The following is a 529,405-nucleotide window of genomic DNA, read 5'->3' on the forward strand; positions in this document are numbered from 1 at the left end:
AAAATGGTATTATAATGTTTCATCGCGAACAACACGTAGCACACGTATGAAATACGCCACACATTAGTTATTATTATATCTGGAGCTTCTATATTTCTCAAAATTCCAAAATCAATAATGCTTAATACGAAAAAAATACTATATACTTGTTAAGTAATTATACATTTTAGATTTTGATTGATTTTTTTATGATGGGTATGTGTGTGTGTTTTCGTTTTTTTGTATATTTGTATCCTTATTATAATATAAGTATAATATGCTTAATAATAATAATATGCTTCGATTTTCAACTTCAGTATGTTTTCTGAGAAGTAATCTAGCTAGTTGATATGTTCAGAAGGTTAAAATTATAAGTATTATTCCTGCTTACATAGATACTTGAAACTTTTAAAATATGTAATTATATTATATGACATTTTCGGCAATAATATATTTAACCTACAGTAGTATCAATGCCTAATAGTTAAATAAATTACTTAAATCACAATGCAATATGAACTTAGTATATAATATATTATTATAGCCTGTAAGACCATATTCTTTCAGAATCATTTTTCGTATGCAATGAGATTAGATCATTGAATTTAAATTCAAAACATCTATTACAATGATTTCTTTAGACACCTAATGTACAGCAGAGCGTTACACACTTGCCCACTTTGATTTGTGTTTAAACTTATAAAAACGTATTTTAAGTATATTTTAAATAATTATATAGATTTAATGTAGGTATAATAGATGATATTAAAAAAAAGCACAACTATACAATAAGTTTAGACACTGAATTCTTTGGAGATTTGTGTATTATAACTTAGTCTTCACTTAACTTAAAAGTTATTTAATCGTCAAAAATGTCTATAAGTACCTAAAAACTAACCGCTATAATCATATAAGTTTACTATAGACAAGTAAGTATTTAATATATTAAATTCTCCAATATTTCAATAAGTACACATCTAAAATATTGTTAACAACATTATAGAAACTACTGACGTATAATAAAATTAAAAATTATATTATTTATCCATGAATCTATTGTCATTAAAATATTTTTTTTATAAAAATAATAGATACTTTAAATTGGAAATTGTCATGAATAATAAATCACAATCCACAGTGTATTTAAATATGTTATACAATATTACTTATATATTATAATGTGTTTAACTACATAAGCTTTATTGTAGTTAAAGATTTTACTAAATTAATTATAACAAAATCATAATTATAATAACATTTATTCTACTCGTAGATATATAATATACTAGCTGCTGCGTTTAACCGAAAGAAAACAAAATGCGAATTATTATTATAATATTTGATAATATAGTATAGAGGACGGGCGAGGGCAAATATGGGGCTGCTATATACATTATATTATGTTATTATAATGCTTTATTCCGGGCTCTTTCTCGGCGGATGAGCGCCGATAAATACATAAACAATATATATACACATATATAGATCGTGATAGTACTGTAGCCTAAAATAACATAATATATATATAAGGCGAAAAAACATACGTCATGGCGACGTACATGGGTTTTGGTGGACCGGGGGTTGTTGGTGTATATCTAATACGTATTTTAATACAACTATATGTATATACCTATAAATGGGGCGCGTTTAGAGGAATTTCTTTCGCAAACGACTACACACATACACATATTATGTATACACAAGGAGATCCAAAACAAACAAAAACATTCTTGTGGACATACCCAGGAGAGCATCGTTTTATATTTTACATATATATATATATATATATATATATATATATACACGTAGTACTCGTCGGCTGTAGTCGCAAGAGCGTTGCATATATATATATATATTATACTAGGTATACGGAGTTCAGAGGGTCGCTAGTTCGCTACCACATTAGGAGGAAGCGGCGGAGGGCGCTCCAATTTCACCGCGACCGCCTCGTAATGTTTGATAAACACGATCCTTATACGGCCGACGGGAAACGGTTTATTATAAAAGCACACACTGCTTATACGACGGCGTCACCGTCGCCTTACGATGTATTATTATCGTATAAAATATAATACATAGAAAGAGGACCGGAAAGTTTCAAGACGTGTACATATCTGCATATATATTCTATAGGTAATATATTATTATGTAATACAATAATATATGCCTAGGTATGTGTGCGTATCCAGAGCATGTACATATATCTTATTATATATAGTATTATTATATTATATATATGTGCGTATTGGTATGTATTGTGAAAATATATTATTCGATTCCAGGAAATAAATCATTATAATATAATATACCTACGTATTATACGTCATATACCTTCTGTAGCAGTGAGCTGAGTAAAACCGATTCCCATCATCGTCATATATATATATATATATATACATATATAATCATGTAATATTAAATATATATATAATGACGTATTGTAATCCTGCACAAGTCACATGGTACCTATTTTGGGTTTCATTTCGTTTTTAATTCTAAATCCTATACTAAGGATTTGTATACCATTATATTATGTACAGCTAATCAATTTTATACTTAACGAGATTCAATCTTTGTCGCGGTATATGTTATTTTATCAATATTATGATATGTATACATTAAAGTCATTTACATATTATAATGATGTTCAAATTTATTTTTTATTTTTTTTTTAAAACACAAACGCGCAATATAATATATGGACACAGCTAGTGCGTACCTATATTATGCTTAAGTAACAAATAATATTATCTGTTTGATATCGATATATATATATATACATATATATTTTTATTATTTTTATTATTTATATTTATATTCAATCGTATCTGAGTGTTACTATTGTGAAACTCCTCTTTATATAATATATTACACACATTATTGTAAAAACTATTATAGGTTGTATATATTTCATAAATGTTTAAAAAAAAATTATTATATTTCTAAATATGATAAACAATGGATTTCATTTATAAATAAGTAAATATTATAAATTTTTAACGGTTATTATATATATTCTTTTTTTTGGCACTTATTAAGGTTCTAATACCACTGTGCGTCTCTGTTATACCTACATAATACAATTACAAAGAATGCATCTAAGTAGGTAAGTCATTTAATTGCATGTAAGGTATAGGTAATAATTAACAGGAATTAACCAAAACCGTGAAGAATGTTATTGTTACAGTATTCTTTTCAAAACGGAGAACAGCTGTGGTACGTGTATATAGTTACTTTAAAATTAATATTTTTAAACAATGATAACAATGGTACAAATAAATAAAAAATAATTTTAAGAATTTATTAATAAAAATATTTGATATGATTTAAAAAATGTCAATAAAGGAGCAATAATATAAAACTGTTTGACGAAGAAAAAACCCTGCAAAATGAAATTATCTCTAAGTTATGTATATATTATACTAAGAATGCAGAATAAAAAACGGCTTAAAAGATCATAGTTTTTTTATTATTTATCCATGTTTATCATTTTACATTTTTAGCAGTTGTTCTCAGAGTGTTTACATTATAGGTACGAATACTTATTTCACCAAGAATGTACTAAATGAAAATATCTGCATTTAACAAAACAGAACCAAAACCAAACAATATTTTAGTGATGTGTATCTATTTACGAGATTTACGAAATAATCAAATCGTACGAGTACATAAATTGTATTTATTAAATGAAATGTTGTATATATTTTAGTTTGACATTTAGTGATGCGTGAATGTATGTTATAAACTCTCTGATTTAGTTTCACAATTATCACTATCGATTCATATCTGTTTATACAATATTCACATCAAAATAGATCATAATTAATAATAATAATATATTTTATTTAGATCTTATAAATATTGTAATAAGCATATATATTTAGAATAGTAGATGACACTATAGCAGTAGTAAATAATGTATTTTATATTATATACGTGCGGATATTTAGTACTTAATACAATGGAGTAAAATATAGGAAAGTATAGAGGTTATTAGGTACATAGAAAAATATATATTCAAATAAATTCGTACCTATTCACATTAATAAGTAGATATAATTATTAATTGAAAATTATATCAAATATATGCACGTATATTAAAACCATTTAAAAAAAAAAATAGCCAACTAAATTGGAAATGATGATAAAATGTATTGCTTAATTATTTCGTATAATGCAAGCACTGAATCGTATATACAGTAGAAAAACATATTTAATTCATTCGACCAAAGAAGCATTAAGTGCACTTTGTTCATGCAGCAGTATCCATAGTGTGCGCGTCTATTCAATAATATTGAGCATGTAATTTTTCCGCTTGGCAGCGGCGGTGGTAGTATTCTGCAGGTACATATAGCTCTAAAGAGAAAATTGAAAAATATATTCTTTTTTCTTCTTGTATATTTTTTCTTTCGGTTTTTTTTTTTCTGTTAAAGAAGATTTTTCTATACGTTTTTCCGCCAGACTACCTATCTTTAACCGTATAATCCGGCCCAGAGAAAATGAAACTCGGGACCGAAATGTATAAAACTCGACTGCGGATGCGGCGCGGTGGATGCAACGAGCAGACGGGTGAGTGGGGGCTTGTCCGACGTGGATAATAAGAAAAAAAGGCACGAGCAGAGGGGGAAAAGCTCAAAGGCTGCTGCCGCTACGACGACGTCGACGTCGACAACGACGGCGGCGGAGGGGAGCGCGTGTGCATGTGGACATCCAATTTAGTTCGGATCAAAAAGTCGAGAGAAACGGCGGCGTGGGTCTCTCTCCCTCACCACACCCACCTCTCACCACGGTAGACGTCGGTCCGGGGCTTTTGACTGGTCGAAAATAAAGTCTCCCGGCGCATTGCGGAGGAAATATATGGGGCTATTTCCAGACCCGCGTGACATTCAACCATCCGTATAAATACGTTCTTTCGTCCCTCCACGCCGCCAACGTCTCCGCCGTCGTCCACGTTTCTTTTTGCATTATACGTGTATACTTATATATAAATATATATGTATGCGTGGTATATAATGTAATGTATATATGTATTATAAGTATATATGTATAATATTTGCAGCCACCTCACCTCGTGCAGTGTGCGCAACCGTTTTTCTTCTCTCCGCTCCCGCAAGTCGCGTCGGCTTACGCGATACTTTCGCTCGAATACCGCTGAAAATATGGAAATCGTTTAGTTGACCAGAAAATTCGTTTTCGTGATATACGCGGTGGTGGGTAGGTAAAAACATTATACGAAATTATTTTTATGCGGTAAAAGCTCAACGGTGGGGCGACGGCGGGGACGGTAATACGGTATAGTATCATACCTATAAGTCAAAACGTATTACTATTCCTTTCGGCGTGTGTCATTATTATTACATAATAATATATATATTATGGTTGTATATAGTCTAAATATAGTCTTTATATATTGCAACTTTCCCGATATATCAGGCATTTCACGTACTTGTTACTGCTAATGACTCGTATATAGGTTCAACTAAGTGAGAGTTTGGGGAGGAGTGTTGTCCTATGGTGATATCAACTTTTGTATAGTTTATAACTTAAAATATTATAAGCTTATTTCGTATATATTAGTCTAAATACTTGAAAATGTTGTCCATAAGTAGAAGGTTATAGGGAAAATGTCCACACAGATTACTAAGGATAATCCCCTCTCCCCTACAAAAAAAAATTTGGTCCTAGTCGCGTCTATAGGCTGCAGCGTAGTATATATTATAGATACTTATATATATATATATATATATATATTATCTGTGTATATAGTTGAATATACAAGAAACCACCACGTTCAATCGCTGCATGGTCGCCGGCGATTATTCATCCGCCCACCCGGACTAAACTTACTTGGTATTGTATGATGTATATAGGTAGGTATACTTACCAACCAACATTTTGTAGGTATATATAGTTACCTACTTATGTATATGTATATATGTATATACGCGTGGGTCCAGCCGATGTGCCGAGATTTGTGCGAGCCAACATAGGGACCGGGAAACGCCTGCTGCAGCAGCAGCGATATATATATATAATACCTACTTACGTGTACATAAAGGCAACAAACTTCGCACGGGGATATGAAGTGGTAATCGTTTAGGAGGGTCATCCATCATATAGCCGGGTCCGCCACGGTCGGTTCGTATACACACACACAGATTTGCAGACATACCTACACACACACACACAAACGCATATACCTATATATATATATATATATATATATATATATATAGTATGGTTATTATTAATGGACGCGGGCGATAGGTTGCAGGTGAATGAAGAGAGGTGGTGTGGTCTGTATAGTGTGACGGGTCGGTGCGGAGCGCATGTTGTCCGTTTAGTTAAAAGCCACCCCGCGGTTCCTGCGTGCGACTCGGCCAACTTTGCACACAGCCCGGTCCGCTGCACGACGCGCACCGAGCAGGGTTTCTTCACTTTTCGACATGGCGATTTCGAAAGCTGCACCGGCCGGGGTAGTGCGGCTTCGCCACCGCGTTTGAATTTATAATGCGCAAACACACACACACACACACACACCACCGCGGCCAAAAGTAGACCGTCAGAAACCCTTAACTTAGATAAACCTTCCGCCGCCGCCTAACTATTCGTATATTATTATAAACCTATATTATATACGTAGACCAGCGTTGTGCGCGGCTGCTCTGCCGGTCCATTTTCTCTCGCGGGAATATAATACGTTAAATTTTGACAAAACGTTTCGCTCCGATCTGCAGCATCACCGGCGTGCACGACGCGTATACTGTATATTATTATAATATAACGATAATATATTATATTAAGTGTACACATTAATAGGCGCACCATGATAATAATATTATGCTCGTGATCGTCATGAATCGTGATATATAACTGCACTGGACTACTGGAGAATATTTTCCACACCAATACGAGTCGAAATCTACCCACGTGAAGATAGCATTACAATGTTAGTGGAACTTTTCAAAAACCTTCCAACAGTGTTCAAATGGACTTGTTGGACATTGTTGGACACTTGTTGGAATTTGTTGGAATTCCACTTTTTAACTATCCCACCATTAACTTTGCACTGTCAACTTCACAACTAGCATACAATGTTAGCTGCAGAACTTTTAAACTGCAACCCTATATCTCCTCCCTCCCCCCTTTAGGATTGATTACGGTTTAAAGTCTGATTAAAGTCTATAATATGTTGTATCACATTATAAATATACCTATTACTTATGTCGAAACCTTTCGGATGACGGACGTCAAATTCTAATTATAACGAAATGTAATTACCGCCCTCCACTCGTAATACATAACTTTATAAGTTTATAGACGCTCGGCTTTGTGTATATCTTTATTTGACCGAAATTCATGTTTTGTATACCTTGAGTAATAATTTTAGATTCTTAACAATGCTACGAATGGCAAATTTTACAATGATACCCTAGTTTTTTTTTATGTATGTGTGTCTATCACATATTTTAAGTAGTAAAAATGCTTTTAAATTCAATTCTTATGGGTAATTTGTAGTATAAAAATGGATCTAGTCAGTACGTTAGAGGTAAGGGAGAATAAAAACTTAAAAATAAATTCCTATATACTTTACTTACCAAATAGTTCAAAAAAGTAAAAAAAAAAAACTGGAGGAAACTGGCATTTTACAAAACCAATTTTCAACAATATCGATTATTTTTATTGTAGTTAAAAAACCAATAACTTGAAATTTCATCAATTATTAATTTATTAACGTACTCGAGGTATGAAAACATTTTATCTCTTTGTGTGCTATTTTTATAATTATTTGAAATGATTAGTTTAAACTATAGTTATATTTTGGTTTATGAATGACAACGTTTCCATTAAACAATATTTTGACGGTTTTTATATTGTGCTAGGTACAAATGATATTTTTCGTTTATTATACTTAAACTTTTGGTTGCTATACCAATAAAAGTTTATATACACATACAAAACATGTACATTATTGTTTGAACTTATGAATGCAATAGTAATAAACTAATACGCATTGCTATGTATTAAATTTTGAAACATATTTGTGTGCCTTTTTAATTTAATATGAGAGTTTCTGAAAGCACGTAAATGGAAAGTTGACAGTTGTAAATAGTGAATCACGTGGAAATTGATCAATAACTTCCATGTTTTTTATGTAGGTAGCGAACAAAAATTATATTTCAAATGTGATTGGATCTAAAAAACTTAATTTAAACTTTTAAAAATATTATACACCAAAGTGCAGTTATAATTTTCGGAGTCACCGATAATCGTACAAAAATTGTGTACATAATAGTTTATGATGTTTATGACGTTCAAAGTCTATTTAGTTTGAAACTTATAATTCCTTTATAATATTATATGAAACATCTTAATCCTTGGTTATTTAATTATATGAATGATTAAGATTATAAAACGTTTATTATGTACATTGTACTTATTAATTATAGTAATTTAATCTATATGAATCTATATCTATGATGCACGTGAAAATGTTGTAGAATAATATGTGCTCTCGAAGGAATTTCATCTAAGTAACACAGCAATAGTATGCAAAATATTGTAAACAACCACTGGGCGTTTTTGATAGGTATACAATCATTATTATATAATATTCTGTAATGAACTCTCAACAATCTGACGATAGAAAATCTTTATACTCGAGTAGGAAAAAATGTTTACATACTAAAGTATATGTAGTCGCAAGTAATCGATATAAATTATAATATTTTCGCTCATATATAGTATTATGTATATTATATCGGTGACACCGACTCCTGTAAGAGTTGCGACATATTGAATACATTTGTATGCGCTTAAAAAACAAAACCACTGCGCCCATAACTCATGTACCCGAACGTGGAATATAATAATATACATTGTCATACGAATACCACACTCTATAATATATATGTATGTATATAATATATATAGATAGGCACTCTTGCAGTATTGATGGTTATTATTTCTCTATTTTGTGTTGTTGTAGTTTTTGTTTTTTAATAGTCATATCAGCTCGTATACAATTCTCGTTTTCGTATTGTATTATATATTATGTAGGTACCTACACATGAAATACGTAAAATATGTATAAAGGCTCTTTATAGAGATTACGCACAGATGTCACGGACCGTAAAAACAATATTATAATAATATTATTTGCTAATATATTTTATATGCCCTCAGTCAGTATATACGCCGAATCACTTAAAAAGAACCCTCTATGATGTATAATATTGCTCGTTTAATGTGAGTATAGATAGCACTAGAGCCGTACGATTATTTAGCTTGTAGTTTTGCACTACTTTTATATGTATATTTTCGATTTTTGTTTAACTAGGAATTATACATATCATTTATAATACAATATTATAATATGATATTTTGTATACGCGCTGTCTTTATATTGTCGATAACACGTGTTTTAATATCATTATGTATTAGTATAATAATATAGTGTGGCTTGGTGAGGCGCGGTCGTACCCTCAATCTGCGGTAACACATTGAGCGTACGTACCGGCCGCAGTTGCTAGCTCCCGGATGGGTGACCACCTGGGATTTTTAGCAACATATCTTTGCCACACATACACAAACACGTGCTATAACCCTACCCACTTAAAAACCTACAAACAAATATACAAAAATAACCCCTACCGTCCCACCCCACACCCAATGTTGACGCGGGTTTCCCTTACAAAAAAAAAATAATAATAATATAGTAAACACTCATAATATTATCGGAAATTATTAAAAAAGCTTTTTTTTTAATTTTTATTGTTATTATTTTTTATTATTTTACTCGTTTGATGACAAATTTAATAATTAATAAAAATAATAATTTTTTTGGTAAAACACCCTCGAGTTTGTGATAAATCTTAAGGAAGAATCTTAAACACATCCTGCGCACGCTTCGTCGCTACTGTTTACCGTTTACGAATAAGTCTTTAATAAGTAGGTAGGTAATTTTAAATGAAAACACGTTTTTAGTGACTTATTTCACAACAAAATGTCATGCAGTTTATCCTAGATAGGTCAATGTTAAAGAGACGGCCGAATAAAATATCGGGCATCGTGTCATTGTTAACGAGAATATAGGTACTCGGTCAAGGCCACGCCGTCCAATGGGGTTGTATGACTCGTGCCCTTTGCTTTTTAGACTTACTGCACGAACACTCAATTATTTATATCTCTTAACTCCGTTTAACTATTTACATTTTTGGAAATATTTCCAAAATAAAAAGTCACGCTCATCGTCGCAACGTAAACGCATCATAAGAACAACACATTCTATAAAATATATTTATATATTACTATAAAACACGCATAATAAGTACAATGTGTAAAGTTGGAATATACAACAACTACTTCTAGGAACTACTACCACTGCTACAACGACTGCGACGACGACGATGTACCTACAGCCTTAGACGTTGTCGATTTTCAGCTCATTGATATGTACCCCGAAACAATATATTATTATGTTAAACCATTAAACGCGCGCGCCGTATACAGCAATATTATATATTATAATGTGCTAGCGCAGAAGTACGCGTATCTCTCCATAGTATGATACAGGTATATGCGGTCTATTATAAACGAGTAGCTATGTGTGTATACGCGTATATAATAGTTCTGATAGCGATCGTTTAGAAGTGTGTGTGTGTTTGTGTGTGTGCATGTGTGCATATGGTACCTACCTATACTATAATATAATACTCGTGACCGCGTGAAGTCAAAAACGCGTGTGCGGTTTATTGTGTTCGCTACAATAAGAACAATGCGACCTTTTTCGAGTGGGTATATAAGCACTAGAAACTAGCCACGGCAAAACGGCGTAGACTCGTTGGCGTCTCTCCTCCACGCGTACATGACACAACAACTATACCTATTATAATTATGTACGGCCCGCTAAATCGCAAACAAAATATTACAATATAATAGCTGGTTTATATACCTGTACGTATATAGAAGCGTTTTCTCATATACTTATATAATATATACGCGCTCTCTATCACCGAGGATTTCGTATAATATTATGATATATCTGATCGAACGACACGCTTATTAGGGTTAAAGTACTATTATCGAACTGATCGTGTTTTTTTCTCGGTATTTCGTATACGATTTATCCCCACCCCCCAAAACGATTTTCTAGTCATCCATTAGCCACGGAGGGACTACGTTATTATATATATTATAAGTACGATGGTGTATAATATGTGATTTAAAGTACGTATAACAATGGTACCTAAATACGTGTATATACGCGCCCACGACGAGGGGATGACGCGCAACACGATACTGCTGCAGTGCGATTTTATTATCATTATTATTATTTTTTTGTCGCGCGAATGTCACAGTAGTTTGAGTGTTTTTATTTATTTACACCCCGAAACGGTTACGTAGTTTACCCCAAAAATTCACCAGGAATTTGTATAGTGTATTACACACACACACATACATTTGCGTTTAGTCGTACAGTGTAACCACACTTGATTTCTCTCCTTTTCAATTTTTTTTTCCACAAAACTGGAATCCCTCGTGTATTTTGCGGAAGGGTTGATGAGAACCTGTCACGCGAGAACGTAATTTTTTTTTACTCACGTATGGGAAACCGATATCCGGGGGAATTTTTGAAGGCTGTATATTTATACAACAATGATTTTTTTTTACCATCTCTTCACCCAAACACCACCACCGCTAACAAGTCACAGTGGATATAAAATATTAACGAAAACAGCTAGCGATATATAATGACAGTAAAATACTATATTGAAAAAAAACTACTTCACCCACGATATACATTATGTTCATAATATATACGCAAGTCTAATGTTACATAATGTATTTATAAACAGGGTGATTCATCAAGTATGATCAACCCCGTTTTTCTTTTATTAATTAATTAATTCAAATTTTGATTTTTGGATAATTTCTAAATATATAATATTCACTGACTTTTTCCAAATTATGAAATCTTTATATATTACTTAAGGAGTGTACTGAGATGATATAAACTTCTCCTTTTCAAGTGTAGTAGCATAAGCCTATAACCTTTAATATAGAAACAAAAAAAATGAATTTGAATTTTTTTTTTAAGTACATATTTAAAATATCAAAAAATCAGTTTTTTAATAACTAGGTATACGTTTTTAAAGAAAAAATGGGTTCAGCATGCGTTTGGTAAATTATCTAATTGATAAATATATTATCTATATTTATACACACTTCGAACAAACAGTCGCTGTAGACGTCGGGATTCGGTTTTTGGAACGATATCGTTAATTTGTCATCCGAAGTTGAAAATCCATCGGCCCAAAAACAGGAACTGATTAGCATATAATTTAAATTGTCAGCCTGTGTTTGTGTTTCCTTACTGCCGACGATGCACCCTCCCCGTCCCGCGTGTGGCACTGTCCCGTCGATATATATATATATATAAATGTGGGTGTACGTTTATATATATATACGTATATGTATGTATGTATATGGTGTATATATACACCCTCACAACCCTCTCGTGTTCCTAGCGACTTCCAATCTCTATATCTCGCTCTAAAATGACATTCAAGACGCGTGTACAAGGGTCTCTTGGGGAGTTAGGGATATCTTCTGATCGTGGACTTTTGCTGTGAGCAAATTCAATTTCCGGTCCGAATCAGATACCATGTGCAGCTTTTACCTATCGGTCGCAAAACCCGCAGTCCTTACATACATCCTTTCCCGTAGTCCCAACCAATATATAATATATATTATATGTATATATAATACGTACTCCACATTCTAAATCGGACATTTTGCTCACAGAACCGTGATCACACGATACCCTTCTCTGATATGTCATGTCGTGTAAATACGTATTCTTGCAGCAGTCCTTGTCCTATTTGCGAACGAGTTTCCAAAGTGTTAGTAATAATAACATCTCCTTGCATATATATAATATATATATATATATATATATATATGTGTGTGTGTGTGTATAATATACACACGTCGCAACACCCACCGATTGGTATAATATACACTATACAATATATAGTATATTAGTGTATTAAATTATATAATAATGGAATAGAGATACATAATATAATATAATAATATGTGCTATGTATTTTAGATTCCAAGCGGAGCGATGAATGTATTGATTTTACAATGATGTGTGTGTGTTTTTTTTTTTAATTTTATAAAAAGCATTAAAATGCTTTGATTTTATTCGACAACTTCTTTTCTAGTAGGGAATAAATCTAGTTTTCACTTGAGGGAGAGGGGTGGTTAATTTCAATAATTTTCAAGAGTGGCAGGAAAAAAAATAAAGGAAAACTAAGGTTTTTACACAAAACTTGTTTTTGAAAAAATCAATTTTAGTGTGACTACAAAAATACCTGTGTAAATATAGATGACATTTTCACTAAATTTATATCTATAGTGAATTGCTATGTACTTACTTTAACACTTTGAAGTATTGTGACTTTTTGAGCTATTTATAATATTTTGAATATTTACAAATTATTACGAGTTAGATATTCATGAACATGTTTCTATTTCTATTTATGCTTTTCAAATTTAACATAAAATTCCTTTTAAATTATCTTATGCATTTAAGTATAAAGTAGGTACCATAAATGTTATAATAAATGTTAATTAATTGTAGTTAAGTGAATTTTTGAACAAGAAAGTTAAGTTAATTATTTAAATATGTAGATTATATAATATTATATATTATTATTAGTAATATATGATTGTAATCAATAAAGTTGAATAAAAATTAGACCTGAATAATATTATTATACCTACACTATTGTGTTTAAAATGTTTGGTCGTTTGAATAATAATTGTTTAACTATTTGAACTAATAATGATAAATGTATTTCCAATTTTCTTTATTCTCTTGGGAAAGTTAAAACCAAAGAGTACCATCATGAACATCTTTAAACAATTCCTTTTAAGTAACAATATACTTAGGTACTTCGTATATGCAACAGTTTCTATAATAATAATAACATAGCTCATAGTATAAAACCATAGCAATATGAGCATAAATGTCAGCCGTATAATATTACACCAATTTCATAAGTTACGGTTACGGTAAGCAATACCGCTTTTTATTTTCACTATTTTGAAATTAATATCTTCATTGATAATCGAAATTTCATAAATAATAATTAATAGAAGGTAATTACGATGATAAATTGATAACATTATGTTTTCAATTTCACACGTAAAAATATATACGTGTACGTAGAATATGATGTGTAGTGTGTATAACATAATAATATATACGAAATTAATCAATAAAAAAAAATAATCGAAATTAAAATTTGGGAAACTGACCACTACCACGTGATAATTCGATGAAGTATCATCCGTTCAACGCTCGGTAATATTTGAAGTATGTTCACCAATGTAAAACGTTATACAAAAATGAAACTAAATTCAATGAAGCAGAAAACCAATACAGATTTTTATAAAAAACAATTATCTTTTCCTTCAATTTATAGCCTTCAAATGCAATTTAATTTGTTTGAGTCATTTACCTTATGAACCATTATTACATTATTTTGATATTGGTATAGTTTATCCAAACGAAGAAAAATATATGACATGACATTTTTATTTATGCTCGTCAATGGTTACATCAATTGCCCTGAGATTTTAGGTTTTCTCAATTTTTATGTCCCTCAGTGTACCTAGAACCAGATCAACCACTATATTTTATGTTTTTACACATACAACAAATTATGCTTCGATTTCTCCTGTTAATAAAAAATAATGTCAATTTTTAATTATTTAAAAATTGATTTATTTAATTTTAATTCCATTGAATCTTTCAATAATTATGTAAACAACATTTTTTGTATTTAAATATGTTGTATTGTTTTATTGTTTTATTGTTTTATTATTATTATATTATTACGGTGTTATTATTACGATGCGTCTTGGCCACCACTGTGCGCTGATAGAAACGTCTTGTTAAATAATATTGGCGTTTTTGACGAGTGCCCGTTGCATAAAAATAATAATAATAATAAACACGGAGAAAATATAATAATATGTGGGAAAAAGAAGGAAAATAGGACTGATAATAATACAATATACGTACAGACTGCAAACGTTATTCTGTCGTGCTATCCTCATGTTATACAGGTCGTGGTTGCAGAGGTGATAAACTATAGCCGACGATGTCAATTGTAATATGCACTTAAGCATATAGCTATGGTCGATATTCTTGTGTTTTTGTGCCCTTGTTTGAGTTTGTGCTGGTACCATTTATGTAAGATACCTATTATAAATAATGTGTGATTGAGTGATACATATTATTGTGATTATATTAAGTAATCATAAAATGATTTTAATTCTTCAGTTACATAGGTACTGCAGTTATTATTCATAAGTATAGATTAACTCTATATCAATATTTTTTCCAGTGTTTAAGACAAAAAATTATAAATTAACATTGTATCCGTATTTAATTATATTATCCGTTATTCTCTTGCACTTTTCATATTTTATCAGTGTGATATGTGTGGACATTTCGAAGTTATACTAACCTTTAAATTATATTTAGTCCAATTTGAACGCGACTAAAAATATTTTAGTATTCAATATAATCGATTATGTTTCACCACTTATATCATAATATATCTACGAAAAATCGATAAGTCTGCAATTATGTTTGTAATATAATTTTTAATATACATTTTGAAACATATGATTATAACTAGTATAAATTAAAAGCTTGCAAGCAAAATATACGGGAACCTCTAGCCCCCCTCTCTATCTAGTAGTATATAGCTAAGTTGTATCAGGGTCGTGTTAATGTATACAATATAAAATATATGGGCAAGTCGCCTGCGGAAGGTAGCGTGGTGAAAAGGACGCAAAAGTAATACCGAGAAAATACCATGATCTTCATATGAATATATGATATATATATATATATAAATAGATAGATATGTAAGGATACGCGCATGATAATAACAATAATAAGGAGTAAGGACATACGTATACGTATATATACATGTGTGTGTGTGGGTGTGTGGGTGTACCGTGCAACTGTGGCCGGCCGCGATACGCGTATAATATTAAAGTTTACGCGGGAGAGTATTTTTTCCCCTATCTTCGTGCGACGAAGGGTCGTTTGAACACTAACATATACGCGCCAAGGTCTTATGTCGGCAGTGGTGACCGGATATAGGTGGAGACGAGCACGTTATTATATGGGATAGCGCGCACACATATACACGCACTGAGGACGTATATATATATATTACACGACCGTGTGGGTGTGTGTGGGTGAAGTAGGACGTGTGTGTGTGTGTGTGTGTGTGTGTGTGTGTGTGTGTGTGTGTGTGTGTAATGTCCTCGGCGTATATACGCATAATATTATTATATAGATACATGCGCGTTATAGTCCACGTCATTATATGGGACTCTGGGGGATTGTCAACGCGCCGAGACGGTCGCCTTTCGCTGCTGCACGGCCATCGCCTTCGCCGCCGCCACCATCACCGCGCGAAAGGTCTTGAGCGTATATTGTAATAATAATTTCGCGAGTGTGCGCGAGAATAAATACGACATGTACATAATATATAACATTTATATGCTATATGCAACATGTATAATATATATTATATACGTAGGTATACGTATATATTTATATTATCATCATGACGGCGCGAGTGTCGCCGACCTGGCAAATAGAAAATTATGACATCGCTCCTTAAAACGTCGTCCCCGTGGACCATCGTGTGATATAATATATAGTATAATAGGTACGCTACAGCCGATATAAAGATATTATATGTATAAACTATGCCAGGGGTTAACATTAGAAGCGGAAGTAAAAAATAAGTAGGTCAGCATTTCGGTGACGGATGTTTGTCCATCGCCCCTCGGTTCTCGGACAGGTTAGTGTAATTTTACTGAATTCGTTTTGAATTTTGAAATTGCATTCGATAAAAAAAACGATTCTGAGTGGACGAGGGAATCTTTTTTATTTAATTGTATTCGTTTCTATGGTGATAAACGAAGCGTTATAAGAACAACTTAAGAACGATTTATATAAATAGGTAATTTATACAATTATAATTATAATTTATAATTAGGAAATATCATAAAAATGAAAAAAAAAATAGAAAAGAAAAGAAAAAGCTCAAAAGTCGCTCAAATATTTTGAAAATTTTACCATGTCTAGGTGTAAGGCTAATATAAGTAAACAACTTAAATTTCAATTTTTTTCAAATATTTTTAACCGAATTACAACAAAAAAAACTTCCAAAATTAAAATGTCTATAAATAGCTAAAAAAAAATGACTAGAATTTTTTCAAACTTTACCAAACGTAACCTAATCGAGAGGAAGAATATCGAAAATACAACAAAAAAGATCTCTTGTAATTTTTCATTTAAAGTAATATTTCTGATAGAAAACGCCGTCCATAACTATTTAATATTATAAAACCGTGAAATCGTGAAATCGTACGTTTTTCTCATTTAACCGCTTTTATTTCGAGTACTGTTTCGAAAATCGAAAAATGACTTGTTTAAAGTACCAGTTCAAGAACATTACCTACCTTTCAGAAAAGATACTACACTTGATACTTTTGAGCAAATTTAGAGGGAGAAAAAGTATTTACAGAATAAAAAAGAAAAAGAAATAAATATCATTGTAAAACATCTAAAATCTGAAATGAGGGGAGTACATTTTTTTTTAGAAAACATGCAATTTTAATTTTAGTACATACATGGAAAAAGATAAAATTTCAAATAAATAAATTTTTTATACCCAAAAAGATTTAAATTATTCTAAAATAAAAATAAATTCAGATTCAATTGACTAATTATGTATAACTCATGGCTAAATAACTAGTTAGGTATGATCAGATAATTACCAAATTTGGATCAATGAGCGCATTTAAGGAAAAAACAACTAATTTATCTTTTCTGCCATTGAAATATAACGTCAACCGGCAGTACATTTTTAGGTATCCTGCCAGATGAACTGTGATTTTATATAATTGATAATAATTCCTTCCAGCGACGTCGTCGACATGCGTATCACGGGATTAAGATTATACCTAGTTATTTAGCCATGGTATAACTGCTTAAAAATCACGAGTCTATTAATTTTTATTTAAAATAAATTATCATTAAAGTATTAAACAACGAATACATATTTTGATAACTAGATTACTTAGCTATAATACTAAGTGCATATAGATACCTTCATGTTTTTAAAATAACTAATTTTTAATTAGAAATTAGAAATAAAACATTTCGCATAATATATTAGGTAAATAACCTTTTTAAATTATTTTGCTTGTTCTTAATATCTTTAATCGCAAATTCCATCCCCACACGTCAATAAAATATCATGTTTGGGTTATGAAGTGTAATATTAACTATTGGTAAATTCATTCAGATAGTTCTTGATAAACATAGAGTATTTGTATTTGGTGTAAGTACGACACTAATACATTATATTATATTTATATTATATTATTTATACTTAAATTTTCAGTTTTTCATAGGTGAATTTCAAAATGTTTTCTTAAAATGTATAGCACTGACGTTTTTTGCAAATTTCAAAAACTAAATTGTTGAGTTTAGTTAAGATTAATTTGATGATATGCTTTTAGGTACCTAACTTTACTAAATTTATACCTACATATATTTACAAATCAGGCTGTTAGAGAAAGTATTTGCAATTTGAATTTAATGTCACCTAATTATTTATTTTTTCCATTCTTCGTTGTTCATTGCGTTCAGCTCGTGCCTCTTGTGATAAAGATTCGCACAATTGCGCCATAATCACACAAAAATTAGTATTATCGGATTAGATTTGTTCGTCTGTTCTTTGCTCTCTTGTTTATAGCTGCATTTGTTCTACGAAAAAAATTGGCACTCTGGCGTCTTTCTGGCATTTTAAATGACACAAAAAAATTGAGTATACATATTCAAATTAAAAATTAAATAAATATTATCATCAAATTTTATAAACCATAGTCACCATTAATAAACAAAAATGTCTATCGTAAGTCTAGCTGACCCCGTGCACTTTTCCCTTAAAATATGACAACCCTTTATAAAATTGTGTTCAAATCCTTTTGGATGTAAGATGTAATTTGCAGCTTTAAGTGCAATTCAGCCACTCTGGTGGGAAATCCGTATATTAGCAGCTATTAGTACAACTCAGCCTACTTTAAAATACTAATTTGTAATAATTATTTCTCTCCTATAATCAATCTAATCGACGGAACCTTTAATTATTATTATAATAACTCTAAAACGCATGACAACCATTTAACGAAAAAAATGTCTATAATAGTTAATCTCAAAATTCCTGTTTGAGCAACTCCCGGGGTGATCAATTACATTTTTAAATTAGCCTTTTTTTTTTATATATGTATATGTTTTATAATTCTCAGACCCGCTAATTATCCACAGAACATTTAAATTTTAATAAAAATCAGCCAAGCCATTTCGGATGATTTCAATAACTAACACTGTGACACGACATTTTTATACATAAGTATTACAATAAATTTTTAATAATAATTAATAAACATATTTTATACCAGGATCTTTAACCTTTTTAAGAGACAGGCTTTCTATTATTTTTTCAATGTCTCGCTAGCCGCATTGGCAATAAAAGCACGTAATATAAAATATTAAATGATAAAAAATGTATTAAAAAATACGTGATATGCTTGGAAGATAATATGATGACTGCAAATCGCGAGTCACGGGTGAGAAACCGATGGTATACATACACCAAAACTATACGGTCCACGTGCTCGATTTCTCGATTAAACAATAAGATACGTGCGCGTGTAGCACCTATAGGTATATAGGTATACGGAAACGGATTTCGGCCGCGGTAAATTTGTTTAACTTGGTCCGCGGGAATGGTTTTGAAGTCAAACGATCCCTCGCCCGCGGTTCAATTAATTCGACAGTTGTTTGTGTTTGGAATCCGCTGCCATCAAACTTTGTTGTTGTTCGAATCCCGGCGTAGGTATAAGTATATATACATATAACGGTAATACATAAAATATATATAGACACGTGACGGGGTCCGAAAGTGAAAACGGCTGGACTGTAGCGGTGGTTTTGTATGGTTTTGGGTAAGCGTCAGGGGTTGAAGAAAGACGTGCGTATTTATAGCCGCCATAAATATACCTTCGGTGTAATCCATTTAACGTAAGACAATATTATTTTTTTAGAAACACTAACGTTTTTGAAAAAGCATTATTTAGGTAGGTACATAGTTTTAGAAGAACATTTTTGGAAAAAATTTTATTTTTACTATTATTTATTGTCATTTTTTTTTATGCTTTTTAGTTTTTACTATTTTGGATGATAAAAGTTTAAAATTCTTACTTTAAAGCACAATATTATTATCATGATTCAATAAAAATCGGAATTTTTTAGTTAGTTTATATTAGTTATAACTTTATAAGTGTTTAAAGTTTATGTAAGTGGAATATTGAAGTGGATCAAAATGTTGTGGGGTAGGTACCCATGTAAAGTACCACTATACTACGTTCATCCAAAATTCGATTTTTATTCAGTATTGAAACACTCCAAAAAATACTCTGCTTTAGAGCAAAAAAATTAAAATGCATCTTGTCATTAAACAATTTAAAAATCAAAAATTTTGTTTTTAATGATTTAAAATAGTATGTAAAACAAATTACTGGAAAAATTATTATCTTACATAAACTTACTGCAGTGTTACTTGTATTAATTATTCAATAATATATTGTATTATGTTTTAAAATTTAAACTGCTGTGGGTATAGCAGGGCTCAGCCCGTTAATATATAATAAATAATAATAAATATCGGTTTTTTAAATAATGAGTGTCTCATTCAATATATGTAGTTACCTAGTATATACACCATATGTATGTATCTACGCATATATATATAAATATTCCCCGTTGCAACGTCGGTACACATATATATTATATTCGCGCGTGATGGCTAGCTCATTTCGGATTCCGGCGGGCGCTCCGTCCAAAACATGCAATTTGGAAGCCCTGTGCGCATTTTTATGGGTTATCAGGGATCTCCGACGAGGAATGCGTGTACAATAAAAACGGGATTTCGAATATAATATATGTATATATACTTATATATTATAGGGTAAGGAGAAACGGGGGAAAAAAGAACGACACGAACAACAGTTTCGTCCGATCGGACCGGCGTATTTCGCGTGTTCAGTCGATTGACGCCGATTAACCTCGTGGGGATTTACTATACATAAATATGTACACGAAAATAGTAAACGTCGTACAACGGCAAACGGTAATTCCGAAGGCTCATCTCATTGGAGAAGAAAAAAAATTTCTCCACGAATTTTCCTCGAATAATACGTCATTTGCACCCGCGTGCATGGCGCGAAAACAGACACGGCGTGCGATACGTCTCTCCTCCTCTTCGGCGAATAACTATCACCAACTGCATAAGTTCGGCAAAGGCCAATGAATATATATATATATATATATATACGAATAAGTATATAATATATAATAACGGCAAAACTACCCCAAACCAAATATATAATATATATATATATATATATATATATATAAATATATAGTAATCCTATGTATAGCAACAGACGAGGAACCTTTTTTGGACCAAATCACTTTGAACGATGCGCTTGAATTATTACAATCCGCAACAAAGAAGACGTCCAGCAGAGTCGGGCAACGCCCCATGCGGCCCACGTGTTAAATAAAATAATAATAATTATTTCTTTCTAGTTTTTAATATCGGTCTGGGTACGACACGGACTGGGATTTATATATTATATTATTATAATGTGCGCATACGCGCGGTTTTTTTTTTTTTTTTTGCTGCTTTTTGTGCGTGCTTGTATGTATACGTATTGCTGCCGCGGACCCACCCCTCGGCCACGGTTTTTTTGTGTAGTTCTTTAAAAAGCGTATTTTTTTAACCCTTCCTTTCATTCGCACACTGTTGCAGAGGATGCAAAACATCTGATCATAAACCTTTCTCTCGTTCCTTTTATTTATTTATTTTTTCGTCACCCTTAATTACCCCCCGTACAGATCCTCAATCTGCACCCCAACGATTTTTTCTGCCGGGTTTCGCACGAAAACAAGAAAGGAAGAAAATAAATAAATACAAACATTTGGTTTGCGTCCTGTTGTGTACAAGCAATTAATATATTTACGGGATTATTTTGTAAAGGTTTTTTTTTTCAACTTTGTAAATAAACATTATTCTTAAATCGTTTACCATCACAACTGTAAAATATACCTATGTCTATGTTTATTTACAAACGATCATATGATACTATTAACTTTTTAGTGGTTTTAATATTTCAATACTTTTCCTCTTATTTTCCTACACAGATAGCTAATTATATAATATGTGCTTAAACTTTAGATATCATTATTGTTTAATTTTGTAAAAATTCTTCATAATAATAATAGTCTGTGATAATTAAAAAAAATGTCAAAAATGAACTGAAAAATAATCAAATGTAATAGTCAAAATTTTTACTTTTTGCATTTATATAATATTTATTTATTTATATACATTTTTCCTTTTTTAAAATATATAATTGTTTTTATAACCATTTATTAATTATACTAATATATATCATAGAAATTTATTACGGAATTTTAAACCAAGTATAACCTTCATGTAAAAGTTAATATTGTACTTTTTACTAAGTTAAGTTTTATTCTAATATTTTAATCAATGCGTATCAAAAGTACATTTTTTATAATCGTTTTAACTCTTTTAAATTTAAAATAGTACGACTGCTGTGCATAAAAATGATTTACAACATTTCTATAAGTCATTGTGGCATAATCATTAGATTTGATTTAAATGATTTGATGTATGAATACAATGATTGTTATATGTACAAGATGGTAATCTATTCAGATGTTAACTAGTTTGTTTTTTTTAATTTTCACTTGACAATATTTAGCAGAATATTTTTTGGAGTATTTAGGTTTTACTGGTTTTAGAGTAAATGTTGAATCTTGAATTACATATAAGTAACAAATATTTAACCTAAACCTCATTTAAAATTGTTTTCAAATTAGATTTTTGTGTGCCGAAATAATATAAAAATGATTATGTTTTAAAATATGAAATTTTAACTTAGCATATTGTTATCTAAACTGCAGTAAAACGTTAAAGTCAAAATAATGGTAAAAAATATTTTTTTCCAAAATACTATTTTTCATTGAAATCTAGTTATATTTAAAAGTATTATTAAAAATAGATTTAATATTTCAAAATAATGAGCGTATATAAACACTTAATGATTGGGTGATTTTAGTGTTGATGTACACCGCCATTATTCGTCATTCGTTATTAGTCGATGGTAAGTTAGCCATACCAAATACAGCTAAATTCACTATTATCCTTAACATACAATTTTAATTTTGCATATTTTAATATAACAAATATAACATTGTATACATAATTTAATATAAACATAATTTTATTTTTAATGAACAACTTTATTCAATATTTTTACTTGCACTTTGCAAGTTCGTTGTTGTTTTAGTGCAAAAATCACACTAAGCAAGATTGCCATAATGACACCACAAATATACCCACTATTTTATATTATATATAAAATACCTATAACCTATTTATATGTATTTACGCAATATGTAATAACTAATAATATACATCATTACCTATAATAGTGGCTGATAATTATATTGTACTACGTTTCATATTGTGCTTCAAAAAATAAAAGTAACGAAGTATACCATTTTATAAATAATAATATATAGGTATTATTAATGATATTAGGTAATTTATATAGTAGTATAACATATTGTTGTCCATGGTATCATGACATAGTCTATGGAATAATATACATTACATGTAATTATTATATCGAGCCATTGATATATACTTCATAGTGCATAATATATATATATAACGATTACGGTTCGTTTCGACCAATACCTCCACATGGGAATACGTGCAACAATAATAATATATAATATATGATATCGACGCGTCACCGTATAAATTTCCACCTATATATATATTATATACATGAACCCGCGGTAGATACACATTTATATACATATGTATACGGGACGTTCTTGTGACAACTGAAGCATCTGTTTCCGATATTATTACGTGTATAATAAAACCTATACCTAACTTATATATATATCGAGATCACGCGCGGGACATCTGCGAGGCGAAATTTCGGACGGAAAAAAGGGATGGCAGATGATGATTAATTTGGTATACCTAACCCTTTTCTTTTTTATATTTTTTATATTCGGTTCTGATGATACGCGCGCGACGTGGTGTATCGACGAACGGGTTCATGCAGATGTCGCTCACGGGTCCTCATATATATACAGAAATATTATAATATATGTATATTGTATATATATATATATATATATATATATTGCTGGTGCAGCACAAGGTGTTCGGTGGCCAGGTAGTATAAACTATGGTATATAATATCAATATGTATATATATATATATATAATATTATTATATAATATGTAGGTATGTATGTAGATTTTACTTCCGCATTCACGATATATATACAGGGTGATTCACTGAGCTCATTCTATTTTTCCCCATTTTATAAGTTGGTACTTATTCAAAAACTAATTTTCAATAATTTTTAATACCTAGGCTTAAAGGCCAAATTTTAGACATTTTTAATGTTTTTGGTATAATACGTACTACTGTCCTGTAGAAATATATATTCTTCTGTTATTATCAAATAAAAAAATGTTGACTTATCAGATTAAAATTTGAACCAGTAGTTTATGAGTAATTTATAATTTAAAATTTTGATTAACATACTAATCATTCGCATAATTAATAATTTAAAAAATCTCCAATTATAATAAATATTAAATACTTGTTTTAATGTAACGTATATTTTAGATTTTTGTAAAATGATTTTTGAGGTTTATTATTCTTATATAAGCATTTTAATAACTGGGAAACTACACGTCCATATTTTAAGTTAGTTACATGATGTAACTTACACCAACATTGTCAAAAAAAAAAAAAAAAAAAAAAGATTATCCGTTAAATAATTTACAGTAAAAGTCGGGCTACGGTTTTAAAAAAGGAAAACTTTTATTGCCACCATATTTATCAGAACTTGCAAAATAGTAGGTACAAATAAATTCAAGAATCTTAAAATAATAAATAGTCTTTGGTTATAGCTATATAGGTACCTAGTATATATTATATTATTTAAGATTTTCAAACATCAAAATTTGAATAAATTCGTCAATAAAGGAAAATATGGAAATTAGCATCTTGCTTGGTGACTCGCCCTGTATATATTTATGTACATAATACGTACATATATGTATTTACGGATATTGTGTTACCTATATATGTACACATATACATACCCGTTGTTCAGGAACGTGCCATGCCTGTTTTGCATTGTGTCTGAATAATAATGTCGTATTATTGTAATAGTATTACCAATATAATACATACATATATATATATATGTATATGCAAGCGGTGTGTATACTGTATAGGTAGTCCGGGTCGTCGTCGCGGTATATTATATTATTATATATTATAATCTGCGTATAGAGAGAACTATGCACGCGAGACGATGACGGGCGCGCAGCACCCCGCCGACGGGATAATATAACCCTCACGGTACATTTTTTTTCATTATTATTATTTAATATAATATATATATATATATATATTTTTTTTTTTAATTCATTCGATAACCTTTGAAGGATGAACAAAAAAAAAAAAAAGCGCGACGATCCGCGGGGAAGGGTCGCGTCATCCTATTCAAATATGCATGTACGTATATTACGCGGTGTGTGTGTGTGTGTGTGCGTATATAATATATTATAATATTTAATATGTGTAGGTACCTATTTAACATTTTATATGAAAGCGCGCATAACGAAAAATATTGTTGGATACCGCAACGGTTTGAGTTCTAGTCGTACTGCAAGCTGTATCAACATCGGCAAAGTTAAACCTGAAAAAATAATAAACCGTAATGATATAGGTACCTATATGAACCGTGACATAAATAATGTATTAATATTACATATAGGAACCATTTTCATACGCCACTATAATGTACACTCAGTAATGGCTTGCGATATAAGGAGGGCTACTTAATTGTATATTTTCAGTTTTATGATACATTATATTGTTCTATACAGATCAGTGGACCGAATTATTTATAACAGATAAAATGGATAGAGGTCGTATTACTACGTTATAGTATTGTCCAATTTTAGACTTATTTTGCAAAAAATATTAATTAAAATAGTTAAAAATCTACATTCGAAAATTCGAAAACCAATGCATTTTGTTAATTAATAGAATGTAGTTTATAAATTCATGTCGAAATCAGAAACAACATAAAATCAATGGAAATAATTGTTCATAAAATATTACTATTTTTTTAAGTTTTATTTTTAGTTATTGTAAATAGGAATTTAAAAAAATACACCTCAAATATTTGTCTACAAATGTCTTGCGAATAGATACTGCAGGGATCAACCAAAACCGAAAATAATTAGAATTATTTGAAAAACTTAAAATTTAAATCTCACCACAAGATATTATTAAAATGATATGTAACTATGTAAGTATTGCTAAAAAAAATTATTCCTCTAAAAATCTTGCAATTTTAAAACTTAAATCTTGTACATTTAAATATTTTGGTTACTTCATTATTGCACTATTCAAAATTTATATTGACTATTGTAGGTCAGTATGATTTTCAACCTTTATTTAAACACGGTGCACTACATACAATTTTCACGACACATGTCTCAGCCATGATCAAAACGCTTATAGCCATTAATATATTATAGTTGTAGATGCTTGAATTCAATAAAAAATAAAAAAAATAATTATAATTATAAAAAAAACTTGTGGCACTTCAGTTGAAAACCACTGCATGTTGTAGATGAATCGTTATAATATATTATGGTATTACTGTGCATAGTACAAGTGCGCTTCACTCACAGACTTGTCTAAACTTTAGAGACTATTATATACTGTCCGTATAACGTAATTGTGCCGTCAATATTTAATTACTATACGTTATTATATTATAGTACAGTACCTACCTACCACGTAGAAAATTAATGCGAACGATGAAATTTAATTGAAAATGTAGATAAAATATTATGTTGACGTTTAAAAACTAGAGTTATATCGAAAATTATTTGAGAATAAGAGTAAGGATAGTGTAGTATAATTTAAATCATAATATATAGGTACCAACAAATGTAAGAACGCAATAAAAGTACAATAAATTGTATAAACGCTAGAACAAATGGGAATACAAAATATAAAAATATACAATAATTTTTTATTAGAGCATATTTAATATGCCTAGTCTTTAATATTAAATTATTACCTTTTACGTCATCTATTTCCTAAAAATGCTCATGATGTACCTATGAACGTATAATAATATTATATTATAAATAGATAGTTCTAGTACAATTAAGTCATCCGTCTGTTGTAGTGTAAACCTATATTATTATATTATATTCATATGAATAATCCATAAGTTATATATACACAAGACTATAAGTATATAAATTACTAACGGACGTAAATTACTAATATTATATTACAATATTAGTAGTTGAGCATATCCAGTGGCGCTGAAGTCAGTTTTTAGAGGTAGGTATTGCAAAGCATACCTGCAAAGCAAGACCCACCCACCTACATTAGATTGAGCGACTGCCCCTCAATTTTTTTCCACTCATCTATCTATAATTTTAACAACTAAGAGTTATAAGTACATTTAAAGATTGCCAGTAGGGCCGTGTTAAGGGAGATAGTAGAGTATATAAACCGGTAGCATAATAGTTGGCCGAAGCCCCCCCCCCCCCCCGGAAATTATCAATTGTTAGCGTTTAGGTTTATGGTTCATCCTAATTCGTAATTTTAGCTATGATGATAAATAAAATAATTTATAACTTTCATAAATTAAAATAATTTTAGCCATTGTGTTTCGTAGGCTTATTACACCCACCCATCATTAATAGGTATTGCACCTGCAATACCTGCAGGACATATAAGGATCGGCGCCACTGAGCATATCTTTAAAGTTTAAACTTGTCGACTATATCGAATAAAGTGATTTCAATGATATTTTAACGCTGCAGTGATGAGTAACTTACTTTTAAAACGTTACTATATTAGGGTATTTACTATAGTTACGTATAAATATAAGTAATGAAATGACAGTACATGTTAGATACTTATAATATTATATACTCAAATAAAATTGGTCTTTGACATAATATATATAAATTATTTTCCAATAAAAAATAACTACGCAGTTCACGAGAATTTCTTTAATTTAATATCAATCTTCAATAAATTACTATTAACTTAAGTTTAAGAATAGTATTGGCATAATTTCAGCAATGAATAAAAAAAAAATGATAGTATTTTAATAAGAGTAGGTACGTCACAATGTACCTATACTTTAATTAAACATAAATTATTAATAGAAGAAAAAATATAGAAATAAATATTTTATGGAATATCCGAACTAAAGTTTTTATATTATTAATTCAACATTATATTCAAATTCTTAAAAAAAATATTGACTTAAAATTTAATTGACTGCCACCTTATAATTTGTTATCCATTGCCGCTATCGCCAATGGATAACCCTTTATTTTGTTTCCCATCTCAGTATCTCACAAAATTATATTTTATCACTACAACATTATAATAAATTATAATATAATAGTAACAAGTAAATTAAAATTCCGAACACACAAGACTAAACGATATAACAGACATACCTATATCTAGGTAACTTATCAGCCATAACCACACACATATAGCTTCCTTATATCGATAAAAATTAACTTAAAATATGCCTCTCAAGTGAATTTCACCTAACAGTAAACATATTATAGAAGTACATAAATGAATGTCACATTTATGAAAACATTAAAATAAAATATAGTCATCCTGATCAAATAGATTTTCTTCAGCTCTCACCCAAATTCAATCAAAACACTAATTAACTTCAATATCATCAGTTAACCACCTTACAACTCTTTGAACATCAATACAAGAGATAGAAGGTGCGAATAAAAGTAGGTTTTTCAACAGTGCTCACTGTTGTAACTGTAGTAAAAAACAGTTGTAAAGTGATATAGTTTAATTGTGTTTTTTGATTAGTGTACGTTGGAAATAATTGAAGCGATCGGGATGTACGATATGACGAACACTGAAATTAATAATATTATTAATATGCTTGTTACCGGTTGGCTTTGAAAATAATTTCGATTAACAAGTAGTTTTTTTGTGTATAACTTTTAATATCACATCATCAAGTCAATTTTTTAACTACCCTTAAAAACTGAGAAGTGAAATAGGAGAATACATCCGTAGCGCCATCTGTTCGGCTAGCAATGACATTTATAAAATTACTAATTCACCACTCGGAGGAGTCGGATAATAATATACCTACAAATAGTATAACTATTATAGGTATATTATAATGTATTGTTTTCATTGTTTTGAACTAAATGATTGTATATAAATTACAAATTTATAATATGGTGAAATATTATGTATTTATATGTATAATAAATTCCAATCTAGGGAGTTCCATTGAGTATAGAAATAGTACAAAATATCAAACATATTTATATATTATACAATTATACTCAATGGTACTTATACGACATCATTTAAGTCTTACAGTATTTGTGTTAATGATCGAATAGTTTTATACATTTTTATACCAGTTATGCATAAAATGCCATCCCCCGTCTGCTATAGCTGTACCTACATTGTATATTATAATATATAAATATTTTTATCATATATATATACAGATAATACTATATGTTATGTAATATTAGTATAAATTATTATAGTAAACTATGTACTTGCTATTTACATTACATAAATACATAATGCATACTACTTCACATTGGAATATTTTGTTATATTTTAAATGGTGGTATTTTCAGTCCAGTGCCAAAACGTCACATATTATTTATATATGTATTATAATAAAGAAATGATTCATTTCGAATCATTCATGCGCAGCTTATTAAAAGGAAATCTATGTAATATCTACTCAATGCGAAAAAATAGGTACATATCTATTTTGTTAGAGAGAAAAAAGGCAGAGTGTGTATATAATAATATAATAATATATATATATATATATATATATATATATATATATATATATATAGAGAGAGAGAGAGAGAGCTTCAGGGATATATATTTTTTCTTAACGTCCCTTTTTTTGTTTTCGTGGCCATCGCATTTTTTCACGTGGTAGATAAACGAAAGATCAGTAGGTAAAACCTCCAGGGACTCGTACGAAGAAAATTACATTCTAGACCCTCCCTTTAGTCCTAGTTGCATTTCGCATCACGTGACTGGTTTTTGTAAATCGACACAACTCCGAGCATTGGACCGAGCAAGAAACTTCCCATCTCGACCCTTTTGTTATGTCGATACTATACATTATAGCGTGTGGGTTGGAGGTGAATTATATAAATGTATATATATATATATATCGTATATATATATGGTATATGCTTAACAGTAAAATACGACTATCCCAAAAGCCAAAATGAATACGAACAAATTTATATTTATAAAAAACATGCACAGGAAGCATCAATGCGATAACTATTATGCACAATAGTATTATCACACATTCATGAATCATGACTTTATATTATAAATGGAATAATTTGATAAAATATGAAACCGAGGAAGTCATCGCTCCGCTGTATAGTAGACGGTAGACGTCTAGTGGAGTGTTATTAGTAGTACTCTGTAAATAATAGATGTGATAAATAATAGCGTTCATTGATAAATCATTGCATATACGGAAAACGAGTTAGAATGTATATATAGTAATGTATTCTCCTATTATAGTGTTAATACACTTGGTTGAAGTTGAACTAAGTTTTGCCAAAAACAAATCGCCTATACTATAAAATATGCATTATAATTAATACGTATTTTTATATAATAACAATGTTGATATTAATATTATTTATTTTTGTTTATATATTATAGTGGATAACTTATTACTGAATATTAAAACGATTGTTAGAGAAGACTATATTATACATCAGCCTTATTTATATCTAAGTATATTTTATCACACATTTATATTACTATTCGTAATTTTTTGTTTACCTACTAACAACGGCTAATTTTGTTTTTTTAAATCAATATCGAATAAAATATTTAAAAAAAAAATGTGTATTGTAATCAATATTTCTTATTTTGGACAATAATTTAATTTATAAGTCATTATTGACGTACCATGGAACAGTGAGAATATTTTCGTGGTATAAACAGGTTAGAATTCACATAAATATTTATTTACATTTAATTTTGTATAGTAAATGATACTATTGTACATAATGGAAAAAAGTTTCAAGTCCTAAATTTACATATTGTATTCAAAACTTGGACTATTCATGCAATCAAAGTCAAACACACACTGGAATTCTGTAGGTCTTTCGAAAAGAGTTCTTCAAGACCTTATGATAGAAATGTTGCAGCTACGGGTCAGGCCAAGAGAGACGATCGAAAATTTGTCCAGACCCCATGGACCCCCCCCCCCCCCGTAAATACGCCACTGAATATTATGTTAGTTTGTTCCAAAACACTGTATTCAATAACGTCATATTGCAAATAGGTTGTGTATATTTGGTTGCCTATTCAATTTTAAACGAGGGGTATTATTCAGTAAACCAAATAATTTATTTTAGGATAAATAATTTCTCTAACAGATAGAATATAAATCTGATATTTTACACTTTAAAAGTTATCATAAAACTATTTATTGAGGACGGGGATAATATTAAGATAAATATGAGATGAAGATAAACGACGGAGAATATAAAATTAAAAATGATTTTGCATTCACATGATTTTTAATTATTCATAAGTAATATCATATTTTTAAATTGTTAATAATCATATTAATATTTTCATTCATGTATTTTTGATAATCATAACTATGGATAATATGAATATTGATTATACATCAACATATATATTTGGTATTTTGATACACACATAACTACATAAGAATAATGTATACATGTTTGCATAATAATCTGTATTGGAATCTGTATGCCATGACGTATTGATTGATTAATAAATAATAACTGACTAACGGCTGATTAATCATAGCCTAGACGTAACCACCGAAGTTATGAGTATAGAATTTAGTCAGTAGGTTTGTTTTATGATATATAGATATAATATATGTATATAATATATATATAATATATACATTATACAATACTCGAACGTCTCGAACCGAGATACACTTATCTAACGTTGTATTTTATAATTGTTTATTTTTTCGCTGGTAAAGCCGACTTTTTCATTTATATAACATCAAAAGTCTAAAATTGATAAACCTTTTTTGACCTATTTTAATAAATTAATGTTCATCAATAGATTCAAATAGATTCACACTATCGAAATCTGGTTATTTAGCAAGTATGTTAAAAACAACAACAACAGTTGTTACTACTGTAAGCATACTAAATGCCAAGCCAAGTGTGCTTATTCTTAAGTAATAGTAAATAAAACTATTTAAACAACAAGTGAAACTACACTCATCGAAATTATTATAACCACATACAGGTACAACATCGAGGATTTGTTCTCATGTTAGTTCGCACTAGCTTGCTTAATACGTTTTAACAAAAATCTAATTTTTTATTCTTTTAGTTATTTTTTTTATTTTATTATTGGTCACATGGATAGTAATAATAAACATATAATTATATTTTATTACTTATTACAATAATTTTATTAATTTAATATTAGGTATCGTAGATAATTTATTCTCTAACAAATAAAGATAAAATAAATGCTGTTAAAATAAAAGTGCTGCAAAATAATTGTGTTATACCTATTGGTAAGTATATAAGTGTACTTGTGATTTTTCCATAAAAAATTGTATAAACGATAAGTTTCATGATATGACACTCAATTTGTATCTAATGAATTAAATAAAAATATGTTTTAAAAGTTCTTCCAGAACTTTTGTATAATTTACTAATTTGAATAATATAATCTCGTTAAATTTTATATTACCATAGCCGTGGTTTCAAATTTACATCTCTACATAATTTAATTCTAAATTTATATTATTGACCCATAAAATATAAATGTACAATTATTCAGTATTATACTTATTTGCTAACACAATGAAAAATGAGAATATTGTTAAGTTGTTTTCATAATACATGTTGCATCTTGCATATTGTAACACTTTATTATGTTCACAAATTACAATAATGACACACATTTGATTTTTTTACGATCTTAAACGATTTATATCATAAGGTGTTTTAGTTTTTATCATTGTAACTAAATTAACTAATTCTTGTTGAGTCAGAAATTTGCAAGATATGTGCCTACTATAATATATTTACGTATAATATTATAAATAATGATTATATATGTACGAAAAAGATGATTTGACAATCTATAATATTATCACACGGACACGGTGGCAATGTGGCTGCACGCACACATATAATTTTTTCTTTGTAGGTAGGAGTATCTAACCATTGGCTAAAATATATATAGTTTCTTTTTTTTTTATTGAACATATTTGACATCAGCAGCAAAGGTCATTAGTCACACTTAGTATGCACAATTTATTTTTAGATTTTATTATAAAAATTTAGTTTTTTTTAAGAATTTGAGAACCCGTGCGATGGTGGTAGCGTCCGTCCGGTCCGAGAGATGCGTCCAACGTGATGGGTTACCTACCACTTACGTTTGAATTTCTTCGTCCATCCGTAAATTGGCGGCATTCCGTGATTATGTCGTAGACCAGTTCAGTTCCACAAGAATTATTGTTTCTTTTGTGCCTGTAGCATATTGTACGACTGATTATTTGTATAATGTTTATTTAAACAGATGGAATTCGGAAAAACACTAACTTTTTACAATTGATTAATTTTTAAAGAAAAATGTAAAATATAATACCTATGTGGTATGTGGCTATGTTATGGATAAATAGAAAAACTAAATACAAGAATATTTAATTTAATTTAATTCAATATTAATAGGTATTTAACTACTAACTAGGTACCCTTACTCATTAAAAAGTTATAACATTAATATTTTATATCTTTACATATAACATATATCCTATTACCTATATATTATGAACTTAATAGAACCTGTATTATATTATGTATGTATATATTAAGTAGACGCTTGGCAGCCAGTCACCTATTTCAAATATTCTTAGTTGGTATAATATGTACGGATGAATATAAATAATTAAGTATATAATTACTTATTACTTTACATGGATGTTCATTTAAACAGTAGAAAAATGTTTTGTGTAACTGTGCAAGTTCATACATAAAATATTAGATATATATATAATAATTTAAACCTTTTTCCTAAGCAGGTAATTTCGGCGGAATCAATAAATCCCCTAAATTTTCACCTACTTTCATACATGGCCGCAATTATCATTTATTAAGTAGGTAGGTAGGTACCTCCTAGGCTACCTATTTGATATTGAAACATTTATTGACAATTTTAAAATGTCATCTTTGAATAATATGATCGTCGATGAAAATTCGACTTGATTGCAATATCTTTTGTGAGCCATAAACGTTTTGAATTATTTTATTCATCAATAAGATATCAATTATCAATATTTTATTCATTTGCGATTTGTTTAAAGGACGTCGCACCCGCATGTGTTGTCTCCGTCTTACACACGTACGACATAGGAAATAATGTTCGTTCGCTAGTTTCATAGGGTATTGCCAGTTTTGATATTAGAGTGAATCACGGACTAAGATAGAATGGTCTGGTAACGGTAGGGACGGCGAGGTGGTGGGGTCTGATCCCCAAATGTTTCTGCCCCGCTACACTGCGCATCTATCACAAGTACACTATGTTCAACGCTATCTAGTGATAATAATATACGATAGAAAAATGTTCAAAACTAGTAAACACTTAATAATGTATAGTTGTAATTGTAAGATGCCAATTTGTGGTTTGTAATATTTTTATATTAGATTTTTAGAGAATTTTCAGTTTTAAGTTTTAACTTACTAGTTGTTAAGTTGTTTTAATAAAATGATTAAGTTCATAGAAATAAAATTGTTACGATTATTTCTCCATAGATGGCGCTGAATGTAGTGTACTCTGGTACCTTGTCTAGAGAAACATTTGTGTCACACTGATAAGACATTCGATATCAGTCCATTCTATATTTCTATCTTAGTCCGTGGAGTGAATCCACTGAATCCACCTATTATCAAACTTTTAGGTAGCCACATTATCTGTGTTCTCTAGTTGGTTTTTTACGATATTTCAATTTTTAACTGAGTTATGGGTATGTAAATTATGAATATTTTAAAATGTTCATAACTTACTTAAAATTAAAATATCGTAAAAAACCAACGAGAGAACACAGATAATGTTGCTACCTAAAAGTTTGATAATAGGTGGATTCACACTAATATCAAAACTGACAATAGGTACCATAGGCGTGCACAGAACTTTAATACAGGTATGGCACAATTTGTTCTTAATAGGTGCTCAGTAGTTAGTTTAGGTAGTGGTTATTTTGTAGCAATACTGAGTTAAAATAAACAATTTAAAAAAAAAATTATTTTCAAATAAAAAAATCTGTCACTCAAAAACACATTATAGTTATAACTTTATAAGGTTAATCGGCGATTCCCTGGAACTAATACTTTGATTTCTTCAATTATTTCTCCATAATCCTGTTTCGTACAATACTCATAAGCTGTCAAGACGCTCTTGGTTCATATACTTACCCGAAGTTTAGACTTAACCTAACAAAACTCTCTCACAGGAACAACTTTTGACAGGTATTATACTAAATAATTCAATTGTTTTATAGAAATTATTAAAAATATTTCCTCTATCAGATTGACCTAGCCATCGATGCCACTGAGTAATAGTCACCGTTTATGAACCTTTGGCATTTCTTTATTTGGAATATTTTTTAATAGTCTGATTACTCTGATTTCACATTTTAATTCATCAATACTAATATTAAATGTTTTAAACAAATAAGTATAATCATTATTCATTTTCAATGCTAAAGTTTCTTAATTAAAACGTAAATTTAATTGATAATAATTCAAAATCCAAATCTTATCTATTGCGTTACATTTTGGCGTGAATCACCTTATCAGAAATGTGTTACCAACATAGATAATAAATAAAAAGATAGAACCGTGATTTTACAGAATATTTTGTAGAACATGTTTTCTAACATTCTCAATTCTCAGATATAGGTAATACAAAAAATTTTATAAAAAAAAAATAAAAAAATAAAACATAATTTTTTAGAGAAAGTTAAGAAATCACCCTCAGGTACGGCTCAGGCCGTATAGGCCGCACGCCTATGATAGGTACCCTATTGAAACTAGTGAACTAACATTTCCTAGGTCGTACGTGTGTAAGACGGAGACAACACATGCGGGTTAGACGTCCTCTTAAGCAGTAGTTGTCAGTGAACGTTTTATGAAAGTAGACATACATTGATGAGCGAATATTTCAAATGTTCCTAATACCTACTCTGTTGTAATAAACAATAAAATGTATACAATTTAAATACTCCGTAAATATTTCATGAATTACTTTACAATATTTCAAATTTCAACATTACAATATTTAAAATGCATTTGCGCCATAGACAAGACAATATATTCTTATGTGTATGATTTGCGAGATGACCATCACACTCATCACAGTAAAGTTATTTACGATTTACCTCGGGTAGGTTAGTGGTCACGGTGGTCGTAACCTCTCGAAAAGCATGCTGATAACAACCACGGCTAGCGGTGTGCCGGTGTATGCTATTGAATCTCTTTGGAACTACGGTAGTGGTAATATTATTTTATCGTGAAAGCGAAGGAGCATTGCCGGTCTGCGCCGCCGCAGCACCGCGACATATCCGTTTGTGTGTATCCGTTGCTAACTTCATTCGCGTGTGCACCAACAACATAACAAAAAAGTCTTTCCCTGGAGCCTTAAACGAACAAATTTCAACAGCTCAACCTTCTTAATCTAGAAATACTTACTGGAGTGTTATACTTTCGTAAGCTGTCATTTGCTTGATGTTTCACTACGTCGTTTTGATCCTTAGTCAACGATCTCAGTTCACCTGATCTCCGATGTCGTCTGCCTGAGAGTCCAACGTCATCACCTGATGATCCACTCACTGTTGTATTGATGTATCGTTGGAAATCGTAGTCGTAGTAATGGTAAGTGTTGCTGAAGAATTTCGTCCACTGACAGTGACCCATGTTCATGCTATGCATCGATTTTATTACAGGCTTCGCCGAGTTCCGGACCATCGTTGAATACCCGTATAGCCCCTCCGATGATACCGCCACCAGCGTTCCCCCCATCGACTCAGATGGGTTTCACGCCGGGTGCCATACCACCCGGCTTCATGGCTGCGGCACCAATGGGCATTGGACCACCGGGCATGCCACCTCCGTTCATGCCTCCATTCAACATGAACTTGCCAGGTTAATATGGTTTAAATTTACTTATTTTGTTTATGAGAACATTACTATTTTCAGAAATTTCTAAATAATAATTATAATAATAAAATTGTACCTAAGTAGTTGTAACCCAATACATTTTCAGTAGATAATGTTATATCCTTTTGATTTTTGTATTATGTGTTCTCATACTTAGGACATCAAATTGTATTCATAGATAAGCTAACATTATTCATAACTCATAAATTATGTATCATATTTATATATTTATGCACTATTCTTAGTTTTTTGTTGTAGTATTGTGTATTAAGCTTAGAAAGTCTTCTTGTGTTACATATCTACATAGAATCTAGATTTATTCTTTATTTGACTGATATTTTGAATGTTATTCAATTTCTGATTGTGTATAGAATGTAATAAATAGGTATATGTTAACATGTTAATATTTATATAGATGTATACAGGGTGTCCCTCAGATAACTGACAAATGAAATGAATTTTGTTCTAATCAATATTTTTTACAACTTTTAGTTATTTACTTTATAGTTTAGTTTTTTACAATATTTTCGTTAAGTAAATTACGATCTAGCTTATGTTAGAAACATTTTAATTTCAAAAAATATTTTATCTGAACATTTTCAGATCTCCATGGGACACCCTGTATATATATATATATATATATATATATATATTATACTAAACCGCAACTAACAAATACATTTAGTAACAGTTAAAACTATGTAATAACTAAGTATTATATAGTTTATGGTTAATATCAAGGTTAACATAGAGAACTAAAGTTAAAAGTAACATAAAACTTGGCTAATAATTAGGCAAGGCACAAATTGATATTGCAAAGTGTTCTATGCTATGTATAGAAATTTATATATTTTATATATTTACATATTTTCACTATAATTTTGCAAATCCTATTTAGTGATTCCATTAGAAAATATTTAATTCATTAATTTTAAAAATACTCGCTAATTTAAAATAAAACTATATTTTTAAAAACTAAATTTTTGAATTAAATGTTATTACTTTGTATGGCTAAGAATTTAAAAAAAATTATACCTAAAAAATGCTTGTATAATAAGCAATTTGTATGATGTGTAAATTAAAAAAAAAAAGAAAAAGGTATTAGGTTTTTATGTTTCTAAGTTACATTAAGAACTGAGTTTTTAAAGTGAAACTATTAATAATCTTTTTTTTTGTTTACAGGGGAAATTGTTGGAGCTCCAGTATCTTTTAACAAATCCATTTCACTACCATCAAAGTGAGTAAAATTTTCCCCTAATGTGTTAGTTTATTATCTTATCTAGTGACCATATTTTATTATAATTAACATAACACACTACATATTTATATTTTTTAAGTATTTGTATATGAATTAAACAGTTGCAACATTTAGTAAGCTTAAAAAAATGGTTGAATTGTACACCTTTTATAATAGAAATAAAATTCAGATTAAAATTGTGAAAACATTTTTTTTACCTTTTACCATTAATTTTCTTGCATACCAATTTATAGTCATTATTTTCATTGCTCTTCCCTCAACCATTTTTTTATGGATGGCTGCTTTCTTGTTCAAGCTTTGTATTGTAAAAAGTTAAAAAAATTCAAGATAACAATGTAATATATGTTTATGGAAAAGTGATTATTATTGGTGTAAATTGCTATATAAATAATAAACTTATTAATTCAAATTTAAAGTTGTGTATTATCATTTCTACTTTTAGCTTATAATATCTTTATTATGAATTTAATTAAACACTTTATTTAATTCAAATAATGTTTAAAAGTATATAATAATATATATTTATAATTTATAATTTAAATTTATCTTACTTATTAAATTAAATTAAATATTAATATTTAAAATGTATTCATTTAAATTCATATTCACTATTATCATAATAAGAAAAACACTAAAAAATCTAGGTAATAGTTAAAATACAGTTATTTTTCTTTGTTATGTTTATGATTTTTGTTGAAGGCATAATAATATTTTCTATTTACCAAAATTAAAACATTTTTATTAGACATTGAATTCTGTTAATTTTCGTTTTATGTATGCATGTATATTGATAACTGGCCCTTAACATTCTACACTTTAAATATGATAAACTTTGATATTAGGCCACACACGATTCCTATTGATTTTGCTGAATGTCAGTACTACAGTATCTAAGATTGGTGGTGACACCCGAGTGAATAGGACTACAATTGGTAAGAGTTATCATAATTGAACAATAAATCATTATTAATATTAAACAATTTGAGTTAATAACATTATTTTAATTAATAAATAGAAATAGAATATTTTAAATAAATTAAATTAACTGTTTGGGTGAATGATATTAAATGAGTTCTGGGTAAGTAAGTGGTATTACTTGGTTTTATTGAAACCTAAACATATCTTAGAAGCATGGTGTACAAAACAATTTATTTTATTTTACAATATATTTAATTTATTTAAGTTAATTCATTATTTTATTGCAAATTATTATATATATTATTAATACATTATGTGTCATATATTATTCGTTCTATTCATAATTAGCTTAGATGTACATTTTTGTGATATTATTAATAATTTCTCAAATGAAATCTTGCAGGATAATATTATATATTTTTTTCCTATGTATATTAATGTGTGCAAATTTGTATAGTGATGAAACTAAACCTACAAGTGAATGGACGGAACATAAGGCTCCAGATGACAGATTATATTATTATAACTCAAAAACCAAACAAAGTTCTTGGGAAAAACCAGATGAGTTAAAAACAAAAACAGAGGTTAGTAAACCATTGCTTATACTTTAAATTATCAACATAATTTATTTTTATTTCATTATTTCAGCTACTATTAGATCAATGTCCATGGAAAGAATACAAATCAGAAACTGGTGCTACATACTATCATAACATTAATACAAAAGAAGCAAGTTGGACCGTACCACCTGAATTAGAAGAATTAAAAATGAAAATTGCCTCTGAACAGGGAATAATGTATAAATAATTATTTTTTCTATAACTGACACATATTATGTGATGTATACGTATTTAATACTTTAATGGTTTTAGTCAAGCTCCTCTAATACAGCAGTCCTTGGAAATTCCTATTGATCGAGGAATGGATTCTATAGGTAATGAATAATACGAATTATTAATTAATATATTTTGAATACATTTTATATTCTTTTTTTTTAGTTCTTAAGTTTCACTAGAAGATGCCACTCTAAGATTTGTTTCTTTATTTCTTACATATTGTAAGAAAAACAAGTTCATGCAGATCAATCATTAATGCCTGAAAAGTAATTTTAATGCTAAATTAATAATCTTTATTTAAATTTGATAAAAAATTTAAAAGAAATTTCATGATCACTTTTTTATATCATTCCTTACATTTTAAGCTTAAAACATCATTTAATATTGATGATATTTTTTATTAAAATATTAACTGTTTTTTATCTTCAAAAACTTTTATTGAGAAACAAAAATTAAAAGGTTTTTTCAGCACATATCAGATATTTATGAATTGGTCTACATGAAAGTTTTATTTTGTATTATCTTTTAAAACAATTTTAAAATTGTATTTTGATAATAAATGCCACTCTTGGGTTGGCATTATACAGTTACGGTTCAACCTTGATTATACAAATTCTCTGTTATCCGAAAAAATATCAAATGTAATTTATATAAACTAATGTCAATAAACGCTATCGCGTTTGTATACATAATCATGAATTTATTTCTCATGTATATAAAAATTTAATAGCAATAATAATAATTATTACACTTAAAATTATAAATATTAATTTTTCGTTCAATATCATATTTATGAAATTAGTAAAGATATATATTAATATATATAAACTGACTACATTTTTTATAATATTAAAAACATTCCTAGCTTCTAAACTTTCAGATCTCCAAATTTGGTCCAGTCCCAATTTGTTTGGATAATTAAGGTTCTACTGTACTATATGTTAATAGCTATTGGTCTATGCATAATAGTAATTGGATACTATTAATTATTATTCTAAAATTTGAAATATTTCCTAATTTATTACAATTAATAATGAATAGTTAACTCTTAATATTATTTTAGTACTTAGTTTAAAGATGTAGTAGTAGATAGTATTTACTATCTTAGTATATTTTGTATGATATGAAAAATGAAATTGGTTTCCATCATTTCTCAAATTCTTTATTAAACGCCAGATTAGAATAGTTGAAACTTGTGTTTTTTCATATGAAAGCATACTAACAAACATTCCATGATTATCATTTATTAAGTTTTTAAAAACAAACTATGTTCTGAGGAAAAATTTTAATGATAAAGAAATCTTTATAAGCTCAATTATAAATTTTAATTAATAACCCTATCTTAAGTATAGGTTTAACAGAGGGAATATTGAAATTAATTTTTAATCATTCGATTATAATTAATGACTGCTATTGAAAATAAATGGATATTTAAATCTTAATGTTCTCTATATTTTGCGATTTGTTTATAAACTTTAATATCATTTGGTATTTACATTGTTTTACTTGATAAATTGTGTATAATAATAAGCTTAAAATAAAAAAAAAAATTGTATAAATGAGAGTTTGAAATTATAAACAATCGTTCAATTAAAAAAATTAGTTTGATAAGAGATTATTGATTTGTCTATTTTAAAGATGCTGGATCAGCCATGGATCAAGCAATGGCAGCTACATTAGCTTCTATAGCTGTTCCTGATGAAAATAGACCTGCCAATAATGTATCTGGCAAAGGATCCAAATCCAAATTCCAAGCACAAGAAGTACCAATTTTGAAAAATAAACAAGAATTAATTGATGCATTTAAAGAACTTCTTAAAAAAAAGGTACTGATCAAAAGATTTATACTTAACATTTTTTAAAATATTTTTATACTAAATTTTAGAATATTCCAAGTAATGCGTCATGGGATCAAACTGTAAAAATTATCAGTCGTGATCCACTTTATCCACAAGTAAAGAAATTAAATGAAAAGAGGCAGCTTTTTAATGCGTATAAAACACAAAAACAAAAAGACGAAAAAGATGAACATCGATTAAAAGCTAAAAAGGCTAAAGAGGATCTAGAAAAGTTTCTTATGAAAAATGAAGATGTCACATCTAAGACTAAGTACTATAGACTAGAAGAGAAATTTGAGCATTTAGATGTAAGTAAATAATGTTAAAGAATGATCTACAATGCGATATAAAGAATCAATGCCATGTACCAGACTTCTCCAACGATTTTGATATTTATATTAGATATCATTATCGCTAAGTTTTTTTTCTTGTAAATTTGGGTATTTGGTTAAAAATAACATAGGGAAATAGAAAAATAATTAATTTGCTAAGTGACATGTCTTGTACCTCACTGGTCATTAGCTAGTGTTTATTGCTTGGTAGTTATTAGTTTGTTAAGTCAATACTATTAGTTCTGCTCTTGATTTTTGATAATAGTCTTAAGTTAAGATTAAAATATGTTAGTAAATGCATTAAAAATCAATGCGTTTTTAGTATCCGAATTTAACAAGTATTAACAATTAGAATTGGAGAAATCGTCTCTAATGCAGTTAAATGAAAGCACGACTTTTTGAACTTTAAAATTTAGCATACTAAATACAGATTTAACCGCAAGCTAAATTAAAGGAATGTTAAAATCTTTTACTTTAGTTTGTTTATTTCACAGGTTATACCTACTATCATAGTAGGTTTCACAGCATATCAGATTTTATACTGAAATTCTAACATAAACAATCAATTTTAGGTTCTATAAAAATCGTTGTCTAGTCATTACCTACATATTATTTATTTATTTTCCATTTTATCTAAAAAAATTTAATCATTCATTTTTTTATGAAGGTGTTATTACCCGTTACCCCCTAACCCTCCCCTGGATATGCCACTGGCTTGTGATTCTATTACCAATTTGTTGATGAACATTTTTTGATATAATTCTTTTACAAAATATAATGTACTGTCATTATTTTATTTTATATTAATATGATATTTTTGTGTCTATTTAAGATATGGAGGAATGTGTCAGATATTGATCGCCGTGATGTATATGATGATGTCATGTTTAATTTAGCTAAAAAAGAAAAAGAAGAATCTAAATTACAAAAAAAACGTAACATGAAACAATTGGCAGCAGTATTGGATTCTATGACAGTAGTTGATCATACTACCACTTGGCATCAAGTTCAAGAAATGCTTCTTAATAATCAAAATTTTGTTAATGATCCAAAACTATTAGGTAATTTTTAACTAAATTAATTAAGAGGATATGATACCCGTATGTGTTGTCTCCATCTTACAAGTGTGTAACATTGCATAAACTGGTTAGTGCAGAATAGAAACCACTCAGTCTGTATTCTTAGTAGAAACATAAAAAATTAACACAATATAGAAGATAATATTTTCTGTGTTGTAGGGTATTTATTTGTTTGATATATTTAATGAGAAACTTATAATACTTTAAAAAATTTGATATTTTTAAGCTTTTCAAACTTAAATGACTTTTTATATTGGTCTTATCAAAAAAATAAAAACGCTGTAGCACAGTTAAAGTTCTCCTTTTTTCATTCTGAAAATTTGGTTTTTTAGTTATAACTGTAAACTTCTCGGTTCTTTCCCACACTAAATAGTTTTTGCTGTTTTACGCACTTGAAAGATGAAGGCAACACATGTGGGTATCACATCCTGGATAATGTCAATACTAATTAGATTTAGTGTCTAATAAATGATGTACAAATACTACTATGATCTACAACCATCTATTACTAGCATGGTATGTAAACTCTATCAGGATGGTATTGAATTTGATTGTATTGAATTTTAAGAGCTGCACCCACATGTGTTTTCTCTGTCTTACAAGTGTATAACTTGGCAAATTGTACGTTTAGCTCTGTTAGTTTAAAATTTTTGAGTGAATTGACCTCTTATAAAAATTTAAGGTAACATTATCTAGGGTTTTTATTATATTTTAATTTTAAAGAGAGTATTTTAGGATATATTAACAATTTACAATTTTAGATACTCATAATTTGCTTTAAAATTAAAATATAATAAAAAGACTATGAGAAACCCTAGATAATAATGTTACCTTTAATTTTTATGAGAGGTTATTTCACTCTAAAATTTAAGCTATTCGAACTAAACGTGATCTGTGAAGTGTAAAATTTGTGATGTTATGCACTTGTAAAACTGAGACAACACATGCGAGTGTAGGATCCTCTTAACCATTATCATCTTGAACTTTATAGTGACTTTATTATTATTATTAATTAGTAAATTAGTAAATGCAGAAATCTTTTAAGTTTAAAAAAAGATTTATAAAATAAAATAAAAGTTTTAATGAATAGCTTCTACAAAAAATGTTAAAATGTTATTCAAAACATTCAGATCTATAGCTTTTTATGATAGATTTCATACGTTATACACAATGTTAAACCACTTAATAATAGATAAGTTAACCTAACATGATCAAACATTAAAAAAATGTTATTATCATTAAATATACAATGAATTTTGAATTATAGGCATGGAGAAAGAAGATGCTCTAACAGTATTCCAAGAACACATCAGAGAATTGGAAAAAGAAGAGGAACATGATAAAGAAAGAGAAAGACGAAGAAGAAAACAGCAAGAGCGTAAAAATCGTGATAACTTCGGTGTATGTATTTTAATTGAATTAGTGTTTTATTGAATTTATTTATTGTATAATTATTGTAAATTAGATGTTTTTGGAAGAACTCCATCAACAAGGAAAATTAACATCAATGTCATTGTGGAAAGAGTTATATCCTATTATAAGTACAGATGTTAGATTTTCAGCTCTTCTTGGCCAACCTGGTAATATTTAGTTTTGTTGACTATTCATTAATATATCATTGTTTAATGTGAATTCTAATTTAAATTGTAAATGTATAGGTTCTACAGCTTTAGATCTTTTTAAATTCTATGTGGAAGATTTGAAATCCAGATTTCATGAAGAAAAAAAAATTATTAAAGAAATACTCAAGGAAAATTCATTTATAATTGATGTAAGTTAGCTTAAACTGTTGTTTAGTGTTTTTATTTACAGTTATCAATCTAACTTGTTTTAGGTGAATACTACATTTGAAGAGTTTGCTCGAATAGTTTGCTTAGATAAACAATCAGAAACATTGGATGCTGGTAATGTGAAATTGGCTTATCATGGTTTTATTGAAAAAGTAATTCAAAAGTTATTAATTTTAATATTATTTGTTCACTATTTATTAATGTTGAATTTTTAATAGGCTGAAGCAAGAGAAAGAGAAAGATTACGAGAAGAAAATAGGAGACAGCGGAAATTAGAAACAGCCTTCCGTTCTTTGCTTAAAGAAATGGATGTGGACTATAAATCTAATTGGGATGATGTACGTGGACAAATTGAGAACCATCAAGCTTTCCAAGCCATAACTTTAGAATCTGAAAGACTTCGTATTTTTAAGGTAATGTCCACATTGTAATATACATTTTTAATTTTGATAAATTTAAGCTGTTATATTGGTAAAGTAAATGTGTTTAAAAGCAATTTTATATAATATGTAATAATAATAAAACAATTTAAAATTTAAGATTGAAATATTTTATTAACATCTAGTAATGTTAATTGTTATGTATATAGACCAGATATTAATTCAATTTTTATTTTTATACTTTTTAAAAATATTTCTTTTTCTTATTTTGAAAATGGAAAGTTAATGGGTACCTATAATCTACTAAGTAGTTAAACTTAAAGTAATAAATACTGAAAAATATTATTTTTAAAATCTTCCTAACTTCTAGATTTGTTTTAAGAATGTACAAAGAAAGTTAAACGAAATATTTAAGGTAATAATGTTTTAATTAAAATTAAATGAAACTTGTATGTATATATATTTATATGAGCATATATCCTATGGTGTTTTGTACTTTTTTGAATAGTGAAGAAATGTTTTTATAATAGTCTACACTAATTGAAATCTTATATAACACTGTAACAGTCTCTATATATATATGCATATTTATAATCACATTTAATCATCAAAGTATAATATGATATAATTGTTTGATAAACATTTTTTTTTATTCTATAATTTTTTAGAGAAATTTAATTAAAAAATATACATGTTTAGATGTGTATAGTACTGATTATTTAAATAAACACGAATTTGATCATGTAAGTGAATTTCTTGATAAATGTATGTTGTGTATGTTTTAACTTTCATATATTATTCAGGAATTCATACTTGATACAGAAGAAGTATGTAATCATCATCATTCTAAAATGAAAAAATCAAAGAAAAATAAAAAACATAAAAAGAAATCTCGATCAAAATCATTGGTAGGTTAAAAATAAAATGCATTTTTGACAAATAATTTTATTGTGTGTGTATGAGAGTAATTATATGATGTATGCATTATTTAATAATAATTTTGGTAAATGACAATATCTAGGAATCCACTGATTCTGAATACAAGTATAAAAAAAAGACCAAAGATGATTCGCCTGACGTCATAAGTGATGGTGAGAACCGAAGGCGAAAAAATAAGAAATCGAAAAAAAAGAAACATTCTGAAAGTCCTGTAACTCGATCTCGTTCTAGGGTAGATATTCAATTTATATTAAACTGAATAGTGCATGCTTATTATATAATAATTATATGTAAAAACTCAAATCCTGTTCATTTATGATCCTTTTGGTTTGTTTTTATTTCCATTTTGCAGTCGTCGAGTCTGAGGAGATCCGATTTAGAAGATGTGAAAAATAAGAAAAATTCCAAATCCACCGAATTGAGTGATGATGATTTAGAAGCAAAGCGGAAAGCATTACTTGCTCAGTTGCATGATGAAATGAACTGAATCAATTTATTTTGTATATAGTGACATTTTACGTTTTGATATTATAATTTATTTCCTAAATAAATTGTTATGATGGGAAACATTTCTTTGTATAATCGATTGCAAGTTTTTAAATTTGCCATGACCATTTTAATGTATATTTATGATATAGAAATGGTTGTTGTATGGAAATGATGAAATAAAATAAATCATAATATAAAAATGTGTTAATGAAATTGAATGGTAAATATTTTTATTTTGTTTTTTTTTATTGATCTTTATATATAACTGGGTAGCAAGGACCATTAGTTAATCTCTTATACTAATTTCAATTTTTTGAGTTTTACATTATGTTACATTATCTTAGCAATTACAATTACAATTATATTTCATTTATAAGGTTGGCTAGTTTTAAGAAGGTTATAATTATCGTGTTTTGATCGGGGTTTGGTCTGAGGATTTATTCTAGTGTTTCCGCCAACTGTCAAGTTGAGTTTTGTATGTTCCTGTTGGTATATATGACATCCTATGATGATGTGTTTGGCTGTAATCTGTGTATTGTAGGTTTCACAGATGGGGGATTCATTGTTTGGTATAAGGAATCCGTGAGTTATCCTGGTGTGTTTGATTCTTAGGCGATTTATTGTTGTTTCGTCTTTTTGATTTAGGTTAGGATTTTCCCATCTGAATATTGTGCTCTTGATCTGGTTTAATTTAGTGGTTTGGCTTTTCCATCGGATTTGTCTTTTTTTTTAATGTTGGTTTTTGTGGAGCTTTTGAAGTTATCGTATGGAAGGAGGTCTAGTGCATTTGTGTCTTTGTCTGAGGCAGCAATTTTGGCGTATTTATCCACGGTTTCATTGCCTATAATGCCGGTGTGCCCTAGGGGTAATATTATACCTATAACTAGGGGAAAGACGGGAATTGATCCCAGGGCTTAAAATTTTAGTGGGTGTAATTTGTTAACACGCTTATGTTCAGTGTTTTTTATTGAAACTATTTTTATTTCATATGATTTATTTTTAATGTGGTGATGACCACATGAAGGAAATAATCAAAATAATTCAGACATTTGGTCATTCTGTAGACATCAGTTTAAGTTTCAAACACTTTTGAAAGATTTTTTTTTTTATTAAAGCCACAACAACTAAGGTTATTGGCATATTGTACAATGTAAACATTAAATTAGGTGCTAGATAACATTATGAATATTAAGTACAATGTAGATTATTTATAAAGGTATGATGTTAAAATATAGAAGTACAGCATTGGAAGTGAGAAAAAGATGAAAAGATAAAAAATACAAGTACAAAATAGATACAAATACAAATTTCAGATAAGATTATACAATTTGGTTATTTTAAGAAACTTTATGATTTTGATAGTGTTTTCATGATCGGGTCCAAGTGCTTCATATAGATGCTCAGGTATACTTAAGGCTGTTCTGGTGTCTGTGTAGTTTTGATTTTGAAAGATTATGCATAGATTTATTTATAGAATACTCTATAATTTTTAAAATTCTAAACGAGACCAGGCATGTATTGATGCTATATTTTTGTTAAAATGTCTAATTTAAAAAAAAGTATGTTAGGCATTAAAGTTGATAATAATTTTTTCCCCTAATTGTAGAAACCAATGGTTTTTGCCAATTCTACTGAAATAAAAAGGGTAGATAATAGAGTAATTAATGTTCTAGTACCTGCAATACGGTATAGTTGTCCAGTTGATATAGTGGAGATAAGTGTTAAATTAGCAAATTTATTTTGATGAATTTTGTTAAATGGTTATTAACAAAAAGTGTGTGTGTATATCTTCAATTTTTTTCAAGTGTATTTATAACAACTTATGAAGAAACTTGTTATAGGTACTTTCAAGCTTTTTAATGAAATGAAAAAATAAAAAAAAATTGAAATGTCAATAAATATCTCAAATTTTGAAAATTTTATCTTGTATAGAAAATGATAAAATAAACATTTGGTAATAATTTTAAGTTTCTACTGTTCGTTTTAAATTATATATGGTTGCTTTTGTTTTAGAGTTAAGTGGTTATATTAGAACAAACAAGAATATATTATATAGATTCAATATGTAACAAAAATGTATTCAATTGGTTACGGAAGGAGAAGAGGTTACAAGTAATACAATACAGGACTGGACAAAATGATAGAAGAGGGTGTCCAATGAGTAATGACCCTACTTCATAAGTCTAGACTGCAGTTTTATTTATTATTTTTACATTTATGTTTATGTTGTTGATGTTTGTTTTTTTTTAAGTTGAGGTCATTGGGCCAACAAATTTTAAGACTGCATAGTGGGTTATCAAGAAGTATAAGAAAAGAAAGGTTTAAAATTAGAGAATTTATAATAATATGGTTGAATGTGAGAGGCTAGTAAATGAATGGTTGGGATTTTGAGGTCAAAGCGAGAGAGATATTGCTGACGTACCAGAGGAGCAGTAGAATTAAAGCGAAGGCAATTTGACTGGAATGATTGGAATATTTTAATATTTGATGTTTTGGCAGTACCTACCACATAGCTGAATTCCGTAGGTCATCGATGGGCGGATGATTTGTAGATTAAAAGTTTGATATTGAGTGGAAGATCTCTAGTAAGTATCTATAAGTTTGTGAAATTCAATGTTGAAAGATTTTCTTAGTTTTTAGGCACGATTAAGTTTATTGACAACTAGGTAGACACAGAGATATCGAGTGACTTTTTTGAGAGAATCATATCATTAAGAGTCATTAGGGGCGCATATTAAAATTTACATTTCTCCCTATTTTTTTTCTTCATTTTTTCTGACGCTTTTAAAAACTATTTGGAATTTTTTACTTTTGACAGCCCCAAAGTAGGTACCAACTATATTCCTTTCTCTACCAGAAAAAATTTCCGAGTAGAAAATAGAATCATTTTTATTGCAGCCCCTAAAGGTTATTAATAAATTCTATACATTCATCGCTCCGCTTAGAATCTGAAGTCAAAAATAAATAATTATTGCAACATTTAAATAGTTGTTGATTTTTTTTGAAAGTGTGGAGCTCATTAAAAAGTACTGTGTCATAATCGACACTGTTGAATGTCTTTTAACATAAAATATACCCATAATAATATTTTCATTTTAAGTAATTAAAAATACACTTATTTAAAAAAAATCACATTTTACTATATATTATGCTAATGCTATTTTAAGGTAAATTTTATATTATGTATTTACTATATACAATATTATAAATTAAATTTATTAGTTGTAAAATATTTCTGGGGTGGGGGGGTTTGAACCCCTACCCACCATATATATGGCCTTGTATATACCTATATAGGTATAGCTGGTACACTGAGTCACTGAGTTGAATATTATCGCAAGAACCTACTTTTGATTATTACACTATACGACTGTAATTTTTAAATTAAATTATTATTTTATATAGATGTTGGATATAATATCTACCCAGGCCAATGTAAATGTGTATGGTTTAAGTGTTTAACATAATATAATATTATGCCTATAAACTATACAACACAAATTACATAGATATTATCAAAGGTGGGCTAGTTCATGAAAATTATTAAGTTAAGTTAAGTTGATAGGAAACATGATCATAGTTAAGTTAACAGTTAAAAAAATTTTGAATTTGACTCGATAAGTTAACTTAATTGAGTTAAAAAAAGTTAATATCTCATAAAGAGTGACTGTGTCTATTTAATCTAATGAAATGAATTAATATACAAAATTATTTTATCAAGAAAATTAACAGAATTTATTGTGTTATTAATTACAATGATATTGAATTAGGTATTTATATTTTGTATTAATATTTACATATATAAATGAAAAATGTTTTTAACTTGATGGATTATTTTTCAACTGTCAATACTAAACTAATTAAGTTCATAGGTTGATTAGAAAATAAACTAACTAGTTAATGTCCACCTTTGGCTATTATCAATAAATTGCGCTTGCGTATTTCTCAGAGAATGTACTACCTATAGGTGGCCACATTTAAAACATTAAAATTGACCTTAATGTAGATGTAATATTTTTATGAGGGTGCGGATTATGCACTGTAATTTTCGTAGGGCGCACCGCAATGCATCTGCCTAGTTGCCCGGTGGGCCAATTTATATGGGCCTGTATACCACGTGCGCGCGTTGGTACGATGTTATTATCATAATAATAAATAACAACAATAAATGTCTCGGCGATTACGGCGGGTTGGTTGGCTCATATGTTTTATAATTAAGTTTTGGAGAGATGTATAGCAATAGAATATTCTAATATTATAGTTATTATGGAATTTGAAATTTCGTCGGAGCGTCAGAATATGATGGAGGGAGAGAGTCCACGGATTATGACGTGTTGTGAGTTTGTGACATGCTATACGCACGTGATATACCCCTCCTCTGCACCTGTATTTAAGGGTGTGTATTGTAAATTATACGCAGAAGTACACACAACTACAACATACACACATGCGCATATATTATGCTATATATTTGTTTAATATACCAACGTACAACGTGCTACGATAGGAGAGGTAATACATCACACGAAGCCAACGTGATATACCTATTAATTGCCGCAATATAATATGACGTGTATCAGCCGCGGAGAGGGTTCGACCCTGCGGCAAAATTCTATTTTAAAACGCAGTGTGTCTGCTCGTTGAAACTATCGCATAATATATTATTCATATTAGGCATATTATGTGGCTGGAAAATAAGAATGTTTCGTATTCGAACAATAATACACAGAATTTCTTCGGAACGTAATTAAGGGTGGACTATTGCTAAAATAATATGTATTATAGGGATTTACCTATGAGTTAAGATCTTTAAATTGTCCGAGAAATAAATCCTAAATATGGCCTCCAAGTTGTTCATAAATTGACAAAGTGTCTGCTATAGTTTAGAAAAACAAATAAGCTGCAGCAGAAAAAAAAATAATTAATCATTTGTTGTTATACATTTTGTATCTTACAATACATACCTAGGTAGAAATGATAAAAGTGAAAAGTAAATAGTATTTTTGTATTAAAATATTAGCTTTATAACCCCGTAATGTTAGTATATATTACCCTAAACAAGAATAAACTATAAATAACAACTATATGTATTAGGTAAGTATAAATAAATATTAAAAAAATTTAAAAATAATATTTCAACAAAATTACCTAATTTAAATAAATTTAAATATCATATAAATGTAAAATGTAAAATGCAAAATGCAAATATTCAAACATACAAACTTTAGAAATTGAAATTAAATTTAACATTTGAAGGGTTGACACAGGACATGACTATATAAAATACTATATTAACTTTTCAGTAATATTATTAAAACTAGATTAAAACATTTTTGTAACATTATATTATGTTGCTTTTTAAATTTTATTAAAGTATTTCATTAACTTAATGACTTAATTCTACTGTCGGAAAATAACCATTTAAGTATCAACTAGGCATCCCAAAAAAACTTATTTGACATGAATTTTAAATTCCAAAAACTTGTACAAATCCATAAAATAAAATAATAAACCATGACTAATAATATCAATTATCATCTAAGTCTAATCTATATTCATGTTTAATTATTGTTAGCATGGAGAATTTTTACTCTAATTGTTTTATTGGTTTAATATTTTTAACTAGGTAAGTATATTATATGTTCAAAAACATTTATGATTTCTTATGCAGTTATATTAGATATATTTATGATTTTTTTGTATAATTGGAAACATCCGCTTAACTGCGTTCAAGTCTTAAAGTGTATGTGAAAAATATGGTAGTAGGAATAGTATGTGATAATATGTTGGCAAAGGTGGGTAAGTTAATGAAAATAATTAACCCAAGTGAAATTAAGTTAAAAAAATATATGATCATATAAGGTAAGTTAAAAGTTAACAGTTCACAAATTACAAATTTAACTTGATAAGTTAAAAGTTCATACATACAGAAAAATATCAATTTAAATCAGTTTAAAAAAGATATTCTATTCTTTTTATTTAGTTTAATATGTAAATCACATACAGGATGACTGCGTCTATCTAATCTAATAAATTCCTTATATATAAAAAATTATTTTATCAAGAAAAATAACCGAAATGTTTGTGTTATTACAGTACCTATTGGATTATTTTTATTTTATGTTAATATTTACGTAAAACAAGGCATTAATGCATTATGCCTTTTATTTCTAGCTGTATGGATGGAGCATCAGAATGCTGTATGCATATGATTTCTATACCTCCGTGTATTAATAAATATTAGGTAGGCACCTACATATGATAGAATGTTTAGATAAAAAACCAATTACCAAAAAAGACTTTTGTCTTACATAAAATATATAGTTTGTTATATAAACTACAACCTAAAAAAACTCACATCATGACGCTTAGATAATGAGTATATTGTATTAAAAAAATAAATAAATAAATTAGTGGATTCTGCAGAGCCAATCAGTGCCTTAAATACCTATCCATTTCAGTGTTCTATATTCATTTTTTTTTAAATTTCATATGGTTATTCTTATAATTTATAATATATAGCCATATAATATACCAATAGATACATTTTTTCCATACTAATACCTTCTTAGTATTGGATTTTTCAATATCTTCCAAATACCTATACGCATTTATATTTTATTTAAATAACTTTTAGCACAATTGCGCAATTGCCCCATAAAATAGAGCATGCTTATAAGATTAAACGTCTTAAAGCGCTTGCTTATTGTATATTATTTAAATAAATAGATTTACCATTTATTATTGGGAATAATATAACTTCTAAACGTAGTTAGTATGGTTGCTGGAGTTTAGCCAATAGGTGAGGCCACCAACAATTGATTTCTTCTTTTTTTTTATCAAGAATAACGCCTAAATATTTTACCGACAATTTCCATTATGTTATTGACGTATTATCAAATTTAACTGGTTATTGAAATGTCTGCGATCTACTTTGGGGAAAAAGTACTGGCTGTTGGTTGGATACCTACCTATAACAATATTTACAATATACTCCCAGTGGAGTTCTGCACAAACGTTTGTAATATTCATAAATCACAACCACTGCTAACGTTGGACAAACACGCATTCTGCAGCTAGGGGAGGTAATAATATTATATCATCACACTAATTGTTTTGTTTACCTCCATGTAGTAGGAATATAATATAAAAGTCAACATCCAATGTTCGCGCGTATAATACTGTATGCACATATTATTTAAATTAATTATCTGTAAATCTGTAACACATACCGACATAATATAATATTTATCTGCTATATATATATACACGTTGTGTACGCAATACGAGAGGATTGGGGCTTAGCAACTATTTATCTAATTTACATATTTATCGTATAGATAACAATAATGTAAGACTAATAATATAAGTATACCATATATAATAATATTGTTATTACATATTGTATACCTGTAATAATATTAATATTGTTTCATTGTGTAAAAATCAATTAATATTTTAATAATAGGTACTCATAATATTATTACTTATCTAATAATGATATTATTTTGGTAGGTATTATTTTAAACGAGTTATTCCGTCTGCCTCATCATCATATATTATTATTATTATATTATTACTATCATTTGCAGTAGTCCGAAGTTAGTGGCGCTTTGGGACATAGTGATTGAAACTGATTTTGATACAGTTCCGTAAATGCATATTATAATATAATTTAATGCCTAATATATTAAATAGGTACGATGATTGAAATCCCGTCTGATGTTTGTCTGCTCGAGTTAGATATTGTTTGTCGAAAGTTAGGTTATGCTAAAGCTGGCTGTGCATCCGTATATTGTACCTACTTCAAACTTGATCGCGAACTTATAAACTTCACTCGACGTAGATCTTAAGGAATTGTCGTAAACTGAAGAAACTATAATATAATATAATAATATACGAGTTATCTTGACTGGTTTATATTAAATACGAGTATAGGTATTTGGTTTAATGTTCAGCCTAAAAAATCATGTGAGCACAAAAATTCATCTTTTACATAATGTACTTATGATATAATAATAATATGATCCTATACGTCACACCGTGACGGAACTATATGTTTATTGAGGCCCATGATGGATATAATTTTCTTGAGGCGTTATTAAAATACCTATAAACTAATTTACTAAATATTGGACTGTCAATATATATGCATAGTAAGTCAATAATTTATTGAATTAAAATAACAATAAATATATAATCTGTAACTCATAAAAATTAACTTAGTTTGTTCATCCTTTATATTTTTATAGTTTCAAAAACGATTGGACCGTTTTCAATAAAAGTTACATAAATGAGACTAGAATAAGGGTTTAATTTCGTTTTTATTTTACTCATATTGTTATATTATTATAGGTCATGTATAGTGGCCATAGGCGAATCTAGGAATTCACTGCAGGGTGTGCCTTTACCTCAAAAAAGCCCTCTGTAGTTCAAAATACCTCTCAGTTATCATATGTTTAAAATATGTTTACCATTTGAAATAACATTAATAATATTATTAAGATTAATTTTTATTGCCTAGTTTAGATGCTATTTTTCATGCTGTAGAATACACATGTAATGTTTCAAAATTATTCAATTTAATAAACTGCAACTATTGCAAAGTTGCAAAGTTCAATATATGTTACTCAATTTTTTTTTTGTACATATTTACAACCATTAATTAAATTGGTAATCAATTATGTTTAAAATTCTTGGAAGTTTAATATAACATCTTATTTATATTATTATTAATAACAAAGAATTGTATGAAATATATAATATAGGTGACTGATATATAGTAATAGGTGATATGATATTATACTTAATACTTCTGTGTTAAATGTTAATACTTAAGAGGACGCCAAACCCGTATGTGTTGTCTCCGTCGTACAAGTACGTAGCATAACAAATTTTACGCTCAGCAAATCACGTTTATCTCCGTTATTTTAAAATTTAGAGTGAATTGATCTATTATAAAAATTAAAGGCAAGATTATTACCGAGTGCATCTCATAAGTTTTTTATTATATTTTAATTTTAAAGCGAGTAATGAGTATTTTAAAATTGTAAATAATTTTTATATCTAAAAATACTCATAACTCGGCTTAAAATTAAAATATAATAAAAAGCCTATGAGATGCACTCGGTATTAATCTTGCCTTTAATTTTTTTAATAGGTCAATTCACTCTAAATTTTAAAATAACGGAGATAAACGTGATCTGCTGAGCGTAAAATTTGCTATGCTACGTACTTGTACGACGAAGACAACACAGCGGGTGTGGCGTCCTCTTAATACGAAATAAAGTATTTTTCATTTTGTCAATAACCATAAAAATGATAATTACTGATAAAATTAAATTACATAAAATAACTATGATTATGGCTACAAATTACGACTATAGTCGTGCTATAAATAAACAGGCATGTTTTCTCTATTCTTGAAAATATTGCTAATCTTTTATTAACTATGCTTATCATTATAATATTTATTGACAATATTTTTACCCATAATAATGTATTAAAATTAAAATAGAAATTATTTAATGTTTAGACTCAATATCATTGTAACTGAAGTCTGAAATGAGTATTATGGGCCCTACACAGGTTTATACGAGTCGCAGGGTGTGCCCTGGCACACCAGGCACACCCTGTAGATTCGCCTATGATAGTGGCGCACATATATTTTATTTCAGCTTACAAAATTCAAATATTTTTTTATTTGTATATAGAGTTGCCAATTATTGCCCATAGGCCATAGCCCATAAGTTACAGATAATAAAATAGTTATTATTTATGATAGAATATAATTACTGTCTTGTACTATTGTATGGTATTTAGTCATCAAAGCTATTCTATAAACATGTAAAATTGAGTAACAGCTATCACACCTGTTTTAAAAGCAATAATAAAATACGTCATCGTTAAGATTATACCAACTATAAAAATAACCACTCTACTGATTTTGAAAAAAAAAAAATTATAATATTTCAACTGTAGCAAATTGGAAACGATAGATAGATTGGATATAAAATATAGTCGGGTGATACTGATAGGTATTAGTCGAGTAGTCGCGTAGGTACCTATCTTAATGACGTGTATATTCAAGCCCACAGTTTGACCTATTGGAACCAAATTTTGCATACATAATATTACTATATGGATTCCGGACGGGGCTTGTTAAGGAAGGCATTCAGTTAAAAATATAATGAGATCACACACAATGAATTAAAATGTAAACAATTAATTAAACAATAGAGCAAGTTGTCCCGCAATAATAATAATCATTGATACAAATAAATGAATATAACAATATATAGTCTATTCAAAGAGTTAGGCTTCACCTGTCATACAATAAATAAATAATTTGTGGCAATTTTATTGCTTGAAATTAATAAATGTAATAAATGCAACATTGTAAACATTAAAAAGTATCTAATAATAGGACCCATCTTATACTTTTTTAGACTTTAAAATAATAATAAAACTATTTTCCATATGAGTGGTAATGAATGGCGTTTCGATGGTGTAAATGAAGTAAAAGCATAGTAAAAAGTATACAATCAAATTTCTCACAATGTATTACTTATAGGCATATAAAAAATGTATCAAAATAAATTAAAGTTATTACTTAAATATTAAAATAGTTTTGAAAGCAAAATGTTATTACTCTATTAAATTCAATATTAATTCACATTCAGCAAAACTTTTTACACTATTTAAAGATAATAATATCAAATGTTCAAACGTTCCAGATTTGAAAAGCCGTTATTATGTAGGATTGTGTTAGTATTTTTTTAAATGTACCGACATAAGCATTTATTATTAAGCAGAAATAATTTTAAGTACAAACATAATGCTTATTTAATTTCTTTTCTTTATTGATAGTCCCTAACTGAAGTAAATAATTCTGTATCTTTAGTAATTTTATTTAAGTTGCTTTACAATATAGTCGAAGCGTCTTAAGTATTTCATATTATATTATGTAATATATATTATTATATTATATTGTGTATATTTCTTGGTATTAAGTTTTAAAATGATAATTATAATAAAATATTAAATAACTAATAAGTGTATAAGACTATACCTATATAAAAATAGCAATAAGACATAAAACCTTCATAACAAACGTTTGGAGCACAGTCTGGCTCTCTGGCTGATGCGATAAATTCAGACTTTATATTTTTAAAAAGGTATTTTATGTTTAGCATAGAATGGTAAAAAAAGTATTGGTGAATATTTAATAATAATAAAATATATGATATATAACAACAGCAGAACTGCAGTGAATACAAATTTGAATTGACAAGTTTTCATACTTACGGATAGCTATTATAGATATTAAAAAAGAAAAATGAAAAATGAAGAGTAAAATATTATATTTAAAATAATTTGACCACAAATAAAAATGAATTAAAAATAAAATTACTGTAATTTTGTGATTTTAGCGAAGGCCGATCTAGTTAATTTGATTTTTAGATTACCGTGTATAGAAAAAATAACAATGGATGTTATTGTACATCAAAAAAAAAAAAAAATTAAATAATTTTTAACTAACGGCCATGTTTACATAAAATATTAGTCATTACATTAAAAAATGAAACTAAAATAATAAATATGTGATGTAATAATATAATATAACGCTTGTAGTTTATATGATAAATATCGTTTAAGTTTAATTTTATAAATAATATGTATAATACGCCGTGGCGTATTTACGATTAATTTTTTTTTTTTTTTTGGAAGGCGGTTTAATTGTAATAGAATAGTTTTACAAACTAAGGGTTGCCAAAATAAACCGCTTATAAATTATCTTTTTTTTACTTTTGGATTCGGAATATTCTCTATCTCCCTCTCATTTTATAAATACCTCATTGAGTACATACATATATATACACTTTTATTAATTTGTTAAATTATGAACAATTTAAGTTACTTAGAACTTAGGAATAGTTATAATTAAGTTGTATAAATATTAAGTATATACGATTGAAAATGGTGTAAATAGTGATATAAATGTGATATAATTTTTAGGTAATTATATATATTTATCTATTAATTATACGATGTCAGCACTTCCTTTCTCGAAAACATCAAGTCTTATACTAAAATACTAACTATTATATAGCTGGTATCCTTCCGTTCAGCCGCACTATCCCAGGTTTAAACATTTTCCGCTAAAATGATACCTTTCTGGCGGAAAGGGATCTCACCTCACATATCCTATTTATATAAGTTTTGGTGAATTTAAATCAGTTTTGTCTCTCACAGCATTACAATAATATAATAAATTACGTAAAACAAAACAGGACACCACAACGTGAAATTTTTATACAGAAACATTATGGTATATACGTATCTCGTTACTTTTGTTTTTAATGGTTACAATTTATATTATGTAACTAACTATAATTTGTAATATTTCTAAATTCGTTTATGTAATTATGTATATTAATTGATTACTAGATTATTATTAGTAACAACTTATTTTGAAACTTATATTATTATTCAATATGAATTAATCAAAAAATGACAGATATATTGACTAAAACTACCTTCTACAACAACATCAGAAATGTACGATTAGACATAACAAAATTTAAATATGTTCTTGGCATAAAAAAAATAAAAAATAGGTAGTAATCATTATCATTCGATCAAGAATAGACCATCCCATTTTACCCACTCCTACCCTCATCAGCAAAATAACTAGCAGTATCAGTATGTGTGAAATACAATTACAAACAATATAACTTATTAATTTCAGTAATCGAATCCCCAAATATGCCAAAGTCCATAAAACAATATACAATCCTTCTTTACTGCATTAAGCCCTCCACGAAGAGAACAGTGGAGTTATTCTAAAAATGTTTTATGTTACTACTATACTCGTATGTATTATGTATATCGTATAAGTACATAATTGCAGATATTACTTTTTTTAAATTTATTTATTTACTGTAGGCTAAAACCTATTATTGCAGTTGAAGTAAGAATCAGTTATTATCATTTCTGTTTTAAAAATATTATCATGAATACATTTTATACATAATAATGTACCGTGATTGTTAATCATTCGATTTGGATATTTTTGATTTATGTTTATCATATTTTTAAATTGTAAAAAAATACTAAAACAGTTTAATAAAAATCAGTGTACAAATCAACGCGGAATACAAAAAGCAGGCCAATTGTATATATCGTTTAACAAAGAAACATCAGCGCGATTTCGATGTATGTAGGTAAATAGAAGGTAACTATGTAAGTTTAGATGTTAACGTAAAGATTCTCGAAAACCTGCTGTAGTATTATAGCTGATAAAAGTCCGTTACGTGATGGAAGTTTCACTTGTAATTTACATAATAATTATTATCGTGAACCAAATGTCAATACTGCCGCGAAAACTTATAAGTAGGTAAGTAGAAATATTCGGCAGTAAGCACGGGATCCTTCGTCCAAATAATATTATTATAACATTTCATCATTATTTCAGTTCTCAAATATCGTTTTGTAGAATTATCGAGAAGTATATTTATTTTGAGAACAAAATGACTACATACGATATCGTCGTATAGAGGTACGGATATATTTACATTCAGTGAATGCGATATTCAAACAATATATATATATAATATAAACCTAACGAAGACTGGCTGTGACTATGATATTTATTATTTCCATCATTTACGTTTTCAGCAAATCACGGTTTACAAACGTGAGATATTGTTTGATCATGACATATTATTATTATTATGCACTTTGCCAACGAGCTATAGGCGACTAAGAAGTTTGAATCAGGAAAACTCGATTTTATTTGAAAGCTTTGAGGGGAAAAAATGCGTTGTATTATTTCTGAAAACTTAATTTGCAACGTAAGATTCCTATCACATACGCAAATCGTAAATTATCAATATTTCTCATCATTTTTATAGGGCGTATTTAAAAAAAATATATAAATAAATAAGAAAATAAATGTATAAAACAAAATGGAATAAATAATATCAATGAAATATGATAGAATAAAATATATCATTATTATTTATCACATAGCTTGAAACAAAAACCACAATTTTTAACCACACCTGCATAATACGTAGACAGTCTTAATAAAACGATCTGTATAAAATGGAAAAAAAAAATTGAAAATGTTTTCAAAACAATTTAAAACAATTGGAGAACCAATATCCAAGTATACTCATCGTAGGGGAATCAAGTCGGATGTTTTGAAATGAATTCGGATACACCATATAAATCATATTGTATTTTTTATAAGGAGCTATTCTGTTTTATGTAATTAAAATGTTTGTTTGTTATTTAGAGATTTTCAATGGGTTGTATGTTATGCTTCATTCAATGGTATACAGTGGGAAATGATTACATGATCATTATTTTTGATATTATTATTATATTTTCGAAAGAATTTTGCAATGGAGGATTTTGAATTTATATTAATTTGCATTTTAACACTCGCGTCATCAATTGTATCTCTGCATGGTAGTGTTTATTGTTTTCAATGTAATTTTTTAAAACTGTTTTTGTAATACATTGAATTCTCTCTCTCTCTCTATTTATCTGCTTATCTTTTTCTTTGTCTCTACTCTATGATGTACTTATATAAACATGGCCAGAATAAGGCTTGCAATCGCAAAACTGACTTCACATAGATACACCTATTATATTAAGGATGATGTAAACGTTGTGGTTCTATATACTGACACAGACGAAAACTCATGAAAATCAACTAGTTCTCATAGGTAATTTAAGAAACATATTAAATTGTTATTTGTGAATCTCAAACAATACCAGCTACGTGTTCTAGGTTCCGTGTTCACCTTCACGGTACATACGCAATTAAAATAATTACATTGTGTTCAGTTATTATTTCCACCAATGATCGTCACGTGAACAGAAAGCACAGATTACAATAATATTATTACACGTAGGTAAAACATTTTACTTTTAGGTCGGAACTCCGCCTGAACAGACATTCACCAACTTAAAATGTAGTCGTAAGAACAATACAAATAATTTAATGACAGTTTGTGATTGTTAATAGTTGCAGATACAGCGTTTTATAGCGACATATTCTAAAACAGCCAGACATTAAAATCGCATAAAATATATTATCACTACTTTATAAGATTTAAGTAACTCTAAAAGATAGTTTGTTGAGTTCAAAATAATTTTAATTGAAAATCTATAAAAGTATAAAATAATATATCATGAGATATTCATACATTTTAAGTTGATTAACTAGGTATCGACAAAAAAATAACAACAAACGCGTAGGTATACCAACTTAATCGATATGACACTAAATCGTAAATACCTAATATTATTGTGATATTAAATAATAATTTCGGATATGAGTTGCAATATACTTAATATAACTTTGATAATTACCGCAAAATATTATCAATATTCAACACAACTATATGAACAATATTTAGAACATATATATTACAGAATAGCTTCAGTGGCGCCGAACACGTATTTTTATGAGACGGTTCACCTCAGCATTTAATTAGGGTGACTATATGTGATAGTCGAATTTACAATGTAATTATGCGGCTGGTGGGTAGTAACTAATTTTTATATTTCAGCCACCAAATAAAATACTGGTCGATGCCACTGCATAGTTTAACATAATATTCACTATTACCTAAATTATGTTTAATCTCGGAAAAATAGTTATATAATATTCAAAACCAAGGTTTTTAATCAAAAGTGAAAATATTTTATTTTGGTAATCTTGTCAGTGGGATTATAAGATAAAAAACTCCTATTTTGTTCAGCTAATAAAAATATGTACGAAAAGAAGGGAATACATTAAAATATCACCAAATTAAAATATCAACGTATTATATTTGTTAGGCTTAATTTTGTTTTAAAAGAGATTATCAACATTGACACGCTAGTAAAGTGTAGTAAATGAATAGTAGTAGTAAGAGAATGAATTAGTAAATGAATTCTGTGTCGAAAATGTTAGTGCTTTTTTCCTACAGTTATAAATATATAAATTTATCCTTTTGTTGAGGGTCTTGGTGGATTAGGTGTATTTAGTTTGTAGGATAAGAGCATACAACTTACCCAAAAGTACTGATTCTTATCATATAAACAAAAATTAAAAACCAAAAACATTAATATTATATTGTTAATATCTGAGATTGTATTTATTGAAGTTGATATATTATTATTTATATAATAATTCTATATATACATAATTTTTTCTTATAATATTATTTTACTTATTATAGTTCTAATAAGTATAGACAATAATATGGATCACTGAATTTTTTAATTTTTTTAAATATGTTTTTAATTTATATCCATATTTTAATTTTACATCTTGAAACAGAATATTTGTCTGGTTAAATATATATTTGTATGTATTGTCTACGGCATAGATACCTGTCGAATATCAAACTTAACGCTTTTTTATTTATAACTTTAAATTCATATATAATTTATATGAATGGAGTAGCGCATCAACAATTTGTAAAGTAACCCATGTTATTTCATTCCTCAAATCAATAAACTTTAAATATTTATATATAACTGAGTTAGTAGTTTGTAGTTAGGTGTTCGATGTATTTATTTTTATTAAAGTATATTATTTGAGTAGTTAGCATTTTAAAAAAGTGAATAAATTACGATGCTTTACAATAGTCTAAAATCTAAATGTATAGTTTTACATATTTTAGTATGATAAGTAGTACTCCCCAACTTCAAATTGTAATATCTTCCATTATAATAAATAATGTATTGGTACATTTTGTATAATGCCACAATTAATATGTCAATAATTAAATATTCTATATTTATCATGAATATATATTCTGAAAAACTTTTTTCTTATGAAGATTTTAAATAAAAAAAAAGTTTTATAAACTCAACGATACACCGAGCTCCATTTAGATTTATTTTTCTAAAACAATAAATACGCGTATAATTAAATGAAAAACATAACTTTTTATGTTAATTAAATCGACTACCACAGCATTTTTGTTGACAGGCTCTAAATGCTGGAGAGCTGATTTATCGGAATTTTAAACTTTTTGAATAAATATAATTGAAAAAAGTTTAATATATGAAAAACAATTATTGCAGAAAATGATAATTACTCCAATTTTCATTTCCTAATATTTTTATTTTCTGTGGAATAAATGATTTTATTCTAATTGCAATTATATGTGATTATATTTTGAACAAATGTTTTTCCTTTTAATCATTTCGGAAGTTTAGCTTTCAAGGGAATTAGTTTCATGCATAATTTATGGGAATGCCATATTTTGAAGTCCGATACTTTGTGGTATCTTATTCATCGGTCTTTGTTATTATCTATATTTTTGTATATTTAGAAAAAAAAAAATTAGTTATTATTAAAGTAGCCGTATATCATAAACCGAATTGTGGCTTGGTGAAGCGCGGTCGTACGCTCAATCCGCGGAAACGCACTGAGCGTACGTACCGGCCGCAGTTGCTAACTCCCGGATGGGTGACCACCCGGGAATTTTAGCAACATATCCTTGCCACACATACACAAACACATGTTACAACCCTACCAACTCAAAAACCTACAAGCAAATATCCAAAAATAACTCCTACCGTAATATAATAAAATGACCGATGTTGCCGCGGGTTCCCCTCAAAAAAAAAAAAATAAATAAACCGAATTATCCATTATACGTAATAGACGGTCATTATTTAAAAATCTATTAACATCGTTGAAATTCGTTAACAATGAACAATATTTTTCTTAGTGATCATATTTTTATTATTTTCCATTGTTGCAGTAATTTCAAAATTTTAATAACGTGTTTTTAATTCGTTATTTCAAAGTAAAGTATTATTAGAAGTATTTCTATAGCTAAAAACAAATTTAGGACGAATAGTCGATTAGCATATGAGTTATATGTATTTAAAGTTTTGATGTGTGGATTCACAAGCTAGTAATGTGGTATTCCTGTAGGTACCCCATAACATGCATTGATTCACAACTCCGCTCATTTAAACTTTGAATAGGTATTTATATAGTTGTAAGTTATAAATACTAAATTACTAAATCGAAAATTTATATTTTAAGATTTAAATATTCCAAGTAATAGATTGTTTCGAAAAAAATATGAAACTAAAAATATATGTAGTCATTCAAAAGTGTTAAAAACTTAAAAAAAAATGTTGTTGATGAAAATAGTGAAACATATAATTGTTCTTTCATAACGATTTAATGAAATTATATAAAAGGAATGCTTTCAAAAACTTTGACATGTTTTTTTCTGAAAGAATGATAGAGTCGTAGCTGCAACTCTAGGAGAAGTCACAGTACCTCGATAGACCGTGAATACTTACACTAATTTTCGCGCGACAAGAGAACTCATAAATAATAATTCGAGTCGAAGGCATTGATATCGTCGTTTTTTTTTTAATCATATATTGGTGAAAATGCAGCATCACGCGTAGGTCCAAAAAGTCGCAACGCGACGTTTTGAACTTTTGAACGATCGCGGGGGTCACGATTCATTTCCTCCTATATGGCATGCACACGCGACACGATTATAAGGCGTATTTCACGTCAATACGTTTGATGATTTTCGATCGCACACGTACCATTATATTATATATTTATATGTACATTATTATCATGTACACGGCGCGCGGGTGGTGCAGGTTATCGATTCGAATACACACGTGCTTTTGCGTTGACGACGACTGTACATGGCGATATATTTGGGTTTAATTTCGCGGCCGTCACGTATACATGGTAGCATGGGGTGAGGGTCCGTCAGTGCACCGTCACCCCGGCACTTATTCTGCGTCGTATAATATATTATTAAACAAATTGATGTGTAAGTCGTGTAACGTAATTTGTAGAGCGATTTGCGACGACCGTCCAAAAAACCGTCTCGAACGAGAAGCCAATCCGTTTCGTGCAAGTCGATCGGGGCCCACACTCGTGGATTTTTGAAATAGCACTACCTGTCGGCAGTCACCCTCTCAATGATTAACATATTTCACCGTAACTTTCGATACAATTATTATATGACGTATATGCGTGCCCAGGCCATTTTTGGCGGGGGATGCCGGTATTTTTTAAATGCATTGCTAAATACAAAAAAAAAAAAATCATCTCATATTGCAAGAGTTATCAATCATAATATAAATACGAATCTACAAAGTATATAAAACTACATAGATTATAGATATAATAAATGTCAACATAGTAATAATAATATGTAATATGTATATATGTATATACGTAACAAATAAAATACGTTGTTTTAACTTTTAAAGTTGTAACCGTAGATATTAAATAATAATATTATTAATAATGTTTAATAATACTTAAAAATTAAAATGTTTTTAACAATATATGTGTCGAGATTGAAATTCCCAAAAATTATTCGGTAAAAAGAATGTAGATTCTTAAAATCATCAATTAAATACCTGCTTGGAATTATCCCGGCAGTTAATTCTTGTTCAATAAAACCCATTGTTGTTTTATTCGGCTACTTAAATATATTGGTTTCATCAAACTGATTTTAGATAAATTTCTTTCACACGAACAGCTTTTAAATGAAATTGTCACAAAAAGTTTCAATGCCTTATTTTATTTTATGAATATAAAACAAATTTCGACTTGTTGGTAATTTTTCAAACATTAATTGATTAGTTTATTTAATGTACTGGGTATATAATAATCTGGCATAGAACGTGAAAGTATTTAGTATTTACTTGCTTTCTAATTTGTCACCATTAAGTAAAAACTTTTTAGGTAACAAATCAATAATGGATTGTTCAGCTTTTAGTTGTATTAAACGAACTATTTCACTAATAGTTTCCTGGTTAAAGCTATTTTCTAGATTATTTCTTCTGCTATTGTCACGAGTTAGTAATCTATTTTATTATTTGAATCCGTGGTGATGATATTGAAACATTATCCAGCGATAATTATACTTGAGAAATCTAATTAATATACAATTGTCCTAACCCTCAACATTTTTATAAGAAAAAAAAAATTAAAAAATGTTGTCAATATATCTGAATTCTTATCAAAAAATTTACAATAATTTCTATTAAATTTTATTTTAATCATATATAATCTGATAAAACGTTTATACATCATTAAATTCCGTGTTTGAAAGAGCGAGCATATCATACGAATTTCGGTTTATTTTGAATTTTATTTCGGCATTACTGTTCTGAACAATACGGGTAATGCACAGCTATAATGTTACTACCTATCGCGTATTATCGTCTACATTATAAAAGCGGTGATAAACACAAAAAAAGGTACTTGGCGCGCGCAAATAGCACTTAGCATGTTTTAGATTTAAATTATTTGGAAGCGACTGTCATCCGCCGAAAACAATTCGGAGCCAAACAGTTTTTTTCGTTTTCAATTTTACGGCCTTCCGAAAAATTTCGGAAAATTAAACGAAAATTGCAGCAGTAATCTATGACGTGCCGTACGGCGTACGCACACATTTTCCATCTTCATCGTCATCATATTATTATTATTTTAAATTCTTTTTATACAATATTATATCGCACAAGTGATACGTCTGAGAAAACAATTTTTTAGAAAAGATTACAATTTAAAGAAAAAAAAACGATCTCTATAATTAGTGGATCCTAGACTCATCGCATCGTCGCACGTGTTCGTGTGTATAAATAAAACCATCTTTTTAAACACAATATGTACACCCTCTCCCCCTCCCCACACACACACTTGGAATAACTCACATGTATACAAGAAGTGCATAAATCATCGCGTTTTAAATACGATCATGTAAGCGGCACGTTTTCCGATGAATAAATCAAATTTCGTATTATAAACTTTATAAGCTAATATCGGGGGGAGGGAATAGAAAAATAAAAAATGATTTACGATTTTTTCAGATATTTTGTTAACAGTTAGGACACGAATTGAATAAACTTCGTGGAGAAAAAGCGTTAAGTCTGGTAGTTTGAAAAGTGTCCCGCCTGCATGGTGTGTGTATAATAATAATAATAATAATAATAATAATAATAATAATTCGCGTATAATCACATGGCGCGAGAAAAATTACTTTGCATGTATGGCACGAAAATTAATTATAAACTTTATAAAAATACACTAATATATCTTTCTTCCGGGATTACAGAGGTCTGTGTTCACCCGCGGCCATTAACCTTATTTTTTCACAACCCCCCCTCCCCACCACTACCAAACCGTCAACCGATGCTACAGCGAGGACGGCAAAAAACTCGGCACGGCAAACAATGCGTTCGCGTCATGGTTTAAAGCCGGCCCCGCGCGTTCTTCCGCCTAGGGCACATATAATAGGAATTGTTCGCACTCCCGACGAATACAAAAACACCCCTAAGGTCTTGGTCCGATTTCCGATCGATTAAACGCATTGCGGTTTGCACGCAAAGTGTTAAAGTCTTCGTTCGACGACGGTGTTTTATAATGACGCTGTAGTGTATATACGATATAAGCTTTATAATATGCGTGGGGCGTGCGCGTAATACGACAATATGACACGATTGGCCTCCCCTCCCCCCAAAAGAAAATTTCACAAACAAACTATGCAGATATTTAACATATAATTCACACGACTTTCCTTCCCTTCAAAAAAAAAAAAAAAAGAATAATATACATTGATCAGAAAATTATTTTGAATAAAAAAATCTGACTTGATGTAGAAAATATAAATTAAATCTCTGAATATAAAAATAAATTCCTATTTCCCTTAGTCAAAGCATCAAGCGTGCAAGGCTTGACCGATTTCGCTAATTTTTTTTTTTGTTGTGTTCGTAATTTTCAGGAGAAGGTTCTTATGAAAGAAAAAATTTAAAAAGTTACCGGATTAGAGAAATATGAGGGGGTGATGAAATTACAGTGGCGCCATCTGCTTAGTAAAAAATAAGCTAAGCCAGGAGCGTATACAAGGGGGGATCGCGGATCGCCCCCCGTGGACATTGTTGAATGTGTTTCATCCTATAGTGATGCTTCGAGTTTTCTCTATAGCTACTTGAAGGAAAACTTATGGAAAACTTAGTGCTGTATTTTTAATCCTTGTTATAAACACAAACAATTTTATGATTTTTCAACTTCAAAATTACTTGCAAATTTTCGCGTTTTCGATAGATTTCGTAAAATTTGAACTATAAACGCTTATAAAATAAAATTGTGATTAACGGTTCTTAATTTTAACGGAAACCACCGCCAAAGTTTGAAATTGAAGCATTATTTCGAGTTTCGACTAGTTATACTGTACACAGACACACACAAAAAAAAACATACATCACAGTAAAATCAATATATTCATCACTTCGTTCAGAATCAATCTAAAACTACCTATATTTAATGAAATCAATTTTATTATTATTTATTATTTTATAAATTATAATATGTGCTTTCATTGATAGTGTTTAATATATTTTATTACTAAGGTTTTTCAAAAAGTGGTATCTTATTATTTTATCAAAAAATAGGAACTAATGATTACCTTAGAGTAATAATAGTATAAAACAAAGTCCTAACTCCTAGCCAAAATTATATCAAAATAATGAAAATAATAATTTCGAATGACAGGGGGCTGAATTATATCATATTCTCGAATTTTTTGATTTTGCCATGTTGTGACGGCTGATTCCCAATTTAAATGTTTATTGCATTTAAATTGGGAAATGAAAGAAAATAAATGGTTTTAAGTGCTGCTACCACTTTGCTCCTCAGTCCTCACCTATTATATATGTTCAATGCTCTTCACCTATCCGTAAGCAGTATAGCAGTGTATATTAACACTAGCACTATTATAACATAATGTATATAGCTAAAAACAACAAGTAATATGTATTTAATGACCTATTGGTAGATCTCATCTAGGGTTAAACTGGGCTATACAGCACACCTAACAAAACTATTAATTTGAAATAACTTATAAGTGGCTTATATCTAAATAAGGAATATTTTTTGAAAGGGTCTGAATCGTATTCGCGGGAGCTTTGCCCCCACCTTCACCATCCCACATTGTTGTGCCACTGTATATTTGGTCGCACACCCACCAATATATACCAAGTTGCGGCACTGGTTTCATGTATAGGTGTTTCCTTAATTTATTATGATTAATAATTATATCTTAATCAATGAACCAAAAATTAAAAATACAGTGCATATTTTTGCTTGGGAGGAAAATGGAAATTGATAATGGTTGTCAAAAACTTGTTATCAATTAATAATTTTGAACATTGAACTGTCAATTTATTTATAATCTGTACATTGTCATTTATAGACATATACTTTAAAAGTATCTATGATTTGAGTTCAAATTTAGCTCCCCTCTAGGAAGAAGAGCTGAATACACCATTGAGTTAAACAATAATAATAATACATTTTAGAAACAGATTTATTTATTTTTAATTTTTAAATCAATCTAAGGTTAATCTAAGGTCATCACATATTATAAATCGTATTATAAATTATTTATTATAATTTTTTAAATTAATCTAATGCGACGAGTTTTTTTTTGCATATAAATCAATTACTTCTTCAATGAACTACTGAGGTGGGGCTTCTTCGTCTTCAATACTTATTTTCATTCTTTTGGACATTTTTGTTATGGAACAACATACAGGTACAAGCAACTAGGCAGTACTGATTAAACTTATTATTTGAGTTTCCACGGACAATAGTGGGTAGGTCTAAATACGTACCATACGTAGTTTTAGATTATATCATAATCGAGCCGTCGCGGTCGTCATAAATTGTAATTCGTGATTATCATTGATCTAAATAAATTATATTTTATTGAACGCCATTAGGTGCGGTAATCGTAACGAGTATTGTGCACTTAATAAATAGGTACATTTTGCTGAAAGTTGTATTTGTCAGGGGGGGGCGAAAGAAATTTCAAAGAGGGCAATGGGGGCATAGCCCTTAATTATACCTGGATTCAACATTGTAACTAAGTTGGGTATAAAATTGATGTGTATAGTAAATACTTTTCTGTTTCACTTTTTACGATTGTGTTTATTGAAAATTACTAAATTATATATCAAATAGAGCTTAAGAGAATAATCCGAAACTAAAAAAAATGATCAATCATGCACATTCATCTTTACAAGTCCACTGCCGTTGAATATTATCGTCTTCCATTTTTTTTTTCAATAATAAAATACTAAAATGGTTTATAATTTATTATGAAAGAGATTGTATTTCTCTAGAAAATAGTTGTGTGTCGATGAAGTGCATAGAACAACTGTGGCAATAATTTCGAATAAATATTTACCCCACTGTTGGTGAATATACCTTATCGTTGCACGTCACAAAAATCTCTATAAGAACTAAATGCAATTAAAACCCTTAAAAGTAGCTTGTACTCAATGCAAACACCAACATATAGTCTGGAATCAATTCAATGCCATTCAAAATTATATAGACGAGTGCAGTGAGTGACCTGAAGAACAAATACCACCAAAGCCGCCGTTCTGTTTTCAATTTACAGGCTCAAGTCACTAAATCAACAAGTTTTCTACTGTTAGGGGTTGTTCATTCATTTTTAAGAGCACTTACACACCATAAGCTTATAATGCTTATAATATACGTATAATAACATGTATCTACCTTCTTACGTATATAGATATTCCGTCGTGTTCGTCTGTGTACGATACATATCGCGCGTGTGGTGACGAAGTAATTCCAATTATTTTTTATCTCGAACATTCGAAGGTTGATTTGAAGATTGAAAGACGTCGTAGGTGGGTGGTAGTGGGTGGGTACTTAGGAGATTTACAACGACCGCTGAGTGCTTAAGAGAACAGTTGCAATTTCTGCGCACTTAGAAACACTGCAGTGACTACAACTATATGTAAGTAGGTACGCGTTGTATATAGGTATATATATACACTTAGGCAGATATAAAATATATATTACATAAAGGAGAAATTACTTTTCGGAAGAAAGAGTAAAATTGCAAACACAAACACACCTCGAAATAATAATAAAATATTTATGTGTACTGCCGTTTATAATATGTATAGTATATTGGTGTCTAGGTATACTTAAGTGTTTATGCTTTGCAGAAAAAATAACGTGGTGATAATATTACACTCGTTGGGCCATTATATAACCGATATTGTTGTTTAAGTTTTTCATGTGCAATAAATATAATATCATAAAGCGCATTATATTATTATAATATGAATTGTAAAATAATAGAATGTTCACACAAGGTAATACTACGTATAATATATATAGTATAATGCATATTGAGAGGTAGATAATAATACAGTTTACCATAATAATTTTTGCAAAAAAAAAACCGATATTATTGTATATTCTTCAAAACTCGCGTTGTTTTGTGACTTAACACATGACTGCTGTCCATTCGAAATGTCTAATGCATATATCACTCACGTTGGCTATATTGTACATAATATCACATATATATATATATATTTAACATAGTGTGTATACATCTATCGCCAAATATACCAACAAATAATATACGCTCAAACAACGCATAAACATACAATAAAAAATACATCGTTTGCATTATTCTCTGGAAACAAAACGGTAATAACCTGCCGACCGATTATATATTATTCAAAGGTTACCGTAGTAACCACGGTGAACGGATAGACACCGTGCCTTATGCGTGGTCTAATTTTATTCGCTGACGCTTTTGGTCCAGAATTCCAAGCGGTTTTCACTGTTTCGGTGTCTCCGAAGACATCTTCAAAGGATTTCATTTTCGTCCGTTTAATAATAATAATGCAAATGTTCGTCGACCGTTCGTCGTCTTTGTCTGGGTTTTGTTTTAATTAACGTTTTTGCCGTCTTATCGCTAGGACGAAACGCAGGACTGAAGTATATAGGTACACATAAAATAAGACGAAAATGAGTTGTTTTGCACGTCACAGCTACAGCCGAACTGATAGGGTTGTGATTGACGACGATACGTCTTTTGTAAATTTAGCTGGTAGGTACATACCATAATGGTCGAAAGGACCATCGTAATGGCGCTGTGTAGGAGCGTTTTTCGTCCGATCTTAAATAGTCACGACGCAGCTGACTTTACATTATTATAATACACGCCAACACGGACCTCATTAAAATTAAGAGCGTCTTGTAATCTGTGTTTTAATATCACTCGCAAACAATGAGGTGACCTACATAATAAATACAACATAGTTATAATATATACAATATACATTATACCTACCGATCGTCCGTCGCAGACGACTATAATATATTGTTAATGGCGCATGGATTAGCGCACTTGGCATCGTTTCCCAGAAAAGCACAATGTTCGTTTTATGACAAATACATTTTAGAATTAGAATAAGAAGTTTTTATTTTTGCAATAATTTTCATTTTTCATTTTTATGGTATATTTTTTAGAGTTTTTATTAAGGACGTTTAAAAAAAAAACTCAAAAATTAACCTTGTTTATTAATATTTAATATCAAATAGTATTACTTTTGAATTGTTATTTCAAACAAAACATGTTTTAACTATTTTTTCAGATTAAATGTCTACGTAGAAGACTTGAAATTGTGCAGGCTTGTAAAACTTTTTAAAAATAAATTTTAGTATAGTGTTTTTTCGGGTTCAAACTTATTTTAAATAATACAGTTTTTGAGTATTTCATTTTAAATGCATTATTTACATTTGTTATTACATTTCCAGTACTAATAATTATTATTATTCATAATACAATGCGCAATTCATTATGTATATTGACCTTTGCAAAGTTAGTGTAATAATTTCTGGCACACAATATACCGAGCACGCGACAACGTGACGCAAAGGACATGTATATTGGTACCTAAACATACATATAATAATATTGTTGCGGTAAACGAAAATTATGGCAGTCCAACACAAGCATTTATCATATTATTTTACTAAAATATCGTATTATTATTATTTATTACACAGTGTTCTACCGGTTGTGTCCGTGTAGTCTGTTGGTAGAAACCCTCTAAAATGCATTGTTTCGAGGGATTTTTTTTATGTAAAATGTTACTCATCAAAATAATTAACGATACGTTTAAAATTTTTAAACATAGCAGTATGAATATAAATCACCTTGTATTCGTTTAAATGTCAATTGTAAATACCATAGCTTTGCGAAAATAAATCAAAAGAAATTCAAATAAATAGCACATTGCCTTACAATAATAATAATTAATAATAAAAAAAAAATGCTCCGTTATCTGAGCTTAAAAAAATAATGGTTGACAAATGAATTTTGAAGATTAAAATTGTTTTAAGTTAGAACCTACGGCTACAATTTTCAGTACATAACTATCATAAATTTTACTAATTTCTGATACCTAGGAAGTTTTTAAGTTCTATATTTTAATAATATCGCTATACTCTTGTAATTTAGAATTAAAATATTATACAAAGTAAATGGATAGTTTTTCTAAAAATAAAAGATATTTTAAATTGCGTATTTAATCACCAAAAACTTTTTAATGTAGATACATTCTATGTTTGAAATTTTTTTCACGTTTTATGATTTAATGAACACAGCACCACCGCCAACAGTGCATAATCCACGGCATCATTTTACGCTAAAATTTAACGATAGAAAGCGCGTACTGGCAATGCGTTGTGGAGGGTAGTCGACTAACTAATTCATTGCCATAAATTAATATGCGTTAACTGACCAAAACTATGAATAAAAGGTACTAGACTATATATTATCCATTTTAAAGTCGCTTTCCGTCCGGATAGAAATATAATATCGGTAAAAAAAACAAGAGAAACTAAGTAGTGCGCCCTTATATATCTACTGCGGACACATTCAATCGAACATCAGTAAAAGGCCCACAATATCGGCTCAGGAACCACCTTCCCGACACGCTTTGACCGTGTTAGTACCTGACTACTGTAGAGCACTATAGAAGCAGGTATGTGCATCCGCCATTTTGTGTGCAAAAGATTGTAAGATATCCTATTATCATATTATCTTGATATTATGCATAAATGCATAATAGTTTAATTGTATTCATTATTCGAGTAATTTTAGCTTATTAGTTATTACTTGACCAATTAAAAAAATAAATATTTTTCTATAACTTGAATTATATCTCCAAACAGAACATTTGTGGGGTGGTTGCTTTCTACATAACGCTGTTCACTTAATACCATTAATTATAAATACTAGTATTTATAATAATTAACTAAAGAACATAAAAGTTAAAAGTACCTAATTCAATTATACAACAACCTGCATTGTATATACCGGTTTGTGTACATCTGATGATCCAATGCAGATTACAGAAAAATATAAAACAGTTGCTGCTAATGAAAATATATCATCCATGCAAATAATGAGTAATGATCAAAAAAAAGATAGGTATTACGTACTGCACATATCTAAATTTGAGCTTATATATTTACTATCAATTTGTCCAAGATATGGTTGCAGAATGCAAGGCCTAAAATACATATAATTTCAGGGGACACACTTATTAGGTTTGTTCGTTTCGACAAAAAATGTACACTTTTTCATAATGGTGTACACCTGAAGCGTTTGTTTTAGAAAAGTGTTAGCGTACACACTGTTTGTTTTGAAATAGTGTGGGTTTGGTGTGTACACTATCCACACCAACTAAAGTGCAGGTGTCGAACTTGATTTTTGGTGTGGAGCCAGTTATTATCATAAATATTTCCTTATCACTCACTACATGCTGACTGCCGAGCCAACCACACCTGAAATGTTTGTTTTAAATTGGCACACCACACACCAAACCCAACACTTCTACACTATAGTGTTAACACTTAGTTTTTAAAACGAACAAAGCTATTAATTTAAGGAATTTAACTGTTACATTTGGGCTTTGATAGATTTTTATACCTAAAGAAAACCTGTGGAGGTTGTAACTTGGGACAGAGTATTTTTAATTTTATGTATTTTACCGTCAGTATTTTAGGCACTGACCAGAATGTTATATAGTACTATAAAGGTGATACACAATTTTATTTTTCGTAGTGAACAAAGTATGTTGTAGTACACACAAAAATAGCCACTGTTAATAACAATACATAATTTGTAAAATTTATTTTATACAAGGATTTTCTTGAGGTCATTAATGGTTTTGGTGGATTAGGAACATCAAAAATAGTTGGAATTGCATTGCATTTCAATTTTTTTAATCCATCTATTCGATTTTGTTCAAACTGATTATCCTCAAAATTAATCTATTCAGTTAACAATTTAGTATAGATGATGAATAAAAAATAAATGAAACAAATAATGTGTGTTAGATTACACGGAAAAGTCGTGCTAAATCAGATGGAATCCATTTATCTCGCCTACAATTATTAATCCAAATTTGTCTTCGTTTTGGGTCTCTCGGAAACCTACATAATCGATAGCCCTGACTAATTCGATTAATACAATTTATTGCAGAACATGACATATCTAATAGAATATTTAAGTAACTGAATAGCTAAGAATTAAGTACCTAGTTGTAGAAATAAGAAATTAATTTCAAAATTTGAAATTCAAATATGTTATAATTTTTCCATTATTCAGTAATCAGTATAGCTATCACAGACAATCATTATCATTTATCAGTTCTGTTGCACACAAAATGGCGGATGCACATACTCATACTTATAGTGCCTTAATTAACTACTGCAGCTTTATGTTTCCAATTGGCTTCCATACGGCGGCTATTTGACGGCTAGATGTAGTCGGTCGATTAGACGCGTGTCGAAGTGCGTTTTTCCGCCACACTACAGATTTCAGCCGTAATTATTCTCGTATCCCGTAAATACTCGCGCCGCTTATAAACGTCATCTTGATAAAACTATATCTATGTATTTCGTTGTCGTAGTCACCGCCATCACACGATGTATATATGTTTTTATTACCTTTGTCAGGTTAGGTTACAACACCGTTTAACCTCACCAGCGTATATCATTATTATAAAATCATAAACCTACTTAACTGTGAGTAATTAATATATATGTTTGTGAGAATACTTTGTGTCAAACATTAATTGCAATTTTATATTATCTAAATCCGCAAAGTAATTTAAAGAAATTATTTTATGTAATCATATCTTTCTTATTATATTCTTATATATTATGATAAACATAATATATAAATAGGTTATAAACAGTTTATGTATGTAAGTGTATTTATTTAAATTATATTATGAACATTAATGTGAATAAATAAAAAAAAATTGTTAATGAAGAAAACTGAATTCTTAGCCTTAAAAATTCATTACATTGACTTATAGATAGCTGCAACACTCAAAACAATTTTTATTATAAAGTAATAAAAATAATCCTGATTTTAGATACTATTTGTATACACTATGTTATTAGTAAATTTATTTATGATTCAAAGTAAATATAAATAATAGAAAAATACATAAATCGTAATTTGTTTGATGTTTTAAATACATGCCTTTATTTTATGAAATTCATCGTTAAAAAAGTCAAGTTGGTACCTACCTACCTATTTACTAGTATCATCATAATGATATTATTCATTTCTTCTAACTTTTTAGTAAAATTCCATATTTTATATAATCTACTGCGTTATAAATGTAAAATGTAATAATATATTACATAAAACGTAAACCTACGTTCAAAATCGCACCTTTATTATTATTATTGTTATATGATATTGTATATTACTATTATATTGCTATTTAATTTTCATTTAAACGGATTGAAAAACATTTTCCTCGCCGCAGTAGTATTTTTTGATTTACTAAGTCGTTTGATGGTGTTCCTCCATCTAGTGATAATCGGGTAAGAAATCTTTGAGTTAGTCATCGTGGCGTAAGACTAAGTTTAAACCAAGATTTATATTTCAAATTGAATGAAATGCTGTTATTTTTAATGCTTAATTTTTTTACTATTCTTTGCTCATGGTTGTTGTGTATGCATTTATATAGCACCCAAGTAAGTGATTTAGTTTAATTTTTTTATCATTTATATTGGATTGATTAGAAAAAAAAAAACAAAACTTTGGATGAGTGGTTTATTAGTTATAACTGCTTAATATTTAGATGAGTAGAGTAGTGGATCAACATTTTTTTCTATACTTTGTATCGCTCTGATCTATCACAAAATCACTCCACTTAAATAAACTTTAAATATTTATAAATCATTATAATTTTTAATCGTCTAAAATTCAATTTTTATACGTAGAAGTACTCCAAAAACTATTCTAGTTTGGAATGTGGAATTAAAAATGCAAGTAGTCATAAAACAAAAACGATAACAATAAAAAAGCAAAAAAATCAGTTTATTTTGAAAATTTCGTTTTTCAACGACTTCTTAAAATTATGCATAACAAATATTTTCAGATACCTTCAAGAATTGTAATATTTTTTTGAAATAATAAAGATATGTACGCAGAGATATGGGATAACTCGTTCAATTTTGTATTATCACAGATATAAAATAATAGATTAAATCAAAATAATATACATATATAGATGATAAAGTTATTAGTCAGTGTTACTGTCATTGTTAATTCACTGCTGGTAATAATGTATCTACTGATATTTGAAAAATTGACTGCTTATATATGTACTGGTAAGGTAAGATTCAAGGAGTTTCTTCTGTGTTATTCATCGTCCCGTTTCTAATTGGATCCGAAGAGTGTACTCTTCAGTTTTCAAGACCATGAAATTCGAGTATTTCGTAGCGAAGGTATTAGGCACCTACTCAAATTTCAAACATCATAGTTGTATATATATACATATATATATATATATATATATATATATTATTAAGTAGTCTTTGGCGTGGATATTATTTAACGTCGTAATTTTGAAGAGCTAACTCTTAACAACCTAATTTTCATTCGCTATACATTATTTATTTTTGTCCATTTCATATTACTACCAGGACAATCTGTGTCATAATGAAATCCCTCAGAAATTTATCAATAAATTTCTTATACAATAAGTTATTTTGAGTCACTCTCTCTATGAATACACATTTATGTAAACATAAAATGTAGTATCATAATGGAAAAATGAATGTTTTAATTAGGTAATTAATAACTATCATTTGATTTTGTTTTAGACTTTCTGGTATGATATACATATATAAAATATTGAAGCATTATTTGACTAGTTAATCTAAATTGTACAGTTTAAAAATAGATTTAACTAGGTAGCAGTTATTCGGTTATTTTTTTCCTTGTGCCACGAAGTTTAATAAGTCATTGCACAGTAATAAATTTCTCATAACACTCGAATCACATAAACAGGACAATAAATTGATAAATGATTCGAAAACGCATGGTATTAAATCGAAATCGATAACAAGACGAGATAAAAGAATTCGCTGTTGTAGATAGATAGGATGGTGTATTTAATGTACAAGGTGGCATATAGACAATAGATTATAATGCTATTATTATTATTATAACAAATTTATGATATGAGGTGTTTCAACTAGCCATATTTTCTTAGGTATTTGTTTCACACAGGTAGTTCTGGGGATGAGTGAAAATGTTCAATTGGGTCATCGTCTCTGATTTTCGAAACATTGGACCTTTCTCTACTTAAACAAAGAATCCGTGAAATACAGTGTATGATCATCGATGGGATTGACTATACGAATATTGATGTAGGAAAATTGAAATCAGCAATTTTGCCTTGGGGTATTATTTAGATATATACCAGGCGTTTGACCGCGTTTGACATTACGGGCTCTATTTAAACTAAAACACTTTCTCTCTTCAGCATATTATTTAATAATTAAATCATATCTAGAGAATTGGTCATTTTCAGTCCGTCTAAAAATTAACTTTTCAACTGTACAGAATATTAAAGCTGGAGTTCTTCAGGTTAGTAATCTTTTTCATACAGTTTTTAATATATACACTGCCGATATATCTATAACAAACCAAACCCTTCTCGTTTTATTTACTGACGATACAGTAATACTTACGTAGAAAATAAATTCTGATATCGTGTCTCAAAATCTACAGTTGCATTTAAATAAAATACAATTTTAGGCCAAAAACTGGAAAATCAAAATCAACTACAAAAAATATATAAAATATTGGCAAATACTTTTGTCAAAAAGCTATGTATAGCGTTATATGAGTTGATACTTTAAAGTTCAAACTTTAAGAAAAAAAATCATATTATTTTCTTGTTATTTATTTTAATAACAAAAATGTTGTCTAAAAGAATTTAAAAAACAATATAACAATGTGAATGGATCATATTTTCGTATGGTATTTTTATTATTGAAACGATACAACGTGACATCGATGGAGAATTAATACATTGGATACTTAATTTTGCTTTGGGAGACAGTCGTGAATCCTCCGCATATATTATTATGATTATTTTATTTTAAAAATTAACGTCAAATGGATTTTAATACAGGCTTCGACAATTTAAATAACAATATGAACATAAGTAGTTATAACTGAACTGAAAAAATGACAAGATTAGAATTAAAGTAATAAAATAGAAAAAAAAATTGAATCAAGGCCAAAGATCAACATTATTGTTAGGTATTAAAGAACGCATTGCTTCGATTAAGGCATCGTTCATTAAAAATGTACACCTCCAATACTTGAAACACGTAAAATTGTGCACTCAAGAAGTCGGGATGCGTCAATCTTACCATGAAGTTAAAACGGGTCGAACAAAAATAATTGATCTGCTCTTCATCGCCTTATTATTCGTACTTACTGTTATATATTACACTGTTTATTTTATCCGATTTCTACCTAAATAATGACGACAGCAGAGGATGTAAGGCATTTCAATGCACACGTCTTGTCAAAAAAAAATTTTCACGATAATATTGCATATATATGTATAATATACCTAATATTATAATATATTTACTAACAGAGACACACAGAGACACAAACACGCGCACGCATGTTAAATTATATAATTGTTATTAAAATATACAGGGTGCTTCTGAAGTGTGTGAGGTAATTAGTATACGCATATTTACTGTGATGCCATAATGAAGATTTTTTTTCTAACTTCAAAATCTGGGTTTTTTAATGTTATTTTTAGAATTTTATCTTGAATGTAAAAATGAACACTCTAGTCGTATTTTTTGCAAAATTCTCATACGAATCGAGATATCGCATTATTTTTGCGCTTGTCGCGCATTTTTCGCGCTCGAATCGATAACTAAAAAAAAAAGTCGTGCGACACATGGATTTGTATGAGAATACTGCAAGATAACCAGCGGTGATAATTATTTGTTGTCATTGATAGTACACAATTAATTAACACATTGTTTTACATTGTCGACTAATAAAAAATATGAAATAATAACAAAATTAGGGTTAATAGAGTTTTAAACGATTTTACGTATTTCATGTCGCTTACCACAACTTAGTAACGACAAGTAAAATACCTAGAGTTTTTAATAAAATAAATCACCAATGGGTGATATTAGTTAAATACTTAAACTAATTAATTAAATGAATTAGTACTTACCCACCATAAAAACCATGTGCCATTGCGCAAAAATCAAAATTTAAATTAAAAACTTTAAATCTTAAAAATAAATATTAATATTTTAAATGTCGTTCAATGACAAGTATTGGACTGAGCCTTAATCAGACCAACTAATGTTCATCATGTACTCTGTAAGGAGTACGGTCAGTTCAATATTAACGATAAAAGTATAATATTAGGTTCACTAATAAATAATAATAATAGTATAAAATAAAATGTTTATCTTATCGAGTCAAAATAATTATATTAAGTACTGTGATATCCAAAAACTGGAATTTCAGTATAAACACACAAATAGGTAGTTTCTTTTATCTCTAACTATTATAACTTTATAAAGTTAAAAGTTATTTAATAAAGGTATTACATAAATGTATGATGGTAAATTTGATCGTTTAAAACTCTGTTAACCCTAATTTTGTTATTATTTCATATTTTTTATTAGTCGACAATGTAAAACAATGTGTTCATTAATTGTGTATTATCAATGACAACAAATAATTATCACCACTGGTTATCTTGCAGTATTCTCTTACAAATCGATGTGTCGCACGACTTTTTTTTAGTTAGCGATTCGAGCGCGAAAAACGCGTGACAAGCACAAAAATGATGCGATATCTCGATTCGTATGAGAATTTTGCAAAAAATACGACTAGAGTGTTCATTTTTACATTCAAGATAAAATTCTAAAAATAACATAAAAAAACCCAGATTTTGGAGTTAGAAAAAAATTCCAAAAAAATCTTCATTGTGGCATCACAGAGAGTATGTGTATACTAATTACCTCACACACTTCAGAAACACCCTTATGTATCACATATGTAAGCTGTGCATTTGTTTATTGCTCATATGGTATTTTTGTAAAAATAAAAATGAAATATGATATTGAAGTAGGCTCACGTACATACACTTACACCTACGCGATTCAAGGACGTATATGGCATAAAATATACATATTATACTGTAATATAGGATGATTTATTAAAAATTAACTCGTCTGGAACTCGAGCAGTAATCGTATTTTTTATTTGTTTGAAACTTTTAACGAAATAAGTTTATATTTTTCATTTTTCATTTTTACACAAATCTATCCACTAGTTTTTATTATTTAAGACATTTTTTCATTTTTCTATTCAAAATACGGTAATTTACAGGACTTTGCATATAATATTTCCCGAATACATTGATACATTTAATATATCATTGGACCAACTTTTGGTTTATTAATTATAGTAATTTAAAGTTTCAACCTTAGAAATGGGAAAGGGTACGGTAAACATTTCTTATCTATATTTTGTATAATTAACCTTCTCGCTACCTTCTCTTCCAATCATAACTTTAAAATAATTATAATTCATAAGCCGTTTTAAATAGGTGGTCGGTATGAAATTACAAAACTCAAAATTAACATTAGTATGCATCGTATGACGATTTCAAAGTTTAAGCTGGATTAATTTTTTTTTTAAATTACGTACCTATATTTTCCGTTACACGTCATTCATTTTCACTAACTAGACAATATATCATCATCCATAAATTATATAATGTTTTACAAAAAAGATTTAATTGTATAATGTATATATGAAAATTACGTTATATTTATTACCTGCCTATTAAATATTTTTTCGGAAACTACAAATTATCGGAGCTTATTATTTAGTACAACGTCAATTCCTTTACAAAATAGGAAATTTTATTATTTCAATTTCCATAATAGTATAAGTACCTACCTATACTTATTTAAAATTTTAATCCAAACTCAGCAAACTCCGTGTTTTCAAAAAAAATTTCTAAGTAGGTATATTTTTAGTTGGTTACAAAATATGATTGTCTTAGACATAAATATATTATTATAGCCTAGACTTATGCCATTGTAAGAAAATTTTGCTGTGTGTAAAGTACTTGAATCGTTGAATCAGCAAAAACAAAACGTTAAAATTTAGAAAGAAGTAGCAAGCTGTAACTATATTACAAAGTGTGTACAAAGTGATCAACATATCTCCATAAAATAAGTGCTACACCAATGTACCCGTATAGTAGACACTGCTGGAGAAATATGTGATTCTAAATGCCATGGAAGTTTTTGTTTTGTAAATATAAATAATTATCTAGTTTATGTAATCATAATTTTAATTTTAATTATAAAAATAATATATTGAGGAGAAATAATTAATTTAACATAAATAAATTTATTATCACCTTGTTTAATTATAAAAATGTTGAATTTATGTCTAGTAATGTTTTGAATTGACGCACCCTGTGAATAATGCTGTACTATAATATTATACTTCTAACAGATTATTAGTTTCTAAAGTATTAACGTTAACATTAGTTTAACGTCTTTTACTGTGATATACAAAATGTACTTTACTACTTAGGGGGATAATATTAGATACTTATAATATTGTGATAGTTCGTGTAACCTTCTGCATCTATATGTAATTTAAGTCACGTCCACATCAACAACAAATAGGAAATACATCGTTTTTTTGGTTAAGTAAGATAACGCTTTTTGTAAAAATGTTTTTAACGTAACAACTTTATTATGTTGTATAGTAACGTGACAACTCAATAACCTACATGAAACAATATTATTAAACGTGACTGTGGGTTATAGACGTCATAAGCACAATTTAAGCAGAATATGTAAACCTATCTTACATACGTGGTATCTATTCTTCTTCTTGTTATGATATAATCTAATATGATTGATAATAATATTATCTTATGTAACATAATGATGATTCCATGCATTGAGACTTGAGAGGCTTAGAATCATTGGACTAGAACATTTTTTATGAATTTCTAGCTTAAAATAATTTGCGAATTTGCGTGATTTTTACGTATTTTGTCAAAATGAACACGCTGAATGCTTATAAAAAAAATCGTGACTATGAATTTCTTTTATTTTTCAACTGCTATTGTAACAATATGTTAAGAGCTTTGTATCAAAGTTTCAAGCTTTTCTACCCAATAAATAAAATTTTATCGATATTAGTTTAAAAAAAAAACTTATAATGATCGAAAATTGCAAATACCTATGAATAGTTCAACTTAAGTTAAAAATTGTATGGTGGATAGAATATACTTATATAAACATTCAGTCAAAATTTCATGTATTGTCATTTGTTTTAAAGTTACATCAAAAATAAAAATCGATTTTGTCGAAAACTGATTGTGCTTAAAATTTCCCGTTTTTCCCTTTCGAAAATCGAAGCACTTTTACTGTCCCATAACATGATGACAGACACAAAAAAAAAAAAAACACACACACACACACATCATGGTAAAATCAATAAAAATTAAAAAATATATATTAAGTATAAAACATAAATTGTTCTTATATTAAGTTTACAAAATTAATTATTAATTTATACAAATTACACAAACAACTTTTTTTGCCCGACGTTTGAATATAAAATAAGGCACAATTAAGGCCTTGTAGGATTGTTTGAATAAAAACAAAAATATTGAATGCCTGAAAAAATAATAATAAAAAAAGATATAAATTTATCCTGATGGAACTGCCTCTCTTAAGAAGCCACTGCGATAAGTATTTTATATATTATTCTTTATTATACTAAGTGTAAACAAATAATCGTCATACTACGTTGAATGACCGAGTCGATTTCTGGCAACGTTTTTTATAATGTTATTATTGCTAGTGTTTATGAAATGCACTTTTCGCACGCGAAAGTCGTGGAGAATAAGGTGAAAAAGTGAAAAAATATCTGTCTGGCCAACTAATTTAATGCAATGAAGATTTTCCATTCTTTAACTTATATATAATTATATAATATTTAACGGCGAAGAGCTGTAACGTGAAATTGTAATGGTCAACGTACATCAAAGACGCGCAGTTATGATAATATTATAATAGAAAACATTATATTATGTTGTAGGAAGTACAATGCGTGAGCAACGTGATCCAGTGATATTCACAGCTTGCGAAATTTTCAAACCATATAAGTCATTTTCTAATATTTTAGGGCCACTCAATAGAAATATGGTATTATCGATACTTAATAATAGTGGCAATTATATGTCGTGTAAAAGCAATATTATGTAATCGAATGGAATACATTAGATTAGAATTATAGTCATAAGCGTGCGCACGGGGGAGGCAGGGGAGGCGGTTGTCTCCCCTGCGAGATTTTCCTCTACACCAAAATATTATATTATATCTACCAATTGGTGAAAATCGGGTGGGGGGATTGGAGTCTGGACCTCCTTAGCTAAAGTATTGCCTCCGCTGCCAAGAATACCTACGCACGCTTATGATTATAGTCCCATTAAATAATATTATTTTAAGACTTAGAAAACTAAAAATGCAGACTTTTAACTCCTAAAACTTTGTTCAGGATCTAAGACTTCTAGCAAAAATTGTTTTATCTTAAAAATTGTTATCTTAGTTATTTTTCCTCTCAAGCCAATCAATTCATCTTTTTATTACTATCATTATCCAATTGACTTATCGTGCTTTATGTATAGATTCTAAATATAGCTTTTTAAAAATAAAAAAATAAAGTTATTCCTCATTCAAATATTCACAAAAGTTTTCATTTCATAGCTAAAATTGGAAATTTGTATTGATGATTCTCAATTTTTTTTTCTCCTTGTATCAAAACAAAAAAAAGTTTAGCGAAAAGTTATGCTATGTAGGTATAACCATGAGATATTTTAAATTTTTACAAATTTTTTCAAATGGTACCTACTCGTTCACCTTTTTCAGTTTTCATTTTTAAAAATTTCAAAAGAAAAATTGTATGTGGGGTCAAAATCATGTTATATTCGATTCGAGATTCTTAGTTTGTTCGTTTACCAATTAAAAAATATCGGAAACAGCTCAAATAGGTACATAGACGTAATTTTTGTTTATAAGCGTCTACAGCTTAATGATTATGAAATTGGGTATTCGCGTGTAAGTTAACGATTAGTTAGGTCGGACGGGTACAACTATATTATTGTTATCATAAACTTGTTGTTTATACAGTTATAATCTATATTCTATAATATATACATTCCATAATAGCGCAGTATATATTTTGATCGGAAGACAGATAAGCGCAGCTAAATATTATATTCACCTCGTCAGAAAAGAAGAAACATCAGAATAAGAAGCCCTTTGTCTCTAAACTCGTTAAAGGTTGATATTATATATTATTATTATTTACTCGCGCGGACAATGATGTGCGCAAATATTGAAGTACCTTGGGGTTTGTGGCCTCTCACCGGTATATTATAATAATACAGTGTTAGAAGATAATATAAAATTATATTATGTTACATAATATAATCATATTGATAGCAACATTTATACGTCTTGTAAATGCAACATCGCAAATTTGGAGAATCGAATACGTTTAGGTAAGCATAAAATGTGCGTGTAAACAACAATCCGGAAACTTAGTGCGCGGATAAACCGAACGTCGTAGTGTACATCATCATCATGATAACAACACGTCATCTAAGTCTGCATGTTTGTATATGTATAGGTTAGTTGTGCGCAAATATGTATTAGATATAATATTATAATACTTAAACGACTATATTATTCTCCAGCATTATAAAACGTATGGCATGAAATAGCAATGCGTATTATATAGACGTCCACATAATATATTATGAAATAATATAAGCGTACGGTGAGCAAGGTTTAAGATATTATTATTATTTATATTATAATTTTTTTTATAAGCATTTACAGTTCAAATTTTGACTAAATACATAAAAATTACGGCTATGTTCAAATAATTATCTAATATCTTAGATAGAAATTCATAAAAGTTTTTCTTTTTAATTCTAAGATTTGAGAATTTAATACGAGGCTCATAATATATTTTTACAATAGCAGTTGAAAAATAAAATAAATATAAAGTCACAATTTTTTTTTAAAAGCATTTAAATTTAAATTTTGACAACATACGTAAAAATTACGAAAATTCGCAAATTATTTTAAGCTAGAAATTCATAAAAATGTTCTTTTTAAATCTAAGATTTGAAAATTTTTAATAATCTATAATATATCCTAGACAGATAAACCGTCTCCGTTCAGAATCGTTTTTCGCATACAATGATACCTATCATTGCATTCAAATTTAACCTACCCTAGTCAGAGGTCCACCCCACCCCCAATGTACAGCAGAGCGATATCCACTTACCCGCTTTTTTGTTTCGATTTGGTCGTTTCCAGCTCGTGATAAATAATACACCAGCATTTGAAAGTCGCCTTTTTAATAAAACTCCCTCAGATGACAGAAAAATTATAAGGTATATAAGACCTTTTGAATATAATTCTTGACTGTATCAATTCCAAGATTTTCAAACAGTTTGAAATACCATTGGACAAACACACACACTAAGTGACCACTCTTCCATTACCTACGAGTTATTTTGCGAAAGTTTATATATTATGCTATATAATATTACACTTATGGAAGGCGTACTTATTATAATACTTCCGGACTTGTTCCGGACGTTTTCTGATCGGGTTATTGCGGCGGCCGCTGAAGAGCTCGCATATTATATTCTCACGATTTATCCACGGACTTACGTGCGCATGTATTATATTATTATTATTTTTTCTCTTATTTATACTATCGTTGTGGTGTATAACATTTATATATATTGTGCATACCGGTCGACCCTTCAAGTGGTAAAATAACATCAACTGTGGTAAATCTAGTCGTGAGGCGAGGAAGCGATATACCATGTATACATATGGGATTATATATTATATTATATACAGGGCGTTTCGCCAAGTTTGTTCACTACCATTTTATCTCTTGGTTATATAATATCTACGTTAGAATTATGATTTTTGGAAAATCGAATTATACTAATTAGATCTGGATTTTCATATGCTCGGATTTTTCATACCATTTAACTGGTGTCCCATGATGATATACACGACTTCTTTTTTTTAACGACAATTCTCAGTAATTTACTGTTGAAGGGATTGCACACTAGCGTTTTTTGGAACAAAATTGACCTATACGTTTTTCAATGTACTGATTCAATTCTTACTTCTTCAATAATTTTGAAAACATATTTAATTTTCTTGTTCAGTCAACTTTGGATCCTTAAATTCACGTTTTTTTAAATTTATTAATCTTAAAAAAATAAGTTTCTTTTGAAATTCATAAATGCCTAGTTCATGATATACAGTTTTAAAATTTGTTTTATAACGCAGACTTTGTGATAAAATGAAACGGATTATTGAAATTATTATCCGAGAAAAAATCAAGTCAGTTTTTCGGAACGCCGTGTATAAGTCTATCGTTTTCCGAAAAATAACGGTTGTGCGAAATCCTCCCAGGGATAAAACCTCCTGGAGGACCATGCTCGGCGAATCGGTCTGTATACCTACATTTTATGTACGTCGAATTTATAACGTATTAGAAACCAGCGGAGAAACCGTAGTAAGTTGTATACAACACACACACACACACATATCATTGTATAAATGAGCGTACGGAGTTCGACAAATTTATCGTCAGACCTTATAACCGTTACACAGACGGCATACCTCGATAAATCTGTATACATACATAATATATTTAGGATTCCACGGGGTTGTTTGCGGTGGTAGAACGTCAGAGTTCCCGTGGCGTATAACTTATGAGCAATTATTACTTCGGCCGCAGCGGCTGCAACGGGTCCGATTCGGAGAAAAGCCATGCAATAGACGAAGGCGACGAGGATCTTTATACTGTACCTACCAAATATTATATCATAACTATTATTGTTAGCGTTAAATAATAATAATAACATTTGACTTTGGAGATTTCTCGAAAAGTTTTTCCATCGTCTTTAGATTTTGTGCAGACATCTTGGAAACGGCACCCCGATTGAACATAATAATAAATTATACATAATCGCTATGCACGAACTGCCCACCCGTACGTAAGTCTGCAAAGAATTTCTCAAGTTCGGTGGACCGTCATCTCTGACGATGGCGATCTATTTACTATTGCATTAGTTTCAGGATTTTTGGGAACGTTGTAGTGTTCAGCAGCGCAGAAAACATCGCAGTGTTATAATACCAGTTACAAATTACTTTTATATTTACGAAATATAGACGAGTAAGTTATAATCGTTTCGGAGTATTATTTTCATCGTTGTGCGCTCACGATAATAATGTTTGTACCACAGTTCAAAAATGTTTTTTTTCGCAATCTGTCTTAAAATCAAAGGGGTGAAATGCTCCTTAAAGAAAATTCCAAAACATCATACAGTATCCGAAGGTGTGAATTTACGAGCTTTAATAATATTTCAGTCTTTAAAATTAGTAAGGAAAAAAAAGAGAAAAATATCAAATAAAATTAAATTCTGATTACGTCTTAAACTCATTAATATTTACGATTGTAGAGAATCAATAATTATTATTGATATTAAACTCTTATAGACGATATGTTAGAAAATTTTTTTTACTGAAATTACATGACATATGCTATAATAAACGTTATAATATTATGTTTTGTATACCTAAAATTTATTTTTAATTTGCTATAATAAACGTTATAATATTATGTTTTGTATACCTAAAATTTATTTTTAATTTGCTTTTTAACGAAGACATTTATTTTTTAGCCATAGCAAGTTGTAAACAAAATTTAATAGCTTCGAGTTTTTAAAAGCTTTATGAATTCATTATGACTATTTACTATTTTGTAGGATTAAACGCTGACAGCATTATTCCATTATTCCAATATGGCCTCGTCTGAAAAGAATCCAAATTCAATCTTAAACAAGATTTGTTCAAATGTATTTATAAAACTTTCAAGAATTTATTTACTACAATGTAGTTTTTTTTATTTAATAATATAATTCACAAAGAATAATAAAGTATTAATTGAGATTTTAAGATACAACGAGAAAAACTTCAGAAAATAAAATATTACAACATATTTTATGTTTACAACTACTAATCTTTAATTACGTTTATAAATAAATGATTAAAAACGGTTAATTATTCTTTTCATAATATCCTTAATATAAATTGTTATTTTCTTTGAAGAATTTAAATTATGTACCCATAGTGTTTTGGAGCTTCAAAGATGAACAATATTGTCGGTCGTTGGAATTTAATTTTTATTTAAAAAAAAAAAAAAAAAAAAAAAAAAAACAAAGAATCAAATAAACGTATTATTACTGTTTGAAAATCATTAAAAAAATTTTTAAAAAATATTAATAATATTTTGATGATAAAAATGTCTTAACAATTTTAATATTAATATTCGTGAAAAGTTCTAGATTTAAAATCTACTCACTTAGTAAACATTTAAATCGGATATCTAAAAATATAATGTAATATTTATTCTATAAGGAGAAATACATTTTGAGTTTTGATTTTGTTAAAAGTAGCAGCGAATTACACGACATGCATTGGGTTCTGGAAAAACGTAAAAACGTTCATTTTTTATTCGGTCTTTCATGAAAACCAATTTTTCGTTTATTTCCTCGTAGTATTTGTTTGCTTGTATTTTTTTTTTTATGTTGTCGGACGCAAAATGCAATTCTTAGTTTCTGAATACAAACAAAGGAAGTCCAAGATAGTTTTTGAGTTTAAAATATATAGGATGTCGTATTTCGTCTTGTAGCTGCGCTACACTACACTATACAGTAAAGAATATTCTCTATATCTACTACATAGAGGGTGTTATTTTTGTAAGTTATAAGAAATGAGCATCTCCATATTTTATAGGTAATAATTTTCTGATAATGCAATTTAAGCCAACCCGTGATGGTTTCATTGCTGGAATTATTATCACAGTACACAATATTATAAAGGGTAGATGATTATAAATTATAATATTACCCTATCAGACTCACTGGCATTGCAGTTCTCAACAACGTCTTGATCATGTACAGTGGAAACCGTTCATTATCGCCACAACTCATTTGACGTGTGTGTATTTCTCCGAACACGACTGCCCACGGAAAATGTCTCTGCCTGTTCGTAACTGCTTTGACTCGAAGAATATGCACATACAACGAAGATAAAAATATTATACAATGTGACACACAACACGGTTGGTAGGTTAATTGAATTATAATTTAGTTAAAATTTACCCTGGATTTCGTCCCCCCTCCTCTGATACCAGCTAATGTGCTAGGAACATGTTTGTCAATCACAATTCGCAGTCATGTGTTGATCGCCACATCTTATAGATTAGACAGTACCATTGATTAGAATATCAACATTTAAAAATTTAATTAATGTTAGTATTTAGTCTAATTTTTAGTTAATTATAATGAGTAAAATCCATAAATCTCTGGATAGCTATAATAACGGTTTGATAATTTTATTATATTATCTGTATCCAATGAAATTCACCCATCTTTGTTTCTATTTTGTCCTGAGAAGCTTTCACTGCATACACAGTTGATATTAATCGTAATATTTATAATAATTATTTAGACAATCAAAAATAATAGTATGTATATTAGTTATACTATCATATCATAAACAATATATATACAACCATATTATATCAATGGTCATTATATTGGCTAATGACTGGTGTTGCAAATGATTATTAAATTACCTACTGTATATTGTATTTTAGAAATTTAGTTATGATATGGTATAATATTGGTACTTATCACAGCTCTTAAGTTAATAACTTAATATTTTTATAATTATTAAATTATATCTAAAAAAAAACTTGACAGATTCTTTATAAATTAATTCCAAAATAACTGTAATAATAAATTTTGTATAAGTAACAATCAAACAATTTTACATTTTTTTTTTTTTGATTAATTTCACAATTTATATTACTAAAATATATTTTTACCTTAGTTGTTATTTTTTCATTAGTTTTCAATAGATCGGATTCTTTATTTGTATTTTTTCAAGACTGGTTCTTTAGATAATATGATTTTTGTGGCGTAATAATATGTATTTTTTCTTACTCATTTGTTATGGTTATTATATTATTTATTATTATAATACAAATATAATTTCAATTAAAACTGCTATTATACCTGTGATTTTGGTATAACGACGTGACTTTTATATTCATATTTAATATATTCAAACAATTTTTAATCATTAAGTGATCATTAATTTTTATACTAAAAATATTTTCAAATGTAAAAATAAATCTATATACAAGTATTGAAATATATTTACTCACTTTTTTTTTTTAAATTTTATATGATATTTATTAGTATATCATAATTTATGATATATTAATATCAGAGCTTATGTATACTATATTATAATTATGAGTTTATTTCATTAATTATTTTAGACAAACTTCAGTTTGAAAAAAATGTTGATTATTTAATAATTGTAACTAGTATTCGTCTATGGGTACCATAAATAATTATATTTATCTATAGTATTATACAATCTTTGTTTAGTGTAAATTTGCTCATATTCATATTATTATTATAATTACATATCTAGAGACTCATTCACTTTAAAGTATATAAACTTTTCGATGTTTCTAAAACGTACTTAATTTCAAATAAACACTTTTACTTTCTCTAACCCCAGTGGTCTTGAATTTAGATAAATAGATACCTATCAGCTTGGTTTAAGTATTAAATAGACTTTTTGAATAAATACTTTGATCTTCCAAAGTTGTATTATACGCACCTTATCGCTTTACATCTGGATGATTGCAATAAGAACAAAAATACTTGCGTCAGCGATTCTATAAACGTTAGAAACAACCGTTGCGTGCTTTACAGATTTTGCGGTTCCATCATGTATTTACCACGAGAACGCGTTTATACAGAGTGTTTAAAGTGATTCGACAGAACGGTAGAAAAACTATTCAAATGAAGTTAATCCTACCGGTGCGTATCGAATGATGTGTAGTTCAGACGAAAGACTCGAGCCGAAATTTGATGATGATAATAATACTATAATATAATATGATATAAGTAATAAGGTTAGAGAAATGTTAATACCGTCTACATAATATATGTATGCGTGCATGATGAATATGACCAATCTTCATAGCCTTAAGTCTCTCAGTAACAGTTTATGATATCTCGTATCTCGTACCTGTCAAGGCGACTATTACACGAAATTGCTGTTTAGGGTTATCACTTTGCATTATTTAGAGCAGTTATAGAGATAACATACTCGACCGAGATGTGCTCTCTTCAGACCTGTTTCTTGAATAAGAATCATTGTTGACTTTTTTTAGTACATTGTATAAATTATAGGGCGCACACTAGTTGCCTCCCGAAGTCAAAAAGGCCCATAATTTTTATACGAATTGCCTCCCGACTATATACAAGTTGCCTCCCAACGTACCCTAAATGTTATCATAAACGAAAAGGGTCTAGTACTAGTTGCCTCCCATTAGTCAAGTGATAAATATATGAGTGGTTCCAAACATCATGTAGCAGTAGCAAAATAACTTTGTAATTTCAAAGTCGTAATTTATGACTTTTGTTATACAATATTACTTTTGTATTTGATATTTGATACAATTATATTAAAATAATTTTCATTGATACCCAAATAAAAAAGCTGAGTGAAAAAAAATATCAAATTTTGAGTACCTACAAATATTGGCTAAAAAATACAAGCCTAAGCAATGTTATAAATAATTTACCATTATATACAATATACATATTATATTAAATTATTATTACCATACATTTATGTTATTGACTAATAATAGGTACTACTTCCTATTTTGTTTGACTTATTGATTTATTATTTTTATAGTTGTGTAATTTTTTTATATATGTATAATGAGTAATAAATAATTTTTTTTAAATGTCGTATCCCAGACAACAAATGTTTGTCTAAAATTACTATTATAACATTATTCTATATATTATACCTAAGACTGATGTTTTTTAACTGCACTATATATTTTTAATTAGTAGTAAAATATGTTTTATTTGTATTGATTATTTATATATTATTATTGTTTTTACCAGGTCTGATATTTTTAATAATGAATAAACATTACCTATTTATGTGGAACTGTTTAGTGAAGTTTATGAACCACTACTTAATTATATATGGGAGGCAACTAGTGTGAACATTTTTGGGAGGCAATTCGTATATAATTATGAACTACCTGGTCATTGGAGGCAACTAGTGTAAATTAACGTTTTTATTTATGATAAGTATGGGAGGCAATTCGCATATTTTGGGAGAGGCAATTAGTATGCGTCGAAATTATACCTATTTACAAACATGGTGTGTATTTTTTTGATTAACAAATCAAAATGGTCAAAGAGTAAAAAGAATAATATGATGTCTGGAAAATCTTTTATAAGTATAAAAGAAAACATTTTTTGGTTAAATAACATATATTTAATAGATATATCGATTTTAATGATAATTTTATGTCCCGATACATAAACACTTCAAATATTATTTGCACTTGATATTATACCCGTTGTTGTATTTTATCAATTTATACCACATATTTTATTGGCTTTAAAATTAAATTATTATAATATAGTAATTTTTAACTGTAATGGTATTTAATACTAGTTGGTGACAAGTTAATGTTGCTGACATCATTCAAACACTCAGTATATGGAGAAAGTTATAGCTCTAAATATTTTAAATTAAAGCAATTTATATTTCAATATAATCAAACTAGGCAAATGTGATAAATCTCACACGAGACACAGCAGTTAAAAATTAACCATAAGTACGTTACTGAAAGAGAAAACTACACCCATATTCAACATTTATTTAAGTTCATACACAACAAAATATATTCATCTGTGTAAAACTGTAAACATATTCATAAATAATAAATAATTTAAAATATGAAAGTTTGTAAATGATCCAAAATTATACTCATACAGTCCTCCTAAAAAAATGCCTATATTACGATACAAATTTTATATTGTTTTATTTTAGGATTGACAAGTGCAAACTAATAATAATATATTTTTGGCGCTGTTAAACTATTTTGTTGTTACCTAAAAAAAAAATCTTCAATCTAATTTTTAATCAAACCCTGTAGTAGAGCGATATTACAGGTCAAAGTTGTTTATACGATTCGCTATTATTAGAAAAAACATAGCGACAGCATAATAAATTATTATAAATATATAATAATAATAATAATATTCAAAAACTATTTTTGTTTAGCCTACTGCAAAAGTTTAATAACTTCAAGTATGCTTTTATGCATAGACACTTGTATTGTATATTATATTTATACATAATAGGTGTATTTTTATTGTATGGGAACGTCATGATGCCGTTAACCAACTATGCTGCAAGAAATTTTTTAGTCAAGATTAAAATAAAGTCTTTTTTACAGCGGACATTGCTGCATGTATGAATTAATCTATCATTTTATAGAGTTTGAAGTTATGAAATGGAAGTAAAAAAGTAACAAACAAAAAAATCATGTGTATATGGCACATTAATATTGAGTATGGCGATACTCTTAAAATGTATTTCTATACAGTGATGTAACATGTAACTATATTATCTATATATTGCGCCGTGTTACAAGTGTATGAGTATATTTAAATAAAACTAAAAGGATACAGTGACTGAACATTTCAAAATAACAAATATAATTTTTTATTTTTTATAATATTCATCAATATTAATATTTATTATTATAAATACTTTAATGTTATGTTATTGTATATTATTTTACGTTCAGGCATTCGTTATTGAATAAAATTCATACACATACAATTTTTAAACAAAAATAATTTCATTAATGGATTAACATTTTCTTACTATGAAAATACACATATTTTTAGTATTTCACGTAAACAATTTAAAAATAATTCTATCAATTTTATACTCCCTCGGGCAAATATTATAAATACATGACGTAGGGCCTGTGTTGAGCAGTATTTAGATAAAACTACAGCATCTTTATCTCATCTAGATAAATATAATATCAGGTATCTGATTGTCATCTAAGATAAACTGCAGTATACCTATCAGATAAATAAATAATTTTTAGTTTTGATTGATTTGTTGGTAGTTTGGTACTTTTAATTTTTAATTTTATCTAATTATTGATCAAACAAAATATTATTACACTATTCCTGAAAATAAACGTGGATATACATATTTATTTTTATCATTGCAGTAATTGTATTGATATAGCCATATATGTATAGTATGTCGGCACATTATCGCTGACAGGGATGTGTCTATTCTTTGTTATTTATTATTACGTTTCTCGTGTAATGTTGTTTACCTACTAGAAAAGGTATCAATGAATAATATAATTTTGTCTATTTATATAAATCTAAGTTATGCTATTTATTACGTAAAAGTGTAAAACCCTCGTCCAGCTACCCACATTATTTCGTGAACTTGTATTTAGAGAAATATTTTATGATGAGGCGTAACTTCAAATCTATAGGCTTATTTATATTATATGGTATAATTATTAAAAATGTATTATAGTATAGACAGTATTAGATCGTATAGTATTCGGAACTCGGCAGTCGCCACTGTCCCGCAAGACATTCACAACTCCACGTTATAATAATCATAATAATATTATTATCTTGATTTTTGGATGGTGAAGCGGTGTCCGGAGGGTAAATCGAACACAAAAAGCTCAGAACATAATACTATTTGGTATACCTTGTAAAGTTGTAAGCAATAATTGTTATTTTTATTCAATTGCTAACGAACACTCGCAGTCGTCGCTCAACGTTGAACCTTGAACGTATTTACGTACCTAACAAAAAAGAAAATATGAATATCTATCGTAATATCTAGATAAAAAAATATGTGCCTTTATCTTTATCTAGGTAAAAGTAAAAATAATCATCTGAATCTGAATCTAGATAATCGTTTACAAAATCATCTTTATCTTATCTAGATATTATTTTTGTTATCTGGGTTCAACACTGCGTAGGTCAACCTAATAATAATAATAATAATAATATGATATAATTTATTATAATTTTAAGTTTCAAATTTAGGTATAATGTTATTTGATAATAAATCAAAAATCTACTATTGAATATTTATCCTCCTTTTCATATTAGTTGTTCATGTTAAAAACAACTATATTATATTTGATAATATGCGAGCCTAGGACAATTTTTGAGTGAATTAAAAATATAGAGTTTTTACTAACGTACACACGAAGACAGATACTTGGAAATAGTTTAACTCTATATTTGGACACTAAAAAGTTAAAATTAAGTGGATAACATTTTCTAGACGTGAGACTCGAGCAAATAGATTTTTTTTAACCTAGGTATTGTAGTTTTCAATAAAAACAAAGCTTCCCTGTTTTTTACTGTATATTATATATATAGACATGTATAATATACGTTTTTTAGAATTTAGTATTTTTTTTTTCGAATTCTTTAACAGCATCAACGAAAAATGTCTTTTAATACGTTATAGTACTTCACTATAAAATTTTATTTTATGGTTACATTCCTTATCATATGTCTACTTTGTTATAATAATACAATGGTAGAATATATTTTGTTCTTGATCTATACTCAATAGGTTTATAACTAATTGAAAAATAACAAATACAATAAAACAAAATAACTCCTTTCCGTGCTGCAAATATATCTTAATATATTTATGATTGAGATTATTAATAATTTAAAATATGCTTTCAATTACCACGGAATGTTATTCATTTAATTCAATTTCAATAAAAAACTTTTTATTTTTTAATTACAGCATATTTTATAATATGTTCATAATTTTAAATTGAATAAAAAATCACTATGAATATTATCCAGAAAAATTATTACGGAACATACAATAGTATTTTGTACATAATATCAACATAATTATATCCGTTATTTTTAATCATGTATTTATATTATATCAACACATTTTTTAAATTATAAATTAAGTTTCATTAAATCTTTTATCATTTGTGTAAGGAATATATTTGTTTAAACCTTTAAAATGTCTGTATTTGATTTTTATTTTTTATGAAATTATTTATTTTAATAATTAGTTTCTATATAAGTAATTTTGCTAACATTTTTCTATACTTATATTTTTTATGAACACAAAATAAATAAACAAACACAATAAATTATATATATAATATATATATAGTATATTTTGTAAAATACCTGCAAATTTCAATAATATAATGTATCTGAGCATTATATATGAGTTCATCTTTTTACCTGTATACTTGCATCTGTGTATATTTATTATTTATATGCATTTCAGAACATTTGTTTGTATTAATTATGAGTACGTGATACATTAAGTATAAAACATTTTAAATTATAAACATAGTACTGAATGCAAATTATGAAATGTACACTCTATTATTATGAATAAATAACAATATAACTTACAAAAGGTCGATAAAAGTCAAGTGTACAAATACTTTACGTATATAATAATAATATATATACATGTAATAAAGTTACAAGAGTTATAATAGTACAGTTATAACTTAATGTTTTACAGCAAAAACGACAAAAATAACAAAACAAAGTGAGTTCCAGAAGATAGGTGGGCCATCGTGAGATGGGCGTAAATTCTTAAGCAAAGATAAATCGTTGCAAGTTGAAAATCGATTTTGAGCGTGGAGCTCAGATTAGCCTTAAACGGAGTAAATATTTTTCAACAGTTTCCGTAAGCTAATATAATATAATATGAAATATAACTTTATATTATTATGGTAATATTTGTTGTTGGGTTTTTTTTTAATTTTAAATTAAGGTGGTAATTTATTTAGTATGGTTTGAAATTTTTTTTAGGAACTCTAACTACAGTTTTTTATTTAAACACTACCGATTTGTCATTGTTTACTATTTTGTTTGTAATTTTCAAACTGCGTAAAACATAAAAATAATTGCAATAAATAAAAATAATGTAAAGCATTTATGAATCATCTTATTATCATGAGTGTATATAACAATTATTTAACAATATAAAAAAATTCATAACGTTGAAAAATAAATTGAAGGTCTATTATAGTCCCATAACAATTAATAATCATTTAATGTTTTATATACTTTGTAAAATTGTCTTCTTCTCAGCATTTAGTTGAATCATTTTATTTATGATAGAAATCTTAATAGTTATCTTAAAAGTATTGTAATACATTTACTACAACGACTAAAATCATCTTCAATCATCATTTGAAACTTTGAAACAATAAAATAATACAATTATTAATCGCTCAGTATTATATTGTGAATTTTATTTAAGTAAACATTGCAATACCTTATATAAATAATATAACTATATAGTCTGTTGTCTGTTTAATATTATATCTTCAATATTAATGTTATATTTATTGGATTATAAGATTGATTAATAACAATTGTTTTGTGAGGAATACCGAGAAAATATAGTAATTACTATTACAAAAAGCCTCGACTATGATGTACAATATCATATAAAACTTCTAAATGTATTTGACATAATTTATAGATGTTAACGGTTATCTCAGTCAAATATACTAAATAGGCGAGTCCGGGATTTCTTCTTACGATAATATTGTACATCGTTTTCCGTGGGTATATTTTATACTGGACTGATTAAAAATAAATATTTTTTACTGGATTTTCAATGAATTAAAAGACAAAATTATATTATAACAGGAACGATAAAAACATTGAGTAATTGAAAAATGCAAAATAACCAGTCAACGTTGAAATTAATAATTTTTTAAAGTTATTTTGTTTGTTTTTTTAAATGTACGCTCGTTAACATTATAATTTCAATCAGTTTGGTAAAGAACATAAGTACTCATTATTCATTAATAATTATTAAAATTAATTGAGAATTTATTAGGCCAATAATTATTATAAAAGTATATAAATTTTAAATTGTGATACAAGTACAACACTGAAAAAAATGAATATACATATAATATATTATACATGTTGAATTTGTTCAAAACGAGCTAATTTTTATTCTGAATCCAAGAGTTAAAGTTTTAGTTGTTTTACGTTTTTGAAGTTACATTTGTTATCTTAGTAACCACACCATAAACTCGATGTTTCGTTTTGAAAGTTGTAAATATTATCATAATAATATAGTGTATTAAGTCTTTCAAATTTCATTTTCCATTAGTATGTGTTTCCTGTCTTAAATTATAATATTATTAAGTTTTGTTTTCATGATATTATAATGCAAACTTGTCAAAATATCATAATAAAAAAATCAAAATTTGTTCTAATCTTATACACTTTTTACAATAGCGGACATTGGTTTTTTGTTTCTAATAATAATATCAATGCTCGAACATTTGTTTAAATTGTTATAATATTTTAAAAAGCATATTAAATATTATGAAAGTTATTTTAATCACTGTAATGGTTTTAAAATTCAATAAAATAAATCGCGTTGTTCGAATAAAACTTATTATTCTTAATTATAGTCATATAATAACAACGACTACACAAATTGAAACCCACTGGCTAACGCTATCAAACACTCATATAAATAATATATGCATGGATTAACAATCAAAAATATTGGAATGTTTAATATTACATTTATATTTAATTTATGAATGGAAATATCGTTTTAAAATGTAAAACTCGCTTGAAGTGAATATTTTATTGTTAGTATTGTAATCGGTGGCTTGGATTATGATAATATGAAATATTATATTAAATATTGACGCGTTTATAAAATGTATAGGTATAAATTATTGGGTTTACGTTATTTAATTGAAATAAGAATTTGCATTTTACAACGTAGGTAGATAGTTGTAATTTATTATAATTGTAGAATGATTTTCGGTTATTAATGCTAAGATTATATTATTTTGTCGAAAAAAAAAAGTCGAGTCTGTTAAGTAAATGAGAATAATATCACAAGTGATGTCCTCCTATGTTATTCTATTTATAGTGATATGTTGTAGCAGCTTATTTGCTTGATGATATCATTTTATTTCTGACATATTATTTTTAATATTTGAGTGACGCAAACACGTCGGACGAGGAGGCTTATTATTAAAGATTATTCTTTTATCGTGCTGCTTTAGTGTGTTTTATATATATATATATATTATATAACTGAAACTGCGTGCGCAATAATAGTGTCCGTGGAATTTGCTGCAAATCGACCGAGATCGGACACTATTCTTGAACGCATTAGTACCGTATCATTATGTGAATGTGACTATATGTGTGTGGCGTCCGTTTGCTAATACCTATACGACTGTACGTGTGCTATCGTGAACAGTAGTGCACCTGGAACAAAATAAGCATTACCATTTCCGTCGTCGGATCAAATATACTTATACAATCCATTAAATTCCTATAGCGGTATCCTACAGCTCGTGCTATTAGACGTAACGTAATGAAGCGGTGCTCGTTTAATAATAAATCGGTTTTGGTAAAACAAATACAATGACGGCAAATGTTTAGGTGCCTAAGTTTTTCGGGTTTAAAAGTAGATAACGACACGATACTATTTACTTAGATACTCATTTTTACCATCTAAATATAATGAGTATATTACGAATTACGATCACCCTCGACAGGTATACTCATTATTATTGGTGTGTGTTTCACGCATTCGTCTATGTATATAGCATTAAAATACTCAATATTCGATGACATATAGTAACATGTAGTTGTAGTACTTACAATATTATGAAAATTGTTCACTTCCAAAAACTCAATATTAGGGCTGCTGGATATTAATAACCGAGAGGGTTCCAAGGCGACAATAATATTTACTGCTGATTGGAGTTTGTGGGCTTAAATTGTGTATAGAAAACGTTCGTTACTTTAAAAGTTTAAACTGAATAAATATTCTGTTTCACCCCCAAATAAATTTAAATGGAAATCGTAATTAAAAAGATTTGTGAATGTTTTATTGAAATTTAACGTAAATCCGATGGAACGCACGTACGGAGGTGCAGGTATACATGGAACATAGCGTATAAGATATTATGGTACATAATATTACGAACGCTTATACGGATCGTATAATGTATTAAGTATCTGGTTTAAAGCTATTTATAGTATATCTTAGGAAATTAATCTCTATGAATATTCTAACGTTATTTCAAAATAACAGAAAGCATTAGCAGCGTTATGTTAATATATCCACAGCTCGAAAAGTGAACATTTAATCTCAACCGCTCTAAACGGTATACCCGTGGAGTAAAAATAAATAACAATAAACTTCTTATGTAAAACGTAAATTCTGTAATTAATTCGACCTGGAAAACAATTTATTAGAAACAACGCGATTGGAGTGGAAAGAAAGATAAAACGAAATTGCATGCGGTATCTGGCGACGGCAACACGTGTACAAAAATAATAAAATAAACATAGATTGCCCATCACTTCATATATTATATTTTACAGTATATGAGCTTTTCTCTACAGTGGGTTCCATGGAGATTAATAAAATATTATGTTAATTTATTTATTAGACATTAAAATATATTATATTTGTTTTTAAAGTCTAAATTGAATATCTTTTATGCCTTCAAACAAATTTATTTTAAATTATTTCTCTTGAAAAAAAAAAACAAAATTTAACATAGTTTCAAATATTATCATGGAAAGAAAATTAGATTATGTGAATTTATTGAAGTTAATACGCAATTTAAAACAAACAATAGACGAATTGGTCTGTAAAAATCACAATGAAATAGGTAAAACTACACAATTTTTAATATTGTCACAAATACATTTAAATATTTTTTAAATGTATTTACTATGTAATGTGATTGCTAGATGTTCTAGACATAGAACGTATGTGGAAATTGATCGAAAACATACTTAAAAAATTTTCAATGGATACCAAATGCAACAACGATCAGCAAATGATATCAAACTGTGATAACGTTAGTGAAATAAAGCACAAAATCCAAAGTAAAGTACGACACAAATTTAATAGATTATAGTTTAGTATTATTTCGTAGAATTTTTGGGCTTTCGTACAACATTCATAAAAATTATTAGAATAAACAAAAATATAATAAAGTATAACATCATAACATAGTACAAATATAGATAAAAGATTATGCAGGCTGATTTACTAAGCTGATCGTTCATTTCATTCTTCAATAATACTGTTATTTAAAATCTGGTATCGACATTTTTAATTTTGAGTTTACTTAATGATCATGTTTTCATATTAAATGGTGTGGATGATTGTAATTTTTATTTATAATAATAACTGTGTTATTATACAGGATTATGAACTAAGCATGTTCATATACATTTTCCTTTGATAATGAATTTATTTAAAATTTTAGTTTTGGAATTTTTAAATAATATAGGTTAAGATTATAATAATGTATGACTAGTATTATAATAGGAAATTTTATTTATATCTACATGTTATTATTAAATATTATCGTGAATAACTGGGCAAAATTAAATAGATGAAAGAAATTATCGATGTCTCTTCGAGTTTTTGCGCTGAAACGCATACAATGAAATGTAATGCAAAGAAAAAAATGAAAGATAATGAAGAGTGTCAAAATATAACAAATGAAGAGAGCGCAAAGTAAATATATTTTTTGCCGACTGATCGTTCATTTTAAGATAACATAATAGTTTTAAATTTAAAACGGTTCTTATTTTTGAAAAAAAAAAAAATAAAAACGAAACATAAAAATAACAATGATTATACATTATTATATTTTATAGTAAACGACAAAACGATTTACATGAAAAATGTGAATCACAATTGAAATTTTATGAAGAATATGTCAAGGAATTAGAGTGCCGTTTAAAGGGATTTATCGAGTATATGATAGAAGGACAGCGATCGGATCAGAAACACATAACGGTACGTTAGAAGATTTTTGGAACTCATAATAAAATATATGATTTTACTTATTATTTTTCGCATGTAAAACGTTAAAGTAGCTAATATCTCGTTTTCTACTTGGCTTGTGATAATGCGTGTGCGTGTGTAGAGGGAAATTTACCTCAAATCGACGATAGAAAAAATAGAAAGGAACGAGTGCTATTATAAGGCCATAGTACAAATGCTGTCGGAAAAATTGGATTATGCGAGGAAAAAATCGGAAACTCGTCAAAAGTGGATCGATGGAGTAGTATCTAAAGCCGAGTTAGTAGTTTTCTCGTATTATGATACATATACTTAAAAGTAAATGGGAATTTTTTTTTTTTTGATTAAAAACATTACATTGAAGATCTTATTATAAATGCGTTTACGATATACAGATGACTAGTGAATTACAATGAAAAGTGATTTGTTACGACCAAGTGAATATTACTATTTGACATTTATTTTACAATTCTATAAATGCTAATGAGAACAAATTACTTTATGAAATGTTTTTTCTCTTATATTAAAAAGTAAATCAATTTTAATTAAACCATGAATTATAAAATATATCAAACTAAAAAAGTAAAATTAATTTTAAAACGAAAGATAGCAAATAATAAATACAATGAATTTATGCATATAAACAAAGTATATATTTGTTTTTCGCTCAGAATGTAATATGTTATATGTATAATTAGCAAGTACATTTTATAAAATAAGATTAAAAACTGTAGTGACATTAATGTTTAAATAATTTCTTACGCAAAATAAAACTGAATGTACTAATTATTACTTTATAAATCCGCAACAAACGTCATTACAGCTCATTAGAATCATTATAAATGAATAAGTAATTTTGCTCTACTCTTTCTTATCTATTTATTTAATGTATAGTAGAATATACGAGTGATTCGTTTAAGATATTTACTATTTCAAAAATATATTTTGTAGATAATTTTAATTCAATAAAAAACGAACTTTTTCTAAAGAATGTATTACCTATGATTTTTTTACTTTTTTACGAAAACATGATATTTATTTGTTATTCTAAGGCAGGATATTTTTTTTGATGTAATTTGATTCACCAAAAATTTTGGACGTATATTTATGAGCTAAAAATATTCGATGTTTAGATGAGCGGAGTAGAGTGGTACTAGGGTATACCTAACTTACTAAATGTTAGTTCTCTACAACTCAGTTCATCGATAAATTAAAATTTAAATATTCATTAGGACATAGGTAACTCATATTCAATAAACTACTCATCTAAATTTTGAAATTTTCTAGATCAAAACACTATGAATTATATTTTGTCTAACTAACTCAAAAATGGTAAAAATATGATAACTTTCTAAAAAATATTATTTCATAAAAACTCGAAATACTTATATTAAATCAATATTTTTGTACACATAAAATATGTTATTTGAAATAATAATTAGGGCCTTGCGTTAAATGGATCACGCACAGTATACTGTAATGTATAATAATAATGTTATTTCTCTATTTTTAATTTAAAAACATTTTTTTTACATTTTATTACACTTTTTCGTTGTAAAGACAACTTAGGTATACTGTCAAAAAAAACGCGACGAATTTGGCGGAACTGGCAGAAATTTTATCGTCGTTCGCGGTCGATTTGTCGGTGTCCGACCGGCTGCAGCATCCGGAAGTGGCAGCGGCATGCGACGACCGAAACAGGGTGGCAAATCTTTCCGGATCTTCTGAGATTGTAGACAATGGCGCTTCCGGATGCAGTCAGCCTATGAGGGTTGCGGTGACCTCGGCGGCAGTCGTCGACGAAACTTTTCTACGCCCGATATCGCACAGCACACCGATTCGGAACCTATCGTGCCGCCATAACTGCCGTCTTAGTTTTTCGACGGGTGACGAATCTGACGATAGAATTGACGGCGATGACGACGAGGAGGACGACCAGATGGTGAACGATTTTTTTAATTGTATTGTTTATAATATTTTACTCCCCCTCTCTATTTACTCCCCCGTCATTCCCTGTTGCTGTATATTATTATAGTTTAAAAGTTGTTTTTTTCGATGAGACACAATAGGTATTTGCAGCGTGGAAGATGAAAAAATAAAATAAACGCCAATTATAAACATAATAATAATCAAAATAACTTTTCAAGTAGGTTTGTCTCAAAACGGCCGCCGCCGCCGTCGAATGCGGACGACCTGAAAACGATGAACCACGTCGCCGATGTTCGAAACTTTTCCGGAGGTCGCGGAAGAGCATCGACGTGAACAACAGCGGGACGGAAACAATGCGCTGTGTTGGTGGATCGAAGCTCACTAGTGAGTGTAATAAATATTATCATGTTATACTATCACATTGATCGATCGCATGCTATATATTATATGCGTATACCTACTCGGAATTAATAATTCACAACGATTTCGTGAATGTCGTCTTGAACAAAAATCTTTCAAACAGCAAACCGTCGCAAATAAACGATTTTAACGTGTTTAACTAAATATTTTTTCACATGTTGGTCAAATGATAAAATCATCTACCTAGTTATAGATGAGTGATTATTATTATGATAGATCATTTAAAATAAAATAATTTTTTAAAATCTAACATGTATTCTTAATTTTGTATTATATTATTATATTTAAACATTATTTTTTACAATGTAACCGTAGACACTTGATTATTAATATTCAGAATGTTGAGATGCCTTTGATTAAATATAGCAAAAATTAATAGGTATTTTGATAGTTTATAGGTAGGTTTTGAATATGAAAAATACAGACTTGAGAAAAATACTTTTAAAAAACATTTAAAATAAATATTTTAGTATTTCATTTAAATAGAATTCGGAATAAAGTACTAAAAATACTTTTTAGTTTTTGTTTTAAATATTGAATGAATGACCCTTTATAATATTTGAAATTAGTACCAACTACCAACATATTATAGTTTAATAATGCTTTATATAATATAATTTAAGTAGTTGATACATTTTTAAAATATGTTTAATATCGTTAAAATTTCCTGAAAAACAAGAAAAACAACTAATTATTGTAGATAAAAATTATTTCAAATAGTTAATCTGCAGAATCCTTTATTCAGATTACTATCGAAGAATGGAAAATAGTATAGAAAGTTCAAAAATGTAAAAGGTAATATTAAGAATATTATGAAGAGAATTGCCAAATCCACAAATATTATTGAAAATCAAATATTTCAATCCAAATTACATAACCAAATAATCAAGCCCATAATACTTTTCCAATGATACTCTCCATAAAGATATATCTATATAGCAACAAAAACTTCTTTAACATTTTCTACTAACACATGAATTCTAATCTTCTCAATCACCTCAACCCCTTTTTTTTAAACTATCATCTGTTACCATTATTCCTGATTATCTTAAAAGACACCTTAAACAAATGTGGTGCCGACTAACCCCTTCCACGTTTGCATGGGAGACTCATCTGGTCTGAAATGTTATTTAATTAATGTACCTAATTCTTTTCTTTATAATATTTATTGTAAATCCTCAACATCACTTGTGCTTATTGTAAACAATTCTTTATAGATTAAACAATTACTAGATTAAAAAAAATAATGAAATAATACTGAAATGACAATTTATTAATTAATACCTAATTGGTGAATTTTAATTCAATTTAGAATATTATGGGCTATAACTATGTACACTCTTAGATTTCAAATAATAGATGACTAATGAACTTAGTTCGTTCAAAATTTAAGTAGCGATATTTTTTTATTGATGTTTTTTAGTACAAATTCGGATTTTACACGTATGATGACGTACCTATTTATTATATAAACATAATAATATGTTAAAATAGCGAAATATATCAAAATATGTTTTTAGTACTACATAATAATAAATTATGTATTCAGGATATTTAAAATTGTGCTAAATATAATATAAGCTGATTGAATAATAAATGATTTGCTATTAGTCTTTATGATATGATAATATTTAAGATTATGATGGGATACATATTGTATAGAAAGAACGCTGGGAACTGCAGAAATGTGTCCGGTAAACCGCGTTTGCTGCTGCAACCAACTAAATTCCTCGAAGAATCAATTGTAAGTGCCTGCAAATTTCAAATAAAATCAAGCGGATGGAGAAAAATATATCCTTAAAAAGGAGAATATTTTTATATAGCACGCGTCATTTTACTATAAAACTGCTGCAGCTGTAAAATACAGATTTTCGCATATATATTATACATCGGCATGTATGTCATAATATTATTATTGTTATTTATTGGAACACTCAGGAAAAAATACAAATATTATTATATAAGATACACATGTAACATAATTTATTGTATATTTTTTATTTATTTATACGTATACACGCATGCCTTGGCAACGTACTGCCGTTAAAGGCGTCGCGTCGGTCTGATACTTATATCTGTGCACAATGCACATCGATGAGTTGAGAGTCGAATATAATATTTACACTCTTGGCATTCATGTGGTTCTATAATCTGGCTTTTGATACTAGTTTTCTTCTCTGTTTCCGTTTATTGCGTCTTTTTCACGTAATTTAGTCCCCTTCCAACACCCTTACCACGATTAGTCTGCAAAACGCGCATGCCACCGATGCACATCGTATAATATAATAATTCCATTTACGTGACTAAAATATGCCAAGAGAAAACATATTAAAATTATAGTAACATTTTACCAGATTTAATATTATTATTATTTTTATTATTGTGTTCATAAATAATTTTAAAATGTGTTTCATTTAATATCATATTAGTATGAGCAGATATAAAGTATAAGTATTCCACTAAATGCAATAAAAAATACCAATAGTCCAATAATACCTTATTCACATCTAGTTGAGTTACACGAAAACTCAAATAAATACTACACTAATTTATGGAACTTATATTGTGAATTGCCATTGGCAACATATCGAAAACTATATAAAATAAATAAAATTATTGTGTGGTGTGTGATTAAATACGAGTTTAATGTGGAAAAAAATTAGACGTATTTAATATACTCAGAATTGGTCACACGAACGGAAATATCTGATGAGGATATTTAATAAACATCTATTATGTCTTACAAGCATCTCAAATATCATAGAAAAGGATATAGATACTATTGTTAACTGTCTATAATTTCACTGAGGCTAGTGATAAAGAGATTCAACTTATTGAAGAAATATTGAACTAGTATACGAACAGTAAAAGCTTGGATATCTTACAGTCATACACTGAAAATAATATTTCATATTTATAAAAAAATGTATTAATATTTTGGTGCTATATGGTATTTATAATAACACCACAATTAGTATTATAGTTATTGAAATGTTAACAAAAAAAATACTTAGATATTTCCTAACACCCCCTCTCCAAATTTTGGATTCAAACCAAGGGCTTTCGATCGTACTAGTTTGTGCATGAGTTTCATCGTTTGTACTGAAACCCTAAATAAATTAACTTATCTTTTTTGGGGAAGGGGTTGCCAGAAAAACAACTTTGAAACTTGTATCAAGTATTTGTAATGAGCATCAAGTACTTTGAAAGAGCACCAAATATTTGTAACGGGCACTAAGTACTTGTAACTAGTATCAAGTATTTACAAATTACAACCAGCAAGCATATCTATCATATCTTAAAAAATAAAAATTATAATAAAAAAAAGCTCATAGTTTGAATCCAAAGTTCAGATGCGTAGATGTTAGAAAAAATATGTTTATCGAAAAAAAAATATTATTGACATTAATTTAATTCAGATTTATTGAATGCAACATTTTGCAGGAAACGGATCAATAATTTTTTTTTTTTTTCATGATAAACCGTTCCCATAATCTTATATAACTAAATAATGTTAACTAGTAGAAGACTCTTTGATCAAAGTATACCAAGATGCATACGAGGTACCTAAAGAGATGTCCTATACATATAATACATGCATGTATTATATTCTTATATTAGAAATTAATGTTCGTGGTTAATTGTTTGAAACCTATTAATTAAACGAGTTTTTTCTGTTTAAAATAATGTTAACGCCATTCAAGTAAACATTTTTCGATAATTTTTACTGTTTAAATTTGTTTATATAATTGCGTTATTATAAGGTCTAACTTACTGTTGTCGTCAAAATTTTAGCATTTGGAGAGTGATTTACGAAATGCTATGTTTGAAATAAAAATACTTCAAAAAGTGTAACCAAGAAAATACTTTGAAAAATTATCACTCATGAAGTTTAATTAAATAAAATTATTGTTATGAAAACTACAGAATAATAGTTATCAACTCTGAAAGTGGATGTCAAATCCATCAAAAACAGGAACTGACAACGTACTTATTATCTTCTATATACAATTAATTCACAATCACAACAAGAGTTCATATTTTATATCAAATGGTGCGTTATACGTAAAAACTGTCAGCTGGTGCAATATATTATGAGCAATTATTGTAATATACAAAATCAACATTTAAAATTATTATAATATATTTTTTTTTTGAGAATGTTCTATACATATTATTATGGCGAAATGATACTGAATTGATTATATTTTTAACTATGAGTTTTAATAAGGTGCTGAATATTGTCTTGATTTTATCACCCGGATAATTTATTTTATGTAGCCTTGCTCGAAACCAATAATTCAATAAATTACATTTATTAATTATAAGATCAAAATTTAAAAAATATAACACATCAATTTAATATACAACATTTTTTATAAAATAGTTGTATTTATTTTAGTATAATATTATGGAAAAAAAAATAAAAACTAAAAACTAATTTATAGCTAAGGTAAAATATATACGTTTGGCACGATCACCATAAATAATACAAAAATGTCAGCAATAATTTTGGTAAGAATTAATAAATATTATTTTTATATTCTTGTGAAACTGCATACAATTATTTGAAATGTAAGACAATTTTTTGTTAGTATAAAATATGTCTTATGCAATTTTATAAAATGTAATCAAATTTCCAAATAACGTATCGAACTTTTCACGAGAAGTTTTCTACAGTTATGACTTTTATGGATTAGCCTTTAAGATAGGTGTGTTGTTAGATTTTAACTAAAAAGTAACAGTATATCTAAATGTTACATATATTTATTGTATCATAATATCATATTATTATAAAGGTCAGTAGTTAACAAAAAGTAATTTACCATAATGCAGTTTGCAAATGAGTGATGAGTAATGGCATGTCGAATTTTCCATTAATATTGTTTAAAAACAAGAATACATGAAAAAGTTTTGTTTCTCAATATAGTATTTACAATTATTTTGTCAGAACCTATGTTTTGTTACAATGCGCATATATATGATTGAATATTTGTATTTCAACATGAATGATAATTACAATTTATCTATTTAATTTATCATTTTATATATTTATTATTTGTTTAAATTTTAAAAAAGTAGGTACAGTTTATTTAAATTTAGATGAAATATTACGATTGCAGAAGTTATATATTATACCCTTAGTATATTTCTAAAATAAAAATATATTTATTAGTCAAAACGTATGATAATAATATGTTATTTTGGATTTTATATTATAAAATATGATTTGAATATATAAATAATAAAACATTTATAACTTTTAAGAAAAGTCATTGTTAGAAATTAAAACGATTAAAGATTTTGTTATATAATACAGGAATATTGTTAAAATCATATGGATATTTCAATTAAATTAACATTACAATGAATCGTTAAAAAGATATTTTAGTTGAAAATCGAATAAACTAGATGTATCATTGTATGCAATATCATCCCACAGAAAATTGTTTCATGCAATATTTTGTTTAAGGTTCAAAACATAATAATAATATTTAGCCATGTAGGTAGGTATGTCATCAAAATAACTGTTGTGTTGTAATCTAGCATTAAATTATCTAGTATCTACCTACCTCTACTTAATCGCAGAGCCACCGCGACCGCCTCATTGATTTTTAAATAACCTGAAATGCGCAGCAGAGCGTATAGTTACCGCGATGGTAACATAAAGTATAAGATTTAAAAAATCTCCTGTATAGCCAGTACACGTAAACTGGAAACGTTTAAGTGCACAATTCGTGTAATGCTGTTTTGACATTTAGTCGAATATTATTATGTACGTGCGTGAGTAAAACATACATATACCTATCTCATATAACTATATACTGTACCTATATTGTATACGGGTATACAGGTATGATATCATATAGGTACATAATACATAATACATTATGCTATTACAATAAAAATAAGTCGATATCTTTATTATTCTCGAGAAATGAAAAATTCTCTTCGTATACCTAAATATATTATAGGTAGGCAGGTAGGTATATGAATTGTGCATAGTACAACGAGTATAGAACGCGTGTGTATTAAATATTTGATGAGTCGACTTCAATTCCCCCTACGCTCTCGATTGCTGAAATCAGTTTCTTCAGCAGTGGATTTCTGCGATATTCGACGTATTATTGTTATATTACCTATATCAACATAATATGTGATATGATTTCAAAACAACACGTATTTTTAAAACGATAGTCACTATTCGTTTGTATTAAAATACATGTTACGTTTAACCTAACCGATGTTTATTATTATTAATATTATATGGGAGTGCGACAATTGCGCATGTGTGAATATTGCTTCACGAGTTAGATTAAAATACCTGTACAAAAAATTATTAATTCATAGTTAGGTACATTATAATGCATATGTCTAAAAATATAACACACTTTTATATCCTCTATAGTCTATGATGACGTAATCATCCCGTAAAATACAAAAATCTCATTTAGTAAATGTTGTTATATTATTATGACATAATATTATGTTCGAAACATACTGTATCTAAAACTAATAGGTAACCGAGACATTGCACCGTCTGCAGTACACGTCTTTATACATTTAAAGACCAATATCATTCGAGGCATGAGATTTACCTCAGAATTTCCAATAAAAAGTTATCCGCAACAGATGTCCACAACGATTTTTCAATTGTCAATATTTTTATTTTACAGTATTATTCGTTTGTTTATAGTAATTGTACAGTTTAAATATTTACACCACAATCGTAACTTTAAAAGCTAACTCCACATGTTATAATAATAATAATAATAATAATAATAATATAATATATAAATAAATATACATTTATGTAATTTATATTTTGTAAATTATGTTATACATAGACTAGATTGGAAATTAAAATTAATAATTAATATGTATGATTTTGATATATTATAATTTTTAACAATAATAAAAAAAAATAATAATAACAACAAATTATTATAATATAATAATATAGCTTAAAAACTCATATAATTAAAAACGAAACATTAATAATAATAATAATAAATAGGTGTATTGCGTATTATAAAAATTCTTATTATTTTAACGTTAGGTATACATACAATATTCTGTGCGCGATTTAATTAATCGACCAGAAAGTAGATAAAGTATCTCCATATGATAAAAAAAAGATAGTTTTTTAAACGTTTTAACATAATACATAATACATATTTATAGGTAATAATATATACAAGATTCAATAAATCAATGAAGTTAATAGACATAATAAATTACAATAACAACAGAGTTTTCAAAATATTCATTGATGAATTTTCATTGTACAAACTTATTGACAAAAATTAAAATCTTAATTAATGAATATTATTTCTAATTACTTAATGAACATTCACATAATTTATTCCGTCGAAGTTTTAATGAAATACATTTTTTTTCTTTTGCTCTAACTTTTTTTTTAGTCAATAATAATTAAAATATACGATATAGCAGCCAAACCAAATGATTAAATTAAACGGACTTTTGTTTTTTAAATATATTTTCATCTGTTAATCAATAAATATTGAACTGTTTAATGTTTATGATTGTAGTTGATGAGTATTAAAAAATTAATGGGGTTATAATATAAGGAATTATCGTTTTATTCATAAGCATAAAAAAAAATTATGATTTTAAAGAAAATGATATTTTATATGTATGGAGTTTCACTTGAGGTATATAGTATACATACCCTAGTTATAATAAATAATAAATATATAAAGATATCATATTTGATTATACTTTTAGAAATATATGGTATTACGTGAATGCATTGTAAATGGTTTGAGTTACAATGTGTAATTATAATATCCTGTTAAAATTAAAATTAAACACTTAGGAATAACAACCAACCTTAAACAAAACAAATTTAAGATATAGCAATAATTCCTATATTAATAATAGGTGTATTATAATAGTTATAACAATATTACAATTATTATTGTTATGGAATACTTATAAGTAACAACATGTATTCGTAATTTAAAATAAAAATAAATAAAAGATGTTGTGAATGATTAATACTTCTACTTATTTATTTATTTATTTTTTAACAACATAAATAAAAAGTATCAAGTCAGAATATCTCTATATATATTTTTGGTTTATGTTTTAGTTAATTCTTACAAAATACATTATTAGTAATAATTTAGGATTTGGTGATTTAAATTATGAAAATTATGGTCAATAATAGTATTATAATATATTTATACTATTATAACATTAAATTATATCCTGGTGTTATCATTTCTCTAAAACCTGCAATATTTTGCTTCTACAAAATATATAGTAATAATCAAAGACAAACTTTGCTATCTATTTTTTGAGCAAAAATAATCAGTAGTCTAAAATTATATTTCATTATTCTATTAAAATATTAATTGGATAATCTAAACACGTATACAAAATAAACACACGCACACATAATTATATATCATAATATTTATGTTATAAAATTAATAATGTTTGGTTATTTGGATACAAGTTGTATTCACCCAGATATTATGTCATTAAAATAAAAAAATAAAAACGAAGAAAATGAGAATAAAATAAAAGGAGATGGTCAATATAAACACGTATTTCTTGAACAATTTTTAGGAACTAAGTATTATGATTAATAGTTGATTTGAGAATATAAGAACTACATTCATGATTTTTAGTAATTGCATATTATATTAAACCTATATTTATTGATAAAACGGTCAGAGTTCACAATAATCAGAAGTAATTAAAACTGAAAAAATAATAATTAATGCATTCAAATTTACATATTGCAACCTACGACTTAGAACTTATCAGTGGGGCTAACATTTTAATGCATTTGTATCTTTTTTACGGAGAATGCCTTACATATATGTCACTATTTAATAGTGATATCAAAACTAGGTATAAATATTTATTTTTTTAATTGCAGTTTCAAGTTATTTGTGACTTTTTGAACAAATTTGTAAGAGTTGTGTGATTCATTTCAATTTGAGCCCTACTTATGAGACAAATAATATTGCATGTTGAATGCATATTAAATTAATATTGTTTTGGATCATAGTTCTTATTTTTAAATCATATCTCATTATCTAATTTTTAATTACTGAAATTATTGAAAACAATAATTTTAATAAAATATTTTTAATTTTTTGACAAAATTGGGCACTTATAGTTTATAATTGGTAATTTTTTGATGAGAATTATTAATAGAATTGTAGCTGAACGTGAACAATTTGAGTAAAAATCTTTAATTTGATTCTATAGGAGTCAACCTTAAGCGTATTTTAAAATGTCTTCTCATTTGTAGTTATTGTTATTATAACGTTGTAATTTAGTATAAGCATACAAACAATTCTCGTTTTTCTAGCTTTATGCAATTTAAAAATAATTTTGTTTTCAGGTAAGTTTACGTGTTTATTATTTTCTCGGAATACTCTAGCAGGTAGAATAATAAATTGTTATTTTAATTAAACTTTTATAATATGTTTAGACTATAAAATATTGTTTCGACATTATGAAATAAAAATAATTGAAAAAATTAAACGGCTTTCAGATTTGTTTTGTATTTTACTCTCGTAGTTTATAAGTAGATAATTTAATATACTAATTTAAAAGTGATATAATATAATATAATGGTTTTCTAAAAAAATAAAATATTAACCATACTCTTTTTTGTAATTGAAATATTATGAATTGTGTTTTCGTGTACAATGCATTCACCCCATAACAACTAAAGATCGTATATAATATATAAAACTACACGAAAAAAATACAATAATTACTTGTACCTTCATAATATGAATCTACAGAAAAAAAAATTAATTAGAGATTATAATTCATTGTATTTTTAATGATAGTAAAAATTGATAACTTATTGCATAATGATAACATTTATATTATTAAAGGGTCTAAGAGCGTTTAAACCAACCTAAGAATCAATTTTTGGCGTTAGTCATTTGATTTATCTCACTACCTATGAAAAATATAATTTTAATATAAATTCTTTATTTATTCATCAATTTATTCGATAATAGGTAAACGAGTTTTTAATTATTGGTGAAAACCCTATATTTTTGTTTGTCAATTATTGTAAAGATAGTTTTAAGTCGAAATAAAACGCCATAATATTTGAAACTCAACAAAGTGGTTATTATCTACTTTATAATTAGATATGTTACGAACCATAATATTTAAGGTCGAACCTAACCGAACCGAACTTTTTTTAAATTAACGAACTCGAACAGATCCGAACCTACACACTTTTAATAGAACCCGAACCGAACCGCACTCTTCAAATATTTTATCGAACTCGAATCGAACATTAAAAGTTAAATTGGATATTATTTTATTTAATATTTAATATTTATTTATTTATTTATTTATCGTTTAGCCACAATACCTCAGAATTATTGAATAAAGATTTTACTACTATTTACTTAAATACTTTAAATACTTTAATAGTTAATGATTATTATGCATGAGATTTTTAATTTTTAATTATTAACATGATGATAACTGATAAGAAAAAGCGATAAACATCAATATTTAAAACAAGCAAACATTAAACAACTGATATTAACCTATAAATTATTAATTATTTAATAACAATTCCATCGACTTTTATTTTTATTTCTCTGGTTCGATTATCGAACGGAACTATTAGATATTTGGTTCGGTTCGATTATTTGGAATTTCCAGTTTGGTTCGAAAATCGAACAGTTCGTAAAATCTCTATTTATAATGATAATATTATGATAATATTGTTGGAATATGTATTGTGGTAGTCTTCATATTTGTCGGCTTAAATAAATCGAGAAATATTTGGTTCGTTCAAAGTTTGTTGTACACGTATTTTATAATATTATATAATATTGAGATGACTGAAATAACAATATGAACAATATGTTGGTTTTTTAAAATGCAAGAGCGTGTGATGAATAACGACGATTTTGTTCTACGGTTATATTGGATTAGGGATAAGAAGTTTAGTAGGTAGTTAATATTTTGGAGTTGTCTTAAAATTCGTATATTATTATTATCATGCGAGTTGACCTATACAAATCTGTTTTAAATTTCAAACTTATATTAAAAATACATGTATTTAACGAATTAAAACACTGACTGTAGCAGATGTAGGTAGTGTATATTCAGTTGTGTGTGTCAGTTTCTCAAAAGTGTCCGTAGCTTCAAAAATAGAATGCAATTATTAATATCTGTTATTAAAAATATTTTATTCAAATTTTTAATATTTTCTATGCAGATAGATATCTCTTTTTTTACTTATAACTGTTAGTATTTAATCCTCATAAACTCCTCATCCTTATTATTATTACTAGGATCCGGGTTTTAATGAAAAATTCGTTATTTTTAGTCTAGGACAATTCATTACAAGCACATACTTTGTTTCATGCATTAGGTACTTCAAAGAAAATCTTTTTATTGAATTTTATAGCATTTCTGATCATAATATTAATTTTTAGTCCATAATATATTAATATGCTCTACAACCTTTTGTAAAAGCTGTATAAATTAAGAATTCCAAAATATTACACTAAGAAATATTGTTTTCGTAAAATTTGCTTTAATAGCTTTTAAATATTTTTTACTTCGTGCCTGATTTTGGCATTTTGTTTTTGTACTTTATTATTGTTAGTTTAGTTAAGACAAAGAAGAAATAAAAATTCTGAATGTTGTCGTTTAGCCTGTTCGCATAGTTTACTGCCTAAAAAAAGAATGTCGGTAATTTTTCAAAGGCATTATTGCGTTGAAAAGAAATTTCGTTTATTTTTGATAACATGTAGGTATTCGTAGTTTTTATAGCATTCAAATCCGGGAGCTAGTCATAAAAAGATAGCTTTAGTTATAATAATAATAATAATATGATAATTATTTAACAATAATTAATGATACGATACAATAATAGTATATTACAGGAAGTAACTGCTAGTGCATACGACTGCACATGCAATTATTAATAATATACGAGTGATGCACACACACACCCACACACACACACACACACACACACACACACATGTGAACAAACGGCAGCAGCGTCACTTGCCACAGACGTTCGTTGCAAAGCTCTTGCCGGTGCCGTCGGCCACGGGTCAAGTGCCTATCCGCATGAGTTTTTTGAACGCTTTCCGGAATTCCGGGTTAAATATCGTATATATCACTGGATTGACGAAGCTGTTCATGTAGCCTAGCCACGTAGTCAGTATGAACATCCGGACGCCGGGTGAACACTCCTTGTCCAGTTTGTGGCAAATCGCGTCCAGTATGTTGCACGTGAAGAACGGCACCCAACAGAATAGGAACACACCTGAAACACGAAATGGTATTTTTATGAAACTGTTTTTATAACAATCATGTTTTCAAGGGTTGTGGCGAAGGAGAGTACATCTCGAGCTGAACAAAATTGTTGTTTTTTCGGGCGCCACTAATAAAAGTATCCGGTGATATATAATATATATATATATATAAGTTTTAAATAAAACCAGTGACATGGTATGATGAAAAATTAAAGAAGGTTAGATATCTAAAAATACAAATAAATATGATAAAGGTCGTCGCATTCTCTTTCTTACAATGAATTATTCGGTGGTCCCTCGGTTTCCGGTCCCTAGTATAATAATTTCGATCCCTAGGACAGGGTCAAGTCAACAATGTTATAGCATATTATACTTTTTGTATATACAATAATTGAATAAACAATTTATAGTATTTGAATAATTTTTGCGACCAATTTGTCGGTTCAACCCATTTGTTTTTGTGACGACAAAAATATTACTCGAACGGGCATCCAAGCGAATCCATTAAGTTTTTATATACTTTGATCTTACGTTAGGTGGAGCTGAGATCAGTAACACAAATAGCGATACGCTTATATATTAAATAAAAATTATTATGCACTTATACATCTATCCTTTATCTAAACTTCACTAATTCACTATACGTAATATTGTTGAAAGCTATTCCAAATTACAATTAACTTGTGGTTCTGTAATTCAGTTTATCATAACAATAATTATTTATCATTAATACTTTTAAAATATGCTCATTAAATATTGACTTTGCTACAAATAAAAATATCCCATTACTTTGCTATAACAATTATTTATGATTAACTGCAAAACTAATAAATTATTATGTATAAATTAATAATTATTATTTATAATTTAATTAATTATTAAAATACTTATTTTTTTTACTGATATTAAATTTAAGTCATCTCTAATTTATTAAAAATAAAATATACTTAATATTCTATACAATTGAGAATATTAAAAGTGCCTTCAGATTTGTGATTATATATAGATTCAATAGTTGACGTTTACAGCGAAGATGGTCTACGGTAACAACATTTTTACAACTATTTAAGACATCGATTAAAATTATACGTTCACTGGTTTGTCTAATGGGTTTTTGGTTTTTGTATGATTCTTTATTTAGAATCTCCTTGTAGGAGCTTAGTTTTTGGCGTTTTCTGTGGCTTAAATAAAGTAAATAAGTCTTCAAATAATTATTAGACTATAATAAAACTGCAAAATAATTTAGATTTCGTCCTTTTTTTTATTTAATAGTTAATCCTTAATTTTTAGATATAAGATTCAAAAGTGATTTTAAAGGTTTAAATGTATTTTTGTTCTAATTTAATTTGTATGGGAGTGTTGTTGTGTATGAATGTTACACAAAAAAGCATTTTAGCAATAAACAGTGAAATTAATAAATAATAATACTACCTACTAAACAAAATGTCTGTAATTAACTAATTTCTGTAACTAATGGCCATAGATGCCGGGTTGTAAATATATTTTTGGATCAATAAAAAAAAAAATAAAAAAATATATTGTTATTCAAACGAAATGAAAATCGAAAGAAAATGAAAATAAAGTGTGATTACCCAGAGTACTTACGCAAAAAGTAAATTATTCATATTTATATTGTTAGGTATATCACGAAACATGTTCATATCTCTGTATGGTTTAAGTTTAAGAGGATTTCACACCTACATGACGTGTTGTCTCCATCTTACGGACGTAAAACATAGATAATTTAATGTACAAAATAATTATCTATTTATTAATTTTATTTTGTTTATCTAATAAATTTGAGTGAATTACAAGGTATTATCTTCTTGGATGTCTTTGGACCTTTCATTGATATTTTAATAACAAATAAATGGAATTATAAAAAATAAATAACATTTATGGAATATATTGAAGTAAAGAAATTAATAAGTTAAATAAAATAAAAATAAAAAAGAATATATTTAATAGTCTAAATGTAAATGTTAAAATCATATTTACTTTATATTACGTCAAGAAAACTTTTGTAATTGTATTTTATTCAGACGCCAATTGTTTGAATTTCAATTCATATATGTATTAGGTATGACGATTGCATAAATAAAACTATTCATGAATAATCTTTATATTAAAAATAGAAAATAAAATATGTTGACACATACCACTTCTTTAAATTGCATAAAAATGTATGTAATATATATATATTAAGGTACCTAATGTAAAAATTCCTAAAATAGATTTTTTTTATAGAAATCGTTGTTAATGGAGAAAATGGAGATGCACTTATTTGACAAATCACCGTATTATAATTATATAGATTACAAATTCTTGATGCATCCTGTAATGATTCAACTATTGAAAATCATATGCATACATTTTCGCAAGCATAACAATCGTAATAATTGTTATTAAAATTTCTTCGCTATAATAAAAATAATAATATAAATATAAAAGTACATATTCGAATCATCACTTCATTTGTTTAAATATAATATTGCTGTGTGATTAAAAGTAATGTTTTTAAATAACTATCCATGTTAATTCTATGTATACAATACTGTGGAATGTAGGTAGGTATTCATTATGTTGTCATTTTTGCATTTTTTGAAAGTTTTCCTACATTACTCGCAGATTTCGTTTTATGGGTTTTGTTTAATTTTTTTTTTTTTTTATTATTTAATTAGAAGAATATATTTACAATCTATTTTTACAATTATCAGTAAGTATGATGACAAAATTTTATTCATATGACATTAAGGAGATTAGAAAAGGAAGGCCCTCAGTAGTGCCACCTGACAAGAAACATATTAAGTTAATTATTTGGTATAATTTTAATTTTTTGTGTTTTTTGTGTTTATGCTTTGAGCACGTCTCGGGGCCACAGCCTTTTTAGTCTTTTGTATTTAATTTACAGAATTTTATAGGTTAAACTGTCTGTACCGAATCGACCTTTTTATTTCCTATACGGTTTATGTACATAGTTTAAAAAACATTCTTTATTACATAACTTGATCATACCAACTGTGGCAGTGTGGCGTAATAATTATTGAATGTATTCAATGATTTTATTAGTTTTCGTATAAGTTTTGTAATGTATCGGTACTTATACATCACTTTACCGTAATTTTTAACTAAAATATTATAAACTATTGCAACCGCTTATCGTCGTACATCGGCACGAGCGAGATCAGATGTTTTAGTTGTTCGCCACTTGTGTTTTGTGTCGGTAGTTAATATTGTATATTATATTATGTGAACAGAATTGATTTCTTCTGTTTATATTCAATTATTTAAGTATATAGGTTTATCGCACATTAATTCCCAACGTTTACTAAACTCTTACGAAATAATTTCAAACCAAAATGCAAATTATTGAAAAGAAAAAAATATCGTACTTGTCCTTTATATACAGGCACATAAATTATAGCAATATTTAATATTTGTTAAGACTTGAGAACCGGTTTGTCACAACTCGGTGGCTTACGAGTTTCAGAAATTTTTATAAAAGACGACAAAAGTTCAATTGACAGGTGCGGATTACAGAGAGTACGTTTGGGATTACGTTGCCGTGGAAAATATGCAAAAGAATTAGACTCATCATGCACGATTATACTGCATCGTAAAAACGTATGCATACGACGTCCCGTTCCGGTGACGATGACAGCTCTGTGTAATGAACAGTATACTATAGTAATATTGTGGTGAAATAATATAAATAATATAATATTTTATGCAAACCACTGATAACGCAATATAACGGCTATAATAATAATAATAATAATTATGATGATGACAATAGTTAAATCGTTGTGGTTTTCATTACAGAGGCTGCTAATGACGCATTAGTGAAAGTATATATATATATTATACACGACGATCACCACAACCATGTTTAACCCCGATATTTTTCTTTCAAAATTTAATTTATTCAAATACTGATTTAAACAATATTAAAGACTATAATATACTCTCAAATACTAAGATTTTATACCATTTAAGCAGTGTATACTCAGTACTACTGACATCGGTGACAGTCAATTCATTTTTTAAAATGAGGAACACCATTTTTTCCTATAAATTGTAAATTAGACGAATTTTTAACACCTATATTAATGTACTTATTTAAATAGAATTTTTAGTGGGGTTTTTTTAAAATATTGTGTGTATTAAGAATAGAATCTATTAATGATTGGTCAATTATGAAATTGGCTCGGAAGATTTGGATAATTTTGAAATTATAATATAATAGTAATTAATACTTAAGTGACAACTTATAATTTGTGAATATTTTTTTCGTTTAATTTGATCAAATTTTACTTATAAATATATTTTATATTTATCCATATTACATTATATAGATTTTAATTTCTCAAAAACTATTCCTTAAAATTAGATTGTTTGTATGTTAACAAAATGTTCAAAAAATAATCTGCTTGACAATTTACTGAAGATAAGTAGGTGCTAATTTGAAAAAAAATAAATTGGTAAATAATATTCAATATTTGGAAATACTTGCCTTGTGTATGATTACAAATTCAAAAAGTCAGAATTTAAATAAATACATTTGTGAAGAAAAAATTATGGTGAGCATGGTTGTATTGGGTGGATCAAACGTTTAATGCTTAAATTTGGAGGGGGGACCAAAGTACAAAATAATTTACAACATCAATACTATGGACATACACTACTGCCTTAAAGTGGAAAACTAAGGCTAAAACTAAGGCTAAAACAAAGGGTAATTAAAGTACTTGAGGGAGGGAATTCTCTACTTTGCTCACCAATGAATCCACCACTACATAGTTGAAGGTGTATTACTATGTATGTAGGTAGTGGTCAAACGATCGGTACCTAGCTCGTGAAAGTTTCAGTTACCAGCCACCCGAATACAACAACTTTATCGTGTGACTTAATATAATATATAATATAATATTTTATCAGACTTATTATTCTGTATAGTGCCCATCTAAAAAAATAACTCATTCGAAACGCAATCACTTCAGATTATACTGAGTATCCATACGTACAATTGAGTCTTCTAATACATAACACCGCGTGGGATATAAAATAGTAAGCAAAGTATGCGCAACACAATAGTTTTCTTTAAAATTTAATTTTAATTTTAAAATGTAACGAGATTTCTTTAAACGTTTAAATTTCCACGATAAAAAAAACGAATACAAGAAGTCAAGCTTTAGCTCACTATTTTCCGAAAAACATCTAAGAAACAATTGGGTACAATATCGTCTATTAAAAACACAATTTTTCTGTTAAGAGAGAAACAGACTATTTATAAAATATTGTACAGCTATAATTCCACACACAAATTGTTTTGTAGTTGAAATTCTATATTTAAATGCCTGAGTTAAAAAAAAATAATCTATTCTTGAAATTATTGAAGACTTTAATTAAATTAATTTAATGAATTCTAGTCAAGGAATATAAGTTTCTTGAGGTATTCAGTGAATATTCTAAACTAGCTTGACATTTTTCGGAGGAAAAGTTCCAAACAAAAAAAATATTGTGGCTTGGAGTGGCGCGTTGGCTGCTACCAATCTCGAAATGCGACTGGGAGTAAGTAACGGCCACAGCTACCAGCCCCCGGATGGGTGACCAACCGGGTTAATAGTAGTTAAAAACCTTGTCACATGTACACGTGTTTGTTACCTATCGTAACATTCGTAACAACGGTAACAACCGTAAAAATTACCTACCGTACCAAAACCTTACCCCTACCACAGCTAATGGCCTTAGTCGCCGGGATTAAGATCAATAAAAAAAAGAAAATATTTTTTGAAAAATTGAGTATTCACTGATAAATACCTCAACGATTATATACTGCGTGTCAATTTTTCTTATAATCATCCACAAATGTATTATGTAAACAAGAAATCAATTGGAAATGTAATACAAAAAGTTATCACTATCTTTCAGTTTTTAAATTATGTTTTTAATTAAAAATGTATTATTTCGAATGAAATGTTCCTTATGTATGAATATATAATAATTATATTCTTAAACCCTCTAGAAAGTGTATATCACTAAGCGCTATACTCATAACGTGAAAAAAAACACATAATTGGAAAACCATTTAAACTCACATACCATATATCTGTTGGTAAATATAAAAGTAATTGAATAATAACAAAAATATACGAACCGAGAATGATTTAAAATAAACATCGATGTACACAAGCCTCACTTTCAACATACCATAATTTAGTGGTACCTATATATTGTTATTAAAATATTAAACTTTGTTGACTTTTCGACAGGTTAACCGTATTTTTTATTTTGTTTATTCGTGTGGTGTGAATATTAGATATACGTATTATAGCTTACCTTCCTAATATATTAATTCTTATGATGATTACACACACCCACCCACACACACACACACACATATATATATTATACTACGTTATTTTCTTGAAACAATTTTAATGATAATACGAACGTTGTATAGGTATTACTACGCATAAAATTAAATAATACCGCATATTCGTTTGTAAACAATGAGTAGGGGGAAAAACGGTTCTCGACAAAAGCAGTAGGTATATACCATTATAATATTATATTCGTAGGGACAACTCCTGAGTGCGTCCCAAAATGTCCCTTATTTAATGTTCCGAATGCGTCCGGAATAAGGTCTGAACCGAGTGCGTCCCAAGAGAAAAAGGTCACTACTTCGACGAAGCCCAAGTGCGTCCCAGTTCGTTTAGAGTTACCCAGAGTGCACCACGAGGAGGTGAACTGGCTTACACCCCAAAAATATTTGGTTATTTAATTATACTTATAATTAAAGTTTTTGTTACTCTCATTCACTAGAAGAAATGTTTCATTATCAATTTTTTTAATTTATAATGAATTTAATGAACTGTGTTCGTCTTGAATATTAGTTGGTTTTTTGGGTAGTTATAATTATGAATATTAGATTTATACGTATGGACTACATTGTAAACGCAATCTAACACAGTGTAATGTTACAAGATATCAATGCATTTTTAAATTAATATTGCTGGCAATAATATCGCGGAAGCACATGGGATATACCAAAATTATTTGCAATATTATTGCGGACACAATCGGGCTATAAAAAAGGTACGATATGATTAACGGGACGCACTCGGGCGACGCCCATTCGTAGGTACCCGGGATTCCGCAACAGCGTGTATAATAATATGTTCACCAATAAATTAAAAGTGTTCATATTAAACAACGCACATAGGTGTATTATGTGCCAGCCGGAAACCGAAGTTTTGGTTAGTTTTATAATTAAAACCCTGCGTCCAACAATAGATATTATTATACAATAATAATATAGTGTCTGCAACCGGTCGTCACATGATATTGTGTTATATTTTCAGAATAGGTAATTTTTTTTATTTTTTTTTATTACACTTTGTTATTGCAAACATTTTATTATTCATTTCGAAAGTCCTATTTCCTACCATCAGGAAAAATACGTTTTCCCCAAATGCAACACTTTAGGATGTCTTTAGAATATTAATTATGGAAATCTATATAAATTTTGTGCCTAAATACATTTTTCTGCATATAAAACATTTGGGCACATATAATTTTGAGCTTATTAACGTCACCAACAATTTACCATGCGCTTAGTTTAATAAGTAGTGTTCTAAAAAATAGATTTGTTTTATTATTTACTTATTGCTTTTATCATTAATATTATTAATATTGGATTTGTGAATTGAGGTTAATAGGTTATACACATAATTTGTGATAATTTATTTTTTATCATTAGTGAAAATCACATTTTTTTTAAACCCAAAATGTTGTCCAAACTTTTTGATATAATGTATTTTATTCAATTTGATCACTATTCCAACATTGTCGTACTAACTTGATTTTATTAATTCAAAATCTGTTTTAAATTAATTAGTTATTTTTCTTACAATGCTGTTCATTTCTAAATTGTAATAATCCCTTATATGTTTTTATAAATTTATAATTATAAAATATATGATTACAATGTACAGGTAGCATCGTGCCCCAACGTGTTACATTTATATCTGTCACGTATACGGTCATAAATCATTATCGTAATAATATACAATATATATTATGCTATACTACACGACGTCGTGACTGGTCGTGTGCCTTATAATTGAATAATGTACCACTCAAAAAGGTCGATTTAATTGTCGTGTCATCATCGCGGAAATCTTAAGTTCGTTATCCCAATCTCGTCAGTAACCATTAGTGCCTGTTGTCACACATGTCTATTTCGAACACTCCCGTGTACATTGCATGCATTTTCGAAGGGAAGGGCTCCTTCCACTACATTGTAGTATTATTACTATTATAGAACGTCATATATAGTGGTATTCTGATGTTGTAGGTGAATAATACACTTTTAGTGTGGAGGGGAGGAGGGCGAAAGAAAATTATTTTTCCACTCAATATATAATGTATAGTGTAATGATATTATCTAACTGAGCAAAAGTGAACTTATCAGGTTAATTGCATGGTGATACATGAATGCAACTATACGTCTTATATAAATTGACTGATTTGATCGAGGAAAATAAAAATAATATTTTTCAAACCAGGAAAATTCATATTACTTACTTACATAATCTAATATAACGTCCCCACTTAATGGATAAAAATCATTACACTGATAAACTAATTTTGTTAAATTATAAATAATATTATATAGTAAAAACATGCGTATCTATCAAAACATTTATGAAAATAAATCAAATCCACCAGAGATCTACGTGTGTTTATTTTTACAACCACGTGTTGTTATTCGGTTATATTACCATCTATCACCTCCTTAACGGTGGTACATGACAATTTTATAGGGCATTATTTTTTTTAGCTTTTGGTGTAATACATTTTTTTTAACGTTATTCATTTAAGTACCAGTAACCGAATTTCTTTTTTTTTTAAGCGATTATCACTTTACCACTTTAATCGGTTAGGTTAGGACAAGTTTACAACTGGTAATTGCTATAAAATTGTTTTTTTTTTTTTGGTTACCACTATGCCGCACTAAGTGATTACCAACAATTTTGATAGCAGTTAGGTTATCGTCAAATATATAATTGTATCTTACATCTTGAATCGTGATACACAAATTTAATTATTTTAAAGTATCATGTATCTTATTTTTTTTCAAAAGATACAAGATATTAATCATTTAAACATTTTAAGCATTTGTACTGGCTATTACCAAGACATTTTATTTTTATTTACTGGACTTTTAAACCTTAAAATAAATATAGCAATGTTATAACTTATTAGATAATTTAAAAAACATAAATTTCAGTTAAAGTGACCGTATGATATACCTATCTACTCCCACAGTCATAAAAACTGGAATTTTTGTTCTCATAAAATTTGAACCTGGAACTTATACGAGTATAAGTTTTTTCACATATAATAGAAAACAAATCAAAATTGGAGTCATAACTCACGAAGAGTTATGAGTTTATGATTTGAATTACGTAATTTATAAATACGAATGGTGATGTATTTAGTTATACATTTATAATGTTGTGTTTTAATTTATTGTAACATTATTTAAGACTTTCCGCAAAGAAATTAAAGTTGATAGTTAATAAAATCCAATAAATTTAATACATAAAATATAAAATACGTTGAATCAATGATGCACGTATCTACTATATCGTGTATCTCGTATCTCTTCTATACATTCACAATGTATATTACTATATTATATTTAGATACGCTAAAATGTATGTATCATGATAATTTTTTTTGTGTATCGTGCCCAACTCTGGCAATAAAAAAACATATATATATGATGGCAATCAATAACAATTAAATCAATATATTAAAAAACAATTTTTATGCGATGGCTACAAATTGAACACAGGCTTGATTTTTTGATTTTCTTTTAAATATACCTCAAATACAATGTTTTTATTTCTGGAATGAGATGGCAAAGGTTGAATCAAAATAAATACTGTTGAACCCAAAAACATACTGACCCAAGATTAAGTGTACGAAAATGATTAAAAAATAATAACGAGTAATAAAATTCCAATATTACACGGTACAATATAATAATAATACTATACACGTCAAGCGTGGAGTTTTATCAGGTTGCTTGGGAATTGTTTGAACCGGCTAAGCCCCCTTTACAGTCTTTGTGTAATAATATGGTCTACGACTGTGGCACTACGACTAAAATACACAAGAAAAAACATAAAACACAGTATGTAATCATAATATTGTATATAATATATGTTGGACGATTCGGTAGAAAATGTTTGACAATCCGCGCACGTCGTCACCCTCTCACGCACACACAATAATAGCCACGCGCAATGAACAGAGCGTAAAAAAAGACACGTCGCACCGTATAATATAACACAATAATCGTAACGTATCATTTTATTATTATTATTATTATTAAACACTGCGTTTTTAACGTTGATTATTCATCACACGTCGTAATTGCAGCGGGCTTCGGTCACGCTCTCGGTTGCGGCGAAAACACCCGATCGCGCACGATGTAGGCTGCGATAGGGGTGGTTTTAGTAGAGGTTTCTACGAAATATTTTTATGCGTTTGTTTTTTATATTATACATAAAAAATACGCCGAGCGGGCGAAGCCATGTATATTTATTATAATATACGAACATAATATTCTAATTGTATTATATGCGGCGTGAATATATATAATATAATATAACGTAATGCTATCCCGTTTAGAGCAGGTGCCGCGGGCTTCCGAAAACGTGTTTGAATTAATTACAGGAAAATGTACACAATATTTCAAGTATGAAACAGTTGTTGTCGCGATGCCGACGTCCCCGGCCACCACCACACGTAGTCGTCGTTTAAATCCAACCAGTTGGAGATCAAAGTTTTCTTTTGATTGTTAGTTTACAATGTTCATTATAAACACGATGTGATACGTATGCGATTCGAACCTATATGCAGTCGAACTTTGATAACTAAAACTTTTTTAATTCGATATTTCGATACTTCGAACTTTTTTCGGGTTCCAAGAATATCATATTATTTTATTATCCTAGGATAACTTAAACTTCTTGCCAGCCCATTCAACGTTGAATTACCCAAGTCCGAATGTATTAATATTTGAGACGTGTTGAACTTGAAAACATCATGGTCTCGATAACTCAAACTCGAACCGAACTATCGTAGTCATATACATCGATCGAACGATTCAGAGTGATTTCGAACTCAAACCGCACATTTCGTTCAATATACAACCAGACCAGTATACCAAACATTTCATTTTACACCAAACTGTACTCAATACAAACTTTTGATGAATTAAATGTGGAAAATTTTCAGATTTTTTCCAACTGAAATATACCAATTTAATACTATTCTAAAATTATTAAGTTATTTTAAGACGTATCGGTTCTCCTTTAAACCTGATATTTTTAATACTAACCAGTTTATTCAAAAAACATTAAACAGTAATTAACAAGTATAAAACAGTGGTGTATTTCTCATCGATAATAATTAAAAATATATTTTATGAAAACTTTCAAAAATTTTGTTTTAATTTAATTCGGTTTGAATTATTTAAAGCCCGTTTCGGTATCTGAACCCAAACCAATATTTGTATTGCTATTTGTTATTATTTCTTCATAATAATATAATGTAGGTACGCGCGGTCACTATGCAATATGCATATAACAATAATTATCAATTATAATTATAATTTTTATAAATTTAAAGACATTGTAAAAATATAGGTGTATTTACACAGTTAAATAAATAAATAGTAAAAAAAAAAACAATAATCATGTTATCAATAAATTCGAATGCAAAATATTTCAATTTGTATACAACTATAATACTATAATATGTGCACTCATTACTCATATTGTTATCTGTCCCTGCCGGCGCGCGTCTGTGCGATTACTGTCCAATGTCTATATAGTATATATTTATTAGCTAAATAAAGTGTGTGTTTATGATGAGCTGCAGCCTCTATAGTACATACCCAGTGTGTGGTTTTGTTTAAATACCCAACAGGTAAAATGGAAATGAACATAATTTTAATCGTAGAATTAGTATTTTAATGACTTACCTATATAAATATTATAATATTGTGTGGGAAAAATGATATCTATTTATATAGCACGTATTGTTTACGATAAAAAATAGCCATGTGTTAAGCATATTTATTTGTAGGTAGGTGCCTGATTATATAAATATGCTTATATATTTTAATATTGTACAGCATTATAATAATATTTAAGCATATCAATTAATTTAGTTTTTAAGAATTAATTATTGCCATGGTTATTAGGTTACACAACAATTTAAATCTACTTATGGTTTTTATTAACTGACTGTTATTGAAAAAAAAAAAAAATAATAATATCGCATGAAGTTCAATCATCGAACAATCAACTATGTACGATGCTCGCTGTCTAGTAGAGCGCCTATAATTTATTTCAATCAATATTATTGGTAGGTAACTAAATATTTTAGATAATATTTTTTGTATACGTCAATGCTACAAAGACCGAACAGAAATATTTTTACAACATTCCATAATTGACAAGAAGGACCTGAACTATAATTTAAATATTGATTAAACTTGCAAGGCAGTTATTCATTATGACTAATTAAATATATGTGTGAAGAAAAAAATTATATATAATGTTGTACTTGAGTTATTACGGAATCAAGGTAAGGTCGGAGCATAGCATTTTTGAATCCGTAAATATTGCCGTGCTTTGACCGTGACGTCATAATCCAGGATATTTCGCGCGGGAAATGGTCTCATCAAACGTGAAACGGGTTTATATCGTTCTATGCATATATGGTTTACGGAGTAATATTATTCTAGGGTAATCTGGGTAATATTTAAACGCATTTATAAAATACGAGTTATTTTATAAGTATGATTATTCATATGATTGCATTTATTGTTTCCAATTAAAAATACACCTTAAAATACTTGCATAAATAAATAATATTGAAATGAAAAATAAAAATAAAAAAACTAATATTTTTGTTATGACTTGATGTTATCAGTGTACAGAAAATGTTATTATTTATATTTATTATCATTATTATTTATTATTATTTATTTACTATTGGTTTTATTTCAAACTGTCGGTTGTCGTCTGTCATCTGTAGATTTACTACAGCCTGTGGTAGTGTGGTTTCTATTATTCTACGTTATACTTTTGAACTTCTTATATATTATATAATATTAGAATACACTATGTCCGAGAAAAAAAGTACATATAAACATTGTTATGTACCAAAATGTGAAAGTACATCTACTAAAACACCAGACAAATTATTTCTATTAGTGCCTAAAGAGAAAAAAAAAGAATATTATGGTGTAAAGTTGCTTGAAGAGCTGATATTGGAAGACCTAATAATCATTATTACTGTTGTGAAGATCACTTTAATGTAAGTATATACCTTATTCTTAATGAGCTTATTATATATTTTTTTCATGAACAATTTTGTAAGTACCTATTACTTATTTACCTAGTAAATAATTTTCTTAATCTCAATGGACAAAATACAATTTACATAATACAAATACAACTTATTTAAAACAATATTTCTATAAAGGTTACTAATATTATTAGTTACTTTATTTTCTTTATTATAGCTAGAAGATGATTTAGTCAACTATATTCGACTTAAAATCATGGGACCATCTAATGTGAAACACCTTAAACTAAAGCCAAATGTTATTCCCTATAAGTTTGACTGCCAGACTGACCGTAAACAAATTACCAACACACTACCAACTAGAGTTGTCTATAAAACAAGAGCAAGGCGTGATTTGCTTGAAGCAGCACTAAATAATACACCCAAATATAATATTAGTAAATCTTATAATCATAAAGTAATAATATAGTTGTACTTGATATGTATATTGTATATAAAATGAGATACATGATTATTTTTTTTCACTGTGAACTATCTAATAGTTTCTAGTTTTCTAATATCAATTTTAATATAAAGCAACCTAAATTTGTCTAACTATTTTAAAGCACATTCTGCCTACTTTAAAAAAAAGTATTAAGTAAGGATAACTGGTGCATGATAAACATTACTCTATATTTAACTTATTTCTTAACATTGTGTGTATACATTATAAACTATACAAGAATACAAGATTATGTACAATAATTCTATATATTTATATTTTATGCTTACTTGAAGTTACATATAAAATTTATTTTATTTGTATCAGATAACTCAAATGAAGTAAATGATTTCATTAATGATTTGGCTCCACCAGAACCACTATCAAAAGAAGTTGGAGTCCAAGTCAATATAATTAAAAATGTATGTAAAAAAAATAAACCAAAACCTTCCACCCGGTCAAAATCTTCCCAATGTGATTTATGATTAGCATTGACTAAAACTATTTCTTCTGCTAAGTTTGGCTCAGTTAAAAATAAAGTGTTTGATGAAAATAGTGAGTTAGAATCAACTTAAAATTCTTCTCATTCAAATTGTGACAGTCTACCAAATGTATCTTGTTCAAGTTTTTAAAGTTATATTGAAGAATTTTTTATTAAAAATGAGTTAAATAAATATAAAAAAACTTAGTTATGAAGTAATGTGTTACCATATTCAAAATAACCCTAAACATTATATAGGTATAACCCATGGATGGTTTAAACATGGTTTTATTACTTTACTAAGTTCAAATTTTAAAATTTCTGAAAGAGATATACTTTTAACTTTAACTAAAATTCGATTGAATGACTCTTTAGTAGATTAGGTGATATATTTAGTGTTTCAGAAAGTTATAGTTGTTGTATTTTTAGTAAAACTATTAATCTAATTGTTGGTTATTTTGAAGAATTTATTTACTGACAAAACAAAGACGCAATCATTAAATTACTTCCTATCCCATTTCGCTATAGATATTCAAACGTTCAAGCCATTATTGATTGTCTTGAAATTGAAATTCCAAAACCCTCTGACGGCTCTGACCCGGTTCAACAGTCATTAACTTGGTCAGATTATAAAAAATGTAATACTCTTAAATGCCTTATATCTTGTACGCCTGATGGATTTATAAACTTTATATCAGAAGGGTGTGGAGGTAGATGTAGTGATGTACTATTAGTAGAGAAATGTGGACTCTTAGACTTGGTTCCAGAAAATTCTGATGTTATGGCTGATAGAAGATTCAAAAATATTGATCATATGTTATCATTAGGAAAACGTAAACTAGTAAGACCACCAAGTGTATCTCAAAGCTCAATTTCTACCAAGTAAGAAGTTCTTGAAACCAAAAGAATAGCTAAGCTAAGGATTCACATTGAAAGAGTTATAGGTAGACTAAGAGAATTTTCAACATTGAAACCTCATGCGTTAATGCTTATTAACCTTGTATCTAATATTGATGAAATTATAATTATTGCTTGTGCTCTGATAAATTTGCAAAAACCTATTATAAGACAGTAATATTTTTTTATATGTTCTGTTTATACTAAAAAAAAGTTTACATATAGGTACATTTTTATTCAAGATTTCTGTATATAAAATAAAAATATATTTGTTTAAGATAATGTGTTGTTTTTATTATTATTAAATTATCCAAAGAAATGTAATTTAAATAATTTAAAACTATTCCTAAAATTGTATTTACAATAATTTTAGAAATATACTTTTTTTCCAGAATAAGGAACTGTTTTTTATAAGTTTTTCATAGTAAATATAGTCATATTCAACCCATTTCAGTTGAAGCTGCTTGTTAATATCAAAATCTGGATTGGCAATAGCAAGTAATCCCTTAATTTTTTTTATAAACATGCATTTTGATTTGGATTTGAGAGAGAACTTTGGGTTGAATAATACCATTCTTAATGTAATCAGTCACTGTTTAATAGGACATTTTATTTCCACGACAAAATCTGCAGCTATTCCATCCGCTGAAGCGCCAATAATAGGGAAATCTTGAAGGATAGCTAAACCTGTTGTTTCAATGTCATCATACGTTTTTTTAACTTCACTAAAAACCTAAATGATAGACATTATTAGTTATTGTGAATACAATATAAGCATCTGTAAATGCAGTGCACAATATGCATGGTTTATTTACAAGTTCTTCTAAATGTGTCCCACGTTCCATTGCTTTTGTTAATTTTACTTTAGCACATCCTAAAATTTGTTTAACTAGTGACCCATCATCTGTTTTGCACTTGGATACTTCATATATTTTTGAAGCTGTTATCCGACCATATCTTAATTCAAACCATAGTGCATTTTTAGATTGATCTTTTGTTTGAGTTATTATTTCTTGATAAAGTGAATTTGATCCTTCGTTCTTCAGAAAATCAAAAAAAAATTTACATGCACCAGCTACAAATAAAATAGGTTTAAGTAAATTTAAACATGATTTTATTATTATTTATAAATATAACTCACTACACACTAGGGTATTGTGTGTTGAACTCTATAGTAGCTCTATGTATAGACATGACTTTAAGTGGGCTTTCTATTTCTCCATATTTATGTGCTCCTATTTGATATTCAATTTTATTTTCAGCACCCAATGTCATTATGCTGTTTAAAAAATTTATAGAATTTTCTGGTGGAATTCTAGTTTCTACCTTTTTTTTGTTAGTGATTTAGCAGTTATACACCGTAATGAAGTACCAACTCCTGACAGTCTTGGTTTTTTCCAATAACACTATACTTCTGTTGATGACTGCTGTTTACTCTTTCGGTGTATAAACATTAAAAATGCCAAACCATGTTTACAACCACCTATAAAATGTTAATTTACAAAATGTGTATTGGAGAGATATTTAATATAATGTCACCTAAGGAAGCTGCACAATCTTGGCAGTGCATATCCACAACTTCCCCTTTAGATTCATTCACTGTAACTGACACATGACAGTTCTTGTTACGAACTCTATGCTCTGGACACATTTGTCCCTTCACTAGACATAAATCCCCAATACGTTCTAACTCAATGTATCCTACAGCATTATCTCCATAACTTTCTCTTGCAGACCTGTATAATAGACCATATAGTAATACATAATATTTTACTTAAGAGTTAAGAGGACGCTACAGTGCTACACCCGTATGTGTCTGTCTAAAATAGTTAGTACCTATGTAACATAAAAATTAAAACTTACTTACCTTTGTGCTTAACAAACGTTCACTTCAGGATCATAAAAAAATCATTTGTTCTAATATAGTCATTAATAGCAAACATATTATCTACTTTAGGCAAATTTTCAGATGTTGCTTTAACGAAGTTGTTAGTCATTTTTAATTTTTGAACAGTAATATAATGTAACAAATAAAACCAAGTATAATAAAATGGTAACTGGAAAGTGAATGATTTCTTTAACAGTAATAATGCTGAATAACAGATAATAATAAATTATAACCAAAAAACATCTAAATAGTAAATATAAAATGTTCCTGAAATCTATTTCTAGAATTTCGCAAGTTATGTAAACACCAAACAAAAGTGAAAACACTGTGCTTATTTAATGAATCAATTGATAAGTATTGGATAAGCCATAAGCCTAATCATAAATTTGTAGGTATATTATTTTAAACTATAATATTATATTTATTATTTAATATACCTAACCACAATAGTTATAAATTTTCTCGAATAACTATATCTATGTAAATTCCTTGGCTTGTGCTTTGCATAATAATATATATCAAAACTTAAAATAAAAATTATATTTATAATCTATAATATATAGGTATATATATATATAAATATATATAATAATTATATAATTATTTAATATACAAAATAACAATTAAAATCTTTAAATAAAGAAATTAAACGCCAAGGCGCGACGACCAACAAGATTCTCATAAGTGCGACCACTAAGAGGCAAAACTTTACTGGATATTGACGTCACGCGTACGCCACGCCCACTATAAACGCACGCGTAACACTTTAAGTCTCGGTTAATTTTAATTTTTAATGAAAATTAAAAAATACGGGTCTTTTTATTTACTGTCAGTAAGAGATTTAACTAATAATCAAAAATATGTTCAGGTCATTTATTTATAAATTTATTATTATTATTATTAATTATTTATCATTTATTTTTAAAATACGAGTGACGTCGTCAGTAGGTAACTTTATATTGCTGTTGGAAAATAATTTTTTGATATATTTTCAATACTAACATTTTTTTTCCACATTCTCAGCTTTGCAAGTTCTTAAAATAAACATTGAACATTATAAACGTACGACGTAATCGTTTCGATTTATATTGTAATATTAATTGTTAAATGCCTTTAAATCATTTAACAATATGTTATATTGTAATTGTAAGTACAAACAATTCGATTTTTTCAGAACAATTTTTAATGATAGTAATTTTTTTTCAATAATTACCATTCCTTTATAAATTTTCATTGGCTCTTACGTTTTATCGTGATAATAAATGTTTTTAATCGCCTCAACTGTGAAAGCTTGTGTGATTGGACTTTTTTAAGCTATTATAATTTTTTCAAAGTTTCTGTAAGTTATTGTTTTAATTTTATTTACTTTTCTTTACTTATACTTTTGATATGCATGTTTATGTGGGACAGCTACATAAATTATTATATACTATACTACTAGTATATCAACGTTAATTTTTATCTGTTAGTTAAATAAAAATATTAATACAATTTATGTTTATAACAGTTATTACTTTAATATGAAATAAAGTTATATATTATTGCGTGTACATTATAATTTTAATAAACTTGTCAAACTAATATGAGTAGATAATTAACAGTATTATTATTTATGATTATTATACAAATAGTAAATTATATAATAAATAAATTATTTTTAATATCGTAAGATTATAATAGAAGATTTAAAAGTGTTATTTAGTTCTAAGTATAATATATTTTTATTGTGGCTTGGTGAAGCGTGATAGCTGGTACTAACAAACTGAGCCGTACACCAGCCGCAGTTGCTAGCTCTCGGATGGATGACCACCCGGGATTTTTAGAAACATACTCGTATTTTTGCCATACATACACAAACACGTGCTACAAGCACACCAACTCAAAAACCTACCAACAATAATAATATACAAAAATAGCCCCACCGTACCACCCCCTCATGGCCTATGCTGACGCGGGTTTGCCCATAAATAAAAACAAATATACATATATATATATATATATATATATATATATTTTATTAAAATAACAGCCAAACTTCTTGCCCCTCCTGCAAAAAAAGTTAGAGTAATTATGTAAAATACTATAATTGTTATTATCATAATTCATCTTAATTCTTAATATAATTAATTATGTTAATGGTACCTTTTTTTTTTTCCAGTTTTGAACCGACGACGCCGCGGGAACTGCTTTCGCATTGCTTCCGCGGCGCCGCCATCATTTATTTGACATTATACAAATACAAATACACATACATGATGGGTGGTAGACGGGACAATGCCCCCGACTCAACCCCGATCATAAATTACATTCAGACATTTGCCGTGATCGTCGTCCCTCCGTTTTGTTGATTGGACATCTGTTAGCGTCCAGCAGCCTGCATGGCTCTCTCGTCCTCCTCTTTCTGCCAGAGGATACCTTCTGTCATGTTGATGAATGCGGTTCTCACACGAATGAAGGATTCATTCATTCGTGTGCTCTGGTCTTCTATGCCTACCATTCCACAGAGAAAATTGGCTACGTCTTCCGGTATGGGTAATCTACCATCTAGGAATGAACACCTTCCCGCTCGGCGTCCCATCTTTGACACTCGAAGGTGGTGTGTTCGACTTTGTCATCAGGGTGTTGACAGTACACGCATGAAGCGTCATCCGCACAGTTCATCTTCCGGAGGTACGCCTTATAGCATCCGTGCCCCGAAAGCACTTGCGTCAGTCGGAATGTTAGGGTTAGCGGTGGCTTTGTTAACCAGCGCCCAACGTCAGGGATAAGCCGGTGCGTCCATCTGCCTATATCAGACCGGTCCCACCGAGCTTGCCAAGCTGCGATACTGATTACTCTATCCTGTTTTTTTTACGATGCTCGGGGCGACGTCAGTCTGGTCGTCCAGACGAACGCGATCATCCAAGCCGATACCTTTGGTAGTACAGGATTAAGCAGAGTGGCAGCTGCTTCCCCTGTACGGGCGATACCTATGATGCACACATCATCGGTAAATACCACGAGTTGGACGCCCGACGGGGTTCTGTGTCCAGTAAATCATCGTAAAAGAGATTCCAAAAGGCCGGTCTGAGGACCGAGCCCTGGGGAACGCCACACGTCGTACTTCGACGGTGTAGTGATTCGCCGACCAATATGGATCGTTCCTGTAGATAGGATCTTATCATTTTTATGAGGTACATTCTTGAACCGGAGAGCATTATCCACCTTCTTCCAGTGCGCTGTGTTAAAAGCATTCTTCTCGTCAAGTGACACAGACAAGCATATGTTCCGGTGCTGTGGCGCGCCTAAAGCTGCGCCGTGTGCGGCGTTCAGCAGTCGGTCAATAGCGTCCGAAGTCGAACTGCCTTGGTGAAACCCGTATTGGTTAGGTGATCTATGACCGGTACTATTAAGGTGCGCGTCGAGTCTAGCCAGAATTAGCCGCTCCAAGAGTTTCCCCGAGGAATCAAGCATATACAGTGGCCTGTAGCTGGACGGTTCGGTTGTCGGCTTACCCGGGCCTTTGTGCAGTAGCACCAGTCTAGATTCCTTCCATCGGGTAGAAAAGGTGATATTGGCTAAGCAGTTGTTATAGACACTGAGTAGGGTGTTGGGCTTCCGAAGGAATACCTGCGCTAAGAGCTCGTTGGGGATGCCATCGAGGCCCGTTGCCTTACCGGGGGGAAGTCTTTTGCAGGCTTGTGCCAGTTCGGCCAGGGTGAAGTCTTCAACGGTTTCATCTTCTGCGGTTACTGATGGGTGAGGTTCGAGTGCTCAATCTGTCGCTGTCAGCCGAGCGAACAGACTGCTCGATGTCTCCCAGGAATTCGTTGAAGTAAGCGTCCGTGTCATTCCGGGAGACGCAGCAGCTGAATATCCTAATGCCTCGTGACTGCATCGAGGCAAAGCCGCGGCCCGTTCCGATTGAGTCAGGTGCAAATTCAGCGGTTGCCGTGAGAGCTACTGCACAGGTTCCGTCAGTGCTGGCTACCCATAGGTCGTCATGAGTCAGGCTCCAGTTCTGTTCAGGAACTAGGAGAATTTGTGCGCCGATAGCAGCAGAAGTCTGTTGGAGTAATCTTTGTGCTGTGGAACTCCGTTGAAGGTTGATCTACAGCCAGCGAATCATTGTAGCGTACTTGCTCCATCTCCGCTGCCTTCCTGACGAGATTTCGTTTGTATATTGAGTCCGGTTGCTTCTTGAGTGCCTCCTTCCTGGCTCTGCACATACCTGAGCCTGGTTTATGCTTGTAACGCACAATGCCAGCCCTCTCACAAGCTACACATAGATCTTTGTTTGCCAAACATTGTTTAAGCGTTTGCAGTTCGACGAAAGGTCGGACTCGGAGCAATTACCACTCCGGTGTCCAAATCCGTGGCACCGGAATTACTTTTCAGGTTCGGGCCTCCTAGGGCGAACACGGCACATTGTCCAACCAATCGGTACGCGGGTTACTACAGAAGCAGCGGCTCTTGTCATTCTAGCTGTAGCAATTTGCTGGCCAGACCTTGTGGGCCAGAGACCAGTGATCTGCCTCTCGTAAATTGCAGCTTGGCCGTCTTTATCCCCAGGTATTGCCGCCTGTAATGCCGAGAGGACCTCGGCCTCTGTTGCCGCTGCGTCGAGGTCAACAATCTCAACAGCAGCATACTGGCTAAGCTACGACACTACTCCAACTTTGTCGCCCAGACTGGCAGCAATGGCCGATGACAACTTCTGTGCTGCTAGTACAGATCCAGGTCCTTTGGCCAGCTCGACCAGCAAATGACCATCCCTGGTTTGGTTACCTGGGCTCCTAGCTCTTCTGGGTTTAGCTCACTGTTCTGCCTGACTGCACGTACGGTGTCCGCGTATGACGAACCGGTAGCCACTTTGACTAAAACGCAGCGGGCTTAACCCTGTGTTTAACCCCTGTCCTCGGTGGATAGGCTGGCGCACCACTGCTCTACTGATAGGTGCTGCAGCTGCTTTCCTACCAACAACTTCCCTCCACCCTTTGCCGTCGGTTTCCATCGCTGAATCATCCGCACCAGTGTCAGTGTGAGTTGCCAATGCTGATGGCCCGCGCGCACCTGCCTTTGCCGAGCGACGTCTTGACGACTCCCTTTTCCGGCGCTCCTGCTCACTCTCCCACCAATTCGGAGTCAGTATGGTGTCGGTTCCAACGTTCACCATCTCTGGCTTGTCAATGCTCCTACCTAAAAGGCCAGTTGCCATGACATCTTTCATTTTCTTAGCCGGGGGATAAAGTGGTGATCTCAATGTTCCCTTCTTTGTTAGCATCGGGGCCACGTAAATATATTCCAACAACTTAATGAGACATTTAGACACCGACTTCTCACCCCCTAATCTCGCTTCATTCATTGCTGATACCAGCGAGGATTTAATGTATGCCAGACCCGCCTCGATCTGAATCTCACTTCCTTCCACCGTGTGACGTGAGTGAGGAGAGCGTGCCCTTTCGTTTAACACCCATAACTGGTGTGGTGTCGCCGTCGGTACACGGTCTGTCACCCTCCCACCCGAGGTTGGGAGACCCAACTGTCACTACATCCGAGGCAACAGAATCAGTTTCCATAGAGACATGCTTGACGTTATGGTTGCCGTAATTCATTTTGCCGCAGAACTAACTTCACTAGCTACGCGACACCCTGTATATCGTACAGTGTGCATGTATATCGTGTATTACCTTGTGATATTCGTTAATTGCCTAATCCGGCCGCTCGGCGGTACCGTTAATGACCGTCCGCCGGATGACCTTTGGTCGACCGCGTACCGATTAGACGTAATAATAGCTGGTAAAGTGTTAGTAGTAAACTGTTACTCTTACCTTCATCCACAGCCATACAGTACTAACTTAAACTGCCCTATCCGGAAAGGTGTTAGCGGTACCGACTCAAAATCGACACCGATCCCTGCGCGCACTTTAATGTACCTCTCGGTACAAAAATCACAAAAAACTGATAGTAATTGCCAGTGGAAAGCACGGTGGTTACAGTACGACAATAATGCGCATGCGACTGCAACGACAGCCACCGCTGAACTGATGTTAATGGTACCTATATAGCCGTACTATAACGCAAAATATTGTCTAATTCATAGTATCAAATATTTGTGGCTAAATTATTGAATAGGTGAACAGAATTATTTTACTCATCCATGCATTTTATTATTGATTTATTATCGTCGACCATAGCTATAGTATTTATATCGTGTTTAATGTTATTGTTATTACCTATATGAAGTCTTCAACATTCACCGAGTAATATATAGTTTATTGCATTATTTGAAATTAAAAACCCAAACTAATATTTTCAAAACAAAAAGCTTATTTAGTTAGAAAAATATATTTAATGGTATTTACCTATAATACGTTTACAATCTCTGGAATGTTAACAATTTAATAAAGAAGATATTATTTGAAATACATTAAATACCAAGGATCGCATTATATACATATTATACTTCAAAATATTGTGTGAGTCGTGACGAAATTATATTATCCTACATAATAAATAGTAAGACATTTTTTTTGGAGTATAAGATTTTTTCATTTAATTGTTTTTTGTTGATAATAAAAATCTATTGTTAAAGTTATATGATTTTTGTTTTTAGTATTGCCCTTAACTATAAATAAATGTAAAATCATATAAATCATTAATTTATTTGTATTTATAAAAGATGAAAAAGTGCTGCAATAGATTTATACGCTGGCTTATGCGAAATAGAATTTTTTTTGTTGTAGAAGATTAAGCTATAAAATTTGAAAATCTCGAAAATAATCAAAACGTACTCTTCTCGTTTGAATTTTGAACTAAGTTCATATACCATTCTTTGATTTGTAAATTTACCACAAATGGGAAACTTAATAATAGAATATGTAAGTTGGAGTAAAATCTGTCTACTATAATATTGGCAATACTATATTTTATGCTGGGACTTCGCCACAACTATAAATTCACTTTTCAAACAATATCTGTTTCTCCCGTAAAACTTGTAATCGTGGAACACCTTGAATAAAACAAGTATATATGCACACGCCATCCCTTGATGATTTCGAAACAAAACTATGTCAGGTATATAGCAACGCTTTGAATTCTCAACTCATTAATAAACTTGATTTTTGTTTGATATTAATGGAAGCAATTATACCAATTTCTGTTATAATATATGTCTGTGCTGTCAAGCATAAGCTTATCAGCAAATAATACAATCGTATGGAATAACTAAATACTGTTAATGTATAAAACTTTTTTAATGTCAATTATAATCACGTTTTAAGTAGATTATTTTGAAGTTGAGAGAAACAAATCCAAGCGTCAACATAAAATCATTGCTATTGTAGTATTGTATTCATATTATAGTTTGTGGTTTAAAATAGTATGAAATAATATATCTTATTTGATTTGACATTATGTAATTTAAGAATTAAAAATTAATCTAAATCCATTATACAAAAATGTTAAGTAATACTATATCTTAAATGTTTGCAGAAAAATTATTGGAAAAAAATGAAATAAGTAGGTAATAATAATAAACGTCAGTATATAAATTATATTGTTATCATGCATAGTATTTTTACACAGTAAATAAGACTGTTAGTTGATATTGTTGTAAACAATGGCAAAAGTGTAAGTAAAATGAGAGTAATTTTGTAGTGAAGTTTAAAAGTTTTAATCGTAAAACTAAAATATTTTGGAACCATTTGTTAAATATATCCTCTTCTACAAAGGAGTTTAGGTACATATTATTATATGAGAGTTTTGTTGCAATATACATAGTTATTAAGTTGTAAATTCGAAATGAATTTGCATAAAAACTCGGTGTATACCTTATAATATAATATTATGATGAATTAGATAAAAGTAAAATAATTATTGTTGAACAACAGTCACAAGAAATTAAGAAATAAATAATATAGATAATTCTTGTAATTTCATGTCTTTTTTTACTGTATTTCAATATAAAAATATGATCATATCATATATGGTTATAAATATTACATCTTTTGAGGTATTTTAACAAATAAAAAGGGAGATTGGTATTTTTTCGAAATCCAACTGCTGTATTTGAAAAACAATAAATTACAGGAATTTTCAGACATTAATTTATGAAGCAAACAAATGATCAATATCAAAAATACATAATTCTATTTAAAATGAATCGTACTAAATGTTTACACGAAGTGCAATGAGATGGGATCGATAATAAATTATGTAACATTGCAATTTTAATTTCAATTAAAGCGTTAAAACGTTACTGACACTCAAGCGTAATCGTTAATCATGTTTTGAATAATTGTATTATATTATATTCATATACCTAGAAACAAACGTTTTTGGTTCACTATTAAAGTGTATAGACAATGTGCCAATTAAAAACTATTCAATGTGCGGTATTTGCACGATGTAGTGATATACTTGTGGTATTGTTGTAAAATATAACTTGAATGTTTTATTTATTTATTTTTTTTTGTTGGTGAAAATCACACTCACGTTGGTGAATATAATTGCTTACGATTTATACGAATGTGGTATGACGATGAAGATGATAATATAGCGAAATAGTAATCAGCCGATTGTAAAGAGTTTCGTTCGGGAAAACTATGATTTCAAAAGAAATCGGTGACAGGTTTCTTGCTTTCATCTATTCTACGTGAAAATGATTTAATCGAAATTAATAAGACAACAAATAGACCAAAGCAGGATAGAGAGATAGAGAGAGAGTAATGATCTGATCAAAGACTTCGGACTGGGCCGAAGAATTACTACTAGATATTTTAAAATAAGTAAAATAAAAACCACCTAAAACTGTTTAACTATACCTCTCATTGCAATGATATCGTCGTGCTCAACGTGCAATATTCGCAATAAAGAATGAGCAGCTTGATGACAGAAAAAAAAATACCTCGCACGTTTCAGTGGAGTATAGTCGTTGGGGTCGTTGTCGTTGTCGTTGTCATTTTGGTAAAGTATTCGAGAGTACCAGAGATTGATTGAATAGAACCGTGGTGAAAACAACGACGACTGTACGGGGATAGGTGCTTTTGAGACTGTGTCGAAAAAAGTTTCCAGGCTAAAGCGCGTTTTATCAATGGGCCCTGTGGGGACACCGATGAGCAGAGAAGTAAATAATAATATTATATAGTATTAGTACTATAGTCTATAATATATATAAAGTGAAAAAGATGCCAGTGGTGGTCGGTCATGGCAATAGTGTAAGTTTTGTAGGTGGTGGTGTAAAGGGGTTCGGCTGTTCGTTCACTCGCCGCCGGCAGCCAATGGTTTTATATAATATAAATGTACCTAAACGTTTATTTTTTGTTTTCGTCGAGAATTCAAAGTCTTACACCTATATATATATATTATATATAGATCTAGATCTAGATATATTATATATGTGTAGATCTGATTGCCTCGAAAACACATTTTGTTTCATAATTTGTATAAATTTATACCTTATGATAGCCGGTACCCTTTACGTTAGTCTTACGTATAATGTTCAATAATTATCATACTTATATAAAATTAACAACACTAATAACATTGAATATGCAAATGAAAGTATATTATTTAGGTAGATAATGCAACAATAATTATCGTGCGTACATATTGACATTATTCGTATAGTAATTTTCGCATTAAATAGGTCACAGAAATTCACTTTATACACATTACTATCTATGTATTTTGCGAAGGTTGTATGAAATCTGCGATTACGACGACGATAATAATATTATAATATACCATTATTGGCGAACTACTCTTCTCTGCCATCTCTCACAGTCGGTCAGTCTGCTTGTGATTCTTTCCATCTTTCCATTTTTCCCTCTCTTTCACATCTGTCTCTCTATTTCCTTATCTGTCATCCATACAAACACCTTCTGATGGGCAGTACACGTTTCACGCTTATAAATCACTTTTGTGTAAAAGAGAAACACCTTGTCCCGTCATCTCTCTTCGACCGCTATGCCACTAGCACGTGTTTCCGCTTGGATGTTTGCGTAATAACACAATAATACTTGACCGAGGATTCTCAGACAGTATTTTAATTTGTAGTATTATAATATATTAAAACGTTCTGTTTGACACATTCTTAACGTTCTGATTACTTGCTACAATTTAAGGAAAACAGTGTATTACTGTAGGTGCACTATGGTATAATATACCAATGGAAACATGTTAATTAAGCCGTTAAAATTGTGAAACTAACAACATTAATTTATTTCCATATATTGATATATTTATGGTTTTTCTATTATTTCAACAAATTTTTCTTATTAATCTGTTTACGCTTAATTTTTTCGACATTGAGTTGGTAGTTGTTTTTATAAAAATAATGTTACATTCATCAAAGTCTAGACTAGCAATATTTATATAAATATTGTAATCTTGCTGTTATTACTAAAATGCGTTGGACATACTGTATGGTTTTACTGCTTGATAGTTTTGCAGAGACTTAAAGTTGTAAACCGTTGTACCAAATGTGACTTTAAAAAGCAATTTATATTTTATAATCTATGTTTTATGTTTAAAGCTAGAATGGAACGGGTAGTATAGGCCTAACCACACGAGCTTAAATTGAATTCAGAACAGCTATGTATACTATAATTTTCAAGAATAGGTATACAATTTATAAATTTGATATAAAATATTTGACCATAGTAAAAATCTATAATTGTATTTAAATAATTCCAACTTATTCAAAAATTATTAATTTTGATTAAACCTCTATTAATATATGAAACAATTTTTTTTTATCTTATACAATATTAATAATTATTGATTCTGATTTTGATCATTGCTTTGCCAATTTACGAGTCATGAATTAGGGTGATTTTTTTATGCGGTTATCTTCCTTATAGACTAATCATATTATCAGAAAAACAGAAATGGGTGACATTAAAAATATTACAAATTGAACTGTTCAATATAAAATTTGAATGAAGTTACAATTATGATATTTTATTTTGTCCTAGATACCTTATCAAATAGACAACTGATTATGAAAAATATCCAAAAAAAATGTATATTAACACATTTAAATAATAATTTTATGATTTAACTTCGTTTAATTTTTGGGAGGAAATTTCTCATGCAAAAACGTTACCAAAAAATATTTTTTTCAAATTTAAAATAACGATTTTGTTGATTAATCATTATTAATTTCAAACTACGTAATACTCAACGTCAAAAGAAAATTGACACAAATTTAACATAAATATGTTTTTGAGCTGGATGCAATTTTTTTTCGATTAATTACGTTTTGTATATTGTCATAGAAACGCAATTCAACTATAAAAACGTATTTCTTTTTTCCAATTAATTTTTAGCAAAAACATTAGATACTTTTCCACTTTCCTAAATTCAAAAACTTGTTATCATCTACGATTCTTAATACTCGAATATCACGAGAGTATATGCATATATTTTTATTTTATATGTATATTTTAAAAATTTTATTTAATGTAACACATACCTTTCTTGATCATTATTAAATAATTAGATGCTACATTCGATTTTTTACTTGTAAATAACGTATAATAATACTAACAATATTACAAACCACATGACAGTATAAGATAAGGGTATGACTACTAATGACTAATTATTATTAATGGACATTATCATTTCATAGAAACTATTATGCATTAAATTAAGATTTGCTAATCAGTTTAGTTATAATATAATATTGATCATTATGTAGAACTGACATTCAGTAGAGTATTATGGTAAGTTGTATTTTGTGTTTATACATTAATTTATTTTCGAGAAATGTGATATAGGAAATCATTAAATGAAGACAACCAACCATTAGAAAATTAGAAGTGAGTCAATTTTTTCTTTAATAATAAATTTTGTACTATTCGGTAAGTTAACAGTAGAATTCAGTATCGAGTGACAATCAAGTAAAATACAGGTACATACATTAAAGGCATACTAATAATTAAAATTGCTTTATTGTGTTAAACTTAAAAAAAAAAAGCGGGTAAGTCGTGAATGTCGCTCTGCTGTACAGTAGGTTACAACCTAAACCCCCAAAGTATACTAGATTGAATAACAAACGGGACACGAAGTACTTTATATGCATTCCATCATAATATTTTATCTTATAAAGTCCACGCTGTTTTATGTTAGTATAAGCAATCTTCGGAGTATTTATGCGGTTTAAATGTTTTGTACAACTTATAATATAAAATTTAGGATTTTTTTAAATATTAGATTTTAGTTTCATTGAAATTTAATTTAAAAAAATAAAAAAAAATATATATAATTATGTTGTGCACAAAACAATACGTAATTCATTTTATCTTTAGTTTAAAATAGATTTTATTCATCAATATTAGGTAAATATGCTATAGTTTGAAAACAATATTTATTTATTTTATATTATTGTTTTAAGTATCTTAACATAACACTGATAGTTTGATAATTTTATATAATATTATAATTTTCTTTGGATCTAATATAGTGATAAAATGTTGTGATTAAGTATTATAGACTTTACTAGAATATAATATTATTGTTTATGATATTCTGAATTTTAAATTTGTAATAAATGGTTTGAGTTTTGAAGTTAAATTATTGTATTATCTTATATAGTGTTAATTTAGTCTCAATCATATTTATGAACAATTTACTAAAATCTTAATCCACTTTTATTGAACAACATATAGTTACTAATATAGCATAATAACCATAAAATAAGTTCCCAGCGTAGAGTATTCGTAATGGGTGACGAGTATAGGATTATGAAAATCAGTAAAATGTATTCGAATAATATAACTGAATTGGTATCTGTAAGAGTGCCATAAAACAATTAATAATTTGACATGTCGTATTTCATACGTTATTAATTAAACAACAAAAGTGATGAAATTGTGTGCATGGATATATAATATAATATTGTATACAGTGGCTTGGTGAGGCGTGGTCATACGCTCAATCTGGGGAAACGCATTTAGCGTATGTACCGACTGCAGTTGCTAGCTCTCGGAAGGATGACCGCCCGGGATTTTTAGAATTATCCTGCAGGCCACACATACACACATACACAAATACGTGTTAAAACCCTACCAAATCAAAAACCTACAAACAAAAATATATACAAAAATTACCCCCATCGAACTATCCCTACAACTAATGGCCTATGTTGCCGCAGAGTCTCCCCTAAAAAAAAAAAATATTGTATATATACTTATACAATGGAAAACTGAATTACATGAGTCTAATAAGGTACACATAATACTATATTATATAAATTGTAATAATATATTTATATTTAATTAATAATCATACGAAAATTAATTGTTAATAAATAAATTGATAAATGTATGCTTTTATAAAACAGATGTGCAGTGAAAAAATAATAAAAGACTCAGGTGAACGCGTCGGTAGTCAGAAAAAAAGCCACGGGAAAAATAATCCACACAAAAAAAGCCATGGGAAAAATAAGCCACGGAAAAAAAGTCAAATTACAATAATTAAATATATAGCAATTAAAATTAAAGCATTAAATTAGGTATTATTTAAATATTGTTTACACATTATTGGCCAAATATATAAAAAATAATTATAATTAAATATATAAAAAAATAAAATTTAAAGTATTATTCAAAATGTTTAAACATTGGTAATATTGCATACATATTATATATATATATATATATATATATATATATATATATATATATATATATAAATAAAACTATTAATACACAGGTTATATGTTAATGAATTTTAAATTTTTAACACAGTCGGTCATACTGTATTGTCCGTATTCATATATAAAAATAAAATTGTTAATGTTATAATCATGAACATTAGAGTTAATATAATGTTCATGATTATAATATTAATAAATTATAAGATTTGGACGGTTAGGTCATTATTTATTATACAAGTAATACAACATCACGTTAAAATACAAATTCAAAACATTTTTCACTAATATTATAATATTGTAATGTCAATTTTCGAGTAGGTAATAAAAGTGTATAAGTATAAAAGTATAATATATAGGTCAATAAAAACGTATTGTGTGTGCTATTTCAGTTTAAAATTCTGGTAAGCTAAACCAAAATTCTCATCAATGTACCAACTTGAACTATTCGATAGATGTTGAAGACCTTCATCTGAAGCAAAGATTAACGTATGATTTTCTACATTCACACAGTCGTCAAACAATAAAAATCTTTTATTATAGAGCTCACCCATTGTACACCATTCATCTAAAAAATTGTATTTTTTTTTAATTTACATTTTTTATTTAAAAAAAAATAATACTGGATATCAATAATGTGCTAAGTCTTCAATTGAATATTAAATATATTTATATAACTATTTATTATAATATATATATATATATATATTTAATAATATATTTACATAAGTATATATTATATTATATTTATACTTACCCACGATTTAATCAAAGTCTAAGGGATTATTTTTTGTTTGTTCTTTATTGGTTTCGTAGTGTGCGCTTGACTATGTTTTCAGGTGGAATCTGATATTTGTCATCTAATTTTGCAACACGTTCTCCAAAAATATGTGTTGGGTTATTTTTGATAGTCTTAGCTTAAATTTTCATTTCATCATAACACTTACTGACCTTAACCTCTTTCTTATTTGGTCTGTGTGTTTTAATATGAGTTTCTCCGCTTTTGACAATTTTTGATACTTCAAGATCTGTATAAATGGTCCCATGACATTTGAGCATGGTTACTTTACTTCAATACCATGTAATATTACTTTTCCCGGTAAGTTTGAGAATGTACTTGTAGCCCTTAAAACATAATTTGGGCTTATTTTTATTAGAGTTAATGATTTCCATCGTATGTTAAAAATGTAAAATCAAATGTAGAGAAACTAGCGAAAAAAAACTAATATTATAGACGGGTGAGACTGAGAGAATAGATGAGTGAGACTGAAAGTATTGTTTATAAAACAGTCGTATCTTAAAAAAAGAAAGGGAATTTCCTTCAGAATAAGATGAAAAAAAATACTACACATTGAATAAAAATAACATGATATTTGGTGGATATCATCTTGAAATAAATTAATTTATGTATATTTTTAATTTAAATTTATTGTTTAATAAAATCATTACATTCATTGCTGATTACAATTTAAAATATATTTATTACTACGGAATGATAAATAATAACATATAACCCGTGTATTAATAATTATATATACATATATGTACTCGTATAAAATATGACCAATAATGTGTAAACAATTTTTAAATAATACCTTATTTAATACTTTAATTTTAATTTTTATATATTTAATTATTGTAATTTGACTTTTTTTCCATGGTTTTTTTCTGTGGATTATTTTTCCCGTGGCCTTTTTTTCCTACATTCGAACACGTCATCACATATTCGAATGATATTAAGGTAATAACAATGCAATAATTTATAGCTTTTATTGTATTTAATACAATCAATAAGCCGTGTGAACAATCTATATGGAATAAGATATAATAGGTATATACATTGTTCATATTAATAAATAATGATGCTTTATTCCCTATTCCACTGTCTTAAGAGGACGTGGTATCTGCATGTATTATCTCCGTCTTAAAAGTGCGTAACATTGAATAACTGTTTAGCACGGAATAAAACCATTCAGTCTGTACTCTTAGTAGAAACACCAAAAATCAACACAGTATAGAAGATAATATTTTCTGTGTCGTAGTTTTTTTATTTGTTCGATATTTTTAATAAGGGAAAAGTTATAATACGTTTAAAAATCTGATATTTTTAAGTTTTTCAAACTTCAATAACTTTTGATGTATTGGTTTTATAGAAAAAATAAAAATGCTATGACACAACTAAAATTCTCCCTTTTTCATTGTGAAAATTTGGTTTTTGTTATAACTGTAGACTTCTCGGTTCAATCCCGCACGAAACAGTTTTTGCTATGATACGCACTGGTAAGACGGAGACAAAGAGACAACATGCGTGGATATCACGTTCTCTTAATCAAATATTTAACATATGTGTACGCGCTAAGATACAAAAAAACATTTTACATTACTATTATAGTGTTTATTGTTATAGCTACGACGCAATTTAACAATCCAATATCATAAAATGCGCCTGAATTATAAACCGAAAACTATTATGTAACATCGATAAAAAAACACAGCTTTTATTATATGCCTTCCTGCAAGTACCTAACATTTTATTGCTAGGTCAGATATAAAATGAAATCTCATAGAAAAAAACTGTTATCAGATTGACAAAGTAATTAAACCTCTAAATACCAGAAACTCTCGGTAATTGTAATTTTGTCTGCTATTTAGAGTTTGGAGGAAAATAGTAGTATGTTTTTTATTCGGAAGTCTCCATTATTTAAGGAGATTTAAGTATATTTCAAAATATATAACATAATTATTAATTTAATAATTAAAAATCGTATAATATTTTAGTCGGTAATTAATTAATGCTGTATTAAAATTAACCATCAAATAAAATGTAAAAATAACTTTCATAATTAAAATAATTGAAAAGTTAATAATTTATCTGTCTCTACGCGTTTCACGGTCATTATACCTAATATTATATTATTATAACAGAACTGAGGAGAATTATGACGGTGTCATCGCATTTGCAGCGCGCGAAATCATCATCATTAGCAACAACGGGCAACACATAATATTTCCGTGTAATACAAATAATTAATATTACATGGCATAAACGATGTTATTTCGCCGACCACCATCACTACCACCACCACCACCACCACCACCATCCTTTTAGGCACACAAAACATTCAAACAGGATATTTCACCACTTAAAGCCATTGTACATGTTCACCGGGCTACTTCAGCGCATAGAACAGAAACATCTGGCTCGGGAGATAAAAGAACAACACAAACTCTCCTTAAAATAATCGCTATGGGCAGTTTTCGAATTAAACACTTGCACCGGATAAAGTTGTGCAGGTACCTAGGTAAAGGTATACAATTAATTATTGTTTCACCAACAAAAATAAATATTAAACAACAAACAAACAACTATCTATACAACGACGTTACGTATATATACATACATAATATATATTATATAATATGTATATAAAATTATTTATGTATATATATTATACATTATACACTCAATATGTCCTATATTATACATATGCTACATATATAATATATATATTATATACATGAATATATCCGTGAATATAAAATGATATTATTTTCTCATACCCATTAATACGAAACAAATAGTTTGTTTTTAAACAACGACGGGATGGTGCAGCTGCAGTGATTACTAATCATAATGTTTTTTTTGTAAAGTGAAAATATTGAAATTAAAATAATTTAAATTCGACACTTTTGAAAAATACAAAAAAAAATTAAAACGTAGTTTGAATATTATTTTTACAATCGTATTTGTAATCGAGACGAACAAAACAATATATTTTGCAATTTTTTACGATGGTACACATACTAATTATTATGATAACAATGTGTATACAATATTTAAATTTTATTATAAAAGATTTTCGACGATCAAAATAGTATGATTATGAAATAGGGGAGATCACAATAAATTAAAAACCGCAGGCAATGACCTAGCTGTTGAAGCCTTATTCTCAATAAATAAAAATAAATAAATAATAGATAAATAAATAAAAACTTGTATATAATATTCTGTCATTATTATTATCAAATATTTTCATATGAATAATTAGTTGGCTAAACGAGAAAATGGAAAAAAGTGACAGACAATTACTTTATTATTATTTTAAATATTATAAAATTATATAATTAATAAATATAAAATATATCAAAGAATTTATCACGTTTAAATGACATAATAATGTATTTTATGTCATCGATCAGTAATTTTTAAAATATATTATGCATAGTCATATTATAGTCTTTTTTACTATTATTATTTACCATGCTATTAATTAAATACTTATACCGACATGAAGTTAACTAATACCTATACGTTTTTTGAACCATTAAACACCTTAAAAATTACTTATGTCTAATACGAAATGACGACATAATGGCCGGCGTATCTGCAAACGGTTTTTAAAATGAGCTTACGTGACTATATATAATAAATTTATTTGGTAATTACTTAGTCGAACAACTTAATATTATTATAATCTTTATATAACGATTCGGGTAAATAATTTAGAGATTTGCATTAATTAAAATATATTAATTATTTCAAATACCTTGAATTTTTAACACGCGATCATCCCCATTTATAAATAGTTAATAAATAATTAAACTTAAAACTTTTTTATTCACCACAATGTTCTTTATAATACATTAAATAATAATTAATTTTATCTTTCACTAGTATACAGCAGTATAAATATTTTTTATTTACTGAATTACTTTAGAAATAATTTTTAAAGCCGAAAGCAATCTCTTAATTTTTACAAAATAGCTTATATTAGTCAATAATGCAATTATTACTTATTAGTAATTAATATTAATATTAATAAGTTATTACATTATTGTATAAACAATTACAATTATTACATGAACAATTAAAATAATAAATTGTTCGGGTATAGTTTGAATACATAAACTAAATTCAATATAATGTGCGTAGGTATTCAGATTATATTACGTGTATTACGTGATTGTATTTCATATTTTTTATTTTTTTTTATTCATTGTACATCATCGATAAAACAACTATATTATGTTTATGTTCAAAATACTGATGATATAAATGATTGCATGCATTAAGTATTAGTAATATATTAGTAATTTTACTGTAGTCACATTATAAGTAAGAATTAAAATTTAGAGACACTAAATATTATGTTGTATTTTCTTTATTGGAAATAAATTATTAAAGTTATTCATAATTTAAAGTTTGTTTATTTTTTTTATAAGAATAAAAAAATGCATAGGTATTTTACGTTCAAAATTTTACATAGATTGGATTGGATAAAAAAGATTGACGTATTTCAGGTTATATAAAAATCATTGGAAACTTTTTAACTATAAAATATATAATTATTTTGTGTTGTTGCTATATTTTTCACTGAAAGAAAAAATAACTTTTTAAGAAGACAAAATTAAACTGTTTGATACAGCTAAATTTTGAACGACAATATTATTAGATAACTTTAAACCGAAACTCAATAATAGAATATCTGTACATTATGTACGTCATATATATGACTTATCTGTTCAATTTCCGATCTCAAGATTATTTAGTTTTATGATTTTATTATTACAACATTTTAATAGAGTTTGAGTTTATGTGATGAATATGTATTTGATGTTTCTTAGAGTTCTTTTGACTTAATATGTCGATCATCACCGAACTCTGTCATGGTAATAATATAATATGTTGTATATTTTATTTTTAGAAAAAAACAGTATAATACTTCTATTTCTACTACCTATTTTATCTTAGGTCAGATAATATCCGTTTGTTACCTTATCGTTGGTCGGACGACCGGTAGAATTACTTACACATTGTTATACAGTGAGATAGCAGTATAGCACAGCAAAATTGTATTAGTACGTCGTGTGTTGCGTAAATGTGCGAACGTTTATACTTAATAATTTGAATGGTTTTAATAACAGTGTCCAGTATGCCGAAATTTCAAAGTGAAAGTGCCAAGTTACCTCTAATTAACTAATATTTAATGTAATAATATAAGCTAATAATAAGTAATAACAATAAATTATGAATTATAATAAATAATAATAAACATTTGTTTTTGCATATTTTGGTAAATAAAATGTATATTTTACAATTTTTTATTGCATATAAATCCTAGCCCTAATTATAGCTATATGAATTATATAAATACAGTATGTAAGTATTGTGTTTGTTTCTAGAACAATAATGAGTAAAGACTTGTGATGACTCTGAAGCTATATAATAAGAGATTGGGATATACAATTTCTTTGGGGAATGGTGAACTCGTAAAAGATTAAAAAAAAAAAAAAAAAAAACATAGCAAGGATTAAAAGAAAGAAAATTTTACAATAATGTAGTTTTAAGATCAATAACAATATTATCTAATTATTTTTATAATAGTATTGTAATAATTTTATAGGCATATTTGTTATATATTTATTTGGTTTTTATTCTTGTTATTTACTAGACTTGCTACCTAATTATCTTTGCTGATTCTTTGAAAGTTAATTTTAATTACGAACAATTTAAACTTTGTTACTTATATACATTATACATGCAATTAAGTTACAATAACTAGAAGCTAGAGGGGAATAAAAAAAGTTTTATCGAGAGAATGTGCTTGTGCACAATCCAAAACGCGTTGTTCCCCGCCACAACCACTCAATGATTTCCACTCCTTGACTCCAGTCGTTCGCACGAAATAATCACATTTTCTCGGAAAATGGGGTAAAATTATGTGATTTTGAAAATGACTAACTAAATAATATAGCAAAGTAATAACTTCCAGATAAATAATGGAATAAAAATATCCTACGATTCAATTTTGATAAACATATATTTAAGTTAGTATAAAAATGTAAAAATTATTAAAAACAAAAATAAAAATTACTATTCAAAAAAATATTCAATTAATGCCTTTAATCAAAACAATTTAATAAACTGATGCAATCACGTATGTATGCAATATAACAATACACGAGCTGCATTTTCTGTGACGTGTTTTCATAAATTTGTAAATATTTAATAGTACTTGAAACCGATAATATCCCAATTTTCCCATTTAATCCCATTTTTTGTATTCCAGTTATCGGTTACTAGTTACAGTGACGATTTTTCAGTTAACATAAAACGTTATAATAACATAATATAATATCATCTAAGAACCAATTACTGATGTTAGATTATGTTATTATAACGTTTTATGTTAACTGAAAAATCGTTACCTATAAACTATAATATGTTTAATTAATTTTTGCAACACAAATAACCGATCATAGCTACTAATAATAGTTAAACAATTAAAATTATTTTAAAATTATTTACATAACTAGGTGTAGACTCGTGTAGTACGATTTTTTTCTGAAAATCTATATTCAATTGGATACCGGTAACCAAAATTATTTTGAAGTAGTTTTGCTAAATAGGTAATCTGTAATCTTAAATTTATTACTGATGAATGATGATAGGCAGTGCTCTACTTGGGTGGACGGATGACGGAGTACCTCAACTAATTTTTCAGAAATTTTAGCGTACGCTTCCTTTTGTTTTTAAGGAGAACGCATGGGACGATGGATCATCCTGAATTTTTATCAAATACATGACGTGATAACATAATAATTTTTTTTACCATGAATTTAATAACAATAATATTAATTATTTAATGAATTATCTTTAATTATGTTTCATAACTAATATAATATTCTATCAGTTCACTGTTATCATTATTCTTACTACTAGAAGGTATAAGTACCTTAAGTATCTAAACTTAATTGATAAAATTGTTATTTTAAATTTTATATTAAATATACAATATTATACTCTTTTACAGTATTATTTTCGTTAATTTGATTATTTATAAATAGTTCTTATATGATCTATGAAGGGTTATTAGGGGGTGTGGGGGAATTAGTAACGTTTAACAAGTGATGAGGAACCTCTTTTTTAAAAAGTTAACAAATTCCCTTTACTTTAATTTTGCCAAATTGAGCACTGGTAATAGATTAGGAACCTTTAGTGAAAGGGCTGGTCAGGTTAATGATGAAAATTTCAAGCCCTGGATTTTAACATTACTAATTCATCGATAAAATGTTTCTAATTATTCGTACACCATCACTATAATAGTACATATACATCATTTGTTTTTAGTTTATAACGTTTAAATAAATAAATATTATTTAATTAAATATTTTAATAACATTAGATTTTTTTTTCTATTTACATTAATATAACGATTATAGTTCTAAAATAGTTCCTTACAATTTAAACTTGTGACTTATATAGTTGATTAACATCATTTTTGAAGAATAGGTACTGTTAGTGTTTATACAAGTTTATTATGAAAAACTTGAACATTAAATTTGATCACAGAAATTCTATCAAACTCATCAAATTATTAGACATAGATCGCATTTGACTCAAAAACTGCTATTGAAATCAGCAAATTTATGAATTAAAAATGTTTCCTATTTAGATTTAGATTTAGGTATTCGCACAACGCATGTGGTTTATTATACTATACTGATGTTTGGCAATTTACATATATTATGCACACAAATCAAGATATTAATCGCCTGTATGTACTAACAACAATATAACAATATAATAATTTTATTTAAAATTCAGTTAATTAGAATATAAAATAGAAGTGAATTTTTTTGTCATCTAAAATCATCAAATTTATATAGTAAGTACTTTCAAAAGGAATAAGTTATTTCAATTTCCATTTCATTGAGAGCGAAGTAGTTGTAGAATCTCTTTATTTTACCCTTTTTAAGTTTATTGCCTCAGAACTCCTTTAACGCAGTACTTCATAAAGTTCCATTTAATATGAAAGAAATTACCAAGTATTTGATTTCAACTCGATTTTGCAGCAACGCATTAATGCACCGAAATCGCGTATTTGGAACCCCGTACTACACAATTATTAATATTATAAAACAATAATAATATTAAATCGTTAATTCAGGGCTTTTTGCCTCCTTAAAAATGGCAGATATTTTTTATTTATTTATTATAAATCGAGCAATCGCTATTAGCGAGCAAAAGAATATTTCAAGTTGGTTTTATGTCTGATTTTATTAAGCAAATTTAATTTCAACACCAGCGAAGTGTCGATTGTGTTGGTTCACTGGGATATATTAAAAAGTATATTATACATATATTCATATACATCGCATAATATATGTGTTGGTGCTCTATATAGAAGTTAGCGTGTACATATACACAATATAGAGCTTTAGTGAAAGTACAATACTTTACGTCATATATTGCTATAGAACAAACAGTTCATATTGGCTTTTCATGTTCCTTGGAGTATACGCGACGCTAGGGTTTAAACACGCAGTGTGTTAAAATACAATACATATATTGTTCCTGCCATAATATTGTTTCCAATTTTTCTCTCACATCAAGTAATTTACTAAACACCCAACGAAAGTTCCTACTTGAAAATTTCACGTACAAAAACTAATAGTACTAAACTGCACAATTCCGAAGGCCGTTTAAAATTACAACATACGGTATGGTATGGTATTACGAACGGGATCCTGCGTAATTTAAACACGTGATCTGAGCACGTCTGCAACGGAAATCGTGCTATCTGATATAAAATCCTTCTGGCCTTTTTACCACTAACCCGATTCGATGACAAAAAAAGTTTTATCTAAAAATACAATAAGGTGTATGTGATTCGAAATATAAATTTCAGTGACTTTGTATTATTTTACTTTTGTATATAGTCTTAGCGAGACTTTTAAGATTAAAAATTAATAAAACCGTTTTGCACATAGTGCAATAATAATTATTGTATAAGAACATAACAAGTGATGATATTATAACTAATTTTCTTTTTTAATCAGCACTCACAATACAGATATTAATCATCGTATGAAAAAAAAAAAAATTGTACATTGAAAGTGTATTTATTATGAATATATTTGTATCTGAAATTGTCTTCTTTGAAATTATTTTCATATCAAAATGTACTCATATTTAATTGACAATACAATATTATTATACTCCTGACTCCACTCTTAGAGTCGAGTATTTTAGATCTAATAATAAATAGAGTACTGAGATTAAATATTGTCTAATTAAATTAAATAAAAATAAAAATATGTCATATTATATTGTTTATTGAGCTGATTTTTGTCATTAATATAATATTTTTCTATAAATTACATTAGCTGTAATTCCTGTTGGTGTCAAAATAACTAAACTCGTGTGCGTATTGACTTTGGAACATGCCACATAAAATTGGTTATGAAAAAACAATCTTCTCTTATATCAATCCCTGCAAACTTCAGGGTTTGCCTTTGTGATTTGTTTATTATCATGGCGAAACATACTTTTACAGGAAACTGCATTCTCTTGAATTGGAAAGGATAATCTGATGGTATCATTGGTATGCGAGGAACAAGTACTGATTCACCTTTTGCAGATCCATTCAAAATAATAGCTTCAATCGAATTCTTTTGTAGACGTGTCCCATTGCAAAATTTTGGTGAACTAAGATTTCTGAGAAGCAATATAGGACAACCAATGTATTATATTAATAAATGTAGTGGAAATCCAGTTAGGTTGAGTGAGTTGAGAAATTCAACTGGATAATTAACTGCATCATCTACTTCCAGTACTGAATTCACTGATCTGTATTCCATATTTTTTGCTTTGAAAGAGTCCAATAATATTTTGTTTATATCTCCTGATGTATCATTTTTTGATGTTAATATAGTCCTCTCACATAACCAGTCCGTTGATTTATCTTTGATGTTTTCGATGCCTGGATATATTTTGTCTGTGAGTTCCTTTATAGTACTCGTATTTACAACAGTAACTAATTCCGGTCGCCAAAGTAATTTTTTCTTTGTATTCTGGATATTTTCGATCTCCAATTTTTATGAGTAACTCTGAAAACTGAGTAGTCCTGTCTCCTTTTAAATTTACTCGCATATATTTTATGGTCAAAGAAACTTTTTTTATTCGAGACCACAAATATGAAAACTTGATGCAGACTGCAATTTCATAAGCTCGAGTTCGTCTTGATACGACTGGCAGAGTTTGTCGAAAATCTCCGTGACTCATTCCATCAATAAGTTAGAACTTTTCAGATCCTTCAGACAGTTGGTTAATGCTATAAAATCTTTTTTATGAGACATTGGACTTTCGTCCAACGTCCAACGAGCTTGTATTTTTACAGAACTTTTACCAAATTTGATTGTTTGCATGTTAGGGTCGAAATTATGTTCAAATTGAGTGTCAACTTGAAAGCAGAATGAGCAGTTTTTCCTCTATGTAAAAGCGTAGCAGCAATTACTGATGAGGCAGCTGCAATTATTGTAATCTCATATGAGCTTCTTACTTTAGTCAAAAGTAGATTGATTGAGTGGGTTTTACCGGTTCCACTAGGAGTATCTAAAAATATATATTTTCCTAAATTTAATTTGATGATATTAAATATTTGGTAGTAAACAAACCACTGCTCCTCAGTCAATGATTGTTTATTTTGCTTAACAATCTCATGTAAAGCAATTAAATCATAGCTTGTTTCTTTTAAATATTCTCTATTTTCTAACAGTCCACAAGATCTTGTAGGAATTGGCAAACCATATTCTTTTAAGCTCATTCCGCCTAGATTCAAAACAAAGTCTTCAATCAATACCAATTTATACCAAACATTTATTGTAAACTGATGTCTGTTAATTTTCCATGTGATGTCTCTGGTATTGTCACCGGATATCGTACGAAAAATCGTCCATATACTTATTTCAAAGTCTTGAAGCATCCGATGGATTGCTAAATATTAATATACACCGAATAATTCTCTCATTTTATTAGGTGGAAGACATACCGCTACTTCAACATTCTATTCTCAGCAATTTCTTCAATATAATATGACATTTTTTATAAATGAAAGTGAAAATAATAACTGAATAATAAATAATATCTTATGCTCATATTATATTTCCAATGAAAACCTCTAATCAATAATAATAATATAAATAAATAAATAAATATAATATTAATAATATTAGATATTCCTTGATAGTGCGCCATTGTTGTATCACAACCACTTAATTTTACCTTTAGGGATTGAATTTCCAAAAATCCTTTTTTAAAGCGCGGTGAAATTATAATATTAATCCATCCTGAAATTTTCAAGCAGATCTGCCCTGTGGTTTGGGTTCTACAGTGATCTTTCCGGAGAACAAATTCCTTTATATATATATACGAGAACAATGTATAAAGGCGCATAAAAGGAATTCATGGCGTTTCAAGAAATCGACATTTTCTTTGCATAGAAAAGTTAAAATTAATGTAATTGAATATTTTGTTTAGTTAGGACGAATTATATGATTATTTAACCTGCGTTATAGCTACGTATTGAGTCGATAATAATACCAATGAAAAAAACAAAATAGAAATAGCATAAAAATTCTAAATAATTACTAGTTGTATACCTATCGTATATCTATTTTGATTCCTGAATTCATTATATTTACAAATATGTTAATTATATATTTTAATTTATGATAATATATCCTAATCGGATCCAATATGTTCGAACTAAAATGGTTTAATCGCATACAATAAATTATAAATTAACATATTATTATGATAGATGTTTTATAAAAAGTAGAATAAATAATTAATTGAATGCAATTCTATAATAAAGCAAAACTGTATTTTTAGTGCACCTCACCATTGAGTAGTAGTTATTTTTAGTGCATGGTAAAAATGATATTTCGTCAGCCTTTATAACTTATACGTAATACAGTCCAGATGAATTTATATTTTCCAAAACATCATATGTTATATATAATAAAAAGTATAATACACATAATTATATTTTATTATTAATATTTGATTATAAGTTATAAAAGTCAATACTAACGTAAATATGATCTTGGTATAAATAGTTCGAAATTAGTAAAAATGTTTAGTAAATAATTGCGTTGTTTAAATAATATAATGGTACAAGAGTCAAAGTAGATTTTTCAAATTACATTGATAAATACATTTTAAATAATGAACAAAATATCAAAATATTCAATTGTTATATAGTTCATTGAATATCCAATTTTGTTACTTATAGACGGTTTTGTCTAGACTTAATCGTCTTTTTCTAAATTCCAGAACTTGAAGAAGTTTATATCATTGTATTTTTTAACTTTTTAACTTACAAACATACATATTATTACAAATATATATATTTATATAGGTACATATATATATATTCATCATCCCACTTAGGATATATATATTTAATTTATATCATATATCAATCTTAGGTACATTATCTAGAAGATATTTTTGGAAACAGTAAACATTTTTAATGTTTTAAAAACAAAAAACATAATACGTATTTAATGGCTATGTAAAAGTGTCCAATATTAAAAAATTTAATAATTATCGAATGATTATTTAGATTTAAAAATTGTATGTGAAGCAATATTTTATTTTAAATCAATGTGTTTTAAATTCAATATTTTTAACTTGAACACATTGTGCACGTCAGTTGTAAAATTAATGTTTCTTGAGTTTAAAATTTACTTTTCATTTGTTTATTGTTTTTCTCTTATATAGAAACAACACCAAAATAAGGAAGAATACGATTTGTAACTTTGTGAACTATCTTTGTATATATAAGGCTGTGAGACTTTTGAAACCATGACATATCTATGTATATTATATGCATATTATAATTCACTGTCAAAACAAATACCTTTTGTTCCTAACCAAAAACTTTAAATTCGAGAATTGTTCAGAATTCAAATAATTGATGGCATTAATCTATTATAATATCCTGTTTAAGTATTATTACAATATGAGAATTAGATACAAAAATAATTTAATCATTCGTTAATAAAAATTGTGAAAAAACTTTAGTTCGGCTTTATTTCAAATGTTTACATTTGGGTTATTGATGAAAAAAAAATTGAAATGTAGTTTAATTAAATTTAATAAGTACTGATAAAACTGTGCATATATTAGGATTTGAATGTAACACGCCATTGATTAGGTCGTTTTTGTGATTAATGTGTTAAACTTTAATAAAACGATAAATCATTGAGTACAAATAATGATTTTAAGATATTCATCTTTTCGTTGTGTTAGTCTTAACTAACAAGTAATATATTAGTAATTGTATATTAGCAATTCATTTTTCTATTCATACAAATCAGTTCAACTATTTTTTTTTTTTTTTTAACATTTCTATCATTATATTATAATATAATATTATTAGTTATTACACAATATGATATCACACATATATATATTGATATTAACTTATAGTTGACATTTTTTTCTAATAGATAAATTTTAAAAAAAAATTGTAAAACAAAGATTATGTTCAAACAATTAAAACATGAAAAAAAGATATTTTATGGTACCTTAACACCAAGGTGTACTAAAAAAGGATATGTAAAAATTAAAGAGATATTCACATAGCCACACAAGGGTTTTGAGATTTACTATGGAAATCAGTGGCGTGCAGATCCCTTTTTCCATGTGGGGCAGTTAATTATTTTACACCCACCGTCCACCCAAAACTAAAAGTTATAAATAATATATGTTTTATTAAGGGCCTTTATACAGTTATATGAAAACACAATATTTATTAAATAAAAAAAAACCCCACATCCACCCCATTTTCAAGTTGTGCCTAGGCCCCATTTGTGTTTTATCTGCACGCCACTGATGGAAATCGATATTTTTTTTTTAATAGTTATGTCTGGTTACATATAATTTTAGCTTGTATTCGATATTTGGCAGCAATATCTTTTACTTGCTTAGATTAAATTATTAATCACCGCATATTTGTTTTATTATGTTACCACTTGGTTACGAGTAGGAAAAAAATTCTTACTCCATCCAATGATTTAATATTAAAAATTGTCTTTTAATTCTGAACAACATTACACCGAATATTAAATAACGAATTGAACATAGTTTGAATCATATAAAAGATGTCATATTTTATGAAAGACAAATTTTAACACAGATGTAGGTATACGACTTAAAATTATGTGTATTGGTGAAATTTCCTTACAGTTAATATGTATTGAATAACTCCATAATTATTAAAATATCCAGTTTAATTTATAAAACTCAATTCGTCCTTATTCAAGACATATACATCATTTCAATTTGGGATTTAAACTGAAGCGGCAATCTTTAAATTTAAACCTATATATTTATATAGGTAATATTGGATTTTTACTTTGCTTTTATCGATTTTAATTTTTTTATTGTACAAGCCCTTGAAAACTTTGAAAATTGTTACTCTGAAGAGTTTTAACTAACTATTTAACTTTTAAGGTTTATAATAGTGACATTATACTGTGTAGTGTTGACATAGTATTTTGTTTGCACGGCGACGACGTGCGTCAATGGCTTAAACAGTCAAAATTTAATCGAAACATATAGATTATTAGTATAAGTGCGAGTATTGGTAACGTATTATGTATAAACTATTCAAACATGGTCGCCTTTGAATGCGAATAACAAAAAACGAATACACATAGATATAATAATATTAACGGTGTCACACAACCTTCTGATACGATTTGCAAGCAAACACAATATTATAGCTGCGGAAATCTTCAAATCCGAACCTTTATGTTATACAGTCGAACTTAGTTAACTCGAAGTTTAAAATACCGTCCAAGAAGTTCAAGTTATCCATGAATTCGAGCTATTCAAGGATAATATAATAATAGGAAATACTAAAGACCGGGAAAAAGTTTGAGGTATCGAAGATTTCAAGTTAACCAAGTTAGACTGTATTACACTATCGCATTTGTGGTGAATTTATTTTTATTTCACAAGCATTCATATCGATGTGTAATACAAACATTCAGTGGAAACTTCAACGAGTTGTTAGGATAAAATAGTGATATTATAATATTATAACGGCGCAGAGCTGACATAATAATATTTCGTTCGCATGACGACGACGTGCGTTAACTGTTGTTAGTGCTTAAACAGTCGTAAATCTTAACGCTTATTATTAGTACGTGCGAATATAATGCGTTACATTTCAAAAGTATACGCACATAACGTAGTATAGATAGGTAAGCAAAAATCGGTTGGAGAAACTAAATATATAATATATATAAATGATCCGGACACAGTTGCCACTTTATGCAAACAATAAAAAAACGAAGAAGTAGCTATAACACGTAATATTATTACGATAGGAGAAAAATTTCTTGTTACAACGACCGCACACGGATTCGTTATATATTATTAACAGATGGTTGTACATATATATATATATATATAACGACTTGTTACTATACATTATATTACTATTATATATATATATATATATATTATATATACACGGGATGGTGAGCCATGCTTCGAAGATAAATACGATATTTTACTATCGTTATTACCGTTATTATTATTATTTTTCCTCACGCCAACCGAAGAGAGAAACATCCGTTTGGTGTGAGATGACGACGGGCAAAATATTATGTACAACATTAAGATAAAGCTGACGGGCAGAAGACATCATTTTCGGCTATGTATATTGTATATAATATATTTTGTTTCTGGTATATACCTATAGTAATAATAATAACAACAACAATAACACGAGACTTTATAATATTATATTATGTATAGTGCCGTGATATTGTACCGAAAACACAAAAAAAAACATTCTGTCACTTTCCTTTAATAATCAATGATGGAGAAAAATCTATTCACAGCAAACTTGATTAAACATTGTTTATAAATATTTGTGATATTTTAAATTACAGTAAAACCTCACTAGGATGGAATCACTTAATATCGTCCAATTTTTCCGTCTTAATGGAGTTTCTGACTTGACGAGAGGCTCATATTCATTATGTATTTTAATTGGCACCAAAAAAATTGTTCGTATTATCGGGGTTTCTATTTTACAGAATTTCTGTCTTACTGAAGTTTTACTGTCTTTAAAATCTTTTTTAGAACCACTAGAACCCCAAATATATCTTGTTTAATTATTTAATCTTATCTGTATGTCACATTTATAGTTATAAATGATTCACTAGTGTTTCGAAGCTCTACCAGGGATATACATTACATCGATAATATAAAATAAATAGCTTAGAATTTGAATTTATGAAAAATTATCATCGTTAATTGAATCGGGTTTTCAGCGAGATTTTCTCGGATACGTGGGAAATTTTAAAAAGCAAATATTTACCTACCTATTAAAAAATACGATAGATTTTTCTATAAAAAAAAACAGGATTTAAGTCGTATGATAAGGTTGTTAATGTAGGATTACACTCCTTCAACCACCGAAAAATCAAAACATTCCACTTCAATTTAACGTTATAATAATAACGACGATAATACATTAATCTTAATAAAACTATTGTGCAACTTACCCAAGACAATCGCCAAGGTTTTCGTGGCTTTTCTCTCTTTCCTCGCCGAAGACTTTTCCCGTTTTTTCCGGCTTGCCTTGTTCACTTTGTATATGGTGAAGCGGCTGCTTCCTTCTGTTGTGGTCTTGTACTCTTTTTTTGAACACCTCGAACCGTCCTCCTCGGATCCGTTTCGAAGCATTGACGACAGCGAACGTTTCACCAGTGACTGTGTCGTTCTAGTAGAACGGTCTATCGGCTGCGGCACGGCCATTGGGGTGACTGCGGTGGCCGCGGCCGTGACCGTGGTGGTCAATGTCGCTGACGCCGTGGTCATTGTGATTGGTGACAACGCTGCCGAGGAATCTCTGCGCTTTCCTGGTACCTAAATCAGGGTAAACCCACTCGTACATTATTTATATAGCAAAACCTTGTGGCGGTGGTCCATAACTTGTTTTTGTGGGTCTGAACGATGAAAAAAGTATGAATTATATTTAAACATTATAGGACTTTCTAAATTGAACAAAGTTTTGTAATCCTAGGTTCGGTGAGTTTTTGGTTCCGAAATAAAGCCGAAGTGTCATCGTTACTAGTTTTACACAAACTTCGTTAAAACAGTTGCATAGCCGTGATGGTGATTCGTTAAAGATTATGCATAGAAGGTTAGGGAACGGATTTATACTTGTAATATTATGTAAATTTTAAAACCATAATTTTATCAGATCCAGATGTTTTAAATCTGATAAGAAATATGCACGGTAAAATGGCACGCACTTGACTCAGGGGCGTATTTAGATTTTTTTGGGGAGGGGGCTGTGGTATTTTCTCCAATTGAAATTCCCAATTTATTCCGCTTATATGAGTTAGAAAATTTACATTTGATAGGACATAATAAGCAGGCTACATAAACAATTCCTGGATTTCGGGGGGGAGGGGGGCTGAAGCCCCTTCAGCCACCCCCATAAATACGCCCCTGACTTGACTTAATATTTTGCATGTTTAGTGTTATAATATTGTCAAGCTGTACCTATAGCAATTAAGTGTGTAATTTGAGACGATATAATAAAATACATATTTTAAATGAACACGGTGATAATCCATGTCAAACGATTGAAAGAAATAATTATTTTGAATACATGTCGATTGATTTTTTTAAATGAGATTATGATAATTTTTTAATTGAAGAATGAAAAATTCACATTTTCTATGTACATGCTAGAATACTAGAATATTTATATATCACTGAACTCATTATGAAAACAAATTATATTTTTTTTTTTCAGACATTAGGTATTGAATCATGTAGCGATATTATGATTGTTTGTGATTTATTTTTTAACTTAGCCAGATCTTAGATCTCCTCTTTGTTTAAATTATTTTAATAGAATTAATAAAAATGAAAAAAAAAATATCAGGAAACCACTACAATACTACATATAAATAATGCACAGTGATTCATCCAAAAAATTCCACCAACATTTTTGAATTATTTTGTTATTTAAATTTTCTTTAATAAACCACACTTTGATGTTCTTACATTAGATTTGTGTGTGATTTTTAGGAGTGTTCTTTGGAAATACAAACTATTTTTTGTTAGATGATAACCACTCCTTTTTTTATAAATTACGTAAATTAAGATTAATATTCTATTGAAAACTATTGCGATATATTTTATTATATTATTGTATTTGGACAAGTAGTTTACTAGTGATTTTAATTATAATATGGACCATTAAACATAATAATATGTACAGAGATATGGGGATATTATAATGATAATATGAGGAACGGGACTTTGCCAATTCGAAAAACAAAGAAATCAATTATTAAAATTTAATAATTTATAAAAATTGTCCAATTATAAATGTAAGTACTTTAGTACATAAACTTTAATAACTCAGAAACTCATTCAAAATTTGATTAATATGGTGCACTAACGTTATAAAAAGAATCATCTAAATAACAATTTTCATTAAAAATGGAGGGAGGGCTTCACATGAAAATAAAAAATCGTTAGCGCTCTTATCGTCGCTGGATACTACCTATCATTATACTACACAAATGGTAATATGGAATTATAATAAAATTCTATAAACCAGAATTCGAATACAAACATAAATATATTATTAAAGCAAAATCATAAATGCGCATGCTTGACTATTCACCAAATATATTATTTCTTACCAAATACCTTTCTGTTAAAATCCTGCATGTATATCAAGCGTACTTTGTAATATGATAGTTTAAAATAATTTTTTTTTTTAAATGTGATTTTACCTTATCACCGATTTTGTCGCTAATGGAGCTGACTGTTTGGTTAGGGTTCAAGACCCTTGTTACAAGATCGATATCCTGTGGTCTGGAACCCAAGTTTCCGTTTGGGTCGGCAGTTAGGTTGGATGGCGTGGCTAACGTCGCCACCATCCTGCAACACAAATATTTAGCTCAATATAGGTACTTTGTAGCAGGTTATAGTATAATAGTAGACTCGTTATCTCGGGAGGCATATTATATATTATTATTGTGTCGAGAAAACAATGCAATGGATGAAGCAGTGATGTAACGTATAATACAATATATATATATATATATATATATATAGTAATGCAAAGTGCGAATAAGGACAGTTCATAAATCTAATTTATACCGTCCAGCTTAAGTGTTACATTATTTATCAGGGATTTATTCTTTAGGTATTATATGCTTCTAAAATGTACTGTAAGGTGCAAAATAATGTAGACTTATATCTCGACGGTTTTTATTTCTACTACCGAGTTGTTGTAGATGAAGTGCAAAATGAATGCTCAACGTTATTCATAAAAATAATTTTTCACTTAACGCCAAACAATCTGATGCTGCATCTACCAGTGAAGTAACTTGAGTTGGCACAGAGAGAATGTACCACTCCTCAAATTATTTTTTAAGAACAACAGCGTCATTATCTTTATAACGACAGGTGATAAGTATTCTACGAGTATTTTCACAAAAACTAGAGAAAAATGAAGTTCTCCTCCTCCTCCTCCTCCTCCTCAAAAAAATTCTAGCTTCGGCACTGACACTGTCTATCTATAATTGATCTACAGAAAAACAGGCTGATATATCTCCTACTAATACTGCTACTTCAGAGAAAATGGGCTCGTGAAAAATTAATATTATCAGCGTACTTATACTCGGAGACGTAATAAAGTTTAGTATGCCATCGCGTGGAAAACTTTTTCAATTTTCTCACGGCAGCGATCGGTGCTCGATTCAATTAAAATAACAATTATCGTTCGATAAAACATCTAAAGCGATTGTTGAATTGAAACGTCTCAAGTTGGACGCTACAGCACAATCACATCGATCGCGCAGAGATGGACGACGGCGACGACGACGACTACGATAATTATTATTGCAATTATTATTATTATTGTAATAACGATCGTCCGCGTTCCGTCGAATCGTCTTCGCACTGTAAACTCGGAAGGGGTCTAAACACACCGCGTACATCCGGCCGGTCCGACACGACTACCCGGTGATGAGCGATTATTATTTGCAGTCATTATATTGAAAATGATAGCTAGTTTTGATCGTTTGCGCGAGGGCAATAAGCCAACCGCGGTGGCGGGTGTGTACGTCCGACCGCGATTAAACGGGACGAAAAGTCTCATCAAAGCACCGAGTCGTTCCCACGCTGACTTTCCATTATTTCATGCCTCGTACGCTTACAGTTCGGCGGTTATCGTTGTCATCGTCTCCACTTCTGGGAAGTTTTAGTTTTAGTGTCGACCCATTTGAACGGTTCTCCGCGCACCACTCTAACGGTCCGTTAGTAACGGACGACCGAGGATCGACGCTAAGTTATAACTTTTAGTTTATTCACGCCGCGTCAGGAAATATGAATTATTATTATTATTATTCCTTTAGGAATCGACACGTTATATTCATACAAAAATATCGTATTATGGCTACATGGAAAATTGTTTTTTACATCAATGCGATGATCCGAGTAACAGTCTTCGGTCTTAATCTCCCGAGAGATTCGTGAACGGTCACAATATTCCTCTCAAGTCAAGTTTGTACTATATTATAAATACATTGAATTCATTTCCACTTTTTTAACATTACAAACCTTAAAATCGAAATGAAAATGTACGGTTTTAATTTCAATTTTATAATTTTGTACAATTACATTTGAATTCTTAGATGGTTTTTAACGATACGATATTTCAAATTATTAATTTATATTTTCAGATTAAGGTTTATTATTTTTAATATTTCACATTACTACTTAACCAATGTATACAAATAGACAGATTAAAATAATTAAACTCCGTTGGAAAGTTTGAGTTGGGGACAAGATTTCTAATCTAATAATGTTTATGTACAAATAAAATCAACAAAATGTGATGCACAATAAAAAATATATGGTAATTAATAAGTATATAAATATTATAAGCCCTGTGGCCGGATTTGAAATATTAAATATTATGTTTGTTTGATAACGTAGACAATAAAAAAAAGACAATAATATAAGCATTCAAAAACACACCCACATGTGCACAAATAAATACCTATTGTTAGTTGAAGATAATGGGTAAAGGATTTTGGTAGTATATTAAAGACAGGCTCAAAATACAAACAGAATATAAAACACAAAATTATCTATACGATCGACATAAATATAGTTAGGAAATGTATAAGTCATGTGCGTTTGTTACTCATCAATATAATATATACATATACTATATAAAGTATACAATTATCCATGCATATTTGAATATTTCATTTTATTTTTAAAAGCTTATTTTAACATAAACGTTTTGTTTATCATTCCAAGTGCCCACAATTTAATTGTAAAAGAAGAAATTATTATTATTTTTTTAAATTAGTTTCTAAAAATGCTTTTTTATACTCTGGAATTGCAAACTCGGGCAAAAAAAACATTATTATTATTATTTCTAAATTATATAGCTTGAATTGTTGTGTTAACTTTGATGGTTCATGATAAAAAATATATGTTTAAGTGAAATACCGACAGAGACATTTTGTTGTTAGTTCACGAAAATCCATAAAAAGTTATATTTATTATTCAACATGAATGTTCATTTTCATATTGAATAATATAATTTCAATAATTATTTTACATACATAAATGTCAAATGGGTTGTTCAATATTTTCAGAAAGCTGTACAAACCATAAATAAGATTGTTGTTTTTAATTTAATAAAATAGCTTATCTAGACACATAACTTTTGTTTATGCGAATTTCCTATTTCAGGGTTTAATTTTTTTAATTAATTATAGTGGAATTCAACTTAATTATAAAACAATTTTAAGGTTTGTTCAAACAAAATATTAAATATACTGTATCTACTGAAACTAAAATGTATTTAGTATATTTTATAAACTATAATTTTAAATTCTATGACTTTTTCAGTGTTAGTTATCAAGTCGCTGGATAATTTGTAAAAACCTCTCAATTACTGCGACACAACTTATTATATAAATTATTTAACTTATTGTCAATAATTAATATAATATTATAATTACAATTTAATTAATCAAAATCTTATAACAATTTAACAATTTAAAAATGATTTAATATTTTATTTTGTCTAAATGAAAGAAAGTTCAATGATATTTTAATAATTGGAAAGGGTATTTGAGAACATAATAGACATTGTATAATATAAAAACTATAATTTACTATTTTATTTATTTGAAAAACGATCTAATACAAATTTTTTCTAATTTTTTTATGTAAACTATTAAACACTTCTATAACTATAGAATTAAGATTTAAAAACTGATCTAGATTTCAATATTGATATAAATTTTTTTTGTGAATTAAAGGTAGTGTCCGAGTTGCGGTCGCAATAGATGAATTTCGGTCGTAATAATATTGAAGTTAAAATCACCGTCTTAATTGCGGTCCGTATTCGGTTATCGATTATCGATTATCCGATAAGCTCTTATCCAAAATCCAAATTGTAGTCGGACTTTATTTCGTTTAGTTCACTGCAAGACGTTGTCATATTGGCAAATTTTAATAAAATTGGGTTTATTTTAAAAATGTCACAAATTACGAAAATTTATAGTGAAAAGGGAAAACTTTTACTTGTATTAAATAATTTTAAATTTAGACAGTACCGTTCTTTAAAAACGGGAGAAATGTCCTGGAGTTGCACGCATAAAAACTGTAATGCAAAACTATATATTATCGGCGAAGAACACGTGTTTTCTAGAACGATAAATGATCATTCAAATCACGAAACAGATCCTATTCAAATATTAAATAGACAAAAAATAAATAACTCTGTGAAAAGGAAGGCTGATGAATTATCATTTTCGGAAAATCCAAGGACAATAATTCATCTAGAGGTGGAGAAAGATGTTAATATTTTGAATGCAAACAGAAAGAGACATGATTCGCATAGGTAAATAAATAAATCAAATTATATTTTAAAACAAAAACGCTAATCACTGTAAATACTTGAAATTTTCACCAAATTTTTATATTACTGTTATCTATACACAGTTAAATTAAATTAAAAATATTATGACTTTTTTGAACTAATTTTATTCGATAGATAAATGTGTATTTTAAATGTAATTATATTATAACTGAATGTGTAAGTGTAACTATAAATTTGTATTTTGAATCTATTGACTAGCTGGCATTTGTTAAACACGTATTTTGAATCTAACCGTAGCACAATAACATTTAACTATATCAATATTTAAAATATAATAATTAAATAATAATTAATATTAATCATGTTTCCCAACCGAAACTAGATTTTATTTGTGTTTTACCTGTTTAGATTCCGACCGTAACTCGGATTTTTTTTCCTATTTTAATCCCGACCGCAACTCGGTATCAACCGAATTAAAGCTATCTTAAATGATTTTGAATTAAATAATAATATTATCTGTAACTTTTGGCTGACCAAAACGTATAATATTTAGAAATCATAATCCATCTATTGCTATATTATTTCATTAGTCATTTTCAACATTAATTTATTATGAACGTGAACCATTAATGGTATTTATATATTATGTTTTTCTCAGGTTTTACATCACATCATGTATCAACATAGTTTAGTAACGTTGTTCGTTGATTAAAATAATATGAAATTTAAATGTTCTATGAAAATAAAACTCAAGAAATAAAACGATTAATACTTTAACTATATGTTATTTATTATATTTAAAATAATTTTCTAACAGGGAACGACATTTTCAACTGATAAAATGTGTGTAGTTCCGAATCACCAACAATGTAAATTCACTCATCCATATACTAGGAAATCTATAATCTACGATTTGGTGTTTCAAATAACTGTATCTCTGAATTTTCAAAATTAAATAATAATTTAATTGAAATCGGATCTACAGTTTAATAGAAGAGTTTCAAATATTCAATCAATTATGATATTAGCGCGTAGAAGAACCTTAACTGAGAGGCCTCTAAGATCAGTCTAATCTGTAATTTTGTTTTTATTTTTATTAACTATTCCATCAGCCATCAATTGTTCTTATCATTCTAATTTGTAACAGATTGAATAAAAACTCTTATGAAACAAAACAAAAATAAAAAATATTAGCCACAAGTACCACAACATTACGTAAGATTTACACTTACGCGGTTTCTTCCATGACCGTGGACAGGATAAAATCTGTAGATTTGTCGTTATGTATGATGTGACAGTCATCCGAGCCGGGTGATCCGCCCTCTTCTTCGTCGTCCTGTTAACACAAAAAATCCATTAAAACACTCCGAAAACATACGCGTTATTATGTGTGTTATAATGATAAAAGAGGGCATTGAGTGACCCGCTCAGTCAAGTTTGTTGTATACGTATACTGATATACAACAAGGATTTTTTTTTATACACATAATATCGTTCAAATTAAATGAGATCTAAAAGTATTTTTTTTTTTTTTTTTTTTTTTTAATCAGCTCAAAAGTTTATGCGTATATTTATAATATCTAGGTAGCTTATATATAATAGAACTAATTGTGCAATATAAACCCGACGAAACATTGTTCACATTAGACATTATAATATAATAATTAATAGGTATATTATAATTACCCAACATAGGTATAAACAAATTTATTTTTGTTAATTTCCAGGTACAAAATAACTCAAAATTTTTGCCAGAAGAATAACGAACATTTATAAGGTTAATATGATATTGATGTCGTTTGATATATCGATAAAACTAAGACACTTTCTATATTCTGCTTGTATATGGCAATTTATTTAAGTTTAATCTTCGCAGGCAAATTCAGGAGATGTCACAAGAAATAAATTATTGTAAGTATGACCCGAATATATGTGGTGTATTCAGTATTTTGTCAAAAAACTTACCTAATTTGTATTTTATTTATTTTCTCTTTCATAGGTACTATGTATTTTCCATTTTTTCATAATATGTATTATTTACTAGTGAACAAGTCTGAGTAACTAAAAAATATAGTATTCTGTTTGATGTATTTTAAAAACTTTTAATCCAACCAATATTAAAGACTAAAGATCTTAATTCAACAAAATAATTATATTCTCGGGAATAATAGTATACTATAATAGTCGTTCAGAAACTTTACTGCACCTACTAAAATATTATTATAATGCAATATTTAATAAACGAAATCAATAATTCTATGTATTGACTAACCTAAAACAATTCAAGTTCAACTGATTCTATAAAAATCGGACTAATTATATTTTAATAATACAATAAGCCTTCTTCGGCAACCAGAGCGAACACTCGTTTATTTCTATAAAAATATAATAGGAGTTAAATGACATTGTGTTTACAGGTTTGGTATAAAATTGCTTCTAATTTTATTTTATATTTGAATTATTTATTTACTAAGATTTGAAAAAATAACCATATAAAGATTATAATTAATGTGTATCATGAATTATGAAGCATTGAATATTTAGAAAATATTTGTGAATTAATAGTGTTAAGCGTGATTTACTGTGTATTTTTACTAAAATAATATAATCAAATTGATGTATGATGGAAACTTTTCCAAGTAATACATTAGAAACCTACGGTTCCCTTGTATATTTTTGCTTCAACAATAACAATAAGAATAAGACCAAGACGAATAAGTAGAATACGTAATAATATATTATATTACTAATGAAGAACATAATATTCTTCTCACATTCACATTCCCCGAGGAATTTTAAAAGTATTTCTTAACATTATAATTTTTAAAACTCAAATTATGTGAAGCACATTGTATGAGATATGTTTTTCTATATAAATATCTATTATATACATATTTCTGTAGTAGTATTTTAGAACATAGGTGTTTTATTGTTAATTGAATTGCGTTGCGTTTAAATCATGATGGATAAATAATGATACATTTTAAGCAGTTTGACAATGAACTTTTTTTCTTTAAATAATTTAGTTTAATTTTTGGATGTGTGATATGTTTGAATAACTATTTACATTTACATGTGCGTACATTATTTATAATTAACTATAATAGAATTTAAATTATTGATATTAAATTATTCATTTAAACTACAGTTATTATAGCTAGACACATTTAGTAATGTAGTATTTTGTAATACAGTATTATTTACTTCACAGTATATTGTATGTTTTTACAGGTATGAAAGTTACAATAATCTATATTTTCATTAAATTAAAAATAAATAAATATAATTTTTCAAATAACTTTATTCTATATTTTTATTTTTAGATTGAAAAAATTACAATCCTTCAAAATCAGCCAACTATATTTACAGCTACATATTAATTTTTTTCGGATATTCAATAAACTTTTTTATGCATATTTTGTTATTTTATTGTGTATATTTTGGCATTTTTAGCTCCTATAACTTCCGAGCCATGCATTATATGTCATAATGTACATAATACATTTTAAAAATAAATTTAATTTTTTTTCCAAATTTTCATATCAAACATATTTAAATTGAGTTTATGTTTTAAATTAAACTTTTAAATAACTTTTAGATTTTAATATTATTAAAATTATTATTTATATTATTATGTACATGTTTTAAATTTTAAATGCAACTTGTTTAGAAACCTAAAATAGTTATTTATTTTTTGTTTCAAAGGCCAGAAATAATCAAAAATTCAATGAATTTAAAATATATCTATACAACCTAAATATAATATGTAAAGTAGCCTATAAAATATTAATTATTACCTACATTTTTTCAGACCATACGAATATACAATCATAATAGGCGTTGTTATTCTACATTTATATTTGTGCTTGATCAGTGCACATACTTTATCACTAAATATTCAAAACATGTACTTATTATATCGGCCAGTAGTTTCCAAACTTTTTATTTTTACCAATAATATAAAAAAATCCACTTACTTAATATACAGGTATAAAATATAAACACATATAAATAAGACAATGCAAGAAGTATAAAATGTGTATAAAATCATCTCAATGTTAATTCCAATTAAAATTTTCTGACCCTTTGCATAGACTTTAGACCACCATCGGATTTCCGGTATCACGTTTCTCGTAGCACAAAAGTAGACTTCATGAGTTGGGAATTGCTGACATAGGCTTTTATTTAAAACATTTAAAATGCCAACTAATATTTATAAGAGTGAACAAATATTTAATTTTTTTTTATAAAATTAATAAACATGGTGCAGTTTTTTTTAACCCCCCCCCCCCTCCCCCCATATACAGAGCAAAAAAAAATATAAGGATTTTAACAGGATATTATATTCTGGGGGATGTTTTTCATTATTTTTACTCCATTTAATGTATAAACATCATAGTCTAATGTAGTTTATCGCAACATGTACACAACAAATAACAATTCAGACAAATATAAAGTTTCTGTTTGAGTGTTGTTTTTCATAAACTACAAGCATAAAATCCGATCCATTATTATTTTAAATATCAGTGTCCGTATTAATAAAATATGTTTATACGACATCCATCATTTAATTCAACTATAAATTCACCAATGACAAGTACCAAAACATTGTAATCATAAAAAAAATACATTGTAACTAACAAACTTTGTCACCAACCCGTTCCCAGGATAAGTATTATAACCATTACCTGTTGAAATTGATAAGTATACATATGTGATGTATATTATACATAATGTATTACTACTGTTATTAATTTTGGTCTCAATTATAATTATAATATGTTTAATACCTAAACACGCATGTATTACAATAGGATCAACATTGTTATAAATCGAAACATGTAAGTTTACTATTTTGATGCGCATATTTTAATACCTGACTTCCGCTTCCGGTGTTGGTTGGCCCTTCATCAATTATGGATGAACTTCCGGGCGCTAATGAGGCTGTAGCAAGCAACGTGGTCTCGGCCAGTCGTCTCCTGGTCTGTGCAACGTTTTCAATGATGATACCCGGTTTCATATCTCTGCTTAGCTGCGGTCTTCTTGCCGCCTTTGCTTTTCTCGCTCTGAGATTTAATGCCTGAAACAAACATAAAACATTAGATAGTATTTATATCATTTTAACTGAAAGCTACTTATATTATAATGGTACATTAAACATTGACTTAGTATTAGTGAAATAACGTTATATTTCCGTACCAAAATGACATATTATATAACATACATTAGATCTTTTGAGAACATAAGTAAAATTATTTTGTTCGTTTATATATTGTATTATATCCTATTTTGTGTACAATGTGTATTAAAAATTAAAATGAATAGTTAACTTCTTGATATCCAATTTTATTTTAACAATAACGTCTTTATTGTTTATTACTTATCATTCAAATAATCGAAAAATATGATATATAAAAGGATATTTTAGGTAATTGTTAAGTATATTACTTGTATACGACGACGTGAGTGTAGCCGAATGAACGGAAAATAACTATAATTAATAGCATTAATAATATTGGGTCTATTATTAATAACGAAGATCCTTATAAATATTTATAAGGGATATATAAAGAATTTAAGAAAGCAGAGGTAAACATAATAACAATAGTCAGTAAAAAATGATCAGTATTCATCGAATCGACGAATGGTAAGTGTTCCAGAGTTAGGTATATTTTATTCAGTTTTCTTGACTGTATAGTATATAATATACTAAAAATAAAATATATACTTTACAGATGATATTCGGTCGCAGATATTCGGCTAATCATAAAAAATAAAACTGAATTATAAGATTTAATACCATAAATGTTTGGAAATAAATTAAATTTGATGTCTTAAAAAAATCTAAAATATACATAACGATAAAAACTTCATTTCATTATATTAATTTCATAACTGTAAAATGTAAAGTATTATGTTTACATTTAAACTTTTTTCTGAAATTGATAATATTAATAGTATTGGTGTATGATTGTTGATGAATATCATATGTACTGTAAATACATTTAATACATTTCCAATTAAAATTAGATACCAATACTTATATCATATATTATAAAACATGTGTAAATGTGTTAAAGTGAAGTCATTGTAAAATATTCAAATATATTATAAAGGTTCAATGTCTGATTGTATGATATAGGCAAACCCTCCTAGTTAGTAAGCATTAAAAAGCTAAATGTGCGTTTCGATACAACAAATTATATCACATAAATTAAACAAAATCAATGGCTATCTTTGAAAATTACACGCAATCATGAAAATGTTAAATATACAACATAAATTATGGGTATCTCACTAAAATTACATACCTAAATAATGTATAATAAAACACATTTAATTTAATTTAATTCATTATTATTAGATGTTATTATTTTTATTGAACCAAAACGTATCACCCATCTGTGATACAATATAATTCATCTTTATTTGATTGAAACATTGTATTTTACATTTAATGAGTGGTGTCTTTTTTAAACATATATGAAACATTTGATTGAAAGTTTTAAAAAATTATCATAGTGGCATACATCAATTTGAATTTTTACTCAGAAGCTACCTTAGGCAGGTTATTACTTATTGTTTATGGAAATTAGCAGTATTTTCTTTCAGGAAATAATGAAAAGGTACAATATACGACATAACCGCTTTACAGCAGATCTAAGTTATAGCATTGTAATATATTTGAAAGTAATTCTGAGTAAATACCTTATAAAATAATTATTTAGGCACTTCAATCCCGTATTAATTTCACCATCAGGATTAAGAAATCTTAAGAAGTTTTTTCAACTTTCTTTAAAGTGAATTTCTTCAAAAATGTTTCAATTTTTTATATACAAACATGGTTGTTTTACTACGCGATCCTAGAATTTGCTTAAGAAATTAAAATAAGTCAATTGAAGACAGTTCTTCCTTCTCTAAATATATACATAATATACTGTAGTCACGTATTAAACTTATATAGCTGTTACAAATTCCTGGAACGAAGAAATTCAAAAATATAATAATATACAAGTGTTTTATTTCATAGTATATAATATGTATATGTTCATATAATATATAAATTTCCCTCCAAAATAGCAACAGCTTAGTTATTATTGTAAAATATTTTATTTTTGAATGCAAATAAATTCCATCGCATATTTAACCACATTTCGATCGGATATACGAACGGTATCTACCTAATCATATGAGACGGTTGGCATAGTGCACTCCGGGGAACAGTAGAGCTGACATTTGTGTAAATGCGTACACAGAACTGTTGAAAAAACACTCGCGGGACGCTAAATTTATAGAGGGGTAGACATGTGAGTATGGTGTAAATTAAATTATATACTGAATTAAGTATACAAAAATATGCACCTATACACACTAGTATAAAAATGGAGTTGGGGTTATGTAGTTACCTAACCTTGTGCGATGCAGATAATGCAAGAGTGAATAAGTAAAAGTGGTAATAACATGTATTTTGAGAAGCCTGGGACTGCGAACGCAAAGCGGTCAAGAGAATTCGAGAAATGCACGCATAGGTTTCAAAAATAGGAAACGGCTAGAAGTAATTTAAAATGGCATGGGAATGTGCGTGAGAGGTGAGTATGATCGCGAAATGTGAAGGATAGTATTCAGGGGTTGTCAAGGTAGGGTTTACGAAGGGGGATCGTATCAAGTAAGGTGATTGAGGACTGCTAGCTGGTCGACAGTTCTTCTGATGCCTTTGCATTGAAATACTACGACAAGGAAGGATGTGATATACGTAAGGGGGATAGAGGATATGGTTTCGTTAAATTTTTTTCTTAAATGATATTTTATTCATAAATACCTATTTCCAGAAATCGTTAGAATGTATTATTATTATAATGTGCTTTATCATGTGGAAATTCATAAGACCACAAACTGAAATAACATTTAACAGATCACATTATCAATGGAAACATTTTTTTTTTTTCATACAAAAGACAATAATATATTAAGTACGATAAAGCTGCTGCACAATGCAAAATATAATAATTTTTTTTTCACATGTTAAACGATGTTTTATTAATTTTATTAAGAATAAACGAGCTACATATTTTTTTAAACTATGTTAATTTTATATTATTTATAATGAGTTTACTTTGAATACGCTTTGGCTTTTGAAATCTGAACTAGTTTAAATGGGTGTTCTTAGATAAACTGATAAACTTACAATAGAAAGTAAAATAATTATCTAGGATTAAGAAATGCAGTTAATGAATTTTAAAAATTAACATTAATATTTTTCAATAAGAATCATTATACAAAATAATGCTCATGATCACGTATAACTATTTATTTGTACTACAAAAATATAATTATCGTAAATAAATTAAAATTACCATTAGTTTAAAAACGATATATTTTATTATATTTTATTGTAATATATTATGATGATAAGTGTAGTGTGTTATAAAAATAAATATTTTTTCTGTATATCTATTAAAGTCATGAAAAAGCACAAATTTAATAATTATGGATTTTTTTTTTTGTTAATTGAGCATTTAATAAGAAAGTTCTAAGTCCATAATATTGACAACGTCCTATAAAAAATTATGAACTGAAGTAGTAACTAGTAAGTTTGTAAGGACATCCATATAAAATTATTTAAAATTTTAATCTTTATCGAATGTGAAATAAATACGATTGCACATAATCTAATTACGGTGTGATAAATAATTTATTAATAAAAATTATATTATAATAATAATGTTTTTCGGATTTTTAATTATGTGGTCGTACACAGTTTCTGTGATAATATTAATTAGCTATCAAAAGCTCTAATATTTAACAAATAAATGCAATATTTTATTATATAATTTATGAATAGTTTTTTCGTAACCAAATCATATAAATGCAATACAAGTTTAATATTTAAAAACAATTCAAATAATGAAATATTAAATTTTTGCATTCAAATTGATATTTTAAGTTTAAAAATAATGTACAACTTGATTATACGTTTATGGAGAAGTAAACAACTATATGTGAAATTCAAAACAAAATGTTTTTGAGATAAACCAATATAAGCTAAAACAATTATCGTTGTAGCTCAATGGCCACGATGTCAAAAGGTATGCTAATACAAAAAAATGTATATACATATTGTTGTATACCTATTATGTTATACTATAATGTGTAAAGCATCATATTTTTTTCATACTAGAAGTAGGTGTGACGATTTAAATTATTTCATAAATATTTTGAATTGTATACATTAAAATAATCAACAATTTTATAACATATAATATATCATCTATTATTCTGAATAACGAATATCAAAATTCAATTACTTATGTCAGAACTCTTCAAGAATATGTATTTGTTACAAATCATTGATTATTATAATTTTTAATATTGTATTCATTCATTTCAAATACAAATAAAAAAAAAGTGCGATACAACCTCCATCATAATTACATGTACACTATGCATAATATATTTCAAAATTCTTCTCGTGATTATTGGGATTTTTAATTTTAACAAAGTTACTCTCAAATCTCAGAGATAATATTGACAAAAAAGTAAAAGCAGAATTTATAGTTAATTGCATCCAAATTCACTTAAGTTGTAAATTTTATTTATTTTGTAAATCATTCTTTTAATGTTCTATTATATCTATCTTCTTTCACATGCTGCAGGAGTCCCACAGGATAGTGATTTATCCCCTGATCTATATAATGTATTCACAACAGATATTTCTCAATCTAGAAACACCCTTCTTGCAACATACGCTGATGATACAGCTGTTCTTTACTCCATTTCAAATTCAATCCTATATCTTCAGCTGCACTTCAGGATCATACTAATAAAATCGACGAATGTGCCAAAAAATGGAAAATTAAAATAAATACAGATAAATCTGTGCAAGTTACTTTCACGTTAAGACATCTCCCCGTGAGTGCCCTCAATTAATCATGAAAAACATCCCCATCACTGGTCGAACCGAAATAAAGTACTCAGACATAAAATTTAATAAAATACTAACCTGGGGCCACCAATTAAAAGAAAAAAGAAAATCAGCGAACAATAGAATTCATCTTCTTCAATCACTCATCAATTCCAAAACAAACTTATTATATATAAGTAAATTATAAGGCCAGTCTTGCCAGTGCCGTACCCAGGATTTGTTTTCGGGGGGGGGGGGGGGGGGAGGGCTTAAACATACTTAACTTTATAGGAAAATAGGAAATAATTTAAAACATATAATATATACACATAGTTTTTAATGTATTATGCATTCATTATTAAATACTATTCATATAAAAACTACTGCGTCACCACAACCTTAATATACTAAAAGGTCGTCAACATTATTACTATGACATGAACCATAATATGATATTGTTCTGTGATATGAACCCATTACGCATAACGCATTACTAAAAAAATATTTTTTCCTGAGATTTCGGGGGGGGGGGGCTTAAGCCCAAAAGCCCACCCCCTGGATACGGCACTGAGTCTTGCCAACCCCTAGAACATCAGGCCAATTCAGGCTTTTTAATTAATCGCGCTAAGGTTAGTAACCAAAGCCGCCATGGTATGTTTCAAACTTTACCTCACACAATGACTTAGAAATAACGACCACTACTGAACTAGACAAAATAATGTACAACGTTTCCATCAAAATTTAAGCACGCATAGCAATATTTTAATATCACACATGTCCACCTTCATCTTCCCAAAAAACCCATCACGCAGACTAAAGCGTAAATGGTGACCTATTAAATTAGTAAATGAGGTGTTACTATTGGGTTTCTCCCTCATCACGATATTCATGTTACTTTATTATTTATTTTTTTAAAATCTAATTTGCTTATTGTTATTATTGTAAACAGATCGTATATTGTCTTTCTTAATAAAAAAAATCTTCTTTCACGGCTCCAAGCTGCGTACATATTATACGAATCTTATTAATATTATTTATTTTTTGTTAATATCATTCTAATATCTACCTGGCATATTTTTTCACAGAAATTGATATAAAGATAATTTGTATAGCAAAAGATCATACCAAGCAAGTATATTTTTTCAATAATTTATGTGTTATTTCGAAATGACAACAATTGTAAAAATTTCTACAAGTAACTGAATACCTAGTAATATTGTTTGGTCAGATAAAAACGATATCACACATCTCACAATATGTATTACATCAGAACTCAATGTGCTCACTCGCAGTTTATTGTATGAATACATTTTTTTTCACAATTATTTACAGTACCAAATATGCTGTTGAATATAAAAATTCTAGACAACCTTGAAGATAATATCATGTTAATAAAAAAATAAAAAAGAAGAAATCTTTAAAAAAAAAGTACATTTTGTTAACTAAACTATTACGCAGCATGTACACATTATTGTAATGTATCATAATACAATATTATAATATATAAACTCGTAAATACAAAATAGTGAGAATTTTTACGAAAAATTTATACTCTTGTGAATGTGTATGTGTGTGTATGTTCCAATTACTGAATTTAAAACTAAAAATCCGACGTTTTAAGGATAGTCGTAATAATCATTATTTTCGTTTTGATTTAGCATGGGTGTAGGATCACATGGATAATTCTGCAAACGATGTTCATCAATAGTAAATTTACCGGAAATAACAATAACGAAATTAAAATGATCACTTATTGACGCAACAGTACATCATGATGCTATATTGTTTGAAACTAGGGAATAACAGTACATTTATAATAAAATATGTATTATTATGTAGAAGTCGTATAGTCAATAAACGAAGTACGGTTATTTATCACTAAATATTATATAATTTGAAATAATATTAAAAGCACAATAAATTATATAACAGCTTCAAAATGCATAAAATAATATTGGTGTACACATTCACCGCACTACCATAGCCCTGCAATACCCTATTATAATGACGACAAACGTCAGTCCGACTACGACCACGACGACTGACACTATTGCGTGCCACATATTTTCAAAGAAACTTATCTTTTCCTCGTTATTTAATGAGCTTATGTGCGCAGACAACCGTAGTAATGAACCGACTGGAGTAATTTTTTCTAAACTTTTTTTTATATTCTCGTTCACCCTCGTGATTTATCAACCGCTATAAAAGATAAAAAATAAATATATATATATATATATACATTAAATAAAAAAGAATACGGAAGCATACGCGTTATAATATTATATTGTATTATGTATAGGTGTATAAAAAAAAAAACTTGAGTCAGTGGTGTAAAAAATGCCATAACGGCCGCTGTCGGGCTGGCGAGAGGGAAATCAGAACGCGCGAGAGTGCTTGTGCAATAACACACATGACAAGAGAGAGGTGGTGGGCTCTACGCGTATTATACAGGGTTACCGTGAGGATTCACTCATTTCGATATATCCCGAAATAATGGGGATATCGAAATTCTAGTTTTGTAATAACCAATAAGAATCACATGGATAAGAACTACAATTATTTCATATTATAATGTTTTTGTAAAAAAGTTAATAAATATAATTCTTTATTTAATAATTTCCAAAAAAAAATTTACTATAGCCATTTTGTAGAATTTATATTTTTGAAAATATTGACGTTTGAATGTTTTATTTTCATTGATTTCCTGATTTAAATTTTTTTTTTTTAGTTTCTAGAAAAATTGTGAATTATTTAACACCGTTATGTTATCAAACATTTAACCCACCGCACTCTCGTATGGCCGGCCGAATACTTTCAATGTGCCTATAGTTATAAATACTTATAATCATATTTTATTTCTTCAGAACTAGCAAAAATATACAAAATCAGGAAATTAATGAAAATAAAATTTTGAAATGTCAATATTTTCAGAAAAATAAACTCTACAAAATGATCATCTTTAATTTTTTTGGAAATCATTAAATAAAAAATACTATTTTAATTTTTTTGATCGAAACATTAAAATCAATTAAAAATGAAATATCTATAATTCTATACCTACAAGTCTTATTATAAAATCAGAATTTCGAAATTTCCATTATTTTGTGAAATATCGCAATGGGTAAATCCTAGCTGGACACCCTGTATATTATATAATATTATGTGTGTATATTATAGCGATCGGTCGAGACACGTATAATGGCTGCGGTCGTCCGGAATGCACGCGGGATAGAGATAAATCAGTTGACACGATATATAAAATGCGGTTTTAATCCTCGCGTGTACCGTTAATACGGTGTGTGTATATACATATTATTATATATAATATTATATACATGCGTTTGGTCCGCCCGTCTAATATAATATATGTTTATATACTTATAGTATACCTATATTATACGTATTTATATACCTATGTGTGTTACGATCATATGTACAAACTTATAAAATATAACCGTTAATAGAGAGATAACGGCTTTTCGGTGGTGCGCGAAGCCGAAGGTGCGCGACGGAGATGACGGCGACGTGCGCGTAAGGTCGCGGCGAAAGGACTCTGTGGAGGACGCTCGTGCCGGCCGTTGCCGTGTCAAAGTTGTGCCTTAATAAATTCCGTTCGGCCTTCTTCACCGCCTCCACTGCCACCGCGTACCTACACCCCTTCGCTTTTCCGCCCTTACATCACGTCCGTAACAACCTCCACCACCTCCACCACCACCACCCAAGTAGCATACCATGTTTGTGTATATATATATTTATATACACGATATAAAGCTGTCCTCGGAAAGTCATTAACGGGCGCGTTCACATTTATTATGTATTATTTATATTATTACTGCCGTGATCATATTGAAAGTTTATTATACAACTTTTGGCAAGCCGAAAACGATTTATAATCTCGGCGCTGCACGTAAGTGAATGTAATGTAGGTAATTTTTTTCCTTGCTCGCAAAAGCTACTGTTTCTCCGCGTATCCATCCATCGTTTATTATTATTACTACCATGATTATTATTATTATTATTTACGCTTAATATACATAATTCTCGCAGACTTTTCTAATTTAAGACTCTGTACAAAGTGAGAAATGTATTGATTTTACAATGATGTGTTTTTTTTTTTTCATTTTTATGTTTGTCATCACGTATTGGAATAGAAATAATGCTTCGATTTTTGACTTCAGCCCTTCTTTGAAAAGGTAAATTCAATGTTCAATAGTTTTAAAAAGAATCAGGAAAAACCATAACAAGTAACGAAAAAAACGGGAATTTTTATGCATAATCAGTTTTTGACGAAATTGATCTTTTATTTTGCTGTAACTCAAAAAATAATCATTAAATACATCACATTTTTATCAAATTTTTATACTAGCGTTATCTATTTACCATTAAATTTTCTAAATATTTTGACTTTTTCTAAACTATTCACAGACAATTGAAATTTAAAATTTTTCTAATTTTAGATTCTGAACGGAGTGATGAATGTGTTGATTCTACAATGATGTGTGTGTGTTTTTTGTCTGTGTACAGCATAACTAGTCGAAACAATGCTTCAATTTCAAACTTTTGGGGTGGTTTCTGATGTAAAATTGAATATCTTTGGTTGTTATCTATCTACAGTTTAATTTTCAAAATATTTTGAATTTTTTCGAGATATTTATAGACAACTGAAATATTCAATTTTTCTGAAAATTTTTTTTTGAAGTGTCGGTAAAAAAATGTTAGATGACCCAAAAAACTTGAACATTTATCACAAGGTTCCTTATGAGTTGTTCTTATTGTAGCTAAAAAAAAATTAAAAATCCTTAGTCACATTTTTTTTTTATAAGCGTAGGTATATATTTCAAATTTTTACGAAATTTGTTTAAAACGCGAAAATTTGCAAGTAATTTTGAAGTTGAAAAATCATAAAAAATTTTGTGTTTATAACTAAGAATTAAAAATACAACACTAAGTGTTTCGTAAGTTTTCCTTCAAATATCTATAAAGGAAATTTGAAACGTCATTATAGGAATAATGTTTTGAGCGTTTGAGTTTTAAATTTTTATGAAATCGCGTAACGATAACGATTTATCCTCAAAACAGGTATATGTATATCTATGATAATATAAGGTATTATGAATTATGATAACTACATGTAATGTTTTTGGAAAAATAGATTAACCATGCCTTATGAAAAATCCGTCCTTATTGAAAAATAAAATATTTGTTTCAAAATAGAATATATGACAATATTTAAATATAATATATCCTAGACTGACAAAAATTTTCTTTTTAAATCTAAGATTTGAAAATTTTTAATAATCTATAATATACCCTAGACAGATAAACCATCTCCGTTCAGAATCGTTTTTCGTATACAATGATACTTATCATTTCATTCAAATTTAACCTACCCTAATCTGAGGTCTACCCCACCCCCTAATGTACAGCAGAGCGACATCCACTTACATGCTTTTTTTTATTGAAATTCCTATAAAAAATTCGGCGGTCCAAAAAAATCTTTAAAATGTAGTCAAAGGTTTAGTATAAGTTGTAATTATCGTTGTGAAAGAAGATCAAAAATCGTAAGGTTACAATTTTTGTTTATAAGTATTTAAAGTTCAAATGTTTACGAAATATGTCAACATCGCGAAAATTTGCATGGAATTATAAAGTTGAAAATTCATAAAATTTTTGTGATTTATACCTAAGGATAAAAAACCCAACACAGGGTTCTTTATAATTTTTTTTTAAATAAATGTAAAAAAAAAACTCCAGAGTCAATATAGAAAACACTTTGTGAGCGTATAAAAATATATTATAATTTTTATGTAGGTAATATTATAATGTTATATTCTATAGACTGATAAATCATCTTTGTTCAGAACCGTTATATTATACAATGATACCTGTCATTACATTCAAATTTAATATATGCATCATAGTGACATACATAATATATTTTCCATATCTACTATAGGTACAGCAGAGAGATACCCACTAGTCCACTTTTTTCTATTTTTTCTTCTTTTTTGCTGACTCCCAGTGATGTATTTGGTTTTTAATACATGTATATGCCAAAGAATATAATAGTAAGTAATGTTAATAAATAAAAATTAGATAAAAAAAATGATTGAAGATAACAAGTAGAAAACAAAATCAAAAACTATAAATATATGAAATTACGTTAAGACAACAATTATAAAATAAAATAACAATTAAGTATAATCATAACACAATGTGATTAGTTTAAAACAAATACTGATATTTTTCAATAACGATTCGATCGTAAAATTAATATATAATAAATATGTGAAGACAGAAAAGAATTCAGAGTGTGGTGACCGTGAGACTGAATTGCCACTAGACGTCTGTGGGTAATAATAAGTGTTTATTACATTATTGGATCAATTTTTTGTGTAGGTTCGTTGAAATTAATCTACATATACGACACGAGTAATACGGCCGGTTGGTATTTAAGCGTACCATAACAGTATTTCACCATATTATGTAGTAATATATTTAATTTTTGTAAAAATTTTAATATTAATCCTATGCACACACGTCATTGTGATAATGTATATTATTGTATTATACCATCATTGCAAACGACGACCAAAACTCACCACTGACATTAATCGTTTTAGTAATAAATATTTAAATGATTCAGTAGCGCGCACCTACAATTGCAATAATGTTAGTACTTACTAGGATAATCGCGTAGAAAGAATGATATATGTCTGTATAATATGGAGTACATTTAATACTAGTGTACAATATATTAATGTAATCCTTGAGTTAGTGGCACTACTGGTAGAATATTTTATGTAAAAGTGACATAGTTATTTCCAATATTTACTATACTACCAAACAAATATTATAGTACATATGAAATTAAGTTAATAATTATCCAAGATTATGAACAAAATAATAAACTTAAATTTTTCATTATAATTAGGTAAAACCAATACGATAGGAATTGGATATTAATCTTCATAGAAAATAATTTATTTTTAGTATCGTTATCATTCATTTTGCGTCAAAATAACGTTTTCTGTCATATTATAAATTTATAACACTATACCTAAAAGTAGAAAATGGATTCATTTCAATACTTAATTACTATACGAAGTAACAAAAACATTTGATCCGTTGTCACTTAATATTTGAAAACAATTAATTTTTCAAATTGAGGTGGTTAAGATAAAATTAAAAGAATGTTATATTGTGAGTAATAATTTACAATAATAATATACACGTCATGTAATTGAAATGAAAATAATATTATAGCCGTCAACAAAGTGTAGATTATTAACACTCGAATGCCACCTACACGGCGATGTACCGAAATTGCCTACACAACGCGCCCGCTATTAGGAGTTACTAAAATATTATTGTAAATAATACAATAGTAATATTGTAATTATTGATTGTGTTATTCAAACGCTTCAACATTAGATGATCATGTCTATGCAGAATTACTTGTATACTGTATGATAGGTACATTATAGCATTACATATAATGGGTTCGTTGGCTGTAGATCTTCCTATACCCTTAAAATTAATTTATTATTATCTTAATGTTTTTAAAATTTTAATACAATTACACACAATGTTTTTTTTATTTAATATTGTTAATACATTTGGATTTTTGACGAGCAATAGTGATAAATTATTGATCAACAATTATATGATGAGTATAATATTATGCACATTCTACACTTACTCAGTGATATTGATTGTGATAACGTTGGCGAGAGTATATAATGTTATATAAAAAGCCACAGATCGCGAAACCGTGACTAAAGATCATTTCTCACCAAACTTGTACACAACAGTACATTATATTGTATAGTGAACTCACGTTTTCACGTTTTCTGGCTACTGTTTTTTTTCACCTTAGACCATTGGCCACCATGAGCCCTTTGTTACCAGGTAAGAGTTACGGTTTCTATCAATTTTTCAGCTAGTGGATAAATTGAATTACTACAGACCAGCCACCCTAGTTCGCGTCTGACACCTGAAGAATTACTCGAAATGAACACGGAAACGGTGGCTGAAGAGGCGATGTTTTTCGAAAACAATTTCTACGAAAAGTTTTATACTATAATCAAACCTTAAACTCGTCTACTATGTAAGTTTATATATATATATATTATAATGTATACGTATAATGTACATGTATAAAGGTGATAAGGAGGTCATATGTAGGTGTGGCAGTGATGGACTGGGTAGCTACCAAAACAAGGCGAGTTCTTTCTCTATGACCAGTAAAGTTTTTTTTTCCACTACCATACCAAAAGTTATAGAACATATTTATTCTTGGTGAATCATTTTATTTCGTTTTTTTTTCTGGCTAGAAGAAGAAAAAACAGAAATTAAATATACAATTTTTTAGTTGCTGTTTTTTTGGTTTGAAAATAGTATGAATTTCCAGGTAGAATCACATTCTATATTATTAAAAAGTGTTGAACCAATTACGAAAATTATTCGAGTACAATTAACTATAGAAAGTGTTATATTATTATACAATAATATAATATACAGCAAAATGTAATACTTGAAAAAAACGTTCAAATTTAAAAATATATTTATCTATATTTTTTTTTTATTAGTTAAGCATCGATTACATAGGTCATTAGATTTAACAAAATTATTACATTTTTACATTATTATAAATTATGTTATTGTACAATTCAATTTTTTTTAGATTCAAAATGATGTTTTGATAATTATAAAATGAACCAATTACTTCATACAGGTGATCAGAGAAGTTGAAGTCTTTTCTAGCTTCATATAAGTTTAGGCATTAGACGATGATGTGTTTGATGTAGTAGTTTTCATTATATATTGGACATAAAGGAAGGATCTGTTTTTGCCATAAGGTGTTCATGTGTGAATTTTGTGTTGTCTATTCTAAACGATTAAGAATTACCTATTTTTTTTTTTTTTTTTTTAGGTATTTCTGCCAGAGTTCAACAGAGTGCTTAATTTCACTTAAATTATTTTCCGTAATAGTGTGCCGTTTGGTGCTCCACTATTCAATGCAATATTTCATTTTATGTCAACAAGTGATGAAAAAGTAATTATTTTACTGGTGGGATTATTTAATGCATTTCTTTCTGTTTTATCTTTCTTTTCATTTCCTTTTATGTTGCAATTACCCGGGATCCAAATAAATCGAATGTCATTGTTTGAAGATGCAAGAAGGTTATTAATTTTTAGAACCAATGGCTCAGTTAGTATTTTGGATTGCAGATTAGTCAAGGCACTGAGTGAGTTGAAACATATATCTATTTTTGTATGATTGATTTCTAGAGCTAATTGGTTTCCTTTATATAGTACAGGTATTCGGCTGAGTAAATACTGCTTAAATGATGAAGTTTGAACTTTTTAATTACATTGAGGTGGATTACTGAAAGTCCTATACCCGTTTCACTTTTTAAATATATCAGTGTAGATATGACTACTGTTATTCGAATTGTTTATAAGTTTATTAAATCAATTGTTATAAATAGTATTTAGTGTTTATTTTTTCAAGTGTTTTATTAAGTTTGTATTAGCCATGTAATAAAACGATTGGCTATGAAACAACCAGTTTCTAAGTAGGTATCAGGCTGTTTTCCTGTTGAAATTTTTTATTAAATGCAATATTGATATCCATCATCTTTTTCTATAGTTTTAGACCTAATGGTTTTCTTAGCTTAGAACCTTGAGGAATACAGTTTTCTAATATAAATGTATTTAATATTTGATCTCTAATTTTTACTTGAGAGGATCGTTGGTCAAAGAAGTTGGTTAGAAAGATTAAAATAATTCCATTTATGTTCCAATTTTTAAGTAAAATAATTACTCTGTATCACCAAACGGTGTCATTTGCCTTTTGTAAATCGAGGCTTACGAGGATCATTGATTGTTAGTTTTAAAGAGTTTCTATGACTTCGGTTACAATTTTTACATGACAATCAGTGATTGAGTGGTGTTTTTTGAAACCATATTTACATGGTGAAAAAAATTTGTATTAAGTAGCATACCATTTTAGTCGACTGTAGATAATTTTTTCTAATAACTAACTCATACTGTAGAGTATTGAAATTGACTGATATCCTAAAGATTCAAAACTATTTTGATTTTTTTTTTGTAATGAGAGTGATGATTGCATTTATTCATTTTATTGGGATTGCGTCTGTAGCCCAAATTTGGTTGTACAGATTTCATAATAGCAACTTGCCTTTAAATGGTAGATTTTCTAAAAATATAAAGGGCATTTTATTGGATCCACAACTTTTGCTTTTATTACCACGAAAACGTAATTCCATTTCAGGTAAGAAAATCGGTTTATTTAAATGTTTCCTTGGCCATGGCTTGGTAGTAGGTTTGTTTTGGTATCTATTTATATTTCATGATCTTGTTTATATTTTAGGAAATCATGAGTTAATGAGGAGTCGCTACTGTTGGAATGAAAATATTGACAAATTGATTAGGCTATTTTACGTGTGGTTCTGTAAGTATGGAATTTTCCGATAAGATGGTTTTTATTTGGGCCATGGAATTATCGATAACATTAATTTGATCAGGAATATTTTTACATTGGCTAGAAAAGTGACCAATTTGGTGACATTGGAAACAAGTTAAGGTATCATAAGTAATGAATATTCTGAACGTAGTTTTCTCTACAGTCACAGTTATTGAACTAGGCAGTTTAGACACGCTATCATGATTAATGTAACTTGTTTTCTGAAACTTAATACATATACGTGAAAACTGTTGTGTTGAGAATTCTACTTTCATGTGGGAAATTTTAGAAGTAGTTTTGATTCCTAGTTCATGGAAAGCGTGAGTTGATTAGAAATTGTAGGATAGACATTTGATAAAATGATGTTTTTAGAAGCGTTTATAATTCTACGAATAGGAATTTCGATACCATCGATATGAATTGATGACTGAATTTTAAGTAAATTTTCCATAGCAACTTGGCTATTGAAAAATACGCAAAATCTGTAGTTTGAAATACGTGATACAAATTGAATATTCTCAGCGTGTATAATTTTACTGATTGCGTTAACATACTCGATTTGTTTAATGTTATTAATAGAACCAAAAAAAATTGCTTGGTTCATTTTCGGTAAAGTAATATTTGAAGCTATTTCTGCAAATGTTTTATTATTACGTGTATTTTGGGAAGGACTATTTATATTGTCCATATCTTTAATTGAAATAAGCTTATCGCCCATCGTTTGAGATATTATTTAATTGGTGTAATTAATGCAATAATTATAGTCATATTACCTGTACACTGAATTAAATAGTGTGTTACTGCTATTGATAGCTATGCGATATAAATGCGATAATATGCGACACAGACGAGTTAAGGCCCCCACATACTACAGCAGTAGCGGTAAAATTCTTCTGTCTTGGCGGTGCCACCGCGGTGGCGGTAAATTGTGACCGGCTTAATTTTGCCGTTACCGCGTCCAGCGGTAATCTCCACTGCTGCAGTGTGTAGACACATTAAACGGTTGGATGGTGAACACGAATTGATTTATCTATAATATATTGGTTGTAATGCAGTTTAATAGTAATAATTTGGAACAAAAATAAATTATCAATCAATATTATAAAATAAATAAAATAATTATATTATATATGATTATATTAAAATGAATGTAAAATAATTTGTATTAATTAAAATATTGTGCAAAATGTTTTGCTATTTTGTGTATAATTATGTACCCTGCTATTTAAAATTGTATTTCTATTTGATTACGATAAACTTAAGTTATGTATAGTTAAATTTAAAAAAAAATAATAATTAATCATTTAAAATATTTATGGCAACTTTTGAAAAAAAAAAAGTTCATTCATAGTACATTATTTATGTTCTCAAAAGCATTATTATATTATATAAGAGGTTGTAAAATAATTAAAATAACCAACACCATAACTTTTTAGATGAAATGTATATTTTTTATCCCGACAGAACCTCTAATGAAATTTTAATCAAACCTTGAAAAATTAAGCACGAAATCAAATAGTTTTTCATGTTATTAGGAATACGCTAATTATTTTTAAATATTTTTATATCCAACATTATTTTTTATTGGTTAAGTTTATAAGTGAACAAATTAATGAAGCACAATTTAATCATTACTTTATGCAAAATAATATTCATTATTATAATGGCATAGATTAGTATACATTTCAACACTGGTTTTGGCAAGATCACGACGATGGGGGTATCATTAGAAAAATATGCTTGGTTTAAAATAATTTAAACGTTTTGTTGCAGAACTAATGGTTTTTGGATACGATCCAAGTGGGGTGAAGATAGTGAGAACTGGTGATCTGGAAGAGGGTTGTTTATCTATTCAAATAAATACCTTCGTACTGATGATTGTTAAATAATATTTATATATTATTATTTATATTATCATTTATACGGATAAAGACATAACTATATAGATATAGGTAAGCTAACTATAACGGTCCACTCAACTACGTAAATATACATATTACCTACCTATATACCTACCATAAATATTAAATAGGAACTTACGTACCGTCACTACTAATTTGATGGATTTATATATTTTTGTTATATTAATTATATTTGAATTCCGATATTAAAAGAAAATATAGAAAACCTTGAAAATATATTTAAACATCTATTTAAAATATATTTCGAAACTATTTATGATAAAAATGATGACTATTACCTAGCACATTGAAGCAAGATTGGACGAGGAAAACTCCATAAAGTAACCATTGAAAAAATAAATGATACAAATATAGCTTTGGTCAACCACTATAATTCATAGACCCAAAGCTAAAGTTAATTTTATACTCTGTACGTGAATACGTGATACTCTTGTTGTTATTATCGCAACAGTTATAGTTTTTCCCGAACACCATAATAAAATCCAAAATGTAATGTTCCGTTCATATAATATAATTTCATATTGTTGTAGTTTGCATTATATTTGTGATATAAACAAATAGGGTCTGTCTAATATAATATGTTGTGAATATGAGTGTGTGTATATAAACAATTGTTTAACTTAAAACACATTGAGATAAAATACACACAAAAACGTTCAACCAACCTAAATAAAAAATAATAATAATAATAAATAAGCTGGAATACCTACAATGAAACACGCATATTCCCTCTATACGTGTACCTATACAAAATAAAATATTGTATAATCAAAAGTAAATAATATCACAACACAAATAAGCATGCATGAAAAACAAAAGGCATTATTGTCCGTTATCCGTCTGAATTTAAGTTTCAATGAAAATTAAATGTGCTTATTTTCCGAGGTATTTGTTAAAACCACAGATTCCTACGTCATAATAACTCTGCGTGGACATATTACATAGGTCAGTATAACATTATATGAAATTTAATTTTTGAATTATTCTTTGAAAATAGTAGTTAAATATAAAACATAATACTACACAAAAATGATCAATCGTATCAAGATAGTTCAACAGATTTCAACTTTCAAAAATATTTTAAATAGTTATTTAATAACTAAAATTCTAAATGGAAATAAAAAAAACAAATCAACAGTAAAAATTGTTTTGCAATTAGTAATAATCCCTCATAGTATTCTACCGAAAAAAATTTTCAGCGATAAATCTTCTCTAAATGAGTTATTTTATAATATTATTTTAATTAAAAAGCAATAGTTACTTTTGTTGAAAACTTTTTCAAAATTGAATAAATTTCATTAATTTGAAAATCGTTTGTATTTACTTTAAATTATTTATTATTTCGTTATTATTATTTTAATAGAAGAAAAGAACTTCAAAGAACTACAAAATAAGTATTCAATATAACACATATTAAAGATGTATTCATTTTTGATTATATATAGTATAACAACTAACTTAAAATACATATTGAAATACATAACACTCATTTTGTTTTTTAAAAACTAAAAGAAATATTGTTTAATCATCAAAATTAAAATTTTTTTGAAATTGCAACAATTTTCGTGGCTTCTAATCTAGATACTACGAAATAGTACCTATCTATATTTCTAAGACTTACTGAACATTTAGCGACGAGTGTTTTATATAATTCATAAAATAATTTTCATAAATTAATAAAACAATAAACATGTGCAGTTTTATTTTCAAAAAATTAAATTGTATTGCTTATTGAATTAATTTAGAATGATAATTGCAAAATCTTAAAATTAATTATTGTAACCTAATGAATGAAACAAACGTAAATATCTATCAAATACAATAATAAAGTTAAGGAATTTTTCAAACTTTTATTTTTGCTGTTTTAACATCACCCCGCAATGACAAACAACTAAAAGTTTATTTTTGTTAGGAAATTCTTAATTTGTCTTTAGTCTGCGAATTCAAATACCAGCTCAGAAATGGATTTTTTTTTTATATTTTAAAGACAATTAGTCATTTAAGACATTATTAAAGTTGAAAGTTTCAAAGTTCGATCATTTACCGTTGAAAGTTTTGCAGTCAAAATGACAAGTAATTTTTCTCAAATTCCGTTCACCTGTGTGTGCCTAAAATGTTTACTTATTTTCGGCACGTCATATTAAATAATAGTGTTGAAAGAGCAAAAAATAAAACAATTACACAAATTACACAAAAATTCTTCTACGCGCATGGAACTTAGATGGTTCACAATATATATGTATTTGCATAGACTTGTCCGAAAAGCCCAATGTACACGCAAGTAGCCCACAATAATAATACTAATATCAAAATGTATTCCGTGACCGCACGCCTAATATCATTTACAATGTTCATTATACCTATATAATATATTCTACCTTCTATATACATGGACATTAGTCGTTCACGGTCACCGATCCTTTTGGATGTAGGTACCTCTCATATTATACCTTGTACGAGATAATAGGCGGTAACACTATACAACGGTATATCGCTGCCTGCATAACGCCGTCATTTGGTACACGGAATATTGCGTATAATATATACACACAATCAGCATAATAATGTTATCCATATATACATATACACGGAGAATTCCTAATTAGGTCACATAGGCGTCTGCGCAGTAACCTCTTATTATTATATTAAATCAAAATATGCTCGAAGGAGAATCTCGCGTGTATTTTCTGTCATCGTATATAATACGTTTAACATGATGATGTCGCGGCTCGAGAAAGCACGATTCAATTAAGAGCATAACACACGTCCGGTGGCCGTAGCAATGACGTCATTTGAACCGAAAGAAATAAAACACTGATATACATATTTTATATATTAATATGTGCACTCCATACCTACAATTTGTATGCCTTACAAATAGTAATATAATAACACGGAAGCGGAAAAATCATAAATGTGTCATTAGAACAACGTGGAATGTAGTCATGTATCCCGAGGGCACGTGAAGGTTCTGCGAATAAATTCTGAATTTATTAAGCTCATAAAATATAAGTATTATAATAATATAACACGCAGTCGTCAACCATAACACGAGGATTATGAATTCTAGGCTGAATAAAATATCAGACCATATTATATGAAATTACGTCGCGACCTGTCTTTCCCTCTCACTGTTTTTCTTTGCACTTTAATTATACACCGCACTGTGAACACATACCTACGCTATAAACGTGTATATTATGTATACGACCTTTTTGGTCACTTTTATATATATCTTCTTTTCAAAGTTCGACCCGTTGGTACCGGAATCAAATAAACTCTTCTTCGTTTTATCTAACCCTCCACGCGTACCTTATATGGGTACCTTCTATTTTATATAATATACATATAGGAAGGTTCACTAAACATGCACTCATCCCATGTTTTTTTTTTCACTTTAATAACGAATTTATTCAAATTCAGATTTTTGAAATATTTAAATAATATATGATTTGTAGGTACCTATTTGAAGGCCATGCTTTCAAATTCTTGGGTTGATGTATCCTGCTTAAACACGAGCGTCCCGTAGTGATAAAAATGTCTGTTATTCAAACAACAGTCCCCTAGATGTTTTACTGTTTAAGTACGAATTCGCTTATTAAAAGGATATTCTTTTGAAAATGTTGATGTACTCAATTAAAAAAAAAATTCAATCGAGTGGTTCCTCCGTTATTAAAATTGTTGTTTTAAGGATCATAATATAGGCCTTAAAAGTTATTTTATAAAAATATAAAAATAAAGATATAATTTTTAACCTAAGATTTATTATTCTATTTTTATAAATTATAAAATATGTTGAGAAATATATATTAATTATGAAAACTTTTAGAATCACCATAACTCACGCATCTTAAAGATCCATTGTAATCATCGAATCTATTATCCTTATAGTACATACAGTTAATGAATTCGAAAGCTATTAAATAAACATATTGTATGCTACATATGTCATTATTTTCAGAAAAATCAGTCACTAAACAATTTACAATAAAAAAGTAGAGAGAGGATTCTGATTTAAAAAAATATAAGTTTTTATTTCCACAAGAAACTTCATAAGTAGTATATGAAAAATCTTTAGAATTTGAAAATATAACGATATGGTCTTTAACTATAATATTTGAAAATTCTAAACATCTGATTTTGAATAAATGCATAATTGCTGAGGAATAAAAAATGGGTTAACGTGTTAGGTGAATCAATCTGCAGCAGTAGATACATACATTTAAATATATTCTAACATATGAAATGACTAGTAGCATGTCTGCCTATGATTCAACTCAGGTGTAGGATTTCAGTATAAATTGCTATTTATATCGGTTCACATAATAATATTATATAATAACAATATTTGCACTGCGCAAAATCATACTCCCTTCAACCAACCACCGCCACAGATGGTTCACCTTCACACAATAATAACAATATTGAACTCGTCGAATATACGGCCGTTATCATAGAATAACATAGAATAATATTATAGATGGTCGGTGGTGTGGCACGATGAACATCTTTAAGTCTTGATCAGCGCATGCAAATTAGAAGGGGTAGTTATGCAAAACTGTAGATTGAAACCTGTTCGTCATGAACGCACCTTTATCGATGATATTAATAATATTATACGATATAATAATATATATTAATCAATTTAAGCCTATTATGACATGCGACGATGTTCTATTTGACTGGGTTTCTGACACATTCCATCTGATGGAATTTCGTCACGTATTTGGGTGCATATTTAATAATATATACAAATAGTGATTGCAGCATTATTATACTTACGATAATGTTATTAGTACCGTTGTCAACTGGAATATTACAGGCCACAGCTGTGATATTGTATTAAATTAATTTATAATGTTCATACTAGTATACTACAGTGGCTGCAGTATCATACTATTATTATTAACGTTTAAACATTGTATAATATTATATTATACTCTAAAATACCAGTTCAATGTATTGTATATTTATATATTATTTTTTATTAGTAATAAACAATCAGTACAATATTAGCAAAATAAGATTATTTGATAAGAGAAAAAGAATAAGATGTAAGGTGTGATTAAGCAGCAACCCATTATGACTCTTGACTATTGATTAATTAGTGTTTTTTTTATATAATATTATATATTATGATGGTGCAAAGTAGGAAGTCGGGCATTGTGCTTAATGACCAGGCACTGTGCAAAGTGTCCGATTTTCAAGAACGAAGTTGGAATAAGTTAATATTACCTTGATATTTTATACAGAGCCGAATTAGATTTGGGAATTGTAGATTAAATATATTAAAAATTAAATGAACCATCTTATACATAGAGTACTTAAAAAAAATTGTTTTTCACAGAATTTATCACTTAAATCACTTATTTCTTTTTTGTCGTTTATGTTTGCGATGACATATCCACAGCATAGAACTGTTTCTAAGTCTTCCCCTGATTTTAAATTTTAAGACACAGATAATAACTTTAAATTTTATGAGAGATCAAATTCACTTTAATTTTTAAACTAACGGAGCTATAATCGTGATCTGATAAGCGTAAATTTGGTATGTTGCGCACTTGTAAGACAAAGACAACACATGTGGATATGATTATGTATTTGCGTCCTCTTAACTTATAACAGACAACGCGGTGTCACCGTCGTGAGAATAATCATTAAAAAAATATTAAATATTAATTTTTCGATTCAATTTTGAAATATTATCTAGATAGCCATAATTGCCGTGTAGTATAATACTATGTGATCAATTTATCGTTAAGATTACGGATCGGTTAGTTTTATAGGCAGCTATCATATTAACTCGTTCGAATAACATACCCAAGTACAGTTATGAAGTGATATTGTTACGTATAAATGCAATTTATATACATTTATGCTGCTCGCTGTGTTTAATTTACTTTGCCCACTTGAATCTGGGCAGGGTAATATAAAACAATATCCGATCAATTTACGAACAATTTTAGTACTAAAATGATGATTCTTACCTGGTACCTGTTATACAATGCCTAAAATATTTAGGCATTGTATAACAACGTCCGGATTTCCTACTTTGCTCGTAATATATACAAATAATAAAAGTATTAAATGTATAGTACTAATGAAATCAGTTTAAACAGTTAAGTATGATAAACATATTTGTTAATAATAATCGATGAAGTTTGTTTTAAAGTGTAGTACAAAAAAATAATAAATGCAATAATTTTATTTTATTGGAGTAATTTATTTTTAAAAAATAAACAAAATGTGCTATTATATTATATTCCATTATTTACTCGCAAACTAATCCAATAATCGTAACCATAAATATATATTTTCGTTTCCCTGAAGAAAAACTATAATGTTGATTTATACGAAATAAGTCTATGATTTATTTTTTTCCTTTAAAGAATAAAATAAATGTTCATTATATTTCTAAGCTTTTAAGTTATTCCTGCATACAACACAACAATGGTTATACAATTTTCTGTACTATATTTTTACTTAGAATAAAAATAAATTGCACGCTCATTTCAATTTCTAACGAGATAACTATATAAATAACAAAAGTATTTTAAATAATCATGAATTTAAACAGATCGAAAACTAGATCTTTTGAATAATTTAATTATATTATTTTAGGTCATCTAAACCATTGTTATTTTTTTAAATTATAACAATTTAAATTTAAATTATCTTTAAATTTAAAAAATGTATTATCAATGAAATGTATTTAATCAGCTTTTATTTTTAAATGTTTTATTTAAATATTTCACTTCATTTGTTGCTGGTAAAAAGAGACCCCAAAATAATATTCACAAAATATAAAGTTCTATTGGGTAATAAAATATTTGATCCTTATTGGTAAATCCATAATACTATTATGGTCGTATTATAGATGCATTATACGCGTAGTATATTTCATTAAATACCTTTAAAATACTTTCATATAGTTACAAAATTATTTAAACTCAGAGGGTCTCTTAGCATTTTGAAAGTTTGTGGTAACATTATGTAATGTGGAGTCACCTTTCATCTTTTATCATCTGCCTTCTAGCTTAAACACATAATAATATATAAAAACTATGTAAAATTTGATCGAACATATTCGAAATAATTATGAAATACACGCACACAATTATCAACCCGTTAAATTTGCATTGAGTAAAATTATTAAATCATAAAAATCAATATTAATTATACAATTGCATGTTATAGTTTATAATTAGGAAATTAATTTATTATTAAATAGTTTGATATCACAGCTGGGTTGATAGAGTCATATTTAACTAAGTGAAAAGTATTATACATAATACTAACTTAATTAATAAATATTACTTAAGCGATGCAGCAACTAAGTGCTCACGTATCATTATACCTACGACTGAAATGAATAACATATATATATTTATCCCGTTAACTATATAGTGTTATCGAAATAATATGAACCGAAGACGTGGAGAAAATATAACTACAAACGAAAAACAAATCGCAACATTTTCTTATATATAATATTTATATAATATTATTATATATTATAATAGCAGAGTGAATAATGTAATTACTTTTGTTAATTTGGATTGCGAGCTTCCGAGGTTTATCAGCAAACAATCTTTGGACTTACGGAAGAGGGTGTTTGAATAATACCGTATCATTTTTTTTCGCATTTTTTCTTCTACCGAGTCTCCGCGATACAAAAAAAAAACGTGTATGCGAACAATATAATGAACGGAAACTTCGGCCGGGAAAGCAGGAGCCCCCGATATCCGAGGGTTGAAATTGCATTACGTTATCACGCTGCGGTGTTTTTTCTTTACTCATGGCAGTGGTGGCGGCGGCGGCGAAGAAGAATTCTTAATAATGCATCATTATAAATCGGTGTACGTAACATTTGTCGACGTACGAATATATATAAACGAGCGTAAACGCAAGCGGTGTGTCGATAAGAAACAGCGTGGACGACGAGATTGGGTTACAAAAGCTCATGAATGCATAATGTAAAGTGGGACGGTGGCATAAATACAAAAATAAATAAAAAAGAAAAAAGAAAGAAAACTTTTTCCGATTTGCCAGCCGTTATTATTTGATGGTAAAAAAAAAAAAAACAAATAAAAATAAACGAAATTCTCGTAAATTTCACGAAACTTCTCATAGTCATCGCTTTGTCACATGTTGAGTATAATTAAAACTATTCATTGTTCGAATTTAGTTTTCCACGTGACTGTCATATGAAGATTTGGAAATTAATTATTATAATTTTTATCGTGTTTTAATGAATAAATTATTATAGTGTCAAGTGTATGATATTAATATGTATAAATATTGTACCAATATAAATAATTACATCATTTTTATATTTTAATTTTAATTTCTCCGTCATATCCAGTGTCACCTCCGCCTGCAGCCCACGGCCCGTTACGCAACACGACAAGACATCGTTTCTGCAACAACAATCGGGCCTTTGACAGTGCTGCAGTTTTCCGCGAGACAATTTACAAAATAGCAATTTATCTAATGAACAGTCCACGAGACATATATTATGTATATATATATGTGTGTGTGCATTCGTCACGCCATCCACGAAATCTTCACAGTCGACAATGCGTGATTTCATTTAGCTAATACGAATACTCGAGGCAGCCGTGCGTGTCCTCCAGATCCGCCAAGGTCGCGCGTATACAATATAATATTATTATTATTATAAGACTTCGAGTACTTACGTAAGTGAAATACGACAAACAATACCGAATTATACTACTACAATTTATAGTGATAGTACCCTAACGCCGCCACCGACGACGCCGTGTCGTCTGCGGCATTAATGGTTGACGTTGTTCGCACGGGTGCGATGACGACGACATGTGTGAGCGGCAATAACTTTTAATCAGACCTCTCGTTATTGTGATGATACAAAACTCGCTGAAAGTGAACAAAATCTGATAAATTCCACACTGTGTGTAAAAAAAAAAAATTTTAAAACTGTGCACCGTCATCGCTATTTCTGAACTCGTTTCGTTAAACTGAATCAGACGATTTTTATTTTTTTTTATTATTATTATTATTATTATCAGAAAAAAGAAAACCTCTGTTGGCGTAGCTGCTAAAGCCAAGTTTTGGAATGGTTTTCTAAAACATGTACCTATTTATTGTTTAAGTGAAAGTCTTATAAATCCATGATATCTCATAATCGAATATTGTTAAATGTATTGAGTAAATCAATATCATTTATTTTATAGCATTTTCTCATCTTTAAAGTATAAATAAACAACTCAAATGCGTAGTTACTTGGATTATATTATCAAGAAAGTAAATTCCACTAAGCAACCCTTCACCCGCGATAGAATAGTAATGGCTTTTTTTATTATGTTGCCCTTATTAAAAAAATAATCTCACTTCCGTTCGCCACAACAGTATACCACGGCGATTTGTTGTGTGAATATGTTTCGTAGCCGATAAAATTGTAATAATAAACAATGCTTTCATCCACGTGCGCTTCATACTTCAATGACGGCTTTCATATAACATAATGAAATCTTGTGATTTTGTTATCAACGCATATGCCATAATAATGGAAATAATAATATCGTTTTACCGTCACGTGAGCTTAATTAATGCGTACGATTATTATCATTGTTTTATATCGTATTCGATACAACATGATTGTTCTAGGACATCCCAATATGCGCACCATTCTAAAATCATATCTTCGTGAGACTGAAACGGAAATCTTTTTGTTACCTATTATAATTATAAATAAAAAATCTTCATCGGGGTAGCTGCTGAAAACTGGTTTTTCCATCGTTATCTTTGACGATAGTGTATAACTATTAGCGAAATTTTAAAAATGCAATATTTTAATTTATGCTAGAAATCTAGAATACTGTTAAATTTATTACGTGAAAAATGTATTAGAATATAATCATTTACGTTTTCTCATATTTCGATTAGGTGCATATCTGTTCAAAATATATATATATATATATATTATAATTTATATATATATATTCCTTTTATCAGGGTTGCAGAATTTAGCTCCTTATTAAAATAGTCTCTTCCGTTTCCATGATTTATACTGTAACCGGTAAAATTTGCACTAACAAACGATGTTTTATCCGCGAGCACTCCACACACCGGTGACGGCTTTAATAGAATAATAAAATAGAGTGGTAGCAGGTACTGTATTAAACTTATTCGATAATAATGAAAAACAATAATAACGTTTCAAAATCGCACGAACAGTTTGCCTTAATTAATTCCGATGATTATTAATGTCATTAGATCGCGGCTGATTCAACGCGATTGTTTCTGGTCGTGTCAACACGCGTCCTTTTGTACGACGAGTGATCCGCGATGCAGAGAGGTCCGTGGTGCACATTATACATAATTCATTCGGCAATCAACTTAATTAAATTACTATTGTTTGTTCGTACGTTGTCCTAAATGGATCGGGGCGGGCACGTCCACGAAAAACGTCCAGTGAGTTCTCTAACTTTAAGGAGCAACAACACTATAACAACACTAGAAAACAACATTTCATCCATTATTCTGGTCGGTGGCCAGTGGACCTTCGTCGTCGCTGTAGATTCTGTAGACTACTAACTGTAGTTAACGGTGATTACTCTGCTAGATAAGGTTATTATGGTCAAGAAGAACTGCTGTAGAGTTCAAAATAGAATAATGAGAGTATGAAAATAAATGTGATATAATATTAAAATGATCGATATGTGTGTCGAATATGTTAATATGTGTAACACCAAACAATTTAATACTATGTAATGTTTTAGAGATATTTTTCTTATTCCTCGTACTACTGAAACTATATACTATAATATTTTCAACGAGACAACTAACTATTGTTCTTTAATTTTTATAGACAATGTTCATATAATTTATTTATTTATTTATATTAATAATTGTAAAGCGGTATTTGAGCTGATCAAATTACATAATATTATATACACGATTCGGCAAGGATTAACAATCATTTAATAAATAAAATAGAAAATCAAAAATCAGTTTGGCGTCTAAGTGTACCTATTATTTTTGTTCAGTGTTTTTACAATCAATAATAAAATGAAACAAGAGGTGAGTTGTTAAATTTTCGTATGGAAGTTTATTATAATTAAAATATCGAGGTTTATTACATATTACGTTGTATATTTTAGCCTAAAATTACATTTTCATATTTTATAATATCATACTTTATACGTTCTCATAAATTTCAATTGTGTCTAGAGTAGTCGACTAAGAATATATTATTATAAACATATATATATATATATATACTACCGTATGCACAACGCAAGTATGAAAATATTTGAAACTGACGTGTCGTCTCGTATACGTAAACCACTTCTGAAACCTGGCACTCGTTGCGTTAATTACGGGACAATTATTTTTAAATTAAATCACGTACACCGTACTTTCGTCGTCGGTGGCAATGAAACACGGTAGCGTGTTCAATTTGCTAAAAGCTTAAGTACAGTTTGGACAGAATATAAAATTTTTTAACTACCTACTTACCGTGTGACCTTTGCTGTCGCTTCCAAAAAAATTCATAACGCGATGAAATATTGAATTAAAATGTTTGTACCTAGATACGTTTTATGCATAGTATAATAAACATAGGTAAACGATATAAAATAACTTGAGGATAAATAAAGTATAAACCTCACCCTATTCGTTCATATTATGTGTGAAAGGTTAATAATATTATTATAAACACTCATATTATAAGTTATACCCTACATTCTTGTAAAATACAATCATGTTCGATGTTTTATTTACAGTGATAATAATTGAAATGGTGACCTATTCACCCGTCACCAACTATTTGCATGTCAAATTATTAGTAATTTTTTTAAACACAATAATTTTAATGTGAATTATTTTTTGGTTATATAATATGAATTTAACAAAATTAGGATTTCATTGACAATTACGTTTCAATGTCAATAACTTGAAAAATAATATGTCAACATAACAAAGTAGAACTTGATAATAATTATCGAATTCAATTAAATGCATATTATAATATTGTACAGCTTACCTGCATATTGTGTGCTAACAAATTAATATTTAGAAATATCAGTCCAATCGCGCTTAAAGTTATTAAAAATAAACAACATAATATAATATTGTATTAGTTTTAATATTAACATATAATTTCTATTCATTAATAATTAACAAGTAGGTATGTATATCAATACAATACCGTCAGAAGCATATATGTTTCGCGGCTAGATCAGATTAAAATAATATAGGTACACTAAGGTCATTTTAGGTTTTAGAATAAATGTATGTTACTTAAATTAATATAATAAAACACAACATTTTCTATAATTCAAATATTGAGCAGTCTTGGATAAGAAACTATTTAGTTATTCCAAAATAAAATACACTGTTTATCTAAATGAGCTAGGTACATATATAATATTTATGTATGTTATCTTTGAACATATTTAACTTTTTAAGAGGTTTAAACTTCAGATACATGGTTTAGAAGTTCCAAAATAGCCATAAATATTTAATTTAGGTGATACTGTTTACAGGCGAACAGATAGGGTAAGACCGATAATTTAATTGAGTATAATTAAGTATTTACCAAAACTCTGTTTACCCTAATGTTTTAACCTTTTTCTACTCCTTGGAAAACATATTAACTTTAAAAATGGTATATATATAAATAATATATAACGTCTTCAGTGTTGTAGTACTTTTATGATATTCAGTCAAATCAAATTGAATTAAAAAGGCAAAGGAAAGGTCCACATTCGCATTGGACATTAAGCGCCTTATAGGTTAGGTTAGTCATATAATAGTTTGTTGTTGATAGTGAAACGGTATAAAGGGGACAACATGTCGAACAGAAGAACCACAATAATATTATGTCTGTAATTCAAAACGTACTGAAAACATATTAATAAGATTGTACGCAACTTTAGTTGAAAATTCTTTTTTTTTTACGGTTGCAATGAAATAAACTTAGTTATATGATCTTTCATGGCGAACCAAGATCACTTTAAAATTACTGTCTTTATTACTATGCATTTTCGTCATAGTTACTTGTGTATATGTTATGCCCAATACCTATAGTCATCACTCCGTCTAATTAATTTAAGAGGTTGAATTGACATCGATTCTTCAGCTCGTCGTTTGCAATTTTCTCGTAATACTTGCCTTTGAATTTTATTTAATGAATTTCCATCATGATGATGTTGTCCATTTGATTGCAGTACAATATTTTTCTCTTGGCTAGAATAGATTGTTGCGGTACAATAATTTTTTGTACATCACCATTTCAACAATTCACCATTTTTCCTGGACCCAATAAACCTGTACTTGAAAGCTCCAACATTTGCCAACTCTTTACCTCTCTCTTTCATTATTTTCCATCGTAAAATGTGCACACTACCACACTACGAGCACGAGACAACAGAACAAACTGACTGTGACCAAGTCTTATTTATTTATTTACATACAATAACAGGTAATCACAATTTAGTACAATCGTTGTAGATAAAATTCTGGTTTCCTATCTATCCCAGTTATTTTTAACTTCCGTGGGTATATACCTAGTACCTACCCCTCGATCGATAACAAAAACGTTTTCTACTAATATGTTAGTAATTACCTGTTGACAATATCTACCAACATACGTAATAGTACTAGTGAAAATCTGACAACGTTGTACACAATATTTATTTTTTTATCGTGCTCAATCGGGTAATCTAAAAGGTCGACCGATAACGACCGTGCTCAATCGGGTATTACCGCTTGCACCGATATGTTTATTTTAATAATACCACTACACTTAGGTACATAGATTATTCACACTTATTGTTATGTTATTATGTATAAAAAAAAAACTTTAAAAATAATGAATTGTATCATATATTTTAGATGACATTAGTCAGAAAAATTTTTATATAAATAATATTTATGGATTTTGCAAAATAACTGTATGGTATCTATAAAGCCGATAGTTTTCTCTTATATAATATATATAATAAAAACTTATTTTTCATTAGTTTAATGTGTTATTTCATGTTTTTTTTCAACTGTATAATAAGTAAGGCACGGATTTGAATGCTTTTAAAACCATACAAATATGCTCTAAAAAAATAGCTAAAAATGTTCTTAAAAAATGCATTTTACATAAAAAATAACCTTAAAAAGGCGGGGATGTCGTGGATGTCGCTCTGCTGTACAGTAGGTTACAAGTGGGTTACTGTAATGGATGGAATTAAATTTGAATCCAATGATATTATATCATTGTATACGAAAAACGATTCTGAGCGAAGACGGTTTATCTGTCTAGAATATATTATAGATTATTAAAAATTTTCAAATCTTAGATTTAAAAAGGAAAATTTATATGAATTTCTAGTTTAAAATAATTTGCGAATTTACACATGTTGTCAAAATTCAAACTTTGAATGCTTGTAAAAAAAATTGTGCTAATATATTTCTTTTATTTTTCACCTGCTATTGTAAAAATATGTTAGGAGCCTTGTATTAAATTTTCAAGCTTTTCTACCGAACAAATAAATTTTTATCAATATTTATAGAAAAAAAAACTAAAAAAGTTGAAAAATAAAATGTCAGTAAACAGCTCAAAACAAATCTAAATATTTTGAAAATTTTATCAAATATAGAAAATGCCTATATAAACATTCAGTAAAAATTTAAAGTATCTGCGGTCATTTGTTTTAGACTTTTAGAGTTTCACCAAAATAAGAAAATCACTAAATGTGAAATCCAGTGAAAATCCAATGTTGTAAAAATTTAAATTTCAAATGCTCATAAAAATTTAATTTGAATTTCCGGTGGACTTTTTATTTATGATAAAAACTGACAAACTTGTAAGGAACCTTGTATTAAATTTTCAAATCTTAGATTTAAAAAGAAAATTTTTATGAATTTCTAGCTTAAAATAATTTGTGAATTTTCGTGATTTTTACATAATATGTTGTCAAAATTCAAACTTTGAATGCTTATAAAAAAAAATTGTGACTATGTATTCCTTTTATTTTGAAACTGCTATTGTAAAAATATGTTAGGACCTTGTATTAAATTTTCAAATCTTAGAATTAAAAAGAAACACTTTTATGAATTTTTATCTAAGATAATTTGAACGTTGCCGTAATTTTTAAGTATTAAGTCAAAATTTGTACTTTAAATGCTTATAAAAAAAAATTGTGACTAAATATTTCTTTTATTTTTCAATTTCTATTGTAAAAATATATTATGAGCCTTGTATTAAATTTTCAAATCTTAGATATAAAAGGAACATTTTTATGAATTTCTAGCATAAAATAATTTACGAATTTTCGTGATTTTTACATAATATGTTGTCAAAATTCAAACTTTGAATGCTTGTAAAAAAAATTGTGACAATGTATTTCTTTTATTTTTCAACTGCTATTGTAAAAATATGTTAGGAGCCTTGTATTAAATTTTCAAATCTTAGAATTAAAAAGAAAAACTTTCAAATATTTCTATCTAAGATAATTTATACGTAATTTTTACGTATTTAGTCAAAATTTGAACTTTCAATGCTTATAATCGTGCCTACGTATTTTTAATATTTTTTAACTGCTATTGTTACAATGTGTTAGAAGCCTTGTATTAAATTTTCAAGCTTTTCTACCGAACAAATAAATTTTTATCGATATTTATAAAAAAAAAAAACTAAAAAAGTTGAAAAATTAAAATGTCAGTAAACAGCTCAAAACAAATCTAAATATTTTGAAAATTTTATCAAATATATAAAATACCTATATAAACATTCAGTAAAAATTTCAAGTATCTGCGGTCATTTGTTTTAGAGTTACACCAAAATAAGGAAATCGCTAACAGTGAAAATCCAATGTTGTAAAAATTTAAATTTCAAATACTCATAAAAATTTAATTTGAATTTCCGGTGGAATTTTTATTTGTGATAAAGATTGAAATTCTTGTAAGGAATCTTGTATTAAATTTTTAAATCTTAGATTTAAAAAGAAAATTTCTTATGAATTTCTAGCTTAAAATAATTTGTGAATTTTCGTGATTTTTACGTATTTTGTCAAAATTCAAACTTTGAATGCTTATAAAAAAGAATTGTGGCTATGAACTTCTTTTATTTTTCAACTGCTACTATAACAATATGTTAAGAGCCTTGTATTAAATTTTTAAGTTTTTCTGTTTGACAAATACATTTTTATCAATATTAATTTTAAAATAAACTTATAATGATAAAAAATTTCAAAAGCCTATGAATAGTTCAACTTAAGTCGAAAATTTTTGAAAATTGCATGGTGGATAGTTTTTCTCGATTATTTAGAAAAGTATTAAGAATTTTTCACTTTTGACCCCCCAAAGTACCAACTAGATTCACTTTCTGATCGAACGAGGTACTGAAGTCAAAAATCGAAGCATTTTTACTGCCCCATAACGTGATGAACTGATGACAGACACAAAATAAATAAATAAATAAATAAATAAAAACACACATCATGGTAAAATCAATACATTGATCGCTCCGTTCAGAATCTAAAATGCTATTTCTATTTTTTTAAATAATTAAATATAATATATAATATAATATTTTAATTAAATATATTTTATAATTTTATTGAAAAAAAAAAAAATGTAAAAATTGACTTGATGCTGCTAAAATGTTGACACCCATATGTTTTGGGGCAATATTATCTATTCTAAACAAAGATACTAAAATATATAGTAATAAATACGCCAAATTATAATAAGCTATTGAACAAATATACATTAAAAACTATAAAAATTATCTAATAATGTTAAAAATGCTCTTAATATAAAAAAAATGATAAAAATATATGCAAGAAATGCAAAATAAAATTTTTAGTTTTGAAATACTCGTTAGATGAAACGTATCTCTTATTTACTTGGAAAGCATTGTCTATGGTTAACCAAAAATAGTTGCACTTTGCATTGAAATCCAGGCCCTAATAATAAACGATCATCCTGTCTTATAATCATCAGTGATATGAAGATAAAAATCATGATTAAGTAATAGTAATTATAAGAATAAACAAACGACATTTTGTTGCAGTCTCATATTTGTAAGCCCTCTATTAATTTTTTAAGTATTTATAAAATATTTATTAAGTATAAATATTCATGTTTTATACATTGAGCACCTCTATAGAATCGATAAAAGGAACAATGTCCATTCTTTTGGTATCTGTTTATATTACATACTTTATGATTACGTGGTTAGTGTTTGTGTAGGTACCTACATTGTAGCTATATTACAATTATTCGAAAATCTTTCTAAGGGATTTTTATTGATTACTATCGAGTTTCATAATGCCCTCACGAAAATCTCACGCATTTTGAAAATCGTAAGCTTGAAGAAAACAATATCATTTTAGTTATTACCTGTATTCAATTCGATATAAAAATTTCAGTGATTCGTATATCCCATGTTTTATGATAGAAAACAAAATCTTATTCTATTTCGGACTCATTGTTTATACTAGTGATAGAACACACGGTGTTTTTTTTATCCATTTAACCAACGTGAAGTGAACCTATGGCTGTCATAAGCCTATAATATCATAATAAATAGAAACATATAATAATATGTCGTATTAATTAAGTATAGTAGATGGTTGGAGCTTTTGAAATTTCCTGGCTGCCTATATGAAACAGAGGCGCGTACGTCTCTTCACTCATTCGAGAAACTGAAAGGGACGTAGGTAAACCATTAATAATATTACTAATTTCCGTAGGACAATTAGCGAAGTAGATCTTACTCCTGCAGTTGAGAATTAAGTTTTTAATTCAATATTTCATTTATACGTATTTTTTTTTTTCTGTAGATAATTAACAGATTCACTTTAAGTTTAGAAACATTCCTGCGCAACTGTGGAGTAATATAATTAAGTACAATAGCATAGTAAAACCCGGGAGAACAAGAACCCACCAAAGCTACTATTTAAATTTTCAACGTGATGTGGCAAAATAAAAACCACTCTCATATAAACCGTATGATAAATTGAACTATCCATAAAGCCGGTCACATTCCTCGAAAATATTAATTTATTCATTCACAACATAAACTCACCGTTATTTTTTCTTTTGATAGTAATGTATTTATTCAAATTCTATTGTTCAAATCAGATTTTCATCTTTCAAACTCTTGAGACTTTTTTTCTATACTTGTCTATTTAAAAATTTTTCCTGAAGTGATAAAAATGTCTGTTTATCAAATAAGTTTCACCCCTTTTTTACTGTAAATAATTTAATGGATAGTTTTTTTTAAGACATTTTCGTTTCCTAGTTTAAAATTCGAAAGACTGTTTTGTCAATTATTAAAATGTTTATATTAAGGTTATACATAAGGATTAAAATAGATTTATAAAAACTGTAGGTGGCTTGGTGAGGCGTGGTCGTACGCTCAATCTGCGGAAACGCACTGAGCGTACGTACCGGCTGCAGTTGCTAGCTCCCGGATGGGTGACTACCCGGGATTTTTAGCAACATATCCTTGCCACACATACACAAACACGTGTTACAACCCTACCCACTTAAAAACCTACAAACAAACATACAAAAATAACCCCTACCGCACCACCCCACACCCAATGGCCTATGTTGCCGCGGGTTCTCCTTACAAAAAAAAAAAAAAAAAATTGTAGATATAATATTGGATCTAGAATTTATTATATTTAAATCGATATTTTAAAGTATCAATGTAGATAGATTAATATGTATTACTGAAATATTCAATTCACCGTATAATCCCCACATTTGTCAAACCCATTATTGTGAACCTTTTATCTTTAGAACACGTAGTTAAATTATTCTAAAACCGCTTGTTCGGATTGATTCTGTTACTTAAAATTTTTTAGAAAAATCATCCACTAAATAATTTACTGTAGAGAAAAACTTTCTTGGATGAAAAATAGAATTTTAAATCTCCAAAAGACACTTCTCAAGTAGTACTAACATGGTATACTTAAAAATTCTAAAATCGTATTTCGAATAACTTTTGAAGAAAAAAGGAGCTGAATGATAACAGATAGTAGTCACTGACTGCACTACATTAATTGCCACTACCCTTTTTCGTTTTGGGATCCGTGATCAGTGTAATACTCCCCTGGGGGTGGCAAACACGATTTCAGACTCAGCATGATGTTCTTTGAAGGAGGACTAATACCCGGTTAGATGACCAATGACCATCACATTTCACAAGTTTTATAGCTTAAATCGTGTGTATCAAACAATTTATGCTATGGACAACACTCTGTATTCTCAGTATCATCGATAGCTATAGTAATTCATACGGAATATTATAATATCATATTATTACAGTAATTATCGTTAAAATAGTGCACAAGTACCTATTATCGTTTTTTCCTCTTCGATTCGGAGTGCTGTTCTATAATCTATTGTAATCTCGGAAACCGTTCAAAATATCACTTTATTTCACGTGACCGTATGGCATTTCTTAACTAAGCCACCATAATATATGTGCCTATTGTAACTTATTGTTGACAAAAACGACGGGTTAGGTTAGGTTAAGTTAAAACTCATGTAACATACATTTTATTCCAAGAAAAGGTAAAAAGGTACCGTAATATTATACTTTAATTACAATACAATTTTAAAAATAAATTTATATTATTAATAGATTCAGATACGGAAAATTTTTTATTTTTATTGATTTTTTGATTTTTTTTAACAGAATAAACACGATGACTATATCAAAAATTTATCGAACTCACCGGACTCGCTGGCTTGTCAATATAGAACATCATTGTTAGTTGATGTCAGAGCATATTTTATTGTCACATTTCAGGGATCAATGCCACGATATCGTATATGAAACATCGACCAAAGTATCGGGAGTTCACATTAATCAGAAAAAACGATGTTCATTTGATTTACAAAAACGTCATTATGGAGCATGTAATATCATATTGCAGTTTATGTCTAAAATGATGAACACTTTACCAAATAATTTATCATTAAAAATAATATTTTGGTTCTATACCTAATGACATAATTCTGAAATTAAGACTAATTAATTATTTAAAGTGATTTATTTTTATTTTATAAGATTAATTTGTAATAACTATTAATAAGAAAAGAGCCAATGACTATTTCCTATAGTTAAAATAATTTACGACAACTATAATGTTAATAATATATTTAGTACAGGCATAGGGTATATTATTTGGCAATGTCAATAATTACGAATTAATTGTACACATTTATATTTCATAATATTATTAATTAGAAATATTACACATTAATCGCTATAAACGAAATTATTAATCATGCTTATTATTGATAACAAATGATGTTATGATGTGGTAAGTTTAATTGATTTGGCTTTTTGAATCATAGAAATACAATTAATTTATTTTTATTTTTATTTATTTATGGTATTCATAAGAATTTTCACTTGGACATCTTATTCTCTAGAACTTGATCCTATATGGTTGTTGATTGGATATATTTTTCAATGGAAGTACGAGCCTGTAGTATAACAAACAATAGTATAATATAACACAATAGTATGCTATTTGTATCATACAAATACAAAGAAAAAAAATCTGATTACTGATTATTAATCATTTTCATTAAAAATCGTGGGAGATAAATCTTACAGCAGCTGGGTATATACTATAGGTTATGGTAAGATGTTATTTGCAACTTTTTATTCCCTTTACAAAATTAACAAGTTAATTTGATACAGAGTAAAAATTGTCTTATTATATTTTACTTTGTGCCAGTTTGGTACATTATTCGCATGGTCGGTTATACCAGAAACCAAAAACTCAAGTTTAGATGAGGTCCAATGGAAAATAGCCCCGAGAGATGCGTTCCATGTTTGATACGCACCTAGGTTTATTTCCTAATTGCTTATAAAACTTCTCAGAAGTTATAAAACTTTGTCTAATACAAAAACGGTGAACTTTATTATATATTTTGCGCATTATTGTTGGTATCCAGAATGTAAGAAAATAATAAATTTACATTTATTGTTTATGCATTTTGCATGTTATGGCGATCATCGTATTCATTTCGAATACAAAGTAATTGTTTTATATTTTACAAATTGGTTTTGCAAAATAAAAATAAATTTTTAAACGAATTTTTAGATAAAGTCCATTAAATAAGAAAACCCGACAAACTAACCGTGGTTGACACCTTGCAACTGTCACTTGGCTAACACCGCTAAGTGACAACATAGTCCTATACGGTGTCTATTAGGTAAAAAAAAAAAAACATGACACGATCGCGCGTAATAAAACGCACTTACACCAACATGCGATAGTAGTAATGGGTAGGTCAGGCTAGCATTGGCCTGGCAAAACTGTAATACCTATTATTTAATAAATTGTGTGTTGTTGTAATATGAAAATAATACAATGCGTATGTTTAATAGCAATTTGAATTATGTTTTATAATTATAATTATTATTATTGTTATCGTATGGTAATGCTTTACAATATAACAAGCTAACCCGAAGTGACGGCTTCACACGCGCATAGATATTGTGTTACTGATTCAATTTAATGTTGACGTATTTTAAATATTTTTAAGGTGATATCGACGAAAATAAAACTTGTACTTCGTCGTATTACAAGCAGCATAAGTACTTTTTTATTACTCCTGCGTAGTTATGCCTAGAGATCAAAGCGTAATAATGCTAATATATATTATATTATTATTTCGAACAATATTACATGTTTGCTTGCAAAATAAATATATTTTAGTTTTTATTGACGAGAAAATATCAATTTTCTAACTTAGTTGAAACCAAGTTTCGTTTTATTAACAAGGTATTCATATTTAATGATTAGTAATTTATAGTTTATATTAAATGTAATCAGAAAGAATATAAAAAATAATGTTTGTTTTACGTTACGTAACAAACGTTATTCAGACATCACATAAAACTTTTATGATACTTTTCTGGGACTTTTGTCAAAATGTATCTAATAATTTAGAGTCAATAAATTACAAACATAAATATTATATTGACTAAACGTAACCTAACGTAACTAAATATGTATAATATGCACATATTTGTATTTAATTTATTTTTGTAAATCCTTCAAAAAGTATTAGTATTTAAAAATAATCAATTAAGTGATTCAAGAACAATTTATAATGTGGTAATCAAGTAATGATAAACAACAACCATAGGTAATAATAATATGTAGATTGAAAATTAGTAGTACCTATAATATATTACTATAATTTTGTAAGAATGGTCTGAGTACGTTTTCGATAAAATTAAGTTTTATTTGAGTTATTGACTTGAAAATAATTACTCGTTCAAATTTGGATTTGTATAACAATGAATCAGAATTTCAATAAGCGCATAACGCATACGTTTTAGACCAATTTAAACAATAAGCATGCTTGGCAAACTCGCACTGTATATCCGAATCGCCTGCAGCTTTCTCCCGGCACGATCTCCCCTCGTACCTATTATTATCATTGCAAATTACAATAACACTGCAAGTATCTATACGTATATACATTATATTATATACACGTATCCAAAATATATACCTATATAATATTAGATGACGATCGAGTAACGTTATTAATTCACCGGGTGCCGCCGAAATGCGTAACAGTTTCTGGGTCTGTATCATATTGCATATTGTACTCAATAGTCAGTATTATATACCTGTGTGTATATATACTATATATTATGATATTAAACGTGTATAATATATTAATATGTACAATGTACCTGAGTATTATTATATATATACAGGGTGATACACCAAGCTTACTCACCCCCATTTTTCCTTTAATAATGAATTTATTCAAATTAGAATTTTTAGAATTTCCAAATACACTCAAAGACGATATTTTCAATTTCTTGAGATTTTTTTTGTAATGCTTAAGGAGTGTCCTGTGGTGGTAAAAAATTCTGTTTTTTAAATGAGAACCTCTCTTTTTTACTGTAAATTATTTAGAAGATATTTTTATTTTAAATTTTGATGTACTTGATTAAAAATTCGAATGAGTAGTTCCTTTGTTTTTAAATTGTTTGTACTAACAATGACAGTCCTTAAAAATTGTTTTACAAAAGTATAAAGTACACATTATATTGTATAACTAGTATTTATGTTGATAGATTAATATTAATGGCTAATATTTTCAAATTCACTATAGACTACGTCATATTATCTTACAAACCTAAATTATGGACCTTTTAGAACACAAAGTTGAATAACTCAAAAACTACAATTACGTATTAAAATTTTGATTTTAACACATCAAAATTCTCAAAAAAGTTATTCGCTAAATAATTTACAGTAAAAAAGTGATTCTCATTTTAAAAACAAAAGTTTGTATCGCCATAGGACACTCTTTAGGTGGTACAAAAATTTCAAGAATTTGAAAATATGATATTCCGATACCTATATTTAAAGATTCAAAAACTCATATTTTGAATTACTGCATTATAAAAGGAAAAAAGAGTGAACATGATTGTTGAATTGCTCTGTATATACAAATATATCAAGATAAATAGGTACGAAATATTGAACATTAAAACGTTTGTGTGTGTGTGTGTGTGTGTGTGTGTGTGTGTGTGTGTGTGTGTGTGTGTGTGTGTGTGTGTGTGTGTGTGTGTGTGTGTGTATTATAATATAATTGGAGCTTACCTTGAATATGTTCCAATAGAGGAATACCATTATGATGCACGGTATGTAGAACGAGGAGAGGGACGAGTAAATGACGAAATTCGAGTTGTAAAAAACACAGAGGTCCGGCTCCCGGTCCGGCGTGTTGTTCAGCCCCAGCACAATGGGGCTGCCAATTGCCGCGCTGATGGCCCACACCAGCACGATTGTCAGCCACACTCGCCGGTTGTTTTTGTGCTTTGCGTATTTTATTGGCTGCGTGACCGCAATGTACCTGCGAACACACGCACGCGTTAAACGATAAATTATAATATTATTGTTATTATTATTATTGCTATTATCGCCATCGGTCCTTCCACCACCACAGCTCTCACAACACATCGCGCAGTTTTATAATAATAATATTATTATTATTGTTATTATATTTTAAAACACCGCGGCTGTGTGCGTGGTGCACATCCGGTCCGAATAGCATTTTGTTCCGGTGTGCGGGCAGCGGCGGCGGTGGTATTAACACAAAACTGTACCTCAATGATATGACAGCAAATTACACACGCTGATAATTATTATAATTATTATCGAAGTTTGTGGGTGTCATGATCATGATGATGTGATTATTGTTATCATATCATAGCTGCAGCCAGCCACAGTGTCAATAAATCGAATGACAAGTAGCAATTATTTTGAGGGTGCGTGATCCGCATTAATCAGGGTTTTTTTTTTTTTTTTTAATTCATGCCGGTGACGTGATGCTGTTACCACGGCTGTTTTGCCGACGATGGAAAAATGAGGTCGATTCCTACTGTTGTATCGAAAAACATTTATAATAGTAGGTCGTGTTGGGTTTGAGTATGAAGTATTTTTAATTTTAGATTTAAATTGGTGTTATAGACACGTGGCCGTAGTTGCCATAATACTATATAAAAATAACATATTTTATTATATTTTTGACATTAAATTATTATAAGAGTTTTCTAACTGTCTATGTAAGCAAACATAAACTTCATCAATTCTTTTTTCAAATCAATATAACCTTTAAATTTTCTAAGTCCATATCCACGAGGGCCTATAATTATTATTATTCTTAAATTTAATAGATACACAAAGTTCAATAACTCAAAAACTACTCGATTAATTTTTGATTCTGATACGTAAATATTTTTATCGTTTGAAAAATGAAGTTTGCATTTCCACAATGTTTTCTTTAAGTAAATAGTGCGAAAATCTTAATAATTTGAAAATTGGTCATTAAGTATGTTAACCAAATTCCTGATTTTAAAAAGCTGTATTATTGAAAAAAAACGTAGATATCAATGCTTTTTGAATCATCCTGTACATTATACAGACCTTAAAAATACAATTTTTCTCCTAATCAACTTGCCTTAGTGATTAAATTTAATGTTATACTAATGATATACGTGATTACATAGGCGCAATAGGGGGGTGTTTGGGGGTGCTGAAGCACCCCCAGATCAAAAACGGAAAAATTATATGAAAAAGTTTTTTTTTTTTGTTTTACGTATAAGGTTGTTTAAATATTGAAAGAGATGTTGTTAATAAAAATACTTCTTCAGAAATATTGGAAATATATTCCGATTCCACTAATAAAAGAAAAATAGTATTAGTGTAAAATAGTATATTATATTATATTATGTAAACATAGTATTATCACCTAACCTTTGAGATGATTGTGCCTCATGTAAGTGACTGATAAAACTGTAAATTGTATAATTATTTTGACATCAGTTATTAAAAAAAAAAAATATTCATTATTTGTTTATACCAGGTCATTATTTGAATCACCTAAATAATGATATAGGTAATATACCTAATGTATTTATGAGGTAAATATTAGTGTGCTTATGTTTTTATAATGCATTTAAGATTGGTTATAGTAATTATAAAATTGAAGTAGATACTTGAGGTGTGGGGGCGTAGCCCCTACGGGTCTGTTTTATCTGCATAATTTTAGCACCCCCAGAGTTTGGCCTCTAGTTGCGGCGCCTATGCGTGATTAGGTACCTAATATTTTTTTTTATTCACAATAATATGTATTCATATCTTATATGCCACGTATTGTGCATATTATAATAGGCAAATATGAGGTAGACTTGTGGTATGCGGAAGCGTTAGAAAGAGGCTCACTCTTTTATATGTGATACTACTTTTAAGTTTCACACTTTATGCACTAAAATATATATATATTTTTTTAAATAGACACTTATACAATAATTAATAAATAAATATTTAGTGTTCAAATATAATGTAATTTAATTATTATAATTTGCAGTATAAAATAATGAATTTGAATTTCTTATTTTTTTTTTTTTTTTGACCCATTGAAGCCTACATAATGAATGTGTCAAAAAATATTATTATTTTTATAATAAATTACATTATAAATATTTCAAAATATATTATTGGTCATTGTATAGTAACTTTAATTTCACCAGAAATTATTTAAACCTTACTCTCAAAATAATATCAACATACAATTGCAAGAAATAAACTTTATTTGTTTATAATAAAACCAAAATCGTTATTTTTTTTAAGAGTAAAAAAAACCATAAGAAAATCAAATAATTGATGTTCTACAGTCATTTGTTTTATCCTTTTTCATGTTGAAGTCTACTTATATTATGAATTTTTAATGGATTTCAACACAAAGTATTGAAGTTGTTCAAATGAATATGACTCAAAATAAGTTAATTCTAAAGCAATACCAACTTCCTTGTTTCTCAAAATTTAAAAACGTTAATATTATCGCACCCAAAATTGATATATTCTATATTTTAGTACAAGCAATAAGATACAAACAATAACAAATTATTATTACCTGTTACAGCTGTTCAAGTTTTTGTTTTAAACACAAATACAACAAATTATAACACAAAATATACAAAGATATAAAGAATGAAAAGATAACATATTTTCGAAAATTGTATTATATATCAAATTATATTATGTTTGTCATCAGAAAATAGGGGAAATATTGGAGTTGAGTACCTTACATGTTTGGGGCAAAATACATGTTCACTCATCGCACTCAAATTAATCTGGGTCTGGTGCGGTGTTATTGTTCGGTTAAAATTGAATACTACAATCTGTTTGTTCAGACCAAATTGCATCGCATTTCGTGGATCGTTTCGTTTCGCGTTATCACGTAAAATTAAAGATAAAAATATTGCATGCGGAGAAAAACTTTGAAATCTATACAACATTGTATAAGTCGTATACGTTCTGCCGTGATTAATTGTACCAACAGAATGACATAAACTATTTGAAAATGTACAGTACCTATAGTGACTGTTGTGAAATGATGACATCAACAGCGCAACACCAGTCATAAGCAGATTTGTCACCGTTCAGGGTCTTATACTCAGGGGTCAGAACCTATACGCTCATTTCTCGACCAGCAAAATATAATATTATATTTTACACTCTAGACTTTTCAAAATAATCATAAATATCTTAAGTTAGGACTGTTAAGATTTATGTTTAAAAGACACAAATAATTGTTCCTTGAGAAAACCAATGTTTTTTTTACACAAAAATACCGTTCTTTAGCTGGCTTTACATATAGAATTTTATTTGTAGATTCAGTAATATTATTGAAATTTGTTGTTTTAGTAAAATTGTATCTGATTTCCCACACTTCACTCAAAAATAATGTCATTATAAATGATTCTAGGTAGGTATATCATTAGTTTTTCATGCATGTACAATTTGATTGATAAATAAGGTCCTGTTGAAAATGTATGAATGTAGACAACGTAAAAAGTAAACAAAGTTTCCTCTTACTTTAACTCTGTATATTCTGTAATATTATTTACATATTTTACGCATGCATAAAATATTATATATAATATTAGGTGAGAAACAAGCACCTATGGATTTTCCTATTGGGATTATGCTTACGTATTTTATTTGAAATCCTTCAGTATTTAATACCTTTCGACAATGAATTAAATAATATTTTAATCGACATTATACAAATATTTCACTTTGTCGTTGTTCGTACTAACGTATACAATTATTATTTATTAACTTAAGTTATTCGTTTCGGTTGGTATATTTTTAACATCGCTCGGATCAACTCATGTTTTCTTATAATTTTTATATTTTTTTTATATTTTATAACTGAAAGACTTTTATACGTTTTGAGAAATGTTGATTTTATATAACGAGTTTTGCTAAAAAAAAAATAAGTTTCTTTGTATAAAATAATACACGAAATAGGTATACATAATATGATATTGTAGAATTTTAAAAAGTACACATTTTTAAATATTTATCTATAGCTTAATTTTATGAGTATACACAGCAATAAAGTATAAATAATTTATATTTAACTGAACGTTAGAGAAAAAAAAAACATATACTTTTGTTTCAGTTATGAAATATTTTTTGTATAGAAATATTACCAAAATAATACGTATATACACAAATGTCCCTGACTTATATATTTATATTTGTTCTGTAAAAATTATATTTGTAATTAGCATACGATGTAAGGTGTACACTGTACAGTAAGTAAATTGAATAATGTATAAAAAATGATGATAAAAAAAAAAAACAATAATAATAAAGCAAATGATTTAACACAAAAACATAAAAAAACAACAAAATTTATGATATAATGTATATGTTTTTAATAAGAATATTAATATGTTATGTACATTTACTATACTCAACTATTATAATATTAATTTAATAGTAGGTATTACTGCAATTTCAATTTTTTATTTTAATAATATTTTTTTTACATTAATTTATAGTTAAGTTGCATAATATTATATTCTGTATAATATATTATAAAAAAATATATCATGTATTATTATTATTATTTGAACTATAATTTATAACTTATTGTTTAGAGTTTTGACAATTTTCAGTCAATCATTGTTCTGTCACGTAATACAATTATAAAACTTTTACCAAACATCAATGATATATTAATAAGTAATCAGTAATAACTTTTATAATATTTTTTAGAATACGATACTATATAATATAAGTAATAAACTAATAAGTATTGTATTAAATAAAATAACTTTCTAAGAATTTGCATTTAAATTTTCTAATTTTAAATTATCAACTCAGATTTTTGTGTTTTATACCTACTATATAAAATTATATATATCTTGATATTTATGTATACTTTTTGTATTGACAATGTTTATGTAAATTTTATCAATATCTGAAACCATCACTCTCGGTTTATATTGTTATTGAAATAATTGAATATGCGTATAAATTTAATTTATAATTGTGATAGGAACTTGTAAAATATGAACAAATTATCTAATGTTTTAAAGTAGGAACAACAAGTTTTAAACGCTCAGATATTGCATGCTTCTCTTAATCCCTTGTCTAGTAATACTGTTTAAAAAAGCGCTTAAAAATTAAATTTTTTTCAATTCAAAGTCTTAAGGTTCAATTGAAATTCACTATGGATTATACGAGAGCATGAAATAAAAACCCTTTTAACTAGGACGTAAATATTCCAACATCAATGGTTTCATTCAACACAAGCAAAATCTTTCTACAATCGTGTCTTTTTAATTCAAATCGAACATAGTTCTTTCAAATAAAAATAAATACCAATTATTTATGACTTAAACGTGGAAACGTTGAAACCACCTCTACCAAAATATAAACTAAAGCTAAAAATAGTTCTCAAGGTTATTTTACACATCTCATCACTTTAGTATTGTGCGTTCTCGAATGAAGAACGTTAAATTGAACCTATATTTTACATAATATACCTATTATATCGTGATTTTTAACACACCAAAAAAAAAAAAAACGCTTTAAATATTATATTATATTTATAATTCTAAGATTTTAAGAAGCATTGTCAGTAAAATTTGATTAGAATGATAATCAAAACAAACAATAAAAAAAAAAAAACAGAGAAGGTAGATAATATAAAAACGAAACGAATCCAACAACGCTATATAATGTAGTTAGGTACTAACATAACTACAAACATACACGTCTACATGCACGGCGTGTACACGCTTAAGGAAAATTAATTTTCGTCAACTGTCAGAAAATTAAATAAGGTTTAAGAATTTAATACTTTAAATGGGTAATGATTATATTGTATTGTCTCAAACGATCAACAGGACCGTAAAAATAAAAATAAAATAGTAATTTAGAAAATACTCGCTCGGACAGATAAAGTAAACCTAAAGAACGGAATCGATTAAACAAGCACGGAATTAATTTATGGTACACGACTACGGTATATCACGATGTGAACGGATGATACGATTGAATGAGAAAAAAATTACCAACGTTTTGGTGTATATAGTATTTTTCTTTTTTCTTTTTTTCCGTTCTTTATCGTCTTCACTCCCCTCACTTCCCGTCAATCGCTTCTGGAAACCAATTACCTCCACTGCAGTTGGATATTGACGTGGTAAACACGTCGGCTTATATAATTTAAAAGGTGTGAACCGGCGTGAATTCCTTTTTTCGGATATCGCATCGGCCGCCACTACTCGCTGCTCACGCTGCCGATGCAGCCTTAGACTCAAACGCCTTCACCCACGACAGTCACCGCACCGTAGTCCTCGCAAATCAGAAATGACACTTTGGGGACACACTCGTGTTTACAACGGAGGTGAATTAATCATTTCAAAGTGACATTTTTAATATTTAATAATGCACGAATAATATAATACGGCACCGCCGCCCGCCACGACCAAATGAATGAATGATGTGCCACGCGCGGTGTCAAGATATGAGGAGAAAAGCTCATCTCGTGCCATTAACATTCGCGCGCACACAAACTCGCGGAGGAGGCCGTGTGGGTGGTGGCGAGATAAGTCGTCAACGTCACACACTGTAAGTTGGTGGGTTTTTTTACCCCCCCCCCCCCCATCCCGGAAATTATCCGCGAACAACGTGAACCACCGAACGAGAATGTCGCAGAAATAATTTAAACGTAATAAAACACAACCACCTTGCGTCATACTATTATAATATAATAATATATGATATATTATTATGATATCTTTATATTTTATTTTTTACGCATATCACATTTAACAGTATTTGAACAATAAAAAATGAATTCAAAAATTTTAGTTTGAAAATATTGGCACACATTGTCCTTCATCAATATAGTCTTCTTAACGGTTCATTTTCTAAATAATTAGTGGTGTCGTCCGGAACGTAAAAAATAACAGTAGATTAGTCTTATATAAACGCTTAAGGTACCTAACAACCTAACCTACTTAATAGTTAATAGCGGATTCGTGAGACGAATTGAGAAGGTTCATTTTTACCATTCAACAGTTCTACAATGGACCTAAATACCTAATACGTACTGTGCGTCTTCGTTCAGCCAAGGAAGACAGGCCTGCGAGTTTAATTTGCTTCCAGAGCGTAATCATATGTAGTCGGACAATGAATTTTCTATAAATTTAGTAACTAAATATAACAAGAAGAGAGATAAGGGATTTGGGAATGTTACGCATTATTATAATACTTCTCAAAACTCATTTTAAATATAAAAATACAATTGTTAATATTGTTATCAACTTATTACATCTATGGTTAGTGTAGCTTATAATACTATTATAATATTAAGTATAGGTGAGTAAGTTCTTATTACAATTTTAATGGTAACTGTGTCTGAAAAAAGTATTTCTCATTCTCCCTCCATTTCAGATGAACAGATCCACGCCCGTGTCACATATTTTTTCTGTCAGTTTTTTTCTTTTTATTAAATTCGTACTATAATATACGATGATGATAATTTTATTAATTTTTATATAATATGCGCTCAGATAAAATATTTATTCGCTCGGTAGCGGTGTTTGCGCGGGGTAAACACGATTAGAATATATTAACAATAATATTGTAGAGGATTTATGTCTCGAATTCGTCCGACAAAACGGTTAGTGTTGTAATGACATGTTGTGTATGATTATGTGCGGTGCTCGCCTATGTCCAAACTGCAAATAAAATATAAAAACTACTTGACGGACTTCCGTGATGTACGACCCGGCTACATGGATCGGACACATTCGAAAACATATATGCTCCCGTGCACCTCCTTTGTGACTGTTGTACGAGGTATGATGTCTGAGGGGGTGATTTCCCCGCGGGAAATAATCTATAAAACGAACCTTACGCGACAATCAACACGAATTGAGTTAGCGTAGTCTCAATATAAAAATAATTATTATTACTCCAGAAAATTATCGAAATTAAAGAAATGTTACGTCCTAAATAACGGTAATATTTAATATTACAAAATTATTTGCGATTTTTTATTTTTATTATTATTCTAATAAAGTCGGATTCGACAACATTAAACTGCATGATCCTGCAAGTCGATTAATTTCAATGATTTATAATAGTACCTATATGTAATATATCTGTGGCCTGAAGTTTGGTCGTTTAATTGTAGTTGTTAATTATATTTATATGTATAGTTTTGAATTTAAGCATAATTATTATAAATATATATTTATATATATAATGTATATGAAAATATAAAAACCCTAATAGTTAATAGCGTTTGGACTGATAAAACTTTGTAATAAATGACTGTACCAATGGACTTTTTTTAATTGTTATACATTCACGTATATTAATTAACTCAGAAGTGGTAGAAGAATAAAATATGTACGTGTAGCATACTAGCACATAAAAAAAAATTAACTGACAAATATAAGGTTAATAGTTATCAGAAACACGAGTCGTCTTTCAATAATTTAAAAATCGAGCAACATAATATTTTGTTTTTTTTTTGTTTTGTCAAACCAAATATTTTATGTTTTATGCAAATAGTGTTTTCTGGACACATAATATAATGCACCATTTATTTTAATATCGTTATCCGAAATAAATAACGAGTAATAGTTGCACTTTAGGTGTTAATTTTTATCATACACAAATATAAAATCTATAATCTGCAGTTATCATACTTATAATTTTTGAACATATTGAAATAAGCAAAATAAAATTATTATTATAATCTAAAAATATGAAAATCGAATAACCAACACATATTATATTTAGATATTTTTATTTACAAAATATAAATTATAAACTGATTGTTTTTACATAACACAAATGTATTTTAAATCATGTTCATTCATTTATCTCTGAATTGTCAATAATCTATTAGTACATATGCCAAATGGAATGATTTCTGATTATCTGTATAAATTATACAGTATTTGCAAACCCGTGCTCTTTAGTCACTTATTTTTATACTTTAATATTTCATATGTTTAAATTCAAATTTTTCTAAAACTTTCAATGCAGTTAGATATTTTTAAGTACCTAAGACTCTAATTCATATTTTCAAATAATTAATTTTTATACTATTTAAGGTATGGTCTGTAGTGGTCAAAACTGTTTTTTTTAAAGTGAGAATTATCTTTTTACATTTTAAATTGTAAGATATATGATTTTTTTTTTTTTGGTGGATGCATTAAAATATAAGTTTGTTGGAATGATTTTTGGATTATTGAAAGATAAATTGATTAATGATTTAATATTAATTGTACTAAAAAACAGTACATGTATAGTAGATTTTAACATTTAATATTAATTTTATTAATTTATTTAATTTATTTTATTTTATTTATTTATTTTATTTTATTTTATTTTATTTTATTTATTTTATTTTTTTGCCTTGTTGTTCCATAGTTGCAAGGTTAATGGCAGTTCTAATATGCATTGGTTTTTATGTAATTATATATCGTTAAATATATAGATTTTAATAATAATATAATTATTGTATTGAACCAATCAATACATTTTTAACCACCTACTTTTGTCACACGTTTTTAAGTTAAAAATATATATAATTAAATAAATATTATAAATCGAGACTGATAAAACATTTCCAAGCTGAACCATTTGAATTTTTCATACGCAATTTATTTTTTTAATATTGAATACCAATTTAACTACCTAATCCATCACAATACCCCAATCAATTACAAGGCTTACCTGCAATTTACCACATAGAAATGTAAATTTCTTTTAATCTGACTATTTTATGTAATTCTAATACAATTATATATTCAAACTTTCAATACTTTTAAATAAAGATATACATTATTAATATAATTATATTGTACCTTGTAGAATTTCAGTACTTAATTTGAATATTTACAAATATTATTCACATAACTAATAATAATCACAGTTCTGAGAAGTACTCAAATATTATCATTAAATTAACTCCATGTATAGTGTATACTATACACTATACATACACTGTATATAGTGTATGGGATACTATATCAAAAATCATTGTTTATAAATTATAAACCCCCGGTAGAGTATAAAAACGACCACTTGAAGTAAAATTTATTTACAAACTTATGGTTTATCATAATTGATCGGAGTCTGTTTACAGCAGCAACCTTTGAACGGTTTTTTGGTAATAAATACATTAATTTACACAATTGCAGTATCTTTAAGTATGATCATAAAATAAAAATATAATATCAAACACATTTTGATAAGCATCGGCTTAATTGTAATTAATTATTATATGAAAATTAAAAAACCATTTAATTATTTTTGTTAAATGATAATATTTAAAGATATAACTTAAGACGTTTAAAGTTAAATAATTTAAGTAAGTAAGTTTTAGTTGAATAAATGGTGGAACAATATTTTTGTTTTGTTTTCATGAACTTTAAACTTTCACTTTATAAGACCAATAATAAATTACACTATTACCTCTTTATAAGAATGTTGATTTTATTCTGTATAAATTTAGTAATAACATTAATTATTATTATTTGAAATGTATCCTACAAAAAATAACCAGAAAATGATTTTAAAATGAATTTCAAAGCTTAAGATACATTTTTAACTGAAAATATATTTTACACAAATAAGATATATTCGTATAACTCAAACACGAAATTGATATCTTAAAAATTGTGCAAATATTTTGAAGTTTGATACGGAGCGTTGAATTCCAACGTTCCGCGTCGTGAAATAAATAACAAATTGCGAGTATTGGTAATCACATTAATCTATTGCTTTGCTATATCGAATAATAATTTATACAATGTTGGGGCAAGTAAAGCGTCGATCTGCACCACCCAGACTTGATAAGTGAGGTGGCACAGTCGGTGGTGCTTGTGGCTAGTCGGACACAGGCCGGTCTCTATTTACAATGTCGGGTATGTTAAGTTTTGACAAGACGGTGGGGAACCGCCGTCACTGTTACAAGCTTATAAAAGCGGTACTCCGGTGGCGAAGCGAGTTCGGAAAAGATCAACTTAATTAAGTGTCTGATAAGGTGGTGGTGGCTCTGAAAAGAGCCGTTTTATGTGTTGCTCGACTGAGTCGGTCGCGACAATGGTTGCCACGCGGAATCTATCTGATGGGTTCGGGGCTTCGGACTGTTGTCCTGGTCGATCGTCGTTCCCACCTGGTTGATGGTGTCCGCGTTGTCCTCCGGGATAGTTCGGCTCGTGTCGTGTGTTCCGACGTATTCGACAACCGATTACCCACTGAGCGGTGAGAGAATAAGCGTAACGCCGGCTGCTCGGCCGGCAGGCAATCCGTACGCTCACTGTTGATGCTCGGCGATAGTATTGTTGACAGGGCCGGTCGTTCGGTGGTTCTCCGCGTTCTCCGGTGAACAACAATAGTGTTTCGTCCGTGCGGCGTGAGTCGCTGAGTGGGTCGTAGTATTGGTGTCCGGTAACGGGCTCACTGGGTGATCGGCAGTCTACGGATAATGTTAACTTGAGTTTCCAAATGAATCCATTTCTTCGTAATTGATTGTTCAGTTGTTGAATAGTTGAAGTTTCATTGGAATGAATGTCCTCGGTTGTTGTACCGGTACACGTTAATCAGATTTCCGTAGCTTTTATTAAATTCAGGTTATATGGAATGACGAGTTGACATAACCTCATTGTTAAGGTCACCTGAGCTCAACGGTGCTGTTTTCACTCAGCGAACTTGTTCGTCTGTTCGAGTATAAACGTCGTTGTGTGTATAACGGTGTTATTATAGCGGTTACTTAAATGGTAGTCTGTGGTTGGTTGGTGGTCCTGAAAAGGACCATTTCTGTCGTTTGATAATGTTCCGTAAAAAGTTACCTATTGTACGAATTCTACAACTCCACTACAATATAGTGACCAAAATTAGTGAATAGCGTATATAATATACTACTATCACTATACAAACGACAGTATTTTTTGTTGTAATAGTTAAATTGGTCATCGATACAATACGAAATCGTTCCTATAACATGGAGACAGATGAAAGTCTGAAATACCTATGCATAATATTATATTGCTATTTAATAATATAATTTTTTCGGATCGGACTAAATTATAATAATTTCCTCAGTATTTCATTAATAAAAATCGAAATAATTGTTTACGAAAATGCCATCCGATCGTAGGTATCATCCCGTAGAGAGTCTCTGAGACAGGCACACTTGCGGGGATTAGGTAGATTGGTTGCCCTTAAAAGGCAATTTTATGATTTCTCTGCTGTGAGCCACTGGTTCGAATTAACCACCGGCAGGGATGTTTCCGTCAATTGATATTTAATGGGTTTGTGGCCGAGGAATTTTAAGAGTAAGAGTTTTTTTTAAACATCACAAATTATTTACCTGATCATTTTAAAACCTGCGGACTCCGTAAGATATCATTCCTAACAAACGTGTGATTACCCGTAAAGGTGTTTATTGGACTGCACAATTTTTTTCTATCGAGTCTTGGATACATAGAAAACTGCTCATTTTTAATATAGGTATGACATACATTTTAAGAATCAGGATATTTGTTATAAGTGGGATCGGGATCGGGATTAGGTATGTGTGTATTATTTCATATTTTGTTGTAACACCAATAACTCTTTATTGTGTTGTTAATAGGTATGTCATCTTCTCAGATATCTTGTCCCGTGTTTGGTTTAAAGAATTTTCTTGATTTTTCCGTTATTAGCTCAGCTTTGAAAATTAGGCGATTTGGATCTTTGAGTAGATGATTTGTTGGTTTACTATTAAGTAAGAAATCGTTGATTTTATTTAGTAATTCGTCTTTAGTGTCGTTGGAAGTAATGAACCGGTCCCACTAATTTCGTTTATGAATTTTATTTTAAGCCTGGATTTAGTTACAAGATTTTGGCTTTGTTTCCATTCCCGGTGTAACCTGTTTCGTAATTTATTTATTTATGTGTGTCATCTGGTATAGTGTTTCTTTTGTTTTTCGTGATAGGTTGATATAAACTTGTTTCAAATTTCGACTTTATCTTTGCAGTTAATGATGGTATTGATTGATCTATGTCCTAGATATTGGTAGTGCGTGGCTGGGTGTTTTAGTGTCATTTGCGAGTAAAGTTGAGGATTTTTTCCAATTTTCAACAAATAATAAAGAAATATAACCTATGCGATGCCTGTGACAAATCGTTCAATCAAAGTTGCCATTTGACGATACATCGACAAACACACACAGGCAAAAAACCGCACGGATGCGATATGTGTGACAAGTTATTCAATAGAAGTAGCGATTTAACGAGACATTGAATAACACACAATGGTGAAAACCCGTACGGGTATGATGTGTGTGACAAGTAGTTCTCTTCAACCTTCAATTTGACGAGACATGAGCGTACGCACATGGCACTCTGATAAGCTTGATCAAAGACCTAAGATCCAAGAATCATATTGAAATGGGATAAATCATGTTACCTAACATATAAGTTTCGCACTAATAATGTGTTGTATGTAATTAGGTGTAAACAGATTTCATCTAAATCAGTTATTTTATTTAGTCAGTTTGTACATGTTTTAGTGTTTTTATGAAATAAACTAATTACAGAAAATAATAATACATTTTTGATTGATAAAAGAAAATGTTTAATCTCTAGAAAAATATTAATTTAAGTACCTAGTTTACAAATTTACAAATCTAAATCTAACTATTTAACAACAAATAATAATAACTAGAAAATTAAAACAATAATATATTCCTAATTACACGTACAGGTTAAACTTAAATCAGTGCTATTACAACATTTCACATTTATACAAATAAAACTAGATGGCCGGTAGATGTTTTAATTATATAATTATACGACATTAATTTATTGATAAGCTATACCTTAATTTTGAACTAACATTTTTTTTTTTTTAATACCATGTTATAAGTTGATAAATTATCTATTATATACTAGCTATTGAGGCCCAAACACAATATAGTATAACGATCAACATAGGTACGCACATACGTACACACAGAACACATTAAGTTATTTTCATTATTTTTGTATTGTCTTATTTTCGTTACAATGATTTTGTATGTTTCTTGTGAGTTTTACGGCTGCACATATATTATTTAGCACGGCTGCCAAAGTTGCGCCAGTTCACTACAAATAGCAAAGGTGAGAGTAAATTATAATCACATACGCAATTCGCTTCTCTTATAAAATAATATTGTTGTGATCGCAAAACGCTACCCTTTTTTTTTATAAATATTGTGTATAGGCGTAAATCGCCATTAATTATTATAACATACAGGTGCAATTGTATTTATTTTATTTTATCACTTATTCCATTATTTACACGATGCTATATGTTGTTAAAAATGTATAACCATTCCTAAGAGTTTAGTCTCTACAGAATTAAACACGGTACCTATACTTAAACCATAATACTGTACGATCCTTGGACAAATAACATGTTTTGTTAAGCCCATTGGTTAAATACAACTACCTATACAAGGTGCTCCCAACGAGGATTGACTAATTTAACGTGGTAGGGTAGGGTACGGTTCATTAATTTATATTAATTTACATCGAAATGTATATTATATTGTTCAGTTTTATAATATGTGGAAGAATACAAACATAAGCTAAATATATATATATTTTTTAAACTAAACAATTATTTCATACCTCGACAACAGTTAAATATTATTACTGAATAATATTTATAGTAATATATTCGTGATTATTAAATAAATAATTTTATTGATACTATAGTAAAAAAAAAAACATCAATTTAGTTACAATTTAAGTACGACTATTGAATTTTCGACATCACATTAATGTTATAGGGTCCGGTACTTTTTGCATTTGCATGAGTTTTTAAGTGATCATTGATTATTCTAAATATCTAAGATATAAAATTTATTTTATGAAAATTTAAATTAAATATAAAGTATACTTAAGAAATTTTTTTGATTTTAGGAGCAATGTATATTTAATAACCTTATGTGAGTATTTTTTTACATTTTATAATTTTTATGAATTATATCTTTTTGATCTATATCGTGTTTACATACAATTTTAGTAACTATTTTCCAAAAAGTATTTTTATCAATAATAGACATTGTTATCGACAACACGACAATAGGCATAATTTTTTTTATAACATGGTTGTTTTATTTTGTTTAGGTAAAAATATAATTATCATAATACAATATATATATATATATATTATCCCAGTTAGTTAACTTTCAATGATAATCATATCCAAAATTACCTATCAATATTTATAGAATTTAAACTATTTTCGACTTTTAACATTTTAATATGTACCTAACCACTAAAATGGGTTTCATTAAAATAAAATAATATGTATATTTTAACTCAGCATCTTCAAGCATAGGTATGTAGACAACTTTAATTGCATTACATTTACATCAATATTTTAAGAATTATTTGTCCAAGATATCTCAAGTCATTTTATAAATAATTATCGATAATTTTGCAAAAGAAAATAGGTACACACATACTCTTTCATCGTATGCAGTCATGTAGAACGCAGATATGAACTAATCATATCAATACAACAATACAATTTACTCCGTCGTAGTTAATTTGCTTAAAAACATTAGAATGTAAATTCATTAGGTAATTATAAAACATTTTTATTAGTACCGGTGTAATAAGTTATGATAAAATATATTAGTAATACCATTGATTTTATAATCAATATAATCAATATATAAACAATATAATCAATTATAATATATTAATGATTTAATGATGATAATTAGAGTTGAATTAAGTATAATATTAACATGAAACAATTATTTTTAATTTATCTTTATTGTAATGTACTAAATACTAATGTCCCATAAGCACATAAATATTCTTTTCTATCATTTAAAAAACATCAAAATTATAATAAAAAAAAAAAACAAAAAAAAACGGGATAATGGATATCACTCTGCTGTACAGTAGGTTACAAGTGGGTTACATGTAATGGATGGAATTAAGTTTGAATCCAATGATATTAAATCATTGTATACGAAAAACGATTCTTAGCGAAGATGGTTTATCTATCTAGGATATATTATAGACTATTAAAAATTTTCAAATCTTAGATTTAAAAAAAAATTTTTTTTGAATTTCTAGCTTAAAATAATTTGCGAAATTTCAAGATTTTCTACCCAACATATAAATTTTTATCGATATTAATTTAAAAAAAAAAAACCAATAATGATCGAAAATCGCATATGGCTATAAATAGTTAAACTAAAGTCGAAATTTTTTAAAAATTTGTATGGTGGATAGAATATACTTATATAAACATTCGGTGAAAATTGCATGTATATCTATGGTCATTTGTTTTAAAGTTATATCAAAAACCAAAATCAATTTTGTCAAAAACTGATTGTGCGTAAATTTTCTCGTTTTTCCCTTAATTTTTAGTTTGTATATCCCGATTATTAGAAAATATTGTGAATTTTTATTTTTGACCCTTCCAATGTACCAACTAGATTCACTTTCTGATCCAACAAGGTACTGAAGTCGGAAATTGAAGCATTTTTACTACCCCAAAACGTGATGACAGGCACAAAAAAAAACACATCATAGTAAAATCAATATATTCTTCGCTCCGCTCAGAATCTAAGATAATAATTATTATGTGATATATTATAGGAGTATTAATTTTTAAAATTCCTTGACTGTTCTAATTGCGTTCTGAACTTAATGTCCTTCAGAAAGAATATACGATTTATTTTACAAGATACGATGTAATTGTACAGTATAATTACAATCTTGATTCAATTTTCAAATTGTAATAGAATAAAAAAAAAGTAGGCACGTGCGTTTAATTGAGTTTTGTGAAATAGGTAGCTAGCTTTTTTTCTTTGTTATTTTTTTCTCTATCTTTATACGATGGTCGAGATTTTAATTGAAGCGTGTCAAGGATGACGGAGATATTTTTATTATATATATATACACTATTTTTTTTCTTTCTTGTTTTAAGTTGGCCACGTACACTTTTATATCGGACACTCAAGGGGATGTCTGCATTTTCCAGCCGTGTAAATTGATCGCAATAAGATTGTAGCCAGCCAGTACGCTACACATACACACCGCGTGCCCACGTCCCACCCGACGAAAACCCGACATATGAAGTTATATATTATTATTGTGAAAAATTTGATACATGGCCTAGTGCTTAAAACCTCTGAGACACTGTGTCAACCATACACCGGAATGTACGGCGGCGGTTCAGGGTGCAGGCGAGGAGCTGGAGAGATTCAGAGGTGGTGGCTCGGGGTTGGGGTGAGAGAAGACTGTCGGGAAAAGTTATTTATTATAGTCTGGGTTGGCCATATAAAAAATGACTCCGTGACATCCATTGCTACTGAGTTTTCTCGATTAGCGAAAGAAACGCAAGTGAAAAATGTTTTCAATCTTTCCCTGTGCGACGACGACAACGACGACGGTGTATAATGATCATTATGCAAAATAAGAAGGAGCATTTATGGTGGTATGCATAAATAACACCTCTTCTTTGGTCACCCACTGTGAATGTGCAAACTACCTAACCTTCTCTGCGTATTCTTGATGCAGCAGATCGCTACATCCCACACTGCGATCACCTGCGGAAATCTGGTCAGTCGGTCAATCGGTCAGTCGATTAGTCAGTAATAGACACGTCATTTGAATAATAATTTAATATCACTAGCGATACATCTGACATGGAGGCGGCCCTTGAAAATGTTCAATTATATAAAGTTATAGAACAAGGGTTGTGAACCTTTTTTGTGTCTAGGGCCAAATTTTTTAAATCAAGGGCTTGACAATTTTTCATGTACTCAATGTTTGAAGGAATACATTAAATATAACATAATAAATATTGTATTATAATCAATTTTAAGTAGGAAAATAATTTTTTTTAAATTTACCTATATAGTTTGTTTCTTTGTATTTTTTACAACCAATATTAAATATAAGAATATCATAATTTTTCATAATTTTGATTTTACGTGTGCCATTAAAATTTGTCTAACTTACCAACTTACTACTTTTGGCACGCGTGCCGTAGGTTCACCATCCCTCTGTTATAGGATAACGATACGATATACTTACTATTATAATAATAGATAACACTGCTGCAGCTGACAAACGAAATACTGCTGTGGACATGCCACGTAAAAGAGGCGTAATATAGTATATATATTATATACATATATAAAGTGTAATATCCCTAATAAAAATAATAAAAAATGCTGTCCGATGTCACAGGGCGTGGCCAGAACCAAACCTAATGTCTACGCGCGATGTGATTAAATAAATTGAATTACACGTATTTATATCAAATCGAATGTTATTGTTGCTGTTGTAATAGTTCAGGTGTGCGACGGGGTAAAGGCGTGTGAACCAGCAGAGGTGGAGGTACGTCGTTTATTTCGGACCTTAATTTAAATATTTAAATCGTTTTTTTTTTTTTTTTTACAATATATCCTTTGCTACTTACAGGAGACCGTACATAAACGCAACCGCTGCTGTGCGAGATGGTGGTCACGAGTAAAAGCGATTTTCGTGAAATAAATCTCATCCGGATTTCCCTTGAACCACCGTCTTCTCGTCACTGTTATGTGCATAAACAATATAAATGTGTTAACCTCAAAATCCCTTGGCCTTAGTTCAATTTGTTACCACCGACGTATGCATGTCTACGCGTGTATAATGATACACATATTATTACATATACACGTATAAACGCTAAAACTTTTTTTTCATCCGCTGGTTAAATGAGTACGATTATTTTTTTAATAGCTGCAAGGCCTGGGGTAGGAGTAAAAAGTGTCTAAACCGACAGGTCGTTAAAATAAGATCAATTAGACCGAAAAACCAGACAACCTCATTTTCCATCTCCAGCTTGAATTATTTACTTATATTAAATCAACTTATTTGTGCATTAAAAACGTTAATGATTACCGAAATTAGTCGGATTATTTGAATTCATTTTTATTTTTATACTTTCAATCTCCGACTAAGTTAAAATAGTTCACAATTACTTATTTATAAAAGTGTATTTCAGTTCGTTTACTCTTTAGCATCTAATTAAATATAATATTTGTTATTTAATTAAATGTGTTTTTTTATTTCGATCATTTTTACTGCTAGCTTAACGTTTTTTTTTTGTAATTGTAATTTTTTTAAATTTAAAGAACAAGAAGATGTCTTATTCTATTGAACTGTAAATTAGCACATTTTACAACAACAATACAGCTGTTTTGTGTATATTTTTGAATGTTTAATTGAAAATTATGATAAGTCGAAAATCAGTTTTGATTTGCATATTATACTTGTAAAAAACTTAAAATAGTATCATAGATTATATTATGATCCGTCAATTTAAATACATGTTATGAAATATTTACTATGAACATTGGTATGTTGGTATTTATGGTGTAACATGGTGGTTTTGGATCACAAATGGCCATTTCCCCCTCCCAAGACGTTTTTATTATTTTGTTTAATGCGCATTTATTTTGATTATATTAATATTATGTTTTTAATAAATATTTAATTATTTGGATTATCAACATGATTTAAGATATAACATATCAATTTATGAACTTATAGAAGCGTTATTTAGATATTATCAATAACTATTCTATAAAGTATTTAATATTTTAACTCCCTCCCAACCACCACCAAAAAAAAAAAAAAACAAAATGGTTCACTGTAGCTAAGAATTGATGAAAAATATATTACTATTAAATCAAACATATTATTACTTAAAAAATTGAATATGTTTGTGAAAATCAATGTATGCACTTATTGAAACGCTTTGCATTAATAATTAATCATATACATAATTAGGTATAGTTTTAATATGACATGCAATTACAGTTTCTAAATAAGCATCTATTGAAAAATGTTATCCTACAAACATTTTAGTTAAATTAAGCTATTATGATTTTCAAACATATTATAATATTGTATGGTATCCAGTATTTCATTTACTAACCATGAAATCTTGAAGATTATAGGAGAGGAAGGTGAAAATTATACTATATAAAATAATGTTGATAGCTTCATATGTATAAGCATTTTTATCACGTCAACCCACAAAAGCAAATAATGTTAACATCAAATATATTGTGATCAACCGAAAAAAATACTTTTATTATAACAGGAGGTAAATTTACATTATTTTTTTAAATGAATTGGATTTTAGTAATTTAATTTTTAAAATGTGAACTGTGAATGGATTGATCAAATTTAATATGATAATTTAAAATATCTTTGTCTGCAGAGTAATGTATTTGTTTGTACATCATTAGCTGGTTTAGTTTTGTTGAATAATTAATGTATCGGTATATTATCAGCTATTTATCCATTTCCATCAATTTTTTAAAGGAAATACTTTTATATTATTGTCGTTTTTGAATGATCGTATCGTGTTTTGTAAAGTGTGAAATAATAATATTCAAACGGAATTATGCATATTATAGTGTCTGACATTTAGTATCACTTAAAGTGTATATATATATTTAATAAAATGATTATCTGCAATATTATTTTATCATTTTTATGATTATTTAATGGAACGAAAATGATGGAATGACGTACGTGATAAAAAATCATATTTATCACTCTAAACTTTCCCTCAAGACACGTATTAAACTTAACGTCCCTTAACATTAAAAATGCGTAGACATATTTCTTTCTTGATACGGTTATTAAAATGTCAATACATACCTAACCTATACAACAAACGATATATTTTCCTACTAATAAGCTCTTAACGAGCAACATATTACATGGTTTAAATATTATAATAAAACTAGAATTGTTATGAATACGATAATATAAGTACTATAACTAATAGTATATTGTTTTTCGATGTTATACCTACGTAGACAGTAGTAATCGTTGTTATAATTGTAAAAACATTTAGTAGTGCTGTAGATTTTCAACTATAAATATTAAGTATTTATTGAATAAACTAAAATACATTTTAAAATGCAAATATTGTTTAAAAATATGTTAATAATGTCCGAACAAATTATTCAAAAAAGCGAGAAAGTGGTTATCGCTCTGCTGTAGGTACTATAGGTTACTGTAGGATATTAAATCATTGTAGGTATACGAAAAACGATTCTGAGCGGAGACGGTTTATCTGTCAAGGGTATATTATAGATTATTAAAATGTCTAGCTTAAAATAATTTGAATATTTTCGTGATTTGTCCGTATGTTGTCAAAATTAAAACTTTGAATGCTTATAAAAAAAAAAAAATTGTGACTATATACTTCTTTTATTTTTTAGCTGCTATTATAAAAATATGTTAGGAGCCTTGTATTAAATTTTCAAATCTTAGAATTAAAAAGAAAAACTTTCAAGAATTTGTATCTAAGATAATTTGAACATTGCCGTAATTTTTACTCATTTAGTCAAAATTTGAACTTTAAATGCTTATAAAAAAAAATCGTGCTTATGTATTTTTAAGATTTTTTAACTGCCACTGTTACAATGTGTTAGAAGACTTGTATTAAATTTTCTTAAATAAATTTAAGCTTTTCTACCCAACAAATACATTTTTATTGATATTTATAGAAGAAAAAACCAATAATGATCGAAAATCGCCTTTGCCTATAAATAGTTTAACTTAAGTCGAAATTTTTGAAATTTGCATGGTAGATAGAATGTACTTACATTAACATACTGTGAAAATAGCATGTATCTATGGTTATTTATTTTAAAGTTACACCAAAAACCAAAATCGATTTTGTCAAAAACTGATTGTGCGTAAAATTTCTCGTTTTTCCCTTAATTTTTAGTTTGTTTATCCCGATTATTTAGAAAAATATTAAGACATTTTTTACTTTTGACCCTCCAAAGTACCAACTAGATTCACTTTTTGATCTAACATTATGGTACTGAAGTCGAAAATCGAAGCATTCTTATTACCCCAAAACGTGATGACAGGCACAAAAAAATACACATCATAGTAAAATCAATACATTCTTTGCTCCACTCAGAATCTAAAATATAATTGATTTTAATCACATTTGTTCTTACACTTAATCACAGAACATTATAAGTATTAAGATGTATTGCATTTCGAATGATTAATTTATATTTGTTATGTTGAATGATAATCAAAAGACAAATGGTTCCGACAAAAGATGCTTAAGGAATGATAGTTAAAAACAGTAAATAGTATCTTCCTGATTGCGGGAGTGTCTAAATGATTGACGATGTTCAGACTTAAATGTTTTGTAAACATTCATTTACAGCCGACAATCGACATATTAATATATAGTAGTCTAGGAAAGACACGTTAAATTCATAACAAATAAACCATAAGCACTAAAAGGTTTTAAATATAATGTTTTAATTTTTATTACAATTTTATACTGTTTTTCTATTATTAAATATAAATATTTAATTTTCTATATTTTTTAAAAACCATTTTTTAAAAACCATTTTTATTAATATATTTTATCATACATCAGATGACATTTACTCACAATAAATATATTTTTCTAGATTTTGTATTTATTTATTTATTTTGTTTTTATTATTAATAAAGTTTTCCTGACAAAATCATCTAAACTTAATTATAATGTGCACGTTTTTTAGCTATTTATAAAAACGATTTTTATTCATATATCTTATTGTATATTAAAATAGTTCTTATCTATTTTTTTTTTTTTTGCTTTCCTTAGTGATATATTTTTTCATTTCGAAAATCATACTAAACAATTTATACGCACTATTGGACAAGTATTGTGGGTGCTTATTGTCACTGAAAGATTTTCATATATTTTAAAAACTTTTTTTTGATTTATTAACTATAATCTTTAGTAATTATTAAGTTTGTATATTGAATATTTTGTGTATATTTAATTTAATTTCAATAAAAAATAAGTAAGTCTAATAATTTTGTTTGGAATTGGATATCATATTATTTTTTTTTTTTTGCTACAAGATCAAATAAAGTTAAAATAATTAGAATAATGTCATTGTCTAAGAAGCTATACTATATAGTACCTTCTTTACTAGAACGAAATCCATATTTCCTACATTTTTCGTTTTATTTTCTGTAGCAAATATTAATATCTAGAAAATGTTCTTTTCTTGTCGTTCTGCATTACAAACAAATATACATATAATATTTCATTTATACGATGTATAGTACTTATATCATATCACCATTGTTGGAAATAAAATTGTGATTAAAATATAATTATGGAAATATCTTATTGAAATATTCAAATCAAAATATCATGTAAGTACATTTTTTTTTTTTATCACACAAAGGATTGTTATACTTTTTTTCATATGAAATTTACAATCTGAACTGTATAAATAGCACAGTAAATAAATATGAGACAAGAATAGATATATATTATATTACAAATATATGGATTATTAACATATAAATACTAAATAAAAAAATTTAGGAAAGCAGCCACTCATTAGTGACACTTTTGTTAAGTAGTATATATATATACATATACAATATGCATATATATATATATATATATATATTATAACTTGTTTCGTATTTAGTTTCCAAGAAGATCACGGCTCCATTTACTTTTTAACCTTCTTGGAGAGTTACCGAGAATTTTTGGAGTAGAGAGATTTCTAGCAAGCGGAATGGTGTAGATAGTAAGCAAAGGTGAAAACGTTAGTAATATGTTTTTACTTCATCGTACACTTCATTGAATTGTTAAACTAAATAAAATAAATAAATAATTCGATTTTAAAGATTGTAGGTACACCTATAATATATATTTTAAGTTTTTAATAATATTAGGTACAATAATTATATCAGTAATTATTTAATGGCACTATCACTTCTAATTTTTCGGAAGTATAAATAAAATTAAAATTTATAATTGATCTTTGTGACTTACTGCCACTATAGAGTGTTACCACTGTGTATCCTTCCTAATCATTCGATTCATGTTATTAACATTTTTTTCTGTCTCTTATCAAACCTACTCATTATACAAAAAATATGTATAGATTTTAGATTTCGTCAATAAAAAAAAAAAAATAATATATACATATATAAATAGCGTCTCCCGATCTCTGTATTTTCCATAAATGTGATTTTTTTTGATTTATTAATAATACAAATTTTCTAGAATAAAGCTATATTTTGCTCCCGTTTAAAACATAATTAAATCCCTGTTTAAAACAATTAAAACGCTAGACGCATATATACTATGTATGGCGTATTGTACCTACGTCATAATAATAATATTGTTAACAGTTTTCTCACTCGAACAAACGAAGTGTGTGTACTTACTTATACTATAATATAATTTAATGAAAATTATACAGAAGCCAAATTACATGAACGAACGACAGTAGATGTAGAAAGAACTACTGTTTTTCGTTTTCAAAAGGTCTGCTACTACAGTGTTCTAAGAAACAGTTTTCTAACGATATGTTTGCTGATGAGTTTTATGTAAAGTTTACTCGAGGAATCGACAACGGGTGACGTTCACGTTTACTTCATATTATGACAAAAAGTTTCACACCAAAACCAGTTGTACTAAAAAATATGTTTTTCTGTCGTTGGAAGTCAATGTACATAATATAGAACTTACGTAATATATAGAGACGACTGAAGCAGTCGGAACAATGACGCGTGTTATGAACAGATGTGACGTGGATGAAAATATACACATTTTGGTCCATAATAGAAGGTTATCACGACAAAATATGAGAAATCAAATGCACAGTATATATAGTTGTAGTTGCAGAAGAAGAAATGATTGTGTCGTCGTTATTGCAGGTATCGGAAACAGAGTATATAATATATTAGTAACATGTTATAGGAAAACCGGAGAAATCGAGTCGTCAATATTATAATGTATAGTCAAGTTTGGTCTTCGGATTTATTCCAAAAGATTTTGAAAGTTACGTTCACAATTAACAAGAACTTTTGATAGGCTATTTTAGAATTTTTTAAATTCAAATTATAACAAGTTTTTATTTAAGGTTTTGTTACAGCATGACCAATTTTACGCAGCCCTTCAATAATATTTCAGCCTCGAAAGTTTAAACCTGATTTTTGCTGTTAGCTCAAGTATTATTTTCATGTCCATTCTCACTAAATTAAGTTGAAAGACCAGCTTCGGACAAGGATACGTGAGTTAAGACAGCCAACACATATTATTGTCATTATATCACACTAACTGATGTTAAAAAAATGCATATATATATATATATATATTATTTAGATGTAAGATGTCGTGAAAATTTGCTACTGTTGAGGTTGTAATCATGCAATTAAATCTGCAGAACCTCGCGTGATGTCTCACAACACTTTGGGTGCAACTCAACTGGAAGACGGCAACTACAAATTACAATAAGACGTCAGCTGTCTGCTACAGCGTTAAAAATTTTGGCTCGCAATGTAAAAAAAAATTCACAATAATAATAAAAAAAAAATGTCAGTAAAACGAATCACCATCGTTGACGATCGATGGTTTCGGTGGAAGGGTAGAAAGAGATCATCAAACGGACATTGCTAATGACGCGACGTGTTTGAATTACTAATTCGCTCCCATTTACACACACACACACACATGCATACGTTTATATATAAATGTAAAATACACATACATTATGCATTATACATTACACGTCGTACTTGTGATCACTGCAATATTGTTATTTGTAGTAGTCTGAATTTGTATTGCAATATTTACCCTCGACGACCGCGAAAAAAAAATTAAATCCATGATGAATGATTAAAATAATAATAAATAAGCCGTTTTTAGAATCGATAAAAACAAATTATTATACTGTATTTGTGTTGACCATCGATTGTCAGACGGTTGATTTCGACTTTTCAAGTGCGTCTGCAGTATTATCGTGTCAATCGGTTTAAAATATATAATACATGATTCGCCTATTTTCAGGCTAGATGTTTGCTGATATCATTAGTTCAAAATAAAATAATTGATGGCCGTTTTTATTTTTTTTAACCATTCTACGATATTCGTAAATTCATTACACGTTCATATAATAATTAGTATAAACATAAGTGATTGAACATTCGAGGAACACTGTACAATAATATACAAATGATTTATTTATATCGAGTAACTTTTAAATGCACAATATTGTGATTTTTTTTCTATTTTGAGAGTTCGTCGGCGAAGAAGCAATAGCATGTAGGTAACAGCTTTAAAAAAAACAAACATTTTATTATAATATATAATACACATCAACTTTTTCAGAAAAAAATCGGGAATTTTTATAATATCACGTAAACCCATTATTTCCTAAGAAAATTTAAATTTAAAAATAATTCCATGTAAATCGATTTACAAACGTTTTGACGCGAATATTGCTTTGATAATATCACCGCACAATATCAAATTTTGCGTAAATCAGTTAACAATGTCTTGACAGAAATATCACGTGTGATTTTTCCACGCATTACTATATATATTTTTATTTATATTTTTAAAATTATATTTTACTTATTATTACCCTATTTACTTGTATGAATTACCTAAAAAATTTAATTTTTCAGATTATGATGCATTTTCATATTCAACGAAGATTTATTTTTACCTTAAACATTTTAATAATTTTATTCTAAAATCAAATAAATTTTAAATTATATGAAACATTAAAATTATTTTTTACTCTAAAGATAGATAGGTAGTTATACCTTAGATTGTTTTTTAATTATTTATAATTTTAAATTAATATCATGGGTATACGCGTCTGTTGTTATTTATCAAATTATTTCACGTTTTCATTCTACATTTAAAATATTATTGAATATGAAAATTTGATCGAAAAAAAAATCTTTTCTACGAATTAATAACTTTAACTATCAACTGGTTGTTAAAGTTTATTGTCTTGTTAACAATGTTAACATGCATAGTCTTAAGCAATATCAATAAAGTCACTTCAGGATAATAAGCCAAAGTCGCTTCGGGATAATAAGCCTAAATCCACGGGTGTCCGCAAATCCCCTAACATAGTGTGATCTTTATTTGAAACAATATAAGTCCAATAAAACTAAATTTGTTATTGTCAAGTGACTTTTTCTATCCGTTTTGAGCTTGAAAAAGGGGAAAAACTATTGATTTTCCACAATAATAAATACGAGAAAGTTATTTATAGATAACGTAAACTGACTACATATTATATATTATGTATGTGTGCATAATATTTATGTTTTATAAAATATACAATTTTTTTTTATTATTGTACAATTTTATTATATTTCTGTAACAGATTGGATAACTCTCTCATTGAATATATTATTATTCCCAATGATTCTCGATTTAAGTTATGTTATATATTTTATTTTACAGTTGAAATGCTGTCTCAAAAACATTTCTAATAATATTATCATATCATATGGGTAACTGCATGATAATCATTAATGATTAACTTTAAAAATTACATTTTTAAGAAATCAATTTCAGTTTTAACGGATTACATCATTTTATAATCACGTCTGGTTATTATGATAAAAATCTCTTTCCAAAAGATCTAGTATCATTATATTATTGTAAAATAATAATATGAACTTATAATTTCCAAACTCGATACCCTTAAACTGTCAAAACTAAAAAAATTTTATACTATTAACAAGTACATTTATAAATACCTATAGATTAAAACCTAAAAATAAAATTCTGTTTTTAATGTTGTTTAATATTTGATAAAAAAAAACCAATAGAACATATGAATAATCTATAAATAAGCGTTCAATTAATTTTTGATCCATAGATGTAGGTAGCCTATGGCTAGGAACGTTTTATTATTAATTAAAAAAAATTAATTAATTTTTAAATTCGTAAAAAATGGAAATATGTTTCAGTTATCTCAACTTGCAGTAGTTAAATTTGTTCATGCTATTGTATACCTTTATTATATGAAACATTTAATACGCTTTTTGACTTGAAATGTTTGACATAATATTGAATAATAATATCATATAGGTAGAATCATTATCAGAGTTATATTTTGTTTTATTCGTACAACGTTAATCCTATTTTTCGCCCTTAACCGTTTTGATTATAATATTATAATATCGTATGACGTATTTTTTTATTTTTTATTTAAATAAATGTTGTGGCTTAATTAATTATTTTTTAAGTGTCTTTTGAATTTACGTAACTATATATATATATTTATATGGGAAAGGGTATCGTGGCATCAAAAAACTGTGAACCTTTGGAATAAACGCGTACAAGTAATAGGGTTTGGTGTCTTTTGTCCGACCATAGTCTGTCTTTGACATGTGGGTGTGCGTGTGCACGAGTATTTATCGCAAAATGCTCGGTGGAAAAAAGTGAGCTTTTGCGCGTAAAAGTTTATTAAGCAATGGTGAACCGAGCATCATGTCTAAAAGTGTAAATGATGACCGGTGAACTGGCAGTATAACACGTGTAACCGACAATAACACATAATGCTTTATTGCTGCTCTCAGCTGCATGCGTACATCAGCTAGGTATTGGTTATTTTGAAATAACGTATTTGTTTTTTATTTCCACAGTATTCTCTCCATTCGCGATGATGTTAATGTCTTAATGTTTAATACCGTAGAAAGTAACTACTGATTTAAAAATAATGTTACAGGTTTAAAAAAAAAAAAAAAAAACATTGTATGCGTATGTACAACGTCAAAATATTCCTGTTTAAAACTGTCAACGTTTTTTGACCAATGTGCAAAAAATATTACTAAATTCGAACCTCAAAAGCTGTCTACAGTTTTAAAAACCGATTGACAAAATCATAAAATATAATATACTTAATGTATAATGCTATAAAACTGTTCGTTTTCGAATCGAAACCCAAGAGTCACCAAGAGAGAATTCGTATAATATACTTGCATTTATTATTGACCTACGTTTCCGCTATCTATTAAATTAAAAAATAGTATGAATAGGTAGGTATGTGACTTAAATAAATAAAGTTATTGCTCATAGTTTTGTGTATAATTGCCCTATATTGTTATCAAACAAAATAAAATGGCAGCGTTAGGGTGCAGTCCATGGCTTAAGTATAGGTCCATCTAAAACTGATGCAGCCGATTTAATTCCTTTAGTTGATAGAACTATACAGAGCAGGTTACCACCATTGTACAAACCTAGTGTATTTAAACCATATAAAATAGCCATAAATAAAGTATATTATTATCTTATTTATAAGACGACAATTATTACTGAATACTCAAAAACTGTGAGTTTTTTTCCGCCACAACCGCAATATTTTTTACTCAATTTAGATATATTACACAACCGTTTAAAGGACATTACCGAATACCGTACAAAAATAAAAAAAACATATTAGTGTCATAAAAATGCAGATTTGTTTTCCGAAAGAAGTCGTTACAACCCCTCTGAATAGTATATTAAATATTAATGTGCCGAGGTCGGTATGACGTTAAAGTTTATTTCATTCAAGTCAATGTTATAATAATGTATCTAATATACCTATATCATTTATTGTTATACAAGCAAAACGATTTAAATTTAAATACAGTACTGCATACACTCGTACGCTAATAATTTTACAATCTGTATTAGGGATGGATCATATCAACAGTTGTTCAGTGTACGCTCACAAATATTATAGAATATAATTATAGTGTTAATACTAATACAACACAGTGTTTGAAGACAAAAAATTTAAAAACAAATTTTTTAATACACTTCCTAATATTTCGTGACATAATTTTTTACAATAATAATAATAATTAGGTATATGATATAGGAGCAAATTAAATTACTGAATCATTCTGATTCGTGACGAAAGAATCGTTAAAATTAAATATGATAGAATGTTTGATAGAAATCTATATAATACTCACATTGTACTATTAAGTCTATAATTTGATATTGCAACAATTTGCATAATAATATAGATTGTATATTTTTAACATAACTTTTTACACTCGTATAATATCACAATGTATATCAATTAGGCACATATTTTAATTTTTAAATATTATGTATTTTTATGTAAAAACAAAAATTGTAGGACATTAATAAATTAACGCTTGGCGAGAAATACGCAAAAACAAATTAATTATTATTTATAACAATATGATATTGTAGTATTATAGTAGTTATAAATGATTTTAATTGTGTTTGTTTATAATCTCAACCATACTTTGAAAATATTCACACTTAAACGCCATCATCGTCGTCACAGTTAGTAATTTAAATATTTAACGATGTGACTGGCAGTTCTATATAGCTCCCCACCCCCCGCGTGTGATTTCACCTTTATTTTCCATTATTATAATGAAAAATAAATAATTAAAATGTAATTTCGAGAATAATAGAAACGTTTTGTGGGCCATTAGAGTGGTACGTGTCGCGTCAGATCTCTACTCTCAACCGGCACAATATTGGTGAAGTGTGCTGGTACCATATTACACTATAGCTATAATATTATTACTTACATTCAATGTGGACGACAATGACACGGATATGGCATTGAATAACAGACAATGAAATGAACATTCGTCCGAGATGAACGAATCAGACTTCAAACATTTACACAGTTAAGTGCATGTAATAATATTTATTCATATGAGAATGTATATATGAAATTGTCATTGGGTACACAAAATATGTTGCTAAAAAAAAAAATTCAGAATATCGAAAGGTCTAGACTTTCGACGTCAATAATTCTCCAAAAGCTGAATTATAAATATATGGTAGGTAGGTAAACTAATCTGTACAATTGATTGGAGATAATAATAATCATCGAATTATAATAGAGATTGCAGAACAGAACTATAATATACTGATAACAGGAAAAATATTATGGAAGTTAAAAAACTACTGTTTTATCATTGTATCGAGTATATTGTATGTTGTTTAATTATTAATAAATTAGGTAATCTAAATATGTCACACATTTAGTTTGTCATTTTTGCTGCAATCTATTAAACTACAGCTAGTGTATATCTTAGTCTAAAAAACCAAGAAATTTGGTGCAAAGAAACCCTCAATTACGGTATCATAAACAATACATTTTAATTATTCCTATAGGTGCGTAGAACAAAAAATTTAAGGAGACTTTATCTTATATTTATAGACAGTTTTGGACGGACTGGATTACGAGCTAGGAAAACCGTCAACTAATATAAAACGAATTATACTTATTGCATATGTCATGTCGTTGAATTTCAGAAGTATGTGTAATCCAATCATTAAATGTTAAGAGTACCTACTGTCAATTGTCATTTGTTAAATTGAGCCGAATTACGACAGAACTCGTCAGGAACAATTATTAAAAATTATATGATCTTGTGCTCTTAAACTTACAGCTGCCGTTTATTTATCAAATCTCACATCCTTGACCATTTTATTCGATGAGATATTTACCGTTGCGTATATAAAAACAAAATTAAATTTTAACGAATAAAAAATATTAAAAATTACACGTTTTATTAATATTTGATATATTGTTTTTAGTTCCTCTTTTATCAAATTCTTTAAACGAATATTATATACTACCTATGACTCTATGAGTATAATAATTATAGCCTCGGTGACTAACTCAAAATAACGAAATAGTTATTTGTTGAGACACCAAATATTTACATGAAATATGAGATTTTATTCGGGTAATTTCAGAGCCATTTTTTAATATATTTAATATAATTTTATACAATTTATAGTACTTGTGTTATTTTATATTTAAACAGTATGATGACGAAATGTTACGGTTTTTTATGTTGGTAAAAAAAAATTCTGCTATTTACATATTGAGTTGTTATTTAACTGGTTTGCAAATTTGGCGTACTAAGAAATCTACAGTTTTTGGGGAATTCTTCACCACGTGATACATTTTATAATATCTAAAATAAAAATAGATTGTATTAATCTTCAATATCCATCAAAATTAACACGTGAAAAATATCCCCACAAAAGGTCGTAAAAACATTGCACTAAAATATAAAACTGCATCCCTAACAATAATATATAGGTTCTTTAAATAACTTACACTATATTACAGTTAAACTTGGTTAATTCGAACTTTTTTAAATCAATTCGTCAATACCTTCAACTTTTTCCCGGTCCTTGGTATTTACATTATTGTATTATTATTTTACCTAAAAATCAATCTTTTTAGCTTTTACGATTCCAACTTCGATTAACCAAAATCCGACTATAATTGTATCCATAACATAAAAACAATAATATAATATATTTATATCGCGTGCAGTATAGCGAAATTTCGATGTACTAGATTTTAATGTTTTTTTAGGTACCTACGTTATACAAATATTTCATCACACCGTTATGGCGATCGGATACGCGTATTATATTTTATAATATTAATATTATGATAATGAAACAGTGGTGCTATGACGCTAACCGGCCCCGAGAGACTTAGACGGGGCCGCGTACGCGTGACTCGGGAAATTGACTACGAACCGTCCGGAAACGCTTTGCAGAGAAACCAGGGGTGAGTCGCGCTGAACGTGCTCACTGGAAACTCGCCGAGAACGCTCCTTATTTTCAACCTTCTCCGACGACGACGACCGCCGTCACTACGACCACCACTACCACTACCACCGTCACATATAATTTGGCCTACTTAATAGTTAGCATACAATGGTAACCTTCACTGACACCACAACTGTATCTGACCGTTGGATTATACAGGAATGAAAAAAAAAATGCAAAGAGTTATCGTGGAAAAGGTAAAAAAACAAAGTCCATTTGTTATCCGACAGCGTGACAAAAAAACAAAAAGTAAGAAAGAAAAAAATGACGGCAAGATAACCACTGCCACAACCACCAACACCACTTCCACCTACCACCAGCACCATAATAAGTTACAACTGCAATATATAATAAACTGAATTTTTTTTATTTTCTCTATTTGTAGGCACGTGTGGTTTTATTGTTCGTTATTTTTATTGATAATAAGACGTTATTACAAAAATGCATACAGTAAAACACTAAAAACTTGTAAAAGTAATGTGTCACACGACAAAATGAGAAATCAGAACATTTTTGTCTTATTCCATGACATATAATAATAATAATAATAATAATAAAATAAAAATATATATTTATAACGCAAATTTTCTAAAAATTATTGCATATTATTGTAATACCTATTAACCGAGTCAAAGGCACCATTATTTATTTTTAATAAAAAGAAAGTTTAAAAATCAGTGTTGGCATAATCTAATATTATTTACAACACACAAAAACCAATAAAGTAGGTGGATACTGGGCAGCTCATATAAGTGCATAGGTAGGTAGTTGTAATCGTGTCAGTGTAATAGCTAGGTAGTTTGTTTTAGTACCTCCACGAGAGGATTCATTGAAGACGTGACATGTTTCCATTATAATGAAATAAAATATGTCATTCGATGGAATTTTAATAGGAAAATATAATTTTACAAGATAGTAAACAAATTATAACACATTCCATTTAATACAACATTTTTAATAAGGTGTTTATACTCTGGAAGTTTTAACAGGACAGAAAAAATTTGGTTTTATGCATATTTTAGGACTCAAGAGTCTCTTCTAATGAAACTGTATTGTCATACTATTCAATAGTGTTATTTTATCAATTTACGGTGGACGAAAAAAAGTCAGTGACATCAAACATAATTGTCATAACAATAATAATATTAATACTAACTTTTAATCTCTTAATGTTAACTATGGATTGTTGTTTGCATGTTATAAATAATTAATATACGTCGATATTATATTTTAATAACCTTGTAAGGTGATGAGACTTTTTTCTACCAAGTTACGTGATATATTTTTTGGAATTCGATTTTGTGATAGTTATCAGTCTTATCACCTATCTTGCAGTCTTCGGTTATATATTTTGTTTTAATATTTTCAGATTTACCTATCTGAACTTGAAATACTAAAATAAAAACAAAATACCTGTTAAATATTTATCGCCTTTTTCATGATAATTAAATGTGGTCAATTTATACTTTATTTAATTAAATATATAAAAGTTAAATGACTAGTTTGAAATATTCAAATATAGTCATATTTTGAATGTTTAAGTTTAGACTGGCGACGGGTATAATTCAGATATGTAGATAAACGGGTGAATACTTGCGCGAATTTAGTGAAACATCCTGAATACAATAATGACACTTAAATAATAACATATTGAGGGAACGAATGTTTCAGTAAGTCCACTCAGTAACGGATGTTTATATAATAATAATATTTTTTTTTGGTTTATAAATACAAGTACGAGTTTAATATGTTGTCCACACATATAGACGATTAACATTATTTTATATTTTTTCAGGTTTAAAAGATAATATTATCGGTCAAATAAATGTTTTTTTTTTTTTGTATTTTCATACCATTTTAATAATTCAATTACTCAGATGCTGATGTTTGTATTAATACGAAATTTAACATAATAATATCTTGTCATAAATATTTAAATTACATATAATTATTATTATATGTATGCAGTACACACGATAATATGATAATATAACAAATAAAGACTATCTTGGTGGGATTAAAGCAGATAGCATTCATATTTTATTGTGATTGATAATTATAAATCAACTATAATTGATTTTTACTTGTTTCAAAAAGACTACACAGTTAATAAATTAATATTAATTACTAAAATGTTCAAATTACCATATCTCCCATATATTTTAAACCCATTATCATTGACATATTAATGTCCTTAGTACATTCAATTAAATAATTCATAAACTATTCTTTTGAATTTTGATTTTAATGTGTCAAAATGTTGAAAAATAATATTCTCTAATTAATAGTATACTATGCACAGTTAAAAAGTGGTGTTAAAATGTTAATTACAGAAGTTTGTATCATACAAATTGTATGTATACACAAGGCACATCTTAAGTAAGTAGTGCAAGAAATGATTTAAAATTAGATTGTACACATTATAAAATTACTGGAAATATAGATTTATGATATTATTTATAACTTTAAGAAAAAATTATAAGAAATTCTATATTAAATTTGAATGATTTTTAATTTGCAATGAAAAATATAACAAAGTAAATCAAAAATTAACTAAAAAGCGCTGTTAAAAATTTACGTTTGACTCCCAAAATACAAACTAGATTTTCTATCAGAAACTACTTTCGATATTGAAAATTGAAGTTTTTATGCTGATACACTGCTACACACACACACTAGGTACCTATTGCAAAACCAATACATTTATCATTTGTGCTCAGCATACAATATTATTAAATTGAAAAATTCTGTATACTTATAGTTTTACAATTAACAAAAATATCATCGTGGCTAAGTGAGACGGGAAAATCTTTATCTGATGAAATGTACTGAGCGTACGTACAGGCCGTAGTTGCTATCTCTCGGATGGGTGACCACTCGGGATTTATAGCAACATATCCTAGCCACACATACATAAATCCGTGTTACTAACTTGAAAATCTAAATAAACCAAATATACAAAAATAACCCCTACTAAACCACCCCACACCTAAAAGTCTATGTTACCGTGGGTTACCCCTAATAAAAAAAAATCCACATAGTTCATAGGCGCATATAAGACTTAATGACATAATTTAAATTTCCACACTATGGAACGAATGTCTTATAAAAAATATATAAAACGGTGGGACTTTCATAGTTGTTGACAGACTGACAGTCAATGCAATTAAGTTACCACAGCGATTTTGTATTATTTATTTATATTATTTAAAACCAATTGATACGAATTCACTATCACATGATTATATAAAGTCTTATTTCAACTACACCAAATAATATGAAATAAACCATAGATTTTTTTAAAGATTAAAAAAACTATGATTTATAATATACTTATCAATTACTACCAGGTACTTCACAATTGTAGGTTGTAATCTAAAAATTATTAACTACATTTAATTTTGGGCATGTATTACAGTAAATAAATAAATATAAACATTAGATATTATCAAAATAAAATAAAATACATTATATTAATTTATTCCATTTTGTCACATATTATTCTTATGATAATATGTTATGTTTTCATAATATTGTAACTTCGCTGGTCATTTGGTTAATGCTCAAAATATAAATTGTAAATCCTAATTTAAAATATATACTCGTTTCGTATTATTTAATGTCATGTACCGTGTTTATTTATAATTATATATTGTCATATAGCAGTATGTAATATTATAATAGCAGTTCTAGTTTTAAGCCATTTGTATTTATATGAAACTGTTCTGCTAAATCTTTATAATTGGATTTACCTATATACGTAGTTTGTCCGTGATATTAATAATAATACATAAATAATATCAGTTTCACGCACGGGTTCTATTAATTCGAATCTAATAAATTTCTAATCATATAAATAATTGTTGAACAATATGTCATACAACGTGATTCGTTTGATTGTCATATAGGTTACGTATGAATACAAACTGCAGTTGAAATGTATAACGCCGTAGATTCTTTGCATTGTTAAAATAAAAGGTTCCGTATAATATAACGTTGTACTTATATGAGTGGGTAATACCTAGCTGAGTTCCGTAGACTTTAATCGTAATAATATAGTATAATTTTTTTAAGCCAATTAAATCTCGTTTAAGTTGTTCACTGGAAATAATGTGGTTTTTCAAATTCTACAAATCACCTAATATAGTCATAACTGCAAACTGTTTGACTATGACTTCATATTATTATAAAATTGAAATATCAATATATTATTAATATAATATAATGGATTGGGTTATTTAGATACTTTCAAATTTACAATTTATTACAAATATATTTTATAAACAAATACCTGAACATGAGGTGTTAACTATGATTATTATTCTACTTGAACAGTGGTTTTCAAGTTTTTTTTTTGGTTCGTGTTACATTATTATACATCACACATTTTCACGCACACTCGACACAAATGAAATGAAATAAAGTACTGTTTTAAATATTTTTAACCAGCATAATCACAAATACCAGAAAGCTGTACACCTAGTCAATCTAACGGCACAGTGCCGTGACACACCGGTTAAGAACCACTGTATTTGTACATATTATCAATAATTTATAATTTAATAAGCTACGGAAACTCAATAATTGTGAACATACATAATAAATCATAGTATAATGTAGATAGTAATATACCTACATTATAACCAGGGCTGGGATTTGTATGCAATAAAAATTGTAAAATATGCATTTCAATTCTTTAAATAGACAGTAACACACAAAAATATAGTTACAAAAAATTATATTTATTTATTGAAGTACATCCGTGATTAGTTGATTGTCATAATAGGTACGTATAATTGAGATTAAAAATTAAATTATTTATTTATTTTTCGCATTCATTAATTATTATTTTAGTAATAAAATTTATAATAATCATTCAATATTAGAAATATTTTTATCATAATATGCTAGGGCCACATATTTTTTTATTTTTTGAATAGATCATTTAGATTGGGGGAACTTACTTTGTACTTAGATTGTACCATAGGATTTATATTTATAAAAATAAAACTTCTGTTTGACCAAAAAACCAAGTTATATACTTTGATCAATTTAATATTATTATCGGATTAAATACAACAAATGCGATCATAATAAATATGCATTAAGCTCAATAAATACAAAAACACACAAAATAAAAATAGTACCATTTTCATCACAATAATATAAATCGCGGATATTACTCACTTAAATTCCATTTGGACGTAGCAAAATATAAACATGCTGTTGCATACAAATCCTAGGAATGATTATAATTTATAACATTATGAACTACGGAGCAATGATTTTAACATTATTATTTACTTATATGATACTTCGGTAAGTATTCTGAAAAAAACTTTTAATAATTTCAAACCAAAACCCGTATTTCATTGAACTGGAATACATAATATGCGAATACCTATAAATCTGCACCGGAGACGAATATTACTATTAAATCTAATAATCTCTCGAAATTGTAGTATTATAAAATATATATCGTGGTACATATAATTTAATCATCGTACACGTCTCACGAATGTTGCCCAGAGAATTTTCATAACGCCGTTTCTGACTATGAATATAAGGCCATTCAGGCGTAATCATTTTGCAACGTATGTAAAATAAAATAAAAGATCATCTCGAATTAGCGAGGTTAAAGGAGCAGAATAGTGAACGACGTGTGCTCGGTACAGGGGTGAGATTAAATATTTAATTAGGATCCAGACAGTACGTCCAAACAGAAAATCCTCTTTACTCCTCTACAGATATTGCCGTTTTAATTTTGTCGGTTACCCGAGCTTATCGTCGCCATACGTAGGCATCCGACACAATAATATGGTGTGACCAGATCGAGCAATTTCACACAAAAACCAATGGTGCCTTTTTTATTCTGATAATATCATCAGCTTCTATAACTGTCGCATTCATATTATAATATACATAATATAATAGGTGAAGGCAGCACAGTGTTTAAATTGAGAATTATGAAAATTAAATTTTTATTTCATCATTCCAGATAATATATTACTATTATTCAGTTTTATTAAAAGTAAAAAAAATAACTATTTTTGACTACGATGTATTCATTTACAGATTACTATTATATTCATTTCAATATTTCAAATATATACTTTGTTGTAATTTGAAAACAGCAAATAAGAAAAATAATATTTATAATATCTCAAAAAGATTTTCCAAAAAGAATAATTTGAGAAATATGTGGGTATTGAAATGAACAATGTGAATAGAAAAATATTTGAGAAATCGTTGTAAAAAAAATACAATAACAGAGGAAAAATTACTTATTGTACTTTAGATAGACAACGAATAATAATATAGTACCTACTGTACATGTACATACATCATACTACAGGTTTACAATATTATATTGTTATAATAAATAAAGTGATCCATTTAAGTGTCTTCACTCATTATTTTGAAGTTTTGTTTTTTGAATTTTTTTTTTTCATAATTCAATGTCATTACTAACTTTTGAAAAACATTATATTTTTAAAATCTTTATTTGAGTTAATTAGTTATAAATATTTAAAGTTTTGACAAGCGAAGTATTAAAGTGGCATAGGGGCACAACATGTTTGTCTACTCCTCTGCACATCAAAACTTTGACGTTATCTGTCACGCACGGTGTTCTCATACTGTGAGAAGACGGAGACAACACAATATTATTTAATGCATTAATGAAATACTTAGTTACTTGGTTTAATGGTTAGACATATTATATTAAATACAGGTTAAGCATAGGTATAAGGTACTGATATGTGTACTAAAATATTAAACAGGGAAGACTGTAGTCAAAAGTTATAGTAATTAAGTCAATATAATATTATCATTATGTTTAAATATAATATATCAGGCACTAAAAAAAAAAAAAAAACGCAATAATGTTAAGTAATGAGATAAATAGTAAAATTAAGTTTCGGATCTATTTTTAATAGCAAAGTTTTGCTTAAAATAAAATTGTTATTCCATACTACATATAGTAAGTTTATAGTTTCTATGACATGACTCAAAACAAAATTAAATCATTTTTTAAACAATTTATATTTTAACTTAAAAGTTATATCAGATGGTTAGGTAAGACAAAATAAATTTGACATGCATCTTAAACTGTCTAGAAGATTAAAATTTTGGAATATTAAATTTAAAAGACTTGTGTTATGTTATGACCGCATCAATTAAGTTACGTTTTCCATAAGAAGTAGAACATATTAGATTTTTCTATGATTTTAGTCTTATAGTAATAATTATTTATTTATAAAAAATGAAGTAGGTGCTTTTACATAAAAATAATAGGATAGAGAAATTAATATTAAATTGTGTAAAATAATGTAAGCTAACAGAGTATATAGTCTAGCAGTCTAGATTAACTTAATATTATTCTTAACAGATTTTAATGATATTATTATAGTGGGAAAATATGTGATATAAAAGCTGACTTTATATTAATTGAAGCTTAAAAATGTAAAGTATTGTAGGTAATAAGATATATCAATTTTAGATTCTGAACGGGGTGATGAATGTATTGATTTTACAATGATGTGTTTTTTTTGTGTCTGTGTACAACATAACTAGTCGAAATAATGCTTCAATTTCAAACTTTGGGGGTGGCTTACGATGGGAAATTGAATATCCTTGGTGCATTATAGAGGTCAAAAGTAAACATTTTCCAACAGTTTTCAAAAAAATCGAGAAAAACAAAAAAAAAATGACAGTAAAACGGGAATTTTTAAGCAAAACCAGTTTTCGACCAAATCGATTTATTTATATGGTCGTAATTCAAAAACTAATCACTATAAATACATGAAGCTTTCACCAAATGTTTATGTTAATGTTATCTATTTACTGTTTAATTTTCGAAAATTTTTGAATTCGAAAATTTTGATTTTTATGAGAATTTTTTTTTAAGTGTCGGTAAAATATTTTGAATGACCAAAAAATTTGAGAATTTAATACAAGGTTCCTTGTGAGTTGTTCTTATTGTAGCTAAAAAAAATTAAAAATCGTTAAGTGCAATGCACTACAAAACTATTGAATTGATTTTGATTAGACTCTAATAAATGTTGTCATTGGGTTCAACATTTTCGAGTGGCGACGCGCCGTTCTCGGAGTTGGGGCCCGTCGAAACCACTCCGATTCCCAAGGACGAGCCGCTTGACGATGCGGTGAAGACGTGTGAAGCTGAAAACGAAATTGAGCCGGCTCAGGGCATTGAAGAGCTGGCTCTTGGTGCAGGTCACCAAGTTGTGCACCGTTGTGCATTTTCATTATTTTAATATAATTTTGGTTAGGAGTTAGGACTTTGTTTTATATTATAATAAATAATAATTATTATTATTCTAAGGTTAGGTTAGGTTAGTTTCTATTTTTTGATAAAATAATAAGATAGTAAGATACCACTTTGTGAAAAACCTTAGTAATAAAATGTATTGAACACTATCTTAATGAAAACACATATTATATTAACACATAATATATTATAATTTATAAAATCAAAACAAAAATTATCATATTATAGTGCATTTAAAATTTGAATAAACTTTTAATATTTTTCTTATAAATATCCCTTTGATTTTGACGATGTGGTTTTAGGTTTATCATTAATAAGGAATAATTGAGATAATAGGTATCTTTGACGCTAACGTATATTGTTATTTCGATATATCAACAGAATTTTTTATATCATATTTTGTTTGTCATTAGGTACCACCTATATTTAATAATAATGATAGATATATTATTAAAATTATGTTGTTAAAATTAAAACATAACGTTTATTTTTACGGAGTTGTTTTTACTCAAATTAGTAATATTTCATTATTTTTAGAGATAAAATATATTTGTTGAGATTCCGTATTTCGGTTTTATTTATTAAATATTTATTAAACGTGTAATCAATTATTAATCTCGAGGGTTACGAGCTTAAATGATATGAGTTTCACTTCCAAATAATTAAACAATCGAAGGGAACTCTTAAGTAATAAGTCGTACTATATTAAAACTATATAAAGTTTCAGATATTTACAATTCGATTCAATACCAAGGCAATTTGAATTGAGAGGCTTATCAAAGTTTACCAAAGTCCAATTCAGCATTTAATAGCAGTCAAATTAAATAGTTACTATAATAAAAATTTAAAAATCAAACACGTGCCTAGTCAAGTCAAATATTATTCATAATTTATTTTAATTAATAACTGTATACAAAATACTTGGGTTAAAATGTTTTCACATTTATGAGATAAAAAAATACATTTAATAGAATTTTCGGAAATCTCAATATAATACATGGTAGTTGTATTAGAGTACCTAATGTAGTATATATAGTAATATGTAAAATAACTTTTAATTAGTTTTAAATTTAAAAATGATGCACAAATCAGTGTTTCATTAATAATTATATGTTAATAGTCAGTAGGTACATGTTTAGACGTTTAGTATCCAGGAATCACAAATATTTAAATTAAAATTTCTAAATATTAAATCTTGGTCTATACAAATTCTTCCTATATATATAATTATTTATTTTACCAAAATTAATAGATAGTTATCATTGTATTTTTGACCAAACGAAATTACATCAGAGTTTATTCAATATAAACGCTAGGAACATATTATGAAAATAATATAAATATTTTAAATTAATTATGAACACAATGTTAAATCCATCAACGTTTAATCTGACCTCACAATAATGATTTTATGTTTACAGAATTTAATAAAATTATAACTGTAGTTGACATATTTGTCTGTATTAAAACTTAGAGACAAACTGTAAGATATTTTCTGTTGCTTATATTACTTTCTATTCCACCTGTCAGTTGTTTACACCATGTGTTACAGTGGTCCAACGATTATTAACATCATTTGGTAATGACATCAAATACTTAGCACTTGGCGATTATAATTTGTCAAGTATATATGTGAGCTCTGAAAGGAAATGTTGGTATTTGATGGATTGCATTCGGCTCAAATGGATGTTATTTATGATTTCTTTGCCATAAACAGCTTTTCGTAATTCAATAGATTTTTCAACTCGGCAGGTTCTTTACTTGATGTGGTTTTCTCAAATATATTAAACATTGTATTCTATTTCACCATGAAATGGTTGTTTACTAGTTTAAAATCACCAGTATTGTAAATGACAACAGAATTAAATGCGTTCTGTTGACTTTTAGCTTTATATTAAATATTTAATATTAAAAATCAGCTATACAATTAATTAGTTAAATAAATTGATACAATAATACATTTCCTACCACAGTAATTATAAAATATATAATTACATAAGTTTTTTAATACGTATTTAAGTATATAATGACATGTTTATGACTTATGTGCACTGCACACATATTTTGTGTAATTTTCAAACAAAAATTACTTACAATTTACCTTTGTAGAGACCAATATTTTTCAATAATATTAATGTTATCTTTTTTGTGAAATTTAAATTCTATGGAAGTAGCCTAATTTATTAGATTTAGTTTTTGAAATATATTTTTTTAGAGACATAAAATTGTTTTGTATTTTATCCATACTTTCAGCAAGCATTAGCTATTTTGTGTAACACTTATAGTTTAATATCATAAAAGATAAAACATAACATGAATATCATAATCGAAAGTTATTTTATGACTTAACTAGTTCAAAATCTGATCATTGCTCTGCCCAATATAATACGGTGAGTATATTACCACAAAAGGGGAGAAAGTAAAGTTTAATTTTATTTGATAGAACAAGATTGGTAGAAGTCTTGGAAAAATTAGGCAAAGGTTGGTAATTACGGAGGTAGAAGAGCTGGAGTGAATTCTCTTGTTAGTGGACTTCGTGACAGATCAATCTGAATCAGTTTGTGTTTTTATTTTTATTTTTAGCCATTTTAATCAAAGTAATAAATTAGACTGGTACATTTTAATTACTATTAATTAAGCTATAATAAGAATATTTTACTTAGAGATGGGCGATAATGTTTGTAGGGAATTAAGCTCATCTTGGTGGCCTCAGATTAGAACGACGTATGCAGTTACGACGAACAAGTTGATGAATAGGATGAATATTATTTAATTTTTTTAAAGTGAAAATATAGAATAATCATTAGTTGCGTATCCACTTAATTAGCTTGGGTGAACTTTTTTTAATTCTGAGATTAAATTCATCCTATTAAATTCATCAACATTTTATAAAACATCAATTTTCGGTATCTGAACACTAAAATAACTGTTCTAAAGTTCTCAAACATAGTATTATGTACTGCTTTTGTCTGATAAAATAATCAAACTTCGAGTATAATTTAAGGTAAACTGTCATTCATTATTTTAACTATATCTATATTCTATATAATGAACTATAGAATGTATTTTGGTAGACTTGGTAATGTAATAAGCTAATAATTGATATTCTCAGAGTAAGTTATTTCTGTTTATACCTAAAGGTTATCTACAGTTTTAATTGTAGATAGGTATTTAAAAAAAAAAACAAAACAAAACAATTCATATAAATATTTAGTATATAATTACATTAAGTAAGCTATCCTTTATTAAATAATAATATTGTTGATAAATAATTATTACTATAAATATGAGTATATTAATAATTGTAAATAATATAGTTATACGAATGATAAACAAAATATTTATACCTATGTATTAATAATACATATATCAAAATATACGTACGATTAAAATATGTGAGTTTTTTTAGCAAGATTTTTTAATAATTGTATTTAAATTTAATTGTTTAAAAAAAAAAAAAAAAACATAACAACAATGTATCATTGAAACAAAACTTCTATAGAAGTTTTTTCGATATAACATTTTGTTGTTTAAAATAGTTAAAAATTATGTAATTTTGAAATGTGAAGAGTTCAGTGTATAGAAAATTTTTGATAGAATTATGTACCACATGTAAAAGTTATAGAACACTTTTACTGAATTCAAGAGTAATTTAAAAAGAAGAAAAACACATAACATTGAAAAAACCAATAGCTTATTTAATCTATATATACGAGTATATAGTTAGATATATAATATGTATGAAATCTAAAATACATCATCGAAAATTCGGCATTTATCTTCACATTCTATCATAAACTATATACAACATCTCATAGTAAGCTTTTGAACTCTAACGGTTTTTATTCCATTGTGCTATACAAACTTTTTACTATTGTGCGTTACTGTAGCAATGAATCGAACATACTTTGATGTATATGATATTTGGTCAAATACATCTATCAATATTTTTATTTTGAGCTTAATACTTTAATATTTCATTTATATAATATATTATGAAATAATATGTATTACAATATTATATTGTCCAATTGTCCAAAAATGTGTATCTACATAAAAATAAAGAGCCGTAGGTTTAATTACTAATTTTATATTAAACATCAAGTTATGTGCATTATTTTATATAGAAAATATAGTTTGATACACCTATTTTTGTATGAATACCTACGACAATTCAATTTATATAATTTGAATATTAAAACTATTATACATATATATATAAATATTAAAATTGTTATAATCTTATATTATTGATTATTAAATCAAATTATATTATCCATTGATATATGAACAAGCTACAAAATGTTATACATTTATGTGGTATCATACTTAATAACGCACCTGTGTGGTATTGTGTGGCATTTGTGCGGTAATGGAAAGCATCGACATATTTATGTATTTTTATTTGAGATAACTACATAAACATCAAATAATCTTTTGTGACAAAAATCATAACATTATTTTACAATAAATTTTTTTACAATCAAAACATTTGGATACGATGATTATTTTTTTCTTAGAAAATTATCTGATATCATTAAACTATTTTAAAATAATTTCAAAAATATGGGAGATGGTATTTTGCACAACTTTTATTACTTGTAATTTGCACCACGGATAGGTACATTTAAGTACGTATGCAATTTGCGCCAAAATATAAAAATATAACATGTATTTTGCGCCACATATACTAATTAATTTTGGTATTTTGCGCCACTAAAAAAAACAAAATGGAATATGTAATTTGCGCCACTTTTTCAACTTTAATAGCAGTTGGAATTAACCAGCAGATAAATTTAGTGATATCCCATAGGATATACAATAACGCCGTGGCCAAAGTAATACATACCGATACGTTCGACGTGTGTCACATATCGTCTCAATAATCGTCATAATCGATCTCCGATTACGTCTAATCTATTATTGAAAATTATCAATGTATTGTTAAGTAAGACATAAAACAATATTGAAGAGCAATGTCATGAATCTTAATATTTACAGTTAGTCCGATATAAACCGCGTGTGCGTTCATATTATTTTTACATTTTAAAATTTTTCACAATTATATAAAAGTATAAGTAATGGATACAATATTGGCAAAATTATTAAAAGTATCAGAGACAAAGATTTATTATTATATAAAAATTGTACGTATCGAAAAGTTCATGAATCGAAAAATTGTTCAATACGATGGCGTTACACTGTCAGAATACTTGCATTGCAATAGTGTATACTTCCTTAGAAAACATTGTACAAATAGTTGAAATTGTAAATGAACATAACGGGCATGATCAACTAAGTATAGATAGAAAAATTTATTCAAATGGATGTAAGAGAAAAGCTATGGAAAATCTGTATATTAAACCAATTAAGATATTACGAACAGAAATTTTTGAAAATATATCTAATTTACAAATTATTACTACCGATGATATATCATTAGTTCGACGAAATATAAGTAATAATATTTTTTATTAATTAACGATAATTTACATATTTAATAATATACATGGAGTTATTTATATTATTATACTATAAGTGGCGCAAATTACAATTTTAATGAGGTGAACAATGGCGCAAATTACAATTTTAGTAGGTATTCCATAGGACACAGATTACATAATTCCTTTTTATTTAGTTTTATTTGGCGCAAATTGCCAAAATATATTTTTAGATGTGGCGCAAATTACATATGTATATATTTTTTTAATTTTTTTTTATTTTGGCGCAAGCTACATACGCCCAAAAATACTAATCATTATTGGCCTTAAACTAAACGATATACTGACAAGCATAAACAATTGAATAATATTTTTTGGATAATTTTTAATCATAAGCGGGATTAAATAAAAAAAAATCCAAGAAATTCCTAATAGGTACACTATTGTGTACCACATTCATGTACCAAAATATTTTTCATATAATTTAAATAACAATATACAGACGAACAACCACAGAATTTGTAAGTCACATCAAAAATGTAGAAACTAGTACAAGTTGTGTACCATATTATTATTATCATTAAATAGCGAATGTTTATGAATTCACATATTTTATTCCTTTAATAGTAAAAGTTTCTGAGATAGGATAGACATTTCTTTAACCTTTACAATGAAAAGGTAAAATTGTTAAGTTGCATAATATTTTGAACTACTTTACATTAAAAACATACTTTAAATTGTTGTCATGTCAGTGCACATTCAATATATTACGTTTAACGTAATATGAAAATCTTATACATTTAATTAAGTAAAACAAAAAATATTCTACATTAATTTACAAAAAAAAAATTTTTATTGTAAACATAGTTTTTTTTTTATTTGTTGAGTTATTTCCAGGGTACGATTGGTCATGATAATTATATTAGATTATGAACTATCTGACAATTAGTGTTTAGTGACAATTTAGGTGGTTTTCTATTTGGTCTTCAGTGATAGTGATAGTACAAAATTACGTCGTTACAATAAAAAGTTGAATTATTTTCAAACAAAACAGTCTACCAATTTAAAACTTCAAACACAACTAATTGGGTAGATTAACAAGTAAACAAAACTATTGAACAATTCCTTACCTAAAAATAACAATTTTTCCCTAAATTAAGTTTGAGGTATAATTCAAGAGCTTCTAATTGCAAAGTACTAGATCCAGATTAAAGAACTGTGTACCTAAGACTTTTCAAAAATCTTTCGAATTTCAATGGATTTTCTCGAGTTGATTATTTCACTAAAACTTGAAGGCAAGCGTAAATTAGAATAATTCTAAAGTGAAAAATATGCTGAAATTCCTTCATAATATTCCTCCTAAACATTTCGTCAAAAATCTTTGAGACAATATTATACTTTTGGTCAAAATATACGCAATGCCAAAAATTCAACTCAAACTAATATCGGTGATTACCAACGTTAGTTATTATTTTCTAAAGTAAGCATTTAACATTTAAATAAAATAATTTTTTTCTATCGTTGATCATTGGGTTGTAACTATAGTGACTATAATATCAATAATATTTTAGTAAGTATGATAATTTTTATATATATATATTTTTTTTTTAATTTTAAAATAATTAAAAATTATTGTTTTGAAATATTAATTACTATGATAAACCTAAGGTTCATTATTTTAGAAGTGTACTATGCTATTAACTAAGAAATAAGCCCACATGCTTAGTTAGATACTTAATCTTTGTATAGGTTTTTATTGTAGTTCACTTACTACAAAAGTTTTGTAGTAAATTGTTTAGTTCTATTAAATCATACTACTTAGATTGTACAAAATGTATTAGATAAATTTATATATTCAGCATATAGACTTTTGTACCTATAAGTACAACAAAATCACGAAAAACTTAAATCTATATTCACGCCACTAACCGATCGCATATAAAAACTAGTGACATAGCTCGTAGAATAAGATAAAGTAGGAATGCCGTCAAAATTTGAGGACTTATGGAATTGTTTATTAAGTGAAGCCTATTAGCTGCTTACTTCTGTGTTCATTCCCACAAATACAATTTCAGTAATATTTATAATATATGATATTTTTATTTAATCATTAAATTTAAAGAACTTTATTTTAATCTAATTTCATAAACATCTATCATAAATCATTCTCTATAATACATTATAAACATTACAAAATGTGTTTTATTATTTTTATTCGAATTATGCTGGTGATAATACATATAGATACTCATACTAAGTCATATAACTCCAACGATAAATCGCTGTCCACATAACAACCTTTATAAATTAATTGTGATTTTGAACCATTGATTTGTAAATACAGTAATTCGATGTCATTATCATATCGTCTGTTAAAGTTATAAAAATGATAGTCAAAATATTAATGCATTTTGAAGGGTGAAAACATACCGCAGAAACCTTAAGGGTTTTGTTTGTTTTATATAGCATCATCGCTATCACCAAACATTTTTTCAATGTATTTATATGTGCGGTATAATATATATTATATATGTATACTTAAAAATATAGGAAGAAGGATTACGAAAAAAATCTGAGAAATGACAAGAGTTTTAAATTGCTAATGTGTAGATATGTGAAACAACGAGTATACCTCCCATTTTACTTTTCCATTGTTTATGTATTATAGAATAATATATATTATATTGTATTTTAAATCGGTAAAAGAAGGAGTTGTCGTACAAAAAAAAACGTTTCAAAAAGTTTTTAGAAAATGCCTGCAAAGGACACATTTTCATTTTGCTACCAGCCATCTTTTCAATTGGATTATTTTTCTACCTTTTATAGTGAGTATTTACTTTGCTCCTGACGTATTTGTGTTTGAATGTTGGATGCCCTATGACGAGGAATATAAAACATAAAAAAAACCACCACATTTCTGTAGTACTTATAAGGAAAGTTCGAGTTTGTGTAACTCAGATATTCTATGGAGTGATTTCCATTATCGGTTAAAGCTCGGTTAGCTAGAGTAGACGCTTGTACAAATATATTACAGGAGCGAAATTCTATCAGTATGTCGCAGTTTCTAAATGTACATTTTGAAACTAAATGCAATTGGATTCAATTTGTTCACACGTCCATAAACTAGTGGAAGATAGAAATCGACAAATTTTATCTGATAGGGCGGTACCTAATCTTGTATTAGATTCAAAAAGAAAAAAAAGCAATCACATTATAAAGTTGTAAGATAATATAACAAGAAATGAAATGAAAATATAAATTAAAGTTTTAAAAACAAACAAAAACCCTTTCTCTTTCATCGGTTAGCAGGATAACACTAAGTAATCCAACACTTACATTTTAATTTAAATTTTTATATTTTGAATAATTAAATAACCAACTTATTTTTAAATTGAAAGTACTTAAGTTTTCTCTGTTTTTACAATATCCAATATTAGTTTATTCTTATTTTACTTACAAATTACAATAAATTGTATTTAATTTTTCAACCGTTATATACCGAATACAAAATTAAATGATAATTTAATTGAAATAAATTGAAATTGTGATATGAATGTTATTGAATTCGTAGAGAGTCCTGATATTATGTTAATATTTATAGGCAAATAATTATATGAAGGTTTGTTATATAAAACCCAAAAGTATGAAAACAACATTGAGGATAGTTAATTTTAATTTTTAACTTGATTTTGTATCATTATGGAAGAAATAAAATATAATGGAAACAATTATAATTAGTTTCAATAGTTTTACAATGGAGTGAAAAATATTTGGTGTACATCGTGCAATGCCGACGGAAATTTAAATTATGACTATGTACACGATGTGGTTTATAGCAAAATATATTTTTAGTTGAAAAAATTATTTATTTTTTTAAACAAATCGATATCCATAGATGACAAAAATATACGTGTTAACTTAATGGGTTAGAAAGGATTGATAAACGAAAAGATTCAAACACAGAAACAAAAAAAAAATTAATAGAAAATAAAATAAATAACTAGTAATACATTAAAAATGGAAAAACATTTGCAGTAAACAAATAATATTATTTTAGTTTTTTGAAAGAGGAAATACAAATATTGAAATAAAATATAAGAAATCAGCTGATGCAGAGAAGACGCAGAACTAAATTTTACGATAAGGCAATAGTACTGGAAATAAGTGTTAATGTATTTGTTAAACAGGTGATTGGTGTTGCAGATGGAGGTATATTTAAGTAAATTGATGGAAATACTATTAAACAAACGAATTAATATTTATTATTAGAAGCTATATGAGAAATAAGATCGTTATAATCTATTAAGTGTTATTATTGGCTAATATTAAAAGGGTATATAAGTTATTTAATAGGAAACAGATTATTTTTGTTTTATTATTAAATTTAAATCCAATTACTGTTAGTTTTAATATTGAAATGTATAAAAAGTTTAGTTATGAAATTAAAAATAGTAATAAGACGTACAATTTCAATTTTTGAATGAATGATTTGTGTTACACTCCGTTCAGTGTTTGATAAACTACTAGTCATTATAAAAATAATTAAGTTATTTTACTCGTTACTTAGAGGTAAATTTAATCAAATTCTAATGAAATTACTTAACCTATAAAGTAGAAATGTAATTGCATTACTTTATGTTAAAAAATAAACTATTATATTTGTAATTTCTAAACAATTGATTGTCATTCTACAAGCTTCCTAACTAGAAATTCACTATAATAAAATGATATTATAAATTTAATGAGAAAAAAAAATTATACCTACAAATATTTAACGACAATGTTAGGAATTCAACTTCCTTAACTTAATTATTTTATCTGTCAAAAAATAACACATTTAAATTTTATACTATGCCTTAACTTATTATTTATCAAGCAAATTTAAATTAATATAACATAATTTGTTTAACAACCACAGAAGAATTTTAACTCATCTCAAATCACAATTTAAAAATGTATTATTACCCATTATACATGTATTATTGAATACCTAAGCACTTTTTGTACTTCACAAATCGTTCATTATGAACTATAATATTTAATATTTTTATTTTATCAATATTTTAACTAAATAAATTCAAAATTACGTCAAAATTCATAATTTCATAATTTCGAAATTTTTTTAACAGACTAATATATTATATATAGACATATATTCAGTATATGCATCTTCAATTACTAAAAATATGTAACTATAGGTAAGCAATAAAAATATTTTATATCGAAATATTGATAAATTTAACTTTATTGTGATTTTGTTAGCTAAGTTTAAAAATATAAAAACAGTACTGCCTAGTGCAGTAAATACAGATTGTAAATAATATTAAAATATATTAAATTTTGTTTCAATAAAAAAAAAAAAAAAAATTAGCTTAAGGACTTACACAATAGACAACTCATTTAAAAAAATTGTCTAACTTGTAATAATTTACCTATGAATTATGGTTAAAAATAACAACAAAACGCATACGTTCCAGCTTTGATTTATCAGAAATATCAGTTAGTATAAATAATAAATACTTACTAAGTGTTGTTTAAATTATTTGATTTCTAATATTATATTATAGTTTATATGACAAGATGATCTCAAGACTTTATTTTTATATTCAGGTTGACAGCTTCTAACAGAAGCTTTCGATGTATAAGGAAGAAAATATTTGTCAAGTACCTATATAATATTGAGTTCAAAGCATCAAACTTACCACGTTATTTTGTTGCACAACATGCTATATTTTAGATTATCAATCTCATTGATAGTTTATGGAAAGGCTGCATAAGTCAGAAGTGTTATACATTCCAGTACTATACTTATACAAATACCGAAAAATTAAGATAGTATTCCATTTTAAATTATATTGTATCATGTATTTATTTTTGTTTTGATAGATAAAAACATACAACATACCTACATAATTTATTGAATATTATGTTCTCTAAGTATAATGTATATGCATAGATAAGTATTTTCTAAAATATTGATAAATTTAACTTTATTGTGATTTTGGTATACAACGAAAAGGTTTAGTATTTCAAATAAGGTCATTGTAAGATCATTCAACACAATGATTTTGTTTACACCCACTTACTATATTGCGTTCATGTATATGATACAATATATGTGTATTATTCAAATAAAATATATATATACCTCTCCATTATTGTTCACATGTATGCATTCTCGACAAATTGACAGTTTATCACTTAGAAAATAATTTTTTATTGGAATACTATTAAGAACGGAACCTTAAATATTGAAATATGATATATAAATGTAGATTAACTTTTAAAAGGAAATGAATTAAATTTTTTATGATTCATGTCACGAATGATTTATTTATACTGCATTATTACGTAACTTGTTAAATGGATTTTAAAAATCAGCATTTAAAAATTTAATATCTTTAACTAACTACCGTATTAATAATAGTGTAGTGACATGATAAATAATTAAGTTAGAAAATTGAAAAGTTAAATATTATTAAGTAAACGAAAAAAAAAATACTGAATGAATTATTAATTGTAGGAAAATGTACTGCATGGCACATTACTTATATGTATGTTACTGTGAATGTCCACAATTGGTGAATGCTGACAGTCACCGGTTAATGCGGTCGTACACCAAAATCATTGGTGAATGTTTGCTTATTGATTGAATTTGTGATTTTAGTAAACGTTCACTAGTAAATGTCAACATTTATACAACGGTATTGGTGAATGTTGGTAATGCCGATATTATTTAATCTAATTTAGGAATAATGGAAGGGCAAAATTAAAAAATAGTATCTTATACTATCTAGTACCTATGCTGCAGTATAAAGTATTGTACAAATTGATAATTTTGATAAAATGTTTTTTTACCTTACCCAACTACTACTATTATATCTGGATAAAAAATTATATCTACAAAAAAGTGTAGCTGTAGAAATGTTGCCATTTTATGTAGTACACATTGTCATGACAGTTTTTCATGCTGTAATAAGTAATAATATAAAATAATCATAATTTAAATACCTTATAATAATATGAATATTATAATATTGTATAATATTGTTTAATAATAATAATATTTTTTTGATTTAATTAAACATAATATGTTGTTTCTATTTTATAATATATGATATATTCAACTACAGTATCTACCATAATACTATAATATTATACGTGCGAATACGTACCTATACCTATATCAACATTGACCAAAATCCTAACGTAGATGTTAACATCCACAAGTAAATGTCTGTATTATATTAATTTTTCAACGTTCACCAACTGCGGACATTCATAGTAATATGTATACATGTATATTATTTCTAAGGTCTTTGAGCGACTGCGCTCGTTTATCATTTACCAGACTTTATAGTTTATACAGACAACGCTTCGAACGATAGTGTTACAGTTGCACAGTCATCTAATCTAACACGCCAATCAGAATAATCATTATTACTATTTTAATTTTCTAATATTATACCACATATATATTATTTTAGATCGAATATTTAAACATATTTACCATACCAAATACAGTCATAGTTATAACAAAAATATAAAACATGGATGGATATATAGTATATACATATTTGCACACATGTTATAATATTTTGGATTCTAAGTGGAGTGAATACTCGTAATATATTTGTTTTACAATGAACTGTTTTTTGACTAGAATAGTTGTTTTTGGGGTGTCAAAAGTAAAAATGTCCAGTACTTTTTTTAATAATTAGAGAAAACGAGAATTTTTACTCAAAACCAATTTTTAACTAAATCATTTATGTATTGATATTAATATTTATTTAATAATTTATTATGTTGCCACCGAACAACATGCGATAACGTTGGTTCCCTATACTCCGGAGTTCCGCACCGGACGGTGCTATCGCCGAGTAACCAACTTTGCACAAAACAACACACGGTTGCCGGCGTGGCGTAATACTATCACGAGGCTTATTCGTTATCACCGCTGAGTGCGTGTGTTGTTGTAAAATAGCCATTGATATATGAATTGTGGTGTCCGTCGCCTTTGCGTAATATAATCGGTGCGAATAAATATTACTTTCCAACAATATTCCAATCGTTCAGATTAGTAAGTGTTCGCGTTGTGTCCCCTTTGCCGTCATCACCACTCGTCGCCGTCGACTTGGCTCGCCGACATATTATATTATACCTACGACCGCTCGTAATGCGCCTATTGTTCGCCGACACGAATCTCACCGTCGTATAAAATATGTCGTTCGTGCCGTATTAATCGTCGACAATCGCGAAATATACATCGATCGATCGTGACGCGTGTATTATTCACCTCCACAAACTTCGTCGACTCGTCATCGTGCCGAATCTTAACTGCGCACGTATTGCTCGTCGCCGTCGAATTCATCGCTACTGTCACATCACACATTTTACACAATTTTGGGCCTTCGCATAACTGGATCGCTGTCAATCCCGTGGTACGTGTTTTGCAGGCTTCGCAGTCCACTCAAGACGTCGCGGACACGTGATGTAGTACTACCTTGTAAATTAATATTTAAGATAAAATTTGTTTCACGTTAAAGTTAGATATTAAGTGTCTCCCTATCCACATTTTTGTAATTAATACATTTAATATATCTGTATAATATATAATTATCCGAAAATCCCTTCTTAAATAGTATCAATGGGTTACCCTACTACATCCAGTACACTATCGTTTCCAAATAACCACAAGTCGAGACTAGTGACCGCACACATTTTTCTTATTTTGTTTCCATGAGTTTCCTCTATAAGTTTTTAATATAATTTTTCACACATGGCATAATTTTAAATGTAAGTTTACTATTTTTGAACTATTTGTAGACATTTCAAATTTTTTTATATCAAAAAAAAAAATTAGTTAGAATGCTTGAAAATTGCATTTAAGAATCATTGTGACTATGTCTCATTAAAGTTTTTAAAAATAATTTAAAAATATAGACATGATTATTTATAAGCATTTGAAATTTAAATTTTTACAAAATGAAATATTTTCACGAATAATAACAATTTTTTTGTAATTTAGAAAATATTATTGCTACGAAAATTTTACAGATATTAATGTATTTTATATAGGTGCATAATAACATTTCAGATGCAGCGTTTTCAACAAATATTATTCAAACTCCCAAATTACAATTATAAAGTAATGATAATAATATTTTAATAAAATAGTTTAATTGCAATATAAATAATCACAGAATACACTTAGTGATATAGATTGGTAGTCTGTCCTTAACCTCAATCATTTTTCGTATGCAATGATTTACTATTGAATTGAATTTTATTACATACATTACAATGACTTTTTTTTTTAAATTGAATTTTAAATATAAGTTGAAATATTTATATTATAAATTTAAATAATTAAATAATTTACCTTTAAAGTAATTACTTATCTCGTCCGTACAATATTACAATTAAAAAATGCAAAATTTTAAATTTTAATTTAATAATAAAAATTTCGAATAAAAAATAATAACATTAAATTTGATAAAGTTTTTAGCATCATATTTTATAAATGATAAATTCACTCAAATATTAAAACTATCAAAATTAAATGGAATTTTCTTTTTCTGAACGTAAATATTCCATGTTATGTGATTGTAAGATGGATTAGAGTTCACTTGAGTATTAATTTGTACTTATAAAATATTTAAAACTAATTAAAAAATTTAATGTACCTATGTTATATAAGACTCCATCATGGAATCATAATCTATTACTAGCATAATATTATACTTTGCAACAAAAATTTTATCTTTCAAAATAAGTTATATGGTACTTACTATTTGTTTTTTAAATAAAATAATATTTAAATTAGTAAGATTGAATAACGATGAGTGCAATAACGAACAGTTAAAATAAACTTTGAGAAAAGGATGTTTTAAGGGCTTCAAAGCATTTCTTATAAAAATGTTAACAAAATGTCCATTATATTCGTGGTGATCAACGTTATAATATAAGCCTCAAAATAATCAAATAATCACTTTTATATAGGTGTTAAAACTTATAATTTGTAAATATTTTAGTTACTTGTGAAAAAATACTAAAAATTTAGAGCAGGTAATTTAAATATTTAACTCGATTAACAATTTATTATGTACTAGATAGCAACTTTATGATTACGTGAACACTATAACCTTTGAAGTGATATCCTATCACAATTTAGTCTATATTGTCATAGTTATAATTAATAGGTTCTATAAACCAAACTTATCTTAATATAACATGTTTGTCTACATTTCAAAATAATGCAAGGATTTTTCAAATATTTACACATTTGTAGTATTACTATTTACTATACCTATTTATTTTCTTTTTATGATCGAAAAATATGTTAAACATATTCTAAATAACGGATCAATAAAATACAACTTGAAAAGTTATATAACTAGTACGAACTCGATCAATATTTTTGATTGTTGTCATTTGATTTAATATTATATCATGACTTGATTATAATATTCGTCAATTTTACGTTATTTAAAATATAGTTTTAGAAGTAGGTATTAGGTCAAGTGACTCAAGTAGCAAGTACCAAACATAGGTACCTATAATTATGTTATCAAAAACCCCGACCATTAGAGAAATAATGATTGCCATAAAAAAATCGCAAGCACGAAAATATCGATATAACAGGCTTCGGTATTCCACCTGGGCTTTATTGTATTTTTTTTTTTTTTTCATTTGTTTTGTTCAGTTTGTTCTTATTTTTTTTATTATTTATGTTCGCCTTTGTGTTTTTGTTGGAAATGGACATTTTAAGCGATCAATTTATCCCGATTCCAACATTTGGACGACAACACCACAGTCATGAAATCCAACCCCCTCCCATACCCATCACCCTTCTCTCGCCAAAACCAAAACGTGCGCACATCGTCCGAAACAAGGAATTGGAAAATGTACGAAATCGGTGGTCGTGCATGTTGTCTATAACAGCAAGTTTATGTACGTTCACGTGTTACGCATGTTGACACTCGGCCGACGAGCAATTTATTTCCATCACTGGACAGTATGTGTGTGACGGTCGCGTGGCTACTGTGGTTACATAGCTTGTAAAAAAAAAATTAAAAAACAGGGAAAAAAACGAAAAAGAACGAAATCTGATGTCGGCTGACCGCATACGCCACAGAATCACTAGTATTATATGTGACACCATAACACCAACTTTACTACCAGGCACCCACTCATCCACCCATTCACGCACCCACGCGCACATTCACCCAACCATTCCACGCGCCACCACCGTACGACGACGCGTATATACCATATATACAATATATTATTATTCTCCGTCAAATGTATATATCCATACGCTTCTCGTCATGTGAGTGGATGGGTGGGGTATTATTTATTAGCCCTTGTTATTATGGTACATGACACTGGTGATAAATCAATTGATGCGTGCGACAACGCGTATTAAACATTATATTATTATTACTATACACCACGATAAGGATGATATAAACGGACTAATGTGTCAATATATAAGCAATATATATATAAGCGTCTGACAATATTGCGTATATGACAATAATAATAACAATAATGTAGCTAAGTTTAAAAATATAAAAACAGTACTGCCTAGTGCACAACCGAGGATATGTTTAATATGACATTATGTCTTATATTCTAGCAATAATGTATGGTGTCACATTGTATTACAATAACAAAATTAAAAAGCGATAATAATATGGGTTTATGTGTATTCAATGAACAAAATATATGATATTAAAGCCACTTTAACTAACTCGAAAATTACATGGAAAATCATGAATTTTAATATAATATAAATGTGAATTGAATAAGCAATGAAACATTGAAATACGACTTAATATATTACTTCTCAAAATAATAACTACCATTTAAGAGAATTTTTCTCGAAATGTATTTTTTTTTTTTTAAGTTATATAACTAGCTTAAGGGGTGCCACCACTGGGTGCCACCACTGGGTGACTCCTCCCCTCAAAACAATCAAGTCTCATCCAATTTACTTATTGTATAACTTGTAAATATAGGACTTACACAATAGACAACTCATTTAAAAAAATTGTCTAACTTTTAATAATTTACCTATGAATTATGGTTAAAAATAATAACAAAACGCATACGTTCCAGCTTTGATTTATCGGAAATATCAGTTAGTATAAATAATAAATAATTACTAAGTGTTGTTTAAATTATTTGATTTCTAATATTATATTATAGTTTATATGACAAGATGATCTCAAGACTTTATTTTTATATTCAGGTTGACAGCTTCTAACAGAAGCTTTCGATGTATAAGGAAGAAAATATTTGTCAAGTACCTATATAATATTGAGTTCAAAGCATCAAACTTACCACGTTATTTTGTTGCACAACATGCTATATTTTAGATTATCAATCTCATTGATAGTTTATGGAAAGGCTGCATAAGTCAGAAGTGTTATACATTCCAGTACTATACTTATACAAATACCGAAAAATTAAGATAGTATTCCATTTTAAATTATATTGTATCATGTATTTATTTTTGTTTTGATAGATAAAAACATACAACATACCTACATAATTTATTGAATATTATGTTCTCTAAGTATAATGGATATACATATATAGGTAAGTATTTTCTTAACATTTCCTCCATAACTTATAACCAAATTATAAACAGAATAAATCAAAACTAAAAAAAGTTTATAAATAGCATCATATACAAAATTAATCATTAAGTGTAATTTAAATGAATAACAAGAAGATAAGAAAATATTATGAAGATTGCTGCGAAGTTTTTAAGTTTTTTAAAACTTAAATGATGAATAAACATACATTAGGTAAGTATATTGAAATTATATTCACCCAACGTATACTAAAAAAAGTAAAAAGAAGTAACCTAATATTTAATAACTGAGTAAATTATCTATTAATATATACATTTTTTTTTATACAATTATGGTTGAATATAAAAAAAACCATTTTTAATATTGCATACATTTTTTTTTATAATGATTGTAATATAAAACGTACGTGGGATTTTTGTAATATATATATATATATATATGTATTATGTTAAACAGAGCCAGTCGATGAAGTTAAAACAAAATTAATGCTCTGAATACGGACAATCCGGGTTTAACGGAATTATATGAATTCACATTTTTAGACCACAATTCAATGGAATATACTGATTTATATCAAATGTGAGTTTAAAGTCTGACAAACTTCAAACATTAAAATTAGGTTACCGTAGTTAATTTGAACGAAAATAAATACCAAGCTTTTATAATTCAAATTGAAATAAATATTTAATATATTATATTATAATCATCAAAATTAATAAAAAAATATTCATTCTTATATCAATATAATTTTGATTACATAATAAATAGTAAATAATATTATCATTAATTAAATACAAACAAAATAATAATAAATAAAATATAATCATAGCACTGATCTATTTAAAATTTAAGAAAACAAGTTAAAATCATAAAACGTACTGGCTTTTATTGGATGCCAACGAACTGGGCATGAACAATTTGTATGATAGTTACCGAATATAAAATCAAAACATTATAACAATATTTGTGTGAAACCGGAACAAAACCAAATGACCTAAAGGTTCTATAACTCCACGATTCTAATTTAAACACGTTGTAATAATTTTAAAACAAAATTAAAATAATCTAATATATAGGTATTTCATCAGTACAATATAATTGATTATTATAATAACCTACCTATATAGTAAATGTAGAGCTAATGTGACTTTTAAAATTTTTGTTAAATTATTTAAAATATGTATTGCGAATACCTACGTACGCACATTATATTATAATAGAGATATGTTAATACAATAACCCGCATATAACTACAGTAGAAGCGTATTAATAACCTTATATCTCTAAAAGGAACCGTGAATAATATAGGTGATGACATGATATGCGTCTTACCTTAATGCACCGCTCTCGGATCGTAATCCTCAGAAAACAGGCGTCGCATATCGTTGGGCTGGAAATAATGGAGCTCCTTGCGAGCATTATAACATATTATTGATTATAAACACTACTTTATTATATAACGTACCTTTGATAATAAGCAATAAGTACAACACTATAATCTATTCCACGAGGGAATAATCACTTTTCGTGCATCAAGAATGATTCGATTCGCGGGTTGAGAACTACGTGATCACGCTTACATCGGGAAATTGTTGGGAGAAGAGCACCACTGACGAGAATCAGTTGGTGAATTGATTATTCTCTTGTGGAGTAGAATACATATTATAATATATTTTAACATCAGATGCAGTTTCGCAACACTGATCAGTGCTCACAGCTATAACAATTAACCACGGGCGACAACACGAAAATGATTAGATCGAGAAACGTACGAGTAGAAATCAGACGGCTTAGTGGTTCAGATGGACTAGAAGGAAACTAGATAGGTACTCATTATTTTCTATTAAGACTGATTTACAATAAAAAATATCGTCGTTCATACTCAAGTTTATACCAAGACATATTATCAACGATGAACTAATCATAATCAATAAACTATAAAGGTGAGTTTCCACTACTTTAAACGTGTTAGTCCAGTCGATTTCCACATTTTACCTGGAAAGTATTCCGAAGTTAATGGAATTTTTACAGATTATCTAGGGGTACCCTAGGATGTCTATCCTAAGTTTTCGACCTCTAGGACCGTGTGCTAACTTAGGGGGGGGGGGGGGGGTGCAAAAATCTCAAAACTAACAGATTTTTTCAGTTTTTTTTTTTTTTGCTTATATCTAGTAAACTAACCATATTTTGTGTTGCATAAAGCATAACAAAGTTGTAGACCACTAAATTTGCTAAAATTTGGTAGGTTAGACAATTGATTTCGTAAAAAATTAATTAAGATACAGCTTATCAAAGTTATACATAGTTTCTCAAAACATAAAAAAAACAGCTGAAAAACGAAGGTTTTGATTCTATAACTATATTTAATACCATAATTTCCATGTTAATTTTGTCAAACACTCATCAATATCAACATCTAATTTAAAATAATATTTAATACATATAGTGCATCAGGCCACTATAACCTTGGATCGCTTAGGAGCTGCCGGACCTTCGTCTTCGTTGTCGTCGTCATTGTAGTCGGTGTCCATGGACACGACTTTCTCGTGCATCTTCAGTGCAGAAAGAAGGGGCAGGTTACTGTGATCCTCGTCATCGGTGTCAGCTTCGTTGGTATCAGGTTGAGATGAGTTTTCGCACGCTATGCCCACGCAGCGTTTGCATACCGCAGAGCATAATAGTCCAGCCTTTTTACAGCTGCAGTCTGCAGTAGCACAACCAGTCGTGCACTTACAGCTAATTATGCGGAGTAGCTGTTCCGGGGCAGCATCCATTGTTGTGGTGATGGGAACGATACCTAACAAATGAATCAGTTAATTAATACACGTGTATTGATCATTATTACAAGTATTAATAATAGTATAATTCGTGTGGCAAGTTTTAAGAATTAAAATGTACTATTACAGTACGAAAAAGTTATTGCTTAAGTCTATAAAAATACCCACCTCGTTTTGTATGTTTCCAACCCCATGCAAAAGGCAACTTTTGATCTCTGGTTGGTGGCAGTCTGGCAAATTGACATTTTGGTTTTTCCATGACTGGAAAAAAATGCGATACCTCAGGTCTTCTAGGTTCTCCAGTTCAATGGTTCTTCCATATAGTCTTACAAGGAACTTTTCTCCAACGTCAGCAATTTGAGATTGAGTTGCTCCGGGGTCTTTAAAAATTACCAACATCTCTGAAAGCTTAGGGATATTCTTATACATCTGTATCACCTTTTTCTTTCCTATACCAAAGTGTTCTGAGGTAGTATCACACCCACTTATCACATGCAAGAATAGAATAAATTGTGATTCGTACTTAAAAGAGTGGGCTGAATACATCATGGTTTTACTGTGACCTTTTTCACTCTTCTGGAAATAGACATTCATCTTAGAAGAACCTAAAGCAGTGAGTAGCACCAAAATGTCTATGTCTTCCCCCGTTATGATTACACTACCATATTTATAGAAACTATAAGAGCAGTCTCCACGATCATTACATCGGCGCGGCATCTTCTACTGCCTGCTTCACTTGTATCTCTTTGGCTTCCATTTCTCTCTTCAACATTATTATGAAGTTAATCTGGGTTTGAATCATAAGAAAGAAATTTTGCCTGCGAAATAGTGCTGATCGAAGTTGTCTTGGAAAAAAAATGTTTTATTGAGGAGTAACTAATTCCAACAGGATAATCATCAAAAATCACTATGGTATTATTCCCAAAGTGCTTTTGAACGTAGTCCATACAGTTTTGGCAGACTGCCTGAAATGTGGCTTGACTTGACTTAATCCAAACAACTCTATGCAATAGGAACCCACCATCAATGACATTACATATTTTGGTTGGTTCCTAATGTTACGTCTTCAGACATAATAGGAAGAAATGCATCATACAACATTGATTTTCTGCCTTTATGCATTCCTTCTTCCGTGAAGAGAGACGTTGGAAAAGGGGCCAGCTCATATTTAAACAAGTTCCTGAGGTCAGCTTCTGATTGTTTGGTTATATACATACGTTGAAATAAAGTGAGTGGGTCTACTGTAAACTGTTTGTCCTTGATTTTCAGAGAACAGGAAACAGATGCCAGAGTAACCACCTTATCCTTCCTCTTCAGTTTCAAGTCTTCAAAATTGCCTTTCTCTAAGCAATTCTTTAAGCAGTTAATAACAATTGATCGGGCCATATAACAGTTGACGCCTTCGGAAGCAACAGCTCCTGAATTGATTGACATCAGCTCTTGCGTCTCAGGGAATGGAAAATGTTCTGAAAACCAATCACTTAGTTTCTGAATGTCACTATTATCTCTGGCAACGCGAGCAGGCCGCATATCTACGTGCTGGTCACTTGTCTCTGAGTGAATGTCACAAAAAACTTCCATTTGTTAATTTATGCTTTGAAGGCATAGCATGCCCACAATCCACCTTGAAAATACGCTATCACTGATACCACGTCCATGTGTTAGCCCGCCATAGCTTTTCATTTATCGCATGAGCACCTGCTCAATGGTCATATCCAACCAGATTCCACACCAGAATTTATCGGACCTTTGAATTGTGAAGTACCCCTGGGTGGTGAACTTTACAAATTCTTCTGGGTCCATTTTCTCTTATAGCGTCAGCATATCCTAATAGTAGAGATGAGCACTTTTAGCGTAATTTAGGTGGCCTGCTGGATGGAAATATGGAACCATATCCCTGACAGAATGAAGGTGTAGTTTCCAGTCACCTGTCCGTTCAGCTCTAATAAAATTCTTCATTAGCGTGCATATGCGGAAAAATATTGAATTCAAAGTGTCGCAGTTGGCCCTCCGTGCTCAATGTCCTTAAGAAGACTGGACAGTTTCTCCATCACACTTTTTAGTGATGCATCCTCTGAATTTATTTTCTAATTGTTGGAAGAATCAATAACTGTGTCTAACGACAAAAGCTCTTCTTCATCCAACTCCAAAAGGTCAATTATCAGTCCACCTAAGGCAGCGAATGCGAGAGTATGCCTGCGAGCAGCTGTTGCATATGCGTGCCCTGAAATAATTTTGTCAACGCTGTTGCTTACAAAGACCTCACAGAAGAGCTGCTTCAAACCACTTCCAGCCATTATGGTTCCTATTGCACCCATGAAACTCATCAAGAGGTGAAAACCACCAAGCCTTACAGCCACGTTGCTGAAGTCTGGGACGCATGCAACAACATCTCGAGCGTTCCAGAACAATGGCTGGTCGAATTTCACAACACATGTGTTCTGATTAATTAATTTGCATTTGTCAAGTGCGGTGAGGATGGATGTATACACAGTGGAGTAGTCGCTTGGGGGTGCATTGATAAATGGAAGGCACACAATCTTTGAACATTTATACTCTTCCCTTTGTGTCCTAAACTCCATAAACCCATTCCACCCAGGTACTGTTGACGAGAGAGAATTTTTTCCATAAAGCCAGACGATATCAGATGTAGATGGTACATTGCCGTCTTGATGGTTGATGTCTACTCGTATATCAATAATTTTGATAGTTTTCAGGCTGAAATTTGGTGGACGGTGTAACTCTTGACAGTCAATGGTGCCTGCTTTACCAATTGCACGGGATGATGATCTAACATTCATGCGAAGAACATCTTGTTCACTGGTTATAGCATTTCGGGGGTAACAGCCATAATTCCTCCCATTGCATGGAACATGGAATATCCATCTAGTGTATTTACGTTGAAGTCTGCATTGTCAAATATGAATTGGCTAAGCCTGGATTGACTGAGCCATCAACTACGGCTTCCTTTGCTTGCATAACATACGATCCTTGAAGCCTAGAAGCTTCGTCATAGCTGGCTGAAAATCCCAAAGTAGCAAGGAGGTTCAGAAGAAGTTTTGATGCAAACTTTTTGTAACAATATATTGAAACCTCTATCAAAATTATTTTGGTCGAATGGCTACCATTATGGCATGTGACGCGCAAGACACTTCTTTTTCCATGACTCTAATAAACCTTGTTTGTTCGTCAAAATAATTGTATGTAACAAAAGAAGCAGTGTCTCTGGGATGACATAAAGGGCATCAGCATTGAAATTATCAATCGGAGGGTAGAAAGCAGTGTTGAACATTTTTGATCGGATATCCTGTAAAATAATTTTTCCAGCAGTTTCCCCAATTAGAGAGAGTTCGTCTTGAGGGTCTTACATCTACTAATTAGAGTACCAGTTGTCCGTCAAGATTTTGTGGCCAATACTTTTGAAACATATAACACTTGCTCTATTTTCAGACTGATAGATGATAATATCATCTCCATACTTCTCCTCCAAACGCTTTTTTACTGTTTTTATATGAGGACATGAATCCTCCGAAATCTCATCAATCAATTGTCCAAGAAAAAACTGGCATTCCTCTTTATTATTTTCGAGAAACATATAATATATGATTTTCATTGCTTGGTCAATGTTGGGAGTAGGTTGTCCTCTCTTCTGAAGACGACCGGGCCATTTGTAAAAATGTTGAATGCATTTTTGGTGATGTTCTGCGTTTACTGCTACTAAATCAGTGTTCATACCCTCTAAAATTCCAACACGATCTCTGATTTTTTCCCCCACTCATCTCCGCGCTGCCAAGCGTACGACAAAATGGTAATTGCTACCTCAGGTAGCGTCACTTTGATAATTGGATTGCGCCTTTCAACTGGTAACTTGTTCTGTCTTTGCCTATACTCTTCAGTAACTGAATCTTCGCAAAAAAAGCACTTGTTATTGAAATCAAATGATAATGAGACTGTACTTGAGCGAGTCGGTTTGGGGGGAAGTGCACGAGTTTCACTTTCACGACGCAAAGTAGCCACAGTTAATTTCTCGTTGTTGTATTTTTTTTTGGCAAGCTGTGTGGATTGTAATTTCACTCATTCCTTCCAACAAACGTCGATGTTCGCGTTGTCTTCGTTTCCAAGCAGAAGCAAGAAGTGTAACAACTCCTCTCTTTTTTACTACAGACACTTCACCACCTTCTAAACTTTCCTCACAAATAAAACACCGAACCATTTCTGAAGTCGAAGTAGATAACATGTCAAATTATAATAGTTGTGTACTCAACGGAAAATACTCTATAGCCACAATATCTCGATATTCTGGTTATTCGATTTCCTATGTAAAATAATCGAAATATGAAAGTATTTTGAGTACATTACAATAAAAAAACATTGTTCATAATTAAGTTGGGAATTATCTAGATAATATAATTTATTTGGTTTTAACTACATAAAAATAAGTACATTTTCTTATTATTTCATCTAGATAAATTCAATGGTAATGTATGTTCATTTATTACAAATATTATAATAAAAATAGTAATATTTATGTTTTGAAACACTGAAATAAGTAATAATATATATGAGTACCGACATAATTAATATTGTTATTAATTATTATTATTAGTTAAATTGTAATTATAAATTCATAACCAATGATTTCAATTTTTATTTTTATTTTTTACAATCAGAATATTAAAATTATAATATTATTATATTAGGTATGAGTCTGCTTATCCGTGTACAGGCTGCATTATTATAATGCATATTACAACGAGTAATACTCATATTAATAATTAGTTTTGACTAGACTTAGTGACCAAACTTAAACTAAATTTATGTAAGAATCGGTATATAATATGTATAAATGTAAAATTTATATTTCTTTTATATTTACTAGATAAATATTGAAATAATTATCTGCTATCTTATTCAGATGGTTTTTGCATAATATAACATAATATTACCACTCTTAATGTGGTTGGCGACCAACACGCATTAGTTGTAACACACTCACCTGGCTTATTATATATATAAAAAAAAGAATGGCAAATTATTATGACCACTTAGGTATAAATTCGCTAAAAAACACGTCTTATTATTTTATTTTGTCACCAATTATATTGAGGTCAAGACAATTTACAAAATGATGCATATTTTTTTATCTCTTCTACGAAATATTTTATATATTAATTTTAATAATTAATACAATAAATAAATAAACATAGATTATATATTAGAGTATATCATACAATGCGTATAAATAAAAATAACATGAAAAATACATTCAATATAATATGATAAAATATTACTTACCCAAAAAAGCGATTTCTAAGTTGTATGTTGTATGAACAGCGTCAAAAGTACAAATAAAACGGTACAATACCTCACAATAGCTGAGAGCTGACCATAACATTATTTATTAAATATCAATATAATGGTATTTGATTATACACGTATTATTCTTATTCTTTTATTTTATTTATATTAATATACACCAATAGGATTTTATAACAGTATTGATAAAAGTATTTAAAAATAAAATATAGCTAGACAAATCGTCATTGCGATAAATGTAATATTTAATTCACCAGAAATTCCTAAAAATAGATCTATTGATTATCTCCGTTTCTAAATGACAACTCACAGCGCTAATAAGTTATAATGGAAATTATGGTACCCAATACTATATTATAATATATCAATATTTAGTTATAGGGTCGAAACCTTAGTGTATATTAATAATTTTAAATTATTTCTACGTATGTACATTATACATAACAACTGCAATTTTCTTAATTTTGCTTTTTGTAAATAAATTGATTTACCAACCAAATTATGGCAAATTTGATGGTCTACAACTTTGTATCACTCTATGGAACACAATTTATGATTAGTTTACTAGATATTATAAGCAAAAACCTGAAAAAAGACTGAAAGTTTTAAGCTTTTTGCACCCCCTCCCCCCTAAGTTAGCACAAGGTCCTCGAGGTTGAAAACTTAGGATAGTCATCCTAGAGTATCCCTGGGCAACCTGTAAAAATTTCATTAACTTCGGAATACTTTTCAGCTACCCCCCCCCCCTATTTTTCATTATATCGACTGGACTATGTGCCGAGTACAAGTAAATTGTTTGGCCATGTCTAACATCATGGTAACGGGGTTAATCGAATGGTAAACTTATCTAACCAACCATCACAGTAAAAAATTTACTCGAACGTGTATAGGTACTGTATAATGGAAACCCATCTTAAAACAACAGACTTCAATAATAATCACGATCGATGCGGCGCACTCTCTATTATACCTAGATGCTATGCTATACGACCATTACACATAACATTACTATGATTAGGTAGTTATGGTACATAATCGAGGTGTTATCACTTTATCAGTTGGCTGTTCTGAATAGAAAATGGTGGTCATCTGAACAACAACATGCTGAAATGGAAGATTATAAAATCCAAACAACCATGAAAAATAATCGCGTAATTAATAAATAATAAATCTTTAAATATCGTAAAAACCCGACAACACTCTACTTGCTACATTTTCCGACGATACTGCTATCCTCTCAAGTAATAGTGACATAACTATAGCCGCGCAACACCTTCAAGAACATTTAAATCTTATAGATAACTGGGCCAATAACTGGATGATTAGTATAAACGAGAGTAAATCTTCCCAAGTCACTTTCACTCTACGCCCTGGCATTTGCCCTACCATCAAACTTAAAGACAAAAGTATACCTATCTCGAACGAGACAAAGTATCTAGGTATAATTTTATATAAACGTTTAACTTGGAAACCCCATCTCCAAAACAAAAGGAAACTTGCCAACAGTAGACTCCATCTCTTCCGACCTCTTCTTAAATCTAAACTTAATCTAAAAACCAAAATGTTATTGTATAATACAATGATCAGACCTGTCTGGTCATATGGTATTCAAATATGGGGGATGGCCAAACCCTCAAACATTCACCCCATCCAATCTTTCCAAAACATTGCCCTACGTACTTTAACTGGTGCTCCATGGTACATGACAAACCTTTCACTTCACAACGACCTCAAAGTTACAAATGTCAATGACTACGCCAAAATTCACTACCACCGTTTCCACTCCCAACTCAACTCCAGTACTAATCCTCTCATTAAAGATATGGCTTCACTGCATATCCCAGGCAACCCCCCTCGCAGGCTCAAACGTAATTGGAATCGAGATCTCCTTAAGTGATCTAAATCCGACTATAAGTTCTTAGGTGTTACCAATGGGTGACTTCCTTAAAAGTTGTTGTTTTTTTTTTTAAATAAACTATGTATATATTCTATATCAAAATTACTAAATGTGCTTGTTGTACAGATTGTTTTTGAATAAAAAAAAAAAAAAAAAAAAAAAAAAGAAACAAGTTAATAAAAAAAATATCGTAAAAAACAAATATCAAAACTACATGGAAAAAAATGATCGAAAAACCGTGTTAAGCTAAATTATTTAAAACTGACCAAATTATATTTTTATCATAAGAACCAGGTAAGTACTTATTTGAAAATACCATCAACTTATCATGATATAAAAATATAAAATTAATTGAAAATTGCAAATTGCAAATCATGTATTATAAATTATAAAAATGCGCCTATAACTTATACGAAGTTTTCAGATACTTTGAAAATTACTTCAGTAAATGTACCCAAGTATATCAATACATGAATACGTAAATAATATTTGACTAAAAGAATGAAAGATTATAGATGAATATTTTGATCTAGCAAATGAGATTATATTATAATTATCACACATCCATGCGATGTCAATTATTAAGGATTTATATTTAATTCTCGGACACATTTAGATGATCAATTGCACGGGTAAAATACTTAACACAATAGTATTTTCTTAAATTATTTATTATTGATGTATATCTAAATGCGATTTTTGTACCAATTGTGTTCTGTTTGCTTCAGAAAAAAAACCAAAATTCATACTTAACCACATTGGTTATAATACGTGAAAAGTTTCTTTTTTTAATTTAACGTTTGCTGCCAGAAACTTTAGTCATCGATTGGATACTTTAGTTCATCTAATTACGAGTGAAATATTTCCTAATATTTATATTATTAAATGTAGATTTCATATTAGTCAGTCATTTGACGTTGTGTCTTGCTTATTGTGTATACTTAGTTACTTATAATTAGTATAATATACTTTAAACACATTACAATTTTATGCTTATAATAATCGTATGATACTATAAGTACTATAATATTGTAGTACACATTATTTCCAAATTTGTTAACGGATAGAGAAAAATACAAAAAGTTAATAATTTTATTCTATATATTATGTTGCATTAGCCTAGATCGAATTATGCTTTCACCACAATTTTATTAATGACAAACCTAATTATTTATAAATTACGAAGCTTGTAAATTATTTAGAAAACACGTGCATAAAAAATTATATAACATTCCACCCAATGCGAGGTTAACGACCCCACAGGAGAAAACGACAAATGACTGTGAGCTACTAATACCAAATTTGGTGACTTTGTATACTTCGACACATTTTATATAAAACATTTGAGATGTATTTAGCAGTTTAACAGCTAAATAAGAATTAATCAATTTCTCTGATTTCTCGGTAGTATATTTTTCATGTATTAATTTTTTCGTTTTAGTGAAATATAATATTATACATATACTCTAATTTTTATGGAAATCTTTTTTTTAAATATAAGTATCATGTAACAAAAAATTTGAAAAGCATCGTGCCCCGAGGCTGTAATCATGTTCTACAATATTAATCTGTTAATAATTCATTGTTCATGTTTTTTATATTTAATAACATAAAATTTATATAATTAATTTTTATTGATAACATTGACAGTTATAATAATATATTGATAGGAAATGAGCACTGAGGCTCAAAAATTCTGCATACGTCTATGGTGTCGTGTGTTGGTCGTTATTGTTATATCATGGGAATTTAACTGAACATAATTATAATATGTATAAATTGACAAATTTCGTAACGTGTAAAATAATTTGAATCAACTATTTATATATTTAGCGTAAAATGTATAGCTTAACCTATACGTATATACCATACAATATATCGGTCAATTTGTATCAAAACTTTTTTTGATTTGAATGAATAATGAATAAAATTACTCAATTATGTATATATTTATATTTGATACATGTATACAATGTACATAATATTTTATATTATTAAACGTTTTATTACTGATATTGTTCTAATTTCAATCTTTTCAAATGGAAAATAATTTTGTTTTTTATTTAATATTTAAGCTTCGTGCTTTTACTACCTAGATTCTTGTATATTGAAATAGTTTTCAACATTTTAACTTCAAAAACTTTGCTCAAGCAAAACACATCTCAAAAACTTTAAATAACAAACCATAGTAATTTATACTTTTGAATACATTCCAGCATATAATATAATATATAAAATTATGATGTTCATTCTTTAGGTTTATATTACGATAACCCAAAACGCCGAAAGCGCAAAAGTTTTTACAAAAATATTTAAATATTCTTAGATTTCAATATATATTTTTGGAAACATCGAGTTTCGTTTAGCTGTGCACCTACCTACTTTTGTGAAGTATGTATAAAGGGTAATGGTAAAGAGTGAGGAAGAGGAAAACAACACAACAGCCTTATATTATTATTGAATACATAGAATTCGAGTACAAACACCACGCCATCATTGTTAGCTATAATAACTCATCATTTATGAACGCACACTATTTGATTGATGAACGAGCAGCATTTGAATTTCAACTAATTCAATTAACCAATAGCAGCGTTGGATAATTAAAAAAAAAATGAGAAATACAGTAGGTGTACCATGAGATATAGTGCGATATATCCATATTTAAAATTTTAATTGCCCCGCAGTAACATCTACTTATCTTAAAACAAAACTGATTCAGTGCACTCACTCACAATTAATTCAAACAACTTATGCATATATTTTATGTATGAAATATATATATATATATAGCAAAAACCTGAACTCTCCTTTCATTTTTTTTTGCGTTTCCTCTCCGACAAAATTATTCAACTGTAATATCTTAGCTCGTCCACGTCTCCTTTAAAGAAGCTTAAGAGGTAATGAAGTGTATGCTTTTCACAATAAAAAGTACCTTTTATTCAAATGCAGGTCACTAAAGTAGTCTACGTATAATCCACGATGCCATCAAAAGCATTTGTTTCCAATATCAACCTCACCACAATTCAACAGAAGTTAGGTTTTCTAATTTTATACGTATTGATGGAATGGACGATTGCAAGAGTAAATTTTTATGACTTAAAATACTCGTTGATATTTAATTAATTAAGTTATTAATCAAATTAATATTATCAATTTGGAAGTATGAAAATATATAACAGAAATATTCAACGTTTATACTAAAAGGTTCTAATTAGTTAATTTATATTTATTATTATTGAACCAGGCTTTCATTTTTATTTATTATTTTATTTAGTCCAATACTAAGGGTAACTTTAATATCAAAAATTAACGTCTAACTTTATTTTCAATTAGTATATAATACATATAACTATTGGAAAATAATATAATGGTAACTTTAATGATATTATAGTATGTACCTACCTTTTATTTATTTCTGTAGCTTATTGATAATTTATAAATATTTTTATTAAATTACAATGTATAAACATAATGTATCAAACATGCAAATAAGGTAGGTATGCCGTATGTACTATGCAATAAATGCATAATATACATAGCAAAAAAACAAAATGTGCCACTTCCTGAAAAAATGCTTTTTAGATTTTGTTTAAAAGTGATAGCTGACACAAAATAACAAAACAAAAAAAGCAAATTTCGTTTTCATATATTCTTTATTAACACTACTAGTAACAAATTAGTAATCATAATTAATTTCTTAAAATGTAATATATTATTATATACATATATATAAATATATTATACCAGCATATTTAGTGAAATTTTAATTTTGTAGAATTATTTAATTATAAAAGCTAAATAAAATAACTTGAATTGTTTATGTTTGTCAACACTTTGGGTATATATATAGATATTTTACGAATGTTATATGTTTTGTATTAACATAAATAATCACCTGTCTATACTGATTGCCACCAAATTGAATATGGACGATGTACTACAAATCACGTCCATTGCTATATAGAAGTCGCAAACAAATGGGGGCAAGCCCCATTTCCCATTGACCTGAAAAAAAAAAAATAAAATTAATCATAGAAACTTAATGAGCATAATGGAGACAAATAATATCAAACATATTTCCATAAACCAAAAATTTTACATGTAGCTTTTTTCTACACCTGTTGCTGACACTCAGTTTGCCTAATAGGCATCATTACTAATTAATTTTCGAATCAGTGATCCCAGGGATATTTAGCAACAAACTCCTTATCACACATACAATAAGTGTTTCAAACCAACTCTCCCGCTCTACTATAATAGCTAAAGGCCATAGTTTCAAGGCTACGATCAATAAAATAATAATGATAATAATAATTTATACAAAAAAATAATATATTTTTGTTTTATTTTTAAAATAAAGTCATGAAAAATTTTAAACATTGGTGATGTACTTAATTATTTACTAAATCTATAACATTTTATTAAATTAGTGATTGCTGATCAGATCAATTCTTAAGCACACTAAACCCATATTAACAAATATGTAGGTAAAATGTCTGAACTGCTAACAGATTTTTTTCAAAATATTTGTAATATATTGTATACTTACATGAATATTATAATATGAAATACATTTACATTAAATGATATTTTATGGATATAACATAGTATACCGTTTTAACTTGCACTTAGGTACTTTTACTAATACTTATTAGGTATAATATTAAATATAATGTGTGTTTTTATATATTAATAGGTTGTATATTAGAATATAGCTAGTGTAGCGAACTACCAAAAATTTAAAGTAAAGTATTAAAAAAAAATTAAAACAATTACCACATTGCATTATTAGGTGCCTCTATTATACATAATATTCGTCCTGTTGTTAGATTTTATATAAAGTTATCATAATTTAATTACAAATATAATTGAATTTACTTAAAATAATAATTTGCGTTGCTAAATGACTAAATGCTACAATTTTACACTGACGGCGCATATAGTTTTGGTTAGTTTAACACAGCTTAATATTATTTCTATAAATCTAAAGAACAATTTAAAAAAAAAAAAGTCATTTCCATAAAAATGAAAATCGTACTACAAATTATTTATTGAATATAAATCTAATACTTTGATAGCCTGTTATAAACCTTATTTTGCTCCTCTTGAGCTTAACAAATCAATATCGAATGTTCACACGTTTGGTGCAGTAAACCTAACATTGTCGCTGTTGTTTCAATTTCAACTAAACATTTAATTATATCACAGATCTGTATTCTTTATATAAATAAAAGTTCACATGTCGAAATTCGATGTAATTACTTATATTATATTATAGCATTATTTTTATTTTTATAATAAAATAAATATGTATATCTAAATCAGAGTTAGGTATTAATAATATCACAAAAACACTAAGAACATATTTTTATAAAGCTCTACAGATCTTAATATATGATAATTTCCACTACACTAATAAATCATAAAATAATTAAATGATTTAGATAGGCACTTCAACAGTTCAACGTTTAAATTTAAAATAATTTGAAACGACTGGTTTATCGTATATTATTAATGTTATAAATACAACTTTAAGATATTCTCGATTGATTTCTTGAGCGATAACATTATTATAATGATATAACCTAGGTTTGAATTATAATGCTCACATTTCATATTAAAATAATTTTTTTAAGTTTATACACGATAAATCAATAGGTAGGCATATTGTTTAATTTAATTTATAAACAAAATACATATTTAAATGATTAGTAATTATTAATTACTAATTAATAAAAGAAAAATTAAACATATTTATAAGTCACTAATATTCTAATCTAAAGGAGCTTTTTGACTTCTTTTATCTATTTATTATATTAGTATTGATTTAGGGATGGATATTTTGACGAAATAATCAAATAACCCTCTTATGGTTTCAACGGATTCCACTTTACTTGGTATATTACCAATTAAAATATACGACACCTTTAATAATTTATACTTAAGAGTCAAATAAATATAAGTTAATTTATATTATTTTTGTCTTAAAATTATCTTGTTTATAAATTGCGCGTCATAGGTTAACCATATTTCAATCGTTTGTAAATAAATTTAAAAATAAGATAAATAATTTTATTTTAAGATTTATAAGATTATCAACCAGTACCTACGTGTGTAACCACTAACCACCGACCGACACACACGTGTGCCGCGGTCACCGATGATCGTATTTATATAGCTTCCGATAGCAGTAAATTTCAACGGACAGCAATTAAGAAGGTATGTAGACACACGATTGTTATCCATAGTTACAACAAGTGCCAAAAACAACACCCCCTCCATATCCAAAAATATGGACCTCGCCAGACACTGCACAATCCATCTCTCAAATCAACAATCCCAAGACTTTCACTGAAACTACAGCAAACATACAATTTACAAAAAAAGACCAAGCTATCGTTTTTAACTCAATCGAAGATGTTCTTGAAATTGAATATATTAAAACATTCAGCCAACTCATTTCTCCAACCAATATAACATTTGCATCCAATAACAGATTTTGTATATACTTTACAAATAAAAATACCGTGGAACAAATTATTAACCAACAGACATACATTGTCATAAATAACTCAAAGATAACATTCCACCACCTAATTAATCCAGCTAAATGAATAATATTATCCAATGTGCAGCCGATTATACCTCATGATGTAATTAAAAACGCTATCACAAATTTTTCAATTAATATACTATCGCCGATTACTCTTATTAAAACCGGCTTCGCTAAAGATGAGTACTGGCATATTGGTAGCTTCCGCCGTTAATTGTATGTAAACCCAGATGATAATGATAAATTACCCAGCTCAATTTTAATAGTATTCGAATAAACAGAATACCGCATCTTTATATCAGATGACGTAGTAACATGCTATTAATCTAAACAAACTGGCCACACATCAAATCGTTGCCAAAAATCAACAGAAAAGAAAACCACTGATTCTCAACAGATCCACCGAAGTCCCATCCCAGGTGCCTTTGCCTCAGAAATAATAATCAACAACACGACATCGAACACCTACCCAGTATTAAACCCAATGATGAACTGTTCACCTAAGAACAAATGGAACAAGTTAAAATACCAGCACCTTCATCAACTTCTAGCAATTTACACACCGATGAGCCCATCATAGAAAATTCAAATAATTTATAGCGAACAAAAAATAACACAAAACTTACTAACCAATAAAAGTTCATTGGTAACAAAATTAAAATAGTCTCAATCCAAAGGAAAAAAGCAAACAACCCGTCAACAACACATCCTACAATTCTAAAGACAAATGGTACCAAATTTAAAAACAAATAACTAATACAACCGCTCGAAAAGAAACCAAAACAATCGAATACCATTGAACAAATTATATTAAAATTAGATGAGCGTCGTTAGTATCAGCCGAACCTGAATTCAAAAAAATTAAAAACCTAAAAATTGATTTCATTCAACTAAAATACAAAATACACTCAGCATCCAGGACCCCTTTAGTATTCCAAAATAGTTTAACATATCACCAATGAAAATGATTGAGATTCTGAATTCGATCCGCTCATAGGTTAAGAATCTAAGCATCAAAAACAGACTTTCCAACTCCCTACTCGATATAACTCTAGGTAACGACCCTACCATGGAGCAATAAAAAATATATATATATTCTATTTATATCCTATAGTCCCATCAATCCGTAATTAATAAAGAATAATGTGAATACTACAGTGAAATATGAATAGTTTCTACAGAAAAGTAGACGAACTAAAAATATTAATATCCGAAATCTCACCCGAAATAATTTGTCTCCAAGAAAACAACTTCACAAACCTAAATGCCTCAAAACTACCCAACTACAGTGATTTTAGTAAACACAGAACCACCGGACATACTAACAACATACGCCAGCTCCATATACCCATCTAAAGAAATCTATATCTCAACACATCTTGAAGTAGGTAATGGCAGTAGCAGTAAAACTCAATGACATCGAAGTAAACGTATGCAACATATATCTATGGAGCCATACTATACAGAAAAACAGCCAAATCAACCCAAAACCTGATTGACACAGTCAGCAATAGCGGTCTTAGACTTGCACTTGGTTCCTTCCGGAGTAGCCCAACACTCAGCATTTATAATATCACTGGTGAACCCACCCCGACCCTGAGAAGATTAGAATTATATACAATATACATCGCAAGACTGGCTAGACGAAACGGAATCAAACAATGTTATACAAATAATGAAATCACCGAATTTATCAATACAAATGTAGACTCTCCTGTCAGAATTATCCCTCGTGAACTCCACGCCATCCTCCCCTTGGGAAAACAAGTATGAATTTAACACCAAACTTAACTTACGTTCAAAACAGGATACAGCTCCCGAGATATTTAAAAGCCATGCCCATAACACCTTGGATGACTTCAAATAACATCAACAAATATACATGGATGCCTCCAAATCAAATTAAGGAGTTGGCATTGCAATCATATTCGAAAACTCAAACGCAAATATAACATATAGTCTCCTAAGCGAATGCTCAATATTCTCTGCTGAAGCAATAGGCAATCTAAGCCATTGAACAAATAAACACATCGGGGAACGCGCTAATTTTTTAATCCTCTACGACTTCTTCAGTGCCCATAAATAGTGTTAAAAACAAAACAAACCCAAGTGACATAACAATTCTCATCCAAAACAAACTAAATGAAGCTAAAACCAACGAAAAACAAATCACACTCATTTGGATCCCAGGGCACACCGGCATTATAGACAATGAAACCACGAATTAATACGCCGAAATTGCTGCCTCATACACAAACGCACTAGACCTCCTTCCATACGATGACTTCAAAAACTCCACAAAAACCAACATTAAAAAAAAAATGGCAAATCCTATGGAAAAAACAAACTACTAAATTAAACCAGATCAAGAGAGTACAATGTTCAGATGGGAAAATCCTAACCTAAATCGAAAAGACGAAACAACTATAAATCGCCTAAGGATCGAACACACCAGAATAACTCACGAGTTCCTTATGTCAAACGACGAACCCCCCATCTGTGAAACCTGCAATACACAGATTACAGTCAAACACATCATCACAGAATGTCATATATACTAACAAGAGCGTAAACTCAACTTGACGGAAACACTAAATAAAAAAACTCAGACCAAACCTCGGTCAAAACACGAAAATTATAACTTCCTTAAAACTAACCAGCCTTATAGATAAAATATAATTGTATTTGTTATTTTTAAGATAATGTAACATGGTAATGTAAATCTCGAAAACTTGAAAAATTGTTATTAGCCCTTGCTGCCGAGTTATATATAAAGATCAATAAAATTGTCAACCCTATACCGTTACGTTATTCTATCCCACACAACTAATTAGGAACCTAGCCTTATAATAGGTTTTATACTGAGTAATTAATGCGTAGGTATCTATAAGGTTGTAATTCTTAGACAATGTAAATAAATGTTTTGTAAACGCGTTCCCTAAAGAATTAAACTACTTTGGCTTGTTCTCAGAAACAATATTATTTTTTATTAAATTCAGAATGATAATTTTAATTTTAATCTTGCATATTTATTCGAAAATGATGTTCATCTTTCATATGCTGTTTATGAATTTACAAAAAGTTTAAACGATCGTTAGTGAAACTCGGTGCAATGATAAGTAAATTTATCCAATAAAAACATATTATACACTATAATATTATAATATATTGTAATATTATGTGGATATAGATAATATTATAAAAGAAAATGTTGTTTCAAACAAAATATGAAGTAAAATTAGATTTAAACAACACGACAGCCCCGAGCTCTACAATGTAGAAATAATGCTTTTGTAATACGCGTAAGATAGAGTTCGAAACGCGCGTATATCGTACAGAATAATTCAGTTTTGCACTTTCAAAGAGACTGGAATTATGTTAGATTTCTCTGTAACTACACCGCGCGACTATGCGTTTTTTCAGGAATGGGAACTTGCATGGCGCGAATGCGGATGCGTATACTCAACGTTCACGAGTTTTAATATGGGGCTTCTGTTCACCTTTGTTGAGCTCGGGGAGTGATACAATATATTATTATATTTATGAATAATCTTACGTCGGCGTTGTGTGCAGAATCATACGGTAGTACCTATATAGTTACTGCCGCTGAAACGGGGAAGAAACGATCAGTTCGATATAAAAAAAAAATACATCATATTGTATATATATACATATATATATATACAGAAAATTGATGACCGATAACATATTTTAATGCGATCGAAATATATTTTATGTATTATATAGGTACCAAACATAATAAAATATAATATAATATGGGTTCTTCGACGACTGCAGAACCACGAGGGTCCGATCCCGCATGCAGTGACTTCTACAATACACAATAATATCGCTGAATAGTATGCAAAACGTACGTAATACGCGTATTCCTTTACGATACTGTATTATTTATTATGTCTAACGTATGCAATTTATATCCAAATGTCTTATTCTCTTTTCTGAATTTGACTTTTAACGTTTATTCGCCACGTGTATATTTGTGTGTGTGTGTGTGTGTGTGTGTGTGTATGTATATATATATATGTATGTATGTATAACCATTTTTTCTCTTATACAATATGTAATATGTATAATGTATATTGTACAAAGGTAATATTGGTATTTTACTCCAATCTGCATTTTATTTATTTTTATCCACCTTCTTTATTCATATATACTATATAGTATTATATACCTACAATCGTAATTGATGTACACATCTAAAAATAAATTCTTAGTTGATATCAGTGATGGTCAAACGTTGAGGGGTAGATCTCCCCATGAACTATTTTTTAATGTTTAATATCTGATCACCATAAATTATATTTTTTAATAATTTTTTAATAATTAAATAGTACATGTTAAATAAAACAATCATACCTCTCCCCCCCCCTTTATGACAAAAGCATTATGGTGTATGGCGTGGGCGTCATATTATGATAAATTGCTAAAATACTAAATTTTTAACTAATAATTTATGAAATTAGTTAATTAGAATTACACTCACTGGAATTACTGGGTAGAAAATTGATTGGAATACATTATTGAATAATTTAGACATTTTAAAATAATTGTATAACATCAAAGTTTAGTAATGACTGATCATCCCAATTCGTAATACATGACTTATTAGTTATTTTAATATGAAGGAATAATGTCGATGGGTATTTAATTCATATTATTATTGAGTAACACAATAGATAGACATAATAACGATCGGTCGTTATTGTTTTAAACTAAAATAAACTCCTCACGCCTGAGCTCTTGCATACCTGATTCAATAATTACACCATATCTGATATGAAATTCACATAACAATGTCAGTGATTAGAATTTAAAATATACATATATTTTTTTTTTTATTACTATTTAAGAATATATAATATAATATTATATTATATTATGTTTTATTTTATTAATAAAGTTATTTTAAATTGTTTGTATGTTATTTATTGATGGCCTCCTATGTCTAAGATACAATTTTTCGGATTTTTTGATCAAGTTAAGATTATAAAGTTTTTTTTCTTGTCGATGATTTATGTAGTAAATTGGAAAATACTTGTTGTGAAAAGTTTTTTTTTTTTTAAGGCAAACATGTGTCGAGATTCTTTGAAGTCTTTTCCATTTTACATTTTTTAAACTCGACTTTAATTTAAAATTTCTATACACTGATATATTTGTCGTAAATATATATGTAACTGTCAACATTGCGGTTATTTATTATGTTGCGCAATAGTTGCTATTAGGTATACAACTGTTGATCAATTACTTAACATAATAAATTACAAATGTTCTCAAATTGTTATTACCTGGTACATCAAGGTTTATATAAGTAATAGCATATTACAAAGCATACATGCAAACGTAATATTTGTATTGTAACATTTAACAATGTTACTCGCAAAAAATATATAGATTGTATTATTATGGATTTATAAGAATCCATAATTCAAAATTTCAAAACCATCATGGCCCTTGGTCTTAAATTTTAAATAGAGTATAAATAATAACTTAAATATTTTTTACCTATTTAATTGAATTCAAATGTAATGTATAGTGAAAATTTTGTGCTTGATAAGCATATTATATATTTAAAGGTGAATGAAAATTTATATTAAATATTTTTAATAGTAATAGAAATTTGAATACAAATTTCTGTACAACAAGAAACTTTAAGATATGCCACAAATTAAATATAATATATGAGTATATATATTTTTTAGTGTTTTAACTATTAAGATAAAAGTTAAATACCAAATAGTTATCAAGTTTTACAAAATATAATAACATTATTATTATTAATTGTTATACTACACGGTTTAACAGTTTATGTGTTTATTAATTATTATTGCTCATACCAATCTAGAAAAAAAGAAAAAAAACCGGGATTGGATTTAATGCACAGAAATATGGACATTGACTTTTTATACCTATATAAAAAAAATCAATTTTCGATTGCAGATTAGTATTCTGCATATAGCTTCTATAAGTAGTGTGTCACAACCCTGCAATCGATTCTGAAAGTTTGGCCATTTACAATTTAAAGAAAAGTGAAAAGAAGGAATATTGAAAAATGCCTGGGGTATAGCATTATGTTTCAAATAAAAAAAATATATTATACCTATTGTTGAAATAAGTTTTGAGTTAGATAGTTTCAAAATGCATAATGCACAAATATTTATCAATAGGTAATGTAGATATTTGTAGATACATTTTTCGAACTCATATGGTAATTAATAATTATTATTAATTGTTACAATTTACAGATATCCTAGTTAACATAATATTAAGTTTTAGTTTAATATTTACACTCATAGACTCATACTATATATAACTATAACTGTATCAGTCTTAAAAATTCATTCATGTATCTAGCATAATTTTAATCCATTGCTGAAAAATTATTACTTGTAATAGCACTATGTGTGCTGAAACATTTTAAGATTATAATAAAAAAAATTTAATATACAACCTGGCATGGCAGAAACTTACGGGTGCCCATTCAAAATTCTGCCAAAATGCCCACGTGTTTAAAACCTACAGTACCTTCCCCTACAGTTCCCCCAGGCTAATGACCTCAGTTGTCGAAGCCTTAACCCTAAAAAAAAAAAATATACATACCTACATATATTATATATACAAATAATGAATATTTTGTTTTATCAAAAAACCTAATACGATATTATCCATTTAAATTTAACAATAGGTACGTCACGAATATGTATACATAGATAGGAATCATGATTATAAAAATCGATGATCTAAGATATTTAATTACTAGCTATTATATTTTATACTATTAAGTAATATGTAGTGCTTACTTACTTCATACTTGCATGGTTTTTATAAATTCTTTATGACATATTGACTTTCGTTAATCTGTACAATGTATTATATTAAAATTATACTATTTATTTATTGCTGACAATGTTTTAACGGGGTTTGAAATAATTCGACTGAATAACAATATTTTGACCTAATTGGAACATGTATATGTGAGTTTGACAAACGATCGTGTAAATGCCCTAAAAGAGTAACAGATTTTACCATCTGGTTTTTAAAATTTATAATTAGAGTAGGTAAAATGGTAAACAATGGTTTATACTATCTTTTATTTTTTATCATAATGATTAATGGTAAACAGACAGCAAGGTTCTTCAGCTGTATGTTCAGACTCCAGTGGTCCATCTCACACTTATATGACTCAGTAGTTAGTACCCTATACATATTTTTGATTTTTATATGCATGAAGGATATGAGACAAAACCATTGGATCAAAAATGTCTATGACTAACGAATTTTCTATTTTTGTATTTTGCGCATGCGCAACAACTTCACTTTTCTCTGTGTTCCTACTCTGTTTTCGTGGACACCGATAACCAATATAATAATATTATTATTTATTATTATTTCAACTGGCGACCGCGCTTAGAGGAACATGGCAACCATTAGGATTAAGCGGAGTGTTACCGGTTCGGAAAACTGTAATGTACTACTCTGACTGATAAGTAAGAATTAATAAGTTACCAACCTGTTGAGTATTTAATACAACATCTTTCTATGATAATAATAATATGTTGTACCTATTTAAAAATATTAAATTCAAAATTCTTTAAAACTAAATAAAGATTTTTAGTTTGGTTTTTCGACTCGAGAAATAGCTGCTTACCGTTGATGATACGACAACGTATGATTATTCAATTTTGTGATAGACGTTATTTTGTTATTTATGGTAAATATTTTATGAACATTATGTTATTACGTGGAAAATAATTGTTTCCTTAAACCTATTTGGTTATATTTAGTATCGTTACATCGGAGCTCGATACAACGACACCGACACCCCGAGTCACGACTTCCGAGTTCTGACTCATATGACATATACATTATACCTACTATTGCCTATATTATTATACACCGTTGTAGTTTTATCACAGAAGTACATCCGACATTACGCCATTACGACCATGCAACCAGAAAAGACTGACACGCTGTCTTATAAAAACGCTTATATATGTACCTATCACAACGAAATGATAAATTAATTAATTCTGCTATGGAATATTTATTATATCTATTAATTCATTATAAAATAATTAATCATTGTGACTTGTGAATTGTAGCTTATACCTACACTACATCTTATTATTAATTGTCTTGAAAACACTGCATATTTAGTTTGAAGACTCATAATTTTGAGTTATACTTCGCTAATATTTGAAAGTAAATAATTCAGAATTCAGATTTTTATTATTTACCTAGTAATTGTAATAAAATAATGAATGATATGCGGGGTTAACGCCTCCTTAACTCTAATATGGTACAAACTGTATTCAAAATTAAGAAGTAAATAATAAAATATATTTAGTTAATTTAATATTATACTTTTACCTGTAAGAATTATGTATTTATTTATAAAATTTTAAATTATTCATTTTATACATAAGCTGCTTAAATATAAATGAAGGTAAATATTAACTTAAGAATACTTATATGTTTTCATGTTTCAACAAAATTGAAATATATATAATATGAATTGGAGCATATATTTCAATATCTGTTTACAGCATGATAATTCACATTAAACTTGATCATAAAAAATGGTTGAAATATTTATTTAATATATGCAACATGATGATGCAGCACTATAATAATCTACATATTTTCCTTTTTAAATTTTATACCCTATAAGTTATTTATAAAGCATCAAATAATTGTAAAATCAATTAATAATTATTTAGGTATTCATGTATAAATTAATTTCTTGCTTGGAATTCTTTATATCATACACAAGCTTTAGATGTAAACTAAAAACTAAAAACGTTGGAAGTTACAAATAATTAACTTAATAAAAATTTTTAATTTTATTAAATTGTCAAGAATTAACTCCATGACTTTAGTGGTTCATTATCATTGTCCAGTCATAATTTTTGTTATGTGATAAGTGAGGGACGAGGGTACAATGGTACATAGATACCAAATGCAAATGAATATACATTGGATCCAAGATTTTATATTTCAATGAAATACTAATATGAGTTTCACACTGTTACTCATATTGATGAATGATCATCGTCATGGATCTGGTTTTACATAGAAAATCACCAAGGTAAGTCATGACTTTTGCCGCTGACCCATATATATATCTTCAGCCAGATCAGTTTCACCGCTCCGTGATCGGGTAACATGGGAAAATTGACCAAATTGTGTTGTTAGTGTTCTAAAGTGAGAGTTGATAGCGTTGATACTTTCATAGGAATGAGTATTTGCGGTACACTTTCTAGGTTAAATTCTTAAATATTTTATTATTACCTATATAATAATTAATATATTTTAATGAGCAGTGAGCAATACTAAAAACCGTAAATTTTGTTCAAATCACCTTTTAAATTTATTAATACATAAGTGATATTATTTATTATTTGATTTATACTGATAATAATTAACGATGATTTGTATGTGTATTTATAATTTGTTTATTATTTTTTATCCAAATGTTCTGCAATCCACAGTATAATATTTCTATGTTAGTATAATTTAGATCTTTGAATTTGTTTATTGTATTTTATAGAAGACTTTGATCTAATGATCCTAAACGTCACAACAAGTGTATCTACTGGCTACTGAGATAGGTACCATTAATGTTGGTTTATCACAAGTATTAAAATAATTTTTTCTAAATTCTATCCAGGAAAATGTATTCTATATCATCAGAATTGAATGAGAAGTATAGCTACACAATTTTTAAGTAAACCTACTTCATTGTATATACTTATTGGATAGAGTAATGAGTATAATGGATCCAATATACTCTATGAATTAAGCAATGAAATAGTGTACCCAACAACAGGTAAAGGATTACATTTATTAACATTTATATATATGATTGAATTGAATTTAAATATTTATCTAATATTAATCACACATCTTTAGTCACAAGGTCTTTAAAATAAGTCGCACTTGCTGCAGTGTGTTGTCTTCGTTAAACATTTAGTAAGCCTCTATTTACTATTATATTGTATCTTTTTTATAACTTGTTAAAGAACTCTATTAATTGAGTATGTGCTTTTGTATTTGAAACAACAATTTTTGGAATGATTCATCGTTTTATGGGTAAATCCACGTTCATTTGATGTGGTATATAAGATCCACTAGTCACTATGGATTGTTGTCCTTTGTTCACCATTTATTTGTATCATTGGCAAGTATTTTTCAATCCCATTTTTTAACTATCAAATGTCTCTTTCCAAAAGGGAATTTTGATACCAGTATAGATCAAAAATCCATACCTCCTGAATACCCATTAAACTATAATTTTGATGATATGTTTCATTTTCTTTCACCAATTATTAAATTTTAAACATTGCTCGTGCATTAAACTTGCTTTAAAAAAACACCTACAACATCTTTACACATTTTATACCAATCTGCAACTATAGTATGGCTGCTCCATTTTATCCAGCATGATGTTTTGTTTTGCTAAATTAAGGTGAACCAATTCCATAATCTTATTTTGTGTTAAGTTGGTGAACGCCTACTGTTCAGATCAGTATTTTAATTGAAAAGTTTTACACATTTTTTTTTGATGAATTTCAATGTAGGTATTTGTTCTTTTAAATGTCCCATCTGAACTTTTTTTCCTTGTTCTGGTAGTTCCTTTAAGATTTCACAATTTTCGTCATATTTTAGTTAATTGCATGTCAAATTATTTTATTCATTTTGAGTTATTAATTTTTCGCTTTTTAAAAAGACTACTCAATATATTTCATTGTTATAAATAATATTTCAATAAAAATGTCCAATATTTGAGGTAATTATTAAGAAGATGTCAACTCACGTGTAACATAGATAAAACGGTTAGTGATATTACATCACAACCAATGATTTTTACATAAATTATGAATGTACATATTATAATAAAAGTATACAACCCATGCAAATATTGCAAAACCTATTTTATGAAGCATAAGACACAGACTTATAGACTATAATACTGTGTTTTATCAGAGTATCATAGATTCATAGATGCGCTGAAAATTCTTTGAATTTAATTGTGACCAATGTATGTTAAAAGTAACCTAACTTTAACATTTTACTTGTTAATTTCCAATCTTACCTATAAATGCGACATTTTTAAAATGTGTTAAAATATGTTACACAATTAGTCTTGTGAATTTAAAAATGAGGGTACATATGTATGTATGATTATATAACTGTCATAAAGCTTCTGGCAGTTTTTTTGTATATTCTTCAGGGTGGAAAAAATATGCATTTTAGATCTTTACTGCCTTATTCTATTACAAATCCATCGTATGTCAACCGTAAACCTCCGTGGCTCTCGACTAGCGCACAGCGCTAATAATATAAGGTCCGCGGTCGTAGCCACAAGACACCAAACTCGGGAATCCTCGTGCTTTCTAATATTATATTAATATAAAAATATAATGATAATATGCTTAATATGCTTAAATTAATAAAATAAAATAATTGTATAAAATTAATAAATTCATTTTATCAAAACAAGCATTGAAACATACTTTAAAACTCATTCGTGAAACCAGAGAAATTTTCATCCTAAAAAGTTTTATAATCTTGATTAGTCAAATTATGTGCAATAATTGGAGATGGTGCAAAATTCTACAGTGGAAGTGAACGCCGCTCTTTCCGCGACTCCACAAGTATTTTAAGTTCTCGTATAGTAGGTGCTAACACTGCCAACCTTAAATTTTAATGTCTCGCATCATCTCGCCACCTTACCGAAACTCGCTAGTGATCGCGGCATGGCGAGAGCTCCGCAATCATAGCATCTATATCCATTATCCGTGGAGAGTGGAGACTAATATAGTGCGTTTCACAACAAATATTTCTGGTTACCAATGTGCAGGGTGCGGCTTTTTGTCGAAGTTTCCAAAACAAATACGTAATTATGGCGGAAAATTTAATACTGAAACAGTATTTTATCTTTTTTTTTTATAATTTGGCATATTTTATGAAAAATTTAAAATAAAACCATCTGTCCTTATGTCCTAAAAAGCCAACGGATACTTACATAAAATCAGATTTTAATACATGTGCTTTATAGTTTATTTGAAATTTACGACCATTTATATAATGTTATTAATAACTTAAAATATTGATTTAATTATTGAATGGATCTTATTGTTAAAAGAGTTTATACTAAATAACCCAAATTTAAATCGACTGGCACAAAATATTTTATTATACGCGTACCATAATTACAGTTTAATTACATTTTGTACAAAATAACATTATATTTACCTACTTCAGGAAATATTAATCTATTGATAATATTTCATCAAATTATTGAATATCTAAATTATTAATTGGGTATTCTTTTTTAAACTAAAAATTCTTCATACAGTAAAATTCCACTCCGTAAAACCAAAATATTGGGTTTTATTTAAACATTTAAGACTTAAATAGCTAGATGTAGCTTAATGTATAAACTTTATTATTTGAAATACTGAATATTGTCCATAAACAAGTATGTCATGTACTTAAATTTTTTAATAATTTACAAACAAAAGAGAGTTCAAAGGCTATTTTAAAATATTACTCTCCTCTTTATATTTTATAATTAATTGTATAGTAAACATTAAAAGTAAATATACTCTAACCAGTTAAAATTTAACTTTGATCCGAAACAATGGAGTAGGCATTTTATTAATATGGAATTTACACTCTATATAATATCTTATAATTATAACAAGAATGATATATTTATTAATTATTGTCAAAATGTGCTCATAAGTCATAATAATATTATTAATTTTAGCTTTTACACCATGAATCATAACATAAGCGTACTTAGGTAAAGGAGACTCCCCAGGGATTATTGATTTATTAAGTTCAGGTAAATACATTTTGATTATTACATTGAACTTGTGGCAATATCTACTAATACTATCACATTTGTAATTGTATTATTTTTATAATAATAATGTTTCATATCATGACGTCAACATAATAAATAATAATACAATTTTTTAGTTTTAATTTTGAAGTTATAGGTAGGTATCTATAATTTTTATATGGAGAGGCGAACACCATCATGCTGCATGATTAAAAATAATAACGAATCAATCGCGGTTTATTACATTTTGATTTGAAACAATTAGATAGTAAATTTCATAGAATATAGATTAATGCAAAATTTTTATATTCCGTTTTGTGACCAAAATTATGAAAGTAGTTTTATTTTTTCCCCATCTATTAAAACTCCAATAGGTACATGCAAATAGTCAAATTTTTAAAAGATAATAACATTGTCTGATAAATTAAAGAAAAAACATAACGATCTTAACTGCCATATTGGTTTTAAAATTAAAAATCATAATAAATTAAATAGGTATGTCATCACCTTGCGATACGCATGTCTGTAACGTCAGCATTTTGTCAACTGGTTATGTGGTGGTGAAGTTATCGTCGTCGGCAGCAGCGGACCAATGAGAAATGGTGAATTACTTTTGGACACAGTACATTGGTATGTACTATATTTCTGATATACCTATTTATTATTTAATTTATTCATCATAATCAACTCAGATTTTATAGCACTAAAAATAGCTGTAATATGAGTAATATGACCTTAAAAATCTTAAAATAAGTGCTATAATATGTTATAAAGATATAAAAAATAGCAAAAATTAAATTTATTCTGTTCACAATCTAAAAAAAAAAATATGTACGAATGTGCGACAGAATATTCTACACCATATGTACATATATTATATGGTCATAATTGTTTAATATTCAATAGACCAATTCACTGGACTACTCTTAAAAATAGATTTTAATATGAACAAAAATGTTAGTATTTACATTTTTCCTATAGAATCAAACAAAATAGAATTAAAATAAATGGTACACTTTTTTTTTTTTTTTTATACCACATAATATAAACTAGATTCGTGAAAATACAAAATATAATGTTATTTTATGTAAATTAACAAAAAATAGTACCTAAACTTGAAAATTAGCATTTAAAACATAGAATTCTTTAAATATGCAAAAAAAATCATTGAAAATGTTTATATTTATAGTCAATAATTCATAAAAGAAAATATTTATAACCCACTCTGCTATTTTTATCTATATCCTATAACAATTAGTAAATGCTATAATACCCAAGACCTGATCATTATTAAAATCGTAATGAATGATTATTATACGGAATTGGGAACTAGTAAGTTAACATATTATGTAACACAGTAAGATAGCGAATTATTGATACTAAAAAAATAACTATTAAGGTGGTATTCAATAATTTGATAAAAATATTTCACAATGAAGTTAGTAACAATTAATTTATCAAGTTTCAAATTATTTTGATACTGAGCTAAGCACGTGGATGTATGTAAAAGAGACAAGTTCTTACAACGCCAATTGTTTAAGATATGGACTAAGATGAAAATTTGTAACAAATAAATTAACCAGTATCATTGACACAATATTCGATGCTCAGTACGAGGAACCTTTTGATGGCCATCCTTCACCGACCATGTCGTTTCCAGATCATTATATCATAGTCCTTTCCTAATAACAAAATCGAGGTTAGCTAATGTACTATTTTAAATTGTTGTCATAATCATAACGATTAACTGCGGAAAACAGTAGGTAAAATCAAATATTTTAACAGATAAATTTAATAACACATATTTTTGGGTGTCATTTTATATGCCATTTATTTAATTTACACTTGATTTTTTATAATTAATCAAAAGAAATAAAAATAAAATATTTAACACTAATTAAATCCAATCATTTCAAAATATTTCAATCCGACAATCATCCAATTCTCCACCATCCTCATATATTTCTAACCAAACTCTTCATAACAATCTTCATGTGAGAACAATTGAAGAGGACGCACTCATTTTCTACACACGTTTTCACAAACGACTCCAAACTCATCCTAACTATCTCATAAAAGATCTTTCAATCATTACTCTCACAGCTGGAAATCCTAACCACAGATTAAAATGGTGCCGTGACCTTTTACAAAACTTCAATGACTAACGTCTCTATGTATACCTAATGAAAAAAAAACGAATTAATCAATATCCAAGAGTCACTAATGGGTGGCTGCTTAATCACACATTTCATGTTATTTTATTTTTTTTCTTATTATCATATAATCTTATTGTGTTAATTAAACAGATTGGTTTTATCAAATAAAAATTTATCAAAACATCAAACAATTGTAGTACTGGCAAGTTGGCATCTGTCGAAAACACATTGATATACGTCAACACTTAGGTATCCCAATATTTTTTTTTATAAATTCTTCTTCTTTTCCTTCGCCTTCTCTCCCAACTATTTAGGGTTGGCAATTATTTTTTTTATCAATTATACCAAATAAACTTGGTTGATAGAAATATATTAAAAAATATTATAAATTGACACAAAATTCACATGAATTATGTGAATTTCAATTTACTATATCTAGGTTGATTATTATTCATGTCAACCTACCCAAGAGTTGAATTAGTTGATATATTTTAAGTTCAATATTTTAAAAAGTTTAAACACTTCAAAACTTAAAATTAAACATCAGTATAACAGTACATTATCATTACAATATGTGTATAAGAAGTAATCGAACATTAAGCAATTATTTTGTTGAACAATATAAATATTTTACGTATTACTTTGTCCTTCAAAAAAAAAAAATAAATAAATAAATAAAATAGCACTATAAAGTTTTATTTTAACTGTCACGTCTAAGGAAAAGCATGAAGTGGCAACTTTGAGTTTATTGTTCAATTTTGAACCCAATTATAAACTGTCAACATTGAAGTCCCAAACTATTATATATGTATACACTCACTTATTCCTCAAAATAGTGTATTAACATCAACATTGATTTCTAATTGTGTTCTTTTCTCAATTGTCTCAAACACAACTCTTATTACCAACTACTGATGTTAACTTTACTATTATGTAACAAAATCATTATTCTATTATAAGACTTAATTTCGTATTTTTCATCTCAGCGGAAAATATTCGACATACACGTAATTATATTTTAATGAATTATTGAATTTCAGTTAAATTATTTTTAATCACTTTAAAAAAACAGGGGTAAAATTATCGATAATGTTCACTTTTTATTATATCCTTTATCTTGTATTAGCATACATATTATAATATGGATATACATATCAATCTTATACTTTCTACCTACAGTTTAATTGATTTAAGTAAATATATTTACTATAATTATATAATTGTTGTTATCATATCTTAGAAAATATGAAAATACCTTATCGATAACGAACCGTTTTTAAATGTCTAGTAGGCAGTAGGTGCAGACGACCGACATGCAGACGACATAATATACTGTATATACATGTAAATAGTTTAATGAATATTGTCTTGACTCTTGAGTGGTCGATTTAAAGTAATATAATATTATTATTGTTATTCCGTACAGTACTCCCGTATTAAAAAAATCAATGTTCAATAAATTATATATAAAATTATATTTTAATATCGAGTTATCAACCTATGCATAGTGCATACAACCGTTCGGTTTTTATGATTTTCTATGAAAAATCTGATATAATTATAATACTGCATATTTATAAGGTCCTTAATAATATTATATTATATAATATAGTATATACATATATGTATATATGTATATATACTTTTTTATTAAAATTAACTTTAGTATAGTTAGAAATTCAAAAGTTTTTTTTCTTATATTATTTTTATCATTTTTTATTTAATTTTTCGATAAATTAAAGTGTGACTGTCTCGTTGGACAGATTATTATAGATAAAAAAAAATAATCTACTCAATATATTATAATATTACTGATAGGTAACTATAAACAAAATAAAATATTTTGGGGTAAAATATGTATTTAGAATTAATATACTATTATAGGTATTAGCTATGCAATTAGCTCTAGATAATTCAATCAGAGTAAAAACCAATATATTAGTGTTATTTTAATATTCCTACTTGATTTGCTTCTCGTACGAATACTATGAAATTTGATTAAAAAGATACAAAATTTAATTTGAAGCTCTTGTAGTGTGTTATTAAAATAGTAATTTTTGATATTGTATACAAATCAGAACAATACTATCAAAGTCAGCATAATTTATTGCATACAAACTTAAATGCATTACAAAAAATTAAAACACAATATAAATAGTAATTCAATATAATAAATATGAAGATAAAATTAAAAAGCCTAAGTGCAAATCTTCAAATTAATGTGATAATAATCATCTCAGGATAAGGTATTTATTTATTTCCATGATAATAGCGCATTCTTAAAATGATAATAATGGCCGTCTAGCTAAGCTACAACATTAATTTTCCGTTATTATTTGAATAGGTACTTAAATAATACACAAGATAATGCAATTAGATATTAATATATTTTTCTTGGTATTATTAATTAGAAAAGTTAACAAAGCAGGTACAAGTAATTAAATTTTGATTTAGTTAGTTATATAAATTAAAATAATATGGGAAAGTTCAAATTTTTTACTTTTTGTAGTTTGGCAATTAATTCATGATGCTTATGTTTATAATATATTTACATATTATTTAAAAGTTCTTCACGTTTTTTGATTACGATAGCATAAAAAAAAAAATGTATATTTTGATAATATTTTACATAAATTATATACATAATATGATATAATGTTAATATATTCATGAATTTCATTCAATTATATGTAGATGCAATTTAAGTATATAACCAGCTTACTTTTATAAAATACTGTGTACCATTGATTAAATATCCATATATAAGAACCCATTTCTAAAACCAAAACGATCAATGAAACAGTGTATTTCTGTTATTACAATCAATTCTCATTTCACAATAGTATTCTACAGGAGTTTAGATTTAGTTTGTTCACTGTAAAGTTTTGCAACGGACACTGTTGTTGGGAAAAATATCTTTAGTTAGTCTAATTGGAGACCAGCCATCATCTCCAACTGACTTTTCTATAAATCATTAATCAACCGTATTTCATTCATGATCTATTACTATGTATCACATTGAGGAATTATTAAACTAATTTTTGTTATCAAGATAATTGATTGATTGGTTAACCTACTTCTTGTAAATTTCGTACAAATCACTTAAAAAGTATCATCATAAAACTGGTTGAATTATATCGTATCTAATTTTATAAACGATTGCCACTAATTAATAGTTTAAAAATGTAATTAATCTAACTAATCCAAACTTGTTGAATACTAGTTACGTAACCGATTAAATAAAAAAGAATTACATATTTTAAAGACTAACTGGATTATAAAATAATGTTTTCAAAATTCTACTTTTAATTTTATTCTGCAGTCTATATTTTACGTACAGTAGATGAAATAATTTGTCCGTGATAAAAAATAAGTAAATTGGTCATAATTATATAGTAAATCATGTTAATGCAAATTTATATGTAGATTTTAATTAACGATACCATACAATAAAATAAACTGAATTCGAGTAAGTTTTATGTTTGATGCATAAATTTCTGGATTAAATATTTATATAATATAATAAAATAACCATAATACTACATTCGTATTATCCTCAGTATAATAATACAAAATAAAGTTGTTAAATTAACAAAATTCTACGGTTCATTTACTAAAAATCACCCATTAATTTTTAACGTTTCTATAATAATATAATAAGACTTAATACAAAGTTTTTATTAAAAATAAAATTAACACGACTAAAAGTTTTTTTTTATATAATTTTATCATTCTAAGAATCAATATTTACGCAATGAAGCTCGAAGAATAATGGGGAATAAACCAGATTCTAAAAAAGTACGTAAGGTTGACACGGAAGGAAATGAAAAATCGGTGTTAAGTAGTTTTTAGTAAGAAGGCAAGTAAAACAAACGAAACATGATTAGGGTGAGTGCAACATTTAAGATACTATATGTTGCGTTGAACATGAAATAGATTACAAAAATACTTTAAACACAAATATAGGTTCAGCCATAAACTTTGTAAAGTAAAATAACTTTTCAATCTGTTTCTAAAATATTTTTTAGTAATCAAAATTCAAAATGAGAAATTTTTATTTTCACACAAATGGTCACACAGTATGTACTTATAATTATATTAACAATATTAGCATTATACCTAAAGTTTTTGAATAATTATTGATTTGATAAAAATAGAACTGTATAAAGTAATAAGATTTAATGGAAGATATTATATTAATTTAAATTAACCAGAATACTTAAAAAAAAAATCATCTTAGTTCTTTATCTACTTACACATGCATCACTCAGTAATGCAATCATGTAATAAGATTAATTGTATATAAACATTCCTAATATTAACAGAGATTTTCAAATTTGTAAAGTTATATTGTAATAATTAGTAAATTAAATCATCTTTGTATTAAAAAAAAAAAAAAAATCAGTTCATATAATATTAAATACTTCCATTCCAGTATATATATGACAGAGCATTATTAACAATAAATATACAACCATACTGCTTAGTGTGCTTTTGGTTGATAATATCATTATAAGATTGTATTGAATATATGATTTAGTGATAAACTTGTAAGTTGTAACACTTACAGTATAATATACTGTATACTATACAGTAATCTGTTAGCTCAGTGAAAAAAACTTAATACAGCCTTTAATTCAGGCATGCTTATCACTTCATCTAAGAACTTAAAATGATCTCACTGTTCATTTCTTAATCAATATTTATACCAGTGGGCAATGAAAACTATTTACTACAACAAAGTTTAAAACGTTTTTGGTCTGAATTAGTGCATGCACTTAACATTGAACACTTGTACAAAATGTAAACATCTCTGGTAAATTATACGGGTTTTTTGAGGTTAGGTATCAAAAGTTATTATTTTATTTTTTGAACATTTATTTATTAAGTATAAAAATGTATGATTATAAAAATGTTTGAATTAAATATTTTATTATATTTAATATTAATTCCATCATCATATTCAAAGAATTCAACATCATTATATGACGAATTAATGGATATTACGTATTTAAGTAGATAATGCATAACCTATTATAGCTATGCGAGTATGTGATGATTTATGTTTATACATGAAAATAACTTTAAACATGTTTTATAGAATCATATTAGTTAATTTTAAATTATTTAATGAAAATAACTCCAATATAATATAAATTTTATTACCTATGCCACTATATTTATGAGAAAATGTGTATGTTATGTAAACTGCAAAATATAGCACTTCAAAATGAATAAGATGTATTGAATCATGACTATACATCAAATAACATAATAATACATTTTTAAGCCTTTTATTCACAATTCATATTTTCGTTCAATATAAAATTTTGACAGTAAAGATGTGTTAACATAAAAACTTATGAAGCCAGTCAAAAGTTCTCGTTTTCGTTCTCAACGATTATATTGGTCTTCGTTATTTTTTAATAGTACAATAATAGAATCGTGAGACTCCAGACAGCTGGTCTGTGTATAGAATATAACATAAAGGCTTAGTTGAGTTCAATCAAATCATATCTAGTCGAATTCCCTAAGTCCTACAACGCACACATTTATATTAAAGAATATTCCTATAAAAATATATATATATAAAAATATGACAATTCAAATTCCTAATAATGATTGGCGAAATCTCAGGATTTTAAACATATATATTATTATATAATTTATAATATTATACTGTGTGAGAGACTATAATGAAATGAATTTAATATTTATGAATTTATGAATTTACAGATAATCATTTATGCGACCATTTTAAACTAAACCCAGTGGGATTACGCCGAGAAGGGCCGTTTTGGCACGAAATACTTAATTACAAAAATGGCCTTAAATATACAGCATTCACCAAAGATAGCACATATAACACACGACTACCGGTAAGTGAATGCTATATTATTAATTAGGTATATGGGCCACATATTTGTGGTTTACATGGATTGTAAAGGATAACCAAACACAGAATACATTTAATAAATGTGGTATTGGATATTATAATTTTGTATTCATATTATTAGGTACATCCAATAACACATTATATCGAATTTGTATTACAAGTATGTAAACGTAAAAATTATAATTTCTTTTAAAATTATTATCTATAACACTTATATTTGAACATACACATATTTGATGTTAATACTTACAATTATTATACATTCCTTTTGCTTTAAGAATTTTATTTTATATAATGATATGTTATTTTTATGTGTGAAATTATGTAGAAAGTAATTTTTGTATATAACAATATTCGCCATTGAGACTACAAAACAAGGCAGAAATATGGTTTTTGTTGCGACTGGCTCCTATTACATTTATTAGCTTATTCAGGTCTAGAAAATAATTATTTTCAAAGAATAATGAAAATCCTTAATTTAGGAATGTGCATCAGTAATTTAGGAGGATAAGTACGTGCAATTATCAAAAATCAAAACATTGAATTCTATATTTTGAAACACATAGTTACCAAAAATCAAAACTTTGAATTCTATATTTTGAAAGCACTACACCAATTTACATCTTGAGGTTTACATAAAAAACAAGACACAGTACGAGTGTTACAGCTGACCGACACACACGTGTGTTACAGTCTGTCGCTTATCGCATTTTTAGCTACCGATAGCAGTAACCAGAACTTCACCGCAATCTAAGAGGTATGTTTGTTGATTACGGCCCCCCATAACCAAAGTAGATAAAACACCCACGAGTCCGCCTAACATGTCGGAGGACAACCCCCCTCTCTCCTCACTCAACAACTCACAACTAAACACACAAAAAACCTTCGCAGAAACTACTGCAAATGTATCATTCCCAAAAAAAGACCAAGCAATAATCTTTAACACGATCCAAGATATTCCACAAATTGAATATATCAAGGCATTCAGCTTACTTACGTCATCTAAGAATATAAAATTTGCATCACGCGTTTCGAACAACAGGTTCTGCATCTACTTCTCAAACAAAAACATCGTCGGACAAATCATTACAAAACAACCTTACATAATAATAAATAATACAGAAATATCGTACCACCGTCTTATCAACCCGGCCAAGCGCATAATAATATCCAATGTCCAGCCGATAATTCCACACGACATAATCGCAAATGCCATTAACAATCTTTCCATTACAATGTTATCTCCAATTACATTTATGAAGGCCGGATTCTCTAACGACGAGTTCGGGCATATAGGAAGCTTCAGGCGGCAAGTGCATATACACCCTGAGCACAGTGACAAAATTCCCAGTGTTTTTTAGATCATGTTACGTGGTTTGGGTAGGTACTCATGAAACTAATTACTCGACTTGGTTTTTTTTTTTTTTTTACTTTGGGTATAAATTTATTTAGCTGATGCAACATAACTTGAAATATTACAATTAATAATACAAAATAGCTTAGAGGGTCGAACGACGCACACTCGGTCGCGCGGTACTATGTCGACTGACTTAACAATAATTTTATAGATCCGGTGTCTCGGTCGAATCACCGATAACAGTACAACCGATAATAATAATAATATATATAATGAGTAGTGACCGAACATGCCGCCCACCTTGGAACATTAAGTTTCAAATTTTACTTATAGTTATTATACAAATACATTATTATACACATTAACATATACATTACTATACAATCAATAGATTATACATGAAATAAAATAAAATATAAAAAATACATATGTAATAGGCGTGGATACGCAAATATAAATCATGACATATGGTTACTATAAATATTAAATAATTCTACAAATTGTATACAATAAAGTTAATACCATGCGAAATATAATACTCGGTTATTAACCCATGACTTTAGAAAAAACAATTTTTTTTTTTTTATTTTTTATTTTTTTTTACTGTTGATCGAGTGGTGAATTGCCCTCGAAGGGAAGGGGACATAAATAACGAACTGCCCGGGAAAATTCGCCTTTGCAAGTTCGCACCTTAGCCACCCGTACTTGCCCATCGGAACCGTGAATGACCTCTACTACCCTGCCCATGGACCATTGGAGCGGAGGCACATTGTCGTCGCGCATGAGCACGACCGTACCAACTCCGAGTTTAGGTCCGCTGGAGCTCATCCATTTTGTCCTTTCCTGGAGTTGCGTTAGATAATCCCTCGTCCAACGGGCCCATAACTGTTGCGTGAACTGTACAACACGTCGCCATCTCGACAATCGATTGGTCGGGACATCTCTCTCATCACGATCGGGTAGCGAAGTTAATGCGTCACCAATAAGAAAGTGGCCGGGGGTGAGAACGGATAAATCGGAAGGATGTGAGGACAAAGGGGTTAAAGGTCGCGAATTTAAAATTGCCTCTACACGTATTAATATAGTGTTCAACTCTTCAAAAGTGAGTGAGGCATTGCCTAGTGTACGATATAAATGAGCTTTCAGCGACTTCACAGCCGCTTCCCAAAGGCCGCCGAAATGTGGTGACCTCGGTGGTATAAAGTGCCATTGAATACTTGATTTGGATAATGTGTCCTGAATACGCTCCTGATGTTCAGTAGATTGAAAAAGTGCTTGCAATTCTTGGAGTTGACGGTTGGCGCCCACGAAGTTCGTGGCATTATCGGAATAAATGTCCGTGCACAGTCCGCGTCTATCACAGAACCGCTGCAACGCATTGAGAAACGCTTGAGTGGTCAGGTCGCCTACTAATTCTACGTGCACCGCCTTAGTAATAAAACAAACAAATAAGCAAGCATATGCCTTATTCAATGGAGCATTCCGCCTTAAACTGGACCTGATCATAAATGGACCCGCAAAATCTACACCTGTCTTTTTGAATGCCCGTGTAGGCCGTACACGAGCCTCGGGAAGATCACCCATGATAGGCTGTACGACAACAGGTCTATATTTAAAACATTTTATGCAGCGATGTACAACACTACGCGCAATACTGCGTCCGTTAAGTGGCCAGTATTTTTGACGAACCGCGGATAATATAGCCTGTGGGCCGCCATGCATTAATCTGTCATGCTCGTGTATAAATATTAATTTGGTTAAAACATTTTTCGCAGGCAAAATTATCGGATGTTGCTGCGATTCATTTAGAGTAGATGCATTTCCTAGGCGACCGCCCACCCTGATCAAATCATTTTTATCTAAAAACGGACGCAGGCGTAACAATACACTTTTAGAGCTTACTTGGCCTGATTTACGTAAGTCCTTGATCTCACCAGCGAAATTACTAGCTTGCACTAACTTAATAATACTATTCGTAGCCTTGTCGATTTCATCGGCCTGAAGCGCACCAATTAATTTTTCTTTCTTCGACGCATTATTAATAAATCGTAGGCAAAATGCAGTAACGCGTATTAGTTTCGTTAGAGATGAGTATCTTTCTATGATCGACAAATCGTACCTGTCTGTAATTACGTGAGATACTGTTCGCGCTTCTAATAAAACTTCGTCCTCTCTACTATAGATATTATTTTCTTTCGGCCAATCAGAAACATCTTTGTGCAACCACATAGGTCCCTTCCACCACAAATTTGATTCACCGATTTTTGTAGGACAACAGCCGCGAGAAACTATATCTGCCGGGTTATCCTTGGTGCTGACGTGGTGCCACTGCGAAATCGAAGTAGTTTCATGTATTTCGCCAATGCGGTGTGCAACAAATGTTTTCCATCTTGCCGATTCCGACGATATCCAAGATAAAACGACGGTAGAGTCAGACCAAAAATATTTGTGTTCAATTGGTATAGATAAACTCGTCGCGTACTTGGCTGCCAGCCGCACTAGTAGGACGGCAGCTAATAGCTCTAGACGTGGCAATGAAATTGTTTTTAATGGTGCGACACGTGATTTCGAACAAATTAAATTAGTTATGACCTCACCATTATAGTTTTTTACGCGGAGATATAGGCAAGCGCCATATGCTGTAAGTGATGCGTCCGCGAACCCATGTAATTGTATATCCGCAATGTCACCGTCACCTACGAGCGAACGCGTAATTTTTAACGTGTTTAAATGCGTTAAATTTGCACGGCACTTGCGCCACTCGCCTTCAATTTCTGTTGGTAACGTTGCATCCCAATCTACCCGCGTTTGCCATATTTTTTGCATTATGATTTTAAAACAAATTATTACAGGGCTTATTAAACCAAGTGGATCGAAAATTGCGGCGATCTCGGACAATATCACGCGTTTTGTTGGTCGCGCCTTGTTATTGTACATTAACACTTTGTATTGATATGCATCAATGTCTTTATTCCAATAAAGTCCCAAAATTTTTGTAACATTTTCCGTATACTGCAAATCTAAGTCATTGTTGGCACTTGGTACTGCTTCAACACCAATCAACAAGTCGGGATCGTTGCTTGACCATTTGCACAGCTCTAGACCAGCGCCCCTCAAAATCGTAATTAGGTCATCACGTAATCTTAATGCAGACTGTTTTGACATGGCTCCGCCGAGAAAATCGTCTACATAGAAATCACGACTTAGGGCCTGACAGGCTTCGGGAAACTTTGACGACTCTTCTTCGGATAATTTTTGTAAACATGCCGTTGCCAGGTATGAAGCGGTGACTATGCCATACGTAACAGTTTTTAGTCGATATATATTTAGTGGCTGGCTCGGGTCTTCACGCCACAAAATGCGCTGGAAATCACGTTGGCTTTCCGACACCCAAATCTGCCGGTACATTTTTTTTATATCAGCTGTGAATACGTATTTGTGTATACGAAATCGCGTCATTATAGAGACCAAATCCTCTTGTACGGTAGGTCAGAAAGCCCTTTAGAAGCACATCATTTAGACTTACGTCAGTACTTGTTCTCGCCGACGCATCGAAAACCACGCGCAGTTTAGTACTGGTACTGCTTTCGTTGCGAACTGCATGGTGCGGTAGATAATAACCTTTATCATCTGGAATCGTGTTTTGCGTAATTTCCATGTGTCCAAGTTCAGAGTACTCTTTCATAAATTTGCTATATTCTTCCTTGAGCTTGGTATCGGTTTGAAATCGTCGTTCTAATGATAACATTCTGCGAAGGGCTACGTCATGCGATTTTCCTAATCTAGGAGCATTGTCACGAAAAGGTAGACTTACTGTAAAACGCCCGTCTTCACCACGCTTTACATTTAACTCGAAATGTTGTTTACACCTTTTTTCCTCTAATGTGTATAAGTTGCAATTCTTTACCTCCTCTAAGCGCCAAAATTCGGCAATTTGATTTTCTATATTTGCGAATTCGGACATTACGCTCGTACATAATGAAAATGTTGAGTTTTCGGCTTGATTTGTTGGCGAAGGGATGGGTCCCGCGATGACCCAACCTAAACGAGTGCCCTGGAAAATTGGCCCCCGTGAAACTGTCTGAATTTGTTCTTTAGTTAGTAATTCAAAATATATTTCGGCGCCTAAAATGATATCTACTTTTTTAGGCACGTGGAAAGATGGATCCGCCAAGCTTATATCCACCGGGATCTTCAGTTCTGTCAGATTAACCGGCATCAACGGTAACTTGCTCGTTAAATTGGGAAGTGCAAAAAATTCCAAATTTAATGAATAGTCGTATATACGCGATTTAAAAGTAGTTGTTACTTTGTACGTAGACGTATGCGATGCATCATTAATGCCGATTATCGAACACGATGACTTTATTCGTTTTAAATTTAAACGCCGGGTCAATGACTCGGTCATAAAATTGTGCTGCGATCCACTATCCAGTAACGCACGGCACAAAACCGGTTTATTTTGACTGTCGAATACGAGAATCTCGGCCGTTGATAACAATACCTGACCTACTTCACTATTTTGACGTGCATGAGCATTTACCGATGCGGGTGCGCTATTAATCATTGCCTCATTAGCGATATCATTTCTATCGTTCTCCGCAGGTGGAGTGGTGTTGGACGATTCGCCGCCGTTCCTCGCACCGCCTGTATGTATATTATTATTAATAGCGCGCGACAAATGCAACAAACCATTATGTGGACGCGCGCATTTCGGACAATTACGTGACTTACATTTGTCGGAGTGTGCGCGTAAGCATATGTTACATAATTTTAAGTCATTAATTCTTTTTATTCTCTCTAGTATTGTGAGTGCTAGAAATTTGGTACATTTATAAATTGAGTGCGAGCCATTGCAATTATAGCATCTGAAAGATGTGGTAGTTGTAAATGATGAAGACCTGTCGCCTGATTTCTTGAACTTTGGAATGTCCGTTAGTACCTGTGTATTCATGTTTTTATTTGATTCTATCGCCTCCAAAATTCGAAAACGTGATTTTAAAAAATCTATTAGTATTGGCACTCCGCAATCTTCCATCTTGGTCGCTTCGCTTTCCCATGCTCGTCTCGTGTTTGCGTCCAGTTTTGACGTTATTAAATGAGATAACAATGCGCCCCAACTGTCTGGAGTTTGTCCTAAAGACTCAAGCGCTTTTAAATGACCAGATACCATGTCAATTAGCGTACGCAAATGTACTGCCGACTCTTTTTTCAGTGGCTCTAGATCAAATAACCCTTTCACGCGTACCTGGATCAACACCCTTTTGTTGTCGTACCTCGTGATTAAACTTGTCCATGCTACTTGATAATTTTCCGCCGTAGTTTGCAGACAATGTATAACCTTTTCCGCATCTCCACTGAGACACGATCGTAAATAAAAAAAATTTTGAATGTCGCTCATCGATTTATTATCGTGTATTAACGCCGTATATATATCGTAGAATGCGGCCCACTCTGTATACACTCCTGTAAACCTTGGTATCTCGATAGCAGCTAACTTGATTGCCGACTGTACGGGCTGTAGGCTTACATGACCATTTGCTTCGTCGTTGCTGGATTCGTTCGAAGTCCGATTAGGTGACGGATTTGAATTAACGCCTGGCGACGCGGCTCTAATTATTTTATTGCATTTAGCTACGTTATCATAATACAACTCCTCGAACTCGCTACGGTATTTCTCGCTCTCATTAGTTGTCTCGGTTTCTTCTTCAATTTGCAATTGAACTTGTTGAAATTCATGCCATGTTTCTATGGTCTTTTCCAATCTTACCGTAATTTGATCGATATCTGGACTACCTTTATTATCGCGGATGTAATTTGCTATACGAGTTAATTGGCCTTTTAGCTGGCCCCGGCGTGTGATAAGGTTCGCCAGCTCACTCATTGTATTATCTATATTGTAGTGTGTAGCTATTCTATGCACTGTCTAATTCTACCACGTACTTTCCACTGGCTATACTTATATACGCTAATATATAATTTCAACCACGACTCGAGAGTGTCAGAATATTAGGAATAGGTAAACGGGAAAAGGAAATAAACCCCGAAACACTAACTTATAGACTATGTGCTATTAACAGCTCGCTTACCTTGCCTTGGATGACCTTGACGAAGTTCTTCCTTGACGAAGTTCTTCCTTGACGAAGCTCTTCCTTGATGAAGCTCTTCTTAATACTTCTCTATAATGAAGTATTGTGCACGCACTTTGGATTTCGCGTTTAAAATCACTGGACGATCGATTTACGCGATGAGCACTAGACGCTCTTATTAATTTAACTGCGATATTATGTAATATTATTTTGCATCAACTAAATAATCCCGGCCGAAGGACCATGTTTTTTAGATCATGTTACGTGGTTTGGGTAGGTACTCATGAAACTAATTACTCGACTTGGTTTTTTTTTTTTTTACTTTGGGTATAAATTTATTTAGCTGATGCAACATAACTTGAAATATTACAATTAATAATACAAAATAGCTTAGAGGGTCGAACGACGCACACTCGGTCGCGCGGTACTATGTCGACTGACTTAACAATAATTTTATAGATCCGGTGTCTCGGTCGAATCACCGATAACAGTACAACCGATAATAATAATAATATATATAATGAGTAGTGACCGAACACCCAGCTCTATTTTATTACATTTCGACCAAACTGAATATCGCATATTCTTATCCGATGACACGGTGACATGTTTTTCATGTAAACAAACGGGCCATACATCGAACCACTGCAAAAATGGATTAGTTAATACTACCGTAGCAATTCTATTTAATAACCCAAACACCTCTCCGGATAAAAATACCATGGACATCAACGAACAGAAAACCCAAAACACCGATAACACCCACACAGTATCAGACATAGGTAATAAAGAAAAACCCAATGAAACAACTGTCATCTCACCCGCCTCACAGGAACCAGCCGCTCAGGAAAAAAAACACGCACCCTCAACAACTAGTTCTAGCTTCCAGGACAACACCCCTATCGCAAAAACGCCAAATAATTCAACTCTAGTACAAACTGAAACCGCAAATACACAGACTAGTAAAGGTACACTCGCAACCAAATTAATAGGCTCCGCCAAATCAGCTCAACCCCCTCCCAAAAAACCCAAACGCTCAAACTCGATCGAACAAATAATAATTAGACTTGAAGAAACATTGCTACCTGCGAAAACCGCCTTTGAAAACATACCAAACTTAAAAATCAACTTCAACCAATTCAAATATATTATAGAAAACGCACTTACCGAAAAAAACATCTCCAGCATCTTAACGCCATTCAACATCACACCCATGGAAATGATCGAGATTTTAGATACAGTCCGCCCAAAAATTAAAGGCCTATGCATTAAGAATAGACTCACGAAAATAGCCAGCTCACTTCTCGATATGACTATCTATACCGATGATGCTGCCCCGCCTTCAACCTAATAACAGTAATCTCGACTACTACAACCTCTACTACTAAATAAAGTATCTTATAATGAAGAACCTAAATATAATACAATGGAATATCAATAGCTTCATTAAAAAACGTCATGATCTACAACTTATAATACAAAAATATTCTCCCATGTGTATTAACCTCCAAGAAACCAATCTAAAAGATAATAACATACCCAACACTAAAAATTATAAAATCTTTTACTCCAATTGCCTAAACTGCAATCGGGCCAGCGGCGGCGTCGCTTCGTTAATACACACTGACTACCCAAGCGAACAGATTCCAATACATTCTAATCTAGAGGTCATAGCGGTCCAGATAACGCTAGAAGCTAAAATATCAATATGCAATATATACATCCCTAACCAGACACCTTTCAATTCCTCGGATATAGATAACATCATTAAACAACTCCCCAAACCCTTTATCTTATTAGGCGACTTCAATAGCCACAGCGAATATTGGGGGTCTGCTACAACAGATACCCGAGGAAAAGCAATAGAAAAAATCCTTGACGACAATACTATTACACTTCTCAACAATGGCGAACCAACAAGACTCAATCCTTCAAATGGTAATTTTTCCGCAATAGACCTGTCCCTCTCAAGTGTTTCGCTGGCTCAGAGAATATCCTGGTCAGTTCTATGTGAGATATATGATAGTGACCACTTACCTATTTTAATGACTTTACTTTCCACCAAAACTCTGCCAACCTCTTCCACCCACAGATGGAGGCTAAAAAAATCCAGACTGGGACCTTTTTTCCACACTAGTGGACACATTTATGCAAGACAATTCACAATCTGATACCAGCTCAATAGAGGACGATACCACATTCATCTCAGAATCTATAACTAGAGCTGCCGAAATATCTATTGGAAAAACTACAAACGTGGTTAAAAAAAAACTTAGTCCCATGGTAGAATGACGAAATAAAAAACACAATTAAACTAAAGAACAAAGCTCTCAAAACGTTTCAAATCTCCAAAAGTACCGACGACCTAATAAAGCTCAAACATCTCAGAGCTAAAACCCGATACTTGGTAAAAAAAAAGTAAGACAGACACTTGGAAAACATTTTCCTCCAGTTTGGGACCTAAAGCCGACTCATCTCTGATATGGCCCAGAGTTAGGTCCCTTCGCGGCCACTCTAAAAATCACCACATACACATCATGAAAGACACCGAATTAATCTCAGACCCCGATGTAATATCCAATCTCTTAGGAAACTTCTTCCACCATAATAGTTCAGACGAAAACTACAACACAACCTTTTTCGAAAATAACGTACACATGAGGAACCAACTTTATTTATCCAACCTCAACCCCCACTCAGACGAACAGACAAAACTTAACTCCCCAATTCTATTAGCTGATATGATCAAAGTTTTAGCTAAATGCTCCAGTGTCTCCCCAGGACCAGATGGAATACCATACAAATTTATTCACAACCTCCCTATGTCTGCCTTAATTTCAATCATTAAATTATTCAACAAAATATGGTCCTCCGGGCAAATACCACAAAATTGGAAACACTCCATTACCATTCCAATACCCAAACAGGAAAAAAATAAATTTGATATTAAATCATACAGACCTATATCGCTCCTGAATACCATGGCAAAGATATTGGAAAAAATTATAGATTCCAGACTCAGATGGTTTCTTGAAAAAAACAACATCCTAGACCCTCGACAGAACGGCTTCCGGAGATATAGAAGTACTTCTAATACACTACACGACATCCAAGATGAAATACATTCAACTCTCGATGCAAAACATATGATGGGCCTCATAGCCCTCGACATATCAAAAGCATACGATACCACGTTTCGCCATCGTATCCTTAAAACACTGTCAAACTTCATCTCTAACGGCAATTTATTTAACTTTGTAAAGAACTTCCTTACTGACAGAACCTTCCAAGTGAAGTGCAATGAAAAGCTATCAAAAATATATGTTCAAACGAATGGTGTACCTCAAGGATCTACACTGTCAGTCACGTTGTTTCTATTAGCGATTAATGATATACCACAAGTTATACATTCTCCTGTAAAGTGCACACTATTCGCCGACGACTTCAATATCTTCTGTAGAGGCATCAATCCGATTAGGACTACAAACTACCTGCAAGAAGCAATATCAGCACTACAAGCCTGGACACTTATTTCTGGTTTCTCTTTTTCAGTTGAAAAGTCCCAATGCATTTTCTTCACAAATCAAAGAAATATTGGCAATAGCACCATATCAATGTACAATATCCCCATCCCAATAAAAAAATCCATCAAAATATTAGGCGTTCTGTTCGATTCAAGAAACACGTGGATACCTCATCTCAAGTCTATCCGAAAAGACTCGCTTATAAGAATGAATACCCTTAAATGCCTGGCACACAAGTCATGGGGAAGTCACTCATCTAGTTTATTACAAATATACAAAGCACTCATTCTTTCTAGGCTCGAATATAATTCCTTCCTATTTATAAATGCTAGAACATCGGCACTCAAAATGATCGATACTGTACACAACACAGGGCTAAGGCTTGTCACCGGAGCATATCGCTCTAGCCCCATTCCCAGTGTGCTTAACACAGCCGGTGTAGCCCCACTTTACATCAGGAGAGTTCAAAGCTCCATGCTATTAGCAGCCAGACGCTCCCAAAATAATCTCAATGTTTCGAAACAGATCACAAACGCCCTAAAAGACATCCCATTCCCACATCTTGACGTTATCAAAAACGAAAATATACAGTCACCACCTTGGTTATTAAAAAACTACGTGAACAGTGAACTTAGTTCATTCTCGAAGAAAGACACCTTACCCTTAATTTACAATCAACAACTCCATTCAATCATTGACGATCTTCACGACTACACCAAAATTTACACTGATGGCTCTAAAATGGAAAATGGAGTTGGAGCAGCGGTAGTACTCCATGACCACGTCAGCATGCTGAGACTACCAAACTTTAGCTCAATTTACACAGCTGAGGCAGTGGCAATCTCCTTTGCCCTGGACCTCATTAAAACAACACACACACATAAAGCAGTAATCCTAAGCGACTCACTAAGCACGTTAAGAAGTATCGATAACCCCATCACCCCAAATGAGATCACCAGGAAAATACATAACCAACTCAACGATCTTACACAGTCAGGCCACTCAATCACTCTGATTTGGATTCCTAGCCACAATCAAATCTCGGGTAATGAAAGAGCTGACGAAAAAGCTCGTCAAGCATTAACCTCCCCTGACGCTATTAAACTCAACTGTTTTACCCTAAACGACGCCAGATCCTTATCAAAAACAATTGCAAACAATTTATGGCTACGGGAATGGAAACAAGGCGACTCTAAACTTAACCAAATCAAAAACACCATTCACACATGGCATTCCCCACCTGAATTTTCAAGAAAGATGGAAGTCTCCATAAATAGAATGCGCATAGGACACACGCAGCTAACTCACCAGTACTTGATGAAGAAAGAAGACCCACCCACTTGCGCCAGTTGTGGTACACTTCTATCTATCAAACACATCGTATCTGAATGCCGTTCTTTCGAATCGGACAAACGAGAAGCTGGAGTATCAAATATTATATCGGAAGCCCTCCACCCAGACAACATTAGTTGCATGATGTCCTTTTTAATCAAGTCCAACCTAATTAACAATCTATAATCTATTATGTTGTAATATGTGTAATATGTGTAATGTTTTTGTAAATAATGTAAATAGTGTATACAACAATTATCATTAACAATGTAAACTATGTCAGCCAATGGCCTCCGCAGCCGAGGCTTATTTCTAATAAAAAAAAAAAAAAAAAAAAAACAAGACAAAAAAAAATGCAATATACAAGTTTGGGAATATTACGAAGAAATAGAGAGTAGCTAGTTTTCTTTTACCAGATGAATAAATTTCAAAAACGAAATCTATAGGGTTTTCTACTGAATGGTTGGCGAAAGTGACGGAGAGGCGGTTACAACTGTAATTTGGAAAGATAACAAATGTGTTAGGCTATGGACCAATTGCGCCTAAAACAAAATTTGTATTTAAGGGTCAATATACCAATTGCGCTGCATATATTTTTGGGTCAGTGTACCAATTGCGCTGCATATATTTTTGGGTCAGTGTACCAATTGCGCTTCTTATATTTTACGGTCAATATACCAATTGCGCTTGTATTAAAATTTGCCTGATATTTATTGATCAATTGATTACTAGCTAAAGTGACTGGTTTTAATATATTTTATACCAGTATCGGGAATTTTATGAAACATTATTATTATCACGCACATATTTTGATCACGGAAGTATGCATTTGAGTGATGTACGAAAATTGTATTATATATTTTTTTAAATTAGCATATTATTATTATACCTCGTGGTGACTAAATGAATTATTTTAATATCTTAATGTAGGCAATTGTTCTTTTATACTTATGATGATTATATTCTCCTTTCCTCGTAGTGAAAAAATGTATTATTGAACAAATATATTATTCTGTAAACTAACCAAATTATATTATTCTAAATTGTAATGCCATGTTCAAATTATAATTAAAAAAAAATATTATTATTATTAAAGCATGCAAAATACAAATATCATGTAAACATCATATAAACTCAAAATCTTATTACTTTATGATTTAACCACCTATTCTCTGATTATTATTAATATTATTTTATTTTAGATTTCATTGACTAAACTGCATAAACCTTGTAAAACTGTATAATACATGTAAAAAATGTATAGAGCGCAATTGGTCTATCGACCCTAACATTTTTAGAGCGCAATTGGTCTATCGACCCTAAAATTTTTAGAGCGCAATTGGTATATCGACCCTTAAATGTTTAGAGCGCAATTGGTATATGAAAAGGTAATTTTAAGCGCAATTGGTAAACTCCCATGTGTTACACTACTTTCAACTTTATCTGGAAAATTACCGGAAACCCAAAGTCAAACGCTTCGATAAGAAAAACAAAACTCGTAATTCAGTGCCATGTTCTAACTTCGTCAGTGCTTACAACAAGCATATGGGTGGAGTAGATTTATTATATAGACGTCCAACTCCCCCGATAAAAAACCGTAATGAGATCTGAAAAATGGAATTTCAAAATGTTTTATCATTTTTTTGATGTCATGATGGATTATGTAAAAAAATTTTCACGAATACAACAAGTATGAATATACCACTTGGAGATTTTCGTCGTGAAGTATCAGTGTCTTTTTGTATAAAACCGGAAAATAACTAACACTTAGGTACTTACCTGTAGGGGGGAAAAGTGAAAAGAAATTGAACGATATGAAAAAAAGTGGTTTTATGTCGAATTTGTTAGGGCTATTAAATATAAATAAGATACTCTTATTAATAATGTCCTAGGATATCAATCATTAAAGCCATCAAAAGACGTACAGTTGGATATGATTGGTCATCTCCTGAAAGTTGAGAATAAAATTGGATGCTTAAAAAAATGGTTCTGGAAAAAAATTGTACAATTATTTATCTATATTTTAAGAAAACATTATTATGATTATTTTTTAATTATAACTGTCTGCTACAAAAACATTTCCAATTTTGTTTTGTATTTTAAAATTTTATTTTTATTTTCATTGAACAAACACTTTTAGTAGAAACAAATTGTTTAAACACAATTTTTTTTTTATATAATAATTATACAATCTATACTTTTTAGCATGATGAGTATAAGTGATAAGAGATAGAATAAAAAAAAAAAAACACATGGTATTCGTGATTAAGAAGTCACCCACTAGTGAGTCTTTGCGTGATGGGGTAAACACAATTTATTTTCGTATTTCAAAAAATATTCTTTAAATAATATGCTTCAATGTATGTATAATGTTTTACCAGCCAGTAGTTTTCAGCGAAACCAGAACAAAAAAAAGTTATGTTAACTTAAAACACAATCGTGCAGTAACATGGAATTAATTGAAAAATTTATTTAGAAAAATGACAACTTTCCGTATCTATAAAAAACTATAAAGATGTATGTAACAAAATTTATGTACTTTATTAATTATTAAAATTATTATTAATAAATATATTATATTATATGATATTATTATTATTACATTTATATATATTGTATTATATTACATTATATATTATTTTTTTTTTATAATATATTTACATCAAATTATTGTTTATTTATTTACTTTTCTATTCATGTAGTTTATATTTATTTATTTAAGAAATATGAAACAAAACCACTGTTCCTGTGTAAGTATTAAGAATTCAAATGTTGAAATAATTCATCAAAATCTTTAAAATTTGACAATTATTTTGGAGTAAAAATGTATAAAATGTTCAATTTATAGTTAAAGATTGAAAAAATGAAACAAAATGTCTCATGAATATTTCATACTGTAACTAAAAAAATAATTTAAAAACAGTTTTTCTTCTATAGACATTTTATATTCAACTTTGGGTAAAATTAGATATTTAAACGGATAATTACAAATTACAATTATAGTTTTTTTTTTTTTTTTTTATGTAATTTAAAAATATTACTCGTTGGTACTTGAAACTTTTAAATTATATAATTATACTTTTTAAACTCAATGATATTTTAAAATGTTTTTTTTGTTTTTATTGCAAAAAATAATCAACCCACTGTGATACTAATGCCTAAAATAATAATAGTAAAAAATATTGAAATTATCATAATGTCACAAAATAAGCTTATTTTAGCACATCTATTACAGTGATTACAGTGACTTCTCTAGATACCAAATGTACAATAGAGCGTTACTCACTTTCCGTTTATTTTTTTAACAATTATATTAGTTTTTAAAAATAGTAATTTGATAACACACGATTGGTCATTTGTAAAATTAACTACTAGTAAATTTAATCTAAAATCAAATAAATAGTTTTAAAGATTTAACTATATTACCTAACCTTGTTTTAAATTTCTAAATTTTTGAAGTATACAGGGTGATTCTTTTAAGTGGGTACATTAATTATCTCGAAAAGTATTTACTTTTTTCAAAATAATTTTTTACATGGTTCAAGTTGTTAAAAAACCAACGTTTTTATTAAAAAATTATATTTTTTATCATTATAATTTTTTAAGTTTTTTACTTTTTGAATGACAACATAGAGTTTTAATTTCATATTCCAAATCAGAATATTTTTCTAAGTATTTTGATTCATAAAAATCGTATTTAGGGCTAGTAGTTTTTGAGTTATAAGTATTTAAAGTTTAGACAAGCGGAGTAGTGGACAAACCCCGTACCACTCCACTCAGCCAATCTATATAATAAAAACGTTGGTTTTTTAACAACTTGAAGCCATGTAAAAAAATATTTTGAAAAAATTAAATACTTTTCAAGATAATTAGTGTACCCACTTAAAAGAATCACCCTGTATATACCAAATTCACTCAAGATAATCAGTAAGTTGTGAATATGATATGTGATGACTGTAAATTTACCATTTCCGACCAATGTTTTATTTATTTATTATTAAACAAAATGTAGTATAATTGCAAGTTATAGATACAATGGGTAAAAACGATGAGAGTTTATTGACGAATGGGGAAGTCATCCATTAAAATCCTCTTTTAGGATGTATATTTAAGATATGACTCCTGCAGATTTAAACATTAATCGGAGTTTTAAATGACTATAATACTATAATTTTTTAACAGAAATAAAAATATGTAAGCAATAACAATACTTGCACATTGACATCATGTCTTGCTGAAATTAAAATAAATTAAAATAAGCATATATGTTCTTACGTCATGTAACATTATTCATCGAGTTATGATATTTACTATGTAGTTTACAAAACAATCATTGTTTTAAAATAAATATTAAAATATATTATCTGACAGTAATATATAATTAAAAATACACGTTTGAATTTAATAATATTCTACGATACTATAGTCAGACGATAAAAAATACATTTCAAACACATTTTTTTGTGAAAAAAATTATTTAATCTTGTGACTTTAAATAGGTATAACTAAAAATATCATACACAAAGAGTGGCTATAAACTACGTATCCTGTATACATTTTCTATAAATTTAAAAAAAGTAAAATATACACATGATTATATACAGTTATAATACACTTAATACAGTAATATTTTAACTGTTTGAAATCAAAAAATTGCCATTGTGTACACTCACAATTATTTTCATACATTTAAAGACAAAAAATAGATAGGTACTATAAATAAACCTCAGCTATTTCATGTTATTTAGGTTCTTTTCAGAGTGCTCATAGGGGAAGGCATAAATTCTTGTCACATATCGGGTCACATCTTGACCATTTAGCAGATTTTCTCTCACCACAGTTTCAAGACATTTCAAAATGAGGCTGATTCCTGTATAAAATGAAGTAAAATTCTATTTGATTGTTAACAAGAAAGAGAATTGATTCATCAGTCCATGGGAACCACAAAACATTTGCAAAGGCAACTGGACACTTAGTTTGGGGGATGGGTAAATTGATCAGAAAATATTACATTACATTATTGCATTGCACCAATAACACCATCTCAGTTTCATGCAAGAATAAAAATATATGAATATGGGTAAGCAATATTAAATGACAGCGTATGTTATATTAATCAATCATTTTCGATGCCATATTATAATATATAGCCGAATAATAGGACAAGGGACTTGTATTTTTATATTTTTTGATAAAATTAAAGATGCCATTTTTGCTGTATTATATTTGGAGAATTATGGTGCATAGATAAACTATATAACACGTTTTCTATAGAATTAATTCTATTGATATTATTGATTTTTATATATTTATTATTTGTTCATGACGATAAGTTAAATGTGTAAAGAAAATCTTATACAAGTCATTATTATATGCAACATTCCAGCAGGAACTATTTTGCTTTATAATTTATGTATATTTTGAAGTTTTAAATACATCAAATAGGTACATAAAAATGTTCAGTAAATCACTTAATTTTACATTTATACATATGTATTATCATTATTATATATTTTAAGTAATGTGTTTTTATTTATTATAGTTTATAAACGAATGACATTTTTAATTTGCCACGTAAAATATTTAGAAATAAATTCGCTATTGAAAATAATATATGTTTTACATATTATATTATTCCCTGTATGGGAAAATTGTGCTAAGACCCACATACACAAAATACCAATATTTCAATCTAAAGTCCTTAGGACAATATCTAACGCTCCATGGTTTATACGTAATGCTGCACTGCACATGGACTTCCAGCTACCATATATAACTGATTATATAAAAAAATTATTAACAATCAACTTCTTCAAACACTTACAGTCTGCTAGCAGCGTGAAATACTACAACCTAAGTGTCCCTCCTCCTATACGCCGTCTTAAGCGTGGACGTCCACATGACCTTCTACGCTAATTTGTCTATTGTTTTATTTATTTTCTCATATTTATTAATTCTTAATTAAATCTTAATTGTACATACCTATTACTGTTATATAATAATATAGTTAGTTCTAAGTTCATAAAACATTGTTCAATTCTAATTTTTCAATTCTTACTGATTTTGTAAAAATTTTATGTTAACCTTCTTCAAAATGTCAAAATATTATATTCTTTTAGCCTTAAGTTTAGATGACCAATTGTCAGGAAAACTTTATACATAATAAAAAAAAACATATCATATTATATTTAATTTTACATTTGATAATTATATAATTTACCTTCTAGAAATTACATAAAAAATATATTAAAACCATCATAATATTAGTATCATAAATTGGATATAAACTATGGGCCATGGTGGAATTGGTGGATGATATAAAGTGAAAACTCTCTATAACGAATCTGAAGGGACCATGTGATTTCTTTCGTTATTGAGAGTTTTCGTAAGAGAGTAATTAATAGGTTTTAAATCAAATCAACCATTATAAGTTAACTTAATGTTATTTACGTAATAAGGAGTTTTTCGTTATAAAGAGTTTTCACTGTATTTTAATAATCAATAGAAAATAAAAAAATAGTAATAAATTGTCTCTAGTCTCTATTATTATAATAATGAGTATATAATGTTATTTTTCTTGCCAAAACATGAGAGACATATTCAATGCCATATTGTATATAAATATATAATTCATACGCACTATGGGAACAAAACGGCGATGACGATTACTATGGGAATACTAATAATAATAACGCAAAAGTTTTACTCTAACCTAACCGGCACAAATGAAATAAAGGGAGAAATTGAACATATAGAAGCAATAATCAAATGTAGAATAGAATTAATGGTTGGCCCATGCACCTCAAACTTTTTCTCATATCCTTTACCGTGTACTCCAGTAAATGTTGTTAACTTCGATCATAAATTTCTAAACGTGTCCCCACTTACTCTCGACCATATTCCCGAGTTATATTATAAACTCTTCAGTAACTTTTCTACTATTAATATTTCCATCACACGTTTCTCAAATCCTTTGAACGCCATTTCCGTTATTATAATACCTACGTATGAAATTATTGGATACTAAAAATCTTTATTTCAAAAATTTCTAAAATATGTAAGCAAGTATTAACTATTACGTATTATAATTTAGAACTTTTTTATCATAAAAAAAAATTATTCGAGACAACATATTTAACTACTTAAATCGGTAAGATCAAAAAACAAAAAAAAAATGAACTGTTTGATTTGAAAAAATAAAAAAATAAAATACAATTTTAATAATAAAATAATAATTAGCTGAAAATTTACGATTTATTCTATTATATTTAGGCATTCGTATAAACCCCTAAACTAATTTATTTTAAGTTATTTTTACATCATACGTTGGTTGTTATAGAGTTTTGTAAGAAAACATATTTTATTGAATTATAAAAATAAATATAGTTTTAATTTTTTAAATAATATTTACATATATTCAACAATTCAATTAATATGTTCATTACCTATATTTAAATTTAGATATCATTTTATAAGTAATAAACATATTGTACATTGTTGAATAAATGTAAATATTATTTAAAAAATTAAAACTATATTTATTTTTATAATTCAATAAAATATGTTTTCTTACAAAACTCTATAACAACCAACGTATGATGTAAAAATAACTTAAAATAAATTAGTTTAGGGGTTTACATGAATGCCTAAATATAATAGAATAAATCGTGAATTTTCAGCTAATTATTGTTTTATTATAAAAATTGTATTTTATTTTTTTATTTTTTCAAATCAAACAGTTCATTTTTTGATCTTACCGATTTAAGTAGTTAAATATGTTGTCTCAAATAATTTTTTTTTTATAAAAAATGTTCTAAATTATAATACGTAATAGTTTTCATATTTTCAAAACTTGTGGTGCCTAATACATATTTTGTACACTAGCCAAAATAAAGCCAAATAATAAGACACCATGCAATGATTTAATAAGAATGCAAAAAAAGTAATTTTAGCAAAATCCAGTATCCCAGCTGCGGAGGCTTAGTCTCGATGAAATAAAAATGTTATAACAAAAACATGATATGTTTAATATGTATTTCATTATATTGCTAGCACACTTAAAAAATACGATATATTTAACGACCATGTAAACTAAATTTTTGTCAACCAATGATTGCATGTTTTTTTTTATCCCGACAGCACTCTAATTCAATTCATATATTTGTTAAAAAATAAAAATAGGAATTCAATTTTTTACGTTAAATAAAGTAGAAGGTTATTTTAGTAACCATGCAAATTTTTACCACTGTTAAATTGCATTGGTTGTATGTTAATAATGGAATAATTTGTTTGACAAGCTCACGAAGTCTTGTGTTTCAGTATAACTCATTATATCTAGGAGAGAAAAAACCAAATAATACAAATTAAAATAAATATAAATGGCATATATTGTTAATATAACAGCATAATAATTATACTTCCAAATGTATTAAACCTTCCGTATTATTTATCATAATACTTATGAGTTCAAGAACAAAAAAAAAAGTTTTCCATGATATCATCATTTAGATTTTAGAGCATTATCTACGTCATACTAAATCTTTTCAAAACTTGTTGAATTCGATAAAATTAATAAAGTGATTCATTTGAAGAGATTTATCATCGATGTAATTATAAAAATAAATTGATATTTGGGATTTGTTCTTAAAAATTAAACAACTATTATTTATTTTGTATACCTAATTAACTGTATACGATTTAAATAATAATAATAATAATAATAATAATATTTATTGATGTACAACACAAGTTGACAAATCATCATTAAAGGTTAATTTATCATTTTCTTGAATTCGCCTTTACCTTTATATTGAAATAGACAAAAACACAAAAGATGGACGTTTTTATTTAAATCTCCAAACTATGGTTTTGCACATTATGTTTACTTCAAGTTATTACCATAAAAATCACTTTTCTTAGTTTTTAAATAACAAAAATCACAATGATATTCCCTCAATAACAATATATCATAACACTTTATAGTACCTACAGACATTTGTAAAATTAAATCATAAATATATTAACAATGATAATAATACGATTTAAGATGATGACTCATCACCGATGAGCTAGATAGCAGTGTTTAAATAATTAAAAATCCATAAAAATCGTTCTATATTGTATTATTCCATTAAATATTTTAATTTATTAAAAATACTATGAATAAATGTATGCGTATTATATTGTTTTATATCTATTATTTTGTAACTTAAATGTTTTTTTTTTTTGTATTTTAGATTTTGAGCGGTGCGATGAATGTATTTTTTTTTAATTCTAAATATTAGAGAAGATTATGGATTCATTAAATAACATATTGTAAAGAATTTTTTCTTTTGAAGATATTTTTGAATCAACACATTCAAAACATCTTAAATTTTAAACATCTAACAACTGAAAATTAAGCATATGCGTGTGATACAAAGAAGTCGTGATATTGAAAATCAAACAAAATAACAATAACATAAGTTTAGAAAATAAAAAAAAATTGCAATCCCAAATACATATAAAAGGCTAAATCTTGTTAAATCTAGAATGTCTTCTAGAGATTGGCCAAACTTTTTTTGGCTAAGTTAATATAATAGCAAACATTATCATAACGTATAGTATTATACTGTTTTACAATAAAATAAATTTAGGTAACATTTATAATAATTCTTACATAACAACAACACCTGACTTAATCAATAATTATAAATTCATTTGCTAAAAATTATTATTGATAAATTTAAATAATATCATAATAGTTATCTCATAGCATCATGGTGACAAATAATGCGTCCAGATTTTTTAAACTTAATTTAACTTAAGAAAACAGAGACAATTGTGGTCGTATTAACTATAAAACCACTGTATTTATTTGAGATTAAAACAATGTTATACCGTTTTAGAGTAAAACTGCAACACAAATATTTGTCATTTAAAACCATAAATAAATTAGTTAGACAAATAACACACCATTTATCGTATTATTGTAATATTCTTATACCTAACTAAAATAATGTTATGATTGAAATAACATTGCATTTCAATTTAATTTAAAATCTAGATAATAATAATATTCATACTTTTCGTACCTTTTCAATCGCATAAGCTTTATAATAAGAGTATATAAATAATCAAAAACTATTTTTGATTATTTGAAATTTATAATGTTTATTTACAATCGTGCAATATTCCGTTCAACACTGAATCGTGACAGATTCGATTTAATCGTATTATGGCCGTAATAATTATTAATTATTGGAACTAAATAATATATCAATGAGTCTGAGAATTTCTTGTAGATTTACGGATAAACATTGTTTAATATTATTTTCGTTGGCTTTTTACGATTACTCATACAGTAATTTAAATCACAATATTGAGTTGTCATGGTGGTCTGAATAGTATGGTCTTATAACTGTGGTTAGCTACGTTGCTATGCAGATAGTAATCGACCAGTCGAATGAACACAGATTGGCATTCGATCCAATTCGCGATCTCCGCACGTTGACGTAGTTGTGTAGTCGAGACAACAAACATTTCATCGTTCGTATTGGACGATTCTATGATTATAAAATGTAAATAATATTGAATTTTTCAATAAGATGCACGATTAATCTACAGAAATGATAAAATACTGAATTAAAATTCATTTCAAAGCTGCAGTCACAATGTAAACGATTTCACAAAAACAAAATTATTAGATCTGCACATATATATTATGTTCACTGATTTTTTTCTAGTTACATTTTTGTTTAATAGTAGTTCCTATAATACTGTTTACATGAGATAAAAATTAATAAAATACATTTTTCATGAATTCATTTTAATTTTTTTTGTGAAAAATATACAAAAAAAAAATCATCAATGGTAACACAGTAAATATAACTGTTCGCCATTTAGGTGTTATACGTTCAGTGGATTATGTTGATCTGAATGCAATCGAAACGCAATGAAATTTAATAATTACAATTTCAACCAATGACGCGTAAATAATGTTGTGAAATCTGTCGACTGCGATTAAATTATAAATCACCTGCGTGTTTATTCTATAACCAACATCTTATCATCATTTATTTATTTATCAATTCATTTATTTGCTATCTCGTTCTTATTAAACACATATTTATTGAATATCTACCTATCTCCACAATTATACTTATTATCAGTTTACTTCAACTCAACACCAAAAATATTTATTTTTAAAATTTTTATAAAATTTTAAAAACTTTCAGATGGCCAAATTGTCAAACCACTTATTCTAAAGAAATATTTAAAATGCAGAATAAGTATTTATGTATTCAAAATTAACATTAAATTTTTTTATGAACATGAATAAAATAATTACGTACTTAACTTGATCATAATTATTTTAAAGAGTTGCATAAAGAAGTTGCAAAATTAAATTTATTTTAATAAAAAGAGCAATGCCATTAATATATAAAAATGATTTTACAACACTATTTTATAAGTTTATTTGAAAAAATATAGAACAATTGGCTTACAAAATTAATTAGGTTTTTTAGAAAGTTTATAGTAAAAATATATGTATGTACCAAATATTTATAATTTTTAAGTGTGATATTTTTTAATCATAACTTGAATATTATAAATTTTCATTGAAAACAAAATTGTATAATTTGATATGAACTTAATACACAAAAAAATCAATTAGGTAGTGGCTGTTCCAATTTAACAAGTACTAAGAAAGCCCACTGTTGTTCCACTCACATCTTTATTCTATCAGACATTTCAATAATTTTCAGATTTCGTAAGGAAAGTTTAATTGCTTTTTTGGTTTCCATTGTTTTCAATCATGCTGTTGAGGACCACTTAGATCTGTGATATTTTAGTAAGTCCTTTAAATCGTGTTTGTTAAAGTAATTATCATTACTAGAGTTCAAATAATATCCACGAAATTAAATCAGGATTAAGATCTTAAATGATGATTTTTTAAAGTTTTCTTTTCTGATAAAAAGAAATATAAAAAAAAGAACACCTTCGATTTATCCACAGGACGTAATATTGTTGAAACGAAAAATCTGCTAAAAACTTAAATCCAGTAATCCTTCTTTCTACTATAAGATTAATACAGGAGAGTGAAACTTTATAACGACGAAGTTTTTGAACTCCAGGGATATTGTGTGATCTGAAATCATTGTTGAATTTCTCAACAAAGTATGATAAGCAGTTATAATACGTGTTATATAGTCATTATCATCATGAAACGAATAATAAACAATGTAATCTCCTAATTTAGTTAGCACTATCGTAAATAGTATCGTAATTGTTCATAAGTTTTAAATGTATGTAAAGTAGAAATAATGTAAATACTAAACAATATATAAGATTAAGGATAAATATATTAAATATTCATTAAGTATAATAAAAATATATTATATTATATCATAGTGTACTATATATTATTATATTGAGGAGTAAATATAGACAGTTGCCATAGTTATAAATAGTATTATAATAAACAGATTTTGCAATACATAAATAATTTAATGCATCTAACTATATAATTTTTATATTGAATAAATAACACATAACTACTTGTATATTATATTTTGCAATTACCTAGAATTTGTTGTCAGTTTATTAAAACCATCAATATGTATTATATTATGAAACACATACATTAAACATCAATATATTTCTCGGTGACAATATACAGCGAGAAAAAACAACATTGGGATATAAATAAAAATCCAAAACCTATGCATAAATAACAACTTAGGGTGTTCTAATAATAATAACTTACCTACCTACTATCATGGCAGTTACGACAATGAAAAGGGTTTTTGTCAGTTCAGATATTTGTTATTGATATTGGCATGGTAGTATATTGTTATAGGTACGATTTTTTTTTTTTTTTTATGGAGAAAAAAATATTATATCGTGAACACGGTTTAATCCGACCACGGAATTATTCAAAGATGTCAAAGTAATGTTCCAAGATTCTTGATGTGTAATAAATTATCTTGACTCGGGTTATACAAGCTACATAATTCGTGTCTATTTACAATATATTATACATAATACCTACAGGCTAAAAGCAACATTGAATATTTTAGAGGATTAGAATAGATGGCTGAAACTATAGCAAAAAAACCCTATAATCTCTGCAAAAAATTGAATGCGAAATCTGAAATAATATTTCTCAGAGATTTTTATATTAATATTCTCACTTTACTACAAAACCCCATTTGTTAGTGTTTTTTTATGAATGTTGAAGATACATTTAGTAAAAACAATTTATTAATATCAAATTTCTATATAGCATATATACTTTTGTTATTACTAAAATTTAAACTACTTATGTATGAAACTATTAGAATTTATTTAATTAAAGATTCTCTTCCTAAACTAATAACAATAATAATAACAATTTGAAAGAAAAAATATTTTTATAATATATTACATTCAAAATTAACATTGTATTTATAAGCATCTACAAAATTGTTTGGTAAAAAAATGCTTATGAATTCCATAGAAAAATAAAACTTTTCGATCGGAAAATAGCTTACATCTGATCTGATTATCTGTAGGTACCATAAAAAGCTTCGAGATGGACACAATCAATATACTGTTTTTTTTTTACCCTGGCCCAGCGTTCACTATTGGAAATTGTAGACCTTTCAAAAATGAGTTTAATCTAATTTAGTAGTTTTGAAATAGAAAAGAAATATTTTCGTTATTTCACGTTATTTCACGTTATTTTTATAGCGTACAGATCAAACAGAAAAAAATCAGATGGATATAGCAGTGTCTGAAGCATGACAGATAGGTTACACAAAATAATAGTAGAATGAAGGAAGAAAATGTATGACCCACATAACTTCATCTCGGCTTAACGTTAATTAGTATAAAGTGCTAAAAGTAAAAACTAATTACATAGAAACTAAATAGAATGCTTACCATATAATATGTTCAGGGTATTTAAATACATTAAATCAAAACAATTGTTTATACAATAAGGCCTGATCCATGTATTAAATTTTTACTTTGTTCTATATCGTCTAAAATAATATCAATGAATAATAAATTAATATTGATACTTGCAAGTTAGTTTTTTTTATTAAGTCTGAGTTTAGATAAGTTATGTAATTTAAGTATATTTATAGATACAAATAATCGTTTAAATTTTTCCATCTCATTTCAACTATAGCCATTAGTATTAAATACGAGAAAACAATTGTTCACTAATAACTACAACTTGTATTATATAAAACATAAGACTTATATAAATACAAGTATCCACAGCTATTCATTTTGTTGTGTTCAATGCAATACAATTATTAAATCGATTTTTTCGAAAACTAGTTTTGTGTAAAAATCCAACATTATCCATATTATTTTCCAATTTTAAAGAAAAATGCTAAAAATATTTTACTCTCGACCCCTAAGTTAATGAATAATCTCATGAATCCATAACGTATTAACATTTTCATTCGTGGAATATGTGTTTCGTATTCGATGAAGTTAAATATCTAATATTTATTTTGTTTTTTCGTTAAAATTGTTGAGCAACTATAGAAAAAAGTAAACACAAAATTGGTCAAAGGGAAAATCAAACGTGGCAATTTTAAAATTCCGGCTTTGGTGCACCACTTTCTTGATAAACAGAAAATCGACAGGCTATACTAGTTCATAAATCCAATTTCCTTTTGTTTGAACGTGTTTTTTTCAAACATTATTCTGTCAAACGAAATTTGACACAAACACTCAGATATTATAATCGAAAACGTGAAAATAACGTGGAATATTATCTTATTGCTTAAAAAAAAAAAAAAAAACACTATAGTTTTCTCATAAGTCACCAAAATAAACATAATACACAGGCAGGTACTGTTGTCATAAATAAATACATAAAATCTATTATCCAAAAATTTCAGTATTGCATATTATATATAAGCAGGTTTGATAGAAAAAAAAAATGTTTATATCAAATTCGTATTCAACGCATGAACGTAATACTTTAGCATACAAAGGCCAAACCTATATAAAACGTTTAGGTGTTTTTTATTTATTTCCGTGACTTTTCTAAATGTTATAGATAGAATTTACTGCCAGTCGAGAATCGGCTTTGTAATAACGTGTCTAGAATCTCTGAGTGGCGAGTGCAATTTTTGTTCTGGTGGCCTATAATATACCACAAAATAATATAATTCTCACTACTAATTATTATTTGATTGATATTGTTAAGGAATAGATACAAATTGATGTAACATCACTGCAGTGTCGTGTTAAGCATTATTATAAGTGAATATGTATTAATAAAAATTAAAAAAAACTTCACCAAAATGTGGGTGATATTAATAAAAGTAAAATTATTAAAACCGTTGAATTACTTAAACTAATTATAAATGATATTGATTATTGAATATTAATTTGAATTCAATACTTAGATATCAACTCTTGGGTGTTTCTTTTAATTTTATATTTCAGAACGATATTATTATCGTTTCATGAATCGTGCGATTTTAAAAATAAAAACACGAATTAGGTAAATATGTATTAATACGTTTTCATTGTGGTCGTCTAGTAAGTAAATATTCTAAGCCAATATAGTTAAACTGTTAAGACACTATGAGCTAGTTTTTCTATATTTTCTTCTTTTATTTTACTTTTTAAAAGAAGCAATATCGCTTTGTACGGATGTTCCGGATTATTTAGCAGGACCTGTGTGCACACAGAGGAACATCAATCAATCATTGCATCGATCGGCAAACAGATATGTCAACGTTTTTTTCCCCCTTGAGTCTTATTTAACCAGCAACTTTTAAATAGTGGTGAACAAAACGTGGTACCGGAAAGGATGGACGTAAAAAAATTATTTAAAAAAAAAATCAACAAACAATTCTCTTTTAAGCATTGCCGGTAATTTTATATCAATGAATAATCAAGTAGAAATCGTGGTGGAAATGTGTCATCACAGTGAATGGGTAGGTAAATACCTAATTTTATAAAAATAGATTTCATAACATTTGTATTGTACAAGGATTATGGTAGTTTTATGCAGCAAAATAATATTGTTCTTAAATACGTGTAGTCAGTGCAAATTATACGATTAAATTAAAAAATCACACATAAAATATAATCTCAGTAAAAAAAAAAAAAATAAACAAAATATATAAGATTAAATGAATAAGATTTCATAAATTTAAATCTAATAATATTGTGTAACATATTTGAATAATTGGAAAATTTAAATTAAAATGTCTTGTGAGTTCGGATATAAAGCAAGAACTCAATATGATACCAAATGATAGTAATATGTATTATATTATGTTATACACTTTAAATACTTTTTTTGACATTTTTCAGGAGTTTTTTATGGCATCCCAATAGATTATAAAATATACACAAGCAATATACTTTATACCTAGCTAGTTACAAGTATATTTTCTAAGTTTATAATTAATGTTTACTACAAAAAGTCATTATTTATAATAAAATTTCTGTAATTTTTTATGTAATCATAGTGATGATTGAGAATTTCCAAAGAACAGGGAAGTATGACATTCTAAGTATAGAGCTGAAAATGTGTGTTTAGAGTGTAAGGTTTTTTTGGGAAGTTGTGTAGCTACATTAGCTGTAATTAGATCATAACCTGGGCTTTTATGACGAGGGGAGTTTCTTATCACATATTAAACGTTGCTAGGTCGAATATGTTTAGGCGTGATAGTCATGGGTAGAGGGTGATAGAGAGATTGGTTTACTTTTTCGATTTGAGAAGGATTAAGAATGTCGTTGTGAGGCTGGAAGGTAGAATAGGGATAATTTCGAAATATATTGGCTTTATCTAGATCAGTGACGGCCCAAGTACTATCTGTTTTCTTTTTTTTTAGTAGAGGAACAGAATGTTTTGTTCGGAGGATTTTCCATGTTGTTTGCCAAAGCAAGTTGTCAGTAGACGAGAGAAAGAAAAGACGCTTGGTGAAATTATCTGATCTAATAGGGGCTAGGAGTCTTTTAAGTTTATTAGTTAAATTGTTAAGTTTACATTTGTTTGAGGGATATTTGATTCTCTGCCAGGTTGCACGTGCTCTCCGTTTGTCTGAAATTAGTATTCTCATATGTAGGGGGCGATTTGTGGAGGGTTTTGTAGTTGGCATTGGAGAGGAGAAAGTCCAAGCAGCTTGTTGTATAGACTGGGTTAGAAGGTGTACGGCTTCATCAATATCCTTTGGAGATTTTAAGCTAATTTTGAGGTTACATTGATTATCAATGGAGGATTTGAATTGAATTTTACCCAGTCTATTTGGTCTAGGATGAGACTTGGTTGTTTTGGTTTCGCAAAAAGGGCAGTGTCAATTGTTAAGAGGATGGCTGAATGGTCAGAATAAAGGTCGTTGAGATTAGTTGCTAGACTTTGGAAGCTGTTAGGAATTTTTCATACAAATATGTCCAAAATGTCTGGTATTTTTCTGGGTGAAGTGAGCCAGTATGTTGGTTGTGGGGGAGAGTGTACTTTGTAGTTCCGATTTTGTGTTGTGAATTTAAGTAGGTTTCCACTGGGATTGATTCCCTGACCATAGGCCAGCCACATTGTATATTTTTAGCATTTAGATCACCTCCTATTATACATTTATGATCAAGAGTAAGGAATAATTCGTTGAATTCGTTTAAGGTTATTGTGTGGCGTGGTGGATTATATACTGCAAATATATTTAGGGGGATGTTTTAAGTGTTATTTTTATGCCCACTGGCTTGAATGTGATCCGTTTGGAATAGTGAGAGATGATAGAATAGTAGGGAAGATTTCACTATGATGGTGACTCCCATGTGTATGGAGCTAGCCGGGTGGTTGGTTTTGAGGATTTGGAACCCAGGTAGGTAGAAGTGTGTTGAGTCGGTGAAGTGGATTTCTGACATGAGTGCGATGTCAATCCTGTTATTTTGTAATATGGCCAAGAGTTCATCTTTGTGTTTTGCTAGACTATTTGCAATTTAGACAATTTAGGATGAGAGGATGAGGAGAAAGTGAGGTGTTGGATTATTATTTGACATTGTTAGTGTTAATGAGATTTGAGAGGACGATGGTGAGGAGAGAGATAAGAGGGTTTATAATGGATTTGAACTCGTCAAGGAATTTTAGAAGTTAAGTTTCTTTGGTGTTTGTGGGGGTATTACAATTTGCGGGCTGGTGACCCTCAGTTACATTTGCATATGTACGTGACCTGGGTGTGTTTTCTGGGCTTGGTTGTTGCTGTTGATATTCAGGATTGGTGTTGATGTTGAGAAAAGGAGGTGACGATGACTGCTGGGCTTTCTTACTTGAGGTGTTGTTCTTTTTCAAGGAAATTGTTTGATATATAGTGCATCCCTTGTAGTTGGCTGGATGCGCCGCTAGACAGAGTCCGCATTTTGCTGGTAGATCTGGAGATTTTATGCACGATGATGAGGGGTAGTTTTCTTCACATTTGACACATATAGGTGGGCACGCCTAGTATGAGCGAGTGTGTCCATAGCTGTGACAGTTTTCGCATTGTGGTATCTGTCATTTTTTATGGAGCCCTTCTATTTTTACTTTTATATGTTGAATGGAAGTAATAGAGAAGATATCGGGATCGCTTTCTCCATTAGGGTTTATGTCAACAAAGAACATGGGCAATGAAGTTTTGGTTTGGTAATGTTTTACATTGGTGACATTTCTCGCCGTGTATCCTATTTCTTCTAGAACTGTTGTTATATCAGATTCTGTAGTAGACGGGCGAAAGTTCCTTATGACTACTCTTAGAGGTTTGTCAGGTTGGAGCTGGTATGTGTGATAATGTGTATTGATTTCTTTCAATAAGTGAATGATTTTTTTGTAATTTTCTGGAGTATCAGTTTGGACTTTTAGATGAGTTGACGTCGATTTACATGAGGAGGTTTTTGGACCGACGATTTGTTTAAATTGGTTTAGCAATCCAATGTAGTTAATAACCCCTTTAATGAAAATGGGTGGAGACAAATTTTTTTTTATGTGTTTTTGGTGGTATTTGGTTGTTCCTCGTTTTAATTATCAGGTATGGTGTTGAGGCTCGTTAACGGATAGAACGCTATATCTGTTTGGCCTTTGGCATGACAAACAATTTAGCTTTTTTAATGCAAGCTGTATAGGATGGTGATTGTGGTGGAGTGGACGATGTAGATAAGTTCCGTTTATTTTTTATTTTTGTCTTCATTATTTTTGCTGATTATTTGGTTATTGACAATTTTAATTGGGGACACGGTTTTGGAGGCCATATCGTCAGTGTCCAAAGGTCACCGCGCGTAACGGTGCCTATGGTCGGTTTGTGGTCGGATTATGATTGTAATGTTTGTGATGCGTTTCACATTAGTGGAATGTAATTTATTTAGTTTAATTTATAAATAAATTAAATATTAGACGATCTTACTTGATTTGGAGTATTTATTCCATAGGTTGATCAGCTTATGAGTTTGTTGCAAAGGTGTCAAGTATTTCGTTGAATGAAATGAAAAAAAAAAATGTTCTGTTCGGTAAAAGTTTCAGAGCTGGACATAATCCGGGAGCTTCCTTAACTGCCTGCGCGTGACTATCTCTTTAAATTTGACAATAACAAATTGACCAATTTGGTCGGATTCAAAATTGTAATTGAAAACAACAAGGAGTAGATCTATTTACTATTAAGTTATAAGTTATAAGTTATCTAGTTATAAGTTCTACAATTTTCATATAATAAAATTTAAATGTAATGCAATTTAGAAGTTTTTTTTTTAACAAATAAATTAAACTATACACAATATAAATACATTGATATGAAGATATTTTCGTTAATTTTAAAGTTTTTAACTCTTGTACTAATTTTGAAAACGCTTATCCAAAGTTATTCTTATTATATTTTATTATTTTCATTACAAATTATAAAATTTTTAATAACTAGACAAATATTTTAAATTTGGTATGCAAAATGTACGAATTTTTTTTGGTAGTACTTACATTAATTATTATATGTTTAAAATTGTATGATAATTTAAAAATTGCATCCAACTAATTTCTAATTGGTAAATCATCACATTTATTTACCTAACTTGTAAAATCATAGTATTTGTATCTATGTCACGTTTATTTTTTTATATAATGTATTAATCCAACAAAAATTATTTAATTCTGAGAAAAATATACATATACAATATAATATATAATACAATATTCTATGAAATACATAATGTTTTAATAATTCATTTAATATGTACATACAACGTTCTATCCAATAACCAATATAATATATACACTTAGGTTGATTTAGATATTTGAATTATTTATATAATTATATAATGTATATATCTCCTAAGTTATTGATATTTTAATAATTTCTAAGTTTGTATTAAATAAACTATGAAGTAAAAATATAATGTAACTTTATTATATACATTCTTTTTTGTTTTGTTTTTTTGAATTCAGTAATATGCTAATACAAAAATGACATAACGATTAAATTTATTAATTAAACATTGATAACCAACAACAATAATTACGACTAATGGTGCTGGTTGACAGGTGTGATGTTATGAAAACAATATAAATATAACAATTATTCAATGTTCATTGATAAAATCGATCGTATTAATTAAAACTATTTCCATCTATACCACTTGTATTCAGATTAATTGAACAATATAAAATATTTTTGGTTAAATGTGGTAAAGCTGTAATATTATTTTATTATTTTATTATGCATAAAAATATCATAATTCATTATAATGTGTAGAAATATAGTCTATATCTATACGTAAAAACATTGTCAAAATGAATAATATAACTTTCTTCAATTTAGTATTTGGTCGTTTTTTTTTTTTTTTTTTACTAAATAAATGGTTTGCCTAAATAGGTAATAATACATGATATGGTCGTATAGATCAATTGAAATTTTTTTTTAAATGTATTTAACCGCAACGATAGGTATACGATATAAATGTAATATCATTTTGTTTTCAATCAAAACTTTCAAAACTATATTAGCCTCAACAATAAATAACAAAAGTAGAACCTTGTTTTTAATTTTGATATTTATAATGTTTATAACTTCTAAGATTTTCTCACAGTTAATTTTTATTTTATTCTTAAAGCATAACAATATACATTGTTTGAAATGTATTATTATTCGGGGTCTTAAACAATAGGATTTTACCAAGGATGATTTGCATAATTAACCGAAATCAAGCTATAGGATTTAATGGCAAAATAACTCAAAAATAAATAATCTAATATTGTAGGCTATAGAAATTAGAAATAACCTAATAACTTACCAACAGTAGATAATAAGCATACCTGAACAGCTAAGTGTCGTATATATTTATTTTTGAATCTTATTAAGCCCACTTACCTGAAAAATAAAACAAGACAATTTGGTTATTAACAATATATTTTAATAACTAAAATATGTTTAACTTATTTTACAAGATATTATATACAATACAACTATATAACCATTTTAAACTTAAGCTTATTTATTTATTACCTACACAATTTAATATGCATCGATGACGACTTATTCACGTATTCATGTATATATTTATAAAAATATAAATAATAGTCATATTACGGATAATGTAAAATGAACATTTTTTTTAATCAACAAATTTAAACTCTTACAGCTTTATTATTACTCCTAAAGAAAACTATCATAATATTTTATTTGTTAGTCCTACTAAATTATTAGTTTTTGACGAGTTTTGTTTATTGAAAAATAAATCATCGCAAAATAATACTATTTATCAGTGTTCCTAGTTATCATAAGTAATCATAGTTTAAGAAGAAGATATTTTAAAAATATTGAGATTATCTACATTTAGCATACGTTTGATTAAACGATTACTCACCTAGTGGAGTTTAAAATTAAACAAGAGGTCACTTGGTATACCGTGTGTTCAATTTTAAAGGTAACAGGAAATATTTCGATCGTGTGACCTTGAATTTGATTCGGGGTTTTTATACTGCATATAGGACTTATAAATACATATTTTTTTAATAAATTCAAATTTTTAATTTTTTTTTATCAGCGCATGCGCAGTAAAATAAAAATTTCTTAAATAGCAACCACTACTTTGGAGACCGGATTTCGATTTCTTTATTTTTTCTGAACAACTTTGATCTTTACAGTTTGTTGATATCTTCAAAATTGCCATTTTTATGACGGTCGGAAGTTTTAAAATAGTTAATTCGTAAATATCGCATTTTTCAACGGTCTATCTTAATTTATGGGTATTTATAGGTATTATTATAACAGTTTATTTTTATTAAAACTACTAAATTATCTACTACTATTATCTTAATTTGTTTTTAATAGTATTAAGATAAAAAATATTAAAATTCGTATTTCTGACATAGCTGATGTAACACATTATTATATTATATATTATAATAAATAAAAAGTTTTACCATTGTAAATTCAGCATCAAATGTATAGATACGTTATAATATTATCAATTGTCTACACAACTATACGGATTGAATAGTTTACGAGCACAGTCGTACATCATTATAATAATATTATATAGTATTAAATTGTTAAAAAAATATAATATATAAGAGATGCCATTCAGGAAATATTAGTGGGAAAATTACAGGTACCTCCTTTTATGCCGGCAATGGCCGATGATGGGAAGGTCGAAAAAAATACCGACTGGAGTTGGGAAAGGTGTTAAAAAGGGTATACGCTCGGGAGTATTTTGAAGTGGGTATACTGCTGCACGGTGAATGGGCTGGTGGTGGCAGAGGTCTTGTTAAACCATTTTTGACAGTTCCATGTATATTTTGTGTGCACGCATACGCACTCAGCTCACCCGGTGCGTGGCACATTATATGCGGTGCCCCGGAGGGACGAAGGACAGGTATTTTATTATACACCCGAGCTGTGAGACCCGATGACCACTGACTGGGTTATCGACGACGTTGGGTGGCGATCGTATAATATGGATAGGTGCGGCGGTGTGGCAATGTACGCCCAAAAACAAATCTGCCGTTGGCGTTACGCTTATTCGTATATCACATGTACAAATATATATACATAACACACACCCTGTACACGTGATATATATCATGAATATAAATAAGTGTGGGTGTGTGTGTGTGTGTGTACTGTGTACACGTCATGTATATGTTATTTTTATAGACATTTCGACGGACGGACGCGTATTTAGGTACGACAAAGTGCTACAAATCTCTGGTGCAACCGCCTCTCCACCGCCCTTCGAACACTGGTATATAATATTTCTTTTGAGAGAAGTGTGCACAATTAACGGACGATAAATTACCGACTGGTCTGGTGGAGATACGCGAGTAGGCACATATATATATATATTGTTGTGTGTGTGTGTGCGCGAGTGTATACGGACGATGCACTTTTCGAACACGGCTGGGTGTGTGAAATCACTCCTTTCAACTCTCCCTCTCCCCTCCCCACAATATACGCTTCCTGAAGTGTTTGCTCTAGGGTAATGTGTGTGTATACATATACATATATAGATGTATGTATAGTTTGTGCGCGATACACCTATATCCGGAACAGTGTCCGATTGACGTGAATTTATTGGCCGTAAATTTAACGATATTAGTCGGCTACACTCATGTATACCTATATAACCCGCGGGACCGCTTTCCCAAACGATACGCATGAAATACAAATTCAATTGATGTCTCTGCTCTCAGGTTTTAATTTTGATCGGTGCTGGTAAATGAATGGCCGCCACAGAGGAGTCGCGACTGAAAATGTACAACGGTAGTCCTACGTTGTCGACATGATGTTGAAACTATACCGTCAGCGACATCGTCTACCATCATAGATGGACAACGACTATAATAGGTGACTGAAGATCGTAAAGAAATAAAACAATTATTTAAAATGTTGACGTTTTTTCTCATGGCATTCAACAACAATCAATACACGCCGCTTTAATCCCTCAAAACATATTTCACAACAGATGGTCGCTAATTCATTATATTTCGAAAACTTAATTTTTAAATTATAACGGAAAGTACAAATTGTTTTTAGCGTTTTAAATTATATTTCCCGTTGGAAAAAGAAAATGAAATGAATCGTTCCAAGAAATAATATACGATTCAACTTTATAATAAATAAAAGAAATAAGTAGAATTCGATCTACTGTAAAGTAAGTTTCGAGTGAAACTCGTCGTCATCGAGTAGGTTATTGTAATAGATGTGTTGAATTTGAATTCAATGACACATATTGCATATGAAAAACAATTCTGAGTAAAATGTGTATAAGCTCCTTCGTCATTTCTAGAAATATTTTATTTTATTATTTATTTATTTACTTTTAGCAATATCTTCATTGAACTAATTTTTTGTAGAAAAAAGTGATTTTTATAAATAATACTCAAATAATACTCGTATAATATATCAAATTATTATTATAATTAAAAATTCCTACAGGATTTGTGATAAATTTTTACTATAGCCTATAAATATATAAATAACTAATAATATTTAATTTACATTATCTAATGAATTGATAAATTATGAAAATATGCTGACACAGAAAAAATAATAACATTTAAAAAAAAATTGAAATGTATAACTTAATTTATTCTAAATTACATAAGTAACTAACTTCATTGTAAAAATCCCTTATATACATAACTACTTAATCTAACTGCAAGCTATTAACCATGATGTTTATGCTCTAACAATTAAAAAAAAAATATATATATATATGAAAACTATATTTATTTTGTTGTGCTAATTAATAATAAATAAAATATAGTTAAAATGTGATATTGAATTCAAAATATGATTGACACCTGATATCTCACTATATTTATAATTTTTCATAGAGTAGGGAAAATTTTAAGAAAATTACAAAAATTATGTAAAATCTTTTATTCATTTAATATTATATCATAAGTTATTAAATGTATATCCGTCATCCCCTAAGTATTATTTAAACTATAATAAATGCTAAAAATACTCTTTTGAAATTTTTAATTTTTATTCAGAATTTATCTGTACCCATTTTTTCTAGTAAATAAATATATATAACATATAGGTATACTCAATAATTAATTATGCTATTATTAATATACTCGTATATGTATATGTATTTATAAAAAATAATTTTTATAAAAATTTAAATCCATCGTAATGATATCTAACCTTTCGAGCATTTATCGAGCGTTTTTGAAATACAAATGAGCAAATAAGTGCGACAATTTATAAAAAAAAACTGAGTGGTTGTGTTCTTATTACAGTATTAATGTTATTCTTGCGTATTAAACGCATTATTTTCAAATTAATATTTTTATCGAGAAAACTAATCTAGATTAAAGGCATACTTTTTTGAAATCCAGGGTTAATATAATAATCCGAATTAATTGACATGGCACACTATCTAGATTTTTAATTAGGGGCAACTTAATCCGGATGATAGATATCATCGTTAAACGTATTCTTGACACTATATTCTGTACATTAATATTCCATAGTCGTCGGTCGCATAGAAATAAAGAGTATAATAAGTGTTTGATATCATGGGCAATGCCGCAATGGCCATATATATATGACGTGGTGATGAGGTGGTTAGATCTATATTTTAGTGTTGAAGTTTTTTTTTTTTTTTAAATGTTGAATTCATTATACCGACACTTCAGTTCATTACGAGCAGGAATATATTTTTCACGATAAATTACCAATTTACCCATCGGGTCCCGTTCCCGAGTAAACATATCGTTAGTTCGTTTCGTTAGTTAAGATTGTATATATAGTATGCTGGTATACTATATAATATATACTATAATACTAGTACACTATACTTTTACTATATTATGACTGGAATGTGCGTCTACGGTAGGCCGATAACGGCCACCATTTAAAATTTGATTTTCTGTTTGTTTTTTTTCAGCGCATTATCGTATCAATGCTTACAAAATTCCGACCGTACATTTTTTTTTATCGTTTTGTTTTAAGTAGGTTTCTTTTTCATAATTTTAGAGACGAGCATCGGTATTAGAGTATTTAATGAAATACATATTAACTTTTAAAATTCTTAATTAATTATTTAAACGGTATACTACCTACTTAATGTATAACACACTCCGTGTACATGTCGACATAACCATATAACATAACGTGAACATATATTTTCAACAAGGTGGATATAAAAGCTGTTTATCAATACTCCTAAAAGTCGTTTTATTAAGGGGGATATTTAGATTTTTTACAAGCACTTGTTAAACTAACTGAAATAGGTACTTAAAACATTTTATGGTGAGTTTTCAGAGTTTATTATTACTCATATTTGTTAATTTCCTTTGTTCATAACCATTGTATAACATATTAAATATTGTATGGATTTCTTCTTCAAAAATAATTAATAATTAAAAACTATTTACGTATTTACCACAATCAATACCATTCTAAGGTACGTCGGCGGTCGGTTTTGGTTTATAATTTAATATAGATTACCTAACTATTTTTTTTAGAATACCTTCCTAAAATATTTAGATTTTCCTACACATTGGGGAATAATAGATTTTTTGAAAATATATGTTAATTTAGTATGATACATTTATAATATAGTTAAATGTAATAAGCAACTTATTTTTGTTTTTTTGTAATTACAATGAAGATTAAAGCGAATAATAATAAGATTAAAAAAAGGCTAAAGTTAATTTTTATCATAAATTTCTCCTAGATAAGCAATTATTATGTGACATAAGTACTTTTATTAAATGTTAAGTTAGGTTGTACCTGCGATTTTCACATCAACTCGCAAACACTATACCCAAAAGCCGTTTTCCTAGAAAAAGCCGATTATTTCTTGAATTCTTTAGTTCATCCTCAGTTGGATCAGTTATACTTATATTATTTAGAATCCAGTCAAAAGAAGTTAAACCCATTAAGAAATGGAGTTTGTGTGCTTAAGTAGAAAAAAAATATATATATGAAATGGAATAAAAGAAATGGAAAAAGTAATAAAATAATATAAAATAAGCTCTATATCGCATTTAACCTACATTGTGCGTCTTATTTCAGAAAGCGTTTTTATGTAAACAATAATACTACTAGTGTATGGTCAAACTTAAATAGGTGTTTTGACAATACACAATATGGTGCCACAAATAAATTGAAAGGATTTTTGAATGAATAAAAGATGAAATATATTTTTACTAAGTAATCAGTCCGTTTATAATTTTCTAAGGCTAAAACGTGTCGCTTTAATAAATATTGTGGCATTAGAATTTTTCATTATCGGGACACATTTGTTGTTGTTTCAATGTCAAATGTATGTACTTTATAAACAATAAATCATAATTTAATTAATTACAAATTTTCCGTTTTTCATCATTAAACCAGATTATAAGGAATACAATTTTAATACCCTATTAATACATTCCTGAACGTTACACTACAAAATTCGTACAGAAAATAATGTGTAACATAAAAATATGTACATTAAAACTAGCTTATTATTGTTTTACGTTTTCATCAAATATTTTGAATATATATATAGATCGATGTTACTACATATATAAATAGTCTTAAATTAAAAACCTATTCTTGGTTGGTTTTATATATCTTATATCTTGTGTATCTATTTAAAAAATACCCTTTACAACTAACAATATACAAATAAAAAAATAAAAAATTTTATTCAATAAAATTTACTTTCATTCGTTTAATTTATTTTTTCTTTTAAAAAGTTAAATGTTCTTATAGAATTTCTACAAATGTTTATCATTATATTTTTCTTATCGGCATTAACTTAAATAATATCAACTTATTCCGTTCAATTGCTATACAAATTTATTTTGCTCAAAAGTCCAAAAACTTTTCTGAAAAACGTAACTCGGCCCAATCATAATACACTTGAATGCATCGGACAAGAAGAGATTTGAAGAAATACCAAAAAGAAACTATAGATAAAAATACTTTTAAGATTCATTTTTGTACACAAATCCTTTGTTGAATGAAAATATTATTAAAACAAAATAAAGATAGAATCAAGTGCTGATCTTAAAACGAATATTTCCAAGTAAATGTTATGTACTTTGCACTTAATTTGGTATTTAGTGGAATTTTGTTTTCAATTATTAACTATCATAATTCTATTATTCTATGAAATAGTTTTGAGTTTTTCAACTTAATTAAAAAATAAAAACACATCTGGAAATTAATTTAATTTTAAACCCAGAGTGAAGAGATGAATGTATTGGTTGTACAATAATGGGGCCCAAAGACACAAAAAACTAAATACAATGATTCAATTATCAAATTTTTCCTAATTAGTATTATAAGTAATAAAAAATAGATAGTTAATTTTCTGTTATTCTAATTTATAAAGAAACTATACTGTATAAGAATTTGAAAATTTCAACATAAATTTAAAATTGTATAGAGCATATTAAAATTTTCATAATATTTTGATGCTTTTTGAGGTATGTGGGTATTTGAAAATTTGACATTTTCTATTTCTTTAGTTTTATAATGAAAACAATTACTTTGATGCTCCTTATAAATTATAAATTTGAAAATATTTATGAAAAAACTTTTATCATATTATGCATTTGAAGTTCAAAAGAAAAATAACATTTTTTCCTTTAACAATTTAAATACATTTTATATTACATCAAAAAATAATAATTGTTAGATTTTAATTAACATAACTAAGTGTTCATCAACTCGTAAAGGCGGCAAAAATTGAGAAAAAAAATACAATTTTAAAAAGCAAACCACATTTACTTATTGTAAATATTGTAAATTACTTATTGTATTATCATTTATCAGAATTATAGTAACAATAACAAACTAAAATAATAAATATATTTATATTACTAATTTTACGACTAAAAAAAAAAAAGGTTTTCAGTAAACTTCCAGTTTTACAAATTATAAAAGTTGGCAACCCTAATTTAATACCTTAATAAACGGTTCAATCTCCATACAGATACTTAAAAGTTACAACCATTGTTAATCATGTTTTCAAGATGTTCTAGAAAAACGTAATAATTAATATTTATTAATAATCGTAATATTATAAGAAACAAATATAATATATTGTACAGATATCTATTTTCAATAAGTATTTTATTTGTTGAATAATGTTCTATTAGATAAATTGATTCAGTTATAGTAGTAGTTCAAAAATTTAAACTTTGGTAAAACGTTTATTTAAATCAATAAACTATAAGGTTAGGTTTTAATATTGTCGTTGCTTAGTATTAGTAAGTATTAACACTTGTTATTGACGCTTTGTGTCGTCGTGTAACATGTTCTGAAACTGCTTACGTGAGCTAATAGACACGACTTACATAACATGTCATAGAGGGGGGGGGGGCTCGTATTTATATACAATTAGTAAGCACTTATGATTTTGCATACAGCACACTACCTCGGTAACAAACGGTTTATTATTATTTTTATTTCCAATAAGGCGATAATCGGCAATAAATTATTTTCGTGTTAGTATGTTATAGAACATAGATCTATAATTGTATACACTAATTAATTATTTAAAATGGAAATGGAGCTGCCTCCATTATTTAAATAAAATTATAACTGTACATAAATTGTTAAAAGTTATAAAATTAAACTAAAAGGAATTATATATATACATATATTACCAATTAAATTTAGTTGACTCTAAAATTACTAATACATTTCCAATATATTAGTTTTTCTGTTTACACTTTCTCAAAACCCACGCTACGCCACTGTTGCTTACAAGTTATAGATTATCTGAGTATCAAAAATTTGTACCTATCATGTTAAGCTGTTAGAATAAAATATATGATTGTAATTTAAACCTCTCAACATATTATTTCCAAAATTATTTTTGTGTGATTCTCAAAAAGAAACGTACATATTGTAGAACTTCCAAGTTATAACATGTTTTTTTTATCCGTGGAATTTCATTACTTTTACTTAAATTAGTTTTTGTCTGTAAATAAAGTGTTGTTCAATTAAATTTTTTTAGCAACATACTATACATATTATTATAACATATTAAGTAATAAAGTTCTTATTTTATTTTCATATTTTATATTAGCTCTTCAACAACTAAACTACTCTATTTAAAAACTGTTTTTTCTAGGAAATATTTCAAAGTGCAACCACCTAGAAAAAATATGTGTAAACCTACTTTTTAGTTACAAGAAAAATTGATACAATACTCTTCGATTCTTTTTTCTTCAATTTATCGATACATTTTGTATACAGTTTCTAAGTTAACAATACATTTCCAATACCTTTTCTCTTTTATTAGTTATTACTGAATTCTCAGATGAATTAAGAATAGCCTGTAACCATATTTTCTTTCATATAATTATACTTAACTTTACACGTGTAACAAAGTTATACGACCTTGTCTTATGACCTAAGAAATAACTTTAAATATATAGTTCATTCATTAAAATTAAGTTTCAAATAATATCTAAATTTACTAGTGGCTAATATTAATAATTATAAATTTATCTATCTAATTTAAAAAAAAAAATGTGTTGCCAACTCTATTTAAACATTTATATTATTTATATATATCTATAAAATGATTGATTATGAATATAATTTATCATCGATTAAAAATAAACAGAGTAAAATTATTAAAATATTATTGTTAAGTTATATCAACTTGTAAAGTTGTACTATAACTATTTATTGTTTTTACATATAATTTACTGTATTTGCGTTTATGTGCTGATAAATATTGTCATTAAATCGAATATAACAGAAGCATTTTAAATATTATTAGTATGTTTCTTTGACATTTATTCTTTAAATAATTGGTACTGTTTTGCAAAAAAATATAAATTATCCATTATTTGTAAATTTGAATAATTATAAGTTTATAATATATTATATACCTAAGTTAACAATATTATACGCGTAAAATATTGAGTTATTCCCCAAAATGGTTGTCCACTCAATTATAAAGTCGACCAAAAACGTTTAAAAAATATTTGAAATGTCAAGATTAATATTCAAAATAAACTTCTACTTTGGCGGTAAATATTTTTTTTTTTAATGTCACAAAATATTTATGACAAATAATTTAATACACGGGTATACCATTAACACAGAAGCAGAAAGCTAATCTTTCAGTAAACAATTGTTTTCGATTAATACTCACGTATGGTTGTACGTTATTACACTTGAGATAATGTGCGTCAAAAATGTGAGATATATATATATATCAGTTGCATTCGTGAAAGCTTTATTTCATGATCAGAGTAGAACAATAAGAGCAAAAATAAATTAGCTGTCCCCGTCACACATTGTAGAACTTAGCGATATTATAAATATATATATACACATATATAGTATTATACACTTATTATACACGACAATGGTGTGTGCGTGCGATTCGTGATTTCGGAGTGGCAGTGGAATACAACACGAAGAGTTAATGCACATAAGTGTTACGGTGCAGCGTATGGTCACGAGTATGGAAAAAGAAGGAGAAGATGAAAATAATAAGAATGAAGAGGATGAGCAGTGGGGGAGAAAGAAGAAGTAGAAGAAGAGAAGAAAGGAAATGTGAACCGAAGAGCGGACATCCGGCCGACATGCGCTACCCGTATAATTAATCAACGACGTTTTGCCGGTTAAACGTAATTAAACATGTTTATGGTAGAATGATAAACGGGCTCTCTTGGCCGACGCCGTGCTATATAGCCTGCACCGCCGCACCACCACACCTCCACCTCGTCCTGCACTGACACCTCCATCGCCGCCGCTCCTTACTTAAGCCGTTCTCAGGTCTAATCACATGGCGCACGTCGTCTCATCTCTTTGGCTCATTCATTAACCTGCCCGTGCGTATAGGAACAATCACGCGATCTCTTTTATGTGCAAACTCAGAGAAGAGTCAGAGGGAGAGAGAGAGAGAGTGATAGAGAAGGAGAGAGTTAGGCGTCGCAAAATATTGTAATGGATTTGCGGCGCACTATCTCGAGGAAACAATGCTGCAGTCATACTGAAATTCCTACATGCGTGGATTTGAGTTTGAATGTATTAGTGGTGGCGAGGGTTCAGTAGACTTGTGCATACTCAGATTTACCGACAACTCACATTTAGTTATTATAATACATACATGTACAAGGGTGAGTGAGAGTAATTTAGACACTTCGGGGTATGTGTATTGGGTCTACCATCGAAGCGCCAAAACTCTCGGCAGTCGGCAGTATCGTTGTTTCCAATTTTGTTTTGGTCTGCTGTTCCGGAAATACGTTAAATTATCGATATATGAATTATACGACAACGAAATAATAATATAAAGTACATTAAGTGGCGTATTAAATATTATACATCATTAAGTTTGAACTGACGTCTGTCATGAACTTAGAAAAATAATTTTTAGAGGTGGGCGATTGTGGATGAGATGGAACTTAATATTTTTTATAAATCTCAGTTTACATACAATAGTTTTTAATATTAGTTATGCAAGTAATGTTTATAGTCTATAACTACAGCAATCTCCAATTAATATTTTGGGGGAATACTTTAGGAATTCACAAAGTTTTCAGGGCATATCAAAATGGAAATACATGTTATAAGTAATAGATATAAAAAACAATTTAATGAAAACCTCTTTTGGGTTTTCCCATAAAAAAAATTGTTTTTAAAATTCATTTTTTGTCTGCGGGCCAGATAAAGTTCGTTCATTAATTGTCGCATATAGACCACGAGCCGCCATTTTGTTACCGATGGTCTCCCTAGTCTCCCAATCCTCCCTAGTGTATGAGTTATGATAAAATACAATTTTGCCTGTAGTGAAATATTATTATCCACGTGCTACTACATCTCATATATATATATATATATATATATATATATATATATATTGTTGAAACGAAATCGACATTTAATACAACTTGGCGTATTGAATTCATATTTTGTATAACAGAGTATCGACACTCAAAGACAACAAGTCTTAGGACACGCATGTTGTTAAAATTCGCAAAACTGTTAAAGGTATTATTAAGTTTTTCCTGATTAACTTTGTAATTACCTACCTATTTTGTGTTCATCGATGTATTTAATAAATGTCTGAGACTTGAATATTGATGGATGTTTAATAGTATAGTTGATATTATCTATAACTACCTATCATTTGATAATAGACTGATTTAATTGAATTGAATGTATATCTACCAGTTAACTTACAATTAAATTATGCTACTGATAAGGTGTGTTAACATTACAGTATAATGTAGAATTTTAAAAGAACCAAGTCCTAAAATCTACTTAACATTCAACTAAATTGTAAGTAGTGGATTATGAGAGTGTACCTATGTATTTTTTTAAATTTTTAATATTTTAATTATTTTTAACTAAAGGCATTCTAAGTCTTTTTCATATTTCTTTATATTATGTAGAAATGTGCAATATAATGTGCTAATCATATGTATTTAGAGTTTTGTTATAAGTGTTAATTAGTGATTTATATCAACGAGATAATTTACTTTTAAAAACTAATATATCTACTCTGAATTTGCATACATAATTATAATTGTGTGTGTAATTTAGTAATACTGTTATTAATTGTAAGATCTGTGATTCAATTTAGGTGAAACAGAGTTAAAGGCTTTTCTAATATTCAACTGTAAAATGATTAGCTAATGCATTGGTTTTATTGACATTTATTTTTTTTTCCATTTACATTGCAACCTAAATTAGAAAATAGAGTTAATTGAATTGTTATATATTGAGTACGTAAACAAAAATATTTAATTATGTATTCATGACTCATGTGGATAAATAAATCAAAAAATTAATTAATAGGTACCTTTGTACAATAAAATAGTATTCGCCAATTATTATTAGGTAAATAACCAATGCAGTCACACCTATGTTGGTACATGAAACAAGCATTAACTGTCAAAACAACGCTTGTCGTATATATATATATATATATATATATATATATCCACTATAGTTCATTACCATTATGATGACATCTCCTTGATGCATTTATTTTTATTTTATGCCGTGAAATTCCACTAACATAATTCATCCCTTCAAAATATTTCAGTGAAAAATTGTTAATTTAAACATTGTACCATAATAAATATTAAAACCTAAGTAAGCATTTTTTGTGATTTAGTTTTAATATTATTTTATGACAAGCTGACATAATTCCAGCATTAGTAAAGTTGATCAAAACGACACGATCAACTTTTACTATTTTTTAATAATTTATATCATATTGCACAATATTTTTAATCAAATATTTAATTTATTTTATAAGGAAAATGTTACATATATTTTTATAAATCTATGTTCTAAACAGAAATATAAAAAAAACACACACGCACAATATTTATGTGAGACATAATAATATATAAAATATGTAAATGCAAAATATGTTAAATTAAAAAACTTTAAATTGCAACACATTCGTATAAACAATATAAAATAAATTTAAAAAAAAATACCTTTAAATTTATAATGATATATTTTCTGTTGTATTGCCTAATTCACTTAAATACATATATTTCAATCATGGCGTATTTTAAGAGTAACATTTGTACTCTTTTATTGAATATATCTAATTAGTTTTGTTTTCCAATTATTGCTATATTTGTTTTATCGTTGATACAAAGATTTTTTCCTACCAATGTGTATCTAAATACTAGTTACTAACAATATTCAATTTATTACTAATACATTAATAAATCCGAATATTAACACATAATACTATAATATTACTATATGTAACGCTTTTTGTAAGGTTATAAGTTATAATTATTGTTTCAGAGTATAATGCATTCCATACTAATAATATTTATTTAAACTTTGTGTTAATAACAAAATATAAGCTATAAAGTCATATATAAATATAATGCATAATATTGTATTACACTGTGAATATGCAACTAATGGATTGCGGACACTGATGTCGCTATTTCGCCTATACAATGCGCCGGTATTAGAAATGGAATTGAATGATGCAACAATATCAGAACATCCCAATTGTTATAATTAATGCTTATCTGTCCTTTAAGGCTTATCTCTCACACATTATACGATGAACTTGAATTTAATCAATTAGTGAACCTTTAGAGAGCAATAACTGAATAATTGTAGAACAATAATTGTGGCAAGCATTACGTGATATAAATTACAGACGATATAATATGTATGATGGACAGGTCGTGTGTGATGATACGCGACTCTACAGCAGCAGCTGTGACAAACTGTTTTTGAGAGGAAAAAGGTTGTCCACAACTTGCAACTATAATAGTTATGATTATTATTATTCAAGGTATTATGGGTGTACAAATAAATGAGTTTCTATGCATATATATAAGCGAGTACGTGACCCTTTCACGTGCTTTTTTTTTCAGTGAAAATATAGAGGAAAACATTTTTCGACCTGAGAGACAATTTGACGCGCTCTATTGAACATTGGAAATGTGCATGACCGGGTAGCTATCTTTCAGGTAGTGCTAACAAAACCCCCAATCTATTCCGTAGTTTTGTCATCCCCACATGGGTATACCTTCGGTTCAGTTAATTCTCTTACTCTATAAGATTGAAGTACTGATATAGACACGAGAGTTTCTAGTTTTATTTTCTTTGAACCACATTTTTTACAGTTTTTTACAAAGAATTAACTTTAAAAAATATATATTTCCAGACAAATATGATAAACTAGGTGAGTGCCTAACATTTTCTCGACAAAAAAATAAATAAATATAAATTTCTATGTTTCCGTTAATATTATATAAGTATTAACTCAAAGAAAAAAAAAAATAATAATAATATATTTATTACTATTATTTATATTAATATATTAATATATAATATAAATAAGAAAAAAATGATGATTTATTAAAATGTTGCTTATTTAGTTAAAAAAAAAATAATGTGAATTTGAAGGGAACTTGAATAAAAACCTCGTCTGAAAATTAACGATCGATGACGCATTAGGATAGTGAAATGTCAATTCAGTTGAATATAAATTACTTTAATTTAAATCCAATATCTATCTTCACTGTAAAGCTCCGTGTCAACGGTGAGTAGCAAATAGTCTCAAAAGGATTTGTCAACATTTGATTAATCATTAATTCAAAGTGCATAAAAAAGTATTTTGGGATATGAACATGCACCTACCGTCATAACGCATTTTTTTTTTTTTTTGAAAATATGAGAAATTTATGATAATATGAATATTATATATCCATCTATTTTTATTGAATACAATAATTCGTTTAAAACACGCATTCGTGTATGATTTATTTAAGTGAACTTTATTCTACCACGTGCAGCATATTATGGTAAATATTATGTAATTGAAAAATAATGTGTTTTCATATTAGGTACTTATATTAGATTAAATATTATATTTATACACAACATACTAATAATAGCCATGAAATAACGAAAAAGCACTGAAGAATAAAATATGTATTCATATTCATATTGGAAATAGCATTTGTGGGAATGATAAATGTTGCTTTAAAAACTAAAATATACAAGCACTAATGACTACAAGGTCGTTTAGCGTGAACAACAGTGTTAAAGCTCCTTGGTGGAAACAACAACCCATTTTTCATATCATAAACTATAATTATGAGAGTAATAACTGAGTTTAACGGCTTAAAATTACACAAAATCCATAATATAGGTTTTTATTTACATTCGATTAAATAATATAAGAATAAAGTACCTATATTTATTGTGCATGTTCTAATTTTCTTTAAAAGAAAAAACTTATGTACTTATCAATCTTTTTTTCATTTTGTAATTTTAGTTTGGGTCAATCCTATATTTTTTTTTTAATTACTTACAAAGTATACAACTGTTGAAAATTATGAATTACTAAAATATTTAAATGTTAATATTATTCCAGATTATAACGTTAAAATATAATATGAGATAAAAACTTTACCTAACTTACTACCTAAAATGCTAATAAATTTGTGCATCAGGAAAACTAGGTTTTATAACATAATAATTAACTCTGCGACTAACAATAATACAAATTTGCACCTATATAACACACCTTAATGTTATTACTTATTACTCTTCGTATAAAATTAAACTAAACACATTTATAAAACACGATCATTAGGTATTTATAAATCATGAGTATATAGTTTTACTCAAAATTATCTTTAAAATATTATTGCATAATTATAAAATAAAAATAAAAAAATGTCAACATAATAGATTCATTATATTTTTTTGAAAGTTCATACATTTGTATGAAATTAATTCAAAAAAATAAAACAACTTAATTATACAATTTTAGATGAACTAAATATATTTCAACAATTAAATTGGATTCACTGAGATGCTCACTTTACAGTTATTATTATATTGGCTAGAAAACAGCTTTTGAACAGTGAAATACGATTTTCTCAGGGTCTTCTGAATGCGTTTCTGGATATCCACTTTACCACCAATGTAGTCGTCGCTTCTACCAAATGTCAAAGGTGTAAGGTCGCACGTGGTACAAATCGTAGACGGACTGCGGTAGTGGCTGCGGTAGCATTGGTACTAGAGATCACGATGACGAAGGTGGTGGCGGTGTTCGGTCAATGGCAGTAGAAATTCGGTTTCAGGCATTGATGAGGGTTAAAACGCACACCCTTAGTTTCTAACGCAAAGTTCTCAATATAAACTTGACTGAAAGCTTTTGGATGGTTATAATCAGGTGGCGAATAAAGTGTGAAATTAAAAAAAAAAAATTGTTGTTTCTTTAATATATTGAAATAATTTATAATCTTGCATAGTTTATTACCTAATTAGATTATTAATAACATAATTGTCATGAATATTATAATGTAATTTATTCAATCGATTTGCATTGATATAATTTAAACTTATTTTTATTCCAATTGATTAAAAACAGTTTTAGAACAATTAGTTGCATTAGAGACAATATAGATTTTACACACGACATTAAGCTAGGTACTGTTATAAATAACATTTTTTATTTGTAATATGTCGGTTTGTATTAATATTTTGGATCATTCTAACATAAACATAAATATCAAACATTTTCATATTATAGGATGGGCAACAAAATAGGTAGTGTAATATCCTGGGGCAGATTTTTAGTTGATGTATTATGTTAATGTAATATAAACTTTAGACGAAAAATAAAAGGAAGTTCAGTACAAATTATTCGTATAGTCCCATTTTTATTACTGTATATGTCCTCTACGAAAACTTTAAAATTCCTTTTGAAATATACTAATATTGTTGAAACAAAATTTAAAATACAAATACAAACTGACAGCTATAGGCATTGGATAACAAGCAAAAAAATAAATCATGTTTTTTTTTCAAAATAGAGTTAACAACGCAAATATTTCAAATTATACGATGCACATTTTTTTTTAGTTATTGAATATTTGATTTTAAAATTATTAATATTTAATATCATTATAGATACAAGCATCATAAATTCATGTTATGTTAATTTATATTAACATGTTCATAGTTTTTAAAATACATTTATTGCTCTAGAGTTGTATTGTAATCAAAGACTGGAACCCTTATGATTTTATTGATTTCGGTTTTGGTTCTCAAAAATTCAAAATTTCGGCTTCGGTTCATACAGGTTTTAACTCTTATTATTTGAATTTTGCTTTTTATCAATTAATAGCGAATAAAAAAATGAATATATTAAGAACTTCTATTTAATGATAGGTACTTATTTGTTATTAAATGTACTTATATAAGAATATAGGTAGTATAATATCATTACAATATATAATATTAAAATTAAGAATGTAAAACTATAAAAAGAATACTATTATATTTTATAATTTACTGACATTTCAAATTCAAAAAAAAATATTAGCAAACAAAATCTAAATAATATGTTTAAATTTAAAACATAACTATTAGGTATCCACTAAGTGCATACCTATTTTGTTAGTAAATAGTTGATAATATTTAAATTTTAATCTAATAGATAATAATTTTGAATTCGCAATTTTTGCACGCCGATTCGTTTAGGCTTTTATTGAATATAAAATAGGAAAGAATTGTCGACACTCTTGGGCGACCTATATTTCAAATTTCAATTTGGTATTATTACAATTTATACTTCATAAACTATAGTTTTATACATTATAAAAATATAAATTTTAAATATTATCAATAAACATTACGGAAATAACATTAACCGGTAACGGAGACGGGAGAACAGTTCAGTAGACAGCAGTCAGTCGTAGTGTCTTACAGAGCATAGAGTAAAGATTAAACATTATGCCTAGCTATTTTTAGCGGTATCAATTATTATTAATGACGTCGAAGGGTGACGCGATGTCAATGACGCAGCTGTGAAATTTTCGATAGTATATTAATATCATATTATTTAGTTGTTACTATAATAATTGTTTGTAAAAATAATATTAGTTTATTTCAATAATGAATAAAGGGAGTATCTTGCTCAGATGTAAATAACTTAATATGTTTTGTAATTTTATGTTCGCACTTTAAAATATCTATTGGATTTTTCAACCGAAAAAAACCATAAAAACCTTTACCAAAATTAAGGTTTTGGTTTCGGTTTTGGCTACTAAATATATATTTAAGGGTTCTGGTCCGGTTTTGGTCCCAAGTTTTTCAAAAGGTTTCGGTCCAAAACTGATCCATTACAGTACGGTTCCAGTCCTTGATTATAATAGTCTTAAAGAATTTATATTTTTTTCAAACAATTCATCACTAATTAAAACTATATAGATTATACATGTTATCATTATGTTTTTGTTTTAAATACCGATGTTTTTTTGGATTTATAAATAAAACAAATTTCATTTATTTAACTAAAAATTTAATTTCAGAAACTTGTATTTCATTTACTTAGAAAGGTTAATTTAATTTTTAAAAAATTATCATTAATTTTCTACATTTAATTACACGATAATTAGGTAAAACAGTCTCAAGTTTAATCATGAATACCATACATAAATGTGAATACTTAATTTATTAAGTTCTACAGTAATAATTGTAAATTCACTGACTACTCAATAGTTATATAAGTTAGAATATATTAATTTTCTAATTAAAATAAGATTTTACAAGTTTAATAATTTTTCTGATGTTATATAAATCTTTGAAAATTGAGACTGCAAATACCACATTATTCAAAATAATAATTTTTGTACGTAACGATTAATTATAGTTTATGATGAAAATACCTAATGATTTATTTTTATTTCATGGATCTAATGTAAATAAAATTCAAAATTAAGTTCTATAATAGTTCAACTATTTGTGTATAGTAATATAAAATTTGAATTTAAATTAAAAGATGAATATATTTAATAATCATTTATTATATCATATTAAATTATATTATAATGATGTACCTATTTAACAATTTTAAAACATAATAGTCTTCAAGAAAAATTTATCAAGTGTATAACATACTTTTTAAGAATAATGAAAATAAAAATAAATACATTGCATATGGTTGTTGTACGAAATGTAATAATTAATGATAGAGATGGAATAAAAAATGTATACTTTCAATAGCATTTTTTCAATGAAATATCTGAATAATTTACTTATTTCATATAATAAAAATGGAAAGACAATTATATTCATAATATCTCATTGAACTTAAATTTATGTGTAAAGAAAATAGAAATATACTACACCTTCTACCAACATTATAGGGGTGCCATTAATCAAAATTCGAATTTATGAAAATAAATTAAGCTTTACTCCAATAAAACAATTAACCTATTTTTGGAGAACATAATAAGAAAACATGATCATATGAGACTTATAATTATATACAATAATAAGTATGTTTGACATTCATTTGATCAAATAATTTCTAAAATTAATGATCTGATTGAACCAATATATATATATAAACAGGGTGATTTTTTTATCAAACAACACTCATTATTTCAAAAACTATTGACTTTTTTCAAATTTTTTTTTTCAAAATTTTAGATCCATCTTGTTCTAGAACTATATATTTTTAAAATATTTTCACCCTTATATTTATCAGGTAAACCATTATCAACTTTTGATTTTCAAATGACAACCTATACTTAAAATATCATAAACTAAAAAGGCTATTTTTTCAATGAATTTTCACGTTAAAATTTTCATTTTTCGTTAATCCGTTTACAAGATTAGCCTCCCATAGTTGGGTGGTTTTGGATGGTGTTTGTGTGTTATAGGTGGTATTTACACACGAACACCCTATAAGTGCTGTTTGATAAAAGAATCACCCTATATATATAAAAATGAAATGCATTTGTTTTTTATACCTTCATAGTCGTGTTTAATACATATAAACTAAGAAAATAATTAAAATATTTTATACAATATTATAGATATTATTGCATAGTAGATTAGAAAAATTAAATTCTTGAAACATTAATTATCACTCAAAAGAATATTGTCTATTTTTAAATTACTTACTTCCATTGAAAAATATTATAAATATTGTGTATTCGTGTACGTCTTGACCATCTTTTCGTGGAAAAAAAACCACAAACTTACCATGAAAATGATGTATATAATAAGTTTATTCTAGTCCACATAGATAAAAGTACTTTAGTAGAAGAACATCAAACGCTCAAGTGAAAAAAAGGTTTATATTAAACTACGCCACACCTGTTGCGAGTATGCATCGAAAACTGCTGTTTCAAAAGACATTTATTCTAATGATTGGTAAAATTATGTAAGTACGAAATTTATTTATTAACTTTTCCGGTAAAACAACAATTCCAACTACTACGAAAGATGTATAATCACTTAGGCCAAATAAACTGTTATATTCAATCCTGAAAAAATTCTAACTCATGGCCTCAGTATGCTGGTATTTGTAGTTGTAGTCATAAAAAAGCCTTCAAATTATATAAGTACTTACATTTTTAGGCGCCTATATAATATATTATTCTACCATAATTTCTCACGCTTTGGTCACGTAAGGATTTACACGAAATATTATTACTGACATGTTTAGCAATGGAAAAATGTCCATCGAAAAAAATACACCATGGAGCCAGGCAACTAACAGCTAGATAAAGGTTTTAGACTTGTGGATTTCAGGTGGCAGTGATAGAAGGGAATTCGAAGTGAAGGTAAAATAAAAGAAAAACATACGCTAAAAAAAAAATGGCAAAGGAACTTTAGTCAGCTAGAGAGGAGGAAAACCAATAAAAACACGTCAATATTAGGACGTACTTTTTAAGTCTACTCACTTCAACCAACCACTCATTCGTCTATAGAATCAATGGCTAAGAAAAAATGTACGGTGAATAATAAAAAAAAAATGTATATATATGTATAAAAAAAACCCATAAAAACCAACGCTAAGCTGACATACGAAAAAATATTTTTAATTTGCGAGTGTTATTAAAAACGTAAATGGATTTAGGTAATTTTGATTTTGAAGTTCAAGTAAACTCGTTAATATAATATATTTTTAATTGTTATCACGAATAAATTAATTACTCAATTATAAACATATTTTACTATCATTAAAATAAAATCATTAAATTTTATACTTTGTTATACCTACCTATAATAGCTATGATTTCTATATGTTTTTATAAGCTTATAAAATTCTTAGCACCTTCTCTTTTTTTTTTCTGATTAGTGCCAACGAAGACATCAACAATGACACTATATTCTTAAAAATGTGTGTATTTAATTATAATATGTGTCAGGTTATTGAAAATTTAAGTTGGTACTATTTATCATATACAATTAGGTATACAATGTCAATACCAATTGTATTATATTTACAATAATAAGTAAAATATTAAAAATTACATATTTTATACTTGGGTTTTCCACAAATTACTATCTTGAAATATTATTACTGAGCTTTATAAAAACTATGTAGGTATTATATTTTATACAATTGATATTTTTCAACAAATAATATAATATTATATAAATAAAAGAAAAAAACGTGTGAAAACTATAAAGATGTGGCTTTACATTTTTTCTAAACAGATAAACTTAATATTCCAAAAATAAATTTTAAACAATAAACATCTTAATGAATATAAATGCTGAACTCAGGATTATTGGACTTCCGCCATTGGATATTATTTTCTGTAATATTGTTGGTTTTAAAGTCACGAATAAGATTCAATTATCTTGATCACGTTTGCACAATCCGTAATAATTATGTGTTATATTACCTACTTTTTAGGTATATTACTTTATTAATAATACTCCACGCTTTATAACATGTTTTTTTTTGGCGTTTATTGATTACTTACAATCTATATGCATTAAAGACTCTGAGTGTTACTGCTAGGGGACTTCTCTCCTGTCTTTATACAATGTATTATGCACATTACAAATTGTATGTATTCCAATAAATATAAATAAAAAAATTTAAAACAATTAGTAAGTTTTATAAAAGAATTTTATAATACACGCTGATGTCAATAAGTCATCTTCCACAATGAATTATATACTTTAAAAGCATGTTTTGTAAGCTAAGTATATCTCAGTACCAATCGTATCTGAGGCGTCTTATGAGGTTTTCGGGAAATGTCATTTATTTTATGAGATGAGGTGTCGGAGTTCAAAAGAAGTTTCCCGTGAAGCTTTTTTTTGAAGATGGTATAAATAAGCTGTATCATGGTTAACTACTATAAATTGGAAAGTTTTAAATCATTTGAATATTTGATTTTGTGGCTAGTCCCGAGTTGAGATGAAGTAGACTAATGTAAATAAAAAGTTTTATTTAAATATAGATGTTAGACTTGAGTAAGGGCCTTAGTAAATTAAGTTTAATGCTTAATTTGTTTCAATTGTCATTTACCCTTGAGGTGATAATCTCAGGTTTGAGGCCAGAATATTTAACTTGTGAGTGTGAGGTATGATGGATTTCAGAGTGAACTCTGAGAAGTCTTGTGGTCAGAATGAAACGATTATGTGTAATGATTTAGACTTATTGATTCTAATTTCTTATTTATTGAATCAGGAGAATAGGATGTTTAAATGGGTTTAGATTTTTTGACTGGCTATTAAAGAGTTGGCTTATGAGGCAAGTATGGCTGTGTCATGTGTGACTTCCAAGTTGAATAGTGATAATATATTTTTGAGTATGAATTGGTTGACTGAGATGAAGTCGGAATAGAAAATGTAGAGAAAGGAGGTGATGTCGCTGATTTGATGAACGCCGGTTGGTTTTTTATCATGGGTTGATAGTTTAATTTTGAATTTTATTCTGAACAATCAGTGTTTGAAGTAGTAAGAGCTAGAAATATTTATTTTAGTTGAAATTGAAATCCGTTGTTCAAAATTGAGTCAATAATGCCTTCGCCATATCTAGAAATACTCCAGAGCAGAACATTTTGTTCCAAATTTCAGGTAAATGAAATCGGTTACGCGATGTAGATGATATGTTGTTGAAACCGAAACCGAATTTCATACTGAGGAGGACTTTTTCATTTCGGGATATTGGATTATCAGATATTTAAAAATATATATATAATTGCCAATAACATTTTATTTGAATTTTATTTCAATTATATTAAATAAATCAAAAACCATATCCCTATTTTTTTTTTTTTTTTATTTAACTGTTCTCACATTATTGAAATATTACTGACATTATATTATTGTCATTAATGATATTATCTGTTGGTAAGAAATTTATGAACCTACCCGTCTCAATCATTCTCGATTTAATTTAATCTAGAAAAAAATAAACATAAATTGTCAATTAATAAGTAATTATTTTATGATAAGTGGCGTTATGATAACAGAGCCATAAAGAATGTTTTGAACGTATTTGGTACATCAAATAAAATTTAGAAGGGTTTCTTCTTGGAAAATTTGAATTCTGCTTGTGGTACAACTGTAGTTTAGTACTTGCCTATCCTATGTTATACGTTCAGTAATTTGAAACATTGTTGAACATAAAAACATGTATTTTTGGATTTTAATTGAAATGAAGAACATATTAAATTCACAACGAACTTTTACTCACAACGATTTAATCTACAAGACTATACTAACTAAACAAAGAACTTTTAATAAAAAGGTTTACTCGATTTTCTCCTTTTAAAACTATAAGTGATTAAGGTGCATCAACCTAGCTTGTCAAATAGTATTATAACTTGACGCCTAAATAAATTGGAACAGGATAAAACACCCTATTTAATTCGATTGAATATGAATAAAATCTTACGAATTTCATGAGATCTGTTATTTAAATATGTTATTATCGGTTAGTTTAATTTTGTAAATAATTGATTTCATTATACAGTGTCGAACGGTGACAATAAGTTCACGGCAAATAATGTACTATAAATGAAATACTAGTAGCCTAATTAGTGGGCGGAGAACACTTGAGAATTTAGGGTTATGCGTATGAAATATTTCAAACTTGAATCTATATATAACAGTATAACAGTATTTTTTTTCAGTTGTCACAAACTCGCGTAGTTCTATCTAAACCAACACATACAGGGTATTCGCTATCCATCGTTTTCTATTTACGAAGGTTTTTCTTACTTTTATGTTATAATTTTATTCACAATATTAATGAAATAAAAATATGCAGGACGTAAAACGAGTCCTGATATTTATTTGTTCACGAAAATTATTATTCCTTTGTTATCATTCGTTATAGTTCAATATTCAAACTATCTACACGTCATGATATTATTCTTAAACACTTTATTACCTATCATTTTATTTCGGACGAGTCTAGATAAGCTTAAATTACTGCGTTATTATATTTCTTTTATGGAATGATATATAATGATATTATTGTTAGCCAGGTATCTATCGTATTAATTTTAAGTGAAATATATATAAATTATATCGTAACTATTATCTGCACTATTCAGAGTTAACCGAATGATTTGCATAATAAATTAGAATAGCTCAGAAATAAATTAAATTTTTCTTTGTGTGATATCGGCCGTTGTCACGGAAAGTTTTTGACATTAACAAGATTAACAACATCAATCTAGTACAAAGCATAAGATAAATTCAACGAATATAATTTATTATTTCATGGTAATATTATTGAAATTTGCATTAATTAAGTTTTAATTAAAATGTATAACTTTGTTTTAGATATTTTAAAAAACAACGATATTCGGTGATTTGTATTTGAATATAGATTATTTAAGATTCTGGGTGAATCGAAGAATATAATATTTGGTTTCACAATGTTAAATTTACAATATATTTATAACTATCAATACCTATTACCTATTAATTTTTAGCAGATACAAAAAAATCCATACAACACAATACCCATAATAATCATGCTATATTTTCTTAAAAATGAGAAGAAATAAAATTGTATGCCCAAGTTATTTTAAGATTATTAAATAAACAAAAATAATGATATCTATACACAACCATAAATCAAAATGTCAAGATGATCTTAGTGATTTAAAATTTGACAATGATTTTAAAGCATATTATTTTATCAATAGCTTGGCATCTAATAAATAGAACCTAAGATATAATGTAAACAATAAAAATACAATTTATTTATAGTATTTTGTATACATAAACAATGTATATACAATGAGTTCTGTGGAGTATAAAGTTTAGGGGTCCTTTTTGCTTTTGAGCCATCTCGTACCAAACTACGTTGCAAATAAGTTTTGTAATTCTGAATATTAATAGCGTTAAGTTACTGCAAAAACATAGTGTACAAACAAAAATCTTATCTTCTAGGTAAATATAAATTTAAATAATAAGATGTAAAGTTTTCAGTAAAATTACCTCACGGGACAATTGGTTTAAATGATTACAATGATAGCTAATGGCGGTAATATTTTTATTTAGAACTTTCATAATATTAACAACAAATGTTATGACTATTTTCAGAGTCCATTAGCTTTTATGTTATATTTATCAAATTTATATTAATAATATTATAATTTAATTACCTTACGTCATATTAAGTCACTATGTACTTTGTAATTTGTTACATAAGAAAACTTAACGTATAAATACAATTTTAAATACTATGATATTAGCTTGTTTATATTAAAATAAGTACAATCTTATTTTAAATTTAATCTAAAATCTATATAGGTATGTGATTGATTTTAAAACAGTAAAAAAAAAACTAATAAACAAAAATCATAAAAATTATTTCAATAATTTATTCTTATACAGTTTATTGTGTGTATTTTACTGTAGTATTACATTTCTGATTATAATTACCGCCATAATATAGTACCTACTGGTTACAACATAAATTTTAATTTTTATGTATATTTTATACTACAATATTTTTTTAATATTTTCATTTATTCATTTACAAATTACATACCTGATTGAAATATTTACTTGTAATAAAAGTGTGTGTGTGTGTGTGTGTGTGTTATATAAATTATTTTAAAACACATTAGAAGATCAAATTTTGATCATACAATTATAGCTAATTTGAATTTAAAAATGTATTTTTTTTAGTGATAGTGTTATTCACAAAACTTTTTTAATCTATAGTTACTAGATATAATTTTACGTTTAGGCTACTACAGAAAAAATGTACACTCAATCAATAAATCATACTACAGTGATATATTTTTCAAAATATAATCAAATTTTAGACATAAAATGTGAAAGGGTGAAAAAATATTTACGTTTCTACAATGTCTCTGGTGCTACCGAACCAATATGTCTAGAATAAAAAATAAATACAATTAGAAATGGATCTATACAATATACATATTATATAATACGTTCGTTGTTATGGCATTATTATTTCTTTTAACAACACTATAAAATATACCATGAATCCAAGTATACGTAAGTGTTAAAACGTTTATGTTGGAAAACAAATTAGTTCAAATACATAGAAAAAATAGAATTGCCGTACATGCATAATTACTATATAGGGTGACATTATTCAAAATCGTTAAGTTCATAAAGTTTTGTCCCGGCGCAAAACAATAAAACCATGTCCGAATGTAAACACGGAAAAGTGATGGATTTCTAAAGTTTCTTTTTAGGTTACTGGTCTTCTGTAACTGACAAACATATGGAACGTTTGGATCCGTTTTATTTTTGTCATGCTTGTTCGCTTGCCACCACCCTGCATAATGATATATTGATATACTTCAAACAATACGTAGACTTGACGACTCCACCATATAATATATATATATGCCCAAACGTGACGTTTGTTCAAAATGATTTATAAGGTCTATAGGTAGTTCCTATACAAATTGATCCATTTTTAAACTCATTGTATAAAAATAAAATAACTATATTATTATAGTTATACGTCCACTTTGAGTAATAAAAATGACAACCAATATTTTACAACGGAAGTGATTCTTCTATATATTATCAGGTCACGATTGTTTATATTATCATTAATTTAACGTGCACTTTCGAAATTGTCTGATTTTACACTACACGTGAAATTCATGAAAAGTCTTCTACTTGACCTATGCGATATTATAATATCATGAATAACCTAACCTAACCTATGATATGAATGTTTGATAAGCGATACCAACATATAAATTAATAAAAAAAACTTATATTATCATTAAATTGTATTACCTATCCTAATCTATATTATTATCTATGTGTTAAAACTGATACCTACAAGAATACCCATACAAAGATAAAATTAAAGTCAATAAATTCCCATCGATCAAATATGGAGAACTAACTCAGTCGTAATTCTGTACTGCGACAAAATTACAAAATGAGTTGCTAGGTATTATAAGGAGCTGAAAAAGGAACACTCACGAAGAGTACCAACTGATTAAAAAATTTCTACGTCAGAAATGGGCTAATCCTGTAACGGCACAATAACAAAAAACAAAAAAAGTCTTTATCAAGACCAGAACATACTATCCGCATTGTTATGACGATTGTAACAACACATGATAGGATAATGACATTAACATCAGGCAAATCTACATTAAACAATTTCAGCAGTATGACGAAGAAAAAACGCTTCAAGAGAAGTACCTATGACATGATGACGACACGACAATTCCTCGTCACTCCTGAAATATCGACCAATCATCATCGTCTTATGCCCTATGCGAATATATATGCCGGTCACTTTTGTCATTTAACTCAAGCATCCAAACCTTCAATATCTTATTCAAGAAATCAAATTCTGAAGAATTGAACTATTGAAGAAGTAGAGGTCAATTCAACGATTCGACCGGTGACCGAAAGGATTACCAACGCCCTGTAGCGTCAAGATATGTCCAGTAGGAAGAAAGAACAAACTACCTGGCTCCAAAGACACCGAAGCTAAACTCATTCTCGGCCGACGTCTAGTGCCATCGGATAGCTTCGAGCAACATATAAAATTGTCCTTTTCAGGGTAACCGATACGCACGTAGCCCCCTCTCAAGCGCGCCTACTACAGCCACGCTACCCGAACGAGGCAACGTTCTGACGTAACTTTTTTAAGTGGGCCCAAAATTGGACTTAGTTCCCACCCCGAAATTATACGTATATAAATTATTCCCGAGTTTTTACAGAGAGCACGATCACCATCTCATGAATAACGAGACTGATAGATCTGTGACCCTCTTTCCCACTTGAGTAAATATTATTTTATGCTGAAAATAAATACAATATTAAATTGAAAGACTGAAAGTGTTCTTCATTATTACGCGGCGGTACCACGCTTAGCACTGGTACCGTTACAATACCTACTTAATCGCATAAGAACTAGATATGGAAGATTTTGGATATGTGATGTGTATGCGAAAATTAAATGACAACCTGTGATGTAATTGTGAGAATGACAGTCAAATCATGAGGAATATTACAGACGAATGTCCAAATATATTATGTTTCGTGATGGGCATCAATGGTATTCATAAAGTTATAAAGGAAGACTTTGAGCAGATGAAACTTTGGATATAGAAATTTAAATTTGACTACATACTATATTGGAATCTATCGTTATTAATCTCTCATAAAATGTTATTAAAACTTTAATGAATGTCCCTGTTGCCATACAAATTTATAATATACATTATATATTACAGTTATTGGACGAAAACAATATTTTTACATAGTTGTGATGATTTAAAATTAACAACGACAATAAGTGCCTGTCAGCATGTAAGCATAACAAAAAAAAAAATATTATGACCATGTGAGTTTTTTTGTGAGTACAGTGATGTGAGGCAGGATGAGCTCAGCTATGTAAGTACTTACATAATATAATATATTATATGCTTGTGATACGTTTAGGTATGACCATATTGACAATGCGAGAGATACGTATTACACATGCACATTATGCATACTATAGTATGTATTAGTTTGTATGTGTAATAATATTATTACGGTCACGATGAAAATATTGCGGTCTTGAAGTGAGACTGGAATGTGATCCCGCAAAATACTGTTACTGCAAACCAAACATTGTACACCAGCGATTTGTATAACGCGTAGTTTTGTACCTTTGACGGCTGTCATGATGGTCATCACCTCACCGGTAACGAAAATGCGGTCACGCGACCTTACAGCGCGCCTGGCCTATTATACGTTATATACCCTATACATCGTCGTGTCACCAAGGCGGTAATTGATGTATCTTCATTAGAAATCATTTATAATAATGTTTTGTGTACCTGGTAAAAACTAGGTTATAATAACTAATTTTCATAAAGACAGAAATTTAAAAAAAATAAGTACAAAGCAGCTGCATTGGTTAAATACATACAGTGATATTATCATTATTATCATAGTTGTTTAAATCATAAATTGTTGAAAAGTAAAAATGTCCATTAAATAAATTATTAATGTCGTAAAATAAATACAGCTATTATTTTTGTTTGTTTGATAATATTTTTCTATTTCTAAAAATCGTATTATAATTTCGTTTACGATTTCGCCATTTAATTTGAAACTGATCGTTTGGTATTTTACATAATCTTGAAAACGATTTCTTTTCATAAATCATCAATAATAATATGGTGGTACGTATACTGCGTGGTAATTTTGGATACATTTGTCTAAATTCATCGAAAATAAATATCATTATATAAAATTTGTATTTAAACATGATACTTTTGGTGGGCCCTTATTTAGTCATCAAGCCTATAGTACCTATGCCATTAAAATATGTGTAATTATAAATGAATTTCATTGTAGCACATGTTTATTAGTATATTAAATTATATTTCTCTGCACGTTTATTTAAATCGTTAAGATCGTCACCACAGCCTCTTCAGCCAACATGTCAAAATAGTTTTGGTTGTCGAATTATTAGCTGTTCTACAAGAAATTTACCAGCTACGGGAATGAGATGAACCAAAAGCAGCGTGACCGCGCTGGCATTAGGTTTTCGTTTTATGTGCTATTACAACCTCTACCAGGGTCTGAACTTCAAAGTTATTGTTTACAGAGCAAATCATCAGAGTTTAGCCAGTCCTCGCACGTGATCTAAATAAATTTATAGAATAAACCAATATCGTGATGCAATTACCTGCAAGGACATAATAATATATCATGATAAGTTATTGTTATGTACTCATGTGTAGGTGTACATAAACTATATTTTTGAGTTACTGTGCAAGGCAAAACCTAATCAGGTACCCTCTTTTTTAGAGCGATTAATTGACAAAGGTTTTGACTAACATGAGGTGATGTAACATTGAAAATAATTTCAGTATTTTTATTTTTTATGAACCCTTCGGGTAACAAACTTGTCTCGTCTTCGTTATCTTGTAGGGTTAAAATCTATTTTAGATTCTTTATATGATTAATAATTAATATCATTGGATTCAAATTTAATTCCATCCATTACAGTAACCCACTTGTAACATACTGTACAGCAGAGTAACATCCACGACTTACCCGCTTTTTTTTTAATAATATTGACTAACTACTTTAAATAATTCATCAAACCTTTCGTTCCAATTATAGAAACCGACCTTCAATATGTCGATAAAACTAATAACTAAATGATAATATTAAAATGCAAGCCTGGGCATAAACGCGTTAAAAAGTTAAAAGTTAAGTTAATTTTAACTTTTAACTTAACTTTTCATAAAATTAATTTTTAACTTAACTTATTTTAATTGATATAAACTTAATAAATAACGAGTTACTTTTAATCAACTTCGAGTTAAGTTAATTTATAAATAATTAAATAATAAATATAATGAAGTATATAGTTGGCTATATTTTTAAACAGTTTTAGACTTTTAGTTTCCTGAAAAAGTATTCAGAGTACATTCTTAAATACCATGTTATTTTTATTTAATAATTTAAAAAAAATGCATAATACTTGTCAGTTGTCTGTATTAGTGTGTTAATAAATCAAAAGATTTTATTTGTTTCGGCATTTTCAATTTTGTATTTTTTTCATACCTACTACATAATTCAATTAATTCAATACCTATGTATAGAAAAGCTATTGGCTATTTCCTGTGGTCAATAATATTTATGATTTTTATTATTTATATAGATATTATATAAAAAAAAAAATAACTTAAGTTAATAAGTTAATTGAAAATGTTCATATAACTTTTAACTTAACTGAGTTAAAAAAAGAATTAGATTAACTATTAACTTTAAACTTTTTAAAATGTTTTCCATTAACTTAACTTAACTCAGTTAAAAATTATCATTAACTTGCCCAGGCTTGTTAAAATGATGGAAAAAGGAAAAATACACTAAAAGTTTATTTTCTTCCGTAAATAATTTTCATTAATAATGAATAATACATATCATAAAAACTCGAATAGTTAGCTTTAATAATTGTAAATATAAATATATATGTATATACAATATACATATAATATATACTCTATATTATACTTAATTTGCTTATAATAATATGATAGTCACAATAGCGTTTTTTTTTTGGTTGTAAATACTGATCAAACTGGAAAATGTTTTTCAAACATTGAATTTTTTAGTATAAAAATTGTTTTATTATGTCAGCAGGCAACATTCAAAATCTCATTTTCAATCATATTGAAAAGTCACTGAGGAACAATGTATTTACTAGCTATTTACAATAAATGGTATAAATAATAATTAAAATATACGTTTTAAAAGTTTTACAAAGATAGTATTATCTAATGTTTTAATAAATTATTATCTTGTGTAGATTATATTTACGGATTAAAATTAATTAAATATTAAATTTAATATAACAACTATGAAGTTTTATTAACTAAATAATCTACAGTATTATTCAGTTAATACGATGAATATATATACTATATTATACATTATTAGAAACATGGTATAAAAATTGGAGGTTTAAGGTGAACCAAACCAAATCTAATCACACAACTTTTACCCTTAAGCTAGGACACTGTCCGCCAGTCACTCTTTATCGCACTCAAATTCCGACTACTCCAAAAGTAAAATACCTTGGCCTAATCCTCGACCGTCACTAACATGGGCCCAGCATACACGGTTAAAAAGACTTCAACTAAACCTCCGACTTCGTATGCTTAAATCTTTACTAGTCAATAACAAACACACCAACCTTAATATAAAACTTCTAATGTATAAATCCCTCATCAAACCCATTTGGACCTATGGTCTCCAACTCTGGGGAAATGCGAAAAAATCAAATACAAATCGTATTCAGGCTTTTCAAAATATTGCACTAAGAAAATTAACGAACTCCCCCTCTTATGTTTCTAATCATGCCCTTCACGCGGACCTGAAAATCAAATCTGTAAAAGAAGAAGCAGTTACTTACTATAAAAGATTCCATAATCGGCTTGCATCTCATCCCAATCCTTTAATTAAAGCTCTATCAGCAAATACTATTCCGGGAAATCCTCCAAGGCGTTTAAAACGCCACTGGTGTAGAGATATGTTAACTTAATATTTTATATATAAAAAAAAAAAACTAATAAATAAATTCAAATACAGATATATAAATTAATGTATAATCTTAATATTTAAGTGTCATCACTGGGTGGCTGCTTTTATCAAGCCTTTTCATGTATTATATTATTATCTCAGCTAATACTCTTATTGTACCCATGAGGTACAGATTGTGTATATAATAATAAAGAATAAAAAAAAATATATATATATTATACATTATACACTTAAGTATTAAACAGAATAAATAAGACATAATAACCGTTAAATGTATTTAAAAACATATTTTCAGTTAGTTAACTTTAGTTTAAAACAATTTATGAAGTATTTTGTACAAATATTATTATCCTTATTGCTACAACATTCAAAACAACAAACGAAAAACATTTTTAATATTAGTATATTTTCATAAAGCATTTTAAATATTAAATTTAATAAAAACTACTGACACAAACAACACTTATCGATGCCTATTTCTACGTAACGTATATATTAATTATTTCAAAAAAGATACTTTAATATTTAAACTTTATTTATTGAACTATGATGTGTGTGTATTTATTTTGTGCCTGTTATCACGTTTTGGGGTAGTAAAAATGCTTCGATTTTCAACTTCAGTACCTTTTTAGATCAGAAAGTGAATAAAGTTGGTACTTTGGAGGGTCATAAGTAAAAAATTCTCAATATTTTCTAAATAATCGTGATAAAAAAACTAAAAATAAGGAAAAAACGGGAATTTTTACGCATAATTAATTTAGGGTTTTTCATGTAACATTAAACAAATGATTAAAAATACATTAAATTCTCACTGAATGTTTATATAAGTATATTCTATCCACCATGCAATTTTCAAAAAAATTCGACTTAAGTTGAAACTATTTATAGTCATATGCAATTTTCAATTATTATTACTTTTAATTTAAATCAATATCGATAAAAATTTATTTTTTGAGTAAAAAAGCTTGAAAATTTAATAAAAGGCTTCTAACATACTGTTACAATAGGTAGTAGTTGAAAAATAATATATACCTCGTTCGATGAGAATGTGAATCTATTTGGTACTTTGGGGGGTCAAAAGTAAAAAATTCTCAATATTTTTCTAAATAATCGGGATAAACAAACTAAAAATTAAGGGAAAACAGGAAATTTTACGCACAATCAGTTTTCGACAAAATCGATTTTGGTTTTTGACGTAACATTAAAACGAATGACTAGATACATGAATTTTTCACCAAATTTTTATATAAGTATATTCTATCTACAATGCAATTTTCAAAAAATTTCCAGGGATGTTGAACTATTTATAGGCATATGCAATTTTCAATCATTATTAGTTTTTTTTAAATTAATATTGATAAAAAATTATTTATTGGGTAGAAAAGCTTGAAATTTAAATAAAAGGCTCCTAACATATTATTAAAATAGTAGTTGAAAAATAAAAGAAATACATAATCACAAGTTTTTGAAGTAAAACTTCTTTCTTGAGGTATGGATGGAGAAAAAAATCGTCACGAAAAATGAAACGCCACGAAAGAATGAAACGTCACGAAAAAATGAAACTGTGTATGACTGCGACAGAAATATAATATAATATAATAAAATATAAATATAATATAATATAATCTATTGCAGTTAATAAACGTATTTTTTTTGTTTTTTTTAAATTAATATTTTCAGTGTTTTTTTTTCGTACTAATTTTTTTCACTCCTTCCCTATCTCACTTATGATTTAACGGACCCAATACTTATGAAAGAAGTTTTACTTCCCAGAGTGTAACTCACACACCCTCTTTTAAATAGTCTTAAATTGTATTTTTAGGTATGTGTAAAAATGTAATTATTTTGATATTATTAAATTTTTCAACAAAACCTTTTCATTGTTCATAGTAAATAATAAACTCAATATTACTGTATCGTATGACCACTGACAACACTATGTAGATAATAACAGTGTTTCATTATAATATACATACGTATGTATTATTTTATAAGCATTCAAAGTTTGAATTTTGCAAAATACGTAAAAATCACGACAGTACGCAAATTATTTTAAGTTAGAAATTCATAAAAAATTTTATTTTCAAATCTTATGATTTTTAATAATAATATTTATTGGCCAAAAGAAAAACACAATTTCAATAAGTAATCATTGATTATATACATAATTTATAATCTATAATATATCCTTAGGTACACATAAACAGTCTCCGCTCAGAATCGTTTTTCGTATACAATGATATAATACCTATCATTGGATTCAAATTTAATGACATCCATTACAGGCTATATTAACTGGCTTGTAACCTACTGTGTAGCAGAGCAACATCCATGACTGACAATCTTTTTTTACCTTTAAGTAATAATACAATATTCCTTTACAAGTTTTTCAACCTTTATCATCAAAAAAAAAATATCCACCAGAAAGTCAAATTAAGTTTTTTCGGACGTTTGAAATTTAAATTTTTTTAACATTGGATTTCCACTAGATTTCTCATTTAGCAATTTTCTTATTTTGTTATAACTCTAAAAAAACATGTTCACAGATACTTGACATTTTCACTGAATGTTTATATAGACATTTTATATATTTTATACAATTTTTTCAACAGCTGTTTACTGACATTTTAATTTTTAAACTTTTTTAGTTTTTTTTTCTTTTAATGTCAATACAATTTTATTGGTTGTGTCGATTAGCTTCTAAATTTAATATAAGACTTCCAACATATTGTGTCAATAGCAGATGAACAATATTTAAAAAAAATATGGATAATTTTTTTTTATAAGCATTTAAAGTTTAAATTTTTACTAAATATGTAAAAATTACGGCAATGTTCAAATTATCTTGGATAGAAATTCATAAATTTTTTTCTTTTTAAATCTAAGATTTGAAAATTTAATTCAAGATTCCTTATAGGTTTGTTTGCCTTTATCAAAAAAAAAAAAAAAAAGTCCACGGGAAAGTACCGGTAAGTCAAATATTTTAATAAGTAATAATAATCTATAATATATCCTAGATAGATAAACCGTCTCCGCTCAGAATCGTTTTTCGTATACAATGATATAATTTAATTCCATCCATTACAGTAAGCCATACTTTTAAAGCAGAGCGCCATCCACTGTTTTTTCTTTGTATTATGTCATATGTTTTAATATTTTAAAATAAATTAAGTTTAGAATGAAATGTCAATTGCTAAAACAGATAACACATAGACTTGGTTTTATGAATAGGAAATAGTCATAAATACCAATTACGATTGTATTAACTTATGCGTTATAGTATAAATACTAAATTAAATCATTTTAAAGAACAACGGCACGTGTTATTTATTTCAAAATATTCGTATCAAAAGGTTAGGATTATAGATTTATTTCAAGCAATTATATGTCATTCTCATCGAATTTGAAATACCAGCATACCTAAACTAAACATCATCAAAAGAATTTATAAACGATCCGAAAACGAGAACTTTGTATCTGCCATGACAGTTACAAAGTTGTTGTTGGCTGAAAGAGTTGTCACCGATCACGTGTTTTTGACAAGAAATATAAAATAGGAACAAGCAAAATTGGAGTGTGCAAGATTAAACGCAATCACAGCACAGGCGTTTTTCTCTAGCCCCTATTTCCGTCTGTCTATCATCTAAAAACTGTTAACGTCTAAAATTTCATTTCTTTTTTTTTATACCCTCGCCGTGACTTAACACATTTGATTCGAATAGAAAAACACTTTTGTTGTTTGTCGATTGTACACGTCACAAAATTCGTGTACCACGCCGATTAAACGTTACAAACGAAAAAAAAAAAATAAATAAAATTGTAAGACATCCAATGCCTGTTAACTCAACACGGATCAGAGGAAGGAAGCATAGAAACACATGAAAAAACAGAGGACGAATATTGATGTGGCTCGTTATTTATTTGTCTCTGGGTATCTGTGACGATGTAAACGTCATAGCTAGGGTCCCCTCGTTATGTGGGCACCACGATTAATGAGACATGTTTTTGGTGCTCTGAAGGGTCACACTGAGGTGTGCTCGACTTAGTGTAGGAATGCAAGAGGAGGATTTCAACGTTGAAATATTCCTTTCTTGATATTTCATCTTTTAATATTATTACTTTTATTATTTTTATTTGTATTATTTTATTATTATTATTTATATTTATTTTTGTATACACAGTACACACGTAAACAAAAATATTATATAAATCTAACATCTTCAAACACTAATACACTCCACGACCTGTATGATATGAAAACTAAGTAACGTAAAACTGGGATATAGAAATATATAATACTAGCTGACCTCGTGTACTTTTTTATAATAATTATAATAATAATAATAATATAATAATTTCAAATAAATTACATTACTAAATCGTTTATTATTGTAAATGTACATAAGTTTACGACAATATAGCCATATTTATAATTTATATGAGTATAACAATTTTCACATAAACATTTATTATAGTTCTGCTTGCTGTCTCGCACTGCGTTGACCATACAAGCTGCTATTAAATTAGGCTCTCAGCATGGACCGTGCACCATATTTTTAGTCACGATATCGTGCAATATCAGCTCGTTTTGTTGGTTTGGCAGTTCTGCAGCTATGATACTATCAATTTCGTCTGGCTATATTTTTCTTTCGAGCCAAAACAGCGAATGACAGTGAGGTAAACCCCGCTTCTGGCACTCCACACTTGCCCTGTAAAATTTCACTTTGCCGAATGTTTCATATTTTGTGAATAATTTTATCAATTTTTTCATCTATAAATGAAATACCCTTGAAATTATGTCATGATGATCGAAAGACCACTGTTCAGTTAATAGTTCAGCTTTAATTTCAGGCCATTCAGTATTCCTCTTAAAAGTAAAAAATAAGTCTGATTTCCTGTAATTGCGGACATAAGTCATCGCATCTTGCGTTTTTTCGTGTAGATAACGCGGAGAACCTGCGAATGAAGACGGCAAGATTACGCGCTGACCGATGTTTGATGGTTCAACATTTGCGTCTTGGTTTAATGTGTCTCTAAGGTGAATATACTCTTCAGCCCTCAGTCTCTGTTGATTACGTCATATGTAATTCAATCTTTCCGAAATCATTTTTGGTATCATATCGACAATATATTGGCTAAATAAGTCTCAGTAGTAATGTAGTGGATTAAAACCATCTCTAACCATCAATCTAAATGTATAAAATTTCATACAGGTTACAGTTTTATTACGGGCAATACCTTATTGAGGAACAGTCAAATATTAACCGTCTTCTTACATTACAAACATCAAGGGATACTGGAGAGGATCATACGATCTGTGTAACTCGGAGTTCTTTTTATGTTGGTCGTCCCTACCATGCAGTACGATATCTATAAGACCTTTTTCTTCATCGACCAAAATATGCGATCTGTAGTTTGTTAATCAAATCAATGTTTACTATTGGAGCTATGTTTGACCACAACGATACCAGATCTGCGTCTGAAATGAAATAAATCTGCAATAATTGATTCTGGCTCTTTTGTGATAATAGACTACCTATAAGATGATAAACTTGGCCCTCTATTTTAAAAGTGGGCATACAATTGTGTACCTACTCTAGTTTCTTTCGTGCCAAACGAAGTCATTTGAAATATGCTATTGTACTTACGTATGTTGGTTAGAAAATTTCTAGATAGTAAATGATTATTTGTCAAAAGACTTTTTATTGGCTGTGGTCACTCCTGAATATTAGGGAGACTGGCTTTTCCAGAAGCACAGCACAAACCATTAGATTCATCGGCCCATTTTTTGGCAGAATACTTGGAGCAGATCTTATTCATGGATCCGATTTGGACGGAAAACTGTTGAGCATAATCAATCTGTGAATCGTATCTGAAAACCGATCTGTTACTGTGAGCTAAAACTCGATTGCGAACTCTAACCGTGTACGTATGTTGTCTTTCTGATTCCGGAGGCGTTCGAAACATTCAGAGCTCAATTTCCTAGCGAGAGATTAAACATTTCTAATATTTTGTTCTTCAAGCCGCTGCGAACGCTCGATACTTGACTCGCTTACACGCGATTGCGACGTGTATTCTCTCTGACTTGCAAGATGATTTTCAGTTTCTGATGGAGATAACATCATGACGTTTTTTTATTGCCCTAGCCTGTAAACTATTTGAAGAAAGTTTAGATCTTGGTCTTTTGGGCATTTTAAAATGATAAAAAAAAAAAAAATAGGAAAAATATTCGCTGTCGTACACAACCACTGCACAGCGAGCCGACCGCGCGAGTGAGCCGCGGTCTTAATTTCTTGACATTGACTTGACCAAAACGAAGTTCGTTGGAAATCACGAGTGTAATGTATTGTTTATGTGTGTGCGCCGACACTAACAATAAATATAGATCGTCACCACGACGCCTATAACAGACATACAATCGATTGTATATATACATATTTATTATTAGTGTCGGCGCACCTATAGAACGCGGAGCGGGTACGGTGTTATAATATATACCATCCCCTATTTCAGCCGATTACAGCCCTTTTTTAGCATTAAAAAGTAGCCTATGTTTTTTTCTCAGTGTCTATTCTATCTATGTACCAAATTTCATTTAAATCGGTTCAGTAGTTTCGGAGCCTATTCAGAACAAACAATCAAATATTTCCTCTTTATATAATATTAAGTATAGATATAGATAGATAATTATACACATTAATACACATCAACAATTATAATGAACGCGTTTCATGGAAGCTTTAAACTTTCTAAGGACTTCAGAAACATGGATAATCTTCAAACTTTGAATTCAACAATTTTTATGAAACTTCGAAAGGTTTAGTCCTAAAAACTCATAAATTATAACAATATAAAATCTAGAATCACTTTTAAGAGTAACAAGTGCACTAGTATAAACTTGATTCAGCTATTTCATTCTCCGTAAATAAACCTTTGTGAACTCAATTTTAAATTCATGTAAAAAAATAGTAATAATCATTAATAATAGTCATTTTTATTCACAGTTTTAAATGAAAAAAACAACTTAAAATTTAACAATATGTAAAATTACGTTTTTTTTTTTTTAGTCATAAGATATTTTATATTTTTTATCAATGTCGCTAAATATACGCAACTTACTTCAATAATTTTTAACTTTAAAGACGAAACTCTTTTCGATTGTCATTAAAAACAAAAACATTCAGGTTAATTAAATAAATCATTAACAAGAAATTACAAGTAAAGAAAATTAATGTTAAATAAACTGTCTTAAATATTATACACTTAATATATTTAAATCTAATATAACAACTATTTCTATTTTTATTTTGAAATTAATACAAATTTGGGGAATTGGTACAATATGGAAATTATTTTATTTTATTTTTTAATCTGTCAAAGTACCATTGCATGTTAAATAAATTATCCTAATTGTTATATCATTAACTATAAATAATCAAGTATAAAATATGTATTACAAACATTAAAAACTATAACAAAATACCAATATATATATATATATAATTATTTATATTTAAGTTAATTTTCAAACTTTGATTTTTTGTTTGTAATTTTTGGAAATTTGAAATATAACTAGATACACTCACGATCCAAGTCAAAAAAATTGTTATATTTTTTTTTCATCACTTAATTATTCGTGCACATTTAACAGTAAAAACTATTTCAGTAAGTGGCCATTTATATTTGTTTAATCATTAAATTTTAGTTGATTTTTAGCAGTTTAGGAAATAGAGTCTACAAATAGTTTCAAGTGATAAGGATAGAAAATAGTACCTTTTAAAACTATATAATATACTAGGTTACAAGGCTTATTATAATTGTGCTTATGTTTTTACGTGTATTAAATCAGCTTAATAACTTGAAGTTTTTAAAACATTCTACAACGGACAAATGCAAATAAATGTGTGTAGTGCCATTTTATTCACTAATCCACCTTAGGAGAAAAGTTTGGCAGCTTTAAAAATTACTTTTAAATCCCAGAAACGTAAATGGTTTTTGAAAATCGGCCCTTAATTTGATATTCTACTCTAATGGTCAAAGAAAAAACGAATCGGAAAATTGAGAAATAATCGTTTTATACTTATTCTGATACTTATACACATAAGTACACACTTTCTATCAATGAACTAAACTATAAATGTTTTAAGCTAATACAACAACTACAATTTCCATGATAAATTATGGTTCATAAATGTAATTAATGCACTAAAATTAATAAATATTAAATGATAAACTCCTCCATTAAGTTAGCTTAGCTTCATTCAATAGATTGCCTACACTCCCGTCTCCCACTATTAAATTTTTTGGTTCTGTTTCAAACACAGGATAAACTTTATGACTTATTAATTTATTAATTTTATTCTTCGAAATAATCTCTATACTTAATTATAAAGCAATAATAATTAACTAAATACTATTTGCACTACTCAAAAATATCCAAAGTTTGAATTATTTATAAAAAAAAAAAAATGTTACAATAATTCAATGATTGCAATATTTTACAGATAAATAGTTTCTAATAGCATTTATAATATTAGTTTAAAAATAAAACATATTTCTTAACTTTACGAATTATAGATTGTTTTATAATTAATAGTAAAAAGCTATGCACACAAAACTAAATAAATTTTTAAATTTTAGAAATATTAATGCCAATAGAAAAGTTGTATATTTAAAATAAGAAATAAAACAATTTCTTCAAAGTTGTAGGTGACGAATTAAACAGTTGACGATTTATTTACATTATTTTAAAACATAATTGCTTATCCATAATATCGATGGATAGTACTATTTATTAGAATTGAAAATAAAAAATTTTGTGTTTTAAACATCTAAATATTATAATGCACAGGTTTCGTGTAAGAAAAATTAAATTTGAATATTAGATATTTATTTATTAATTGTTCATACAAATCAACCTAAATGTATACGACGTAATAATGTATACCCATATTTCTGATTAAAGCAATGAGAACAGCTAAATAAATTACAATTTACTTTTCAGAAACTATATTACAACATGTGTATAATATATTTTATGCTAATACAAATCGAATTTATATTAATATAAACAGATAATACACAAGACACACAATTATGTTTGACCTGTATTGTGTTCTATTAGTGAAAGGTGGCGGCAATGTCCCGAAAAATAGCTGTATAAATTCAAAGTTTCCGGTTTTGTTGTCATTCTCAATATTCATCGTATAACTTTTTTCGTTGTTATTATTATATTACAGAATAGTGGTGGCGGAGGCGTTTCTTTATTCTACGAGAAACAAATTACGGAAGAAAAGTTTTTCCGTCGGAGGATTATGCGCTTTACGTATACAATATATATATATATACAAAGATAAAGTATATATACATGGATATGCTATAAGCTCGCATAAGTCGTGGATGAAAATTGGTGTCCGGCTGCGGTGAAATCGGTGTTAACTGCTGAGATAAAATAATTTAAATTTTGGATTGGTCGAGTAATTTTTCAAAATCACTGATGGGTGGTATTATTATGTGCCCACGGGGGATGATGATGAAAAATCTTAAAACGGCGTCGACGTTGCTGTTGTTGTTTCGGGCGGCACGTTAAAAGTTTTACTACGGGATGACACAAAAAGAATGCATAGCGAGCGAATCCCCCGGAAAAATCACTTTTGATAGCGTTCATTATGCGTGAACGAACGTATATATAATAATATATACGTAGAAGTCAACATAAACTTTGAAGAGTTGACTGCTGTGAGTGAAAAAAAATCAAGAGGTTCTTGTGATTGGCAGCTCAGATAAATAAAACGTCAATTGTAATTGATGAACGTAGGCCGCGTTACAAATGTGTGTACTATATGCGACGACGTGTCGGAATTCTTTTTTTCCATCATCACCACCACCACCACCATCATCACCACTACCTCACCCATCAACAACCAGCAATTCCACCGCCCCGTAACCTCACCACCATGTACCCCCTGTTTTCATTCCTTTTAAATAGAAAACAAAAACCGTAGTAAACACACACACACACACACACACACACACACACACACACACACACACACACACACACACACACGTGAGTACTCACAGTGCTCACAGTTTTTGCGGCAATGTCTGTTTTATCTCGTCTGCCATAGCCCGTTTAACCTTTTGTTACCCCTGCGGTCCTACCACCACTCGGCCTCGTTCACACTTGTATCCCTTATTTTAACGCACGTACGCCCGCGGTCACGAAAAGGGAAAACAACACACATTCGCACTGCAGACGTAGACGGGCTGGGCACGACGTTTCTTTATGCGAAACTTTTGCACGCGCATCTCGTACACGTACACAACTGACTAGAGCCAACTTCACTCCCCCCTCCCACAGCGGGTAATCCCTCGGCGTGTCAAGTCGTCTCCGAAGGTATTAATTTTGACGACGAAACCACCGCCACACCCTCCCCACAATTTTTTAGGCTCCCACCGCGGCCCATAAAGGGCGAACGATTACATGAGCGGAAGCGAGAGAATAGTAACGACCCTCGCGCGCCGCAGTACTCGGAAGGTGGAATCAATTACGATTTATGATGATGTAATGGCATACGTGTAATATAGTGCACATAGATACATAATATTATTATTATATACGCCTACCTACTAATAATAATATAAAAAGGTATTTAATCTCCGCGAGAGATCCGCGCAGAGAGCAGTAGTTAATCGTTGATATTCGGTTTTGTGTGTGTGTACACAATTGAGTCGTTTTGGCGTCACATTTGACGAGGAAAATGTTATATCATTAAACTGCTGACACTCACTCATGCAAGTATGCAGTGTTTCTAATAATAATAATAACATTATTGTATTGTGGCTGGTATAAATAGTGGAGGAAAACAATTAGATGGTTAATGCTTGCTGATTGCGATCAGTATCGGATTATTGAGCATTGAAGTGATGATGCGAGTGCATAATGGTCAGACATGTGCCATAAGATTTCAATCTTTGAAATCAATGCAAAATCCAAACAAATATTTATACAGATTTTGGTTAATTTACAAAAACAAAAAAATCTCCCATGCTGTTATGCTAGTTTATTTAAATTTTAATTACCACTCTATATTTGTTCCTTTTTAATACAACGTGTTAAATGTAATAACAAAATAATATGTGTAATACTATAATGTAAAACTGTGATTTATTATTTTTACATACCATTGTTATAGTAATCCAATAAAATTATACAGATTCTATTATAATAATATATGTATTAAATATTGTGTATTATCATATAAATTAAAGCGTAAATACATATTTATGAAATTCTACAACGATAAATTATTGGAGTAAAAGTCACTGTTACTGATATTAAATAATTAAATATTTTAATATATATACCTACTCAAATCTTAGAAATATCAATTATCATTTTGTTATTTAGTATTAATTCGGTTATATTACTCAATAATAGAATGTATGAGTACACTAATCATGATAATATATCTGTGCAATGCTAAAGCACCACTAATTAGAATGATAAGTAAAAAACTATATGATTATTAACATCGATTGATGATAGTGATGAATGATGATCCTCTGACATCCTGTTTAGATCCACAAATACAGATTAAGCGTTTTCACTCCACCAAAGCTTTTCACAAAGTCTTTTTACCAAGTATTATAAGTTTGCTATATAATATCGCTATATTCGCATTATATTATGTTATTCATTAACATCCGCTATGCCACCTCAACTGGAGATGATAATATATAGACAGAACAGGTTCTATTTATGGATATGGAAAATAAATAATCATAGATACACCTGTACTCATATTTATTAAATCTAAATTAATTGACTACCCCACTCTTTTTGAGGAAATTAAAAAACTCACTTACCCAGCTTACAATTGAATATGAGTTTGAACTTTACCAATAACCTTAAATCTGACTATAGCCAATTCTAAATTCTACATAACGTTGTAAAATATCTCAAGGAGGAAACTCTGGCTTTAATACCATCAATTTTTCTAATTAAAGAAGCACTAAATAAAAATGGATATATTACCCAGTATTTACAAAATGCATTTTAATATAATATCACTCAACCGCAAACATAACTTGCTTTAAATAATAATAAAGAAATTCGTTCATTAAATTAACACAATACACAAAAATAATAACCTAAGATCCAAAAATACGTAAATACTTAACACAATTATGTCAAAACTATGGAAACACAAAACCTTATTGAAACAGCACCTCAAGATACGTCTTATATCATGAATTTCATTTATTTGAAGCAAGTAAAAATCTTAAGGCCAACCTTTGAACTGTGATCTATTTGTAGTTCTTCGCCCTACTGTCGTTATCATCATTTCAACATCTTAAAAAACTTTCAGGAATTTAGAAATTACCAACCAAAAAAAAAAAAAAATTCATCAAGAAAAATACCGTTGGAAAAAATCTATAGAAATAGAAACAACCATCAACATCCAAGCCACTGAAAAAAGAAACTAATACAACCTTAGCACTATAGACCGAACCACTAATTTAAACTTTTTTTATTTTAAATTACCTTAAATTTACACTGTCTTATCATACTGCTTACTAAAGCAACAAAAAAATCTATAGAACTATCAATATATCTATTATTATTATTATATTTTTTTCTTGATCTTGGAATTTACAGAAATACATTTTCACTTCGACAACACGGGCCACTAGCGTTACATTTTTAGTAAGGTATATATTATAAAATAATAAATATAATATATAATTTTAATAGTTTTAAAATATTTTAGTTGTGACTTACAGTAGGTTTATTATTTTTATTGTTTTTTAAAAATTCTATTGTTTTGGATTCATTTTAAGGGTTTGCTTATTCCGATGTCATGGCTTATGTATAGTTCTTCTCTTTGTATTTACTATATTCTGCATTCTTCAAAAATGTGTTTAATTGTGAGTGTGGTGCCACATGTTTAGCATATTATTGCTAAATCCTTTTTTTTCCGGCAAATATCCATGAGTCAATTTTGAGTGTCCAATTCTAGCACGATTCAGCTTTTTTTTCATTTGTGGTTCTAATGTTTGGGTTTCTTTTCCATCTTTTTACTGTTTTTTTTTTTAGTTTGATTTAATTTATTTGTTTGGATGTTCTATATGTTTTGCCAAAGGGAGATTGTGTTTTGTCTAATCTGTTTTCTTACGTCAGTGTACTGGGAAATGTTTATGAATTGTGCGTCATTTGAGAAGATAGCAAGTTTGGCTTGTTTATCTGCCTTTCATTGTCATCAATTCTTATGTGTCCAGGTATCCATATAAGAATTATAGTATTGTTTATTTGTTTTGCTTCTCCTAATCTGTTTTGAATTTTTATTGCTATGTCACTAGGATTAAATTTGTTTTTACACTAATTAGAGAGCTTAATTTTTATTAATAGACTTGATGGCCAACAATATGACTACTGCTTCGGCTGTATATAAGTAGAACATATTATTGGAGGTAATTTGAATGATGTTTGTAGATTTTCATTTACTAAGGCTATTCCTACCCCTTCATCATTTTTGGAGGCATCAGTAAATATTTTATGAAATTCATTTAGATGTTCAATAGTACTACATAGAGTATTTTTGTATATGTTTGGTGGTGTGTGTTCCTTGGACAGTGAGTTTAAATCTGTGTTTATATTGTATGTGCTTGTCCACGGGGGGGGGGGGGGCTTATCATTTTTTATTTTTTTTTATTATTAATGGTATTTTGGAGTAATCTTGATTATTTTGAAGTTTTAGTGTTATTTTGGTCTCTGATTCTGGGTTATTTGTTAATCTGGATAATATCGCTGCATATAGAAGTGCCAATTCAGTTATTTTTAGATCCGGTGTTGGTTCTCCCGCTATGTTGTAAATGCTTTTGATTGGGCTGATTTTAAAGGCCCCTAAAGCCATTCGTATTCCTGTGTTGTGATTTGAGTCTATGTATTTTGGTAATGAATTATTTGCTGTATTATAAATAATTGAGTCATATTGTAGTTATCTTGGATTGTTGATTCGAGTATTTCAATTAGTGTTTCTGATTCACTATCCCAAGATGTATGTGACAGTTGTTTTAGTATTCTGAGTCTTGTTAATCTGTTTTTCATGTTTTGTGTTTTGATTTTAGGCTTAATGATCTCTATCATTTCGATCATCTACAAGCTTGTAATATCGAAATTGTTCAGTACTGTATCTGGATTGGGTATGCCGATCAAGTTTTCTATTATGAATTTGAACTGATTTTTATTTATTTATTTATTTATTTATTTATTTTTGGTATTTCTTCAAATTTAGTTTTAATGGGTTCGAGTATTTCATCGAGTTGTAGGATTATATTTTCAACAGATCTATTACGATTTATTTATTTTTTTGCAGGTTGAAATGTTTTGGTCGTATTTGGTTTAGAAGGGGTAGTTTCATTTGAGATAGTGTCTTGATAGGTAGATTTAAGTGCAGGCGAGTCGACAGTTTTACTTGATGAAGTTGAGGTGAGCGCTAGTCTTTTTTTCGTATCAGTTGTAATGTGAGTCAATACTATGTTATCTACCGTTGTCACTTCCATTATTAATGAGGCATCAAGGAGAGACGGTTGAATTGATGTTTGTGAAAAGTTGGTTGTATTGGTGTCGACCTTTGGGTCTCCGAGTGTATCACATGTGGGGTTTTTGATTTCTACTATACAGGGTGATTTTTTAAGCATGCCCACCTCATTTTTATGCTTAAATTATGCATATATTCAAATTCTGATTTTTAGAATTTTTAAGTGTAGTTAAAAACGATATTTTTGAGTACTTAGATTTTTCACAACTTTTAAGGAGTATCCTGTAGCGATACCAACTTTGGTTTTTCAAATGACAACCTATATGTTTTAAAGCAAAATGTGATTCAGATCATTTTTCTGAAAATTTTGACATATTTCAATCAAAATTCGAACGAAAACTTCCAGAGTTATTCTACTTGAAATGCTAAGGAATAAGGATAAAAGTCTAATACTTAAATGCCTACGTTGTAAATGGATACACGTACATATTTCGCATTTGTGCTATTGTACACTATTGTTCGGTATTTTATTATAAGTAGGTATACCTATGCTATACAAATATTAACATTGCCTATAAGGTATAGGTAACACGGATAAAATAAAAAGGATATTATTTTATTCATATTTTCTTTTGTTTTGAAAATTATCAGATGCAATATTTGGCCATTTAGTAATAAGTAGTGAATATTAACAAATATTTTATTTTTATATTGTATACCAAATTATAATTATCGTATCCATTTACAACGTAGGCATTTAAGTATTAGACTTTTATCCTTATTCCTTAGTATTTCAAGTAGAATAACTCTGGAAGTTTTCGTTCGAATTTTGATTGCAATATGTCAAAATTTTCAGAAAAAGTATCTGAATCACATTTTTCTTTAAAACAATATATAGGTTGTCATTTGAAAAACCAAAGTCGGTATCGCTACAGGATACTCCTTAAAAGTTGTGAAAAATCTAAGTACTCAAAAATATCGTCTTTAACTACACTTAAATATTCCAAAAATCAGAATTTGAATATATGCATAATTTAAGCATAAAAATGGGGCGAGCATGCTTAAAAAATCACACTGTATTGTCATTCGTCAGTGACGTTATAGTCACTTGAAAATTGTTCGTACACTGGAGCTTCAGATGGTTTTTACATTGTTTTGAAGTATGGCCTTTGAGTTAGCATAAGTAACAGGAGAGTGTGTCATCAAATAGAAAAATTCTGTGAGAGGTATTATCGTGGTTAATCAGGAGGGAGCTAGGGAAGTTTTCTAAAATCATCAGGATTTATATAGACTTGACGCCTGAAACTGAGTATATGTACGAGTTCTATAATGTTAAATCCCGCGTTGATATATTAAGAGTAATCGGTGATAACATTTGGATGTTGTGATATTTTAATTGTGATATAATGTCATCATTTGGAATTGCTGGAGTGACATTAGAGATAATGATTCTTTTAGCCGGGTTTATTAATTCTCTAATTTTAATTGATATCTGGTAATTTAATGAGATACTGAAATAGTTTTTTATAAGAAAATCAACTGTATTTTTGTCATTAAAATATATACAGAAACGGTTATTTGATATGCGAGAAACGAATTTAATATGTTTTCATGGTATTAATTTGCTAATTTGCTAATTGAAATGATATATTGAATCTGAGGTATATTGTCAATGGAATCAAAAACTATTGCTTGTTCTTTTTTAGGTAATGTAGCGTTGAGAGTGGTTTCAGCAAAAGATTTTTTGCTGATGACATATTTTTCAGATTCAATGTTAATGTTTTGATGTGATGGATGTTTATCACTGGGCACACTCTGTATACTGTTTGTTTTGTCGGTAGAATCATGATTGTAGATATTTTAATCAATGTTTTTAATTGAATTATTGTCGGCTTCTTTATCGGCGTAATGTGCAGGTGGCTCATTAGTATTGTTATCTGTTGTATTGACTGTGTGCACGGTATTGGACATTATGACATAAGGTTTAGTATTATGTGTTTTTTAAGATGATTAGATTAGTTTGTCTGTGTATTAATTTTTGGGTGAATCACCAATTTTTTGGATGGGAATATTAATATGGGGCGGGTATGAGTGTCAGAAAATCTACTGAATGGTAAATATTCATATTACCTGGATTTACTCGTAGTTTGACTGTTTTGCTTCGAAAGCTATAAATACGAGAACTTGATTACAACAGACTTGTTGCTCAGTCGAAGGTAAACACGTAACTGTTATTATTATTATTATAATTATGTATCAAAAATTACAATTTAAAAATTCCATGAAAAAGTAAAAAAAAAAATGTATGTATGGTATACGTATTATGTTTGATAATTCTATTATCATCAGCGATCATTATTAAGCAATTTGTTTTAAAAATAAATTTAACATACTTTATATTAAATAATTACGCTAATTTAAGAGATTGTGAGAGAGTGAACTAGACCTTAAAATCACAATGACGACTAATCAGTCATCAATAATTCTAAAGTCATCGACATACCGAATTCTGTTGTTATTTAAACTATCAACTTATGTCACTATCTTCATAATGATCATTAATTGATACTTAGCAAATTTTATTTCCACAAAACTATAATTTAGTTTTTACGAACCCATTTCGTAAGCCAGATTGTACGTTATTGAAATATTACAAATATAGGTAAGTAGGTATTCAAATTAAACCTTAGCATTTTTTTAAAACATAAATACGTATAAAAAAATATCAAATCAATGAATTATTCACATATCGTTAGCTGTACACAACACATAATATATATACGCAATTCATCTACATAAACTAAACAACTGTTTTTTTTCATAACAAACAGCACTTCCTATACCTCATTATATATATTTTTTGTACTTATAATATGATAACAAAGGACAGTACATGAATATTATAATAATATAAATATTGTTTATCCAATTTATTTTTGTACACAGTTGGGCCAATTGTCTTTGAATTTACAAGCAGTAAGACGAATGAACCTAATGAATAATGATCTAACCACGAATAAATTGATTGACAAATTGACGATAACATTTTATTATGTCATACTCGTAACATATGATCAGTACATACTCGTATTATCATAATCTCGTGTAATTTACAACCAATATTTTAAGAAGTTATTTTTTTATTTTCAATTTTTATTTTACAATATTCTGTTTAGTCTTACACAACATATTGGTGAACATTCACACTTAAACTTTTACAAAATATTATACATTACTTTAATAAAAATAATTTTGTACTCGTAAATCCTAATATAAATACAATAAATATAATTAATGTATAATATATAGTTTATATTATATTATCATATAATATACATTATATTAATTGATGGATTCCCAATGTTTATGTGCACAGTTCATAAATAATTTTTTTTTTAAAACTATTCTTGGCAAAACTCTAATTAGAATTTTGTGAATACAACCAGATTAAATTGTATGTGTTACAATATATACATTTATAATTATGATGGTAGGTATAATACTACTGTAATTTACCATTTTGAGAAATTTTAAGTAGGCAAAAATTGTATACGATTAAAAAGGTTTTATTTATCTGAATTGTATCTTATAATTTTAATTGAAAACTTCAAATTCGTTAAAATATTATCAACTCAAATGAAAAAATGTTATAAAAGTAATAAACTATACCCGATGTATTTATATTTTAACGTACTTAAAAATTGTTCATAAATATCGGCATTATGATTTCAACAATACATATGATTATAATTTCATTAAGTAAAATTTCATCTACGGTAAAAAAAATATATATATATTTTTTATAAACTAGTAAATAACTTATTTATTTAATACATTTTTAACTTAAATGAAAAAGATTGAACGAAAAATTACAAGGCTTGTTGAAAATTTAAATCACATTGGCACAATTCAAGCTGTTTCTGAATTGCGTGCAACGTTCCCAAAACACCAAACATTTTTTGTCCGAAGTTATAAATTTATAGTTATGCATAATAAATAAACACAAAACATGTCGTAATAATAATAAGAATATGATCTTATATGATTGTAATATAATGTGAATCACACAAAAAGAAAACTATTTCTAGCATTAGCAACATTTTAATTTGTTATTATTTTTAAATATCCGTTTAAGAACATTTATATATTAAAACCAGAAAAAAGTATTTGTTTTTATAGATAAACACCTAGAATTTGCATTGTCTAAAATATAAAATCTGAGTATGAAAAGAAATTGAAACTTTTAATTTCCTATAAGACATTTCTTAAAATATGTGTTTTAATTCAATCAAAACTATAACATTACAGCACACACATATACTGTACAAATTTAGCTTATAATTAATATTGATTTTACTTTTTTTTTTCCTGTAACGTCACTTTAAAATCAATTACAAAATTATTATTATGATCATTGGTTATCATTATCCATAAATAAACACTGTATTTATTGTATTTCCTTTATTTTCTATGATTATTGTATAAGCAACCACTTTTAGCAATTATCTTAAAATTAAATATTACATAACTGTATTCTATCATTAAATCTAATTTTATAGTTACACTTTCATCATTAGACAGTGTTCTTGAAATGTCTTTGACCACCAATGGCAAAAAAAATTAAGCGGTGGATTATTTTTATAACGTCAAAAACACCCATAAAGCTTTCAAAAATTACTAATGCATAGGTACTCGAAAAATTCAGATAAAAGAGTATTTTCGATTTAAAGTTAAGTACAATAACAAAGAGTATCTGCTTGTAGAAACTCCTTTGAACCTCTATTAGCTTGATAAAAAAGATAAAATGTTAACTTAAAAGACGTCAAGAAAATATAAAATACTAAATATTATGAAACGATATTTATATGAAATAGATGACTAATCAATTAATTTAAATATTTTGGAAGAACTTCAGTAGAATGTATTTATTTAGGAAAACTATTCAAGGAAATTTTGTACCAGCTCAACCTTACATGGCAACATTTAGTAGGCACGACAATAATTAATGTCAAGAAGTATAAAATGTATAAAATGTAAGAGTAAGGTTATGGTTCCCTATGGACAAGTAACATGAACTTTTACAACAATCGTACAAAAAATAAGGATAAACATGAAAAAACTAAGATAGGTAATGATTTGTTTCTAATAGAAATTATCTAAAATAAAACCTACAGAAGAGTGAAATCTTGAGAAATTTTTGGTAGACTATACACAACTACACAAGTGTAAATAATAACTCAATTCCGCTAAATACCAATAAAAAATATTAAAGAACAAAATAAGTAACAATGCAGATTTTTACAAATTAATTACCATAAAAGGTTATTCAAATAATCAGAAATGAAAAAAAAATACACATTTTAAATTTTAAAGGACTTCATTGCATAACTTTGTAAATACAACTTTGAGGTAAAAACACTGAAATAAATTACTTAAAAATTAAAATACAATACAGTCTATTTATTTAAAAAAAGTTTGATTCTAACTATTTTCCTAAAATTGTTCACTTGAAGTGTTGATTTTTTACATGCGATAAATTATTTTAACTTATATACAGAAATGAAACCTAATATAGGTACCTATACTTAGAATTTGAGCGTACCTATTTTTACATAATAAATTTAATGTTTACCACATTTAAGAGCTACCTTAAGATAATAAGTTATTAAAATAACACATCATTCATGATTCATCATGATATATTCAATTTGACGTAAAAATTAACAAAAAAAATATAAATCATCGAAAACGATATGTTACAATTTACTATTATACGGCTGGAAACTGTTAAATTGTCCGTTAAATAACTACCTATTCGGTTAAACCCAACATATATAGGTATATATCGTTAAAATAAATATATGCACTACCTGGTAATCGAGTGAAACCATGGCGGTAATCGAGTTGTATGCTACGATTGAGTAGGAATTTAAACTGATGCTGTCACCGAATGTCCGTTACCTACCGTATACGCGACGACGTCATTTCCTAATGCCGTTATGGATCCGGAAATTGCGTTTCGAATGAAAGTCACTGATGCCACTGCCACCCCACCACATCTTGTTGTACCTACGTACAACCGTGCTAGTTTCTCCCCATCTTTAACGACCGATCGTTCAATTTTAACGAGCAACAAAACAAAAATGCTTTCCTTATTACTAGCGATACTCCGACGGTTGATGTGTTAATTATGTACACACAACACTACTAAAACGGAACCTCCAAGGTTTCTCTTTATAAATTATTTCTAATTAATTGTTTCTACAAACAATTCAATGGGAAATTAATGGTATTTATAATACATATATGGTAAACGAGCGGGTTGCTAGGTATTCTTGCTGACTAAGGAGGAGAAAAAAATACTGACAACAATTAATTACATATGCCTAAGTGTAAGGATCAATGGCACCATCAAAATATAGTGTATTGGGCTATATAGCATAGATCATTGCTTTGAGAAGTTGAGCCATCTTTACCTCGAGACATGCCTTAGGGTCTTGCTATGTAGTTGTCGAGTGTAATGTATGTTTTATCAATTGTGAGTTTTTTATTTCAAAATTATCAGACATTTGTCGCACATAAATCTCGTCACATGCTCCATCACTTATAGATTCGAGTGACGTAACTACATAGGCTACGACGAACAAAATAATATGCCCCTTCCTCACTTTCTTTTCAAATCTGTCTGTCTGCATGTTTGTCTATTTCTATCTATTTGTTTCTCTGTCTCTGTCTCTGTCTCTGTCTCTGTCTATCTATATGTACTTTAAGATACGTTGCGCTCACGTGGAAACAGATTGCACCACAAGCAAAATTTCTGTTGGACATTTATCCAAACGCCTTTGAAAACGTATATATTATTATTATTTTTACTTAACCGACCGACATCGAGCAATTTCGGTAACCGACCTTTTCACAAGGGATACCCAGAGAAATTACTTTTTGCCGCATATAATTAGGACCCGATTGTTTTTGACAGTATGCACTTGGTGAGTTTATGAAAATCGTTGAAGTGGATTTATTTTAAACGAATCGAACTGTGAATTGAGGTCGTATGTAAATTACATTCATAAAATAACTGCAATAAAAATCAATAGGTTATTGAATCACTAATAATAGCAAACGCAGCAATAGAGAAAAATAAATTATTGATGACAACAGTTTAACAATTAACGGTCCAACTTAATAGTTAAAGACAAAAGTTCTTAATAAATAAAATTTTAACAATTAAAATCAGACTGGTGCTTTACTTTTATATATTTATGTCTAATAAAGTATAGATAATTAGTAAATACCAATATACTACGATAACATTTTAATTAATTATAAATATGAAATCACATGTTTTCAATAAAAATTTCAATTCTATAACTTGAGATTCAAAAAAATAATTTATATTGAAATGCACTTTTTCTATGCAATTATTTAATAATAATATATTTCTAATTAAGAGTAATAATAATAATGATAAAAATACTATGAATGCATAAACACACAATAGGTATTTAATAAATAATATTCCTGCGCATAATGATAAAAAAAAAAAATAATAATAACTTGTGTAAGGTGTTTGTTATACTATTTTTTGGGAAACCAAATTGCACAGTAATAATGTTAATCTTAAGAATTGAATTTTAGATTCTGAACGAAGTGATGAATGTATTGATTTTACAATGATGTGTTTCTTTTTTTGTGTGTGTCTATGTACAGCATAACTAGTCGAAATAATGCTTCAATTTCAAACTTTGGCGGTGGTTTCCGATGTAAAAGTGAATATCCTTGGTGCATTATACAGGTCAAAAGTAAACAGTTTTCAAAAAAATCGAGAAAAATGACAGAAAAACGGGAATTTTCACGCAAAACCAGTTTTCGACCAAGTCGATTTTTTTATATGGTTGTAATTCAAAAACTAATCACTGTAAAATACTTGAAATTTTCACCAAATGTTTATGTTAGTGTTATATATATATACAGTTTAATTTTCACAAATTTTTAACTTTTTTTGAGTTATTTATAGGCCACTGAAATTTTCAATTTTTTTGAGAATTTTTTTTTGAAGTGCCGGTAAAAAAAGGTTGGATAACCAAAAAAACTTGAAAATTTAATACAAGGTTCCTTATGAGTTTTTCTTATTGTAGCTAAAAAAAATTAAAAATCGTAAGTCATAATTTTTTTTAATAAGCGTTTATAGTTCAAATTTTTACGAAATCTGTCAACAACGCGAAAATTTGCGTAATTTTAAAGTTGAAAAATCATAAATTATTTTGTGTTTATAACTAAGGATTAAAAATAACATTAAGTTTTCTATTAGTTTTCCTTCAAGTAGCTATAGAGAAAACTCGAAACATCATTATAGGAAAAATTTAAAGTGCGTTTGAATTTTAAATTTTTACGAAATAGCGTAATGATAACTATTTATCCTCAAACGGTTTTAAATATTTGTTATTATTCAAAAAGTATAAGTTGTAGATACTTGAAAATTTTACCAGTTATTTAGATTGGCATTTTCTTTACATGATTTAATTTTCAAAATATTTTAACATTTTTTGAGATTTTTATAGACAACTGAAATTTTCAATTTTTCTGAAAATTTTCTTTTGAAGTGCCGATAAATTTTTTTGGCCTTATCAAAATACTTGAAAATTTAATACAAAGTTCCTCATAAGTTATTCTTATAGTAATTAAAAAATTATAAAAATACATAGGCACAATTTTTTTTTATTAGCATTTGAAATTCAAATATTGACTTAATACGTAAAAATTACGGCAATGTTCAAATTATCTTAGATAGAAATTCATAAAAATTTTGTTTTTAATTCTAAGATTTGAAAATTTAATACAAGACTACTAACATATTTTTACAATAGCAGTTTCAAAATAAAAGAAATGAATAGTCACAATTTTTTTTTTTACATGCATTCGAATTTTAATTTTGACAACATACGTAAAAATCTCGAAAATTCGTAAATTATTTTATTCTAAAAATTCATAAAAAATTTTCGTTTGATATCTAAAATTTAATGCAAGGTTCCTAAAATATTTTTACAATAGCAGTTGAAAAATAAAAGAAATGCATATTCATATTTTTTTTTTACAAGCATTTTAATTTTAATTTTGACAACATACGTAAAAATCACGAAAATTCGCAAATTATTTTAAGCTAGAAATTCATAGAAAATTTTCTTTTTAAATCTAAGATTTAAAAATGTTTAATAATCTATAATTTATCCTAGACAGATAAACCGTCTCCGTTCAGAATCGTTTTTCGTATACAATGATACCTATCAATTATCATTGCATTCAAATTTAACCTACCTTAGTCAGAGGTCCACCCACCCCCAATGTACAGCAGAGCGATACCCACTTACCCGCTTTTTTTTATGTTACCCTCGTAAACAATAGCTAAAGGCTATTGATAAGATTTACAGATATTCATATACATATGGATTATACAATAAACCATTAAAAAATACACAAATCACAAGTTATAAACGTCTTAATGATCAATGAGATACTGCATTGTGAAAATTGGCAGCAACTGCAAATTTAATAGTGGCGGAAATTGAGTAACGGGCCTGATTAAGCGTTAAAAAGTAATATTATTCCACTGGAATGATATTATTCGTGATTTTATTTAAATTATAAAAATCATCGAGAAAAAAAAACAAATCATTATATTCATTTTAATTAATTAAATAACATCAAAATGATGAAATTAAAATAATAATCATTGTTATGAACTTCGATTTGAAATTAATGGAGAAAAAATATTTAATTATGTTAAATAATTAAACGTAATGTGTTTTTGTTTGTTATTGTTTATTCATCTATATACTGCTTATACAGATGAAAATAAACTTATCATACTGATTTTCTTGAATTAGTTAGAAGTTATTCCATTTTGAACAGAAATCTAAAGAATTCAGACACTCATTGAATTATAGAAAGTATTCTAAGAGACTTTCAATACGACAAGAAAACAAAATGTTTTTACACTTCAGTGCCTCAAAGTTCACTATTTTTTCAGCCTAAGTCTTTCTAGAACAGATCCTATACATTTTTACTTGAAGTGGTTTCGATTTAATTTTTAAAACCTCATGAATCATGTATTAAGTATTAAGATTTATAAAGAAAACCCATTTGTTATTATATTTAGTGTATTAAATGAACAATTTTTTTTCGATTAGTTGAGTTTAAACATTTTCAACAAAATTAGAAATAATAATATATTGTTAGATACTTCTGGGTTCTTGAAGAATTCTACTTCTACTAGAAATTTTATATTATGGATGCATTCCCCGATTTGTTAGTTTTTTAATGTTCATCGATTTCAATTTCAATCAAATACAGCTCTAATATAAACCTTGATTTTTTGAATCATTACACTAGAAAATAAAAAAATAAATAAATTGCCTTTTACTCAAACTATCGAATTGTCTAATATGTAATCACACCAGTTGTTACTGCTGGCCAGGGGAAGTGCCTGCCACAAAAACGATAAAAGCAAAATGGGAGAAATCTTTATAGCTCACTTCACTTTTCTCGATACAGTACTTTGCCAATGTCCAAAACTTTTACAACATACCACCCATTCATCAATTTAACGGCCTAAATACAAGTTTCCTCTATTACTCCTTTTGATGTTTTCTACTTACCCAACAATGAGTTCGCTTTACTCTATACTGTTAGTGATAAATATTCTCACTCAATTTACTCAAACACTTAAGAATAAATCCGATTTTTCCTACAGAATAACACAATTAAACAATTTTTAGTTGAAAATCAATTTTTGCACATAATATTAAACAGGAAGTGTTAAATCCATTATTAAGATAGTCACCCATATAGTGTATAATATAAAATTAACAAAATTGATTTTATTTTTAGTGTGACTACTCAAAAACTATTAACCGTAGATACTTGGAATTTTAACCAAATATTTATATTAGGATTTTATTTAATATTTCGTAACATTTTCAAAACATGTTGACTCTTTTTGAGTAATTAATAGCTTTGAAATTTTTTTCAAATTTCGTAAATTATTTTAGATTCTGAACGAAGTGATGAATGTAATGATTTTACAATGATGTGTGTGTTTTTTTTTTTTTTGTGTGTATGTACAGCATAACTAGTCGAAATAATGCTTCGATTTCAAACTTTGGGGGTGGTTTCCAATGTAAAAGTGAATTCCTTGGTCAAAAATATAAAGAGGTCAAAAGTAAACATTTTCCAACAGTTTTCAAAAAAATCGAGAAAAACAAAAAAAAAAATGACAGAAAACAGGAATTTTTACGCAAAACCAGTTTTCGACCAAATCGATTTTTTTTATTTGGTTGTAATTCAAAAACTAATCACTGTAAATACTTGAAATTTTCACCAAATGTTTATTTTAGTGATATCTATATACAGTTTAATTTTCAAAAATTTTAAATCTAAGATTTGAAAATTTTTAATAATCTATAATAACCCTTGATAGATAAACCGTCTCCGTTCAGAATCGTTTTTTGTATACAATGATAACTATCATTGCATTCAAATTTAACCTGTCCTAGTCAGAGGTCCACCCCACCCCCTAATGTACAGACATCACAATGTAGAGCGACATCCACTTACCCACTTTTTTTATCTATAAATTCCTAAAAGTTTTTCTTTTTATAGCTAACATTAGAAATTATAATGTAATATCCCACACAAGTTTATTATGGACAGTTAAATTGTTTATAGCCTTCAGTTATTTTCAATATTAATTAATTTTTTTTTTTTTTTTTTTTTTTTAAATGTTATTACCTTTATTCCTTATAAAAGAATAAAAGGATACAACATTTCTGCTCGAAACGGTATCTATTTTCAATGATTTATTATTTAGTTCAAGTGTAACATCTATTACAATTATATAATCAATAAATGTTATGCAGCAAAGCGGTATCGACTTTTCTGCCTTTTTACAAGTTAAATGTCAATTATATGCTTACTATTTTTTACTTTTATTGATAAAATTCTTTTATACCATCATTTTAATCTATATTTTGGGTGGGCATATCATTTTTATGCTGTAAATTAGTTATAATAAACTTTCAATATTGATATGATAATTGTTTTATTATTATTATTATTATTATTTTAATAATTTATTATTAATTTTAAGGATAAGTTAAAATTAAATAATTAATGTTATCTATACATTATTATATTTACCAAGATAATCAATTAATAAATATCAATACATTTTTTTACTAAAATCGAGTAAAACGTAATAAAATAGTTTTATGTAAAATCACGACTGACAAGATTTCAAAATATTTGATAAAATGTAACAACAATAACAATATTTACGATTACTACCTCCTTCGAAAAAATGCAGAGTTATGGAACGTTAATACGAGCATCACATTTTCTATTTTTATGTAATAATACTATAAGCTTATTGTGACTAGTCCTTTAAAAATAAATTAGATTCAATTCAATTCCTAAGTTCTGTGAGTAGACAATTCTACTTCTATTTTTCTCCTCATCACTCTTATCCTAATTAATCAATTATTCGCATAATATTACAATATATACATTATGGATATTATTATACAAAATTTAATATTACTTCTATATGTTTTCTTTTGCTGGCAGTGCATTATGTTAATGGCATCATTTGACCCAAGTACCACGAGCACCATGAGATTTTTACGGTGGCGAACATAACATAAAATATCACCTAAATCGAGCGTGTTATATTTTATGTAAAATATTATAGTGTATATAATAATATGTCCGTGAATAAATTTGTAACGAGGGTGTGGGCATAATGTGACACAATCTACAGCAACCTCGCGTATTAATTGCTGTGTACAGTGCCAGCTTAAAAATCAAACGACGGTGCCAGACAAAATAATGTTATTATGTCAGATAGCATCCGTTCCTCTCCGCGACATGAGAACTGCATACATTTTTTTTTTTTACTGTACCGCCGCCGACAAAAGCTGGTATTTCCCAAACAAACGCGAACATGTACGGACCGTTCGTATCCCCGATAATATTTAAACTCTACATGAATACCAGTTCATTACATTTAATTTTTTCCGGCCATGGTGGTGAATAGTTGCAGGTAAAGAATAAAACCTCGTGTTTCGTTGTTATTAACATAAAAATACTAGGGCAAAAATATTTCGTTATGTGCCTATGCGGTGCGTGGTGCGCACGCATAGAGTGGAAATATAAATTCAAACATTTTTTTTCCCGGTCGCCCCTAACAATACTGTTGTCATATCACCGTCATCGACACAGCAGATGGTTTGTTAGACTTTATTGTGTGTAATGATGTAGTATAGTTATTCTGTTAATGAAGCGCGTGGACCGTCCAACCGTACCGAAGTCCGTCGTCCGCGACGATCGCGGACTTAACACCCCACTGTCGTATCAGCTTCACCTCATGTACCTGTTCTCGAGGTATGTTACACTCGTCGCTAACTGCAACACCAACTCATCGTGCCCACACCGACCCACCCACCTACTTGCCTACCATCGTCACTTACAACAATTTTATTGAAACACAACACCGTTTCACGTCGAATCAATCAATTTATATATTTTACCAACACGATATGAATATCGTGATTTTTCCTTTAGGCTCTATAACTTTATAAATCATTATGGCAATGATATTCTAATAATTATAATCCATCGATTTTAGCCATAATAGCCAAGTCCACAAATGGATTTGTAGCACTTGAATTTGTGTTTACAATATTATTACATCAGCAGTCGAAACTAACAGAAATAATAAATTAAATTAAATTGGTAATAAAATTCAAAAACGATTTTATGACAGATTGTTGGCTTATTACCTATATTATGATTATTACATCAATGACGTGGTTTTTATACTAAACATGAAAAACAAAAAAATATTAAATATGTTTAATTTAAAATAAGCATTTTGAATAGGATGAATATGTGAATTTCAAATATATGTGGATTTCAAATATATATCACGCAATTGCTTAGGTTTGAGTAAATAATTTTATCTCTTCATAATGCATAATAATAAACCACTGTTTTGATAAATTTATCTTGATAGTATATTTTTTTTCTAATAAATTAAGTGGTTGATACATGGACATTGATCCATTACCATACATAAAACTCGACCTTTAATATTAATATAATATGAGCTTACATGTAATAGATTAATTAATGATTTTAATTAAAATAACTATCAATTATCCAAATAACCAAGAACTGATTTTTTTTTTAGTTACAATGTTTGAAATCAAAATATAAATACGAGTAAAAACCACTGACAATGTTTCTTTTTAAATTTTTGAAAGTATTATTATATATTTTAACAACAAAAAGACAGTCTAGTGGCCGTTATTCAGAAAATGTTCTTCATATTTTTATTCTTTTAAGTTATGAAGGACTACAAAATCTAAATACGGCGCTCTGTATAGGCAATATAGCTACATTTCTATGAATAAATAGAATAATTATTATTATATTAAAATATCATTAAAAAAATGATGATGTTTATTCAGGCCTTTCCGATGGTTCTCTTCTTTTTTAAGTACTTATGGTATAATTTAATTGGTTCATGCAAAAAATAAGAATTTAAATTACATACATAATAATATAATATGTTTATAAAATGAGGAATATCGAGCTTAAAATTTTAGTTAAAAATAGAATCTATGAAGGTAAACTAACTTTGTTAATTAAAGTACAACGAACATTTTTTTTTTAGATTATAAAATTTATTTTTTATCATATTCTATAATTTGAGTATTGGACTAAAAGAGTACTCTAAAATATTATCAATTAACCGAATTAATTCGAAATAAAGTTTTGTGGTTACCATTAAACAGTTTTTCAAATTTATCTACTACATCTAAAAATGTATGTAACACACTAATACTACATAATGATAGCTATTTAAAATCATAAAGACATATTATCTGCAAGCTCTATCTCAAGATAGTTATACAAATAGTTCATATGTATTTGATATTATACAAAATTGTACGTTTATATGGCTATTTTCCGAAACATTATTTTTTATAATATGACTAAGTCCAATATTTGACCAACGTATTTTTATTGTTATTCAAAGCATGACTTTTTTCTTGGATATCCTTGTCTTGGGCTAAAACTAATTCAACTAATCTTCTTTTTAGCCTAAATCATTAAATAAATTTAAAATTTAAATTTCAGTAAAAAATTGTGATATATAATTATTAAAAGTATAAGATAAAAGAAACAGCCCTTCCATATTTTAACGTAATCTCATCAGTTCATGGAAATATTTAAAAATCACTTGTTTATCTCTATAGAGTATTGTGTTGCATATTTTGTTATAGCTCACTATAATTCAAATCAGAAAATTATTATTTTATCTGAAGAAGTTACTTGCACCCCAATTATTACTACGCAATAATTAATCAAGCAAATAAAAAAATTAAAATTATTTTAAGTTAATAAATGGACAAATTTCGAATTAATTAATCCACGTCATTTTAACTGAGTCTTAAGTTTTAGTTCTCACGAAATTTGTTCCTAACAATACAAACACCGCAACGTTATTTTTACTCATTTTTTATTGAATGTTTTGACTCTTTCTTTTCAAAGTTTAAACAGACTACTATTACATAGGTATTAAAATTTCATCCAATATATTCTAACTTTTCTGTAAATTTTATTTCGCGTATTCTCAATGGATGTAATGGTAAAATTTGTGTGTAAGTCAAACATTGAATAAATAATTTTTGTTCTTTCCGTTCAAATCAATAATTAAAGTATAATCAACTATAACCTATAGGTAATATCAAAAAATGTTACACACACAATTATTATTTATCTGCCTATTTAAAAAATAATAATATAATAATATAATAATATTATTAATATACTTGATTTTTTTCAAAACGATTAACGAGAAATTGGTATGAAACAGAAACATGAAATTCTCTACTGAGCAAAAAAAGAGTTGTGTAAATAAGAATAAATATAATTTGAAGTAAAGATTTAAAAAAGGAGGTGAAATTAAAGGAGTTTTGATAATCCAATTCGACCATTGATGAGATCATAAGACCTGCTAATGACAGGATCGGTCGACTCGCAGTAAATTAAGTGAGCCTCGGGTGCTGGAATACTTTTTATGATACCATAGAATGAGTAAAAAAAACGTTAGCCATTGCCACTTACCAAACGATAAATAAGTATACCCATTCTATAGAAAAGTGTAGAAATAAAACCTTAGTCGACGATCGTTACCGAGCTTTTCTATTTCATTGCCATAGTATTGTGACCTATATATATACTATGTATGTAACAAACTAATCTACCATGAACATGTGTCTAAAAAAGTAATGATGACTGAAGTTGAAAAATTGAAAAATTGAGTTAAAAACAATGCCGATGTGATGTAACAAGATGAAAATAATTATTGCTTGTCACGTTTTCGATTAAGTTTTCGAACTTACATTTATATCATATGATCTTTCACAAGATATCACGTTAGCTAATTTTCGATTTTTTCGAAACAATCTATTTGAAACTTTTAAGTATAAAATCGATCGATGTAATTACAAAACATTTAACTACATCAACCTAGAAATGTAGATAAACAAAACATTGTAGTGTGTGTGTGTCTGTGTGTCTGTGTGTCTGTGTGTCTGTGTGTCTGTGTGTCTGTGTCTGTCTGTCTGTCTGTCTGTCTGTGTCTGTCTGTGTGTCTGTGTGTGCCCGTGTACACGATAATAAATAGCTTCAATTTTCAGCTTAATAGCTTTTCTGGTTGGAAAGTGAATCTAGTTGGTGCATTGGAGAGTTCAAATTAAAATTCCCAGCTGTTTTCAAAACCACCAGGAAAAACAAACAAAAAAATTTAGAAGAACCGGGAATTTTTACGTAAAATCAATTTTTGAGAAAATCAATTTTAGATATTTGTGTGCATCATTTCATACCTATCAGCTTCAATCAGATAAATCCTACAGAGTGGTCATAAGAAATCTCCACCCCTCTACCACAACTGCTGATATCTCCTCAGCAATTGAGGAAATTTGTTTTTCACCTAGACAAGTCACAAATATAAAACATCATCAAAGAAAACTTCTCTTGTTCTTCCCATGTTCTTCGTTGAACTTGAACCTGACCCCTCCAACGAAGACATTTTCAATGTCAAAACACTCCTACATACAATAGTCAAAGTAGAGGAACCCCACAAGTACCGCGACATTCCACAATGCCTCAACTGCCAATCCTATGGACACACAAGAGCATACTATTCCTATCCTCCACGCTGCAAGCCCCATCCAACTTCAGCTTGCCAAAAAACGCAAGACACACCTGCCACCTGCAAGTTGTACTTTGGCAACCATCCAGCCAATTACAAAGGTTGCACTGTTCATAAGGAGCTCCAAAACCACCACCGTCAGCCTTTCACCTCGATCAACCCTAACCAGAAATCTAAACAAAAGCAGCCTCCTCAACGCCTTGCATCACCAACCCGCTCACCAACTTCCAATCTTCAATCAAGCTCACGTCTTAAATCTTACGCCAATGTAACAAGTAACGACACCACTCATAACCAATCCCATAATAATCATGCCCCCATAATTGATAGCGACGTTCTCTCCAAATTCCTAGACGAACTCAAATCAGTAATCAATCCTCTAATCACTCTCCTTACTTCTGTCATCTTCAAGCTCCTTTATACTAAACTTAATGCCTAATTCTTATACTTCTAACTCTCTCCTCACCATTCTATGGAACGCAAACGGACTAAATAACCATAAAAATGAACTACTCTTAACCCTTCAGGAAAAAAGAATTGACATTGTTCTTATACGTATTTGAAACCCACTTCACCACAAACTCATACGTTAATCTCCCTGGATATGATTCCTATCGCGCAAACCACCCCGACAACACCGCACATGCAGGAGCCGCAATATATTTAAAATTTTCACTTAAATACACTCCACTTCTAAGCTTCATATCCAATGGCATTCAATCCTGCTCAATATCTCTGATACTTAATAATATACCTATCACTTTCGCAACTGTTTACTGTCCACCCAAACACTCAATCTCTCCAGCCAGACTAATCGAATTTTTCTCCACCCTCAACAACAACTACATTATAGGTGGCGATCTCAACGCAAAACACCAAAAGTGGGGTTGTCGCGCTTAAAACCCCAGAGAAAATTCTCTCCTCCAATCACTATCAACCACCAGCTCTACTATCATTGCACCTTCAAATTACACCTACTGGCCAAACTCCCGTCGCAAAACGCCAGACATACTGGATATTTTTGTCGCTAAGATTCCCGGAAATCTTCACACTCAAACATTCAATCTCAATGACCCTTACTCAGACCATTCACCAGTCTTGCTTTCACTAGACTGCCTTCCCCCATCTAAAATCAATGCCTCAGCTCTATCTTAATTTCCAACTGACTGGGACAAATTCAGTAAAATTCTATCCGAAAAAACTTCATTTAAACTCCGCTTAAAGAACTCCTCTGATATCGATGATGCAGTAAACCTACTCACAACTAATATCCAAACCTCTGTATGGGACTCAGCCAAACCTATATCCTCACACATTAAGCCTCCCCCTCATCTACTTTCCTACATACGAACTCTCATCTCGCAAAAACGCCGCGCTCGTGCTGTTGGGCAAAGAACTCAATATCCTATAGACAAATCCTATTACCAACGCACTTACCCAAAAACTGAAACGTCTGCTGGAAAATCTGAAATCCGAATCTTATGCAAACTATACTTCTTCTCTCACTGGCATAGAAGGCTCCCTATGTAAAGCCACTAGGAAACTCCTACGCATACTCCTACACAATCCTCCTCCAACTCTACGTAATGCTGATGCCAATGATGCAATTATCTGAACAATCTCAAGCACACATATTTGCCAACCATCTATCTAACACATTTCAGCCACACAATAATATTATCTCTCCAACCAAAAAACAAGAAATTGAAAACTATCTTAACTCTCTTCTTCCAATGTATCCTCCTCCTAGAGCCTTCCACCCTAGCGAAGTTGATTTTTATTTAAAGAAAAATATACCCAAAAAATCTCCTATGTTCAAGCACCTTCCCAGGAAAACCATAATTTTCCTAACTCAAATTTACAATTCAATGCTTCGTTTATCATACTTTCCTATATTATGGAAATACTCTATCATTATACTCATATTAAAACCAAAAAAACCACCTGACTGTCCTTCCAACCTTCTCCAAACTATTTGAAAAACTACTACTCAAACGAATACTGCCATAGTAGAAGAAGCCAAAATACTACCTGACTCCCAATTTGGCTTTCGCAACAGCCACTCAACGATCCATCAGGTCCATCGACTGATTGACAAAATTACATATGCCTTGGAGGAAAAATTATACTGCACCGGTGCTTTCCTCGACGTCTCTCAAGCTTTTGATAGTCTGGCACTCTGGCTTCCTCTACAAATTAAAATTTCTACTTCCTAGCCACTACTATTTGATCCTCAAATCCTACCTCGAAGATAGGTTCTATTCCGTACGAGTATAGGTTCTTCTTTTTCTTCTCCTACCGAAATAAAAGCAGGCGGTGTACCACAAGGTGCATTAATTGCCCCAATGCTCTTTAATCTTTACATCTCAGACCAGCCCACCTCACCCCATACTCTAGTCGGTGACTTCGCTGACGACAAAGCCATATTAACAACCAGCTCAGACCCTGTCCTAGCTTTCTTTTACATACAAGATCATCTCAACGCTCTTGAATCGTGGTACAAAACTTGGGGAGTAAAAATGAATGAAGCTAAATCTATCCACGGTACCTTCGCACTTCGCCAAGGCATATGTCCAACACTATTCCTCAATAACCAACCGCTCCCTCCTGCCCAGTGTGTACGATACCTCGGCATCCTTATTGATCGCCGCCCCACCTGGGAACCTCACATAATTAGTAAAACCCGTACACTTAACGACCGTTTCCGTCTCCTTCGTCCACTTCTAACATCTAAGCATATGAAATTATCTAATAAGCTCCTGATCTATAAGGTCCTACTCAGGCCCATTTGGACTTATGGGATCCAACTATAGGGCGCTGCCAAAATCTCCAACATGAACCACATCCAAAGATTCCAATCAAAAACTCTACGTACAATTCTTAAAGCGCCATTCTTTGTCACTAATCACACCCTCCACTCCGACCTCAAAACTCCGTATGTCTCTGAACTAGCGAAAACACATTATAAACGTTTCAATAGCCGCCTAGCCCACCATACAAATCCCTTAATCTCTGACCTATCATCTGTTTCTATCCCAAGTAACCCAGCTAAAAGATTAAAAAGACAGTGGTGTCGTGAACTGATAGCCTAAGCGAATATATGTACAATAATAACCTAGCCTAAGAAAATCTCACTCATGTCGTAGTACCTCCACTGGGAGGCCTCTACAATCCGCCAAATCCGCCATTTTATATATTATTTTTATTTTTATTTTTATCTTAGCTTCTATCATCAATTATTCTTATTGTTCTCCTTTGAACAGATTGAAAAAAACATAATAATAAAAAAAAAAAAAGAAGATATTTGTGTAACACTAAAACAAATTACTTTAGACGCATGACATTTTTACTGCATTTTTATACTAGTATTTTATATACTTTATAAAAATGTAAAATCTTTGTAAGTTGTTTAATAGACATTTGAAATTTTTAATCATTTTAGTTTTTTATTTTATAAATGATAATATAATTTTAATCTTTAAAAAGCATCAAAGTTTAATACAAGGCTTCTTATATATATCTTAACAATAGTAGTTAAAAAATATTAAAAATACTTAGTCACAATAGTTTTTAATAAGCACTGAAAGTTCAAATTCTGACAAAATATGAAAAAATCACGAAAATTTGCAATTTATTTGAGTTAAAAATGCATAAAAATGTATTTTTTTAAATCTAAGATTTGAAAATTCATTAAGAGATTCTTCAAGAGTTTGATTACTTTTGTCAAATAAAAAATGTCTACCGAAAAGTAAAATTAAATTTTTAGAATCATTTGAATTACAACATTAGAAATTCACTCAATTCTCTTGTACCGTTTTCTTATTTTGTTTTTGATCAAAAACGAACAACTATAGAAACTTTGAATTCACATCATATGTTTATTTTATCAATTTCTATACTTGATAAAATTTTCAAAACATTTCAAACATTTTTAAATTATTTATAGACACTTGAAATTTTCCGGTTTTTACTCTATAAATGCCGATAAAATTTAATTCCTTGAATCAAAAAACTTGAAAATTTAATTCGAGATTCCCCATAAGTTTATTTTATAACAGTGTGAACCATTTAACCATTTAAAGTTCATATTTTGCCAAAATTTATTTAATTGAAAATTTACAAATTCTTTAGCTGTTTAAAATTTATAAAAAATTTAAATTGTATAGCTAAGAATTGAAAATTTAAAACAAGGTTCCACGTAAGTAGTTATTTTTCTGCTTCAAAACTATACAAACACGGATTTTTTATAGTTATTTTAAATTCAAATTTGGATGTAATTACATATTAAATAATCAAGAATAGCAATTATAGTTATATTGTTGAAATTTAAAAATATTATTCGTGGGCGCTTTAATTTATAGAGTATACTTTTTATTATAATATTAATAGTTAATCTTGTTAATGACTTATATTAATATTTTATTATAAATTGTATATACCTTCAATGACTGACTGAGTAAGTCGTACACAATGAATCTGATTTGATTAATTTGAAATTTATTTTATAGGTATCTAGATTTTTTTTTTTTAAATAATAACAATATAATTAATATAGTATAACTTATCCTAGACTGACAAACCATCTCCATTCAGAATCGTTTTTCGTATACAGCGATAAATTATATCATATCTTTGAATTCAAAATTAATACCATCCATTACAGTAACATAATTTATTGTAAACTACTATATAGAAGAACGACATCCCCTTACCCGTTTTTTTTAATATTACTATTGCACTAATTTTATACCGAACCTATATTTTGACTTATTAAAAACAAAATTAATAGGCATTTAACTTAATTTTATTATTTCATACGAAATGCAGCACTTGTTTAATAACTACTCATAGCTAAAATATTTTATGGATAAAAATATAATAAACACTGATTTAAATATATGGAAAATAAGAATGGATGAATGAAAGCAATTCTAAAAAATTAAGTTAATAACTTCAATAAATCAAATATAAAACATTCGTGATCCGCATACAGATGTAACTATATTTTACGTTTTTTCTCTAAAATTCAGCGAATACTGATATATTATATTATAATAATATTGTTATGAAAATCAAAATATTTTACGTTTTAACAAGATTTGTTATAATATACATTTAGAACTAGAATTATTCGTTTTTCAGTTCAAAATAATCTTCAAAATCCTGAATCATAAAATGTGTTATAAAGTACTCTTATAAATATTTTTGTTGTTCTTAAATATTTAGTACTTAAATAATTAACTCATAAAATTATATAACTTCTAGTTTTTAAACATTTATTAGGATCTATAAACATCATTGAAATAAGCATATAAGTGAAAAAGATATATTGGCAATGTATGCTTAAGGGGATTAGTTACCCAGCAGTAATACTCGAATAAATAAAAAACTAAAAAGTAATAAACTAATTAATAAACAAATAAGCTACACAGCTGCATTTTATTTTTAACTTCAGAACTGTGTCTTACTTTTAAGATTTTAGATTAATATAATTACAGAGCTTCTGACCCTTATATAGCATAAAAATGTGCACAAATATTAAATTGTGCACTATGCAATGATTTATCATAAGACAGATTCCAAATTCATTACAAGTAATCAAAAATACATCTATAATAAAAAAAATATTTTGTACACCCAAATTATTATGATTGAACTATAAAGCTCTAAGTCTTATAATGTATTAAAACATATACAATTAAAAGCTTTCCTGAGTATAGAAATTTATCAAACAAAATAAAATACTTATGAACCAATAAGGTTGTAAATGTTATGTTTCTATTAAAAAAAAAAAAATAACCTACATCAAAAATGATAGATTAAGTTCAGTGTTCTCCAAAATATTTCAACTAATTGGTTACTTTCAAAGCATTAATTTTCAATTTACGAGTATATGTATACATTTTAATTTTGTAGATTTTGTTAAATAAATAATTATTAAAAATATAAAATTAAATTATTCAATAATATGTAATTAAAATATTAAATATTAAAAAAATTACAAATTATTTAAATATAAAATATCATTTCAACTTACAAGTAATGTTTAATTCAGCAGTTTATTCAACAAGTGTGTTAGAAATATAAAACCTCGTTTATTCATCACATGCAATTATTTTTGTTATCAATATATGCTGTCGTCATTATCAATTTAGTTGTTTCATTAATAGAGTTGTAACTTATTTATTTATTCAAGTACCTGGTAAGTGGTATCTATTTCATGTTTAAATCAAATACCCATTAAAATAAAATATAAAATATTGGAATAGTGACATAATACAAAATACAATATATTATATACAGTTCAGCATATTTATCAACATAAAAAATTGAGTCATGACTTTGTGAATAATAATATAAATGGTTATACATTATAATACTATATTAGGTACATTATATCATTATCATATCTAAATAATTATGTTTATTTTAAGACCCGATTATCTTAATATTATTACAAAGTTTGAATCATCAGATCAATTATCAGAAATAATAAAATTTAAACATATGCATTTTCAACTATAAAATATATCACAATTTTTTTTTGATTTTTAACAAATTTAGGCTAAATAATAAATTACGATTTTATAGCTTTTTTATAACTTAACTAAAATTGTATCATACATAAATGAAATATAAACATAAAAAAGTTTAAATTTTTAAATGTCTATAAATGTCACACAAAGATACAAAATATTTTTTTAATTTATATTATAAATAGAAATTTCTAAAAAAATATATTACTCAAGTGTTAACATTTATATAATTCTAATTACAACATTTTCATAATTTTTGGTTTGTTTTTAAGTAGGTACGTACAAAAACTCCCCAGCCAAAAAAAAATATATTAATTGATCTAATTTACTACCAATCACCACTTACTTACTACTTACCACCATTAAAATTGAAGAAATTTTACTATTCCTAAAAACGACGTCAGATACAAAAAACACCCATTTCAAAACCAGCTCAGAATCTAAAATGAGATTATTAAAGTAATAGACGTAACACATTTTCGCAATTTTCACAAATTCAAAAAACAGTATAGGTAAATTCAATTTTTTATTCATTGAGTATGCCTTGAAAAATATTTAAGATAAATGTATATCTATGATATAAAAATATCACAGAATATAATATTATATCATGACAAATAGTTTTTTAACTCTACACAGAACCTAAAATTTAAGCTGAAATATTAGAATATTCTTCTAAGAATATATTGTTTTAGATTTACGATGCGTAATTTTGCTATATTGTAGGTAAAAAAAAATAGATAAGAAAAAAGATTAGTACTATTCCGTTGCACACTATATTTATTTTTTTTTTTTAATCTTAGTAGACTGAACCAAATTTAAAAAGTACAAAATCCAATAATACATTTATGTAACTGTATTACTGTGTAGCAATGACAGTATTAAGGTCATGTAATCTATTATGATTGCAACTATTACACCTGTTCAATTTCTAACGTTTATTACAGTATTACATGTTTACTGAACTGAAAACGAGTTCAGTATTCACATTTATTAGAACAGAAAATTAATAATAAATAAAAAATAAACTGAGCTTAGCTTAGCTAATAAACAGCCTAAGGCAGTGTTACGTATTCACTACACTTATGTATAGGTATATTATTATAGCAAAAAATATTACACTAGAAATAATCTTTAAGTGTATAACATTGCTTGATGAATAGGTATTGATATAAATAACAATAAATACCATGTTAGCCAATAATCTTAGTTGTTGAGGCTTAAATAAATTTAAAAAATATACAACCAACTGAAGTCTGCAGTATGAAATACCTGTTGTAAAAATAACAAAACGTAATTGCTTCATTAGCATTTAAGTCGATTTAAATTTTAAAGACTACACGAATTTACTGGAGTATAGTAGATGAAAGTATCTACTAGATTTTTTTTGTTAATAAGAAAATATAGGTGTGTTTCAATAAAATTTCAAAACAAAAACAATTTTTTGTAATATGTGTCTTTATAATTTATTCACAATCATAAAACAAGAAAACAAAATTTTGAAATAATTATTATGAATAATATGAAATAGAATGTGTCGGTAAGTTAAGGAACGAGAAAAAATACGATTAGTTCCGAAGATAGATAAGCCATGCACATTGTAAAATACTTTAAAAAAATCATCGTTTACACACACATATACATATATATATATATATATATATATATATTATTCGAACAGTCGAAAACATGAAAATATTTGGCTATAGAACTCTAGGGGACAATAAATTTTAAATCTAGAATAATAAATAAAAGTCGGATGGTTTAGGAAACGATTGTAGGAGGTTTTTAGATCTTGGCGATTCATATATTTTTATATCCGCCCATAAACCTAAACTTTTTGAGCTTCATAAAAATTGTAATGCCGAAAAATACTGTTTTCAATATATATATATTATATATATTAATAATAAACGGTTTAGCGTTGTCAAATAGATGATAGAATGTCATAATAACGTCATATTTCAGGATTCATAATAATTAACTCTTAAATGTTAAATATTTGTAGAAAAACCTTATCCAACCTACTTCCATACCTATTTCATAAATCAAACTATATTATGTTTCTTACTGAATACAGGTAGGTAGGTAATAGAATCAAGTTATTCCATTATTGTATATAATATAATGTATTGCCATTAATATTATTAAAATAGTTTTTATAGTGTAAACTTCATACTGTGACCTATGCACTGCATAATAATATATAAATTCATGAATCATAATCAATGTAAAAGATGTAAAAAAATCCCTTAAAAAATATTTTAATAAAACTGATTTACTAATTTAATTTTAAACAAAAAAATAAAACAACAACAACACAATAGCAATTATTCCAAAATGGTTCATTTTTTAATCTGTTATACTTTTATATAAAAAAATCATTGAAACAATTGTTTTATATTTTTTCAATTTAAATTCTAATTAGTAATTATTATTTTTTCTAAACTTTAGGAAAGCGGACATTAAAAAAATTATTTAGATTTTTTTTAAATAGTATCAAGGAAAACTAATTTCTATATTTAAGAATTAATTTTTCATTACACACAATATTTTTTTATGAACAGAATAAAATAAAATATTTCAATTAGGTACAAGTTGATATTGTATTATAACAACACTATTATTTTTTCTCATTAATATTTATCTTGTGTTTTATGTTATACTATAATTAATAATGGTTGAATCTTTAAATGTTGTCCTTTATCGTGTACAAATTAACTGTCTAAGTACATCAATATTTCATAAAACACTATTTTTTGTTTTTATTTTTTTACAATTGTTTGTTTTAAATGTATTCAAATTTAATTCATAAATACAAACATATGTAGTTTAATAAATGACCACTACCATAAATATATAATTTTTTTTTATAGATAAATTCTTTAATCATTTAGTCTTACAAATACTTTTGTGAACTCAATTCTACTAAGAATACACTATTATCTTAAGACGGTATGCGATCATAACAAAATGATTAACATGTGTCCTATCAAGATTATATATTTTTCAAACAACAGTTATGAGTTACCAACCAAAAGTTATTTTTATTTAACTTTTTATAGGTTTGATAAATAAAAAATATGAATAAATGTTATTCGGTTTAATACTTCTTTAGAATAATAATATTTTTAATACAAATTAATACCTATAAAAAAGGTCTAGACAACTTTTCTTTAGTTTGTGTTAAATTCCGAATAAGTAAACGTTGCAGTGATTTGATGAATTAACACGAAGATAAAAATAAAAATAACAATTTGCCTTTACAAGTACTGGTGTTTTGAAACTGTAATGTCTATAGTCACGTCAAGCTTAATTTGTTTTGTTTTCAAATTTGCATGTCACCTAAAATATTTAACAAAAACACAACATCTTTAATTTAAATATAATTCAACGTCAATAATTCTAAATAAATTGTCATTAGTTCTATCAAATTTAATTTTTTATATAGAATCGATTTAATTTACATATCTTACTGAAACTATTTAATGTATATGATTCATTTTAAATATCGAAAACATTATGTATGTCTACAATCTAACCTAACACCAATTTATGTCGTTTATCTAATTCATTACAGCCTCCAATCTTCAAACCAAAATTTAGTTAATACTTAGATTTTTTACGCATTATATATAATTTATTATTTTCTATCTGTAAGCTCAATGATCCATGTTGCCTAGGGTTTATATTATATAAGAGATATTATTTGCCCATCGTGGCCGTCCATCCATTGTTGCTGGTAAAAATCGTAATAAATCATAAGAATAGATAAGGTAAATACTATTCGTAATATTATTGCAACTATGAAATACTATCATTAAGATATTCAACTACTTTAAGAATTTGAAAAATTAATTTGTTTCTCGAATTAAATTATTATTTTGACAGCCGTCACGCGTTTCCGAATATCATCATGCAATTAATTCAAAATTATGTATTGATTAAAATAATTAAACATTTTTCTTAATGATTTTATTAAACTATTCACGATCATTATGTTTGAACAGTGTACTATAATTTAGAAATACATTTTTAACTAAGAAATTTAATATATTAATTTACTTCATTAAAATGCAAGGCAAATTGCGATAGAAACATTGAATATTGTTTTATTTTCTATATGTCATATAATCGCATTGAATACATTTAAAATTACGTTAATGATTTTAAAGGAAACTATTAACTTGCAGGATGCATGCAATTTCAATGATCATTGAATTTCATTAACACCCTTTTTCCATTTGGACAACAAAACATACAAAAACGGTTAGCTCGTACCCATCCGAATATTAAGAAAAGCATCAATTTGAATAACGTGCCTCAGCCTAGGATATATCCATATATCATGCATATATTTTTTGTGCTTCAGCAGCTAGATGTTTTCTATTATAGCATTGTTGTCAGTATCCAGGAAATCGTATTTTGATTCGGACGTCTACTAATGTGGTTCAAATGACCCTACTGATCTCCGTAGTCGTTTGTATAGATTTTTCACCCTTCACCAACTGTTTGTCGACAAAAGTGCTCCAACTTACGCCGATTCCCTTCTAAAATATTGACATAAACAGATTTATATTTTAGGTTCAAGCGAAGAAAAGTATGTATTCGCTTACAATATTTTATTTTTTTTGTCTTTTATCACATGTTTGTACGATAAATTTGTTTGTTATATTACAAATACAGTAAAAGCAAGTTCCTCACATTATTTCTAAGTATTATTTGTTGAGAAGTTGGACTTGAGAGAGATATAATTTTGGATGCGTTCATAACAGTACCAATACAGTCTGTAAACTTCGATCAATATGTAGGTACCACGTATGTAAATATTATATCCAGATTAACAAAATCATAAATTTAATTTAATGAGTAAAATGAAACCAAACGTGTTATAGAATAGAACCAAATAGGTATTTAAAAAAAAACAATAAACAAATTAATATTTATAGGACATCTTGGTAAAATATTTATGTAGATATTAAAATATATTATGATGATGCTGAGTGCCAAACTAATATTTGTGTTAATGTGTTATAATAATGTTATAGTCAGTACCATTGTTTTACAGAAAACATAACGTAACGTACTGTATGTAATAATAGTATTATTAAATATAGTACGACAGTATTATTATAATACTGTCGTACTATATTGTGTATTTCAAACACCCTGTCACTAATAAAAAAAAAAGATATTTAAATAACATACAGAAAAAAACAAGTATATTTTTATAGATGTTTAAGTTACCAGATAAAAATGTTTCAAGTTTCAAGGGATTTTATCCTTTAATTGTAAAAAAAAAAACTTAGATCATAAAACATGTGTCATTATAACACTAAATAACAAAAGCGATCAACCAGAACTATTTCCGCTATCTAACAGAATTTTATTGGTCCACACAATCAGAAAAAGATCTCTTCCATAAGATTCTCCAACCCCCATCACAACATAGCTTATCGAGCATATATTCGAATATGTGAAATTAAATTGCCAAGTATACACAATCTCTGAGCCCCTATCCCCCTAAAAAAATCATTCAAACACATCCCTAAAAGCATTACCACATATTATGTATATATATTCTTGTAACAAAATTAAAAAATATACATAAGATGAGAAGTAGCCCTACAAAAATGCTTATCTTAGTATTGCTTATAATGATATTTAGTATTTACTCAGTTTTTACTGTCAATCATATCAAAAGAACAGTTTTTAAATTATTACCTAAAGCTGATATTATTGACCGATTCAAGTTATAGTAAATATAAGATGTATATTATTGTCATTATTATTTATTTTATTTATTTTTAAAACTGCAGTGTTAGGTAGTAAGCTACCACCTCTTAAAAATGTACATACATATAATTTATTTAAATTCTTCCATATTTTAATAATATGTTCTTTGGCTTTTTCAAGAAATTCCTTCACAGTATGAATGTTTGGCGTGTACACCACCGTACGAGCATATTGCTTACGCATATATCACAAATATTATAAATTATTTATGGTTACTTCAAATGTTTCAACGTAGGCATGTATTTAAATATTTTATAACACAATATTTTTTATTATAATTTATAATATTTTATTTCCTTATAACATGTAATTACAATAAAGGTGATATAATAATTGAGGCATTTTTCTAGTTTTTCACGCTGCACAACGATGGGAGGGCACTATTTAGTAATTTTAAACTTGGATCAGTTGCAAAAGGTATAAAAAAAATATAAGGAGCCCCAATGAAAATTAACCTGTAACAAATTTTTGAGAGTATAGTCAGAACGTCACAACGAAGAAGAAAGGGACAGAGTTTAAAATGGACTAATTGAGAACAGACATGAAAATAGAGGTGGGCAACGTGTATTTTTGATAGCATAATAAATGTAAATTATCTCCTATTGAAGCGATTTAGTAATTGTTTAAATTTCCAATTAATTTATACCATATATATATATTTTTTTTTTTTATGGTTAGGGCTTCGACAACTGAGGTCATTAGCCTGGGGAACTGTAGGGGAAGGAACTGTAAGGTTTTAACTTTAAGTTTTAACTCGTGGGTTTTTGGCAGAATTTTGAATGGGCACCCGTGGGTTTCTGCCATGCCCGGTAGGGGGTCGGCGGCCTCTCTCTCCAGACATCGCGAAATGCCCAAAGAGTGATGCCGCTCGTGACCGAGATTCGAACCGGCGACTGCGTGCGTCGTAATCGACGCCTTAGTCCACTCGGCCACTCCACCCCCATTAATATATTATACGTTAAGAACGGTGCAAATATTCTAGACATTTATGGTATTATTTATTTAATAATTATTATAATATTTTTAATAAGGTATTATATTATGTATATATTATTTAAATAGACACACGCTGCATACTAATGTCTGAAAAATGTCATAAGAATTATGTAGACCGTATAGTAAAATTAAAAACACAATATTATATATTACAGATGTACCTATTGTAAATAGGTATGTGTTTATATACAATATAGCAGATTAAAATAATTTGTTTATTCAAGCTAAACTCATTAGATCTAATTTAAACATATGAAAAAATATTATTATGTTTAACTGCTGGCGTAATATTTTTTATATAATATGTTTATATAAATACATAAGTACATAATTTAAAATGTTTTATATACAAAATAGTATTGATGTTCAATATTTTTTTTTAAGTTAAGGGGATTCTAGCCTGTGATTTTTGCCTTTGTCTAACCTTCACCCGTCATAGGATTTTAGAAATTTTCTTTGCCAAGCGTGCCGATTGATCTAATAAAATAATAAAAATTCTAAAAAATTTTTATTTCTCATTAAGACTGCTTAAGATCATCCTTCCCGCATTTTTTATAATATCCACTGAATTCCAAAAACGTTTTATTAAAAAAATAGTCATAATTCAATTTTTGGAGGAGTTAAAAAAAAAGAAAATTAATAATTTTAAAAATCTATCACAAGTAGTCTGTTGATAAATTCAAACATTTTCTTTAGAATTCTTATTGTTTTATACTTTTATTAGATCAATCGGAACGTTTGGCAAATACCATATCTAAAATCTTATATCTCGAGTAAATAAGACAAAGACAGAAAGTTTCCAACATTTCAATTATAACTTAAAGTAAAAAATACAATACTATTAAATTATATTTGCATCAATTTCACACAACACAATTAATTAAACCATATAATAATAAATCACTTTGAGCCAGTCTTTGACCATATTACATTCTTGCGTATAATCTTTATATAACTTATATTTTTTTATGTTTTGTTTTGATTTGTTTTTTATGGTCATCCTATACTCTTCTTATATTCACTTGACCACAACAGAATTTTTTTTTAATGAAGCCCAGCATTTCTTTGTAAAGAAATTCAATTAAATACATAAATAAATATTATAAAATATTACATATTAGTTCACAATATTTTTTTCTTTTTTACATTTTTGTATATATTAATAATATTTAATTTTTAAAAAAATTTGCCTGGATTCAATGATAAATGTATAAGAAAAGAGTAGGTGGTGTTATATCAAAATTATGTATAATATAATACTTCTTGACTCCTTTACTGCTCAACTATCTAATTACAACTTACAAAACTTACTATTATTTAAAATTTTAACTGTTAAGTAAGAATTAATATTAAGTCAACATTTTAAGATATATTTATGCTGCAGTGACGTACCTGTGGGGGGCATTTGCCCCCCCCCCCGAGTAGTTTTTTAATGCCATAATGCAAATTCAATGTCCAGCTTAAATAATGTAAATAATAAATATTTTTAATTTTCACTGATTTTAATCGTGTTTGATATCAAAAGTTTTTGATTAAAATGTGTTAAAGAAATTACCAACTAAGTTACATAATGTTCTGGGTAATAATTTATAATTTTATATATTTATCAATTTTTAGTATAGGTAAATTAATATTATGAAATTCATAATATTACATAATTTTTACAATTTCAGTAAACAATTGGAAGTTAAAATTAAATTAGCTTTTATACATGAATTATTCATACATTTTATGAGAAAAACTTAAACAACATTTAAGAAAATTAAAGAATCTAAGACTAAATTAAATGATATTACTAAAACAATCAATGAAACAAAATTAGCCTTAAGCTAAAATGGTTTAAACTCATAATTTATACAAAAAGTTCTATTCAAACGTATATGTTTATCGCCGAACCCGCAATAAAGTATTAACTTTAATAAGTTCCCAATTATACGAAAAAAAGAGAACCACTTTAACTTCGTAAATCATTCTACAACACAGCGAATAATTCAAACAACTTTTTTAAGTAATTGACTTTATTTTTCATTATCATTAGATTTTCAAAACTCCTAATTGAGTTAAAGTATTTATTAAATACCTACCTATTGAAAAATTAATAAGTCTCGTGTTTCTTTTAAAAAAAATTAACAGGTATTAATGTTTAACTATAAATATAGACAGGTACCTGCTATTATAATTATATGGATATTATTTTTATTAAGTTACTAATATACCCATTATAAGACATATATTTTAAAAACACAAAATGTCTATAACTTTACTTCATTAAAATACTTATTTAGCTACGTAAAATGTACTTTTGTCTAGGCTTATAAGCTATAAGATAATATGATCAAAATAAAAATTATTTTAAATTGTTATATAAGTTAAATAGATTATCATAACTAATGTTTAATGAATACGTTTCTTTAAATGTGTAAATCTAACTATAATGAGTAATTTTCTGAAACATGCATTTAACAATATCAATAATTTTTGATTTTTGATTTTATTTCCATGTATAAACTCTTTTTTCATAATTTTGAAATTATAATCTCATATTTATAATTATAACGAATAATTCCAACACAAATATTTTATCAAACTACAAATACATATCATAATTTATAATTAACTAAATTCTGTGCTAATGACTATAGTTATATAGCGTGATTATTATTTGATGTTCAAAATGTAATTAAAATTGAATTGTAAAATTAATTAAAAACCACCAAATAGGTATACATTCATATAACCATATAAGTGTTACAAACACACAAGCAAAAAATTTTGAAGGAATACAAACAAGAAATAACAAAAAAAGAAGATGAACTAAGAGCAATTATTATTTTAGCGTGATTTGTCTCTTCGATTTATTTGTGCTAAATTTCAGTACAGTATACAATGTATATAGTTTCTTTACAATGATGTATTAATACGTGAAGAATGAAAAAGGGAGGAAATATTTTAGAAAGTATTAGCTGTATAAGAATTTTGCAAAATCCTTTCAGTAAATTTTCTTACAATCGTTTGAAAAAAATATATGGCTAAATATTGTCTAGTTCGTCTAAGCAAAAACTTAAATATTTTAACGTTAACCAAAAACTGTTTATCTTTTAAAAAAATATCGCATTAAATATTACGCTGAGAAATGTAATCAAAAATTTACAATCTATTGTACATGTTTGACTTGTTTTACTATAAACAATTGTAAAGCATTATTATTTCATTGGACTTGATTACTTGAGTGCAAACTTCCTCCACCCCTTTCACCACATCACAATATTATGTTAAAGAATATTTTCTAAAACAAGCTGAACTACATTACAAAACTACCACCGTTGACTTTTAACCATTAAATATGACACGCATTTATTTCATTTTTAGCGCAATTGAACTTCCTCAATTTCCCACAATAATAACGGCATTCTGTATAGTATCGGATACGACTTACTATACGTCTGTACGAGTATCAAAGTCCAAAAAATAATCCAGAAGCCTGTCTAACACCAGGCCACACGGTTGTTTTTATCGTGGTAATATATTTACTCCTATCTTTCTGAAATGAATACGAAGTCCAAAGTCGTAATTTCCGCGTCAAACACTCTTAGTCATCGCCCCACACCACTGGCCACGCACTCAAATTCAGTAAAATAATTATTAAGTTTTTTAAAAATACTACAAATATGTCAAATAATTGTGTTCACCGACTTCGTAAACATTTTAATCTCGTATCTTACATCATACTTATAAAATAATTGTAATCAGACTTTTTTTACTTAAATAAAACAATAACAATAAATATTTGAATCATTACAGGCATTCTAAGTTTTAATTTCGATGAAATTAGTAATTTAAACGAGAAGTTACGGTTTTTTAATTTTTTAACAGCTGTAGTTATTAATTTATTATGATATAAATCAAAAATATTATTCGTATAGACTTCAAACTTATCACAATTTACGTATATTATTGTTATTTTCTTCTATGCACAACGCAATTTTCAAATCATTTAAACTAGATACCTACCAATGTTATGTTATTTATAACATAAAATTATTCACGCCGTTCTACAGTACCTACACAGTATAAATTAATAAGTTAATAATATGAATTCATGATATATTTATGCGATGTTCTGTCAAAAATTAGATTAACATACAGTACTATACTAATAAAAAAAATGAATTACTATTATAGTACTTATTAAATTTAATATATGAACATATTAATATCTTTAGATATACCTAGTGACCGACACACTGTATATCTTCTGAAAATTGATTTCGTATGTAATGATTTGAATTCAAATTGATTGCGTCCATCACAGTGATTACCTCAGGGGCGTCTCCAGACCTTGGCTATGGGGGGGGCGAAATAATAAAAAAATAAATATTAATTTACATGAGAATATGGGATTCAGATACTGAGTGATGAACCATTTTTTTTTCAACTTTTGTAATTTAGAACTATAATAGTCTCCTATCTATAAAATATTTGTGTCACTGAAATGTTACAATATTAAAAACAAATTGTCATAGTCATCATAGTATACAAATTTATTTTATTGATTAATAGTTAAATATAAGTAGTTTATAAAACAAAATCTAAAATTCTTTTATTTTTAGCAAAGCGGTCTATTATTTTGTCAACGCTTAATTGAAGCTGCCTATGTATATGTAAAAGCGCCAAACCTGTCAATCTACTTTAGATATTATAGATATTAGATATTACTATAGATACTAGTATGATACTATATGATCGTGAATACGTGTTTTGATAACCAGATAATATTGTGAAATTACTGAAATTTCATATTATATAAATGTCAAATAATTTAATATAAATTATAAAATTTACTAATAATTACTATGCAAGTCAGTCACCTTACGGGGGGGGGCGATCGCCCCTTTCGCCCCCCCCCCCACAAGGACGCCCCTGGATTACCTAGGTACTCAATGGCCGTGAAGTAGATACATTTGAAACTTAATATACAGTAGAAGCACTTCTTGATTTTTTTTATACGTTTTAACATAATCATTCACAAACGTACCTACCTATTTTTTATTATTATTATTATAATTATTTAACTGATATATAGACCAAATCACCTTGATCAAATTAATATTTAATGTAACATAAAATTAATCTTTTATAGATTGATAAATCATCATTACTGTTATTATTATTATTATTATTATTATTGATGGTACAACAGCAAGATAAATTTATTTTTCAAGAACAAAATAGATAATAATATGCAACATAGATGCAGTAGTTTTAAATAAAAACAGTATATTATGTACGATGCATTTTTTTCCATGTACCTAGATCAAATGAAAAACCCTTCAAGGATTGCCGCTGATGACTATAGATGATGCTGTAAATTGTTACGTTAAACGTTTTAAAGCAGGACGAGTTTCTACGCGTTATATTTGCATTTGTTTTTTAATTCGACCTTGGAGCGCGAACTGATATCAACACTTCAGTTTTATGCGAGCGTACGGCATACATACACGAAAATACATATCAAAATGCATTTGGTATACATAACGCGAGTGTAATGGGACGATCTGAAAAAAAATTACAGTCCCGGAAAATCCGAATTCGAGCGGGTGGTCCTCGATAACCATATTCTTCGACGATAAATGTATAAGACATATAAATAAATATTTTTTATTAGCTGTAGTAAAGCTCCATATTCACTGTGGAATTCTCGCAATGCACCGAAGAACGTGTACTATGACGCGCACACCATATAATACTATATCGTTTGTATATATAACTATGTATATATAAGTGAATATTCAACGTGAATAAATGCACAACATCATTTTATTTTTCTACTTAAACGAATATAATAACCCATTCCCATGATACGTCCTCGTCTAATAACGACAAACTCAAAAAGGTTGAACGCAATTCTGTGGATTCCATACGTGTTAAATACTATTATAATTCTAAATCTAAAAAACAAATTGATAGTATTAGGTATATGTAATATGTATAGTAGGTATAATATCGTAGTATAATATGTTATAATATACAAATTACTCGGCAGAAAAATATTAATTATTTGTTATTTTTAAGCTACATCACTCCCAAAACGGCTAATCTAATGACATTATTCCAATATATAGGTACCAAATATCTAACTTTGTAAATCATATATATTATAGATGTGTTTGAATAACATATTAGAATCGATTATTTGGCTATAAATTTATTTTAGAATAAAGATAAATAATTTATGGTACAACCATTGCATATATATTTTGTTTAAATCAAAAACAAAGTGTAAACAATATAATCATTATAAGTACAGTTTGAGGCTTTCAACTTTTCAATTTAATATAGTTTTTGATACCTTTTTTTTTTAAATTTTTAAGACGAAGTGGAATATGTACTCAGTTCAACGTTTAATTTATAATCATAATATACCTTTTATAACATTCATATTTATTTATAATCCTTTAAGATGAAACAAAATACGATGTTAATTATAATTAAATACATAAATTATTGTATCAAACATGTCGTATCCCCGTATAATAGATTTAATATAGGTACTTTTCAATGTTTAATTGATATAATTTACAATTCAGTAAATATGTATTGTTGAGTGATTAATGACCATATTACTAATACTTCAAAATTATTAGATTCACACGTTATATTATATATTTAGTATCAGAATGTGTATAACTTCAGTGTTTAGAATGAATTAATTTAATTTGTAGGTATATGATATGAAGTTATTATTTAGAGTAAGTATAACTAGAAATCAATTTTTAATAGCATAACTATATGTATACCTAATTATATTATGTCAGTGTCACTATTAGTATACACGCAGTCCTCGCATTAAACAGTAAAATTTTAATCAAAAGTCGTATTTATAGAACCCCATAATTATCAACCTTAAAATGTATTGCATAATGCAAGACATGATAATTAATATATCTATACTCATTACTCAATTAAGTATAGGTATTTTAAAATTTCCAAGATGTATAAAACATATGATATTTAATTTGAACGTGTTTAATAAAATATAAAACATTTAACAACTGAAAAATATTGTAATGAATGGTTTTCAGAAATCTACTTAAGTAAATTAATTGAACAAAATAACACTATTAGAATTGATTTAAATTGTTTCATTAGATACAATGGAGGAATTGGTTTAAAATCGTTATTTTGAGTATTACAATTTTAATCTACTTGTAACCGATATAGATTAAATAGTATTCTTTCAAAAGCCAGCAATTTTTTATTCGCCGATCACCAAGCATTTCTTATGTTTTATAAAAACAATATTATATATGAATAAATTAATATAAAATTAGAACATTTTTTTCAACCAGAAATTAACGATATTACAAAGATAAAACGGAATCTAAATAACCATCGACAAAGTATGATTAATTATTAACGAAAATAAAAATTATTGTTGTATTTCAGAACATAGTTACTGTAATTACTATGACGATGGACGATGGATGTAAATATTTATATTTTATGTCACATAATATATTGCATTGCATTATTAATTCAACAATTGTTATTATTTATATACTGTCAAATAAACTTGCATATATTATATTCAAATATTCAATATTAACTGTTCATATGAAAATCACCATATATGTGGTAGAAAATAGACAGACTAATTTTGCACATTACATATTACAAGTGTATATACCATAAATAAATATTCTCTACTACTGTTTTAAGCTAGCAAATTTATGATCAAAGAATTTTATTTTCAATATGCAATACTTGTACATACAATACATAATATACCTATTAAACATTCAAAACAATACATCATTCCTCAATATTAATTGGGTTATTATTACGCCATGTTTTTCACTTAGGTACAAAAATGTTACGGATCTCCAAGGAATATTATAATAATATAATAAATATTACTTTCTATATTTAATTTGAAAAGAAAACTTATAGAATTATGTATAGAATTAAAAATAATCAGTCTCGCTTGTCTAAGAATTGGAGGTGAAACAGACGCATTACAATGGAAAATCATCCGAAACATGTTTCGAAATAACTTTGAGAGTAAATAAGATAAAATAAGAGAGTTTCATGAAAATCCTCTAGGAGGTCATCAATGATTAACCAGAACGTTTAATAAGATGTATGAAGAACATAATTGGAAGGGTATGAGGAAACAAATCAAACAATTCATAAAAAACTGTCCAGCTTGTCAAAAGAATAAAACAGCGACAAGAACACCAAAAAAAGCTTATGGTAATTACCAGTACAGCTACCAGAGCATTCGAAAAGATATTCCTAGATGTAGTAAGACCACTACCCTGTTCACATAGTGGGAGTTCTTTTATTTTAACGTTATAAGACGACCTCACTAAATTGGCATGTGCTTCCCCCATGGAGAATCAAGAAGCGAATACGGTAGCACAACATTTTGTGACCAAATTCGTGTGCTTACACGGAATACCGCAAAGTCTGGTGACAGACTGTGGTACAAATTCTTAAGCAATGTTTTCAAAGAGGTGTGTAAACTCCTCAAAATTCGGCAGACGTCGACCACACCTTATCACCCTCAGAGCAATGGTAGTCTCGAACGAAGTCATCATTCTCAAGCAGAATATTTACGAAATTTCATCAAAAACAATCAACTAAACTGGGAAACTAAAATCCCTTATGCAATGTTTTGCTATAATTCAGCTATTCACTCAGCTAAGAAATTCCAGCCATACCATTTGGCATATGAAAATCATGTTAAAATTCCAAAATCTTTCACTAACGACCCAAAACCACAATATAATATAATGATTACCAATACAAAGTCAAAAGACAAATGCAAGAACCTCAAGCTTTGGTAAGAACTAATTTGCTGGAAGCAAAGAGTAAGTCAAACATTACCACAAGACAACAAAACATCAAATTTTTGAAGTAAGATAGAAAGTTTAATTTCAAGAAAAAGCCGCAAAAAACAAATCGGTCCCGAAGTAGTTGGGTACATATGAAATTTTAGATGTAAATTCAACAAATAAAAATATAATCATAAAAAAATAACAAGAAAAGCCAAACCACTCATCAAAATTTACTGAAGTTATTTCATTAGAAATGTTAAATGAAACCAGAAAATTGATTTGTTCTAGGAAATTCACCATGGTGACTTTTGGAGTTATCAAGATAAATCCATCATTCCCAAAAATCGTAATCATGATAATTTGGATATGGGATAGTACGTCAGAAACTCAAGAAAATTTTAACATTACTACCTTCTCTGACCACTAAGGATTTTATTATGAATCTCATGGAAAGGTCAAAATTTCTCACATTAAATGGGATATGGTAACATATGTGGATATTGGAATTTTGACCTCAAATATGATAAGTTGATAACCCAGTATAACAGGATGGGTACAATGTGTAAACAAATTATAGCAAATTTGGAAATGCAGAAATAGACTCATAAATTCATACATCAATTTTCTACTACAACCCAACCTTATTTGTATGAAATTCAGTTAAATCGTCGTAACGTGATGTTATCAATAGGGCATAACTCAAATAATGAGATTCTTAATCTCCGAGGATTGGAGGGCACCTTCAAGCGCCTGATCAACGTTTTGTATGGTGCATACTCGAAAATCAACACCAAATTCATTTTTAAACAGATCTTAGAATTAACCAAAAACAAAATTCAGAATATTAATTTAGTCAACGAGAAAACTAGAGTTGTACAAGCAGAAGTAGGGGACGCAAATCATACTTTGCAAGAAATCACAGAACATCATCAGAAACTTGATAATAACTTACAGTATTTGCAAAGACTGACCAACGAAAGTATCGTTGATATTAACAAATTTAAATTTAAAAATAAGCTGCTAGAACAAATCTTTTTATTCGAAGTAACCCTAGATCAGTATGCTTACGAAACACAAAACCTTATTGCCATTATAAATGCAGCACTGGATAGTAAGATCCACACTAGCGTAATTTCCCCCAAAACATTATTACAGGAATTAAAAGAAATTAAAATGAACTTACCTATGGGAAACAACTTCCCTATAGAAGTAGTACCTGAATCCATGCAAAACCTTCTCAAAATCTCTGAAATAACGATTTTTGTGCAAGACGAGTACTTAATATTTTCTATGGAAATTCCCTTGATTTCAAGTAAAGAATTCAATGTATATCGACTCGTTTCATTACCAATTATTTATTCTACCAATACATTAATTTTAATTGAACCAAAAGTCGAATATTTAGTAATTAACAATGATAATGAGACATTTTTCTCTTTGACTGGGAAACAGTGGGAATTATGTGTAAATTTAGGAACCTACAATTTATGTAAAGGTGGTCAAACATTTCGCTCGAGATCTAACATTTGTGAAGTAGCACTTTTCGCATATCAGACAATCCCAGAAACTTACAAAATAAAATTTTTAACGATAACCACGCCCATTTGGGATAAGTTAATGGATTCTAATGCATGGTTAGTTTATATACAACCAACTTTAGTGACCATCAAGTGTGCAGAACCTTCACAAATAGCAACAATAAAATTGAGATCTCATGCGTAGGAAGGTTGACTACCTTCCAAGATTGTGAAATCCATACAGAAAATCCCATTATAATTCCGACAAGTAGATCTAATAGAGGTATCTATACCGATGTAACCCCAGAAAATAAAAACATGAATCCTTATTTTTAGAAAGTCTTAAAAATTAATTCCTCATAACCTAAAAGAAATAAGTATCATACACGATTTCAATTTCTTATCCAGAAAGCTAGTAGAAATATGTAGGTAAGTTACAAATGGTAACAACAGATTATTTAATAATATTTCGAATTAAATTTCATATGATACCTATTTGTGTATATCTTAATACTAACTGTAATGTCTATGACTAGTGGATTAGCCATTAAGTTTAGAAATAGAATAATTAGATTTAGAATGTATTCTCTAATATTGAACGATAATTAAACATTATAATCATAAATTTAGTTGTGAACAAAATTGATACGGAACATTTGGAACCTTTATGTCCCTAAGTTTCATTTAAATTAGGGGGCGTTAAGAACCCCTGGTTATATTAGCTTGTAAGATGTATAATACTGTATCTTAATATTATATGACGGTGACTGTCTGAAAAAATTGCTGCGATAGCAATTCCAGGCAAGCGCTGGCCATAAGCACGGCTCGTATAGCAAGCCGTACCAGTTGGATTTTAGAGTAATAGACAAAACAATGTTATTCTCACAGAGCTTTATTTTTGTCAGATCATTTTACAGAATATTTTATTAATTTTTTTAAACTGTATAGTAAGTTTTTCTTTTAAAATGAAATATAAAAAGTAATATTTAGTACGGCGATGTTTGCTATTTTATTCCTAGGAGGTTCGAACACCATATAGAAATCGTATTATACTTTTATATCAGTATTATGAATGAATAAAAACATGACACATGACAAAAATAAATATATTCTAAAATGAAATATAGTGAACCTTCCATGCTTTGAAGTCTCAAGGAAAAAATTCACATCTTAGAAAAATAAATTTTTCAAATAGAATTAAATGTATTTAGTTTAGTTTTCAAACATAATTTCATTAAATGGAAGTTTTACTATAAATCATTTAAATGTAATAATTATTTTCTAAACTTGAATTACAACCGTAAAAAATAAGATACTATTCAATATTAGACGATGATTTATCTATACATGATAGATATGCTATCTAATTCAATCCGATTTAATTCCGACGGAATAATTTGTCCAACCAAAAACAAATTGCGCATGACAGCATATCACTCATACAGTATATGTAGTTTGGTCACGGTGAAGACTTGTAGTTTAGACAGACAAATGGCGTATAGGTATAATGTATAACATAATGTAGAATAACCCAAATACACAGTATACCTACAAACATCTCTTTGATAATAATCCCGCCAAAATACATGTTTCCACATAAAATTAATTGAAATTATGTAGAATCTAAGGAAAAGTTCTAATTTCGAATTCAGCGTAACACGTCTAGGGTGGCTTTGCATCCCATTTTACGATTCATAGTTTATACTACAATCTACAAAGCATCTTTATAAATAAACATAATTATGTATCTTTCCACATGATATAATTTTTATGAATTAAAATAAAAAGTTTGATTTAATTAAAAATAAACTTTCTTCTTACTAACTTTTCTATACAGTAGATTTCGAGTGTTCTTATTCATTTGTCGATACTGGATGTGGTAAATTTAAATTCAATGATAAATATTGTATCTATACAAAAAATAATTCTACATTAAGATAATTTATCAGTTATATATTATATTATTTATCAAGCACGTCTTACAATCATTACTCGCTTATTTTTACACCTATATTATACGTAGGTGCATAATAAAATGTACATCCTGTGTGTTATTAATTATCATAAACTAAACTAATTACAAAATATTAAAACGGTTCATCACTCTTAATCAGTGTTGAGACTTATATAGATAAATTTATCTAGATAAGTTATCTAGATAAATAGTTGCATTTTATCTAAATAATTATCTAAGATAAAAAATTCATTCATCTAGATGAATTCATCTCTATACAAAAAAAATATAATACACATTTTGATTGTCAATTTATTTTTATGATAACTAGCCAATACTTTAAATTTGAATTGTCGAGTCATCTCAGTAAAAAAACAAATTATGTTCTTAATAATATTATTTATTATACAGGTATCATATTTTATTATTGATATTTTCGTTAGGGGCACGGTGATCAAATATACCTACATTACATTGTTACGAGTCGTGTAAAATATGTAGTTTTTCTTTATATTTATACTTAATTTAAAAAAATGTTTTTTTCAGTTATACCTTAGTTATTTATTAAAAATAATGTCTACTGCTAACATTAATTTACTTATATAGCCGGTGTTTATATAATAATATTGAAGTACTAATAGTGGTATCAAAGGTGTACTCTTAAAATGTTTTGGATTTCAATGTGTTAAAAAAAATTTATCTTTCATCTTTATCTAGATAAATATGAATTGTGTTATCTTTTATCTTTATCTAGATACATTTTTGTCCTGTTATCTTTATCTTTATCTTTATCTAGATAAAAAAGTACTTATCTAATCCCAACACTGCTCTTAATATAATGTTCAATCAAAATTTTTCAAAACGTTACTTGAGCAATAAAATTGTATTCACCCAGAATTCAAAATATTATTACTTTTTTGCTTACGAGTTCGATCATAGGTTTCACGGCATGGGTGGAGAGCAGTAAAGTTGTCGACGAATGTTGAAACAACCATTGAGTATTTTCACGGCGTATTTTTAAATGAGATAAAACCTTTGAATAGAGTGGTGGTGGTGGTGGTGGTGGTGGTGGTGGTGGTGGTGGTGGTGGTGGTAACGATGTTATAAGATACGACACTTTTATTTCTGAGGGAAACGTGATAAGACAAATGTATAATACAAAAGAAATTGCGGTCATGGGTCTGTCAACCACTCGCGTAATAACATAGTAAATACGATTTCCTCTCGATTGTATATATCAGACGAGGCAGGCTTTTCCTGCTACTAGTTGACGCGTTTAACGACCCGATGCGGAACTGCTAATCGCGAATTTTTATTTTATTACGGTTCTGTTCAGTCGTTATTTTGTGTGCATATTTATTATTAAACGACTCCCGGACGTAAATTATATTTTCCACCATTACCAGCACATGAAATGATCACAATTGTTAATACATTTTGATATTAACAAAACAGCGCACTACGTATCATATAATAATAATATAGTAATATTATTATATAGCCATCGAAAGTGCGACCCATCCATCGTAAAAATGAAAAGATCGCCCTATGCCATATCATTCTTTCTTGGTCAGGAAACCAAAACCATTTCAACATCAGACATCAAAGTCCGCTAGTTGCCCTATTTCTACAAATTATTATGGCTTACTCCTCAGAACGCATAAGTTTTTTTGTGACAGAATTTGATAGTTGAATAGGTACTTCGTCGACGATTGCAAGCATATATCTATCGATACTCGTTCATCCCTATCAATTGCTGTTGGAATTATAAACAAAACACCTTATATCATGTAGTATATAAGTAATATGTCAACACTGTAATTCAGCAGACGCTGACTATACACTTTTATAATACTATAGCAAATATGTCTTGTGTAGCTGGTATACACAGTTAGTCGTTGATTTATATTACGCCTCATAACAATATTGTACATCGTATCATTATACTTATTACTATACTATTTATGTCCGATCTTATTATTATTTACCTTTAGCTTCTGTATATCTGTGTACTTCAACAGGTTATGGGCCCAGTAGTAAGGTTTTTATAATAACATCGTCAACGTGAATAGTTGGTAGAATAATAATTGATTAACGAATTGCGTGTTTTTTGTGTACAGACAGTGTACATCAATAATAATTCGCGAAGTAAGTGCTGCGTAATGTGTGTGCGTTTCATAGTGTGCAGATAGTGTACATGTACGTGTTTTTTTTTAAATATGAAAAACGAACAATAGTTCAACAAACTCAAAGATGCATCAAATTGGGACATGTGGAAATTTCAAATAAAGGTAATCACGAATGCAGCTGAAATATTTGTTGTAGTATCGGGAAAATCAAAGAGACCTATTTTAGGAAAAATCGGTAATGAAACTGAAGATGAAGCGAGAAAAAGGCATGGCGTTGATTTTTCAATATGGAAAGGGCAGATAGTAAGGCTCAAAAATGTATCGTCACATCAGTAGATGAACAACCTCTGCAATACATTATGAACTATGACACAGCAAATGGTATGTGGAACAAATTACTTAGTGTGTACGAACAGAAATCGGACACAAGCATAACAATAGAACAACAAAAGTTCTATCGTTATACAATAGATCAAAAAAGACAATATAGCAGGTCATATTTCAAAATTAGAAAATCTATGTAGACAAATAAAACAATTGGGAGAACCTATCTCAGAATCAATGTTAATTACAAAAATTTTGTTGACATTACCTGATAGCTATAGGCACTTCTACAGTGCTTGGGATTCAATGAATAGTGCAGATAGAACACTAGAACAGTTAACCACTCGATTAATGGTGGAAGAAACACGACAAGTGCAAGAACAGGAGGTCCGTGAAGAAGGTGCTGAAAGTGTTGCTTTGACTGCAAACAAAGGCAAGTATAATAAAAGTCAAAAATACGTGAACAAAAATCAAAATACAAATCAAGGAAAATGCAATCACTGTAAAAAACCTGGCACTGGAAAAGGGTCTGCAGGATATTCAAAAGGGAACAAGTAGAAACGAAATCAACTTCCGGTTTGGCGCTTATTGGTGTACAAAGAAAAATTGAAGAAATCGACGACTCAGACAAATGGTATGTAGACTCAGGTGCAAGCGATCACATGACAAATCGAAAGGAGTGGTTCGTCGGTTATAAAAGTTTTGATGTGCATTCGCCTGTGCGTATTGGAGATGGTAAACGTATTATAGCAGTCGGAAAAGGTAACATAAATATTAATACTTATGTTGACAATAAGTGGATAAAGAGCTGCTTAGAAAATATTTTATATGTACCTGATCTAAAGGTAAATTTGTTTTCTTGTGGGACATGCTTGATAAAGGAATTACAATGGTGACAGACACTAAAATTTGTACATTTAAAATTAATGTAATTTTTGTAGTTGAATCTGATCCAGTGAATTTCAAGGAAGCTTTGTGGTCACGAAATTCAGAAAAATTGATAGAAGCCATGAAAAACGAAATGGAATCTCTTGAACAAAATGGAACATGGTCACTCGTAAATTTACCCAAGAACAGAACTATTGTAAATTGTGGTTGGGTGTATAAAACAAAATTTAATGTTCATGGACATGTTTATCGATACAAGGCTAGGCTAGTAGTAAAAGGGTATATTCAAATATTCGGTATTGATTTTAATGAAACATTTAGTCCCGTGGTAAAGTTCGAATCAATTCGGTCCATATTAGCTATATCAGCAGCAGAACAATTACAACTTCGACAATTTGACGTTAAAACAGCCTTTTTATATGGAGATTTGGACGAAGAAATTTATATGCGTCAACCAGAAGGGTTCAACGATGGTACAGAAAAGATATGCAGACTTCAACGCAGCTTATATGGTCTAAAGCAGTCACCACGAAGTTGGAACACAAAATTCAAAAAATTTCTTCTTAACTTTAATCTATTAGAAACAAAAGCAGATCCCTGTGTTTTTGTTAACAGAGAAAATAACAAAGTATTAATTGTCGCTATATATTTTATTGATGATGGTCTAATTGCAGCTACATCGGTTCAGGATGTAAATGCATTAATAAAATATTTGAGACAACATTTCAATATTACCGAAGGAAAATTTAATCAATTTTTAGGTACAAAAATTGAGAAAATATCTGATGGATCAATTGTAATGCACCAAAGGTTGTATTGTAAAAGAATATTGAAAAAGTTCAATATGACTGAAGCAAAACCAGTTCAAATACCAGCAGACCCCCAACATTCCTTAGATGACAAGCAACAAATTACTAATCTAACTAATAATGTACCATATCGTGAAGCAGTCGGGAGCTTATTATATCTTAGTCAGATTACAAGACCAGACATAACATTTTCAGTAAATCTAGTTAGTAAATACATTGAGGGAACTATTCATTTTGGATTGATATTTAGTTCTAGACAAAAACTCGTGTTAAAGGGATACAATGATGCTGACTATGCAGGCGACTTGGAAACAAGAAGGTCAGGGTGAGTGTTTACATTGGGATCTGGAAGTATAACATGGGGTTCACGTCGTCAACAGTGTGTTAGCCTTAGCACAACTGAATCAGAGTACATAGCCTTAAGTCAAGCAGTACAAGAATTAACTTGGTTAAAATTGTTTTTAGGTGAATTGCTGGACCAGCCGAAATTGGTGCCAACAATGTATGGAGACAATCAGAGTGCGATCAAACTCGTCAAAAATCCAGAGTTTCATAGAAGAACGAATCACATAGATGTTCGCCACCACTGTATAAGAGAAAAGTTCAATGAGGGATTGTTTTCATTGGAGTACATATCCAGAAAAGAGCAGATTGCAGACATTATGACAAAGCCAATTCTAAGAACGCGGTTCAATGAACTAAGGGAGATGTTAGGAGTGGCGAGACCGTTTTCGACTAAAAACGTACCTTTCCCTTTTCGGCCAATTCACTTTTCGACCAAATTTAAAAAAGACTGATTCCCTTTTCGGCCAAACCAAAAATTTATATAATATATGTAAAAAAAATAAAATAATTGCTGCTATATAATATAGTTTTTATAAGTTGCATATATGTTGTAAAATAACAATATTCGTAAAAATACAATTCGTGACAAAATTATTTACAAAACGATATTAATTTTACACACACACTAAAAATTATCCCTATTATTTCATTTATTTAAATTTTTGAAGGTTTTTCAAATCGAATTCAAATTTCTTGGTACTATTCAGTACCAACTTATACTTTTAATAATTTTTCACTATTACATAATTATACAATTGCCATAATTTTACAAAAAAATTTGCTTTTGGTCGAAAAGTGAATCGGCCGAAAAGGGAAGGGTACGATTTTGGTCGAAAAGGAATCAATCTTTTTTAAATTTGGTCGAAAAGTGAATCGGCCGAAAAAGGAAGGGTACGTTTTTGATCGAAAACGGCTATGCCGGTTAGGAGTTATAAATATTGATGTAGGGTATATTGTTTAAGGGAAAGTGTTGGAATTATAAACAAAACACCCTATATCATGTAGTATATAAGTAATATGTTCACTCTGTAGTTCAGCAGACGCTGACTATACATTTTTATAATACTATAACAAATATGTCTTGTGTACCTAGCTGGTATACACAGTTAGTCGTTGATTTATATTACGCCTCATAACAATATTGTACATCGTATCATTAAACTTATTACTATACTATTTATGTCCTATCTTATTATTTACCTTTAGCTTCTGTATAATATCTGTGTACTTCAACAATTGCTCTACATGAATTTACGTCTAAGTTACCAAACCTATAAAATCAACAGGGTTTCGATTCCAGTTTTATTTTTCAGTATATTTCGGATTGAAACTTTTCATGATTTCTTAGTTTAGGTACGATTATAAAATATTATTACTTACTTATTTATTTTATAATGTTTCTATTTAAGATCAAAACAAGACTTATAGGTACAACTAGAATTAAAAGCATAATACATATATTTATTTCATTATCATTTATTTAGAATAAAAACATAATACTGCATACCTAATATATATTTTACTGACGTTAATTGTGTAGGTACGGAGATGCAATCAAAGAAAAATTAATTTTAATATGAACATAGGTAAAGTTCATAAAATCAAAATGAAATGTACAATGAGATCAAAAAACCTACAAATCAAAATATATTTCAATTTCAAATTAATTTAACAAAAAAAAAAATGAAATAATGCTTGATTAGTGGCATGTCTTGCCCTGCTATATCCTGTGGTACGCAATTTTTTTCTTAAAATTTTCAATTTATATTCAGTCTCTTAATCTAAATAGAGTTAGTCTGCCTCGAAGGCAGTTCATGCACAATTTCTTAGATGTTTTTAAAACCGTTTAAGCTCCAAGTAGAAACAAAATTCGTTATCACCGCAATAATTCTATGTTAGATCATAATATTGCACCTATAAAATTATTTGTAATAGAAAACTATGTTTAAAATATAGGTTCTTAGTGTCAAGGGGGAGAGGAGGGGCATATGGCTGATTTTTTAAAACTATTTAATCATCAAAAATTCAATATTAGAGTCTACACCACCTCACCTCCTCTTCACCCTTTTACCAACAATGCACCTCGTACATCTATTATTCCATTTTCAGAAATGAACACAAAATATTCTTCAATTATAAGTGAATTTAAATTCTCAGATGTTAGATACTATCTAGTAGGTATCGGGCGTGATAATCAAAAAATATTTTGAGAATTAATGACTTTTACGAGTATATATTATTTTATTTATGTATTTTATTTTTTGAATTTAAGTTTCTATGCATAGAAAGTTTCATCGATGTGTATCTCCTTTCCTTTCAGTTTCTTATCGGATTTTTATAATTTTTGCATGGAAAAGTCTTACAATAAATATTCCTAGAAGACTTTAAAAGTATTATGTTTTCGTATCTGATAGTCATAATAATTGTAATATAAGGAGTGCAAGAAAAAAAAGAATTTCAAGCGATGTGATAATAGTTATAATTATTTTTTACTTAATGATAAAGTTTTTACCATTGTCACTTGCATGCGTGAAAAAGCATAATAAATGTATACCCAAAAATAATTTGAGGCACCCATAAATTGTGCATTGATCGTACGTAATATTAGACTTGACGTTACACACGCCATTATGTATCGATATCATATTAATATATTATTGTATACGTCGTGATGACAATGTAAAACTGCACTAAAACACTATTCGTTGATCATACATAAATATAGATATAATTCTATCGAACGAATGGTCTACAATTATTTCAAGATGCGCTCACAACCTGCATCGCGATGCACTCACCAGCACGTAGACGGCGAACGGCATGACCACGAGGGCGACCAGCAGATCGGCCAGCGCCAGGCTGACGATAAAATAATTGGTGACTGACTGCAGGGCCCGTTCCCGGCACACGCTGATAATTACCAGCATGTTACCGAACAGCGTGAGTATTGGGAACACGACCAATCCGAGCGCCCAATAGTTCTTGACGATGACGACGACGGGCTCCTCGTAACAGCCAGTGGCGTTGTTGAACACGGACGACGGCGACACGGGGAACGCGGAACAGTTGCCGTCGTCGGAATATTCGTCCGTATAATTAAAGCCACCTACTTCGGAGCCGCCGGTACCGTTGCCATACATCGCCACCGCCACGGCCGTCCGTTGGGCCACCGCCGCAGCGGCCGCGGTAGCCGCCCGGTAAGCGAGCAGCTCACCCGTGGTCGTCGCGATCGCGACCTGCAGCAGGCGCCGCCGCCGCAGCAGCAGCGGCAACCACGTCACGTGGTCGCCGGTGCGGCCGGCTGCGGTGACGCCGCCGGATGACGACGGTCGACGTGCGTCGGACGAGCGTCAGTCATCGTCCGCGGTGTCGAAACGCCGGACCGGTAGACGGCTAAGCGGGATCGTCGTAATGTGAAAGGGAAGATCGCAACGAACACCCGCGGAAACCGTAAACACCCACTGAACCCACAACACGGACCACCCCACCCACCTGGATCGCGACAACACTGTACGAACAATAACAACGACAAAAAAAATATAATAATAACAATAACAATAATATTATGATATACGGTATCGGAGAACACGCGACTCACCGGCGTCGTCTATATAGGTAGTACGACGATAATATGATCGTGGGTGGTGACGAACGAAATCGTCCGCTTTTCCGCACACAACGCGCGCGTTCCGTCGACTGATGGTGGTCGTGTCGCCCGCGAGAACGGAGGCCGCCGCGTTAACGCTTACGGCGATCGTGGCGGAGGGTAGCGCGCGCGCGCTTTCGTTCACCCGCTCGGCGTTTCGCTCGTCCCGTAGTCGCGGTGGCGGCACAACGCTCGCCGCCGACCCGCCGTTAATTATCAACTTTCCGGCCATGCACACACCGGTGGTATTCATCGCCACCGGATATTATCGCCGTACGTTTAAGTTCTGCCACCCACCATGCCGTTCCACCGGCTGTCCGTCCGTCAACCGCTGCCGGCCGCGATTGAGTTATTGCGCACCGTCAGCGGCGGCGACGGTGGCGTCGGCATCGGACTCAAACTGTTGTTATTGTTATTTGCGTTGTGAATGCGACATAACGGTGAAGGTATAATGGTGGTGGCGCTGTCGTACTTGCGCCGGCTTTGGTGAGCTGCAAGTTAAGGAGTGACAATGCAATACGGACAGCCACCTAAAAGCGTCAGCAACAGACCATCTAAAAGTGACAACAGCAGACGAACTAATTTCGTAGACTACATATTATGTAATATTGTTGTATAATATTATGCACCTTTCGTTAAAATACCAACCCTCGAATGGCTCAAAGTCATAAATTAACCAGTTGTAGTTTGGTTCTGTGTAGAGCGAGTTTGTAAGGGCTACTTTACTTTAAACACTCTTTTCTCCTCAAATACCATAAATTAACCAGTTTTAGATTGGACTCAAAGAAAATATTTGAATAGTATGGTTACACAACCGTGAAAAATATACACTAGAAAAGTGGTATCCACTTGGTATTACCAAATATCGTACATGCACTCATTCCCATTACACAGCGAATATTTGTTGAATACACAAATCATGAGAACATAACCTAATACCGTCATAATGTCTACCGCGGTATTCGATTCTAATGCCGTAAACTCAAAGATGACTTTTTCTTTAGAAATTCGTATTATAATTGAATAGTGACAAAATTATCAATTATTGTCTCATACACGAAATTTAATTAGCTAGGTACCTTCTGGCAGCTACTGTAGTTATAATAAACTGTTTGTACAGTATATCAATATAATATACGATTATACAACAGTATAATATTGTATATTATAAATTATGATAATACAGGAGATACCTCTATGATACCTATTTCGTATGGAAAACTGGACACCAAAACTTATTATTCCAAACCGTCGCGCACTGAAATCGTATTCTATTCGGCGTGCCCCGAGAGATAGAGTGTATAATAATGTGCACATAATAATAATATTAATATTATTATGACGACGGTCGAGACGGGTGAAAAAATAAAATACGAAAATCTGAGTGTGTATATAGTATATATACGAGCACATCAAGCTCATATAAATAAAATAAAATAAAATAAATATAATATAAACTCACATCACATCACATCGTGACCGACCAAAGAACATCACTATGTAATATGTGACCACAGATTTATATATTATATACATATATGTGTGTGTAGTTTGGTATTATAGAATTTTTTGAATGCAACAAGCAGTGGTTGGACAATATCTAAGTGCTTATATATAAATACATTGTTATCATATTTAGTCATATATAGACACGTATGTCCACAACATTGTCCGTTTAACATAATAACATTATTGTCGTACATACCTCAAATATTATAAAGTGCTGCAGGTGATTAATTTGAGAATTATCTAAAATAATGATGTCAAGAAAATTATCTGCGAGACTTGGAAAGTATTGTGGTTATTATAGAACGTTACCGCAATTACCAGAATGCGTTAGGTGTCCTTCCAGCCGTTGTCATCAGCATCAGGTACTGTGTTTCTAAACACACGAACATTTATTTTACCGGGGAGTCAATGCTAATGATTATGTTTTGTTGAAAAAAGTGTTTGTATGAGATATTATTGAAGTTAGTTGTTCTACTTGTTTTGTCCTTAAACGATAGTTACTGTGCGATAAATATCTGATGGTTCATCAATCGATAAACACGTGAAAGAACCGAAATCATATAAATAAAATGTCACTGAACAGGTTTTAATCTAAATTACCTTTATTTGACAACAGGGTAGGTAATATTTACTACAATATACGCGTTTCGCGTGTGCATAACTTTAAAAACAAAGAAACGTTTAGCAAATTAACGTCAGTAACAATAAATTACACGCAGTCACGCATAATTTTGTTTGAGCCATTCTCAATCCACACGGGCCCTAAAACAGTTGTTTTTATATTTAGTTACAAAACGGTATGCACCAGGCGCCAAGAAGTCTGTGTGGCACAGTGTGAACGCTAGTTGAATCATATAACTTAAAAATCTATTATAATAATATGCATTTGAATTATACAGGGTGTCCCACGAAGTTCTGACAAATGAAATAATTTATATTCTAATCAATATTTTTTCATTTTTATTTTTATATATAACCAATAGACTCTGGTATTATGTGTATAATATAAACTTTATTGTTTTTTTTTTTTTTTTGTACAGAAAATAAAAAATTTAAATTGTTTTAATTCAAAATAGCCATTTTATAAGCACATTAAAAAAATTGATTTAACATTTACAGTATTTAATTTGAGTAATCCGTTGGCGACTTATTTACGTTTAAATATTCGTTAAATTTACTACTAATAATAAATTTACTACTTACTTTATTATACCCAACAATAAAAACCAGAAGTCAAAATGAACCGTAGATAACTATTTTATTCTGTGGTTTTATCAAAAGCGATTATCGGTTATCTGGTATAGGTACGTTCTCATAATACGGGTAACCTTGGATTTAACATCAAGATGGTGTGAGTAAACCTTTTCATATTTTTCGGAGGTTCAGACTTTAGATCGTAAGTAAACAAGACCCCAATCAGCTGATCGAGTTTTGCACATCAAGCATGTACGTTATTCTTTTTTCAGCGTTGAAAAAATCTAACTAAGTCATATTGTTATCCTTGTTATTTTTAATAGATTCACCAACGTCTAAAAAAAATCCATTATTATTTAAATTAAATAACTAACAAAAAAAGAATGGGCAATATGTACCTTTCAATGCAGAAATCTAAACAAGTTATGTAACAAGAAATACAACAGAAATATGTACCAAAAGTTGTTCCATTTTTACAATACCATTTTTTGTTCAAAAATAACTATCCAGTGACCACCACCATATTTAGTTGGACTTCAATATTACTGTAATTATAACAGCTATTCATCCAGCAAGTAAATCATATTACCTACTCAAGTACTCCTAAAAAAATCATACGGAAAATTCGAGAGAACTTGAATCATGAAACCTTTCCGATAAATCGTAGCAATTTTAATGAAAACTGTTGAGTGTTTATACATTAATGTTTAACGGTGTTAATGTTGTATAATGCTCAATTTGCCTGAACTTGAAGAGAATGATTTTTACAGATATCTCATGAAAATTATAAAAAATACCAACTACCTAGATGATAAAGTGCTATGATAAAATAAAATTAGTTAATTATTAAACCAAGAATGGTAAGGTTAGACTTATACGTACTAATGTCAAAAAAAAATTTGCTTCAACCTGTAAGTACATATAGATGAATTAAATATCCATTTATTAATAATATTAAATAATCTAATACATAATACATAATATTATTAATAATAATTAAATTGTATTTTAATGTCGTAGATAGTTTCATAAAATAAGGTCCAATTAGTTGATTATTAAAGTACTTTACATACATTGGGGCCTATTGATTTGGTCCATTCCAGTAATGATAGTTAGGTATGTTTCATCAGTGAATTTATATTATTTTCATGACTATTTTGTACTTCCAAATTGGATTATAAGAAAACAATAGTAAAATACCTTGTTGTTAAATGTAAGTTTATCTATCTAACTTTGAACTTAGTACTTTATACATTTTAATATTAGTAAGTTTTAATACCATTTCAGAACTTTGATCGTAGACTAATAATACAGAATATGATTTATAACTAATTTTTATAGAGTTGTTGTGTTCCAATTATCACGTTATGATGAAACTATGAAAATTAAATATGTAAACATTTACGTATTCTATTTACACAATTTATTATTTTAGTGCAAATGAATTGCTATTACACTTAGTACAAATAATACCAACATCAACATTCTAAAATGTAAGTTAATGAATTTAAATACTATTAATTTATTTTTAATATTTAATAGTAGGGAATAAGTTTTAATTATTTTTCAGATTATCAATTTTAATATTTGAAATAATTATGAATGTTTTGATATAATTATTCAAATTCAAAAATCAATATGTTGTCATCATTAATTTATGTAATGAAAATTTTATAAAATTAACTTAAGTTAAAACATTATAGCTATAGTTATTTTTATAGTTTTATTTTTTTATTTTTTACTAATTATATTATGTTAATGTAGTGCTGTAGTGGATAAGTAATTCTAATCTAAATAGTTGAAGAGATGCATTTTGGTACTAAACTTATTTACAAAAAAATAATATTTAATGAAAACAATTTACTTAGCTAGGTATTTTTAATATATATTTAAATTGTGTATTTCAATTTTTCCTATTAGTATTAATAATTATGAATAAAATATATTTAATGTTACAAAATCGTTAACTTTATATTTAAAATTAAAATTAACAAATTATTTTAAAATTTGTATCAAAGAATATCATATAATAATTTATTGCCTATAAGGCTATAAATATTTTTACATTCTATCTTCTACACTTAAAAAAATATCTCATTCATCCCTATTATTTTTGAAGTAATAACATGGACAATAACATAAATACATGAATTCTTTTTAATTTAACTAATATATTATATACTTTATACTTAGTGAGTTATGGCTTTATTTATATGATTTCTAAGTGAATTAATATTAACATTTGTTTTTGAAAAAAATATAGTCAAAAACTTGCAAAAAAATACGCATATTAAATAAACTAAAATGAATACCTCATAATAACACTATTTAAATTATAAATTACTTTCTATTCTTTTAATATGGGAACCTCGCCTTAGCAGATTTTAGATTTGTTAATTAATCAGTACACAACCTAAATTAATCAAAATACTTTTTACAGTAATATTTTATATTTAAATTATGACGGCATCAATATTAACACGATACGAAAAATGTGTATCAAATAATAGTGGACATTTTGAAAATACATTAAAGTAATTTAACTTTTTCTTCAAAATTAAATATTAAGTGTTGTTATTTTGAAAGAAAATTAAATATTTAGTTATTACTGTTATTGTTATTATTGCTAGTAAATAATGGTTTTATAAGATTCCTGACTAAGTCATACCAATCATATTTAATACAGATAATTATGCATACTTACGGGAGTGTAAAGTAAACATAAGCAGGAACATAATATTGTGATAAACTGTTAAAAAAAGAATTATCTAATATGAGTATCGATAATGATAAAATAAATAAAAATTTGCATCTAAATATGGGCGTATCTATACCTATATTAATACAATATTATATATTATACTTATTTTATTATTTACATTTTATTTTTAATGATGATGATTTTACTTGACTCTCTGTTATCACTTAATTTTAGTGACGCTTATTATGGGAGTGTAGGAGGCTTTGATTCACGGCTTATTTTAAACTTATGTTTTCTAGAAATCTGACTGCTAGAACAAATCTTAGGTACGCCCGTGAACAAATCACTTCTCTGTGTAAATACCTACCCGTAGACTTCGTACGAATGATTAATATGCGAATGGTTATGTAATTGAAGTATTTTACGTAACTTCACATTGATAATGAATCTTGAAGTTTTAGATAAAATTAAGAACAGGTTTAATTCTGATATTTTTAACAAAGTAGTCCTGTTCAAATTGGCGCCATCACTTGCAGTTCCCAAACACCGCGTAAGTAAATTATTTATTCGTGATAATCATAGAATATATCTACAACATGAAACGGATTAATTGTTTATATATAAATTATATATATTATATATGTATTATTAAAATATTATTATGTGCATATATAATAGTAATGTAATATGGAGTGGTGACCTTTTACAGCCACAGCCATCACTTATCTCTCGAGTGGTCCAAAATAAATAAACTCGCTGTTATTATTTATTCATGTTTTTTCCCCCTGATAGAAGACACTTCAAAGTGTTGCGTTCCTGATGCCAAACTGAGCATATAAATAACGATGCATGGACAATACATTACGGTTGGATCCACAATTTGCTCGCGATCATAAACAAACATATTGTTATACAATATATATTATTATTATTATTATTATTATTATTTGCAGTGAAACAGAAGCGTATGCTATTATTATTATTATTATTTTATGGTTGAAGTTGTGTATGTACCTCCGCTGGGAAAGGTTAACAACGGAGGCCAAATATCAATTCGACGCACATTAAATGTCCTATTAAAAGTTACGTTCGTTCAAATATTTTATACGATTTAGGTACGCACAAACAGTGGCAAACTTTAATTGTTGATACTTATGCAGGTAGAAAATTCACTTTAATTTATTTGTCAGTGCAGTTAAACAATATTGTTTAAATATTGAATCGAAATGGTTTCAAAAATAACGTTATAGACCAAACACGTACATAATAATATTATATCGATAAAATAATCTACTTTCAAATCCACCATAGATCTACATATTATCAGAGCTGCCATTCCACAAAGAGGAATTCTCTCCCCAGTTATATTCAATATTTATACCTCAGAGGCTCAGACCAACCTAATATGCCTAATACTTTAATGGCGGACTATGCAGACGACAAAGCTATAATATGAACTAGCGCAGACCCTGTTTCAGCTACCACTTATCTTCAAAATCATCTCTATCAAATGAAGGATTGGTACAGGAAATGGTAGTTTAAAGTCAACCAAACCAAATCAATTCATACATTTTTCACCCTCAAACAAGCCCAATGTCCGGATGACACTCTCTATGACATCCAAATTCCCTCAACCTCTACGGTTAGATACCTCAGATTAACACTCGATCACCATCTCACTTGAGCACACCATATTTAAATTAAACGGTTGCAGCTGAATTCTCGGCTACGCATGCTTAAAACGCTCCTTATTAATAATAAACACACAAACTTAAACACTAAACTACTAATTTATAAATCCTTACTCAAATCTATATGGACCTACAGTATACGAGTACAACACTATGGGAAAGGCCAAAATCTTAAAAAAAAATCCAAACGTAAGCCTTTTCATGATCGTCTCATAGCCCACACAAATCCACATTAATCCGTAAATTAGCATCAAACGAAATTCCTGGTAATCCTCACCGCCGACTAAATGTATAAAAAATAAAATAAAAACTCAATAGGAAGTGCCAATACTGTATGGCTTCTTCCAACCATTCATGCGTGTCACTGTAAATTAGCCTATATTCTTATTGTGCCTCAGGGTATAGATTGTATATTTCTTATACAAATAAAAAGATAAAATAATCATAATATAAGCTTTACAAACCAGCTGATATTCTTACGAGGATCCCAAATAATATTCATTGAAACGTGACATAGGTTTTTTTTCAATATAAATTAAAAAATGTATTCTATTATATATTATTATTATTATTAGTTATATTTTATTTTTACAAGAAGTCATTCCGTGAAATTTACTGTTACACAACTTGTCAGCCCCGCGGCAGGCACAACATTTATTGTCACAATCAGTCTTTCAATGGCAGCGTTAATACCCTTGAGGGCTTGACACAGCATACACAAGACACAACTGACAACTAAAGTCTATAAAGATCTAGAACGACCTGTAGTAGTAGCGCAAGCAGACTGGCAGACGACGGTTCGTCTGAATCTAAATCGTTCAGTCACAGATAAACAGTATTACAGTCATAATAATTCACAAATTTCAAACTTATAAATTATATAAATAATAAATACATTATTTTCATTCATATAAATTTGAGATACCTAATAGCAAATTTTCGTTTAATAGTTTTAATAGTATGCTGTTAGTTTTTATATTTTAATGAATTGGCCTATTAATACTTTTAGTTAAGAAAATGGCCTATGCTTAAGTGTCGGTTTTTATTCGATATATTATAATTTTCAAGCAAAATATGAGTATATTTAATTTAGGATATTTGACATGCCCACAACTTAATTGAAAATGAAAATACCAAAAATATGTCAATGCTTAAGCACAGATAATCTATTCTTATTTTCTTAAATAAAATATTGATAGTAATTCAATTAACTTTAATATCAAAATTAACAACACATTATTGAAACTAGTGAACTAAAATTTGGTATAGCGTATATTTGTAAAACGGAAACAATAAATGCATCTTTTTAATATATTCATGTCTCATTATTATATGACCGATATTTCTTATTTCATACGTGATTCACTAAAAAAATTTCTTTAACACCCTCATCTTTAGTCAAAAAACTACGTTTTAACGCGTTAATTCCTTGTGAATAGCGTTATTTTCTGATAAAACGTAATTTGCCGAACATATGCATGTATATTATAATATGTGGATTGTGGATGTTATCATTATTAAATTAACTGATTAATAAATCTCGATATTTTAATTCCAAATTAAATCACGTACCACAAATAGTTCTATCGGAACAATAAAATAAAATATTTATGATATTATTATTATTGATATTTATCTATAATATTTCTCAAAACAAACATCATTCCTTCAGCCCTTCTTATATAGATAATAATTCAAATATAATCTCTATTTTAAAGTACCCAAATGAGTTATTGTGCCAAACATGCACTTAATACTGATACCAATGGATATAATGTGTTAATTCACTCAAACGTATAGTTTAACTTTCATATAACTATGGTAATTAACTTGCGCCCTTATCTTTACAAACATATTTACATTTAGTAATTGAGTGTTCTTGAAAATCGTAATTATTTATATTTGTCTGCCTTTGATATTAGTTTATCTTTTTAGACGAATATTTTTATAAATCTAATGACTCATAAAATTAGGTAGGTACATGTATCTAAATAGTTGTATTGATTTTTTTGTTTGTTTATTGTTTTATAATTATCACAAGTGCCTCTACTAATTTCTATAATATTCGAGCTCATAATAAAATATTATATTATACAGGGTGATTTTTTAAGCATGCTCGCCCCATTTTTATGCTTAAATTATGCATATATTCAAATTCTGATTTTTGGAATATTTAAGTGTAGTTAAAGGCGATATTTTTGAGTACTTAGATTTTTCACAACTTTTATCGAATATCCTGTAGCGATACCAACTTTGGTTTTTCAAATTATAACCTATAGCTTTTAAAGCAAAATGTGATTCAGATAATTTTTCTGAAAATTTTGCCATATTGCAATCAAAATTCGAACAAAAACTTCCAGAGTTATTCTACTTGAAATACTAAGGAATAAGGATAAAAGTCTAATACTTAAATACCTACGTTGTAAATGGATACGATAATTATAATTCGGTATACAATATAAAAATAAAATATTTGTTAATATTCACTACTAATTAGTAATTACTAAATGGCCAAATATTGGATCTGACAATTTTCAAAACAAAAGAAAATATGAATAAAATAATTTCCTTTTTATTTTATCCATGTTATCTATACCTTATAGGCAATGTTAATATTTGTATAGCATAGGTATACCTACTTATAATAAAATACCGAACAATAGTGTACAATATCACAAATGCGAAATATGTACGTGTATCCATTTACTCAAAAATAGTAAGTACTCAAAAATATCGTCTTTAACTACACTTAAAAATTCCAAAAATCAGAATTTGAATATATGCATAATTTAAGCATAAAAATGAGGCGAACATGCTTAAAAAATCACTCTGTATACACGTCGATATAAGTTATAAATACCTACATTGAAGTTGTTTATATAGTATAAAATAATAACTAATACTAACGATTTTCAATTTTTTTTTAGCTACAATAAGAACAACTCATAAGGAACCTTGTATTAAATTTTCAAGTTTTTTTGGTCATCTAAAATTTTTTTACAGACACTTCAAAAAAAAATTCTCATAATAATCAAAAATTTAGTGCTCTATAAAAATCTCAAAAAAAGTCAAAACATTTTGAAAATTAAACTGTATATAGATAACACTAACATAAACATTTGGTGGAAATTTCAAGTATTTACAGTGATTAGTTTTTGAATTACAACCATATAAAAAAATCGATTTGGTCGAAAACTGGTTTTGCGTAAAAATTCCCGTTTTTCTGTCATTTTTTTTTTTTGTTTTTCTCGATTTTTTGAAAACTGTTGGAATTTAACTTTTGACCTCTATAGTGCACCAAGGATATTCACTTTTACATCGTAAACCACCCCCAAAGTTTGAAATTGAAGCATTATTTCGACTAGTTATGCTATACACAGAAACAAAAAAAAAACACACATCATTGTAAAATCAATACATTCATCACTTCGTTCAGAATCTAATATTTGTATGTACCACGAAAACTAGACTGATAGGAAGAATTCAAGAAAATTTAAAGGAAGAATGAAAGGATTATACCAGTAATAATATACTATGAAAACAGAAAAGTATCAAATTCAGTAGGTACTTACAAACATTTAAAAAATATATTATAATTTTAGTGAAAAAATTAATATCTTTCAACACTATCTCTTAAAAAATATGTTTTTCTATTTGAAAGATTATAAAAAAATTAAAAGATGATCTGGTTTCTATATTGCATGCATTCTTTAAGTATAGTTAACTAATCTAAATCTGTTAGTTTAACATAAAAGCTATACATCTGGAACTAAGAATGCATTATTTTTTTACACTGATTAGTTTAAATACTTTTAAAGAATTGAACTCTTTCCAGCTGCCTAAAGTACATAATATTTAATATGTTAGTTATATTTAAAATATTTTTAAGTTAACAGCATAAAATTTTAAATCCATAAATTAAAAATACAGGGCAATTCGTATGTATATATTGATTCTCTTAAATGTATGAATAAACAGTTTTAAAAATCCCGCTAAATGTATTGCATTTAAATAAATTTATATGCAACTGTCACATAAAAGTAAATACTATGATTATATGAATTTTGACAGTTTGCAAAAATTAAAACACATAGTTAAAATATATTAAAATTCGAAAGTGGCAGTGCTGGCGAAACGCACCTAGTTTAATGCGTGGTACATTTAATAAAGCAGTCGAGAGAAAATATTATGTAAAAATATGTAATTTTAATAAATTTTAGAAAAACAATCCTACTTAAACTCACATCATGAATGCATACACACAATACACTGCTGATGCAACTCTTATTTTTAAAGGCCTTGAAGCTTTGAGCTTTAACCAAAAGATAACTTTGTCATTCCTTAAGCTCCGATCACGAGTATTTCAAATACATATACACCTAATGTAATACCAAAGAAAATTCACCTCATTATTTCTATCCATCACACTAAAGGAAACTTTATAAAACTTATGAGGGTACCCAGTCACTCATCAATTGAAGATAACAAAAAAGCCGACATATATGCCACTAACACAGGCGCACAGTATCCTTAACCACCTCAAATAACATCTCGCTATTCACTTTTCAATATATTAAGCGTATAATAAAACTAAACACCCTACAACCATGACAAATCCTTAGGTCAAAAAAAAAAAAAATTAAACGAAATTAAACCCACAGTTCCCCGTTGGCCAACATTTAATTGGATAAAGGAAACTATAAACAACACAAAGTTGAAAATGTCTTGAACATATTTTTTTAACTACAAAATAATTTACAAATTATTGATTAATTTTATCAAATTTTGATTTACGAACGCTTATCAAAATTTTATTATGCTGCTATTAAAACGACGTATTATGTAGGATTTTGTATTTTATTATCAAACTTTTAAATATATCTTAATATTAAAAAAAATATATATATTTAAAAAAATTTAATTTTAAATGTCTATTAAGTTTAAAATTAGCATAATTATTTTGAAAATTTTGAAAATTTTGAAAATTTCATTTACTACTGGATATTCATAAAAAAAATTAAGTATTTTTACGCTTACTTTTTTTAGTTCAATCAATACTGTTTATTGTTTTTTATCTGTACCTATACATTAAGAATATAATTTTATAAGTAACATAAGCATAGGCGAATCTACATGGTGTGCCTGGCGTGCCAGTGCACACCCTGCGACTCTTATAAACCTGCGTAGGGCCCATAATACTCATTTCAGTTACAATGATATTGAGTAATGAGTCTAAATATTAAACAATTTGTTTTTTAATTTTAATACGTTTTTATGGCTGCAAATATTGTCAATAAATATTATAGTGATAAACATATTTGATAAAAGATCAGCAATATTTTCAAAAAAGAGGAAACATGACTGTTTATTTATAGCACGGCTATAGCCGTAATTTATAGTCATAATCATAGTTATTTTATGTAATTTAATTTTACCAGTAATTATCATTTTTATAGTTATTGACAAAATGAAAAATACTTTATTTCGTATTAAGTATTAACATTTAACATAGAAGTATTAAGTATAATATCATGTCACCTATTACTAGATACCAGTTATATTATACAATATTCATACAATTATTTGTTATTAATAATAATAAAAATGAGATATTATATTAAACTTCCGAGAATTTTAAACATAAATGATTAACAATTTAATTTTTGGTTGTAAGTATGTCCAAAAAAAATAATTGAGTAACATATATTGAACATTGTAATAGTTGTAGTTTATTAAATTGAATAATTTTGAAACATTACATGTGTATTTTACAGCATGAAAAATAGCATCTAAACTAGGTAATAAAAATTAATCTTAATAATATTATTTAATATAATTAATGTTATTTCAAATGGGAAACATATTTTAAACGTGTGATAATTGAGAGGAATTTTGAACTACAGAGGGTCTTTTTGAGATGAAGGCACACCCTGCCTATGAATTCCTAGATTCGCCTATGAACATAAGATGATTAAAACTTAACACTTATTGAACCTTATTATCAAATTTGTTTACATATGAGCTTAATGTGTAGTTTGCTTAAGATTATCTCTCGTCTCTGTTTAGCTATGTTTATATGTACACTTATTAATACTTTGAAGATAGACATGTTTATAAAATATTATATATTATAGTGTTTTCACGACTACTTAGTAGTAATTTATAATATTTATTAACGTTCTGAACATTCTAATAACAACTAACATTAAATTACCTTAGGTTAAGACATGTAAATATTCTTTAAACTGAATTAGTGTGATAGATTTTTCTAGTTGTAAGCATTAATAGCACCACAAAAGATCTGACATACAAGGTCATCAAGCTTATTGATAAGATAACAGAAAATTTAACATTTAGAATAATTGGTAACTGCAATTGATTATAATATTTGCACCAAATTTTAGAAATTTACATCGATAAATAAATATATAATGATACAAGAAAGAATAATTAATTTAGGTGTAGTATTTTCCTTTTAATTTATTGATATATTATTGGTGTTGAGAAGGGGAAAACAAGGACGTCCACGCTTGAGACGTCAGAGGGTAGGTTTATCGCTGAGCTTAAAATGTTTTGCACTTTTGACGTTGTTTAGTTGGCCAAAAAAATTTATTGTGAGATTGTGTATGTAGGTTTTAATTGTTGGGAGTTTGAAGTCCTTCGTTTTTGATGAACCATGGCGCGTTGGATACGTAAAACCTTAATAAAAGTTTAAGACATGGAATTAGGTAATTTATGTGGTTATATTTAATCCTCACTTTTCAGATAATGCAGTGTATAGTTACCTAATCTATATTATTATGTCTTAGATCACTATAAAATATAGCTCGCTGTATACACAGTTTGAAATATCAAATAATAACTTAAAAATTGAATTTGAATTGAGAACAGAAAACAAAAATATTCACTAATATTTTAACACAACAAATTAACTGGATATTATAAATACATTTTAGAATATACTGTTGAATATTTATTTATTAATTTAGTATAAGTAAAGAAGATTAAAACATAATATAGATGACATATCGTAGCGCAATATAAAACCAACACGATTACGGTTGATATTGAAAATAATAACGTGATGCTTAAAATATTTGTTTAGAGTAAAGAATTTATGCCGGTAAGTACTAAATACCAACAACGGATGTCATAAAATGGATGAGTATGATATATTTTCTATTTTATTGATTTATCGCATCAGTTGGTTGACCGAGAACATTTTAAACATATTTAAAGTTTAATTGGATAAATATAATAGACGTTCAGGATACCACGAAAATTAGTTTTTTTGAAATTATGAATTTAAATTCAAAATTTTGTATTACCAATTTATTGTAAAAGTTAGATTGTTTGAGTATTATAATATTGTGTGTCTTATATTCGTTATAACTTCATAAGATCTTGTCAAAAATTAAAACAACAAAGAATGTTATTTATTAATTTATTATCGTACGTTAAAAATAGGTTGAGCATTATTTTAAATAACTCTGGCTAACATTTTCGTAAATTAGCAGCTATGTGGGTAGGCAAAATCCATGAACTTAAATAATATTATTAAATTTTCATTTTATGTAATTTAAACTCTCTTGGAGAGGATAGAAAAAGGTGATTTAGAGAATAATTATAACCCATTATTACTGAAACACGTTTTAATTTGACACTAAAGCAGTGAATATCCAGTAGAAAACTTTTAGTCATTATACAAATAAAAATACTGTTTTAAACTTATTTAAGAAATAATTTTAGATTCTGAGTGGAGCGTGGAATGTATTGATTTTACAATGATGTGTGTTTTTTTTTTTTTTTTGTATTAGATTCTGAGCAGAGTGAGGAATGTATTTTTGTTTGTGTGTCTGTCATCACGTTTTGGGGCAGTAAAAGTGCTTCAATTTTCGACTTCAGTACCTCGTTCGATCAGAAAGTGAATCTATTTGGTACTTTGGGGGGTCAAAAGTGAAAAATTCTCAATATTTTTCTAAATAATCCGGATAAACAAACTAAAAATTAAGGGAAAACAGGAAATTTTACGCACAATCAGTTTTCGACAAAATCGATTAAAACGAATGGCTATAATAGATACATGCAATTTTCACCAAATGTTTATATAAGTATATTCTATCTAAAATGCAATTTTCAAAAAATTTCCACGGAAGTTGAACCATTTATAGGCATATGCAATTTTCAATCATTATTAGTTTTTTTTAAATTAATATCGATAAAAAATTATTTATTGGGTAGAAGAGCTTGAAGTTTAAATAAAAGGCTCCTAACATATTGTTACAATAATAATTGAAAAATAAAAGAAATACGTAATCACAAGTTTTTGAAGTAAAACTTCTTTTTTGAGGTATGGATGGAGAAAAAAATCGTCACGGAAAATGAAACGCCACGAAAGAATGAAACGTCACGAAAAAATGAAACTGTGTATGAATGCGACAGAAATATAATATAAAATAATAAAATATAAATGTAATATATAATCTATTGCAGTTAATAAACGTACTTTTCTTTGTTTTTTTTTAAATAATATTTTCAGTGTGTATTTTGTGTGTTTTTTTTTACTGATTTTTTCACTCCTTTCCTATCTCACTTATGATTTTACGGGCCCAATACTTATGAAAGAAGTTTTACTTCTCATAGTGTAACTCACGTACCCTCTTTTAAATGGTCTTAAATTGTATTTTTAGGTATGTGTAAAAATGTAATTATTTTGATATTATTAAATTTTTCAACAAAACCTTTTCTTTGTTCATAGTAAATAATAAATTCAATATTACTGTATAGTATGACCACTGAAAACACTATGTAGATAATAACAGTGCTTCATTATAATATACATATGTATTATTTTATAAGCATTCAAAGTTTGAATTTTGCAAAATACGTAAAAATTACGACAATACGCAAATTATTTTAAGCTAGAAATTCATAAAAGAATTTATTTTTAAATCTAAGATTTGAAAATTTAATACGAGATTTCTTACAAGTTTGTCAATCATTATCACAAAAAAATGTTTACCAGAAATTCAAATTAAATTTTTATGAATGTTTGAAATTTGAGTACAGACAAAACATATGGCAAGTATTTGTAGATTTCAAAAAAGCCTATGACAGCATACATCGTGACAGCTTATACAATATAATGTATGAGTTCGGCTTTCCTATGAAACTCATATCACTGACAAAAATGTGTATGAACGGAACAAGATATCAAATTAGAGTGGATTGTACATTGTCCGAAGAATTTGAAGTAATAACAGGGGTCAAGCAGGGTGACGCACTATCACCAATACTTTTCAACATAGCATTAGAAAAAGTAATACGCAGTGTACAAAACAATAAACTCGGAATTAATATTGGCAAAACCACGCTAGATGTACTAGGTTTTGCAGACGATCTGAATCTAGTAGGAGAAAACAAGGAAATGATTGTGCGAAATACCAAAACACTCATACAGGAAGCAAAAAAGATTGGTCTAGAAATAAATGAGGACAAAACAAAAGTAATGGAAACGTTGCCTGAAAAAGATGAGGAAGATCTTATAGTAGATAATTACGTGTTTGAGAAAGCACATAGTTTCAAATACTTAGGTGTAACAATCACTGGTAACAATGACTGGAACACTGAAATAACTAGCCGCTTGCTCAAAGCGGAAAGGACTTTCTTCTCACTAATTAAATTTTTTAAATCGAAACTGCTCTCTAGAGGAACCAAAGTACGACTGTATATGAGCATCGTAAGACCAACGCTAACCTATGGAGGTGAAGTATGGCCGACAACAGTACGAATCGAACAAAAACTCAGAAGTTTTGAGAATAGAGTTTTAAGAACAATATGTGGACCGTTTTTTGATACCGAAATAAACAGGTGGCGTAGAAGAAAAAACAAGGAAATAAGAGAAATCACCAAAGTACCTCCCATAACAAGTTATATAAAGGGACAGAGAATACAATGGTTCGGACACGCAATGAGGCGAGAAGAAACAAATGAAGTCAGAGCAGCTATTGAATACAAGCCAGCAGGCAAAAGACCCAGAGGCAGACCAAAGGAACGATGGATGGACGGAGTGCAACAAGATCTAGAGAGGTTAGAAGTAACAGAGTGGGAGGAGAGGATACAGGATCGTGATTACTGGAGAATAGTGACGGTGGCAGCCAAAACTCTTACAGAGTTGTGAAGGCACAGAAGAGAGAGAGAGAGTTTGAAATTTAAATTTTTACAACATTGGATTTTCACTAGATTTCTCATTTAGCGAATTTCTTATTTTGGTGTAACTCTTAAACAAATGACGCGGGTACATGTAATTTTCACTGAATGTTTATATAAGCATTTGCTATACTTGACAGATAAACCATTCCGCTCAGAATCGTTTTTCGTATACAATGATATAATATCATTGAATTCAAATTTAATTTCATCCATTACAGTAACCCACTTGTAACCTACTGTACAGCAGAGCGATATCCATTTTCCCAGTTTTTTTTTAGTTTCAAATACATTTTTTTTAAATAAAGACTATAATTTATTGTTGTATTTCGTGTAGCATCAATACTTTTCATGTATATTGCATTACCTCCATCTTAAAAATATTGTTTTTATGAGATAACTTCTATATTACCCCTAGTGTAATATCTTTAACTTTTATTGAATACACATTATTTTAAACTTTTGTTAATAACTATACTATAATAAGTAGAGTATAACTTACACGTGCATTAAAAAAGTATGAAAAATATAGTAGCTAATAGGTATTTATAACTTGAGAAGTATGAAATTTAACAAATAAATAAAATAACTATTATTTTTAACAAAATTATAAACAAAAAAAAAAGTGAATTATTTACGTTTTAAGCAGTTTTGTTAAAAATTTAATAGTTAATAATAAATATATATTAATTCTATATTCTAAAATGTTATTCTGTTGTTTTTATACGTACTTATAATATAATGTTATATACTAACTATTACTCTCATTGTTTTTGCATCAAATTACCTACATTTCTGCAATTCAAATTTAACAATATATTATAATTGCAAAAAAAAAATTGGTTTCATGTTTCATTACATTATTATTTATTACTTATACTTATATATTTCAATCGGATTTATATATTTGTTAATTAAGAGGACGCTACACAACCGTTTGTTGTCTCCGTCTTACGAGTGCATAACATAGGAAATTTATGCACAGCAGATCACGTTTAGCTCCGTTAGTTTAAAAATTAGAGTAAATTGTTATATCATGAAACTTGATGGTAAGAACATTATCTGTGTTTGGATGTCGGTTTTTTACGATAATTTAATTTTTCGGTGAGTTGTGAATATTTTTATTTTATACTTTTTATATACGCATAACTCACTGAAAAATTAATTTATCGTAAAAAACCGACATTCAAACACAGATAATGTTCTTACCATCAAGTTTTATAATAGGTCGATTCACTCTAATTTCTAACCTAAAGGAGTTAAACGTGATCTGCTGAACATAAATTTACAATGTTATGCACTCGTAAGACGGAGACAACAAATGATTGCGTATCGCACTCTTAATATGATAATAAATAATTTTTCATGTCTATCGTCATGTCTTGAAACAATAAAAGTATTTTCACCAACCAAGTTTCAGCGGTAGCGATTGGAATTGTTTGTATTTTGGTGGTAAGATATAAAAGTAGAAAACTCCCAATACTTTAAAAAACAAAAATGCAAAAAATGTTACCTCATTACTCCATCACAAGTTTAGACTTAAAGGAGTAGATAATATATTTTTTTTTTTTTATGTGATGTATTTATAAAGAAATTGTCATTTATATAAAAAAAAAAAACATAATTATAATGAAAAACGGGATTTTTCATGCAACGTCAGTTTTCAACAAAATATATTTAATTTTTTTTTCTTATAATTCAAAAATGAATAACTAATGAATAAATAACTTGACATTTTCACCAACTATTTATATTAGTTTACGCAACATACATAAGGTTATACATTTTAAAAATATTTGGTTTGTTATGAACTGTTTAAAGACGATTAAAATGTATAACTTTTGATGGTTGTTTGTCCGTTTTACATCGACATAATTATTTTTAGTCAAAGAGCTTTAAAATTTGATACTATCTTTCTTAGAAGTCTTTTGAAACGTCAATTCAAATTTATATTTTAGAGCGTTTGAAGATCAAATGTTAACAAAATTGAATATTGAATAGAATAGTGTAACAATAATAAATTAATGTTATTTTGTTAAATATTAATTGAAGGAACTTGCACATTTTTTTCCATTCTATATTATTATTTCCATACACAACGGAATATTAAAACTCATTTAAAGTTATTTTTAACATAATCCTATTCACACAATTATAGGTACGTATGTTATTATTTTTAAAATAATATAAATTATCATAATACATTTTAGAATTTTTAAGTAGACTTAAAGATAATATTCTCAAATTTCTGATATTTTTTGTACTAGGTATTTATGGAGTATACTGTGGCAATACAAAGTCTTTTATCTCTCCAAAGAGGAATCCCTTTTTTTTACTGAAAATTATTTAGCTGAAGATTTTTTTTTTAATTTTGATGTATCTAAATCAAAATTCTAATGAGTATAGTTTCTGAGTTAATAAAATGTTTATACTAAGGATAATAATCCTTAAAAATAAAAACTATAAGTTATCTTGAATGTAGTATTTATTATACTTGAATCACTTTTACAAATTGTTTATATTGATAAATCAATAGTAATTTTTAACTTTTTCAAATTGTTTAGGCCCCCTCTACTTAACCATTACCATAGAAATATGGGGGTGAGATTTTTAAAATCTAAAAGGGGCGTTGAGTAAAAAAAGGTTGGGAAACACTGAACTAGACTAATCAATGATAAATTTCTATCACTTAAAATTGTTTTAACACATATTTTGTGCATGCGTGACAAAACTTCATATTTTTTAAAAAGGCAACCCCTATTTTAAACATCATTTTCGGATTGATCAAATTTTTTCAAGGCATTTAAATAAATCAACTTGTGTTGAAAACTCAAAATTGGCTAAATTTGTGATGTAGGTTTAATTAAAAAAATTTTATAAAATTTGATTGTTCGTATTATTTCCTTCTAAACATCGTTTACATGTTTGTTATTTCTGTAAATTAAATTAAATTAAATAATTTATTATTTAATAATAATGATTTTGAATGGTTTAGAAGGAAATAATACGAGCAATTAAAAAAAAAAATTTTTAAAAATTCAAATTGTATAAGATTTTTTTAATTATACTTATAGCTTTAATTTAACCAATTTTGAGTTTACAACACAAATTGATTAATCAAAATGACGTGAAAAAAATCGATCAATCCAAAAATGAGATTTAAAATAGGGGTTGCCATTTAAACAAAATAAATTTTTATTGCGCATGCGTAAAATACATGAGTTAAAAAAAATTTTAATTCATAGGAATTTATTATCGATTAGTCTAGTTTAATGTCCCACAAACAGAATCGAAAGATATTTACAGGGTAATGAGCGATAAAGTGTTCCCTGTTTCTTAGGACCTAACCTACGGTATACATAATAAGGTAGACTTATTGGTATCGATTTTTGTACATTTTATATAGGTACTGCAAAAGCGTGAGTACAGACATTGACAGTATGTACTCGTACCTGTGAAATTACTCATTAACGAATCACTCTTTTTATCAATTATTTGTAAGTTGTAATATCAAACAATTAAAGCCTTACCAATAACTTCTACAATATAATCAAATAACTGTATGAAATAATGCAATAACTTTTGTTAATTTAATATATAATTCCTCCATGATCAAGCATCAGCACTTATTAAAAACAGTTTCTCACATAATACTAATAAAAAGATTGTCAAGAAATGTTTATTTTTTTTATATAGTTGATACATATCGAAATTTTAATCTTATTACTATTTATTTTTATTTATTTATATAGTATAAATAAATTGAATATATAATATTTGTTTAAGTCGACTTACTATCAATACTTGTTTTGTTTTGTTTAATAGGTATAATGTAAACTTGAAAAAAAAGAATATTTTTACTTATATAAATGATATATAATATACAATGTATATTTCATACCATTTTAAAGTACATATAGTGCACGCATATAGTTATTACTTATTTTAGTTTGTATTAAATAAAATAACAGTGAAATAAGAATTGTTCAATTCATTTAAATAAAAAATATATTTTTAAATAATTAAACCGTAATTAATTTTTGTTCATGAACTACTGTAGTATGGTATTGTGAATCACTTTTCAAATAAAATAATAAAATATTGGCTATAGTTTATGAATAATGTAAAAATTTTAGAACTTATTAAATATTATAAAATTGTGAAATACCTTGTTTTATTAACTGATCAATAATAATTGACATACGGAAATACAAATTCAAAAACAAATTGAAGTTGTTATGATAAATCATGGGTCATTTTTATCTATATATAATATAGATGATAAAGAAAATGCTAATAGTCATAATATATTTAACTTTAGAACTAAAATTACCTTTTGATTGTTCAAAACAATAATATCCTGCCTAACCGAACTGGTGAAGTGTTATAGGTAATAACTTTTTCGCCATTCATAACATATGAATATAACGGTAATTAAATATAAATAATAAATAACTTTATTTTATTGAAGGATAATTTATTTTATATTTATTTATGATATGAAAATATAAAAATTAACAGTAAGGATATAAAGTTGTATAGATACGTACAAAATAGTTATATACCCGTAACTCGTAAGTTAATTTTATTATAGGCCTTTTTACAAAGTCCTACATCACAGTAATAAATTAGTAATATATAGGTACCCCTTTTGCAATAATATTATACGTTACACCGTACCATATAAAATTACGTTGAAAAATACTGGATACAGAGACAAGGAGCTTAGCACTATTCTCGCTTCGTTTACTTCGGAAAGGATAGTGCTGTACCATATATTGATTATTATAAATTTGAAAGCATTGCTTATTCATTGCATTTGAAATGTAATTCTAAGCGGATATGATTTATAATACAATACCATTATAAAGGTGTACCTATACACCTTACCTGTGAGTAACTTTGTACATTGTATTTTGTAAGTCAAAATTGTTGTGATGTTTAATATACAGCGTGATCCATTTAAGTGAGTATCTACACTAATTACCTCGAAAAGTATTAACTTTTTTTGAATTCTTTTTGTTTTAAACCTCTTTTTGGTTTATGTTTTTCTAGAACCATATAATATTTAAATTTTTTTAACCCTTTTTTTGGTGAAAACACTATCAACTTTTGATTTTCAAATTGTAACATATAATAAAATATCATCAATTAATATAACCATTTTTATTATGAAATTAGGCGTTATCATTTTTATTTTTCGTTTTTTAGTTTGCCAGATACAGCTCCTTAAATTATTGGTGGTTGAAGGAGGTGTTATAGTCGGTAAATGTGGCATTGTTTATACTATGTCCAGGGGTGGATTTAGGTATGTGGTGGTCCCTGGGCGGAATGCATTGTGGGGGCCCCTTACACATAAATAAGAAAATATATTTTTTTACTTATTAAATAACATATTTTATTATCATAATTAGTATACTACTTTAGTAGTAACAATTTAACTACTTATTTAATAATAAATTATTATAAAAATAATCAAATCAAGTATAACTATTGTATAAGTAATATCATCATAATATTAGGTGTAAGTAATTAAATAAAGAATAATAAAACTAATAATGTTAGGTAATTAAAATTAAATGCCTGGAACTTATCTTAATTTCATTTGTGCAAACTTATCAATAACGTTTTGAAAATCAACACCGATTACGGATGGCATAAAAACCTATCATATCTAGATTCTTAGACACCGTTCATTATCAACAAACGCGAATACATTTATTATTATAGTTAGTAAAATTACATTTTTTAAATGTCCAAATAATGTTCAATATTATTTAATTACATATGTGTAAATATGAGTATTTAATATATAAATAAAATTTTTTTCCTGTATCTTAATTTAAATATCATAACATTGGTGGTGCCCTGAATTTGTGAGGGGCCCTGGACTGCAGCCCACTCATCCCTCCCCTAAATCCTGCCCTGACTATGTCTTCATTTGTAAAAACTAGAAGCTATAACTGATAAATTCGATACCGTTCGACCTAATAGGTAACATTATTGATAACTGTTCTAGTCGATAAGATAATAAATGATTAGGGTAAAAAGTACAATCTTAATCTTTAATTAATTACTATTTATATTGTTACCTTGGATTCAGCGATATCGAATTTATCACTAATTCATTGTCTTAACAATTATTGGATAAATAGTAAAAATTAACAATATTTTGAGGAGCTATGGAGCTATATCTCGCAAAAAAATTAACGAAAAATAAAAACTGTAATACGTAAATTCATGAAAAAAGTGCTTTTATTAATTTATAATATTTTTATTATATGTTACCATTTAAAAATCAAAAGTTGATAGTGGTTTCACCAATAAATATAAGGGTGAAAAAAATTTAAATTTTATATGGTTTTAGAAAAAACTAAACTTAAAAGTTTATAACAAAAGGAATTCAAAAAAAAAAATATTTATCGAGATAATTAGTGCACCCATTTAAATGGATAAACTGATGTCTGTTAATTTTCCATGTACTCGTATTGTCTATGGTATTGTCACCAGATATCGTCCGAAAAATTGTCCTCATACTTATTCCAAAGTCTTGAAGCGTTCGATCGATTGCAAAATATTAATATACACCGAATAGTTCTCTCATTTTATTAGGTGGACGACATACCGCTGCTTCTTCTAAAGCTAAATTCCACTGATTGTCATCTTCTAATAATCCAAAGGCTCTACGTGTTGCCTGAAATGTCAGATACTCGGTGTTGTTCACAGTCTTCAAACATGAATGCGATGTTGGGCCTTTTACGTGATGAAGAAGAAGACAAAGATTCAACATTGTTTGGGTGGATTGCATAAACTCTATTCAAGGCTGTATCTTTCTTAACTCCTGACCAACCCACGACATTCTGGCCATATTTACGTCTAACAAATTCATCATTTATCCACACATAATACGAAGCAACTTGTGGATAAAACCAATGTTCTTGCAAAATCATTGGTTTGACAAATCAGAAAAAAGTCTGAAGAGTAGTTTTAGGTGGATTTTCTATTCTTTCTGTGACATTATCTGCTGTAATGTAAACGCGTTGTCCATTTTCTAGGTGAACATCAACATGAGTAATAGCTGTATACCTATCGTGTATATGAAAGCTTAAAATTTTCGGAAGTTGGTTCGGAACTACTGATATACCTGCCATTTGTATTTTTACCATCTGTATTTTTCCTAAATCAAACACTGCGTGATCGCTAACTTTTATTACATATTTTATTGATTTTATTGAACTGGTTATCTCAACATTTATATGAGCAATAAAAGTACTCAACAAAACTGGGTTGTATGGAACAACCCACTTGTTAACAAAGTCAATCGACTTAATACTCAATTTGAAACCTCCATCATTTGTAGATTGCCTTCTATATTTTGGATAGCCATCTTATCGTATTTGAGTTTCTTTAATGAGGGTAACTGGATAAAATTTGCTGCAAACACCTTCTTTCATGTAATGAGAATTTCTGTTCAAAATTTCACATGGTCCATGTATAATGTTGCCTTTAGTACCTCGTATACCATAAAGGATCTATAACTGGATTCGGAATCTCAGCACACACGCATTTATCTGTCATATCTGATGATATTCGATTTTCCAACCATAGAAATAAGTGTACGTGAGGTAGGCCTCGCTTATGTCATTCAATGGAATATATATGGCACCTAAATTTCCCAAACAATCATCTTTTTTTCAACAAATGCATTAACTTCTTCACTTTTAAATTAAAAACTCTTGCAATGATGTCTGGACGATGGTATTGTTTTTGTCCAGGTAGAAGTGCTTCTTGGATTTCTTGCTATTTTGGATTACACGTAAAAATTATTAATAAATCTGAGCTGCCATAGTGTTAAATGTACGTCAGTGCATCTTGGGATCGTTCATGCATATATTGTGGACCTCCTATAAAAGATGATGCAGTACAACTTATGTTCCAAATTGATCTGCTTCAACATCTTGTCTTCCAACGGCATCTTTTAAATGAATATATATATCTGCTCTAAGCTTTTTTTGATGATTTCAGATAAAATTTAATTTTTCAGTCTCTATTTTTGAGTAGGTACATATCAACTAAATATTGGTTTAACAATTGTCCATAACGAAGCAAATGATTATCTAGTTCTTTTCTAACCATAATTCTGTATGAATAAAAGTCAGAAGCTAATACAGTTTTATCCTTAAAGGGAAATTTTTTATTTGCATCCTTCTGAGTATTATTCTGTAAACATCTATCAAATATCTATCTTCTCAACATTAGAGGGTATTGAAGTGCGTCATAGGATCTGTGTAATTCACTTATCTGTTGTAGTCGATTATCGTGGCTTTGAATGATAATATTTCTTTTTTCAAATTGCTGCTCAACTATTACTAAAACTACTTCATTAACCGTTGCAGCATTGTAACAGCCTATACATCTATTAGCAGGTATGACGTCCGTCAAGTTGGCACCGGCACTTTCTCCAAACAACTCAAAATTGGTATCAAAATTTTGCTACGAATTTGCTACATTTTGCTACGCTATTTTTAGAATTTGCTACTATTTGGTTTTTCCGGAAATCCGGAAACAAACATGCCAGTGCTATCTTGACGTAGCACCGGCACTTTCTCCAAACAACTCAAAACGGGTATCAAAATTTTGCTACGAATTTGCTACATTTTGCTACGCTATTTTTAGAATTTGCTACAATTTGGTTTTTCCAGAATCCCGGAAAATCGAAAATTTCCCAGCACCGGCACTTTCTCCAAACAACTCAAAATTGGTATCAAAATTTTGCTACGAATTTGCTACATTTTGCTACGCTATTTTTAGAATTTGCTACAATTTGGTTTTCCCAGAATCCCGGAAAATCGAAAATTTCCCAGCACCGGCACTTTCTCCAAACAACTCAAAATTTGTATCAAAATTTTACTACGAATTTGCTACATTTTGCTACGCTATTTTTAGAATTTGCTACTATTTGGTTTTTCCGGAAATCCGGAAACAGACATGCCGATGCTATCTTGACGTAGCGCCGGCACTTTCTCCAAACAACTCAAAATTGGTATCCACATTTTGCTATGAATTTGCTACATTTTGCTACGCTGTTTTTGGAATTTGCTACCTCCTGGTTTTCCCGGAATCCCGGAAAACAGAAAATTTCCCAGCACCGGCACTTTGACCAAATACCATGATATAATAGGTATTAACATTTTTTATTTTCATAGATTATTGTTCCATTCATGTGCTATAATGCGTTTCACAACTAATGAGATATATAAAATTCAGAACTTTCTTCTGCGTTGGAAGTATAGAATCTTGAAATACTTTTAGCGCCAGCACTTATTATACATTTTTATAGCCTATAGCACGGGGTATGAACAACAAAAAATTAAATTGAATTTAAATAGATGTTATCAACATTTTAAATTTCCAAATTAAACATATTCCAGTCAATATATGTTTAAACCTATTTTCAACATGTTAATATTATAGTACTGGACAATCGTTGTCTAAGTATAGTATATATTATAAATAAATGAACTGTAGAAAATCATTTTAGTTTTACCATTTATTTGACTCAATAAAGAATATAGTAATAATAATAAGTAACCGGATTGTTTAGCAAATAATTAATATCAATCAAAAACTTTAGTCATACAAAAGCTTAAATGGGCATCAAAAGGTATAATAGTTGTACGAATTCAATAATAATTCTAACGAAATATACAAAACATATCATAAAACAAAATATATACAAAAATTAATAAACTGAAATATAAGTACTTTAAATTTATTTCAATTATTATCATCTATTCTCCAAATTAATATAATTTTACTTTTATTTTACTCTTTTACATAAAATAAAATATGGGGTTGAACTTCAATTTTTTCGGTGTTTTTATATGTTGTTATTTTGTTTACCAAGTCGTCGTGAATATTCCACAGGCCATCAGCTCTTTTAACATCAAAGTGCCGGTGCTGGGAAATTTTCTGTTTTCTGGGATTCTGGGAAAACCAAATTGTAGCAAATTCTAAAAATAGCGTAGCAAAATGTAGCAAATTCGTAGCAAAATTTTGATACCAATTTTGAGTTGTTTGGAGAAAGTGCCGGTGCTGGGAAATTTTCGATTTTCCGGGATTCTGGAAAAACCAAATTGTAGCAAATTCTAAAAATAGCGTAGCAAAATGTAGCAAATTCGTAGCAAAATTTTGATACCTGTTTTGAGTTTGGAGAAAGTGCCGGTGCTACGTCAAGATAGCACTGGCATGTTTGTTTCCGGATTTCCGGAAAAACCAAATAGTAGCAAATTCTAAAAATAGCGTAGCAAAATGTAGCAAATTTGTAGCAAAATTTTGATACCAATTTTGAGTTGTTTGAAGAAAGTGCCGGTGCCAACTTGACGGACGTGCAGGTTTTCTATCTGCGTTAATCACCACCTTAAAACTAGTAGAATGTTGACTTGCATTCTTTACTGTAGTTTTATATTCTCGAATAAACTAATTTTCAGTATGCACACATTTTTTAGCTGTTTGACTAATGCTCGTTTAACTTCTGGATAAAGTCTGGATAAAGAGAACATCTAAGTTGAACTTCTTTTTCATCTTCGCCAACAAAATATATTTGAAAAATGTTGGATTTTCCTGCGTGTTTTGAATCAAACTGCTATACAAATGGTATACTTGGCCTTGAACTTTAAGTTAGATCTTAAATTGTAACTCGAATAACAATCGTCAATGTTTGAAAATATTGGAGTATAATTTACAAATTTAATTGCAAATAGTTGCAAATAAACAACCTTTTTTCAGAAAAATAAACAGTTCAATAAAAAAATGCTTTTACAATATTCTAAGTTTTATTGATTAATGTATAATGTGTAAATTAAAAAAAAAGGATATTTCAAACATTGTTGATACAATTTATATTTGTATAGAATTAATAATCCCTGAATTCAGTTTATTTTATTAGTACTATTTTAAAAATAAGGGTATTTCCTGAGTTTAAATTATATAATGTTAAATCGAACATTTATTTGTGAAAACGATATTATGTCTTACATGTATTAACAACCACACGCTCGTTAGGCAGAATGGTTCTACAAAACACTGAAATAACATAGTTTTAGATACGATAAAAGACACATAGGATTGCAATTTCGATATTAACTAACTACATATTTTGGAGAAAGGAAAGTTGTTCGATAGAACTGATTAATGAAGGAATCTCCATTTAGCTTAGGATGAACGCCAAATTTTGACCAAATTCAGCTGGTATTTCACATTTGTCTATCGCAAGTTACATAAAACACAAGACAAAAAGGGTTAATTAGTGGATAGGATGAAAAGGGTACTGAACTGTTGACTTTTAAGAGAACTTTAGGATCACATTTAATTTTTGTCGATTAATTTATACGATTATATTTATACAATTATATTTACGTATACAGGATTTTACAGAAACCTAATTTGGATGTATCAAAGTTGTTAAATTTTAATACTGATTAATTTTATACTACATTTTAATTTGATTTATTTTTGTTTTATTTGTTTTTAGTAAATAAAGCGTTATACCTGTATTTTACTATTGGTGATTCTAATTTTTTTGAAGATAAATTTATTTATAACAGAATAGATAATCTCTTATATTTATTGGAGCAAAATGTTTATTAATTATTACAAGTACATTTAAAACATTTTCGATCGGAAACCCGTTTTGAACTGATTTTGGATGATTTTATCTTTTATAGTTTTATAATAGAACGTTTTAAAAATAAAAATCCAGTATCGTAAATAATACATAAGTGAATAGAACTGCATTGTTTGCATGGTAGACTCGCAAGCTCGTAATTTGCTCATTCAAACGTCTTGATTTCTACATCTTCTACGCAAACGACGATTGCTATATCACTTTCTTCGCCAATTATACATAAAACTGAAATGTAGAAATTAAATTTTTTTTTTTAAACGTTAAAATGAATTAAACAAGTTTCAGTCTCTAAGCGTGCAATATTCTCGGTCCCTAAACGTAATTTAACACAACGCAATAAACTATAATTTAATTTACAACTTAAAAAAAAAAAAATAGTAACTTTTTTATTTTGGTGCATAATTTTATTTATATTGGATAGTCCTTTATGATTCTGTATTTAATGCTCATGCATTAATATTTTTCAATATTCCCTAGTATAAATTTAATTTGAATATAAAAATGTTATCCCATATTCTAGAATATCTGGTTCAAACTTTTTTTTTAAATACATACAGATAGGTAGAATCCTCCATTTGTGATACACCATAATTAAATAATATTTATGGATTTAATGGAACTGTGTAACCTATTACTGTAAAAAAATAAATGTTTTATAATTTAATTTTAGTATTAATTCAAAAATAATCAATTTAAAAAAATATGGTAGGAAGTTTAATATTATATATTATGTATTACAATATTTGATCGATTGTTTGTTTTCAAAAGTGTTATGTAATTTTCAAATATTTTTGACTGTGTGTCTGTGTTGTACCTTTTCCTATAATGACAAAATGAAATATAACATTTGTCACGTTCCGCGCATTAAAGGTTCCCTTGGTTTTATGACTTTACTATTATTGTTCTAACTTCTACTATTATCAAAGTCGGTTGGACTTACGATCGTATATGGACGCGTAGAGCACCCTGTGCCTACACACTCAGCCATAGTACAAGTACAACACTTTATTTTTTACTGAAATCCTTCTAATGGCACCAGTTATATTTACCACAACGTAACCCTATGATGATAGTTACATTACTATGTTTGAATCAATTACCTAATAATATTTCACAAATCATTATAATTATTAATTTTTACTATCTGATACAATCAGGCGTTAATGGTGGGGGGCACGAATTAGATTTTTTTATGTCTGTGTACAAGATAAACAGTCGAATATATACTTCGATTATCACCCTCACTCTTCAGTGTCTTAATAATGCATAAATAATGTTAGAAAATGGAAATTTTTACGCAAAATCTAATTTAGTTTTTTTGCTAACACTAAAACAAAAAACTGTAGATACTTAAAATGTTCACTGAATTTTATATTATTTTTATTTATATATAAATAAATTTATATATGTATAATATATATAATAATATAAAATAAATAATATATACAATTTACATTAGCATTTTAAGTACAATATAACATCTTAAAAATATATCGACTTATTTTGAATTATTTATAGGCAATAGGCTTAAAAGGTTTTATATTTTTAAAAATAAAGTTTTTTTTTTAATTAATGTCAATAACAACAATTTTCGCTCACTCAAAAAATTTAAAAATTTAATGCAACATTCCTCAAAAGTTTTAGTTAGTAGAAATTAAAACTAAAAGTTGATCGTATATTTACCATAATTTTTTATAAGCGTTTGAAATTAAATTTTTTAGAAAATCCGTTAAAATCGCAAAAAATTGCAAATGATTTTGCGTTAGAAATCCATGAAAAATTTTATTAATTTTATATGATTTTAAAATATGAGATTTTTCTCAAGTTTGTCTACTTTTATCAAACAAAAAATGTCAACGGAAAAGTTAGATTATAAATTTTTAAGTTCAAATTTTCTCAATATTGGATAATTCGCATGGAACAATATTTTCCTATTTCGTTGTAATTCAAAAACGAATAAGCGTAGATACTTGAAATTTACACAAAATGTTTATTTGATTATTTACTACACATAACAAAATGTTCAAAATATGTTGACCATTTGGTAGCATTTTCAGTTTTCAATTCATTTCTTTTTTTTTTATTTCTGCGAATCTCAATAAAATTTTATTCGTTGGGTTATAGCCTATAACTTATAGGGTATCCTATTTTTCTTGGTCCCTTGAAAATCGTTATAACTGTACATCATCATTGTGAATTTGCTATTTTTGGGGAGTTTAAGCGTTCTCTGGGACTATCAACCTGGCATACAACCAACGACCAGTTTTCCATCCATATACCTGCCAGTTGCTAATTTGCAAACTTTTACAATTTGTATTTTATAAATTTAAAATTTATTTTTATTAATTGTTTTGTAATCATTATTAGTAATTTATACGGTAATTTTTTGTTATTTTTATGTAATACTTACATTATTTTTTTTTAGGTAATTTAAAATTTTTTTTTAATTCATCAACTTCCGAGCTCTAATACGATATAACATAATTCGTTATCAATAATTGAGGTACTGGGTGCCCGTAGTCCCTCTAATATTTTGATTAGGTGAATAGGTGATTAGGTATTTATAAGATAAATATGATATCGTTATTCTACGGATTTTATTATTACATATTATATTATATTTGTATGTGTACTTACGTTTTTTGTAACCAATAACCACCATAGTACAGTTTGTGGAAGTGATCTCGTGCGCTCGTGGAAATATGTATTAGCCGGGTTAAGGTCAATGCCTGTTAAAATGCTAAAATATTAGTTTCATTTCGTTTTGTTTGTATTAATTCGATAGTTCAATACGTAATTTCATTTACTCGATATACGTAATATGAGTAATGCGATACACTATACGTTCACATCAAACTCAATGTAAGTTGTGTTACCCTGGCATGTGTTGCAACACACTTGACTCTTGAGCGTCACAAAGAAATACTAGCTACTATTCATCGCCGTTTATATGATAATATTATGTTCATTTCGATTAGCATGACCATATAAATAGTGTTCAATGAGACAGTGAATTGTATGACAACTGACAATTGATAGAGCACGTCAACTACTGGTAGGGTGCGAGATTTTCAAATTGTTTTTATTTTATTTATTATTTATAATTTTAATGTATACCTATCACTATAAAACATAATATTACAAATATTTATTTAAAAGCAAATCTTATATTATATCATCTATACAGACATATTGAAATATTAAATACTAGGGATTGAACATAATTTTCATCTGCAAACTCAATTGTGATATTCGTTTTATTTACAATTAACATGGATCGGTTTATTAATGGGTATTTATTTTTTTTATATACGATATTTATCGTTAAATGCGCATTGACCTAGAACTCATATTGCAATCAATAGCTGTCTTAATGTTTAAGTATAATAACGAGTAACTTAATTGTAATAATAATCTCACAGCTTTTAGGAATAAATAATACTAGATAATTCTACTTAATTATACGTCGTTAAATGCTTATACTTAGATATTCCTATTTCCAATACTAAGACTGTTGCCTCTACCATATAACCGCCATGGACTGATTTTGATTTAAAATTACCTTCATATTGAGAATAATATACTCTAATATTAAGAATAAACTTTTAATTTTTACTGGAATAATAATTAAACCTTAGTATTTGTGGTAGATTTATCACACGACTGAAATTGTATCAACAAAAATTTACGGTTGTAGATTTACTTGACATTAAATTTACAAAACGCAATTTAAATTCATACATCATGAGTAGTACCTCTTCTTTCTTAAAAAATATTATTCTATAGGTTATTATTAGGTGTAGTACCTACATAATATTATATGTTTACTTATGTAATATACAAGTCACACGGGTATTTAATAAATGTTCAAGAAATTTTTTTTTTATCATTTAAATATATTCAATCTGTTTACAATAAAAAACAATAATTAGGTAATAAGGATAACATAGAAAATATACAAACATAAATAACGTGAAGAGGAGACCATTCATTAACTGGATTATTTTTTTTATTCCCCTACCTAAGGAGATCTCTAGACCAGTTTCTTTTTAATCGACGGTGAATTTGTGGTAATGTAAGAGAGGGTATATTTTGAATTAATGGGTTTATGTGGTTTGTTAATTTTGAATAGAAACTTTTGTAGTGGCTTTTTGCAAGATCATTTACTGATTGTATTTTTAGATAATTATGGAGGGTTGCATTTGTTATGTACCATAAAGCATCAGTGATAAGTTTTAGGTTAATTGACTGGAAGGCTGTACAGGGCGAATGTTTGCAGGTTTAGCTGAACTCAAAATTTAGATGCCGTATGACCATACTGGCCTGATGATTACTTTGTATAGGTGTAGTTTGTTTTTGAGACTCAAGTTTGATTTTAGTAGAGGTCTAAGTAAATGGAGGCGGGAGTTTAGTTGTTTTCGTTTTTGTTTGGTGTAGTTTGACTAGGTTAATCTTTTATCCAGAGTTATACCTAGGTATTTGGTTGACTGATGAAGTGGAATTGGTTTGTTATTGAACTTTAGTGGAGGGAATTCCCTTTTGTTTAGTGAAAAATTCACCTGTGCGAATTTTTCGTCATTGATTTTAATTTTCTAGTTTTTGGACCGAGACTCTATTTTATTTAAATGTAATTGTAAATTTTGAGATGCGATATCAGAAAATGTATTTGACGTAAGTATTGCTGTGTCGTCAGCAAATGTGGCGAGAAAAGTTTGGTTTGATGTAGGTATATCAGCGGTGAAGATATTATTAGAAACTTTTTAAATTCTGATTTTCATAATTCCATAATGTAGCATAATTGCACAATAAGTACGATTTGTCCATCCAATAAATCAACAATATATTTATTTATTATGATATATTTTTAATGAGGTAATTTCTAGACAGAAATATATATTAAAATACTAAATAGCAATGAATGCGTTTTTAAATATACCACCTTAGTTGTTATTAATAATAATTATAATAACAATTTTATAGTAAAAATCCCTTACCAAAATAAATCATGCGTTATTTCTTCAACTTTATATAACAATATTCTTAAACATTGTTTGAGAGAAATATATGTAGATCATCAGTATTATATATGGAATTATTCTGCTTGTTAACTTCCATGAAATACAAATAACTACCTAAGTACCAAGTAACTATACCTACTATAAAATCCAAAATAATATTTTTTTTTTTTTTTATTGAGAGTAAGGCTTCAACAGCTAGGTCATTAGCCTGCGGTTGTAGATACAATATTATTAATGGATACTTTAGTTATGATTATATTATATTTGGTATACGTAGATTTAGCTTAATATTTAATTTTTTTGTCGGTGCCAATGGATTTGAAGAAGCTATATGAATCAGGTGTGTGTTATGTTTTCCAATTGCTTCCTCCATTGAAGAAGGTTGGTTGAGGATGTTTCTTGCGTTGTAATGGGAAAATAATATTATAATTACCAATAATTAATCTGATATTTATTTTAATATTGCCTTAATACGTTGTACGTATTATAAATGTAATAGAATATTATGCATATTATAGTAGCTAGTTATTGGAATATAATTAAAAGTGAATGGTGGCTCTCTGTAATGTTGTAGTGAACTTAAAATTTTTCAAAGGCTAGTCTATAATATTCGTGATAAAGGCGGATTCATTATTATATTTTTAATTACTTATCAAGTCATATAGTATTATTAGTAAAATACTATAGTTAACATTAAATTAACAACTATTGGCCATTACACAATCACCACGCCTTGCTAAAAATTTTCAGGCGACCGCCCCTCTATTACCACCTTTAGCACGTTATCTGAACGATTTTAGATTTAGATTTAGATATAATAACAATCCAAATTAAATAATACAAAATTAAATTTTCTTTAATAAATGGATTGACAGGACAATAGTTAAATAAAATGCCAACAATATTTGTACGTACATTAAATTTAAGCCACGCAAGGATAATGTTATTTTCCAAAATCCACAACATCTGGTGTCAGGCAATAAAACGACAAATATTATTGGTTTTCACAATGTGAAAAATTCGAAATCGAACGAAATGAAATGAGTTTCTTTATACCCTGAATATACGTTGCTCAACCCTGAAAGTTAATAATTTATTAGAGTTGACACTATATCTAACATCCATTTGTTAATATTGTAGTAGGTACTTATCGAATATTAAAAACACTCAATCTATTAGAATGTATATTTACAGTATATTTCGATACACCTTTTATATAATATTATTAAGTATATTTTAATTTGTATAGGTTTGTAAGTTTTTAAAATTGACCATGTTGTTGGTGTGTCTTCGATATTTGGACCTAAAACTGTGTCTAAGTTGGTTGGGATATTGAATTTTTTTACGTATGCTGTATATATATAGCATTCAGTAATTAAGTTCTAAACTGTTAAGTTGACGCACTGAAGTGGTCCTCTTTTGCCATCATTAGGAAATTGTGAGTTATCCTTGTGTGGCCTTTCCAGAAACGATTAATTATTATTTTTTCTCTTATACTGAGGTTTGGATTTGACCAATCATATATTATATTTTTGATTTTAAAGAGTTTGGTCCACTGTCTCAGCCAGTGGTATTGCTATTTAATTCATATAAGTTTTCTAAATATGTGTATGCTGTCATGTTTAGTTTTGGGATGTGTGTGGATTTTGCTACTTTTTTGGCTTTTTCATCTGTTTTTTCATTCACTTCAATATTGTTGTAGGTATCGAGGAATCTGAATAAATGTCTAATGATATAATAATTGAAAGCACTTAAGCTAATCAAACAGTTATATCTGAACATTAAATACTCAATTGTACGTCGAAATGATAAGTTTTACCTACATGTCCATAATATTATATACCTAGCTATTATAAAATAATGATTAAATAAGTAAAATAAAATTATAGGTATTATTATACTAATATTGTATCAAAATGTTATCTTACTTGTGTACATTTTAAACTAATACTAAATTATAAATCTAAGCATATTTAGTATACCTAAAGTCAAAGTTTATTAATTATGCTAATAAACTATAAAAATTTATAATTATTGATACTTTCAAAAAGACTCATTCACTAGGTATTGTTTCTAATGGACATACTTGTAACATATTATTACTATACTATAAGATTAGTACAATAGGATCTTGCTATGATAATTTGACATAACTATAGTTATTCTAACCACAAAACATCGGTTCAAACTTTATGTATCCGTCTCAAAAGTTTAAATTTGTGTAACCATCCAATTAAAGTTTTGTATACGACTTTTGCCTGCCACCTCATTCCTACATAATGTTACACATACCTACCTATAAGCTATGATATCCATTACAAAACTTCACAAGCTTTATCCATCCTAAGCGATATATTCTTTGAAATGCTAGACAAACTATATATATAATATAGTAGTCATAGTGACTAATAAGTACTAATAAAAGAAGTACTTATTTTTTTCAGAATTGCTTTATATTTACGACACTTTTTTAAATTATAATAAATCAATAATTTGAAATGGATATACATTTTACAAAAAATATTTGAATTTAAGTTATGATTAATATTATGGAAAATGATTTATTTACTTAATATCAAATAGTTAATATTTTTATATAGATAAATTATGAAAAAAATCTTACTCTTGAGTTTTGATTTTATCTCTTTTTAATTTTGTTCATTATATTTATTACAGCTGTATTGTTTCAATTTTTAATAATGTTAGACAAAGTATAATACTTAAAGAAGTAAGTATTAAAAAATGTAATGTATAATACAAAAAACTTGATAAATCTCTTGAGATATTATTTCTACTTAAAAAACTTAAAGAATTAAATCTTCAAATTATATTCCCTTAAGTATAAAGAGAAATCGTTATGAGAATAACATTATTTCGTAAAACAAAAATATAACTATTCACATTTTCCTTATTTATTTTTTATCAATATAACCAAAAAATAACCTCTAAACCTAACTTAACTGGCATAAATTATAATATGCAAAAACACCAACAACATTAAAGAATTTGTTTACATATCTATACCTACTGGGGAACCACTAGGTACTAAAGAAACTCTCAAGTGAAAATTAAACAAGAAATATTTTTTAAATTGAAGTAAGCTTCTTATAGTCAGATTAGTTTTTGTGTATATAATAATATATTTAAAATAATTTACGTTATTATATATTCTATAATATTTGTCTACCACTATATTATTAGCTATCTTCTTTTTAAATTTGGTTTTTACAATTTATAAATCATAGAGAATTTATAAAAACGATTTTATTGTTAAATCAAAATGTATTTTGATAAAAACGTGTGCACATAAAATGGCTTCAAAATTGTTCCTATGTTTTTTAGTGTATTTTTAAGACTATTTACTAGATAAATCAAAATCAAAGCATTTCTAATATTTTACAAGCACCGTCTATGGTAAAATGTCAAATGTTTAAAATTTTAGAATATTTTTATTGTCTCAAAAAGTGTTTTTGACAGATAAAAATAATCAGAAGTGTAAATTATTTTTTTTTATTATTCAAATTTTATCTCAAGATTAGATAGGTACACATTCAGTCGATAAAATATACTAAATAACACATTCATATCACATTTCCTATCCTAAAAGCATTTACCGTAAAACAGATATCATTGTAAACCAATAGCTTCTTTTATTCACTAAAATACTGAATAATACACGAGTGACTTTCTGATAAACTACCGTTACGGTTACGTGATACTGATGTTGATCAGACTAGATTTGCAGTGGAGAAGTTGAATTTGCATAGTATATACTATTTACAACACACCGTTGTATCCATTCTAAGAAAAAAATTGTTTTATTTATTTATTTATTCAACATATAAATAGAAAGCAGAACATACTTATACCTAGTATTTCAACCGAGTTCGAAAATCATAGTGAAAAACTTCCACTTGGCTAAAAACAAATATATAATAACATAATATTATGCAGATGACTACAAGAGTAATAAATATTTAAATAATTTAATTTATAGGTAACTATAATGTCAAATATTAATGGTTGGTTTGTATAAAAAACAAAAACATAGAATAAAGCATAAGTGCTAAGTTTAAAATAATCCCGTCAGGATTCAACTACTTTGGAGTCCAAACTTTGGTCATTCAATTATTGTACTAATATAAAAGCAAAATAAAAACTCAACATACATAAATTTCAATTTCTTCCTTGAAGAAAGAAAGTATAATTTAAATTATTTAACGTGGTATAAAATACTTTTAATTCCAAAACAACATGCAGCTTACTATTACGTTTAAAATGTTTTTCTGTTGACTCAAAATTATTAAGAGGACGTCATATACCGACATGTGTGGTCTCCATCTTACAAGTGCGTAACATTGCAAATTTTGTGCTCAATAGATTTTGTTTAGCTCCGTTAGTTTAAAAACTATAGTGAATTGACCTAAGGGTTTTATTTAGACAATCTCATGGGCTTTTCACTACATTTTAATTTTAAAACAAGTAATAAGTATTTTAAAATTGTATATTTTTTATACATATTAAAATACTTATAACTTATTTTAAAATTAAAATATAGTAAAAAGCCCATGAGATGGTCTAAATAATACTTTTACTTCTAAATGTTATAAGATTTCAATTCACTCTAGTCTTTAAATTAACGGAGGTAAACGTGATTTGCCGAGTGTAACATTTTTTATGTTATGCATTTGTAAGACGGAGACAAAACATGCGAGTATAATATAAATATATATATAGGTATATATATATGTAATAATAAATTTAACAGTCATGCGCCAGATATATTTTTTTTTTACAAAACGCCTCAACTACCTAGGTTATTGGCGTTTTAAAATACATATTATAGTTTTCTTAATTTTTACGAAATATTAAATTGTAAATAGGTGAAAAATTGGTACAATAAGTTTTAAGAGAAATATGTTTACATTTTGTGTGATATTCTAAGTTTTGCTAATGCTATTATATTTTATGCAGAAGGTTTTTCTCTTTGAGGAATTCTAATAGTGATGATGTTCTCTCTTCATTTAGTGCAAGTATTTCACACAGATTGTTGAGGAGCATCAGTTTGTGTCTGGCGTCTTTTGTAAGGAGGCATCCAGTTAAAAGATGTTTTACTATGATCGCGGTATTACATGAGGTGCATATCCGTTGTTCCTTGTTGTTCATTATGCTCATGAGTGTATAATGTGTGGTCAATTCGTAGTCTGTCGATGATATGATTTGATGTCTGCGTGGGAGTGACATATCGTGCATCCAAGGAAGGGTGAAGGATTTAATTTTTCTTAATTTGTTATTTTGTATTAATCTCTATTCTCACGAGATATTTTGTTTTATTACTTAATATTGTTATATGTATTAATACGTGATTTTTTTCAAAATATTGTGTACACATAAATTTTTCAAAATAATAATATTTTTTTTCGTAAAACTTAAGATAACTCAAAAAATTGTAATCTTGATGCTCAAGTGCTCAACATTTTTTTATAGAATACTGCACAGATACGACAGTAGAACGCATACAATTAATTATTAAATGTTCTATTCTGTAGATCTTTTTAGATTTTATACTAATATAGAATTTTCGTCATAAAATTAAAAATATTATCATGTATTTCGTGTTATTATATTTATTTAATGTTTTTAACTTGTGCTACTAAGATTTAATTTACAATGTAAATGTAAAACCTACAAAACATAAAACAATATAAATAATGTATTAGGTACGTCTTGATGTATTTCTACTAACATTTTTATAAATTAAAAACTAAAATATTTATATTATATAATATACAATGTTAATAATGTATGAATTTCAGATTTAGTACCATATAGTTATAAATAATTAATAATTTATATCACACTAAAAATGTCCACTCGGAACAAGGCTTAATACATATTTAATTTCGTTGAGGTTAGGCATATTTTAAGTTTCGAAACACTACACTAAAAACGTTGAATATGAAAATGTCCAGTTTCACGTTTACTCCGCAACGAAAACACACCAGAGTCTGCGTTTCCGTACCACAACCAAGAAAATCGGATTAAGACCAAAGTTTTTTTAGTCAAACATAAGACCTACGTTATATATACCGGGTGTATGCAGACCCATTGTTCGCAGATGTTGAAACGTTTGATTTCCCGTGGGAGTGTTGTATGTATTGAAGACCAAACTACCTACTGGGAGATTAATGAACACCGTACTTAAATAGGTATGAAGAGAAATGTATTGTTGTCTATACTTACCGATGTCCAGATTGCCCATGAATGTGTGTAAATATGATCCCGGAATATCTTGACAAATTAAATTGCAATCCTATAAACTGAGGTATACTCAACCGATAAGACTTATTGTAATAGAAAGTAGGCATAATGAAAATTAATAATATTACAAAAAAATGTTTCCTGTACACAATTTAATAATAATGTGAAAAAAGTATAACTCCATTGAGTTATTACTATTATTTTAAATAGTAGTAGTATAAGTATAAAAATATATAAAATGAATAAAATATATTTTTGAAATAATAAAACAAATGTAATTATTTTTATTATTTTACGAACATGTAGATTAGTTAAATATTATTTATTAAACGTACTATTTATAGTTTAAATATTCTCAAGTAAACATACTATTATTGGCTATTACCTACCTACCTAATACCTATATTACCTATATTAAAATATAACTATATAATAAATCTCGAACTTCTACTCAAAGAAGTACAGCAATACATTTTCAACCAATCAGATAACAATACAGTTTTTTAGTTTTGTCAGGCTTTCGGTTTCGATACGAATCGCCAAGATTTTTTTTCGTTTTTTTTGGTTAAAGGTTTTCTTTAAAAGTGAAGTTTTGTGGGAATCTATACAAATTACTAACATTTTTACTCTTTATTCATGAGCAAATTCCAACCATATTAATAGTTCAAGGACAAAAGTAAAATAAACAAATCCTAGATGCAACGAAAAACGTCACGAGTACAAAATGCCCTGAATCCAAAATCATGATCATAAATCCGGATCGGTAAATCCTTTAAAATCAGACTACTGATTTATAGATTCATCAATAGTAGCACAAGTTGTCTCGAAATAATATCATTAGCTATATAACACAATCTCGTGGCAATATGAATAAATTAACTGAATTGTGTTTATATATTGAACAGAAATATTTTAAATTAAATCTATAAAATATTATGTAACATTGATTATCAACTATTATTTGAGTTTCCAGCCTAAAGATTTCGAAGATGTCAACGGATATTTTATTTTGTTGTTCCTTTTTAAGTGTCACATTCGATGAGATGTGTGTTTGAGGAAATAAAGGTATATTTTACTGTATTTTATGCTTCAAGTTCTTTAGAACTGTAGGGTTCTGTGGTGTTAAATATCTTTTGTGAAGCGTATCATTTAATTTTCGGTACACTTGTAGTCTTTTTTCGGAGAGTTGGTTTAATACATTTTGGTGCCTGATAAAATCTAAAAGTTATTTTTAGTAAATGTTTTGAAAGTGAATTTCAAATTTCAAATATCTATTTGAAAAAGGTAAAATTGAATTGAAATCATTTTCATCCTTCAATACTTGCTACGTTAGTTCTAAATAGGTATCTTTGTTTTCTGAAATTATATTTAATGATGTTGGCATAATATTCGAAGTTTTATTTTTTTTAATTGTTGGTAATCATAGGCGTATGTATTATATTTTGACAGAAGTCTCAGAAACTGGGCCATTCATAGATAATTTTTTTTGCATAATATAAAACAATAATACGTACAAAAATACATCGATATGATGCTTCCCACGAGCATAGTATGCATGAAGCTATGGAGGCTACAGCTCTCACAGACACTTTTAGAGCCTCCTCCTGGTTCCACAAGAGCCCTTAACTTATTTCTTTTTTGATTTTCACAAATTATTTTATATTTTAAATTCTAATCAATGAAATATTAATTTTATACGAAATTTTATCCAACAATATTTATGTAACAACCTATTTTCTAAATTTTATATCCTTTACAATTTTTCATAGAATTTTTATTTTACATATACAAATGGCGTTTTAGGTAAAAATTATTTTATTTTTATAATTTTTTAGATAAAGAATATTTCGACGTCCAAAATAGAACGTTTATTTTATTAACTATAATACCAGCTAGTGTTGGTACCTAAAGTACCTAAAGTACGTCACATATTTTTTCGGGTCAAAAATTTACTAATGACATTGTAATTTTATAAATCGAACCCTAAAAACTTATAACTAAAAGTTGGTGGAATTTACGGCTGCATACTAGTTGCGTCCCAAAGATATCAACGAAAAAAGGTCTAATCCGAATTGCTTCCCGAGTTTATTTTGGATACAAACGAATTTCGGCCCGGGTTTTCTAACTCTAGATAATTTTATCTTGACAGATAAAATAAGTACTCACTTAAATACTGGAAGAACGAATATGATTGAAAAAGAAACATGTATTAGAAATGTTATGAAACGGTTAGAAGAAAACCAAATAGACAAATTTGAATTTATACAAATACTATATCATACAAATTTTTACCAGTGCCATAATACCTATAAGAATTTTACTAAATTATACTAAAATTCTTAACTTAATAAATATCATATACGTTTTTACCAGTGTTGAAATTTTTTAATAAAAACAAAACGTTTTAATATTATATTTTAATGTCCAAAAACTTTTAAACCATGTTGAAATAAAAACAAAGCATAATTTGTAACTCGCCTGCAGTATCTACTGATGCTACAGACAGTCTTAAGTCTGTATAAAAATGTAAAGGAAAATGAAGCTGTTTAAATTTAAATTAACATTATTAAATGATAATCCAATAAATTCCATATTTAGTGAAGATAATTTATGTATTTTTTCGTATCAGAAACCTCAATATTAAAATATATACAAGTTATAATGAGGAAAATTGAATTTAATCTACAATTAGTTGCATAGCTTTTATCAAGTAATAATGGTTAGTTTTCCAAACTTCACTCACGGTTTGGCTCAAAATTGAAAATATCTATACCAACCAATTTTGAATCTAGTAAAAGAAACTTTTCTACGATAAGAAATTTACAAAATTATTTAAAAACAAACTATAACGTATTTTATTTTGTTTCTCCAGATTATTTTGAAACGAATAGAATTTTTTACTTTTCATCTTCCATAGTGTTAGTTGGTATCAATCCACTTTTTACCAGAAATCTCCCTCAAATTATAAGATTTAATCACTTTTACTGGAATCTATAAATATTTCAAAAAACTTATAACTCTAAAAATTAACTTGGTTGGATTGGAATTTAAAAAAATATATCAAATTGTCTACTTACTAATCTTTAATAAATACTGTAACGCTCTCTAACAAACACTTTCAGAAGTATACATTCAATGGTGTAACTACAAAGATGCACGACGGTGCACAGCGTTGGATAGACAAGGTATCGGCACACCTAGTTTTAATTTTTTTTAACCGGTTCTAAAAACCCCATTTTCAAATGAACATTTCTAAATTGACCTCGATTTTATACAGTATATCGTGATAAATAAATGTATTCAATTTGAATTGCACAATAATTAATCAAACACTTACGATCGGACTATGTTTTGAGCGCCCACCGAGATTTTCTCGGTAGCTCAACCCTTCAATCCCCGGCCCTGACAGTACATTTGCTCCGCCTAGTATTATATGGCCATAATATATCAGATATGCTTTTGCACAAGCAGACGCTGAAATGTATACCTATTAAAATACAATACTCTATTATATTTCATTAAGTTGTCTAATTTTTTATAAACTTATTTAAAAATTTTGTTATCACTACAATTAATTTCATATTATCTTATATTATATGTATTTTTATATGCATAATGTATTATGATAAAAAAAACACACATAGGTATAGGGGCGCATGAAAACTCCACCACAAGTACCTTTTTTTATTGTAAACTCCGTCAGAAAAAAAAATAGGTAAAATTGGGTTCATGTAAACTCCGCCACTGAAAAAAATCAGGTAAAATTGAGTTCATGTAAACTCTGCCAGTGAATAAAATCAAATAGTAGTATAAAATACTAGTAAAAAATCAATATGATATGTTATTTTAAAAAAAAATTATAATATTATATCGTTCACATTGAATATTTAAATCAGTTTTTATAAATATACATTACAATTTTTGTTATTGCAACTCCATTTTATTTCACCAGACGCATATTTTATATTTTTATTATACTTATAATTTTTAAATACAACCAATAAATTGCCTCGTTGACCAGTAATTAATTTTATATTATCACTTTCTTACGACATATTACGTTCGGACATATAAAAATATTAGAAGTATCGGAAATATACACGGAGACACGCAGACTACGAATGATTATGTTTGTCAAAGTTTACGTCTTTACGTATTCCTTACCTACTGCCCATATCATCATTGGAAATCTTGATTTCAGATAACATGAAGATAAAATTATTAATAATTATTAATGGATCTATCTAAATTTGACGATGACAGAAGGCATGTGGCAATGTGAGCTTTGACAAGGTAAAAAAAAAACTGGCGGAGTTTACATATACCCATTACAGGTAAGAAATAAAAACTGGCGGAGTTTACCATAGACCTATTATTACCTTTTTATCTTGACCGGTATTCTGCATTGAACTATATATGATAACTGGAATGCTCACCCGCCATAAGACCAATGTAAACATAACCGAGATAGCCTGTTAAAAAAAGACAACAGATAAGAATGGTGTTGCTATCTCTTTTTATCACATTTTCCAATATGATTGTTTACCAATAAATAATAATAATATCGTTGTTTTGTTCTTTGTTTTAAACTTATTCATCATAATTTAATTTGTGGTATATGGTTTTATTTTTATTATGCTTTAATGGTTGTATGAATGCTTTTAAATGTAATAAATCAACTATTATTTTTCACTATGATTTCTTATACAGTTGAAAATTTTGCTATTTTATTTTATGTAAAATATTTTTATTAATATATAGTTTTATTGTCATTACAGGAAAAATATCCAGCTGAAGTCAACTCAACAAAAGTTACCTAGTTAACTTAACATTATATTATAACTTTAAGGTTAAGACTATAGTTAAAGTATCTACAATTTCTTATAGTATCTTTAAATAATTACTTATTTTATGAAATTTTGGCTAAGAAATATAACAAAAATCTATTGAAGATTCTGTTTACTAGATCTTTCCAGTAGTAATCGTAGCTATATTATACATATACAAATTAAATTAAGTTAGGAAAGTAGTAAGAACAATAATATTGAGGTAATTTGCAGGTACAGCTTCAGGTAGTGTAAGTAACTTTTCTTTCAATTATGTATAATATTATAAATAGGTACCTACTATGTTTTTATTTTAATAAAAATCAATTTTTCGTAATTTTATATGCTTATAGTTACGAATTAAAACCTTCTAACTTTAAATTCAAAACTTAATATTTTATTCCCAACATTTAACATACAATTCCTCGCAACTTCCTTAACATTTTTATGACAAATGTAGAAGTCCACAAGAAAAGCATGTTTCAATACTTGTTAAAGGTATTATAAATTATAATTATTTATATTCTATCAATTTAATCATAAATATTTTGTGGAAGTTAAAAAATAAAATATAAAGATACCAAATTTTAAGAACCAAACTAAAGTCTAAAATAATATCGCGGACCGTGGTAAATTAATTTAAGATATTAGCGCAATGTGTAAGACAAAGATAGTAACACCATTAGTATGTCCCATCTCGTTCTAACATTCCGTTTCGGGCAACACTGCTTGGTGAGCATTCCAGTTATCATATAGTTCAATGGTATTCTGGCGGAGTTTACAATCGTCCCTTTAAATATTTTTAGTAAATAAATTTAATGGAATTACGCCAATAAATACATGGGTGGCCCCCTTTTCAGCTAAAATATACCCTTCCCTTTTCGGCCAGCGTCACTTTACAGCCAAAACTTACCAATCCCTTTCGGCTAGTATAGGTATAGGTACTTAGTTTTTTTATTAACATTATTACCTACAACTGTGTGAAAAAATAATAAAACAATTGGCAATAAACTGTTAAGACATATTAACATTACTCAAATAGTAATTAGTATAGTCTTATAAATTTATAATACCTACCTAGCTGTATAATAATAATTATGATAGTAAAATTTGCATTCATGAGTACCATGTCGAAAGTTAAGATTTCCTTACACAATCTTATAATACCTATATTTGCTTATACCTATTACGATATATTAGATGAAATCAAAAGTCGAAACAATAAGGTGTAATATATTAATATATACTCCATACTATACTAATACTACCATACTGTACTCAGCTATTGCTTATACAGTATACAATCTATATACCAATGGCGTAATTAGGATTTGATTTGGGGAGGAGAGGGGATTATATGTTTTTAGCAAAATCTGTAAGCCTCAGTAGCCTACCCTACCAAATATAAAATGTTAGCAGTAAAATAAAAGTTTTAGGGGGATGGATCTCCCCCTTATCTTCCCCTTAATTATACGCCGCTGGTCTATACTTCTATAGAATACATTACCATAACTAATTAGGTCGCGTTTTACATCATAGGTATTATATATTTATATCATACAACCAACAAGGGAATAACACTGGTTTATCTTTATTTCCAAAAAACTTGCTATATGAACGAAATTAAACCTATAGGAATCTACATTGAATAGTGAAGACTATCAAATTACTAATTAGTAAAAATTTTCAAACAAAAACTAATTATTAACCCTACAATTCATGATTTTTTTTTAATTTTTTTGAGGGGGGGTTGTGATATTTGTCCTAATTAAGGGGAAAATACTTTGAAAATTTTTTGGGTATTTTAAGTCTCTAAAACAGCGTTTCTTAAACTTTTTTATCCGTGGAACCCTTTTTGATTATTTTTGCAAATAAATTATAATATTAATTATTAAGTAGAAGTAGGTATAGATTATTGGATATAGAGTTAGCTGATAGATCATTCCATATGGTTTATACATTATTGTTTAATACCTATACAAGTATTTTTTTACATAATGGATATTTTAAAGTAATTTTCTTGAACCCTTTTTAAAAATTACTTAAGCTTCGTGTAACCCTGAAGTGATCTACGCGGAACCCCAGGGTTCCGTGGAACACAGTTTAAGAAATGCTGCTCTAAAAACCAGTTTCTTAGTTTGTTGCCTATGAGCAACACTATGCATTTACGTGCAACTTATTTATTTATTTGTTTTATTTAATTTATTCGACTTAGCTAATAATAATATGTTTATCAATTATAGACATTTAGGGCCATTCTTACAATGCTCGGTTAGTGCCTGATAACACTAACCGGAAGAATTTATCATGAGTTAACCGATAGAATTCTACCAGTTAGTCTTAACCGACACTTAACCGGACATTGTAAGAACGGCCCTTAATCATTTAAAAAATTTCAGTTTTGAATACAATAATATTAAGTTTGGTTGTTATCTTAAAGAAAACTGTAGGTACTGGCCTAAAAGTCCATAACACTAGCCAAAAAGGGGATAGTATATTTTGGCCAAAACATAAGATTAAGAAAAAGAGAATAATAAGACTTAAGATGACGCCACACTCTCATATGTTTTCCACGTAGTACAAGTGCGTAGCATAGCGAATTTTACGCTCAGCAGATCACGTTTATCTCCGTTAATTTAAAATTTAGAGTGAATTGACCTATTATAAAAATTAAAGGCAAGATTATTATCGAGGCCATCCATGGGATTTTTATTATATTTTAATTTTAAAGCAAGTTATAAGTATTTTAAAATTGTAAATTATTTTTATACCTAAAAATACTCATAACTCGGTTTAAAATTAAAATATAATAAAAAGCCCTCGGTAATAATCTTGCCTTTATATTTTTTATAATAGGTCAATTCACTCTAAATTTTAAATTGAAGGAGATAAACGAGATTTGCTGAGCGTACAATTTGCTATGCTACGCATTCGTACGACGGAGCAGGGCTTGGAACCGAAATTAAAAATACCGGTATTTTAACCGGAACCCATTGAAAATATTGGAACCGGAACCTTACCGGAACCCTTTTTCGATTTTCCTAGGAACCGGAACCGGAACCGGAACCGATATTAATCGGAAGATAATTTTTCGGTTAATTTCGGTTTTTTTCGGTTATAGTTTTATTTAATTATTTAATATATTTAGGCAGGTAATACTATATATTATTATTAAATAATAGTTGATTCTTAAAATTTGGTTGTACTTTATACGGGTAATTATAATTGTACATTTCTATAATCTAACAGTTCCAGGAAATAATAAAATATGAGCATTTACCAAAATAAATATATAAATATTGTTATTTGCCCGTTTGTTTGTAAAGCATGTAGTTATGATTATTTCCATATATTTTATAACTTATAAATAGTTTTGTATACAATTTTATTGTAATGTAAGTTGATGAATGATGTCTAAAAATATAAAATGATTATTAAAACGATCAAAATACACACCCGTATAAATTGTTATCAGATTGTGACAAGGACTAATAATTAATATTATATAATGGTATACATATACATATTAAATATAATTTCTGAACAGTTTCTTATAATAATAAAATAGGACTGATGGGCGGATAACCAATAATTTTTAATATCGCAATATGCAATGTTCGTTTATTCTTAATTTCTTATTATAAGCTATCGATTAAAGTGCACAATTGAATATTTGAATTTTGAATACCTTTATTTTTATTGACCATTCGAATAACACTATCGAATTATTCGATAGTCGTTATTTGGCAGTGTCCACCACTAAAAATAGCATATCATAGTACCTATCATACAAAACAAAGTAACAACCAATCAATTAATGTTTTGGATGTTTTTAAAACAAAATAGTAAATTTACTAAGTCCTTTAAGTTTTAACCCAATAAGCCTACTATAATTTGATTTTATCATTTTCGATAATTATAGGTAAATGCGTAGGCACAATTTCAACTTTTGACTTGGGGGGCTGAATATATTAAAGGCAAGCTGACCATTGCAATATAGCATTTTAAAATTGTATGTCATAGGATTTTGGGGGAGCTGCAGCCCCCTCCCCCTAGTTTGCGCCTATGGGTATATGAATTAAGTTTATACTTGGTGTTTTTTACTTTTTGAAAAAAAAAATTAACCTCTAAATACCGGTATTAACCGGTACCAGAACCGAAACCTTAATTCTGTAATTTTAAGAACCGAAACCGAAACCGGTACCGAATTTTTATTTTTTTGAAAAACCGAATTGCAACCGAAACCGAAAAAATCATAAAGGTTCCAAGCCCTGCGACGGAGACAACACATGCGGGTGTGGCGTCCTCTTAATAAGACTTTTATTCACGATAAGAACTGTACTTTTATGACAAATAATTAAATAACAATATTATTATATAGTAGGAATTTTGCACACAACCTGTAGAAAGTGTGCTAGCGTTAAGTTTTACTTGTAAACAAAAAAAAAAACAGGGATATTGAACATATATTTTTGATATTTTTTACTGCCAAATTAAATTTAAGAGGGTAAAGGATCCGATGGTTAGGACACGTAATGCGGAGAAGCGAGGATGATATAAGTAGAACAACCCTAAATTGGAAACCAATGGGAACGAGACCGCAAGGAAGACCCAGGAAAAGGTGGCTGGATGTTGTGAAAAAGACCTTGAAAGATTGGGTGTACAGGAATAGAGAGTAGTTTAGGACCGTGAAAAATGGAGAGATATTGTGATGGCGGCCAAAACTCTTAGAGAGTATGTATTAAGTACCATAGAAGAAGAAGAAGAAGAAGAAGAAATTAAATTTACAAAATATAATTTGTTGTAGATTGTAACCCTCTTATTTTATTTTTAATGCAATAATTGTATACCTACTAAACAAAACAAATATTTTTTTCCATCATAATAACATCGAATAACATTGTTTTATTAAAAGTGTTTCAAACATTTTTAGCAACCATAGTACCTACTGATATTTCATTTAAATATTTAATCAAAGAAATAAAGTGGAGAACCATCGCTTTGCTGTACAGCAATCAGCAGGTATCACTGTAAAGGCTGCATTAAATTTTAATTCAATGATTGATTCAATGATTCTGAACTGAGCGATCTGTCTAGGCTAACGCCAACTATACAACAAATAATAATATATTGGCTGGTGACTGGTTTATCTTAGAAATAATATTAATTTATAATTTATCTGACAAATCTTTAATCAATGAGGATCCCTTAAAGATCGTAAAACATTATATCACAGATTAAAATATAGTTATTAAATAAATAATTATGTTATTCTAATCTTTAACGTAGATTCCTATTTAAGTTCAGCGGTTAATTAAGCTAATTTTTTTTTAAACCCCAACGGCCTATAAGATAGCTTATAAAAGTTGAATATTATTTCGTTTATTTTAATTGGTTAGGTACCATTGGTTATAACTTATAAGTTATAAGTTATAACTAAAGACCGGATGTTTATACAGCTAATACCTAAAAAAGATGATAAAATGTGCAAAATCAAAATTTTTATTACCTATAGGTACTTCAAAGTGTATTTTTAATATTAATAATAATAATAATAATATGCGTCTTTTCCGCGTTGGAAAATATGAATGCGGAAATTCCGCAACAACTGTGTATAATCACACGATGCGGAATTGTCGGATGTGAAAACAAAAATGTATTTATTTATATAATATAAATAATACATTAATCGATTTATATAATTAATATTTTAATTAAAATTCTAAAATAATACTAATACTAGCTGCCATCGGAAACTCGCTGTCCTGAAACTCGGGGGTCCGTGAGACTCGCTGTGAGTGGTTGGTGTTGGCTGGAAACGATAATGTCATAGTTTATTTTTTAACAAAAAAAATGAATTGTTGGTTGAAAAACAAAAATTGTCTATGTGATAAGGAGTTTTGATAAGACTCGGTGTTGGTGATCAGTGATCACGTTCCGAAGGCGGGAAGTTTGAATTTCGAGTTTGAGTGTCTAGATTTCTCACATTGCCCACGGAAGTCGGCAATTGAATAATACGGCCTCACGTCACATGTCTGGTGCTTTTTCGTATGTTAAAAAAAAGTAATATTTTGAAATTCATTTTGAAGTGTCTAGCAAGTCAGTCAACACAGATGAACATCGATTAATTTTCAAGTAAGCTACTCAAGTTGGACAATGTGCTACATCAATTCAAGTATGCAGACACGACGATAAGTGGAATTAATATTTAGTGAATAGGTATTTTAGTATAAATATTATAGCCATATTACATCAACAGTAATATGGATCGTGTACGGCCACTCGGTTGTCAGTGCAAGGCGGATTTCATAGACATTCAAAAATCATGTTATACGTGTATAGTCGTGTAGATAGTAAAGTTTTATGGTATAATAGCTGCCTGTGTAACTCGATTCCGGGCATTGTGGAAGCCGCCTCCGGCGCCTTCGTGTTGGTCAAGCGGAAATCGTTTGACCGGAAATTCAAAAAGAAATTAAGCCAAACCGAAATCTGTGACTTTGAGTGTCTAGCGGTCTTTCCTCTTCTGGTGTAATACACTAATACCGTGTCCTGTCACATGCCCTGTTCTGTTTTGACTGTATAAGCAATTATTAGGAAATGCGATTAGTTGTATATCGAGAATTTTGGAATAAGATTTTTGTGTTCAGTGCTTTAAAACACACTTTTTTTTTGGGGGGGGGGGGGGGGGGGAAATCGCGTGGGAACTCAATGTGTTTTTCTTCAAGGTGTTCCTATATAGTAAATTTTTTTTATATACCTATATAATCGAACCTAACTTATATTACAATTATATATGTCATCATAAGTTCGAACAAATTACTGCTGGTAGTTATGTAGCCTATAGGTTATTGAATAATACTGAAGACAACATATTGTATGTTTTAAGGAATTGGAATTTATTTAGTGTAACCAATGGCTTATTTTATATACTACTATATACTATTTTGTATACTATACAGTATACACACACATAGCTGAATTAAATGGTTTTTTTTTCTTGAAAACGGTTTATTATGGAAGACGGTAAAAGATCGTAAATGGTTAGGTACCTATCAATTATCATTTGTCGTCGTTGTGGGATATCCAAATACCTAAAGGCATATAGCTATTGGTGTTCAGTGATGGTGGAGCAACCTTCACTAAAAAAAGAACTAAGTAATAATATAACAAAAAATAATAAAATAAAATTTGAAAAAAATGCAAAAGATCTCAGGTGGCTATGTTGAATTTAAATGAGCCACCGCAATAACTTAGCTAGTCCTACAACTAACAATTTTATTATTAATAATAATTAATTAATAATATGATGTACACGTAGATATAAGATGCGGAGTGATTAACGGTACTAAGCGATATCCAGAGACCACAGTTTTTCAAAAACACTTTTATCGATATCAATAAATAAAATAAATGCCTAACGCCTAATCTACTGGGACATACTACCGAGGTACTGGCTATTGGAAAAACTTCAGCATTTAAACCGTTTTTATGTAGCGGCATTTTGGTGGCTTCAGCGACAGAATTCCAAGACATGGCCCTTAAATTTTTGTCACTATATTCCTTTGACCCAACAATGCCATAAACATGGCATCGACTCAATTTCAATAATAATTTTTTCATAATAAAAAATTTTTAAAATTTTTTTAGTACTATTCCCCAATACAATATAAATAAAATATATCAGTACCGCATACGGAATACCGGACCGTGTGCAGGACGGCTTAAATAATGTTATTTTCATAAGTGTCCGGTTTCGGCAATACGACATTTCCGCAGCTTGTTGCGGCAGGTCGCGGAAATGTTTGGGCATGCCGTGGCCGCGTCGTGTGGACGGTTGTGTTTGTAGCAATGTGTTTTCATTTTTAACCCTACCGCAGCATTCCATGTCTGCGGAAAAAACGCATCGTGTGGCCCGAGCCTAACAATACATAATATATTATATTTAAATATAAAATTTAAAAAAAATTAATTGGATTTAAATTATATAATAATAAACCGACAAGATGCATATAACTGACTTCACAATATTTGATCAAAATTTCTGGTTTCTGTGGATAGACAATAGTACTGTATGTAATCGAAAATCTATCGACTATCATCGTAGTAATCATTATCTTAATTACGTCATATTGTATACCTATGGCCTATGCATAATATGTATATTTTGTATAATTGATAATTATATTATATAAAAGTCCAATAGGTACTTCATATTATTATAACAAGTAAATAACATGATGTCATGATATACCTAGCAATGATAAAAATAATACAAAAATATTTGTTCAAAAGTATGTACTAGTACAATTTAGTATTTAATTCATTTTTATACACAGATTGTAAATTTCTTATAAATAAAAAAACCCAAAACGCGCAATTTTGTGCAACATAAAACTTTCTTTAAATTAATCTACATCCTTTAATTTGGACTTGTAGCTAGAATATAGAACAAGTCATAAAAAGATGCAATTGCTCGGGAAGCCAGTCTTAAGTGATCACTTATCCCCAAGGCCGTTCCTGGAGTGTTTAGGAGTTCACCCCTCCCAACACAAAAAAATTCTCACATTACGAAAACTCTTAAAATAAAATACGTATGAACACGATTACAATGACAACTTTTTCAAATAGCAATCATATTTTGCTTTTTTTAATTCTGGAAATATTTTTTAAGTAAACCTATACAGATGAATAGATACTAATACCATTGAGTATATCTAGTATATCTATCTATACTCAATGCTAATACTAACAATATTTATGAGTTAACGTTAGCGTCATCGTTTTAACTTTTAAACGAAGAAGGCAAAAGTTTTAAACAGTTTTTTTTTACCTACTCTAACGGATAACTTTAAAAAAAATCAATCCTAAGCACACATATTATTATTATGTATATTTTCCTTTTCCTTCATAAAAAATAATATTATACATATTAGCGTTGTACCTTGTACCTACCTTCATTCATGTCACAATTTTTTTTTTTTTAATGCGAAAGAAAATGATTCTAGAATTAAGAAGTGAGAAATTATAAAACTAACCATTTTAAATTGCATTATTATTGTAGGTACTACCAATATATTTTAACAATAATAAGATAAATAACCTGGGTTAAGTCAGGTAATATTAGAGTAAGTATATTTATAAAATGTAATAAAGAAATACTTCTAATTTTATTTATATATATAATGTAATTCAGTAATTGTTATATTGTTATTTTTAGTTTCTTTGTGTACTTATGAATAAAAAGTTTTTGGCATCACCATTAATTGGGTACAGGTACGTCTCAGCCAAAAATTACATGAGGTATTCAAGTATTGCCATATTAGCCACTATTGATATAAATCCATATAGCATAGGGACCATGTAGGGTGGTCAGTCTTTCATATTTCATCCTGATGGGTTATACAGACATGGCAACTATAACATGCCATGGTATTCTTGATATTAATTATTTAATGCTATTTAATTTAAAGCACGAATAATAGTTTATAAGTTTGATATGGAAAATGAATTGAGTAAATATAAATATAATGTATACATTTATACCTATAACCAGATTCGTCAACATATTTTATTTTTTATGAACATAAATTTAACTTATATTATATAAAAATATGTGTTTAGAAATTTTACATCATACAATAACACCTACATAAGTATAATATTATTGTAAATTATGACTGACTAACATAAATAATGCAGTATTTGATAGAAAAAAACAAATAAAACATAATATAAATAACATTTTAACCTATCAGTTTAATAAATAGGTATTAAGATAAGTAATAATGAAAAGAAAAAAATTTTAAATTGTTTGACTGTATAGATTTTGAGTCTTCTCAAATAAATTTTTGATACTATACAAAATTAGAGTAGAAATGAATGCAGCCAAAAAGCTGATAGTAGCAATCTATTTTTGGGACATTTCACATTAAGATAATTATTTGCAATTCATTTTAATCTATTCAAGCCTCTATTGGTTTTTCAGTTTTTTTTTCTTGATTACAATTTTAATTAAGTTGAATGAAAATCCATAGTTCCATTAAATATATAAAATTGTATATTCCCAAGGCAATTATTGTTACGGAATTTTACAATTAACTAATATTTTACATTTCATTAAAAATAGTTTTATTTTTGAAAATCCAAATTAAATTCATCATTATACATGATTTAAATATCAACATGAATATTTTTTTAATATCACATAGTTATTATCATTTAAGTTCTACACACAAAAACAAATAATAATAACAATAATAATAATAAAGAAATAGGAGGGAAATGAAAATAAAAATGTTTAGACAACTATGACCACTTACTAAAATAAACAACAATATTTTACATTTTTATCTGTACAGAAATACAGCATAGAAGAGAAATTCAAAGAAAATACACATTAAAAATGAACATTCATGAAACAATTATATCTATTTACATGATAATACATCAGAATTTTACTAAAAATATTTATATAATGTTATGTATAAAAATAAATTATATACAATTAGTGTTCAGCAATCAAGTCCTAATAATAAGAATTAATAACATATTTTGGTACAAGACAAATTAAAAAATTAATTTAAATGGTCAATAAACATTTCAACAATAGTTATTATATAGACGCATTTTTTTTTAAATTCAAGGTGATAAGTATAGTTTTAAATATTTTAATACTTATATAATAGAAAACAAAACATAGCTAGGAATTGTTTCGAGGTCTGCGTTCATAATCTCTCCTATATTCTGATACAGGAGGATGCCAATCAGAAGAAACACTATATTGAGGTAAGCTCATATATGATGCAGAACTTGAGCGGCTACTATACAATTCGGGAGCATAAAAACTAGCTGCAGCAGCTTGTCCGTATGCAGCATAAGCCTGTTGTTGATACCTACAAAAGAAAAAAAAATTATTTTGATGATAACTTATGTCCATCATGGATAATAAACTATATTTAGGCTGTACAAACCTAATTTTATCATACATTCGCATATCAGAATCAATATCCCTTTCTCTTTCCCTGAATGCTGGACGACTACGATAACTATTGTCATACCTTTCACGCCTGGTGTTAGAGTCACGACTAGATGAAAACCTAATAATATAATATATACAATACACATGTAAAAAAAAAAAAAAACAGAAAAAAATTAATATTATTTAATGAAAATAAATTAACCTTCTATTATCACTTCGAGCATCACTCCGTGTATCATTTCGATTATCATTCCTAGAATAGGGTGTACTCCTATTTCTATGATGATTATAATTTGTATCATATCGATTACTGCTTTGATCATATGACCTTGTAGCATTGGAGGAATTACTAGAACTTGGAGGTGTAGTTAGAACAGAAGTTGGAGTAGTTAATAAACCACCTGAATTATTGTTTGAGCTCATCTTTTTTTTGTTTGATTTTTCTATATCATCACTATCACGTTTTCGTTTTAATGAATCTTCAGATTCCATCTGCTAAATATCAATATTTATTTTTAACAATAATTGTCAATTTATTCAAAATGAAGTATAAATTATTATTAATATAAATTTATAATTTATCAATTTATAGTAAAAACTTACATTTTTTAGAAGTTTTTTATCTTCTTTAGATTTATCCCTAATTTTATCTTTGTTTTTATTTCTATCTTTTATTTTGTTATCTTTTTCAAGTTTTTCTGTTGTATGTAATCCTCGCCGATAAATTTTAAGTAGTTTCTTAGAGTCAAATTCAGTAAACTTGGAGACGAAAAACCACAAATTGCTGTAAAAATTTAATGATTGGCATTGAATATTAATCTCTAAATAATTATTAATTGTTAAAATAAATATACTGAACCTTCTCCATTCTCTTATTTTATCTGGGTCCTTAAATTCTTCTAAACATTTACCAATGTGGGATCCAATTTCTATTAAACATTCCTGCATATGATTTACATAACGTAATTCATTTTTCTTTTCTTCTGGATCATCTAAAGCTTTTAATACTTTCTTCACTGGCCTCATTTTTTCTTTACACTGTTAAAAAAATAGGTAAATAATAGTTTACTCATATTATTAATTAAAATTATTTTAATTCAATACAATATTAATAATAATATTCAAAACACATATTTCAAAGCAACTAGTAGTTGTTTTAGGAATGGAAAAAAAAGTTTTTACAATAACAATTTTAAGATTAATTAGAAATTAGAAAAAAACCATGATACAATATATAAAAAAAATTTGATAGTATGGATAAATTATTAATAATCATATCTTTAAAAATATTATTTTATATATATATATATTTTTTTTTTTAGGGTTAAGGCTTCGACAACTGAGGTCATTAGCCTGGGGAACTGTAGGGGAAGGTACTGTAGGTTTTAACACGTGGGTTTTTGGCAGAATTTTGAATGGGCACCAGTAGGTTTCTGTCGTGCCCGGTTGGGAGGCGGCGGCTTCTCTCTCCAGACACCGCAAAATGCCCAAAGAGCGAATGCCGCCCGTGACCGGGATTCAAACCGGCGACGGTGTGCGTCGCAACCGACGCCTTAGCTCGGACACTCCACCCTTTCTTTTATATTTTTGTAATGGTTGATTTTACTCTAAAATTACTCAAGAATAAAAAAAAATTTTTTTAATAAGTTATGTGTGAATAAGATAAAGAAAACAATGTGTGCTACATCCTGTAAATACATGTTACATGTAATATTAATATATAACATATACAAATCAATAAAAAATATATTCACCTCTAAAAACTTTTCTTTTGGCAACTCAACAATATCATCCACATTAACAGCCTTAGGTTCACTATTAGCAGTAAAATGCATTGGACCTGTTTTAGCAACAACTTTACGTTTTTTTTCTTTTTTTGGTGAACTATTTAGACCAGATTTTGCATTGATCAAATCTTTTTTTGTTTTTAATTTTTCTTCCTGATTAGTAGCAGTATCATTTTTCTTTTTATTTCCATTTTCATTGTCAGTACTATCGTCATCAATTATTTCTCTAGATTTTCCTTCTTTTACCTTACGTACTTTCTTAGGTTTTGGCTCACCTTTAACTACTACTTGATTTTTTTTCAACATCTTCAGTAGATATTCAGCACGAGCTAATAAGTGTTTAGCTTGAGGTTTCTTATCTTCATTAGATAGTATTTTGTCACTGAGGCCTAATGCAGTATCAATTTTAATTGCTTCCCATGAACCTAAACCATATAGATAAATTCCTATTAACAATTTTGAATCATCAGTTATATCCCAATCAAAATCAAAATTTGCTGATTTGACACGTTTCAAATCTAAAGTGAACTTAGATCTTTCCTCTTCATCTAATGGTATTATATCATCCAAAACATCCAATTCTTCACTACAAGCTAACACACTTTTAGCATTAACTGCCACACCACCAAGTTTTATTGAAGGTCCCCTATTTCTTTTTTTAACACCATCTTCATTAGTAGCATCAGATTCTTTTTCAGTGTGCTCACTATTACATGCTTCATTACAACGGTCATATAACATTTGAACTAATTTTTTTAACTCTGATTTAGGCTTCTCTTGAAGATCTGCATCACCAGCTACAGCATCAATACGTTTCATAGGATTAGGAAAACGTTTACAACTCTTAATAAATTTTCGAATCTGAAAAATGAAATTGAATAAATAACTAATTATTTTTGGAAAAAACAAAACAATAATGTAATATAATAATTTATATACTTCTGCATCGGTGAAACCTTTTACAATTTCTTTAGTGCCAACACGTGGTCTTCCACGTTTTCTTGGTTGATCTTCATCACTGCCATCATAGCTAGAATCATCAGATTCGTCTTTCTTTGATTTTTCACTTTTTCCTTCTCCTTGATTCACTTTTTGTAACGTTTTTCTACTTCTAGGAGGTAAATAAAGATCTTCCATTTCTTTTGCTTTTTCTTCATCTTCAACTTTTTTTCTTAGTGTTTCAGGTATTATTTCATCCTTAAATAATCAAAACAAAAACTTAATTATGAACTCAAATGATTATCTATAAAATTATGCATACCCATTCTTTATTTTCTTGTTCATTTTGAGCACTAGGTGACTTATCAGCAATATCTTTTTCTTCGTCAAAAGTAAAACTAGCCACTTTAAAGGCAGATAAAAGTTCATCACCCACAGTTGTCGGAGCTTCATCTCGAGTTTCAGCTCTTCTCAAAATATCATCAATGTCACACTAAAAAAAATTATTTAAGTATTTAATATATTAACAAATACATATTTATAAATATTTCAAATTTGAATTGATATCTCACTATAGGTTCTTCATCAGCTCCAGGGTCATCTTTAAATAATTCTTCAGCCCCAAATTTTAATATAGCTGTAAGCTCATCTTTGTTAAAAGGAATTGATGCATTTTTTGCTTTTTTGTCTAAAACAGTACGACCAGTAGTATCCATTCGTTGAATTACCAAATGATCCAGAACCATTTTCTGCTTTGCTCTTTCTACAATGTCTTCTTCAACTGATCCTTTTGTAACCAGTCGATAAATATTAACTTGATTCTTCTGTCCAATCCTATGAGCACGTGCCTGGGCTTGTAAATCATTTTGAGGATTCCAGTCCGAATCAAATATAATAACTGTATCTGCTGTGGCTAAATTAATACCAAGTCCACCAGCTCGAGTTGATAATAGAAAACAAAAATCTTGAGATCCCTCAGCATTAAAATGCTCTAATGCTTGTCTTCTTATATCACCTTTAATGCTACCATCAAGTCTTTGGAATGGTAAATGTCGATAACTTAAATATTCAGCAAGAATATCTAGCATGCGAACCATCTGTGAAAAAATCAATACTCGGTGGCCAGTTTCTTTCAGACGTACTAATAACTTATCAAGTAGCATAAGTTTTCCAGAGCCTCGTAATAAACCCTAAAAAGAATGCAAATATTTGTAAATTATTTTTGAGTTGAATTTAAGTAAATTATAATCACCTGAAGATTGTCATCAGCTGTGTTTTCATTCTCTTGGGGTTTGGTCAACAGAGCATGATTACAACACTTTTTTAATTCTATCATAATATTTAAGAACGTTGTTGATGATCCCTTAGATCCTTTTCTTAAAGCATTATAATTTTTGGTCAAAATCCATTTGTAATATTTTCTTTGTACAGGAGTCATTTCTACCCTTAAAATTTGTTCAACCTATTAAGCAAAAAAATATAAATTTAACACTTCCAAGTATCATTACTCAGGGTAAAAATATGTGACATTTTTATAAATATTTTACAATTATTAACTCTTGATATCATACTTTGGCTGGTAGTGACTTTTCTACATCCTTTTTAACACGGCGTAAAATGTATGGTTCAAGTTGTCTATGAAGTTTTGTATAACCTTTACTAGCTGCATTATCATGCATATGCTCAAACTCTTCCCAGTTATCAAATCTATTTAATAAATTAATGCATAAAACAATTTTAAAAAAAAAATTGAGAAAACCACTTACTTTCCAGGCATAATGAAGTGCAACAATGCCCATAGTTCTTTCAAACTGTTTTGCAAAGGAGTTCCAGTTATAAGTAACCTCTGATTAGTGTCAAAACCTTGAAGAGCTTTATACAAAAGAGAATCATCATTTTTTAAGCGATGTGCTTCATCAACCATTAAGACAGCCCAACTAAGACTGTTTAATAGCATACTATCTTTAAGGACAATTTCATATGTGGTAAGAATAGCATTAAATTTTAATCTTTTAGAACTTTCAAAACACCACTCTGTTTCACGTATCTGTAAACAAAATAAAATGATATATAAGATATGTAAAATAGATAAATAAGTACAAATAAATGGGAAGTTGATACAAACTTAATTTAATATATTTTTTTTTCAATGTTATTTATATAACATACTTATATATAAGAAATAAATTTATAAACTACTCACTATATTACGAGATTCAACATCTCCAATATATGTTACAATGTTTATGTCAGGAGCCCATAAACTGAACTCTCTTTGCCATGAGGGCATAGTAGATAAAGGAACAACAACTAGGAATGGACCATGCATTTGGTAATTGTGAAATAAATAATACAAAAAACAGATAGTTTGTATAGTTTTTCCGAGACCCATCTCATCAGCAAGAATTACAGAATTGTCTTTACACCATGAATGAATAAGCCAATTCACACCATGTAATTGGTAATCTCGAAGTATCAGTTTCTAAATAATTAATTTATAAACAATTATACACAACTATTTACTTTAAAATTGTTATATCAATAAACAAACCTCATCATAACCACCAAAATATTCAGGTTCTTCAGTGAGTTGAACAAATTTTGGACGATATTTTAAAGCTCTACATGCTTTTGAAGGTGTTCTTTTTGAACCCTCGCGATCTCTGAATTCTTTTATTTTTTGAGGCCACTTACGTTCAATTAATGATGCTACTTCCCATGTTGCATCACTATAAGGCAAAGATTGCCATTTTACATAATACTCTTTTTGTGCTGGATTTTTAGATTCTCCTATAAATGTATATATATCAATACAAAATTTAAATAAATATTAAAATAATTAAAACTAAAAAACTATATTACTATATAGTTTACTCAGAAAATACCAACTTACTCTCTTAAATTAATATTGTATATTTATTAACAAAATTTATGTGAATACTATTTGTTTACTTTCAATAATTTAAAATTTGTCGAAAAAATTTTATAATACATTAATATTCAATAGATATTTTAGATAGCTCTCTAATATCATATAAATCATTATATCTGTAACATACTATATAGTAATAAAATTAATACCTATTATTCTTTCAACAATATTGTAGCTTTTTAATAAATCTTGCTGAAGTTCAAGTTGACATTCATAATATTCAGAATCTTCAGGTGTCATTTGATCACGCCATGCACTAATAGAATCTTCACGTTTCACAAAGTTATCAATTTTCTTAAGCCCTTTAACTTTTTGGGCCAAAAGTGAGTTCATAGACTCCCAAGTATTATGAATATTTGACCAGCCCTTCCATTTTATCAGAAACTGAGTCTCTTTTTCACTGAGATCACACTCGATATTAGGATCTCCTTTCTCCTCAACTGCATAAATAGTTGTTGCATCTCCTGTAGCACCTTTTTTCCCTTGTCTTCGAGCCAAAACTTTTTCAATTGTTTCAGAAGTATCAGGTGGTTCTTCTTTTTCTTCAACCTCTTTTTCCAAATAATCATCACTATCACTTTTTTCACTTTCTTCTTTATAACTAACTGCCACGGGTCTTCGACGTGCATTTCTTTAAAAATTATATAAAATGTTTTTTAAATTAAAATCATAAAATATAATGTAATATTTTTTAAGTACCTAGATTTACTAGTATCTTCATCATCACTGTTATCAGCACTAAAACTGTTATTTTTTTTTTTACAGCGTGAATTTTGTTTGGTTGCAGGACGCCGCCTTATAGGTTGCTTTTGACGTCGTAATGCAGCTAATGATTTACTACGAGGTATTTCTTCTTTATCGGTTTCAGAATCATAATTTGAGCTATCACTTTTCCACTTTCTAATTTGTAAAAATGTATAAGAAATTTTAAATTTTAATAAAGTTGAAAAAATATGTTTTAGTTCAATACAATAATATAATTAAAAATCTTACGTATTTTTTGTGACTCGTGAACTGTAATCACTTGATTCCCCACTCTCACTGAGTTTTAATGATGGTTTAGTCACACGTTTAGGTCGTTCTGAAGGACTATATTCATCAGTTGATTGTTCAGAACTGTTAGCTTCTTGCGACACTTTAACACTGTGCTCAGATTGACTAAAAAAAATTGCACCAAAATATAAAACTAATTATTTTTTTTTAATTCTATGATTTTTAACACTTTACTTTATTTCTGTACATTATTATGATTTAAAAAATATATATATTATTATTTATTTATGATCAGCTACTATAATAGTCTTTGGTTTTTGGGAACACCATTATATAGATATAAGATAGATTATATTATAATAAGTTACTTTCAAATATTTATTCCCAAATATTATGGAAATTCTTAAGTTATACAGAGAGCATTAGAAATAAATAGATTATCTAATATATATACAGAGTGTGATAGAAAGACCTGACTAGAAAAACTATGCTAATTCATTGTATTACAAAAATTGTTAATATTATATAAGTAAATAATTTAAGAAATATACTCATATCAGCAAATTCTCAAAAAACTTTTTGCCACAAAAAATTGGTCTTATAATTAGATTCACAAATAGGCTATTTTGAATTTATCCAACAATTATTTTATTAAATTAAATTTTTTTATTTTCAGTACTAGAAAAAAAATATTAAAAAAATGTATTATACATTGAAATTAATGAATAAAAAAATTAAAAATTATTGATTTAAACAGAAGTCCTTCTATCTGTTACACCTTGTATTTTTCCATAACAAAGTTTGCTTTGGAAAATTCAAGGTTGCCTGCAGAGAGAAGGCATTGTCCCCTATCCCCCTCATTTGCTTTAAATTACATTACATCATTTAAATTATATATAATATATTACATTATCTAAGGTAAAGAATAAATAGTTTTTGTTGGCTCCCCTGCCATCCCAGTGATATTAATATTACTCATCTACTAAATCAATAATACTATTAAACTGTGATGTATTTGTATAATAGGGATGTGTTTCCCAGCCGTTTTGTAATGGCAACCCACAATTTTACTGCTTGTTGATTAAGAGAATCACCCCCACCCAAACCAAAGAAAAAAAATGTGATTTTATATAGTATTAATAATCTTTTTTATTAAAAGAAATTTTATCATTTAATTTCAATATAATACAATAGGTACTGACTAATAAATCCATAATTCAGTGTAATATAAAGATAATTTTAAAACAAAATATGTAGGTAAAATAATTTAGTTATAAAAAAATATTGATATATATTGAAAAATCTATGTTCTATATTAGTATGATCTAAAATACTAATGAGACTTCACAATATTATTATACATAGAGGAAATCAAATAAAAATGACTTAGGCATTTATAAATTAAGGGGATTGGAAGCGTGATTTTCTGTCTTTGTCTAACACACGTGAAACATACAATATGCCTGATAAAATTTAAAGTACTTCTAGTTGCTCGATTTAAAAGATGTAAAGACTTTTGAATTGGTATACAAATTTACTTTGCTTTGGTCAAAGCATATTTTTAATATTTTTAATATATTTAATAAAAAAAATTGACAAATTTATAAAATTAAAAATATTTATTCTTATCAAAATATTGCTACAATTGAAAAAGTGCTTTGACCGATGCAAAGTAAACTTGTATATCAATTAACACATCTTTACATATTTTAAATCGAACAACTAGAAGTACCTTAATTTTTGTCAGGCTTATTGTATGTCCCATGTGTGTTAGACAAAGACAGAAAATCCCCTTAACTGATAAATTTATTTTCATATATTTATTTATGGGTCGCCAAAAAAAATGTTTATGACCCGTTGGTTGGGAAACACTGTAATAGGGTACACAAACAGGGCCGGATTGGTATATATCAGCCCATCGAGATTTTCACTTCTAAGCGGCCCATTTACATATTCACTGGCCCAAAATTTGGGTCTCTATTATTTTTTATTGGTTTATTACGTCTAAAATCGTTACAAACTTATTTACTTATCCTAACATGTATTTATTTTCACCCACACTCTGACACTACCGGCCCTAACTTTAAGCGGCCCACCGAGATTTTTTCGGTAGCTCGCCTAACCAATCCGGCCCTGTACACAAATACTAGAGGTCAAGAAATAGGTATCTAAATGGTTTAGATGATTTAAAAAAAAAAAAAATAAGAGCTCTGGAACACCTTAGTTTTTTTGGTGAGGATGTTATTTTAAATTTACAGAAAAATAATAATAGTAATAATAATATATATATCTGAGCATTAGAAAAAATATACTTGATGATCCAGTAAAACAACTAGTTAAAATTATGAGTTAAAACCAGGGCTCAAGAGTTTATGCATTTGAATATCAATCTTTCTAAGTTGTATTTAATATTAGATGATATTGAAGTTCATTTCAATGTACCCATGGTTAAATATGTGAAGTCTTATTTTTGCATATTTAGAGGTTTTTTGCCAATTTGGCCTATTTCTATTTTATCGGGCATTTTAAACGATTTTGATATTTCTATTCACATTAATATATCAACATGCAATTCTATATGGAAATACTATGAAAGGATCAACATTGGCGAAAAAAACGCAATCGTTTATAATTTTTTTTTTTTATTGTAACAAAAATAATATATTATTTAAAAAAATGAATGGATAATTTTGTTATATTTTAAAAAAAATTATGATTTTTTTTAAGTCAGCATTTTTCAAGTGACTAATTTTAAATATCAAGTGTATATAACTGCATTTTTTTAAACTTTTTAAGGCATATTTCAATGCATATTTGCCAATTTTTAGAAAATAAATACATGGTTATTTATGCATTTTTTAGTGCATGAACTTACGATCCCTGGTTAAAACTGAATTTATACTATGTAATACCAAAACAGCAAAAAAGAAAATTTTATATACCCATATTGATACTAACTTTTCAATACATGCATATATAAACAATGCTAGATTACAATTGAATTACTATAAATTTAACCTAATTGCTGAAAAATTGTTGTTATACAAGTAAAAGGGAAATGTTGTTGTGAGCAAGTTTCATAAAAAATACTTTTAAAAGTATTTGTGTAATATATAATCTTAAAAATATATTGAAGATATAAATTTATTTATAGAATACCAGAAAAATTAATGTTTGGTTTAATTATTTAATTATTACTCAAATACTTTTAAAAAAGTATTTGACTATTTGTGCTAAAATTAAAAGTATGCAACACCCAATTTGTTATCTTAGTCTTACAAACGCATAACATAGCAAATTTACACTCAGCAGTTTACATTTTACTCCGTTAGCTTAAACATTAGAGTGAATAGACCTATTAAGAAACTTGATACTAAAAACATTATCTGTGTTTTGTTGGAAGTTTTTTATGATAATTCAGTTTTAAAGTGAGTTATGCGCGTATAATAAATTATAAAATAATTTAAAATAAATAAATAAATGCTCATAACTCACTCACTTAAAAACTGAATTATCATAAAAAAAACTTCTAACAAAACACAGATAATGTTTTTACCACTAAGTTTCATAATAGGTCTATTCACTCTAAAAATTAAGCTAAAAGAATAAAACTTGAACTGTTGAGCATAAATTTGGTATGTTATACATTTGTAAGACTGAGACAACTAATAGGGATGTTGTGTCCTCTTAAATAGGTATTATTTTTTTTAAGTTAATAAATTATGAATACATATTTTTTTAAGATAAGGAAAAGTTAAGATTAAGATAAGGTTCAGCTAAGGTATTTTTGACAACTAAATTGAAATTATTTACTAAATAGGTACTAGATACTATAGTTAAAAATAATTAATAATTGTAATTTGTAATAATGGCATAGCTAGTATTTCCTTAGGAAAGGGGGGCTCTGATAATACCTTTACACATAGTTGATTATACAAGAGATTCCCAGTTTAGGATTCAGATGTCGAAGTTTCAATCAAGGTTTTAGTAACCTGTGCAACTTCACAAATTTGTATCTTAAACTAAATTTCATAAACAGAAATAATTTGTCATAAGTGAAGGCTAGGCCCACTCAAAAACTAAATAATTACTCAATTTTTTTTTAAATTCTTTAACTTTATGTTTATAATTATTTTATATTGTCTATATTATTAGCTATATTTTAAAATATTTTGTCATACATTATAATTTTAAGTGAATGTATACAGGGCGATTTTTTTATCATGAACCACTCATTATTTCAAAAAGTATCTATGTTTTTGAAAATATTTTTTTACAAAGTTTCATGTTGTTAAAAAAACAACGTTTTTATAAAAAAATTATATTTTTTAATATTTTTTATCCTTATAATTTTTTAAGTTTTTTACTTTTTTGAATGGCAACCTAGAGTTTTAATTTCATATTCCAAAGCAGAATATTTTTCTAAGTATTTTGATACGTAAAAGTCGAATTTTGGACGAGTAGTTTATGAGTTATAAGTATTTAAAGTTTAGATTGGCGGAGTGGAGTGGTACGGGGTTACCCCGCAAAATGTTTGTCCACTACTCCGCTTGTCTAAACTTTAAATACTTATAACTCATGAACTACTCGTCCAAAATTCGATTTTTACGTATCAAAATACTTAGAAAAATATTCTGCTTTGGAATATGAAATTAAAACTGTAGGTTGCCATTCAAAAAAGTAAAAAACTTAAAAAATTATAAGGATAAAAAATATTAAAAAATATAATTTTTTCATAAAAACGTTGTTTTTTTAACAATATGAAACTTTGTAAAAAAATATTTTAAAAAACATTGATACTTTTTGAAATAATGAGTGGTTCATGATAAAAAAATCACCCTGTATGGGTGTGTGGACAACACCCCCTCAAATCATTTTAAATTTTGTATCAGGTGAGGGCTATAGCCCCTCACATTTTGGCAATAATTGCACTACTGATTTATCATATAATTATAAATGATAGACAAAAACAGTTGGTTGTAGAATCTTTAAATTTATTATGGTTTATCTATTACTATCTGTTGAATAATAATTTACCTATAGCTTTAAGTCCATAATCTATAAGCTATATTAAAATTAAAATACATATCAAGTAGAACCAGAACAAAATGTATTTGTGAAGTTGTATTGAATTCTAATGTATCAGTTGAAATCCAAGAAGTCATAACTATTTAGTATTAATTGCATTTATTTGACTGAGTCTAATTTACCTAGACTGTATTATTTGAATAGACAAGATTATAGTTTTCATGCAGCATAAAATTAATAATATTAAGTATAGAGGGTGTCCCGTAAGGATATACTCATTAGCTGTAAAGGGGGACTCGCCACCAAAATAAAAATCAGTTTTTCGATTTTTCATCTATAAACTAAAAAAATTATTAAAAAATTATGTGATAAATGAAAATAAAATGTTTAAAAGTCAACATTTTCAGCAAAATAAACTATAAAATAGGTATATTTTTTTTTTCAAAAATTAAAAATATTTTTTTTACTTTTTACCAAAAAATAAAATAAATGCAGGCCTTGCAGTCTAATAAAAAAAAAAAAACAGATTTATGATATTTTTATTATCTCAGGAGATATTACAATGGGTAAAATCTCACAGGACACTCTGTATAGGAATTTTACAATCTTTACCTACCTTATAGCGGCACATTAAGTAAACGTGATACATAATAGACATATAAGGTATAAAAACATAGTTAATATTAATATTAATAAACAGTTTACAATAAATTACATAATACATGAGGAAAACAGCCACTTATTAGTGACACTTTCACTTGTTTTAATATATGTACACATATACATTTTTTTCTTGATTATACTTATTTATTTAGAATGTGATCAATATAACAAGCAAGTCACAACAACATTTACGTTTTAACCTTGGAGGATTACTGGATATTGTTAGGGTAGAAATTCCTAGCAAGTGGATTATGGGGTGAGATAATAAGCGAAAATGGAAACATTTGTAATAAATGTTTGCTTTGTTTTGCACTAGAGACATCTTTAGATCTGAATGAATAGTATGATTAGATATGTAGGGTTTAAAAATGTAATAATTTTTGAAGTGCAATATTTTGCAAGGTTTGTATTTTGATTAAAGTTTTTAGCTTTTCCCTATAGTTGAATTCCATAATTTGTTCACATGGGTTTAAGTAAGGATTTATAAGGAGATTAGTACTAGTGTGTGTATATTTGTAATTATAAATGGCTCTGTATAGGTAGTTCTTAATTTTTAGATTTTTTATAAAACAGTTGTAATTAGAACCAGATAAAAATATTAGGCTTAATTAGGTATATTATCAAGTAATCTACAATGCTCATAATAACCAAATATTGTATGAATAAGATTTAATATTATTTATTTTCAAATGTATTAATACTTAGCAAATACATATTTAAGAGTACAACACTCTATTCTAATTAGTTATGTATTTCAAATAGTTGTCTTTAGGACATTTAGATAAGTAGAGGACTAAGTTCCTCTACCCTGTGCTACTCCACAAAGCTCAACAAAATTGTAAATACTTCTAGTAGAGTACAAATAGTCATACTAAAAACTAAGTTTAGAATATATTTTTTTTAGTTATACACATTCAGGGCTGGGCCGATCAAAAGCGGCGCTCCTGGCAAAATAAAAATTTCCGCCCCCTCCCTAGATTTTCAGATTTAATTATATCAAATTATGCGCCTCCATTCCTACTTCATATTTTACGCCCCTGGCAGGCGCCCACCTTAATCATTAAAGATAAAGTTAGAAATCTGTTTGGTATTATATAAAAGTTAAATTTTATTTTGCACATTTTTTCATAAAATTTCTTATATTATTTTAATTTTTCTTAAACTTTTATTTTATGTATTTATACATTTATTTTTATTACTAAGAAAATTTGAAAACAATGATATTAAATAAATTAATGGATTTAGCATGTTACTCATTTGAAAAAGGAACAAATGTGAATCATGTATTTTTAATATGTATCTTATAATATTGGTAACTCTAATGTGAGTTTACCTTTTCACTATCCCATCACAGTCATCCCTCTCACAAATTCACTCATATAGGATAGAATATAATTGCTCAACTCTTTTAGTGTCACAAACCCCAAATTAGGTATAAAATATGGTACTCGCCTATCTATATTAAGCACAAATTTAAACAGTAAAAATATCATATCATTTATCAAACAAAATATATCATTTTTGATATATATAATTGTTGACCTACATGACCCCTTGGTTAAGGTAATCACGACCCGCCTGGTAGTCACAACCTCCAGGTTGAGAAACGCTAGTATAGATTGTAAATTTCCTTTAACATTATTTTATAAAAAAAAGTTTTAATAACATATCTTGTAACATAATTAACAGTGTTGATAGATACTAATCCATTTCTTAAAAACAATTTAAAAAAAAAAAGTTTAAGGCATATAATATATATAATATATGCATATTATGCATGAATTTTTTAGTTTAAAGTTTCTAAATATTTTAACTTAATACGTATATGACTTACTAAAAGCTTGTTTGAAACTATATTTTTCTATCAAAACTTCCAATATTTTGCTTCAAAATATTGGATAAATAATGTATGTTGTCGTCCAACAAAAATCAAATTATATTATTTTGTTTATGTTTTTCTTAGATCAAAATTATTAAGCTAAAATGTTAGTTTTTGAAATAATCGGGTTAAAGAAAAAATTAATGCAGCGCAACGCATTTTTATAATTTGATTGCCATAAAATATTATTTAGCACCATTATTTTAAAATAATTTAAAACTATATATCAGTATCCATGAGTATGTTTACATATGCACATTTTGTTTAATATTATATATAACTAAATTCACTTACCTTTCAGAACTTGATGATGATGATCCTGAATTATTTTCATTATTTTGATCAGAATCTGAAGATTCTTCTTCTGACACATTCTGCAATTTAAATCTCATGCTATAGATAGAGGGCAACATATGGTACTGGCTACCAAGTCATAAAACCAACTGTTCATCATTGTTCATAATTTAAATAATCATACATTCAACATTTATCGTTACTGTACAAAACTCTTATTTCTTTTTTTCATTAAATTCCATATAATTCATATTTTCAACTATCTGTGTTTAAGCATTGTACTAAGCCTAATCTAGGTGAGCTTGTAACTATTTTTATTTTATATAAATTTATTTACTTTATCAAAATTAACATGAATATTAATAAGATTAAGATTATTATTTATTTTTCTAAGGACATTATTAGTTACTTTTCAATTTACCAATACATTACTAAGCATTACCGATAATACTGATTATTTATTCTACATGAATAATTATTTAGTCTTTAGAAAAAAAAAAACTTCAAACTATTTATATATTATTTGAAAATGATGGAATAAATCAAAGCTAATAGGTACGTAATCATATGTGTATATACAAATGTTATGTTGAATTATCTAAAAGTACTATTAACCTATATTATTATTATTATTATTATTATCATTCAAGAGATGAAAAATTGTACAGAACCATTCTTGATACACTATATTAAATGTGTATCTAAGTTACAGATTAGTTAATTAGAATAAATACCTTTATGAAATATGGATTGTACATTATCTTTCAACTTTAATTCAAAATAGATAGAACAACATCTTCTAGATAAATGAATAGATAAAAAAATTAAATTATTAACATAATAAAGATATAGGAGAAAATTAGGAAATATAGAACACTCACCTTAATGAAAATCAAGAATATAATATAAATGTGTGCGTTACTAACAGTAACTCAACTATCTTCACTTATTCAAATAAATTGAAATTAAATATAACTACTGTAATCAATTATTGGAATAGTTAATAAATTGTATACTGATTGATTATAAAGTAAATAACAAATAGTTATCATAGATACTAGATGGTAAAAATGTTGTATTCAAAGACTACAATAATTCTAAATTCTAACCAACTACCTACCTTGACAGTAGTTAAAATACATTATGAAATAAATATTATAACATTTAATTTTATATCTACAAGAAATTGGCTTGTTTTTTCACAAATACCAATTCAAAAAACATAAATAAACTATAAGCAAAATATCAAATTTAATATTTAGGTCTGTTTGAATTTTTAAATAAAATATAATGTATAAAAACATGCATTAGAGAATTAAAATTGTAATGCGAATAAAGTATACATAAGTTGTATAATTATTATGTTCAATTAACATCCAGCATACACATGGAATAATACTGATGAGTGATGACCATTCTAACAATGAAATATTCATTTAACAAAAATGTAAAACAATGAATAGAAATAAAATAAATAACTACAAAATAATTATAAATTTAAATTAAGAATTTAAACATAAAATGTAAGATGAATAGGTATGTAAAAATATTATAATCCTATTCGTGAGAAGTTTAGCTTATAAATGACATAGAATATATATAGTATCTAATAGATAACTAAAATGTTCTTTAAATAATATTAAAAACCAGGTATGTATAATTTATATTGACTAATTTTAATATATGTACTTAAATTATAGATATAACATTTAGGAAGTGCCTATTAAAATGTATTTATAGGTACATAATACCTATTAAATAAATATTATAGATATTATGTAGAAAATTTTATATTAGTTATTTACCCATGATATATAACACTTGGGCTAAGTAAAAATGAAGTATTATTATAATACTTATATGTGAGCATAAAAATAAAAAGTAAAATAAAGTAAGCACATCATCACTTTAAGCATAGTTAAGACAATACCAAGAATAGAGTACACTAACAGTGAAATATAGTATTATTTATGATATATTATTATGTTGACCATTGTTCTATGTGCACATCCTAACTTTAACTTAAAATTTTGAAAATGGGTCCGATTTAAATTCCTATGTTTTATATGTTTTGGACTTCGTTAACTCATGGACAATTCATTATTAAATAGAATTTAGCTGTCCAACGATTTTATCTACCCCTAAAGTGCATTAAGCACTGAAGGGTGCTCTGACCAATGATCAATAACGAGTAACATGTTTTAATGAAAACATGTTTAAATGATTATGATGATTAGACGCATAACATCTGTCACTCCCTCATAACCATATTTAAATAATAAAATAGTTATTTAAAAAACTAAAACTATTTTGCATGAAACGTATAATTAATTAAAGGGTAGTTTGCTGTAGAGAAAAAACCATAAGTACCCAATAAATGTATTAAAATACAATGAAGACTAATGATTTGAACAACGATGAACTCAGTAGGCAAATAGCTAATAATGTTAAGCCAAAGGAAAATATTCAACATTCAGCGCAAATTATTTAAAAAATAATAGTGGATAGTGAAAAGAGAAGACTGCTTCTTACCTGATGCATTTTGGGTGGCTAAAACAATCTTGTGAATTTTAGGGCCGCAGTTCAAAACGTAAAACCGAAGAGAAAAAATCATATAAGGGTCACAAGACAATATTAATAGTAAAAACCGAATGTTTGAAGAATGAAAAATTACAGGAAAAAACGTCGCTTCACATAAATACGGTCAGTGATGGGCAGTCAAGGTGAGGAGGTGAAGTGGCACGGCCAATATTGTGTGCGTTTCGCGTATGGCCACAATTATCGAGAGTATTTAACATGAAAATTGACAACATTCGGTAATCAAATAGACATTTAAATTTGATTTCGATCAACGAAAATAAAAGGGACACCGATATATGTTAAGGTAAGAACGTGTACGAGTGTGCGGAAAACGGTACGAGACAAACAATAAGCGGCCATTTTGTGTGCAGTGAGATTACATGAAGTGGTAGTGGTAGCCCCGCGCAACCGCCCACCATAAACAGATATCCCCGCTACAACGCACGGTAAAAGTAACCAAGAATGACGTCGACAACACTGAATGCTTGGAAATGAAAATTGACTAAATAACGAAATACCTAACTGCAATACTTCCCAAATTAAAAATATTGTAGACTATTGACATAATATACTGAATGATCTACATTAATACATTGAAATATACATCGGGAAAATTGGATATTTTTTTTTTTTTTTATAGATGCAAATTTAATAGCATGGATTATCTACCACTGTACATAAAATTTTTTATGCCATGAAATTCGGTATGGTAGAACATTTATGGTTAACACAATTTATATTTTTGCGCAGCATACCACACGGTTTTTCCCCACTTAAGTCATATCACTTATAACAAAGCAACTGAAAGCCAAATGATGGTTATTATTATAAAACGTAATTTTTTTTGTAAGGAAAAAATAAGTAACTCAACTTAATAAAAAGAAACAAAAAGTTTTAAAATAACAAATAATTATAATATTAAAAATATTCAGTAAGAACATTACATTAACACAAACTTTATCTATATATTTAACATTGGTAGTTTGTATTTTCATATACAAAAAATTTAAAAAAAGATAATAAGAAACATTAAATTGTTAACTTAATAATTGTAAGGAGACAAATAATAAATAAGTAACTATTAAATTAAAGAGTTGAATGAAGTTTAAGGATTCTCAAATTTCATAAAAAATTATTTTAGTTCAAAAATACTTATTTTTGTGAAAAATTATTTATATTTTATAGTATTAATTGTTTTACTCCAGACTAATAGATCTTTCAATATCACAAAAAATTAATATTTTTGAATATTTAATTAAAAAAATCATATTAAATAATTTTAAAATGTGTAATATTTATTAACTTTTTACATTTTTACAATTACAAAAAATGATTAATTAATTACAGACTTACTTCAACTTGGAACATGGTATAACTATAATTTTCGTTGTTTTCTTGATCTTAATGGATTCCATGATATTGGAGTATCATCAGTGACAGATATAATTTTAAGACCACCCATAGTAAGACCTTTTATTGAGGACTAAAACAGAATCAATGTTATACAAATTAGAAAATATGTACTAAATAAATAAAAAATACTACCAAATATCGTATAGTTGAAATTTTTCTAACACAAGAGAAATACTACAAGATAAATTAGATATACAAATTTAACATCACTATTAAAATAATTGGTAGCATACACACTATTATTGTTACTTGTAACTGTAAAACAAAAATAGTAAGTTAAAATTACCACAGCAAATACTTTCTTGTAAAAGAGTGTTTAAAAAAAGGATTGTGTCAAGGATTTTAGTTAATATAATATACTGTGAAATAAAATTTAATATTAAATAATGAAGAAAGAATTGTAATAATTTTTACCATTCTCCCAGGTCCTAAACCTCGAATTGTAACACGAACTGTATGAATTCCAAAATCTAGTGCTCTCTGAAAAAAAAAAAACAGATTGTTTCAACTAAAATGGAATATTTAACCCAAAAATTTATCACATCATAATATTAAATTATAAAATAAAATCTATAAAAATATTTGACATTTAAATTATTTCATAAAAATATGATTTCATATTAATAAATCATAGAAAATAATTTATTTTTTCATTTCCTTGTCTGTACATATAAACATTCAAGACTTAAGTGAGTTTAAATGTAATTCAAATGTTTTAATAACTAATGTGTTGTCATTCTCTATGGCATTCCCAAGGTGAAAGGGGAGGGGGTAGTGATTTTAGCCCACAACCCCCATTGTCGGATAAATCTCTTTATTTGTCTCTAGAGTATTTTCACCATAATTAATTTATATGTATTATTAGTTATAACACCCTCCCTTTTCATTGTTAATTTTAAAACTAGTTTTAAAAAATATGCTATATTATTACAGCCAATAGAATGCCAGAATTAAAGGGAGGTAAGAAAACACAACAGCAGAACCTATTCACCATGTTTCAGAGAACATTTTTAATGCAAAGGAATATCAAAAAATTAAATAAAAAAATGTTAGTATTGAAAAAATTGGTTAAAGATAAATTATAAATAAAGTTATATTTGTAATAAATATTATACAATTTATAAATTAGAAAAAATAGAAATTGTAAACTAATTTATTTTGATAAATTTTCGTTATTATAAATTTTTTTTTTAAATATATTCTTAAAAAGTTATCTGAAATTCCCCAATAGTATGAATTATATGTTTTTAGTTGGTGTTTTGTGACAAATAGACTCTTTAATCAATCTTTAGGCATTTAAGTAAAGAAGTTGCAAGTCATACATTTCCTGACAGTTATCATGAATTATCAGTGGGTAGCCTGTAGGTAACCATTCTTTATGTGGATATTACAAAAAATAAAATTGGCTTTTTATATATTTATTTCTTCCCATAGTGATGGCAAACACAGTTTGAGTGAATCTACTTGTCTTATAAAGATTAGATCTGTTTTTGTTTTATGGCTGGTTTTATATAGAATGTATTTATAAATCCATGTGTTGTATACATTTTTTATGCTAACCGCTAAGAATTTATGTATGATTGGTTTTGTTAAAACACATGATTATAATTCCAATTAAACCATCAGGAATTTACATTAGTATTCCCTCCCTCCACACACCTAGATTAGAAATTGTTTGGAATTCTGATTTGGTAAAATTTTTATTTAATTTAGGTTGATTAGGCTTCTAAATACTATTACTCTATCATGATCTAATATATAACATGACCAAATAGACATTCCATTATATTAATTAGTATAGTTTATTTAGAATAGGAACAATTAAAATAGTTTATTTTTATTTTATTCAAGCGGTTAATTTACAAAATGATACAACTTAATGAACTTTATGTTGTTAGTTCTATTGAATAGGAAAATGTTGAATAATGCTGCTAAACAATATAACTGTCAATATATTTTTAGAAAATATTAAATACTTACTGTAGCCAAACCAATTGCTGTAGCTTGGGCAGCAATATTAGTTCCTTTTCTAGTATTTTTGAATCCTTCCATACCACAAGACCTGATTATTATCCTTTCACCTAAAAAACCAATGTTTCAATATAAATTTTAATTTAACATAAACACAACAATTAAAAAATGCTGATATTATCTAATGTATATATAAAATGTATACATATATGTATTAACAATTACCTAATTTAATTAAAACATATTTTATTGTATTAATATCAAAATTCTATTAATATTTTTATCTTAAATTCATATAAATAACTAAACATAGTTTTTAATTATTAGTCAAGTTAACATTCATTAATCACAGTTAACATTTTTATTTATACTCTGTCTACATATGAGTGTGCAGAATAGCCAGAATACATAACTAGTAGTTTTCTAAATCAATTATACCACCTACTAGTGATTCAACCAATAAGAGAATAATCTTAACAGTCCCACAGTTGAATATATGAGATAATTATATTCTCTAGTTAGAATAAAACATGCAGTAGGTGTAGTAAACTAATTTATTCAAACACAATAATAGAGTCCCTTGGTGTTTAATTCCGAAATTAAGTAGTGGTATAAATTTAGTGAATCAAGAGCGAGTCTGACATCAATAATACTACTAATTGACAATTCAAATCTTTATAATGTAACATGTGTGAAGTCAAAACTTTTAAACTTTTATATTATGACCTAAATGATGGCACATCAATATTGACTTATAAATTTACAACAGCAAGTAATTTGTGTTGAGCTATAATAGTAAAACTGAAAACTATTAAAAGAAGAAAAAAACAGCTAGTAATATTAAGTATATGAAATATTATTATTATTATATAAACCTATCTATAAATCTACTTGTTTTTAGCAAAAAATAGTTCAAATGTAGGCACAACTCATAGAAAAAGAAATATTCTAAGAAATATAGACAGTATCCATTCAGAATTTTATATCATTTAATTGTATTTTAACCCTTCGTCCCTTTTATTACAATGACCTAATTAATGACAAAGTGCATTCAATACCTACAAGAAAGCAAAACTTCATTACATTAAATTTATAAATTGTTATGTGATGTTGTCTAATAAAATTAATACTCCGTGAAAATTAATAACTCACTGATGCTAAAATTTAATAAAATAGGAAAGAATAATTAATTTCACAGTTGATACCTATAATGTTGAATTATTATATAGGTATTATCTCAATTATTTAATTTTAAAATAATAAATACCAAATAAATTATTAATTTAAATGAATGAGAAATTATTTTTAATAAAAATTTAAAATACAATAATCATAAACAATTGAAACAGATGTAGGTAATTAGTGTAAACAGTAAATTTATTCTTAGATATTTGTCATTAAATAATATCTTGTTTTATTTAAGTACAAGATTATGTAATTTGTAGAATGGTTAAATAATAACATATTAATTACATTATGTCAAATGTTTACACTTAGACAAATTAATAAAAGAAAATATTTCAAAAACTCTGTGACTTACCATTAACCTTAGTGACATGAAGTATTGTATTGTTCCTGGATGATTTAATATGACAAATAGGTACATCTGAGAATTTAACTCCACCAAAAAGCATATTGGGCGTATTTATGTCAGGAAACATATCTTCTTTCCTCAAAAAAATAAAACTCCAAAGTAAGTACAGAACACAGACCCATTAAATAATAACAAAATGTTCAATTTTGTTGTTCACACACAACGAAATGAAGACAAACAAAAATGGCGTCCACCCATTCATTATGCGTAGGAAAAAAAATGTGCGTATCATGCAACGCCAAATAGATGAATCAATGGAAAAAAAAACTCACTTGGTGATTGAGGAATCGATAAAGACGAATTTCTCGCCTTCGGTTCCTTCGTCCTTACGAGGAACCGAGGCCAAGAAACTCCGACGGTCCCTGTTTTTTTCCAATGGCACTGCTACGTGTATCAAACGGTTTACATTTTGTCCGCACGGAACGGCGGTCGCTTGTCGACACAAGTCACGTAAGACCCGTAGAAACATCGTTTAACAACGGTACACGTACGTATGCAAGAAATTCGATTTTTGTACTTAATTTTTTTTTGCGCCGACCAACAAGGCAACGATTACAAACGGCAAAATGGCGAATAAGTAATAACCTAATACGATGTAAAGGAATCAAATGGCTACGTAGAAGGTAAAAGTACCGTCTGTCTAATGTCTAGACCTCGAGACAGTGTCTACTTGTACTGTAGAAGTAGAAATGTAGAATACGCCGCGGTCGTCGTCGTCGTTTTCACCGTTCACACCATTTCCGAGGCGGCGTGGCCAACGAGCAACGAATCACGAATCGCGGATTGCGATCATGAGTATACACGAATACACGATACGAAAATAGTACGATACGGATTACAGAATAACTTTCAACCATGGACATATAATATACTGTTATTATTACGGCTTTCAACACTGTAACGCCAAATCATGATTGCCAACCAATGTGCTGACATGGTAACAAGACAGCCTGTGGTGTATAATGTCACATCGCGGGAAAAACAAACCATAGTAGACAATTTTATTATGGACCACGCCGAACGCTGATGCCGAAGATCATCTTAGACCGTGGACATGACTAACATATTACAAATAAAATTATTGATGCATTAAGTATATTATGAAAATAATAAAAGATAGGATCATTACTTCTTTCACAAATATAGTTGTTCTGATATCAATTTGTACAATTGTACTATTACTACTATTAGTACTATATTGTATTCATTGTTCAAAAAATGGGATCATACTAATTACCGTGAAATAAATAGTTTTGGTGTAGGATTTATTTTGTACCAAACGCACTAGATATCAATAATAGTTCTTAATGTTCCAATGCTTATTTACTTCATTTATTCATGTCTATCTACATGAAAGTTACTTCCAGGCACGTCGCCAAGGGAGGGCCTTAGGGGGCCTGGCCCGCTAAGAACTGGCCACCTTTATTTTTATTTTTAAATATTATGGTGTATAATATAATATTGTCCCAAGCCGGTTAAATCCTAATTGTAATTTTTGTAATCGTATTTGTAAGATGTATATTGTATAATGTATACCTATATTAATAAATAACAAAAATATAATGCTTAACTAATACAGACAATACATTGTGAAATGTAGTATTATTTTTTATAGATATTGTTTGATAAGGAGAGGCGTGGTATTGGGCAGAGCATATTTTAAGTAATTTTCACTTTCACTGGGTTCACTTCAATAAAATTGTCTACCAGAGGAACATAGAAAGAAAATCAACTCTCCTATCTCAACAATTTTGATATAGGTTTATTAACTGTACTCTACTGAAAAATACATCTACAAGTTGTATATAGGTTTATTTATTGAGAATATGAGATATTATTATTATATCAAAATAACCGATTTTTCAATAATAAAACTTTGATAAAATAAGTAGAATAGAGTATATACATTTCTATCAGTATCTGTATTTAAAAAAATACGTGTTAAAATTTAAAATTATATGTTTGAATCTATGGAAAAAAATTTTTGTATAAATTCTTGATTCTGGTATAGCTCTGGGTCAGGTAGTTTCCTTCTTCTCTCTTTAGATTCCAGAAACTTAGCATTTTAATGACAGCTATATTACAATAGTATACACTAGGTATACAGTCAACAAGCAGGATAAGATCATTACTATTTATTAATACTAAAATTCGTCCAATATGGGCTTTTATAGCAAATTACGGACCGATTGAAAAATATAAATCCAATCCGGCCCTGGACGAGTATAAGTATTTGATATTTCAATCACAGAACAATGCTATGAAATATTAATACTTCTAAACAATTGTATAAAAGTAGTATAAAATTTACCTATACAATGTATCGCCTGTCTTTCATCAGGAGTACAGGACGAAAATTCAAAATATGTAGAAAATTAGAAATGTTGTAATATAGCACCTTATTCCCACCCAACCTTCAATTTACGGTGACGATCGACGACTTCCGAAAAAATTGATAGCATCGTTAAAATTACGTGTACTATTTTCGTACTACATCAGTACAACTATATCTATTCGTATAATTTATATTATCAATAGGTATATAATATAAACAATTCTGACAAAATAGTTGTGAGCATGTGACATGTTCTACATTCAATAAAATATTATTATTGTTTATTATATAGTATGGGATAAACTATACAAGAGTCGAAAGCTTAAAATAGTTTTATGTTCTTTATACATATATATTATATATATAATAATTGACATTGGTACCTATCGGTCGTTATGAGAATGTATTAGTCAGTGGCAGTGTGGCACGATCACCCACCAGTGGGTAGCATTAAAATATCACTGGGGGGCACTATAGTGCCCCGTACTTTGTATGTTAAAATATGCTATGGTATTGGGTACAAAAAACAGAAAGGGTCCAAAAAATATTGGCCCCCTTATAGAAAAATGTCTAGTTACGTGCCTGTTTACTGAAAATATTAATGTATACTATTCTTCACTCTATACAGTAATCGGAATCTAAAATAAAATCTCGACATCAGTGACCAGTATGGTACACTACACTCGCAGTTAACGAGTTGTGTCCCGACTACATTTCTGGTACACGAGTTGACGTGTCCCAATGATAAAAGCGGGGTACACGAGATGTATCCCGGCAGTTTTATTAAGTTTTATACAAGTTTAGTGCTGATTAATTCAAAACGATTTTTTACACAAAAATAGATGTTGTACATACTACATTTGTTCTCATATATCTTGATTATTTACCATCTACTATATTAAGATAACGAACTCTATTATATGCATATTTTGTAAGTTGTAAGGTTGTAACTATATTCGGTATTTCCGTTTGAATTTATTATAATGAT

General features: G+C 28.3%; 6 protein-coding genes, 2 long non-coding RNA genes and 3 pseudogenes across 14 annotated transcripts; 4 read left to right on the forward strand and 7 right to left on the reverse strand.

Annotated features, from left to right (window-relative positions):
• The first annotated feature begins 37,045 nt into the window (after positions 1-37,045).
• Positions 37,046-47,652, forward strand: Prp40 (pre-mRNA processing factor 40). 3 transcript variants are annotated; one of them, XM_089219464.1, is made up of 19 exons: positions 37,046-37,295; positions 37,367-37,565; positions 38,763-38,817; positions 40,214-40,340; positions 40,405-40,553; positions 40,629-40,690; positions 42,231-42,418; positions 42,478-42,738; positions 43,595-43,823; positions 45,109-45,242; positions 45,307-45,421; positions 45,500-45,612; positions 45,676-45,783; positions 45,850-46,044; positions 46,382-46,426; positions 46,680-46,754; positions 46,815-46,919; positions 47,033-47,182; positions 47,303-47,652. In XM_089219464.1, exons 1-19 carry the CDS (start codon positions 37,293-37,295, stop codon positions 47,435-47,437), a joined length of 2,448 nt encoding a protein of 815 aa, XP_089075590.1. In that variant the 5' UTR covers positions 37,046-37,292; the 3' UTR covers positions 47,438-47,652. The 3 variants fall into 3 exon arrangements, with proteins under 3 accessions (XP_089075590.1, XP_015370373.2, XP_015370372.2); XM_015514886.2 differs by lacking the exons at positions 46,382-46,426; positions 46,680-46,754 and having other exon boundaries at positions 37,047-37,295; XM_015514887.2 differs by lacking the exons at positions 46,382-46,426; positions 46,680-46,754; positions 46,815-46,919.
• A 37,573-nt stretch (positions 47,653-85,225) lies between these two features.
• Positions 85,226-92,213, reverse strand: LOC149058894 (uncharacterized). The gene is made up of 2 exons (XR_016190558.1): positions 91,744-92,213; positions 85,226-85,387 (listed from the first exon to the last, which is right to left on the reverse strand). It is a non-coding gene; the product is annotated as an uncharacterized LOC149058894 (long non-coding RNA).
• Positions 92,214-103,372: 11,159 nt separating this feature from the next.
• LOC107166288 (uncharacterized) lies at positions 103,373-108,857 on the forward strand. The gene is made up of 8 exons (XM_089220099.1): positions 103,373-103,469; positions 103,552-103,694; positions 104,205-104,329; positions 104,473-104,614; positions 104,745-104,899; positions 106,181-106,562; positions 106,771-106,933; positions 108,632-108,857. The coding sequence occupies exons 1-8, from the start codon at positions 103,373-103,375 to the stop codon at positions 108,715-108,717; spliced, it is 1,293 nt and encodes a 430-aa protein (XP_089076225.1). The 3' UTR covers positions 108,718-108,857.
• A 4,612-nt stretch (positions 108,858-113,469) lies between these two features.
• Dop2R (dopamine D2-like receptor) lies at positions 113,470-447,975 on the reverse strand. 2 transcript variants are annotated; one of them, XM_089220101.1, is made up of 9 exons: positions 447,889-447,965; positions 447,089-447,798; positions 292,715-292,824; positions 219,769-220,021; positions 178,682-178,885; positions 175,038-175,141; positions 169,685-169,832; positions 167,429-167,792; positions 113,470-119,279 (listed from the first exon to the last, which is right to left on the reverse strand). In XM_089220101.1, exons 2-9 carry the CDS (start codon positions 447,428-447,430, stop codon positions 119,065-119,067), a joined length of 1,740 nt encoding a protein of 579 aa, XP_089076227.1. In that variant the 5' UTR covers positions 447,431-447,798; positions 447,889-447,965; the 3' UTR covers positions 113,470-119,064. The 2 variants fall into 2 exon arrangements, with proteins under 2 accessions (XP_089076227.1, XP_089076226.1); XM_089220100.1 differs by having other exon boundaries at positions 447,089-447,975.
• Positions 132,372-133,197, forward strand: LOC149058895 (uncharacterized). The gene is made up of 2 exons (XR_016190364.1): positions 132,372-132,672; positions 132,881-133,197. It is a non-coding gene; the product is annotated as an uncharacterized LOC149058895 (long non-coding RNA).
• LOC149058896 (uncharacterized) lies at positions 133,820-134,700 on the forward strand (annotated as a pseudogene).
• Positions 134,956-136,519, reverse strand: LOC149058897 (uncharacterized; annotated as a pseudogene).
• LOC149058898 (uncharacterized) lies at positions 150,436-151,225 on the reverse strand (annotated as a pseudogene).
• Positions 281,277-282,112, reverse strand: LOC149058899 (uncharacterized). The gene is made up of 2 exons (XM_089220768.1): positions 281,772-282,112; positions 281,277-281,623 (listed from the first exon to the last, which is right to left on the reverse strand). The coding sequence occupies exons 1-2, from the start codon at positions 281,860-281,862 to the stop codon at positions 281,277-281,279; spliced, it is 438 nt and encodes a 145-aa protein (XP_089076894.1). The 5' UTR covers positions 281,863-282,112.
• A 55,459-nt stretch (positions 447,976-503,434) lies between the features above and the next one.
• On the reverse strand, positions 503,435-521,685 carry Chd1 (chromodomain-helicase-DNA-binding protein 1). Of its 4 annotated transcripts, none has more exons than XM_089218719.1 (19): positions 519,259-519,335; positions 518,525-518,604; positions 510,661-510,825; positions 510,367-510,567; positions 509,817-510,298; positions 509,287-509,525; positions 508,939-509,217; positions 508,502-508,782; positions 508,307-508,442; positions 507,988-508,197; positions 507,308-507,925; positions 507,058-507,228; positions 506,736-506,993; positions 505,764-506,657; positions 504,869-505,047; positions 504,613-504,793; positions 504,212-504,504; positions 504,017-504,127; positions 503,435-503,923 (listed from the first exon to the last, which is right to left on the reverse strand). In XM_089218719.1, exons 1-19 carry the CDS (start codon positions 519,280-519,282, stop codon positions 503,731-503,733), a joined length of 4,995 nt encoding a protein of 1,664 aa, XP_089074845.1. In that variant the 5' UTR covers positions 519,283-519,335; the 3' UTR covers positions 503,435-503,730. The 4 variants fall into 4 exon arrangements, with proteins under 4 accessions (XP_089074845.1, XP_015365597.2, XP_015365596.1 ...); XM_015510110.2 differs by lacking the exon at positions 519,259-519,335 and adding an exon at positions 521,057-521,685 and having other exon boundaries at positions 503,616-503,923; positions 504,002-504,127; XM_089218718.1 differs by having other exon boundaries at positions 503,616-503,923; positions 504,002-504,127; positions 519,259-519,332.
• A 693-nt stretch (positions 521,686-522,378) lies between these two features.
• mRpS11 (mitochondrial ribosomal protein S11) lies at positions 522,379-526,772 on the reverse strand. The gene is made up of 5 exons (XM_015510088.2): positions 526,355-526,772; positions 526,029-526,159; positions 524,498-524,598; positions 522,932-522,997; positions 522,379-522,587 (listed from the first exon to the last, which is right to left on the reverse strand). Exons 1-5 carry the CDS (start codon positions 526,549-526,551, stop codon positions 522,480-522,482), a joined length of 603 nt encoding a protein of 200 aa, XP_015365574.1. The 5' UTR covers positions 526,552-526,772; the 3' UTR covers positions 522,379-522,479.
• Positions 526,773-529,405: the final 2,633 nt, after the last annotated feature.

This window comes from Diuraphis noxia, unplaced genomic scaffold (assembly GCF_037042655.1).
Source record: "Diuraphis noxia isolate RWA-SAM2 unplaced genomic scaffold, SU_Dnox_SAM2 contig0002, whole genome shotgun sequence".
NCBI classification, from domain to species: domain Eukaryota; kingdom Metazoa; phylum Arthropoda; class Insecta; order Hemiptera; family Aphididae; genus Diuraphis; species Diuraphis noxia.

Coding starts and splice junctions, on each gene's coding strand:
- LOC149058899 (XM_089220768.1), bottom strand. CDS start 281,862: ATGGAAAAACCAAAATGTCAATTTGCCAGACTGCCACCAACCAGAGAT. Junction 281,624..281,771: donor TTGGAAACATACAAAACGAG/GTGGGTATTTTT, acceptor TTCATTTGTTAG/GTATCGTTCCCATCACCACA.
- Chd1 (XM_015510111.2), bottom strand. CDS start 518,643: ATGTTGCCCTCTATCTATAGCATGAGATTTAAATTGCAGAATGTGTCA. Junction 510,826..518,524: donor TCATCATCAAGTTCTGAAAG/GTAAGTGAATTT, acceptor AATTTTTTTTAG/TCAATCTGAGCACAGTGTTA. Junction 503,924..504,001: donor CGAATGTATGATAAAATTAG/GTTTGTACAGCC, acceptor TTTCTTTTGTAG/GTATCAACAACAGGCTTATG.
- mRpS11 (XM_015510088.2), bottom strand. CDS start 526,551: ATGTTTCTACGGGTCTTACGTGACTTGTGTCGACAAGCGACCGCCGTT. Junction 524,599..526,028: donor TCATGTCACTAAGGTTAATG/GTAAGTCACAGA, acceptor TTGGTTTTTTAG/GTGAAAGGATAATAATCAGG. Junction 522,998..524,497: donor CAGCAATTGGTTTGGCTACA/GTAAGTATTTAA, acceptor TTTTTTTTTCAG/AGAGCACTAGATTTTGGAAT.
- Prp40 (XM_089219464.1), top strand. Junction 46,045..46,381: donor AAAGACTTCGTATTTTTAAG/GTAATGTCCACA, acceptor CCTAACTTCTAG/ATTTGTTTTAAGAATGTACA. Junction 47,183..47,302: donor TAACTCGATCTCGTTCTAGG/GTAGATATTCAA, acceptor TCCATTTTGCAG/TCGTCGAGTCTGAGGAGATC.
- Dop2R (XM_089220100.1), bottom strand. CDS start 447,430: ATGTATGGCAACGGTACCGGCGGCTCCGAAGTAGGTGGCTTTAATTAT. Junction 220,022..292,714: donor GTGGCAATCAGTATAGACAG/GTGATTATTTAT, acceptor GTGTGTTCGCAG/GTACATTGCGGTCACGCAGC. Junction 119,280..167,428: donor AACCTTGGCGATTGTCTTGG/GTAAGTTGCACA, acceptor TTCGTGTTTCAG/GTGTGTTCCTATTCTGTTGG.
- LOC107166288 (XM_089220099.1), top strand. CDS start 103,373: ATGGAAAGAAAATTAGATTATGTGAATTTATTGAAGTTAATACGCAAT. Junction 103,470..103,551: donor TAAAAATCACAATGAAATAG/GTAAAACTACAC, acceptor TGTGATTGCTAG/ATGTTCTAGACATAGAACGT. Junction 106,934..108,631: donor TGGTGGATCGAAGCTCACTA/GTGAGTGTAATA, acceptor CATATTGTATAG/AAAGAACGCTGGGAACTGCA.